The sequence below is a fragment of the Ischnura elegans genome, chromosome 4 (assembly GCF_921293095.1).
Source record: "Ischnura elegans chromosome 4, ioIscEleg1.1, whole genome shotgun sequence".
In the NCBI taxonomy this organism is placed as follows: domain Eukaryota; kingdom Metazoa; phylum Arthropoda; class Insecta; order Odonata; family Coenagrionidae; genus Ischnura; species Ischnura elegans.
The window spans coordinates 41,944,433-42,452,022 of NC_060249.1; the positions used below are offsets into that span (position 1 = coordinate 41,944,433).

The 507,590-nt window shown below is 38.2% G+C and overlaps 5 protein-coding genes and 1 long non-coding RNA gene across 11 annotated transcripts; 3 read left to right on the top strand and 3 right to left on the bottom strand.

Annotated features, from left to right (window-relative positions):
- Nucleotides 1–1,385: 1,385 nt before the first annotated feature.
- Nucleotides 1,386–55,085, bottom strand: LOC124157359 (putative phosphatidate phosphatase). Of its 2 annotated transcripts, XR_006864575.1 has the most exons (8): nucleotides 54,908–55,085; nucleotides 54,316–54,741; nucleotides 53,998–54,149; nucleotides 9,570–9,898; nucleotides 7,719–7,776; nucleotides 5,643–5,819; nucleotides 3,215–3,480; nucleotides 1,386–2,915 (listed from the first exon to the last, which is right to left on the bottom strand). XR_006864575.1 is itself a non-coding variant. In XM_046532024.1 (7 exons), exons 2-7 carry the CDS (start codon nucleotides 54,377–54,379, stop codon nucleotides 3,340–3,342), a joined length of 921 nt encoding a protein of 306 aa, XP_046387980.1. In that variant the 5' UTR covers nucleotides 54,380–54,741; nucleotides 54,908–55,085; the 3' UTR covers nucleotides 1,386–3,339. The 2 variants fall into 2 exon arrangements, 1 of the variants encoding a protein (XP_046387980.1); XM_046532024.1 differs by having other exon boundaries at nucleotides 1,386–3,480.
- Nucleotides 55,086–55,152: 67 nt separating this feature from the next.
- On the top strand, nucleotides 55,153–60,600 carry LOC124157360 (cyclin-Q). Its single transcript, XM_046532025.1, has 6 exons — nucleotides 55,153–55,438; nucleotides 55,566–55,663; nucleotides 55,885–56,103; nucleotides 56,216–56,311; nucleotides 56,713–56,847; nucleotides 60,205–60,600. Exons 1-6 carry the CDS (start codon nucleotides 55,318–55,320, stop codon nucleotides 60,292–60,294), a joined length of 759 nt encoding a protein of 252 aa, XP_046387981.1. The 5' UTR covers nucleotides 55,153–55,317; the 3' UTR covers nucleotides 60,295–60,600.
- LOC124157361 lies at nucleotides 56,867–64,932 on the bottom strand. Its single transcript, XR_006864576.1, has 4 exons — nucleotides 64,791–64,932; nucleotides 58,743–58,875; nucleotides 58,223–58,414; nucleotides 56,867–57,833 (listed from the first exon to the last, which is right to left on the bottom strand). It is a non-coding gene; the product is annotated as an uncharacterized LOC124157361 (long non-coding RNA).
- Nucleotides 64,933–65,039: 107 nt separating this feature from the next.
- Nucleotides 65,040–85,976, top strand: LOC124157358 (kelch domain-containing protein 3). 2 transcript variants are annotated; one of them, XM_046532022.1, is made up of 10 exons: nucleotides 65,040–65,146; nucleotides 65,278–65,475; nucleotides 65,682–65,852; nucleotides 66,417–66,604; nucleotides 68,238–68,451; nucleotides 70,871–70,957; nucleotides 74,483–74,591; nucleotides 76,821–76,930; nucleotides 77,026–77,104; nucleotides 80,978–85,976. In XM_046532022.1, exons 2-10 carry the CDS (start codon nucleotides 65,325–65,327, stop codon nucleotides 81,039–81,041), a joined length of 1,173 nt encoding a protein of 390 aa, XP_046387978.1. In that variant the 5' UTR covers nucleotides 65,040–65,146; nucleotides 65,278–65,324; the 3' UTR covers nucleotides 81,042–85,976. The 2 variants fall into 2 exon arrangements, with proteins under 2 accessions (XP_046387978.1, XP_046387979.1); XM_046532023.1 differs by having other exon boundaries at nucleotides 65,049–65,146; nucleotides 65,281–65,475.
- Nucleotides 85,977–89,502: 3,526 nt separating this feature from the next.
- On the top strand, nucleotides 89,503–474,741 carry LOC124157362. 2 transcript variants are annotated; one of them, XM_046532026.1, is made up of 13 exons: nucleotides 89,503–89,714; nucleotides 92,389–92,446; nucleotides 137,809–137,907; nucleotides 195,647–195,736; nucleotides 332,416–332,517; nucleotides 369,880–369,953; nucleotides 445,979–446,326; nucleotides 450,237–450,946; nucleotides 454,941–455,074; nucleotides 455,343–455,514; nucleotides 464,478–464,608; nucleotides 466,530–466,737; nucleotides 473,499–474,741. In XM_046532026.1, exons 4-13 carry the CDS (start codon nucleotides 195,659–195,661, stop codon nucleotides 473,591–473,593), a joined length of 2,052 nt encoding a protein of 683 aa, XP_046387982.1. In that variant the 5' UTR covers nucleotides 89,503–89,714; nucleotides 92,389–92,446; nucleotides 137,809–137,907; nucleotides 195,647–195,658; the 3' UTR covers nucleotides 473,594–474,741. The 2 variants fall into 2 exon arrangements, with proteins under 2 accessions (XP_046387982.1, XP_046387983.1); XM_046532027.1 differs by lacking the exon at nucleotides 92,389–92,446.
- Nucleotides 187,654–345,944, bottom strand: LOC124157363 (ion transport peptide-like). 3 transcript variants are annotated; one of them, XM_046532029.1, is made up of 4 exons: nucleotides 345,789–345,944; nucleotides 192,487–192,857; nucleotides 188,648–188,768; nucleotides 187,767–187,850 (listed from the first exon to the last, which is right to left on the bottom strand). In XM_046532029.1, exons 2-3 carry the CDS (start codon nucleotides 192,855–192,857, stop codon nucleotides 188,648–188,650), a joined length of 492 nt encoding a protein of 163 aa, XP_046387985.1. In that variant the 5' UTR covers nucleotides 345,789–345,944; the 3' UTR covers nucleotides 187,767–187,850. The 3 variants fall into 3 exon arrangements, with proteins under 3 accessions (XP_046387986.1, XP_046387985.1, XP_046387984.1); XM_046532028.1 differs by lacking the exon at nucleotides 345,789–345,944 and adding an exon at nucleotides 214,772–215,422; XM_046532030.1 differs by lacking the exons at nucleotides 188,648–188,768; nucleotides 345,789–345,944 and adding an exon at nucleotides 214,772–215,435 and having other exon boundaries at nucleotides 187,654–187,850.
- Nucleotides 474,742–507,590: the final 32,849 nt, after the last annotated feature.

The following is a 507,590-nucleotide window of genomic DNA, read 5'->3' on the forward strand; positions in this document are numbered from 1 at the left end:
AAAATCATTAAAAATGGTACTTTTAGCTGGAATTCAGTTTTCCTGGACATACTTTGAATACGTGGAAAGGAATACATCTTTACCGATTGACGGACGTCGGAGAACTCTGTTGCTACTTACGCAACGATTAATGCCGATCAGCTTAACTAATTTCATATTTTACATGCTTGCTCAGATATTTATATGATGAAACACGTGGAATATCAAAGCTGCCTCGTATCTTATGTCTTAGATATTGTATTAAAAACATCAACCCGAGTCGATAGATGTAAACAAAAGTCTGTCATGTTCACAGTGAACGACTCGTGATTTCCTGCTCTCTGAAAAGAGCTAAGATCACTCAAAAAGAGCCAAGCTACAAACTTTTCAAAATCACTCAGAGGAATTACCCTCGATCTTTCCTACTGCATTAAATGCTACAATGTGTTTGGGGGAACATAATGAACATTAATTTCACTTAAATGGAAGCGATCAAAGCCCAAGACTGAAAAGGATGAAAAAATATCTCACCCACCTAATGACCCGTTCTCCATATATTGAACCATGAAGACTAGTGCTGGTTTGCTAAATATACCCGAAAACCATACAGTTTCTGAGCACAATCTTTGTGGAGCGAAAGTGGCGCCGCTCGATTTGTTGCAAGACTTTTGCAAATGATAGTACATATTTTCTCATTGATACATTGCTAAAAACACATCATATCAATTGGATATCCATAACAATCCGTACATCCCAAATGAAATGAAATGCATTTTTGACAAATGAAATTTTGGCCGTGGGAGATGGTGCGTTTCCGTTGTATCAAAATTTGAAACAAATATTTTGATGCGAATTTGACCATGGGACACCAACTTCAGCCCACACCAATGGTATAAATTGTGCATATATGGGCATAATATGCGCATATATATTAGGCCACATCAATGATATAAATTATGCATAAAAGGTACATATAAATAGTATATATGTGCATAATATGCAAATATATATTGACCCATATCAATGGTATAAATTGTGCATAAATTGTACATAAAAGGTGAATATACAAAGTATGATGTCCTCATATATTCCGTATACATGCAAACCTTATGCCATTCCATTCAGTGCAAATATTCCGCATATTATGCACATATATCGCAATTTATGATGACAATATACCATTTATATGCACATTTTATGCACATTTTATACCATTGCGGTCGCATAATGTTTGAATATTATGTGCATATTATTCACTTTGTGCTGTGTGGGATATGATCAGACTTTCAAAAGCTGTCCACATATTGACGGTGGGCAACAATGTTTGCACACAAGACCTTGACAGTCAGCATGACAGTGGTGAAGATGAAGGGTAATCTATAAGACTGAAAATATCAAAAATGAAGTCATTAAAATATGTTATGTAATAAGCTTAATCATCGCTTACATTTTTCTGACAAAGGAGGGGAAAACAACATTGTACCTGAATTTCTGGCAGCAAATGATGGAGGCTAGGGAGTATGGCTACTTATAGACTCCTCAAAGGCACATGTGCAAATATCAATTTGCCACAGAGTGATTACAATTTTACATGATTTTTGAGCGCAGGTAGACTGGTCTCTTAAATGCTTCCAAGTCTCTGTGAATGACCCATAGAGTGCACATTAGGACAGAAATGAGGCTGAATCATGACTTTGGAAAAAATAATCCTCATAAGGAAGTTACAAAGGAGCAATACAGGTACACAATTATCTATAATACGATCATATACAAATATAGTTTTCAACTTCACACACGTCCTAATTAAATATACAACTAATTCTTAGGTGCAAATGGGCTAGAATATATACTTAAATTACCTTCTTCACTGCTACATGCACACAACACTTGAGTTAAATTGGCTCTCAGAAAACACAGAATACCCAAACATTGTCTTAAGTTCAATTTTAGAACAATACTCAGTTGGCCACACCTGCCACTATTGAAAGTGATGTTATCTAATAAGCCGCAATTCTACCAAATGAAACGAAACCAACACAAAAATTTAGTAACCACAGTAGGTAAAGCAACCCCTAAACACTACAGAATGAGTTAATATTGAATGAGAACTTGAAAATTGTTTAAAATTCATACATGGAATGAGCAAGTTTCACATGACTCATGAATCAAAAAAGTAACAATTCCAAACAAAAAATATACATAAATCATAAATGTAATAAATACATACACATTCACTGAGTATTTAAATAGAGTCGTTCGCAGTGACTTCAGGGGTGTTGACAATGAATAGATATTTGAGGTAATAATACTATGAAGCAAGTACATGCTCTTTAGAAACATATTCCAACTACAACACAACTCCACTCATCAAAATACAGTACAAAATAAAAATGTGTATAACATTTGACTCAACTAGAATATATAAATCCAATAATTACAGTGTGCACATTATCATACTATATGTTTAATTTATAATATTTGAAAAAAAACATAAGGAACCAATACAGTGTAAAAACCTTGGCCATCAAACTAGCACAGAAAACTGTAGAACTTAGAATATTTTTCATGAGACCACCAGCAAGCAATGATTGAAACACCGTTTTCACACACACTCATGATCAGGCTCAGGATGGTAGAAAACAATAAACCGTAGGATAAATCAATAAGCAGTAGTGCTTGACTCCCTAAATGGCACTGAGTTAATCAGAATATCATCATAATTTAAAATACTAAAAATCTCAGGCAAAAAACACATTCATACTCAGACACTTTCATTCACAGACACTTAGTTTTCACAATAAAAAGTTCTCTTCATCACAATACAAGAACTTCATTCAAGCAGCTTCATTGTGAAAGGACATATGTACATAATTTTCCTGCCATCATATTGGTAGTAAGAATGTTGGACAAAATGAGGCAATATTTTCACCTAAGTCCTAAGTTCCGAAACATACAATCACAAAAAAGATAAGAGTATATTTAAAACCAAATCAAGAGGGTATGGTCAATTTTAAATAAAAGAATTATTTCCATTGAAAAATAAAATAATGGCATCAAATATTACAGAAATCAAAGGAAAATAAGGTGAAATAAAAAAATACAAATACGCGGTCATTGTCCAAGAATGCAACTAATGCCATAAAAAATGGTCATCGGCTTAAATAAATGCAATTAAATAGCATTAATGAATCAGAGAGAATGACTAAAATTAAAAATGGAGTTAATATCTATTTACCAATGATTTATAAATTCATTCCTGGTTTCAAGTATAACATAGGTCCTTAGGAGCCAGCAGGAGTTGCTTTAAAAGTTTTCTCTCCCACATTGGGACCAGCATCATTCACATGCACAACAACACCACTACACAGCATGCAAAGGGCTCCTGTTCGTAGCATTTTCTTGGAGGTCCATATCAACCCCATTGGCAACTAAAGGAGATGCAGCCAGTAGTGATTTCGATGATCGTAGAGGCCTTTCAAACAAGTCAGAAACACAAAGGGCCTGAAAAGTATACAGAAGAAAACACATGCTGTCAAAAATCTTTGCTATGATAAAATAATTTTAGCCTTCCTTTTTTTGTAATAAATTTTCTGCATTCATTGATTTGCTTGTCAAGAATTCATATAACTCTAGCTTTAGTAACTAAAATACTGCATAAATAATAACCATTTCCATCGGCATAAGGCTATAACAAATATAATGTTATTGAGGAGTAAATTCTGCAAGATGAAAAGTTGCATGACATCACTCTGTTAATTTCATTAACATTAAAAATTTTCAGGTAATTCATGCCTCATCTTTCTATTGCCATTCTTTTCCAATGACATTTTTGAGAAGTTCTGAGAAAGTACCGTGGTGACAAAGAAGCCCTTCATGCATTAACAAAGTTAGTTAATCTATCGCTAAGAATGCTTACAATTACCATCATAATAAAGCTAAATTTCACTCCAACAACCTTTTCATTCTACATAATGAAGATACCATCATTTAATTGGTCATTGTAATTTTATCAATACTACATTTGTGTACCAATGTATCAACCATTATAATTTTTGAACAGAAAGCTTTAGTTAATTTATATAAGCATAATATTTCTTCTCATCTTATCTGTACAATCCATTCCACTGGCAAAAAATACCAAAATATTGGAGCTATATTAGCAATTAACATTATCACTTATTAGCTATTAAGCAGTTTCCTGTCAGCCAGGGTCATGAATTTCTAAAGAGTAGGGGAACTATAATTTAAGAGGAGGTAGTTTTCTTCCCATGATAAAATTTAAAGTAAAGGCCAAATAGGGTAGTTTCCTTCAACAAAGAAAACAAAAGGCATTGATTGCGATTCGTTACCCACCATTAGTGTATTCTTAACATAAAAATTATTTGGTTGCAGAAATACTGGTTTAGACGAATGGCAAGGGTCAATTTTATCCTCATTTGAAAAAGGCCAGATTGGTGCCCATGCGATGCCACTCCACGTGACGTCACAGGGACCTAGTTTCTATACGAGTCGATAGGAGTTTTAATCGTCTGAGATTACCAATGCATGCATGAGGCACAGAGCTCAGGGAAACATGTCTTAATAATCACCTATTAAAACTGGCTAAGGTCGGCAAGTTTTCTTCGTTTGATAAGGTATTAATTATCCTTATTTAAGCCAAGCGCTACAAGCTAGCTGGGTACTCTACTACCTGCTAGCATCCTGCGTCGTATCAGCGCTCACAGCCTCGCCCCAAGGTCACCTCACTTGCGGCAGTGGGAACCAGATCGACGTCACACGGAGTTTTCCCGGCATTCATACCTACCCGTCGCGTTTTCGCGCGCTTGAAAATTTTCACATTTACATTTACTTGAAAAATAGATATCATCATTTAAAAATCTCAAAGCGTGAAATACGTACTCCAGGAGTAATAATCTTTCGATATAGGCAATAAAAAAATAATAGGAAACCACCCTATTTATAGAAGTTAAAATGTGATGCCCACAGTCCTAAATTAAAGAGATTTGGATTTGAATCCTCATCCTGGTAAATGAATTTCCCTCAGTGGAATTTCTGCACTTTGGGTAGATTATCATTCATCTAGCAATATGATAATCAAGGCCTCATTATGAAGATGGTATCTTTGCAACTTACAGACGAAGAACTTTTTCAAATGTCTTGAATCATTTTTAATCACATTTTATCATAAATTTTATGAAATTGATTGGGTATTTCTCTTTACTTGACCCTTTACTCAACGGCGAATCATTTCCATTGATGCCAACCAACCTTCCGAAAAAATATACTTTCAGTGTTGCAATGTTGCCTACACCCAGGAAACTTATCTATTCACAGGAAATAACATTAATCCAAAAAGTGCTTGGTTCCAAGTATTCCGGATAATCAATCATCTACAGAATTACTAATTGTTTCACCTGTTGAGAATATTATATATCTCCAATTCTTTCACGACAACTTCAACAGAAATGAAACTATTTCATCAGTAAACTTTATACCCAAGTAAAAGAAATTGTTTTCCTTCCATCATGAAAGAAACTACAATATTTCATATACTTTTTTAATAAAAATAATGTCCTAGCTCCTTAAGACGTTCAAGACATAATTATGTCATTTATGTCAACAATATGAAAACAGTCTACGGTTAACATTTACTAAACACTCACATTCAATATAGCAACAGTGATTCCAAGGAAGGAGCCAGATAATACATCACTCCAATGATGTTTATAGTCAGAGATGCGACTCATTGCACAGGAAAATGCCATTGCAAGACAGCCGTACTGGAGAATATGGCGAAACAGCTTTGAGTTTCTGGAGGTCATACGTGCTTGTAGGTATATCTAGGGAAAAAAATTGCACACAAACAATAAATAAAAACACAGCTCTTAACCCAAGATTTCTCAAATTAGAATAAGATTAAAGGAGATCGTTACTAAATGACAGATCAACCTGGTAATCAGAAAGCCCTGAAACTCCAAACCATCAAAAATAGGTCTAAATTTTTAAGTACAATTCATCACCCAATAACACTCTTCATTCCAAAAAAATCAAGTAGTGATTGCCAAAGCCCTATTGAAACTTCCAGAAAGAGAATTGATATACACTATGATGACTCCCATATTAGATGGAGATTTCATATTAGACGGAGATTGAGAAATTTAACAGACCTATTCAGAAATTAAAGCGCTTTTTTTAACTAAATTTGAGTTCATGCCCTTAATTTAAAAAATAAGGACCGTGGAATAACTTATTTCTGATTATTGTTAATTTAAAAGAAAAAATATTAAAAAGTCTGATTATGCAATTATCTATCACAATTCAAGCTAAATTTATGTTGATATTCTGGCAAATATTACCATAACATTTTGATTATATGATCCAGAAGTGCAATAAATATGCTTAAAATTAATGGTTAGAGACTGAATGGAATTGCAATAAAAATAACCATGCAAATTCAAATGCAAATGTCATAATTCAATTTGAGTCTTTGGAAGTTACCTACTGATTTAGAGCAAATCTTTTGCAGAGGTCTGAATTTCTATGTTCTTTAAATTATTAAACGACAAAAAGTAACTGTATTATGGAATTCATAGCATTCAAAGATAACTTCCTAATGCACATAAATGAACTCTAAGGTTCATCACTGTAATAATTGCATTTACTGATGTAAGAGAAGTTTAATCAACTAAAATAACTCAATTACAGCTCTTTATGCAGTTCAAGCATGGTATAGCTAAAAAAGGGGGTTGACTGTTTTAGTTTTCCTAGAAAACAAAATCATTAAGTATACTATTTAAATATTTATTATAAATATTACCATCAAATGAAAACCTTAAAAATGCTACAAAATCTATTTCAAGCACCACCATTCTGAAAGTAGGTACTAGTTTAGTTATTTAGTGTGTACCAATACATGAAAGGTTACAGCATACAAGGGGCAAGAAAAATTGGAACAATACCAACTTACAATGGCAGCCTTGCTTAAGTCATGCACCAATAAAAACATCAGTAATCTGCCACGTTTCCTAACCAGTGCAACTTTTGAATTCCATTGCCACCTGAAATTCTGGGATGGTGAGACATTTTCATCCCTGCACAAAAGGTATGGAAAGCACAGAAATGGACTGACTTCTGAATCATAATCTCAATGTACATGTGAAGCACAGTACATAGTGACACCAGTCTACAACAAGATGGACCCATTGTGATGGACAAAACCAGAGTCACAGTTGACGAAATAGGCACTACTGTGACATTCAGGCATTTTGAAAAATAATTTTAGAGTTCAGATAAACATGATGTGCACTTCTGGCCACTGGTGTAATTTGGACATAATTGGGTCTCAAACTGCCTATGAGACAGTTGCAATCACCACAGACCCTCAAACTTTCAAACTCTCCTGAATACTATGTCATACTCACCACACGATCATCATATTTGTACCACTCCAAGAGGTAACGGGAGGAAATAAAATTTTGTTTTCATTGAGAGATGAAACAAGCAGTGCACAAGTAACTTTGTAAATAATTATTATGATTTCTTTTTTTTCTCAGAGGAATCCTTGCACCTCATAGGTGCAGTAGAATGTTATGAATGTATAGTATAGATGATAAAAACTTATAGAGGTGTGCTCTACTTTTGTGCTACTAATCAGTGTGACATGTGCTTATGTCTGCTTAAAAAAAACCAATTGCTTAAAATAATTTATCTGGAAAAGAAATAAAAAGTCTGGTACTCACAGCGAGATAGACCATGGTGTAGGCCGAAAACGATGAATGGCCTGAGGGAAATGACAGCCTGGAATACATAAAAGGGTCGCCATTCATAAGGGTAAAGAATAAATATGATTTTACAAAATATTTCACTCACAAATTGATGTGCTTCTTCGGCACAAAAAATTTCTTTTGAGATCTTAGAAATAAATGACCTAATTTCAAACTGTGATTTATGTATAGCATAAAAGAGCTATTAGAAATAGATAACGAAACTGATGATTACACAATAGGGTACAGAGAGTGATACTACGACAATGTCCAGATAACCATGAGGAAAACTTTTTCTCTCCTATATCATGGTAATAAGTCCAGCAATGGCCTAGCAGTTGAACAAAGAAGAAAATGGACAGAATATCTTATGCACAAAAAAGAATGGCTATTATTGGAGTAATATTTTGATGCTAACACACCAGCTAAAATAGCAAGATTGAGAAAAATCCAGCAAAATGAGAGATCATCACTTTACTTCTATTCTGGATGTGGTTGTTGGATAACCTAATATAAGGCCATACCACAAAAAAATATCACTCTTTACTGGTATTCCTATTGATTCTACATTTCGCAAAGGAATGAAATTAGCACTTCCTGCAGTATCATATGCATTGGATTGTCTTAGAAAATTAATTACAGCATGTGAACTAGAACACATGTTCTCTTTAACTATGCACCACATGTCTGATATGAGAAAATAAAATAATCATAATTTGAAATTCATTTGTAAATTAGTTTATTAAGTTTATAAATGCTTTCATAAATCCATTACTTATCAGCCTTTAGAAAAATATGTTCACATTAACATTCATCATATCTCATTCTAATTTTTCTTAGGCTTCTTGATGTTTTAGGTTAGATTATTTATATCATTTTTATCAGTCACAATGTTAGTTTAAAAAAAATAGGTATACCTGGTTCTCGAATATTTAGATAAAATAGTCTTTTCTTCAGAATTGCAGAATTAACAAGTATGCTACTTTTGATCAAATGGTACTCAGCTTTGGGGCAAAAATTTTACTGACTATAATCTGACTGTACAGGGATATGGGATTGATAGCCATGATTATGAAATCGATATCTCAGGATCCCCTCCTATCATTATCAAAATATTGCAGCCCCACACTGAAAATTCACTTTACCCATACATTAACATTTTTACAAAACTAAAAAAGAAGGTAAGATTATAAATTCACCATATCCTGCAAATACAGGTTACAAATACCTGAAGCTAGACCTTGCACAAATTTATCTTTAATTTATTAAAGTCAGTAATTGATTCTAATAAGTTGCAAGCTATACATGCATCACAAGTCGGCAATGAATTCAAATTTTCCAACATAATTTAGTGGTACAGTGGTGTCACTAATGTGAGAACTGCATGGGCAACCCTTGAATTTGTCTCCATAATATGGCAGAAAGAAGACCCAAGTGTGCTGCTCCCTACAGTCTGTACCCAGGATGTATTTGCTGCCTTGCCCACAGCTGGACAAACCACAAGAGATGAATCAAAATTTGCATTTTTGAATGAAAACAGCATTTCATAGAAATTTAAGCATACCGCAACTAGCTACGGTGATAACTTTACGGAGTCACCCAAAACACAAAAATTGTGCGAAAAATTCACAGAGTAAAAAATCATTCAAGGCGAATGATTTTTTTTCTGTGTATTTTTTGCACAATTTGAGCATAAAAAAAAAGATTACTTAAAAGTCAAGGGATGCTGGAAAAAAAGGGCATCCAAATAAAGGATATGTACTTTTTCATTTAAAGTGAAAGGGTTAAGAAAGGCAATATATGCTAAAAAGGTAATGGTTTACATACCGAACTTCCTTAAGCAATTTCGGATTTGTTCCCAAGCACTCAAAATCCTCAATGTATGTATGAGGATCTGCCAAGCTTGAGCAATTGATATTTGGCTGACAGACAGCAAAAAAATGAGGTCGAAGACGCCCTACAGTGTATTTTCCAATATCAGTTGTAAGCTGCGAACAAGCTGCACCAAATCCAAAAACACCAATAGCTTTGTAGGCTTCCCAGATCCATGGTTGAATTTTATATCCAAAAAAATTATATGGTCGAGAAACTTGTTCCCCATCAACCAGGAAGTTTTGCTTTTTAATGTGATGCCTACAACCTTCAACAGCAGTCATCTGAAATTAAGGCAGAGAAAGCAATATAAAAATCTCATTCCAAATTTACAACAGGAATTTACACCCCACTTGTATAGCCCATTGTGCCATCATTTCAACCTTAATAAGTAGGGAATAAATTTTTCCTTTATGTGCTTCTTTACCAATTTCACTCGGAAGGTAAATTAGTAAAAAACATATGAATGATTGATAAAATATAAAAAGATATGACACTTCAGTAATTAACACAGTGCCACTTATAAATACATAAGCCATAGTTATGGTGCATTATTACAGTTTTCCCATCAGGTTAATGGAGCCTGACTAAAATACATACAGGTCCAAGGATACTTGATTTCAAATATATACAAGTGAACATAGTGCCATTGAGTAGTAATAATATCTTTGATGCCTTAGATGACTAATGATTACAAACAATTGTGAGCTAAATGCCAAGATCAAGGACTGTTGATCTAATAAGCTCTGATCATCACTTCTAAGCCAGTAAAAACTAATGAATAAAGGGGATAATGTATTAATTCAAGTACTTCCAATTTATTTATTATATACTGTTTGCTAATGCTATAACTTTGCTAAAACTTTACTAAATTTTAAAATGGAAATGTAGTCTGAAGTGTGTTCACAACTTTCCAAGGCATAATTCTTCAAAAATATTTTGAAGTAATTGGCATTTTTTTCAATTATATAATGTTTAACAATATATAATTGCTGAAAAGGTGGGGTGGGTACAAGGGGAACCAATTAATTATAACAGAAAAATATTAACCTATAAAACATTTATTCAAAAATAAATTATTATTTATAAAAACAGCTTCCCAAGGTCCCATCAATTGAGTAATTTAAGAGCAAAAATAGCATAAAATGTGATCTCTGTTGATAGAAATTTTCACATTTTCTCCAGAGGGGAGTTCCACCGCCCCGATCACCCCCCCCCCCCTCAACACATTGTCCTGGCTACGCCCCTGATAACGACATATGTAAGATATATAGTAACCTTTGATTTCAACATAGAATAATACTCACAAGTCTAAGAGTTTTTCAAACACGGTAGGAAACAATCAAAAGAAAATTATGTAACAACAAAAAACCGATAATTACTATTAACAGGCTTTTACTGACTTATGGGAATGATAATAAATGTAGGTTGTCCATAATGTTGACTAATAGCACCTGCTTAAATAATTAATATGCAACAGTAGTGCGGGTCACACTAAATCAATTAGGAGGTCGCAAGCAGCTCGGTGGAGCACATATAAACAAACTAAATACAAAAAATTGAATCTAAGTGACTAGAGTGGACTTTCATTTATATATCGGCTCAGCCGGACTATACACGACAGCATTATGTACTAAATACATCCACTGGAAGTTCTCTCAACAAGGCGGTGAAAAAATTCGACTGCCTCCTTGAATTAGGCAGCCACGCGGGCCTCAAATGAAGTTGGGCAACGAACAGCTTGATGAATTAATTCCACAACTAAATTTCTCCGATGACCATTGCATTAAAAATCATTTGCAAAGGAATATGAGTTGCCTGAAAGTCTCCCATTACCTATATCCTGGGAGCTACGCTACCCCTCAAGCTTCCTCGTAGGGTAGCGGTAAAAAGGAACGTGCTATGACGCACTGGAACCGCCCATCGCATCGGCGCGCCGAGCCAGCGTAGCGCGTCAACGAAGGCAAATCTTACCCAATAGTCGAGGCTCTCTCTCTCGTATCCATTCATTAAGCGAGAGCTAAGACATGCAAAAGGCTAAATAAATATTGCAAAAAGTCAAGGAGGTAAAAACAATACCTCCCGTATTTCTGTAAAAAGTGTTATTATCGCCATTGATGACATCCATCGAGGGATACAAGCAACGTTAGGGATTAAGGGTAGAGCGCATAATTCAATCCTTCATTAAAAAAAACCATTTCTGGTATTTGAGCCGATCATAGCGTCATTTTCATGAAACTGACGTGATTCTACTTCAATTACAGCATTCATTTGCAAATAACTAAAAAGTAAGCCTGGTGACGAGCAAAAAATTTTATTTTTGACGAAAAAGTAAGGAAATAATATTCTGTACGTCGATCAGTCGAGGAGGTACAATTAGAAGAGAATATTTTGACATTTTAATGAAAATTTAATATGTATCATATCTCGGTAGTCTCCTAAACATGTTAATAAAAGCATAAGAAAATCATCAGACAAAACATTTGCATGAAATGCAATGCCGTATAAAAATGAAGTAGAACGGTATGTACATTAGAAATGTGCAGTGGGTGCTGCTTAAATGAGGATAAGACAGAAAAATGGTAATAACAAGCTGGACAGAAAATAACAAATTTGGAAATTTTGAGGGATGCACAAGAAGAGAGAAAACTACGGATGGAGATGGAAAAGAGAAAATAAAATTAATTGGACACGTCATCAGACAAAACGCATTTAAAACAAATATTCATGAAGGGAAATTACAATGATGGAAAAGAAGAGAACGGCTTAGCATGAAGAATTTCCATGAGATATAGAAGAAGATGTTATAGGAGAGACTGAAGCGAATTGCAAATAGCATATTATTAATCCATTGACAACGTACAGGAAAGACAGAGCTGACATACTAAGTTCAAAACCGTCACATATGTTTTACAATGGAAAAACCTTGAATGCATTCCCATTTTGCGATTTCCACAATCATAACGGTAACGGTGATATCATACCACTCGAGTGAAAACGGCGAAGTTTCATGAGTTTGTCATTCGGTTTCAAAAGGGGGAAACAGCTGCCATCTCAAAACATAAACTTGGCAATTAAACTAAATCATAAAAAAACATTTTTACATAAAAATGAAGTTATTTATTCGAACCAAAAGGAAATAAACAGTTAAAGTAATCCATTGCTGATGGTTTTGTAAAAAAAAGTTCCAGTAACGGAGGTTGCACTGGGCACACATCCACGTACCATGTCTCGACAATAGATTATACACTATGTGAAGACGCTCTGAGTTTACGACTCGCAACCAATGCATTTGAAAGCCTTGCAGTTAGAATCTACTTCCTTCGGCTAGCTGAATTCGTACTCCCTCAAGTGAAATTATATTGGACAAAAAGTATGCTTGCAAAGCTGACAGTGTAAATGGAATTTCCGAGGACCTTATTCAGGAGGGTTGGCAATCCTAAGTAATATGAAACGATAAGCCAGAAAAATCTCATGTGCTTAGTTGCGCTAATTGAGGATCTTGCATTCGCCATTATGATTAATGCAAAATACAGAGCAACATAAAAAACTTTTAAAAAGTTTAAGCCAATTTTACATTAATTATTTCTTAGAAAGAAAATTCAAATACTTTTTATTGACATTTTTAAATTGAATTAGGACTTTATACAAATAATATTGGGTAATATTGTAGACTGAAAACCTGCTAAAGACTTCCTCATCGTCATTGAGAAAACAATACTTTTTTCCGATTTTTTCTTCCCCTTGAAGAGCATGTCAAATAAAGATAAAACGGGAACGATTATGAGCCACTTTATATAATAAAGCTAAATGTTAGAGGCCATAGTGAGAAGATAATCCCCATCCCAATAAGATCGTCGATAATTCGACTGAACTTTCTGATAAACAACCATTATCTCGCTAGAGGATAAATGCATCCAAACTCTTTTATCGAGCTACATTCCCATAATAATACTCGACACGACGTGCCGTAATGCCTCAATCATTAGTCAGAAGGACGCTGTTGATGATGACGACAAATAATTTTTCTAGTAAATGGATTAAAAACTCATGGAACTTACGTTTCTACAATTGAACATTAGTTTATTAGCATCTTTAACATAATAATCGTAGAAGCGTAGGTCTGTATAAATAAATGCGTAGAATTTTTTATTCATTATCACGAGCACAGCGGAATTTTCGCAAGTTCCGTTAACGATTTTGGTACTGTCTACAACCGTTAGAAATGTTTCAAAAATAGGTGGGCTTCATTTCATGACAAACACTCTTCTCTCTTTCGTCAAGGTATCCACCTGACAGTCGGAAACGATGGAAATCAGGTTTTACGGGGAAGTTATGCAATCATTCAATTACAAAAAGTAACGCGATGGACGCATTTTTTCATGCAAACACCTTCAAAGTGAAAGACAAAACTCAATAAATAGAGCTCTTAGAGAGGCATAAATTCCATACGAAAATAACTGCGGCGAAAGCAAAAGTTATGTTAAATAAACGAAGGTCGCCGATGATGATAAATATTGGCTATAGTAAGAGAAATTCAAAACAAGGAATAATGAATAAATAACGCGGTTAAGTTGAGAGGAGTAATAGCCGGGAAAACACATAAAACCACTAGTGAGACCGATGGCCGCTTAATATAGATAAGAATGAAAAACTAGCATTAACCAGTCAAATGAAAAAAGATTAGCAATAATCATGAGCCTGTATAATTTTCATTCATTTCACACATTTTTTTTCATTTCACATTTTAAAAATATTTTGGTGGCCAAGCCTTGAAAAATTAAAATTACCCAGTGACGTTCGTTACATATTGGAGGGGGATGGGAGCTCCCTTCAATTCACCCCGAATACCAACAATAGCAACACAAAACATAGGGTTGGCTCCTGAAATTACACCTTACGAATAGCAACCCGTTCTATCGCACACCTACTAGAATGACTGGAAAGCTATTTAGTATCGGAGACATGAAAGAGGTCATTCCCTCCGCGCGATTTGATGAGTCACTAGGACCAAAGTGTTTGGCTGGGAAGGACAAGTAAGAGATAAAACGGGTGACGCCTTTCTGTTTTCTTACGCAGTCACAAAGGGGAGTTTCTCGCTTCCCACACCAAGGATGCCACGCTTACTGAACAGAGGAGTTGACAGGAGTCCGAAATACCGTCGACATATCCATCACCCAGTCTAGATAAATGATAAAGGGAAATGCAGGAGAAAGACAACTGTTAAGCTCTTTCTTCAGCGTAGCGACTACTTATTCGCACAAAGTCTGTAGATAACTCACATTGTCAGTGGTGACCACCAATAAGAAATTACATACGAAATATTTTCGGGGGCTTCCGTTTTTTATGGCATATTCTGAACAAAAGCATTTCAAAACTTATCAGGGTCGACGCTACAATATGAAGGGGTGCCGCAACGCTCTCTTTAGCATTGAATATGTTAATACAAACTCTGCTAGCGGTTACAACGACGACTGAAGCGTTAAAAATCAACGCAGAATTTTCTACATCACACCATCGGTACATGGACACTAAAACTGGTACGTACACATACCGTCAAGGTCATGGGGGTACAAGGACATTTATCTGACCTAATTAAATATCCAATAGTCACTCTTTGCTCACCTCCCAGTAGTTAGGTATTTTACTCTGATTTGTTGATAAAAATTGAGAAAATAGCTTTAAAAATTAAGACCAGAAAAAAATGCAAAGCAAGTCTTACTTTCTAGATCATTCTCATAGCTCTTATGGATACTTTTTCGCTACACTGCGACTATATCCTTCCATTATTCTACAATTCGCTTCAAATGCTCAAGCTCGGTGACAAAGTTTGACAAAAATATTTTTACCATATGCCGAATGAGGTCTCATATGAGAAGATGACATCAATTATGTATCTTCACGGTCGCCAGAAACACGCTTCTTACTAATTCAATAAGCGATTAGTTTTTATACGCCACGCAAGGGCGTTCCCAGGACCAAATATAGAGGGGGCCAATCCGTGGTCGTTCAAGTTGTAACACAGAAAAAGGTTAAGGAAGCCAAAAGATATATAAGAGTAGTTTCTTAGTTTTTAAATTATTGGCTCGAAAAATATTTTTATTATTATTACATGTTGTATATGTACTAATATCACTTTTTTTGGGTATAAAAAATACTTTCGTTTTAAACTAAATATACGGTTAGTGGTAGTTTTCTGGGGCCAAGAAATGGTCAGGTATACTGGACGGAAGGGCGAACCTTTTTCGAACCCTTTCTCGGGCTCTCAGCTATAATCCGGGTCCTCGCGGTCCTCGCCGTCACAGTATGAGGTAACCGCTGCCGATATGACCTTTCGTAGTACATTTTTTACTTTACTAATGCCAGTACTTGGAGGTAAACAATTACACCTATCATACTCATTGCCGTTGAGCGATTAAATGCGTCTTTTGATCGAGGTTCTACGATGAGAAATAAGGATTTTACGAAAAGTGATCAAATTGACGCCCATTGCCTCCCCTGACTTGGCAACGCCGAAATTTTGTGAGTGGAGGGGGGAACGCGAAAAGCTCCTTTTTCTCCCCCACCCCAATTTTTAGCTTGTCCACGTGTTTCAAGAATTCTGTTGACGAGGTTCCTCAAAGGTGTTTGGCAGGGTGTGAGCTTTCGCTGACCTTCACTTCTTCATTTAATCTTCTGTATCTACATAACTCCATGCGAGTCAAGGGTGTCTGGCACGGGGTGTCCAATCACCAAGATCACCACAAGCGCATGGAAAAAGAAAAGCCTGTAATCGCCATCTACATAATACCTCTAGGGTGTTTGGCAGAAGGTGGCAAATCACCAACATGCAGCATGCAACAGGACCGCCACATGCACACCGCACGGTCATAGAAATATTAGTGTTTGGCAGGGTGTGAGTTTTCACCGACCTGCACTACTTTATTTATTCTTCTACATCTGCATAACTCCATGCGAGCAGCCTCTCGGGTCTTTGGCAGGGGGTGTCCAACCACCAGCATGCAGCAAGTAAAAGAATCCCCACCAGCGCGCTCCCCAATGGAGCAATGGATAAATGAAAGCATATAATCTACATCATTTTTATACGTGCACATTCATTCGTAGTTAAAGTAGATTTATATCATTGAAGCTATTATCGAGGCTCTTCTATGGCCTAGGGAGACAACAGAATGAAGCCAATATCTACCGCTACATATTACTCTGCAGGCCTCCTATAGAGGTGTTTGGCCGGGGATGATCAATCACCAGCATCCAGTAAGCAAGAGTCTACCTTCTGGCTACCTTCGTCGGAAAATAAACTGCCCTTGGATTAACATATCAGGTTTAATCTAGTTGCCAGGCAACGGTCAGACAAAGATTCCTTTCGAGATGTTCTAAGAGGTTAGTTACACTAAGGACCTGGCAGCTCCTCTCTCTACGCGTTCTAACTTCTATGCTTAAAGCCTATTTCATGAGGATGACAACATTGGTCGTTATTGATCACCCCCTGCCAAACAGCCTAGTGGTGACTCGCGGGGTATCAAATACATGAAGATGTATTCCGAATGGGGTCTAACTAAAGTATAAACTAACTAAAAATGGGGGACTACGATTAGTTACGATTATCTTGACCTGTCATTTCCCGAATATGTTTACTCCACCATACATCATTATTGAGTCTAAAACTCCTTCATCTTTTGGAGTCTACAGTCTCAAATTTTGTACCTTGAATGAAATATCTTCGTTGCGGGTACGTTATTTTCAAGAATTCACCATTGCGCAATTTTTCAATTTTAACTTTAACTAGCACGCATCGTAACATGCTTGGACTGCTGTCAGTTTGTTCGTTAATTCACCCCTATCTTCAGTGCAACGGATTTCCGTGACTTTTACTCGACAGATTGATTTTATACTTTGCTTTTATATGAAAAACTAAATTAAAATTCATAAAAAGTGAACTGTTGCCATCTATTCTCCTGCGAAAAAATGAAATTTGTGGAAACTTCCCGTTTTTTCCGGACAGACCTTTAATATTTACTCCACTCCTCCAGAATTATGGATGCCATCTGGATCATTTCTCTTACTTATGAAGTACGGTTTTAGTTATGACTTACGGTCATAGAAATATTAGTGTGGCAGGGTGTGAGTTTTCACCGACATGCACTACTTTATTTACTTACGTAATATTAATCTTGCGGACGCCAACATACTACGGAAGATCAGTTCATATAAATAAAATAAGAGAGATAGATTGTAGAACAGACAGATTCCGAATGTCATATTTTCCACGATCAATTAGAGATTATAACGGCAGCAATAGAACTCGTAGATAGATTGCATGACTTGTAGTGTAGCCTACTAACCTATGTAAAACTTAATGCATGTTTCTTAATTCAATTATTTTTTCTAACAGCATATAGTAGTATAGTTTGTTATTATACGGGACGTTTTTTGGACGGTGCGGTGTGCATGTGGGAGTCCAAATGCATGCTGCATGCTGGCTATTGATCACCCCCTGCCAAACACCCTAGAGGTGGCTCGCAGGGTATTATGTAGATGTAGATTTATTCTTCTACATCTGCATAACTCCATGCGAGCAGCCTCTCGGGTGTTTGGCAGTGGGTGACCAACCACCAGTACATTTTTAGTTTATTATTAAGTCGCGATCATTAGGGGATAAATCCGTGACTCTTTATAGGGACTCTTTTTATTTTTGTATTGCATACTCTCTGTCGCCTCAATGAATTTCTCCTTTCCGCGTAATACCATCCCGGTTCGCTACCTTCTTTTTTGTTTTACTAGGGATGTAGCTATATATTCCCAAAGTTACGAGCGATATAAAAGCTTTCCAAGTACCCACTACCTTTTGCATTACCATTGATTATTGAAACAGGGGGAAAGCATTTTTCAGATAACTCTTAAACCAATCAAAATAAGCTTTTTTAAAAATGAAAATTGTACGTTCCGTTTTAAAACTTCCAATGGTATTTAGAGACAACTTTGCTATTGCTACCTTATGGTCACTTATTCCCTCAACAGTGCTCACGTTTATTACCTGATGAGGTATATTTGTCGCTAATAAATGAAGAATACTCTCTCCTCTATTTGGTACGGTTGCTATTTGAAATGATGAATCTGATGTATTAACGACACTCAGATCACTTAACCCCTTTCACCAGGAATGACACTTTAGTCTTCTTCTCTCTTCAGTGAGTAAAAAATGTGATGAGAACGGAAGCGAAAAGGCCATGAATGTTAAAAATGCACTATTGGGTACCACCAAATTAAAGTTATCTACAGAACTGTTGTACGCTCTCAAGTCTACCGCTAATATCAATTTGAATGACCATTCAAATAAAAGCCAATCAAACCAATACCTGAGGTAGCCCTGAAAAGGGCATTGTCAATAAGCTACGATCACAGACGATGTAAGCATTGTCAAACACATGAGCGGCTAAAAGCCTTGTCAGGTTCTTATATATTTTATTTATTTGGATAAAAGTATGTCAACGCTCTAAAAAAATCAGCGTACAATTCCTTCTTTGTATGGTGCCTACTTCTCCACACATATTCCACTAAATGTGTCTCAAAGGACTCCACGCATATTCTACCGATCCTTCTCCTCATATCCCTCTTTATTGTAGACCACAAATTTTCTATATTCTGGGTGTGGGTCAACTTTTCTCCTGGCTTAACGAAGTTGACCGAGTGGTTTACAACGTCGTGGTGATATCCCAAGTCAGTCGTCAAATTTCCAGCCGTACTTCCATCGCAATGACATCGGCAGGATAGCGATTCAGCCAGCCGACAGCAACCGCCATAACATCGGCTATGCTGGAATGAAATTGGACCTAAAGCTTTGCTTGCATTACCCTATGCCTGCATCGGCGATGAGTCCGAGAGGGGACTAGAAGTACCTCGCAGCCTCACTTATTCCGCTATCACCAACTTTAAGCCTCGTGAGAGATTCTTTAAATTGCTCCTCAGCATTATCGAAAGTGAAAAAGATAAAAAAACAATCGATTGAATCACTCAAGTGAATAGTGAGCGATGATCGACATCACCTAAACAAACGACTTAGTCAATCACTAATGGAGATGGGATTTAAATATTACGCAGGTCAGAAGGAGGCAGTGCTGAGAAGAGGAATGTGTCTGCTGCAACAAGTGATTACCTATAGATGATGATGAACCTGTTGCGAATAGTTTTATCATTATTTATATTGTTGCCAAGGAGGCTTAGCTGATTTGTTTATGCTTGAGGCAATAAGTCATGGACTAAGATTGTAAAGGGCATTGCATAAAAAGCTTTAATAAACTGATTCGATAATCGTGGAGATCGTCTCCATACTCATCTCCACAAATCAGACTGTATCAAAGCAATTAAAAATTAGGAGGCACTTTAGCACTCTTCTATTTACTAATATTACTTCTATCCAGTGGCGGATCCAGGATAAGGACAAGGGGTGGTTAAATGGGGTTAAAAATTCCAGCAGTAGTGGGGGTCGATCCGGTAGTAAATTGGATACCCAAGGGGGGGGGGCTATAGCCCCCCTCTCGGGTATCCAATTTATCCCCCCCATACTTCCCCCAATAGATCAGCCACTGCTTCTATCGCATTGGTTACAATTAATTGAAAAAAATACAGGTAGGGAATCTATACCTTAATATAGCACTGGGGCATCTATCCCGAGGGGCATCTATCTCCTTTCAGTACGGGAGAGTTTCCCCTACAGCCAGCGCGCCAACACATCGTCTAAGATGACTTGTCACTGCTCTCGGGCATTTGATAAAGATGCCGCTACAAGTTTTCACCCGTTAATTCAAAGTATTCAAACATTTCAACTGATGCTGACCAGAACCGTTATGCTCTTTCTAATAGCAGAGCGGATAATTCGGAGTACTCAATTGAAATGTTGTTCTAAAGTAGCGTAAAAAAATCGAATCACCGCAAAACTCATGCAGCTTGTCTTTAGTTGTCCAACTAATTGACGGACATCATCAGCAGAGCAATCTTATTGTTCTTTTTCAAACTAATACGATCGGGGCATCTCTCCCGGTGGGGCATCTCACCCGGACTTACCTTAAAATAATGTATAGAGAATTAGCAAATGTGATGCGATTTTCACATCGTTTTCATCATTATATAAATATTGAAATATGACATGAAATATCATTGGCATACAGTTTCCTCCACAGCAAAGTAAAAGAGGTTATTGACAATATAAGATTTTTTAAAGTATTTTTTTTGGCTTATTGGACCCTGTCGAATGCTAATGTCATCTGTGTAATTATGATTGTTGTTACTAAAAAGCGGATGAAGGTTCAGCTGTGGAATAAAGAGTCAGTGCATCTAGCAAAAGGAAACTTAAAAAGTGAAGAAGATATTCGATCGGTACATGACATGACGAATACATTTTGAAAGTCGGAAAGAAAATTAGCGACTTGCGACTATATGCTGTTAGAAAAAATAATTGAATTAAGAAACATGCATTAAGTTTTACATAGGTTAGTAGGCTACACTACAAGTCATGCAATCTATCTACGAGTTCTATTGCTGCCGTTATAATCTCTAATTGATCGTGGAAAATATGACATTCGGAATCTGTCTGTTCTACAATCTATCTCTCTTATTTTATTTATATGAACTGATCTTCCGTAGTATGTTGGCGTCCGCAAGATTAATATTACGTAAGTAAATAAAGTAGTGCATGTCGGTGAAAACTCACACCCTGCCACACTAATATTTCTATGACCGTAAGTCATAACTAAAACCGTACTTCATAAGTAAGAGAAATGATCCAGATGGCATCCATAATTCTGGAGGAGTGGAGTAAATATTAAAGGTCTGTCCGGAAAAAACGGGAAGTTTCCACAAATTTCATTTTTTCGCAGGAGAATAGATGGCAACAGTTCACTTTTTATGAATTTTAATTTAGTTTTTCATATAAAAGCAAAGTATAAAATCAATCTGTCGAGTAAAAGTCACGGAAATCCGTTGCACTGAAGATAGGGGTGAATTAACGAACAAACTGACAGCAGTCCAAGCATGTTACGATGCGTGCTAGTTAAAGTTAAAATTGAAAAATTGCGCAATGGTGAATTCTTGAAAATAACGTACCCGCAACGAAGATATTTCATTCAAGGTACAAAATTTGAGACTGTAGACTCCAAAAGATGAAGGAGTTAGACTCAATAATGATGTATGGTGGAGTAAACATATTCGGGAAATGACAGGTCAAGATAATCGTAACTAATCGTAGTCCCCCATTTTTAGTTAGTTTATACTTTAGTTAGACCCCATTCGGAATACATCTTCATGTATTTGATACCCCGCGAGTCACCACTAGGCTGTTTGGCAGGGGGTGATCAATAACGACCAATGTTGTCATCCTCATGAAATAGGCTTTAAGCATAGAAGTTAGAACGCGTAGAGAGAGGAGCTGCCAGGTCCTTAGTGTAACTAACCTCTTAGAACATCTCGAAAGGAATCTTTGTCTGACCGTTGCCTGGCAACTAGATTAAACCTGATATGTTAATCCAAGGGCAGTTTATTTTCCGACGAAGGTAGCCAGAAGGTAGACTCTTGCTTACTGGATGCTGGTGATTGATCATCCCCGGCCAAACACCTCTATAGGAGGCCTGCAGAGTAATATGTAGCGGTAGATATTGGCTTCATTCTGTTGTCTCCCTAGGCCATAGAAGAGCCTCGATAATAGCTTCAATGATATAAATCTACTTTAACTACGAATGAATGTGCACGTATAAAAATGATGTAGATTATATGCTTTCATTTATCCATTGCTCCATTGGGGAGCGCGCTGGTGGGGATTCTTTTACTTGCTGCATGCTGGTGGTTGGACACCCCCTGCCAAAGACCCGAGAGGCTGCTCGCATGGAGTTATGCAGATGTAGAAGAATAAATAAAGTAGTGCAGGTCGGTGAAAACTCACACCCTGCCAAACACTAATATTTCTATGACCGTGCGGTGTGCATGTGGCGGTCCTGTTGCATGCTGCATGTTGGTGATTTGTCACCTTCTGCCAAACACCCTAGAGGTATTATGTAGATGGCGATTACAGGCTTTTCTTTTTCCATGCGCTTGTGGTGATCTTGGTGATTGGACACCCCGTGCCAGACACCCTTGACTCGCATGGAGTTATGTAGATACAGAAGATTAAATGAAGAAGTGAAGGTCAGCGAAAGCTCACACCCTGCCAAACACCTTTGAGGAACCTCGTCAACAGAATTCTTGAAACACGTGGACAAGCTAAAAATTGGGGTGGGGGAGAAAAAGGAGCTTTTCGCGTTCCCCCCTCCACTCACAAAATTTCGGCGTTGCCAAGTCAGGGGAGGCAATGGGCGTCAATTTGATCACTTTTCGTAAAATCCTTATTTCTCATCGTAGAACCTCGATCAAAAGACGCATTTAATCGCTCAACGGCAATGAGTATGATAGGTGTAATTGTTTACCTCCAAGTACTGGCATTAGTAAAGTAAAAAATGTACTACGAAAGGTATATCGGCAGCGGTTACCTCATACTGTGACGGCGAGGACCGCGAAGACCCGGATTATAGCTGAGAGCCCGAGAAAGGGTTCGAAAAAGGTTCGCCCTTCCGTCCAGTATACCTGACCATTTCTTGGCCCCAGAAAACTACCACTAACCAAATATACTTTTGCTTCTAAGGGAGGGGTAGCTGCCAATTGCTGCCCCTCGCTGGGTACGCCCATGACGCCACGAGAAATTATCAGTCAATTTAACTCACCATGCTTCTCAGTTTTTCAATCTGTCCATCCTATGATGTAGAAACGATGACGGCAGCTTTTTTTCTGCCAAATATTCATCACTACGGTAATAATACACCAATACCTCACTAAATTCTCCACCATAACATTTGATGAGGGATTTACAATATCCTGAATGGGTCGAGAATAAATGTGCTACACATACGCAATGGGAAAAATAACACTGCCTACTTCCGGGCTACGAAAGATAGGAAGCACTTTGCATTGTTCAAATAACGTGAACATACAACGAAACTCATGGATAGCACTCATATGGATCCTTAATTCAAGGACTATATCAATACTGTCACCATTTTAAAACGCATAGTATAGAATTACGCCACTATATCGGTTGAGAGATTAAAGACTAATAAAAATAGAATTAGATATTCTCATATCTGCTAAGAGAGATCTGAAATAAAAAAGTGTCCATAAAAAATCTTAGGAGTAATTGAAACCCTTACACATACCATACACATACACGAACACCCAAACCATATGATGATACGAAAGGAAGATCAAGCACAAGATGTCACACACTAACTGTGCGATTCAAGCAAGCAATCAAGGTGTAAATTTGTTGCGACCTTCAGGCACATTGAGAAGATTGAATATCAAACAAGGCATATAAAGGAAACTAGAACATTTCTTGTCGAGGCTAACCTACCGTGGATGTACTAAAGCCTATAACACTAGTTCTCATAACGCTAAATTCTATTTAAAAATCTTGGTTCTTTTCACGAGAGCAAATCTACGATTAAACAGTCATGAAAATGGGTCATTGACTTTGTCAGGTGCTACTGATCAAAATTGGATTACCTTGCCGGTAAAACGTCCACTCATGACTTTTACTTCAAAATTTTACCGAAACAGTTGAGTTAAAATAATTACCTATATCTAAAGACCGAATTAAAAATCACCGACTAAACCTTGGATTTTACGCACCAACTGAGGATAGTGATACGATTTAAATTTGGCTTTTTGTTTTAGTTTAGCTTTATCATCTTTCTAGAGTAAAATCAGAACGGCGTCGTTTTCAATTACCTCAACATAACCAGCTAGAAATAGAGACGAATAGCGCAAATGCGACGCAAAGAATACAGTACAAGAAGCACCGAGGGAAATTCCTTAGATCTAGTCAATTACGGTTTTAAATACATCCTCATTAACCTTGCTGCGCCTGCGAGAAATAAAAACATGTGCACAAGAGGGGGCGCTATTGCTATAGCCTCACTCCGGTATTCCATCGAAGAATGAGCAACCAGGACAAAGAGTCACCCATACCGTCATCGCGCGGACGATATAAATTCCCGTAAGGCGATATGGACGTGATAGAAATATGGAGGTGAAGGCCTCGGCAGCCAGGGAGTTTCCATAACTAGAACGTTCTCTTGAGCAACCGCTGAACAAAGGGAGACTGTGGCGTTTCCTCGAGTCATTTGGGGGTGTAACGCGGAAGAAATAAAAAAACTCGGAAGGCCTACAAACTGAAAGGGCGGAAAGCGTCAGGGGCTCAGCGGGAGATAAGGAGGGACGCCAACCTGACCTTTCATCAAACCTCTTCCTTTCCGTTTCTTCCCCCTAATTCCCCTCCTGTAGACGGGAAACGAGGTTAGGGCTTCCGAGTTCACAGAACTCTGGTACCCTAGGGAGGTGAGGTGGACATAACTTACACCGCAATTATTCAATTACGTCTCGAAGTCATACTTATTCTATAATTTGCGAAGTCCACAGTAATTATGATTTTTTTTAAACTGACTGCTTTGTATGGCATTAGATCATATACCGGGGGTTATATCGCTGTACGGTTAGGTTAACAAATTTTTGGTAATGACACCCCACGTCATTTATGTAAAAAAATAAATGTGGAATAAAAAATAAAGAAGTTCGTTAGTACTATTTGGTGAATAGCGAGCACTAACATAGCTCTAAGCGGCTGGCGATAGAGAGCTTCAACGCTAAAATTTATCCCCATTACGGGATTACGAGAGGGCCTCATTGTCAGCCCCCCTCTTTTATAAGCCCCGACCATAATACATATAAGACAAAATTTAATCTTATATCGAGGCATACACAGTTCAATAATAATAATAATAATAATAATATACCCCGCTATATGGGAGGTAGAGGGTTAATAGATTTACAACAGCTCCTCAAAAACCAAATTCATGGACTAAAACATTTCTTCTACGATAAATCAAACAGTTCGATGCTTCACAAATCAATAATATATGCCGACAACAAATTAACACCATTAAATCTAAAAAATGGCACGACCGATGAAGCAACCAGCACAGGAGCTGTTCTATTAAATAGAAAGGTAGAAGTATGGGCCCAGAAGGAATTACATGGACGACACATCAATGACCTCAATCAACCATATGTTGATAAAATCTCATCAAACAAATGGTTGTCGTTGGGTGAACTTTATGGAGAAACCGAAGGGTTCATGCTTGCAATACAAGACCAGGTTATCCGCACTAAAAATTATGCAAAGTACATCCTTGGTGATAAAAGCATAACAGATGACAAATGTAGAAGGTGTTTTCAAGTACCTGAAACAATCCAGCACATTATATCCGGCTGTAAGATGCTAGCTAATACAGAATATTCAAGTAGACATAATCAAGTTGCAAAAATTATCCACCAAAAACTGGCCTACCAACACAAGTTAATAGATACTAAGACCCCATATTATGCGTACCACCCTGAAACAGTGCTTGAAAACGGCGCATTTAAAATCTATTACGATCTGCCTATTCAAACAGATAAAACTATAGTTAATAATAGACCAGATATATGTAGTGTTGATTGACAAGAAATATAGAACTTGCTACATAGTTGATATTGCCGTGCCACTGTCGCATAACATCGAAAAGACAATTACAGGAAAAATTAACAAGTACCAAGAATTGGCAATAGAAATAAAAAGAATATGGAACAGGTTTATATAGCTCCAATTGTCATCTCAGCTACCGGTATCATTCCAAAACATATACAAAATAGTTTCAAAATACTCAACCTCCATCCAAATACATACATCAAACTCCAAAAGGCTGTAATAATTTCAACCTGTCATATCACGAGAAAATTTCTCAACCCAATTCAACAGTAAAGAGTTACCTTGGTGAAAACCCGTGCTCTTAACACTAAAGCTACTCAGTGAAAACTGAAGAAAATTAAAGAACAAAATAATAAAAATAATAATAATAATAAAATGTCTTTATTCGGGCGAGGTTGAGACTAGGAAGTCCCCTCTTCCACCTAAATGAAAACATTAAACACAAGAAATAAATCGGAAATACGTTAATGCATTGTTATTGATATTTGATTTTTTAATTTTTTAATAACAAATTAAATGCTATCAAATTAAATGAGCTTTTACCTACATTTAAAAGTAAACATTTTCTCGTAATTTTTGGAAAGTTATGCAAGAAGTCGCCTGTGAATGAAATGTACGGAACATGCTAAAAGTTTCACTAGAATACGTAAAACAGAAAATATGCCCATTATTTTGAGCAAGGATTTGGTTAAATGAGCCGCGGAAATGACTAACATCGACACCGGCCATTTGCAATTATCGGATAAGAAAATGCAGCTCACTCATTCGGTGATCCAAACTGAAGGTCAGTTTCAGTTGATGAGGGAAGCTCATTACAGACTAACCCTCAAGCGTGCGAATTTCACACATTCAAGGTAGAAAGCAAGAGTTCCTTTCCTCCTCGAACTTCGAGTATTTTATCAAGGGACGTCCGAAGGCCTCGCTCGGGATTTGAATCAGAAACCCTCTGACCAGCGCCAACGCTCCCCAGCAAATGCAGCAATTTAAGTTAGAATACATTTAAATTACCAGTTGTGCGAAAAGAGGTTTGAAACGAAGGGGACATTCGCAAAATATTTACAGACCTACAATTTGGTAAAAAAATTGTGTAATTTACAATTATATTGAGTAATATAACACTAAATAATAGGAAATCAGTCTTTCACGCGTAATGGCAAACGAGTTAAAAGCGCGCTTTTTTTACGCGTACAGAGAGCAATTAAAAATTTGGAGATCCAACTACTCGAAAAAAAAATCTCTGAGAGACTTTGCTCACGGCAATTCTTCCGTTCACTGCGAAACGTAATTCAATATGTAACTATCTCCCTTTTTTATTTCCGAAAAAAATGTCATCTTCTACGATTTATTCCCTCCCCAATAGTTTTTCCTGACGGGTTGTTCGGATACAAAAACACCTGCAAACTCCGTTCAGATGAGAGAGAAAAATCGATTTCTCTATCGCGGAGAAGGGCAGGATTGGTATCAAATACGTAGTATCCTTAAATGACAAGCAACAGATATCGAATGCTCTCCATTGGCCAAGTCACGCACATCACCACTTCCAAGCCGACTAGGATGTAAAGAGAGAAAGTGAAAAGGAACGCAACGAAACCTATCAAGTGCCACGGCGGCACATCAAATCCTCACAGGGGTGAGTTAAAACAGAGACACGCGCAGTACACAACATTGAGGAGACCACACACAGCCGGATTATCAATATCCATGAGCATAGAGATAGGAAAATCATCAAACCGTAGCCAAAACTTGTGTCATATGCTCATTGCTCACACCAATCCGGCATAGAGGCAACTGACTACCGAACCCAAGGAATTGTACATCCCAGATACGAGTTTTATCTCCACTTTTCCCTCCCGATTACATTTCCGTCCCTCCTTGACGGCCATCCGTGGCTGTAATTGTCTATTGACAGCATAAATTCCGGAACTGGAAACACAGTTTATTATTTATTAAACGATGAAATGATTTCAGTATTCCCGCATTCTTCGTAGTATCACTAAGCGACAGATTGTACTAATATTTTATACATTAATAATTAAAATTTTATCCCTAAAAATCCTTTGATGGTATGTCTAAGCTCTTGATTCTGCAAAAGCGAAATTACTTTCATAAATCACAAAATAAAAAATGACAACTAACGATTCAGTGATATTAATTAGTATGATTAAACAAGAAAAACACACAAAACTAGGGACCTAACATACAGTCGAAGATATGATAATATTTTACCCCACATCCAATGAGCTCAAGAAGGCAAATAAACGTTTGGACACAAATCTATAAAAAGTAACAAATATAACGGACAAAGTGCTCGACTACGAATTAATGTTGAGAAGCAAAAATAAATACATTATAAACGGGGCTACTGCTACGAAAATTAAAACGACATTAACATGGCACAGCAAACGGTCGAAGAATTAGTCAAGGTCGATTCGAGCCATCCCAGCATGAGGAAGTCGAAGAGGAGGATTTCAGAGGAAAAGAAGTGGTCGCATAACCGACTGGCCGGCAGGTACCCGAGAGCCAGGAACTGCGTATTTGAAATCATTGCGTCACCTGCGTTCCTCGGGCCCACGCAGTAACCACCGATGTCTTTCTATTAAGGAGAGGCGGGTCGGCAGTTCACTTTCAGAGATTACTTTCCAAGACACTGAAGGGCATAAGAGAGAGCGTGCACCTACGAGGAGTCAAAATAGGGCTGAGACATAGCGATGAGTGAGCGAATGGGGGGAGGGGAAAGTGCCCGTGTGCACTAAGTAAGCCAAGGGATAGGCTAGTCCCATTGGGAACAGAAGAATATCGAGGACATGAAAACAGGAATTCGCGCTGGTGGCTGTGAGACCGTTAATTATTCGAGTAACACAGGCAACTTGTTAAGAATAAATTCTTATTTTGACTACAGCTCAATTTAAATGATCATTCAAAAATTAGTCGCCTACGAACATGAATGAATAGTTCCTTTATATTCATCATTAATACCTTCGCGCCAGTTCCGATAATGAATCTGAAGTAGCTAAGTACTGCCAAGAGCATAAAATAAATTGGGTGGGTATTAGATGGATAACAGAACTGCAACCTGAGAACTATTCCGCGAAGGTAGCTTGACCAAATACTCCCTAATAGTGAAGGAAGGATATATTCAAAACGGATTAAAGAGAGAAAAGTAAATGCTAAAACGATAAGAGCAGGAAATTATATAACATTAGATGAATTCAGGTAATAAATACTTCCTTTCTGGCCATTAGAAGATACCTTACAAATAATTTCCCATGCAGAAACTAAGGTAGTCATGAGTGGAAACCCAATTTAGTGGGCATCATGCAAACGAAAAGCGTTTACAGGAGCATTTGATGAAATTGTTAAGTCGAAATTTGAAGAGATGGCACGACAACGGCAGGAAGTAGCACACGTTCCGTGGTAATGGACATAATTGGCAGTAGCGCTCTCCGTTTGACCATTAGTAGATATTGTGAAAGGTAGGGGCAGGCAGGGAAACCCATCCGTGAGCGAGGAGAAATGCGGCGGTATATCAGGAATCTCAGGAGCACAAGAGGGAGCACACGAAGCAATGAACGCATTCCACGGAAGTGAAGAAAGACAGGATGCAAGAAATCAATTACTAACACGATCAGAAGCTAAATACCAAGCACAAGGATATAAACTCTCATGCAAGCGACCACCCGAAAAATTTTATCGGCGCGCTGACTGGTATACTGGTAGGACTGCAGGCAAGGAACATTTCTCAAAAAAAAATAAATAATAGCGGGCGCTATATAACATTTCGCTCATCTTGCAAGGCTTGTTAACACGATACATTAACACGTATGAGTCAATGTGTGAATGCATGGACGATTTTGGTGGAAGGGAACATGCAAGAATGCATGAACCAAATTAGAACAGGTTCTTTTCATGCATTCACACAAGTTGGGTGGTTACACGGCGAATTTTTGCGTCCATTCACGCGTTCATACATTTAGACATCAACTATTACGGGTTAATGTACCGTGTAAACAGGCCTTTACGATTGATGCGAAGAACTATGGCGAAAAATTCAACAATAAGATTATACTTTTCAAGACGATGCCATTTCCCTTGACAAAGAGTTTTTCTTCTCCGCAGACAAAATCGCGATTTTTCGCTGTCGACTAGATGTGAATTGGCTCATTTTTTTCGCAAGAAATGAGCCAATTAACGCTCACCTTATATAGAAAAATGAAATTAAAGAGTGATTATCATCCGGCATACAGAGCTTCGTTCACACGCGCGTTCTACAAGGCATTGGTAAGAATCGTAAGAAAGAATAAATGCAAAATCCATCATCCTCTAGAAGCGTGAAGAAAAATTAAAATATAATGACCTTACAATCAGCTAGTAACAAATGAGCTTGCCGGCAAGTACCTGATTAAAATTTAATCCTGAGTTATTTTTTCGCAGGTTTGACAACAATAAAATGTTTCTGCAGAAAGCGCATGAAGATATTCAAGTTTAGCCAAAAATATTATATACGAAAACGCACGCACGCAACGCATTTCACTTCTTTTGTCTTGTCAGTAGTTCCCAGCCATTAGCTGTCCACTATTTATTTCATTTTTGTTGTTTCTGGTTAATTAAATGCGAAAACAAGGTATTCTTTAAGAGAAAAAAGGAGAATTCACAATTTTGCTAATAGCCGAGGCGTTTTCACATAAAACAACACCAACTGATGTCCCGAGATTGGATACTTTCAGTATTTCCGAAAAGCTAAAATGGTAAGGATACACTGATTTTTTTACAAAAATAGCACTGACAGTAACGCATAATTTTCTATTAATGCAGCAATAACGATTTTATTCGTGTTATCCGTTCCTATATTTCCATCCAGTAGCGGATACAGAAAAAAATCGAAGGGGGAGGGGGGGGGGCGCAAAAGATTCCTTGCGTTAAATTTACTTTAATCCTAATAAAAAATAATCAAATCACATGTAGAGTTTAAGAAAGTTTTAATCAAATTTATTTCACGCATATGCAAGACAATGTTATCTTATGATATAAAAAAGTTATAATTGTGGTTCTGCCATATTTGGCAGTACGGGCGGGCCCGCAAGGAGGGGGGGCGCGCCCCCTGCGTCACCCATCTGTATCCGCCACTGTTTCCATCCTGCCTCTGTAAACGGATGCAAAGAGAAGGCAAACACAATTTGCAGTAGTTATTCAAGTGAGAACAAATTCAATTACGATTCCTGAGGAAATTATACCACACTGTTCATATTCAATTTGTGATGATGTAAGCAATCAAATTTCCCAACGGTCAGTTTTAAACGGTAGTTTTTCTATAAAGCAGAAGATAAATAATTTTCAAAATTGTTAGAATGTTAGTTATAGCACAGGGACTGAGCAGAAAATGAAATCGGCACAAATTCCAATTACCAAGTACAAAGTTTCTTGTTAATGTTTTTATGATATTCGTTCCTACACGAAGAACACAAATCCCTCTGAATAAATGATGAATTTTACAGTTTGATGAATTATGCCACTCATCCGAATTTCATTGGCCACAAAATCGCCACCCAATTGTTCAGGTAATTCTGAGCCGAGCTCGACTCACCTCGTAGTCAACTGGGGCTCAAGTGCCCAGTATTATAAAGGGGTTCGAATACCTGTCAGAATATATAAGGTAATAAACGTCAGAGAAAGCAAAAAAAGTCTGTTATTTCCACCACTCAATCCGGCGACTTAATGATATGACATCCGCCACGAATTGCGATATGATACCGCATTGAAACTCTCACTCTAGCAGAACTATGTTCAGAAACCCCTATCTCCTCAGATTCCGCAATTTCCTTCCTTCCATGAAGTTTGGCGCCTCAATGACTTTACCAATCACTGCGAAAGTTTCAACATTGCTTGATAATGCAAGTAGCAAGAACAAATTGACAATTTTTTTTCACGCAAGTAAGCTTTTAAACCACCACCAAAACGGCAGCAGAACGACATTAAGTTATACCAAAATATATACAAAAGCTTTCTAATTTTATCTCGCAGTGTCTATCAAGATTCAGGGGTACGAATTATTTTTTGTTCGAAGCAGACAGTAAAACCTCCGTTACGTTCTTTTGTATGAAAAATATCTTGATCTGGCTTTCACATTCTACTCAACTTATTCCACAACGAACTCGTTGGCAGCTTTATTTATTATCTATTCCCGCTAGTAAGATACAATACCCGTATTTCACAGTATTTTTTATTCTTTGATTTTGATCAGAGCTGTCGACGGTGACACATTAAGATTCATAACACTTCCTTGGAAAGGAGCAAGGAAACTTAACGGCGTCTATATTTTGTCTCTTTCAATCACCAATAGTGCAACTCGTTATTCCATTTCTTGCTCAGAGGTAGCACCGTATTGACACATGGGTTGAAAATAAACAGCGTACTGACGTCTCACACGGTTTCTAAAGCTATCCGTCAAGGTTTCGACTGTTCTACACCAAGTTTCAAGATACTGCAACCTTGCTAATATGAAGAAGAGTGGATACATAATCTGTGAAATGTCACTTACAATTAGTAGAATGTTTTGATTTTATTAACATGGAATATCACTATGTTACGCCAGTAACCATCATGTCTGGTATTGACACATTCTCCTTCTTCAATAAATTACGAAGTACTTAAGGCAATAAGAAAAAATAAAGTTTAGAAAATTAATGGTTTGAGGCGTAACATTGTGAAAGCGATTCATTATGAAGAATGAAAAAGAAGAACCTTGGTGCTCTCACATGTATTTCATGTGAAAGCACAAAGCTTCCTCTTTTTCATTCTTCATTAAGAAAATTAATTTTCTAAAATAACAATAATACCAAAAATGTGACATAAATGATAACATGTATCATATATTTACAGGGGAATTATTTTAAAATGACCCAATTTTCTTTTCTCTCTGGGAACATTTGACAGATTCGAGTTGAAAACAAAAAATAATTATTCAAGTTTAAACCTTGAAAATTTTCAGTGAATATTAAGTAAACCGTGGTAAATATTTTCCTGCATCACAAGGACGATGAATTTGTTCGTTATCTTTACTACTTTACGTAACTACATCACATTACAATGAGAAAAAATATCATATTTGAGGAACAGTTAAATCCTGAAAAGTGTCCACTAAGTACACCCTAAAATTTTTAAGATGCAAAACGAAAGTTATAATAAGTAATATTTAAAAAAATCAGACAATACGATCGGGAGAGCGGAAGCGAAGCATCCTCATAAAACGTCTTTAATTTTCACGCCGTTGTGATATTTTTCCATCGTGAAAAAGAAAAATATGCAAGGTTCACTACACATAAGTAAGATTTTATAAGGTCAATGGACACGACATAGGTTTCGTAACATAGTTGAATTGAGGGGTTGAGAAGCCAACGGGTACAAGTGATTTTCTTTCGAAACAGCGTTAGTTAAAGTTAACTGTTAGAAGAAATACACAAAAATTGGTTGCCAAGGGATTAAGTCTCAGTTCTGCGCTGACATCGAGTGGTAAATCAAATGCACTACTAAATACGTAATTGATCTCGTTTGTTCTGCACACCTAATTTCTGTATCTAACTCTGTGTGGAAAAAAGAAATCACTTGTACCCCTTGGCTTCCAACCCACTCAATTGTAATTCAGTTAAATTTAACATAACAATAACGTAGCTAATCTGAGCAAATGCTGTCGGTACATTTCTTGCGGAATTCGTCCAACTATAACCATGTTTATGCTGTGGATGGTATTTAAAGTCACTTAACTTAAAGGCAACACACGAAGTGAAGTACCTGGGAGTTACGATAACCTCGAACCCCTCCTCCCTAACCGACCTCCGACATCATTTGCTCAGATTAAGTTCGAGTCCCCACTCTTGGCTCCACAAATGAACGTTAAGTCCGATGATAGATTTTCACAGTCAGAGTGATCACTAATTTCGCGATATATGACAGCGTCGTCAGCAAATAAACTTATTTTACTGCTAATGAGGAAGAAAAGAGAAGTCTTCAAAAAATCTTAAGAAGAATATTTTGTTGGCCACATAATGAGACATGATGGTCCGCTGAAAACATTCGTTGAAAGGCAGGTGGAAGGGAAAAAGGGCAAAGTACATGCCGCGAATGAGTTACATTGAATAGGTTATAAAGGATGCAAAAGAGAAGAACTACGTCACTATGAAAAGACTATAGGAGAGCTTGATATCACACCAATCTTAGGTCCGTTAACTTATGATGATGATGAAATCAAATACATTGTATCCAATGAAAATTGAGCGCAAAACGAAGCTAACTTCGGACTCATGATAAGCATATAGCTGACAAGTACAAGATATTTTTAAACCCTAACTTACACCTCAAAGGAAATGGCAGAGATCCGCTGCTTACGGAGGGGCAACCGCAAAAAAGATATCTAATCAACTTTTTCTGTAGCACGCGTGGAATGCGCACTTATATCGCTGCGAAATAGAAGGAGGAAAATCATTAATTACATCCACTGATTCAACTGTTTCATTTATCATGGAAAGGATATGAAATTCGGCAGGAAATCCTAGAACCGAAGGAGAGATTTCATATCAGATGAGAAGGAGAACAGCCTAAATAATTTTTTTCACAAAAAAGTCTCTATAGTCCACTATAAGTCTATAGTACTCGCAATTTCTCCACAATACTAGTTGGCACATCAATTTTCTCAATCTGGTCGACCTTTAAAAGGGAAAAAATAACGCTATAAAGTTTTCTCACAAAAATTGTGAGCAGTGTGACTCCTGAAATTCCATGTTACTTATGAATCAAAATCTGTAATTACAACGTTTGCAGTTACTTAAGTGTCAGGACCAATTTTCAAATAGCAATTAATTTCATTCGAATAGATACATTCCATTCGACGGTGACCTTTAAGTATCAAAGTCTACAAAATAAACTGCCTAGCGGTACCAAAAAGTAATATAAAGAAATTTTGACAATCAGAAATGGTTCGGCATTACGATAGAATGGAAAATATCTAAGAGAAGCTCATCGGGATCTAGTTATTAATGGCTCAAGAAACGCCCAGTAATAAAAACCAAAGATTCGATTTCGTAGTTTTCTAAATACATAGGGTGGTTCACGACTTTGTTCAATACTTAAAAGGGTGAAAGAGGAGGCAATATGAATCATTTTTGTACGATGAACAGGGAAAGGGACCACCTAGTTGCCAAGGTGTGGCAAGAAGAATATTTCTCGAGGAAAACTACGTTGATAATTTGAAAATACCAGAATTAAATGAAATTGGCAAGAATGATTACAATGTATGTTTTCCTCCTTGAATACGTTACATCTTCTCCACTACTCTCCGTAAAAAAGCAACACACCCGAGTTTGAGGTGCACTATCGTCTAAACGAGGAAATCAATTTAAATTCAACAAAAAGCATACGAAAGAGAATTTATTTCTACGTTGGATCATTTAATTCAAAAAAAATTCCGCCACATAGTATTTCCTGTACTTATTTTTTTTTCTAAAAAATAGTACCCGTTTTTTTGCGCGTAATATCAAGTTGACCAACTTTGAGCGCTTGGAATTCCCGTAGTTTTCGTAGCAATAACTTTAAATTCTGATTTGAGAAAGCCACATCAATTATTAACAGATTTTAGAAAATAAATTGTTCATGATTAACAAAATTTCCTTTAGTAAATTACCCACAACTATTTTCGTCATTATTAAAAAAGGACGAACAAGCGGAAATTATTTTGTAGTAAAAATCAACGTTTTCACAATTTTAATACTACCTTAATATTTGCAATCAATCAGCAGTTAAGGGGACCAAGTCAAAAATTCATTTCCGATTGAAAATATTTCAACTATCTCATCATTTTTTTACGTTTCTATCATAAATTCAAACGTGTCTACCGCAATTTTTGCGAAGACAGGTATGTAATTAGGAGTACAGAATCTAGAATATTAATCGCGAATCACCTAAGATATCTCATGCATTCATCACAGAAAAGCATGATGTATATACTTCATTTTAGCTGGAGCTATTATGGACGACCTAGACACGATAAGATGAGCCTGATGTTTCACGTGTGTACACACACGACGGCTAAGTTTGGATTATGAGAGGGCGAGAAGGAGCTGCAGAGAATAGCCAGAAATCGAGACTTGCAAACAATAAACGCACAGCCCCGAAGTTTTACTCTTTATCGAATGGCTACCATGAAATCTCTTCATAATATATTTTATCATCGAATCCAAACGAAGTCTCACACACCTGGCGGTCAAAATTCGAAACTTTGGTAAGGCGATCGCGTGAGAAAAGTGGTAAGGAGGCAGGTGGATTTCGTGACTTTTAGACAGTAGCTGTGAAGGTTGCGATGTATTCTATCAATATTTCATGAGACGGCTTCCTATAAATATGCTCTCATAATAATTTTGACAGAAACAAATTTTACTCAGCCTTAATAGCGTGCACGTCCGGGGACATAACGGTCATGTTTACACACTTCCGAACCAGACATCCACACAACGTTTCATTAGAAACAGGATTGAAGCTGACATTCTTCGCTGACAATTTCGATCTCTTAACCTCATAAAGCTTCCAAGTGATTTTACCTGTCAAAAGCACACACCCGTAGGAAGATGCTCCTTCCCAGAATCTATGTGATTACTATCGTATGAAATTAAATTCATGATCGGAATTGAACGATTTCGTGCATTCTCGTAAGGGCCAAAATCAACGTATTATACAAGCTAAAAGACTTCAGCTATAGACGCCATCGCTAAATTTTAATTAAAAAAACTCCCGTCGTGAACACGTAATACACATTTCCATTTTCATTAGATCACCTCTCCTCCTCTCCATTTATGAAAAAATCAAGAAGACTATAAATAGGAAAGAAATGTCCAGAATCTAAGAGCCGGGCCAAGATTTGAAGGCGATGATAGAGAAATTTCACGATTTAAATAGAACACCAGCTGGGAAAATCCACAAGATCTGGGTTGAAAAAAGAATCATCGCTAATATTTCGGCGTCGGACGTCTGCATACGGTGAAAGACCCGAGAGACCTACGAAGTACCGCACCTAACAATTACCACACCTCGGGAAATCATTAATGTACTATGACCTTGATTTGCAAAATGGTAAAATTTTAGCCATCATTGGGTGGTACCGAAATGGCCGCGATTGTTATGGTTTGATTTTAATAGCCGTATTTTCCAAAATCCGACTGATTTTTCGAAAAATTGGAAATTTTAAGCTCTGGAACCAGTACTTGACATTATCTTAACGGAGTAAATTCCAGATATGGGACCTTGATATCAGTCCTCAACTATTAGCAGTTGAAAGAAGGTCTCTGGGCCAGCTCCCTCCTCCGTGAGCAGTCGCCAAAAAGGGAAAATGTTTCGGGGGTTATAGCCCCCAATTTCCCCCCTTTGCTACATATCTGCCTGTTGCTGAAAACCTTACACCTCTCACCCCTATACAGTGGTCACTTCCTTAAGCGAACACTTTTCTACAACCAGTTCGGAGGTTGATAAGATAACCTTTCATTCACCCCGCTTAAGACATATTTAACTGTTGTAAGATATGCACAGTAATGGCGGGAGGGAAACGAACTCGGGGAAATTGAGAGAGGGATTCGATAGGGTAAGAGACGGAACCATACTTAAAACCTGAAGTTCACGGATAATGTTGACCAAATAAATAATAATTGGTCAACACTCCGTATATTAATAACTAATTTACCAACCGCAGGTTTCAGTGGCGTAGCCAGGAATATCGTAAGGAGGGACCAAAACCAGGGAGGTCCGGGGGATTTTTTAAAAACAGGGTACCAAGTAGAGGCTTTAAAACTAATTTTAACACTTTTCATTATCGAAAAAACTTCATTTTACAAAGAGAATATTACGGAAATTCATGATTTTTCAATATTTGGTTTCTTTAGTGATTGTTTTGGTTGATTTTGTGATTGAGCAAAGGAATTGTGATTTTTTTATTTAGGGCGAGGTCCGGAACCACAGACACTCCCACCTCGCTATGCTACTCGCACGATTACGTGCGCAAGGTCGAAGATGAACGGAAATACGGAAGGTGAGAAAGGCATAATATAATAGGGATAAGGATAAAATAGCAATACATAGTAGAGCATAGAAGGATAGGAAATGAAGTAAGTCTTCAAGAAGAAGATAGGAGGGGCACATGTACAGTAGAAAAGGGTGGACTTTAAAAAATATATAGTAGGCGTATAAAATATATAGGGTACAGGCTCCAACCTATGCGATAATTCAAATTCCATTCGCATAAGATTAGGATAAAAAAAGCTCGTAAACAATTTCCTTGCCATGCTGTAGTTACTAATTTTAATACCCGCAACCACGAATGACACGCGTCAAGTCCGTTGCCACTTTTTCCGAATTATAAAAAAATCCCAAGTAAAAATTCAATGCAAAGTTCGTTTGACAGAAAATAAATACCAACGTAATAAAGAAATCGCAACAATTATTAAAGGGTGGTTTACCCTGAAGTATTACGCCCCTGATGTCAAAATTAATACTTCGATAAAATTGAAAAGCTCTGCAATTAAAACTCACAAGGGGAGACTACGAAATTTGCTCCGCCTTTTTCAATGCCGTATTTTTTATGGCCTTCGGAATGGTGAACACATCCCTGAACTAGTAGTGGTTCCGTTGAATGGGCCTTAGTTTCGCTGTAATTAATTAATTTTCATGCGGTACTTTTCACAATCCGCGTATAGTTCCATGATTTCGCCCATCACAGCAGACGGGTCAGGTGGGGTAGTGGTAACATTTAAGGCTACCACCCAGTACTACACTAGCAAGAGTTGGTGAGTGCCAAAGTGTTAAAATCTTAATTGCTTATACTGATCAACATCCACATTAAAAATGAAAACCACTCTTGCGAGAGCACATGCCATTAAAGGCTCGCCGAGATCAACAACATGCGTACAGATATAATTAATAAGAACATAAAACGATTATAAAATGCCATATTTCTCTAACACTTGTAATTCACTTTACTCCAAAGGGAGTTTACTTACATAGTACGTATCTGCTAAAAGAACCATTCCGAATTATAATTTCCATTAATAAATAGGATGAAATAAAAGTTGATGACCCTGGACCGAGCGTGCTGGCGTATAAAATACGTCAATCTTCGAAAACCAAGGATTTCAACATCGTACGTAAATTCTGGGCTAGAATGGTCTCGTGTATTCCTACAATGTAATTCGACTGTCTATATTGCGATTTTTCAAAGTTCGAGGTATTGTAGCTAATTTTTTTAGATCAGCAAGAGGAACCCGTTACACGTGGCGTATAAATTACGCCGCGCGACCGGCCGTGAATCACCTGTGTACCTTTATATCTGTATCATCTATAAATGTACAAGATTTTACTAATTTCTACAAATAAAGATTAATTTTAACAAAAATCGAGTGTTATCATATATGCACATAACATGGGCAAAGTACGCCATTCGCCCGGTTGTGTAGAAATAACAGTCGCGCCCGCTAGAGGGTTAAAAGCAACATTTACACCAAATGTGTATTGTGCTCGCCGCTTCGCAAAATCTTCCGTAGCCCTTCCAATAAAATAACAAGAGGCCCACCAACAAATGTAATTTCTTCGAAAAAAAGCCACAGTTCTAGCCCCCCGTTAATCTTTCGGTATGTTTTTGAGGAGAGAAGAAAGTGGAGCCTTCACTTCTCCGCGTTGGAAATGACACTGCTTAAATACCTAAACGCTATTATGATGATAAAAATTAGTCTAATGTCTATGCTTGTCGCAATTAAAATTAATGAAAAAGTTGACGCCATATGGTCACAATGAAGACAACAAAATATACAGCCATCACGAAACCACGAACTCTGGTCCCCTGAATGGTAGCCTTAAACGCTACCACTACCCCACCTGACCCATCTGCTGTGAGAGGCGATATCATGAAACTATACGCGGATTGTGAAAAATACCGCATGAAAATTAATTAATTACAGCCAAACTAAGGCCCATTCAACGGAACCACTACTAGTTCAGGGATGTGTTCACCATTCCGAAGGCCATAAAAAATACGGCATTGAAAAAGGCGGAGCAAGTTTCGTGGTCTCCCCTTGTCAGTCATAAAAGCAGTGAAAATTGTACAATTGTAATTGGTAAATTATTGTGCACAGTAACTTTTTCGCAAAAGATCATTTGAATGAAAAATACACAAAATATCTCATGAAAAAGATAACAGTTCGGTATTGACAACAATAACAACACCAAAGTTCACACTATCATTATTTACATTATTTAACGTAAGTATCTTGGGTAAATCACGTACTTAGAGAAATCCAATGCCTATCAACGTTCTCTAAGAATCTAATAAGCAGGACTCAACATGTTGTCAACTCGATAAAGTAAGTCAGGCTATTGAAATTTCTAAGAGCTACTCCAGAACAACATTATCCGGCAGATAGCCAAGCAAGACTCCTTCATGCGCCAATATGAGCCGTTCGTAATTTTTCCATTTGTCGCTGTTAGCCACCACCGTAATGAGAAGACAGACCAAGCTCCAATAGCAGTTCTTCCTCTCCATGCAAATGAAGGGCATCCTTGTCCATCAATTGAAGAATTCTTGAGCAAAGCTCAAAGAAAAATTGAGGACAGATAATGGAACAAACGTCCCAGAGGGACACGAAAAGCCAACGTTTAACGTGCCTCCAACCATGGCTATAGAGAACAGAGAGCACTGGGGGAATCTCCTTGGAATGAAAACAAAAGAAAGCAAATACGAAAAGTACTCCGTGAGAACACAGAGCCACATTAAACAACCACCTCTCGTACGCTGACACTTTGACTTAAGACGAAAGAGCAAGTAGCATACTTCAAAGAATAAAATATAACTCAACGAAACCGGTAATAGGGTGGTTTCCTATTATTTTTTTATTGCTTAAATCGAAAGGTTATTACTCCTGGAGTACGCATTTCACGCTTTTCGATATTTAAATGACAACATAAATTTTTCGCGCTCAAATGAAAAGTGAAAATTTTCAAGCACACGAAAACGCGACGGATAAGTATGAATTCTGGGAAAAGCCCGTGTGAAGTCATTCTGGTTTCGACTGGCGCCGTGTGAGACCACCTTGGTGCGAGGCTATGAGCGCCGCTACGATGCAGGCTGCTAGCAGGTAGCAGAGTACCCTGCTGGCAGGTAGCACTTGGCTTAAATAACGATTATTAATACCCTATCGAACGAAGGAAACTTTCAGACTATAGGCAATGGCTGATGGGCGAAACAGGTGATTATTAAGAGATATTTCCCTGAACTCTGTGCCTCATGCATGCATTGGTAATCTCGGACGATGTGAACCTCCTGACAACTCGTATAGCATCTAGGTCCCTGTGACGTCACGTGGAGTGGCAAATGAAGTTAAAATTGACCATTAGAAATCGTGTAACCTGAAATTTCTAAAACCAAATAATTTGTATATACATGAGTACACTAATGGTAGGTAACGAATCGCAATCGATGCCTTTCGTATTCTTTGATGATGGAAACTACCCTATAGTTGAATACAAATGTATAATTTTCACTATTCATTTAATCGCGAAAAATAGATATCGTCATTTAAAAATCTAAAAGCGTGAAATACGTACTCCAGGAGTAATAATCTTTCGATTTAAGCAATAAAACAATAATAGGAAACCACCCTATTACCAGTTCATTATTATATATACCTAGTTTAATAAAATGGATAAATTCCTTTACCTCAGGTAGATCACAACGGGTTAGAGTCGGCGATATTTTTTCCGATGAATTCACTGCCACTTCAGGTGTACCGCAAGGAAGTGTGCTAGGGCCTTTGCTATTTATTATCTACGTAAATGATATTAGTGGGAATATAAAGAGCCCAATTAGAATGCTTGCAAATGATTGCATTATTCATAGAGTCATAGACAAAGCAGATGATTGTATTAGCTAACAGAATGACCTAATACATTAGATAAATGGTGTAAAGAGAATAAAATGGTCATCAATGCCAGCAAAATTAATTAGATTAATTTGATTTCTGAAAGGTAGGAGTTGTGTACTGAGTGATTACTATATCATGTACGAGTTACTGTCAGAAACTTAAAGTTGTAAGTACCTAGGAATGACAATAAGCTGGGATTTGCAATGGGGACCACATATCGAAAGAACTGCGACCAAAGCTTTCAGAGCATTACATTTTTTGATGAGGACCCTTGGAAAAAGCTGCAAAAAAGCAAGGAATTCGCGTATATAACGTTTGTTAGGCCTAGCCTAGAATACTAATTCTAGAAGTCAGTTTGGGATCCTCATCTGAATGGGGAGATCAAGCACTAACACAAGTTCAGCGATTAGAAGCTAGATTTGTATTGGGAAATTTCAGAAGGAAGGCAAGCGTTACGGAGATGTTTAAAACGCTATGCTGGAAACCTTTAAAGTCAAGGAAGAAGAAAGCAAGCTTGAAGTGTATATTTAAAGCTTACAGTGGAGATCCTACGGGGAGGGACCTAACAAAGCGGTTAAAAGGACCAAGGTATCTGGCGAGGAAGGATCATAATTATAAGATTAAGGCTCCGAGGCAGCTGTCAAATAGAGTTAAATTTTCCGTCCTACAACGGGGGATAGAGGTTTGGAATGGTTTACCGGAGGAATTTTTTTTTTTGAGCCCTTCCAAACTAACGCCAAGATATTTTAAGACAAGGTAAAATAAAATTGAATTCTGACGGCTTTTCTAAACGTTTATTTTTTTAATTCGGTGTTTCATGTTTTACACTTTGGTCTTCATATATTCTTGTGTGTTATGTATAGTGTAAAATGGATTTTGAGGGCTTTTTCAAATTTTTTGTACTTAGTATTTTATGTTTTTTATTTTGGTTTTTGGATATTTTTGGGTGTGATGAAACCTATCAACCAAGCTGGTACTTCGTATTTTATATTTTTGTCTTTACATATTTACGAATTTTATGTTACCACCCGACTTTATGGTCGACTTGTAACAATTTTTGCAACAATAATACTAATTATTATTATAAAAGCTATTAAATATGAGCTGTAACTAACTGATAATCGCACAAACGAGAGGGCAAATAAAAAAAATTATCAATTATTGAAGTTAATCGACTTCTTAATGAATAGCAGCTGAGCTCTAAGGTCCCAAATACAGCAAATGAATTCACACATAGATCACAGTTAGATTAGAATTCACACATGGACCAATGAAATAGTACCGTGAATACATGCCACGGAATTCTATCATACTATAAACCTTTCATCGCTAATTTTCAATATCTACAAGAATAAATTATTCACACAACTGCACAAAGGAGAGTGAGGAAAATTTTAATAGAACCACGCCGATCTAATATCGACCCCTGAATCTACATAACGTGTATTGGGAGAAGCCACATGAGCATATGGAGAAAATAACTCAAAGTAAGAGAGCACTCTCGTTGAAAACAAGAACTATTCGCTCCAGTAAAAACTAAACATTAAAGAAACAGAGCGTGAAATAGATTTGAACTATTCGGAAGACAGAGCAGGAAAAACTTGTGTAATCTATAGATGGATTCCTTTCCTTAACATAAAACATAAGAAACGAAGAATTTTTAAGAACACCAAGGAATTACTTAGATCGCTTAAAGGAAGACAGTAGCTGATAACCCAAACTTTAAGATAAAATAAATAGGAAAGAAACATTACCTTTTGCAAAGTACCATGGTTAAAGAAAAAATGTTGATGAACTAGTCAATTTTCACCAGTTACAGACAAACACTATTAAACTGGTCAGTGATCACGAGTAACTAGCAAGGATAATAAGAAAAACACAAGTACATTAATGATTAATACACTGGAAAGAAATAAAACATCATTTTTTTAACTGCAACGTTCCAGTCTCTGATGGATTCCACTAAAAAACAAAATTATGCTCCATTAACTCACGAGCATTTCCTATTAAAGGATAACGAGTTATTTAAGCAGTAACAATGCAAAAACGAAAAAGATTGAACTAGAAATATCGTTTAAATTATAGGTTGAAGTCATTTGGCTTAGAAATTACATTATCTAATTATACGAACAAATAAAAACTCATAAATCACGAAACTCGATCGATACTTCTAAGAAAGAATTCCTTCTATACCTAAACAAGGTGTAAATCATTTCTTCCTCAGTTGCAACATATTTCAAGTCCACTATTCAAAGAATATCTAACGACGCTATGAGTCACTGATAATAGACACGCATTTCGAGATAATACCACCAGTAATTAACACTAACAGGTATACACAGAAGAAGTGAGTCTCACAAATCGAAATGCGCGGAGCAAATATTTCGCAATGATTCATGCTAATTGAAAACCCATGTGACAAAAAAAACGAAACGCAAAGAGTCTAAAATTGCACCTCATTTGCAGAGCATTCAACAACCGGACGATAACTCATCCCAATTCAAACATCTCACTTCTTGCGTGACATCAGCTACGAAAGCAGCGCGAAGTTGTCCGGTCACTCGCCGGCAACCTAGTCACCTACGGTGAAACACGCAAATTCAGGTCGTTGGCACAGGAGAGGAGAAAGCAGATATCAAGGCATTCCTCTTCTGTGCCCCCAGGTGAAATGATTTCCGAGTGACTCCGGTGTATACCGGTTGTGGACTCACATTTCTCGAGAACTGTCCAAAAGTTTCCGAAACGGAATAAAAAGACTCATTAGACAGAAGTTTCATTAAATAATTCTAGAAATTCACGCATTTGATCATTTTTATCGCAATCAATACACATTTTGAGGCACATGTTACACCTGAGGAAAACCTTTATAAGACCCGCTGGATAAAATTTGTCCGAAAACCATTTTCGCCGTCATTCGCAGAGCAAATGGAGTAGGTAGTTGAAAAAATCCGATCCAAAACTTTGACGATGACGAGTTCGTGTGGAAGTATCCTCGCTGGTCTAAAACTGCAGCATGGCTCATGATGAAACTCTCGACGGATGCTGTTGGAATTATTTCGACCACGTATTAAGTCCTGATTTGGTCTACAGGAATTTCCATTTATCCACAACAAGGGTGTATATGAAAAAGGGCACGGGGTTCTAGCTCCCCAAGAGATGAGGAAAAGCATTGTAGACTGAGTTCGTTTAACGAATAATGCGCGAAGGCAGGGCCGAAGCATGCACCGAAACTCCGTCATATTATTCGTATATAATTAAAAATGAAATATCATGGGTCCCCATTAGTCTTTATTTAAATTGAGTAAGTACCTTAACCTTACAATGATGTACCCCCTTAACATTATCCAGCCATCATTAGGAGTTACTTATAAGCATAAGTAGGCGCGAGAGATAGAGATAATCAAACGCGAAGGTCCGAAATCGCCTTAACGAATTCCCTGAATCACTTGAAAGGCGCGACCGCCCCTACTAAAAAAAATAAAAATCGTCTCTACTCCATACAAAAATAAAAAAGTAATCGCCACAAAATGTTTCGCTCTGCACTGGGAAGAAAACCAATGTTTGGAGTAAATAATGGTAGTCCCCACAAATACTTCCCATAGAAATGATCTCCAAACATGGAAAAAAATTCGTGATAGAGGGGGTCAACGCCACTAACGTTCACGTTCGGTTACGTTCACTAACACAGAATTTCATTCACGGGGCATTTCCCTAAGGTAATACAGAGACCAAATATATGAGGCAATTACACAGGAAAACAGTTTCAGGCATAGAAATGTTACCACAAAAACTATTTTTAATAATCGAGTCTCTTAAATCTCTTGATGTAACTTACTTTCAGGGCAGCCCTCCTGCACGGAAATCCATTCATTTTAAATTCCGGATCGTCCCGTTGCGGAAAGTACGTTCCAGACCCGAAAACATCATTTAACTGCTTGAGACCAAACCTTAACGAGATTTTTTTTGTTTCACTGATCGGTTAACATGCGGCATATGCACAGAATTGCAAGGAGTGTTCATCAGTTCCAACATAAAAATTATGAAAGAAATCAAACGAGGATAATTATCTATAAAAATCCATCCGACCTATGTGATGTCATTACCTGGAATACCCGTCTGAGAAAAACTCTTTTCCGCATTGACTAAGTAGATCTATAAACACCAAGGATGAAGTTTGCCATGAAAAAATATTTGACTTAGCCGGGATTCGAACCCGGATCTCCCGATTTCCGGTTAGGTGTGATAGCCAGTTACACCACCAAGCCATTTTCTCAGAGCGAACTTCGGGACGGGAGATCCGGGTCCGAATCCCCGCTGAGTCAAATATTTTTTCATGGCGAACTTCCTCCTTCGGTGTATTTAACTTTGCACCCGTGCGCATGACTGCATACAAAGTCACTTGTTTCTGCAGCGCTTTCATCCTTGATGTTTATAAATTTGCACCCGTGCGCGTGAATGTGTACAAAGTAATTTGTTCTATCATCATCATCATCACTGGTCAACAATCCTAGGATTGGTTTGACGCAGCTCTCCACTCAGTTCTCCTATCAGCTAATCTTTTCACACCTACGTATTTCTTCTCTTTCACATCTCTCTTTACTTGTTCCATATATTTTGTTCGAGGTCTTCCTTTTCCATTCTTGCCTTCCACTTGTCCTTCGACGATTGTCTTCATCAGGCCATCATGTCTCAAGATGTGGCCTATAAGGTTGTTCCGTCTTCTTATTAAGGTTTTCATGAGGCTTCTCTTCTCTCCTACCCTTCTTAGGACTTCCTCGTTACTAACTCGGTCGATCCATTTGATTTTCATCATTCTTCTGTAGCACCACATTTCAAAGGCCTCTATCCTTGCTTTCTCCGCTGCGGTCATTGTCCATGCCTCACTTCCGTATAGGAGCATACTCCAGGTGTAGGTTCTTATAAATTGTTTCTTTACTTCCATATTTAAGTTTCCCGCTGTAAGCAGGTCTCTCTTTTGGTGGAATGCTCTCTTCGCCTGGGCTATTCTGCTGATAATTTCTTTCTTGCTTCTCCCGTCACTAGTTATCTTGCTTCCCAAATAACAGAATTCATCCACCTCTATCAGTTTTTGCCTCCCTATTTTAATGTTGGTCTTGACTTCTTCTCTTCTGCTGCATACTAAGATCTTGGTTTTCTTCGTGCTTATTTTCAGCTGATATCTACTCATTACCCTACCCATATTAACCAGAATATTTTTCAAATCCTTCTCTGTTTCTGCTATAACGGCTATGTCATCGGCAAATCTTAGCATGCTAATTTTTTCTCCATGGATATTCACTCCCAATTCCTTTTCTTTGATTTCATTAATGGCTTTTTCAATGTAAACGTTGAAAATTACGGGTGACAATGTACAGCCTTGTCGCACTCCTTTCTTAATTCTTGCTTCTTTACAGCCCGGCCCTGATTTTATCACGGCTACTTGGTTTTTGTATAATCTGTGGATGATTCTTCTGCCATTATAAAGAACCCCAATTTCCTTTAGGATTCCAAGCATTGTGCTCCAATCCACGTTGTCAAATGCTTTCTCTAAGTCCACAAACGCAACGAATGTTGGCTTGTTCTTTTCCATTCTCTTCTCTATGAGCAGTCTTAGGGCCAATATTGCTTCCCTTGTGCCTTTGCTTTTTCTGAATCCAAATTGGTCCTCATCCAGTACACACCCCAGGTAATTATATAGAATTCTAGCTAACTGCACTCAAAACAACCCTCTGCTTGCGATCGTTTAAGAAATCTTTGATCCACACTATTAAGCGTCTATCTATACCGTTTGCTTCCAACTTTTGAATCAGCTGTGAATGCGGAAACGTATCATCAACGTTTTATCAAATACTACTTTCAAGCATGGCGCTATCTCCGACGCTGATTCTTAATATACGCGAGCTGGAATGAGATCAGTCTCAGGAGATTTCTTTGGATAAATAGATTTGATTGTAAGTTGAAATTCAGATACACGGCATTAGTTCTTGAAAGAGTTGAGGTAAAAGCGTTGATATCTTCGTCGTGAATTTGATGAAGACGCTATGACAAAAGGAATTTAAGAAATTACCTTTATCTTGATTGTTGGTCACTCTATACCCTCATTCATACATAAGTGATGAAACTGCATCGCCATTTCCCAGTACCTCCCTTACGTACGACCAGAAAGCTATATACATCTATGAGGTACCGTGCAAGCTACCACCAGGGTTTATGGCACGGAATGACTCCACACCAGGCATGCAGCACTCACCTAGCCTTAATCAGGCACTCGCTCGCTTGCCAGACACAGGCCAAGCACACAGGAGATGCGGTCACACTATAAACTAGGACAGTGCTAAGGACTCGAAAATGCGAACGTGCAAATAGAACTACTAGTTAGTAATTGAAAACGTAAATTTATCTTATTAAGTGATTGATGCATGAGTTATATAGCATGCCAATAAATGCATGCAGATAGCTAGTATCGACAATTATAGTACGATATTTACTATACATACAGATCCTATTTTACCTAAGTCGCTTCAGTGATAGGTAAAAAATGGTCAAATCCTTTGAATATTAATATATTATACCAATGAGACTCACAATATGTAATATTACGTAAGGAGTGAAAGAAGAGGCTGCAGATCTCTAGCCGTATTGGCACAATGCCGCCTCTCCCACGCATTTTTGTTTAGACCCTGGGCAACTATTGAATTTCTGACCTGACTCAGCCATCGCAGCTTGGCCAAAACAAAGCTTCGCCAAGCGTGAGTGAATGAAAAAAATTCTCACTTGCACTGTGTACACGTGTTCCGAAAGTCAACACGAGCTCCGCTATCAAACCAGATAACCCCCGAAAAAGAAGGTACCTACGATACTAACTACTCGTGGTAAAATGAGATATTTACGGCCAGGGTACTAGTAGGCTGGAATTTAGTTCCGGGGGGTCCAAAATAAGGGGGGAAATTTTTTAAAAACAGGGTACCACGTAGAGGGTTTTAAACTAATTTTAACACTTTTCATATTCGAAAAAACTTCATTTGTCAAAGAAATTTTGTGTAATATCACGATTTTTTAATAACTTGTTTTCTTTTATGAAGGAAAGTAACTGTGTTTTCATACTTCAGGGGGGGTCCGGACCTCCCGGATCTCCCCCCTCGAAACGCCACTGATTCACAGGAAGACGATAAATCATTACTATTCCTGGCGATGAAAACAAGAAATATTACTAGACGGAGTCGTTCCTTAATTCACGACAGACGCATTCTTAGAACTTGAAAAATAAACAGAAAATATCGCTACGACTTTAGAGATAAGAACTTAGTGTTTGGGGAAGCAATCCTTTTTTATTGCTCATTATTATTTTAATTCAGAGAAAAGAAAATTTCTACCAGGCAGTCAGAACATCAGAATCTGGATATCACCAACGTAGTGTTACTGCGATGATATGAGCTGAAGAGTTTTAAACGCATAATACCAGTGTCATCACACGTCGCTAACAAATATAATTTCAACACCTTAATTTTGGTAGTTAAGTGAAAATACAAAAGACGCAAAAAAATATTTTCACACACATCTACGCTAGTTCATATTAATGATTTGGTAAACGAAAAACACGCCCAGCCCTAGTTTTCTTTCGCAATTAATTTAACGTGAACAATAAGACCTTCGGGTTAAAGGTTGATATTTGAGCTATACGAGGGGGGACCCAAAAATAACCGAACACAATTTTAAAAAAATAAAAATTTAATTTTTTGTGTTATAAACGCTAGTCTCCTTCGAAGTACTTTCCATTTAAACTGATTGGTTAAAACGTTTTTTCCACTGCGCGAAATACCTTTGGTACTCGTTGTTTACGATGCCTTGGAGGACCGCCTTCAATTCCATTTTCACCTCCGTAATGTGATGAAAACATTTCCCTATCATCACCATTATCATCCGGGGGAACAAAGTGAAATCACAAGGTGCGAAATCTAGTGAGTAGGGTGGGTGAGAAAGCAGTGTCATGCAATTTTTTACCAAAAACTCAGTCGCGGCAAGCAGCAACACGTGCCGCATTTTGATCAGGAGTCAGCAAACGGGGGATGAATTTCGCCGCGATTCGTTTTGATTTGTTTTTTTTTTTTGTTTTCCGCGATTTGTTAATCTTCTGCTGAAAGTCACTGCAATGAACTTAACGAAAGACCAGATTGTTCAGCGAGTTTGTAAATAGTACGCCTGTTATCCTCGTGAGCAAGGGCACGATTTTATTTCCATATTTTCATCAGTCCTAGACCCGGAAGGCCGGCTCGGGCGTTGAATGTTTTCCATCGACATGTTGCCGCGTTTGAATTCCGAATACCACTAGTGCACTTGAGTTCTTTTTAAGGCGTGTTCTTTATAAGCTGTAAACAAAAGATTAACCGTGTCCGACTAAATTTACCGAGCACAGAACAAATTTTCAATGCTGCACGCTGTTCTCGAACATCAGCCATTTCAAAAATCGAAGAAATCAAAAAAACTCTTCGAAAGTAAACGGTCACAGGGGCTTCACATTCGCATACTGACCAATACTGACTCAGAAAAGATGAAATAACACCCATCTAGAGGGAGAAACCCAAAATATAAGACTTACGTGCGCATGGATTTCCGCGTACGGTTACTTTTGGGTCCCCCCTCGTATTGTTAACGCAGAATTACATATCCCGAAGAGCAGGATGCCAGCGTATAAAAAATATTGGGGGCCCATACCGGCGGTCTTGCCCCGGGAAATTTTATAAATAATAAGTTTTAAAGTTTTAAAAGCATTTTAGAAGAGTCAAATGATCAACATTAGAATCCCGAAAACTTGACTTTCGATAACAGGAAAATCGACAAGCGTGACACTTTTTTTCTCACCCCCCATAACGAATTTTTGAGGGGGCTCGGGTCCCCTTAGGCCCCATGGAGTCGGCGCCACTGCCGAAGAGTCATTTGGAAATTTAATTTCGTGCATTTTACGGCTACTTGGTCTGAATGTTGAATACATTGCCCTTGGTTATGAAACATCCTTCAGTCTCGGTTTCAATGATTATAATAAGTTTCCAACACTCATCGTCAGCGCCAGCTTTATAAGCAATCGGGAAGCTTTTCTGTGCTCTCCAAGCGAGTCAACAAGCAGCCTTTGATTGCTGTAGTCCATGCTTCCTGGCAAAAATTTAGTTCGTCGGCGAGATTCCATAGAATGATGTCGACCGGACACCATGCCCTATGGACTTACGATGACCAACTTAAATGAAGCGAAACATCACAAATGATGGCCCGTGTTCTCGCAAGATCCGCTGCCATTATAGTACACATTGTTCAAGAAGTTAAGAAAAAGCGAATGACCGTGGAGCGAAACATTTCGGTTTAAGCAAACCAGAAAACCAAGTGGGCAATGGAATGGTTTATTTCAGACCCATTATGAAAATCCATATTTTTTAACACGGAGAGTTTGCGGCCGTCGGCAGAAAAGGTAAAATTACAAGAGCAAATGTTGAAATTTCAAAAAAAAAGCACACAAGCTCCGTGTATCGCACTAACCTGCTCAAAGGGTTGAAGGAAGAGCCACATGGAGGATTTGCTCAAGTCCGCGAATGTCGGGGCGGTCGTGTTCCAACCAATCAAGTTCGACACTATTTTATCGACGGTTTTCGCATGTTACAGAGGACTGATGGAGCTTGCGGAAGAAAATGAGGAATAGCTATGATCGAGTAACGGATAACCACCAATTACGAATTTTTTAATCACAAATATTAAATTTGGATCAAATGGTATCATAAAACCTGATTAACAACAGCAATGTTCACACAACAATTCAGCAACCATTTCCATTAGGTAATATTTTCCAAAGATAAGGAACGCCGCAACTGAGGACAACACTTACATATTACACGATCACTTTCGGAGTAACTAGGTATATTTTCAACAGACCTGTGCTTGAAGTTTCGTCGACACTCGATGACGCATTCTGGCAATATCTTCAGGACTAACGAAACCTTCACCCCTGACACGACGGCAAAGTGCGTGATCAAAACGTACCAATACGTCGGAATAGTTCCAAAAGCAGACCCGGTGGGAAAATCGAAAACATATCCAAAGCATTCGCCAGGTAATCCTGAAATCTAACACCTCGAGATTAACGGAGGTGCCCTGACGTGCAAAATCATTTACTTCAACGGGAAGCTAATATAAGAACTTTCCAATGAGGATCGAGCACAGGGGCCAATGAAATGGCCAAGGGAGGAATAAACGAGGAAAGGGTTATCATAGGGGATTTGAAATTAATTTGAAATGAGTTAAGTTTTCCGATGTTTGCATAAAAAATTGGAGAAATTGCCCAAATATTTTTTCAACTGCAGTTTGAACCCGACAAAAAATATTTTTTTCTAAATTCACACATCAAGAGCAATCCACTCATCATGTGGGGAGGGCTACAGCCCTCCCTACGACCGACGGTGATTGCAACTGCTGCTACTGGTGATAACTACTCTTCCCTAAAAACGTATGTATTTAAATCAGCTTCCATTAAATACCTGCGAGGAAGCTTGCGGCACCACAAGGTGGAAGCGTGTAATTGGTAGCCAAAGTTAGACGAATGCTTCATTCCCAGACATCCACATCTCCCTCCAACCAGACAGAAGAACAGGCCAACGTCTGAACACGCTATATATACGAACGGAGAATCGAGGGGTGTAGGCTCAATTTCCCTTCATACAAAAACAGAGGGGCTGCGGCAGAGGCGCGCAGCATAATACAGGGTGTCAGGAAAACACAACAAAGCTCCTTCCGGCACATAACGCATTGTTTCAAGAGGGTTGTTGGTAATAATGAACGGCGATGAACAATAGTAAAAACCTCCATTTTTTACCATTTTTTCATCAAAAATCCTTGAAGTTCGTCTTGAAAATACCCTTGAAACGTATACTGGTGAAAAGAAGAGCGCGAAAAGCACTACAGCGACAACCACGATTAAATCTGGAAATAGTTCTCTTTTGCACCCTTACATTACTTCTTCGTTGGATTGAGGAACTCAAGAGTGATTGAGCTAATGGAAATCTGGATGGGGATCAAGGTTTTCCGGCTTCGAGACCTTCATTTGGAGTGCGTTTAACCTATCAGGCGGATCGAACGATGGGCGCCAAACGGCCGCTCCGAAATCAGGAAGGCGGCTTCCCCCATCGGCAGAGCCAGATCCAGGGACAAGTGGGGTCTAGGAGGGAGCCTGGGGGTATCCTTCCAGCAGTAGTGGGGGTCCGAAAAAAATTACCGTTTTATCTAGCGTAAATTGGATACCCAAGACGGGCTATAGCCGCCCATAGCCCCTCTCCGAATCCACCACTGCCCATCCGCATATTTATTCCATCAGGATCAGGACATAATACGCAACCATTCGCGGCAGCAGGGAGGTGGAAAAAAACTGATAAATGAGAACTGCTTCCCTTTGCTCCCATTCTCGGGGTACTGCATATTTTACAAGGTGAACTAAAATACTTTAAAAAGATGGTTTTCTGATAGTCGCTAAATAGCTCAAGAAACAATCAAACAAATTTTAACGTTAACATCACAAAAAAGTGCTTAAATAAATGTTGCTACCCAATAAAAACTACTTTTGCAGACAGGTATAACATTTTAAACGGAAACTACTTCGTTTAACACCCAAGCATGAATAGCTGGAGTTATTCCTACATGCAACACAGAAAATCCAGTCCACTGAGCTACAGTTACCCTATATTAACACTGATGAAATAATAAAAAGAGTTTCGTGAAAACGCTTGACACCGATTGTCCCCTTAAAGTATGCCAACGAATTATAATGCTGGTAAAGGAAATATTACTCCAACGGTATACTTACGGCGGCCACAGGTAGAAAGAGTCCGACAATATACAGCGTCGTTTCGGTGACAGTGGATGGATGAAAAGGGTGTCGCAAAGATTCATCATCACAGAAGAAACCCCTTTTATAAGGTTTCCCAAACAAGAAGAACAACAGAATGGGGAAGGCGACTGAAAAGAAAATATCTTTTTAGAAATCAGACTTTGTCATTATCGTAAAGGAATAACATAAGACAAATTATAAATTAAGTGAAAATAACATACACGGGGCAGGATTCGAGATACTCTGAAGGCATGACTGAACATACTGCACCGTAAACATTAAAGCCACACTCACCTAGACAAAGGCATATGAAGTCGAAAATAACTTTCTTAATGATGAATTTGGTGTCTTTATCCATTGTGTTGCGTATAAAATTGAATATTCAACTGAAAATCCCACATACGTGCACACGAATCGCAATCTCCACAGACACTGACTCCATCCGCGTTCACGTCGGATTTGCTCTCCACCACTCTCTCCCCTTTTCAGACATCCACAAACAATGCAACCAACGTTAAGGTATTAAAACTGCGATCATGGATTCAACGTCGCCGGCACGGTTGACATACCATCCTGCCTCTACCAGGAATCACGAGATATTTTCTAGACCTATAACTTGTGTCGGGGTTTTAAAGCTTTGACGAATTCAAATGAAAATTACAATTATTTATTCGTTTCATGAAATACGCATGACCTTAAAAGAACAGCCTGCAAGCAGTCCTGGAAGATAACAAGCCATAATGAATTGAAATTGCACCATCTTATATCTAATTCAACATGAAAAGTAGGCATGAGACCTTAGGATTATTCCGTAGAAGTGTATTATTATAAGTTTTAAGAAACCCTACGCGAAGAAGCATCCATTTGGTGTGGACAGAATGCTCACCATTGAAATTAGCAGTTATCACCATTGAATTCAATCTATCAATTATAACCGTAGTAACTACTTTGTTCAGTTCTCTGACACAGGTTAGGAGGAAGCTTTTCTTTCAACCTTTTTCCCATGAACATACATACACCATTGTATGTATGTTCATACTTTTTCCTCTCATCACATTGAGACCATATTACCAACATTGCAGTAATAGTTCGCAACATTTCGTTTGTCATTTTGGCCGAACCGCCTGACGTTAGGCGTGTGTTTAGTTGGTTGTTTACATGTGATTACCGGCCTTCCGACTCATACACGCTGAAGTTTATGCGTTTATGCTTCGAGAAAAATATTTTTCTTCCTCCATCACCTCAGAAGGCTGATTCTGTTCATACATTTTATGAAGTAACTCCAATTTCATTACCATGAAGGATGTTATTGACGTTATGCAGCTGCAAAGGGAGAAGAGTCGTGTTCGTGTTCCTCCCATTGATTACAGAGAATCTCAGTCCCCCTATGCAGCCTCAAGATACATATTTGAATGTGGTAAGGAATAGTCTGTACCGAACAAAATATTCACGGTTATTACTTTGCTTTTATTTCTTCTTCGAACTAAAACTTACGTATTCCTGCTTTATCCTCGCTGATGCAGATTTATTTATATTTTATACAGGAATTAAACTGGACGCACAACCATTGACGATTGCTACGGCCACCATATTATTCCATAGGTTCTTTAAAGAGACTGACAGGAACAGTTATGATCCATTCGTGAGTACTTGAGTATAGTCATCAATATTTCTGGAACTCAATGAATAGTAAATTTTCAACTTGGCCAAACATTAGCTGTAACTTTTAAAAATAGTTGTGGCAGATATTCAGTCGGTGCGTTTTCAAAAGACTGAGATTTATTCATAGCCTATTTCGCAATATTTTCATTGCAATTTTACTTTCTGATTTCACGAAGAAAATCTTGTCTATTTTTATTACAGTTAATAGCCGCCACCACCCTATATCTCGCTGGTAAAGTTGAGGATGATCAAATAAAGATTCGGGATGTCATAAATGTGACGCACAACTCTTTACATAGAGGATCAGCACCTTTGGAACTGGGAGAAGAGTATTGGAATATGAGAGATGCCATAGTTCAAGCTGAACTTCTCCTCATGCGAATGTTACGATTCGAGGTTACCTGTGTTCATCCACACAAGGTATCAGCATAAATTTTTAAAGAGCACAATGGATTGAAGGATCGTTTGCCAAGTTTCAATATGTATTCTATTCCATCCGGTGCAGTAATCCAACCTTATTTTTTTCTTTCAGTACATGTTCCACTACCTAAAAACCTTAGAAGGCTGGTTTGAACCTGCTGAGTGGCGTAAATATCCAATCGTTAGGTCCTCGTCATCATTTTTGCAGGTGATTTAAAACACTATTCCTATTTATGCAAATAAGAGGACCTTAAGTCACTTGGTTTCCTCGGTTTTGAAACAACCGTAATGCCTAAAGTTATTGATGCTTTTGTTCTACTTTGATCCGCAAATACTTGTTCATTTCTACTCTTAATTTTTAACGAAGATTATTTTTATAATATAAGATCAAGCGCACATCAAAGCATCTCATCCACACTATAATATTTCTTTCAAGGCTCAATGGCTAGTTGCACATGTTCTTAATTTAGAGTCCATGCTGGATTGTTATTGTTCTGTGTAGTTTTGTCTATTAAATAAGTTAATTACTCACTTTGGACTGTATAAATATATTAGGTTCTGATCGATTTTTATCATACTGTTAAAGGAATACAATTTATTCAATTGCAGGATTTTCATCACGATCCATCAATTTTGGAATACAAGCCACAACATACAGCAATTGCTTGTATCAATATGGCACTTCAAGTCTATGGTGTGAAAATGCCTGTAGTTGATGATCTGGAAGGCATGGATTGGTTTTCTGTGAGTATCAACAATCTTTTATGTAATATGTTTGAAGAAAATCTTTGGTTACATACCTATTTGTCCATTATTCTCAAAGCAGAGCATAAAGTATAAATGTTTTTGTTACAATATGAAATGAGTGTTGCAGAAAAATGCTAAAATTGATTCTAAAATGCTTTACCTCACAGTTTTATTCTATAAACACCAATTATTTCACTCTGGCTTTGAGTCAGTGCAAAGCCAGAATTTTGAAATTGGGTGGGGGGAGTTTACCTGAGATTTCGGGGCCCTTCCGTATGGGCAAAGGGTTTTTTTTGTGTCTTTTTCAAAGGCTGAAGGGGAAGGGGGGTGTAAACCCAGAAAAAAACCCCATGGCTACGCCACTGCTTTGAGGTTACAATCAAAAATCATATTTTACAGTACTGTCATTTCTTACATGGATACAAGAATGTAAGATCTTTAGGTTTCATAGGTATGTAGCTTCTTCAAGGCTGGACTAGTTTCTTGATTTCTGACTAGGGGGCTACTTACTATAAGAGGGGACTGAGAGCATGGTCTTGTAACTGTTGTCTCAGCGAGATCCCAAATTTCATTACTGCAATATTTTACGGAGAAAAGAAAAACATTTAATTGAATGCCTATTTTTTATAAGTTTCTATGATACCGATGGGAATTTTTTACCTCCCATACTGCAATTAATGGAATTACATCAAGCTACATACAGTGTACACTCACTTCATGGTATATATCATTTGAACCTTGTATTCCATTTTTGGAAAACCCAACTCCACAATGCAATTTAATGACTATGAGTAGTCCATACAGGGTGCGTTCAGAAAGTAATGCAATTGAATTTCCAGTGCCGCTCCTATTGGTTGGAGTGGAATGAAACAACTTGTATGGAGAAAAAAAAAATTAATTGAATGCCTATTTTCAAGTTGAGGAAGCCTCTTCAAGTTGTGAAAGTGGCAGGACGTCAGTTATTGTAAACTTCTGCATGTCACCTGTAGAACAAAATAGAATCGACAATCAAGCAAAAATTTGTGCAAAACTGAAAAAAAATGTCTTGAGAAGACAAACAAAATGATTCTTTAGGCTCGCATGGACTCTGTTCTGTCCTACTCACATGTTTGGAGGTGGCTGAAGGCCTTTAAGGAGGGCCAGGAAGAGGTAAATGCCTAAAAAGGCATGAATAAGCAAATCAAAAATGAAATCAGTGCTGATTTTCTTTTTAGACAGCAAAGGAGTAGTCTATAAGGAATTTGTTTCTCTAGGACAGACAGTTAATGCTGCCTGTTACATGTACATGCTGGAAAGACTCCAAAAAAGGGTCATCAGGATGAAAAAAGACATCTTTGCACCCTGGCAAATCCATCTCAGCAAAGCGCCTTACCACTATGCTCTATGAGTCCGCGAGTTCCTGGCAAAACATGAGGCTCAAAAACTGTCCCAACCCCCTATGGTCCTAAAGTCGCTCCAGCAGACTTCTTTCAGATAAAGGCAGCCCTGATATAAACCCATTTCTTGTCCTTAGAGGAGACACTATCAGTCAGTATGAGGACCTTGCGAGAGGTCCACGGAGAAGCTGAAAATAATATGTAGAAGGCTAAGGGAAATACTAAGAATCTAAAGTGATTGTGCAAACATATTCAATAAATTTCCTTTAAAAAAATAATTACATTACTGTCAGAATGTACCCTGTGTTTGGAGTTTATTATGCCAACCAAATGCAACCAGTGTCTTTATTAATTTTGGTAATTTTCTCAAAGCAGTTTTCCTGAGGCATCTCAATTAATGTAACTTTTAATTTTTGTTATTGTACCCAAATGTTATAATTCTTTCAATATAAGTTCTGTGACAGTTATCCACTAGTGCTTCAAGGTGACAATTTTAAAGCACGCTTTTTGTTCTACCTGCCTGTTGTTACTTGATAGTGTTCTATTTCTGGAGCTCTTGACAGCTCTTCACCACTATCATGGGTGCATTCAGTTGTCGTGCGTGATTCCCTTCACGTCCTTATCTGGCTAGACTTGTGACATGGTGTAGCTGTGGGAAACGACATGAAGTCAGTTAACACTCAAGTGAGGAAATAAATACATCAATAAATTGCTACTTATGATCAGGGAGGAGAAAACAAATGTAGGCCATGATGTGAAACATGAATTTGAGGTTCCCTCTGGGTCATACAGACGTCACGAACAACTTATCATTGACCTAATTATGGCTGAATACACCCAGTGCCCTTCTGTTTTCCTTTTTGGGATAGTGTTAGTTTTAGGAATGCTTTTAAGTGTTTGGACTACACCTTTGTCCTGCACAGAGGTGCATGAATAACATTGGTCTCTTGCCATCGCACACACTACAGGCTTTTTCTAGATCCTTTGCTGTTGTTATTCATGTTATGGGAGCCTAGGCTAGATTTGAAGGCCGTTTTATATGGGGCACATCATTGCCCAATTTGATGTATGTACGAAGGATCAATCAAAATTGCATCATGTAAAGCAGTGAATTTTTTTTTATTATTATTATTACATAAATTGTTACAAGTCGACCATAATGTCGGGTGGTAACATAAAATCAGGAAATACATAATACAAAGAAACAGAACCAGAATGTATATCCATGATAAAAATAATACCCTTATTCTAATCTCATACAACTAAGAATTTAACATTATCCCAATAAAACAATTTAAAACAATCCATTAAATACATTAATTCAAATATAATAAAACTAAAAAATGAGCACTGACCCAACTTCAAACTCTTTTTTTGAACCATTATGTACTTAATCAATAGTTAAGTGCTTCACACTTCTTCCTAAAAATTTTGGCATTTGAAGGGAAGATCTTAAAAATCACTTCAGGTAGGTCATTCCACTCTTTTATTCCTAAATGTAGGAAGGATTTTCTCAAAATGTCTGTTTTCTGTTTTTTCAATTGAATTTTAAATTTTGCTAGAATACATGCGAGAATATGTGGATGTGAGACGGTAAAGTAACCCCTGCTTTAATTCCAAGCTCGCAATTTCAACATGTTTTCTGTGCTAACCTGCGCAATGACGTGCCCCGTGTAAATCAGCCTTAATGCTATTTTGGACAACATGGACCAGTTTTCTAATTTGTGCTCTCTCATAAATTGAAAGAGAGATACTTGAAGTTTGTACCAAATATAATTTACTTCAGCTTTGTTGGGGACATAAATTCCTTATTTTGGTCATAACAGGTGCAAAAAATTCATTTTAGGAAATCCTATATGATATGGTTATGGTTAATTAGAAAATTTATTGATTGTATCGTCTTTGAGTTTTAGAAAATTTTACTTGTTCCTCCACCATCAGTTTTGAAAGCTGCTGAGACTAATTCTTTATTTTTTAGGTATTCAGTGAAGATGCAACTTGTGAAAAAATTTGGGAAATAATGGAGAAGATCATGGATGCGTACAGCAACGAGCCAGAAGAAGATTGAAAGCATGTGATATTTACTTTTATTTGTGATAATTTTCTCATGTATTGTAAACATTCATCAGTTTCGATTTGATGTGTCCACGAAGAAATTTATTATTGGCTCAATAGGCCATTAGTTTTGTGACTCTGAGTATGCTGTGTAGTGAGTGTCGCCTTCATGATATACCTAGTTTGAGGAACAGTCATTTGTTTCAGTAATTAATTTCATAATTAATGTTTTATGTGTGGAAGGGGGTGCATTCTGATGACAAAATATTTGACAAAAATTGCATAAGTTTGAGTAAAAGTCTATACTATTCGTCATGAATTTGTTTATTCTTCATATTTTGCGTTGATGTGTTCATGGGAAATAACTAGTATTTCTTTTATTATTCTCTGTATAATTAGTCCTTTGAATATGACTTAGTGGTACTATATCGAGATGGAAAACCTGTGATCTGTACCTAATGTGGATGAGTACCTCCATAGCCATTTTGCTCAGTTGCAAATTCATTTAACAAAGGTTCTTTTCTACAAGATAAGCTATAAAATCAAACTCAAACACTATACTGATAGTGAACCAGGTATTTGGTATATGCAGTACACTCCCGATTATCCAGGCTAATGATGGGTAGGAATGGCACGAATAATTGGAAAACACGGATAATCCAAACTTTCACTTAAATGTCTTGAAATGTTCATAATTTATGTAAAACAGACGATTATTATTTACGCAGTTATTCTGTTATTTAAGAGTGCTTCCCAAACTCATTGAGAGCTTTCTTTGCCAGTTCGCGATCTTTTTAGCGGCGATAACATCATTGTACTCGTATTATTAATATTCCATGTAAGGCCTGGTTTTGAAAATCACACACCCGTGGCTGTGTGATCGCGGATACAGAAAAGTGGTTTGCACGAATGCTTCAAAACCACTGCTCACATTGGAAACTACATTGTCAGGCACCACGCCACGCAGATGAGTCTCCCACAAGTTGCCCGGGTTGCAACTGCTGCTGGTCGTGTATCCAGTTGTGCGGTCGAGGAGAGCGGTCGCGCACTGCAAGGCTTGGAAAACACGAAAACACGCCCGTGAATGCAACAATATCTGTTTGGATTCTAATGGAAATAATAAGCCCGGTGCATCCTTGCATTAATGCAGTAATTCTGATGATTTTGCGTCCAATTTTATTTTTTTTTATAAAGATTAGCGGAAAAAATTGAGCAAGAGTTAAAATCATGCATGGATAATCTGCAACCCGGACAAACCACAGCTGGATAATCGGGAGTCTGCTGTATATGGAAATAATTTCCATGGATATACTCCATTATGGATGATGTATTTAAGTACAAATAACCCTCATGATTTTTTTTAAATGTCGTGGCTGAGCTTAAGGCCATCAAGTGTGTCCATAATGTTTCTGATAGTGAGCCATTCTTTGGATATAGAGATTTGCTGTAAGGTAAGTGAGTTCATTTGTTGAATAAGCAGTCGTGGGAGAAAAGGGATGAAATTTCAAGGTGGTAATAGTCTATCCCTAGATAAGACAGGCTATTCCAATGCACATACTGCTAAAAGCATAAAAGTAATCAAAGGGGAAAGGACTATATACGTAAACAAGGACTGCATAAAAAAGTGATTCGACCATTTCAATAAGCCAATTTAACATACAGCAACTCTAAAATTCACTGATGGCTTCGACATAATGAAAAGTAAACCCCACCTACATACTTTATACTGCATACGTTACACCTATAGTTACTTGAAAATAAATGGAGATAACTATTCAATAAATGTGCCTCACCAGAAATAAGATCTTACATATTTCACCTGTTTTCTGCATTGCTTTTTTTTCGGCAAGATTTTTTTACTACATTGTACGTTGCTAACAAAAACAAAATTTTATTTTGAATCTCACTCGTGTAAACAAGATCTTGAAAAAATATAACCTGCCTCAAAACATCATGGATAGTTGAGAGCATGAATAAAACGATTCTAATGAAAACAAAGTAATCTCTGAAACATAATGCTACAGAAGTGTTATCAGTGCTACTTCAAAAGTATTTTTTGTTTTACAATAGGAAAATCAGTATTTGAAATACATATGTTATGACCATATGATACATTCAGTTCGTATATATGAAACACTAAGTACAAATTACAAATGTATTTCAAATACATATTTTAAAATACTACCCAGCCCTGAATGGGAGTTATATCTACCTCTTTAGTTTTTATGCATAGAAAATGGTAATAGAGGAGTACAAAAAGTTGCGTGCAGCATGTAAAATTAGGGGATTAAGTTAAGGTCAGATTGGCTGATGATTAGGTCCTAATTAATTGGAAAAAATCTTACAGGCACTGGTGGAAGTGTTGCATAAAAATTGTTGGGAATAAAGCACAAACATCAGGACAATCAACATTTTCCTCGTACGATTATAACAAATGCCTCGGCCGTTGATCGTCTGTTAATAATTTCCACCTAACTGAAATTGCCTAACTTTCTTTTCTTCAGGTCAACAGAAGTTTAGGGAATTTGTTCATCAGACATACCATTATAATGATTGATGAATTTAAAGGTTATTCAGATATAAATAATGGTAAATGATGAGTTATGATAAAAACCATGCAACCATTGATCCTCTGGTTTCTTTCTCCAAAAAGTAACCAGAAATATTAATTTTGATATATAAATCAATACCATTAAATAGGTACATTTGAAGTAGTGTTACAATGTCACTCTATCAGCAGAAAGACAATATAACTACATATTGAGACCCAGGATTTTTCCCAAATTCCAATTGTTCATACAATAGGAAATACAGAAAGGTTTTCTGAGCAACTCCACCATTTCTGATAGTGAATTATAGTGAAGTAACCAATACCAAGAATCCTCTTTTGAAAGAAGAAAGAATAGTGTTTCATGCCAATGAATATCACAATGAAATCAATGCCGGATGAAGCTTTTGTATGCTTGATTTGTAGAAAAAGTGGCTCCACCAAGCACGAAGATATTTAAAGAAGATGCCTTTGCCACATTCAACCCATCTCTGCTCTGCTGACCATTTTAATGTAAGCAAATTGAACATTGCCCCTTTTCCTTACTAGCTGAACTGAACTAGCCATATCGATGAGATGTCTTTGAGTCTCAAGTTAAGTAGTACAAACTCACTAGTTGCTGGATTAGATTAGTTCCAGACCATCTAGACCCTCTGAGAACAGGCCAGTTACAAACGAGATAAACCCTCCAACTCCAGAGCTGTACAGACCAGTTACAGACAAGGCTGCACCAGGGGCCGGACCAGTTTACCCACCCATTGTCCAGACCAGTTGCAGACCATACTGGTCTGGAGTAATGTTTCAATTTCTTCCCAGTTCCAGACCACCAACAATCCTCTAGCTCCACTCCCGTTCCAGCTCAGTTACAGACCAAATATTTTTACCTGGGACAGCAGCAGAGAAATCAATGTTGGAAGCATTCGAAACGTGGTGTCATAGAAGAACGATGAAGATCAATTGGTTAAATTGTGTGAGGAATGCAGCGGCGGATCCAGGATAGGGATAAGGGGGAGGGATAAGTCGGAGGTAATCTCGCAGCAGTAGTGGGGATCCAAACAAAATTACCATTCTATCCAGTGCAAATGCGATATCCACGGGGGAGATATAGCTCCCCTAGCCCCTCTCTGGATATGCCACTGGAATATATCACACCAAAAGCATTTAAAATGGGGGCTAAGTTTAGAGCTAATTTGTATTTCAATTTGTTAAAGTAAGTATGTACTAATATTAGAAAATGTAACTTAATTCTTTTGTATAGAGTGGCATTCTCCAAAAATTTCAAGTTAATCTAGTGTTTTGATCCAATGGGAGAGAATAAAGCCCCCTTAACTTCCCCCATAGATCCATCACTGGAGGGATGCAGGAGTTCTAGGAAGAGTAGAAAAGAAGTCTTTTGAAACCCTTGGGTAGACAATAGGACAATTTATTCAGCCACATTCTGAGAAATAATGGAATAATGAAAATTATCATTGGAGCACAAGTGAAAGGGAAGAATAGCAGGGGTAGGCCTTGGATGAAATACATAGAGCAGGAGATGAAGGATGTAAAGCAGAAGACTTATTTAGGGCGCAAAAGAATAGCCGGTTTGAGAATTGAGTTGAGGGCTGCATCAAACCAATCTTAAAATTGATGATGAAGTATATCTAGCTTCTTCAAGACTTAGATGTATTTGAAACTTAAGTTAAAATTATTTTGAAATAATAAAAAAAATTAAAGTCTAAAAATAGCGAGCTAATACGTTTCCAAAGTAATTTTACAAATATTTCAAAATGTTCTGACAATATATGTTAAAATATTTTTTCATAAGATTTTGCTATAATTATAATATGCATTTGCACAAATAAGTAGTCTATAGGTACCTATTAATACACTTAAAATATCATGAATGGCTTAAACCATCCCCTTTGAGAAAATACAACTTTGTTTAGACTGTGACGATACTGAGGGAAACGTACACTTACGGTGATGGTGTTACAATGTCTTTGCGTCTCCAAATGAAATTCATAGCCTACCTACCAAAACTTGCTTATTGTTTTAAAATTTTAGTGTACGAGCACTCATTATAAACTTACGTAGAGATATCCATTAGATAGATTACGTAGAGATATCCTACAATTTAAAAGTTTTGAAATATATCGCAGCATCAACACAGTCGATAGAAGAACTATCGATAGAGATCGATTACTTATATCGTTCAGCAGACTGAGTTACATGCTCGTATGGAACTTAGGAAACCAACCGTGTGCAGAACGTAAACATTAGAATTAGTTATGATTCTCTGGTCTTCACCTGTGCGATTTGGTTTAGGAAAGAATAGGTAATCAAATTTGAAATAATGAATGGGATGTGGTGTTCAGTATTACCTTTCTAAATTCCCTAAACTAAATATTTAACCCATATGATGAGTGTAATCACCATCAACTTATATTTGGCGGTGCATTGTTACAGCAGGTGTGATGTGTGAAGTGTTTGGTTGATATTATTGTTCTGGGATAATGTATTGGACTGTGCATCTGGAAGGAGGACCTCGCCGAGTCAATCATGCTGCTGTGGCCGTTGGCGATCATATTTATTCATTCGGTGGTTACTGCACAGGAGAAAATTATCGACGGCAGAGGCCTATGGACGTTCATGTTCTAAATACCGGTTTGTTCTTTTTTTCTCATTTGGTATGACCAATTTAAAAAAAATAAACATTAACTGTCTGTCACATTATTATTAAGTAGTTGTCATTTTGCTGCTCTTGCAACGTTGACAGTGACTTCCTGAATGTAACGTCGCACTTTTGCCATTAACTTAGGGGTAGAATATTTAATAAGTGCTTATTCTCACTATCGTATTTTATTTGACAGTCAATTATCGCTGGACTGCTATTCCATTGATCAAACCTGACGACCCGCAAAGTCTTTGTGTACCCTATCAGAGATATGGACACACAGCAGTGTCCTATGGAGATAAAATATACGTTTGGGGTGGACGTAATGATGAAGCACCTTGTAATATTCTTTTTTGCTTCGATACAAGTAAGTCCATGAATATGTGTTCATTTGAAGTGTTAACTTTGTGCTGTTCTAGTATTATGACATAGTTTCCAACTTGTGCCTTTTCTTGTTGAGGCGCTGCCAATAGAAGGCTCCACGAATTGTCCTAGAGCTGATATAATGATGAAAAGCAGGCAAAATATTGATCCGTCGTGTTGTTCTGTCGGAGGCATTTTCAAAGTCAAATTTGAAACTGAAAATAATGAGCTAGAAAGTCATCAGAGGAAGGATCTGATCCTATTGGGTACTCAACCCAGCACCTCACCACTCTAACAACTCTTTCACTGTAACTCTCTCTTAAGTAATGGTGATAATTGAGTGGTGTTTGGCCTGAATCGTGAGACTGCAAATTAACTGAACAACATTATTTCATCATTGAAGAGGATGAATTGCTTGGATTCGAGATTTGCAGAATAGATATAAGTTTAAATTTCTGATAACATATATCAATTTTAATGTCTGTTAACAGCTTTAGACTATAAGCATTGTCTAGTCACTGATTGATTGAAACCCAAACAGTGTTTTAATACTTTTATTTTCATGAAGAAACTTTGAAATGGAGTTGTCCCAAAGTTCATGGAATTATTCCCGGTGCTCGAGATGGTCACTCTGCCTGTGTGATTAGGCATTCTATGTATATATTTGGAGGATTTGAAGAGGAAATTGATAGGTTTTCCCGGGATGTTCATGCTCTGAACTTGGAAACAATGGAATGGAGATACATCATCACAAAAGTAAGGTTATTCTGTTATTCTAAGTTAAATTATATTAGATGATGGTTTAGTTCAGTTCTTTGTTCCACCATTTCTTGAACTTGAGCTGGAAATGAAACTATAGCCGAAAAAAAACGATACCAAAATAATTTGCATGAAACCCAATCTGATAAAATTTATAGAGGGTAGATATTTTACATTTCATTCTTTAAATAATGTGATATTTTTTATCTAATCACTCTAGATAACCTGATGTGTTATTTTAGGGAGTATATGTTATTCCCTAAAGAATGCACTCATTTTAGCTCTTGAAAATTAAGCCATGAAAATGAAACAATTAAGTGCAGGATCAGAAAGCTGATTCCGGTAACAAAATTGGAATTGGGCGGACAAAAAAATTGGACCCATCCATTTACGGGCTATGATTATAATGAATGCATAAAACATGTTTTATGGGATTCTCACAATTATATAATTAATGATTATTAGAATCAGTGGAGTAAAGAAAGCTTGTAGTATTTTTGGTAGTAAATAATGTGCGAGTCATTTCAGCTGGGAACTGGGAACTTTTTCCTTCTTTTTTAACTCTTATTTCAGATCCTGTCCAAAATCCAATTTTAGTCCAAAATCTCATTTTCCTTTGTAACGCATTAAAAATACAAGAAGTTTTTTGTGTTCGTAAAATTTTGATATCAAAATACCAACTTGCTGTATTACTGATCAAAAATTTGACCAGTGGATAAACCCCCCACCCCCAGAGCTCAGAGAAATTTTTAAGTTTAATCAGTTTTGCTTAATTGAATAAATATTACTTATGTAATAGTGTAAGAATAAATAAAATATCTCTTAGAAGCCCATAAAACTCACCATTTTAACTATTCATCTTTAAAAAATTTTGGGGGAGGGCCCCTGCTAACCCTGGCGGGTATTCCATACCCCCAAACTCCTCTGTATTAGTTGCGCCTAAAACCCCCCTAGCCTTAATTCCTACCTGTGCCCTTGAATTTGATGGTATCAAGGACAGGAAAGGAAATAAAATTTAAGGATTAGTAGCTGTACTACTCACAAAATTCAACAAATCATATGAGCATACTTTACAAACACACTTGTCCAGGAAAAGCACTCACGAAGAAAATCATGAACTACGGCACATACTGTTACTTCACAAATCATATTATCACAAATTTTTAACACAATTGCCTAGGGCTATTACTCACAAATAAAATCAGGAGCGACGACACCTACCTTATTCACAAATGAAAATACACACACATAGCAAACGCAATTAATAAGTAAGGGCGAAACATCAGGAGCAACGACACATATAACCGAACGCCACTATTTTTATTACAGTACTCCCCTTTTTGTTTGTTTTGTGTCGTCAACCAGAATCGTTGCCCATTATCACATTACTCTCATTGTTTCTTCATGTCGTTTACAAGAATTTTTACCATGATAAAGAGAGTCAGAGGAGCCTGTAGGATGTACGCCGTCAGGTGCTATGAAAATACACTAGACAGAGATAGGTGTTTACTGTATTCATCCATTTGGTAATAGTTCTGTCCTACTTTAGGATGATGAGTAATTTTTATTCATTAGCCTATGCCTGACGAAGGAAGCTATCTTATTCAACTGTACGTATCTTTTTTTCAAGGGAAATCCACCATCTTACAGGGATTTTCATGCAGCATCAGCTGTTGGCACGAAGATGTATATTTTTGGTGGTAGAGGTGATGTGCATGGTCCTTATCATTCTCAGGAAGAGGTTTACAGTAATGAAATAATTTACTTAGAAACTCTTACTTCTACGTGGCACTGCCCTGCAACTACGGGTAAAATTCCACCTGGACGTAGAAGTCACTCTGCATGTGAGTATAAGTTGGTGCCGTGCATTGTATTTATAACCCATTATATGTGTATGTATTATTGTAGTCATTTAAATTTAATTAATGGTCATATTTTAAAAAATGTTGTATTGCTGAGAAGATGCAAAAATATCATTCCTAAACATTAGCTGGAGGCTATGGCAAAACGCTGCCTCAAAGGTGCCTGCCACACGCCCCCCGACTCCCTACCAACAGCCGTGCCACACGTTCCTTGATTCACACGACACTACTTAGTCCCATGGATCTCCTCTCCTTCCCCTTACATGCTGGCAGAGTTGATCTAGCATGAGTAATAATGACAAGCTGAGGGTCATGCGATTCATTATTCAATGTAATTTTATAAAAAAGTACACTTTAAGCGAAAAGAGGGAGGGAAACTTGGATTTTCACGAGGTAAATATGTTAACACTTTACGTACCGGGGTAAGCTAATGTTTAGAATATGACTTCATTCAATAAAATGTTATGATGCATCAATTCATTATGAATAACGAACAACAACTGAAAATGTACTAATGAATACGTATTGTACGCTTTAAAATTGTTTAGGTTAACGCGCCTAAATGACAAGATTTTTCGTTATCCATCCGGAACGTTCGGGAAAAAAAATGACGAGAATTCTCGCCATCTGTACGCAATGTGTTTAAACAACTGTATGAGATCTGTTGCTTTTCATGTCTAGGAATCAAAGTGGACATCTTGTCATCGGGAAAACTTTTGCGTTAACGTGTTATCTAGATTGAAAAACTCAACATTCAAAATGGGCCCTATAGGCACCTCAGGCACAGCTATCCTGCGTCACACAAACCTTAAACTTTATTCTAAAATTTTCTCACAATTTCGCACAGTTTGAGACCATAAACTTTTAAATCGGATCATTTTGAAAAAATAAGTGCCGGCCTACTGCCCCATTCATGCTTGTTCTGAATGTTTCGAGTGGTGTCAAGGCAGGAGGTGGGACCTGTGATGCTAGGGATGTGGTATGGGGAGAGGAAGGTGGGCATTGCCATGTTTTCTCCAAAACTTTGGTGAGTGATTGGGAATGAAAGTACCTATGTCCCAAAAACACTCTTTCCACCTGCCACCCAGTCGCTCATTAAGATGGGTGAGAAGCCCAGCTAGATCCTCCATTGAAGGGATTAACCCCTTCCCATCCCTTTCACTTCCTGTTCGGATTTCTTATTTGGACCATTTTTGAGAGCCATTGAAGAGAATGCTGGTTACTCAGGAAGGGAAATTAAAAAGCATCAGTCATTACATTTGTTTGTAGTTATGACCTCTGACTTAACTTTGTGGAATATCCATGTTAAAAGAAGAAGTCACACCTGGTAATTTTCCATGATTATTTTTATTTTCTGACTTGTAAGGAGCTAACAAATACAATTTTTCGAGAACCTTATATTGTGCACTGGAAAAAAAGGTGGGATGGGTGGGATGCAATGGGTTTGAGCTCAAGTTTTGAGAAAATTACCAAGTGTGACTCTTTTCATTTAACGTAATGTTTGTTGGTCAAATTACTCAAGTCAACAAATGAAATTCATTCCCTGTGAATCATTCATATTAAAATGACTGGGTACACCAAGTATCAACGTTCATTTCTAATTATGTATTTCTGCAAAGGAATGGAGTTTCTTTTGCGGAATGTGAAGGAATGATGGTGAGGTCACGGAGAAAGGAATTAGGTTATTAGGCAAAAGCAGGTAATAGGCTAGAAAAGGAAATAGACAGGTAAAGATCATTACGGCACAACAAGCGAACGAAGGCAGCAGATATTTGGCAACACAGCTAACTTAGGTACTCATGAAGCATACACCATAGAAGTCTGAATGTGACTGAATTTCTTGGAGACTAGGCTCTGCCTATCGCATTTTGGTCGATTTTCAGCAAGTCTCGTTCCCTCTGCCCTCACCCCCCCAAAAAACTTAGACCTGTAGAACTGCCTTGCTATCGCTTTGAAATAAATTTCTAAATTTAAAATTCTAGCTATTTGTGTGTACTCATACAAATAGCTAGTTGGCATGAGTTTTTAGCCAGGTGATAAAGTCTATAGAGATGTCTTGAGGATTAATCAGGTGGGCTCCCTCTCCTGAAAACTGAGAAATTTATCCAGTTACATAATTTGCTGGGAATATTGATATATATCATATTGATCTTTCTTCTTACCATAAGCATGTTACTCAGAAGTCTGTGGTTCTTTGAAATTAAAGCTGATTGTAAGGAAAGCCACTAGAATTTCAAAGTTTATTATATTTGGAATATTATTATGATTGTATAATTCAATATAATACCACTATGTATATTAATTTAAATTTCCAAATTCTCTGACATACTTTGCCTTGACTCAAATCATTTAGTATGAAGGCTTAAATTTTCATGTAAATCATTATTTTCTCTTTTTTCAGTCGTGTACAGGAATAATATATACATATTTGGAGGCTATAATGGAATTGAAGATAGGCATTTTAATGATCTTTACTGCTTTGTACCAGGTAATTGTACTTAATAGGACAAATTTAAGGTGTAAGTTAAGATTTTTAATTGTTTCCACTTAAATTTGATGTTTCTCTGAAATGCATTTTTAACTTAGATATTGTAGATGTCAGAATGACAGTAGAGCTTGAGTTATTCATGGCTTGGTTTATTAACCATTGTATTATCTGCCTATCACCTACCTAATTGATTCTTCTGCCCCAACTCTCATTTTCTTACCCTTCCTCTGCTCATAACAATATCACCTTTTTATCAATGGGAAGAGAGTAAAAAGTTTAGAGAAAGAATGACACCAAAACCAGTGTAAAAACACCGGGGAAACTATCTGGAATGGAAGACTGTTCTCTTTCTATTATTATCTGCTGAAGCTTTAGACAGAATTAGGATTAATAATTTAAGCTCTACTTTATTTTTTAATGCAAATATTCACCAGGAATGATCAACTGTCACTGTCTATGCAAGCTTTGACTTCATACCTTATACTTTGATATTTTTTCTCTTTGTTATTTTTAATATAACGAGTGTGATGCGCCTGCTCCCAGCTCTTTTCAATGCAGGTCCACAGAGGGATAGGCGCGTTTCTAATTTTAAAATGTAGAAAAAAAAGGCAGAGTCTTATGTGCAACTTTAATTGGAATGTTCATGTACAAATTCAGGTCAGAGGACCTCTTTAACACTAGAAGGACGGCAGGGGTCATTTGACCCATTTTCAGAATTCAAATATATTTTTCTCTTATTAAAATATTTTTTTTAATTTTGAAACTTTTTGACTTTGTTCATTTTGGTCTATATTTTGATAAATTAGTGAAAATTCAACAATAATGTTTTGAATTAAATTTTTATGACGTGTTATACCTAGAAGGACGGCTAGGGGTCATTTGACCCACAACTGGTTTTCGCGCTAATTTCTTGCCCGTGGGCACTTTAGTGCCATGTATATCATATAATCAGCAAGAGGCTAGTGTGTTAGATGATTTTCTTCATTTTTAATCTGGAAGTACCCGGTTCAATGCCAGTTTTGTCCCGAGGGCTCCTATCTGTATTCGAAAGCCTAGGCATAGCGACTTGTTGTGCACAATCTTTCGATATTTTTGAGCAGCAAAGGTAAATAAAACCTTTTCAATCCTTGATTTGCGTAAATTCATGTAATTATGATATTTTAATTATGTTTTATTTATTGTTCACTGATTATTGTACTACCCACATCGGAAAATCTTCACGTATCCCAAGAATAGTTTTCCGTCGTCCAAGATTCAGAGCTCTGAGAGACATTATTTTCAATATCGACTCATCAGGTTTACGAATAAATTTCATTTTTCTGGCCTGACGGCACTGTCACTTGACTTAGCCCCTTAGCCGTGTGTCCAGCATTAGTGCCACCTGACCCCGTCTGGGTTTGCGGCGGGGTGACTGCACGCTGCGTCCTGGGGTGAATTCCTGTCTCTTTTTGAGAGAGCGGAGGAATTGGGTGGACTGAAAAATTCTACTGTAATTACTACCCAAGGAATCCGCACGTAAGTCGGAGAAGAAGCATTGCTGCAAGTTCCTGGAAGATACGAATCAAGATACGGTAGGCGGTTGAGTCCCTGCCTTTCGAACGGCAAATACCGTTACTTCTGAAAATTTTGTCCTTTTGTGTGAATTTCTAATGCTCCCCAGCTCTCTTTACCTCCAATGCAACCAGAGAAGATTTTACCATAATGCGCTTTCGTTTGTAGATTTTTTCATGCGTATAAGTAGCGAGTTGAGGAAGAAAGTAAGAAGACGAGAAATATATCAAGAGAAGAGAATCGTCGCGATTCAAATAGCTGTAGGAAATATTGAAGATCAGTCTAGCAGTGAATCGTAAACATCAGTTCATGGACATTCTGACCAATCCATCAACATCTGCGTGTGATGAAGCAACGAAGTCCAAGATAGTGAATCCGATGGCGACTTTGGCGTGATAGCAAATGCACAGCTCTATCCAACAAAATGCAGCCGTCCTTTTATGAGATAAATTCCAAATAAACGAGAAAAATTTTGAATCGAGTACTTGGTTTTGACAGATGTGAAATGAAAATACAGCCTAAATGAATTTCCATATTGTGGCAAAGATGATGATTGGCCATCAAATCAAGCGTTGGGGAAATAAATAGTTACGAAAGTGACCGTAACATACAAGAATTCAGGAATAAATGTAACTTGTAACAATTATTTTCCATCCATCCAGCTGGCAGGAAGTCATAAAAAAATAGAAAACTTCTCTTGCATGGACGATCTGAAAAAAACAGGCGTGACGACATATCCATGACCCCTAAAATAGCCATGCAATTCATTCAACGCGAGTGTTCAAAAATACCATAGGCCATACTCTTACGTAGAATCAGGCAAACTAGAACAATAATGTACCTTTACTCAGCAGCATGATCTCAGACAACATTATTTCCGAAACGAATAAAAGAATACCAGAGACCATCCTATTTCATAATGAAAACAAAGCGGGAGTAGATACGATGGATAGCATGTATCAATTTATTTACACGTCTCCAAATCCAACAGCCATATCTCCATGGGCACAAAAAAGAAAAAGATGTCAAATACCATCAAATTGAATCATTGCACGAATTTCCTTTCCATTTTCCAAATTTCTTTTCATGTGCAAATGGCTGGTGTCCTAACACCCCCTGCCACACGCTTTAAAGCGGCTCGCTGGTTAGTGTGTAGATTTAGATGTAGATGAATAAATCGTCCAATGGACACATTTAGCGCAAAAAAATATTATGTGGAAACAGCGCTGAAAAAATACTGTCTGTCTGAGATTTACAACAAAGTAATAAGTTTTAAAAAATTTTATGCAAATTTTGTAAACCCAGGACCCCTATTGTTTAAACATGTAACACAACTTTTGTATTGAGTGTATGTATTTTCATTATTTGATTTGCAATTGACTACTACATATGGTTTAATTCATGATTCTTTAAAATAAATGTTATTAAATTTTAACGATGGAAATAATATTTAATACTGTTAAATAATGTTTTTAATGAACTGATTCAACAATTATTATGATAAAACTGAATATTGGTTGAAAATTAGGCGTTTTATTACAAAATACATTTTAGGGGTCAAATGACCCCTAGCCGTCCTTCTAGGTAGCGCGAAACTCCCGTCCTCCTAGTGTTAAACACAACATTGGAAGTACCTAATTACACTATCCTCTGTTAAACGCATGTGATGACTTATACTTACGTATCAACAGAAGACTTGAATGTGGAATCAGCCGCATTTTGATAAAAGTAATTTAAATAATACGAGATATTGTTCCAATTCTGAACGATTTTTACCTCTACTGTCCTTAGGGACATATTTGTCTGAGACTGTATCTCAGAAAGAGATATTGTTTTTAGATATATTTTTTTTTTTTGGAATCTACGCATCCATATCAGCCTAAAAACATATTTTGTTATACAATTTAATGGCTGAAATCCTTGTGAACCTTAAAGGGTTAATCCTCTGAGATTTTTACCTAATCTTTTTTTCAGATTCAAATCATTGGATACAAATTAAAACACAGGGAAAGCGGCCATGTGAAAGGAGAAGGCAATCTTGTTGTGTGGTTGGTGATAGAGTTTTCCTTTTTGGAGGCACAAGGTATGAGTTAAAGTTTTTGTACATTCTTCTCATTCTCCTTTTCTTATCAGATTTTATTTCAAAAAATGTAGTCTTTTGATTATTTGATAGGCTCTTCATTCCCTGAGCATTAGATTTAATTATCTGAATATTTTGAACGTAGGTTTTCGCAGCGAGGGGCATCGTTGATAACGGCTTCCGGGTGCAGCTGCGTGTTGCGCTTTGTCGTGCAAGCTTTCGCGACCGTTGCAGGATGCATCATCAGGCGATGAATGAAATTACGGAATTCGGTGGTCAATTAATATACCTGTCCACCTCCCCCATCCACCGGAGTAGTGGGGGAGGAGGGCGGAGTTGACGTCAGCAGAACTCTCACCCCTGTCCTTGAGCGACGAGCGGACTCTTATGGTGGCATATGGGATGGGATATCGCCAGGCAAGAATTCCGAATAAACGCCTACCTGAAGACTGCGCGGAGAGAAGAGAGAAAAACAAGCCAGTGGCCTATGCCACCATCCCATACGTCGTGGGAACGTCTGAGAGAATTTCGCGTGTGCTGAGAAAAGCAGGCATCGTGACACGCCACAGAGCATTAAAGAAGATGAGCGACTTGTTTCCATCTGCCAAGGACCGACTACATCCCCTCAACGTGGAAGGCGTTTATAGAATCCCGTGCTCATGCGGGAAATCTTACGTTGGGCAGACAGGGCGCTCCGTGACTTCTCGTCTCAAAGAACACAGCCGAGCGATATTACATTGTGACACGGAGAAGTCGGTGATAGCGGAGCATGCTTACTCGGAAGATGGACATCGAATTTTAATCGACGAGACGCAGGTGTTAGCCCAAGAAAAATTCTATCATCGACGACTAATTCGGGAGGCTATTGAAATTGAAAAATGCCCCCAAAATTTCAACAGAGTGGACGGCGTTAAACTCAGTCAGACGTGGAAAACGATTTTCCGAAAGAGAAGACGACGAATATGTTACCAACAAGGTTATTCCCTAGATAAGAAGAGTCCGCTCGTCGCTCAAGGACAGGGGTGAGAGTTCTGCTGACGTCAACTCCGCCCTCCTCCCCCACTACTCCGGTGGATGGGGGAGGTGGACGAGTATATTAATTGACCACCGAATTCCGTAATTTCATTCATCGCCTGATGATGCGTCCTGCAACGGTCGCGAAAGCTTGCACGACAAAGCGCAACACGCAGCTGCACCCGGAAGCCGTTATCAACGATATCTGAATATTTGTTGGCTGGCATTAGATTTATTTGTTGGCTGATATATGAGGGCTTCTCTCTGTTGACGCATTGGTTTGTAGACGTATCAAATGCAAACAATTTTAATTATGTTCTTTAGTTTCATAGTCTTTATTCAGTAAACTCCCGAATATCTGGGCTAAAGATGGGGTGAGGCAGTTCGAATAATCGGAAAACATGGGCTATCCAAACTTTCAAAAAGTTGTATTCTGAAATGGAACGTACTTGGCAGAAGGTTAATTGTGGTGTTTGGGGCCCCTGTCTATAGGCACCAAGGAGGATAAATATGGAGTTGGCACATTGGTTCTATAATTTATGTAAGTGTCTGGTCACCTCTTAAAGGCCCCTAAACCTTTCTCCCTATGTACTTAATCAATCTATTTTTGTGTTCTTAACCCTCTCAATTGTATCCTTCTTCATGAGGTACTGGCGAGAAATGCGGAGGGTATTTTCTTAAAATGTAGCAACTAGAAAAAAAACAATACAAAGCTATTTTATTACATATCCATGAGAAATTTTTTAAAAATAATTTAGGCTAAGCTGGTTAGTATTGACAAAATATTTTTACGCTTACTGAAATAAAATATATCAATGTAATAAGTTAATGCAAATTAAATAATGTACTACGTAAGAGCCGATATATTGGCCTGCCGCACTTTTTGCCGGAGCGGCAAAAGCCGATAATTAGCCACACTATAAAGGTTAACCATCATCTCCATTTTTGGTCTGTGAGGATAGTGCACAATATTTTATTTTGATTTTACAGTAGGTGTAACAGAGGCCAGTTAATTTTTACAAATTGAGTTTTAATCTTGTTTAGTTGATATTGGATACATATTTGTGTTGGTTCTTATTGAAAATTACTATCTCAATGTATATCCAAAACCAAACTCTGAAAAAGTCTTCATTCCAGTTGTCTCCACAGTAAATGCAATGATAACTTACCTGCATCATACGCAATCTAATGAAATAATCAATTTCTTTCTTTTCTTAGTCCATACCTTGGTCCACAACTGCCAATGGCTCCTGATAATGAGGATATGCCCCTAGATGGATTAGATTCTAAGTTAATGGACCACAGTGATCTTCATGTATTAGACTTTGGTAAGATTGTGCTATACTGTGACTACGAAATTTTGAAATTTATGAATTCAACATGTGCCTGAAAGTGTTTCATATTATTTCTTTTTTCCCAACAGTTCCTACCTTAAAAACCTTATGCCTGCAAGTTGTGATAGATAAACGTTTAGAGGACAGTTGGCTTCCCAGAGATTTAAGGTAAGCATCACAAGCCTTAGTTTAAATAAATGAGGTGATACTAGCTGTATAAAAACATATAATGAATTTCACCCTCCTGGATAACTACCTAGTTTCTAAATTTGGTGGCAATTAGAGAGTTGTGTAATTTTGAAACTTTGTTCTGGTGGTATGGTATCTTGAGGTTCTCACTGGTGAACTTAGAACTATGAATCATCTATTTTTATCTGTAGCCAGCCTATGAGTTTTGTGTGTTAGAAGAATAATTATTTCATTGATCAGTTTTGTTGTCCTTATGTGCCATATTTCCAAACTCTTGGTAAATTCTTGCAAAAGATCCACAGAGAAAAAATCATCCGCCTTGACCGGGATTCGAACCCGGATCCCCTGATTTCTGGTCGAGTGCTTTAGCCAGTTGAGCTAGTGAGGCGTCATCCTTCCCTGTGGATATTTTTGGTGGTAAATTGACTCCACTCAGCAGGTCACCAATGAAAGAAATTTTCTCCTTCCTAGGCATGTGGTCAAATACCACGTACCAAAGTACTATGTTGCCAAATGGCGTAATCAAGAGGAGAACAGGTGCACTGTACAGAATGAGAATTCATTATAACCATGGACATGATGAAGTACACTTAGAGTAAATCTAGGAATGTAGACAGCTGTTGACCCAAGTGGACAATACAAAAGTCTTAGAAAAGCTTAGTACCCCTTTCGACACATTCATTGCATATCTTCTGTCACTGGCTTATAATGTTAAAGCTCTCCAGTGGAGGCTATAGTCTATTCACTTGATGTCTTCAGGTGAGATTTCGTGAGAGCGCGGACACTCTCGGATGGCTTCACTGATAGGGGAAGGGTAGTACCGAGGGAGAGAGGAGGAGCGAACATAACGTTGCTAAATGTACATAGCCGCCCTACTTTTATTTTGGCCCCAGCACCAAGACAATATACCTGCTCATTTGGAAGGCATTGGGGATTATCCTTTCACAGAAGCCCTTGACATTGCCAGTTACCGAGCTGAATGAGGCACCGTTGGTGGAAGGCATACTTAGTCACATGCAAAGAGAACGCATGAGGTGTGGCAACACTGCTCCACGAGCAGATTCACGATGTTCACTTGGCAGAGGTCTGAGGGCAACTCATGGAGGACACACCTACTGTTTGCTGGTTGGCAAAGGCAAAGTCACATGTCGAGAAATATCACCCCCCCTCATCTCCACTTGCTTTGGCCACACCAGCTCACCCACAGAGATAAAATGAACAGAGTATAGGCATTGTGGATTAGGCAATAGGGTGTAACCACCAATTTAAAATGGGACCCCCTATCAACTTTTAAGATCTGTCTTTAGTGGAAGCCTCAGCATGTACAAATTAATCATGGGTTAATATTTTTTGTGTACACCAAGGTATAATCTTGAATAGGATATGAATTTCATACCATTGGTACTAAGAAAACTTTATTACACGTTTGCTATAATTTACTATGCATAAAGTATACGGAAAAGAGCATCAGCTCTATAGAAATTTTGATTCATGACTTTTTCAAAACTGATCAAGGATCATTCACAAGCAATGGGTTTGCTTGTTTTGGAGAATCTCTATTGTCAGCAATGCCACTCCTAATATATACCCACTCCTCTTCACTATGGCAATTAGGTAGGCTAGTTATCCCCGAGGCTAGTGAGTCTCACTCTGCTTCTCTAGGTCACATTCAGCTGTAGGCAGGATAGGGAGCAAAGCTTGACTGTGAGTTGTTGCGTAGAGAGTTCAGCATTAGAATAGAGCATGTTGACAGCTCTGAGTGGCACAGAGGGACAGACAACGTGAGGGCACAGTGGCAATAAAGACCTGAAGTGCTGTGTTGTACCATGTCTGCTTTCCACTTTGTTGTGCTAAGGCATTGTATCGTGAATTTCTATCTTTTTTCAAAATTTCAGGTGACTCTTAGGTTAATGCACCTTAGGTGAAAATATGCTGTATCCTATCCACATCCGCCCATCTTGTGTGTAACAAATCCATGATGTCAAATTTATGTTATCTAGTGAAAGGAGATGCTAATTTTCAAGGTTTTTTTGGGAACGATATCTGCTAAGCATTAAAAATTCTAATAAGTTGGCAAAAGACATCTATGACTACGATTGGGCACAGTTTATACCTTGCTCTATCTCACGATTTAACCAGAAAAGCTATTGCGAATCATCCTATCAGCTGGTATCAACAGAGCTAGCATTTATTTAATCTAGAGAGTCAATTCTGCTGTATTACTTTGTCAAATATTTATTCTTAAACACATCTTGTTATATCCTGCTTTAATCATTAATTTGTCCTTTGTTTGCCCTTACGAATATACTTCATGGCTTATAAGGATCAAATTTTATTATAAAAAACTTGTGTGGAAAAAATCCATCAGTAGGCCTTTCCTAAATAATATTCAAGAGGTATCTTTTGGCATTCAAGCATTATTTCTACATTTCTATAAATCATTGTGACTATGGTTGGCACTTGGGTAGTTAGAATTAATCCTTCTCCACAAAATTAATTTAATAAATCATCAAAAGCACAGTCAGGAGTCCCACTATATCAATATACAGCACATTTTAATCTAGTATGTCACTCTCCTGATGTCTGAATGTATATTTTTTTACAATGAGTACTTTTGCTTCCATTTAAATCAAGTGTTACCTTTAAATTTACCCAAAGGGCAGGGATGGACTGGTTATCCAAGGGCTCCTTAAGCAACGTCCAAAGCCCTAATGGGCAAAAAAGAGTATGATGTGGAGAATGCTGTGTTAGATTTAAAGTCTGAAAACCTTAGAGTTAAATTGTAAAAAATTAACGAAAAATGAAGGGAGATGGGGCTCATCTATCTTGATAATAGGGTGGTTTCCTATTACTTTTTTATTGCCTAAATCGAAAGATTATTAGGTACTCCTGGAGTATGTATTTCACGCTTTTAGATTTTTAAATGACTATATCTATTTTTCGCGATTCAATGAAAAGTGAAAATTTTCAAGCGCGGGAAAACACGATGGCTAAGTATGAATGCCGGGAAAACTCTGTGTGACGTTGTTCTGGTTCCTGCTGCCGCAAGTTAGATGACCTTGGGGCGAGGCTCTGAGCGCTGATACGACACAGGATGGTAGCAGAGTACCATGCTAGCTGGTAGCGTTTGGCATGGTGGGTAACGAATCGCAATCAATGCCTTTCGTTTTCTTTAATGAAGGAAACTACCCTTATGTTCTATGTTGAGAGCATTTGACGAGCACAAGAAGAAAGATGGATGAGTTCTGCAGGGATCTTGCATGTTCTTTCATTTTACAGTTCAGATACTTGAAGGGTCCAAGGATAATGGAAGATGCTGAAAGAGCCCCAGGTTTCCTGAGTCTGTTTAGGCCCTCAGGTCCTGTGGCCTCTGGCATTTACCTCACGATTTTTAAGAGTTTTTAATCCACGCTGGTTAAATTCCATGAAAAAAGTGGACCCTGTAAGCATCTGCCAAAAATGTGATGTGTAAGCTTGAGTTTACACTTCTCTTATGGTTATAAGGAATGTGCTATGATGAAAAGTGAATATTTGTTTAAATAAAGTTCATTAATTTGACTTGTTTTTGGCTTTGCCACTTGGTTACACTCTTGCTTACTTTCTAATGTCTCAAATCCAAGTCATATATTCAGGTCATCATCAGGGCATATTATGGTGATTGTCTGGTCTGTGATAGAATATCATGTGCCTGGAAAGTAACATTATTTTTCCCTTTTTTTGTGTCCCAAACTGTACGTAATCAATGGCAAAGATTATTTTTAAATGTTCTGGACCATGTTTTACAGTATGGTGTAGGAGCATAATAGAAACAGGGATATGTTGATGGTATTTTCATATTTCTATTTATTTTAGGTGGGAATTGCAAGCAATGACCACTAACAACAACATAAGTCGTCCACTCAACAACACTGGCTAGAGACCTGTTTTTGATCCAGAGGATATTTAATTAAAAATAATGAGTAAATGTATTTTCAGTAATGAAGGATTATTTGGAGTGTTTTCAGATTTGTATTATCATTGTGTACTGAGAATGACTAGGTACTTGATGATAAATATTCTAAACATTTGAAAAAATTGTAAGTCATTTTTACTGATGATGATCTTCAGTGTCATGTTAATAACTTTGACACTCCTATGATAAAATCTTTAATTTATTTATTATGTGCTTCTTTTTTTTGTATTTCAGAATGAATCTTTTCCTTGCAATTGTACAGGATATCTCATATTTATTGTTTTCATATTGAGTTGTGTTATAAGATATTATATAACTTTTCAGAACTTACCTTTCTACGTATTTTTTGCAAATCATGTTACATATATTTATTCAATTTATCATTTTTAAGATTATGCTAAGGATGTGGAAATAATATTTTTATTTGAAAATTCCTTAAGACATCTTTAAAATTCCTAATGCTGCAGCAAATTTTTGTTTTGCATTATCTTGCCTTACCTCACAATTTTTCACTTAAAAAGTCTTGTATTCAGCTCTTTGGAGTAAAGTTGTTGCCAATGTGATTAAACTGAAGGATTCTTTGCTGGGTGTTTTGTTGCTTTGTTAGTTGCATTCATTTAACTCATGTGCAAAAGTTTGCCTTAAAAGTTGTTCTGTTTACCTTTACCACTAACGTAAGCCACTTTTTTTCATTAAGTTTTTCTAAACTGGGGTAGATGTATGATGAGAACTGCTTATCAACCAATTTTTAAGTAAAATTTGTTTTCAATTTATGTATGAGAAATAATTTTTGAAGTGATTGAAGTTCAATGGAAGGAGAAAATTTTCCAATCACGTTCTTTGACTGCATTTGCATGTCATATTCGCAGACTGAAGTTGCAAGTTTTTTGGAAAAGAGCTGAAGTATTACAAAAAATATTATTCTTTTTGAGAAATCCTGTTGTCATATTTTTGAGTATGTTATACCTAAGGAGATCAGTTCCATATTTTTGGTACCTAATCACAGTAGTTGTTTGTGGTACATTTATGCCACGTATGATTTCCTTTTCATTATTATAATAATCCGAAGCAAATATTTCATTATGGAAATCATGTTTGTCTCACTTATGTAAACATGCTTTACCTCCATTGGTTCATTTTTGGTGCAATTTTGGTTTCATGTTATCACACACACCAATGCTAATGTTGTCAAATAGGGTTAGGATTTACTTTTTCCTGTAACAATATGATATTTATTGCGCCTTAATCATGAGGCTGAAACTTGATGCTGTGTTAAAATTTGTCTGCCTGATTGTCATATCTGCAATGATCATCTGCTAGATGACAGCACGGGCAGTCCCCCTTAGAAAGCATTACAGGCACGTGGAATTCAACAATGTATTTATTTTATACTTTCATGGGTGTAACAAATTACAATACTTCTTTATGTTTTGCCTTGCTACTGTAGCAATTTCAACGATGACTTCAGTCCCCAATTTCTTGAACATCTTCCATTACTCAGGGGGACATTTCAAACACTCCAACAGATTATTCGAAGTTCACATACTCTAGAGATGAATTATTACCTAACTATTGTAAATACTTAATATTTGTAAGTACACTTGATCAACAATCATGAAATTGGTGAACATAATCAAATTGTACTGTAGTATTAACATTATTAATTGAACTCAGATCTGAACTTCTGAAAACTTATTGACACGTATAGGCAACAGGGTTTCTGGGTCCGGTCCAAAAATTATTGAAAAATGACCTGCCTGGAAATAAATTTTACTGCATTTTGGCGCTTAAAATTTGGGTTTCACTCGTAATCCCACGGGAAACATCACAATGGGGAAAATATTAGTACATATGCTATAAAATTTGTGTGAGAGTTTGGGTGAAGGATATATCCCCCACGTCCCCCCCAATAGTTACGCAAATTGACCAATTAATAGTTCAGATAAGCTTTCAATTATGCATAAATGTTGCTATTAAATTCAGTCACGTTCACCAATTACATGATAAATGGTCAATTATACTTACTATTACAGTACACTCCTGTTTATCCGGGATAATGATGGGGAGAGATGGCACGAATAATCGGAAAACACGGATAATCCAAACTTTCGCTTAAATGTCTAGCAATGTTCATAATTTACCTAAAATTAACTATAGATTATTATTGATGCATTTATTCCGTTATTTTAGAGCGATTCCCAGAATGAATGAGAGCTTTCTTTGCCAGTTCGCGATCTTGTTAGCGGAGCATGGTCGCGCACTGCGAGGCTTGGAAAACAGGAACACGGTGCTCCCGTGAATGCAGCTAGTGCGCGATCACTTCCATTTTATGAAGAGGAATCTTAGGGAAATAATAAGCACGGTTTATGCTGGCATTAATGCAGTAATTCCGATGATTTTGCGTCCGATTTTATTTTTTTAATTAAGACCACGGAAAAAATTGAGCGAGAGTAAACATCATGCACGGATAATCCACAACCCGGGTAAACCCCAGCTGGATAATCGGGAGTGTGCTGTATTTAGTAATTTTAATAGTTTGGTAATAATTCATTATACCATTTCAGATAACCATTATATGTAATAAGAAATCCACTGGAAAAATAGGAAAACTGATTTAAGTTTTACTTAATGCTTTGAGATAGTCCGAAAAGATTTGTTGTCAAAAATAAACTATAGCATAGCAATCTCATATTACAAAACTTTACCAGTATATATTCAGTTAAACTAAGAAAGGGTGGCCACCCAAGTACAGAAATAAAATTCTAGACTTATTCCAACTTATCCTTGGTACATTTTCATATTTTCCTGTTTATATTGCAATGAGTTTATAAAGTGTCAGTGCTACTTAATATGGGGAGAATAACCAAGCTATGCGGAAGATACCTCGGGATTGAATATTTATCTCAGCTAACATATCAATTGATTTGAAATGAATGTGATAAATCAAATCTTCCACATGAATCAATGAATGAATATTGAATAATGAGGTTCATTGTGATAATTACAAGAAATGCTAATTGCTAAGTTTTAAAAAATACCTGCGTGGGCAGTAAAATTACTGCATGTTCAACAATACACGTAATTTCAGGGCAATATGTAACTAATATATTATAATAAATGAAATCAGAAATTTCCTTATTTTCCCTAGAATTTTTCCTGCTAATTCTTGAATTTCTCCCCGATTTCTTGAATGGGTGGCTACTCTTCTTAGGAATTTAATTATATATTGTTATGGATCAGTTGCCATTAAAAATTATTCAATGGAATAAAGTATGTAATGACAACTCAAGAATGTACTACTTAGTACATTATTTGTGTTGCGTGATTTATATTTTGATGGAGTTGCCAAATTTTTGCATCCTCAATCCCCAATACATATTAGGTAAATGCCTTAATATTTATCATGCTGTTTGTCATCTCTTGTGAGTGAACAATCTGGCATCGCCATGAGAGTAACTTGTGCCTTTTACTGTCAGAAGTATGAAAGGTTTAATAATAACACCAAGAAAAGTATTGGTGGCTGAAAATGTAATGAATGTGCTAAATCAAAACACCAATAATTCATGTGTGTAAAATTTCTCATGTAGCTAAGAGTTAGTTGTAATCATGTCCCACCAGAAAAAAATTTCTATGAACCATTGGAAACATTATATCAAATTCAAATGCCTTTGCTTTTTAGTGTTAGGATACTAGTGAAGATTTTCAATTCACTTCAAATGAACAAAAAGGAGATCTATTCTTTCATGCAGATTTTATTTCCTTTCTTCCAGTAGTCTTTGATTACCATCTTTGGTGAAAGCTATTATGGAATATGTTGGTTAACTGATCATAGAGTCTTTAGAGGTCAGTTTTTCAGTTGATTGTAATAGACATGATCTTCCATCATGTACTCGACAGAATACTTAAGCCATTTCAGGTTTTGCCTTTGGCATCATGTTTCAAACCCCAAATACAAAATTTAGATTTTATGATGTAAATGTCTAATGAGATTCCCCTAAATTGTGTGTAATCTTATCTCTTCCTTCAGAGAACCCGTAATTTTCTCAGTTCATTAGTACCTCATAATCATCATCCCTTTCTTAACTTCTCACATAGTATAAAGTGCTCCTAATTTTAAGTATATTAGAATGCTTTGCTAAGAGAAATTTATGAAGACTTATTTTTATTTATATCCAACCAAGTTTAGTGCATGAGTTGATCATGGACAGGAACCCATGCTCTCCGTAAGAAGCCTGCGTCCCAAACAGCCAACCACTAACTCTGGCCAAGCTATTAATGCATTTTACACATACTTCACTGTATAAATGATTACTAATTTGATGAATTTTCTATTTGCCCTTAACCCTATAAACCTAAACTATTTTCAAAGAATGTATTTCCTTTATGAAATACATATTGTTTCAAGTGTACCTACCAGTTATTGACACCTAGTTTGCTATTTGTTATCTATCATGTAAATCAGGAGGTACTCTTGTCTTTCAGTGTATTGGTATCATTCAGCATGTTTATTACATACAGTGATTATTCTATCAACTCTGATGGTCATGAAAAGTGTTAACTGTGATTTAATTATATGTACTTTTAAAATATAACCCTGGATTTTGAATCAATTATATTTTAATCTGTGGTTTTTTTGGGCCTTACATTTCAATCCATAAATCTAATTGGTAGCCATTCCTCGTGGTGCTTTAATGTCTCATTGAATGTGTTAAACTCGCTATTATTTCATTCATGATTTGTTTATTTAACAATGAAGTTTGTCTGGGGTTTTCTTCTTAGTAAATAGATGCCTCATATTATGCTCAAATTTAAAAGATTAGGTGATCTGTAGCCTTGATGTAAATAGATTGTTGCTTTCATATTTGTTTTGTTACAAATAAAGTTTTATATTTACCTCTACATATACTAATTATATAATTTTTTAAATTTCTCTTTCTAAACCAGCATGATTGCACCCTTAGTAAAAAAAACATCATTGAGGGCCTAACTTTGTATAAATTAATGTGAAAGGGAGTACATACAATAATTTTAGTTCTCTACCAAGTGCCATGTACGAATAGCCATAAATTGTTATTTTGAAACATCTAGCATCACCATTGACTGCAATTTTATCAACTACGAGGCATGTCCAGAAAGTAAAAGTACTGTTCAGCTCTCTCACCGTGGGATTTTTTCAAGTGGGCTACACTGTTTGGTAGTACGAGTAGCCTCTGTACATAATGAGCACCGGCGGCCTTTGTTAATACCAAAATTCGCCTTGTAGTGGCCATTTTTGTGGAATATGTCGTGAAGAAATCCCACCAAGTGCGAGGTGCACAATGTCATAAGGGTTCTTGTTGTGGAAGGAAAAACGCTGACAGAAATTTTTGTCTGTATCAAAACTGTTTATGGTGAAAGTGCTATGAACCAAATGAACATGTTTAAGTGGTGTCATGAGTTTAAGTAAGGAAGAACAAAAAAAGACAGTACTCACAGTTCAGTGCAGTGGATTGGTTCCCTACCTTCCAAAAAAAAATTCAGAGAATCAATGTTGCTCAGAAAATGATAGCATCCATATTTTTTTTTGACCAAAAAGGGAGACGATTAATGCAACACAATATTGCTAGATCCTAAAACACCTGCGGTGAGCAATTCAAAACAATCAGAGGGGAATGTTGATTAAGGGAGTGTGTTGCACGACAATGCTGCCCACACACGGCCAACTCCTCCAAGGTGCTTTTGGATTTGTTTGAGTGGGACATTTTTAATCACCCTGCATATTCCTCGGACTTGGCATCTTCAATTCTCATTTTTTCACCTTCCTGGAGACTCACATGGGTGGATAAAAGTTTTCAAACGATGTCGAAGTGAAAAAAAGAGGCCAATAAGGGGATGAAGGAGAACGCAGGGGAGTTCTATGAGGAGGGAATCAAAAAACTAATGCCACGACTGAAAACCTGCATAGAATAGGAAGGCAACTACATGAAAAAACAGGTAAAATATGAGCTCGTATAGACCTTTAATATCTCTAATTTTTTCAATGAATCATTTTTTATAGAAAAGAAAAAGGCAATACTGTTACTTTCTGGATACCCCTCATGATAATTCTACTTGATTTCGCTTGGATGTTTACTATGAAGTTTATCAGCCTTAAAGCTTATTGGTAATCTTAGAATACCTAAAGGATAAATGTAAATCTTAAAGAAATATTTGAACAACTATTTTATGTTTTCCATGTAATGAAGGCAAAATGACATTCTACCTAAAAATCCACCCTTGCATTGAAGCATTTGGAGGTTTTGGAATTTGGCTTATAGTAGATTCCTGAATGATCAACAAGATGGCACATTTTAAAATGCCCATCTGTCACTGCATTCTTAAATCCAACTCAATACGATTACTGAGCACCAAGGGACTACAATCTCTTGATTGCTTCTGACAATGAGTTTCGGTGGAAGAAACAGAAGGGATGAGACAGGGCAGGGAAATAAATAGGAGATGATTCAAAACTTCTTAAAATGCTTGGTGAACTGATTTAAGAATTCAATCGTGAAATATGCTTATTATTCTATATATGTCATCATCAAGTATACAATCTTTTTTGAGGGGACAATGAGCTTGAGAGTCCACTTAGATTCCTTTAGTTGCTTATATTTATACATTTATATTTCTGGTGGGTAGCAGTTTTGGACTTCGATATATATATGGAAGTGCAAAACTGCAATGGGCAATAGGGTGGTTTCCTATTGTTTTTTTATTGCCCACGTAGAAAGATTATTACTCCTGGAGTACGCATTTCACGCTTTTAGATTTTTAAATGACAATAGGTATCTATTTTTCGTGATATAATGAAAAGTGAAAAATTTAAAGCCTGGGAAAACGTGATGGCTAAGTATGAATGCTGGGAAAAGCCCGTGTGACATCATTCTGGTTCCCGCTGTTGCCCTGTGAGGTGACCTTGGGGCGAGGACATGTGCGCCGCTGCAATGCAGGCTGCTAGCAGGTAGCAGAGTACCCTGCTATAAGGTAGCGCTTGGCTTAAATAAGGATTATTAATACCTTATCAAACGAAGGAAACTTTCCGACCATAGGCAGTTTTAATAGGTGATTATTAAGAGATGTTTTCCTGAGCTCTGTGCCTCATGCATGCATTGGTAATCTCAGACAATGTAAAACTCCTATCTACTCGTATAGAAACTAGGTCCCGGTGACGCCACGTGGAATGGCATCGCATGGACGCCAATCTGGCCTTTTTCAGATGTGGCTAAAATTGACCATTGCCATTCATCTAAACTGGCATTTCTAAAACCAAATAATTTATATATTATGAATACACTAATGGTGGGTAAGGAATCGCAATCAATCCATTTCGTTTTCTTTGATGGAGGAAACTATGCTATTGAAGGTAATACTTATGACTACATGATACAAATTTATCATCCAATACTTATAATATCAATTTATGGCAATTCATGCAAGTTTGTTATAGAAATTCAAGTTTTTACTGCAGTACCTAAGAATATATTTACTAATGCACTATTATAATTCATTTTCGGGAATACGTCTGCGTGCTATTAATAGCACGCAGACGTATTCCCGAAAATGAATTATAATAGTGCATCTAATCGCTGCGAAAACCTTAAAACTAAAATTTATATTTACTAATGTTGAGCATCAATGCATGATGGTTCACAAACTCCATCATTTCAAACATCTGTCCCCTCATTTTCACTTCTGCCTCTTACTCTCCCATCACCTCCCTCATCATTGTTTACGTATAAACGTAAAACAGCTCCAAGGGCAATCAACAATCTTGTTTCATGCCTTAGAGAATGCTTGTCCACTCTCTGTCTGCCGTCCTCCCCTTGAATTGTCTGATATTTTAAGAGAGTATGCCAACTGTCTATTGAATATATACCCATTTTTCTTACATGTAAGCATCACTTTAGCATATTTTGAAAGAAATCTAAGCACTTTTTCTGGATGAGCATCCTTTAGCCGCCAAATCGAGGAAGTTTTGGTTAATTTTTTATCACTTCTCATTGAAAAATAATGCTAGTGAAACTGCCTCCGCAGTCCCATGGGTTCAATATTTGACGATATGGAGCCTTTGTAGTAGAAATGAGTTATACCTAGTAGAAGTTAGTAATTTATTATAAGTATCGATCGGATTGGTCGTCGTGCTGTCACTCAACGCTTTTCATTAAGCACCTTCTTTTCACACCTTTCACCTCTCTTTTCGTATGTCTCACTCATTTGCTCGAATCGAAGTAGTTAAGTAAATTAAATTATTTTAAAATCGTATCCTTTAAAGCCAAATTAAACTTCTTGTCTCCCTCTAAATAAACCATCTTCATTTTATGAGGGTCGAACCAGTTGAACTTCTTTTCAAATGCGGCGCGAGTGCGCACACAGAAATGCGAGTTTCATTTTTGTTCATGGCAGCGGATTTTGATTGGAATCATTTCGAAGGTGGATAGTAGTGCTCGTCGACGCTGACTAGTTTGCATAATAACTTTCGTCATTGTCAAATGTCCACCAAACAGAAAAATAACTATTTTACTGCCCGCGTGTACCACCGATATTCATTCAATTAAGTTGCACAGTCACTGCATGACATATCGTGGAAATTTGAACCTCTGATTCACGTACTTGAAGGTGTGTAACTTATGGCATTTACTACTCGTTCTTTTATAATGTTAATAATTGTGTGCTGGCATGATAAGTCTCTTTCGGTGTTATGATCATGGAGTGAAAAGAAAGTAGAGAAATAAACGCATTCGATGGAGTATGTTATGTCTTACAAGATCGTATGTTGTCATCATCAAGTTATCATTATAGTTATTTTTGCAAAACATTTTAGTGGTGTAATTCTTGTAAACAACATTAAAGTGGCCATTGCATCAATCCAAGTTTAACCGAAACGTATTATGAGATGTATAACGTGAGAGATGTGTTGTTCTTTGAAATATTGATTACATATTGCTGTTGTCTATGATTGAGCTTTGCCGTCGACAATGCCAAGAATGTACCTTTGGGTCGAATTATATGTCTGATTATAAACTTTTATGTGATGTAATGAAGATATGAAGTCATGTAAGGTTGTAGCCGATTGAACTCTCATCCCATAATCATGTGGTCAATTGTGGATAACTTTTGAAGATTTCTTGCGAGAGTTCGATGTTTAATCCTCAAAAGTATGTTAGCTATAGTTATTTTTATTTAAATATATTTTATCGCAGCTTTTTTTAGATGGAACTTCTGTTGTCTGTTTGCTATTTTGACATTTACTTAGTTTCTGATGGCACCAAACGATTTCATAGAATAAAATGGCAGTCGACCATGACATCAACGCCGTTTCTGACTTACTTGACGTTTTCTAGCCAAAAGAGTACCCATATTTTTCTCTTCATCTGGTGCCTAAGGGGAATGAGAATGAACTCATTAAAATTAATCTTAAGATATATTATTTTTACCATCGGAAAGCTTTATAAAAGCATTATGTCGAGCTGGGAATTTCTCATGTATATTGAAGTGGTTAATTGTATGATCATTACTTTTGACTTATGCATAAACTAAACTACAATTTTTTTGTTATTCTACCTCCTTACTTCCCCTCGTTTGACCATTAGTGGATACAGAAAAAACTTAAAAGATATCTTGAGCTAAGTACCTTTACCCAATGCTAGGCAATGTGGGCAGCTCTGCAAGGGGGAGGTGCGTGCCGTCATATGTATCCGCCACTGCATTTGACTGCCATACTATTTTCCTTACCTCACCTCTCATCGGAGGTGTAACGCTGCCTATTTTTATGAAACTTGCATTTCAAAAACATTCGGTTACTTATCAAAGAGTTCATGTTAAGGGATTCATGGGATATGAGAGAGATTCAGCTGAAAGGTTGTTGACTATTGGCCTTTTTCACCAATTGTTTAAAATTGTCTATTGTGATGGAGAGTTAAAAATTTAGAGACCTGTATTTTTCCCTTTTTTGATCTGGTGCCTACTAATCAAGCTGTTAGTTGAGAGAAGTCAATGATCTATCGTTACCCTTATACAGACAAGTTGATGACATCACTGATTCTTGTCACCACTTCCCTATTTCTTCTTGGCCGCATGTGTGTCATTGTTGTTTACCGTGAGCAAATTTCTCTGTCTGAAAGATTAAATGAGCTCAAACTTATAGACTTCACCAACTCATGAAATGTTAGCAGCAACTTTCGCATTTTTTTGTTTTAAAATTGCCGAAGAATGGCTAATTAGGGAAGGTTTTTTATAGTAGCTTATTTTTCCCTTCCATATTCCAATTTCTTTAGCAAATTGCAGTTTTGGATTGAATGAACGACCCCATTAAGAAACATAAACCAGAGTACAGAAGCATCAATGTTACTTTAAGTGAATGCTCTCCCTCCCTACATCATCTGCTGTAAGTTTATATTTAGCCCTCGCCTAAGTCATTATCATAGCATTTTCACTACTTTTTTCTGGGACACTTGCAGGTCCAGGTAGTGACAAGAGAGCCAATTTGTCTCCTCTCAAGGCAGAATTGTATACTATTTAATGATATTGGAGGATTATTCCTTACCCCCACCTGGTTTTATGGTACATTGGTAGATTTTGTCCTTGTTCCCTTTCCAGAGAGATTTAACCCATTCCTCCAAGACTTGATTTTGTAGCCACCAGTCTTGGAAGCCAAACAACCTCTACCCTCCTTACTGTCAGCAATGCATCCCTCCCCCTGTGATGTAATATCACATCAATACTACATGCTCCTCACCATTCCCCACTCTTACCTGTCCTCTGACAGGGAAAGACATATTATCGTTCCCGATGATGGCTGCCTAGCAACTGAAAAACTGGTTTTGGAGATTAGTATTCATAATTCAATTAGCTTTCGGAGAAATATTACTAAATATCAATCTTGGAAGTGGATGATTTTGGAAGTTCATGGTCATTCATCTGTGAAGGTTTAAATTGAGATCATTTCCACATTGGTAATGTATCAAATACCTAGTCATTAGATTGAAATTATCTTGTGAAGAGTGCATAATTTTATGCTGTTAGTTATAATTTGTGGTCACATTATGTATCAGAGAAACAAATCCTTTGAATAACAGCTTTGAGATTTTATCATAAATCCTCTATTTTTCTTATTTTTTCATCATTTTTTTTCAATAGTTCATTTTAAATCCTGAAATTTTGCCTGCTTTAAAGTCAGATCTGGAAAAATGAGCCAATTTTCAAGAAAGTCTAATTCATGACAGTTTTCACATTTAGTTTTTCCTTGCTTATGATTTCAAGTATTTGAATGATTATATTATGGTTTTTTCAGCTGTTGAACCTGACCTCATTTTGCTCTGGTCCTCCAGTAATCACTGGTGTCATATAAGGTCAGTCCTAGTTCATTGATATATGAAGTACTCCAGCATTTGATGTATTTCTTCTTGTCTGGTAAACTTAAAATTATTTGCAGTGTTTTTATAATTTTAACCATTATATCCATAGTTAGAGATTAAAATGCATGAATCATGTATTTTTCCTCGCAAGTTTTTTACTGCCCTACATGTGTCAACTCTCGCTTGTCATTAGAAAGGGTAAGGCTGAAATGGCTCAAGGGTTACGAAAGTGGTAGGGTGCTTAATAAATTGTGTTGGAAATTAAATAATTTCTTATAGTATGTCTATATCCATTAAGTATCACCTGTGTCAATCCAAGTAATAGCAATAGTTGACGAACCATAAAATTCTTAAAAATCATGCTTTTTTAGCTATTTTATTATTTCTAAATATTTGCTCTATCCAGCTGCTCAGTCTGGGTGGGGTTTTTGGGGTTTAGCATACAAGAGATGAAGTTGACCTAGGAAAAGAGAAATTCTTACTGAAACTTAGTACTTCAAAATATTACTGTGACCATTGAATTAAATATTTTTATATTTGTTGTCTTATATTTTAATAGGTTAGCTCAATTTGAAGGACAGTAATCATAACTCTTTTGATCAATTATAGTGAAAATTCTCATAGAGTCATTGTGGCTGCACTGCTAGTTAAGGCTTACAATAAATGCCAATTTATGTGTCATGTAAACATTTAGTGCCAGATTTTGTTATTGTCACTGATGCGATGTTATTCAAATTAATCATCATTAGGATGAGTCAGTTCAACTTCTATGCCTAATTCATTTCCGGTTTAGTTCTTGGTATCAGTTCTCTGTCCTGGCTCTTGGCTCCAATTATTAATCTAGTGGTTCTATTTCATGGCTTAAGTTTTACAAACTATTGTATAATGATTTTGGTTGGTTTGTTATGAAAACTGCCTAAAATAATCTCAGAAGTGATTGGTACTACATATCTCTCAATGTATAGTTTGCCTTGTAAATGAAGTTCAGCATAAGTTTTAAATAAATAATGGTTTTAGCGATTATTGGTTTGGTACAAATTCTTTTTGGCTATCAGTTCTATGCTCAGGAACCAATGAGACTGAAAACCAAAGAACCGAAGCGACCCATCCCCAATTATTTTATTCTTATGTAGATTGTAAATAGCTAACTTCAATCAATTGTTCCTGTTTATTTTAGTTTCCTTTGAGTATGTTTATTTGATAAGAATGTGATGACAGGTAAGAAAGAAAAGATTAATTTCAAACTCAATAAGATGATGGATTTTCCCATACCAAGTCTTTGCAAAAAGGTAATGTCCACTAGCTCTCTCAGATTCCCTACACATTTTCCACAGTAAAGGACCCTTGTAAATAATAAAAAAATACCAATTTGCGGAGGTGTGCAGCAATCAATGAAAAAATTATCTCAAGTGAAATTTGTGTAATTCTATATAGGGTGGAGAAAAATTGTGCCACGAAATTTTAACCCAGTGTAGCTGATGCCATTAAGAGTCAAAATTACTAATGATGTTTAGATTGTGAATGCACCATTTTTAAATGACAGAAACTCTGTGCCAAGCACTCTGATTTGCCACGAGTTTTCCCTGTTGTTGGATGCTCTGGACAACTCATAGCCTGGAATGCTTTGCCTACTGGAGATCGCAATGTATCCATGGTAGCTCCATCTCTGTGGTAGCACGGCAATAGTACAAACTTGTGACCAATGGGAGTGCACAAAGTTTCTGTAGTTTAAAGATTCGTAAAAACGTTAGTAAAAAAAAGGTCTTGACCTAAATATCATTAATAATTTTGGATACTACTGGCATCAGCTATCTGGGGTTAAAATTTGGTGACAAATTATCTCTCCACCTTGAAGATGAACAACTATAGCTCTTTTAACGACAGATATGCAGCATTTTGACTTACATTATGGAGAGGGAAGTAAATAGAACTTGAAATCGCTGTTTAAAGTGGTTTTATGTAATTTCCAAAAATATAATATATTATAATATATTGCCGGCCTCGGTGGCGGCGGGGTAACGTTCTCGCCTGCCAAACAAGAGGTCGCGGGTTCGAGCCCCGCCTGGGTAGGTTTCCCCGGTCCAGGGCATGGTTGTTTGTGTATGTTTACTTGTTACATATGTTGAATACCCCGATATAAAATGGCCAATAAGAGCTGTATCCGGTGGTTTGAAAATAAAAAAATAAAAACAAGCCATTTACTTAACACTTAAAAATTGAATATCTAAAATAATCTCCCCAATGTTTTTGGCTGAATTCCAAAACAACCTGGGGTGTACTAGGCATACTTTAAATTCCACAGTTTCTTGAATTAGTGTTAAGTTTTTTGCCTTTGTGTGGACTTCACAATGAAAACGAAACTAGAGCCGGTATAGGTGTTCTACAAATTTTTTCCATCTTTGTTAAAGAAACAAGGCATGGCATGGGCCAGAATGTGTGGCCAACGTATGTGATCCAAAAATGTTTTGTATTTTCTTACCTTAAGCTGCATTTTTTGGTTGGCAATGGTTTTTTAATAAAATGCAGTCACATTTAAAGATGTTTTAAATCATCGTAAGAGGGGGGTGGGATGGCATGGCTGCATTGCTGAGAATGAAAGCTTTGGAGTGAAAGCTTTACGCCCCACGAAGGTTGTGCTTGACAGCGATCGGAATTACTCCTATTGAGTTTTATTGCAAATAATGGATTCTGATTGGTTGTGAATTCCATCAGAATTTATTGTGTTTGAAGATTATCTTTCTAAGGACGATATGAGCTCTAGTAGTGAGTCTTCAGAGAAGTGGCGGATGATACATATGGGTGGTCTGGTGCCCCTTGCCAGGCCGCCTGCATTACCGAACATTGCAGAACTACAATTGTAACTATCAGTACAATAACTTGTAATTGCAATATCTTAAGATGGCATTGCCTTGTATATGTGTATAATAAGCTTAAATACAACTTTCTTTAACTTTGCATGTGATTTGATTATTTTTTATGACGATAAAATTAAAGGTAGCTCAATAGGGTAGTTTCCTTCATCAAAGAAAACGAAATGCAATGATTGCGATTCCTTACCCACCATTAGTGTATTCATAATATAAAAATTATTTGGTTTTAGAAATACCGGTTTAGACGAATGGCAATGATCAATTTTATCCTCATTTGAAAAATGCCAGATTGGCGCCCATGCGATACCACCCCACGTGACGTCAAAGGGACCTAGTTTCTATACGAGTAGATAGGAGTTTTACATCTTCTGAGATTTCCAATGCATGCATGAGGCACAGAGCTCGAGGAAACATGTCTTAATAATCTCCTATTAAAACTGGATAAGGTCGGAAAGTTTTCTTCGTTGGATAAGGTATTAATAGTCCTTATTTAAGCCAAGCGCTACCAGCTAGCATGGTACTTAGCTACCTGCTAGCAGCCTGCGTCGTATCAGCGCTCATGCCTCGCCCCAAGGTCACCTCACAAGGCGGCAGGGGGAACCAGAAATACGTCACACGGACTTTTTCCCATCATTCCTACTTAGCCGTCGCGTTTTCGCGCGCTTGAAAATTTTCACTTTCGTTTAATCGCGAAAAATAAATATCGTCATTTAAAAATCTGAAAGTGTGAAATTCGTACTCCAGGAGTAATAATCTTTCGATTTAGGCAATAAAAAAATATTAGGAAACCACTCTATTTTATCTTTTGTGCCCCCCTTGAGTTTTTTCTGTATTCGCCGCCGCTTCAAAGGAGTGGCATAACTAGGAATATGCTTTGGGGGGATGGCTGGGTCTGAGGGGGCGACTTCCTCACTCCTCCCCTCCAGATAATGGGAAAATTTTTGAAAACTGACATGCCTGGAAATACAATTTACACCATATGGGCACTTAAAATTTGGGTGTCTCTTTAATTCTGCCTCTTAATTCTCTTTTAATGTTGGACATTACCGTTCCTATTTTTCAATATCAATGGCTTTGGTGCTATTGATGGTACAGTAAGATTTCTGCTAATTCTTACCACATTTATTATACTCGCTTTCTTGTTTGTACTTCTAGGAAAAATCTTTCAACTCAAATTTCGATCAATTTATGATAAGCTTGAGCGCTGAAATTTTCAGGATACCTCACAACTGGATGACTATGCAATGTTCTTACACTTTTACCATGATCGGAATAGTATTTCGAGTAATATTCAGAAATAAAAATGAAATATGGAGTTCCAAAAATGTACACTTAAATCCAATGGAGGCGCTGCAATCATTACATCTAGTGAACAGGGTTCCCACTCAACCGTGAAAACCTTAAAACCTTGAATAAGCCGTCAATTTTGTATACCGTGAAAAACCTGGAAAAAGCCGTGAATTTCGTCATAAAACATTAAAAATCTTTCAAACTTGATTGTAAAACTGAGATTGAACAATCAAAATAAAAATCGATTTGTCGATCATGTTTCAAGTACAGTCAGTACAGTCATGCGAGGACACTTTGCACGAATTTATCTCCTCACGTATATTCGAAGCGCAATTATTGGTCCCTGTGTCATGACGACACATTGCCACTAAGGCTGTGATTGGAAGACAGATAGCTAAACTGTTCATTAACCATGTCGAAAAATCGGACACTATTTCGTCACTTCCCTGCCACCCTACTCCCTCCATTTTCCCACTCACTACCTTTAGCCGGCCCTGAATTTTGCTAACGATAGGTGACGTCATCAGAGATAGCACTTTGATTGCTGCGTTTGCATTCATAGAGTCTGTTGCGTATGTTATTTTTTTTTATTTAACGTGTGGCCAGTAATTGTTACGTGATCAATATTTCTGCCTAAAATGCCCTATCTACAGACCGTGAATTTGACTACATTTTGACCGTGAAAACCTGGAAAAATCGTGAATTTTATAATTTAGTGGGAATGGGAACCCAGATAAAGTATCTGCTTGTAAACCCCTTGATCCAAATAACTTTGGATCCAAATGACTTTGGATCAAGGGGTTTTTACCGCAAAACCAAATTCTACATACTGCAAGGGATACATAAACCTTGCCCAAACCCTCCCATTACTGCGCTTCTATCACCAATAATAATAAGAGATGGATGTAGTACTAAAAGAAAGAATCTGAGATAAATTTAACACTTTTTTACAGACTTAATTTCCTTGCAAATGTTCATTCGGCACTGTCAGAGGAGTAATTTGAAACTAAATCTGTATTCTCTGCTATATTTTTTGTTTGCTCAAATCGAGGATACTACTTTTTACCTTATGCTTTTGCTCTAGGTCAGATCTATGAACATCAAACTTTGAGAATATCAATGAAAATTTCGGTCTAATGACCGCATGCCGAGGATGTTGACGCCTCCAAACTGTGAAGGTCGTCTATTTTTTGTTTTTAATGTTGTCGTTGCTTATTTAAATGTCCAAATCAATTTCTTCGGTCAGATTGGCATTTTTTCCCTCTTCATGGTAGGTTTTTTTTTAATTTTTCACAATTTGGTGAAATTTGTCATGATTGCGATTTTCGGTGGTCATTTGGCCGGGATGCCGAGGGTATTTAAAAATGAGCACGATTGCTCTTCCTTTTTCATGGTCTCCATCAATTTTCCTCGCTTCCATTTGATTAGGTAATTAAGTGGAATGACTTCGGATAACCTCACAGCATACCGAGCGTTTTCAATTTCCAAAGCAATTATAAAAGCTGTTTTTTATTCAGAAACAGGGCACTTTCTAATGTTTATGTAGGTGTCTGAAATCTCCGAAACGGCCCTTAAATTGCTCCATCTTCTCCCTAGATTCTTGTCCTACCCGTTTTATTTTGCTATTTTATGATCAAAACTTGATGAGTCTTTCCTCCTACTGCGAAAAATTGATTAGCAACATAAGATTTAATAAAAACTTAAGCTATCTGGTTTGGTGTTGGTTACGGCAAAATCCTGTCTCAGTCCACGTTCTCGTATATAAAAGAACCTTCGAACGAATCTCATTTATTTGTGGATTTAACGCCTTTTAGTTTCATTATCGAAGAAGTTTTTTAAAGATGTCATCGAAATTAAAAAAAAAAAAAAAAAAAAATTAAACCATCTTCTTACTTTTATGGGGAGCAGATCTTTTACTCCATCTGTGTTCTAGCTTTTTCACCTAAATATTTTGTTGTAGAGTTGTATTTATCCGAAAATCATATATTTCATTAAGTTTGCTGTATATTCTTTTACATTATACTGAAATTTACATACATTGTTTGTTATAGACAATATTTAAGAAATATAACTGTATCGAAAAATGGTGTGTCAGAAAAATACTCCTGGACCAGCGCAGGACTCAGCAGTTATATTGCGGGTAGTCACCTCGAGGGAAAACAATTCGTGATGGCTGAAGCACCCCTCTCCCTAGCTACGTGGCTGATGCCATTGTAAAATAATTCTTTCATTCCTGAAATTTGAATTACTACCCCATTGACGATGGGTGTCACCAAAAGGGTAAAAGGACAATTGGTGCCCACCCCTAACTAAAGACTGATTTTTTTGGTATTTTCTGTCTTGATCTGCTGGATGGGCTGGGCACAAGGTGTTCTGCTCTCCCCTTGGGTGTACTCATACCAATCCTGGCGACAACCTTTTCATTGTATATCTATGCTGTTATTACGTATGCTACACATCTCGTGCACGGGGGTGGAGTTTGGGGGGTTCAGATCCCCTACCCATAAATATTTTTTCCTTGTCACGGCAGCCCGCCAAACATCCCCTAATAAGACAACTAGTCCATGACACCTATCCTTTGATTTCCTCTTAGCTGTTGAAAGTTGTGAATTGAGATCAAGTTTATGGTTTTCTAGTTTCTGGTTGACCTACGCCTGTTCTCTGCTACTGCTGACCAATACTTTTGTTTCCTTGGCATTGATTTTAAGCCTACAGATAGTCATTATGCTTTCCATAGTTAATTGAATTTTCTTCAGGTCCTTCTCCGTCTATGACTGCTACGTCAGCAGCAAACGCAGCATGCTAATTTTTCACCGTGGATGTTCACTCCTGGCGCTTTCTCTTTTATTTAGTTAGTTGCTTTCTCAAAGAAAATGTTGAAAACTAATGGAGACAGCACACCCTTATCTCACTCCTTTTCTTATTCTTGCTTCTTCGCAGCTGGATCGAGCTATGAAAATACCTACGGAACTACTGAGTATAATCAAGGATGAAATATAAACACAATGTAATTACAGCATAGAAATATGCATTATAAGAACATATAAGTAATAAGGAGCATAATTAATGAATATATTTGACATTTATGCCCTAAAAAAGGTGGGAAAAATAGTATTATTCGTGACTGGCGAAGCGCCAGTCTTTGTGAGCGAATGGGTTAGTCAGAGCTACCCGTTTTTTATATAAATTGTGGATGATTCTCCGGTAATTATAAAAATACTCCAATTTCTTTCAGAGTTGCAAGCATTGAAATCTAGTCTACTTTAACCAAAGCCGTTTCTAAGTCCGCTGACGCGATAAATGTTGGCTTATTCTTCTCCTTTCTCTTCTTTACGAGCAGCCGAAGGGCCAGTATGACTTTACGTGAGCCTTTTGTTTTTTTCCTAAATCCGAATTGGTCTTCATCCAGGCACCCTTTTACTTTCCGTTTTATTCTCCTGCAGGTGACTCTTGTAAATATCTTTTACTCGTGAGTCTTTAGGCTAATGGTCCTAAAATTTTCGCATTTCTCCGCTGCCTTCTTTTTGGGAATGAGAATGATGATGTTTTTATCTTAGCCCCTTGCTTTGTTTCCCGTTATTTTTTTTCGTTTTTTTTATATAACAGGAAATAAATCACTAATGGGTATAATTTTCAGAAGCATTCAAACGAAATGTATGCCTTATTTAAAAATAATGGTGTCCCGATGCGAGGGAATTGACAAAAAATTGCCAGTATTGGCAACCCAGATATTACCCCATCATCCCCTCGAAGCAAATTTCTAGTTGCGCTCCTTATCTTACATTGATAATTATTAGATAGCTATTTATTAGTAATGCGAGATACGTATTAGCCGTATACCTACTATGGCCCTTTACCATATTTTGCATCATCGTCTTGTAAATGTTCCCTTATTGCTCGTGGGTGAATGCCCTTAGAACCTCCGCATTCAAGTCCTGGGTTTTTCCTCAAACCATGCTTGAAGTATGACTCCCATGTCACCTTCTGTATCGCACAGTCACCGCTGGGTCATTATCAAGAACTTTCTCTCTGCCGCGTACATCAGTTACCACTTAAAAGGTCCATGAGTTTGCTACATCTGTCGGGCTTGTACTCTGCCCGGGACCTTTGACAGTAATTTCGTCTTTAGCCGATGGAATGGAGTCATTGGGTTGTTTAAAGTTCCTTAAAGTCACCCATAGCGATAACGTGAAATGTTTTTTGGAGTGCGTATACTCCGGCGTTAGCTTTGCAATTGACTTTTAGGGGAAACGAATTCTTAGGCTGAACAGATATTGGAAGTAAAATGGTTTTTATCGAAGGAAAAACCCATGAAGGAAAATTGGCAATTGAGAAAGTAATTGCTAAGGTGAGCTGATGTTCATTCTAGCTTTCGCGCTGTAAGAATTACTCTGAGGAGGACTTTGCTATTATTGTCACAGATAAAAAGGCTTGTTACTGGGTGTTTTTTCATTCTCTTCTCAGAAAAATCATGACGTTTGGTCGTCGTTAAACACTGAAGTACCCCCTGTCTTTTCCTTTCCATTTTCCGCATGTTTATTCTATCACATGATACTCTCACTGGCGCAAGCCTCTGGTGGTATTTTGTGTTCCCTGCAGGTTTGATATTTTATTTAGTTTTCTCACAGCCATGGCTGCTAGTATTCGACTCCATTAGCGGAGGTTATCGGGAGAAATTGCCTTGGGAATTTAGGTAGGCTAATGTGGGTGAATCGCGTAGGACTTGTCATCCCGCCTGAGAGTGTTGCGATTAGATGAAAAGATAAACTTTTGGAAAACCTATTTACTCACTTTGCTCCGTTTCGCCCCAATGCGCCAAAATGTTCTCGTGAAAAATATTTCCCACAAACAGAAACTAAATATTTGGTGATTCATGAGATGAGCAGGGAAATCTACTTAAGAATATGTTTATTTATCGCAGACTTATAGATGCCATTAATGGTGTTGCTTTTATCGTCTTACGGTTGGTTTTAGCTTAGTACCATAATACCTGTGTGAACTGGAAAACAAATGGCACATCTCAGAAAAATTTTCCAGGTAAAGAATTTAGGATGTTTTGAGAAATTAGTCGGTGAAGCCTGCTCCAGGACCAATGCAGGAATGAGTCTTTGCGGAAAAGGTTCTAAGAGAAAAATTTTTGAGGAACATGACCATTAGTTAGGATATCTGAGAGAGTTAAAACCACCAAAAGTGTTTGGGAGATACGGTCTTGAGTGTACTCCCTCCAAATAACCCCCTTCCTCTATCTGTTCCCCGATACACGTAGTCCCACTTCAAGTTATTCCCTCTGGAAAGTTACGGCCATTGAAGACTATTTACTGTTTCACGATTGAGGTCGTAGAGCTCACCTTATCTGCTCTACCCCTGAAAAGTTTATGGCTACAACGTTGTTTAGGTGGTAATTTATTGTATGTATTTTATTTTTTCATAATTTTTATCCGACCTTGTATCTCAAAAAGAAGAAAAAGCCTTTTCTCATTCTCTCACTGTTAGAGGGTAGAGGATTAGAGGGTCTCATTGTTAGAGGGTAGAGTCTTGAGTAAGGCATTCAGCTGAGGTGTTTTCTTACGTGAATTATGTCATTTGGAGTTGTTACAGCTGTGCTTAGAAAATTAGGGACAGAGAAAATTGATCCTTAGATGTTTATTAATCACACAGAGAAAAACTTGTTGGCGCTGGTGGGTCAGTACCAAGTTGATACTATCCTGAAATAACAAACAATGGAAGAAAAATGATACGAGGACCAACCACTGGTAATTGATTTATCGAGGTTCCTAAACTTTTAGCAATAGGAAAGAGGTGATGACAGGCACTTCGTTTGAATGAGAAAATGATTGATTGGCTCAATGTAGGTACACTGCGTGAACGGGTGTCACCAACGGTGTCACTTTCGCGGCACACGGAATCTGCGAATGTGGCCGCTTGTTGTCTATAATCACCGATAGAGACCGCCACCAATTAGGCACCATGGGGGTGAGAAGAAGGAGAAGACATCGCGATCGCTGACACCTGCGATCGCGGCCTGCCTCTAAAAAATGTTTTGAGGGGGATAGATATCAGCCATTCATCCATTCCTCCGAGTAGCTTTCATGTTTTCAGCCAATCACATCCATTCTTTTAATTTTTCCAATCCCAGGATTCCCTGAGCAAACGGTGTTGTTGCAAGTAGTAGCTTGCATGACTGTCATTAATTTGTGAAAGTTTGCATCTTATTTTGTGGTTTTTAGAAATTGAGTTTTACTCTATTATGCTGTAAAATGGCAGAAGTGTTTGATTTGTTCATAGCTCTCATCTATGGATTGTAATACCCTCAGTTAAGGTAAAATTTTCATCCAATAAGGTGACCTTTTCCAACTGCAGAAAATTAGATAAGTCATCTACGACATTATTATGCTTCCAGCATGAAGGGCAGTCGTCTCGATATCTATTCAAGTTAATGACTGAAGTTTGATGGTGGTAATCGGCTGCACAGCGACGGAGTAAGTGAATATGTATATTTTACTAACTACCTAACGACATTAGGCTCGTGGAATCCTAACCGTCGTTTCACACGTTCTTGAGAAAGTGTCTTAAAACTTTCCTGGAGCTAGACTTATTTCTTTGTAAATGTCTGTCAACGGCTTCTTATGTTTTAATTTACCTTGTTGGTGTTTTCATGACTTAAGCTCTGATTTTAGATATGTAATAATTGCAGTGCCGAAAATATGCAGAGTTACAATTACCTGTATTAGTTTCTTATTTATGCCAGTCACTTGTAAGAGGGAAATTTGAATTGATATTCATGCCCATGAAATTTTTAATTGGTGTCTGTGTTCTCTCTAGTCTTTTCCATTTTCATCGCTTATTTCGAACAGTGTCATTATGGATCTTGATTATTTTTAACTCAATGCTAAATCATTTATCCCGTTTGACCTCGGTTAAGCTTTTGTTCTGATTATGTATCTTCGATCATGTGGGCGATCGAAAATACATGATCAGCACAGGATGGAATGGACGAAGTCAAGTATCGTCCTTTTTGTTTTGGGAGCCATATCACAGCTGAGATACCTAGTTATTTTCCATATTTCCTCGAGGCAATAAGAAAATTTGAAGGGTTTAAAATTTATAATTGATGGTGTTCTGCGGATTTCTTTTATTTCCCTGGTAATATTTTGGCATCCGTAATTACATGTTATTAGCGAATAATAGTGCTCTTTACCGGGTGGATGATAGGCTTCGATCACTATTAGAAAGGACCTGCTATACTCATTCTAAAGAGATTGGTTAAATATAAATTCTTTTCTCAAATACCCACATAGCCCTTCAATTGTCCTCTGAGTCTAGAATGTAATACTAGTGATGGGCAAAGTCGATCATTTTAGTGATTCAATCATTTTGACTCGAGTCACATAAGTGATTCAATCAATTGATTCAATCACTATGATCGAAAAGACTCAAATCAAGATTCAATCACTATGATCGAAAAGACTCAAATCAAGATTCAATCACTATGATCGAAAAGACTCAAATCAAGATTCAATCACTATGATCGAAAAGACTCAAAGGAGTCATGATTGAAAAGACTCAAAAGGAATCATGATCGAAAAGACTCAAAAGGAATCAAGATCGAAAAGACTCAATCAATGGATGTAATAAATCACTTTGAATAATCGAATAAATACTGCCTCATCTGCGAAGAGCATTGGTAACGCTGATTGCTATCCATATTATCATTTCGTATACTATTTTAATTGTGAATTCCAAGATGAGTAAATTAGATTGCAAAAATGAAGGAAGCAGTGTCATGAAAATATTTGGGAAGGCGAAACTGCCACAGTTTCTTAACACTAATAAAATAATTTCTAACTATAGTTGATCAAAATATAACACAAAATACACCACACACTATGCATGACTCTGATCTGCAGGATAATTTTATGAACGGCACAATAAAATATAACCAGCTTTAACTTCTACTTCTTAACGTTCTCCTACAGGAGTCATCTTAATATTTTCCTTTTACCTGTATTGGTGTTATTAATACTGATAACTGCTGGAAAACATTTAAGAAAAAGATTACACAAGTATTCAGTTCTTCATAACATAGTATTTAATTTTATCACAACTATTTCTGCCCTGACGAAAAGAGATTAAGCATCGGTCGTTCCAAATTTTGAATCAAACCGGAAACCGAGATGATTGATATGAAACCGGAAGTCGGAGTGATTGATGATTGATGATCGACTTGTTTAACGAAATGAATCATGAGTCATTTTATTCACCTAGTGATTCAATCTTTTTGATCGAATCGTTCATGATCGACCCATCACTATGTAATACCCTGCCCCTCTTGTGAGCGAATATCGTGACGATTGTGTATTGCTTGGGTGCATGGGAATACATCTTTTTTATGAGTAAGATGGTGATGGTATAATAGCTTATTCTCTCTTTGAACGCCCATGATTGTGTACGCGAGAACATTATAATAATCAGAAAGATCTTGCTGTCTCTGCACTCCTGTTAACCGAGCTGTTACTGCCGCTTGGTGTCGCTGACGTCATTTCGACTCAATGCTCGGTATTCATAGCCATTTGAGAACACTTGTTCGTTCGCCCTAACGTCAACAACACTTGTGCTCAGCCGTGCGGTGTGATATAGATGCATGGATCAAAATTTAGGCTGCACTCTGAGAAGGGAATGCCTGACGTCCCGTGCATATTGTACTGCAGACTGACTCATTATTTGAGGTGGGATCGAGGCTAGGAGATGATTAGGGGAGAGGGGGTCGGTTTGGGGCGGTAGGGCGTTTGTCATCACTCCTCATCACCTCAAGCCCTCCCCTCGATTGTCTTTATGGCGGCGTCAAGTGGTCACGGACCACAGCTAAATAAGGTAATATGTTAATGCAGTGTCCTTCAACCCTCTCCCTTCCTGGGTCACCCACCACACACCATTGCCTTCATGTCTCTTAAGGCCCCCTACCCTTACCGCCCTTCTCATCACTGCGGCTGCTGTGTTCGTCTCCCTCCGTCAGTATGCATGTTTCATCGCTAGGCTGGGTCGATATATAAAGTTCATTATCAGAATTTAATAATTTTTTAATAACGGTAATAGGCGTTTACCATGACTGATATCAGGGAGAGAAATATCGTCTTCTGGCTTCTCATAAAAATATCACGATATAATATCGGGATATAGCTCCTGTAAAAATCACTTCCCGGTCAATTATCATTATTTAACAGATTAAATTGGATATAATAATAATATTTTATTAATGAAATACCTTAATATTTTATCTGATGGCGATTTTTCTACCGTAATATTTTATCCGGTGGCGGTGACATACTACGATAATTTATCGTGGTATTTTTATGGGGCTTGATTTTTTATTTTTATTAATCGGGAGGAATAAGTCGATTTTATCGGACAACCAAACATCGTCATTGGTCAAAACTCAATATTGGATTCTCAATAGTGAACTTTCTGATGTGCTCCTTTATATCGATATATCGCCTAGACTTACCCATCGCCCAAGCAGATTATCGCTTTCACCCCCCGTTTTCCAGGGGATGGGCTTCTCGACATCGTCGACGTGCCCTATGATCATGATTATGTTTTCTCCCGCGCTATGTAAAATAGCGATATTTTATTACATCTGAAACAAGATATCATTATTCATGCGCAATTCCAGGGATAGCATGAGCCACATTTTTCTAATTAATTCTGAAGCCATGTCAGTGCAGTATTTTTTGGAGGCATGGGGCATTTCTGAGGGGTTAGACGTAGAGCCATATCTCCCAAACATATCTGGGAGAGGGAGGTGTGAATCCCCTGCGCTAACTGCGGCCTTGCACGGTCTTTTATGCTGTATTTGGGTATGTGGTTTCCAGACCTGCAATTCAAGTTGTTTTTTGTGTTTTGTAACGGATGACAACACAATACATGAGTGCATTTATTAATAGTGAGGATTTTACACACTGGTCATGAATGGAAAACGCGACGGTCACAATTACCCTTAAATCATGGAATAAGGGACCGCGACTCCTGTTTTAGACGCTACCCCTGAACTTGTTCGTGAAATAGATCCAAATCTGCATGCTATCCCTCTAGCCACCTCATAGGCGTTTGGGGTGAGTGTTATGACACCCGCCGTTTGCAATAATAAAGGTGCAAGTTTGAGTGAATTAGTGATTTGAATTCTCACCTAGCATGTATTAAAGTCGTTAATTTCTTGTAGGAAATACGGATTCATATCCCTATCTGTCCGGTAAAATGTGACTTACTTTATCGTCTCTGTACATTTACGTTACATTTAAATTTATTTTCGGACATCTACTTATACTGAGGTTTTAAGATGATATTCTCCGTGTCGCTCTGAAATATTAACTTTTCTTTAATGCTCAAGCAATATGTGCCTAGCACGTAGCCTCCATGATTCTAGAGGCTCTCTTCCTCTGCGTTAATCACATTGGCTGACTATGGGTTAAGAAGTATCACTTTGTTGTACGAGTTTTATCACGTGAAACGCGTGTATTATTGACGTTCATTTGAAATTTATGTTGCTTTCATCCGATCAGGTTCTGGTAAATCAACATCATTGCTAATTATTTTGGTAGCTTTGTTGTAACGTTATTAAATAATCGGAGGTAACGTGTGTTATTCTGCGAAACTCCTCATTTGTTTCTAGCTTGGGGAGAGGTATATTTTGCCTGTTTGAGCACATGAATAAGTGTAAGTTCGCGCGCAAGGTCGCCGAAAGGCAAGCCTGGGTCCAGGGCTTGGTATTGATACGTGTGGGCACTCCGTAAATCCGATGTTCCTCAACAATCAATGCGGTGCTGTGCAGTACATACACTCAGCGGGCCTGTAAAGCCTGAATCACACGATCGTCTCTTGAATCATTCAGATTTTACCTCTCCGAAGTGGATCGCAGTGTTAAATATATCTGTAAATTATCGGTAATAGGGTGAAAATTTTAACTTACCCATTTAAGAGCAGTTGCGGGTTTATTTTTATTTTTGGGTTTCCAGCATTTTAGTCATATCGACTGTGACTTTGCAACACATTTTTTTGCATCTTTCTCCACTTGTGGGTATAGTTAGTTCTTCATAGGGAAGAAGAATCGTGATTCAGGACTACATGTCGATGAAGTAGTATCGCTGTACACGTTTCAACATTGAGTCAAACACCACGTGTGTCTCTGGAAATTTCCCATATCAATGTTTAGTTTATGCACATGTTGATTCATTTAATTTCTTTCTAATTCCTGGTCCGCAAGTAGCTTGAACCTTCCCCTTAACCTCTTCCGTACCCACTGAATGACGTTGCTAGGCTTGAGGATGTCTTCGGGGGTTCACGACCGCGCTTCATGTTTTTAAGAGACGTGCATTACATTCAGGCACACATCTCCGGCAGTGGCATACCCCATTGATGTGGTATCCTTGGAGTTCATTGATGCGGTGGAAGTTAGATTTATCGAGGTTGGCAGCCAGGGGTACTTCCTCAAGAGCGTGCGATGGGGAAGTGGACGAGTGAACTTGGAGTGTCGTCCTCGGGCGACGCCTCCTTCGCGTTGTCCAGTTCACACATTTTTTTCCACTTCGAAGAGGAAAATTACAAAGAAAAATGTATCGTCATTTATTGGAGAATTTGTAGGTCATCCGTCGTTGCTCGGGAAGGATAGTATCCATTTAGTGTGAAACTTTGAATTCATAGTTACATGGCAAATATTATGCAACGGAACAAAGCATGTATGAAAAAGTTATCCATATGTAACAGCAATCGATGGAAAAAACGATTTCCGTACTCCGAGCTGGAGATCAGCTTTTATCCCGCTCCACAACATAGAGCAGGTGCGTAGGCCAAAAACGTCGAGTGAACTCATACCCCAGCAAAAAGGTTTACACCAAGAGGCTTAACAGTTAAGTGTAGAGTCCTTTGAGTACTGTTTTCCCCTTGAGCGTGTCAAGAGGTATGCAGTACGTCTAACCACAGAAGTTGTTTGGCGTGACAACAAACGGTAATGGCACGGACACAATCAGAAGTAGCAGTGCGGGAGAATTTTGGGAGAATTTTGTAAATTCCCAAATTTTTCGAATATTTAATTTGACGTGTAGTAATCTAAAAGAGAATAAGCTACCTCCGCCAGCGTTAGAAAATTAGGTTTTCCTTTTACTGATTTTATGGAGAGGAGGGAAGAAGGAAAGTAAAGAATAGGATATATCCACCTAGTACTTTATCTGCCGTCATCGTTGCATTTCACATTAGGTTTTTGTAAATACTATAATCAAATTATAAAAATGGTAAAACCCCATGTAAACCCTTGTTATATATAGAGCGAACCCTAAATATTTACTATTATTTACGCGTAAATTAAAATTATGCATGGAATACATTTAATAATGTCAAGGATTAAAAAATGATTAATTTCGTCTAATAAAATGATCGTATAGACATTAAAGATCATAGGAAAGAAGACAATTTCCTGAAAGTGCTCAGGAATATATGATGTGTGTGAAATAGTATTGTATAATGTGTGTAAAGATGCGTAGATTTGTCGGAAAAACCTAATGATATTGATTGAAACCGTTCTCGGATAATACGCCTCTAACAATGTTAAATCAATGGCTATGACACAGGTTTTTAATAATACCTCATTTTTAACTGTTAATTGACAGATGCGGCATGGCTATGGAAGGTAATTTATCCCTCAAATCCTTCACCCATCTGTGCCCTTGGATTTTTCTTTGACACAGAGTGTTGATAAATGTATCATATTCGTTTTCGACGCTTCACTTACTTATATTGGTGGGCGTTAGTTGGAAGAGAATAGCTAAATGTACGTCTCGTGGCATAAATATTTCTCTAAAATTTTTGTTAGGTAAGCCTGAGATACAGTCCTGGGCACGAGTGTTTTATTTAACATTTAGGTTCCAATCAACCAATCATACCTTATTTATATGGTGCACCATGATTCTGGTTAAATTTGTCACAGCTTGCATACTTATGCAGATTCATCAGAAATATTCATTATGCAGATTGCATAGCGAATGCTGCTCTTTTTAACGTAGAGATATCAGTTCCAAGCTAAATAATTAATAATAATTTAGATGTGTATAAAATAGCTTAAATTCTCTTTTCGAAACAAGAAATCAACTAGGTAAGTCTATGAACAACATACTTTGCATATCTATGAACGTATGTTGAATGAAATTTGTTATGTTTAGAGCTCATTAAAGGAATTGATTGAGAAATTTTGTCGAATCTCTGATCTCCTGTATTTTTAATTATGTGTTTAAGCGTAGGCCTCAACTTTTGGTTACTGCGCAGCCGTCTTGAGCACCCTTGTGTGTATTCACCCTTTGGTTGAAGTGCCGAAGGCGTGAATGAGCCATGCTTGATATTCGACCGGCCGGAAACGAGCTTTGAACTTAGAGGTGGACCCGGGGATTTAGTCTCTCACGCTCTGCTTCGGCGCCAAGCGTTGCCATTGACCCTGCCTCCTCCCGTTTCCCAGGACTAACTTCCTTTCTCCGTGTCACTCCATCAAGACGATGTACGTGCCTTTTCCCTCGCGCAATCAATCCATGAAAAGCAAACTGTGCGGATAAATTGACTACTCACGGTCGTATCACGTTCATTCAATCCTTTACCGGCCGCTCCCATCCCTTAAGTGAAATGGTTTCTTGAGGGCAGGGCCTGAAAATTGGGTGAATAATCCATGCGGCCAATTTTTGTCTCTCGAAGGGATAAATCGTGCGATAACCTTTTAGGGACTGTGTAAATGATGGCACGATTTTATCATTTTCTGTGTCACACGTCGATTGTTGCCGTCCCTTTGTCCATCATTTTTCCTCCTCCTAATATTTACAATTCTCGTTCTATTGGAAGCCGAACGCGGTGTTACAAAAGATCTTTGAGGCTTAGGCTCTGATAGGCAAAATGAAGGGAGCGTGGCAGTCTTATGGATGTAAGGTTTTGCTACTGATCCAGGTCCTAGGGCGGGGACCTTATTCCCTCCCTTATGTACGCCCTGGTGTTTAGGTCCAGTTCTAGGCAGGGATGCATATAGTATTTGTTCTGAATTGCGCTTTCTTTCCGAGGGAGTAAGGTGGAGCCCTTGTTCCCTCCCTATGTACAACTTGGCGGGTTCTAGGCATTTTTCTAGTGTAAGCGAACAGCATTCAGGACCCCCCCCTCAGAAATAACGTGCGAGGTAGTAGGCATTCTTTCAGTATACATTTTAAACTAAATACATATAATTTGTGCATGGGTATCCACTTCACGATGTATCCCAACTTATACAATAATTTTGTGGAGTAAATCTACCCTAAACCTTCAATCTCCTTGTTTGATTAGTACTGAATATTGGACTGAGCTGGACTGCGAGTCCATCCCCCGTTTGGTTGGCACCTTAGAAGTAAGCAAAGTACGCGGTTGCGTACTTTGCTTACCGCTTAGACCGGCCCTGCTAGTGGTAAATGGTGGCTGTAATATTTATTTTCCCTACCATTGAAAGGAGTGGTTCAAATGATCCCAAGGACTTGTGCGCAAAAAAATGAGCGTGTCATTTAGGTTTTAGCGCACATGCCTAGTTTGCGTTTGCGGTGTGGAGGGGTGAGGGGGTTGGTCACATCAACTCCCGAGTGCATGCGTGAGACGTGGTCGGGCTCCCCCCCGAAGGGAGTGGAGTGTCGCAAGTGTCTCTCCGCTCCACCTCCTTCGGTCCCATCCACGGAACACGTTTAATGAGAGAGGGCCTCAATCGCCGCGCGCTCGCTATTAATAGCAGCGCAAGGCTCCGTCGTGAATGGGATAAGAGGTCGAGGGGACCTTTAGCACTCGTCAAAAGAGAGGCTGCAAATCAACCGGCTCTCACGTACGTTGCGTCAGGAGTAATAATTATCTCTCTCTCTCTCCCTCTCCACAGATCTCTTTCCCATTGGCGTTTGGTGGGGGAAAGGGTCGAAAGAGCTGACCACAGCGATTTTAATTCAGTCGCTTGCAGAATTTATTGCAAAGGTGTTCGGATCGGTCGGTGGCCGCGAGACGTGCTCCTTGACTTTTCATGCCAGAGAGCGTTTCTCCGCGGCAGGATGTTGCTCTTCAAGTGGTTCACCGGAAGTGTGAATGGCCTATCTTTAATTCTTAGAAAGCGGTGTTGGTTCTTCTAGCTGTTGAATAAGCACGCAGTGCTTCGAAATCTGATTCATTAATTACATTTTTGCTCTGGATCTAGTTGGTAACCGCTAGTGGCTCCCTATTTTCTCCTACTAGTAGAAATTATGAAAATAAAATTCAATCCCTTACGTTGAGTATAAACTTCGGTTCGGAAGTATGCCCTGAATGCTACGAAACTGAAAAATGTCGGCAATTCAAATATTGACCAAAGCTCTGAAGGTAATATGAAGCTTAGAAGATAATATGAATAAAGAAGAAAACGTTATCTTTTCCTGGGTTGAGGTATTTTTTTAATAAGAATCGGAGAAACTGAAGAAAATTAAGTGGAGTGAATTGAAACGTGGAAAAAGAGATTTTTTTATTATATAGATCACCAATTCGTCTGTCGCATATAGTAAAAGCATATAGCCTTTTTATAGTGGCTGCCATGGCTCCAGTTGTAGAAACGTGTCATTAAGTATAAAAATCAGAATTAAATGTGAATTTTCATCTTAAAACCCCAATGTATCACTTTTAATTCTTAGGTATGCCCTCATTCTCTCATGCCCTCAAGATTGCTTCACAATAATTCATATGAGAGAATAATTTGGGGGCAGGGGCTCATAAGCACTCTTAGAATCCACGGGAAAAAATCCTGTACACTCCTATACTTCTAAGTTAACCGACATAGAGGCGGCTTCGGCTGTTACAGATCCTAGTAGCAAGAAAAGACTGCCTTCTATTGACATTCATATATGTAATGTGCAGGCTTAGGAAGCGTTAAGGAAACCAGGGACAAAACTAGAGGATCTAAACCGGCCTTGGTGGCGGCGGGGATGAGTTCAAACCGAAGGTCCTGGGTCCGCGTGCCGCTTGGTTATCCATGGCATGGTTGGTTTTAAATGTGTTTAGAGTATACTATTAAAATGATAGGTATTGGAAGAATCTGTCAGCATTAGAGAAATTATTATTATCGCCTTGAAGAGCTTACTTCAGGATATGTCGTTGTATTGTGTAGAAACACATTGGGTTATAGTGATGGAGTATTGGCTTGAAATTTAGCATTTGGAAATTTGAGTTCGGAGAAGGTGGATGTAGAAGGTGGACGAAGAGAAGGTGAACGAATGCTCCTCTTGTTAGGTTAATTGAGGAGGCCCCTAAAAAAGATGGGGAATGGTCGTAGGTTGCACTGATAGGCGATGGAATGTTGAACTTCAAACAGGAGGAGGGTGGTGGAGAAGGGAGAAAAATCGGCACTGTGGATGTGATTTAGAAACCGTGGTGGTATTGAGGATTATGGGTTTGGTCTCTAGCCAGGGTTTTCAGTGACCGGGAAAACAGGAAGAATCGGGAATTATGCGTGAACTTTTTGTCCCTGGAATTATGTATGAATTATTCATGAATTGTTGCTCCAACCTGGAATTTAAAAAAAAAATATTTCAAATTCATTTCAAATGAAATTTAGCCAGTCCAACACCCATTTTCTGGCCTAAATTTTTTTGTCGTAATATTAAGTGCAGTAGCTTAGTATAATTTTTACAGCCGCGTCGAAACGTGGATTGTCAGACTAGACAACAGAATCGAAATGTCTGGCACTCTTGACTCAGGTAAGATTAAAAATCTTGTGCAAACCAACCTCTGGGTTAAGTGGATAGGATAAAAATAGCAAGGATGCATTGGTCGCTGAAAAATCAATTCATGTGCGAAGGCATGTTCTTCTGAGAGCGTAGAGCATCTAATACTGATTTATGCTGAAAATGCTCCAAGGATAAGAGCAGAATTGATTTCGGTGTTATTCCAGAAAGTAGAGTGTCAATGCTATTTTTTTAGAAGTATTTCAATACGTTATCAAGTGAATTAACGGATGGAATACAATGCATTAAATTGCGAAATAGTGTTATTTTCCAATGATTCTTGTATTCCAGTGAATGTAAGAATTTATGTATTTCGAAAGAAGTTTTGTCAATGTTGTCATAGTGCAGGTGTGATAATATGCGTATTCTTACGCAATTAATTGTCAAAAGGAATAACTTAATTGATGCTCCCGAAAGTATCATCATAAACTTAGTTGTTAACACATTTCGATGGAAATTCCGGTGCTATTATGATTCATTTTGTGGTTTTCAGGTTAAATTTAAGTCAAAAGTAAAAATATCGGGCTTAAAGGTCCAATAAAATCTGGAATTTCCTGTAAGTTGATGATTTAGCTACTATCATGCTTGTGAGGGAAATCGGAGTTTGGGATCGGTACAGGCAACCCGGTACTTAAAGTGGAGTATTTAATACCTTGCAGTAATGCAGTATTTAATACCTTGGCGGAGAGCGTCGTTGCTGACCACAGCAGTTTCTATTTTCGTTGCTAAACTTTGGCGCTGAGGCAATATTTTCAATATATTCCAAGGATAAGATTTATCCTTATAGGTAGTTATTTAGGGGTATTGATTACCTTAATGTTGTTGCGGAGAAAAACAGGCCGCGAACTCATAATATCAAAAACTATGAGAGAACAGAAAGTGTTGAACAGCTTTTACACGAATTAGCGTGGGAGCTGTTAGAGACTCAGGGGCCACGTGCTAGGCTTTAGGTTAGGTTGCTAGACAACTTAAGAATAGATATCTTTCAGGGGTACGGAGAGCCGGAAATTCGTCTTTAGGCCGCCATACACGGTGAATGATCATGCGAATGAAATAATTCGCCGTGTATAACGGAAAAATTCGCGAATGAGCCGTCATGCGCGTGATCATTCAGTGAAAATTAGAGCATTTTCTATTTTGCTCGCATGATCCTATGAATGATTACGTGATCATTCAGCATAATCATTCACATGTTCATTCACCGTGTATAGCGGCCTTTAGAACCTCACCATATTTCTTGGTGTATCATAAACGAGTCATTTAGAGACATTTGTCGAACGGATAGGGTGTAAGAATTCGTTTTTCCCCGGACGAATAAAGGACTCAACTCGCTTTTTTCTTCTTTTTTTTGTTAACGGCTTGTGTCCTATCATCTCAAGTACCACAAAAAGAGGAATATATCGAAGGGATTGCTGCAAAAGTGCATTACTGCGGTTTTGAGAACAAAATCAATGCGTGGCGTGTGAGCATATGTTTCCTATTTTTTTACTTTCTTTTCTGCGATACAAACCTCTAAATTACGTTCGTGTATACTATACCATATATTTATGTTATAAATGCAGTATTTAATAGTGTCCCAAGTCTAAGATAGGGGATCTGTCACTGTTATCAGCTCAGAGGAAATATATGCTTACTATCCTATCCTTACTCTGAGGTTATCAGGTACTTATCGGGCTTCGAGCTCTCCGCCGAGTTACTGCGCCCCCACATGAGCTGGTTGACGCCTCTAATACGTAGTTCTACTTTCTGTCGGTTCTGAGTCTGAGATTTGATGTCGCTCCCATCGCAGACGGAAAGGGCCTCCGCTCTCAAGGAATAACGGCTCTTTGAGAATGTGTATACCCTTGCCTTTGATAGAATGAATTGAGGTCTGCTCCGTTGTTAAAACAGGAATTTTATTAGTTAAAAATTGAAAAACTCAGGTTAAGTCATTCAACGATCGATTAATAATAAGTATCAGTATCTAGTTAGTTCAAAATTCCTCGCTTGAATATCTGTTATTCGAAGCTGATTTCTAAATAAAAAGGTTTTAGGAATACCCTATAATATAGCGATAATTTGTGTTCATTTCGGCTACTGGCTAATGATTAGGGAACCATAGGTATTCATGTAATTATCCAACAAATATTTTCATCGCTGTTCCAAAGTTTATTTTTTTCGCTTCTCTTCAACGACGTTTTATTGATACGATTGCCAGAATATCAATCAATCGCAAGTATACTGAAGTAATTGGGTGCAACTTTCAATATTGGCTATCCCATTTTAGGCTTTCGCCCCTTCGGGTAATCTTTGGCTTTGGCTCCGGAGTAGGATACGTATTGGCCCATCATCAATCCTAGTACGGCGGGAATCGCGTAAAACCGCTGACTGGTCACAAGCTTACTAAACAATAATATGCATAACATTTTCAAATTTAAGGGCGGGATATAGAAAAAATAGCAATAAATTATCCATACGGATAATTTAGCTTGAAATTCCGGTACATATAACTCAATGGAAAAAGAACTGTTCATAGAACAAGTTGTTCGGAGCCTGGCGAGCGTGAAAATTAACGCGGTATTTGGTCCATTTTTAATTTACGGAAAAATTTACGTGAAACTTTTTAAGCAGTCATTTTTTTCATGCGATTTTCATCAATGTTTTGTCTAACCGTGAATCATGGAAGGAGACATTTAGGAATGAAAAATAACATGCATGTAATATGGAATTGGGTAGTAAACTTCGAAAAAAAAGTCACTGCGGCTAAGAAATGACTCAGTGTGCCAGTTACATAAAATTTATCTCAAGTACCAGGCTTTCATCACCCTCCTTTATTTTTTCCCGCTAAAATACGATAATTATAATATGGAAGTCGAAAAATTGGTATCAACGCTAAATATAAACCACATACGTATATCACTCACTCAGTGATTCAACCTGAAGTTTGGTTAGGTGAGGGAAGAGCTCACCCAGCAGTAGGTCACAGGCGTGTGAACTTCACACATTCAGGGTTGGGGGGCAGTTCCTTTCCTTGGGCTACCTCGCACTTCACAGACTCGCTGAGATTGACTCAGGGAAAATCTGCTTGAACTCTAGCAAAGTAAGGGTACTGCAGAAGTGGAGCATGTGGATAGGTTTTGACCACTAAGAGAACCTCCTCTGCACAGCATGGCATAATTCTTCGCAAAAACAAAATGTTAAAAGAGTATTTTGATTTGGATCGCCCGAAGGCTTCACCCGGGATTTCAACCCGGGACCTCTCGATCAGCATCCATGTGCTCTACCCACTAGGCTACCACATTCCCATTAACCATGTAATATGTAAAAAAGAATTAAGGGCTCTAATTGGCTGAATTGAATGACAAAGACCCACTACCCTCGTGTGCGGAAGCTTTGCATTAGTTCTGAAGAAGAATGATAGATGGCGCATAGCACGGGTTAATTCTTCTCTAGAAATGCCTCGAAGCTGATTTTTCGTGAAGTGCTAAATAAAAATTTATTGCTCCCTTTTTTTTCGTATAAACCGGCCTCTTGGTATTCACCTCTATCTCAGGAATTGGTCCCACTGTGCGGCGCCTGAGGAAGGGTTGGAGGGCCTCACTCGCCCGTCTCCTCCGCTTCCCTGCACGACTTTGGGATCATTTCCGCGATGGCCCGCCACTTTCCTCGCAGTCGCCGCCTCCTCCTCCTCTCTCTCCCCGCGCGACCTTGGGTTCGGAGATAATTCCCGACCACGGTGGAGCCCCCAGCGGCGAAGGTCGCCTCTCTTAGGAGTGCGGTCAGCGAAAAGCGGAGCTAACGCGATTCCCGCTGCCCAAGTCACTCTCCTCCGCCTTTGTCTCAGCCATAATAAAAAAAATATATTTTTGGGATTTCTGTTCCCGGTTTTTGAAGCCTCGAGGCTCACCAGATGGAGTCGCGTGATTTCCGTGGGGACGCGACGCTCGGTCGCTCGGGGGAGGAAAGAGGGTGTGGAGACTTTCACGACTGAGCCAGTCTCGTTCCAGACTCTCAGAAATTTGGATCACGTTTTTCTCATCCGCGAGCGGACGACTCGACGTGTTGTGGATGCTCCCCCATGACTTATTGTTAGCGTTCCGTGTGCGAGGGCATGGTCTGTAGAATTTTCGGTGTGTCATATATGCGAGGCACTCTCCTTACCGCTTTAGCCAATTATGACCCAATGCTCCCTCTTAGTAACTTCAAAAATTTATACATTTTCAGCTCTCTTCAGGAAAGATTTTAACTACGTGTTCTCTTGTGATGTAAAATTTAATGGTGAAATATGTAGCTGCTACAATAATTATGATTGTGTAGAAAATTTTCACATTTAAAAAATGAGAAGTTTAATTTGATTAGTAATCAAAATATTTAATAAATTAAAAATATTGATTGATGAAGATTTTAAGAACTTAAGCTTTAATTTCTTGCAATAGCAGCTCTGGGTTATAAAGGGTTTAAGGGGATCTGCTACGAGTCAAAGATCTTGTTTTTATGAAAATTACAAAATATGCATTTTATTTTGACTTTACTCCTTCGAATGTCGATCAAAAGCATTGGGCTATCTATGTTAGTATTTTTGGATGATGCATTACATAATTCTCATTTTATATATTATTCATTTAAATAAATAAATATTGACACGGAATTTTATGGCGATGCTTGTCTAAGCTTGCAAGAAATGTTATTTCTAGATACTGGATTATGTGTCCCAGTGGCGTTACTAGGAATATGCTTAGGGGGATGGAGCGGTCTGGGGGAGGCAACAGCGGAGGAGTCCGGGAAAATATTTGAAAAATTATTCATCTTATTGACTCAAATTACTCACTGCCTTAGTATTAATGAATCATCTTTAACTTAAAGAAGATGCAGTTATTATTTGTCAAAACTAGACAATAGTTTTAAATATTTTTTTCATATCTCTGAGGTTTTGGGGGGATCAATCCCACTCACATACGCTCCTGATATGTCTCATTTAAGGGAAAATCTGTTGTACGATATGTCATAATTTAAGAAGCAAGAATGAAATAAATCCTCAGATCGTCTTCATACTCGTTATTCACTTGTTAGAATTTTCTTTGTGTAATTTCAATTAAAACATTTTCGTTATACAAGAATGTGCTAAGGTTAGCAGAGACAGGTTGACGATGCATCACCTTAAAAATGTAAGTATAGAATACTCCAAATGTTGTGAACTATTTGTTTGCTGTTTATCATCAACGGATGGTATTAATGGAAGTATAGCCTTTTTTAACAGCAGATGCAAAAAGTTCTTCTTTAACGAAAGGGTTCGCCTTGTCGGTTTTCGGAGGTATTGTATGCTACTAATAGATCTTCCTCTTCCTATTTTAACGTGCATTTTTCCCTCCGTCGTATCAACCTCTCAGGGGATGTCCTAAACATTTTTATGCGATGAAAGAAGCAGTGTGCGGCGTGACTTGGTTGAATTTGCTAATCATTCGTTGTAAATGAAGAGCCACGACTTCGTCATGCCACCATATTTATTTTACTTATCATGGTTTCGATGTGGGACGTCATCACGAGGGATTTTAAATGGTACGGACACATAGGTATATGATAATACCTGATGGTGACGTGCCACATGAAAGCAATTCAAAACGCTCTTCATAAACAAATTTTTTATTCCATTTTTTCTTATCTTTAAGTGAGGTTTTCTTTTCATTCATTTCTTTCAAAATCTTTTTATTCATATTCTCACCTTCCTGCTTAGAATAAGTATCATTCTTCATATACACTTCTTCTTCTTCGTGGCTCTACAGCCCAGTGTGGGCCCTCGCCTGCTGCACTACTGCTCCCCATTCTATCCTATTGGCAGTTTTCTCCCGCCAACCTCTCACTCCCATCTTGCCCAGGTCACACTACTTGGTCCATCCATCTGCCCTTGGGTCTTCCCTGTCTTCTTCCTAACCTTCAAATGTGCAAATATGATATCCTTATTCGTGTTCCTGTTCGATTTTCGTTGTCGTAATCCATTATTCCTATCCATCCGAGGCTTTTGTGCAGTTTCCGTAAATTTGTTTTTTTTTCCAAGGTGAGGTTGTGGCCTCACTCTCAACCCCCGCTACATTGGAGGACCTTGGATTTTCTGTCAGGGTTTACTCCCTTAGCCAAGTTGATCTGGTTTTAAGGCGCCGGAAACGCGCCTTTCACCATTCCGCGATCAGCGTTACTCAGGGGGTGCGACGAAGACGCTGTGGTTTGATTCGCTGGCAGAGCTTATAAGAGACGGGCGGCATTTCTAAGCATTTAATAAGACCTTGGGCTTGGCACCCTCGACCTCACCGAGACCGCATTACCAGCGTTACCGCCCTCTTCATGTACACAGCTATATTTAATTCCTCCCTTTCTCTCTTTTCTGGAGGATCCAGCTCTCGTCGAACAGTATACTCCTCCAAAAATAGTTAAAACTGTTAAAAAACCGGTTAATCGAAAATATTATCATTATATATACAGGGTGTCCCATTTATCTTGACCGCCCGAAATAACTTTTTGTCCAGATGCAAATTCAAAAATGTGTCGAGCAAATGTTCATTAGCCGTCAGGGGGACATTAATCAGCATGATTGCCTTCCTTGTAGCTTTGTTATTTACAAAGATATGAACAGCGGTATGTCTTTTTTAAATGGCACCCTATATTTTTTATTCGGCAATTCATTTCCTCTCCTATAACTCCTCCTGTTCATATCTTTGTAAATAACAGAGCTACAATGAAGGCAATCATGCTGATTAACGTCCTCCTGACGGCTAATGAAGATTTGCTTGACACATTTTTGAATTTTTCATCTGGACAAAAAGTTATTTCGGGTGATCAAGATAAATGGGACACCCTGTATACTATCCTTCAACGAAAAAATTGAATTCTCCGTTTCGGGGCGTTTATGTAAAACAATAACGTGGTCTGGACGTCATATATCATTCTTCTGCTAAACTATAACAGCAAACTGCCGCTCTAAAGGTGATTGAAATTGAGCTGAGTTGTTTCTTAACCGCACCGATGTCTTTTTCGGAATTTACTCCTCAATCACATATTACATCCACGTTATTTTATCATTCCGACGTGTCTTCTTCTACGATTTACGGTTAAAATGAACAAAACACTAAGGAAAAACGCACGAAAAAAATATGACGACACGGTGCGCCCCAGAATTTCACGCTAATTTTCTCTTTAATTCAAAATCGACCAAACCCCGCCCCGCTAATTTTCGCAAGAAAGCTACCGTACGCAAGGGAGTTGCAGTTTCTTAGTCGCATCTATGTCTTTTCCGGAGTTTAATAGTCAATCTCATATTATATCCACGTTATTAATGTGTTGTCATCTACCGTGCATTTAAATGGGTTTACAAAAGTCGCCACTCGCTGATGGACAAATCGATCCGCGTTTCACGCGAAAATTAGGTATAATTATAAGAGTATTATTCGAAATTTATACACATGATGATTTGATTATCGAATGCATAAGTTTTCAATGCTATTCTTCGCAGTGACAAACATTATACTGTAAAATATTGGAAAAAAGTGGATCGCATTGCACTCATCACCGCGCCGTGGACATTTTTGAAAACCGATTGAAACGCGACCGCAGTGGCAACGAAAAGCAGCCTTTTATGGGATGGAATTGGGCCTCCTCTATGCAATCCCCTTGCCTCGGTGTCTTCTACGATTCACGCAGTGGCGTAACTAGGAATATGCTTTGGGGGTGGGGGTGGGCTGGGGCTGAGACCCCCACCTCCCCTAGGTATCCGGGAAAATTTTTGAAAAATGACTGGACTGGGAATGTGTTTTACATCATTTTGGCACTAGACATTTAAGCAGATGCAGTCATCATATGTCATAACTAAATAATAGTTTTAAATATTTTTTTATTTCTCTGAGGCTTTGGGGGGATATATCCCTCATCCCCCCTCTCATAGTTACGCCACTGGATTCACTGATGAAATGAACAAATCACGTATGAAAAACCAATGAAAAAATGACTACGGCCCAGCGCTTTCCTGAGTTTCAAGTTAATTTCTCGTTTATTCAAAATCAACCTAACCCCGCGCTAATTTCCGCGCTTATTTCACCAGTTTCCGAGCTAATTTTTCCTATGGACGCCGCCATTGACTCATGTGTACCGGGATCCCACTCTAGGGGCTCCCAACGGATAATTTATTGCTATTTTTTCTATAAGCCTGCATTCAGTCCCGACGCGCGGCCGCGGAGCCCCTTGTGTAGTTGAATCCCAAAGAGTCTTTTCCGTTTCTAGAACTCGACCCTCTGTTCGCCGAGATTTTTCAAAGCCAGTCCATGTAGCTCCCAAGAGGAGAGCTTTTACTGCTCCCTTCGTTGAGAAGCACATAAAACGGTTGCCTCGTCAACGCTTCTCCCAGGGCAATCAAATGATTCCTCTTGGGTTTCTGTCAACGCTTTCCTCCGCTTGTGCAGTGATACTTCCATTTTTATATCCTGATCTGATAGTCAAAACGAGTCGTTAATTCACCGGGAACATGGTTCAATTATCTCATATTATTGGGAGCTGTTTCCCTATTGCTGATTGCATTAATATCGATATCGCGCCATTCATACTATCGCTACCAGTGATCCTGTGTACTCAACTCCAGTACTTGAATACTCCAACTACCATGCTTTGTTTGAATCAAGTCAATTAACACTGCGGCATATACATCGATATACAATACTATACGATACGATAAATTGCATGGATGAGGTCCTGTGGCATTGGAGTTAAAATTTTATCGGCTTAGAATGCTTAGCGGTGCGTTATGCAGAAATTATACTTGCTGGCCAAAGCTTGTGAGGATTTTTCCGGCAGCTTAAATGTATATTTTTTCCTGTGAACAAGTTTGTTCGCAGTAAATATTAAGCATAGTAATACCTTGTTCTTGCGAAGGTAGAGTGCTTATCGTTTCAAATTGGTTCCGTTTTTCGTTAGTTCTGCCGCAAGTAGCTTTATTTGTGAAAATGAACTTGAATTAATGTGACCCCTCGACGAGGGAAATAATCAAGGGCATTAAGATCACTGCAACAAGACGTAGGACATTTGGACTACGAAGTTCAAATAAGAGGCGAAATCATATTAACATACCCTGGAACACTCCGAATTTTTATGTATGGTTTCATTCAAATGCAGGTATTTGGATATTGTTTCCAGATCATTAGAATCTCTACCCTTGTACGTACTTTCTTTTTTCTTCATAATTTATTGTTCGTCGATCTCGTACATATTTATTAACTATCTTTTCTCTTGGTAAACATGGTTATGAGTCGTCTTAATTCTTGTGATGGAAAGTATTATTATTGAAAATCTGCAAAACTCTTTGTTAAATGGGCTCTTAAATTTTAATCAATGATAGTATTTTAGTAGTATATGTGTGGAGCGTACATTCTGTGATCTCCTCGAGTTTCATTTAATCGGATGTCGGTTTGTGATTATGAATCGTGTCGATCATCACTTTTCCCTTGGCCAATCTCTCACAATCAGTTTCGCCACGTCATCCCACTCAAACGTCTGCCAGAGCTGTCTGTGTATCAGAAACTCTTGGGCCGACCTATTTCTTTCAAGCGGCAAGCGTGATGAGGGAACTGATATTTTATGTTCTTTAACAGCTGTGCTCGTTTCGTTCTCTAAGGCGGCATTAAAAATCATCCAACGACGCCGATCTCGTGTCTCGGACTGAAATCGAAACTGTGGAATCTCTAGGCTGTCTACCCAGCATTGTGGGCTCATTTGATTTTCGAACGTGTCTCCATTATTTATTATTTTTTAGTATTTATTGGTTTTTAGAGGTAACTGATTACAAATTTAACTTCGGAACTTAAAAAAATTAACATTTTTGCGAACAAGAAGCATCTGAAATTGTGTGTTTGGGGAATAACGCTATCTTACCCCTTGGAAAGTGTAACCAGTTTAGAAGATTTGGTCAATAAATTTTAGTTGTGCTAATATATAGGGCTTGATGAATGTCAAGCACGGTATTTATGAATTTCTGAAATGAAGATATTAGCTTCGTTCTACCAAGTCCGTTCTAAGTTACTCGCAATGGCTAAACGCAAGATACAGCATAATCAGGAGGGTTGGAGGTCGCCTTCAATTTTCAAGTCAAACTTTCGCATCTGAGTGCTCTAGAATTTTAAAGCGTAATCTTCGGGAATAACCTAAATTAGTTGTTTTTGCAATAGAAGATGTAGGTAAAATAGTTCATCACTTTTTCCCAAACGATTGCATTTCACTTTCGGTGCTATACGTTCTTATTTAATCGTAAAAACTTACTTGGCTGACAAAAATAACGTGTTTTTTAAATATTGAATTTTAAAAGTTACTTACGTTTACCTTGTGTTTATAGTTAACAGAAAACAAATAGCAGTAATGGCAGTGGCGGGCCCTCTCAATTGGAGGCATGTTTAGCTGATCCCCAGGAATACATTGGCAGCCTCGAGTGCGCTCACCTTCAAACGGGTCTGTGCTGACTACTGCATTCTCAGGCACCTGTTACTACCACTGGTGGAAGTAGCAGAGATTTTCATAATGCCCCCCTTTTTTGGGCTATTCCTTATTTTCAGGGTCTCTGAACCGCTGTACGTCGTGTTAATTCTCGTTATTTTTTGTTGTTGTGAATTGTTGGGAGTTTTACTCTATCTAATGGCTGCCGTGAACCTCGTATTTGTTTGGAGTAGGAGTAAAAATACTTTGCACCGATGTTGAGTGCTGTTGCTTTGTTGGGTACCTGCTTTTTTGGCGAATGATTCCCCACTACGATGCGGTAGAATTTTCTCGTTTCTATGTAGTCGAGTATTAGTTGAGCTGAATTTGTAAGGTGTGGAAATATTTTTACGAGTGAGAAAAACTTTGAATCGGATGAAGAATTTATAAAAATATACTTAGAGAAAATGAATTTTTTACATCATTATAGTTCAATTTTTGCCTATGAAATCTCTACTATAAAACGAATTTTTGTTCTCCCTCGTATTTTGAGTACGTTTTAATGCTGCATCTGGCAATCCTCCGAGGAAATTACTCGAATTCGAGTTTTCAGGCGTCCGTTACATTCTATATTTAATCTGGTGAGATTTGTATATGTACTTCGTGTTAAAAGCGTGTCTGAGTGGTTAAGATTTATTTACATTTTTGCCGTACTTTCAAAAATTGCATGTCGATTTTTTTTTAATGAAGTCAAATGAAGTTGACTCATAATTCAGTATAAATTTTATCCAGGAGACAAGCGTGGAAAAGCGTTGTTCCTCGTTATGTAACTGGTTGTCAAATGTGACCGTCATCAAGCTTAGTCTCACTGTCAAGGATGAATCTTTTTTCACCGGGAATTTTGACCAAGGAGTATCATGGTCGGAATTCTCTTTTTTAAATAGCTAACGGTATTAAAAAGGGCGAGGAGAACCTTTTTTTCTTTTCACTTCCTCTCTGCCGCCTGACCTTGGTTTCAGAGATTTTGATTGCGTGGCTGTGCGCCACCCTTTTATTATTATGCATGATATCTGATCATGGCCAGGAATTCGGAAGTTCCTTTCAGGAAGCATATTGAAAGGCCTTGTTCATTCTTGGAAGAGGAGAAAATTGTGAACAGTATTCAAAATCTCTGATTGAAACTAAGGAGAAAATTGCTCGACGAATGAAATAAAAACAGGAAGTATTGAGTTGCACGTTCCTTCAAGTTGTTGGAGTTGTCTTACGATTCCTTATTATTCGGGGGGATTAGTTGAAAAGTACACGTAACTTTAATCTAGTGGAAACTCGTCGGAGGAAACTTTTTCAAAAACTTTTATTTGACTTATTTTTTTTCATTTTTGTAATTATTATCGGTTATATGATGAAGAGATGGAAAAAGTGGTCAAGTAAGAGATCAATAAATCCAGTTTTGTGCAGTTAAAGATCATTAATCCTTGTGTTATTTTCGAATCCGCTTAGCACTTCTTTCCTTGTCCCGCTGAAAAATAACTTCTCGGTTATTTTATTTGTAAATGATCCATAGTTAATTGTTCGTTATTATATGACATTTATTAGATCATAGTTTTGCCTTTGTTTACACTCACTCAGTAAATCGACCCCTAGGTTGGGCTGGATTGGTGAGGGTAAAGCTGACCTCGTACCAAGCCACAGGCGTGTGAAAGCCACGCACTCAGGGTATTAGGGTCGGATCCTTTCATTGGGCTGCCTCGCACTTCGAAGGCTTCGTTTGGAGATTTTCGAAGGCTCCACTCAAGATTTGAACTCAGGACCCTTCGATCAGTTGTCCCACACTCTACCCCCTGGCACACTGCACATTTTCACTGCAGCTGCTTCAGTGGATAATCAATCGAGCTGTTATTTCTATTACTTGAACTGTTTATGGCATATCTTCTGAAGTAATTTGATGGTGACACTATATTAGCTACTTTTTTTTATATGTATGATAATTAATAACTGTATTACTAATGACTAATCTGCACCCGATGGGGTGAGGTTCATTCTAGGCTTTTTTGATTAAGCATAAGATACTTCTTATTTTTCTTCTTGCCCTCAAAAAATCCTGTTCTCTCTCATCTTGCCACGCCACAGTCTTATGTGGCCTTCAGAGTCTAATCACCCATAATCACCTCCTCCAGTCGCTTACTTTACCCTCTGATTTCCTCCAACAACTTAAAAGGGCAGTTCATCTGCGTATAGTACTTCCTGCTTCGCCTTCCCATTATTTCATCATGCTTCCTACTCCCGTATTCCCATTAACAATGAAAACCTTTAACGTTTATCTGCTTTATTCATTTTTTTGGCAATAAAAGTAGAAGCTATTCAGTAAAATAATTTGTCAGGAATAGGAGTATAACCCGGAAGACTCACATTAGCTCCAAGTAATTAAACTAATGAATCATGCCGTCTATAGGCCTTGCTTTAATGATTTATCTTGCGATACATAGGAATAAAATGAAAGTGGAGAAGGCCAGAGACTTGTAAATTAAAATTATTATATCGTCATACCTTATTATCAAATCATGATTTAAAATAAATATCATGTCTTAATTAAATTATTAACCGCCTTTGAAGCTTTTTTTCCCGTTAAAAATTTTACGTGGTGTATTTTCTGATTAAAAAACAAGTCATTGATATATTCTGTGTATCACGACCTCCAGGTGTCTCAAAGCAATGGCAGCAGTCTGACTGCAGATGATATTACAAGGATACCTAATTGAATAATTCATCTCCACGTACATAATTCCTGCGAGCCACCTCTGGGGTGTTTGGCAGGGGGTGACCAATCACCAACATCTACATAATACCGCACGAGCCGCCTAAAAGGCGTGTGGCAGGGGGTGTTAGGACACCAGCCGTTTACAACTAAAAAAATGAAGTGCTCTAACGAAGTTGGGACTAGCGTTTATGAAAGTCCTCTATGGTTCGGGGAAAAAACGAATTCCCATATCTATCCGTTCGGCAAAACATCTCTCTTAATTTATCGCTCTATCGGACCTGGAAATATAGTGTGGCTCTAATATTATGTTCTCTGTGTCGCTCTTAAAGATATCCATTCTCAATTGTTCAAGCAATCTATGCCTAGCGCGCAGCCTCCGAGTCTCCAACGGCTCCCAGCCTAATTCGCTTAACATCTGGGTAACACTGTCTGTACGCTCCATGCAGCATGCAAGAGGACCGCCACATGCACACCGCACTGTCATAGAAATATTATGCATACTAGCAAAATATACATGCATATTCTTAAAAAAAACTTGCGAATGGTTAGTAGTTCAAATACATGCAAGGTTAGAACTATGGAAAACAACCTGCAATGAGCCATCCTAGCGAGCGACGCCATTAATCCTATCAATTAGGACAACGTTGCTATCCTAAATAGTACGAGGGAAGAATGACAATTTAAAATCTCTGTTTTGCAGTCTATTTCTTTTATTTTATTCTCATGATCACGACTACCATAATACGATGTTAAACGAAGGATATCATTCACGTCGTCTGAGAAAATGTCTTCTTCGAATTTCCTAAGTAAGTTAAGCCTATACTTCCATCTACGCTCCCGTAAAGATTCCCATCCTAACTCGTGTAACATACTGGAAACGCTGCTCTTTTTGTCGGAACAACGCACATCACAAATCTGGCCGCCTTGCGCTGTACTCGATTGATTTCAGGTGTTAGTCCTACTTCGTAAGGGTCCCATACGCTAGCAGCATAATCTTACAATTAGTGAGGCCTCACTAGAGTCAGGTAGCTTATTTCTTTCACCTTTTTTGGGCATTTACCGAGAATTATTTTTGCAAATCCCAGTTTATGGTTACCTTTCACGCATACTTGGCGTATGTGTTAACCCCACGAAAGATGCCGGGTAATGGTGACCCCCAAGTATTTAACGAATTCGGCATTTGATAATGGAATCCCGTTAGCGGTGTAGCTCCTTCTTGAAGATATATGCTTTTCCTAAAAATTCATCACCATACACTTTACAAGATTTAATTCTAACTCCCAAGTTGTGCACCAGTCATTAATGGCAACGAGGTCCTTTTCTAATGCTAATCTATCGCTATGGTCGTAGACTTCTCTGTATACAACTACATCATCTGCGAAGAGGCGGATTTTGCTCGTGACCACGGTGGTAATATCATTAATGTAAAGAAGGAACAAAAGAGGACCTATAATACTTCCTTGGGGTACTCCTGAGGTAACTTGACTTGTATCCGAGCTAACTCCATCCGAAACAGCCCTTTGTTCGCGATCATTTAGGAAATCCTTGATCCAACCAATTACGTGTGTATCTATGCCGTATGCTTCCGACTTTTGAATCAGCGTTAAATGCGGAACCTTACCGAATGCCTTTCTGTAGTCTAAAAATATGGCGTCGACTTGAACTTGTCTGTCACCCGCGGCTAAGCTATCGTGAACGAAGAGAGCAAGTTGAGTTTCACAAGACCTCCCTTTTCTAAATCCGTGCTGTTCTTTTGCTAACAGATTTGGCTATCTAGATGACCCATTATCGAACTGAAAATAATATGTTCCAATATTTTGCAAGAAATGGAAGTAAGTGAAATCGGACGGTAATTACTAGGCTTATCCCTATCCCCAACTTTAAATATAGGCGTGACGTTCGCCGTTTTCCAATGTTTAGGGACTGTGTGTTCTGCTAGAGATTTTTCGAACACTATCTTCAAGTAAGGCGCTATCTCTGATGCTGATTTCTTATACACTCGAGCTGGAATGAAATCAGTGCCTGTCGATTTCTTTGGATTAATATAGATGAGTTTTATAATGATTCATTGTAGTATTGAACTCATTGCCTGCATGATTAAACTGACTCAGATCGAATTCTGTGAAAGGCCAGTCCCCAAGTTCACCATTTTGTGGTTCTGTGAAGCGTACATACTTGTGGAAATGGTTGCGAAAGATGAGAAAATTTTTCTGCTTATCGAGACGTTCTCATTATGAATTGGTAACGAGGAATGTGGTTGATAGAAGGAAAATTACCTGTCATAGTCTATACAATCCGTCGTTAGTCTCGTTGCCATCATTTTATTTTCATTTAAGGTCGTTTTTATAATGTCTAGTTAAGTTTTTTTTTCGGAGCGGAAAAGTCAGAGTTAACTATGTCTTGCACTTGAGGTGACCTGTTTAAGTAACCATTATCCTCAACTGCTTTACATTAATTCAACTTCAAATACGTTTAAGTTAAGGTTACGACAGTATCATGCTCCCGTTAACGCTAACTAGACATTGTTATACTGGCCCTTTGTGTAAAACGCTCCCGACATTCTTAGATTCTCCTTTCGAAACCATTTGCATTTTTGGAATCACCTCCCTTGAAAATTGAAATTATTGAATTTTCTAGCCTTGTAATGAAATCATAATTTGAAATAAAAGTAATTTATTTAAATAAAAAGTAATAACTACAGTTAATTGAATTTTCTCAAGTTCTGAGAGGTGGATAATACTTCCACGGCTTCCGTCATTCACAATAAGGTCGCAAGTCCCGGATAATTATTTACATGTTCTTACTGATTAATATGATTAGTTTTTATCAAATTCCATTACTCCTTGGTATCATTTCTAATTTTAATTTAATGGTTTTTCTTGTAAACCACCATAAAATAAAAATAATGAAAGGTAAAACCTTTGTGTCTGAATGAAATCTGCAACCTTTATTTAAGTGAAATCGAATGATCCTACTTGGTGAGTGTAATGGTTGTCATCTATGTCAGCGTACCATCAGGTTTAGTTCTACTTTCTAAACTTTCACTACTCTACTAACCGACAACTTTTTCACGTTATTTTTGGTAGAATTGAAGCAGATATTTCACGTTTTGAGCTGACATGTCCCGCCTGGTCAGATCATGCTGATGTTGCGAAGGTACTCTGTCAAGTATTGTACCCATCAGTGCATTGCATGAAAATGTTATAGTTATCGCAAGAATTTTCATCCTCCCAGTTTTGGCTCCATAATTTCTGACTTTATTCTGCAATGATTTACACCAAACTTAAAGCAAGTTACTTAGCTCCCGCACTGTTTTTTGTGGGCACGATGTAAAATAAAATATTTTGGATGCATATTTAATGTTGTTAAATTCATTAAACTGATTAAACTAGTTGAAACGGCTTGTATCATTTTCCTTTTAGTGAAGAAATTTAGTTATATGTATTGTCACGCATTTTTATACACTTGAGCTACGCTTGTAGTATATTGTTCGATTTGGTGGAGAGGGTAATTTGACAGCATGTTTTCATATAGAATCTTTTTGTGTAGATGTTTTTCTAAACTTTCCGATTCATTATGATATCGGAAAGAAATTTATGACGTTAAATGTAAAATCGTCGCAGAATGGATAAGCGTAAATATAAATTATCTCTTTTACTAAAGAGTTTTCATTATAGATCCTCCGCGACAATATTCATTTTTCTGAACAACAGCTTCTCTTAATTTGCAGTCGTTGTCCTCAGGTTAAATTAAACTTGAGGACATCGCGGTCGGCTGCAACTGCAGAGAAAAGCTTGCTCCATTTAGAAAGCGTTCGTGGAGAATTACCCGAAACATAAATTCATTCAATAAGAATCAACTTGCGGAAGCCTTCATTGAATCTGTTTTAGTTATAGTTCGAATCGAGCGCGTGGGACATAAAGAACATGTGTGCGCAGCCATATACGACCTTTCTCAGTCCGCTCTTCTCATCCCAAGAGACAGTCGGATCAGGTGTAGATGGCCATTAATTCCGTCTCCGCATGAAAGTCCAGACGACCGTCTTAATTGGCCGGCGCGCTCGCCGCCGCCGGGTCCATCCTAGGAAAAGGGACGCACGCCTCCCTCCCTTTATCGAACGACCAACAACCCCCTCCCTCCCGTTACTAATTGTTAGTGAGCAATTGGATATGGATGAAAAGAGGAGGAGGAATAAAGAGAGGAGTGGGGGAGGCGCAGAGGAGGAGTGGACCATAGGGGGGGAGTGCCCGCGCCTCACCAAGTGACATACCAAAGAGCGGCTCCTCGGTGTCTGGCATGTCCGTCTCCAGAGAAACTCCCCCATCCCTCTAGTCTCCGGCTCCTCCCCCCCGGGGGTCCTCGCAGCCGGGTTGCCCGCTGCCTCCGCCGCCGCGCTACTACAACCCACCGGCCGGCTTCTCCTCCTCCTCGCCCGCTTTACCTGACTCGCCTCCCCAAGTGCCCCTCATTCATTCCGCAGCTCCAACCAACCGCCCCGTCTCCCCACCCTTTCCGCCCGCCCGCAGAAGAAATCGCCTTGAAAGCAAAGACTCTCCTTCGCCGACTTGCCCCGAAGAGCGTGTCGGGTAAAAAGCAATATCGTAAGGCTTTTTCTTGTGTCAAAAATAGCACGTGAATCATCCTTTATGAGGGTTCTGGTGGAGGTGTGAGGTAAAGGGAGATGCAGAGGAAGGCTGGCAGGTGTGCGCGAGAGCGTGTGTTGTGTGGCCTTCTCGCTTGTGGCGATCCGCGCGCCGCGTATGTGTGTGCGATTGCTTTACCTACTCTCTCACGTTTTGCGACGAAGCATCCCGCGTCCGTCATATAACTTTTGTTTGGTTCCCGTCGCGACCCAGTTCGCAAGCGCGGGATGGTCATGTTGCTGAATGAGGAATGCTCTTTCCATGCCGATGGGTCTTCTTTCACGAGGAAGGTTTGGCAACGTCTAGCGTTTGCCGGTGATAGAGATGATTCAAGTGTTTTGGGGGCCTCTTTTAGAGGGGCTTTAATGTTGTGTAATGGTCCTTCACCTCTCGCACAGCCGGGCCGCCGTGCGCTCTGTAGCCATTGTTGTGCGGTTTATTTATTTTGCTGACAGCATATGGAGTTCTGAGGGTTACACCCACGCTAAATGGGGCGTGGGCCTACTTGGCCATTGTGTGCCATCAAGCGATTTCGCTATGACATGGTGGAAAAGCGTCGGGTCTTTCCGTTTGCGGGCTGGTTGCGCTATTCGCGAATCAAGGTGAGCAATCGGGTATTTTGAGATCGTTATATTTCAATGCGTCCCTGTAACTTTACTCCAATAGTTCATTCATGGTAATACTATTTAGAGAAATAGAAAAAATACTGAAAAATCCTAATTTTGTCTCTCGTATTTGATATTGTATAAATGAGTCTTCATATTTTTCAATCCTGGTATTTTTCTCTAATCGAAAGAGAAGTTGCACCATAAAGAGACGTGTCCATATCAGTTTTTTTTCTTTACCAAATTTGTTGTTTTAACAGTTTTTGTATACTAGTCTGTTTTTTTAGACCGCGACCTCCGTGCCTTATTGCCCTCCGTGTTTTCAATCAAATTCTGCACTATTGTCCAACGATTCCAAATGGATACTTATGCACCATGGCGTTTTTCTCATGTAAATTGTGACGCATGCGTATTTATTCTATTTTTAATCATGAAAAAATGAGGTGAAATATCAATTAATTAATAGCTCGGAGATAAAAGTAATTAACCGTCTAGTTTAATCTATTGCCGAGCCAGTGTTCAAAAATTTTATTTGGGCATTATTTTGTTGATAAATATCTAGAAATATTTCGGGAGAGTTCAACGTCCGAAAGGAGGTTGAGTTACTGCTACTATACTTGGTTAGAAATATATACTTTGATGTATTGCCACTGTTATTTCCTGTAGGCTTAAAGAGCCGCTGCTTCGTTCGCCTCCGCTTTACAGGGTGCATACTAAATCTTGGCTCCTACCTTACACCTCTCATTATCTTTGTATATCCTTTGAATAAACTGGTAATTTCCAGTAATCATTTAATCTTTCGAGTCGACAGCTATCTGAATTATTATCATTATGCCTTTGCTGTACGAACACTCCGCTACTTTATCTAAGGGGTTTTCGAGACGCCAAGGTCACCAGAATGAATACCGTCATTGTTTCATTCAGTTTCAGTATAGCATATTTTCATTGGTTACTTGTATCACCAATTTCCTCTAGCTAATTTAATATTGAGGGTGCAGCTCGTGAGCGCATTGTGAATACTTACCGAGACCACCTGATTGTTGGTAGGTACTCTGAATGAGATGGCTGCGTACCTGGTGGTCCTCAAAGTTTGCCACCGCCTGTATTCAAAAGTCAAACAAAATTTAATTTAACAAAAATGTAACCTTAGGTGCTGGTTACCTGCTGTAGTAAAAAGTCTACCAAACCCTTAGGGAGTCGTTATTAAAATTTCCGTATCACTCCTCTCTGTTCTTGGCTTTTCCTTCTATTTATGATGTTGATCCAATTAAATTTTGTTCTTTCCGTCTCCGCTACTATGCATCCAACAACAATTAATCCGATGTGTCTTATTGGTTTTTATTCAACGTCTGCGGCCTTATATTAATTTCCTTAATACTTCCTCCTATTTTACCTAGTCGCGCGAACCCTCTCCAACACGATCCCATCCCCTCCGTGTGTCCCCCTCCCACCTTACACCCTTAAAAAACTGCACCTCTTCCCCTCGTTTCCTCTCCCCTCCCACCTCTTCCGAGCGAGTGAGTAGAGTATGGGGTGGCTGAAGGGTTTAGGAGTGCGGGAGCTCCGGCGACGGCTTGACCGAAAATGGTCGGCTCTGGTCAGTGGAGCACATCGGAATGTGGCGTAACTTCTCTTTCTCTTTTGCCTTCTCCTCCCCCCTCCTCCTTTCCCTGCGTACTCCTCTCTCGGCCCGTCGCGAGCGAATCTCCCTCCACTAGCTAGCTCCCCTCGGAGTAGCCTCTTTTTTATTTTCATTTCGTCCCTTGGGTCATTCTAATTTCTTTTTTTTTTACTCTTTCTCTCTCTCCTACCTATCCTTGCTTGCCCATTCGCATCTCAATCCTCCCTACTCCCCCGCTAGTTCCTGTACAGGTGTGCGCTGTGTACGGCTTTAAAATAATAACCGGCGCTGCCCGAGAGTGGTCCGGACGTCGAAAGAACGACCTCGAATTTGGCGTCGCTTGATAGTGTTGCTAAGTGTGCTCGGTTATGTGTGTAGTGCCAGTATTATAATTTCATAGCCGTGTGAAGGTAGTAAGTTGCTTTTTTATCAATCTGATATTTTATTATGATTTAGTTAGGGCACACAACTTTTGCAGTGAATTCGGGGCTGCGTCGTCATCTCCACACGTCACAGAGGACCTAGAAGCGTAGCGTTTTTATTTGGTATGCTTTCCTAAAAATTATTATAAATATCATATCAGCGAACGAGTGAAAAATCGATCCTAATTCACTTTATTATAGGAAATGGGTTCCATTAGGTTCGGAGAGGTAATTTGCTAGTCGTAGGTCTCGCCACCTAGAGATTAGAGAGAGATTCAAGAGATTCTGTGCCTAGAGATTCTCTTTTCCCGAACCTATCTTGGCCCAAAAGAGATTTTTTGTGCTCGTTACGGTGAGAACCTCAGAGTTCATTCCGTTAATTATTTCAAAATCTATCGCCTTCTTAAGATTTAGAGTAAAAAAGTCCATTGATTTTTATATCCATTCTCTGAAACCCAAAGACCCTGCGAGGTCGGAAGACCGATTCCACTTCCCTGTCTGTGTGCCGAACTTCTTCCCTTTTATCTACCGCCGTTCTTGGACCGAATTATATTTTCACGAATTAATGGAGGGAAAACGAATTGAAATTCCACGTTGACGAAATTTAGATTTATCTTATGCCTCTCGTAATTTTCGGGTGCAGCATTTCGCTGTCGATGCCGGCGTGAAAGCTAAGAGTTACTGTTATTCATTATATATTACCTTTATCGGCCACTAGACATGAAATTTGCATAAACCACCTGATTGATATTGGTAGTAAACTTATAAAATCCTTTGAGTAGAACCAGAAATGATGCGAAAATCCAAACACTTCCTGGGAAACAAATATTTTGATCCGGAATTCACATTATCATTATTGTCTTTTTTGACGTAACAGTTACCTCGCGTCGCACCAGTTTCATTTGGACGTATAGCTGCAATATTAGTTTTTATCATTGTTGGGATTTTAAGATCGGTTTGACGCAGTTCTCCGCTCATTTTCCTATTGATTAATCTTTTAAAACCGACATAGCTCTTCTGCTTTACATCATTCATCTCATACTCTTTATCTCTCCTCTGTGGCCTACCTCTGCTATTCTTCCCTTCCACCTGTCCTTCAACGATAATTTTCATTAAACCCTCGTAGCTCATAGTGTTGCCGCTTAAATTGTCCCGTCTTCTTCTCAGGGTTTTTGAAAGACTCTCTCCTCACCTATTTTTCTTAGACCTTCATCATTACTGACACGATGTTTCCATTTGATTTAATCATAATTCAATGACATCAAATTTCGAAAGTTTCCAGCCTTGATTTATTCTCTATTACTAATTTGATCATTATTTATAACTTTATTTTACTTCTCCTTATTTTTTTCCCGCTACGAAACGGAACTCAATAATGATCCAAGTGAAAATTTTCACGTGCGGCTGAAAGAAAATTTCAGCCACGATGACCTAACTGGAAACGGAACTTGTAATCTGCTTTCGTTTCCGTGCGCGTACTATACAGAGGCGAGTCGAATGAATCCTTTTCATTTCGAGACGTCCAAAGCGTTCCGAATATCGAAGGGGATGCATCGCCCAGCCTCTCACCCCTCCTCCCACTCTCCCTCCTTCTATTCGCCGGCACTCGCCACCTGTTGCCGCGAAACGAGAGAGGTTGTTTGGAGCTCGGGAGAGGGAGAGGTTGGCGGTTGGGGGAAGGTGGGTTGGAACTCTTGGCCGGGGTGTGGAGGGGGTCTTGAAATTGCGAGACTGTAAGAGGGATCTTCTGCAGAATGAGGGGTTTGAAAGGGTTAAGAAGTAAATGGCGGGAAAAGGGATGAGCATCACCCTTCTGTCTCATGTTTTCTTTCCCCCTTGACGTGCGGCCTCGTCAATAGTGCTTGCTGTTCCTATTTCTCCTTCCCTTTTTTTCTTTCTTATCCTTCTTTCCTCCTCGTATTTCTAATCGTCCTGCCTCCGCCGGCAAAAAATAAAATTGTGTAAGATTTTAATCCTCTCTCCTCCTCGCCCTCGCGTAATATTTTTAAACCTGTCCAACCTCTTGGGTGCCAAAACATGTGTGTCCGAATGACCGCGACGGCGGAAGGTGATTTTTATTTGTTTAGGCTGGCGGGAAGATAAAGAGACCCAAGTGGTCTTGAGGAGCTCATTTCCTATCTGTGACGTGGTTGGCGTAAAAAAAATGTGTTTGCTTTTTTCCCCATCCTCGCCGTCTGGCGTCTCTCGCCGAATGTACATAAATACGCGGGTGGGGAAGGGGTCGTCTGGGGCACTCGGCGCAATTTTTGGAAGGCTTGTTCACGGCTCCTTTCTCCTTGTCCTCCTAATCCTTTGGGGTGAATGTTCTGAAGTGGTTGTTGAAGGGGTAAGGGCGTTTGTCGTTAACGTTTGTATGTCTAGGGGGCTGGGCTTGCGCCGTGGTACAATCTTGATTTTTATTGAGGTAAATCATAGTTATTTTTCACTTTCATGGATTTTTTCGGTGAAAAATCTTTCTCTTCCGGGAATTCGCTTAAATTATAAGTGACTGTAAGGTTTGACCTCACGTAGTCCAGCATCATGTAGACTTGATCAGAACATATTTGGTAAAAGGTAGATGAATACTACTTACGGAAAAATGGCAAGGGGTTATAGTTTGTATTTTTTTATTTAATAATCACGTGATAGTGAAATAGCCACGAAAAAAATACTTTTGATTCTGACATATCGTATAGTCTTTACAGAATCTATGGCGTAATTTTTTACTACCCATTTCTTTAACGTAGGTACTCTAATACAGCTGTGGCGACACTGAGGTAAGATTTTAGTTTTATCATTTACTTTATCCATAGATTAAGTTACGTATTATGAAGTTTAAAGTTGCATTCAAGGAAAAAAGATGGCTCGAGGATGCATTTTGAGATGGATTTAAAAAGCTGAAGACTCCTGCTCGCGTTGGCTGTTTAGCGCGAGCCATTCATGTTAGCACCAGTTGCAATGAAAGTCAAGGTTGTGAGGGGAGTTTGAATAGAGTATTTTATTTATAAAGCTGAGTTTCTTTAACTCGTCCTGTGCAACGAATAATGAGAACCATGTTGTTAACAGTGTAAGATGAAATATTGATAGATGGTGGAGTTCAGGAGGAATCTCTGTATCAATGTATTGGGTGTAGAAGAGGTTACGCACACTATCAAGATTTTTTTAAAAGATGACTATCGCTGGTAAAAAAAATTTTTTTTTTAATGAGGTGGTTTAGATACATGGGCGAGACTTCTTGTGAGGTTGCTGTGTCTCAGTTGATTAAAAATTTGGACCGGAATTGGGCGTAGCGGTTACTGTATTCTTACTAGGTTAACCTTATTCTGTGACTATTTATGGTTATTGGTCGCTAAAGTATGCCAGTAAAGTAACGATATGACCTGTTCTGTACCGAAAAAAAGAGTAGAATATTTTCATTATTCATGGGTTTTGTATAACTCAGCATATGACCATTGCATCATCACAATGTTTAGTGAAAAACCGGGTTTGTGGCGTGCTATATTGGTGTAGTTCTTTTTCAAAAGTGTGTACTATGAAGAACCTGAAAATCTAGGGCACGTTCAAGTAAGTTGAGCTGTAGAAATAATCTGTAAAGTAGAGCAAGGTCTAATATTCCCCTGGGATTCTATTCTTATCTAATTTTGGAAACAGGGACATCATTGGCTTGTATTTTTTTCAATGCTATTCGAGAGTTATTGAAATGCGAATGGAACCGGCATGCTGAACAACAAACGCGAATTGGAGTCGTTTTTTCCTCCTCAAATAGTTATTCATGATGATTATATTTTCTTCTCCCTCTTTGCCAGCGATTTGAGTTGCCCTCTCTCTTGTTATTCTTATATTTAACACTCTGTTATTAGTTATCATTCATGGCATTTGATTTGTGGCGCGAATTATCTTTTCTACTTTTAGCGTGAAAGTATTTTGAAACGATTTCTTCGTCGTTTCCTTTTCAGGTATTGCACGTGTCATCTTCCTCAATCAGCCATCTGCTGTGCATTGACCATCATCCTCCGTCATAAGTGTAGCAACCATCGCTTCCCAGAGCCTCTGTGGTGAGTTTGCTAATTCTCGTTTTTTATTGAATATCTTTCTATTTTTAGAAACGTTGGACGCAAGTGTTTGTCAGTCGATGAAGCTGCCTCATCATCATTGCTCCAATGATTCTCTACCTCCTGGGTTGTTGTTTCACTGTAGTCGTCTCATCACCACCTTTAGTAATGTGAAGACTTCGAAATCATTGCCAAGTTGTGATTGAAGTTAATGTTACAATTATATTAAAAATTTACAGTGTCAGTATTTGGTATTAAAATGATATAACCTAACATTAATTATATGCTAAGTCGTCGCCAGTGTGATTTTTACGCTGCGTTGCGTTTTATATATGTATAAACCCCAGGTGGGCCACCTTTTTGGTTTATTGGGCTTGAAATTTTCTTGTCAAGTGGCGCTTTCCGATTAAGTAGAGGAATATTCAGACTAAAAGCTTTTTAACAAAAATAGTTGAAGCTTTTGCTTTTCCCCGACGCTGCTTAGAGAAAATAGCATCAACTCCTCCTGCGATGCATTTCCTAATGTCTTTTTGACACCTTTTTTTGCCTGGGATCCGATGCTCCGAAGCGTTCGAACTACGTCCTGCAATATGTTACCGATCATCTGTCACTGTGGAGCATTTCCTGTATTCGCTGAACCGAGGAGTTGGTATTATTCCCGTTCCTTGTTATACGTAGTAAACCGTGCCTTTCACGCCAAAATGCGTCAACTCTTTCGAGATGATTGATGATTCTTCTTTTTTGTGAAAAAAATATTTTTTGCGTCGATAGTTTCACGTGAGGTCGCGGCCAATGTCAAGTGTAGTTAAATCTGAAGATGATTCACCATTGCACTGAAAAGTGTTTGGCCCTGTTTTTGTGAGGACAGATCTGTAAAATGGTTTCTTAGGATTTAGTTGTGAAGAAGAGCGACAAAAAATAAACTGGTTTGATTAAACTAAAGTTTACAACCTACTGTTTTTGTTGTACTTAGTTTTTTCTACAGATATTTAGTATGTCTCTCAATAAGATAATATATTTACCGCCTTTTTCATTTTTTTACAATCTTTCACATTCTCTATTTATACCGTATACGTTAACGACATAGATGAACGTGGTGTAATATAATTACCGTAAATATTTACAGTGATGATTAAAGCATTTAAACGCTTAATATATGTATCCTGTAAAATGAATTAGTTGTATTTGGTTATGTTAGTAAAGTAAACTTAATAGTTGTCTGGGTTATTTTACCCCCTACAGAGGCAGGGTTAAGGTTTTACCCTATTTCTCAATGTTATGTCTTGTTAATGCTTGAAAGCGATACTTCCTGGAAAGTCCGAACGCATGGTACATGAAACAAATTTGACATTTCCACCAACTTTTGTTAGTATCCCGGCAAATTTCAACGACTAAGCGTCAAGGTTGTAGCCAACTCCCAGTGGTACTTATAAAGCTGCGTTTAAAGTACGAAGTTGTTTCATTTTCGATGTTCTCAAGCAATGAAAAGTATCGGTATAGAAGTTATGAATTAATCGATGAACCGTCAAGGCATTGGAATCGGGGGATATAACCCAATAATTAACTGTGGAGCAACTTTTGATAGATGCGTTTATTTCATCATGTCTTCATATATTTCAATGTCGCCTACGAGTATTCGCATCGTTTCTTCAAAGACTTCATTTGAGCTTGGAAGTCTTTTTTTTTGCCAACACGGTCTCGACTAGGACTGGATTTTTATCTTAGCGGTTATTACTGTTCTTCATTGCTACATATTTTAAATCTTGCGGAAGCGAGATCATTTCCGTTTTTCCACCGCAAAGAAATGCTGTGGGAGGATGGCTTGCTCACCTTGATGCGTAACATGTGTCGGTGGACTTGAACCTTCAAAGCAAAATGCAAATGCTTCTGGTGTTTTGATTTTCAGTGATTGTGCCTGTGAGACTTGAGAAACTATATTTGTGGTGGATTGAAATAAAACAATTATTCCGGTGAAAATAATATGTATTTTGAAATAAAATAATATTTCACGCACACTTAAAATTTTCAAGTGGGAAGGCAATGTCGAATAATCAAACCCAATTCCTGATTTTGTCATATCTGAGAAGTGGAATCATTTTTTCCTTGAAATTCTAATCATCCTCTTTTTTAAAATCGTCATATTATCTATGGATTTTTAAATAAGTCTTCCTCTTGAATTCTCGATTACAATCCTATTGATGACGAATCTTCCCTTTTATTGAAGAGATTTTTCTACGACAATCGCATATGCGAACCGCAGGATGAATTCTTTCGAAGTTATAATCGATTGATTCTTTCGAATTTTGAATCTGAAAATTCGATAGGATTCGATTCGATAAAATTCGATTCAATCGAATTTCTGAATTCCTGCTTAATCTCTATTTTGTATGGAAAGTTGCTTTGCTGTTTACGCCGGTGATTTTGTTGGTGAGTTGGTAAGAGACTTGGTTCTTACATAATCGAGCCTCTACAGTTTTTCCTTTATTGTTCAAAATTAATGTTCATGAAAATGATGAATTAACATTGATGATCTCTAACGCCGCGTCATCAGAATTCTTCACAATCTCCCGGATTTACCAACCCGGAAATGCCAACCTTTCCTCTGGAGTGTTGTCATCGTCCCTCAGTTTTTAAAATTGGCGAAGGCTGAGCACACACGTCTTTTAGCATATAAATGGGAGAGCCCTGATCGTGCAGTGTGGAGATACACAAATTTGTGTATTATACCTTTTAATATTTTGCCTATTTTTAAGGAAGCATTAAATGAAGTGGCAGTGGTGAAATGATGCTCTTGCTTGTTCACTTTGTATTCTCTAGTGTATCACAGTGTGTTCTCTCATTTAATTCGAGGTAACTCATCCATTTATATCATCCACAAGGATATATGAATTCCAAGAGTGTTGCAAATAAAAAAATTAATAGTTACGGTGACCAAAGAAATATAGAGGAAATTGTAATGTGTTTTACCTAACGCCATCTATTATGACGAAGTCCATTTTTCGCTCATCACATTTTTTTGAATTATCATTGGTAATAAATTTGTCCACTTAAAATTTGTATTTATGTCTCATTACAAAACTGTCTTTGAAGTGAGGGTGCGTCGTAGGAAAAAATGTTCCTTGGTCTGCAATGACAGCGGTGCATATGCTTAAAAAAACCTATTTTTTTTCTTGGGGGTGAGCAGTTGGTCAGCTGAATGAACTGAGTGATCGTAGTGATAGTGTTATCACACTTATCATTGATTTTATAATACCATGAGCAGTCCTCCTAATTTTATTTTATACTTGTCAAATGCTTTGAAGAATTAAAACCTAGTTTCAGTATTTCCGTCAAAATTAATTTCTTTAAGCTCTAACGTGGGGCGAATTTTCGTTATTTTAAGGATTTTGTCTTCAGGAATCCAAATGGGGAATTAAATTTTGTCTGTTTTACCGTCATTACGAGCAAAGGTATCTAGAATTATTGGCCGGATCGGTGAATAGTTTTCAAATGGTTACAATGACTTTGATGGAATGCTTCCGATGTGTATTCTGTCAAAACCCGGTCACATCAGGAGAGTCATGTCGTTTGATTCATACTTACGTTACATGTATTTCCGAGACCATTACTCTAATTACAGAAGCTATTAATTTGATCAATGTCAGACATCGATTTTTAGGCATTATCCATTCAACAAGCCTATCGGAGAGAACTCAGAATCGAGCATTTCGCATGAAATTTGACCGCGCACTTGCCACCATAAAAGCTCACTTTTTTAAGCATACTATTTGTTCCAATCACAGACTAAAGATAGGATAGATTGAATTAAACATTCTAACAAGCATATTAATAATATGAAGCCAATTTTATCCTAGTTTTTATTTGGTGGCTCGATAAGTCGACACCGAGTTGGTCTTTGCCATCGACAATTCGATGGTGGCTATTATTATCGATATCAGTCATCGATTAATGAATTTTTTCATAGACTTCGATTTTTTGCAATTATTTTTTTTTCTAGATGAATTATTAATTTTACACTGACGATTTATCTTCAAATTTTCACGGTGTATATTGTGTAGACCTTTGTTAATAATTGTCAATATTTCAAGTTGTTAAATTTCATCTCATTCTCGTCTAAGATATAAAATTTAAAAACAGAAAAATTACCAATGTGTATACTCTAAAAATGTCATAATGACAACATCACATCCGCAAGTTTCATGTAAGTAATTTCCAGAGCAAAAACAAAAAAATACGACTGGTCGAAAGGGAATATTTTCTCTTCTAAATTCTATCACTACCAGCTATTGACTGTCAGACATCACCCATCCAACAAGCCCATCCGAACAAACTCAAAGGCGAACATTTTTTTCACGAATATTACAAAACAAGATACAAATGTCGGCCTCTTAAGGATTTTGTCACCCATCACGTATTCAAATGGGTTTACAAAAGTCGCCACACGCGTCACTGATGGACAAAGTGATCCTAGTTTCACAAGGAAATAAGGTATAATTAGGGGTGTTAACCGAAATTTGCATATACGATGATGTTATATATATTAAATTTATAACTTTTCAATGATATTCCTCGCAATTGTAAATACTAGATGTACTTCAAAATATTGGTAAAAAAAGTGGATCGCGTCGCACTCATCACCACGCCGCAGACATTCTTGAAAACCGATTAAAATACGACCGAATTAGCCACGGAAATCAGCCTGTTATGGGATGGAATTGGGCCTCCTCTATGAAGTCCCCATGATTTTTGTTATTCCGCATACCATCGAAAACAGCACATGTTGGCCTTTTCTTGGGGGTTCATTTAAAAAATTTAACGATTACACGTGCTCTGGATCTGGGAAACCTACCGAGGCGGGACTCGAAACCGCAACCTCTTGTTTGGCCGGCGAGGACTTTACTCCGCCGCCATACCGGCAAAATTCCACGCAAATCTCGCGCAAAATTCCTCGCATGCACTACGCCGGCTCCGCCCTCCCCGGAAGGAATGGCTGACTGACTCACACTCTCGAAGGCGTCCTGTGTTTCCGGAAGTGAAACATTCCCTCTCTTTCCTTTCCGCTCAGCACCTCATCCCTGTTTTTTCAAGACCACGAGAGGGAGTCCTCTCCTCCTGGCGCCCAGTCGATTGTCGTTCAACTCTCGATTATTATTACCGGCTTCCAAAGATTGCCAAGGGTGAAATGTTGCGTCCTCGTAACGGCTCTGGGGCGGCCTTCACTTTCCCGCTCTCTCAAGATCGCACCTGTGGCACGGAACTTGATGCGAGCGAGCCCCTCATCCACGCAGCACGGGCTTTCGAGTGGGTGGGGCGTCTAAAGAGCCTTCCACGCCGCGATATGTATTCCTCCCTCCCCCTCCCTCTTCGCCTCATTGATTGTACGTCGCCATATGCCTTGGCATCTTGAGGTGTAGGAAGTTCATACTCGTAATTATACATTGGCGGTTTACTTCGTAGATTGTGAACAACTCTCTGAGGGCCTACCAGAAATATTGTTTAAAAAAATAAATTTTAAGTGGATTCATTTGTAAAAAATTATCCTTTAGTACACTAAATGCTACTTTAGCTTTTAATTAAGCTAGGATTCGTCAAATGTGTTTTGTCAAGGTATTTGGACAAGGGCGGATCCAGGATTTTTTCTGGGGGGGGGAGGGGAGCGTTTTTTAAGCGTTTGATTGGGGGGGGGGGGGGGGAGGGGGGAGGACGTGCCCCCCTAAACCCGCCAATGTGTTCGGATGAAAAAGTAAAAGAGAGGTGCTTTTTCGCAATCGTCAGGCCAAAACTGGAATACGTGGATATCGCATGGGATCCCCGTGAAGTTAATAAAATACTCCAAAACTGCTACGAGCGAGCAGAAAGCTTAACACTGATGTTAAACAAATGTAGGCCGGGAGTCGCTAGGCACTTGTAGGTAAGCCCGTGCTGGGCCGCCGGGATACCGGGACGTATCCCGGTGCGCCCTCTAGCCTGGAAATCTTTGGCGCCCTCCTGTTCCGAAACTGACAAATTTTACAGTGAGAATGCCAGCATTGAGCAGTTAACTTGATTTCAATCATGCCCCACTTAACAGGATAATTAACACTGCCTTTAGTAAACAAAACAATAATTTAAATTAATATAATTCATTCTCAATCATTCAGTCCTCCCCCTGCATAGTGCCTGCGCCCTCTGGCCATGGCCGTCCACCGCCCTAAGAAGGGGACCAACTAGGCAGTGGCGCAGCGACGGGTGGGGGGGCGGGGGGTTTGGGGGATAAACCCCCCCTTACTTAAATGGATTGATATTACTAACAGAATAGTATAAGGATTAATAAAATATCCCTCAGAAAGCCGTAAAACTCACCATTTTGAACTATTAATCTTAAAATTCCGTAATTTATTTATCTCGCACCTACCGCTTATCCTCGTTACCCTCGTGGGTATTCCATACCCCCACACACCCTGGTATTAGTTTGCACCTAAAGCCCCCCCAGCCTTAATTCCTTGCTGCGCCCTTGCAGCTAGGGCCTTTTAGGTTACGTGCTAGGCTTAGATTGCTTGAGCAATCAAGAATAGATATACGTGTAAGAGAAAAACGATAAACGAGGAGCGATAAAACAAGGGAATTATTTTTCCGAATGCCTAGATTCCTCCCGAACAATATTGTACGAAAAAAAGTAACAGAAGCAGGCGTTATGTAGTGGAACGACATTCTAAGTATTTTAAAAAATAACACGAAGATGGCAATATTCCACAGGTTTATTTTTCGTACGACGCGTTTCGACCGTTAGGTCATTATCAAGTACAATAATTACCTTTCTCATCATTATTGTACTTGATAATGACCTAACGGTCGAAACGCGTCGTACGAAAAATAAACCTGTGGAATATTGCCATCTTCGTGTTATTTTTTAAAATACTTAATATTGTACGAGATTAGATACTAAGAGGGACTCAATACTCGAAGCTTCTTTTCTCTTTTTTATTAATTTATTAATTGGTGGTTAGTGTCCACTCTCCTATTGAGGCAGCTTTCGGGGTAGTATGCTTATGTACAATAGTATTAATTCAGTTGTTTAATTTTGCACGCTTGTGAAATCGAAGCGTGCACTTTCCGATTTTTGATATGGCATTATTACGTGAAACGAGTCCAAACATTAAGGACGAATGTTATAGCTTTTTTAAATATATTTTTAGGAGTTTACATCATAGATTTTTGGGTAGACGGAAAGCTATGTCACTCAAGCGCAGGAGAGTAAGAAAAATTAGAATAGCATTTTTCAGAAATATGAAGGCATTTAGGCGAAAGCAGTTGGGTTTGTGAGTGATTTCATGAGAGTTTAGTAGGCAAAATTGAGCTGTAAGGAATGTAGCCATCTTCGAAATACTGGAAACTGGAGAAGGCAACTGCTAAAACATGTCTATTTTGCGAAAAAAAAGATCCTCCTAGTCTCCTCTATGTATCCTAGTGAAAGCTAATGTAATCTTACATACGCACCACGTTTTTCGTTTTTGATATCTGAGATGTTCTTTTGAAACTTATTATACTTTCTCATCAATTATATTTGAAATTTTTAATAATTTTAAGTGCCGTAGGCAGTTATTTTCTTCTTTTTAACATAAGGTGGTTTTTATGAAAATGTTGTATTTATACTTTAATATTATTTTAGAATTTTTAGTTTTGTTAGAGGGGAATGTTGAAATCGATTTAAATTTTAAGTAAAACCACCAAGTGGTTGTCTCAAATATTATCTTTTATACCCGACAGCGATAACGATTATTATTATTTCAAGCAACAAGAAAAGTTTCCTAATCTATTTAAAATAAATGCCAGAGCCTACTCGGTTGGCAAGAAAGGATGATCTGTAAACGATAAAAGCACATTAAATTAAGTAAGATAATTATTATATAATTTTTCTATTTACTTCCGTTCACTTCATTTTTTGAATCATGTAAAAGAAAATTTGTTTCCATTTACATTTAAAAATGAATAGATTTGTATTCTCTTTCATTCATCATTAATCTGACTTTAAAATTAGAAGTATTTTTCCATAATTTCAATTAATTCAAATCGAAAAGAGAAATAAAGAGCTAATACAACAGTTTCATCAAAAGCTATCAAGAGTTTCGTAATGGATATTGCGTAAAAAAATCATCATGCGCTGCATTTGTTACGTTAAATTAATTGAAACAGATTGGCTTGAGAGCGCCAATCTGATTAAAATAATTTAATTAAACTATTCATCTTGCTAACCTACCTTGTCTAATGTCTTGAAATTGATGTCTTAACACTGTATTATTATGCATTCCTCACTTTCTATTTTCTTTAAAATCTTTTCATTTCTAAATTCAATTTGTTAGTTTCTACCTTCAATTTGAAATAGTTTGGACGCAAACGTTTGTTTATTTTAATGCTGATTGGAACGTACAGACGACGGAAGTTATGTTCATTATGTATTTATTGTTCATTCGTGCGCCACGTTATTAATTCTCTTTCTTTTCATATTCTTGTTTCAATATTTTTGTTGTATTTTTTATACTTTAAAATTCACCTTGCAAGAAATGTTTCGTCTTTTTTTTAATGCTCTGTTAGCTGGGTTCGTTATACGACTCGTCCTTAATGCGAAAATCATGGAAAGTGCCGCAAGTGTTCGGCGTAATGTTCTTCAGCTGCACCCCCTCCATTTATTTTCCTTATCCTCCGCTCGAGCGTTATCCTCGGGCCGTTGCCCTTCCGCCTATTTTCACCTTAGCCAGCCTCATGTGGGAGTGTGATTAATGAAGCTCCTACTTTCGTTCACGCCATTTATCCCGAGTCTCAATGCCTCACCAGTTTCAGACTTAGTTTCTACACTTCTTGAGGGGATATTGCTTCGTAAAGATTCGAGAACGATTTTGTAACATGCTAAGTTGAGTTCAAAATAATACTGGGCATAAAGGTAAGCCGAGTTATCATTTTTATTAATAAATATCTCTTTTAACCTTATTATTCGTATCTTAGTTTCTGAAGTTTTTGGGGTGTATATCGGAGTGTAGCACCCTCTCGGTTGGTTTTCGTATTTCTTCGCCGTGGTAGGGTCGACGCTCTTCCGCCTTTAACTTCTCCTTTGGCAGCATTGGTGTAGCTCCTCGTCTCTCCCGCGCCTGCCTTGGCAGTTATAGCCCTGAAGTTCATCGTTGGCTCGCCAAGCGTCGCGGAGTTGTCTGTTCCACACTGAGGTGTGCTTTAACTCCTCGTTATTTTGTCAAATGATCTTATCATGTGAAACGAAGCCTTTACGGGAGATATTTTGCGGAAGTGTTTACTCTCATGGAGGCCATAAGCGTGGTGATTCGTACGTCGTAATTATTCATTTTCTGGGAGACCTGACAGTTGACTCTTTAAGTGGGGAATTCGACGAGTATTCGGTGAATCCTTCCAGCTATTTAATAATTGTAGCCTATGATTTTCTGTCCTGCGAGCTATTAGCACTATCACTAGGAAGAGGTGTCAAGGTTTTTAGTTTTATTGGTGGATTTTTTTGTATAAAGCACCCTTGAGTTAATTAGAAACATCAAATTAAGTGGTGTGGGATTCTCTGCGCGATACTTGCTCATTATTCTTAGTCGTCATTCTGCAGAATCATTATTATTGCTTATGTCTTTTTATATTTCACTTCATGCGATTTTTAGGTGAACGGGGATTATTTCGTGCAGAAAAAGTATGATTTCATCGATTCGTCATTCCAAACGTGGTTGCCTTTAATTTCGTGTTCCCTTAACATCTTAGGAGAATCAACAATGTATTTGGGTTTATTTTGATCGAGTATAATTGGAGAAAAGTGCTTTCCCCTGAAACAAATGACGCAGTGGATGCGGAAATATTTGAGGGAAGGCGATGACAATGCCCTGTGAAATTTTGGCCCACCATCATCTCCATTTTGGTGTTAACCGAACTGTGAAAAATTGAAGGGCTTGCTTCTCGATGGCTTTTAGCCGTAAAAGCTATGACCCCCTTTGCAGGTCGCGTCAGTGGGTGGTGATTCCCTCTTATGCTGGAGTCATTAGATTTAATCGCTTTGGGGTTTCCTCTATTTGCATATTGGGGCTTATCGTCTCTAATGGCGAATGAAAGGGCTGAGGAGGATGACCTGTGTCTTTACAACCCACGAATGAAAAAAAGCAATTGGGAAATAATAATTTATATAATCAATAAAATCAATTCAAAAACCTGAGCATGACAGTAGTTTTTAATTGGTTTACCGTGAGGATTATATTACGAAACTTTATCAAATGCATTGATTATAGATTTTAATCTCATAATTTTAATTTTAGGACATTGAACACTTAAAACAAATTTTTTTGTTGAATTTCCGAGGCAGTGTGATGGATTTTATATTGAATCATCCCATTTTTGCGGGAATATTGATTCCCTACGTTTATTTATGTTTTAAAGAAGTTTCAATAATTATTAACTTATATAAGCTTGAATATTGTTCATCTTTGTAGCTAGCCATTTCCCTTATTAACCTAATTTTGATGAACGGGTCACTTTTTTCTTTGCGACGGTAAACGCGCGAGTTCCTTCTTTCGCCTTGTCAGGATAATTTCTTAAAATGCGAACTTATGAAATCTTATTTCCCCCGCGAATAATTTTTCTTTATAAGTTCTACGTAAATTAGGGATGAAATTTGCTACGAGGGAGTCATATTGCCTCGCTGGGATCCGAACCGTCAGGTATGATACCAATCACAACACCAAGCCATATTGTTCCAAGGTGAAAAAGGTCTGGGTTTTACCGAAGTGATTTTATTGCATTTTTTTAATGGAGAGTTTCACTTTTGGTGTACATAATTTTGCACTCGTGCGCGTGAATGTGTAATAAGTAACTTTTGTAATGCAGTGTTTTAGAAATGCATCACAAATTGTTAAATATTTTTGATAAGTAGAATCTAGTATTATCTTAATTACGAATAGTGTAAAGCCATTCATTAGAAGTGAATAGATTCGTAATATCATCCATTTAATTTTCATTTCCAATCACGTTTCATTTTTGTTTACCTCTACACATTTACTCATGTGGTCGGAAATACGTCGAGTTTATCTCCTACGGTAAAATACTTGTGAGAGAATGAGACGAGCTGACCGTTGACCATGTTTATTTCTGTTGGATTTGCTCTATCCTTAGGCTGTTATGGTGTTCAAAAATATATCCTTATTTTGTTATCTAATGCTAATCGGGGACTTCTTTGAAGTAGGAAATTATGTGTGTGCCAAAACTAGCATCGATTATGAGTGTAAGTCAAGAGTTCGTGTACATCTACGAGGTACCATGTAAGCCATCGCCAGGGTTTGTAGCACGGGGTGATTCCACACCTGGCATGCAGCAGTCATGCTTAGCGTTAAACAGAAACGCGCTCGTCGCCGGACAAAGCCCAAGCAGTTAGGACGAAACGCGGTCAGACCAGAAACTAGGAAAGTGCTAAGAACACGAACACGCTATCATGCGATTAAAATTGCTAGTTAGGAATAGAATAACGGAAATTATCTCAGTAAGTGATTCATGTATAAGTTATAACATGCCAAAAAATTTATGCTGATAACTTGTTCTAACAATTGTAGTAAGCTATTAACTATGCCTACAGAGCTTATTTTAACTAGTCCAAGTCATGCTATCCCAGATATAAATTATCGTTAGTATTATGGTCCCTTATTGTACGCGGAAAAAAATGGCTTATAGCGGAGCGCGTGGCGTTCGTGAGTCTCATGGCCAATGCACAGTAGCGCCGAATCTTTTAAGGTGCCACCGACAAGGCGTGAATTCAGCTTTGAAAAATGTGCATCCAATCGGTCTGAAAGTGTTTCATTAAGTACCTGAAAGAGATTTCTAGTGTGTTCAATAAATTATTTAAAATCAAAATCACACGTACTTGCGGGAAAGAAGCGGAATGCATTTGGGTTGTTATAAACATGTAATGGGTATAAACATATAATGTGAGGAGTCTAGTGCAGGATCTAGCGGTCGGCAACGTTTCGATACGGAAGAGCCTAGCTATATTTCGACAGTACTTTGAGTTGATTATCGGCATTATAGTTGTTATATCCTTAATCCTCTCTCCATATTACAGTCAAAAGAATATTTTTTGAAAATATTGCTCATGGAACTGGAAGGCCGCAATTTGGCAACGAAAGAGCTTTACTTTGGCATCGAAAGAACCGCATGCGACTCGCTAACCGTAGGTTGCCGATCCCTGGTCAAGTGCTTCGATTCCCGTTTTAACTTTGCCTTATCTTTATATTTTTTTCCGTAAATTTATTTACAAATGAAGGAATAGGACCGGAGGTGAAATAATTTGGTTTCGTGTGAGAGAACGTGATGGAGGAGCGGAATAAATGAATTTACATGTTTCCAAAGTAGGCGGATGCAGTGAATTCCAAGGTGAGAGGGAATATTTGAAAAGATTGGTAAATTTGACGTCGCCTCAGGATCTGACGGGTCGTTTATGCAGTATTTTACGTCTTTGCGGAAATAAGAAGAATAGAAGTTATAACAGTTTTTGTGTCTGCATTTCCTGTTGCACGAATTAGAATTTTCTCTTTTATGCGAATGCAGAAATGAACTTAGATCGGGTATTTTGGGGAAATTAGCCGCTGGTGATACTTATTTTATTTATAATTACGATATTCCATTTTATTAATATTGGTGAAGTGGTGCAGGTCAGCATCTATCATCAATTTTTCCTCGCTTCAACATCAATTTTAGTTCTAATTTTAACAATTATCATGCGATTCATGGCCACAAAATTGTGGTTTGGCGATCGTAGCTTCCTGAAGTTAGTTTCCTGGTATTCTGTATTTGTTCTGGAAACTTTATGATCACGGGGTGGTATACCGCTATGGCAGAATAATGAACGAGATTGTGAAATTGCTGAGTGAATGTGTTCCTGTTGCCACATTGTACGGTATGTAGTACGGTATCGTGTCCAACATATGTCTGTGCAATAACTGCTTGTTTTTTTCATTACCCACGAGGCCCACAAGTAAAGGCTTTCAGATCTATTTATCTTAGAGGCAAGTGAGAAAAAAACACGCAGATACCGTTAAGCTTGCTCTTTTTGCAGGTAATTTTCATTTAGTCTCACGCAAGTAACGACTTTCTGCTGAAGTGCTTAACTGGGCAAATGAGATTCAGCTTTGTTGCTCTGTCTTAACTTGTTCTAAGTAGGAAATATATGCAAAAATAATTTATGGTCCAATTATCAAAATAATTCTTTTTAGTTAGGAGGTACATATCGTCAGAGCCAATGACATGTTGCTTCAGAAATACGTAGTCCATAAATACCTCAGAGATTTATCAAAATCTGATATGTGAAACTTGAACTCAAATATTATTATATCCAAAGCATTTTAAAAATATTCTTTTAACTATATTTGTAGTTTAATTCATATTTAATTAGTAAATCTTCAACCATGCTCGTATTCGAATGTGGAAGTCAAAAGTTAAGATAAAAATGCTTCAGTATATCGTAAAAGCCAAAGAAATGGATTTTGCCGAATTTTGTTTGTTTCGTACCCCTGGTTTGTGATAATTCTGTGAATTGATGAAGTACTTTGCCATTTTTGGAACTAATTTGTAATTTTTCAAATGGAATTATTCATTAATTTAATTCAGTAAAAAGTGCTAAATGAATCCCGAGAAATATAAGCAGTGGGACTCCGTGATATAATACATACACTGGAATAATTTCTGTGATTTATCAACATAATGACGATAGGCATTCTCCGTAAGTATTTGAATTTTTGTATTTCAAGCTTGTTCAAAAATATCTTTCCAAAAATATTGATTCACAAAAGAGCTCACGTGCTTTCTTTCGCATCTTTAGCCAAGTTGGTAGGTTGGAGATCTGCGTCATATCAGTTATGATAATATAATCCATTAACCTCTAGAATTGCTAGGTAGGAGTGTTGTATGTCAGGTGCGGATTAAAATTTTTCCCTATCCATGCTGTGGATACTAAATCCAATCGACCATCTGAATAAGGCCCGTAACTCTAGAGCTTATTTTGCCGGTAAACATTGATTTGAACTCTTGGGAACGAAACGGCTTTAACCTATATTCCCTTGACCAATGAAATCATTCGCTATAGCATGTTAAAAACGCCACGCAAGTATTTAAGTTTTCGAGATGCTTCATCAGAAGAAGTTCTTCCCCTCCATTCAAACTTTGCTTTCCTCAAACAGAATATTTTGTAAATTTATGAATATGATTTTGACAACAAGAGCCTATGAAGATTTGAGATAAATCCAGACTGCCCTTTAGTTATTTTTAGAAAGTTTACAACATGCTAGATAACCGAATCTTGAACTTATACTTTGGTCGTGGGATTTGTTACATTGTTTATGAAACACCAGCATTTTGGCCCCATCGTCATCACTCTTAGTTTGAAACCAGTCCATCTTTTTTTACGATTGTTTCTTTCTCGTCTTTTTTGTGACCGTGATAATCAATGAACGATTTCTTATGCTTAGGAATGGAACTTGTGACTTGATAAAACGAATTAAAATCAAAGAATTTCAAAGTATTTGTGAGGTCATAGATATCGAGAATAAAAATTACTTTTTGGATGAATGTTTGAACCATGCATTGTAGATGAATCCTGATCAAACGATTTTTATAGAAAACTTGATTCATTATCAAATTATAGTTTTATCATTTAACTTCAGTTCCTCCAACACTGGCTCATTTGAGTTTAGAATTAGAATTAGAGAAAAACATTTTTTACATCCGAAAACTTTCGCTTATTGCCACAAACACGTACTTTAAGTCTTATTTGAATTATTAAATTTATCACAATTTTTGTATAGCAATTATTATTCACTCACTTTTAGGTTTGGTTTTTTTATAATGATTAGAATGTAATTTCAATCGATTAAAACAATTTCCTATTATTGCTAAAATAAAATGATTTAGTCATATTAACAAGATTTCCCTCCCGACAAATAAAATCATCTGTTTTATAATGATTTTAGAAAAGCATATAGTCACTGTAGATACTCAATCAAATAAATGCATTTTCATCATTAGCAAGTTTGAAAATGGCATAATGTTCCGAAACCTGGGTATGTATGAAAAAGAAGCATCGAAATTAGACAAATGATTTCATTGTGTCAAATTATTTATTCGCTTTTTGCGATAAAAAAACTCACAAAAGCTGTGGAAACTTGCGAAGGGACGATGCGCAAGGACTCATCTACAAAGACCATTTCTGGCTGACTCGGCAAAAGAATAAGATATTCATATGTCTCCTATTTCTGCTTTCACTTGCGACTGCCCAGGTTTCGGCACCTAATGCCACCTTGAAAATGGCATTATGTGCCGCAACCTGGTTCGGTAGTAAAAAGAGGTATGGTATATAGTATATTAGACAAGTAATCGCATTATGTTATCTCGAAATCTTCCGTGGGGTTCTTGATTTGACGATCTCTTCATCTTTCGGGTTCTCGCCACGTTGTTTGTCTAGGGTGACAACAGTTTCGCCAAGATTCCACCAGGCGTCCTCAGGTCGAAGTGCCGATGTCGGTATTTTCGTTGCATTTATCTTTTGTGTTAAATTATTATTTTTTTATGTTGAATTATTTGATTTCCAAAAATCTGAAAAAAAATCGTGCAAAAATCCGTGGAAACTTGCGAAGGGGGACTGGGCGTGAAGGCTTGACTGCAAAAAGGATCTCTGGCTGACTAGGCAAAAGAATAAGATTTCCAAATGTCTCCGATTTCGACGGACTGCTTCCGCTCTCGCGACTGCGTTCATATTCCCGTGTTTTCCTTATCCGCCCTCGCCCTCGCTGGGGCCCCTCTGTATTGCTCTCCCCTGCCGCTTCATCGTGTCCCCTCCTCCATTTCTCTTCATTCTCTCATTGTCGCCCCCATCCCATGCACCCCGCTATGATCACAGCGGCTGGCATTGACACGCCTCACCCATCTCCCTTTTCGCTCGCTCGCGCAACCCCCTCCACTTCCTCCCTCCTCCTCCACCCATTTTTTTCTCCCACTCTTGATGTCTTCGTCTCCCTCTCTCTGCAAAACTCAACTGGCTGGCGGTCGGTTTTTTTTTCTTCTCCTCCCGAGAGCAACAATGCCTCGCACTGTTTTCCTTCTGGCGCGCGAGCAGAAAAGCGGTCCTTCTTAATCTGAATCTCTGCAGCGAGGACCAGTTTATGCCGCTGCGAAAGTGAAACTCAAACCCGAGTCGGGGGTCAGGAGGAGATAGAGAGAGAAAAAGACAAGGGTTATGTGCATCTGTCGGGGAAGTTTCGAGAACTGCGGGGGCTTTTGAGGTCTGCTGGCAATGCTTGTCGTTTTCGCGACTGGGGTTTGAAGATTTGCAGGCGATGATATGGTGGAAGTTGAAGATCGTGGGTGTTTGGTCGCCTTTTGAAATAAGTACTGTTCCAACCGAATACTTATAGATAATTAATACTATTGCAGTATTTTCTGATACAAAAGTTCTTTTAGCCATGGAAAACTTTTTGAATTCCTTTTTTTTTAGCCTGCAACTCAATTGTGGGTTTGGGATGTTATCATTCATATATTCAACAGTGCTAACTGTATATTTTTTAGGTGTAAAACTTGTCAGCATTAGTTTCTTACTTGATACCCTTAGGCTGTAAGTATACCACCTTTGTGATAATAAAAGACTATATAATATTAAACAATGTATGATGGATCGTGGGTTTGATTTGATGCATCAATTAGTTGCCATTTAAAGAGTTTTTTTCATGCTCTCTTCCCGGCTACGTTTCTACTAGGAAGAAAATCATCTCTCACCGTGTGTTTTTTTCTGTTTAATTATGTCTATCATATTTCTCTGATATGAACTTAAACAATTAAGTTACAGTCCTGGACACAAAGATCTTATCACCCAAGACCGAAAATTTTCTAAGGCCCGAATAAATGCCGAATTGGCAATGCCGCTGAACCACGCCTCCGCATCGAAAAACCACAAACCCTCTGCGATGGAAGGGAGTGCCTTTTCTTCGATGCGTTTGGAAAGAAGTGCGCCGATCATTGAATTATATGGATGCTTTATTTTCTGATAATATTTTTGAAACCATTCTATTGACAAAAATATGCCAAACTAACTTAAAACCTGTAATCGCAACTAAATATCTAAGACTTGATCCCTCCTCAATTGCTAATTTAAGTCTTTCTTTCATGGATTGTACTATTCTTGAACATAATAATTGAGGTTTATATGTTCTCATTCATCCTCAGTGGTGATCCAAAGCTGTTCTTTATGTCTTCGCCGCTGCTGAATTGCCCCACACCATCCCGTTAAACATCTAATGCATGTGCCACTTGAGTTATGGGTTAATGAGATACGCTACATATTGAGACTGATTTTGATCTCATTAAAATCTCTTATTTGTACCACTTGAATTATGGATGAATGAGATATGCTTCATATGGAGACTGATTTTGATGCCAGATATAATGAATTATTTTCATCAATTGTAATTTTTCCATCCTTCCCCAAGGGGTCTTTATTCCTAAACTTTCATGAAAAGTCGAAAGAGGAGTCGTTCATTCATCTTCAACGTCTCCTCTCTGGGTTTAGGGTCCGTCTCTCTTTGGTTCTCAGTATATTTCACCTTCAGAGAATTGAATAGGGTAATATAGTAACAATTTTTATATAGCCAATATTATGGTCATCGATTGACTACATAAGCAGCTATTGTATCGCTGAAAGTAGCTGTTAATTCTTAATATTGTGACACAGGGCAAGGCTTTCCGCATCCGCTATCACCTTCCTTTCATCTTCCCAGGGGCATCTTCTCTTATCGCTCGTCAATTAGGGTTACTAGCTAAAGTCTGGACAATCGGAAGGGCATTTAAAGTAGTTAATACGATATATCAAATGACTTATCAATTATATTCTTACATGTCCTACCCAGCAATACACGCAAACATGCTTTCCTTGGAAGAAATGACGGCTACAGAATACTTCGTAATTGAAGAGGAGTTCGCCCTCGCTCGGAGGCCAAGACTCGTGCGCGCCCCATCATAAAAATCACTTTTGCGATCAAATTCTTTTCCTCGATGATCTACACGTTCCTTTCCGACCGCACCGAAAAAAAGGCTTTCCGTCCCAACGAAGAGGGTTTGTTATGCGATGCGGAGGCATGGTTCAGCGGCATTGTCTATTCTGCTCATATTCGGGCTTAGGAAATATTTGGTCCTGGGCGGTAAGATTTTTTTCTCCGGGAGTATACTTTCGTTTTTTGCTTCCTCTGAATGCCATGTACATTAAATACATGGTTTTACATATTTATTACGTATCAATGCCATGATCACGCCTTTCATCGGCATAATCATAATATAATCATGTACATCGGCGATGTTCATACTTACCACATTAATTAAAGCCGCCAAGACATTGGGAAATTACTTACAAGAAATATTGGTTAAAAGGCATTTAATGATGTAATCGTAACGGTGTGGTATAGTTTTCCACAACACTCTTACAATCCTTGAAATCAACTAGTGGAAAATGTTATTTTCGTCGAGTAAAGGTATAATTGAGAATCCTTTTGATGTCCTAAGTGAAAATGCTCGAAAATATGTCCTATCTTCATCGAAAGTATTATCCCTGTTGTCTTCTGATATTGATCTAGATCGGTTGGATTCCCTCAGCCACCTCCTCAATTCTTATAAAGAGTCAGTAACATCGTTCATTTTATAGTAGCTCGTTATTTCTTTCGAACGTGCCCTGATTACCAAGTATCGCGATATAAATATTTGTAAAATTCTCAAGCCTGCTTTCAACTTGTACTCAATTTCGATTTGTGAGGCATTTTTTATACTTCTCGAGACACTCCTATCTGCTGTAAAAAATGTTTTGTGTATTTTTGATACATTTATTTGGCGCATTTATTAGCGCTGGAAAACATTACGTTCTGCAATGAAAGGGGAAACTGTTAAACGCTTATGGTTGTCTAAAAAATGAAAGCAACGATTACTTATTAATGCTTCCAATAATACTGCTCTGGACGAAATCTACTGCTAGTACCGGGTAAAGCATATAACATTCATTTTTATTACATAGCCAGTACGTATTTATGCTATTTTTGGAAGGCGTATTTTTCTTTTAAATTATTTTATAAGCTTAAATTAGTTATATTAGTCTTCATGGAGCACACTTTATTTCCGTTCATCGTTGCAGTCGGATAATTTGATTTCTGTTCATACATTGTAAAATTGTTTTGCTTTAGCTAATTTTGAAGGACATTGGTAAAATAATTTACCAATACTTAAATTAAAACTTTGTTTTACTTAGAGCAGCATCTACGTAAACTTTTTGAAGCTCTCGTTGCACTTCAGCCTCTTTTTTCTTCGATTGAAAGAAGAAAATAAACACTCCCCGCAAATGACGGTTACCTGGCACAAACGCGGACATTTTCACGCAACAATAAGGATGTGACGCTAAAAAAAACATACCATTTTTCTCGAGCGGTTTGTTTACCAAATTTCTAAGGTTGATTCGTGACGTTTCCGATACGTCAAAATCGACCAGTAATCACTGCTAGAGCCATCTGTTAACAAACAGCGGGAACTTAGTTGCGTAAGTACCTAATATTTTTGCTACTCATTCGGAAACAATTTTATTAAGTGAGCACCATATTTACCCTTGCATTTTATTCTACTATTAGGCTTCCTTTTTGTGTCTAGAAGTTCTATTTGCCACCTATGTACTAAGGATGAGGTATGGTACTAAGCAATAAAACCCACTCCATGAAATCAATTAAATTCTAACTTAACGTGGTAATTTGGCTCTGTATTAGATTAGAAGCTACATTCTTTAGGGAAATGTAAAATAACTGTCTCATACTGTTCGCAAATATATCATATTCCTGTTGTGAACTATTTTGATATTTCTTATCGAATTTTTATTCTCATATCCATATTCGTTTCTTATGATAAAATTGAAAACCAATTTCATGTCACAATTGTGAACGTATGTGCGTTTGAGAATGAATTAAACTTGCCGTTGTGTTTTATGGATTAAGTGTGGACATTTTTATTTCCTTCCCCTCAAAAATATTTATTTCATCCATATTAATTACAATATGCTTGCATAAATAAGCTGGTCATTATGAAGTAAAACGAATGTAGTATTTCATAGTAAATCCTTCTATCATTTTTTGTTTTGGAAGATCCTCTTCCCATTCCACTATATCTCGTTTTATGCGGCTGTCTTCCTCTTTGCTGTATTTAATGACATTAATATGGAATCGAGGTCGCTGCCATATGGCCTTCAAATTACTGCGTAGCTGGCCATGTGATCATCTCTGACACGAGAAGTTAAATGCTCCTTCACAGAGTGATTCACTGATCGGAGCGTATGAGAAATTACTGTCGGGAACCTATTGAAGTAATGGAGACAATTGTGGCGTAAAATAAAATTTAATGCTTTAGTCACTTGTAATGTAACTTGCAGCCATATGTGGTTATCTTAAGGAAAAAGGTCCTTCGTATTTACTTACAAGTAGTTTTTCCTCTTTAATAGAGAAACTTACATTAATCCTTTCTCTCCTACGCCTACCAATTTGGTCAAGGAAGCAAGGCAATGGGCGGCAGCTAGTGAAAGAGACACAGACATTCCTTTTGTTTGTCATTGTGCTGGTTCCCGAAAAATCTGTTTTTCTGAATTACAATCTATGGTTAGTGTGCGCCTAACAGCTATAAGCTATTGTATGGGCTGCCACGGGGGCACCTTAGCCGTAAGAATTCGAGGAACTGTCGTAAAGAAGGGGCATGTAAATGGGTGGTATTTGTTAATTGAGAGTAATTAAACGACAGTTTTTAAGATGTATTTGCATCTTTTAGTTCCTATTTCCGTATTCGGGATATATTAAAAGAAGTAATTATGAAACTAAGGCATGATTGGTGATTTGTCTCCATATCTGAGTTGATTGATAAAATTTTCGTGCAACCAACCTTTCGAAAATGATATTAAATGATACCCAACAAATCAGTGGCCAGGTATACGAAATGTAACCTCTTAACATGCCTCACAATTTTTTTCTATTTTTGTTCCTGCTAAATCGTACGCGACGTGATTTTATTTTAGTTTGTATTGTTGCATAAATCCATCGATTTCGGTCGATAATCGATCGGTTTCTTTTTTTCCTGGCTTGCTTCCTTTTCTAGATTTTCACCATCGGAGTTAGATGGTGTCTCATCCATAGATGGTGATCAGTGGCGGATCCAGGATAGGGACAAGGGGGGGGGGTGAAATTCCAGCAGTAGTGGGGGTCGGAAAAAATTACCATTCTATCTATGGTGTAAATTGGATACCCAAGGGGGGCTATAGCCCCCATAGATCCGCCACTGTCCTTGATTAAATAACTCATATTTATTATGAATTATTTCCGCTTCGCGTTCCTTACGCCAGAGAGCTCCTACTGCGGTTATGCCTAAAGCGATTCGCGCTTTTGGCTTTTAGAAACCAGGGTCGTCTGACAATGATTATTTTGGGATTTTAGTCATCAATGAAACTCTATTTGTGTGACTGAAGTTGCTCTTACTGTCGCTTATTCTGCCATTTATAAGTCCAAAAACTGTTTTCTTTATTTTTGTTTATTCCTGGCATATTTTTTTTGAAAAACTGCACGGTATGAAGGCTGTTTATCTATCACCCGTAAAAATTGCGCGATGATCCATTGTCCCCTGACGAATATTTGATGAGCTTAGCTGAAGCTATAAATTTTGACATTTAAGCTGCTTCCTGATAGTTCATTTTTACTATTAATGCCAAAGCTGTAAGTGTTCTGATTGTGTTTGCCTTAATTACTCCTCAGACTTCTGACTCAGTTTTTGCTCGATGTAATCCAAATAATCGTTTTATGATCGTGCATAACATATTTAAATAATATAAATTATCTATGTTTCTGTTAGAATAGAAAGACTTGTTGCATTTTTCGGGATTTGTCAAGGGCGGCTGTATTTTACAAAACAAAAGGGTATAATATGGCGTATCATGTTCATAATTCTTTTTTAACTTTCATCTCTTTCTTTAATTTTAATTAATATTGTTTTTTTTAAAGCACAATATGAATATTAAGCATCCGTAGTCAGTATCTTGTTACAAGCTTTCTTTAGGAGTGGCAAATTTAGTTCCTAAAATCCGATTCCTAAAATGTTCTTGAATCCTGAATGTAATGCTAAAAACAGTAAAAGTGACTTCAAGCAGCTTCATTCATTGATGTTAAAAGTACTTCTTGAAACAACTCTTCAATAAGGTAATACATAAGATATTTCAAGACTTTTTTGTTAAACACACTTTTTGAGATTAAACAAGAATTTACTATTTTTCAAAGGTCGAGGGATTAGATGATTCTTTTCCTTTGAATCTTGAGAAACATTTAAATGAATAATATCTAGTTTTTAGGCTCTCGGTGACCCCTGGCGCGCTTAAAGAATCAGGCTTCTCTTTGCGACCCGGCAACTTGCGTTCCCGCCTGACGACTAGCGAGGCACGCAGCGCTCCAGATGGTAAAATGTCTCTGTATCCTGTGAAGGTACTCTTAACTTCTGGAAAAGGTCGAAGAGGAGCGAGAGGAAAAAAGGTCAACTCGCATTGAGTAAATCTCCGCAGATGGATATCTGTAGCGTTTGAATAAATTCTACTTTTCATTGATCATTTTAAATCTTGGACTATATTGGTTTGGCATTATAGTATTTAACATTTTTAGCGCATTTTCTCATGAGGCGGCGAAAAAAAGGCGCTGTAGTATTCGGTTTGTCTGTAAAATCCGTCTATCTGCCTGTTATAATCTCTTCTCACTTTCACGTCAATACAGGACACCATACAATGTAACATGATTTCGATGATGGTTCTAGGTTCGGTATGGAATGGCATTTCTAAAAACATGTGATGATGTCCAGGTCTCGAATCCACGACGTTTGTCTGAGGCTTTGTGTGAATAGACATGATGATTTTTTTTCGATTTTCTAGAATTTTGCGAAAAAACTTCAGTAATTTTGATTGTGGTGTTAGGTTAAGTTTGCAGAAGAGTTTTTTGGTTAATTTTAGCGTTATATATATCGCAGCGTAATAAAGTAATCGCAGTAAAAAACCGATCTATACAAGAAAAAACGCTCTTTGTGTCACTCTGTGCAGTGAGTACTGATCTATTTTTTTTTACTTCTCTGCTTGGTTGCAAAAATTTCATCTCCATCCTCGTAGCTATGTGGATTTTGCTAGCTCTGTAGTATGCTTTTCTCTACGAATCTAGGAAATTAGAGTTCTTGCTTCTTAATTTTCCCTTTTTTTTCAGCATTTCGTCCAGTGAGGTTCCATCATATATTATCTACCTCGATTATTTCTAGCAAGGATTTTATGTTAGCTATTCTTTAAATCGCTTACAGAGCGGCTCTAATTAGGTTTTTTTAGTTTCCTTTTTTCGGTTTGGTTTATACTCGTATATACTATTCTACTAGTACTACTAGTTATATTATATTACTACTAATAATAACTACTAGTTATATTACTACTAATTATATTTACTATACTACCATTTCTACTAGTATATACTACTAGGTATATACTATTCCGATCTTAAAATTTTACCTCTCTCACTCAAAAAAAAAAAAAAAATTATAAAATTTTTATTGTTTAACTTCATAATAGAAGAAATTTGGTCAAACGGGGTTTGCTGTGTTTAGCTATGTTATCATACCGTTGAGAAATCATATTTAACTTATTATTGAATACATATATAGGATGCAAGCATCTTTTCAATCCATGAGGAGGAGATATTATATTGAGGGCATTAAGTATGTTAACAGTGAAAACGTGCAAATCGCACTTTGATCAGGGCTGCAAAGCAGCTGGGAAGGAGACATATTCTCGTTACTGTAGTCATAATGCACTTGGCCTAGTAAAGCTGTGCTGTAGCCTCCTGCACCACGTGTAGTCATAAGCGCCAGCTTAGGTTAGATTTTCAGGGATAAAAGCAAGGCCCAAGGTTACCTCGGTTTAGCATAGTTGTATTTTTCTAACATATGATAATGTTTATATGGACATTTTGTGGAGATAACTAAGCTTCCGTTGTCTTAATTACTAATAATGGTATAACCACATGCTCAACTTTCCGCAGTAAAATTAGAAAAGTTATTGCGAAAAAATATAATTGGTTTTAATGATAACTTCTTTCCGGTTAAAACTTCGATGAAAATGTGTCGTTAAATTGACATTTGTAAATGGATGAGTGTTTCCTGAAAAAACTTAGTTTTTTGATTGCTGGTTCTCATTTTATGTATCACAACAGTAAATTATCAGCTAATTTTCATAAATGCTTTGCTTTCCCTTCTTATTATTGTGATGATATATCTTTTTTATTCGGCCATTTGTGACGTAAATGAAACATTATTACGATTTCCTTGTTCTGTGTGGCATTAAGCACCCCAGGAGCAAATACCTGTTTTTGGGGTTACCACCATAATATTGACAGAGGCAGACTAATTTATCGTATTTACAATTTACTTGCATTCCAGCAAATCACTTCAATACAATTTTCATGTCTCTGGAAGATTAGGAAAGAAAAATGAATAAAAAAAAATGTATGAATGAAATAAGTCGGAAACAATACTTATCAACAAGAACTTATATATTATCATGGACTAAGTATATACGCTGCGCTGGGCGTTGGAATATTTTCTTCGCGGACGCGCACTCAAATTTTGCATTTTGTGGCTTAACGGAGGCAAATACGTTCAAAATGCTCGAAATTTTTGTCATAGTAGCTCAGTAACTCGGTAAAATCTATAGGGAATGGCCATTAAATATTAAATTTTCCGATGTCTAACCCCCCTCTCCCCTAAATGGCTTTTGAGCGAGGGTCAGGGGTTCCCCTAGAGGTCTCAAAATTTTCAGGACTTATTTTTGATCAGTCCCACAACTTTTTTCATGGGGCCTGATGGATTTGAGAAATATCGATTTTTCCGATCCGCCCAAATCGTGCACCGTCAGTAAATAATTCGATTGAAGCCGAGGGTTCCGGAGAAATGTTTTTGCGCCGTGCAGAACGCGCCGTCGCGTCGTCACTCCAATGGTCTCTACGGTGCGAATTGGTCACTAACGATTGAACGTCGAGTTCCGAAAGTTGAGAAGTGCTAAGCAAGGAGTATGAATCCTAGAGTTCATGTCAAGTATTTTTGCGACGGAGAAGAAACCCAAGGATTTTTTCAATTAAACTAGTTTTGATGAATCTGCTCAGTACCTACCTTTCAACAGCATTTTAAGCTTCCTATTTAAAATTCGGAGTTATATTAAGATTCAGGAGGGACTTTCCCGGGCGAGAAAATTCCGCCAATTAGTTTACGGCAATTTTGGTGGTTATTCGAACAATACTAATGTGTTATAGAAATAAATAACTTCGTATTTTTCCCCGCTTAGTTTTTAGGCAATCGTTCGAGTGGTAATGCGCCATTCTCTTTGATCTGCGGTTTTGTATAACGCCAATGGTGAAAAAATGACATCGCATAGTTAAACCGTTCGAGTTTACAGCCAAAATTGTGGGATATTTAAAAAGAGTTTCTTTCTGTTGTTATTTATATCAAGCTGCAAAAAATAATAATCAATAATTATTAAATATCGATTTCTAAATTTGCATTTAGCTAATCCTTTTCTTTTACCGAGTATTTTTTAACCTAATTCCGTACACTGTACTTTATTCGCAAACTACTGCGGACGGGGTTCCTAATTCTTGGCTCTACCTAGAATGTTTTTTTTTTCGAAAATGCCTTTAAGCCATTGGCGAGTTCTTCCAAGCGTGCCGAAATATCGCTCTTTTTATAATATCTTATTTCGATTTTGCGAGCAACAAATAGATTACAGGTCAAGGCCTGGGGATCGGAGTAGCTGGTGGAAGTCAGTTACCCGGGTTTTTGCTGAAAGCTTGTTTCTAGGCAAGGACAAGTATAAAGGCTCACTGTCATGGCAAAGAGAAACTGTGTGTGTGTAGTGTCGACGTAGCTGTGGTTTATTCAATAGATTCAATTTATTTAGAAATTTTCCCTGCAGTCTTGTCGACTATCTCCAGGGGGTTTGTGTAGCCTTGGTTCACTTCAGTAAGCTTTCTATGAGTGCATGAAACTTTTAAGCCTTCCGGTAATTTTTTCTCATTTTCACGTAAAAATCGTCTAATAAATCAAACTTCCGCATTCATTCCGGAAACTAGATTCGTAAAAATCGTTCAGAGTTTAATTTTTATTAGGCAAAAAAATGAATGACGAAGCAAAATTTGTATTTATAAATAGCTTCCATGTAATTCCATGTGAAAAAGATGACCATTCATTTATTTTTTGAGGGAGGACTTTCCTCTGTTGACATTAGGTACTTTAGCAAATACAACACCTTATAAATGTCTTTTTTATGTATCCTCAAGTGGCTTGTTCTTGAAATAGCTTGTTTACGAACGTGATGAAGGCACTCCCCTTCTTACTTACGCACTTCTATTCACGCACCGTCATCAATTCGAGCACCTACTTGCTTTAAACAACAAAGTATCTCACAGCTGATTGCTTTCTCATCATGGAATAATTGAATTCCGGCAGAGTGAATGCGATGAGATATAGTGCGGAAAATATTGGTCAATATTTTAATCCTTTAGAGTGAATGATTTTATACCTCCTGGGTTGTATAAATATCACGCACCTTCTAAATAAGAGTCGTGTCGTATTATCACCGGCATGCTATTGACTCTGCTTCTTGTCTTTCGTTGACTTCTGCGTCATTGATAGCTAATTTTCTACGATTTGTAAGAATCATTGTGCTAAATACTTGTGGAGCTTGGAATAAAATGATAATTCCAACACGAGATTCAACCAAGTTCTGAATGGTATTTTAATAGGCCTGAAATTGCATCATTTTAGTCTTTAGGGGCTTATTTTTTTCTCATAACTTGGAAATTTCGTCTATCATCGAATTCTCTTTGAAAAGGTGTCTAATATTCGATGATAGATTTCTTTTGCTAAAGATATTGTGGCTACGCACATTACTTCTATTAACTCTCTCATCTTCGGATTTTGAGAAATTTTAGAAACATATGAAATGTTAGTGGGCGTATGAACCACTTTTAAAAATGAATTGGGATTCGTGAATGTTCTTTTTGCACGGTTTTTTCTCTTTTTTTTTAAATTTATTATTGCTATTAGTCTGATAACGACCATCTTAGACTTATACTATGCGTACCCTTAAGGTCTGTGCCTTTGGTTGCGGGTGTATTCGTTTTTATTGTCATTACTTTATTCTGGCCGCAAATGATAGAGGTATTGATTGTGCGTGAATGAGAAAACTCTTTCCTGTCTCTTCGTCATTGACTCACCCGATCTTCTTATAGCACACCTTCCTGAGAATGACTTCACGCCAATCTCACAGGTATCAGACCGAAAATATCCTTGTTAGTCACCTAATCGTTGATGGAAAGCCAAGCCGGCGTTAGAAAGGTCTTGAGGAGTGTAGTATGCGGAATAAGGATAATCTCTTTCAGTGATGCGAAACTGATCCTCGTAATTGTGGCTAAATAATGATCTCCGTCATTAGAACCACATGGATTCGTAAATTGTAGTGATCTGGAGGGCTTAATGAGTGTGCATTTGTTGAGCCACTTCCTCCGCTGTCGTCGCTGACGGAGAGCTGTTTGGGCCAAGCATTAATACTGCTCTGTGTGATGAGATCATTGTTGGGCCTGAGTGACAGCTTGAAAAAAAAACTACTCGTGGGGCCGCGACCATTGATAAATGAATACATATTCACGGAGGAAAATTTCTGAGAAAAAGGTTGTGGACGACTACGTTGCATTCCTCTTTTTTCAGTAACGTATTCCTTCAAGTTTTCACCCGGCGAGTCCTCACAGCCAGTAGATAACCACAGCGTGAACCCGAAACGTCAGCGCTCTTAGAAAATCTTACCCGCGCGGAATCCCGAGAGAAGTTTAAATATTCTGTTCGCCGGGAAAGTGTATCTTCCATTCTTTATTCCTCTCAATTTACGTGCATTGCCTCGGGTAATTCAACGAAATCCAAGGGCTTTAATTTGGCGTGGTTTAAGATGTCATAACTTAGTATTTATTTCGTGTGATGGTTGTTCGGATCCACAATACCGCTGACCAACTACGCTTGTGATGGAATGGCTAATTTCATATCATTTGAGTTTTGCTGCCTGTATTTATAGCATTCGTCCGTCCTTAAATAACAATATTACGTCTCAATTCCGAGTAATGAATCAGAGAAATATGTTTTCAACTGATTTCAAGCATAGTTTTTTAATATACCGTTGTCATGTTAAATCCCAATTCAACGCTGTTTTCCTTCGACTGTCATCTGCGTTTGGCTACCCAACCAGGAAGGGAATGGGTGAACTCTTCTCTAGATTCCCACGGGGTAAAATTATCCATTTTAGATAACGTTTCAAGCTCCCACTCGGGGCTCATCCTTAGTGCTTCTGAACGTCGTTTTATTTTTTTAAATAAAACAACAAATAAAAAAACAAAAGTTTAGAAACAAATAAAACGACATTTAGCAACCTTGACGGTGAGCCCCGAGTCAGAGCTTGAAACGTTGGCTAAAATGTATTATTTAACCCGGTGGGAGTCCCGAGAAGAGTTTACCCACATTATTCTCCGGGAAAGCATCAAATCATATTCCTGGAAGGGTGTGTTGGGAAACTTTTCGAGATCGATTTTACAAATTCAACGTATTCACTAGACATTACAGGTATATAACAATCAGCGATAAAAAATGCGCATCGTCATTTTAGTCCTCGCTCTAATTTGAATGTAAATAGACCCATCTCGTGTAATTTTTTGTCACAGAATTTCATACCTTTTCTTGTTCATGTCATTCAAGGTAAGTATTCATTTCAAAACTTAAATCAGACCCGCATCAGAAATAGGCGCAACGTAAATTAAGAATGACTTCAAGTTTAGCCAGGTGATTTTATCCGTATACGTTCACTTCCTGGTTTAGCCTCATGAAGAAACTTCAAACTTCCCCTTATGTTATTTCTGCTCGCGGCTCAAACCATCTTCCACTAATCTCTGCTCATGCCTGGAGACACGGTCAGTTGGGCACGTGATAATATCTAATAGGCCACCTGGTGTCCGAGTCGAAGTAATCGGTAATGAGCCTTTGGCATTACTATTCTCATGCTGGAAATTGGCTATTGATATTTCCCAAAGATACTTACGTGTTTGATACTGATATTTCCAAACAGCTACCTACATTCATACGTATAATCTTAATTTGGATTTTTGGCCTGCTTGGGTAGGCATGATGTGGGCACACTTACACCTCTTTTCTTGTTTATGTTCATTCCAGTTATGTATTTTATATATAATATAATGCAGTGCGTAACTAGAAATATGCTTGGGGGAGCCGAGGGAGCTATGGGAGGGATGTGGGGGGTAAGTGAGTGCTACCCCCCCAGCAAACAGGAAAACTTTTGAAAAACATCATGCCTGAAAATGCATTTTACTTCATTTTTTGCACTTAAAATTTAACTTTAAGCAGATGCAGTTTTATATATCAAATCTAGACAAGATTTTTAAATATAGTTTGATTTCTCTGAGGTTTTGGGGGGGGGGGGGATACATCCCCTCATCCCCCCATAGTTACGCCGCTGATGTAATTAATGATACATATTAAAGCATATGAATTATTATATACGCTTTAATATGTATTATTAAATTTCGGTGGAGTAGATGATAGCAACCGGATAGCATTAAATATTATATTTATTAGTGATCTATTTCCCACTTCATATGTGATATTAAATCTAGGGAGAGTAATTACGTGTGACTCGAACTGTAGTCTTATCATACTAGAATCCATTCCTGTGCTATACTTCACTTGATTATTTTCTAATACACCATTCAAATCCAAAAATTGATATCTTTATTTATCGTAAACATAATTACTTCCTTTCCGTTTTTTCAAATTCACAAGTTTTATGAATATCACTAGAAATGGTCAAGGAATTGGATTCATTGATAACCTTCGGTCCTATCGTCTACTTCTGTCGCCTAATTTGTGTTTTTAGATCATTAGAGGAATCATATTAAATATATTCAATACTTATGGGGTTTAGGTATTGGACCACATATTGAGTGTTGTTTTCGTCGGAAATGAAATTAATCACTCTGCCATGGTAGTACTCATGATGAGAATCTAATTCGTTCAAATCATTGACATTTATTATTGCCTTGCATATTTGATCTGTCAACAATACTCTTGTAGGCAGATCAAATAGTTTAAAATTAAATCAAGCTGTTTTCGGAAAATTATGCCCTGAAAGCCAATTTTTTCATAGGGGAGGTGATCCGTTTCTGTTCCTTCGTACAGACTTGACTTTAAAGTTCCTGCCTACCCTTCTAAGTCACATAGGCTGCAGATTCACGGCCAATGACCATTCATATCTACTACTTTTGTGATAAAACTATCATAAGCCAACAACAATCATGTGAGTGGTATTCTAGAAATTAACATTCTAGATTGTAAAATGCTTTAAGGAAATTTGACAATGGTCCTTAGATCATAAAAGTGGATAATGTACAATGGAACGCATCAAAAAATGTAATTCACTCTTTCAATCACTTCTTTTCTAACTAGGATAATATTTTCGAGGCGAAGTCTTACATACTTTTATTAATGAAATTAACTATCCCCCACGGAAACCATCACATCGGAGAATAAAAATGTTGTTGCATTTCTTTAGGCTTAGATGTGATTTCTCTTGTACGCATGGTTCAGTCTCTATTTCCTCGTTTCTCTTATACCTGTTGATATCGAGTGGAGATTTCCTGTGTGTCATGTGTCACGCGAAAAGCTTGTGCCAACTGTATTACTCAGTTTTTTCTCGAGGTTGAAGCATTGGAGCTTAGTCGCTAATGACCTGTTCGCACGACTTCTTTCTTGGTTGGTTCTAACAGAAAATACTAGCGTATAATATCTGCTTCACACTGACTAGCCAGCTTGAACCTCCGTTTTATTGTGTGAGTTTTCGTGGGTATGCCTTTGCTCCCGTGTCTCACCCTCATAATTTATGTAAATTTCTTCGATAATGCTAAACGTCGTCCTTATCTTGTTTTTATCGTTTTAGCAAAACATCTTTAATTTTTAATAATGAAATCCTCGGAAGTGGTGAGATCTCCGTAATCTTTGTGGCAACTGGTTGAGCGAAAATTTCTAAGTCCAGCAAAAATATTTCGAGTGCTATTGAGTTCACAAGCCGTTTTGTGAAAACCGTTACTTTTTTTCGGAATAGGGTAGTTTCCTTCATTAAAGAAAACGAAAGGCATTGATTGCGATTCGTTACCCAACAGTATTGTATTCGTGATATACAAATTATTTGGTTTTAGAAATTCCAGTTTAGACGAATGTTAATGGTCAATTTTAACCTCATTTGAAAAAGGCCAGATTGGCGCCCATGCGATTCCACTCTACGTGACGTAAAAAAATAATAGGAAGCCACCCTATTCAGCATATGAATGTTATCCTGTTTACAAGATGAGCATATAATTTGTGCCGGGTAGGGTCGAAAAAATATTTGCTTTGAAAACGTTACCTAAATCCGAACGCAATGCTAATGGTTTACAATAAAATTAAAAATTGTGTTTAACGTGAAGACGTTATACGATGGTCGTAGTCACTTGTGATACATGTAATTAGTGATTGATCATTCCCTTTGCAAAGGAGTTTTGCTCAGATAGAGGGATAAAGTAAGATGATTGGTATTAGGATTTAGGATTTCAAAGATGTCAAATCCTCCCCAAACCCCCTTTCTCAAGGGTATCAAGGAGATTTTCAAATGTTTTGCAGTGTCTTTTGCCAGATGATGGCTCAGTGAGCCGAAACGCGTTGTACGCATTAAAAAATCTGGTGGAAAAGTGCTACGATCTTTTATTTATTTAAATTTGTCTAACTTCCACCAATTGAAGCCTGAATCTGTTGAACATAAATAAAATAAATTGCTTCCTTCAGTAATAGAAATTCTAAAGGATATATAGGTATATATTTTTTTATATCACGAGATGTGGGTCAAATGTAAATATTATTTATTTTTTCAAACTTTGCCTACGTTTCGGACATTATATTTGTCCATCCTCAGGGCTATAAAAATGATAATGTATGATACAAAATTAGTTAAATACAGGCAATTTTACAGTTGTTATACATTAAAATACATGGAAATACATATTCAAAATTTACCTTTAAGTCTGATGTTGACATGTTTGGCCTATATAATTTTTATCACAGTCTTTACATGGGATTGAATAAATGATATTGCTTCTAAGCTGCATAGGGGTATTTGACTTAAGTTTAGAATATATGAGTTTATGTTGGGTTTTATAGTTTTTATGTGCTATTTTAAAATTTGTTTTTTTGAATACTTTGGTAATTTGTTCTGATAATCCATTTATATAAATCATTCCTCGATATTGGTCTGTATTTGTGTTTGATATATTTGTTGTAGTTATTGTATTGTGAGTCTGTGAAGATGATTTTTTATTTGAATAGAGTATGTTATTGATTAATTTTTTTGGAAAGTGGTTTTTTTCTAAAATATTACCAATTATTTTCAAATTTTTTTTATGGAAAATCTTATCACTTAAACTGAGTGCTCTAAATTTGAGTGCCATGGCCGTATTTATTTTGTGCTTTAGAGGGTGGTGGGAATGAAAATTTAGATATCTATCTGCTTTATGCGGTTTCCTGTACCAATCTATTATTATGGAACCATCAGAGTTTCTTTTAGATTCTAAAGGATGATAGTATTTTTACCTCTTGCAAATATCTACTTTGATTTTATGACACTGCCACTCTTTGGAAATGCGAGCAGTTGATTTGCTTGAATCGAGAGCTGATATCTTTCTTGTAGGTGAAGGTCTTCATTTTCTATACCAACGATCCATATTTATTAGTTGTTCAGGGTTTTGCTAACCTCGTTGTACTACGTTTCTTAAGCATACATGCTTTTTTCAAAATATTATTTACCTCTTTAAGTTTTCCAATGATATCCTTCTTGAAGTACGTCATTGTGGATTTTATTGCTGTTGCGTGAGACCTTTAGGTTATATTTGTGGATGATGACATAATATCTTTCATGTGAAAACATTTAAACTTAGAGTCTTAATCATTACCGCATCTGAAGCTAAAACTTGCTCTCGTATTTATTCTAAGACTCCTGGCAATTTTCCAGGATTCACTGTTGATCGCTACATTTCCTTGAATCGTAGAGAATGTGTGTTGAGCTACGTCATTGCAGTCAATTGTGCCCAAGAATAGAAAAGCCAATACATTGCTTACGATACTTGCGTGGAACGTTTTCCACTCAGGTACAGGTAAGCGACAAACCTTAATTGTTTATTTGGCTACATTATGTCTTATTTGGACGTATTATTCCAGGGTTTAGCCGATATTCATTGACACACTACCCCGTTATCCCCCTCATCGGCGCATGACCGCAGCGTTATGGGGACACTGGCAGTCCATGGGTTAAACGGAGGTAAATCGAAATTTTCATTTGTCTGAGTTTTCAATATGGGCAAGAATGGGTGGGAATCCTTACTGTTTTAGAGGTATCTCTGTTCTGAACATTGCATCTACCTTTTTTAAGGTTTCTGTCGGTTCCAAAGGTAAAGTATCCATGGGATCTTGATATGTCGAAAAACCTTAGCTTGCAGTCTAAATCATAAACCGCAAATTATAAGCTGAAATATTTGTCGGCTTAATTATATCCTTTCTTGACATTTTTTTTGGAACGAATTGCTGATTATAGAGCTGTTGCGCTTTTCTAACACACTAAAACTCAAGTAGTAAGGAGTGGCGATTGTTCGATATTTTGCTACAAGCCCTAACTTCTTTAGTACCCTGACGACGTTATTAGGCGAAGGAATTAGACGTTGAGCAATCAATTATTCTTTGCATCACTTATCCTGAAAATGTTCGAGAGAAATACATCTAATCGCTCCGAAAACCTTAGAACAGAAACAAGTCCTATCATCTCTCTGTCCGGAAAGTATGAGGATTTATTTTTCCCTTTTACCACGAGGTCGCTGTTACAAAAATAGCTCTGATGGTCGGCTGTTGGTCATTTTTGATCTGTGTCTCTTCCTTAATTCATTTCGTTTCTTATTCTTCATCACTTGAGTGTTATCGTAATTTGTGTGGATTAGAGTGTTAAGAATCAAAAACATTTTGTGTTTTAAACATTTAAGAAGGGAATTGTATTCACTATCGTATTTGAAGAATATGATGTGCTATATTTAATGTTTGTTTTGTTAATTCTTTTATCGGAGTTACCTGAGATCACTATTGCTAATGCTAATGCATTATCAAAGTTTCGCGAATCACTTTAATTGCGGCCTGACCATTTAATGTCACTTTTTCAGTTAAAAGCGCTGTGTGATTTAAGATGTAAAAAAAGAGCGTACTAAAGAAACGTCGTAGTAGCTGTATTAAATTACAGCAAAGTAACCTTACGTATAGTGTATTTTTGAAAACGATGATGAATTAAAAATCCTTTGGTCGTTTTTTACAGCTATCGTTTCTTTGATTCATGTCGTTTCTTGCACTTACATCTTTATCCATGCCACTTTGTATTCGTATTTCGCTCCTTCGAAACTCATTTCTTAAGAACTCATTGACGCACTTGATGTACGTGAAGTATTTCTTTCTAGTGGCAGGATTGCGGGGCTGTTGTATTTCAGTTAGTGTTATTCCTTCAATAAAATATTTTCATCTTATCATGTAAGTTTTATTTCTCGTTTTATTATAGTTTTGCATATTTATTGGCTTGCTCTCGCCATATTTACACTTGATCCTGCAGGAGATAAATAATAATTATTTTTATATTGATTTACAATATTACGTGGAATATTTTTGAAGGAGAGCCCAGCAAGGCAAGGTTTGTGAGTAATGAGACATCTGTTTTTTCTTCTATATGGCGATGTTATTAATCATTGGTAGATCGCAAAAGACAGTTGCCATTTGAAGAGTGAGATTAAGATCTTCATCCCTTTTGACACAACGCTCACGACAGGTCGAAGCAATAAGCGTCCAATTTGGGAAAATAAGAACTAGACCAATAGCAACTAGTCTTCTCGTACGTGTCATAGGCTTTTCTGTCCTGTCACTTGCCGTTTGAACGGAATGGTCCAAAATGTATGCTCTTATAGCCAACTCGATCCTCCTATCATGTCTCCGATTCAAGACCCTTTTAAGGTGACGTCGAGGCAGGTATTTTTTCTCATTACTGCCTTAAGGGGATTATGTGGCACAAGAGTCTGGGTTCGTGTAAAAGGTACCACGATCCTGTGAAGTATTGCAACGATAGATGGAGAAATATTATCATAATTTTATAGTTTGAGCACAGTATATATAGAGTATTAAATGTGTAAATAGAGTATTAAATTTACAAAGATAACGGAGTTCAAGAAGTGGCGATTTTGTGTACCAGAGGCGTTCGTATTAAACGAATAAAGAAAAAGTAATTCATACATGCACTATTGTGAGTCATTAGCAAAGCCATAGGCGAAGTAATTTTCTTTTATTGCAATCTTATTGGACGGTTTGTTTTCATGTTTTTAATTCTCGCACTATGTATCATGATTAACGATAGTTTACAATTTTAGTGGAAGATGTTTTGAATGAGCAGGTATAATCGAAGAAGGGTGAAGACGTTCGAGGAACGATCGTGATTTTAGTGAGTCAGCGTGTGATATTTGCGTTGAATATTAAGTAAAGAAGGATGAAGAAGTTCTGTTATGTTCCTTTCTGAGCCATTGGAAAGACTCGCCACGATTTTATTTTGTTTTGCCAATATTTTTCATTCTCATTGTACGGTTTGTTTTTCCGCTTTCTCATTCGCGTCGTGCGGTTTATAAATAGAACGGGTTCCGGTTTGGCATTGAGCAAGGGAGAGAGGGAGGGGAGGACGAGGAGACAGGTGGGGGAGAGAATCAGTTTCCTTCGCATGCAGGAGATTATGTGCTCGCCCGAGTATTACGATCCTCCACGCTGTACCGTCGTCGGCGTCGCGTTGTGTCATTGCCGGTCGGGGTGGGTTTGCGGATGGTGCTATAAATAAATCCCGCGTGCAACCGCTTAACCGAAACCTAGTATGTGTTTCTATTATCTCTCCTTTCTGACTGCAGCGAAAGCGCTTGCTTCTCAATCCTCTAGAATATCACTGATTCCTCTTCGGATCGCATCAAGGTGAAGCGTCAGCCGTATTTTATGCGGGAGTTTTACTCTTTCGCCAAGGTATTATCCATTCATTTTTCATGGGAAAAAAGCCTCGGTTTGCTAAGAAAGGAAAATCGGGAGAACCTGCTGGAATTATGATTTTATTTATTTATTGGAGCAACAATTTTTATACATTTTACAAATATGGGATATCTTTAATTTTATCTTCGCTGTGTATAGGTATCCGAGAAAGTGATTTCTGTTGTCATCTGAAGAATATGGATATGAAATCTTCATCAACGGCTGTACTTATATACTTCTCAGCTAGATTAGGCAATGGCGTACCGAGTGCTGCTATGTTCCCAAATGAAACCATTTTATTACGTTGAAATTATTTGCATTAGAAATTACGAACTGAGAATTATATGGTCAGTTTGACCTGTCTTATGTTTATTATCTCTTTTATATCGGCAACGGCTGATATTATTTCATTGGAAAATTTTATAAGTAACGCAAGCATTATAGTATTGAGCCTTATTCTGATATTATTTTTGTGAGAATTAGTGTGTGTTATTGTTTTATTAAAGTTTATTAAGTTTCCATAATTATAGCGTGGTCAAAATGGTTTGAAATGAGAATTCGTATTTCAAATCTTTTTCCTTTCTTTCGCCCGTAGATTCCAACAGTCGGAGGTCCTTGTAGCTTTGAAGAACCAGAGTCAATTTTATGTTATGTTTGAGTGGACATCTATCTTCGGTTACCCGCTGCGGATGGCGTGCTTTAAAGGCCCTTTAGAGTGTCGGAGTTAAGAGTCTCTAAGAGATAAACTAGGATGAGTTGTCGTTCTGCATCTTGAGCACTCTTGCTCTAGATGAAACGATCTTTCCCAGATCAGTCGCATGCTGGTGGAATCGTAACCGTTCGTATCGGGTTCATATTTATGACGAATGTGGGAAGTTTATAGAGAGAAAAAATAATCCTCGTTGGTTCCGATGGTTTTTTGCCCTTCGGAAGCGTGTTGCTTGTGATTTTTTCCCCCTAAGTATGTGAAAGTCTCGTGTTCATTTCAGCTTTTACAATAGGGTAGTTTCCTTCATCAAAGAAAACGAAAGGCAGTGATTGCGATTCGTTACCCACCATTAGTGTAATCATGATATACAAATTATTTGATTTTAGAAATCCCAGTTTAAACGAGTGTTAATGGTCAATTTTAATCTTATTGGAAAAACAGTATTTACCAAAACATTCATTCAATTTCTGATAGCAATAGATTTTTTCACCTCATGATAACGAATTATGTAATAAAATACGATTTGATGCTTTCCCGGGGAATAACATGGGTGGACTCTTCTCGGGATTCCCACCGGGTTAATCCGAAACTAACACCATCTAGCGTTACAGAGCTAGCCAATCATGATACAGTTTACCAAATTTGCTCGTTGTTACAGTTATAAAGAATATAATTTAGCAAAAGGTCATATAAGGAAATAGATTGTTTCATTAGTTACATATAGGTGCGATGGAGGAACCGGCATCATACATCATAGTTTTTTAAATATTTTAATAAACTAAATTTATTGTGGCCATGAGGCATAGCAACCATAAACAAATAAAACAACAGTCAGTAACCCTGAGGGTGAGCTCCGAGTCGGAGCTTGAAACGTTGGCTAATATGAATTAATTAAGCCGGTGTGAATCCCTAAAAGAGTTATTATGTTAACCTATGTTATAAATTAAATGTGTCTATTTTTCCAACCAAGAAAGTCAACTTGTGAACTTTGGCGACAGCATGATATCCTTAACGAATTCTTTCTGAAAAGATATTTGCATTGTAAAAAAGGCATAAAATGTTCTTGATTTCGTTCTTTCAAGCCGTATTGCTTAGTTGTATACATTTATTAATTTATTTCGTACGGTTTTCTGTCATGTCATGAACTTCACAGGAGATCTGTATCGGTAGTAGCATGTTGTAAATTGGGATTATAGGGATAAATTTGTTATGCAAAATTTATTTTTCAGTCCTGGCAAATAGCTTAAAATTTCAGTATCGCATGAAAAGTGTTAAATTGGAGTAATACATTTCTCCGGTGGTTGTTGCGCACACTATTAATAGGTGAGTTAATGTCCTCTAAGCATTCCTCCGGGTTTAAATTTTCATAATGGTTTTCCCCACTTGTACTTTACAAAGTATTACTATGCATGAAAAGACACGCGAAGGGAAAGGTAAAAGTTTTCATTTTTAGGGTTACTCATTCGTCCACTAACGAGCCACCTTAATCGTAGGGGTTATGAATGAATTGCTGCCTCGCGCGTTCGTTGTCGCTCGAGAGCCAATTCAGGAGCCAGCGGGGCGTCCTCTTGATCTCATCCAACGGACCATGTTGCTAGCAGAGACGGCATGCTCGTGATTGTCGCATGACTTTACCCATCTCGTATCCCGCGCATGACAACGATGAGCGTCTCTTCCTCCGATCAGAGATGATACTACTCTTCCAGCAATTGAGTTCGCCGGCTCTAGTCGCACACCCCATGAATGCCAAGTCCCAAATCATCATCTTTTCCCCCTCCCTCCACTTCCCACGTTCTCATCTCCCTCTTCCTCTCCCGCCTCATTCCTTCACTCATGTCTCTTTCCTTCACCGACCCCCTCCTTCCTGTCCCCCACTTTCTCAAGCCATCATTTTAGTACATGGGAACCGGTGGCAATGCGTGAGTGAACGCGATCGTAGTCCAAGTTGGTTTTTACTCGTCCATATATTTCAAATAGCTGCGTTCCTTCCAATCTTTAGTGGTGAGAATATTTTTCTTTTGATATTGCAAAGTTTTTTCACTTTACGATGTAGGGAATATGCCGTCAGTTTACTCATGCTGAGATGGGTTGATCAGGAGAATATTCTAGGGAACGATCTAAGTTGGGAATTGTTCGTAAGTGATCATAATAACGTCTTTTTAATCATTTCAAAATTTTACGTTACGTCACGTAAACCGATCTATCAGCCAAGTTTAATCTGTTTAAACACTCACCCTCACGCAATGTTCAAGCCAAAGCATGGTGCAAGGCAATAGTTGTACATATTATTACAACTCTGTCTTGAACAGGATGATACTGAAATGATCGAAATAGGCTCGATCTATCCTAAGCCAAATTTGACTCTGTCGTTGGCCAATTCTTTTGCGCTATCTAATTCTTGTTTCCATTTTCGAGCTTTCAAGGGTATTTTCTTTTCGAGGTTTATATTTCCATGTAACGGTCTATGCTAACCATGGAAAATTCGAATTGTGCGTCTGGGGTTGTGAAAGAGCCGATTAAAGCTTACGTGATGCTTATGTAACATTATAACGGTGATAAGATTGAGTTTTCGGTTTCTGGGTGCTTTGTTTCCTCTGAAAATGCAAACTTCCATTAGCTAAAAGATTAAACAGTTTTTAATATTTCATTCGACTCCGTTAAGGGACGCCTTTAATTATTCTGTGGATACTATCTTCAATAAATGATTTTCAGCAGTTTCCGGTGGTGTTTAGAATCTACTGCAGTTATATTTTTATTAAGCTGGTTTATTTTTTAATATCAGTACCTATACATTGAATGATTTCCCATATTTACTTTCTGGAATCTTTGTTAATGATTAAATCAATTATGTAGGTTTTGTAAATTCTTTATACTTTATATTGGTAAACCCTCTTGAATATGACACGAGAGTGCTGAAACCGATAGACCTGTACCAACAAATCATAAGTTTGTGTAGTTTACAGCACTTATTCTATTCATTTAACAGCAAACTGGTTCTATTATTACTCTGATTTAGCATAAGTATGATATTTTCTATATATTACACTTACGGAGGAAGTACACGCTATAGATCCTAATCGGTTTTAAAGGTTATGTACCCTACAGACTACTCCTGCCGAAATTATTACCATTATGAATTTTCGAAATATTGTGATGACTCACCATTTTATCGGAAGGAGACTTCATATGATAAATATAATGTAACGCATTCATTCAACGCAAGAAGATTATAATTTTGGATTTCTGCAGCATATTATGTAGATGTTAATGTAAAACTCGAAATGATCTTCGTTGGTAATGGCGTATTTTACTTTATCTCTCTTACTTTGATGGATTCGTTCAAGCTTTGCTGTAAAATTTTAATTATTCTCTTTATGAAATTAATCTTAAAATATTCTCAGGCTATTTAAAATTTGGCAATGTTAATGGCATGTAACAGAGACTTACGCTTCTTTTCCTGACGTTATTTGGCGAGGTAACTTATGCGACTCGTCGCGTCGCGACGTTTTGAAGCTCACTCGTGAACATTGATAGAGGCAGTTCGTGGCAGGAGTGTTTCCCCCTTTCCGGCCCATGGGACCTTGCTTCTATACTCCACGTTTCGTTACGTCTTCAACGACCGAGCTCCTTCCTCTCAAGAGCTTGCGCTCTCTCTCTCGATGAATTGAGACGGCCCACGTTTGAAAAAAATGGAAGTGCAGCGTAACCTTGGCGTCGCCATTTTCGTTCGACCGCAGACCGCGCCAAGTGATAATTTAGTTCGTGGATCCACCCCTCACTTTCATCTTTACCACTCTCTCTCATCCCTTCTGTAACCTCCCCATCTCCCCACACCCCCTACTCCTTTCCCTCATCTCTTGCGTCCCCTAACGTCTTCCCGCGACTTTTCTCTCTCTTTCACTCTCTATCTCCCTCTTTCTTTTCCTTTAACGCTCCCCAATGTAACCTCTATAACTCGGTACAATGCCTCCCGCCCGCCCACCTCTCCTAAATGAGGGCTAATCTGTCGCGGTCGTGTCCCGAACCTCCTCTCTCCTCCGTGGGTCGGTCTGCTTGCTTGTAGGCGGTTCGGCGAATGGCGAGAGCGGGGGTAGGTACTCGCTCTTCCTCCCACCGGCCCGCGTGGGCCTTCATTCACGGTGGCCCACGGTTCCTGCAGTTGGCGGCCGTATTGGTGGGAAGACTGGGGACGCAGTTGTTCGTCGACCCTGATCCCGACCTCAGTCGTGTACGTTGCCCAATCTCGTCGGCAAGAGTTGTTCTCTATTATGGTCAGTGCCGGGTTACTAATATGCACAGTAAGCAGTTGTCTTAAGACAGTGGCCTCCAAACTATGGCCCGCGGGTCACATCCGGCCCGACTTAAAATTTCATACGGCCCGCCAAACAAATCCCTGTGTTTAATTACAATTCTTGCAATTAGCTCATCTAATCTGGAACCTGATTTTAATGAAATTTCGCTACTTCACACTAATTTGGTGGCATGAAACTAATTGCATGAATCTATTTAGTTCACCGTGATTTTTTCCAAAAAGATGTTTTTAAAATTATCTATGTTTATATTCTTATTGTTGAGGAAATTAAATTACTGGCACTAATTTTTTTTCACTTGTTATCCCCTCGGTCCGCATAAATTTGGGAAATATGTTTAATGTGGCCCATGCATAGAAAAGTTTGGAGACCCCTGTCGTAAGGCACCCATAGGGACTCTTCTTTTAATCCCCCTTTTATTGTCTTTTGCCTTTTTTGTAATGTTGCTCGCGGTACAAGTTCGCGGTTAAATTTTTCATTCAGTACTTTTTTTAGTTACCTTATAATTATTAAACCGTTATTTGAAACAAAATTGCTACCTTTACTGTTGCATAGATTCTTTATCCTAAATCGAAAATTTAATTGTAAACAGCTGGCATACACATGAGGTCAAAAATGCCTTCAGATGGTTTTTATTTCTTCTCTCGGTTTCAGTGGTAAAAGTTAAATTATCCAGACAGATAGATGATGCGTCTGTTCCGCTGCATAATCTGCTTACAGACCTGGCCCCATGTATGCTAATTAAGATCTGATGTTGGCTGTGGGACCGAATTAATTAACGGTGGAATTGGTCAGTTAGTTTTGGTTCTTGTTCTTGGTTCAGTTAGTCTTGCATTTTTTCTGGAAATGCTTACGCTTTCTTATATCTGTTCCCGGGTTACCTTCTATTGTCCAACGCACATGAGTTTCGCTGATTTTGCGTCGGACGAGTGATTTGTCTAATATGAGAGGCATTGTTATATAATGCAACCAGCTTTAGTTATTTCTTTTTACTGAAAGTTCAATGACTCTTGGATAATGTCCCCTGGCTAGATTTTTGTAGCTGATGTTCCAGCCTCAGCTCAGGATTTCCTGATAAAATTTACTAGGGAAACTTTTGGTTCAATGAAATATTTAGGCATTTGAGAAATATTAAATATAATTTTTTGATGGGCACATGATGAGGTACCATTTATTACTCTGATTTCATTGTACTGATGCGTAGTTTTCAAGCTAGGGTAATGCCTGCGGTGAATTTTGTTCTCATTATCCTTTGAGGCTTCTCGTTTGTGAACATTCATAATCCATTCCCTAATGTTGCAAAAAACCGTGGAGAGGTATGAGCTATCTTTATCTCATTCTTTTATTGTACTGAAAGCCAGTTACTCCTCGCCATCGTGTCATGGGCCATCCGAAATTCCTATTATTCTCTATATTAATATATCGCCTATATCTTGTATTTGCTAATAGTTTTCATGGCTTTTATTTTCTCTCGGCCACCATGTATGTATATTTTAGAATTTCTTGCTGCTAATGGGCTCTTCAGATATTACGTTAGAATAAATGACGAAAAATTATTTACGCAAGACTATTTTTAAGACAGGGTTTGGAAATCGCGGTTTTGCGACGTCATTACGTAAGATTGTGGCTGTTATGCAGATCACTTGGCATCAATAACTTAATTATGTCATGATCGAAATTCTTGAGTCTGTATCTTAGCAAAGTTTACTATCGCACTTATTATTTATTAAGAAGGACCACGGAAACTTATTTATCTTCAACAAGGAGAGCATAAGTCCTTAATTTATTGTGCTTAACATTCTTGTTTGGGTATATTTCTCGTAGCCCTGGTTTGTACTAAATTTTTATCAATGTCAAATTATATTTTTTACGCTTATTAAAGTATGTTAATTTATCAAACAAAATGTATTTGGGAGATTCAAGGGCATCTTATTATTCTTACTACTGCAGAACTACTTCTCAAAGGCGTCTCATAGGATTCACCTGTTACTTCGCTGGAGTTAATTAATTTTAGATTTTAGCCATTTTTGGAGGCTTTATATTCGATGCATCTTTGGTAATGTTTCAAGGGTTCCTTAGTGGTTAGATGACGTAGGACTACGACCTTATTAGCCTCCTACAGCAACCCGCGTCCCATCTCACAGTGGTTGCCCAATAACTGAATCATTCCGCCAAGATGCATATTCCAGCGCCCTCATTTTGCTGCGGTTGGAAAATGTGGTTGCTTATTTAGCTTTAAATATTGTATTGTAATGCGGATTTGCTCAACGGTTATCCCAATACTTTCGATGAACTCGGTTCTTAAATTGAAAATTGACGAAAACATTCGGGCACGTGAGTGTTAGAGCATCAAGTATTTGTTGCATAGGATCGGTTTGATGTAGTGGTTTGTGTCTTGGCTTCCCATCCCTATCATGTGAGCCTTAATCTCAGTAGTGGTAGAGATATTGTGGTGACATATCGATCTTTCTTTGGATGCTAATGGGAGAGCAATTCAGGTACACTAAGTATGGGGCACTGCATCTGTTGGATGGAACGTCAGGGCGTGGTGCGAAGGGCGGCTTTCAGTTAAAGATGGCTACCGCTGGCGCCAGGTTTCCTTCCACCCTTCCTTCCCAGACCTTCCGTCTTAAGACGAATGGCATTTCCTTTCAGTCGTTTCCTTCTAAAATATACTACTTACACAAATGCATCATTTGTAGTTTCTTGCGTCCTGCAAAATGTTTTAGTCTCCTGGCATTGAGGCTGTTAGTAATTCTTATAGGAGCCAGAATGATAATTGCAACCACCATTGATACCACCTCTTTGAAGAAAGCAAAAAGGCTTAAATATTTTTAATAAAGTGGTCGCCAATCCAAATCCTATTTGTCTTGTTCACAGCATCTTACCTCTTTCAATAGTTCGGTTTACGACAGTGAAGACACGAACTGGTGTGTGAAATTGTTCTTTCATGTAAAAATGGATTCTATTGCGACATTTAGTTTCCAATCGCTTCTAATATGGCTGCCGATGTTTGAGATACTCAGCGTTAATGCTCAGCTGCGTTTTACGCACTGCAGATTGATGAGAAGATTCTAATATTGCCTGGAAATTTGAGGAGCTATGGTTTGTTCAACTCAAATCTCCGAAGACGTGATACTCAGAATAAGTACATACAAGAGCGCTCGAAGTGTCTATTCAGTGCATGGTACCCGAGGCCAATATTGAAATGCCAAATTCATTAATATGTGGAACGGAAAGTGCAGATAAAGTCATATACATAATTAAAATTCATTGAAATCTCAATAATTTTCTTTCTTCGTGAGCATTAAATTCAATGGATGTTTATAATGAAATGATTAAAATGTGAACGGACGCTATCGTCGTAGTCAGCCAATAAAAAAAACCCATCAGATTGATAGCGTGATTTTGCCATTTCAATATTGGTCGCTTGCTCATGCTTGATCGCTATTGATCATTGCTCTTATTTAAATTTACTCTTGAGTATGGAAATAATTACCAAGGTTTAAACTCAAATATCAATTCCACTTCCATCTCGGTTATACTTCATCAGTATGCCATAATTATAAATGTTTTCTGCTTCTAATTTTCGGAATAATTTTAGTTTTTGAAATAATGATTTATCGCCTGAGTATATGTTCTTTAAACGCACAGTTTTAGGTGCCTAAGCGATGGAGTTTGAATCGGGTAGATGAGGAATCAGTAGGTGTGAAATGGGATACGGTGTTTGAATGATAAGAGACGAGAGAGAGAAAGAGAGGGTGGTGAGGCCGAATAGGGTAGTGTAGAGCGAGTGGGGGAGAGAGCAGGAGTCAAGCCGGCCTCTGCACCTCATACCTACCTTCACTGTCTCTCGCGTACACGGTCAATGACACTAGTATATAGAAAGTTACGATAGGTGTACACTCCTCAGGACCCCAGGTGGTGGCTCTCCTCGTCACCCCCCGTCCCTCGTTTCGCTCCTGCCCTGCGCTGCGATCCACATCTACTACTCGAGCCCGTCTTCATTCAAGGCACCGTGCAGGTGGAAATACATTATTGGACTTCCTGGCGACTCTCACCACCTCCTCCTCTTCTGACCAGTTGGCAATATCAGTGATCGCTTGAAGATAGATCTTTTTGGTATCTGAGTGTCTGTCTTTTGTTATGCATATACTTTGGCGGATGGGCGATTGCAAGGGGACTGCATAGAGGAGGCGCAATTCCATCCCAAAGAAGGCTGATTTCTGCTGCCACTTCGGTCGTATTTTAATCGGTTTTCAAGAATGCCCCAGGGGTGGTGATGAGTGCAACTTTTGTTCCAATATTGTGCATTATAATGTTTTTAATTACAGGGAATATCATTGAAAAGTTATGAATTTGATAGATCAAATTATCATGTATATAAATTTCAGTTAACATCCCTAATTATACATTAGTCCCCCGTGATACTCGGATCACTTGGTCCCGTTAGCGATAAGAGTGTCGACTTTTGCAAACCCATTTAAATGCGCGTTATGTGACAACATATTTAGAGGCCGACTTGAGGATCCTCTATTGTAATCTTCGTGGGTGATAGAATTGATTCCATGGGTGGAGAAAAGTTATAATATTCTTCGTTCAAGAATTTATGTGTCCAATGGAGTGCGTGTGCTTCCAGTCTTTCTGGTGGAAATGAAGTGTTAATATAATTAAGAAATCAGCTTACTACAGAAATTATCTCTTCTAAACCCATTGTTCACTCGAAAAACTGTCATAATCCTATCTCAAACGAAATTACCCGAAAGAAAATGGGCACCTTTCTTCCTGAAGTCTCAAGATTAAAAAAAAATTTGAGCAGGTTACAGATTTTTTAGAAAAAGTTTTAAAATCTCCGTAGTTCACTCAGAGAACAGATGTTGAGATGATAGGAGAAATTTTATTGACAAGTGGATTTTCAATTGCTGCTTATAACGATACATCTCTCATGGCTAATATGATTGCTAAAAGATGTTATCTGGCGAATTGATACAGTTGTGATTATAAAATTGTTATCTTTTCAGAGCTTTTATTATTCCATTCCCATTAGCGCATTTAAGTTTAATATTTCTCTGTTGACTATCTTTTGCTTCAGTTATCACCTCCTTAATGTCATAGTTGGTATGAAAAACCGTGTGTGCGCGTTTAAAAAATTTTATATGCACTTTTAGTAATGAAGAAATCAGAAATACAAGATCTTCTTTTACCTTTTGGTGGTTATTTCTGGTTAATTTTTGGTTGAAGCTTGATGTGAAGCTTGTTGAAGATCCCGTGTTTCCATCAGGTTTACGGAATTAAGCTATTGTTTTCCTTCCCTGATCAAGTGAGATAACACGGAATAGTTAACCTTTTTCCTACCGTATGCTGTCGACAATATTCGATCAGATCGTGCGTCTAACTTCATAGGCGAACGTTTTCTTTAAAATTGTTATCTATGCTTCTAAGATGGTGAAACATTCTAGTCATTGGGCCCATGGTGTCTCCCTTAAGCTGTTTCAAACGTATTTCTTTAATTTTGTGTCTGAAAGAGAATGACGAAGATGACATTGTAACATATTAGTGTGAAATAGAGTAATACATAAGTATACTTAAAAAAGTATATTTTCAGCTAGAAGTCGGTTTCGATGCTTCATAAAATCTCGTAGAAGTTTCTCTTCCTATTCAATTTCAATGTTTTTTCATTCATTCGGAAGAATTTGGCAAGCTCTGCGAGTCTTCAGAGCTAGAATTAATGGATGTTAATTTTAACTTTGACCGAAGTTGACAGACGAGAAGTATGCATTAAATGAGTTTTAATTTTTTTTATGTCAGTAATACTTTGGTGTTCATGGGAGGTAAAGTAACTGTAAAGCATTATTTTGCGCTTGTGGGGCATTAATTAGTAATGTAGGGGAAGAATTATAATTATTTCGGTATGTATTCATTGGATATTTTATGGGTACCGATTTATACTGTTCAGATTGTCAACTTCGACGCTTGGTCTGTTAGTGGAGTATATAGAAAAGTTTATTTAGAAAATCACCATGAAATTAACCGGTGTTGTTTATATCGCGCTTCACTCTTCGATGAAGTCGATTTCTGCACATAAGGCTGGTCGGGCTTTCCATAAGGTTGGGTCAGAAACTCCCCTGATCCAGACAGCCTTTAATACATCTGTTCGTGAGCATTTGCAGATTTATATCCACCCAGTGCTCAAATTCTGCTTTCTATCAAAATTGTAGGCTGATCATTAATTGTATTTTTTCATTGCGAGGTTGAAAAATTATTTAAAGAAGGTCAATATCGTTCTATATAGGAGAATTCGGAAGTTGAGTTTTTGTATCTTATTATATTTTTTGCTCTTCTGTTAATAGTTTCTTGAGGAAGGGTCATAAAAGTAATAAAAACCATTGAATTCCCTTTCAAAATAAAATTTAATTTTTAATATTATTTTAAACAGCTGCCTTACACACTTATGCATCTTTCACTTTTCCAACTTTACAAAATATCTTTTCAGAACAGAAATCAGAACTGAAACTTGTGTTCTCTCATAAACAGCACTTCGTCACTTGAAGTTGAAAAGGTAGATTTGCGAAATAACAGTAACACTGCAACTACACACAAATAAATAAGTTTACAAAATAATAATAATAGATTCGGGGAAAATGCAGGATGAATATGTGAAAATGTACAGGGAAGGACGGATTACGCAAAAAGAAACATTTACAGGCTGATGGTGGTGTGACGGTTCTTCTTATAACCAACTTGAGAAGGAATGTGGAAATTAGGAGAAATGGTCGCGATTTCATCAATGGAAAGGAATGATTTATAATATAAATACAAGTGGCGAAACACAAATGATGTTTTAAATAACCCGTAATAATCTCGCATAAAATAAACAAATAAAACACTCAAACCGCAATAAAATTATTAATTACTCTTTAATAAATAATGCATTCGTCCTTAATTTTAGTTAAGTAGCACTCTGCGCTTAAATTGTATTAGGGCCTTTAATTTACAAGTTTTACATTGTCATCGCATGCCTACACAATGCCGAATTTTCTCCCGTACGATCTGACGGATAGGGAGGCTACCAAATGTGTTCTTCAAATTTGGTGAAATTCATTCGCTCATCATATTACGCTGAGCTAAATGATACAAAAATACTGAATAATTATTTGGATTTCGTTTGTGCTACGCATACCATTTAATGCATAAGTATGCGTCTCACGCTCGTTTTGGTTCATTTGTTTCATCGCGTATCAAATTTTTCAACGACGTAGGATTCAATTACATTGTTTCAGGCACGATTTATCAGAAATTTTCGCACTGATTAAAAATATAGATTTTATAGTTCCAAAGTGAACTTATTTATTCCGAAGGCTAACTACCGGCTAATAGTCACGGTGATTTTTCAGTAAGTAACGATTGCCGTAATGCGTGCCGAGTTTCAACTCCTCCAACTTCGTGCTACTCTGTTTTTAAACAAGAATGGTTTGGAATGTACACCCTTACTCTATTGTAATGAGAAGGACGAATAAATCGTTTGACTGCTGTCGCTCACAGAGAAATAATGAACAAGCTGAACAAGAATCCATTAAATGAAATGTCGAAAAAAATGATCGGCGTGAAAGCTATTTAAAAACAAATCAAGTAAAAAACACTTAATACTTCATCAGAAACGTCCACCCTCGTGCCCTCTGTTGGTACGACGGTTTTGTCTCTCAAGACGCCAATCAATACGCGTTCTGTTGGATATTTTAAACTCTCTCGATTCTATCATAGAGGTGGAGTATATATTTATAACATACGTTGGGGGACAAATTCATGGGGGCATATATAAGAATACATATCGAAACAATAAGACTAGAATACTTGTGATATGATCATCAGGCCGGGCTGGGTGTCTCATCGGAAACATCGTAGACGTATAAACACAACCTTTCATTCCGAAGGAGTTGATGGGTTAGGAGTGTCCCACTAGGAGGCGGGTCTCATTTGGAAGAGTCCAAGAATGAGACAACGGGAGAAGAGGGTCAATTCTCTGTTCCACATATTTTTATATTTCGGATGTTACACACCCACATGATTTTCAAACTCCGCGTGTCTTCAAATTTTAATTTTTTCTCTCTACTTCTCAGGAAACAATAAGTCCATCAAAAAACTTTCAATCCATCTTCACTCCGTTGTTGCGTTTCCCGTGACACGGGGATGGGACGTGGGGAGGGTGGAGGAGGAGATGCGCCGACCTTGGTCGTTTTTGTTTCTCAGGTCGAGCGGGAGGTTAGCGTCACCGGGCTGTCGGTCGGGGAAATGGGCTGATTTCCCTGACGTCCAAAGCGATACCCTCTCCAAATCCTCCTCCACCGTGAGTCCTTTTTCGTGTTCTCCCTCGTCCTGCCCCATGGACATGTGGTCTTTCACCGTCTTCTCAGCACCCGCGACTCCTCCATATCCTTGGTCCCTCCTCCCTCTTCCTCTTCTTCGACTCTTCCTCCTCCAGTATTTCACCCTCCTCCCAGCCCACCTCTCCTTCAAAGTTGCACTCTCGCTGCCCTTACTTCCCCAAGAAGTCGACCATCTTGTTATACTGGTCTTCTTCATCTTGGAGATAAAGGGCCACAATGCACCCATTAAAGTAAGGCGTGCTGAAGCATTGGGACCTGAAATTGTGGAGAAGACATGGCGTTAGAAGCGATTTTAATAGGGGTGGAGCGCATGTGGTGAGAGTCGTGGAGGAAGGAAAATTCGAAGAAAATCGCTCGCTGCGGTCCAAAAAGCAAAAACGACTGCTGCGTTGCTGGTAAAAAAATTGCGCGTCGCCCATGAAAAAAATTGGGCGCAAAAATTTCTTCAAAAAGTTTCAAATAAAAAGTCCTACCACACCAGACCCAACCCCACCCGGACCAAAAAAAAGGGTCCAGGCTTCAAAAATCAAAAAACAGGGTGTACAAAAATAAAAAAAAATTGGGCCTCAAAAGGTGTGCGAGGTCCCAAAAAATATGTGAATGTTGCATTAAAAATGCTGCAACTATGTTTGTGCCTTGAAATAAGTATTTTAGGTTGCGTTATTTCTTCATGACTTCAAAAATTCGCCACTCATTGTTTCTTATTATGAAGTTTTGTATTCGTTGTTTACTGTTTAAAGTTGCATGATAGTCAGTTTCAGGGTTAAAGTATATGTTAATCGACTAATTATAAAATAATAGCGTTTTATCATAATAATGAAGTATGAAAGGTATTATTTTGGCAGCTTTTGTGGTAGATATTAGTGAGTTAGTGGGTAGTTGGTAATGAAAAAATATTCATTGGTATGAAAAATCCAGTGAGTTTGGGTGGAAACGTTTGTAGTAGAAAGTGAAAAAGTAGGTTGAAAATAAGGAAAATTAATACTACTGAGAGTTATATGGTATAAGATAAATGAAGGTAAAATTTTAAAATAAAAAAACTAAAAAAATACCTAAACCCCTGGATCGGCCCCATGTAATTGCTTTATCCAAGTTTGAATATTTTCCATTTCGTCCGTTAGCAGCAAGACATCCAGGCAGCCCTTGAAGTATTCCGTTGTGAAACAGTTCTTCCTGTAATAGGAGATAAAACAAATCGGCCATTTTTAGTACACTCCATGGAATTAATACAATGGATTCAAAGTATAATACAGTGAACTTAAGGTTTAAAGAAATCTTTAATTTATTTTATAACCCATGTAAATGGCTACTCACTCGCGATAGGTCCTCTACCTCAGCAATAAATTTTACCATGATTTTTTCGTCCATCCTAAGCGAACAAATCATGGAAAAATGTATTACCTTAAAATTTTCAGTTATATTATGAAAATTAAAGGTAGTATTAAAACATTTTGAAAAGTTATATCGCCTTTGAAATCCCCTTAGTCTCGCTGACAGTGGTTAGTCGACTCATCTATTTTAATTGGCTCCTATTTAATTTTGATTAAAATACTTTGATGTGATGAAGAAGTTAATTAGTGCATTTGAATTCTAAAAATAATTTTACTTCATTTTTCATCCTTCGATACCTTACGCATCCGGCTCTATGAACTTAGCTTCACTTTGCTTTTTTATCGAACTGGCAAGTTAGCATAGCCTCTTATAGTGCGTTTCGCTATCCAAGTTCGCTTTTTTTTGCTCTTCGCCCTACTCAGTAATACATACTTTACGGTCCAAACTTTACCCGCGTATCGGCCGCAAGAGGTAAATTGCACGTAAAATCGGGATAGTTTGCGGTGAAAGTCGAGGGGTTTGCGGTTTTTTTTACGGCGCCAGTCGCAGCGGTTTCTCAGTGGCGGAAATGATGCCGCCGATCCAAAAATAGAATTTTTCCCTCCTTTCCGCCCCCCGACTGTCCTTCGTACTCCCCTTTAGTGTGACTTTCCCCGAATGCCATTCACAACACTCCCTGGTTGATTATCCCCCCCCCCCTTTTCCCCAGCCCCCCCTCCTCCTTGTGGGCGAGCACCTGGGCCTCTCTACAGAATTTTTTAAGAGATCAATCAATTCAGATCACTAAAAATCTCGGATTTTACGATGTGCTTAATTTTTAATTCACGGCTTCGTGGAATTCCAGTCTATTCATATGCAGATTCCTCCTTGGAAGGGTTGAATTCCTCGAATGAATCGTGTTTCTTCTTTTTTTTTTAAAGGTTCAACACGTGTTACATTACGCCTCGGTCTGCTTTCAAGTTTATAGCACCGGTTGATAAGTATTATTTTTCATTGACTAATAATTTTTTGTAGGCTTGTTTTCGTTTATATGCTCTCCTTTTGGCAGTTTCTTTTGATTCAATCGGGAAAAAATTATTTCACAACGCTCCTTTTTTATTTGGGCGAATTCGACTGCATTATCATTTTTTGAAGTACCCATTGGATTTTGAGATTCGCTTTAGGACTTTAATTGATGCTTTTTATCGAATACTTTACTCTTTTAAAGTTGATTTAAGCCTCCGTTCCTTGTAGATGAATAATTGCGAAAGCGTATGTGAAATATTTTATCATTGTACGTAATTTTAACAATGTGGTTCACAGAAAATGAGGAATGATTATTATCTTCGTTGTTGGTCACACCTCTCGTATCTATCATTTTATCATATTCTCAAATTGATGTAAGCCAAAATTGATAAAATCATGCTTGAAAGCCCGAATTCTCTTCCTTTTGTATTTTTAATGACTTTGGCTTTCTACACCTGCGGTGTGACCTAACATTTTCGCTCTCAAATCTAATACTCGAGGTGGAGTTATTTTACATCTTATCTTGTTGAAATAGACTTTAGTTCACTAGCTCAAACTAAAAAATTATTAGGGTAAACTCGCTGAAAACTGGAAAGGAGAAATCCCATGCGGCCGGGAGAGTAATGATTGATAGCAGCAACAGCGTGCTGTCAAACCTCGCTTCCATCTGTGTGCTTTCGAAACTGTATGCTAACGATAAAATTCGCTGGCGTGTTTGAATTGGCACGTTGGCAGGTATCATTGGCGCTCATCCATTCAAAGCAAGCTTCGAAAACCACGACCGAATGAATCATTTCCGCCAAAGGGCTTTTTAGAAAGTTTTGCATTATACACTTGGCTTTTCGTGACTTCTAATTTTGCTCTGGTGCAACGCCCTCTAGTATTCTTTCCGCGTAGTTTACCCGGGACGTCATCTCGACACTCGAGGAGGAATTATGTGCAGAAATCGCTGGTTTAGGAGAATCACTTGGATGTAGGCGCACATTTCGTCTCGTAAGATACTCGGCAATTTTAAATTCCATCGGTTAGGAGGAACCGTAATGTGAAATAAAAAGTCACCTGCCAATTGTTCATCGGAGACGTGTCGGCACGTGGACCGTTGAGCTCAGAGCAGGTTTAAAAAAGTTTGCAACGGAAAACGGAATCGACGAAGATGCCTGGAAACGGCTCAGCTAAAAATACCTTTCCCATATTTGCGCGCGCGTTAAATTTTCGACAATTCTGAACGATAAATTTAAATGATTTAATGACACAAGCCCTCATCAACCGCACCGTCCTCAGTTGTCTAATTCATTTTAATTTTGACTTCATTGCCATTAATGTCTGTGATGAGTCGCGGTACCTCTCCTAGAGTGTTTCATCTTATGGTAGAATGAATTATCGCTGAAATTGAAGAGATGAAATATGATTGGCCCGGCTATTTCACCTTTTTATGACTTGGTAGATGTTATCAATTAATCTAAATGATATAGAGAGCTGAAAATTTGATTCCATACTTCATATTTGATGATATATTTAATCGCGATGACTCTCGGCGCTCTTGCGTCGTGAATGAATCGTCGGTGATGGCCATAATTACGGAGTTATGCGACCAGTCTTGCGTGTAAATGACTTGTATATTCCATTTTAAATATTATTGATCAATTTATAAGCCATTTTGACTATTCTAGTCTACAATATTGCCGCTTTTATTCATTTTTACGGCAATTTATGGTATTTCCTTTTCTTTAGATTCAGTAAATTATGTACGAGTTAACCAGTGGAAAAAATATCATTCATCTTCTTGTTCTCCTAGTATTTGTAGTGTACTGTCCTTATAGTTATTTAATTACGGAGTTATGCGACCAGTCTTGCGTGTAAATGACTTGTATATTCCATTTTAAATATTATTGATCAATTTATAAGCCATTTTGACTATTCTAGTCTACAATATTGCCGCTTTTATTCATTTTTACGGCAATTTATGGTATTTCCTTTTCTTTAGATTCAGTAAATTATGTACGAGTTAACCAGTGGAAAAAATATCATTCATCTTCTTGTTCTCCTAGTATTTGTAGTGTACTGTCCTTATAGTTATTTATTTTATTATGCCTTCCGAAATTTTTATCACTTTTTAATATTTATAAAAAGTAATTTATTTTTTTCTCGAGAGAACAGCTGCAAAAATCATCGAAACACATCGGTGTGCTTTTCAGTGGTTTCGATTAATTTAAAGGCTTCTGATCAATGGAATGTGCCCTTATATGGCTGCCATTTCGTTTGACGTTTTCCAGCAGACGAAAGTGCTTTCGGGTATCTAACCGGGTGAGAGAGTTTATGTTACCCGGCGTTTGAGGGGATGAAGACGAGGATCGTGATAGCCCGAAATGTTGGACTCTTTCATCCGGTGGGAAACCTCCGAGTACTTTATGAATTTAATTCGCCGGAAGTGAACCAGATCATTATTATCCGCTACAGAAAATTCTACGCTTTGATATATTCCAACTCTCCTCGGAAAAATCCTAAACTTTTTTATTTTGAGAAAATTCGCAACCGCTCGTGCTCTCTCGCTCACCTGCATAGTGAATGAAGCTGTGGCTCTCGGAATAGGTTGTAGCAATCCTCGCAGATGCGGTCCAAGCGCGCGAAGATGCTCTTGTCGTACACTCCCTTGCACTGGATGTCGAAGAAGGAGCGCTTGCTGAGCGTGTGTCCCAGCACGTGGCCGCTGCCCGATCCCGCCCTGATCTCCTCCGAAGAGCCGAGTGGTCCGGCTTGGACGGCCGGCGGCGAGATGACGCCGGAAGCGGCTAGCAGGAGCAGGAGAACAGGCAAGAGGACGGGCAGGCCCGGAAGGGACCCCGCTCCCCCCGCTGCCGCACCCCGGAGCCTCCTCCTGCTGCTGCTGCTGTGAAGCCCGCTGCTCGCAATGGTGGATGGTTGCATCTGAAGAGAGAGGAAGAGCACGGTCTTCAATGCGGTCCGGACAAATTGCAGTGGGGAATTTTCATGAACAAACAGCCCTTCTTGTATTTAGAAATCACTATCCGAATGCAATTTAAATTCGGTGATAAAATCCTTAAAATCATGTCTTTGGTGGACTTTGGTAGCCTTCTAGAGGGAAAAACCTGTGAATTACACGGTCAGAATGAAGTTAAGAGTGCCTGACTAGCTCTTTCAGCATGTCGTAAGTCAGTTTAACCCCCTTCCTCCCCTTTGATGGTTGCATAAGTCAACCGGAAAAAACCTTTTTGGAGATGTTATTTTTCAAATTTAAAATGCATTCGGATATTTATCGTAATCATATCTAAATTCAATTGAACCCTATCAGTCTTATACCTAAAACAACCTGTTGAAACGTAGTAAAATTACAGGGATAATCGATATTTTTAAAACATTCGCGGTCCTTATCCTTTAGAACTTGTCTTGATTTTTGGGTGTTATAAAGATGACTTCACGTCCGTCTTGCTTTTATCCTTAGAGATAAGCCGTGATGACATCTAACTTGAAGCGATGATGGGTAAAGGGAAAGGAAACACCAGAGTTTTAATCTCGAAGTCGCGGTTATTGCAAAAAAAACTCGATTTATACTTGCGATAGGTAGGAATGATAAGAATAATATTTTTTTAATTTTCCTTAAGTAAATGTCATTCACATCCATTTACCTGGTGTTGTGGGAATAATTTCATGTTTATTTTGTTATGAGCGCAAGGTTTTCGTGAAACTTAGTAACAATTACCCGACTTTTTTTTTGGTGGGAATAGAATTAGGATAATTTCCTCTGCATTTTTGTTGCACGAAGTACACTCCTCGTTTGCAAAACACAGTTACATCACTCTGCAAACTTGGGCGGACAAATTATCTAAAGCCTTTTCGAACATGATCGGTAGTAATGATGTCATGGCCGTGGTACGTTCTAATCCGCCGTGACCTTATCATGGCACGTTGATTGATTGCGCCCGTCTTGCGACACGCGGTTATTAAATGCCGCTCGCTTTGCTCTTTCCTTCTCGCCACCGCGCGCGGGAGAATATAATGCTAAAAAGAGGCGACGTGCGCACGTGTTCGATTCAAAGTAAACCTCCCCCAACCCCGGACACATTGTAGTTGTACCCGCGTCAATTCACCATTCCGTGAAAGAAGCCGTTAACCTGTTTGAATGCTCGCTATTCAAACTGTTTGGCAATTGGGAAAAAAGTGGTTATCGCATCGCACAAGACCGCTTCGTAAAAGATGCGCTTTCAATTTTCCCCCGCCCGCCTTGTTTTTATTTTCCTGCTCGCTCCTCCAGCGACGTATCTGGAAGATGGATTTCTATTTGAGAAGAGTTCTCATGGATTTCGACGTGATCGATCGCCGCGGGACCGCTCGGGTGGGGAAGGGTTGGAGATGGATTTCCCGATCCCACGTGTCCGCCAAAGGAGCCGCTATTTTATTTCCATCGAATGTGCAACGCGACATCTGCAGTTCTCCTCGGATGAACGGTCTATATATATTGCCTCCTTTGCGGAAGCAGCCCACTCCCCATCACCTCACACCCCTGCGTCTTCGGAACACTGCTTGCTCCATCTCTGAATCCCCACTCCTCCTCCTCTGCTCTTCTTCCTTCCTCATCCATTATGCATCTTCCTCCCTTCCCCCTTCTCTTCGGAGACTGATGAGTTGGGGAAAAATAGGCGATAACTGACCACGAGGATGAAACTAGCAAAACTGACCTAATATGCCCAGCTTCTTTAAAAGAAATTCCCCTCCCTCCCGCGCCTCCTGCAGAACTTTCTATCCGTCCCTCTTTCTCCAGTCGCGCTCATAGGCTTTCCCCTCACCCACATCATCTCTCTGAAGCGGCCCCATTGTCCTCTTCTGTCTTTCATGTGGGTTTTTATTTCCTCGTGGTCATTGAATGGAATTGGGGAGTCGTTTCCCGAGTGTGAACACGTGGTCCTGCTAAGCCTCTACGAATTTGAGATGTTGAATAAATACATCAAAGGATGAAGTTCGCCATGAGAAAGTATTAGCTTAAAAGACTTTGCCGGAATTCGAACCCGGATCTCCCAATTTATATAAAGAAGGTATATATCGATAAAGAGTTGGAATATTTTCCTTAGCACCACTGCTTCCCATTGATTGGGCTGTAGAAATTCCTTAATTTTTCTTGTGAAATCGAAGAAGGTCGCTTACGATATTATTTTCTCTATTTTCAACAATGAAAGCTTTCAATGTGGTGACTAATCTAGAAAAATGAATGGGATGTAGAGATTGAAATTATTCTATTGAAATGACAGCTAGTGTAATGATCAAAATAAATTGGTCTAACGATTTTAATGAATGTGATAAAGACTACCATCTCTGCTATTTATCCTTGATCTTATTTGTTTTATCCAAGATCAAGGTGTTTCGATGTAGTATTTCCTTTCGATTTACATGAAGTTGGTAATTTGCCTTTTATTATATTTATGTTCGATTATCATTCTGAAAAATGCATATAGAATAACCTTTAAATGCAATTTTATTCCTTTCCGTCATTGCTTTGCTTGTAGACTAAGTTCTCAAACAATATGCATTTAATTAGTAAGAAATATTTTTCAAAGCGTTTGACTTCTAAGTCCATGTGTTATGAAAAAGGGTTGTACTTTAGAATAATTTTATGCCATGGAAAGATTAATATTCGTTGTTTTGATGCCTCGTGCGGTTTTAGTTCCGTTATTCTTCTACTATTAATGAATATTTATTTTAAGTTCCCGCGCTGAATGTTCGATTTGATCGTCTCTGAGAGAATGGAGGAAAAATCGCATCCCTCGCCGAAGGCGCAACGCCGAGGAGCTCAGGTGAGGATTATCCCTTTCATTCTGCCCCAGAAATTACTCGGTAAAATACGTGAACTGCGCCACACGTGCGCTTTTTGTTTCGAGATTCGGGCCCTCAGCTCCACACAGCTTAAAGGAAGGTGTGGAACGAGTTTAGCTCAACTCCGTGCGGTACATGCTTCGATGGCATGAGAGTGTGACGTCCTTTAAACGCGTGTGCCTTTTTTTGTTCGCCGGTGTGTTCAAGACGGCCTCCTGTCGTGTCACGGGTAACTGCGGGCTCGCGTGATGTGGGAAGGAGGTAGCGGGGTGCTTCACTCTTCTAAGATCCCCGTATTGTAGTGGTGGGGTAGAGGTTGAGAGGCGATGGGTTTTCTCTTCTTTCATTGTAAACATATCTATAGAGGTGATTCACCGCTCAGGAAGGGAAAAAATGCCCAGGTGGTCCAGCATGCCTTTCTCCAAGATCTCCCCTTTGTGGTGCTTTGTTTTAGTTCCTCGTTTTCCTTCGCTCCCTCCTTGGGTATTGCGTCGCTTCCTCTCGCCGGTTTTGGCTGGTGCCTCTCTCCTTAAGAGAGGATGAAGCTTGACGATCATATTCCTGCCCTTCTGGAATTAATGATCTAATTTAATAATTTTGGATATGTTAATAATAAACTTATTCTGTTGTTGAATTTCAGTCTGCGACTACAGTGTTAAGTATTTCATGAAGAATTATTAAGCCATTATTTGGCGTTTACAAGTGCCTTTCAAGTCAAACGATCTTTATGTGGGGAAATTTTATTGTCGGAGAATTTATAACGTTATCGACAGCTTGGAGTACCATCATTACGGTATTCATCACGATGAGGATAGTTATCTACGATTGCGTATTTAACGAAGATAAAGTAGAGTTTGTAGAGTCATAAACCGTGGGACTGGGATTGCCCTTATTCTAATCCGTTAAGACTTCCCTATATCTTAGGTAGGTTCGTATAATTTTTATTTTTTTAAATGATGAATTCTGTAACATTAATGACTTACTTGTTAGAGTTAACTGCATGGAAGTGTAGAAGATAATAGTCGCTACTGAAATATCTTGTTTTTTATTCTAACTTTGGATTCTAACGGAAGTCTACGTTGAGATACGGTAGATTATTCAACATACGTCCTTAGCTAATTAATGTAATTATATCGGATGTGAATTGAACCCAATGCGGACCTGTATTTCCTCGAGGACATTTTTGTGACAACAACAACAATCAATACTTAACATAGTCTCCTACATAGTTATTTCACTCGCTTCAACCGTTCCATATCTATTTAACCATAGTAGTCAATAGTATGATATGAGCTGTAGAGAACTGATCATCCCTTAGAATGTTTTCGTTTGTAAACGAACGGTAATGTTGTTTAATAGTTAGTTTAATTTTGGGGCTGGGCCTTGCATTGATAAAAAAGTGGGTAAAAACACTCTATTTTCCGAATTCAAGTGGTCGTCAATTATTTTCACATGGGTCTTATCATATGTGAATAAACCAGCCACAGGCTACAGTTTTTACTATCCAAGGCTTTTATCTCGTTGGGTTGCGTCCTCGCCACACAGAGATTAGTAATGATGATTTCACTCGTAGGTACCACCGTGGAGACCTCCTCACTCCTCCGATCCCTTGGCACGACTGCGGAGGGCCACGTGGGTCTGACTCCCTTCCTCGCTCTCTGTCTCTCTCTATCTCCGCTCCGCTCCCAACCCTGGGGAAGCCTCCCTGGTTAGGGAGAGGGGGAGGGGATGGGATGATGAAGATGATGGAAGAGTGGTGAGGAGTGAGATATGAACCGGGAGGAATAGTGCCACACATCTCCGCCGATGGGGTCGCCTGAATAAGACGAGGAGCAGCAGCATCTCTCTTGATCGGTCGAGAGAGAGAGAGAGAGGTTGGGAGGCTGTGGGGAAGTATATATAAAGAGGGGTGGGGGGAGTAGATGTATGGGAAGTGTTCGCGGGAGGAGGGTTGCGGTTGGGTGACACGTATTGGCGGGAGGGGGGCAGGCGGCGGCTCGCGTGAGTCACCGCCACCCTGGGGAGTGTGGTCCATATCTGTGGGTCAGCCGAAGGCGGGGTGTGGGGCGGGCGGGGGTTGGCGGCCGCCTTGTGGGACGAATGCCGGGAGAGGGGACTCTGGTAGACCGTATGGCGCGGCTCTCCCTCTCCCTATATCTCGCGATGCTGGCAGCTGGGCAAGGACGAAGGCAGTCCGCAAGTGCGCGGAGCTTGCCTTTGTATGTGTGTGTGTGTGGTGTTTGGCTTGCATCTCTCTTCGAAGACAGAGCACGCTCTTTCTCCACGGATGCGTGGGTTTCGTCTCCGCACGCCGACGTCCTCGCTGTGCGACTTGACCGATTCGTTTTCTTCATCGCGTACCCAAGGATGTTGCGTGAGATTAATGATGGTTCAGGGTTTCGGGGAGATTACGAACGCTTTTACGTTTGTTTTCAAGCGACAGTGTTTTGCACATTTTTTCCCGCGTTCTCAGAATTTTCCTTTGATTCCTTTCCAAGTTCCAAGCGACGAGGTGTAAATGACCTGTGAATCGTCCACTTACGGAAAGTTCCCAAATTCATGAGATTTTATTTCAAAGTTTACAATTTGTCAGTCGTGAGTCATTACGTGATTGTTCTTTTTTACATCGGAGTTTGATTAAATTACCGTCTAATACAGGTATTTAATTTCGGCGAGATAAAATTTTTACCGTGTATTGCGTCCCTGAATAATTATGTTAATTATCGGTTATATATTTTATGAGTGATAGGGATGATTTTATGGAGTTATTTTTGGTTAATTATCTCATTACCATGTGGTTTAGATGTGGTAAAAGCTTGAAGTACATAAATGCATAAAATAAATTATCGTAACTTTTATAAGTTAATATTTAAAATTATACTTATAGTTTTTACGTAAACTTTTTTTTTCAATCTAGAACTGCTATGTGACTGGTAGCAAGTGTGCTGTAGGCGTAATCACTGTCGTCGTTCCTTCGGGTATTTAGTATCTTTCTTCAGGAAAACGAACATGCTCTGGAATAAGTTTTAGCAACCAATTTCACTGTGTTTCCTTTTCACATGCAATCATTTGTTATTAATATTGGATGACGTTTCATTTATCACTTAGACGCAAGCATATTATGAGGCTATTGATAGCTTTAGCTGCGATTATGATAAGAATGTATAAGTCTGGAAGCCAAAGCTGGTCCTGGGTCCTAACCTTTGAGCCTCATTATTGGTCTATTTTAACTTCTATCCTCTCGACTTTGGCGGCGTCCGGCTATTTCCAATCGGGGAAACAATGGAAAGCCTTTACGTTGTTTTTCCGCCCAATTTTCTTCCTTTGACTCCGGACTGCGTAAAATGTGACCTCCCTGGTGGCCGGGAATTATAAATTTACTCCTCTTTGAAAATCATGATGTTTCCTTCCCCGTTCCCACTTCCACCACTTCTTTCTCGTCTCCCTCCTCCGAGTCGCCAAGCTTCTCACCCTGGGCGTCCAAAAAAGCGGCAGCCGTGTCCCCATGCGAGCGTTTTCCCCTTCCACGCTCACGATTCTTGTTTGGATAATCCCATCGGTGTGTCATTTCACTCTGGGAGACTTCTTGACTACACGCGGCCTTCCTCCCCTTACTCCTCTCTTTTCTCTCTCTCTCTCTCGCGAGAGTCGTCCCCACTCTCTTTCTCTCCTCCTCCCCTTCTGCATTTCCACAATCGTCTTTCCCTCATCCTCTTCCCGCGGCCTCTTTAAAACTTCTACGCCGTTTAAAGCATCCGTCCTCGGAGAGCCGTCACAACCCCATTTACTACCGAGTCCTGCTCCCTCCACACGCGCGCGCTCTCTCTCTGCCATGTGACACATCTGGAGCCGGGAAGGAAAACATTAAAAAGTAAGAAACTTTGGTGGGAAGGGGCGTGCTTTGTAAGGTGATCTCAGAGCGATTTTTGGCTTCTGCGCATGCGGCCAAGATATTTAAAAAAATCTCTTGACTCCTGTTACACCACTTGCCCTACCCTACCACCTATCCATGACTGGAAAACTAGCAGGAACTCCTAATGATCTCAACGGTGTTGATAAAATTGAGAAAGGATTCGTTGCTGAATACAGAAACTGGTAATAATATTGGTTAACGTAAATTTAAGCAATTTTCAAGGAATATTATCCGCTTTTTAGTGTGAAGGTCTGGTAGTGAAGGAAGGTTGAATGCACTTTTCTCTCCTTTGCTCCCCTAGTATTCATTCAAGGTTAGAATTCAAGGCATTGGAATGGCGAGAGAGTAGACTCGATACCGAATTAGTGCAACTTGATCCTATTAATTCCACCTTTGGAAGGTCGAGGTGAGAATAATCTTCTTCGATGGTCCTTCTTTGTTATATTTCGATTAGGGCGAGTTACAAAATAAACAGATCGTACAAAAACCTTCTCCAGGAATAAATACATGCATAAGAGTCAACTTTCTCGATAACCGCTGCAACGGTTTTGGAATCTTGGACGGAAATGCGAACTTCCAATTATTATATACGTTTTATATGCCATCATTATCGGAGCGGAAATTTGATTCCCATCAAATTTTAAAGACTCGAAGAAAGAAAGGTTCCAAGGTTCTTGTTAAAATTATTTTCAAGATTTAATTTTGCGTTCTTAAACCAGTTTTCATGGTATTCTCGGCATCATTCCGAAGTCACGTGGTCCCCATGCTGGCCTTAGCTTTAGGATACTACGCCTCCACCGTTAGCGCTCTGTTTATATACTTGCCTTCAGGGTGTGAGTCGGCTTGGGAGGAGGGCCTTGGGAGGTTACGCTCTGGATTGGGGGTGTGTGTGCCCGCGGAGTTGTTTGAACTCTTGAAGATGCTCGCGTGTGTGAATGTGTTTTTTAAGTGGAAGGGTGTGTGGGGGAGAGGAGGAGCCCTGGCAACTTATCTCTCTCTGTCTCGTTGCACCTAATCCCTCCCTTCCTCTCTCTCTCCTCGTTGAGCCGGAGCTGTTTTCCTCCGTTTCTGTCGCTTCCCCATCCTTCTCCGTCACCGCTAAAGTGCCAAGGCCCTTTTCCGGCGAATAGTGGAGTGTGGGAAAGGTGCAATTAGGCATCCCCCAAGCAGGAGAACAATAGCATTTTTTCTTCCCTTCTGCGGGGAAGGTTGAATGCACTTTTCGTCCCTTTGCTCCCCTAAAATGCATTCAAGGTTAAATTCAAGAAAATGGCGAAAGAGTAGACTAGATACCGAATTAATGCAACTAGGTTAATCTTGTTAATTCCATCCGTGGAAAGTCTGAGTCAGAATAATCTTATTCGCTGGTCTTACCTAGTTATACGCCGATTAATGAGTGTATTGATACCCATACATGAATATAATCTACCCTTTTAAGATAATAATTGTAGTATTGCGTTAGGAATGGCATATTTCTCTTCTTCTTTAGTGTCGACCTAGAAAAGTTCCTTTCTAGGTTTTGGGACCTATTGAATCAAATACTATGCAGTATATTTTCTCCGTGGTATAATCCATTAATGTTTAATATGTCCCGAATTCTTAGGCTGCGTCTGAAGTTTAAAGTATTGAAAAGTTTTCTTGGAATAATTTATGAAATACATACATAAATGTCATTTCGTTCCGGAGTCGGTATACGCTGAATAGGAGTTTACATTCCTGGGAATGGAATTTCGGTTGGATTCTTCGCAAAAAATCTAACTCTTGTTTTAATAAGGTATGGGCACAGCTCTCTTGTGACGGCATCGTCCTTTCCGCTATGGGGATAAATGCAACAGGTGTCATCGAGCTTATGATACGGCACTATTCTCGGCGTCTCTTACGTATTTCTTTTCTGCATGCACATTCATCCCCCTAAGTTTTTGTAATGTACAAACTATTTTCAGAATTTCTTGAAAATATTTATGAATACATATTGAAACATGGTGAGGCATAAGGTGCCACGATTAATTTTAATTTTATATTAATTTTATTAGCTTGTAAAAGTTACAGTATATCCTTCCTTTGCTGTTTTTGCCTATTTATCCCTTGACTCTGCAACTAAAAAATTCATTTGGCTATTGAAGGTTATCCTTTCGCTCAGTGATGTCTCAATCTGTCACGGGAAGCGGAAAATAAATTACATATAGTGTTATTTCGGCGAGTGCCGGAAAGTCCCGTGCTTACTATTTTAATTCCTGTTTTAAACCGTTAATCGAAGTGAGATGTTGTTTCTAAAACGTAATAATCCATTTTTCCAAGGAGCTGATTTGTCAATTTTTTATGGCATACAATGGTTTCGTCGTCATAGGTACGTTGGAATCTTCCAGTAGCGGTGCCTAGCTGTAGTTAAGCGTCCGAAAGCATTTCGCTTGGCAGGAGTGACCGAATGAGGGGCGTAGAAGATTGGAAGGAAAGAGATAAGGAGCGGCTCTCAGTGACCAAGATTAATGCAGGCCGTAGATGTCCGACTCGGTGAATAAAGCTATCAATTTTTCAACACAATCGAGATTGAGAATCCATATAGGAGTTTTCCCCGCTGTGCCTGCTTGAGGATTCTATCGAGATCCACCAGATGTTCAACCTCCCCGCTCATCCTCTTCTGCGCCTCCCTCCGCCAACTGCTCGAAGCCCTTTCCGGTTTTTGTTTCTTTTGGGACCCTTTGCGATTCGATTTCTGGTCGCGTTGACAGACACGCGGTGGTGATGGTGGTTTTCGAAGTCGCGCGCTTCAATTTGGGTCTCGTCCAAGCCGCTTGATTTTGTTTTCTTTCGAAGACCATTTGGATCGAGCGTGCTTCTTTAAAAAAAATAAAAATAAATGAAAAACCCGATACGAATTGTGTCGTTTCGGGAGCACCTGTCGAAATATTGACTACCTTTGTCTTTCTTTTTCAAAATAGAATTTTTACGATGCTCCTGTATCAAAAATATAACGCGCAACTTACCCATTCTCTAATTATTCTAGTGACACGTGAAATAACTTACTCTCTTGTTTTAAAGTTCTGGGAACTCGTTACTACCTCTTTTGTCTCCATCTCCGACAGTGTTTATCTCAGAATCCGGTCTTATTTTCGCCAAAGAACACAGAAAATGGTTACAAGTGGTCATCAATTTGGATATGCTGCATTAAAAATTAATCATCTCCTCGTATTAATTTGGACTTGTGCCTAATAAATATAATAAAAGCACGACAAAAATTATGTCAGAGCCATGTTAGGGGCAGATAACTGATAACTACTTTAACGTGCATCTTAAGGTGGTTTGCCTCTACACCCTTGGCTGTCGAGGAATTCGAAAGCGCTTCGGTGCGGGAAGACGATGCATGCCTCATTCTTCCATTTCATCGCTCGGTCACTCGGACGCATCCCTTCAGTCGAGGAAAATCTCGCTGTGTCATCTGTACAAGAAGGGGAATGCACCGTAAAAAGTCCATTAAACCCCGTAGGAAGAAGGGATGTGGGCCATGGACTTCACAACGTGACCGACTCTTCAAAAATATGGGTGCTCGAGAGTACTGACGCGGCTTACAGTTTGTTCTCTGTCGCCCTGATTGGCAATAGAAGACAACAAAAGGGTGAAGAGTTTTTGACAATGAACGGAGTCATATTTGCGATGTAGGAGAGACATTCGCCTTTCGATTGCCTGAACTGAATATTTTTGACAAATTACTTTTTTAATTTGAGGCATATTCTTGAAGTTTTCAGGGTTTACAGGATATTTTCAATTTTTATCCATATCCCAAATCATATTTTGTTCAGAGAATATTCCGAGGAATAATTTTATTTTGGGTATTCTGGTGAGAATAGACGAGAGTTTTCTCTGTATACGCTGAAGCTTTAAAGACGATAGTGTTAATTTTTGTGCAGAAATTCCACAGAAAAAAATCATTCGCCTTGACCGGGATGCGAACCCAAATCCTCCGATTTTCGGTCGAGTACTTTAGCCAGTTAAGCCACCGAAGAGTCAATTCCCTCTGTCTAAATTTGTTCGTTGGGGGTTACTCCATAATGGAGTGGCTACTGTTGGTATACTTAAAGTGTTAATCTTGCTTGCTACATTGCACGATGTGGTGGAAATTATTAATTCTGATTGAAGTAGACAATATAAAACATTTCCACAAAATTTCTTTCCGCTCGACGCGATTCGCGTATGTTTGAGAATTTTGTGGTGACAATGAAACGCATAAAATGCGAGAATAAATTTTGTGTGAATATAGTGCTATTGTCTCATTTAATGAGTATTATTGTTAAGATATAAGCTAGTAACACGTCAGAAAATCAGACCGGTTGAGTGGGTGTGATGCGCCATCTTAAAGTAGACGGAATGAGAGACTGCGAATGATAAGTGAGGTCAGTCAGAGTATGTAGTAAGGGGAATCGCCGAGGGGGGCGCCGTGGGGGGTTTGACGTAGGGAAGTCACCCGACACCCCGAGGTGCGAAGCTCCGTCGGGAGACTGAGAGATTCGCTGGGGGTGGAAGGGGTGTGGGGAAAATGGCGGACGGAGAGGGTCGCGGTGCGGGAGTGTGAGGGATGCAGCAGACGCGAAAAAGAACCCCAGCCGGCCATGCGGTGGGGAAGACATGTGTGCGGTCAAGCTATCGCGTCGGAAGGTCGCACCTGACCGCGACCTCCCCCATCTCCTCCTCACTCCCGACGTGCTCTCATCTACCTCCATAACCGTTTAACGCAATCTTTCCCCCTCTGGTAAGCCACCGCGACTGCCTCCCAGCTCCTCGTTTTTTATGGTTTTCTAAAATAGCTGGAAAGTCGTCGGTGGACGCGAAATAATTACCCTGCATTCATGAGGCTTCCATGCGTGTCATGTCCATCGTAGGATAACCTTTGAGCCTTCAGATGAGTGAAATAGGTCAGGTGTCTTCTAATAACCGACACGGATCTTAACCGAGTTGCCTTTGTTGTCGTGCTGGTCATGGTAACTCCTTGAACCAAGTACTGTTATATTTCGGCATAATTAGTGGGGTAAACGTGACCCGTCATTCTCAATACCTGATGTATTTGTAACGGAAACTTACCCTATTACTTATGCGATTTGATACAGTTAATACGGTAATTTCTCGGGCGGACATTATCATTAATGCTCCTAAATTTTGCTATAAATATGCTAGATCGTCTTTCGTTTTGATCGCTCTCTCAGTAAATCAGGTAATCGTAAATTTTGTGTGTTTAAACTTCTCCTATCATGCGAATCTATCCTTAAAATATTATATTTTAAAAGAATAATTATAATCTTTCTATCCGAAAACCGCATTATAATTATTTTCTCCTGATTCACTGAAGGTATTCTCTTTTTGATTGTTACCTAATATTTTTTGTTGCATTTCATCATTTGTGGGCCATATGCAAGGTGCGGGGACCATTCGTCACTTACATCGTCTTTGGACTATCCCCGAGCTTTGTGTATCGTATCCTTTTTACGAAGGCTCACTGAATAGTTCTTCTACTGCGCTCTTCGAACTACTTAGCGTATTCTTCAAGCAGTTGGAAAGCGGTTAAGTCGGTGTAAATGTGACGGAGACGAATCTAATTGTCCTCATTAACGACTGGATACCAAGAATCCCCTCTTATCTGAGCGCGTCAATCAATGGTAACCTTAGTTTCCTTATGTTAGCGAAGTTTCGTTAATCCATTCATTTGGACCCTCTCCAGAAGAATGTCAAACGCCTGAAATATTCGATTTTCGCCTATGAAATGCTGACGCATATTCCTAAGAGTGTATATTTTGTGTTCCTTGCGATTTATTATTATAAATAACGTTTACCTAGACATAAATTCATATGCCATGACGAGATTCAATTGATCCTTTAAACTGTGTAACTCAAAGTCTTTAATGTTGTAATTTAATAGAAAGCACAAGTAAGCAGGAGCTTGGAATTCCCTGTACTCAGGTTCAAATCCTGCTCACGGCGGAGGTATTTCTGTGCAATTCCGATCCTCAATAGGCCCTTGTGCCGGAGTCATCAAGGAAGTAACAAGTCCTCTGCATTTGCATTCAACATTGGACTCTCGGTCATTGACCATTGCCAATATCGAGTTTCTCTTCACCCATCCGTCATTCCGTTATTAATCTTTTATTTGTATTCTCTAGTGCGTCTTGGCATCCTTCTCGAATATCAGATCTAGCATTTTCCGCTTTATGCTGAGGAAACGAAGGTGTGGCTAGCAAGTCCTCTTTCTCTTGGCTCCCTAGTTTGATCAAGTTCAGGAACGGGGATGATGCCATAGAAAGGAGGACTTGGAGAGAGAAAAAGTACCGCGGCGCGTAAAAAAAAAAGAAAACGGACGGAAAGAGAGAAATCAAGCGTGAAGGGCGGTTGAGAGATCTTATCATGGCAATCCTCGTCGTGTGTGTGGAACAAGAGGGGAAAACGGGAGAAAGAATGGGAGAGAAAGAGAGAGAGAGAGAGAGAGGCGAGCGTACGTGTCAACTTCCTGTTGGATCGCTCAGGAGCCAGGCTGTCTGGGTAGCTCTGCTGCTACTGCCGGAGTGAGCTAGCGTGTTGAGTTCGTGTGTGCGTGGAGTGGAGAGTGGGAGAACCGGGCGGGCGGCGCGGCCAGGCCGCCCTTGTATGTGTCGTGAGTCTGGGATTGATCTAAGACGCGGCAAGAATGAGAAAGTGAATGCTACTTGCGGGAATGGTTAAGGCTGGTGTGCGGAGGTTGGGGGGTATATCGACCCTCTTTTCCCTCCCTTAAAGCCCAGTTCACTGCAACTTATCTAGGCGCAACTCGGCCTATCGTGACCCAGACCAATGAGTGAAATGTTCCATAAATAACAAAAGGTCCATGCCTTTTACCATTCATAAAGCCCGACAGTATTTAGTGCATTCTTTAGACATTGTTGTGTTCCCTGCTGCAGGCTAAAATTTGGGAAAGACGAGCCTTTCTCAACTAATGGTGTTGCCCAACCGTGTGACCTCGCATGAAATCTTTCTAAACTAGTAGAGACACTCCCGAATGTTCAACCTCCAGTTATTCATAATTAACTTACTTTTGACGAGTAATGAAAACAATTCAATTTCGTAAAATTCTAAAGGCTTTCATTTCATTTACTGGCCCAAGTTTTGACTATAGTGCTGTTTTTTCATGCTAAACCATGAAATCTACCATATCACACAATGAAACAGTCTGAAAATTTCTAGCTATGAGTTGACTTTTCCCATTTATATATTTACAATTCCATCCAGAAAGTTACATTCTATACCATCATTTCTATTTTCGTACGAGGTGTTATTCCTCTCTCCCGTTGGCTTACCCACCCCATTCTAATTTCTACTGGTGACCCCATTGGGCTTTAGGAACCTTTTTCCTTTTTACCAATCGTCCTCTGCTCTGTTGAAATTGTTTTTATAGCTTCTCTCATCACGCTATGAGTTATTTTTCGTTTATGTCGGCGTGAAAAACGATATTCGTCCGCTAGATGTGCGAGAGGGAAAACTGGAAGGAGCGACGAGGATGAGTGTGCTACGTGGTATTTTTAAGAGGAGACGACGTGGGATGACGAAAGTGTTGGGGATGGGAGTGGCTCGGTGGTGAAGTATGCACGGATTCCCGCCTCTTAAAGTCGAAATTCGAAATGAAAAAAAAGAGGAAGCTTTGGTCGATCCCAAGGGGACTGCATAGAGGAGGCCCAATTCAATCCAATACCCGGTTGAATTCTGTTGCCTCTTCAGTCTCATTTTAATCGGTTTCCAAAAATGCCCGCGGCGCGGTGATGAGTGCAATGCGATCCACTTTTTTCCAATATTTTTCATTACCTGTAAGGTTTGTAATTGCGAGGATTGTTATTAATTACATCGATATGTTATGAATTTGATAGATCACGTCATCATAAATTTCGGTGAAACCCTTAATGATACCTAATTTCCAAATTAAACTCGGATCAATTTGTCCGTCGGTGGTGACTTCTGTAAACCCATTTAAATGCGCGGAGAGTGACAACACATTTAGTGGCCGACTTAAGGATCCTCTTATGTCGTATTCATGGTCGATCCCTTGCATGCCGAAGCGTGTTGTCGTGGATTTTGTGAGTGTTTACCAGCGGATGTGGTTGTTTATTTGTTCATGTGTAATGGATACGCGGCGAGAATGGGCAATTGGTTGATGCAAGACGGATTATTTTCTTGAGATTTCATGCTCGTGCGTTCCTAGAGCATAAAAAATTAATTTTTATTTATGGTGGTTTGAAAGAAATAAAGAACTTCGTTATGTTGTTTGCGTAACAAGCTTTAAATTTATCAGTGTAGCTTGAATTTCTGTTTGTTTCCAGTTGTGATTAGTTTTGAAGTTGGGTCAGCATGGTTATTTCCAGAGATTATGTAATATTGGGGTCAGGCTCAAGTTAATATATATCTCTGTGCTACGTTTTAAATGGAGATCGCCCCAAAGAATGGAAATTAATAATGAACTAAGACGCTCAATGTTTACATAGTTCATTTCATACCTGTATTGAATGGAAAGAGTGATTTCTTAGGTTAAAATTTCTTCATTTACGTTACATTCGATGAAGTGCTCGTACAAAATTACTCTGTGAAATGTTTTGAATGGAAATGGCAACTTGTACCATTACAATCAGATTTACACCAAATATCCTTATCATAATTTTGTCCCTAAAAAAATCTGTTGATATATTAACCGGCTAATTGGGTAGATTTCACCCGCAACTGTAATAATCCACGGATTAAGCATGACGAATACAGGCGATGTTCTATATTTTCCATCGACCTCCTCCGCTATTTCTTCTTCCGTCCTGCCCGCCCGTCTGTTTCTAGTTATTTATTTTTTTGCCTTTGCAAAACAAAGGATAAAGACCCACGAGACAAAGGGACCCATTGTGAAACACACTTAGAAATTGCCACACCTGGGACAGCCCAGTCTCCGCGGAGATTCGCCTGGGCATGTCCTCCAATACCGTTTTAGAAATGTTAAAGAAGAGTATTCTACGGGCTTTCCGCACCTGGTATTGTCGCGTATTTGCTATCGATATATTATCTGTGATCCGTGACAGAGTGAAGTACATGTGTTCGCACCAGCAAAATTGGCCCATTTGAGGTTGTTCCTGAATCTATGAAACGGTTAAATTCATTTGTATCGTGCGAGATATTGTAGAACAGCATGTTAATGCAAAGGGATTAATTGACTTTATCAATCAAATCAAAAATAATTATGGGCAGTAAAAATGTTTTTTAAAATGATTTTGCTGCCTAAAATTTTCTCTTCACCCTTTACAGCCTGTAGAAAGACGTTACTTCAATATCACGTCATCAATATCATGTGAAGTCCCTACGTTAGGTATTTGGTAGGTAGGTAAGGTGCCATGTCATGTAGACGTCGTGGCCTTCTTATGAATTGGAATTTTATTTCGTAGTAGATATAATTTTAGACATCATCTTCCCAATCTGTTTGACAATATGGCATTGTGCTGCTCCGTCTCGCTGTCCTGCTATTCGCGTCTCTCACGCAGGTTGTGGTGGTGGTGGCGTGATATTTTGCGAGGTTGCCACACCTCTCTCCGTCACGGGCGTGTCTCCTCAAGTGCATCGGCATGAACACCCCCGCCCCCCACGGAGAGAGAGAGGGACTAGCTCATCTCTCCCACTCACTCCCATTTCCTCCCCCGTCGACTCACGAATCCCCGCCCATGTACCTACCTACCATCCCTCTCCCACTCACCTAGTCCCTCCTCCACTTTACTATATGCAAACTGCCATCCCATTCACCTCTTCCTTCTTCTTCTTAATGACGCTCGTATCAGAAGCTACAGAATAAACTTCTTTTCCAGGAAACCTCGTTTGAATATGATGGGGTGAGAAGCCAAGGGGTACAAGTGATTTTTTTTTCTTAAACAGAATTAGGATTAGGAATTGATAGAAGGGACGTACAAAAACTTGGTGGCCAAAGGATACTGGTGAGTCTTTCTTCTGTGTTGACATCAAATGGAAAATTAAATGCACTTTTAAATAATATCTAGTTAATCTCATTTGTTTCTTTGCCAAATTTCTGTACCTAACTCTGTTTAGGAAAGGAAATACTTTACCCCTTTGAGCAAGATAATATCCCGGAGGTTAATTTAGAATGGACAGAAAGGGGAGGGAGGAAGCCACGAGGTAGTAAGTCTGTAAGATGGATGAAGTTATTTCAGTCCTGTCTATCAGGGAAATAAGCACTGAAGAGTTCCCTAATCACCCACTTAACTATTAACTCTACATCTGATGAACCTCATACGGTGGTTAATAATTTCAAGTTGAACTCCTGCCATGAACCTTTCGTCCATAAAGAGCACATCGAATGTTCCAATTGAGGGAACATTGTGTTGTCATCCTGTATTCAATCGATTTTCTTTTTATTAATTATTCATGTTATTTTATTATATATCTTTTCCTTCACGTAATTTTCTACTGCCATTTGTAAAATTTATAGCGTTTTTCATTCTCGAAGGTAGAATTTCACAGTTCATCCATGTATGCGGTAATGTAGAAGCTCCTCTCTCAATAAAACCCATCCATCCGTGTCTCGCGAAATTTTGTCTTTCGACTGTTATTTTCAAGAAAGAAGGAATGAAAAATCGGAAAATTTTATTGAATCTCTCAACCAATTTAACATTTATTACCTCCTAAATAATTGTTACATTAACTATAGAAGACGGAAAGGTAAGTATTTAGAATAACATTTCAGTCACTATCCTGTTTTTTTTGTTCCTCGACTGCTCTAGAATTAGGACTGGGTCTTCCAGTGTTTTTTTGTGATTAGGGACCCCAATTTTTGAGAAGATAGATATTTTGTTTTTCTTAACCGTGGTATTTCTATTTTCCAATGACTCGTAACCCCTTTTTTGTGCTGTGATAAAATATACCAACGGGACCGGATGTGACGTGGTATTGGCCGAGGAACTTCTTACGTAGAAAAATTTTTAAATTAAATTTCATTCATTATCCGGGTTGTTAATTTTTTAATAGATTGGTCGATAGCTGGAGAGATACGGACAGTCAACTGCGTGGAAAACATGCTTGTTTACATTTATGGCGTTAAAAATCAAGGCTATACTTGACTTTTTTGATTGACTTCTTCCTAAGGTAGCTATGTAATCCTTGACTCTGATTCTTTTTTGTTTGAAACAGAATGATAATTCGTCTCATAAATTATGTTGGATTTATTTATACTGTGTCATCGTAAAGAAACTAAAAATATTTGGAGTGACGATGGTTGTATTTTCGGAAGTAAGTCTGTCTTTTATGATTACTGATGAAAACGGAGGACTGTGTCAGGAATGATTAGTCATATACTCAGATCTACTTATCAATTTCTCGATTTTGACCATTCAAATTTGCGCGTCTGTCCCGTACCGTAGATTATTGCGGCATCCCTTTTGAAGTCTAGAGAGGAAGTTTATATAGGCTCGGGAGATAGCCTTGTGGTTGCTCCACGCATACTCGTAGTGTTAGTTACAAAAGCGAAGGATCGCGGTGCGTTCAAACAAAGAGCATTGCCGCTCTCGCCTTGCGACGATCTTGTGTCGCTCCGTTCCCCCCATCCACGCCGCGCAATTCGTCAGTCGCATCGTCTTCCCTTTCCGACCCTCCGTTCCCGCAGAATGCGACCTCCGCAGACTCCCACCGCTCCACAAATCGCATTAATTTGACAACCGGACTGCTCGAGATCTTTTCCGGATGCCAATATAATCACCGTGCCAAGGACCTGTTTTGTCGTGGCGCTTCACGAACCGCCGCGCCGCGCCTTTCCTCGCCCCGCGTGTCAAATTGTTTACGTTTGGAATTGGGACGCGATTCGTCAGAAGATACAGTTAATGATTGTTGCGTCACGTACTTTTTATATTTTCCAGTGCGTTTCCCATAGTCATTGAATTTCATTTTCAAAATTTAACCATCGTTATCAACCCAACAGTTTTTGATTCCGCTTTGCTTGTTATTTCCTTGAGCAGATGTTATTTTTTTCAACGCCAATAATTTCATTCGGAAATGAATTAAAAATATGTAATTTTCTGCTTCTGACTAAAAATTGGCGGTGGTAAGTTACTTTCATATTATAATTGGCAACAAAACAACCTATGAATCTGGTCAACAGATTAAATTTATTCTTATCTGCTATCTACTGCAACGAATATAGATATTCAAGACTTATTATTATCATTTACAAGTGCTTTTACATTGTGCATTTTTTCCCAATACGGAATATTTTATGATTAAAGTTGCTAATTTTCTATCGTCTGTCAAAAGATATGCATTTTCTTGATCTTGTGGATTTGTGACGTTTTTCAAGTGGGGAATTGTGAGATAATCAGAGATAACATCAAAGGAAAAACTGTGGTGATAGCAACTTTGTCATCCGAAAAAATGAGAATATACGTCATAGTAAGTAAATTGAATCATCGTCTGTAAATAATCGAATACGTTCAACGCCTCGTTTCAAGAGCAGATTGATCCACGTCCTTAAAAGGCCATCAAACGACCTTTTTCACTGATAACACCTCTAGCTCTTTGGAGACGCGATAAGGATTACATCCGGACTCATTTCCAGGTAGACTCCCAATATTATTTACGCATGACGTACCCGCACCAGAGGTTGATAAATAAAAAAGTTCAATCAGTTTAATTATCTAATTGTAAATACGCCTAAAAATTTTAACTTAGAAAATTCCCGGGGAAGTTTCTTTTGCGTAGAAATTATTTATACTTCCTTAGATACACCTTCATCATCATGTATTTATTTTTTACGCGTATATTACGCAACAGGTGCAAAATGCTATTTTTATACTCGCAGAAGAGATTTAATTTTCGTCTTCGGCCTAATAATTATTTGTTCCCGCCTTTTTGAAACGCTTACGAGGTGAGAATCTTAGCTCTTTAGTTTTGCAATCTTTTTCGGCCCAGGATTAAATAAATAGTTAACATGCCAGCCGTAGAACTCACCAGCTCGTTCGTTTACGATGCAGGTGTACAGAGAAAGTTGAGAGTGATAACCGTACTGGCATTTTTAATAGCTGTTGTTTTTGCTCTGAGAGTTATTATTGTGCGATTAAAGTCGCGAGTTTTTCTCTCACCAATGAAACACATTTCGAAATAACCTCAGAGTGTATCGTAATTATTTGAAGAGAGTGATTTTGTTCATCACTCCAAGCTTTCAGTGGATATAAGTTTTTATTTAAATTTATCCTACTGCGATGGAGAAAATCCTTGAATGACAAGAGTCTCTTGTAAATTATTTTACTTTTGAGCAATATGTAATTATTCCTTCAGTTTTTTGGGGAGATGATCTTAATTCAATATATTGCGATATTGTTGGGGTTAATATTTCTGCTTAAAGTAAACAAAAGACTTTGTAGCAATGTCAAACTGAAAAAAACAATGATTTAATGTCGAGCTGCCATTCAGGATTAACCTAAATATTTTAGTTTTAGTCAGCTGATGTTACAAAAAATATTTGAATTAATATCCATATTTTAAGAAGCAAAAGAATCAATCATAAAAGAAACCTTGAATTGAATTTTCTGTGCTATTGCTCTCCAAGTGAGATAATAGAAAATATTTCAAACTGGTAATATAATTTACTGTGATGTGGAATAAAGAACATGTTGAAGCGGTTATTTTCCTTAAAATATACTTGTTAATTTAGTACCTAACATTTAGAAGACACAATAATAGATAATTTAGCATAGTTTTCTTAATAAGTGAATAAATAGATGGTTTAGCTTGGAGGGGATAGTGATTTTTTAAAAATCATTGCCGTTAGTAATGACATTTTATAGGCTTGAGTGGATCTGCTGAATGGTTACCGTGTTGTCTTCCCTAAAGTTTGCGATCGCTTTTCTTTGTTTGGACGAGCAACTAATAACAGTGAGGAATATGAGAATTGAGCGGGTGACAGCACTCAATTGTGAGCCATGCTTCGCGGTTAAGAATGGCGCGCCAGAGACCTCGTGCGCTTGCTCTGACGGGTTTGCGTGGTTGACGCTGCATCTCTTCCGCCCACAGTTATTTGTGTCAAGTCGGTATATATTTATATGCATAAGTATTTATATGCATGCATGCGTTCATCGGTGCATCTATGCCAAAGGCTAATTTCTATTTCCGTTTCAACAAGGATGTTATACCGTTAAAGTCAAAGGACTCGGCTTTGTGTGCCTTGCAAACATCCCGGAGAAACGTACGCACTAGCTCAATGGAATTACTCCGCGATAAAGAATTGATTCTGAGAAAAAGTTTTCTTCCTTCTGTCGCTAAATGGGCTGGCCAAGAATGTCATTTGTCTACCATCGTCGCCGCATGTCGTAACGTAGTAGGAAGCTACATCTTCGACATTTACATTCCTTGGGATAAGTCTGGTCGGAGAACGTGTTTCTGACATTAGGCATGTAATTCCTCCAATTGAGAGGCATAATAGAAATTCCCTTGCATTTTCAGACTCGTTATTAAAAGTTAAATTACTGCAGTTAAATTTTAACTGCAGTAATTAGAGTAAAATTATACGAAAAAGTAAAGTATCACAGTAGATTATATTTAAAGGAAAGTTAACGAAAAATAAATCAACTTTTGGGAACCCACTCAAGCTACAGTACTTATTGATACGCTGAAAGGTTGAAATGAGCATTTTTTTCTAAAAGAGATATATTTTATGATAAATATTGAATGGCATATGTAGGAAATTCAATTTCAGTTACTTGCTTTTGTAAATTAATGAGAAACTACTGAAATGCCATAAAGACGTTATTATTCCTATCTTACTTGATGGATGGAAAAACTTTTAGCGGAAGTGATATGGTCTAATATGGTCGTGACTCGATGGTATGCAACCCTCCTAGAATTTGAAAGAGTGGAATGGATGTCTTAACTTCGCCGCGTAATTTTATATTAAAAGGAAAAGCATTCAGATACATTGGCGGAACCACTCCCCCCCTCCTCAAAAATTCGCGTCGCACAAGTTTGGGGGAGGGCACAAGAAGTGGCGTGATTCGCGCAGCCAGCGGAATGCCACTCCGCGATCAAACAGTGCGGGCTTCGCCTGGCTCGCAGCCGGAGTCACTCAACTCACCGTGTGCCAACGGAGACCTCGCTGCTGCGTGGTTCCTCCCGCCGCTAGACCCGTCTTTATTCCCGCCTGGCGAGGATTCTCTCTCCTTACGGAATCCGTCGATTCTCTTGCCTCCTCAACCGCGTGCACAGGGGTAAAACGTTTTTGGTTTCTTTTTGTCACTGTATTTAAACGGCGGCAGCGGTGGCAACACCACCGAATCACCGACCTGACGACGTGGAAAAACTACACTGCCGTTGGAGCTTATCTTACTTTCGGGACGAGAAATATTCGTCGTCCCCCTGTAATATTAAGCAAAATTGTCTGTAGGCGGCTTTGTAAATTGTCCGCGTGGTCGAACACCTTCCGTAAATCTCTCCGTGGTAATTATTGTCCTCGGGGCTCGGTGAAGTCCACACTTGACAGTAGTAAGGTCCAGTACTTGTGCGCGCACTACCACCACACACGTGCCGTGTTTACTAGTCCTTCCCACGGGTTGTGAAGGATCGCGTTCCCTGCAAATTGGATCTCTCTCTCTCTTGAGCGTACCGCGGCGCGAGTGTAGAGCCAACTCTCGCTCACTGATCGCTTGAAGTCACTCGCTCGTGGACTGGTGGCGAACTGTGGACTCCTCGCCGGGTCTTGTTGAGAAAAAGGCAATAGACACGCCCAGCCAGCCGGGACCAATGGTAGGGCCGCAATGGTAGGAAACAAAAAAAAAGTTTCTTTCCCGACTCCTCTCCATCCCCCTCCTCGCATCACTCCTCCTCATCCTCCATGTGCCTCTCTCTCTGTCTCTCTCACTCCCGTTCAGTTTTCACGTCTGCACTTCCCCATCCCCACCGCCATATTTCCTCCCTCCCTTTCTCCACCCCCTCCCGTGACTTTTTCTCTTCCCCTCCCTCCACGACTACTCCTCGTATCTCCCCTTCTATTTCTCTCTCTCTCTCTCTCTCCTCTCCCTTTCTCCCTCCTCTCCTCCTACTCTACTACATATCCACTCCGTCTGCCCCCCTCCCCCGCAACCTCCGGAGCTCGTTGCGTCATCGCCAGCTCAGCCTGCGACTCCCCCAATCTCCTCTCACCGTCTTCGCCGCGCTCACTTCAATTCTCTTCATCGAGAGGCACTTCGTCGTAGAGAGGCTCTCGTAGCACCCATACGGACTTGATCGACTAACGAGTCTTCTGCACCTGTCATAGCTTCAGCGAGACTTAGGGCGATAGAGAACGGGTTGGTATAGGGCATTGAGAACTGTCCTTCCATCAAAGAATTGGTTTCCTCCCCGGATTTGGAGGAATGGTTTCAGCTAGCTATTCGTCCTAAAGTTGCAAAGGGGACTTGTGTCATTGGTAGCATTTTGGTATAGGATATAAAGAAGTATTTCCATCCGTAAGAACCAGGTTCTTCTCCCGGAATTGGGGGAGTAATTTCATTTAATTATGCGCCATATGGTTGCTGTTCAGACGTCAGCGAAACTAATGTCATTGCGAGCGGCTTGGTGCTGGGTATAGAACCATCTGTCCTCCCATCGAATCGGGTTCTCCTCTCAGCATTGTTGAAATTAATATTTTATCCCCCCCAAATTGCAATAGAGACGTTAACCACTCCATCCGTTGTAAGTGCGGTTCTTTCAGAGTTGGTCCTTTAATGATCAGGCATTTTTAATCTCACTAAAATTTACCTCAATTGGTCGACCATGTCAATTATTAATGTTCATACTTCAACACGGTCTCTTCTGTGGTCTCATTTTTGGTCACCATCCCGAACAAGTAACTCAATCCGTCTTGTCAGATGAGATAGATTTTGTTTTCTTTTGCCTTCCCGAATAATTCCATACAATCCTATCTCCTTTTATATGATTCTTAACTTTATTGTTAACGATTGTTGTGAGGATGGTATTTTGCGACGTCGACGATTCTTTATTTTTCCCGATCAGCTAGCGTTCCCCCGCGCCTCTTCCCCCTTCGGCGTCTCCGAGGAACGGGAGTTCCTCCGAGGGAATTTTCTATTTACTCCGACGTTCCTCACCAGCAGCCGCGTAGGTTTTCGCGGAACACTCCGGATCGAGCACTCTTACGCGCAAGCAGCGGGGGATTCTCGGCGGCTCGTGCGGAGGTCGTGGTCCAGGCGAGTGACGTCGCCCCCGTTTCATGGTCTTTCGTTCACCTTTCCGCGACTGCGAGCTAACGTCACTCGGCGGAGGCTCGGGCCGGTTGAGTTCGTGCGGAGAAGGTAGGCTCTCATGTCCGCGAATATTCCAATAGTGGATTCTCAAGGGGGCCACTGAAAGTTTTGTCACACTCCGTGCATGTTAATGGTTTATTGTGTCGCCCCTTGCGTCGCTGACGGCTTTAGAGATCCGAAATGAACTGGGAATTAAACTACAGTTAGGACTATTAACTTTAAATTATATTGATTTCAGTATTACGTGATTAGCCATGGAGATAACTTTACGGAGTCACCCGCATGTGCGAAATTCTTTAGAAGAGAAACCATTCGTCTTGACCGGGATTCGAACCCGGACTCCTCCTCGATTTCCAATACAAATAGCCAAATTAATATTCAAAATAGCCAAAGTATTTTAGCCAAATAAGCTATCGAGGCGTTATTACCCCAAGTGGAAATTTGTGGACTTTAATTTGTCGGAAATGAGGGATCTGGAATCGAATCCCGGTGAAAGCGAATTATTTTTCATCTGTGGAATTTCGTAAAATTATATTCTTAATGGTGTGATTGTCAATTTTTTAAGTTTTCAATATTCTTCCTCCTGATTTTAAATGTTATACTGTATATATTATGAATAAGTGTATAGCTCCAACGTCTTCGTCGCTGACATTTTTCAAAACTGAATTAAATGTGCCCAAAGTGGCTACACAAATCGAGATTCTACGGTAGGAACTGGGGTCTCCCCTTTTTAATCCCCTCGCTAATGTCCAAATGCAAGGGAATCTTTACGGTAGATTACATAATATTTTCCGGTAGTTCAACCTGGTGCGTTGGCCCATCAAACCGACATGTCACGGTCCTATTTGTTCTTCTTTCATGTTCAATCTGGTGACGTGTAACGATCGATATGGACCCTGATGACGATGAATAATTTATTGGTGACATTCGCCATTGTTGCGAGTAGCTCTTGATCAATGTTATTACCGTATAAAAGAGGAACTATTGATTTATTTTACTTACCCTGATGACAAGTATCAAGTTGAACTTCAATCAGAACTTGAGTAGTAATGAACTAGTTTACTCGACTGAAATCCCAAGAATAATTGGTCTAGTTAATTAATCGGGAAAATGACATGCATTCCATAAACTGTCAAAGTACCTACCTACCATTTGAAATAAAATCGCTCTACGCCCTACGTCGATAATTCGGTTTCACTTGTCCAATTTTTAGAGTACTCTTCTGCACTACTCAGAAAGGCTATGGACAGTCGCAATTTCTGGTTACATCACCATCTGAATTAGAAGAGCCGCATCCACGTGTTCCGCAAGCGGTTTGAATTGCGTTGTAAACGTGTCATTTATAATTGATTGGATTAAAGGATTCCTTGTTCACTTTTGCATGTTTTTGGGGCCGGATGACATTTCAGATAGCGGTATCTCTTATAACGAAACTGATTTCTTTCCTTCCGTTTCGTATTCAATTGCGAGTGGTCAGTCATTTGAGATCACTCCGGCGTAAAAAATGATATCATATCTGCCTCGACTTGCTATATCTGTTCTTACATTGGGAAAAAATTGAAGACACAATTTCATTAAGATAATCTGCGAATTTATTCTGTTTGCAATTCTATCAATATGGTTTAGTCATTCTGGGAAATTACGCACCAAATTTAGAGAATTGCCTTTCAGATCATCAGACCATTTCCTCATCACGTTTAGGATTGAGTAAGGTTATGGTCCATAAAAAGCATGCTCGCGTAGTTATTTTCAGATCACTTCATGGGTCATGTTCTTTTGGTACAAAGTTGCAAATTTTAATGGATATACCATAATAGTCAGCTGAATACGAAATTAGGTCTCTTTTGGGAACTTTTAATTTTTAAAAAATATTTATTGTTTAATATTTTGTGAGATCGTGGATGATAATGCAGCCGTGCTCATTCAGCCTTCATCTCATCTCTAGATTTCTAGTTGCTATGGCTTTAGCGTTAAGTTTACAAGAAAGAGTGAAAGATCGTTTAGTCTTAGAAGGTAAAAAAATGCTTCAACCGTGAAGAATTACTAATTTTGATCTTCAAATTGAACGGAGGCTTTTAAGAACTTACTTCTCGACTTGGATGGCTGGAAAATAGTTGTCTTCGGCGTGTGAAATATGGGTATTATGCAGTGAGTGATGTAGGTAATGAAAATGCTTGGCTCTGCAGCAGAAGTGTGCTGAAGTTTCTATTTCTTTGGACTGTTGGTAGCTCAAAACTTAGGTTCTATGTTGTAATGAGAATTTACTCCGAAATATTTGAGGATATTACTAAACGTTGGTATCAGGCGCAGAAATAGAGTTCAGCTTCTCATATCTTCCTTGTGCAAAGCATCAAATGAAGTTCGGAGAGAGTAAATAAAAATATCGGACTTGTGGATATCATCGGGTAAATCGAGCTTATTCATTTCGTGCACCCTATTTAGTTCAAGTTTTACCATTAAATCCCGTTCGTGTCTCCACATGTTTGAGGTGAAATGTATAACCACCCGCAATGACTGGGAAATTAATTTTAAGCATTCGATCTGGACATTTTATGTTCTCGTGTCATTGCCTTCAACGGAGCGAGAAATTAAGTAATAATTAAGTGACGTCAAATTGGATTCCATTGATGCATGCGACCCTGTAGTGAAGAGAGAATAGTTCTTATCATGTTGCCTGAACCATTTTTCTTACGAGTGGAAAATAATTTCCGCTTTGGTCAGTTAAATAAAAGTACAATACATAGTACTTAATGGAATGAAAATTTGCAGTAATAGATATATATCTGGTATCTAAATGTGAAAGTCATGATAGTTTTTAGTTTTAAAAGAGTTCCATACCTGCAGTCATTCCAGTGTTTTCGACGAGAAATCTTTGCACATTCATTAATTAATGGAAAATCGGTAATTTGCAATTTTTAAAAGGAATACGAAATTGCGGCAATCGTTTTATTTATGTATCAGACTTTTTACTCATGAAATTGCTGGCTTATACGAGCCTGAGTCTTTGTGAAACGACCGGAGGAAATTTGTGCGCCCGTCGCAACTTTCCGTTGGATCGAGCAACAGGTGGTTTTCGAGGTCGCAGTTCTCCCAGTCCACCGGAGATGGTAGATTTAATTGGTGCAAGCGCCTAAAAATCATTAGTCTCGAGTCATGAGCACGATCCCAGCTCTCCTTCTTTTTCAATGTTTTTTTTCTTCTACTCTTCAGTTATGGGATTTCATGTTGTTAGGCTTCGTGCATGCTCCCCAGCCTTACTCGAGCTCATTCATTGATTACTCGTGAAGTAGAATGGAAGGACCTCAGTGACAGACCGTATTTATTAGAAATTAGATCCGTTCTTCAGATATCTGTGGTTTATTTCATTTATTGATTCAAAATTTCTATGAATTTTTCTGCCATTTTTAATAGGTGTGAACGCTTTAACGATTCGATAGCATGCATGGATAGTTTCCTTCAGTTTCTTTATAAGTCTGAAGTTGGTCGGCGATTTCAATTTTGCGTGGACAGAAAGTTTCCTAGCTTTTTGTCTTGTAAAGTATGCTCTGCAAACCACGTATGCTATGATGTCGTAGGTTAAATTGGCGAAAATTTTCATGGGGAGTAATGGAAGCGTATTTAGTAGCTCCTTCAGTAATACCTAGTGGCTTAAGCAGGTGCACATTTTCTATTCGTTAAAATTATGTATTTTTTTCCTTTGTTGCTCAACTCTTTTCCTGGAAACAATGTTTCAAATGATTTTGGTATTAGAAACGGGGTGTGTTTTACGTATACCTGTCTTCCGGAATGAGGAATCAATCCCTCCTGTGAAGTAGTAGTTATTTATCTGTCACCGTTCTTGAGCCTAACTTCTTCGTGGTACCTTGAGGGAAATTCAGGTGTCGGAAAGCCTGGGTTCGGCTGGAGTATTCTCGTTAAGCTCGCTCTGAGAAATTCTTAGACCTTGCGCAAACGTGTTTACCAGTCCCATACCCTTCCTTCGTCCATTAAAATTGCTAATAAATGGCTGAAGAAATCTTTTTAATTCAAAATAAAACATCTTAAAAATCACCGAGCTGCTGCTTTTGTGTGGAACACCTTTATATATATATATATTTTATGCTTTAGCAATTGCAATGTACAGAGTATCTGGGAGTGAGCTCTACCCCTATAGTAAATGGAACTCAGGAAAAATAGCCCATCGTTAAAAAAAAGCATTTTTTAATACAGCTTTGAGAAACGTTTTTGTCCAGATGCATCTATTTTTTTTATAGAATTTGATCCCGCTCAATGCATATCAGTTCATTAAAGTTATGTTTTGCTGGACTAGAATAAAGTATTGCTAACGGCTATATTTATGCTGTAAATCCAAAATATTATCCTCTCGATGGTAAAAAGTATTGCAATGATCCAATTATTATTCTCCACTCGTAATTCGACGTTGGAGTAAATATGAATATTAGGAATGCTTGAGAAGGCTTTCGCGAGCCGGTCCTTTTGAATGAGTATTCCAGGTTTTCCTCGGAGGGATTTCATATTAGCCTAATCGATTAAGTCCGACGCAGTTGATGTCCTTTTCGGGTTCCTGCCAATCCAAATCCTTCGAAACTTATTTAAAGTTGCTGTTTGATCACGATTTTATCTAAAATTGTATTTCCGAATACAATAATGACCATGAATGAGTTCGAGGGAGGAGATTTTTTAAATCGATATTGGTTATTCTCGCGGTAATAATTTACGCAATGCATTTGTTTGGTATGATGTAAAAAATAAGGTTCTAATCGCATTCGGAATTTTTATGGTTCTTACTTTCATGTTGTGATCAGAGTGATGAATGTAACGCATGTCAGCTATGTGGCACACTTCCGCTGGTACCGTTTACCGACTAAGCTTTAATACATTTTCACGTAGCACATAGCTGTTAATCTGTGAATAATGTTCTTCTTTCGAGGCTCAAGAAGATAAGGAAATATCCACCGGGAGAGAATAGAGGTGGTAATGATTGCCCGCATAGATACGACAAGGGTTCATTTCCTAATCCAATCAAAGCTTTAGGTTTATGAGGGTGCTAATGAGAGGGGACTGGCATGTGCCACTAATTTTGTCTACTCGATATCCTCCAAATCCATCATATTTTCCCCACGTTTTAAATATTAATTTGCGTCTGGCTCGCGTGTTTTATAATTCGTTAGTGTTTTAAATTTAACGTTTAAAACTGATCAACCATTCTTTACAATTAGACCCACATGGCTTATTCTTATTAAAATAAATGCGTGAAAAAGTAAATAATTTTTTTAATTCAATAAAATTAGACTCGAGCATTACTTTTTTGTTCATAGTTATATGGACCCTGTTGCTACATTCTGGGGCTCTGGTTTCGCAATAAACGTCTGTACTCTATTAAAAGCAAAGACAATTTTCTAGTTAAAATTCAAAGGAAAGTATATTTTGTAAAATTTCGACTCTATGAATCAGGCTTGTTCACAATACTTTGGGAAGTGTTGGACTCGGAACTGATTCTATTTTCTATTATAGTTGCGATAATTCATATCCGAATTTTCTTATCGATGTAAACCCAATGTAAACTCAATGTAATCCCCTCAGCGAATGGCAGCCAGGTATACTCTCGGGAAACATAGAAGGGGGGACGGGATGGAAACCTTTAAAAGTGAGAAGAACTATAAATAGGTGATGTGGGGTGTACAAATCCTTTACAAAAGAGCGGCGTTGGAAGGAAATAGGTCTAAAGCTGGACTAACCCTACCAAATAGGAAGGAAAGATCATGAAGTCAAAATTAAGTTAAAAAAACAGACATTTTGAAAGAATCTTTCCTAAATAGAGGAATAAAGGAGTGGAATGACCCATCTGAAGTTATGTTTAAGATCTTCCCCGCTATGCCAAAATTTTTAGGAATAAATTTTCATCATTTCTTGGCATAGTGGTTTGTAACGTATTGTTTGAAATCAATGTTCATTTGTTAGTTGTATGATATTAGAATTAATGTATTTTATGGATCTATTGAAATTTGATTCTTTGGGTCCATTTTCAATTGTTTGTTGTATGATATTAGAGTTAATGTATTATTTATTACTATAGGTGTCTTCTCTATTTCTTAATGTGTTATTAGATAAGTAGACTTGTTATTCATTGATGCAAATCTAATGCTACCACCAGGCAATAGCCTACTTGCAACAATATGTAATAATAATTATCTAATGAAGATATTATATTCGGAGAACAAATAAAAAGTCGAATTCCGATTTGAAATATGGTATGAAAAAACAATATTTAGCTTTCAATAAAAAATATATTTCAGTAAAAATATATTCGCTGTAAATAATCACTATCAGTAACTTTGTGGTTGTTGGAGGGACTTCGTGATTATTTAACCTCTCGATTTTTCTGGTAGTCAACCCTGCATGCATGCTGTGTCAAACTCGTTTAAATTATAGGTTTTAGGCCACGCACGTGCTGCGAGTGCATGTGCTTCGCACGCTACATGATGGGTGTGACTGTTGATTCCCAAGATCGGTAATCAGGTGGCAGCGCAAACGATAGTTTTACGCTGGTGTTGTGAATGTAGAATAATTTTTAAAAAGTTTTAACTAAGGTACGAAATTGTTTTCAAGTGTTGTCTTTAGCGATTAGAACACATTATCCTAAGTGATGAAGCAGATTCAACCGTGAGTAGCAAATTTCTTTGAAGGAATCTATTTTTCTTGTTCATCTTATGATTGACATATTCCGCGTAAAAATTAGCCTCTTCCGATCACTGACTCTCATATGTTTCGATATTATTTCTTCCAAACAATAACGAATATGAAGTTAATTTACTGCTATTGTTAATTGATGGTATTTTTTCTATATCGATGTGGCAGGTGGTATTATTGTGTAATGTTCATTATTATGACGGTTAGAAGATTTCAAACTGGCCAAATGAAATCAATTAATGGCGTATTTCGTCTACGTATGTACGTTGTTTAAGGTTTTAGTGTATAATCATCGGTGCTGATGATTAGAACAGGTCTTTGTATTTTTTTATCCAAATCTTGTTATTTATTTCTAGATTTTAACGTTGAGTTGGTCGTAAGCTCATTTTCTACCTGTCATTTAATAGTAATTAATTCGTATATAAAATAAAGGCCTACACTGGCAAGATGTAGGAAAAGTTCTGGAAAATCGCACCCACGAAATATTATGGCCCGTAGCCATTGATTTCCAGTGGAAATTTGGTATCCGACATTTTTATGGCTACGGGATTAAGATGAGATATGCGGAGAGATGCATTTAAAAGTGATTTTAAAGAGCGACGTCTCCAAAAAGGGTATATGCATTGTTCTTGATCATGTATTTGCTTTGAATCATCAATAACTGTTTGAGTAAGCGAAATTGGTAATTGTGGGCCTTAGATTTGTTTGATAACAGTGTATCAATCCATTCTAATATTTTATTGGTAAGGTAAGTTTCGTTAACCAATTTTGTTTTGAATTCGGTTAAAAATCCTAAGAGCGCCAATAATGCCGTAAAAGAAGCCGTTTTTCATCTGCTCTCATTTGGAGACGTTGCCCTTTGAAATCACTTTGACATAAGCCACACTCCCCTCCCGCCTCATCGGGATTCCGAAGGTGTCCTACAAATTAGGCCATGCAGCGATGGCGATAATATCCAGATGTCTAATAGCACTCCATCCGCATGTATTTCGCGCTAAATTTGTTTATGTGTTAAATTTTTCTCACGGATTGTGTCTGGCTGTCTTCTTCATGAGGTATAGATCGACTTAATTACCATTATAAATGTTAGCATAGTAATAAGTCGAACGTAGGATTAAAATAACCTTCCCATTATCCAGGTTGTGTTACTTGATTCACTACTTGTATTTTCAATAATTTGGGTTGTAAGTTCAAGGACACGGTGACATTTTCCCTTCATTTATGTAATTATTTTATGCGCAAGCACAATACTCTCCGTTAAAAGTTATACCAGCTCGAGCCGCTATGAAAAATGAAAAACACAAATGCGTGAAATTTTGAATTCTAAGTCATATTCTTGGGAATTTTCTTTCCCCTCAGCACAGGCTACCATTGTGCATTGTTGTTAAAAATCATATTAAATAATTTCAAGTAAATTCCATTTACACTTCGTAATCCTTGCTTTATTTAGTACTTTTGGCCACTTGTTCTCTATGGTTCTGTTTATCGCCATTTTCTCCTGATTTCCAGTCTTTTTAGACATAGATATTGTTGACCGTTGGAGTCGATGTATCATTTTGGTGGCGGAGGGTATAAAATGCATGAAAGAGAATTTGCCTTTTCAATCAGTTTAACTCTCCTAAGACCTTCCCGGAGCCTTCGTTGAAATGAATTCTGCGAAACTTCAGAACGGGCAAGAATTTCTCATGCTTGCTATGTGTAACAGTTTATATATTGGGCTACAAGTTACCCATAGCCCGAATTCCTTTTTTCTTTGAACACTGACAAAGTGTGTTTGATTTGTGAGTGCTTAAGGTTTCTATTCATGCACGCGGGCATCAGATATAATCGCCAAAGACTTCACGCGATAGGTTTCCTGGAAAGCTCATTTATGCTGTCCTCAAATAGTAGTTGATAATGGGAGAGACTGGACAAACGTTCCGGTCGTGTCCATAGTATTGAAGTTAGTACCCAACCACACCATGCGTATCCGGTTTATTTTACTAATCATTGGCGGAAGTTGGCACACTCGCTTCTCCATTTCTTGTGTTTGTACACAATAATGGGCACATTGGAGAATGTGACGTTTTTCTCATTGTTTGTATATGTAAGTTATCTTTTGAAAGCTTTTATCGAGTGACTCAAATCAATTGATTTTCCTTGGATTTTGGTGATTAAAATTCTTGTCTGATTCTTGTGAGTGATATTTGGACGGTAAATTTGGGTATAATTTAGATCTATTTCCACGATTTTATACTTGGATTTTAGCATTTTCTTTCCATTAATTTACAGTTTAGTAATGTGGCATTAGTTCAGCTTCGTCGCTAGCGTGATAAAAATTTACTGATAAAGCTTTAATGGGTGTAAGACTTTTACGCTAAATCGTTTCGTTACTTTTGTCTCAATCTTTTCGTAAGTGCGTGTTAATATTTTAGTCGATTTTTCCCTCAAAAGTATTTTCTACCTTTGTGCTGATATTTGTCACATTTTTTACGGTTATCATGCCAGGTTGTACTTGCATAGTCAATATCTGGCTTGTTCCAGTAGTTCAACCCAAGTCTTGGAATATAAAAAATTATTCAATGATGATATGAACAGAGTAGGGTGTTAGTCAAGACAAATTGCGTTTTTCAAGTGTTCATAAATATTCCAATGGCAATGATTCCCTTCGAGCCTCAGTCCATCACATTGGTGGAGATAAAAGTGGTATTATTGATTATAATTGCCAAACAGAGGTTGGAAATCTATACCTAATGATTCCTTGATAATTTTTTTATTTTTGAGTTTGCCATCTACGTCGAGAAAATTGTTGAACCAATCGATCCTTTTTAGAGTATATGGTTGGAATTTAGTATCTGTGTATCTGTTCTTTAAATAGTAAAGCGCCCGTACTTAGTGCTTGATGGTTTTGTCAGTATTTTTCTTTAATGTTCTTTGATTTTAGGTTACCGGTACTACTAGTCGCAATCAGATTAGAATATTGTGATAGTGAATCAAGTAGGTACTAAGTCATGAAATGTATAAGTTACGAGTTAAGGGTGGCTTAACTCATGAGTAACACCTCGCCACTCTTTTCCAACTGTATTTAGCCGGAGGTGCAGGCTAAAAGACCAAGGAAAAGCTACGGTACATTAATGAGATACCACAAGTCTTTGCTTTTATTTAGGAATTTTTTTTAAATTTATGTTAAGTATCGGAAGTGATTTGTGACTTTTTTCAACTTATGTTCATGAATTTTATAATGTGTGAAATTACATTCATCTTGTCTTCAAATTTCACAAGTCACACTCCTTCTTTGCGTTAAGAATTGCGAGCCTTATAGATAATAATCTCACATAGATATTATGGCTTACTTAATTATGTTATATCATTCCCGTCGATGCCATTAGTCCAATTTTCTCACATCAATCTAGATAGTACCTATCAAATAAAAATTTCTTCCCTCCTGCTCCAAGTTTCAGTTGTCTGAGGTCATCGTCTTGAGAACGTCTCGCCTTATTGACAGAGTGACATACGTCTTGAAAGGAAGACGTATGGCCCCAGCTTGATCTATTCGCGCACGTGGGACACGAAGTAAAAATAAAGAAGAGATTCCTTTGACCATGAATATAAAGGGGTGTGTATCATAACTGACAGCTCGATGCTCTGCAGAGCGCCCTATCTCATAGTCTTCCATTTACCTCCATTCTCTCTTAACGATTGCGATCCGCCGATGTAGCGTCGCTGACATCATTCCTCCCTTTGCCTCGGCATTGATTGAGCTCTTCTTGTGGAATGCTAGTCCATTGGCAGCTCTTTTTTTTTTTACTCGAACCTCTTCCGTGTGACGGGAGGAATTGGGACGGGATGCTGGACATAACTTTTTTTCTTCGAGGGTTAATCGATGTCTCATTGCTTCGATTTCGAAGCGAGACTGTTCCTTCTGCGATCGGTCGAATATTCTCCATTCCCAGCCCCATCTGATATGGATTGTTTTGATTGTTGGAGCTGTCAGATTCATTCTCTCAATAATTCTTCGGGTTATCGAGTCACTTCTTTCGGAAGTGACTCGATATTGGTCTTCGTATAGGGTAACTCTATTAGTGTGAAGGTTCAAGCCTTTATCTTTTTGCTCTTACCTAGGTTGTGCCGAAATTCAGAGGAATGAAAACGAAAATATTTTCTTCCTAGCTTCTTTAGACTTTCTTTTATTCTTATATTTATTTAAAAAAAAGTCCTCTTGTGTTTGTAATTATATTTTTTAGCATTCAAGCGATACTCATGGTGTTCTGGAAGAGGTAGGTGGATTAATTTTTATTCATCGAGGTTCTTATTTTATGAAATCATTTTTTTGAGCAATGAATTCTTTTTTTTTTGATATTAGTGACTCTCACTTAACTTATTATTTAAAAAATTTATATAGCTTCGAGTACAATCTATTTTATGTTGAAATATCTTGGTGTTATTGATTGAAAACACTTCACTGAATAAAGCCAGGTTTTATAACTACTTATTGTTATAGACAAGGCTTTCGATGCAGTCCCTCTCCTAATACTGAATACTGCATTTCTTTGTGGAGGAATTTAATGGTGGATGTAAGGTGTTTTTATTGTTCTCTAAAGTAGTGTGCGTATTATTTTCACTGAAAATAGATAGGATAATTTCGTTTTGATACCTTCCCTACATCGAGAATGTTATTTGAATGCGATTCAATAATTTCAGAAGCGCCATTTGAATATTATCGGAAGAAAAGTCGAGCTTTTGAAATGAAGAGACGTAATACATGAGATTTTAAGTTTTTCATTTGTTTCGGAAAGAATGGAAATTCTGTAAGGGGGAGGAATTACATTTCAAGCCTATTTTTAATCCTTACATGGCTGATGTAATGTCCCTGCTGTTGAAAACACTCGGTTTTCATTCTTTTGAAATATTCACAAGGTTATTTTTATCAGTATGTTGGGTAAGGGCCTCCATATACAAGATTGTTCTTGCTGTCTTAATAACAAATGTTTTCTAGATCTAATGTTCTCGATAGACCTATTGTTTCCGAAAATCTATTGTATGGAAGAATCTCTGTGAATTTAATTTATTTCTTTAATTCCGACTCATTCTACTCATTACCATTCCAATCCATTTCATGGGAAAATACAGGTTTTACTCTATTGAATTTTTTTTTTCAGTTTACTGACAGTTATATGTAATTAGTACCCACGATGAAGTACCCACTCATCGTCTCATAGGTTAATTTCTTCCTTGTTAATGTACCGCCAAGGAAATTCACTCCTTCATTTAAATATGACGTATAGGTTTTTAATAAGACGTAGCAACACGGTACTGAAGTTCTAGTTGTTAATATTGCAGTTTTGGAATGTGAAAAGTATTAATTGTGTATATGAAAAAATTGGACGTTAATTTCAGCCTGTTTCCATACTTATGGATTGGTTGAAGTTTGTGTAATTAGCTAATTGATGAAAATTTCCACCCTCTATCTCCATTACCGTGTTATTCAGCTTTTTCGTCAATTTATTTCGCACGTAAATTAGTGATGCATATCTCGTTTCAGACAATTTTGGCATTCCTTTCTCGGGATGATGTGTTTGCTGTTGACATGTTATCTCCATTTTGCAGCGATTATCTGGCGTTTTTCTAGTTAAGCTAGCATGTTCCAGACATTTTATCCTCTAGAGACCAGTCTCATTTACTCTTCTCTGTACGGCCGCAGTCCACGAAACTGTGGCGTGACATTCTCCAATTGCTAATCCAACGTAAAATCATGAGGAAATTTCCTAAGCCTCTCGCCATTTCAGTTTAATTTACCTTCACGCACGTCCTGGAGCTTTTCTCGCCTTTTCCGACCATAGATATTACCTTTTCAATTTTGCTATGATTAAAATTTTGCCTGTGATGGATGGATTCCATAGTTGTTATAAGTCACCTTTGCGGAATGTTCCCATTTTGAAATGTGTTGGGAGTTAGCCTGCTGTGGAATCAATTTAGTTTTTAATACATCAGTTTAAGTGAATGGCATCTTTTTTTCGCGAAGTATGATGGTCCCCTGGAATATGCCCTTCTCGGGCACATTGACGTTAAATCATCATTATAAATTTTGAGTGCTATTTGGGAGAACAATGTACTCGCGATTTTAGGGGCCATTAAAACATGCAGTAAGGGTTAAAGTATTTGATAGGGTTAGCATAATTATGCAGTGTTTGGAATTATTAGTTTATGATAGTTAAATTTTAAGCATAAAACTTGTTTGCTTGCTCTTAAAATTTTCCCTGAAAATTTTGAAACTCTTCAGTTATGATAATTAACTGTCATATGAATGCATCGCAGCAGCGTTACAATAACCTCTTCAAAACATAACTAATGTCGTGAGTTTCCCCGGGCTCGTTTATCTTTGTCTTTGAATTTGGAATTGAGATCGAAGACCGATAAATAGATTTCTCTTGTACTGATGCAAAGATCTCCTGCGTCACTGTGACGCAAACATCCATCGGGATAAAATGACAGACAAGGATTTTATCGTGACGTACCGACGGGTGGTTAGAATGGTGGTTGGATGTGGAGGAGCGAGTAGTTGAATAAAAGGGAGAGCGTTTGAGACAGAAGTGGTGAGGAAAATCTACACCTTCTGCTTGCAAATCAAACAAAGAGTTTCTCTCCACCGAGGGGTTATGTATATAAAACCCTTTCCTATGGTGTCGAATGATGGCTTTTCTGAAGAAATGCTCCCAAGGTCAGTCACACATGGTGGAAAATATACGTTTTCTCTTCTCGATATTTCTTGCCTTGGATGGACGTTCGGAATCAATGTCTGTTTAGTGGTAAAATGGAGTTAGGCATATTCAGTGCTTCGGGACAAAGGCTATGCGCACACCTTTAAGTGTTACTAACTTCAAGAGTGTTTTTTGTGGCAAAAACCTCACGGAATGTCATTCTTTATTGTTTTTATTTCATTAAATCTAATAAAACCTACTGGTTTGAATATATTCATATTCAATTGCCGAAATTTAAATAAGTAATGCAAACTCCAGGCAGGTGAGGGTGGAGCCGCTGGTGGTTAAATATAAAAATAAGGGTAGACAGGTTGCTTTCCCAGCGCCATCTCTTCCGTCAAGGGTTTTTATTTGACGGTGCTCGAAGGCCGGCTTCACCCGGGATATGAACCCGGCGCCCATAAGTCAGCATTCTAGTATGCTACCCACGAGGTTACTACCCTTCCCGATTATGTTATATCTGATGTTTTTCGTCATAAATCGAATGAAACAGAATGGGAATTCCACAATTCGGACGGTTGGTATGTATCTGCGAGGAACAATGAATGAGAAAGATAAACTCTGCGGTCCCATGCGTTGGAATTCTCCGTTGCGGGAGACTCCACCGGAAATCCTTGAGGGGAAGGATCGTATTTTTTAGAAAGGGATGAGGGAGACGACCAGTTCCGAGTAAAATGAAACCGAGAAGGAAATGCCGCGATCCGAAACGAAATGCAGCTTCAGAAACACTTCGGACCAAGGCGGGGGACGGAACGTGGAAAGGACGGCGGTGTTCATGGAAGATCTTCGTGCTTGCGAAGGTCCGGGGAAAGCTCTTGGAAACCTCTCAGTCAGTTCACACAATGCAAATATTGAACCAGGGTGTCGGCAAGGACGACGTGCTATGTACACAAAATTCTCCAGTTCGCAGGCCTGGGCCCATTGTTAGCTAGTTGAGTAAGATGCGTAATAACCCCGAAAATTTCGCTGCGGTTATTGAAAGGAAAGGTAGTTACACTTTTCTACAATCATTTCCATGCGTACGACGCGTTTCAGCTCTCAGAGTCATCATCTGATACAAGGCAGATGATATAATGATGTATCGATACCTCCAATGCAAAAACTCTCAACAATCGGTCACCAAATCAAATCCGCTCATGCAGTAGCCCAACAATACGAATTCGCTCAGCTGGCAGAGTCCGGGGCATAAACGCTCGTCTTCTATTCTCCAAGCTTGGAGGTGAGCGTTTATGCTCCGGACACTGCCAGCGAAGCGGATTCGTATTGTTGGGCTACTAGATGAGCGGATTTGATTCGGTGGGCGTTTGTTGAGCGTTTTTGCAGCGGAGGTATCGGTATAGTAACAGTGATAGCTCTGGAGACGATACGTGTCGTACCAATTAGAGTAATTGTGGAAAAGTGCAACTACTTTTTATTTCAATGTTTCGAACTTCCATTATATCAAGCCTGAATCGGTTGACTTTGATTCCCTCCGGTTGAAATTTAACTCTGTATTATAGTTGTTTAATCGGAAAATATTGGCTTTAAAAAAGGAATCTTCATATGTTTAATAATTTATTTGCAAGACGTTGAATTTAATGGTGATCCCTACAGAGCTTATTCTTGATAATTTTTGTTGAACTTGGTTTTTCATGTACTTTAATAGCCTTCCTTCTCTGCTTGAAAACGTAAATTCTCTGAAACGATTTGACTGTGTACGCTGTGTACAAGAGTGGGGCTGTCTGCGAATGCTATGATGCCAGTCACAAGTAAATAAATATTAACGAGCTCTACGAATTTTTCATGGCAGTGGTGTGATCATATCATTTATTGAGCTGTGGAATTGTCCTTGAGTTGAAATTGTAAGTTTGAAAATACGCAGAAAGGAAAGATGCTTGAACGAACGTAAGAGGTCTCTTCCATCGGAATAGTTACTTTTAGTTGGGTGAGCAGTCGTATTATATTTTCTGTGCATGATCTTTCAATTCGAAAATTTTGGCAGTTAGTTGCGTCAGGCTTGCCATCCCTGTGTAACTTCTTCGAAAATCTTCTCTGCTGCAAAATTTTATGATCAATTCTTTGGTTGGCCTTTTAAGGCAAAATAACGTCATTTGTGAAGAGTTGCTCCTATTAAGACACCAAAGACTGCATTCATTCTATTTTATTATTTCTGAGTTTATTGTTTTAGGTATTTCCAGCTTCCAAATTCCTACGCCATTTTCTGTTGTACTACTTAAAAACTGAGTTATTTACTTGGTGGCTCCCAACATGATTATTTTTTAATTTTCATTTATGCGTTTCATGCAACCAGAGTTTTTTTTTAGAAAAAAACTATTGTGAGTTTTCTCGAAGGACTTCATTGGACTTTTCATTGTCAAACATTTTGGTTGACCAGCTACGCCAGTATAAGGAAGTTATGGCGTGAAATGGAATACAATTAAACACTCCGCAAAATGGAATACAATTAAACACTCCGCATGTGCGTCTTGAAGATAATTTGATTATGTTTACCTAAGAATGTAATTATTATTTAATACCTGGCTGTGAAAAGTACTTAAAGTTTTCATTTATTGATATTTAACGTTACCACATTTCAATTCAACCCATATTATAATATGTATTCGGGCAATCGTTGCGGATAGGAATTCAATCCATGTTCCATTTTTTGGGCTCTGGAAAGGTGTCCAATTCCTTCTCTCCTAAGTACGGTATTTCATTAACTTAGAGGAGTATTTATTTCCTCGTATATGTCAATCCTTCGAATCTTATTATTTTTTCTCTTTCTTACATTTTCCTCCTCATATCTTATCTTTTTGAGCAAAATATTCCCATAAAGCATGTTACTCACTCAGTGATGAAACCCGAAGGCTGTGCTGAAAGGGTTAGCCTCAAACTGCCATCTGTCAAAATTAAGTGGCCTGTTTTATCTTCGGATTCAAAACCCACTCATTTCTCACCTTATCGTTCAATTTCACCCTCGTGTTTTCCTTTCTGTTTATAGCTATAGCCACTTGTCCTAGTCACTGAAGAATATGAAACACTGAAAATCACTTTAGCTGAGAATCTCATACCCATGATTTTTTTTCGTGAATTTTCAGTATTTCCGTTTCTATGCTTTCTCTCAATTTTTTTCTGCACTCTAGCCTTAAGCAGCGTCATGGCGGCAAAAAAAGGTGAGAAGAAATATCTTTTTTTTTCAACTGCAAGTGCGTGCCTGATTAAGAGCGCTCATTTATTCGTTCTCAACGGAAATAATTCCCTGGGTGAAAGTGCTCGAGAAAGTCTCCTTAACTGAGTGCCGCGGGAGAAAGTTTTGTAAACATAGTTGAACGCGAGTATTCTCTTCTTTCATCTATTCATTTGTAAATATTATTTATTCTGCGTTTAAAAAATAATTTTATTATACTCTATTATATATGTATACTCAGGTGCCCCAGGTATCCGAGCCTTTCCTTGACATTATATGTACCTTTTAATTTCATGAAGTTTTATGAAGATATATTAAACTGATCTATGGATTTTGTTTGTAGCTCATAAATCGAAGAATATCCTAGGATTTTCTCTCCTTTTTACGGCTCCATTTTATGTATACGCGAGATCTTGTTCTATAGTTAATAATTTCTATATTTTATTGACTGGATTTCTCTTATTTTCCATATGCGTTACAAACTTATGACTTGGAACATCCCCGTGAGATTTTTCTCTTATGTCTTTTCATTCATACCGCGCTTAATTTTAGTCAACTTTTCCTCAGTCTTCCTGAATCATCTATTTGAAACAATTATATTGTTCGCGCTTCTAATATTATCTGGTTAACTTCCACTATCCTGCCTCTCTTTGTGCTGAAATTAACACTTGTCACGAAATATATCGAAGTCTCTATTATCCTCTTCTCCTAAGTGATTTCTCCTAGCATTTTCTGACCTACCTTCATGATTGTTTTGAGTATATTAGATAAAATGTCACAATGAAAATAATGATTACTATCGAAGTATTTAGGTGCTCAATAGACGAGTTTCCAATGCAACGTCTTCATTTTCTCGCTAAAAATGATGACAATTATGCCGGAGTGGGAAATTCTGTGTTATGTTTCATTGTTCTTCAACTCTCGTGAATTGTCAGTGTCGCCATCGGTTGAGACGAGGAAAAAGTGCCATTTCTGTGTGTAGCGGACTCCAAAAGAGGAGCGAAATGTGATGAATTACGTCTCCTCGATTCGCTTGAGGTTGTAGTTTCCTCTGTATTTGTGAAAGATGCATCAGGATATTATGTCAGCTCTTCTTGGTAGTTGTGTACGTAGCGTTCGAGATTGTTTTCCCCATTGATCAGACACAGGCTGCTTGGAACATTTCGTCTGTTACGAGGAATCAGAATGGAACGAGGTCCGTCTTTATACATACAACCCATATTTTTTCCTTCCATATGATAGCGCGAACGTGTCCAAACACATTTCCTTGAGGTATTAATTTTTTGGTTCCCCATGGCCTCGTTTTTCATTACGTGAACGGAAGGAAAATCTCTCTCTGCGCCCCCTCTGTCTTTTAGAGCTTGACGCGTTCTTAACCTTTCGTTTGACGTCGACATTTGTATTTCCCGTAGTCGGTTAACCAGAATCGCATTGGCATCTCTAGCTAAGTCCGGACTTTTCAATGGACCCTTTCAATCTTTTTAGATTCGTCGAGCATTCCTAATTCGTCATCATTCGCCCCCGACGCTCAAGGCCTCATCTCCTGCCCTGCCTCACGAGCACAATCCTTTCCACTGAGACAGCCGTTTCACTTTTAATGGGCCAATTTTCTATGGACAAAGAGAGCATCTATGGAATTTGCCACAGTAAGAGAGAGGATATATCGACGATAGATTGGTCACGGCTAAGATTTTCCATTCATTTGATTTACTATTTCCGCTTATATTGTTTTGCACACTTCCTACTAAGTGTATTTCTTTTTAATTCGTTTCCTTAGAAGTTGAGAGCTTTTCATGTACAGTCAGAGTTTTGTAAAATGTTGGTAATGCTTAGAATGTAACATTTGAAGTTAATTGATAAATTTATTTCGTGCGTCATCGCCAACATCTTTCAAACTCACTCAGGAATGGAAAGTTGGCTAATGAGCGAAGGTCAGACTGACCTTGGATTTCGAGCCTATAACTCGGTGAATTCCGGTTTTCGGTTTCATTGTTTTGCTGAGTGGAAATCAATACGAGGTATTATCCCCGTATTTTCTGTGTTCTGTCGAGTAGGTCGAGATTGTTTGAAGAATATAGCAATAAATGTCCTGGTATGGTATGGTAGTTTGAGGAGGCAACCGAAAGCTGATGTTATTTGCGCCTAGAGGCAAGGGTAAGAAGGGAACAGTGGAAAGAAAGCCGGTGTCAGAATTAGCTTGCTTTTAACAAGTAGGGATCGGGCAGTCTCTACAAAATCTCTCCAATCGTCTGGATTTGATCCTGACCTACAGGATGGGAAGCCAACAAACTAGCCACCATGGCAACCCAGTCTCTTCCAACCTTCAATATTCTCCAGTTTTATATGCAGTAAATGAAATAATTGCAGGCTTGCTAACTATTTTTTGGTATCACTCTACCGTGTATTTATATGTGCGTTTTCTTCTAATATTCCTTAAATTGATATTTCTTGCAAACGTAAAAATCTTAAATAGTGAGCCTTGAAGCTGATCCAAGACGTCTAAATTTATTTTTGAATTTAAGCAATATTGTAATTTGTTCGTTATTCTTTTTATTCGATGAGATATATTTCTAGCATTTACTTCCCATTGATTTATTTATACATTTATAGTATTCAGTTCCCATTGAGTTATTATAAAAGTTGTTAGACACTTCGGACTGTGAGACATGACGCGCCAACCATAAAGGGCTACGTAATACTTGTGAAGAGTGGGGTTACAAATGAAAACACGAATAATTTTAGTCATATGTAAATTAGGCTGTTCAGCTTATGGAAATAGTTTGTCAAATGAAATTTTACATAGCTATTTCTACTGTTTTAGTGAAGTAGATGGTTTTATCTTTGCTCATATAATATATTATGTTATTAATGATTGAATGGGCTATCGTATATTTTATTAATGGGGCTTCAAATGCGCAATCGCTCGTCTCATAAATAGCATAATATAACTCAGGTGTAATTACGGTATCCTCTTTTTATCCTGTCTCATAAACTGTCTTCCATAATGTTACGTAAATTGCGTACTCTACGGAGTAATCTACAGATTATTCATGTGTCGGTTTTTTATTTTGTCTCCCCCGGAGGGAGTATGTATATTCAGCGTGATTCTCGTTCTATACTGTGCAATGAAAATTTAGGTGCCAAAATCTAATTGATCTTTAAAGCAAAATAACAGTATCCTGAGGGTATGGCAACCCTCCCTTCATAACTCAGTATTTGTATATTTTTTACCTGCCAAAGATTTTTCGTGGGTATTAAATTTATGTTTATCACTATCTTCTACAAAAAATCACCAGTGAATTCTCTCTATAGTTGGCCGATTAATCAGGCGGTTTCAATTTAAATTATAAATGGGTACAATTTTGCTTTTGGAACCCACGATTCATATCATGCTTACTTTTGATATACACGTTTCTTGTTTTAATCTTACTTATATTACCATTAAATTATCTGTAGACTTATTTCTAAAATTTTTTGATGGCTGGGAAGTTTAGTAAAATTAACTAATAATACTATTTTCCCATTAAATATCTTAAGACGATGCAAATATAGGAAATGCTGTTTTGCCAAATGTCGGAATAATTTCTCCCCGGGGTATATATGCCTAAAAATCTAATTTGCCTGTCTGGTTTACTAATCTCGTTTCAATTCTTTTCCTGAATATGATGCTCTAGACGATATTTAGATTCCATGTAAACTGCTAAAATTTAGTATTCGTTAGATGTATCACAAATTAATCGGGCGTAAAGATGAACAGTCGAACGCCAACGCGTCAGCTGACCCTTCCATGGGTTATTGCCTCAGCCCTCTGATGCACCATCACCCATCTATTCCGAGATGCAATGTAAGAAGTGCTAAATCATCGTGTATTGGTTGAATCTCTATGACGAGGGAATGGAAGCGTAAGAACGGAGCGTGTGAAGGTCTCCATGGCCGGCCTCTGCTCAAAACCTCACCTACGCTTCCTCCCAACTGTCTAGATGGCTGGACACCATACGTCTTGATCCGATGCGAAGGAGTAAGGGTTGACAGGGATGAAATAGGTTGGGGTACCTGACGGGGGATAGTGTAGAGGAGTGTGTATAAGTACCTGATGTTAGGGGCCTGAGGGAATTTGATTCAAGGAAGTCTTTTTCTGGATAGAGTGAGACCTATGTTTGCCAAATGCGATGGGTGAGGGATTTTATCAATTTGATTCAAGGAAGTCTTTTTCTGGATAGAGTGAGACCTATGTTTGCCAAATGCGATGGGTGAGGGATTTTATCTTATGCGTACGTTAAATGTTTAATATTTAGTTTTTTCTTGGAATGAAAATTCTCTTTACTCCTCACCAATACTTTATTCCGAATCATGGTTTAGACCACACCACGCCATAATTGTGATAACGACAGAGTAATATCATTTTCATACTGGAATTTCACGTTAAGTACTCAGCAGGGATAATTTAATGCTAATTTTTCTGTAAACCAGCCTAAATGAAACATGGAATTGTAAAGTTATGAGCAGTCGGGACTTTTCCTATTGGAATCAATTTCGAGCGGCTCGCTACTGCTTAGTGGCTGTCGTACTTCATGAATTTACATTTCTTCTTTCGTGATTCCACAGATTATAGTACATTTCAAGCAGAGCTTTTTTGTACTTTAACGTTGCCTGCATGTGGTCAATGCCTAAGATTTTCTTTTCTTTTGGGTGGAAATTATTATTTGAGTTCCTACAAATGTTTGCATTCTTCACTCTAGATTAAATTATGATTCTGTTTCTGAAATAATTTTGGCATGCTTAAATTTCTTCAAATCAACTTGAAGGTGCCATGTAATATCGGTTACGATTCACAGTTCTTATTTTGAGATGTATAACTAATGTTGGGTATGGTATTATAGAGTATATATAATACCACGTGTAAGGTATTATAGAGTACCCGAACATGTAGACCTTCTCCGCCGAATTGATCTTTTTATGTCATCTTGTACGTTAAAAAAGCTATTAAAGAATTCTCATAATCCAATATAGGAGGCAAGCCGTCTGTTGCTTCTTATCAAAGGATATTAGCATGTATCTATGGGGATTGATCACAGAATTTCGGTATTGGGTTGCAAATGATCCATATTTACGGCGTGAAATGGTGTCGAAGCATTGGACGGAAGACATGTTAACTGACCAGTCGCCATTTCGGCCCGAACGGATTTTGTCTGTCAATTCATGGTGTGATAGCTGCTAGAATATCAGTGGATTACCCAGAAATACATTAAGATCAATTAGCATATAGCGCTGGAGGTACGAAGCAGAGTACTAAACACTGGCTTCATTAAATTCCAATGCATGTACTTGACGTCTTTTCTTGTATTTTAAGCTCTTTAATATTAATAATAGTATTTCAAACTGCGTATGTGAAATATATTTTAATCAATGTAATCTCTCAGTAATTACCTACACCTTCCCTGTAAACTCTGTAAGTTCCTCCGAAGACTCCAACCGAGGTAACCTATTCTTAGTTTTATATTTTTTATTAATCCTTATCAGTTTATTATCTGGGAAGCCTCTCTCTAATGTAATGATTTTATTCGAAATTTTATTATATATTTATCTTAAGAGAAAAATAATCCAAATTAAAAAATTTTCCAAATTAAAAAATTTGGATTATTTTTCTCTTGATTAGGTTGCTTTAATAATTTTTGCATATTGTTGTGTAATTTTCTGAACATATGAAAATTTCAAATTTATTGGTCCACCATATTTTCGCACGGTATTGTTCTGTTCATGATGAATAAAATTGCATAGTTCGCCCTTCCTCCTCTCTCCTAAAGCCGGAGGTAAGAATGACATACGGCATCTATATGTTACAACTGTTGATTAATTTTACGTTATACTCGTAAATAATCTGATTACTTGTAAAGGTAATGTTGCACTTAGGTACATACATCGATTATTTCTTCCTCGTGAAAATATTAGTAATTGCGTCTCGCGTAGCCATGTATGCTTGAAACTGCGGCCCTCCTGTCTTATAAGGTGGCCGACCCCTGATATAGAGTCGTTGATAGATTTCATCAATTTTTATTCCCAAGTGTGCGTTATGAGGCGACGTATTGTTTGAGCGTTTCTTTCTTGGCGGAACTCATTCACTATGGCGTGTAGGTCATTGAACAGGTAGGCTGGAAAATTTAATTATGAAGCCGTCACGGTATATACGTGATATATCATTGATCCTTATATTTTTGGATACAATGTTGTTTTTCTGGATTACCAAAAGAAAGAAGAATTCGTGCAGTGATGGATAAATTTTATGGATTATCAACGAGGCTGATATAATAAATTTATGTCATGACTTGAAATCGCGTTAATCTCATTGGTGGCCAAACGGATTCATTCTCAGAAATAGTACCAGTGGATTGAAGTTGCTCAATTAGTCAACGCTGAAGAGTGGACAGTATGAATGATGTTTCTTCTTCTTTCTGTAATCAATTTACGTCGTATGGAAACCAGTAATGAAACCCATAATCCTGAATGGATGTGGTGGGGGCCATACCGGGTACTTCTAAATCAAGGATATTGCTCACAGGCTGAAGTCATTGACAAGAATTTCCGCGTTTGTGTCAGCCTAAATCTCTGTACATGGATGGTTGCGTCATACTCATTTGTTTCTGTAGTCTATCGCGTCATTTTAATTTGTTTTTTCTAAAAAAAGTCTTGAATTTATGGCTAGGAAAAATACGAAAGTTAATGCTAGCGGCTATGTTTAGTAAGCAGCTGTGGATCACTCCTGACTTGGTTTTCTAATTTATCCATCAATATTAATCTGCTGTAATGACTCCTTGGGAGTGCAGTTAATGCTCACGATCGCTGCTCAGAGAGCTATGACTATCGTTAATACTTCGATAAGTGATTTTTAATGCGACATTTTTTGTCGGCAGTTGGTTCTCTGTACTCAGGCTCTGTTATCTTTCTTTTCCCTTTTACCTATTTTCCTCATGCTGAGAGTTTCGACTTCGGTAGTATGCTTACCAGGCGATAATTTGATGATTTTGACTTGATGAAATCCCAAATATATTTGTGGCCACAGTGCATTTGGTGGCTGAAGGAAAGAAACCTTCAATGCATGTTATATGGTGGCCTTTTTTTTAGAATTTGAAACTATTTTCATTTTTATTTATTTTTAAGGGCATCAGCAATCGTAGGGAAGGTAGATGATGACCGGAAAAGGATTTGAAGTGGGGGAACGCTGAAGCGCATTGATTGGGTTTGACATTATTCTGAAAACAAAAATACCCTCGGTCCGTGGTGCAACTTATGCGTCGAAGAAGCTACTTTTGTGTAAGATCTGTCCCTTAGCTAATTATCATAAATAGCTCTACGTATTAATACTTGTGCTCTTGGTACTGCTGTCGTGTTGCCTAATTTCTGACAAACAAAGGTTATTTAGGATTTCAGTGGATTTTTAGTGTATTGGGAAGCGCACGGATACTAATTGTAAGTCTTGTCTTGTCATTTACTTTGATAAAATTTTATTTAATATTTTTGTGCCAGAAATTCCTTGCTTTTGAATATGTACCTAAAATTTCACGAAGTAAGTAGTTAGCTCAAAGGCATTGCGATAGTTGGTGTAGTATGCAAGAAGTGTGTAAGAAATTTCCAATCGTCCGGAAGTCACCAATGTGAGAACAGCTGGCATCGCTACTCCCAAGGCCCAGAAGAGATTATCTGGTGTTACGTTTACAGAGTGCTCATTAGTTTGGATAAAGTTAAGAAGTCAAAAATATACCTGGAAAAAAATCTGTAATTCGTAAAACACATGGGAATTTAGTAAAAAATATGTATTTTTACTTGCAAACGGTCGCAATATATATGATGGATAGCAATATATCATTACAAAATGTGTGATCGTCTGTTTCTAGTTGTTTTGGCTAGTCGGTATATTCGGTATGGATTTGGAAAGTTCTTTAACATATCCATAGCAGGGAGAAGAAAGGTGGAATTCTATTTTCCACAGCTTCCATATCTTCCGCAGTGGTGTATTTAAAAACTATAAACTTGAGAAATGTTATAATTTTTTACTCTAAATATTGTGGAAGATATTATACGATGGAAATATGATGCAGTGTAATTAACTCTTATGATAATTATACGCGTATACCAGCTATGTGCAAACTTGAGCCAATACCATCATTTTACGGAATTATTAATTATAATGTGGAATGTCAGTGTTTTTATCTATCCTATTCCTGATTGAAACCTAGAAAATTCGCAGGTGGTCAACCACGTCACAGATCTTTTCACATATATACAATATTCAATATTCACTAAATATACAATTGGGCTTAATGTTCTGAAACTTTTAAATTTTTGTCTTGAAAAATGTTATAAATAAATGAGACCTGTCGGCTTCGGTAGTAAGCTTTGTTGAAGTAATATTTACGACATTGGTTATTAGATAATGCTTTCTTAGCTCATTATGCGTGCAAACATCACTTTAGAATTACTCTTCTGTTGTAAATCCCTTATGTTCTTCCTCTTCTTACACCATATTCTTACTTACGAATTTCGCACTTTTGAATATTTTCCGGTATTTTCAAGCGAGAGCCTTTGCCCATCATGCTTTGAAATTAGACCTGGGCAATGACTAGGCTGCGTTTCATTGGCGTAAATTCTTCCTTCCGCAATGAGATAAAAGAGTTATTATGAAAGGAAACTGCCCGACTCCCCGACCTTCCCTCATAGGGCACGCCGCGCGCCCGCGTGACCGAGAGAGACTGGGAACGTTATTCATCACGAATGTTCCCTCGGGATTCTCTCGGAACCGAACACCCCTCCCTCGGCGTGGGCGTCAGAGACCCCGGGTGAATTTTCCGCTCCTTTGGATGGCGGAGGCCGCAGACGTTATGGGAAGCTTCGCGTAATGGTCTGGAGGGGGGCGTGTGCAATCGCCTCGGCTATATGGCACGTCGTTGGAAATTTCCCTGATCCCCGTCGTCTCGTCGCTTTCGCCCTTTCCTCTCCATCTCTCCGTCTCCATCCGCTTATTTAGATCCCCTTCCATCTCGGCAGCATCTCGCACATGCCGAGAACGATCGCGAGCGATAGCGGACGTCGGAGCTGGAGGAGCGGACGCCACGATGTTACCCACCCCTCCTCCTCCAATGGAAGTCGAAGTAGGGGTGAGGGTGAGGTCAGATGGATTTCCATTCACGTCTCGCAGAGCATTTTTGTTTGGAACAATAATTCTTTTGTATGAGCGGCTCGCGTTTTTGTTTTAACCATGTAAGTATGCGTGCATGAAAATTTATGCCTAGAATTTTATTTTACTTTAGACTTATGCATGCTTAAAAACTTAAGATCGCGTATTCCAATATTTAGTCGTTAGGTATACGCTCAAACATAGGACCTTAGTTAAGGTGCTATTAATGTTTGTAGTTCTTGAAACTTGTGGTATTTATCCTTCAGGTATACTCAGGCGACTAAGTATTCTATTCCGGAATTAGATGTCATTGTGGTCCGAAAGTGAAAATTATGTGAAACTTTCAAATATGGAAGTGGACGATGAGAGCATATAATTATTGTAAGGGAATAAATTTTTTCTCTCAAGTTATCCTTTTAAGTTATCAATGTAAATGTTACAAATTAATATCATCGCGGTATAAATTACGAGGAATTTATGTGCGAATGTATATTCTTTTCGAAATAAGGTTTTTAATCAGATATGTAACTTGCATGTTACGTTGCGGTTAAAGGCAGGGTGTATTACTTCTGTGTTAGCAATAATTACAGTATTCTACAGCCTACTCTGGTCGTTTGAATTATACCGATTCAATGACATTTTTCAGGATGCTTTATGTGTTGCGATAATCAGCTTAAATGCATTTTCTTATCGTCTAGTAAATAGAGTTACATAAAGCATCTTGAAACTAAGAACTGTTTGGTATCTTACTGGACTCTTCTTTATGTGATGTTTGAATTGTGGTCGCGCAGTTTTAGTCATTCTTATATTGTTAGACCATGTAGTTGTACTTTGAAGCCTTCACAGAGATAGAATAGTGATCACCATCGACCTTGCTTTTTCTGTGAATATTGTGTGCTGAAAGTTAATGATGACCTCATGTGCAGTATCAGCTTGTATGACGATGGAAGCAAGATAGTATCGTTCAAACTACTTTATCAAATATTTATTTTTTATCCCAGGTAATATTCTTGGCGAAATCCTGTACTTTGAACCACTCATATCGTATGAGTTGCTGTTCTACTCGTATTGATTCAAGACATTTCTGCAACAGGTGACGTATCTAAAAAAATCGGCCTTCAAACACTCAAGAAGGGTTTACTGAAAACGTCAATTGATAAATTTTCACGCGAAACTTGGCTACTCATTCGGAGTTAAGCAATGATTTATTTGCTTTATGCAGGTGGCTTATGAAGTGGATTTACCATTTAACAAGTTGATGGAACAAATTTTTTGCCTAGGTACTTCTTGGGTTATAAGTGGCTTTGGATATTTAAGGATGCTCTATCGATTTCTCTTGGGGAACGAAGTTAAACGTCAGAAATAACGAAAATAATGTGGTAATATCTGCCAAATTCGAGTTTATGAGGGAGAAGGATTTCTAATATTCAAATACCACTTTAACCGACTTAAATTCTCCCAATCGAATTACCTATATATTTCCTGTGGTGTGCGATCGAAAGCTTAAAACGTACGTTACATTTTGATCAGGATGTATCACATTATCTCCGTTAGATTTGTCCGTTTTTTTCCTCTCTGTCATTGATTTGAAGTCCCTAGATTTTCAACGAAGTTGAATATATTTTCAGAAATTTAGAATTTGCAATATTTCGTATGATACGCAATCTTAAGAATATAATTTGGACATTAACTATAACTGGTACAAGGCTGGGTGATTTGCAGCTTACTTCGCTGCTTGTTGGAGCTTTTAATTTTTTTTATATTTTTTTCAGCTTATCCTTCGAGACATAAGCTACATGGTATGTAGAATTTTTGTTGGAAAGATGTATAAAATTTTTGGAATGAAATTGGTGTGTCGTTTCAATTTTTGCTGTAATCAATGTGGCGTTTAGTAGTTGGAAAAATTCCAAGAGATAAGGTAAATCAAATTACTAAAGGTTTCGCGGTCCATGTTTGTAGATTTATGGTTTTTTTTGGGAATATCCCGCGTCAGGTTATTAAAATGGCCGACGTTTCTTCTCCTATGCCGGAGACCTCATCAGGGCGAATGACGTTACATCCCGGAGAAGAAACGTCGGCCATTTTAATAACCTGACGCGGGATACTCCCAAAAAACCATAAATCTACAAGGTAAATCATAAAATGAATTCTCACTCTAATTCAGGAAGGACTTTTGTCTTCCCATTTTAAAATGAAAATAACTGCTTTACTTAAGCGACAAGTATAATTTGGGCCATTTTCCTAAGGGAAGAGTCATCTGCCCAACCTATGTCTCATCTGCTAGCTCTCTCCTTCTGTTCAACTCCCAAGCGTTGATACATGCACCGCTACGCTGTACTATTTAAATCAACTTTTGCTCTATTATATTCATAAGTACTTTTAATCGTGTGTGCCCTAAATGGGGTACCATTAATGTCCTACTCTTATTGCCCTGCAAATATTATAAAGAAATTTGGAATGTGTATAGCGGATAGCGTAGCCGCCAGTGCAAATAGGGTAGTTTCCTTCATCAAAGAAAACGAAAGGTATTGATTGCGATTCGTTACCCACCATTAGTGTATTCATAATATACAAATTATTTCGTTTTAGAAATACCGGTTTTGACGAATGGCAATGGTCCATTTTTATCCTCATTTGAAAACGGCCAGATTGGCGCCCACGCGATGCCACTCCACGTGACGTCACAGGGACCTAGTTTCTATACGAGTAGATAGGAGTTATACATCGTCTGAGATTACCAATGCATGCATGAGGCGCAGAGCTCAGGTAAACATGTCTTAATAATCACTTATTAAAACTGGCTAAGGTCGGAAAGTTTTCTTCGTTTGATAAGGCATTAATAATCCTTATTTAAGCCAAGCGCTACCAGCTAGCAGGGTACTCAGCTACCCGCTAGCAGCCTGCGTCGTATCAGCGCTCAAGCTTCCTTCAAGGTAACCTCACAGGGCGGCACGGGAACGAGAAATACGTCACACGGAGAGATTTCCCGGTATTCATACTTACCCGTCGCGTTTTCGCGCGCTTGAAATTTTTCACATTTCATTTAATCGCGAAAAATAGATATCGTCATTTAAAAATCTAAATGCGTGAAATACGTACTCCATGAGTAATAATCTTTCGATTTAGGCAATAAAAAAAATAATAGGAAACCACCCTATTCCTTGACAGCTGGGGTGAATGCTTGTGATCTATTCACCTTTCCCATGCTTCGCAACTCTTCATATCGTTGGTGATGCTATCAAAACGCCATACAATTGTTCATTTCATTGCCTTTCTTGAAGCATGTAAAATGATTCTTACAAATTGGAACTATGGAAATTTAAATATACTGTTTAATAAATGGGGATTTTACCCTTACATATGAAGTGAGGCATATTTTTGAGGTTGCTAGAGGTTGTTTTACGGATTTTAATCTCGTAAGTTTCTCAGATTTAAATTGGAATGTCACCAATAAATTAAATCAATTCGAATTTTCAGGGTCTGAATAGGTTCATTCATGGATAGAAAAATATTACAGAAGCAAAAGGCTAAACCGTCCTTCGACATCAACTTTCTTTTAGCTGAAGTCATCCCAGGGACTTCTTCCCTCCAGATAACTGGCAGGCGTCCATTAAAATCTGTGTCCATTTACAGTGGAACTTGGTTTAAAGGCATCGGCTGTAACGTCAACTCGGGTTTAACGTTACATTTTATACAGACCAGCCAGCATTGAACATTATATGTTGTACGAAAACCCGTTTATATCGTCAACAAATATTGCGACGCTCGGGTATAGCGTCAAAAATTTTTCGGTTCTTAGGTTGCAAAAGTGGTAGTGTGATTGTATTATGTCCCAAAGTTCATAGAAAACATGTGTATAAACATCAAATGCAAAAACAGGTCACAAGCTGGACATTGAGCTGGTGACGGGATGCAACTCTCTTGTTTAATTGGTGTCTGGAGGGAGCGGGGGCTGTCCCGCATACCTGGGTCTTATTCCTTCCCACCCCTAGTTTCTACAAGGTCACTGACACAGGCACACTGTATTGTATTGTTTGTTTCATTAGTTACGGTAGATCATCAGTCACATCACTACCTACCTCCGTGTGAGCTTCGCGTATGTTGACAGTTGTTTTATACGTCGTTAGTTGTGTTTTGTTTGTGCAATGTCAAGTTGTGGTGTCACTCAGATTTAAGGCTGCTTTTTTTATAACGTCACTCGGACATAACGTTAAAAATCTTCTGGTCCCTTTGATGACGTTATAACCAAGTTCCACTGTATATCATTAAAATGTAAAGGAAACTTGAAGTGGGCATCAATCGTTTTTTTTTTAAATAGAAGCAATTGTTTAGGTTAGGAGCACGGTAGTCCAGTTGATTGAATGTCGGGCTACTGACGGAAGGTCCAGGGAGAGAAACGACCCCCCTGCCCAAATACGACTGTAACTGAGTTCGGGGTGAGATTTTCCCTCACCTATTCTAACCAACCTACGGGTTTAATCTCTCCGCGAGTTTTCTGGTGAAGGTAACTAATTTTGGCATCCCCTCATAGAATTTTATGTATCTTCCGATTCGTTGAAAGTGTGAATAGATACTCTGCCTGAAAAGTGCAGTGAGTATTATATTATTAATTAAGATATTTTTGAAATTATGAGTTTTTCACTTCAAACGGAGCTTGTTTATTACATTAGTTAAATTTAAAGTAAGTGAATATTTTTAAGGGACAATGAAGTTATTTTCCATTAATAATTGTTGATGAGCCCCTCTCTCCAATGGGGCCAACTTTGGCGTTGGGGGGCTGTCAACCTGCACACCCTCCATTGCTGTTCCCATAGTGCAAATGACCTGAGTCTTCCTTGGGGTTCCGAGGTGGCAAAAGTAACTTCCTACTTCCCTAGTTTCTCTTTCCAGTTAAGCTGCATTTTGCTTGTTTTATTTTGCTATGAGCTTGAGAGAACCCTTTTCTTCAGAATAGTGGGCCGAAACCATTCTCGAGTGAGTGTGTGGACTCTCCAGACGTGACGGTTGTGCTTTTCGCGCAATGTTCCGACCCCTCACGCTCCAACTTCCTCCTTTTTTATTTTAAAGACTCCCGCTGACGGAAGGTCCATTGGCTATGACTTAAAGATGACGTGCAACCACGTGATGGCATGCGATTCATCTCGTTCGTTTCACGATTTGTTCGCCATTCAAAAACCCTTTCGTTCGCATTGGCGCGTGGGCTCTTGTGACGTCACTGGCGCCCGGAAGGCGCTCCTTATCGTGTTCGCCTCGGCGGACTTTCCACCCCCGTCTTCTCCCTCATCCTCCTCTCGATCCCAAGTCATGGAAATCGCTTGGTTTCTCTGTGTCAATACAGTCAAACTGGGGGCGTGATGACGTGGTGGTGACGTCGTGGGCTGAGTGCTGATCTCCTAACCATGGAGTCGGGGCCTCCAATCCAAATGAGGTCTTTGGCACAGATACGGGTAACACCCACAGAAATCCTCGTCGTGTGAGTTTCTGTCTGAAATTCTTGGAAACAATCGTGGGCGGCCCGGAATAAGAGACTGGTTCCCTAGCCCCGGTTATGTGATGCTAGCTGGCCATCCTGCGTAGCTCGGGAAGGATAGTACCCAGAGAAGTGGGAAACTTGAATTGCATGATCATATAGACTTTTTGTTTTTTCTCTTATGCGATGAGGTGTGGGGTGCGTGATTGGTGTGCCAATCCGATAGGATGTCCAACCGCAGAAGTCATATAATGTGACGTAATAAACTTTGATGGGAATTAATGATAATAATAATAATAATTATTATTATTATTGGTTATTTACTCCTACATTTTGATTTTACAGCTGAATAACATGATAACAAAGACAAGGAGCTTTAGATGGTCTCCAAGTTCATAGGGCCAGAATTGAGCCACCGTCAAACAACAAAAATGTAGCCAATAAAAGGAAATAATTATGCAGTAAATAATACATGAGTGTTGTAAGGAAATAACATCAAAGTAAAAGTTCAATTATTTCTTGTGAGAAAAGCCAGTCTTTGGAAAGTCTTAACATTTTATTTGGTGATTTATTTTTATTTTAGCGGTCAGTAAATTAAATAACTTTGGCCTCATGTAAAGAAAACAACGTTTTTATAATTTTAACCTTGGTCTGTTTGTTACTACGCATGATTCACTGAAATTGACGCAAAGGACGCGTCGGACGCTACCAAACGTAGAACTACGGGGTTAAGGGGAATGAGATGTATCATTGTAATAATTTAAGACGCAATCTGTGTGGCCGTAAGGAAACGCATAGCGGACAGACAAAGAGGCATCTTATTTTATTGATTTATATAGATTTAAACGCCTACTCAGGGTTAGTTATAGGTAGGCGATTATTCGTAGTAGTATTTGGAGGAGGGTATCGACATCTCAGGCCATTTCCACCGTGAGGAAGGGTAGGATAGTAAGGGTGGAGAGACAACCGGCGTCGGATGTAGGCTGCTCCTTTGGTAAGGCGTCAATGACACCTCAGGTTATCGTCCAATTCGGTAGACGAAGTGTTGTGCTTGTAGTGCCAGCCCCAAACTACTTCACAAGAGAAGACGTCACAAGAATCCGCGCCGATGCGAAAGAAAGAAAGGCGAGACGAACGAGATGAATCGCTTGGGATCACGTGGGGGCTCGTCATCATGGGATAAGTCATAGCCAATGGACCGTCCGTCAGGGGGAGACTTTGAAATACAAAAGGAGGAAGTTAGAAGTTAGTAAAGTCGGAAAATTACCCTATTAGCACGGTCATCACGTCTGGAGAGTCCAAACACCCACTTGAGAATGATTTCGGCTAAGTGCCCACTATTCTGATGAAATGGGTTGATTCAAGTTCACGGTAAAAATCAAGCAAAGAAAAATGTAACTGGAAAGAGATATTAAAGAGGCAGGAAATAAATGTCCCAACCCTAGAACGCAGGCTCATGTCATTTAAAGCATGGGCACAGACAGTGAGGATTTTGTGGGAGGACAGTCCCCAAAGCAAAAAGTTGGTGGAGAGAGGTGTTTACAAGCTATTATTACAGCAGTATGACGTTATTGTCACTTGAATGAAGTTCCCTCATGAAGGTTGCTCTAGCGTACACATCAATCCGATCCTTTGTGCTAGATCTGCCCTCACCTGTCAAATCTGCGTTAATGTGGAAACGGTCTGAGTGCTAGAGTGCCGTTAACTATGTTTTTGCAATATTCTAGTGGCCAATATTTTCTCTTTTTCTCTTTCCCTCCTGAATGTTACTCGTCGATCCGAACCTAGTATGCTTTTCTCTATAATACTTCATTCAATCCCTCTCTGTTAAGGAAACGCGTTGTTCAAGACCCTATTGGTCATGAATTTCTTTCGAAAGAGGTGGCCTATAGGTGTTTTTCGTCGTGTCGTTCCCTTGCTGAATAACAGTATTCGCATTTTATAGTCAGCCGCTCCTCTCTAAATAAGATTTTTCACTGTCTTGCGCTAATTTCTGCGATGACGCTCATACTACGAGCTCCTCGCATTGTGTTAGCGTTCATACTCAATGGTGCATTTTAACCAAGGCAAGAGAAATGTCGGTGCATAAAAACATTGATGCTGAAAATCCTTTAAAGTCAAGAAATATTTTCATCGTGGTCTTAACTGGCCTTATTTCGTCCATAGCTAGCGTAAGCCTTGGTTATTGCTCGTATCGTTATATTATTTTTCAATACATGTTAGTTATGGCAAGCCAATACCAAACACGAATTTCCCTCATGAAATCAGTATAGTTACTGCAAAATGTTATTAATCTAAATACCAATTTCAATTGATATTTACGCAGAATGTTCAAGAACAATTTATAAATGAAATTATACGGTTAAACTATTTTATAATTAACTTCAATTGACTTAAGATCCGTATTAGTTTATAATACCATTTATTACTGATGACTCGAATGATTGAAATTTAACCATTTTTTTATAGATTTGGTATTTTTTTATTGTCAGCAGCCTGCTGCTCGTTAAGCGTATTTATTTTGCGGTACTAATTTCTATAAATGAATTTTTTATCAGTTAAGTCAATTTCAATTCAATTGAGACCTTAGGGACTACCAAAACCTGACTTATAAGTGTAACGCCGAAATTATTTAAATTTGTTGAAAATCTACTCTATATCATATAATAATAGTAATGGAAACTATAATTCTGCTTAATAAAGGTACTCCTGGATAAATTTTGTCGACATTATACCCTAAAATTCTGTTTAAAACTTGGATACAGCTTGTGTTTTACCTATGACTGTATCTTCAATTTGATACCTCTTCCAAATTACGTAGGTGTTTACACTTCTAGCTATTTTTCATTCCTATGTGAGTGACCGAGGGAAATGCTCGCGAATTGTGGTGTGACGCACTTCGCGATAACTTCGCTAAATTTGGACGACTGTTTTTAAGCTCATCGGCTCTTTTTTTTCCTTTGGTTACGCACTAGATTTTGTCGATGCATGATGAAATACACCGTTGATTTTCCGGCTGCTTTTGGGCCCCTGAATTCATTTAAGATTGATGTTTTCCAGCTCGTCTTAGCAAAAGTTAGCAAATGTTCACTTTATTTCCTATTATCAAAATTCCATACCTAATTTTTCCTTGGAAAGCATTAGTGTATGCATACCAAGTTATTTACTGCCTGTGTTTAAGTGTTCTTAATACACTACTTCTTTTTTATAATAATGAAAATAAAATCTATTCAATATTGCTCAAGGGTTGACAACGGAGGTGTGATGTAAAGGTTCGATTTAGTTTTACTTTGCTTGAAAGTTTAAATTTTTTTCGTTGTCGTGTTTGGTTATTTTCCGTGTGGCAATATTTGGTGCAAGAATAATTTCCAAATACACTTGAAAATCAAGTTGGAAGTAATTTGTGCTAACTATACGTTAAGTATAGAGTAGATGTTTAGCTCTGCCCAATACCATATTATTTGAGTTTTACCCGGCGAAATCAGTTTTCAGATAAATTTCCATGAAATAAAAAAGTGACTGATAGTAATTACTTGTAAAAATATGTACCGTGGTGACCTAAAAATGTGTTCTGCGTACACGGGTTCTCGCGTTCTGCGTTCTCTCATATTAAATAACTATAGGCAGCTAGAAAAAACTTTATCAAAGAATATGAGGACTGATCAGGACCGTTTGTATGTGTTATTTATTGTCCCTGTAAGTCAATGGGCGTGGTTGTAGAATCCAGAATGTCGCGTCGGCTTATGACGCGGCATAAGTTGGCGTAATTTAGGTAAGGTGGATTAAGTAAAATGTACAACCAAAGCCCTTAATAGCTAATAATGAAGGAAATGAAATGGGTTAACAACACTTCGTAGTATAGGACAGTTGCCGAAATCAATTTAGGTATATGAGTTTTCTCCAGGAAAATAAGTCTTCTCAAAAATTATAATGGATTGAAAGTGAGCAATTATAATTCATTAGAGTTATGTAACTGGTAAATTTAATACATTTATTTCATATATATATGTCGCGTGCTTAGGCTTCTCTTGGTGGAACCACATATATAATGTGCGAAATAAATCGCTTAGTAATGTTCCACAAAAACTTGTATTATTGTTCCGACCCAGGGGTAGACTAGTGTATAGTATACAATGATAAAGACTATAAACCAGTTGAAACCCTGGGGCGAGACTGTTAAGTTTTTGTGGAATATTGCTAAGTAAGTGATTTATTTCGCATATTACATTTATTTATGGCGTACGAGGGCCTTTATTTTCAACTTCCTATGAGTAATGAACAGAAGATGAAGTGATCGATTAAATATTATTTTAATGTCCATGCCAATTTAATTCAACCACTAGTATGTTTATTTAGTTTTTGCACATCAACAGTCATTTTAAAGCACACTTAACTATATTGGCAGAAGTTCCTGTTTCTGCATGGAAATGACTTTCTGCGCAGTCATCGAAGAATTCCGTCCTTCCTAAAGTAGTCTCGATGATGCACTGTCAACTAGACTTCAATTAATCGGAAGTCTGGGAACCCCAGAAAGAGTTATTTTGGCATTATTAAGACGTCACACTCTCGCAGTCCTGGTCGTGCGAATCTACTTTGTTTTTTCCCTATCCCCCATGTTGATTCTGCGAAATTCGTTTTCTGTCGCGGAGTCTCTATGACTCATCCACGCTGGAAACCTCCCTTTAGCCTACGCGTGCTCCGTGTGTGTTTTTTTGAACTAAAACTACTCGATTCCCCTTCACTCCGCGTTCTTCCCGCCTGTTATTCTACTGCATGTCGGCCCGTAAAAAGAAAGCTGGCGGAGTGGTGACGTAAGCGTAATGCGTGCGGGCAGTGAACCGTTATTACAACCAACTTCCCTTCTCTTCCTCTCTTTCCTCGTTCTCTACTATATCTTATTTTGCCTTATCTCTCCGGCACTCCTTTCATTTGCCAATAGTTCCCCTCAGCCGGCCTTACTATCTTCCTTCGCGCGAAGTCTCTCGTAAAAGTTCCGCGAAGTAAACTGCTTAGCGTAAGATCGAGCAGTTGCTACCGCTGAATTCCCGCCATGTGCGTCGATGTCATTGAGCATGATGAAGTGAGCGCGCTGGTTTTTTTTAAGATTGCGATGATGCAATGGCTGTGACAAAAAAGGAACCGATAGAATGTTTTAAAAATTATGGCCTTTGACAATGTACGTCGTGTTTGTGGTAGTTTAAGGACTGGGATCCTTACTGTTATGTTGTGTGGAGGGCATTTCAGATTTAGCAGTCCGTCCGTCGAATGACTCGTTACGCCGTGGTCCTCTCTGCACCTTTCGTCAGGAGGAGACTAATGCCGACACTGGGTTTATCTCCACCCTACCATCTCTACCTTTTGGCGCAAATTATATTAGCAGTCGGTCGCCTCCTTCAAATACCATATCACACCGGGAAAGTTTTTTTTTCTTGTCTATGGTAGCAAGAAATTGATGCTAATACTCTGTGGAGTGATGTGGATATTTCAGCGATCTGGATTCAACTCATTCGTCTCACTTCCTTCCTACAATTTAGAATGTTTTTCCTTTTGTAAGTCAGTGTTGTACGGTCGAATTATTGTTTTCACGTATGAGAACGCTGTGCATGGAAGTCTGAAATTTTTTTCTTATCGCCCTACTAATGTCATTATGTTTTCTGCTGGTCAATGTAAAAAACAATATAAATAGGTCATAGAAAATATTAAAAATTAATCTCTGGTATCTTTTACGCACTGTTACGCATGTTTTGCTACATGCGTATATTTTAGGGATGCATATAGACTATGTAATATTTTTGGAAATTGTTTTTGCGTTTTTAGGCTCACAAATTTAATTGGCACACAGTTAAATTTAAGAGGCATAAAATAGACTTCAAATTGTTAACGATTGAAATGAGTATCTTTATAAGTCTCCGAGCGGTGAATTTTTATTTTTAGTCCTCCGGACGTTCGCTGACTTCATCGTGTGACGACACTTCGGCATCGAACAATTACGGTGGAACCTGTGGCTTCCGTCGTGAAGATTGAATTTTGATGCGGCAGAGTCGTGTTCTTCAATCGTCGAAGCTCGCTTTCCTGTATCTCGCTTCGATAATTATAATTTGCAGTCGTTTTCTTCGTGAAAGCCAGGTCTTCGGTGACGGCTCAGCGTCCTTGTGAGTGTTTCACTGGGTTTTCCCCGCCATCCTACTCTTCTCCGTCCCAACCCATCCTCCTCTGCCTCCGCTATCCGCCTCTTTCCGAGCCGCCTACTCGGAAACTCCATTAGCCATGGGGGCTCATGTTCTCTCCTATCTTACGTCATGCGACAGCTTTCTTTTGGTAATATGTGAAAAGTGACGCCAACTGTCCTCAGCATGTCGCGTTGATTATCCGCGTTAAATTAATCTGGTGTGGTTTTGATGTCAATGTTCGGACTGGTCGGTTGTTTTGTTCCTCGCGGCCGTAAAATCCGCCGCAAAATCGAGGGATTATCTTCATAAAAGGTAAACAACACTGCGTTTGAAGTGGAAGTAAACGGAATGCATTATTTATGGTATTTATTTGAAGTTTTCCTGCGTTTGGTGCTTTAGAATTTGGTAAATTTACATTAGTGATGTGCTTAAGAGAGTGAAAAAATAAATCTCCATTCTAATCTATAGAGTTTTAGCTTCAGGCTCTCTAGAAACGCTTAAGATAAAGAAATACATTTAAAACGGAGAGATATTGTTTTTTTCACTAGTCTATAAATGACTATAATAAAATAGCTACAATGGAAAGAATTCCTGACCTTCACCTAGACTTAAAATTGTTCTTAGGTTAACGCCTGTTATTTTACCACTACCCGCCAATAGCATTTCGGGTTGTTTCGCGGGATAGTATATAGGCTTGAATGACTTGTGAGATTTTGTATCTGGGATTTACCTCAACGTTTAGACCAAATATAAGGATATCTTCAGTTGTCTTAGCTTGCAGCATAATTTTTCGTCGATCCATTTGCTTTAGTCTTGAAGCAATTTTCTAAACTGATAAATGTGAATTACTTCGGAATTTTGTCCTCAACTTGAATGATAGTAGCTTGTAGTATTTATCCTTGATGGCTCATTGCCGCGCACATTACGTTCGGACTGGGTATTTGGAAAGGAAATATCTTTTTGCGGTGGTATTCTTAGTTTACGGTAATTATCATATAAATGAAGGGTCAGTATTGAGGATGTATGTTGAATCTCAGTGGGCGCAAGATTCACACTGATAATTTTTTTTCTCGTCGGCCTTTCGTTAGCGGTAAACATTAATTGGAATGAAGAATGTGACCCCGCGTAGAAATTTCAAAAATTTAGTTTCAAGAGTAAGCGGTTCATGCCAGCCCAGAAGGCAGGCAATTCCGCTGGCTCAATTTGCGATAAAATTGGCTCTTTTGCATCACTCTATATATTTATGAAACTAAGTCGATCCAGATTCTTGTATCCTCGGGATAAAAGTGTCAAATTCCTTGTGCTTTAGACCTCTGGGGCATAAAATTGCGTTCCGCATATCTTTAGTGATAGAATTTGCGTGATGAGGTCAACTCGTTCCCAGTGGGAGATATTTGGGTCTCATACCAATGGAACATTTTTTTAACAAGGTAACCGAAGATCAAATGACCGAAGTGTTGTCTTATAAATTATGTTCCGGGTCGAAATTAGCTTTTTTTTTTAGTCATTAATGGTTGAATTAAACTGTCGTTCGAAGGTGAGCTGAGGAAGAATTTTCCGACTTACTTTTTCTCAACCACGAGTCTAAACTTTATCAAGTAATCTTTTCACTGCGCTTGGGGCGTTCTATGCAGAGAAAAGTATGAATATTTATTATTAGGTTAATTTCCTTTGGAAACAGTCCGTGCTGTTTCGTAAGCAAAGTTGATGTAAGCTATGAGATCTATATGACAACGTCTAATTAAGCTGCTGAGAGAGATTGAAATTTTGAAAAGTTGCTTGCTTCACCTTTTAACTCTTTCATTCCCCGATTTGTCAAGTAATCGCTCTTATTGTCGAAAGTACGTTAGTCATCACTCCAGCATGATTCTTGTGATGTTGGATACGGTAGGTAGTTTGGATTAAGCTTTCTTCGTGTCGGCACTATGTAATGCGCTGGTCAAGCGTTATAAAATTCACATCTAGTAGCTACTATAGGAAAATCCCCGCATTCTCGGAGTTAATGCCGTTGCGAAGCCGGAAAATTTTGTAAGAGCGAAATTAAATACCTTCCCGTTTTCATGGTTCTTAAGTAGCATTGCGTATACTTACTTTTTCATTCTGACTCTGTATTTGTCGTGAGGTACACGTTTTTGCTCATTAAGTATTAAGTTGGAGGAGAGGAGAATAGAAGTCCATTTTTGTGTTAATGGCTTATTATTTTGTTGGACTTCTTTTAGGTTTTTCTCTGACAAATGGATGAGATAATTAGAGTTATTCACATGGAAACAATTAGGAAAATCGTCATTATTTTATCAGCGAATGAAAACTTTTTGTAATTTTGAAAAACCATTATGTAATTCATGCCACGGATTATGAGACATTGCGATGTTGCAAAACTCGAATTTTGCACTGGTGTCTTCTTTTATGGTATGCACCTGGTACGATACTGAACAAAAATACGAAAAAGGTATTTTTGGTCTTTTTTGGTATTTTTGAGCATTTTGAGCTCTTGAATTGAAAAAATAAAATAATGAATTAAATTATCAATGCTAAAATATTGCTTGATTTAGACCCTCCCATAAAATTTTAGATCGACAAAAGCTTTCGCAGTGTCTATAAATAATCCTTCCGCTTTATTGCCTTTGTCGAGTCCATCATGTATATTATAACAAAATTCAATCAAAGCATCTTCCGTAAATTTACCTTTTAGAAATCAGATTGACTTTCGCTGCAGTGATCATGGAAGTATAGTGAACTTAATAATCTCTTTTTGGATATTTTTTCCTGTATTTTAAAGAACACTGGCAGTAATGATAATGGTCTTTAGTTATTAAAATCTAATATGTCAGTTATTATATGAGCTGGTATTACAATTGCAGTTTTGAGTTGTTCCGGGAAAATTCCTGTCTTTATACTTAGATTTACTATGCATGCAAGTGTATGAGGTACTTCTTCTCTAACTTCTTTTTAACTGCAATAGATCAATCTCTTCTGATTTCTTTGGCTGTAAGTCCTTTATAATGACTTCTTTTCTGTCACTAGGAGAAAGAAGAAAAGACCCTTTGACATTACTATAGGGATACCAATATTTTTATCAAATAGGCCATTTTTAATGTTCTTAAGTTATTTGAAGATTCATTTAGTCTACCGAAATACGAATGAAAGTCATTGACAATATCCTGCATATTTAGTAAGTCAGTCTCATCACTCGACCTATTTTTTCAGTAATGGCACCTATTTGTTTTTCTTCAGTTATGGTATCTAAAATTCGCCATATTTTAGCGGTCTAATTAGCTTTATCACCGAAGTCACGCGTGTAATAATTTTCTTTCAACTTTTATATAGCATTGTCTAGTCTCGTTTGGTGGGAGTTAAAATATCCTGTCACTCTTCCGTTGCATGTTTTTTGTCGGATTTTTTACGTAACATATTTTGCCGAGTAATTTTGCTAGACAAGGCTTTAGTCATCCACGGTTTAAAGAAGCGGTGTTTTTTTAGTAATCCGTTCGAGATAACTTGCTTCACTTATGCAGGATATTAACTTATCAATGAAACCGCTATATGCTGCAGTTACATTGCCCTCCGATTAGACATCTTCCCATTCACAGTTCTAGTCAGCCGTTTTTAAATCATTGTTTTCATTAGATGAGCAGGAGTACATATTAGTAAAATAAATTATGACTCCTCCTGCTATTTTCATATTTTTTTAATAGTTCACGTTCAGTTAGTTTATTTTTAGGCTCTGATTTTCTTTTTTTAGAATATCAATTTCGTCAAGGCACCGATTGAGCTTCACTACCTGAACCCCAATGACCTCAATACTTTCGTCTAATTTCTCATGTATTTTGTTAACTGTGACACCGAGGCCTCTCTCAGCTTCCTTAATTTCACTTTTCAATTTCATAATAGGCCACAAATGCCATCAAATGACGTCTTATCACAATTTTTAGGTTCCACCACATCAGCATTACTATAGGCTCAGACGGCGTGAAATCTGACATGTCGTGCACCTCCACTGCTGTTTGCTTTCCACAATCCCATAGATATCTCCTTTAGTAAGAAGTTTTTTCGGTGTATTGCCCGTGGAATTTTTCACGGCACTCAAAGCAGAAGATGTGGGCGGTGCTTCGCGACTACTTTCGTCTCACGAAACAAAGGGACATCTCTAAGTCGAGTAAATTAACACCCATGGCACATTTGCAAGTCGTCAGGTTTTTCAATAAAAAGTTAAAGCAGGCGTTGACGTACACAGCAAACATTAACTCCCAGACAGTGAAGACCACTTTCCAAAAAACGAGCAACATATCACCTTGAACACAAAAGAAAGCGAGAACACACTCTACGATGGACGACGGAAGAGATTCCGGTTCCCTCGGTTACATCATGTTTCATCTATCGTGAGCATTGTAATTCTAACAGAATTTGAGAGTTGAAACGTAAATTTATCCTTTAGATTGTATTATTATAGTTGAGAGCTTCTTGTGAGCAATGAATTGCTGAGTACATGTCATGCGTGATAATTTTGTGTTGAGTTCATAGATTTTACTTTCTATTCAAGTTATCCTACGATTAAGTGAGTGTTATTTCTTTATTTAATTATTTCTATATGAAATTTATAACAATCATTTTTGTGAAGAAAAAATATGCTTGATTGAGATCTTTTATTACTTGGAAATTATATTTTATGGTAAAGAACGTATTGAGATATGTAAGATTATTACATTACTATCTAAAACGTTTTGTTGTATAAAGTCCTATTCGAATTCTTTTTAGTGCTCAATTTAATTGATAATTGTTTAATGAAAATTAATCAATTCATGAAACGGAATTATAGGGCCATGCATATAGCAGCTAGCTCACTGAGAGGATTTTATTTATAATAGTTATTAGGAGCGCCTTTTTGTACGAAAACTTGTTAAAATAATTTTTTGTGATACAGTTGTCTTAAATTCGCATTTATCCTTGCTTTGCATTTTTTTTCCGATCTCTATTCATGTTTTTTTTAGGAGGGATTGGATTGCAGTGTGGTTTGTTAAAAGTCTTTCAAAGTTATATTTTCATTCCAAGATTAATTTTCTCTTTCCTTGATTTGTGCCGTAAAGATAGAGTTTTTCTTCAAGTAGCTGCAGCTGCAATTCGCAGGTGTTCCTTTTAACTCAGTCATTATAGTCTTGGATTGACATTTAAAATATCACATTCCCTCTTACTTCTGATATTTTATCTTCAAAACTCACCAAACATCTTATGTAGTAGCCTCATAGTTGGTAACCTTTCTGAAACAATAGGTAATTCATCAAGTCAACTCGTTTCACCTGCAAGCGTCTATTCCATTCTCGTATTCATCGAATCAATTGTGATATCAGAGTTAATATCGTATTGGAATACCATATGTATGGCTATATTGAACTTATTTCCTTAAAGTACCACTTATTATGGAAGTCTTGCTATCGTCATTCAATCCAAAGCGTAGGATTAATTTTGCATTTGCTAGGTCTATGTCTTAGGTGACGGATTAGAAGAGTGTTGCTGTTTCAAAGAAGCAGAAACCGTGTATGTTAGAGCGTTTGATGTTTCCTTTCTTTTTTGTTGATTTTCCGAGGACGAGAGTGGCGGTTAAGGTCATTAACACCTCGGAGGGAAGAACGGGCGTAGACAAATTTGGTTTCAGCTTCATCCTTCTCTTGACGAAACAAGCTTACACGACCATATCGTAACCTACTATTTGACGAGCAAAGAGCAGTACTTATTAAATGTCCTGAGTATAGGACCCAGAGTTAACAACGGGAACGAGGATTCCTCCGTATAATTCCCATCACTGTCATTATTTGAATCCTGGCTTATGGGCGGATCACTTACTATATAGCCATTACCAAAAATATCTCCTATTGAATTTTCATGTTGTTTTATTTTCAAATCCCCACGACATTTTCCTCCGACTTGATGCGGCTTTACTACATACCTTGCGGCTTTGAATTTTATCTTTCTCCACAATCCAGTAAGTGCATGATGTTAAGATTTATTAAACCCGCACATTCGCCTAAATGGTACAAGTTTCCAATGTATTTTACTCATTTGTAAGGGAATTTAATATTTGGATCACTTGGATGCTATTGTTTCGAAGATTTATAAACATTTCGTGTGATGTTTTACATAAATGTGTACCAGGGTAAAAATGTTTACCAGTTTTTAGACTTTTTTTAGACTGCCGTGAGAAAATTTAAAAAATTCCTTTTGAGTAGATGCAACTACCTGACTGATTTACATGGTTGCAATACCCAAAACTATCTTTTAATCATCTAAACGTGTGGCTCCCCCCTTTTATAAATTGGGGATGATTGTTTTTTGGAATTGTGTCGGAGAATCGTGGAGTCGTTCTGCTAGACATATAATACGTAATGATATTCACTAGGTCATATATTTTTATCGCTCGTTTCTCTTGCATTCTACGCTATGGAAGGTGTCCGCTTCGTCTCCTGCTCGCGATTGCGTAACATATGAGGTCATAGGACAGGTTTTCGAGGAAGTCCTCAGGTTGTATATTTGTCGGCGATTTGATGCGGCAAACAATGGGAGGCACGGCGAAATTGCCAACATCCTGTTCTGATGATTTCTTGTTTGCGTAGCCGCTTACGTAGATGATGCTCGCCCTTGCAAGATTTTACCTAAAAAAAAGTTTGTCTTCAAGCTTCGTCGAGGGCGATAAAAGTCACCTATGACTCGACCATGCAATTCTGGCGCGTCAAATGTTACATGACGTGGTAGAATGTATGCTTCTTCCGTTACCTACTCGAGGCACAACTGCTAAGTAAAAAATCAATTTTCCGTCTGAATTCTACCAAGTCACATCTTGGCTTTTCTACACCCTTATCGGATATGTCCATCTGGATTAAAAGCTTAAGCGGATCCGTTTCGGGGTTTATTAAAATTTACTTCAGATTACTTGTTGTTACTTCAAATTCTGCGTTATATGCTGAGACCTTACATGAGCAGTCAATATTATGTATATTTTTTGCTCCCAAGCTCGATAAGCGTCCGCACTACAAGCCCTTCACACTAATCATCAAAATATAATGCACTAGAAGTTCAGTTCTGTTCCCTAAGGGTATATGCGTTCTTAAACTTTGAGAGAAAGAATTGTACACGCAAAGTTTGCGTAAGGTTTATGAACCAACAGTGAACTATTATTAGGCGTGTTAGTAATAATGCATGAGGCGAGTTTAATTGGAGAGTTAAAAATATTAATCCCCGGTATAACTCCACTTTTTGTCATAAAAGCGTCTTTTTGCGTCAGCAGTCCGTATGTGTTCATGCTGGGGTTTTTCCGTTCTTCTAGATTTTTCTTGGGCACTGCCATGACTCGTTAAGGATCATGCACCTCCTACTGGTTGATACAATTTTTTGCTCCGGGTAATTGTGCATTTTCTGCCTTCCATTCTTGGGACGCACGGTGGCAGGTGCTCCTTCTCCCCTCCCTCCTCGCAATCTCTGCCCATTGTCCAAGGCAGTTGCGACACGCATTTCTTACTGCGGCTGATCTTTATAGGTCTCTCCTCCCTTAAGAAGGATGAAAGGGCTATCTCTCCCTCTCTCAAGGAGACTGGGGGACACGGGGTGTTTTGCCCTCGGCAGAGGTCGTCTCGGAGGGGAGTCATACTTGAAAACAGGCAGCCTCCACCGCGGCGAGCCTTTTGCAATTACTTCATTACGGGTAAAAAAGAGCTCTCATTTTAACGAGTTGACCCGTGTGCTCTCCGTAATTTTGGATCGTCTGTTTTCATTTTTGAATCGCTGGAAAACCTTCACGGTCGTTATTGAAATAATTCATGTACTTGAGAGTGTTATTTTTAAGTCACTTCGATAGGTTGACTCAAATTGGTTCTTTTGTAATTCAGATTAAAGGGTGATGGTGTATGAACCTAGATAATAGTTTTTGCGTGTTATATCTTCTTGGGATACTGCGCAGAAAGATCAAATCCGCGAATTTAATAAAATACAAAGGATAGATGCGCGATCCGTTAAAAACGTCTATGGGCATACAGGAAGCGCTACACAGGTTTTTAGCGAATAAGGCTCGGAGCCGCTAAAGACTGGAGGCTGCGCACTAGGCTTCGATTGCTTCAGCAATAAAAATATTTCAGAACGACAAAAAGACCATCATATTTGAGCGTCATTATATTCCCAGGTTCAGGAGGAACTATTAATAAAGAGAGATATTTTGCTGAGCAGATAGGCATAGGAATTCGTTTTTCCCCCGAGCATTAAAGAACTTTAGATAATGGTAAGCGTATATTCTTACGTGCTTTTCCTTTTCTTGTTTACGGCTGGTGCCCTGAAACCCCCACCATACGCCTGTTGAGGGGTCTTGAGGGATTGTAAAGATAAAGAAATTTTTATAGTTCTTGGACCCTTGGTCCACTAAGAACATACAAAGGTATTCATTAGTATCAGGGCTCGAGTAAACAAAAAAATTGGATACCTGCAATTAATGATATAATAATGACTATAGAAAATACAAGCATATTGATAAAATTAATTTTTTTCTTTTAATAGCATTTTATTGAATGGTATATTTTTGAAAAGACATGAGTGATTTGGAGTTTTTCATTAGTTCAGGAGCACTATTCCAAATCCTTGTCCCAACAGCAGAAAAGGATGTATTAAATGTGGTGGGTCGATGTTGTGGGACAATTGAAAAATCTGGTGACTTTCGAGTTGCAACATTTCGATTTTTCTCTTTAGACTGAAACAATTGCATGATATATTCAGGCTATTTACAATAGAAAATTTAATGTAAAAAGGAGGCAAGCATGTATTCACCCTCGTTTTTGCTTTTAGCCATTCTAACGTAGAGAAATAAGTAAATGTATGCTCATCTTTTTTAATATCATAAATGAACCTGGCACACATGTTCAATTGCCGTTGAATCATGGTGTTAATCTCTCAGGTCATGATACACAAGACAGCAGTAACCACTATGGGAGAATATTAGCGAGGATACAAGTTGCAAAGTCATCACAATTATTCTAGATATCCTCTCTAAATAGCTACCACTGACCCTTTATGCCACCGACGATTCAAATACAAACTGCAACTTCGTAGCAATATATTTCGTCGCATAATTTTTTTAGCATTAGATGCTTGCTTCCTAATTTGATCAATAAACTTAAAACAGCCTAAAATTAGATGGAATTGAAGAGAGAAATTTAGAGAAAATATATGCGAAATAAAATGGAAAAGATGGTGTCCGAATCAGGAAATGTAAATGAGAAAAACAGTTAACTTACTAGTACAATCCGAAATTACGGGAAGTAAATTCAATTTTTCAATCAAAAGAACAAAAAGACCTTTAGCCAAAAATAAACGTCAATTTCAATGCAGTCAAAATGGAATTTCAGCGTTATTTCCACAAAAATAGGTGTTGAGTTTAAAACTTGGATACATGAAACTAACCAGCACAGAAAAAAAATCGAAGTATTCGGTTTTCAAGAAAATCAGTAGCCAATAAAACAGTTTGACTTTGCACCAGAAGCACAACTAAATGCGAAAGTGCATCTCCATAGAAAAAAGAGAATATGCCTGCGAAAATATCAGCAAAAAACCACTCGCGTGTACCTTGTCGGCAGACCTTTAAAAAGGTATGGAATGCTGGTAAGAGGATGCCTTGGATCGTGGAAGGCTCTAGAAAGAGTGTTTGCTAATAAAAGAATCAGTTTCCCTACGTTATTGCACGATGTAAGTCCATTCCACGTAGCAGTATATGGAATGCTCTCAAAGAAAGAAGCCTTTCATTGTACCTCTTGCAGTGCCCAGCGATTGCATAATAAGAGTCATTCATGGAAGTATTTATTGATTTTACTTTCTGGTGATTATTTTATATCACTATCATATATATTATCCAGATATAAAAGTGAATGTACCCATATCGCATCCACACGCTTGCCGCGTCGACGTACTCTCCGCCGCCGCCGACCAGAACTGGAGTCGACCGCACGCTCGAAAAAACGATGTAAAATTCGGGGTTGCAAGTTGGTGCAGGATTTTACTTTAGATTCACAATGTAGAAGCTTCTTAGAACGACATGGTATTAGCCACTTGGCGGAAGTGGGCGGAAGTATCTACTTTTTCTCTACGCGTATTTAGAAAGTGGCTGAAAATAACTCCGCCATTTTGTTATATCACTATGGTTAATGATGAAACAAAATCTTTGAAAACCCTCTAAATAGAAGAAAGAGAAGTGTTAATTAAGATGGTATAACATTTTTGACTGAAACTTTTCATGAAACCACTGTAAGAGGATAAAGTTGGCAATTTTCAGAAAAAATCGAGGGTGGTCGTTTTTCGCTAAATTTGTTCAACTTTGACCTCAAATATATTGTTAACGTGTAGGTAAAGGAAAGAAGAAATATGGCAAGTTATGCACAGTTTATTTGAGAATATGCATGCGAAGTGTCAACTTTCTAGGTTAAAAAAAAATCTTTTTTGAGGTTTTGGCTAGCTTTTTTCGATTCCACAGTGCGCCCACCCTCTGTGCGTCGGTCTAGTTTTTTTGGTAGTTACTTAAAATATTTTTGTACCAGAATCGATGGAAAATGGTTTTTGTGGCTGTTGTTTTTACCTATTTCTTCAAATGAAGTCCTATAAAGGCGTGCATTTCTGGTGCAATAATGGTTTAAACGTAGTTTTACTTTTTGAGCATTTAAAGATATTAGCAATGATACTTAGATTGATCTAATACTTACGATAGGAAAAACCGCTTGTAATACTTTGTACAAGCAAATATCAAGGCATAAATAATTAAGTTTTTCAGTGGTTTTAAAATATCATACAGTTATATGAAGTCTATCGCTTAAAGCGGCATCTTAAATCTGAATGCTTGGGACTGAGGGTTGTAGACACCTTTCTTCCCCCCAAGCTTAGTTTTTTATCTCGTAAGTGGTATATTGAAAAATAACAACCCCAGCTATATTTTAGCTACATTAGCCTGATTTATCTCCATATTTAAGTCAACTTTGCCCTATGCATAAACCGCACGATTTAGTTTAACCTCTTCTTTTCGCTAATAGATGTAATCGAAATCTTCCAAGTCCTCATTCGATACGTTCTCTTCGCATTCCTTCGCAGTTATTATCCTCACGTACAATTCGAGCGTAAAAGTAGTCCACTGTCATAACAGCTATCTCAGATTTGTAAACCCACCAAAAAAATTTAATGCCTGAGAAATTCGCATAAATTACTGGGCAGTCCAGGCCATCTTGTCCGGTATAGTCCACAAATATCCACTCAGAAATTTCAGTTATATCGGTAGCTGTACTTGAGAACTACTTAAAAAACCGGTAATAAAATGTTTTGAATCTAGCGGGCTAGAGCACTCGATGGGATATCGGTACCCGGGTTAGAATCCCAGTTAACGCGAATGTTTTTTTTTTCTTAGTGGAATTTTGTCACATTTTGTGCATGCGGGTGGCTCCGTAAAGTTATCACCGTGGCTAGTCCCGGAATACTTAAAGTATGTTTTTTTAATCGTACTGATAATCAGGGTTAAGTCGGGGAAGTGGAAACTTGTTATGAATCTTGTCACTCAGTAGCTCGATATATTTATAGAAATATCTATTTCTCTACGAGCGAACGTTACGTTGAGTGGCGTGAGCGCCCTCTCCCGCGCGGGTTTCTGTTGTGTGAGAGCGGGGCTGACTTTCCCCTCCGGACCGCGTCTTCGGGCGCGACAGACTCCCGGGCGCCTCTCTCCGTCTCCCTCCCTTCTCTCGCGCGACCAAGACGACGACGCAGCCAACGGCCTTGGCGGTTTCTTCCTTCCCTTGTCGTCGCCCGCTCTCTTCTCTCTCCCTTCCTTCTTGCCGCGATCCAATTGCATCAGAAGAGAGGCAGCCGCCCAAGGGGAGGATGGTCACCACCGCGCAGATGGCCGCTGAGCGAAAGTGCGCTTCCGCCATTAAGCACAGCACGGGCGCGAGGAATGTGACTGATGACCCGTGGTATATCGAAACTCGTGGAAGTTTGAAAATTACCTTACAAACGAATTACCTAACTAACGAATTACCTAGCTAACGAATGACCTAGCAACCATTTACCTCCAGTTCCTCTTGGTTCGTATCGTTCCATCGTCATGCTGATGGATGCCAGTTAGTAATATCGAGGTTATGAGTATTTGCAAATATATCTTTAACCATCAACGAGTTAAACCATGATTTAGAGTTTATTATTTATTAACTTTAAGGTAAATTTTCGCAGTAGATTACGAAATACTTTGAGGGCCTCATTGGTTACTTGGCATATTTAAATGGAAAGAAAAAATATAGTTGTAGATATAAGATGGAATATATACGGTTTTTACCCATGCCTTGAGTGATGGGTATTTCCAGTTACTTTAAAATTTTACGGCCGCCAGTGGAGTATATACCTACCCTCGTAATCTGGCTAAATAAGGTAAATAGTCGTAATTGTTTTCCATTGGGCATATTAACTATTTTTGTCGCGCTCGGTCCAAATGTGCTATTATAACCAATAAAAATAAAATGGCGAAACCAATATCGCGTTCAAACGTAATGGAAATTTTCTTTTATCCTATGGAAAATAGATTTTTGCTGTTTTCATCATCCTAATTAAGAATTTTATGCAGAAGCTGGTTGTAGAAGAATGAAATATGCAATATTGCCGGGAAATATACTATTTTTATCTCATATTTGACGAAAGATACCTTCAACCTAATACCCTTATTCTTATAATTTAATGAAAGACATTGAATAAAACAATGTTTGTTCTCCAATGAATGAGTTTTCATTTCGCCCGAATACGCACCAAGCTTTTTAAAAACTCTATTTCATATAATCATACTGGACGTTTTATGGTAAATTTTTAACTATTCATGGTCAAATATAGATAGTAAATATCTCTAAACTTTATCTCAACAATTTGTATTTTTTGAAATTTGTATAACAAGTGAAGTTCTGCGATGATAGAACAAATCTATTGCTTAAAACAAAGTCAAAGAAAAGCATGTATAATTTCCGAAAATTTAAAGTATTTTTCGCCATTGTGTAAGGTTTCGACTGGATTCTGGCTTCCTCGGAAGTGATTAATGTATGGAAATAATTGATATTCCATTTAACCAGAAATATCATTTATACTTATTCAAGACGATTTCATTTTGTGACTTTTGGCAAGCTTTTTGGGCGAAATACTCCTCTGTGCGGCGGTCGGTGTATGCATAGCCTTTTTCATTGTTTATGATCCCGAATATTTCCAAACTTCTCGCAGTAAACAGATTATATGAATAAATCGAAACCATTAGTCGTTTTTTTAGATTTATTTTGGATACCCGTCCAGTTAGTGTGGTGACACAGTTAGTGCATTAAAACGGTACCTATTTGTAGGATTCTGTTGTTGTGTAGGTTTTCAATTGCAGGCTATTCATGCTACCGACTCGAAACTCAACTGTTGCTTCCTTGAAGGCTCAGTTCCGCAGCCACCGTCTAATGCCCACGTGGCGGTTCTGAGGTGTAATTAGACCTCAGAGTAATTAGTATACTTCCCATACATATCTTTTTTTGCGGTCACAGATGCAATGCGTTATACTTGGCGATATAAATCAAAATGGAATGTCTAGTGAGTGCTTGTTCCGGAAGAAAAGATCGCATTTGTTATCCTCCTCCCTTGAATTTTTGCTGTTATTCTTCGCCTTGTTGTATTCTTTCCTCATGTTAGCAATATAAGGTTTCATTCAATCCCTGGTCATTGGATAAGTGCATAATTAATTACATAAGCTAATTATTCACGTCATCATTCATAATATTTACCGATAGACCACGCGATAGGATTTTTATTGACGCAAATACGCACCGGAATTTTTTCATAGAATTTTTATCACGCGAAATTCCACAACACGTGCGATAAAGATATGAAACTCATGAAACTATGCGTGTATTTTTGTAATTAATTATCGGTTGGTACTCTGCCAAATTACTGCGATAAATAGAACTTTCCAAGTCTGATAATTTTCCAATAAATATTTTTTTAGATTGAATTTGAAAATCTTCTATTGCATTTTGACTTTTAGGTATCGCTGTCAACGCATGAAAATGGAAGAGATGACGAATGTGATACAAAGATTTGATGAATAATATTTCAAGATACGTATTTCATAACGTTTGTCTATTACTATATTATTTTTCATGATAATCATTTTTTATGGAGTATGTAGCTAGAATTATATCAAGGGGAACTATTTTTCATAACTTCCACCGATAATAATGCCTGTAATCTACCATCATAGTATACATCCACTTTTGGACTCAGAGGGGAAGATGTGGCCATGTCGATTTCCGATTAATGAATTCGTGGGCTTCGAGTGCTCTTGTACTTGTCTGCCTACTTTATAACAAAACGCATAAAGGTTGTTTATTGATTTAATCTAGATTATCAGTTCTCTTTATCCGGCCGCACACTAAAGAGTTATTTGGTTAGGCATAATGTTTCCCTCCTCGAGAGATGATTGCAGTCACATTTTTATCGCAGTTGACATTATGTCGAGAGGGAACGATCTATTGGTGCGTAATGAAGGTCGAAGCTTATACATCCAATGAAATAGCTATTTAAGGGTATGTTTGTGTATTACGTAAACAGGTTTCGGGAAGGTGGGGATAACGAGTTTGCTTACTATTCTGGTTCGGAAAATACTTATTTTTGTTTACATGAGAGGAGGAGCCAAATTGGTCAAAACTTTTGTTACGTAATACTTAAACGTTCCCGTATCTTGGTTTACCAACGTATTGTACTCCCTCTCTCGACAATATTCGCAGTTCTCTGACCAGGAAGCTGTGACCTATATCTAGGAGAAATGGCAATGTGGCAAAATTATAATTTGTAACTATACTGTTATATGTACTTGTAAAATGTCTTCACGACTGGTTACACTGCTAGATAGTATCATTTTTATCTCAGATTTGAAGATTTTGCCACTTCATTTATGTATCAACTGATGAAGTACAAAGTGTGTTTAAACTATTCGTGAAATAATCATGGATTGCAATTGCTGAGCACAATTAGTCGCTTATTTCCGTTTTATCAGCTTCTTAATCGTCCTCATAAATGTGAGTGTTAGAATTAAACTCCGTATTTCGATAGTTTTAGGACTTAGGGTAGTTTTAGGACCTTACCTAAAGGCTGTAAACGACTTTTCATTGGAATTATGAAGATTTAACTATGCTTGCATAGCCTTTAATGTACTCACGACTCGGCTGGTGGAAAATTTATGATGGATTTCTAAAGAATCTGTGCCATTCGTATTTATAATGCCCTTGGTGTATGTGAATTACGTGTTATCCGACTCAGATCATTGTCACGCTTCGTTGTGAAGCAATTGTTTGCCAGGCCGATCTTTTGTTGTAATGAAATCATTCTTCTTTCTTCGTGCTTCTCAGTCTCAATCCCTCTGGGTCATGATTTCTTCGATTAGAGTATTGTTCCCCTCATTGTCCCCCCAGCCTCTTGAATGATTTGTTTATGGCAACCTTGGCATGACGTAATGGAAACCAGTGACATTCTAAAGATATTTTTACTGCTATTTATCAGGAACCGATTGCTGGAGAATTTCTGTAATTGGCGTCCTCGCAATCTGATTTAATGTGCCTTGCCATTGTGTTCACTCGTTTCCATGGGATATTCCAGTCCCTCCCAAGAAAGCTTCCTGAGGTGAGTCTGCGTGGCTACCCGGAGAGAAAATTCCGTGCTCGTAATTTTCCATCGTCGGATGAAGTGACAATTATACTTGTTTCGGTCAATCACGTAAGCGTGGTAGCTCTATCATAGCTCAAATGCGCCTTTATCCAAGCCATCCGGCCACTGTCAGTTGAGATTTACTTTCCCCTCAAGGAGTGTTTGATTACTGGTTTTGCTTTTTATTTCTGTGAGCTTTCTATTCACGAGTAGCTGGACTCTTTCGAGCACGGAAACTTCGCTTTGGCTTCAGCGTTACCTCACGCACGAGAGTGACTTTCTAGTACTGAACGGATGGTGAAGGTGCACGCACATTTTGTGTTGTTGGTATACTGTCTAATTTCCTCATTTCTGAGAGTTGAAAAGTTTATCCGTCGGAGGGGTGCACAATATCCTACTAGCCCTAAACCTGGAAATGATCAAAATATTTTTTAAAATTATGGTGATAACATTCTCATTGAGTCTTATATGGATTTTGGCTAATTAAAGTTGTATTAATATTCTTTTGAAGTTTTGTGTGTGCATTAGTTTCCCTACCTATTATTTGTGAAATTAAATCTTTCAAATATCTATTCTTGAAATTATTTACCTGGAAAAAATTCAAGCTTCTATGTCTATCCTTTACATTGTAAAAGCTCTCGTATTTCAATGACAGCGTCTTTGTTGGCCAGAATTGGAATTATCTTTGTAATAGATTGTATTAAAGTACGTATTTGGAATAGCGCTCAGAAGAGGACGAGAGCGTCCCGTATCATTAAAATCGTTGGTGAAAGGTAATACCCGTGTTATTTTTTGCCTGAAATGCTGGAAGAGCAAATTTATGACCGCTCTGCATTCGTGAGACAACGCACGTAGCCCGATATAGAGCTGGCCTCCTACCTAAAGCAGGCTAACCTCGCACCTTTTTTGCCATGCGATTGATTGAGATGCTAGCTCCTTATCCTGGCTCATCCTTGTGTTTACTATTTCCTGTTTTTTATCGGAGATGCTTTTTAATTTTTTTTTCTTTCCAAATGTTATGATTAGCATTTGACTACACAGCGTTTCAGAACCTCAAAATGGAAATTTCTTTCTGTATGGATTGAGTTTTATTATTATTCTCAAATTTTGTAACGTATTAATGATATTTACTATTGGAGAAGAATGAAAATGATATCACGAGAACCCATCATCAAATTATAATGTTCTTGGGGATTGGAATTTTTGTAAACAGTCAAGACTCAATTTTTTTAAAAGTCCGCTTCGGAGCCATGCCATTCCAGCCTCTCTTAGTGGCATGATTACTTTGTAGAATAACTTTCACGCTAGAATGCGCAAGTTGGTTAAGGATTAATTCATGAATTAATACTCAATAGTGGCCTTCAACAACTTTTATTAGCAAAAAATGTTTAATCCAGGCAAGCTTTATATATATAACCCCAAGCAAGTAATAGAAAAAGAGGTTCTTCTTGTAAATTGTCTCTGTCAAAGAAACAATTTTACATGAATGCCAATCATATTTATTATTAAACCATTCTTGAGCAAAATTATTCATCGTGAATCAGTTATGTAGTAATTTTTTCTTTATTTGAGTGGTAATAGTTTTTCTTTCATTGTTAATGTATTGGTTCCTACCGTCGTTTATGTGAATCAAATGTGGTTAAGTCATGCTTGTTTTCCCGTGCCGTTGATTTTACGTGGTTTTTTTATTTGATTATATCGTCTCCACTGCATTTGTATTTTTTCAGTTAAAAAAAATGTAATATGCTTTCAACTCCACATAGAGTGACTGATTTTCAACTCCACTGGTTCAACTCCACTTTGACTGATTTTCTGCTTAATCGTGAGTCGCTATGGTCTGTTTTTTTGGAAATTATTATTTATGGTGCGAAGCATCTATTAATCGATTAGTAGTGAGTGTGGTAATTTTTTACAGTGAAATAATTTTTGGTTAAATACGTTTTATGAAGCTCTGCCTGACGGGTATTCCGATGAATTTGAAATTAGCGTGTGAACGTGGCTCCATTTACGTTTTACTTGATGATTGAGATGAATAGGGGACATTTTTTTCCGACAGACCGAAAAAAACATCGGAATGGTTGTGGGGAAAAGAGTTACCTCACAGTTTTTGCATCGCTCCTTTTAACTACAGCAAAGTAAATATTTATCTTTATTCAATTCATCACGTATCCCTCCACTGTTTGTTTTCTTATCATTTCTTCCCAAGCGGTTATTTTCAGACTCCCGGCTATTAAGGTTCCTGTGGTATCATGAGTATATGAAGAGTGGTTTCATATATCTTGTTCAGGCCTCATGGCGCAGATTACATTTTACCGTAGTGGAAAATGCGACCATTTACGTACACAAGCTCCTTTCTTCATAATCTTATGAGAGAGCATAGCGCCACGTATACACCCTAAATGGTTTTGTTAACCTCCCTCTTCTATCCCACGGGCAGGAAATGCTCTCTTGATGAGAGCCATTCTGGGCATAGCTTCGCACCGTTCATTCCGACATATCCTTCGCTTTCGCTCGTCCCTTCCTGCTCGCTCCCTTCTCTGTCCCACCTTGCATTCGTCCGCGTCGCATTCTTCACGTGCCGCATTATGCCCTTCGCTCAGGAAGCCCTTAACCCTTATCGCGAAGATGTTGTCCTCCTTTCCTCTATTCTTGCTTGTAGCGAGCGTTGAGTGGACCTGTTCGCTGGCATCAAGGATCGTCGCGTCGCGTCGGTGGCTGCGTCGTCCGTAAAGTTATCATCTTACACCACGAATACCTAACAATAGGGTAGTTTCCTTCATCTAAGGAAACGAAAGGCATTGATTGCGATTCGTTACCCACCATTAGTGTATTCATGATATACAAATTATTTGGTTTTATAAATCCCAATTTAAACGAATGTTAATGGTCAATTTTAACCTCATTTGAAAAAAGCCAGATTGGCGCCCATTCGATTCCACTCCACGTGACGTCACAGGGACCTAGATGCTATACGAGTAGATAGGAGTTTTACATCGTCTGAGATTACCAATGCATGCATGAGGCACAGAGCTAAGGGAAACATTTCTTAATAATCACCCATTAAAATTGCCTATTGTCGGAAAGTTTCCTTCGTTTGATAAGGTATTAATAATCCTTATTTAAGCCAAGCGCTACCTGCTAGCAGGGTACTCTACACTACCGCCACACTCGGCAGCAAGCAGCCTGCATCTTAGCGGCGTTCATTGCCTCGCACCCAGGTGGCCTCACACAGCAGCGGCCAGACTTCACACGGGCTTTTACCAGCATTAATATTTAACCGTCGCGTTTTCGCGCGCTTGAAATTTTTCACTTTTCATTTAATCGCGAAAAATAGATATCGTCATTTAAAAATGTAAAAGCGTGAAATGTGTACTCCAGAAGTAATAATCTTTCGATGTAGGCAATAATAAGTTATAGGAAACCATTCAATTCGTTGATTTTTTTTACAATTTGATATGTTTGACACAGTTTTCTTACCGCGACTGGAGAAGGTCGTATCAAATATATTTTGTATATTTTTGTCATTAACCTTCGTTTGAATAAAGATATCACTTTTAATTAAACACCGGGGCATTGGACGCAGTTATGATTAAGGGAATCATTGCCTTTATTTTATTGCTTAAAATAATTACGATATTAAAAAATTGCTGTAGGGTTATCCCATGCATATCCCTGAACCATTATCGCAAAGATGTTGTCTTCTTTTCCTCTATTCTTGCTTGTAGCGAGCGTCGAGTAGACCTGTTCGCCGGCTATAAGGATCGTCGTATCAGTGGCTGCGTTGTTTGTATAATTATCTTATATATATATTTTTTTTTTGACACAGTTTTACGGGAAATAATTTCTTAACAACGACTGAAGCCGTGTATCGTCGTATCCATTATCATTTATCTTCTTTTCAGTCCAAATTTCACTTTTAATTGAATACTGGAACACTCGATTCCGACTAATTTTGATTTAAGAGATTCATTGCCATTATGTTATTGCTTAAAATAATTGCAACATCAGAAATTTGCATTGGGATTATCCAATGATTGTCCATCCATGGTTTGTCGGTGCAATCTCCCACAAAAATATCATATTTTCTTTTGTCATCGAAAACAGTTCTTTCCATGGTACATCACCATACTTCACCATGACACTAAACTCCTGATTCCCATACTCCGCGCGTGTTTTAGAATCTAAATGAAAGTGCGTCCTGTTGAAGTCTTCCTGCTGCTCTGTCGTCACTCACCCAATGCCCCATCGTGGTCCTTGGACGACCGTTTCGGCTTTTCTTTTCCCTTTTCCTCCTATCACAGTCCTCGTTTCTTTAACTACCTCGATCACGCCACCAAATTCCACCGTTGAGATGAACCGGTAGTATTCGTGAAAGGCCCTTTTTTGTCGTCATTTCTGCAGTCAGCCGAGGAAAATCTTTTCATTGCTATTCGATGTATCTTTCGGATATTCCATAACATCTGTGGGAATCGTTTATACACCTTTTTGCGGTCCTTCATATATTTTGTTGCATTCCTATTTCATGGTTTTATGTGTTAATTACTGAGGCGGACTATGCTTTATGCTCTTTAAATTTTTATGAAATATAATTATAAACGTACGTTTCACGGGTTTTAATTGTCACAGGCCGAGGTTTCGACTGTGTCACATTCGTTTTTTCGAGTTCTTTTGATTGATTTCATTTTTGAATTTTCGTCGACATGAAGTTTCACGAAGTGGCTCCGGCCGCCATAAAGTCTATTCTTAGATATTTGTTGGCCTTAGCTTTTTCTCTGTTAATCTAATTATGTTCTGGAGCATGGCATTTTTTTTTTTTTATTTTTTTCAGGAACTCATTTTGTTGCTCAAAAGCCTCTCATTAGTGGATTACTAACTTAAGGTTACAATTTTTATCATCCCGCGCTGAATATTTTCCTGCAATTTATGGTGTTTTTTGTGTTAGTTTTTTTATTTGAGATCAAATTCAATTTCCAAAACTCCTACCTCATATCTCAATTCTTTGTTCAATCCCTAACTTAGCGTAAATGTCCGTAAATGATTTGCTGTTTGTGAAAAGAAATGAGGTTCTGTACCTTTTCGTATTGAAATCATGAGCTTTTAAGGTTGGGCAATTATCAATCAATTATCAAGTATCAATCATTATTCTTATCCACTCACTCGTCGTCGGAATATATAAGTGAGCATGAGAGTGATTTACCATCTGTGTCTCCATGAATCATAATTCTATTCATTCTTATATACATCTATAGTCATCAATGCATCATCTATTCATTACTGCACCCGAATGACGCTAGGAATTCCGTGTATTTTCAAATGCTCAATTCATGGCTTTGTCGATAATCGGAGCGCAACCGAAAAATACTATATTTTGTGTTTTTTTAGTCCTAGCATGTTATTCGATCTCTATAAACAGCCACAAGCGCCAATGAAGGTGACGAATGCGAATTCATCGACCTATTGCGCAGGCTATATCTAGTATGTTTAATATAGTTGGGAAATAATTTATTTGTATCCCCTTATGGTACGACTTGAAGAAACATGGTACTATGAGTAAGGAATAATGTGAAACTTTCTGCATGTGGGACGTAATCTCATGATTGCATTTGCTTTAAAATCACGTGTTGGCTTCTATTCTTGCTTATAGACGACGCTAGGTCAAACAACAGTTAAAATTATCAAGCGGTATCTGTCCTTGGGCACGCAAAGGAACATTCGCCTTCTAAAAGATCAGTTGAATGTTGTCCAGTAACGGAATTTACCAAAACTGCTTCCTTTTCCTTTACGAAAATTGTAGACGTTATTATTTTTCACAAAATGGAATCTGGTTTTCACAACCCAGAAGTGTCAATGAGATTACGAATTATTGAAAAGAATTATTCCTATTCTAGGAAAAGTAGGAAAATACGTATTTTGAAATATTTTTGCGATGAAGAAGAATTTCTTCCAAAAGTTCACTCACGTGATGCTGAGTGGCGTCGTGTATATTTTATCCTCAGTAATAAAGTATTAGGATAGACATAAATATTAGACGAGGTAGAAGTTAGCGGTTAGAGTTAAGGATTTTCGTATGAAATATCAGCTTGTTTTGTGAACAATTCACGTTGGGGAAATGGAAAGGAAGGATCTAGTGTATGTGGTGAATTTTGAAGAGGACGAAAAATGAGCGATGTATGAATGTTAAGTGTGAATGGGCATATAAGGCATTCGTTATGTCAAGTGTTGGGAACGTGAGGCCTTGAAAAAAACTAGGGAAATAATAGGTTAGAGGCTCATGATTGCCCTTAAAATTGTGACCACGAAGAACGAAAAGGAAAAGTTTATAAGGCCATTCATCTTTACGGAAGATACGGATTACCAATTTTGTGTTTCTTTATACGGCGTTTGAGTTAAAAAACAATGGAAGTGATTATTATCCCTTTTAATATATTTACTCATTTGCTATTAAACGTGACTTAGAGCGATGCGCTATATATAAATGCGTGGATAAATACAGAATTGGCGTACTTCAGAGAAAGGAAATGCAAGACTGTATTTGAGCTTCTACGAGGGACTTTACTTATTTAGCTGCAGACCCGAGACTCTTCTCTTGAGCTGGACCGTTTCCGAGAATGTAGTCTTTTTTTTTTGCTTTTAATTGCCTACTTCCGTTCTTCATCGCCTGACTCCGTGAAGTATTCCCATGATTGCCTCCCGCTGTCGAATGAGAATCATCCGAGGTGCCTCACCAAATACGTATTTCCGGGCGCTTTCTAGGTTGCGGTCCATTGGAGTTCCAAAATAACCCGCAACTCTGATCATAAATTCAAGTCTGCTGCTAAAAGGACCACACCGAAATAGCATGGATGGCGAACGATGAGGGTAGAACGAACACGTGTATGTTCTTTCTCTGTCTCTCTCTCTTCCTCTAGAAGGATTGTCCTCCCCATCGTTTTCTGAATGAATCGTCTTGGTCTCCCTCCCTCTCCCCCTATGCAGATCCTTGATTTCCTTCCCTTCCTTCAGGGAGGTTTAGCTATATTTACTAAGTAAAATCTGGAGATTTGAAGATCAGTACCTAGTAGCTCTGTGTATTGCATTTTTTTAAGCTTCGCAGACAAGGTTTGATAGGTTTAACATGGAATTAGATTAGCTCAGACGCAGATGCAGCAGTTTAACTAACCAGGCAGCGCAGTGTAGGAAAACGGGCAGAGCATTAAGAATATGAGGAAGAGAGTTGAGTTAGCCAGGGAGGCGTTTACGAATAGGAAAGATATGGTGACAGGGTCGTCATGCAGGAGTGTTAAACAGTCTTACCAAGGGTAGTATGCTGAGCGTTGCGTTTTGCGGTGCGGAGACCTGGACTCTGAGGAAGGAGAAGCGAGAAAAGGCTGGAGGCGTTCGAAATGAGGGTATGAAGAAGAATGGAGGAGGTGCAATGGACGTAGTGATTGAGGAACGAGGGAGAGTTGAAAGAGAACATGATAGGCGAGGAGAGGAAACGTCTAGAGTTAATTAGAAGGTCTGAATTGAGCGAGTATTAAGCTGGTAGGAGGTTGATTACAAGAGCGGATTACGAAGGGAGAATATTTGTCAGACGGGGAAGGGCTAATTAGATAATACAATGGTATAGATCTTTTTGAGAAATGAAAGGGGAATTTATATTCGGAAGATTGGGATGTCGGGGTGATTGACGAGACCGTCCGCGGTAGATTACCTTTAATAAAAAAGTTTTGAAAGATGAGTAGTTTCTTATTGGTGAAGTTTGGGCATCGCGCTCAAATTCCATTCATGCGAACTGTCCTAGAATCGGTCTTTTTTCAATCTCCATGGAGCCGGTATGGCACTGGTATTAGAAGTTAATGTATGTCGTTAGTCTTATGTTTCGGTCAATAGAATTTTACGACGTATGTGTGATTGATTTTGCAAAATTTAACGTGATTACCTGGGAGAAAGGTTTCTTTTTATCATGTATATATTTACGTACTTTCTGGAGTTTTTCCTTGACCTGAAGCGTTTTTAAGTTTAGCATTTTGTTTTCAAAACGTAAAAATCAATTTTAAGAAATTTAGTCTAATACGTTTTTGTAGAGAAAATAGTGGGATGTATTTTTTATGTGCTCAAAATATCATTTTATCAATGAGATCAATTGATACAATCAGTATTTTGTTGGTGTTGTTATATAAGCCACTTTTACTTAACCATATTCTTTATACTTTACTTACTATCTTCCATTGTTTTCATATTTAATAAAAATTGCCATATTTTTAATTGTTGTTCAATGAAAGGCATTTATTTGAAATACATGTATTAGTCCTCTGATTAAATTACGTTTTTTGAATGATTATCGAAAAATCCTGGAGGACAGTCCTTTTCGCTTTTTTGCTTTGCTGGATATTGATCTGTTTCTTTAAAGCGGAAGGTTTCCATCATGCATGAGAAGTGGGAGTCACCATTGGAATCTCTTCCAAGTAGCGCCCTCAATAGAGAAAATCAACTGCATTGACGGCGAAATAGGCCCTTCAGTCAACACATCTCCCTCCGCGAACATTAGCCGCCCAGGAGGCTCCCAGGTAAACGTCTCAGCCCGCGGGCGATTCGCCAAAGGGGAAAAAAGCCATGCCAATCAACTATCTCCGACCATCCGCGGCAATCAGATCGCCAGTAGGGGAGAAAGGAAGAGAGAGAGAGAAAGGAGAATAGGTGGGAGACCGTGGAGGAAGGAGGAGTTGGGAGGTGGGGAAGGGTGGTGGAGGAGGCGGAACCCCGAGGTCACTATGCAGGTGTCCGCGGAGAGAAGGCATGGGGGAGAGGGGATGAGGAATACTAGCCGGCCAGGGGGAAGGGGTGGGTCGGAGGAGGGGCTGGAAAAGAAAGATACAGATGTGTGCGTGGACCTACCGCGAAGGATTTCCGTGGGATGCTGGGATAGTGGGAGGGGGAAAGTGTTGCGGATTTTGTTTTGTTTTTGTGGGGATGCTTGACGGAAGATGTTCGTATGTGTGTGTGTGGCGAGGTAAGGGGTGTTAGGGAAGAGGGACTTGGTAGGTGGTGGATGAGGGCGTGGTGGGTGGCGAGTTAGGAGTGGGAATCGGCGATGGGGAGATTTTCGCGGAGAGGATCTTCGAACGTCTAGGTGAAGGGGAGGGAGTTAGAGAGATGATGGGCGTTGTGCGTGACGTTGAAAAAGTTTATTATGACGGAGAAGCGGGGATGAGAAAAGAGTTGGTTGGGTAGGGTGATAGTGTAGGTGTGGGAACTCTTACTACGGCGTGGAGGTGAAAGTAAGCTCAGACGATGGAGGACGAGCTTGGAATATAGGAAATAAATTGAGAATGGATGCTTGGACCTCTGTTAGACCCGAAAAATTTTTTTGTTGTAGTGAAAATATTTCCCTTACATTTTGCTATAAATTGATTTGTCTCGACGGTTAGCTCATTTTTTACTGAGTTTTTTCTTTGCCTATACAATAAATAATTTTGTCTTTAACGGTGAATAAATTCCATGTTGGCTGAATATTGATGAGATCTTTGCTGAAAAATTGAATATGTGTGTATTCACATGCCTATGAAAACTTAAAATATGTAAGGTGTGATAATTTTAATGATCTAATTTCATATTTATCTCACTCGTCCCGCTGGCTTTTATGATGCTAGCAATTATATTGACTTGAATTTGGGGTGCACTGGTGCGATAAAACGATAATGATGAGAAAAAAGTGGAGAAAAATAACTATAAATAGTTCCTTCTTCCAGGTCAATTTCCTATTAGTCGCTCCGCTCCAATCTATTCATTGCGAAATAAAAACATCCAAGAGCTGAATTTTCCCTATATATTCTAGATTTTATCATATGTGTCAATTATTTTCTTTTTACGTTTCCATAGGTTCTTTCATTTGAATTTATCTTATTCGTGTTATCCCAACTTCTTTTACTCTTTGGCTTGGGTTTTCCTCTTGTGGCGTAAGTTGTTTGAATAAACTCGAGCACGTAAGTGACTTTCTAAAAATTTGGCCTTTCCACTAAATATTTTTCAGTAATGTCGTGCCCTTCGGTTTGTCTACGGACATGTGTAACGCCAGGGATATTTGTCTAGTACCTATTTTTAGTGTTATCTCTTACACCAATCTTTTCGCAGGAGTCCATTGTTTCGCTCAGCATAAGTACGTAAGAACACCACTATTTTTAGAAGGAGATTGAGTAAGCATAGAATGGAATGAGCTAGAGTATGCCGCCGGTGTTCCGAGTTACGAAAAGCCTTGAATTTGTTGTGATACTCTATGCAGAGGCGTTCGCGATTTTCAGATGCGTGTTTGTACCAAAATGTAGCGTTAATGTGGAACGGTATAAATGTCTCAAAATTCCGTTTGCATGGCCATTTTATGTCCAAGAAGTTATTTTTCGGCAATAATATGTCACGAGAATCCTTTTTGTAAAACAAAGTGTTATAAAAGTCATTGTAGTGGCCGATACTTTTTGGAGTTCCGTTATCACAGAAAAGGAATAAAATTTTGAACAATTTCAGTCAACAAACGCGTTGACTGAAATGAATTTTTAATATTGAGTGTAATTTAGCGAAGTATAATAACTTTTCTTTGTTAAAATATTTTCGCACTACGTATTTGTTCGTTTTATACCAGGTAAAAGATAGCAGCCTTGTGACCGTGACATTCGAGATTTGAAATATTAAGGAAGTCTGATAAAAGGAAAGAAATAAAAAATTCCAGTTATCCATTGGCAGTATTTATAATAATAAATTGTGTTTTCGCTGTTGAGGTACGGAGTCTGTTTGTAATACGCTAGCTTGCATACCTGTTCATTTAATATTTTTCACGGAAGCAAACAAGCGCAAGGTCCTGTTCTCGTTCGAATTTTCACGGATAATAGAGAGCTGACACTGTTTTAGAGGTGGAAGATGATGTCCATCGTCGTGGCTGAGCGTCAACTGCATGACCTCCCGGCAAGGTCCATTAACCTGATCCACTTAACCTTTTGTTGCGCCGCCGCCCGTTGGGACGACGCCGGCCGATCCAAGAGATAATCTTTTTGTGATATCCTCTGATCCCGTTGAGCTCAGCTACGTTCCTGCAGGTCCTCGAGATAGGCAAGTCACGCCTATGTTCACATGTAGGCAGTGACTTGCTTTGGGATTTCAACCTATAATTTTAAATGCCCGTAATGGGTGTGATAATGAAGCATTAGTGCCCCTTAAATAAGTTGATTTATACCTGAAAGCAGTATGATTTTGAAGAAAATATTCCATTCCCTAAATTCCTATTAATACTGTCTACCACACGCTGTCATCCTTTATAGGTGTTTTTTATACTTTGCAAGTGTCAGGCAGTCATTGATTACTTTTATTTTGAGCAGAAGCTGTTTAATCTGCGCTGTCGCTTGTAACAATGTATCAGTGTATTTGAATGAACGAGATCGCATTTTATAATGAGGTGTTAATATAAGTTCTATCAGTTTTTCACATTTTGTACTATAATTTGTCCTGTATGGTGCATTTATTTTTAAAGAAAATGTATTTATTTCGTAAAATCATATTGATTCCAAGAAAATTATATTTTTGGCCATTTCCGAGTTGTAATGAAACTTATTTTGAAGTTACGGTGATTGAGGAAACAATTACTGTTGAAGTGAAGATATACTTTTAAAAGAAAATAATCCAGGTGTGAAGGGGAACGCTAATGACGTGTAGGTAATGGCACTCGATGTGACTAATCAAGTTGGTGTCTCTCTGTTTTATGAGGACGGATAAGCAGTATGCTGTCTATAAAGAGGTCTCCTTGCTTTCATTACCCAGAGCCCTATTCTCCGTTGTTTATTTCGATTGATGTGTAAACAATGAATTCCTCGGAGTTCGAGGGAAATAGTTCTTGTGATATTTTAATTTTGATTACTTACTGCACCGTTAAAAATTCGTTTTTCCTTCCAGTCTTCACTTTAGAAAGACGCTAAGCGTAGTATATTATTAATAAATGTATTTCCATGGGAATAATCTTGTCTATCGAATCAGATTTGAGGTGATAATTTCGTTTTCTTGCCTGATATGACTCCCGAATTACGAGAATAGTTTTTTTAGGTGCATAGAAGCTGTAATTGGTCATTGGAAATACATAGCTTTTTTAGGATTGAATTGCTGATGTCATTTAATTTTTGATGATGTATTCGATAACTTGACAATCTCCCTATTTATCCCTCGTTTTTGCCCGTTGTTGGTATTTTTACATTTCACGATTTTCGCTGGAAATCGCCCGTGTCTTCTTCGAATCGGCCCACAATTCTTAGAAATTATGCTAATGACCTCCTTTTATGCAAAGCACCGGATAGGAGTAAAGGTTAAGCGTGTTTACTTCTGCTTTGTATTCTCGCCCTATAAGGGGAGGATGACGCAGCGGCACCGAGCCAAGACGAATGAACCCGCGGGAGCCTGCGTTCGTCTATGTCAAGGAATGCTTTCTAAAAGGATGGACGGCATTAATCTTTAGTCGCACAATCGTTAATAGGTTAAGTGCGAAAATAAACTGAGTCCTCATACGAATTTTTTTATTTGAGGATGAAATGTTTTTCCTTCCTCCAGAATCTTTTCTTGTTCTGTAGGTGCGTGCGTGGGGGAAGTCATGAATTATTCAGCTGCGGTGACCTCGTATCGGCTCAGTTTCTCACTCGCGGTGTAGTATTCGCGCGTCAGGAGCAGTGTTGTTTTTGACGTGAGGCGATGCGTTTTTGTTACAAGCCATTGGCCTCCCTGTTTCTCCGGCTGCGATCGGATTGTTGAAGCGACTCCAGGGGAAGTCATTGCGGTGTAGCGTATGCAAATTTTTCGCGTGCGATTTGTGCGTAAAGGGTGCTTTGCGGTACGAGTCTCGACAAGAGAAATGCAGGAAATCAATCAAGTGGGTGGAACGCGTCTGACTTGGGGAAAGGAGTTGGAGAAAATTCTTGCGCTCAGTCGTAAAAATCTCGTGTCGGGAGTGTCATCGTTTCAGCATGCCAATATACCGGTATTTGATTGATTGTTAAGTTCTTCAGCATATTTTATATGGCCTAATGACTTCGATTTTTATGCTTAACGAGCCACCGCAGTGGTAAACCCAAATAAAAAGAGAAGCGAATAGAAATAAATACTGAAACGAAAGGAATTAGGGGTTGATTATGGGTCATTCATCAGTTTCAGTCATTAATCAATACCTTCGTTATCTTATGTTAGCCAATTGCTTTATAATTTGTATCAGATTGGAAAATAATGGTGTTTTTCGTTTATAATTGATGGCACTAAGGGTTTATGGTTAATCCCGTATTTCAACTATACCTCTCAATCTTCAACTTTTAAATACCAGCCATTTCGTTTAACGTGTGGCTGTTCTGTCTTATGATTCTGCAAATTTTTAAGCGTTTTACCTCTGTGTATCGAAGACTGACCTTGATGTCATTTTATGTTCTGAATATTGAATATTTGTATGCGTAGTACAATTTTGATTTTTACTTTGAAATCCATTGGTGAATTATTTTCGGTTCCAAATAATAATTGATGATTTCTTCACTGCGGTTATTATCTCGATGTGAAAACATTTTCCGCAGCCAGTGCTATACGAGTTCTTAATTCAAGCAGGCAATGAAAATAATTATCGGAATAAAATTATTACTTCATTTTTCACAAAGAATTTTGTTGGAATTTATTTAAAATTAAGTTCAATGATGACCCTTTATATTGTGATGGGCCGCTTGCACTCTTATAGACCATGTAAATGCGCCTAACTTTTAAATAACTGCTGTCTGTTAGAGGGAAATTTGTTACTTAATTCATAAACTTATATCTGGAGAGAGCTTTACGCGTTTCTCTGCAATCAAAATGAAACTACCCTACTTTCATCTTGTATCGATCTCGGTAATATTTTATGCCTGTGATTTGCATTCGGAAAGGCATAATGGGTTTCTAATTGAGAAATTGCGTCGTCAAATGAAATTTTGCGATCCATTCGTGGCGGGAGGGTAATTTATTCTTGTACGTTCAGACAGCCAATAATAAAAACAGTTGCCGAGCTCAATCTATTTCTTTACGACAACCTGTTCAGTCATCGTCTTCGAAATTCGACGGGTTTCAAAGTTATTGGTCATTATTCCCCCTTCTCTGACCTCGTCCATTGGCCTCTTGCCAATATCCCATTGAAAAGTGTGCCCGTACGTGAACGCTTGTTTTAACACTCTTTAAGTCGTGTTAGTTTCTCTAGTCTAGAGGAAACTAGTGCTTAAATTTAAAAGAGTAGACGTACTGGATTATAAACGGAAATGCAGTGGATTAAGGGGCAATAATTGGCCAGGAAAAAAGTTAAAAATCAAACCTTAATGATGTACGGAGGATGGAACTCTTAGAAGAAACAATTTTTCGTTTTCAAGAGCCAAGCATGCTAGTGAAATTGGTTGTATGATTGAGAACATTTGCGGAAGTACACGTTATCATATTGATTAACGCAGCAGTAAGTAGGTAAAAATGAATTCGTTTTTTGTGGGTATCAATGGTGTTATTCCGAATGAAAATTTTATCCTTTCATCATTGGTAAAGCCATATTACTTGATGAGACCATTCATCTGCTTGGGCCAAACCTGATAAAAATTCATAGTATTTATTTATCCATGTTTTCTATTTCATCTTTGTCCTATGTTCTAGGATATTAATGATTTGTCTAGAAATATGGACGCATGCATACATTTCTGCTCGCTAGTTCTGTAGCAGAATTTCTCTATAAGAACCTAATCAGGATATAGGCTTTTCAGGGTAATTTAAATTTTATGCCAAAAATTTTAGTTTGCGACTTAGCCCATCCTTTGTAGGTCTTTCCTGTAGTATCTAGAGCAAGTTAACGCCCTCGGTGTGGTTGTAAAAAAGCGTTCCGTGTAATATTCCTGTAACATGGTCTGAGCAGTATTATTTTGCCTTAATGAAGATAACCAGCCTTGCTAAATTTGCCTTGGTAAATTTTCACAGATTTCTTTGGAAAAACGTGTCTCAACGCTGAGGCGTTGTTCTCAGGTATGCCTTAGCGTCGAAACGCGTGGTACTAAAAAAATATGTGAAAATTCACAAAGGTTGTGCATCTTCATTCAGCATAAATATTCACCAGGTAAAAGCCGAATCGATCGACTTCATTATTTTGCCCACTAAACAATTTATTAGGAATATAATTATGTTTACTTTGATATGCATTCCGTCTGCTATATCCCCTTCTATTGAAAGGTTTGTTTATTTTATTCAGGTTTCGAACATTTTTCATGACAATTTAAAATACCTTTCTCAATTTCATCAAAATCCAGCATTATGATGACCTCAATTATAAAATTAGGCCGAAAAAGACCTTTCTTTTATTCTTGTACATCCTTCGAGATCCCCTTTCTTTTTTCTCTCTCCTTGAGAAACTATCACGTAATCCTTATCTTTGTTTTACTTTCGAGGTTAATGTAAGAAATCTTTTCTCGAAATTCACCATTGCATGCCAGGAAATGGAATGAGTCAAGATTGAAGAGTATTAGTTTCAAACAACAGTGTTTCATCGATTCTTAATGATTCCTTTATTTTAGGGGTTGGTTATTATTTTAAGCAAAGGATGACATCTGGAAAAATCGCATTGCCTCTCAAATATCTTCTATTATAGGGTAACGTGAGAATGTACGTATTCCCTGAGCTTTACATAATTTTACCGGAATGTTTCCGTAAATTGATGCCTAAGGCAATTTTTGCATATTAAGAAACGCGGCAGAGAAACAGTGTTGGATCCAGCGGGGTAGGCTTTGAAGTAATTCAGGGTATGATCTCACGTCGGGCGCGCGTGTGGTCTTTGTACGTGTGGAGGGAGTCGTGTTGAGGTCAAGGAGGGACGGAGTGGTGGAAGAGAGAGGGTAGGAGGGTGGGGTGTTTGCGTAGTGAGCATAGGGGTGGAGGGGGTGGGAATGATTTCGCCAATGCGTGATTTTGGGTTCCTCACTCTGCCATTCGGTCGTGGATGCAATGCAGTTTCAGTGCTGGCGAGCAAAAGAGATTTTTTCCGGCCGAATAGTCAATTGAAATAGAGATTGGTAGAGGTGTGTGAAAGATGTTACTTACAGAAGAGAAAATGGAATGGTGATTAAAAGGAGTGAAGGTGAAAGGAGTTTGAGGTAAAAAGCTCCAGTAACTTAACACGAGGAAAAACTTTTAAAATAAAGATAAAAATAATTTTTGTTTAACTAACAATGTATTTTAAATGTTTTTTTTTTTCATTTTTAGGCCATTGTATGTTGGCCAATGGTGGGCGTTCATTGAACTGTTATTTTAACCTTTCCAACTATTTTTCCCAAGACTTTTAGTACTGCTTCTTGTCTTTAATTAATATTTTTTTTGTTATCCATGCATCTTAATTTGAAACTATTATTTTTCTTTTCTATCATTAAAATTCTTTTTTAATTCGTCTGTAGAAGTTTTGGGAGAAATCAGTCTTCAGGGGCGCGTATGAATCTTATGTTCTCATATTGGTGTTGTAATTTATTAGCTCTTCCCTTTGCTGGTATAAAAAGGATTTTGGAATTGGAGTGAAAAATTACCTACTTACGAAAGAATCACAAAATTAAGAATTTGGTACTTGAATATGTTTATCTCCATGCTTATTGCTAGTGTATGATCCTCAAATGGTTTCAGTAAGGCTATCTAAATGAGCATTCGTGCTATAGATCTCATAACTCATAAATGCCTACTGTGATTTCGTTAAAATATTCAATGCTAGTAAATTGCTAGCATTTTTGTTAGCGTAAATCACGCAAAAATTTTCCCGCCCACTTAATTTATCCCTCCAACCAAGGCCGACATTTCACGCACAAGCGTCGTTTTTAGTAAGTGTTCGAGTTACAAGTCGACTATAGCTACTGAATGAAAACTTTTAACCCTAATGACCACCTATGATGATCTTTGGTAGTATTTCATTTTATGTTATGCTAAGCGTAAATTTTACGTTCCTTCGAAGACGCATGTAGTTGTTGTTATGGGTAATGCGTCTTTTCATGTTTTGAGGCAGTATATTATTAAATAAATTATACCCAGAATAAGCGTAGGAAAGGCAGTGAGTGTCATGAACGCTAGTAAAAGCAATTATTAAGGAAGGAGTGACGGTATGTTAAGAAGAAAGGGAGCATGGAAGTTTATACGAGGAAAGGTGTGCGCAAAACCTTTGATCACAAGAAACAGTAAAGTAACCGTCTGCCCTTAATTACACGAGCGCAGTCACATGCATTATTTGTTTTTCTTAGTCTCAGAAGAGAAGGACACGATCCGTTGGTAGATTGGTCACACGGATATTAATGCACTTAACCTCTTGGCAGACGGTCAGCATTACCGTCAGCATAACTAGGTCGCTGTTGCGAAATTCGCGGCGATTATCCGCGGGGTTGTATCCGCCCGCCGCCGTGGGAAAGGCATTCCTCCTTGGCTTTTGGCCTTTTCCTGGCGAATCTCTTGATTGCGTTTCGGAAGTGTCTTATTTTGGCAACGCTGTGAGGTAGCTAGGGTGGATGTTGCGGTAAGACGGTGATCAAAGAGGAAATTTGGGGAGAAGGAAGGGGTGCCCATCGGCGAAGGTGGGACACCTGTTCTCGTCCTCTGCCTCCTGGCCAAAGCACACTAAAACGGAGTGCCTTCTCCTCTTCTCTCACCGGAGCAGGATGGAGGCATTTAACTCGCGGAGGCTGAGGACTTAGGGGAGAATATTTCTTTTTATTTTCGCTCATCCTGTCCTTCTGCCTCTCTCTCTCATGACGGTAATAACTCTTCCCCGCATTAACGAGGTCCCCTCTACTCCTCGCTCATCCTCTTACATCCATCCACTTCAGTTTTCCTTTTATTTTCAAATGTTTTTTTCGTGTTTATTTTCCGCCCATCATCGCCAATTTCTCAGCAGCGCCTTCTATCTTCATCCGTCTCTCTTTTTTCATGCCAATTCGCATCCATTTTCAAAATCTTCCCACGATGAAGGAAGGGTTTTTGTAATTAAAGCCACTTCGGGTCCGGCAGGAGCGAACTAATAATGATGCGAATGTGGGGTAAGATGGGGGAATGAATGTGTTCCTTTCCTATTAACTCTTCGTCTTCTGTATTTTGCCGCTCCTTCTCTCTCAACATTCGTCCAACCGTAAGCTTGGCGTGGCTACCAAAAAAATGTTAAATTAAAGCTAATAACTCCCCCATTTTTCCTCGGGCTAGCGTCGCTTACTTGAAAATCTCGGGCTCCTTATTTCTCCTGTGTATTTGGAGCGGCGCGCCTTCTAATAAGCGTGAACCGCGGTCTCAAACTGGCGTGCCCACTTACCTTTCCGCTTCTCCCGGCATTTATATCCTCTGCCTCTCATTCTTTTATCCATTCCACCTTTTTCATTCCTCCCTGTTCATTCTTTATTTCCCCTCCCTTAGCCTTCCGTTCTCCAACCGCTCGAACGCAGTTGTTTCCTTTTCGGTTATTATTATTTAGTTTTCGTTTTTATGTATTTTTAGGACTACGTGCCCGAGCAGATGTGCTTTTTTTAGCGTGCTGAAGTCGGAGTTGGGTTGGAAGGGTAGGTGGAACCAGTTCTCTCTTCTTCTCCCTCTCCTCTTCTCTTACTCCATCCCTCCCTCTCCCTTCCCCCATTACTCCCTGAGGGAGGCCTCTCGGAGGGTGGGGTTGGAGGTAGCGGCGGACAAGCAGTCTGGCGACTGCGGCTCGTGAGAGGCCGCCGCATCACTCCTTGTTTTCTTCCTCTTTCTCGTCCTCTCCTACCCGCTCGTCGTCGTCCATACGTGAGGTTCTCTCCCGACTGCTTGGATCAAAACAAATAACGAATACAATATTTTCGTTGGATGCGCCATTTAAAATGTGCCGCTTTCGCTGTTGACACGCGTCAGATACTGGAAAGCCGTAGTGGGATGATTTAGCGGCGAAAATTGTTTGGAGTTGCGTTTTTTCTCCCAGAAGTTGGACGTGTGACTGAGGCGCTAGATATCCTTTTTTGTTTATTTGTTTTGCGCATATGCCTATCGAGAATTCCAAACAATGCCCTTAGTCAATATTGGTTGAGAGCTTCATTTCCATTCTCCTGGAGGAACCTCGTTCAGTGATTTTATATTTGGATAATTGACCGCAATTCTTTTCTTCCTACGCTTTACTTGTTGGTCCTGATAGCTCCAATTTAAATTTACTCTCCAATACCTCAGGAAGAAGGACTTGCAGGAGCATGCGTGTTGCCAGATAAATTTCGCTGTTAAGCTTTCCTCATTTGAAGGCAGCTATTCTGTATATTATACTTTTTTCAGTGATATTCGGAACTCGAAAATAATAAATTCAATTCTGTGTAGATATTCTGGCTACCTAGCCGTCCCTTGAGTTCTTGGAATCCTTAGACGAACTTGATTTCTTTCTTATGAGCCTTCGTTCTACCAGCGCCGCCGCCCTTCGTCACACATAAAAGGATTCTTACTAAGGGAAGTCCGGTAGAGATGCCCCACCTAAGGAAATGTCTTCATATCTATGACTGAGGTAATAGTAAGAATGTAGGACTTAGCGATATAATACAACATTTATTGATTATTAACAATATACGAACAAATTTCGATTAAAAAATATTCACCCCAAAATATTTAAACTTTTCCATAAATATGCATTTGGCCATCTCTCCCAACTGTCCGGGTGAGACGCCCCACCTCCTCGGGAGAGATGCCCCATGCAGCTCAAGCTGAATTCAATATTACTTAAACTTGTTATATGATAACACATTCAAAATAACTTAAATTTATTATATTAATATAACATTTAAACACATTTTGAAGCAGCGTTTGTAAAAGGATTGTTCTAAATTGCATGATTTCAGAGAAAATAATCTTTAAATATTGCACTGAAACTCGTTTATGTACTAATGAATGACAACAATAGAAATAATAATATTTTACAGGAGCTTCTTAACAATACAAAAAAATTGTTTAAAACGTTGCTCTTCTTTTTTTCCTCGATAAGTTTGGTTCTACATTTATTCCCTGAGATTTCCGTAAATTGTGCATGACTCGTGCAGACAATGATCGCAATTGCAACATTTGATCAAGTCTACTGTTAATTTTGTGGTAAAATAGTTATCCTCACATTCCAAAAATCTGTTCTGGTCATCATCAATGATCAGTTTTTCCTAATTCTTTTCCAAATTTACTATTTTTGAAGCGCTTTATTTTTTACTCTTCGCCCTCATCTTTCCTTATTTTACGTGTTCGCCGAACGTCAGTACTTTCGCTGTATGTATCAATTTTCTCGAATTTATTTCGAAGGTGGTGAATGGTTATATTTGATTCAACGGTTTAGTAGGTGCCATTTTAGAATTCTGATGATCCTTTGACGGCTTAAAAGTTGCTTAAAGGCTTCTCTGGATGTCCCAGGCATTGAACTAGGGTCATGTACTCCGGACAGTTGCTTAGAGCTTTGGGTTTCTATCGCTATTATTCCATCACTTATGTTGAAGAAGTGTTAAGGTAATGTTGATGGGTCCATAAGAAATATGTCTATCTCCCCGAAGCCAGAACTTGGTCGGAGTCCATTCAGAGTCTGAAAATTTCTTTTTCGGTCAGACGCCTTTGAACATTAATGAGGAAGAACTTGCTCTTCAGCGTTGCAGCACGCAATCACGGTGTTGTTTTTTTCTCTCTCCATAGATTATCAGAATCTGAACATCTTTAGCACCTTTTGCGGATAAAATATTCCCTAGGACGTTATTTAGCCGACAACCACACTCGTCCATATTGTAGGCGTTGGCCGGCCTGGTAAAGAAATCATTCTCCTGAAATAATTCTGAGAGTATTTTAGAGAAGTCACTAATGCTTTCTCTATTCATACCTTCACCCATAGCAGTTGACAACCCTTAAGACTGCCTAGCACTAAGTTCTGGATTTTTTAAAATGAATTAAGCCACTCACAACCCGACATCTTCAGTTCTACATTGAAGGACAAGCTTTTCAGCAAATTGATAGGCTATTGATATACCTACTAGTCTCTCGATCAGGTGCAAACCCAGACTTTTCCAGGCGTTGATTATGACTGACGAGACGCTTTTCCTGCTCCATGCCAAATGGACCTAAAGCTTTGCTTGCATTACCCTATGGCTGCATCGGCGATGAGTCCGAGCGGGGACTAGAAGTACCTCGCAGCCTCACTTATTCCGCTATCACCAACTTTAAGCCTCGTGAGAGAATCTTTAAATTGCTATTCGGCATTATCGAAAGTGAAAAGATAAAAAACAATCGATTGAATCACTCAAGTGAGCGATGATCGACAACAACTAAACGAACGACTTAGTCAATCACTAATGGATATGGGATTTAAATAATACGCAGGTCAGAAGGAGGCAGTGCTGAGAAGAGAGATGTGTCTGCTGCAACAAGTGATTACCTTTAGAAGATGACAATGAATCTGTTGCGAATGGTTGTATCATTATTTATATTCTTGCCAAGGAGGCTTAGCTGATTTGTTTATGCTTGAGGCAATAAGTCATGGACTAAGATTGTAAAGGGCATTGCATAAAAAGCTTTAATAAACTGATTCGATAATCGTGGAGATCGTCTCCATACCCATCTCCACAAATCAGACTGTATCAAAGCAATTAAAAAATTAGGAGGCACTTTAGCACTCTTCTATTTACTAATATTACTTCTATCCAGTGGCGGATCCAGGATAAGAACAAGGGGGCGGCTAAGTGGGGTTAAAACTTCCAGCAGTAGTGGGGGTCGGAAAAAATTGCCATTCTATCTAGCGTAAGTTGGATACCCAAGGGGGGGCTGCAGCCCCCCCTTGCGTATCCCATTTACCCCAACCCATATATCCCCCCGATAAATCAGCCACTGTCTCTATCGTATTGGTTATAATCAATTGAAAACAATACAGGTAGGGCATCTATACCTTAAGATAGCACTGGGGCATCTATCCCGAGGAGAGGTGGGGCGTCTCTCCTTTCAGTACGGGAGAGTTGCCCTTACAGCCAGCGTGCCAACACATGATCTAAGATGACTTGTCACTGCTCTCGGGCATTTGAAAGATGCTGCTACAAGTTTTCACCCGTTAATTCAAAGTATTCAAACATTTTAACTGATGCCGACCGGAACCATTATGCTCTTTCTTATAGCAGAGCGGATATTTCGGAGTACTCAGTTGAAATGATGTTCTAAAGTAGCGTAAAAAAATCGAATCACCGCGAAACTCATGCAGCCTGTCTTTAGTTGTCCAACTAATTGACGGACATCATCAGCAGAGCAATCTGATTGTTCTTTTTCAACCTACTACGATTGGGGCATCTCTCCCGGTGGGGCATCTCACCCGGACTTACCTTATTATAAATTATCGTTGGGCGCGCTTTTCGCTACCATATTTTCATATCCGCTTGTTTGAAACCAATCTCTGATGAAAGGGAAGAGGGTGAGATAGTGGGCAGAATTGCCTCGCCAGGCAAACTTTTTATGAGGGCGACCCTATTCCCATGTGAAAACTGCAAATTGATGGCGCTCTTTAGCGTAACTCGCGAACATAGATGGGATGGAACCTCATCGCTAGCTCAGCCTTTTCAAATATCATTTGCACCATAGGAGTGAAGCTTTTCACGTTTTACATTTGACCATACTATTTCGCGATAATTCTTTTTTATGTATTATCTTTTTAAAATAAACTCAGAAAATTCTATTATTCTAAATTATTTTTTCTACCATTGTTCCCAAGAACTTTCAATCTTTTGTCCAATGCTTCATTGGCTCGTTGTAGCATTTATTGCTATTCTAGTGTTTATTTTACTCTATGTTGCTCATTGAGTTAGCGTTTATCTAGAGTCGCATCGTTATTGAAATTCTGCGTACAATAAGAGCTAGACAAGTTTTTGCATTTTTACCTCACCCATAGAATCTTGTCATGCAAATCACAGTTAACTCTATAACGAAATTTCCGTAATTTGGCGTAGAGATTACTGGTGATAAGCTTTATAAGACGTGTTGCGTTATTTAACGTGGAAAATTGTCAAAGGGGAGAAAGGAAGTTCGGCGAAATTTGGTGTTACACTCGGGAAATGTGGACCAAACGGTACAGAAGCAAGAATAAGAAAAGGGGTGAGACAAGGTTGTGCGCTTTCCCCCTTAATTTTTAATGTTTACATAGAGAAAGCCATCAACGAAATCAAGCAGAAACCTTCGGGTGTCAATATCCACGGAGAAAAAATTAGTATGCTGCGATTTGCTGACGACATAGCAGTCATAGCCGAGACAGAGAAGGATTTGAAGAAGACGTTGACAAACATGGAAAGGACAATGGCCAGATATCAGCTGAAAATCAACAAAAAGAAGACTAAGATATTAGTTTGCAGCAAAAGAGAGGAGGCTAAAACAAACATCAACCTAGGAAAGCATAAGCTTGAAGAGGTGAACGAGTTCTCTTACCTGGGAAGCCGAATTACCAGCGATGGACAGAGCAAGAAAGAAATACACAGTAGAATAGCGCAGGCGAAGAGGGCTTTCTACAAAAAGAAGAATCTTCTTACAGCTGAATATACCAGCACAGAAGTAAGGAAACAATTCATCAGATGCTACATACGGAGTATGTTTCTCTATGGAAGCCAGGCTTGGACGTTGACAGCAGCAGAGAAGTTAAGAGTGGAAGCATTCGAAATGTGGTGCTACCGAAGAATGATGAAGATAAAATGGATTGACCGTGTCAGTAATCAGGAAGTGCTAAGGAGAGTGGGAGAAAAGAGAAGCCTCCTAAAAACATTAAGCAGAAGAAGGGACAACTTAGTTGGCCACATTTTGAGGCACGATGGTCTGATGAAGACAATAGTTTAAGGACAAGTGGAAGGGAAAAAGGGCAAGGGACGGCCCGAATGAGTTATATAGGACAAGTTATAAAGGATGTAAAAGAGAATAAATATGTAGCTATGAAGAGATTAGCGGATAGGAGAGAGAAATGGAGAGCTGCGTCAAACCAATCTTAGGATTGTTGACTATTGATGATGAATGATGACTCGGGAAATGACGTGGTAAGGGGTGTGATGTGAATCGGAGCGGAATCGATTCAAAGAAGTACTAGCATTGTTGAGTTCGGAAAGAATATAATCAAATGAGATGAAAGAACGGTTGATGATTGGATTGAGTCGTTTGTGTAGAGACGAGCATAAGCTGAACGCCGTGTGATAAGTGGAAGGAGAACTATGTATATGAATCGTATGAGATTCTTGTACCGGAATTTCTGTGTAAATAGAATCATGATTTTGGCGTAAAATTATATGCACCAGTGGCGTAACTAGGAATATGCTTTGGGGGGCATGAGATGGCCTGGTTTGGAGAACCCAGGGTATGCCAGGGTTGGGGCATGCCATAACCGATCGATCTAATTCTACGCACTCCTAATATTCTTGATTGATACTAAGTCCATGTTAGTGTTCGGTGGAGAATAAATGTGCGACGTAACTTACGTTTCTGAAGTTGGTATGTGGTCACTGGTTTCCCGTTCGATGGGATACAACTTTTTTTGCTGTTTCCATAAGTGAATGCGGGTGAAAGTGTCTTCTTCGTGAAATGGAAGTGAATAAGTGGCTCAAGACTTGGCGTGGCGTTGCGGAAAAGTAAAATGGTTCGTAGGTATCAGTATACTCGATTTAATTTGAAGCGGATGAAGTTTTTTAATGATCCAGGAATTTACTTAATTTTTATCCTTTGGCTGTTACAACGCACTGAGCTTACTTTTCAGATTTCAATTTTACCATGGATACTTGGAAGTCAAATTGTCCGTTTTCTTCATTTGTGATCTTTAAAAGATAGTATAGGATAGTTGGTTTTACCAATTAGGAATGCTTTTATGTATTTTACTCTTCCGAGTGAGAGGTTGATAATTTCTATTTTTCCATTTTTCAGCCTTTTTGTGAATGTTCTCCGTTAAAAATGGTAATATTTTTTTTTAATTCGTCTATCGAGTGCTGAATACTATTTAAGTAAATATGATTATGTAGCGTCGCTTTATTTAAAAGCATGATTGCAATGGAGTTTTTCCTCTTGGTTGCATATAATCCAGTTGTGACTCAGTATAAAGGTTTGCCTTTTTCTTTCGCTATGTATTGCTTCCCTACTTATTCTATTCCGTTATGCGGCGGAGAATCAAGTACGCGGTGTGCATGTAGATTTAGAAAAGGCGGAAGGGAGGTGAATAATTTCACGATGTTGGTTGTGTCGAGATTCTTCTGATTTTACTTTCATTTATTCTGCATTAAGAAATAATTTGGAGACTACCGTGCAAAGGTTGTTCATCCAGTTCATTTCAACCTTGAAAAGTTTATATTCTCTGGTTTCGTAAGCTGAGTATTACAACTTAGAAATATCGACTTTGTAGTCATGTTTGGAAAACACATTTAATTGTCATGCCTATTTAATGTCACAAATGGTAGGATGAATAAATTCCTATAATGAAGTATTTCATCTTCTGAATGCAAACCGAAATTATTTGTTTAAAATCCTCAATGTTTGAGGTGGATTTGTATTTTTCAACAGTGAGGAATCGAGAGAATTTTTTTAGGGATTTATTTTGAATGGGATGTACATTTCACGTATCGATTTGGGGATTTTTATTAATATTTGGTCATCAATGTTATTGTATTTTTTATTCTAGATGATTTTACCTCTAAATTGCTCATGATCAGTTGGGTATAGTGCTACATATTAATTCTAAATTGCGACTCTTAGAAGCTGCTGACTTCATTATGGTTCACGATATTCTGTTGTTATACGCATATGTATTGTTTTTATAGGAAATAACGTGAATTACGTACAATATTCCTTACTATTACTGTGAGGAACTATCATGATTGTTTTTTTTTTTTTTTTTTTTTTTTTTTTTTTTATAAAATAAATAGTATATTGCCTTTAATATTTTTTAGTATAAATTCCTTACATTCTCTTGATAACGCTCCCAGTAGGAGGAGTGAAACGTCGAGTTAAAATGTTTTCTACACAGCAATACCCGAAAACCACCAGCAACATAGATAAAAGAAGCTGTGAAAGTCTTCAGACGAAAATTAATATCCTCTACGGGGAGGACATTTATAAGAAGATAAGAAGACTGGAATGTCTTCGAAATAAGAAGAGTAAACTTCTCTCATCCCTTGCCTTCCTACAACGGTGCCGGGATACAGAAATAATTCCAACTTGTGTGAGAGTGAAACACCACCTGAAAACTCCAAAGGCCAAGAATATTCTCAAGCGAACCAGCCTGGCTCTCCTACGTGAACGTGTTCGTGCTACGCGTATGTCACTTTTTGTGGTGGCGGAGGAATTATATCACCTTCATTTGGAGCTTTCTGGGATATTGAATCGTGAGTACTGGGACATCGTAGATAGAATTACTAATAGTTCATCCGCTCATACTCTCAAAGATACCACTCTCAAGCAGAAGCGCAAATTTGAAAATTTCGCATTGAGGCAGGAGAAGCCGCAGACTGAACTACCAAGTGCGGTTTATAATTTATCGAAGAAGAATTTGGCCCAAGAGACAGTCTCAGTTCTTTCAAAAGGGTTGAACTTCGCAATTGCGCCTAAATACCTACCAGCGGAAGACATTATTGCAGGAGCAGAGGCTGCAATACGTCTACTTCCTCCAGACAAGGCTGACAGCATGAGACATGAAATTGTGCGAGTGCTTCGACGTTCAAAAATGCCTAAATTAAATTTACCAGCAGCTGAACTACGTTACTTGAACGAATTAAAGTGTGATAACAACATCCTCGTACTTCCAGCTGACAAAGGCAATGCAACGGTCATCATGGATAAGGAAGAATATGGCAAGAAAGTTCTCTCCCTTTTGGATGACGATACTTACGAGAGACTAAATAAAGACCCGACAGCCAGAATCGAGCGCAAAGTGAGAGAATTGATCAAGAGGTCTTCAATTCCCGAGGAAAATCATTGGAAATTAATGCCCTCCGCATCCAGAGCTCCACGCTTATATGGTCTACCAAAAATCCATAAGGAAGGTACACCTTAGAGACCTATTGTAAATACCATTGGTTCGCCGACCTATAAGTTAGCCCGTTATCTCTCAAGAGGCATCCAGGATTTCGTCGGTAGAACAGACTCCTTCATAAATAATTCGGCGCATTTTATAGAGATCCTGAAAGACCTTCGAGTGACCGAAAGAGATATTTTAGTCAGCTTTGATGTCACGTCGCTGTTCACCAAAGTTCCTGTCCCCGATTCAGTGGAAATTTTAAGAACTCTTACAGGTGATGGACTACCAGGAGACTACCCAAACTTGGTAGAATTCTGCCTTAGAAACAATTACTTCCTTTACAACGGGCAAATATATGAACAAAAAAGTGGTGCGGCAATGGGTTCCCCACTTTCACCTGTGATTGCCAATTTATATATGGAGTTTTTCGAGAAGAAGGCACTTGAGACGAGCGAGAAGAAACCATCATGCTGGTTGAGATATGTGGATGATACCTTTGTGATCTGGCCACATGGAAAAGAAAAACTTGAGGAATTCCACATACATCTTAATACAGTACATCCAGACATAAAATTCACAAAAGAACTCGAAGAAGGAGGTTGTCTTCCCTTCTTAGATGTACTGGTTAAAAGAAAAATGGATGGAAGCCTAGGCCATTCAGTGCACAGAAAGAAGACCCACACAGACAGGTATCTGAATTCATCATCGCATCACCACCCACAACAAAAGGCCTGCGTCATTAAAACGCTAACCCACCGAGCCAAAATCGTGTGTGATGCTGAGCATATCAGTGATGAAATGCAACACCTTATGTGGGCACTGAAAGGCAATGGTTATAGTGTCTCTTTCATTAAAAGGGCAATGAAAGAAAAACACCCTCCTCAAGATGACGGCCACAAGGGGAAGAAGCCACTTACATACGCTAAAATTCCATACATCTCCGGGGTCACCGATAGAATCGCCAGAATCCTCCATAAAGGCAACATTAAGACTCGATTCTGCACCGTGAAGAAGATTCAGAATATCCTACCTTCACCGAAGGATAGCCATCCTCCCCTTCAATCTATGGGAGTGTATGAGGTTCCCTGCTGCTGCGGCAGAAGCTACGTGGGACAGAGCAAGCGTTCAATCTCCCAAAGGCTTAAGGAGCACGAAAGGGCGTTAAAATTACATCAGTGGGACGCATCAGCTGTTGCTGAACATTTTGCCTCCAGCCCTGGGCATAGAATAATGTTTGACGCTACACGGGTGTTAGCGAAGACGGAAGAATACCATCCGCGTCTTATACGTGAATCCATCGAGATTGCGAAAAGACCTAATAACTTTAATAGGGAGGATGGGTATAACCTCAGCCGTATATGGAGAGGGTTCCTAGCACAATATAATGGCCAACGGCTATCGGCTAAAATTCAAATCCGGAACAACAATGAGTAGCGAAAAAAACATAAATAAGCTCGGGACGAGTATAAATTCCTTACATTCTCTTGATAACGCTCCCAGTAGGAGGAGTGAAACGTCGAGTTAAAATGTTTTCTACACAGCAATACCCGAAAACCACCAGCAACATATATCATGATTGTTATCTGAATTGTTAACATTGAGTATCTAGTTTCGTGATTTGTGTGATGCAAGTTATGTGATTCCAATGTGATGCGTTATCATGAAGCTGCGTTAGCATTTCAAGAGGGATTTTTCATAGTACTCCAACAGTGAATACTTCGATTAGTTTCTTTATCCCTAGGCGTTACTACATTCATTAGTACACTGATAGTTGGAATAATCAGCGATATAATGTGCATTCCTTTGTATTCACATCTTAATTTGTAATTAATGAATGTATACTCTTCGTTATTTCTTCAAAATGCTCCAACATTCAATACTTCGTATGATTAAAATCTCATTTAACGTATATTTACTCCATAAAATCGTGCGTCTACCTGCTTTCAGACGACGCTCTGTCCGTTTCACTTCTAACTCCGATGGACTCTTTGAGTATTTCTCGTGCTATTTTTAGAACGAATTTCCGTTCTCTTTTTTTTGCGTTGAAATTCTGTATCCCTTTCACGACCCATGCAGATGGACCTTTGTAATTTTTCCCCGATCATTTTTCAAAAAGGCCTAAGCCGCAAATGTCAAATCCGGTTTTCTGAGCTAGACCGCCTTGAGGCGCTATCGTGAGACCATGCTTAAAATGACTTGCACGATTCCTCTGAACCTTTCTGCACGTGATTACGTGAATTCTATCCATGTGATGCGAAGCTATTTTTAGAATTCGCGCGGTGCGACCCTCACGGGTCAAGTGATTTGGTGGGGAGTGAGGTGAAAGGAAATTGATGGCGCTAGTTCTTGTGGTCGGCGTGAGTTCGTATCATTTTTATCTCTCATTAAATGAATATGGTCTGTTCTATTGGCTTTATTTCTCCTTAAATGGATTTCGATTGTATCAATTAGTAATTATTTTTGGAGGTTTAAACCTTTGCCTCCTTCGTAGTCGCTGTCGTTACAGAGAGAAAAATGTGAAGGTAATAAATGAATTGTCTTTAAAGACAAATTAAACTGCGCATTTTTCTGAAATAAAAGTTTAGATAGTGGTGGTAAAAATTTTTAATTGGCCCAAAACAGATTTTAAATCCGTAAATGGAATGGCTACTTTTTTTAGCCAGATTCCAAACCCCGATGAAGGTCCACAGAGGTGCAATAAACGATAAAAACGTTTTTAAATCTCGGTTGTTTGTATTCTATGTTCGATACAGATACTTACGGTAACGGTCATTCTGCTTCATGCTCTTTAACACGAAGCGTGCTGAAAATGCTCATGGATAAACCAGTATGTAAAAATAAAAAAGATTTATCGGGGAGATAGTGGGAACTTTTTTCTTTTATCTTGAAGGTACCAAATAAGTCTGGTTTCCCTCTGTTTCTTTTTCTCCACCATACACGAGCAAAGAATATCAATTCAACTTCATAAATGAGCCCGCTAGTGCTTCCAGTTAATTTTTAATTCAGCCGCAGTACGACGTGTAATTTATTGAATTGGAAAGTATTGATTGTATTTGTATCTTTATACTTCAAAGACCCCGACTTTTCCGAGACGTTTCCTTGTATTCTGATGCGCCTCGAGATTTTTTCTGATATTTTCTCTCTGCCTTGGTCACAATTATTGTCTCCCGCTCAAACTTCCTCTGTCGTAAATGTTTTTCCATCCCCGTGTAGTTCTGTATTCCCGTCCGTCTGTTTCAGCCCTAATCCCTTTTATGGTCTAATCTCGATATTCTCCTATCAGTGGGTTATATTTGCTGGCATCTAGTATGCTTTCTTAGATTTCTCATGTATTTCGTGATTTAGTTTGTATTTTATGGCAGTGAAAAATGTTGTCGGAGTTTCGTAATGAATATTTTTCGTAGTAGATGATCGAGGGAGATTTATGGGGTGGAGCCCAACGATTTAGGTTGTAATCCCTGATTTTTTCATTATTGATTCATTGATACCGTGATCCCATCAATCAGGTCTGATAGTCAAAAATTTAATTGGCGTTTTTTTAGTTGCAAAATTCATTTTTGTATGGGCGCATCCTCTTCATGCTATCGCATGTCCTATGTCCACCTTAACCCTATTCTCATTAATTTCCGCTTATGCAGAGAATTTCTCAGTGGAAGAAGAGAAAGTTTTGTCTTTCGAGTGTGATAGTTATGGTCACTCAAATGGAATTTATATAATATATTTACACCGTCTTGTAATGATCAATTTTAGTAATCCTCTGGGTGTGTATCGAATTAGGTGCACTCCATTGGTGTGTGTGTGTGTGCTTTTTTAATTCACCTTTGAAGGAGCGCCTAGCCCCCGTATATTAATCCGCCCTCTTTACACTTTAAACGTAATCCTATCGCCGCGCTGTCCTGTCTTTTTAAAGAGGATTACGAGAAAAAACTGAGAAGATTGTCCACACGTCCTTTCATCATTATTATATGTAATGTCCATAGTATTTGTGCCAAGCCTACTTTAATTTTAGTAATGTTCTGTTTAAGTAAGATTGGGTATTATATCATTTTAGACCCAATATCCTGCGTAGTTTCTTTGTCTCCGTCTCCTATAATGTCCGCTTTCCACTTTATTGCAAATTACCTCACGCTCTTCTGAGAGCAGTGTCAAAAGGAGATATTTTAACTATACTCTTGTTTGAGTCTTTCATTATAGTGTTTCAGCTTTTTTTACACTTTGTTCAGCCCATTTTTACTTTTAATGATATGACACATGCATGTAATTGGGTAATTTGGTCCTTAGTTTTCGACTTTTTTCGGTAGAACAATTATTATACGTGCATGTTAACCCTATATTATTATCTGCCCTCTTTCCACCTTAATTTTCGTTACTTTCCAATATCCGAAGGGTGGTTGTATTGAAAACTTAAGAAGCCTAGAAATGATGAAGTGATGCTTTTCATATTTTACAATGATATTTTACATTCATCTTTACTCATAAAAAAACTTATCACCTTTTAAATCACATCACATCACATCAGGAAACAATTGTTTTAATCTTTCGTTTATTCTAAGTTTTACTACTTATTTTTTTTCTTGCTTTTATGTTGTGTGATCGTGCTATGCGAGTGGGTAGATCTAGTTATGCGTCTACCAATTGAATAGTCCCAGGTTCGAGTCTTTGTTGGAGCCTTCAGGTGCTCTCAAACGTTCATCGAACGCCCTCGAAGTGAAGAAGATTTAGGGAAAATAACTGCCCACCTTAACCCGAATGTGTGAAATTCACACGCCTGTACCTTAGGCCTGGGTGAAATCTTCCCTCGTCAAACGAACCAACCAGCCGAAACCAGTTTCGGGTTGGAACATTTAGTTATGAGTTTATATCAAGATGTAAAATGCCAAATCTCAGGTTTTTTTAAATATCTAGTTATGTAATTATTACATTAATTCATGGAACTATAATTTGCTGTATCCAATTTTATTCTTCTCCACGTGTGTGATATGGGGTTATTTATCTTTCAATTTGCGTTATTTTAGTAACTAAGTTCAGCTTTGTAGGTTCTTCTCCCCCTCATGCCATAATCTGTTCTCTTTCCATCTTCATGCCGATCACCTTCCGCACTCCGAAGAGCGGGATAAGTGAAATAAAAAAAGTGGGAAACGAGTGAGGCAGGCATCCTGGTCGGTGCCAATGCACGCCTAATCTCGGCCTCTCATCTCCCGCGCTCATCCCACCCCCGTCGCGTCTCCTTCTACCACCCCCTTGCTCCCCTCCCCCGTCCCTTGCCGAGGAGTTTCATCTCCTTCGGCCTTAATCCCATTCCAATCACGTAGGAATCTCTCCCTCACTCCCTCACCATTACGGCGACCTCCTCTCTTTCTCCTCTTGTGTGGAGATCCGCTAAGGGAATAACTTACGCCGGTTTGACTTCTCTCGACGCCAAACTGTCTGATGCAACCATCGGAATGAGTTGCGAGCGAATAATCCTCTCCCCCTCTCCTCAAAACCCCACCATTCACTCGTGTTCGCTCCAACCTCGCTGAAGCGAGGGCGTTTCTCTCCATGCACGCTTTTTTTCTACATCTCTCTCTCTGTATCGCTGCTGCCTCCCGCGAAGTCATTGCTTTCTCTTCTCGTAAGAGTTTTTGTTTCTCCCGTTTTGCGCTCAAAGCTTCCGCGCTCGCCCGATTTTCCACGTCGACCCGCGACATGGGCTTAACAGTTGTGCCTTTCTCCGCTGCTGCTCGCTAGTTTCGCCCCTCTTCTTTCGGCATGCGTGGGGTGAAGTACAAATTATGCCGTTCTCCGTTTCTCGGAATAAATTTTTTGGGAGCGCGCGCGACTGTGTATACTGTGTGTGCGGTTATTCCGGGTGAGGTTCCCGGAACAATTTCTCCGCGGTTGAATTTGTGTGCGCTTCAAGTTTTGGGGGTATTTCTGGGTAAGGCACTATTTTCGTAAACCCGTTAGGGTCTCGAAAAGCTTGAACGACGGGAAAATAAACATAGCACTCAGCAGTGAAAACAATTGGATTCTCTGTTTATTGCTTCGGCACTTTTTATGTGTTTGTGAAGTCTGTATAACTGTGGAAAGCATTGAGCGAAAAAAATATATTTTCTTTTAAAATTTATTTAAATTAAATTTCTTATTGGATAATATTATCAATCCTATCTTGAATCTTGAATTTGTAGCGGAATACTGCTGTCATGTCTTGAAAGAGATTTTTAAAGTGATCTTAAAATCATTTCTCAGTGCCATAATTTTACGATTTGCGTAGCATCTGTATAAATCTATGAAATAAAAGGTGACTCGTGAGACTGCATCTTCACCAGATGAACGGATATATTTAATAAAACTCTGATGATAGTTCTATATTCTTAAGATAACCTTTATCGGCTTCAAAAGACAGCTTATGAAAAATGCTTTGCATTTTTAGGTAAGGGGATTTGGCGGATGTTTCCATGTCTTATGTTTACATTTTATTTATCACAAATATAAATTCGTCTTGTACGTTCTCTAATATGTATTTAATTTGTAGTGAATTAGATGTGTAACTAAAGATATTTTATGCGAGACATATTTCCTCTATAATTCGAGTCGAAATGGAGCGGATAAGGTTGGAGAGAATGTGGAAAATGAAATATCAAAGTGAAAGGAGGATCGAAAATTGTCCGCCTTTCCTAGCATCGGTGAAATACCATTGGTTAATGCTAATGAATGGTGAAACCGCAGAATTTGTTTGTGTGTGTGTGAAGCGTGGGCGTTTCCATGGCTTATTTTGTATTTTTAAAATCACGAATCTTTAAATTATCCTCTTGTAGGCTCTGATTTATTTACATCTACTGAATATGCTATGCTGCTTAAATATGGCTGCTAAATTATCTTTCGGTTTTTAATCCTACTTTGAAATGGGGCGAGGATGATAGGCTGGGGGCAATTCCTTGCCAAAAAGAGACGGATGAACATGGCGGAGAATCTAAAACATTCCGCCCTTTTCATTGTTCGCTTATCGGTGGAATACCGATGGTTAATTTAAATGCATCCCCGGAGCCGCGGCGTCTGGATTGCCGATTTTCACCTTCCCCCCTCTTGCCCTCTCACGATCCTGCCACCGCACCCGAGGCCAGGTTTCGCTCGCAAATCATCGCGATGGGAACCTACTCCCAGAGGCGGGCAAGGCCTGTGAATGACCTCTCTCTCTCTCTCTCTCCTTCCTTCTCTTTTCGCTCTCCTTATTATTTTTTTCGTTCCACCTTTTTTTTTAAGTTCGACTCTCCGCTCCAGCGTCATTGCCCCAGGTAGTCGATCGAAGACCACCAGAGGAGAGGTTCCACGCCCGTTCTACCCTCGGAAACCGCAATTTACAACCAATTAGCGGGTTTACTTTGATATGCAAACTAGCTAGGAGGCGTGTTCTCCCCCCGAAGGAAAAGTCCTCGAGTAGCGGAATTGAGATACCATCTCCACGTCTTTCCTTGCGAAACGATTACGAATTTTATAAGGCTTTTTATTCCTCTCCCCCCTCAGCAATTCGCATTTCCTGTCATCCACAAAGCTGTCCATTCGCGGTGGTCTTAATTTTCGTGAAAAACCTGGCTGTAAACTAATAAAAAATCATGAGGATAAGAGTGTTACCTATCCGAAAAGAACATAATAATACCATTTTTGATGCTCCTGTAAAGTTATATTTTGCGGAATTTGATACTGTTACGTTGAAATACATTTTCTTTCAGAGATCTCTTTGTGTGCTTATAAAAACACCTTTGCGTTTTTTATGCCCTCATGACCCCTTCTTGTATTATAGCTTTATAGTTGAGTCAAGGACTTCTTTACTTCTTGGTGAGTAAATAATTTGGATTGGTTTTAGAAGGACAGCTATCTACAACAATTGCATTTGTTTTCGAATTGCCTTGTTTTCTGGTACCTTCTGTCGGGGATGGCGATCGCAACTAAACGAAAGTCGTAACCAGTAAAACTTTCGTTTCAATAGTTTCGTTCGCGAGAGCGAAAAGTAGAAACGAAACTAAATGGATTTAAATCTGGGTAGCTAAACTCATGGTCGAAACGAAATCGAAGTCATAGCTACTTCGGGTCGAAACTTAACTAAAACTCTGAGACGAAACGATACGCAGATAATGTTTTGCTCTGGAGGGACCACGTGCTTCACCTTCGAACAGTTTAGTTTCGACCCTGACACCGAGTACTACGAAGTATGGTTGAATGAAGTAGAGGTTTGGCTTACCGCCATTAGATGCATGGGGCACTCATATTTTTACCGCATACAGGAGAACGGTGAACGCAAACTGGCCATTCAATTTTTTAGCTCACTATTTAACCTCTCTACGCGTATGTCAAAGGTAATGGGTCGAAACTGTTCCCTCTTTTCTTAACTTAACTATTAGCATTGGAGTTTCCATTAATTTAGTTTCGTTCGTGGGAGTAAAGTTTCGTCCCGGGTCGAAACTTAACTCCTTGGTGATTTTAATTTCCTCCGGGAACGAAACTAAACCCAGGCCTCGTACTTTCGTTTCCCTTCAGGTCGAAAAGAAACATTTTCATTTCGTTTCGCTTGCCATCGCTACCTTCTGTATTAACCATTGCGTTTCATTCAATCGCCATTTTGTGTCGGATGATTGATTATTTGCTTTAATTTTCAGATTTCAGGTAACTTATTTTTGCCAGATCGATTTCCATTTATCTACCTGCTTTTCATAATAAAATATAATATCCATGCAGTGGCGGATACAGAAAAAACTCAAGGGGGGGGGGGCGCAACATATCTTGAATTGTCTTTAATTTTATCGTAATAAAAGATGGTCAAGTCACAGGTAGAGTATATGAAAATTTTATTTAAAGTGATTATAAACATGTAAAAGACAATGCCATCTTATGATATAAAAAAGTTACAATTGTGGTTTTGCAATGTTCGGCAATACATGCGGACACGCAAGGGGGGGCGCGCGCCCCCTGCGCCCCCCCACTGTATCCGCCACTGTATCCATGTCAATGAATCGTGTCCGTAAATTGGTAGATAGAATGCTTGTCAGCCAAGTGACGTCATTTATATGAAATTATAGTTAGTATAATTTCCTGCGATCGAAGGACAATAAATCCATGTGTGACTTGGGATTGTCAGATATCGTCCTGATTTTTTTCTATTTGGATCTTACTTAATATGTGGACGTGACATATCCTTTGATACATAACCGGCACTTATTACTGTACCTAATTAGGAGTGCTACAATGGAATTCTGTCAATGGTAGCTTTGGCTATGGAAACGGGGTCAACTGTACTTTAATGCGTTCAAATTCTTCTTGTCCACGCGTGGATCTGCACGTCGCTCTTGGACATAAATTTTCCCGTAATTTTTACTGCCAGTTAAATCTAGTCGATCGGTTCATGCACCCCCTCACGTTGGAAGCTTCTTCCATTCTGAGAAAAGTCGGCGGACGCGAGCGAGAATGCCATTCCGTTCCTCAGCAATTGGAGTGTGGACCAAGGAAGAAAGTGGACGTTTCAGTGGCATGCCTGTCGTCACGTACACACATGACTGAAAATATTGTGGAGCTACGTACTCATCTCGTTTTATTCAACAGTTTATTTTCGCATATCTGATCTACGCTCAAGTGGCGAGAACTTGGGCTCATATTCCGCTCTCTTTAAAATTGATGAAGGTCTCGGTAAATATTTGCAATTCTGTGGCTTCTCCAGGTTACTTTCCGTATTTTTGCGTATCCCTGTAAATTGATTACATACTCTTTTATGATGCACCATTTACATCTTCAAGAAATATATTATGATATTAGATTGGTATCACACCCAGGGTTGAAAAGTACACATTTGATTTTTTCCTAGATAGGAAAATTGTTTAGGCTTAAATGTCAACATAATTTTTTGTTTAAGTTTTATTAGGATTCAAACAAATTAATTGCTGTGGATCCTTTGGCAATACTTCTGCAACCGAATTGTGCTAGTCAATAGAATTCTTAGTTATTTGCCGCATCATATTGTTGTTTTCATTATAGCTCGTGTTGTTTTGTCTTTAGAAGCTATCTATCATGTATTGTTTTTTACAGAGATGGCAGGCTCAGGGAATGATCTGGCCACTGGATTTTCCCATTAGTTGCTCAAATACTCCTTTCATTTTCTATCTTCCTTTCGGTTTGTTCACTTTGGCTAAACATTGTTTTGATGTCCTTCTATTCCGGTAGCTTAGCTATTCTATTTTTCAACTCACTTTGCAAACCATACAATAATTCGACATTTATCATTCTATTATATACTCATCTACTAATTTGCTTCGGAAATGAAATAGTTTATACCCATAATACCTTTTAAAATCCCCTGATCATTCGCCGATTTATCGCTATCGCCCAGGTCCGTAGTCTTTGCCCTTTGTCTCGATTCCCTTCATTTTAATTTATTTACTCCTCCATAGTTATCAAAACTAATTCAATAGTTTTTCTACTAGTTTTGTTTTCATAAATATTTATATTTTGACTTTTCTTCGAGGTTTTAGTTCCCCCAGTAAGAATCAGGAGATAACAGGACAAAAATTCATCCCCATTCTAGTCAGATATCCGCATATTTGGGCACAAAAATGTGATGAGGTGTAGGTGTCAAAAATATTTACTTTTGCTACCTATTACTATAAGTTGATAAGGCAAGCGATAATATATACAGGTTAAGACGCTGAGTTTTTAGTTACTCAAATAAACCTTTCTCTGCACATCTCAACAAATTAAACCAACGCAACACCATGTGCTGCCATGCATTCAATCTGACGATTTTAAAATTTTAATAACATTGGAATCATTGGAGCGATGCATAATGTCATATCCTTAGGTTTATTCATTATAGTATAGATTTCAAGCATTCGTAATGATTGTTCTGCTATGTTGGAAAATGGCTTAGGAATTTATCGTGACTGGCATCTTTTTGTCTGACGGAAACTTACTCTGCTCTTGCGAAGAAGCGAAGTCACTCAGAGACTGGGGCAGCTGTTATGAAGTTAGAATTTTATGCTGTTGTATGAAGTAGCTAGTAATTTTAAAATTTTAACTATTAACGATAGCTTATAACGGGTGGTTTGTGGTTTAAATGTTGTGTGAAAATCAGAAAATTACTTGGGGTGGAATAGCGGGATGAGAGAGTTCTTCTATTATGAACATTGCCCACCAAGAGTAATTTTTACTATCATTACCGGGGGCCCAGCCAGGAATTAAGGCTGGGGGGGGGGGGGGAGTTTAGGTGCAACTAATACCGGGGTGTGTGGAAGTATGGAATACCCACCAGGATAAGCGATAGGTGCGAGATTAATAAATCGCGAACATTTTAGATAAATGATTCAAAAATGGTGAGTTTTACGGCTTTCTGAGGGATATTTTATTAATCCTTACACTATTCTGTTAGTAATATCAATCCAATTAAGTAGAATGGATTAAACTTAATTATTTCTCTGAGCTCTCGGGGGGGGGGGTTTAACCCCGAAAACCCCCCCTCGCTGCGCCACTGATCATTAGGTATAAAGTGTGAATAAGTAATTGTCCATTAAAAGTTTAAATTGAAAAAAACAATTTCAATGTTTTACCCGATTTAACTTCATTTACTCATAACGTAGATTGTAATTCCATACTTCTGGTGGAGGAGGTTTCCACCAAAATATCCGCCGACCTGGTTACGTCATTGCTGTTCGCTCACTCAGTTTGTCATTCATCCTGAAGGTTGGTGTGAATAGGTGAGGGGAGAAATCACCCCAGATACCGGTATGTGATATCACATATTTTCGGTGGAGGGGCCAGTTCCTTTCCCGGGGCCATCCCGTACTTGGAGGATTTCATTTTTGGGTGCCCGAAAGCTTCACCCTGGATTTGCGCCCGGTTTCCTTGGAGCTGCAGTAAAGTACTTTACCCACGAGGATATCATGCTCACTTTCGGTATATGCTTATCTAATTTTCGTGGAGATGTTGGTGATTGTAAGTTATGGTCCTTATTCAGGATGCATCCAGCATCTTGGATTAAAAATGGCATTTTGTGGTGGTTTATCTAACAGTGAACGCGCTCAGTACTCTAATAATATGCTCGCGGTGAACTCGCTCGAACAGTATGCTCGCGGAACAATCCCCGCCGATATAAGTCTTTTCTCAGAACGGAAGAAATTTCGCAGTCATATTTGCTTGAAACATAGTGTGATTCATATCTTTACACCGGAAATGACCCTGTACTCGTGTCTGGCAATAAGAATGAATGGCCTTGGTGTGCGATATGACGGCGCCTTTTTAATTCATTTGACACGCTGAATTTTTTTAGTGAGGTGGATAAGGAATTATATTTTTTTATGAAATAACTTCGGGTGAAATAATTTTAAAAAAATTTTATTATTTAAAAAGAGGAATCATTGAATATAATTACCAAATAAATACATTCTACGATATTGTTGCTCTTATATAATTTGAAACCTAATAGCAAATTGAGTAAAAATAATATCTTAATGCCATGGTTTCGCCAGTGTTACATTGAATCGTGGCTCGTGCTTCTATGCTTTCTAATACGCTTGGGCAAATAAAAATTCGTTTCTGTAGCTTAAATTGTCATTCGTTCGCGGCATCACTATTTTTTAAATGCTGTTATATTAATGCTTGAGCCGGTTTCAAGTTGTGTTCCGTATATATGTATGCACCATGAGGTCCGTGTTCCAGTATTTTCCCTCGATGGATCGTCATTGCTTGAGTCATATCAACATAATAGATACATTTCTAAGGAAGTGCGCCCTTCGACCTATCGATTTAGAAGGGGCGACTTAAAGGCACCATTTGATGAATCTTGGCGGCGCCAGGTTTTTCTGTGCTCATCTAAAATAACCAGATGATCCCCCAATTTCAAACTGTCTTGCCTAAACTGGTTATATTGATGTGGTCGAGCTCACAATCAGTGATTGTGTTCTGGGACAGAGTTGTATTTATAGATACTGATGGAAAGACCCAATGTATTTTCAGCTCAGATTCGCGAAAAATGATCCTATTCGAGAAAAGCGTGTTCATTTCCATCTCGGCGCCTTGACCATTCGTCCATTTATTGGCTGTGGCGCCTGTGCGGAGTCAGGAATCTCTTCCCCTTCATGTTTCGTGCTATTTCCCCTCGTCTCGCCTCTTCCCATTGATGCTCCTTAGGTGACTCACGCCACCGCGGCGCTCTGCCCGTTCGCCACTCGCAGCGGCATCCTCTTCCATCTCAAGGACTTTTGGGGGAGCGCGTTTCTCTGTATCTCGCTTCTTCGTATTCAGTGCCCTGTGACGAGGGGATAGGGATGCTCGTCCTGTAAAAAGCACTCGATTTCACACCCTTGCTCTCTTTTCCCGGAATATATGTCGCATTGAGTGCCTCATGGTGCTTATCTGGAGTATCGAGGCTCTTGACTGTGCCTTACTCGTCTCCGACTCTTATTGGCGGTAGTCTTTTATCATCATTGATTTATGGACCCGTCCTCTTTTATACAATTTGCCTAGCTGAATAACATAAGGCAATACAATGTGTCCAAGAGCTTAGTTTCACGAAATGACGGAGGCGTGGTGGGTAGTGTTGAAATAGCATTGAGTAAACGACTCAAAGAAGCTGATTTTTTTCTCATTACTGGAAGGTAAATGGAAACATAGGTGTTATCAGAGTATTTCATAGGAGTACTCGTATTGTAAAAATTAAGTACTTTTTTAGATGATATTAGTGGGAGTATCTGAGTGGAGGCGATTTTTTGCGAAATGTCAATCCTGCCGGCTCGGCGTGAATGCTGACTCAATCGTAAATTTTGACTGATTTGACCTTTATCTTCCTCGGTTGCCAATAAAGACGATGCAAATGTATTTAATGCCTGTTTCTTGTTTTCTTCAGATAATTGCCGCTAGTTAGAACAACGGAGAAAAAGTTTGCTTCCCATGTTTTGTGAGTTTTGGCATGCCTTGGCGCCTAACTCTACGTGTTTTCGCGCACGAGTACTACTCGCGGCTACCACCCACAAAATATTTTGCCCATCTCATCGTTAAATCACTGAAGTAGTGATGTGGGTCCATCTTTCGAATGAGACGTGGTCCCTTTGATGCCTTTAGCTAAAAGTGGGCTAACTCCGACGCCGGGTTTCTCTCTCCCCTTTCTTTAATTGCAAAAACTTCCCAATATGTTGATCTTCTTCAGCAAGTGTGGCGTAACTAATTGCTTACCTGATCCAACAATTGGAGGTGTGAATTCTAATACAGAATGTATTCTCGGCGAGTTTTATCCTTGACGTGTATTATGATGCCGGCCTCGGTGGCGGCGGGGTTAAGTCCTCGGCTGTTTTTGGATGTGTCGTCCAATTATATTAAAATGATTGTAATTGGGGCGTTACATGTGGTACATTAAACACATTGTTATTATTATATTACACTTGAGTAGACAAAGAGTCCCTGATTCATGCAATGCTTTGTAACAAATCCAAGTGGAGAGTTACCCAGGCCTACTGGTTCAGTCCTCGCCAACCCTGGCCTTGTCCTACCCCTCCCGCTTCTTCCGTGATCGTTTCCCACCAAATTTGTCCCTCCCGTACGCCGCCGAGTCAGACTTCCTCTACTGCGATGCTGCTGGATGGGTGACCAGACTGGCGCCTGTGCGAAAGACGCCCATCATAATTCGCTGTAAAGGCAATCGAGTGAAAGTCCCTGGAGTATCCTCGGAGAATATGGCGGCTGATAGTAGTGAAAGAGGTGGAATCATCTCGCGTTATCTATTCCTCCAATCAAATGCAGCATCCTCCCCTTACAGCAGCCCGACTCGGGCCCTAGTCTACGTCTCTATTTTCGCTTGGATTTATCCGATTTCCCGGGTCTTCGGAATCGCTTCTATGTTCGTGGGCGTTTCGGTGTAATGAATGCGATTACGGTATGGCGTCTGTCTGCCCTCGCTCATTTTATGTGGAATTTTTAGGATAGCCATCTTTTTGACGAGGCGCTTAGGGTATTATTAGCCATAAGGCCATGAGAGTTGCTATAAAATTCGGCAGGGTCAATCCGAAGGAACGGTGGATTTCTATTAGCGGATGCCTTCCTTAGTCATTGGTGTACCATTTCGTAATTAATTAATATTGATTAAGTACTCATGGTAACGTGCTGTATGTTTTTCATGCATAGTAAGTTCATAACTACTCTTTAGTCCCTTAGGGTTTTAGGTACCGGTATAGCAGTAACCAACTGTTTCTAAATTAGGAACCCCAGGCTGTGGCGTAGTTTGGGGGATCCGAACCCCCAGAAATTAAAAACGCAATTACTTTCTTCATTCATAAAAGAATACCAAATATTGAACAACATACAAAATATTTCTTTATCAAATGAAGTTTTTTCGATTATGAAAATTCTTGAAATTAGTTTAAAACCCTCTACTTAGTACCCTGTTTTTCAAAAAGTTTCCCCCCTGCTTTTGGACCCCCCCCCCGAACGAAATTTCTGGCTACGCCACTGAAACCAGAGGTATATAGGTAGTTAGGTAGTGGCGAGTGAATGGAGTGATCGTCCTGGCCGTCGCTGTTTAAAAGGCTTAAGCAGATTATGTTGCGTCGAGAGAAATTATATTCTCTAGTTCTTTAAGTTTTCATTATTTCAGTATATGGTCCACACTGCTTACAATTGCGTGCTTTTTTGTTGACTTTGAATACTTTCTCTGTTGGCTCGCAAGATCTTGTTTTTTTCGATAATTTTTTAAGGTTCAAGGGATATAGATGTCACTTCCTGCTCATGTGCTTGTTAAGTGATGTAAGCGTTACGTGTAAAATAACTATATGGAGAACATTTCCTAATCTTCTTAGTAAGTTGCGATCCTAAGCCGTGGAGAATGGTGTTCTTCTACTTAGAATAAATACTTGGAGAAATAATTTTCATTTAACCTATTCACCGAAATATGACGTTTCAAGTTTTTAGAGTACATTTTGTCAGTGAATTTTCAGAGAGCTTAGCTAACTAATTTTTTCGATTTCGTAGAGGTTCTTCATCATATGTTAGTATAATGCTATGATATATTACGAGTAGTAATTCAGTTGATAATTTTATTAGTAGGCCTATAAGTTTATTTTTTATTATCAATCATATTTTATATAATTTTATTTGAAAATTTTTGGAATAATAGCAATAATATTATTCATTTTTCTCCTCTCTCTTCGCCTTCAATGATTTTCGTTGTTATGTATTTCAGGTAAAGTTGGAATTGCACACTTATGCAGCTCTCCTTAAATGAAAAAATCACAATACCATGGATTTTATCAGTTTTTTGTCAGGTAGAGCTAAAGAGTACTAACCATTTAGTATCTGTTGGTCGTTGGTCCGATTGGAGAGAAGGCTGATCCAATATATTTTAGAAATATCGTTTCCTCTTTCTGGCACTGCTGTTTCCTGCCAATCAAAATAATCAAGCTCTTATTTTATCTTATTTTTCCTCTCTTACGCACTTCCGGTAGCCCTAAGTATTTATGATGGGTTATCATTTAGGTTAACTTCGGGAGCGCATTCACATTTTGAGATAGGAAACTTTTTATTTCAAAACGCGGACCTCATGATCTGCGTTGTTGAGAAAATTATACGATTTTGGAAAATTCTGTACGTTGCATTTGGATGCTGCATTTTGTGTTTAGTTTATCAATCATAGCATACCCATATAGCTTTACCCATATGGTTAAGCACTGCTCAATTTTAATTTAGTCTAGGGTTACTAAAATTAAAAGTTAATATCGCTGATATTAGTAAGAATTTATGTGAATAATGATCATGAATTTAGTAGTATAGTATTTAACATTTTGTTTATTCCTACAATTTGATCCATCATTCAAATAGTTGTAAACATGCGAATGATTTTCGAGATATCAATTTTATGTCATTGAAAGTGTTGCTCTACGGTGTTCGACACTCTGTAACTGCCACTTAGTTAATAAAAATGCGTCAAGTTAACGTAAATCATTTTGCCTTTTTTCAAAATTAATTTATATGTTATATACATGACAATGTGTTTTTGTGGCCATTGTAGAATTCGCGGTTCCAACACCGTTTTGTCTGATATATCATTTCTTGATTGGGTTTATAGTTGTATTTGCAGCCTAGGACTTATCATGTCACAAACTTTTTATTCCAGGGTAAGACATTTCGTAGTTATTCAATGGTATTTTGTAATTCAATTAAAATCGATGGCCATTAACTGAGGGTATATTTTAATTCTAAAAATTGTAACAGAAATTCCTTTGTTGATATTATTTGGATCTGGATAGTTGGGACTATATTCCATAAGTATCGTGTTTTTAATTTTTGCTTTAGGAGATTTTATTGAGAAAATAGCTAACAAAATGACATAGACTCTTAAAAATAAGCTTTGCTATTACTTAAGTACTTAAATACTGAAGGAAAATTCATAGATATTAAATTCAACTTATCATGCCTTATCATAATATCCGTCCTCATCTCTTCATTCCGTCTCAATATCACTCTTGTCCAGTTAAGTTATTGCAGGTGCTACTCATTTGGCTTTGAGGCTGTCCATTATTTTTAAGCCAGTGATCTTAATTATGACGAGAACAGTTGTATGAAGTAATTAAAAATATATATCCTGCATGAATCGGTGTTGTAGTGAGAAATCACGCACCTGCTAAGTATCTCAAAATCAAAATGCGCTGTATACTGTCTGAGGGAGCCAGATAGGACGTGCGTCATTGGTGGCCATAGGACTTGACCAGAGCCTGCATCTTGTTTAAGAAATTAGTGCGGGGAGAGGTAGGCGTGATGTATTACGAGGATCTGCGATGAATGTATATTTGTGTAGGCGTGCGCCACTGCAGGGTGTTTTAGTGGATGGCCACTTCTCTCTTTTAAGTATCATGGCAACCGCCCAACATGCGCTCCTCGCTGACGTCAGAAGGTTTTCTCTCCCTTCGTAGTTTACCCTCGGACAACCTGCGGTCGTGGCTAGGGATAAGCTCTTATTGAGGTCGCTTAATGTCTCTCCAATTTATATCAGCCCCATTATGACTTTATGGGGTAGAGTCGATGTAAGAAGGTTATTTTTTCCTAGATGTCTCATCATTGACCGCTCTCATTTTCATTAATACTGAAAAATTTGGGCCATGACGTTGCAGAAATGCTAGTGAATGTCGTGTATTTTACCAAAATGTGTGTGAAAGAAGTGAAAAAATCTAACAGCATGTGAGATAGTAGCCAGTATAATCTGCGAGTGGAGACGAAGGCCTCCAGATTCATTGTGATTTCACTGGCGATGGTAAATTCCGTTTTGCTGAAGGATGAGTTCGAAGATTCTATTCACCAGTGATCATTATAAATTTTATTCAATTATTAAGTAAACCTGTGCTCTCACCTTCCCTCAACGTTCTTTATTTCTTCAGAGTCCTATTCTTATTTCATGTCTTCACTGAATATGCATTCCTATGGAACACGTTCTGTCGATCCAACGTCCTTACGCGTTCGATCGCTTTAGATTGGGTGCGTAGATTGAGATTTACCTAATTTAATCGATTTAGAATTGTTCTTTTTTCATAGAAAATGGGTGGTTCCATGGGAATGCTATTAATTATAATTGTTTTTGATTTATTGCGTTAGGTTTTATATTTTTTTTCTGGGCTTTGTAATCGTCACTGGTTGCACTTATGATCCGATTTGAAGTTGAATTTATCCGTGGTGTTCGTATTCGATAGGGTTTGTAAATTAAAGTGACAATTAAATTATAAATTGAACTGTCAAAAATTGCCCTAGTGGTCGTAACATCATGGGTTGTTCAAGAATAACGACAAGGATTAGTAGGGCAGTAATTTAACGATGATATCGATCTTTATATCATCATTACAATGGGAATTTTTCGTATTTTTTATCATCTTTTGGAAATGATGTTTACTCATGTAGTTCAAGATACCCTTATCCGTCGGTCGTTATGTGCAAAATAAAAGGTTGACTACACCAACCTTTTTTATATGATCTCCTGAGAGACGATCGAGGATCGATTATTACCCTCAAGGGTTTGTGGCCTCTTTTATTTAGTAAAAATTTTTTCAACCTCTCTGTTACGTACCATAGCTAATAATAGTAGGAATAGTGACTATACGAGAGTATTTTCTAGGTCCAGAGTGTCAATACCTCCAGTCTCTTCGTGAAAAATGGTAAATCTCTAGTAAGGAAGTTTTTAATCTCGAAAAATACACCTCATAAGAATGGTAGATGGTCTAGCTTGAGGATGGTGCTCCATTTCATATTGTAAATTAAAAATATAGCATCATAAATTATAAATATATCATGGGTTTTCTCTTAGTGTTTACTTTCATGCTTTGTAATTGTAAACATGTTAATTCAAGGCGTGTTTCACGATGCATATACCCGTGCTAGCACCGCGCTGGATAAATTCTCGGGTAGATGAACAAAAATAGAGCAGGTGCTATTACCCGGACATGTATTCGAGCATTTACGCAATTTTATGATGAGTGCGTTCATGTATCTATCCACGCGGTTAAATTTGTTGTATTTTTCTCCTTAAAATGCGCCACTAATCATTTAATTGTTTCATTGTTTCATTCCTCTCGCTAATTTTCCAAACTTAGAATTATCCGATTTACAGAGCAGATGGCCGGAGTAAAATTCTTAAGGGAATCGTTTAGTGTTCAAATTTTATGCCTTCTTAATTGCGAAGAATATACTTCAGCGGTAGACTCTCGGTTAAAGAGGGGAAATAATAGCTTATCCTCTTGGCGGCTACACCATCAAATACTTTACGACTTCTCAGAAGAAATATATGCGCGGAGAAAATGTGGTAGGTGGAGATTTTGAAATAAAGAAAAAAGAGGTATATTTTCGGAAATTAAAAATATAGAGCTAAATTGTGGGGATAAATGGTGGACAGTAATTTGTTTCGCGCTTAAAATTGTAAGCGAATGTTTTAACGTTGCTACCATTCAAATAATTCTGGGAAGAAGCTCCTTATTAATGGTTATTGTCTGAAATTTGTTATATATCCATGCAATACTTGAGCGGCTTAAAGAATGCCAAAATTGATTTACGAATTTTTAAAAACCTGCTTCTATTGTTGGCTGTGCCAAGAAAAGGGAAAAGGCCATCTCGAGTAGACACTTCACTACCGTGTTTGTGAACAAGCCTCCAAGCAATTGTGGACTATCGCCTATCGGTAATGTCTGTGTCCCTGTCGACTAATAAAGCAGTTTGGTTTCATTTCCTAGGAATTATTTGCAAATTCGTTTCATCGAAGGTGAGATCAACAACAAAGTGTTCCCGAATATGATTTATCACCACAAAAATCACAAATCACGGAGCGAGCAATTTTGACGACATAGAACGAAGATGTGGATGACTCAAACTAGGTAAATCAGGATAAAATAGTTGGTGCTCTGCATAAATTCAAATCTTTTAAATGTGTAACAAACGAAGACGAAGTCACCAACTATCTATCTGAATATATAAAGCACTTGGACGTCACTGGCTTACCACGGTACGATTTACAGCTACAGGTAGGCTCTGTGTTCATGATCTTTCGAAACCTAAACCAACCAAAACTATCCAACGGAACGCGTTAGGTGATTAAAAAACTGATAATGAATGTGATTCACGCAAATATACTCAAAGCAAAATTCAAAGATGAGGAAGTTCTCATTCCGAAGATTCCATGATCCCAACGTATATGCCATGTTGAGCTTTAACGAATTCCAGTTCGTGTTGCATTCGTGATGACGATTAAGAAATCTTAAGGTCAATCTTTCAGTGTTTGTGCTCATGAAAAACCCAAGATTTTATGTGTAGTATGTTCACGAGTAGGTAAATCATCCGCTTACTCTCATTCATCGCTTCGCTATTTCGATTCATCCGCTTTATCTTGCGCTAGATAAAAAAACGGTCTTCTATCAGAAGGTGCTAAACTCAAGAGATTAAACCCAAATGTGTAGGTGCCGTGGTACGCTTACGCTGTGAACCTCTTAATACTGCTCCGTAGGGACTATTTTCACGAGATTTTGAGCCTCAGTCAATTATCGGTCTAGCGTGGCGTAAACTTGCCCCAAGATCGGGATTGACTTTATTAATTGCTTCATAAGACCACATTTTCTTAAATTTCCTAAGTTAAAATATAAAAAATCAGAAAATTCGTTGAAAAAGTTTACAGTTTACTTCCTTGGTGTAGTTTGAATAGAAAAAATATATTTCTAACAAGCCATTGTTATGCTTATTTATGTTTTTTATTTTTTTATTATTTTATTAATATTCTTAAGCTAAATGTTATTAAAATCAGTACAGCCGCTCTTGATTAATAAATGGTGTTATTAAACTGTTCAGTGATTAATAGGCGGTACGAAGTTCGCCAGGTCAGCTAGTACATTATAAGAAAAAGAAAAACGCTTGTAATGTAACAACATATTTCCGTGATAACTGAATTTTAATCGTCTTCATACAAATGTGTATTGCATGAATGTAATGATTACGTGCTATGTCTTTAAATTTTCCATTATTTTATCGTTGCTTCGTCACCGTTAGGCGAACCTATTCATATGCCGAGGGTGGTTGCCTCGCCCAAGGTGATCAATCGGTCGCAATTCTGTCTCTCTATAATCGTTGCTGCAATTACGACCGCGTCTGTTGAAACTCTGGGGTAGCTGCTGAAGCTTTGACGCGCATATCTCTTTGTCATGTGCAGTGGTTATTGTGTATGTCGTTTTTATGCGAGTAATAGATATCGTAATTGATATCACCATGCCTTCAGCTCTGCATTGACGGCTAAATACGACACGATTAGTCATACGCCTCATCGTTTGAGACGTAAATGTGTTTTAATTACTTCTACTAATTTTAATTTTTCGCTCTTCCCCTTATGTTTTTTTTGTGTAGGTTGATGTTATGTGAAATTGGTGAGATGAGGAAAACTCTGTAGCGCTTTTTACTTTGATCCTTCGTTATCACGAATACCCTTTGCTCTGACTTGCGCAACATGACTAAAATATGTTTATATGAATGAAAATATCGCTTTATGTGACGTTGGAGTAGTTACCTATGCATTAGCATACAGTTTCCATAATAATGAATTAGTTTTACAACTTGATATGGAATTCGTCAATACTAATGTGAAGGTTTGTGGGCATTGGCTTCCATTCAGTGCGTTGACTTATGTTAGAACTAGCCATGCGCCTTATTTCAGATCCAAATGTTCTATTGCAGATAGCTGTTAATACTATATACGGGTGGATGGTAGCATAGACTTTGAATGATTTGGTGAAATGGGGCGCCATAAAAGAGAAGGAAGCTTCATATCTAGTCTGTATATGGTCACAGTAAAGCGAACACGACGAATTCAATAATTACAACTCCGCGCTACCAGTTTTACCAATTCCACGTGGTATTACGTATACTTTCACAAGCCGCTTTTGCTTATTCGTTGTGAATTCCGTCTGTAGTAACCTCCCTCTGTAACTGGAGTGCTTACTCTCAATAATGATGATTGTGTCGTGTTTAAGAAGGAGTTTGTCGCCGTTTTTTTTTCAAATCGTGGATTTATATTACTGTGGTGGTTGTCAGTGTATATTTACAGTTTAAGTACATTTAGAGGTAGCTGTGCGTACGTTAAAAAATAATCTTTTGCCCTCTTTGTTCGTGAATTTTCTTATTTGCTTAAAAACTCGCTCCCGCATCATTGCATGGAGTGGTACTTCCTTATGTGTGCATTGATCGGACTTCCTGCTGTACAGGTCATGGCCTCAGGCTGCTGCGATTAAAAAAAAAAAATTAATGGGTATCTATGTCGAATGGGAACGGAACTTGGCCACTTTGGAGTATTTAGCAGCTCGCGTTCGCTTTCACCCTTAATGGAGATAAGGCTCGAGTATTCGTACCATTTCCAGGATAGATGCAAGGGAAGAAGCGAATTAGATGGGGGGATTGATATGCGCCAGAATAATCGTCACAAGCTAAGGATACAGAATGAAAAGAAAGTATTTAAACTTCAGACGAGGCATCCTGAAAAATTTCACACCAGATTTTTCAGCTTTGGAGGATATGGAAAGTCAAATGATTGCTACTTTACCTTGCTATTTTATGTTATTTCCAGCCACTCTAGTTTTTTTCCGTACTTGAATGCAATATTTCTTATTATTTACAAGGTACATAATCGTCAGGAAGAGAGGGATGCAAAGAGGAGTTTAGTGAATCATGGTGTGATTATCGTTGGATATGTTCAAATAAAATCTTTCAAGAAACTAAATTTGGGTAGAGTAATTTGTAATTGATGCTGGGAAAAACTATGGCCGGCGTTTCTAATTTTACTAATATTGCAACTGGCTAGATATCGGAAAAAATACCAAAATTCTACTTTATTTTTGGGTTGAATAGAAATTTGGACATATATTTTCTTTATTTTCTAAGACCAATCTTGTAATAAACCTGGGAATTTAGATTTCATTCTGTTGGATGGAGATAGAAGGTAGCTGCTCGTAATGACACGTACGACTGACTTGGAAAAAAATAGTACTGATTGAGTCGAAATCTTTATCGAGTGTTTGCGAAAAATATGTATGCCATCTGGGAAAATTCCGCCGAAATCATCTTTCTCGTTGATGATGTGGAGGTTTAATGGATCTAGTTGGTTTATGCTAGGATTCCCATTTGACGACAAGCCTAGGCCAGGAAGGACGAGTTGTCTCGCAAATGGTCTCTCTCTCTCTCCTAGAGAGGGAACATCAAGCGCGGCCTTGTAAGGAAAGTCTTGGTGATGAATTTGTTTGCTGGACGTGCCCGGAAGTTTCCGCGTCTCCCATTTAGCGGCTCATGGACGCACATAAATATCAGAGGACGAATAGCAGGGGTGCTGGCTTGTAGGGGGTAGACAGAAACGGTGAAAGTGGACATCGGAAGGAGGAGAATACGATACGACGAGAAATGTCGGAAGGCGAGGGAAAACATTTAAAAGACAAGGCTTCATTATAGGATGGGATTAGTTTGATCTACGTGACTGTGCTTATTCTGTGGTAAAACAGTTACTTTTAAAAGTTAAAATTTTAAAGCTAAGTTTAAAGTTGGGTCACTGCAAATATTTACGACCCCCAGGCGAAAACCGACATCAGATAAAGTCTAACTAATTCGTCATTATAATGTAGAAATATTATATGATATGTTTCCGGTTTTCCAGAACGAATTAGAGTAAAATATTTGGAATCACCTTGTTAGGTAAGTAACAATGGAATTACTAAATATTTATTCCTATTACAATTACGTGCAGTGAAAAAACGAGCAATGAGGTGTTATGTGAGCACAACGTTGAGTAAGAATACAAAACACTCTGATTTCCGAGCTTGTTTTAATTGAATCCTAGCATTTAATTGAAGCGGAGTAGCTGTAATTTAAACTATTATCCAGTTCTCCAAAGTTTTCATGCAATATGTCCAAATCAGGTCACTCAGCTTTGCTCACCCAATCATGATACCCAGCGTCAAAGCATAAGTCGTTTTTACCTCTGAATTGGTGATAGATATCAAAACTGTTTTCATTTCAATATACCCAGTACATTTGTTGGTGCTGCGCCTTTGCTGTATTTGATGCAGCCGGCGCAGTCAATTAATGACCGAAGCTCTTTTATATTTTGGTTTTGTGTATCTGAATATCTTTTAAGGAAAAATATCAAGCGAAATAAATGCCACCGAAGTATTTAGTTCAGATTGAAGTAATTAAATGACTACTTGCCGGGATGAGACATTACTCTAATCAAACATTACTATATCGCGTTCATAAATTAATTCGGCTAAGTTAGCTGCGAGCTTTGCGGTGAATTTGATTTGGATGAGTTATTCGAGCATCCATTCAGTGCAATAACAGTTCCTGTGTACCGCGCACGAGGAGCACTAAGGCCAAATCGATATGTGTTAGGATATTGACATTTATGTTATTTTTTTGGACAAACGTAATAAATTTAAATGTTAGTGAATGTCCTTTTGTCATAATATTTATGAATCTAATTTACGTTACAAATTACACCACATATAAATATGTTGTGAACTCTGAAGAACCGCACTCTGTAGCTAGAGCAAGAAATTAGTGGTGGAACGGTTTGTACTGTGTAAAAGAATTGTAAGGCAATTTTACTAATAAAACTCTTTGCAATTCCCAACAAAAAACGGATACTCATGTTACCAATAGATATCTACTGTTCACAAATTATCTTGTGGAAAAAAGAAGGAATCGGAAAGACATTAAGATGATGAATGCCAGTAAAACCAGTTCCTTAAAATTTTCACTTGTTCACGAACTAACCTAATTTCTTACATTTTATTGCATTGCTTTTAGAGAGGCTGCAATATTCACATTATTGCGGGCATTAACTCGATAATGGCAGTGCTCTACGGAAAAAAAGAAATCCAGTGAAAGAAAAGGGTAAAGCTATATAATAGCCCCTGATTGAACGTTGCCCGACGGTTTGGATGTAAATCTTGAACTGTGCGGTGAAGTACATGAAAATACGGACGATAGTTGACTCCCCATTCATCCTCTCCATAAATAGTCCCTTTTCCCAAATGTCTACTGCCACCTGACTTTTAGGCAAAAATTTGCTCGTCCTCTCTGTAATCTTCACTTCTGAAAAATAGTCGAACGGATGTTTTTTTATCATAGCACTGTACTAGGATCTTTAAAACTTTTCCTCAGTTAGTTCTTTTTTCGTATATCTTCCTCACGAATTGGTCTTAATATCTCTCCAAGAACATTGTTTTCAAGGCTTATGTCTTTTCTTGATGGAGAATCATAATAAATTGGTCCAAATATCTTTCCAAGAACAATTTTTTAAAAACTTTTTTAAATGAGTTTTCTTGATGAAGAATAATGATTAGGCTAATTCGGTGGAATGAAGTGAGCGTCCTGGGTGGGGTGGGGGGAGAGTGAAGAAGACTCTCGCGTGGAAAATGGAAGCTGAGGTCGGCATGGAGGTAGGAAGAGGGGAGACAGTCTGGGGAAACAGGAGAGCCGAGGAATATCTGCACGTCCGCCCAGGCCGGCTGGAGCGCAACCAGGTGGATGAGACGCCGCCGCCGCGTGAGCTCGCCAATGCTTGAAGGGAGAGAGGGGCAAGGTGCGCCTCGGGCCGTACGGATACTATGCGTCTGGGGCTAGCGAAGGAAGGAAAAGGAGGGCTGGGGGAGGGAGGAGAAATATAAGTGGAGAGTATTAGGGAGAGGTGTATAGAATGGCGAAGGAGGAGGCGGTGATGGGCCGGAGGAGAAATAAAATATTGTGATGCGACGGTGGGAGGGGGCTCTATTTCTGGACGAGACCTTGGTTTGCGAGGGCGGGCAGTGGGATGGGATGGTGAAAAAAGGGTAAAACGGAGCGGGTGGGAGAGCGAATAAAAAAAAGGAGTCGAAGTGAAAAAAATGGAGGCGGGTGGCGGGGAGTGGGAGAGAAAGAGGTGAGTGAGGAGGATGACAGGGGCGGCCGGCCGGGTGACCGGTGGGAGAGGCTTCAAAGGGTTTGTCGGATGGTGGCGAGAGATAAAGAGGAGCAGGACAAGGGGTGGAGGATGAATGGTGGCAAAGGTGCGCTCGTGATGGGTTAGGACGTGGTGGAAAGTGTGTGTTGGGAGACTTGCAATTAACTTATGATTTGAGTTTTACGCGCTGCAGCTGCTGAGGCCTCCTGTGGTGCCTGACGTAATGTCTTGATCTAAATATGGACTGGAACGAAATATGGATGCATTTAATGCACGAGATACGAGCGTGAAAAACTTGACCAAAGTGGCTGGTGTAAATTAAAACACATTGTTTCGATATGCAAATGCTTCCCAGAGATCCTATTTTTGGCATTCATTTAGTTATTACCTAACCGAAATAGTCGTATACATTTCGTCGGTGACTTCATTAATTTTTATTCGAATCGACTGTTGACTGCACCACTCGGCGATAGATTTGTCTTGACGTATTTTTTTCAAATACTTCTCCAATCACCCGTTGCCTCCTTTAATTAATTGTCTCTCTTGATTCCGTTAGCTAGAAATCCACGTTTTTGGAGCTTTCATCTCTTGTCATGCTTCAGCAAGGAATATCATTATTGAAATATTGAGAAAAAAGGGACTTTTTACTCAAGCAAAAGCAAACATTTAGGTATGAAGAGTGAATAAGTAAACAACTTTCTAGCAATCATTAATATCCCGTCCTGATTCCTGGATGGGTCTACATATAGGCAGGGGATGTTGGAGTCGTCCAAAAATTCAATACGATGGTTAGGATAGGTGGTATTTGTATTAAAAACATCTAAAATACTCTACCACCAGAACCTATAGTATTCAGTGCCGAATATATTCGCGGCGGAAATCCAATTTAAGTTAGGTATGAAGTGTATCGGATGTAGATTGTAGGTACCTACGGCTGATTTCTTGCCTCAAATTGCCTACCCACGGTGGCAGCTTATGAACGTATGCCCGACTCAATTAGTCTGGCGTTCTTCAGCGTAATTTCTCCTTAAAGTGGCCCACGTCAATCAAATCGAAACTGAGGTTATTAGTCGTCCATTTAAACCATTTGGCTAAGGTCTGGCAAGGACACGGCCAAAGGTCACATATTCGAAGGCAAGCCTCAGGCGGAGATGACAATCTACATGGAAAAATGGCAGCCAAAGTGAGACAGCCCTCGATAGCCAAGATAGAAATATTGGAAGCCAATTATCACCAACGCTTCTGATTCAAATGGACCATGGTACGATATTTCGAGAAAGCAAGACTTGTCCTTTGAAAATTAATATTCCTAGATAGCAATTTCACATAACCATGTACTGCATTATGTTATTAAGCCGTTTCGAAGAAGTCCAACCTTAAATAAAAATTTCTGTATCTTTCTTCGTATTAGTTATGATGTCTAGGATATAGGAAAATAGAGTAGATCCCATACAATGTTGCACATTCGCAGTAGAAGGCTAGTTCCTTCCCCTGGGCCGCCTCGCACCTTAGCATTTTTTTTGGAGAGTGTTTAAAGGCGTCACCAGAGATTTGAACCCGGGACCTAATGTCTGTGGCTCCGCTCTACCCACAAGGCCTACACTTTCCCCAATGTGAAGCTCATATACTCATAAATACTCACATTTTGGACATATACTCAGGTCATCACATCTGGTAAATACGAGTTAATGAATACCCTGAGCTCGGTTACCAAGGCCCTGCATCGAAAAAGTAAATTTGTTCGCAATTACGCGCACAGTTACAAAGTTATATACACCTAGGATGAAAATCGCCGTGAAGAAATCATTTGGCTTAGCCGGGATTCGAACCAGGAAGATTTTCCAGATTCTGAGATTTGATTTGGAAGAAGATGGCTTAGTGGTGAAAGTGGTAGCATTCCAGACCGGCTCGGGTCAAATCGGGAGATCCGGGTTCGAATCCTGGCTTAGCTGATTATTTTTTCATGGTGAATATAATTCATGGTGTATATACCATATACACGGGCTTGTATTTGGAACACGTTACCGCTGAGTACGGCTCCTGTTTTTTCTTCTAACAAAAGTACCAAAACAGTGATACGAAACGATTATCCCCAAGAGGCGGCAACGAACCGGATAAAACCTAGGTCATTGCCGCTCTCGATTTTTCATATTGTAAAAAGATCTAGGTTAAGCAATCCTCCAAAAATTATCGAATGATTTAGGGACGTAATCGCCCTTGGCGCAGAATTTGGTCCACCTCCACTTGCAGACGGCTTGATTATAGTTTCGTCCCCATAAAGAAAGAGATCACATTTAATAACTACCAGTTGTGCAATAACTATATTTCAATAAATGCCAGGCATTAACGCCTGATTTATTCATACCGGAGGCAATCTGCGAGGGAGGCCCGACTTAACATAAATTTGAATCGATCATGGAAAATTTACTCTGATATCTTTTTACGGCAAAAAATGTGCGTCATGAGAAGAACGGGATAAGAAATATAATAGTGGAAGGAGAGGTTTGCCAGATAGATTGAAAAAATGGAGAGATGGAAAAGATGAAGAAGAAAGAGGTGACCTAAGATTATACCAATCAAATTGCGCGTGCTTACCTAACATGGAAATGTGAGTATTTTATCTTCCTAGTTTTATAATGAGAAGGTACTACACTACAGACCACGCTCAAACCACTTAATACGCGCTACTGTGGATACGTAAAAATATTGGCGCCTCCAAAAATGCACGCCGTAGCAGAGTATTTGGCAGTAGAGTTTTATTTCCGTAAATCTAATTTTTTTTAAATTTTCAGTCACATTTCTCCTGATTGAATGGCAAAATGAATTAATTTTTAAATATGTTTTTGGCTTTTGTAGAGAGTTTAACATTTTCAAGGCGCCCTATTTACTCACACATAATGAAACAATTCTTACGGATGAGTATTGCGAAGTAGTATACGAAGACTCGGGAATGGGAGTCAAAATACACTCGATTGATTTGATAAGATTCTTACTTAGTTTCTATAAAAATAATTTTTGTACCGTGCTGTTGTTTTGTCAATGACATAAATAAAAATTTGCTTTATTTGGTATTTTGGGAAGGTGAGCGGCATCTGCACCATCGTGGAGGAGCGAAAGGATGGAGAGAAACATCGGCGTTAGCACGCTCTTAACGAATTGCGCCGATGGGACCACGGCTTTACGTACTATTCGACGGATGGCGTTCTATACTTAAAGTGCCTTCCACAAAGACCACGAGCAGGAATAGGGCAGTCTCTGAAAATTCTCCATCACTACCGAAATTGAAACCCGAACACTTACAAAGTTAGTGTTAGTGTGGAAACACAAGACTCCAGTCACAACTCCAACCCTATATCTTTGAATTTATTTTTATTAGACTAATAATTCTTAATTTTTTATTTTCCGCCTGTGTGCATGGAAGTCTTTATGGAAAGTATTTGGGTTTAATCGCACTTCAAATACGAGTGTTATTATATAACGTTATTGTCTCCCAAATTTCAGCTAGCTAAACCATTGATGCCGACCCATAGCATGTTCCTCCGGTGAGGAAAAAGAGATGTTTCACTCATCACTGTTGTCTACTGTTTTCGATTTCGAGGCAGTCAAAAGGACTCGTGTATCACACATTACCGGTCGTATTTTCTCTTCCTTCACGTCGAATGACTTGTTCAAAGTTTACGTTATCATCTGGAAATGTTCAAGGAGTGTATGGAGTGTAACTATTTGCTTCGATCGCATGTTTAAAAAAAAATACTTAAGAGAAAACGCTGAAATGAAAGTTTCAAATTCGAGAAACAGTAAAATTTAATAAAAATAAGGATCATCCTTGAAATTTTAGATAGGTAGCTAGGTTTTTAAAATAAGTAAATTGTTCCAAAAAAGACCGGCCTAGCAGAAACGATGCGTACTCTTAGTGACAAAACACAGCAGTGCTTTGGGTGCGGCTTCTGGCGGTAGTGTTGGGCCTAATTTTGCAAAAGTTGCTTGGGGAGTCGGTGAGTGGAATGAGGAGTATGTCTGAGGACTTGATTTTTTTATTTTGGACCACCCTAATAGTGTATGTTTGGGTGGAAGCTAACTTCTGATATGCATATGCAGGTGTCATTGTGGTAAAACCTAAAACTATGTGACAGGTAGCTGTATGACTGTTGGGTAAAAATACCCACCGTATCCCAATCATTTCAAGCAAAATTACAACATGTTCTTAATTTTTTCATTATCGCCACCTTTTGATTATTAAGATCATATTTTACGATCTTGGACGTATGTTAACCGCAATTATGGGAATCTATGAATGAATTTCAATCGCATGATCATTCCAATGTCTTCGCGCAAGATTATTGAAGGCGCAAAAGAATTTTACGTTGATGAAACGAATGCTTGTATGACATGATTTTCTCCGTTTAACGGCGTGTGTAGAATTTTGAGACTCTTTTGGCTGTACATCGGTGAGGCCATCCTCAGACCACGCGGTCAGATGAAAGTCGCCGCACGTCCTCGTGCACGAATCGAAGGAAACCGTTCTGCGCGAGATCTAATTGGAACGTGCGCATATCTATTTTTCTTTCCAGCGTGCGAGTGCCTGGACGCAAGATTGTTTTCTTCACCGCTACTTCGGAAACATTCTTTCGGGGATGACAGGAAAATTACAGCATGAGTGACCGGTGGAATTATGCGGCTGTCGAGTTTGCTTTTTTTTACTTATTTACCGAAATATTCTTTCGATTGCGTCAACTATCCTTGATAGCTCGCTGGCCAGTTCGCTCTCCGTACGGAAATCAAACCCAAGTGTGGAGAAAATATATGTAATTATGATCAAATGCCATAATAGACGCTTGTTCGTTTTCTGATGAATGGCAAGTCTAGTTTTCCCCTTTATATCCTTCCGCTTGCCTTGTTACTTGCTTTGACAAGTTGATTGTTAATTCTTCATGCTTGATTAGGAGTTTGCCGTGGTTATTTTCCTTTCAGTCTGACCATGGGATACTATTCATGTTGCGGTAGAAGCTTTGTATCTTTCGTCACTTTTTTTCTGCATGGGTTATTGAAATAATTCCTTATGTCCCTGATAAAGCGAGGTATGTCACACCCTTATCTGGGCCCACTATTAAATTTTCACTGAGAGGAGTCTTATCCGTTCGTAAATATCCTACGAATGATTAGTGTGTGTATCTCCAATTAAGGTTGAACGAATAGAAGCCTGAGAATGAAATTTTGTGACCGCCATTTTACTTTATGATATCCGATAATAATTGAATGCATAATTAGCTTTGCGCTTGTGTTCGTATCTGTTAGTATTTGCACCCTTTCATCATCAAAAGAAGATAAACGTAATTGGCTGCTTAGGCGTATCATACATTTATGTAATGGTTGCTCCCTTTTAAATACTGCTACGTACTTACGTGAGTGACTATTACGTTACCTTGACCGATAAAATCACTCCCCGCCCTAGCGTATTTGTTGGTAAGCGCCTCGTCATTATAAGCGAGTCACATTATTCCGTTAAGGATTTGAGTATAGTTTCCTAAAATCAAAGTTATTTTTTCTTACGTTAATTAAAAGAATTAAAAGGCAGAATTAATTTCATGCGGATTATGAAAAAATTGACCATGTATTAACTTTTATGAACAATAAAACAATATGGTACTGTCCTATTTATCTCACAAGTGAATAAATAAAACGACATACCTTTTGGTTTCTTTGAAATTTTATGATGTCTTTATCATACTTTAACCGTTGGCATTGCCTTGAATATAAATGTGCATGCTATAAAAATATTTCAAACTATTGAAGTACGGGGTCGCAAATATCTCAGCCGATTTTATAACTAATGCTAACTTTATGGAATTTCCAATTGAAGAATTATTAAATTTACAACCATATATTTTTAGTGCGTAGCACGTTTGGAATTATTTATACGACTCTCCTTCACCTAGCTTCACGGTTTGCATTGGTAAGAGAACACCATTAGCAATAAAAAATATTTTGGCGAAACTGGCGCGAAGCTTTGAGGTCGTTAGTATCTCTCCCCGCCCAGGCCGGCAATCCTTTTCCTAGCGCAAGATTTCCCTTGCATATATCCACTCATAACTGGTTTTAAAATTCGCATGCTAATGTTCGTTCGTATAATAAGGCCGCCCAGCATCCTGGAAACTCCACTTAATGCCATTTTTTGCGCCGCTTCCCCATGTACGGACTTCTTCTAGAGAGAGGAGGCTCATTCACGTTCGCCCTGAGGCGTATTATGGAGCCAGGCAGTCTCGTGTGCGTATTTGCTCTGGCCATAATGAAATGCTGGGATCAATTTTCCCAACGCTCTCCACTTGAAAAGAAAAAAAAGGCCATTTTTTTTAATTCCAATTTTTTGCCAGTATCTCTTTGCATTCTTCCAATGTATCTCTCTCTTTTCCACCTGTGTCGGCTTTTTAAGAAGTCCGGCAGTCTGCCCCTCCGGCCACGGCTATTGGGGAGGGGGTGGTGGGGTCGGACAATTGGAAACCCGTTAAGCTGCTTTCTCGACAATCAATCAGGTGTGTTCGCACGCCGAGGTATGGGGCGCCCTGAGGGTTTGAATGTGGGGAGGGTTGCAGAAAACTCGGGGGGAGGTGCGGCGGAAAGGGGGGATGGGGTGTCTGGGAGGCGGAGATCCTGACTGCAGGAGGTGGAGGGAAGATGTAAAGGAAGGGTTGAGAGGCGGGAGAGAGGGTGAAGGGGACGTAATAATCTGTTTCCAACCTCTCCCCTCCCCCATGAGAGCCCGGCTTTTCAAACCACTCAAACTCCATTGCCAACCACGCCTGTTTCGTCGGTGACTCACGGTCTGAATTATGGTCTAAGGTAAATCTAACGTGTCCATTCACATTTGATCGGCCGTTCCTTTCTCGGGCGGTTGGGATTGGAATGGGGGGAAGGAATGCTCTCAAGGAGAAGTGAGGTCTCTCTCTCCTTCGATTTGCTTTTATTCCTTCTCTCAAACGATGCTATCACACCCCTCTTAGCATGTTCATTAAATTCTTATCTCCATCTCTCATCTTTTATATTCGTGCTCTAGTGCTGTTCGAGTTTCGTCGTGGATTCATTCTCGAGAGTTGGCCAATTCATCTCTCTCCCATTGATACTCGGCCGGCGTTGTAAATTTTTAATATAATATATGGCCGAGGGAAAGCTAGTAAGAAATTTATCCTGTCACATCCAATTCGGTCTACTTTTCAGAAGGTTCACATGTTTCTTTATTGATCACTGTCTCTTTTAATAGGGTTGTGTATTAGATCATTTTTAATTGCTCGAGGCATCAGTACCAATTGCGTAACTAGCTCAGCGTCTTATATTTGTTCTAATTTGGCATTCATGTGTAGATTTTAAAATTTATGTATTTGAGTATGTAAGTGACGGCATATTTGTCGTATATCTTCATCAATAATCTTGTTGCATATGTTTTTACCCTTAAAGTACACCTTTGAGATCTCATACCACGGTAGAATCAAAAGTTTTGACCTTTGGTGGCGCAGAAATAATACATCCAATATTAGTTCCCAAACGAGTTTCATAGGACAAATAAAAAATAGGAGAGTGGTTTAATTGCTCAGGTGGTTGGCAATAAAAATTTTTATCCATATTATTTACTCTTTTTGAAAAACTAAGCAATTATTATGAAAAAGATCGCGATATGAAAGTAGTTAGAATATTTCAGCACCTCTTTTATGCTCATTGGGCCTACTACATTTTCAGTCAGGTATATTCACTCACATGAGATGATATCCTTGAGTATAGGCAATTAAGCGTTTTTACTTACTCCCCATGTTTTATTTGACATTTAACTCTGTTGACGAGGGTAATTCGTCTATGAGATATCGTAATTATCTATTCCTCTGTGATATGCTACATTTACGACTATATTTTCAGTGTATAATATGCCGCTTCCCAAAGCGCTTGTGTTGATCTAGTAAGAATTGTATTTCTTTTATACTTGAATGTTAGATGATAGTTTGACGCAAAGAAAAGTATGCATTAGGGAGGTTACTTCCCTGTCAACCTTACTTGAGCCCAGTGAATGTCGTACGATTATTAACCTAGGACTGAAAATAACTCTCCTTAACTGTCTTCTATGTGTCCCTTGTAAACTAATGCGTAACTAAAAATTGGTGAACGCATGCTACCAGCAAAATGCACCCACTACCGTGAGAGAACCAAGTCTTAATTTTTATGGTCTTCTCATCTCGCCTGGAGCTAATCGCTAGCCGGCCCTCCGTTCCCTCCTCTTCCCCGAAGGATCGAAAAAGCTCGGTTTAAAATTTTCTGCCGAACCGACGGTAATTTTTCATCCCGAAAAATCTCTCCTCCCCTTTCATCTCGGGCGGCAATTTTTTTTCGCCACTTTGGCGCGGAGTGACGGGCAGGCAGTCGGCGGGTGGGCCGTCCTACGTGTGTGGACGGGAGGAAGGCATGGATGCGGGCGGCTCGGCGATGGGATTTTTGTGCCGGAGAGCTGGAAGAGGCGCTTCATCAACGCTAACTAGCCGAAAAACCAGTTCCTTCACTTGCGACGAGCTCCTCTCGGCGTGAGTCACCGCTCAGGAAATGCTAGGGTGTGAGTGAGGAACAGGGCAGGGTGGCATGGCTTCAGGAGTGGGGCGGGGGAATAAGAGCTGTCGAAGGGAGGCAAGGCGCTGCGTAGCTATCTCACACGACGGATCTTTTCTACCTGACCTTTCAACACACGCACTCACGCAGAATTAACGTACGGGGCCCTTCTATTCTCCTTTCCCGCCCAGTTTTAGCCTGCTCACCTCTCTCTCACTCAGGAATATACACACATGCTCAAACACATACGTGAAATGGTTTTGGAAGGTGGTGGGATGGGCAAGATGACGCCTCGCTATTTTCTGCGTTTCCATTCATCTCTATCTTACTCAGGTGTGCGTTCCTCTTTCTCTTTTTGCAGGTTGGGGGAGGGGAAATCGTGGTGCGGCGAGGTCCGCCACGGCTGTCTTGTTCATCTTCTTCTCTTCAAGCCTCTCCTTCCCGATCCCCTGGACATCCGTATGTAAGTACTTTAATGGAGTCCTGGATAAACAGTTTGTGGGGTTTGATGTTCGCCTGACACGTTTGCTTGTTTGGGTTGTCCATCCCTTGGAGTTGGTTTTGGATGTGATGTCGTTACGATGGTTACAAATGAAGTGAGGCGAAAATATTTTGTCTCGTATCTGATGATGATTTATGACTGCTTTTAACGTTTTATGTTACCTTATCTCGCATTTGTGGAATGATAAATGTTAGCGAGGCGTATCTTCGATGAAATTATTATATATATTTAAAAATATTTTATTTTACTGCAGCATAATGAATGGTACTTTACCCTATCTTCAACTGTTAATGCATTTTCATTTAAATTCGTTAGCTGTTTAAAATTTTAGCTATTTTTTTGGTTAGGCTTCAAGTTTTGAGATAATTTTCCAGATTTGGTGGATACTTGATAAAATAAAAATTTCTTCAATGTATTGCGTATAAATTGACGATTATATTTAACTCTTTTGATCATTTTTCAATTTTATTTTTTGCTATTTGAGTATGAATAGGTTCCTGGGCGTGTCTCCTCTGTAACACGGCTATACAACTGTGTAATCTCTTTGTCATTTTATTGACACGGAAGTTTATACGAAAAGTATTGCTTGAATGATTTTAAGGAAGAAAACTTATTTGTGAATTCATTATATTTCTAACTAAATAGTTTACATATTTTCCAGGGTTGTTCCTATTTGCAAGTAATTTTCTCTTTAAGTACATTATTTACAGTGCTAAATGATTGGACAAAATTGAAGTATCGTATTTGACTGTTGTTTATAAACTGGAAAAATCACGCTCTGGCACAGAAATAACAACAAATGCGTTATTTTGTGAACTAAAATCAGTTATTGAAACATTCAGCTCCTAGTGGTTAAATTTACTTGGTCTAGCTTTTGCGAATGTTTTCACTAATTATATTTGATTGATCTCTTGAGGCATGAATTTTTCCCTAATATTTTATGCTTGATAACACTGCTGTACCCGAAGGATTCCAGTTTCCGCCAGATCCCGATCAAGTTTCTATTCGGTGTAGGTATCTGTTTTACTTTGATGGTTGAGGCCCCCCATGGAGGGAAGCAATGGCGGACTAAAAATGCGGCGTTCATTGTAGGATATGAAATTTCATAGAATTCATCAAAGTAGTGAGAGTCGTGGACCTCAAGGCTTTGCCTTCACTGTGAATCTTTGTAAAATGCGTGCTACAATTGCCCTTGTAAGTCGGCTCAGTTATTGTCAGAATATCACTTCATTTTATTATATTTCATTTCGTATTACCCATTTATTTAATATACCACGCCAATGACCGTTCATTTAGGTGAGGATTTTTTTTGCCTCATTGTCGCGTATCTTATAGTTGTTTCAATTTAATAAGAAATCATATCAAACCTCCAAAAACTGTTCTGGCAGGACTGTATTTTGATCTTATAAATTGCTGATGCATACTTATTCTCAAATTTTTTTAGTTTGTGTAAACGATGTGCACGTAAATTATCAACAATAAAAAGTCTTGTTTAAACATTTAATCTTATTAGAGACTCGTGTGATTCATTTTACTCGCAAAAAAATTTTAATTGCAAACAACAAATATAAAGTGCAATAAATAGTAACGTAGAAATTAAATTTTTAAATGTGTCATAATACTGTGGAAATTACTTGCATTATTCAGCCTAGCATAGTATATGAATAATTGAAAAGAGCTTTAATTACTTTTTTCCTTTTCGGAAAATTTTAATGAGTAACATAAATGCTGTGAAACTTCCAGGGAAACTTATATGTCATGTCATGGAAGATATATGTAATGCTTTCGGCGAAAAAGCTTCGACAGGTATTAATTGTGTCATTTATTTTGTTCAATATATTCCAGTATATGTGAATCAGGAGGCAAGGGAATAAAATCATACTCTTTTATTAGAGATTTCGTGATATAATCCTGTGATGCTCCTGACCTTCGATTTTACGTGATTCTTGCGGAGATTGTGTACAACAACAGGGATAGGAAGCTATTCGTACGCGGATGGTTTTTTCAATGTTCGCCGTATATTTTAATTATGTAAATCAAGGATGGAATTAGTTATGAAAAAATCACTAAGCGTGGCCGGATTTCGAACCCGTATCTCCCTATTGCCGGTCAGGTATGCTACCAGTTACACCACGGATTCCTAAAAAATGGTAGCTTAGACGGGCTCGTCCTTGGTGTGACGCGCATCCGAGACGGATGTGCGAGGCAGAGAAGAAGCGGATAGTCGCTCGACAAGGGTCAGTGACGTCAGTAACTTTTTAGCGAAAGGAGTAATCCCGTCGATATGTCGCCGACCAAAGCTCGAGAAGTGAGAGACCCATCGCAAAACGAAAAACTAAAGGTCTCTAGAATTTACAAACTTATCCACGGGTGCGCATGACTGCGCACAAAGCTACTTATTTCAGGTTGTGCGTTGTAATTTTTTCATTGTTTTAATTTAGATGTTCCGGCTGTAAGATAAGATGCGTGATGGGCTTGTTGGTTGAACGTTCGCCTACTGACATAAGGGTTCGGGTGAAAGTGGAATTCCTAGGTGAAGCCGTGAAGCCTACAGGCATCCCAAGCGAAAATCTTCTCGTTTTGAGGTCGCTCAGAGAAAGGATTTGGCACCCCCTATCGTGAAAGTGCGCAAGTCACACGCCTATGACTTAGTCTGGGTTCAATCTGCCGATCCACGCCGCCGTCTTCTCGTCGGCCTTCATGAAAAATTTTGCGCTCCTTCTGAATTTTCATAATATTTGCTAATTTTTTCATTATTTACCATTGAAGGTGTAATATCACTGCAATCTTTATGACGTCATGATTATTTAAAGCAGTAGGATAATTTTAATTATTCAGTTAATCTGTACTCAATCAGAAATAGTAAGTTCCAATGATTTAGTGGGAAGAGAAAAGATGAACGTGGGCTATTGCCACTGCACGGTGGGTAAGAGCTCTACTTCTTTTTAATTTTGATGGTAATTTGATTGAAGTTATAAATTATTAATTTATCTCCAAAACGGTGCATTATTGTTAACTTCGTTCCGCTTAGTACGCTTATTGAAGAAGTTGGAGGGAGGAATGGAATAAGGAATTGATTGAAAAAAGTTGTTTGTCAACGATTGAGCTCTAACTGTTAATACAGTAACAATGTCACCCGCTGGGTCTTAAAGTTTTCTTATAAAATGTTGTGTCAAAGAAGAAGTTTATCGGTCAATCCAGCCTTAGAGGCGGGTGCTCCGAAAAATCGAGGAAACGACTCGGAAACGGGTCCACAAGCTACCAAATTGGACGACAGGCAGCCAAATTAGAATCCTAGCGTCAACTCTCTAATGAAAATCGACGAAAGAAGGCCATCGTGAAGACTTCACAGAATTCCTTTCCTGTCCATTTCCATCCCAAAAAATCGCATTAAAAGTTGATCCAAGTTTGTCCGTGACATTTCTTTGTATTAGCTTCGTCACAGTGAAAGCTTATCTTATCATTTGAGTTTTTGTTAAATAGTGATACAAATGCGTCTTTTCGTATGCAATTCAGCCATAGCATCTTGGCATCATTTTCAGTCGTCATGCGTATTGTTTCATCTTTATTTACTTTTAATGTGCCAGCGGTATATACATACTTATGGAATGTTGAGGCCCTCCTACCTACTTCGCCAATTTCCAGTGTTTGTGGTTTATTTTGTTTTCTAATTCCGTGTAACGAGTATTAAGGAGCAGCTGGCTGGTTTTATTGACTTGGCGAATGAACTGTTCTTGTTAATAATGTATTCGTATAATTTGGTGGCAAATTTTCATACGTTTCATGGCCGCATCGAAATTTTGAGACTGTAAATAATTTATTAAAAGGATAGATTTAGTTACCAACTTCAATACAAATTTATCTTTTTTTGATTTTATGCATATATTGGTACAACTCATAGGTACCTACAGACACTAGCTCACGTGCTCCAATGTGCTCCAAAAGCTCACATTCTTGTTGTGCTCCCATTCTTGCAATCTTGCATTCGATCATCAATCGTTCGAACGATATCTATTTAGATGAATTTTATCTGGTGGAGAAAAATATATCCCGTGTTCCTTCTGGGCATCTTTTTCGGTAGTGAAGCTTAACGAATCAAATTCGATTTTTGTTGCTTTCTCTCATATTCTCTGCTCTTAGGCAACGTCATTAATATTAAATATTCTTCCGGCTAAGGGAGGTTTATGTTACTCTTTTTGCGAATCGCCTTGGTCGGTCCCCCTCTCACATCGAACGTCTGAAGGCCTATTCCTATTCATTATTACCGTAGCATTAACTAGTCCCTTTTCATCTCTATACATCTCACCTTATCCATAGCCACATCTCCAACTCCTCTAGGCTTTTATCGTCCTCTTCAGCGTCCACGATTCCACATCTTGAAGTTCAACGCTCAATATTAGTCTCTTGACTAATATGTAGCGTTGAACTTTCCCTCACACACTAAAACTGCGATCCTCTCATCTTATCTTTCCATTTATTAAATGCCTCCCATGCTAAAGCTATTCTCTTCCGTATATCCTACTGCTGTCTCGCATTTCCAATAAAATGCTATGTGTCGTATAAAATGTGACATTTTTTTCGACTACTGAAACCATCGCAAAGGCCTCCTTCGTTGACCGGTTTCTTTATTTTTGAGTTACCTCTTATAAGCTCCTTTTCCGTGACCATAAAATCCGCGTCATTTTTTTAAGTCGCCGATGGAATTAAATGTTTCTTCGTTGATCTTTATTGTGCCCCCAGTTTGCTCAAGAACGTCGTTGTTGGAAATTATTTTATCTCCTCGAGTAAATGTTGAATACGCTATGCATTTTTGCTACGAAAAGCAGAAAACTAATTTCGAGTGAATTTTTCTCAGAACGAACCAGTAAAAGGGCGTTTTCAAGTCAGTGGGCGTATGAACTGAGACATTGAATATTTTATGACCTGTGTCAGGACCCTGTTCATATAGTTAGCGATTTGTCGATATCGCGGCATCTTGCGCAGAATTTTTAATATTTACGAGAAAAATTAGCCGTACATATTTTAATAATATTTGTTTAGTAAAAATGTCAATTTTTATTCTGAGCAGTTTACGTCATTCTTTAAGTGTTATCGTTAGCATTATAGAAGACTAGTATCCATTGCGTGGAGTTAGTTTAAAATGTGTATTTGAATTAGATTTTGTGAGAAGTAATAGTGGCGTATTTTTTCTAAATGAGATTGAGAATGTTATTGAATTCTGAAGTTACGATGAAATGCCTCGAAAAGAAAGAGACCATGGGACAAGTTACTTGGATAATTTTATTGGTGTTCGAAAAGATGAAAATATTAAGACACATCAGCTAGAATTATTTTTGGAATAATAGCGATACTTTCTAATGGGATGGATAGACAAAATTTACCATAATTAATGTACCCTTATCTATTTTTTTAATACTGAATTTCTTGTTAGTAGTCATTATTTACAAATGACATTCCCCGTAAATGTCCCTTCACCCCAAGTTTTATCTTCACATCAAGTTTTCTCAGCCATTATGTTGCGTACATGTGTTCCAATCATGGAGCGGACACGTGTCCTTTTGGAATTTATAAATATTTTTTCCCCTCAAGGTCGTATGTTTTCTCGTTGGAGCGCAAAGTTTGCATGGTCTGTTTACGTGGCATCTTGTCTACTCATCGGTTTTTCTAGAATCTCAAGACTAATTCGTAATTTTAGATAAAAGAGAGTATAGTGTGAGAATGTTTGCTTTGCCTCGTAGCTATTGGAAAGGATGAAAGGTAGCTAATGATTCATACATTTTGAACTTTCATACTTCCAGTAAGTACGTTAATTGGAAAGAAAACTACATAAATGGCTTCCAATATGCGTTAATAAACATTTAATTATCCTATAAAAGTTTCGTATTTTCTATTTATAGCTGTGCTTAAGGTAACTGCTGTACGTTTCAGATTTTTAATTGGATCAAATACGGGAAAAATTAAATTCCTATTGTTTTTCCCGTCATTTTTACCGTGCCATAACTATATGGACAATTAATTATTATTTTTCAAAGTGTACTACCTTCTTTAAATGTCAGTATTTATTGAGTTGATATATTTATCACTGCTTAATTTAATCGGCAAGGGTATCTATGAAGTGCTATTAATTTAATCGTTCATCCTGCCAATTGTTATAAATTATCTCGATCATGTCCAAAGTTGAATAGAGAAAACTTTCCATCCGATCTGCTGTTGACAATAGAATAAATTTTATTTCGCCGGTGTGACAGATCAAATTCCTTCAGGTAATGGCTTCACGAGGTATATATTTCAAAACATCATATTCATCTCGCAGGCGCTACGCCGCATGCCTTCCTATTCTGTGATGCTTATGTTATATGCGGGTTCCTTACCATGATTTGGCTTTTGTAGTGATGACATCCTAGTCGAGTTTGATGGAAAGTTTTGCGGCATCTATTGTTTGCTCGAATATAATCCTGTTTCTTCTTAGTTTCTCTACGAGAAAATGATTATTTTATTTTAGAAGGTAGCTTATTCTATTGAGTATCTTTTACAACTTGAAAATGACTTGACTTGGATTTGGACTTGACAAGGCATCGTGAAGGCTGCAATCGGAAAATGGAATTGCTCACACTACTTTTGAAAGTGTTATCTATAAATTACACCGGGGATACTTGCGTTCTTCCAACTATGACCATGCTACTACCTTTTCTAGTCCTGAATGCTTGTGTGGGATAATTTTTGCCCTTCACAACTCCTCCACATATATTCTCATCTTCTCTGTCTATGTTGAGGTTACACTCGCCGCTTCTTTGCCGTATTTGATTCATCTTACGTTCTTTTATCTTGCCCATCTATCTGGGAGGGCATTAATATTCCAGGTTAGAGCCTCTGTCTCCGTAAGGGAATCACTTCTCTGTACTATTTTCTAGTGATACTCAATGTAGACATCAGGCGTAGTTACTTGAGAAATGTAGCGAAACACTGAAGCACAATATTTTCTTAAATCTTCATTTCGGTTTTTTCGATCAGAAATTATCTTGGTTTGCTTTAAAATTCCGTTAGCCACCTAAATATTCCGTTTTTTATGAGTTGTAAAAAATATTCATCTCTTTGCCTGAAAAATTTGTTGTCAATTCAGTAAAAAGGTATTTTTACTCGTAACTTTACTCTTCATCATTGCGGTTTCTGGTTGCTCTTAGGTTGTATCGTGTATCAACCAGCATCAGGTATTAGAAGTACTCCCAGTCTTTCAGTACTATTATTTCGTGCGCTTTTTCAACTAAAATAATTTAAAAAAACACTCAATACACCGGAATACTAGTTGAGTGCAAGCAATGCTTGTCCAGCGTGGAGATCTTCCCGAGAAACTTATGATTTATTTTCTATAATTTAATTATCATGCTGTCTTACCGAGCAGTAATGTTTTAGCAAACTTTCCCTGCTATGCATTTCAAAAATAGTTGTGGTATTTATTTTATCATTTCAATTATTTATTTGATGAAATTATTATAATGAATGGCTTCTAATCCGTCAGTATGGACTTCTTTGACGTATGGGTAGTTCCGTACGATGATAGGCGTCTTAAGCAATGGATGAGAGCGATAGTTGAATTATTCAAAACCTTTCCTGGTGACAGATGGTTCTGCTACGCTTCAATCGATCTAAACATATTATGCAAATATTTTATGCTGTTTTACTTTTGTTTAAAGATTATTGCGGGAAGAAGAAAAAACGACGCAATTTTCTTAAAAAAGACAGTACGTTTTTTCTAATGAAAGTACCACAGTTGTCAGTTCTCTTTGACGCCTTTACTTAATCATCATACTTTTTTCCATGATCCTGGAAGATATTGCCGTCATCTTCATCTGCCTTAATTTTACCGCGGTTTTGCAATTATTTGTGTTTTTTCTTCCATATTTCTCAACAATCCTTCGGAATGTGTTGGAATCGTGGAGGAACTTTGTGTTTGGCAGAACATACGGTTATGTGTGTTCTCTACATATCGTGATGCCAAAAATGCTTTCCCCTTAGAAAATACCGTAGGGCATTAGGGGTTGCTACCTCTCAGCCGAATACCCATCTTTTCTGAGAATACCTGTTCCTCCTCCTGTTGATGGTTATGGTCTTAGGCATTTTCGAAACGGGAATCGGAAAGAGGATGTGCATTTTTCTTGACCACTCACCGTCTTTGACTCACGCATTCCAAGCTCGATGAGCATCTTTTAGTTTATTGTTGGCTCTCGTCCCGTCTGCGGTCAAGAATGTATATTTATCTGGAACTTAATAGAGTGACTTAAAAGGTGCGGAATTTTTATCTGTCACTAAATATAGTCGGAAGTGACTCGGCTCCGACCTTCGCGGGAATTTTAGCACGCTTGCTCTTGTCTGCCATATTCTTTTCATTATGACTATGCTTCAAAACCGGTTTTATTCTGAATCCGAAGATTCTTTTACCTTTCTCTGTTCTGAGAGAATAATTCTTCTAAGAAGAGCCCGGAATTCGCTAATTGAAACGGCGCGCCGCAGCAGCCTAGTTTTGCATTGGCTAAAGTATAAGGGTTTATTTGATTTCGGAATACATTTGTACAAATTTTAAACTGAAAGATTATTTTTCTTGTTTTTCCTGGCCTATTTATTAGCGTAAAATTATTAATGAAGGAATGCAATTTCTCATTTCATGTACATTTTAAAATCAATAATAACGTCTGTAGCTTAAATGTCGCATTGCATTACAAATAAATATAAAGTGGATAAGGAATTAAATGCGCTATATGGCAATTTTTTTACGATGCCTTTTTGAGAATTTAACTTTTTATATCGGCTGTATGAGCGATCCCGTGACATATCACGGACGCGCGAGCCACTCGTTGGATGTTCTGACTTTCTATTATGTTGAAATATTTTGCTATGAATAGAAAACGTATTATTTTAAGAAACTCGTGTATTTCAATGTATTGTTTGTGTTTGTGAAAGGTTTTTGAAGCTACTGAGAAGGTCAACTTGGGAACCACCGATTATTCGAAGCTTCTTGGAGAGGACATGCGGTTTATATGGCTGATTATACCCATGTACCAATGTAACGAAAACCTTCTTTGCGTATGATATGGGGGAGTTTGAAGTTTTATTAGTTCACTGTTTTCATTGTAATAAAGCATCTATGCGGTTAAGGCCTCGGAAATTTTGATAAATATGGATTCTCAGTGAGTGTAAATAATAATGATAATAAGTATGTCTGAGGGCATTATGTGTCTTTCAGTTTAGCCTTGCGGTGACGTTGTAAATGCCACTAGCTAAGTGTTTGTCAAGTTGATTAGGTATACAATTGTGATCAAAAGCGAGTCTAGAAATAGTTTGAGAGTGTGATTTGCCATAGCATAATGAGTACCTTGGATAGGAATTTGGATTCTTTATAATTTTTATTTCTAAAAATTGGCTTAACTGTTTAACATCATCGAGTCATTAGCAATTGGCGTGCTCGAATTCAGAACTCAAAATCAAATAATTTTCATGCTAAATATTTTGAAATTAGAAAATTTAGACTTATTCGTTTGTGTTCCAATCATTCAGTCAGTTAGAGAAGGTCAACTTGGGATCCATCGAAGGATGCTTCGACGCTTTTTGGAGTGGATATATGATTTATATGGCTGAATAACCTATATGTATGTAACGAGAATATCTTCTTATGACATGTGCGAGCTTAAAATGTTTTTAGTTCCCTGTTTGCGTTATAATAAATCATATCCTTCTGTTATACAATAAAGTCCACGATCGGAGTGAGTATTATGTAATAAACTCTTTTCGGTCTTATTCCATTTCCTTCAAGTGGTATGTAGCATACAGTATGCATAAACGTTTCCTCTGCCTTATTCGATGGATTTTGGTTATAACTTGTACTGATGTCTGTTCTTGCTCATCTATTTTTTTTAAAGGTTATCCTCACCGCCCCTAAAAGAACGCATTCAACGCCTTCACAACGGGGAAATTTACCGCCACTGAGGCCCGCAAATGTTGCAGCTATTTTTTGATTGGAGAATAGAAAACCAGCCATAAATTCCACCGTTTTTAAAATAGTTACCCCGGATGACAGAAAGATTTATAAATTCAACTAAAAAAACACTCGCGCCTCCTCTAGCCTCCCCATCCACAGAGCGGTATATAGCTAAAACAATTCCCCACTCCTACCATAAGCAGTAGGGCAAAATTTCCAAATATCAATACAAATAACAAATATTGCCAGCCTCGGTGGCGGCAGGGTAAAGCCCTTGACTGTTAAACTGAAGGTCGAGGGTTTGTCCCCTACCTGGGTAATATTTATCCAGGTCATGGGTGCTTCTAATTATAGCTTTCCGTTGTTGCCTGTTATAAGCCTCGATATAAAAGCCACACTGAGGCTGTTTCGGGTGCATGGAAATAAATAAGTGCGTCAAAGATTTCTAGGAGATCAAGACTCTCTAGGCTTCTATAGGAGTTTAAATTCACGGACAAAAGGTTAATTTAGAGCTCCAACGCTCTTTCGGCCTACCTTACCTTGCTTCTCACCCTCTTTTTCCCGTTCGAAGGAGATCTTTGCTCCCTATATTCCGCCGTCCGCAGACTTCTCGCATATCGTCTTCCCCTCCTCCGCCGACATCGGAGAAGTCTCCCGGCGAGCCTGCTCTTTTCTTTCTACCGGCCACCTTTTCCTTCTTTAATGATAGGAAATCGCTGAAGCGGACTTCCTTATAATTCCGAGACTCCGAGCTTCGGTTCGGATACTTTAGGAGGGTCTCTTCTCACCTCATGCAAGGCTTAAGTGGAGAGCATTCTTGCCGATTTGTCTGCTAAGTCTCGGCCGAGCTGAGTTTAACTTTGTGTGGGAATTTCAAAATCTTTCTCTGAGATTGTCTTTATTAAACCTTAATGCTATTTCCTTAAGGGAAGCGGGCGAACTCTCATTATTTCTCCCTCTGGCGCATCGTAAATTGGTTTGAATAGGAGTAAAATAACTGCATATTGATCTTAACTAAATTCTAATCTCGTTTATTTTATATTTATGTCTCAGGATCCCAAATAAGTGATTACAAAAAAATTAACAAAAATAAAATGAAAAAATTTTAATGTAAAATTTTTACTGTATTTGCGTTCAATTTTTTCCAAAATATTTTAACCTTATAGTCACGGTATCCATGACTTGGTAAAATAATTGTCTACTGTCATAGATTTATTGCCTTTTTGATAGAAGCCAAAATCCGATTTGACTAGATGAAAAAATAACTTTTTCTATTCAACATTTATGGGAAAGTATTATTCTATCGAATGTGGTTTTATCCAATGATTAAACGGTGCCTCTCGGAAATTATTTGTAGCTTTCGCGGACCGAAGCACTTTTTGATTCTCTGAAGAAGTACCCAGCTTTTGTGATTACATGCTTTTAAGTTATTTTAATGTCCAGATGTTCAGTCTAATAATGCTGTAATAAGTGTTTTTGGACCGGAAGATTTTCTCAAAAGATCTTGGGCAAACGACCGGAATAACAATATTTGAAGCTCTAGGAATATTTATAGTTTGAATTGCGTGAAAGGAGTTTTCTAAGCTGCCTGGAAACCTGACGGGAGTAATATAGAAGAAGGTGTGGGATAGTCATAAGGTACGGAAATGTATTCCTTTTAAGCTCTTCAGAACTGTCTCGGCAACATAAACTGTGGCATGGCGGCCCTTTATTACCTAGAAAATGTTTTCAAGAGCTACTTTATGTATCACACTCGAAAGGCTCTGTTGCCAGTGCTATATCGCCTCCTGACTTGCATGAGTAAATGCTTATTCAGTTTATTTTTAGAGTTCATTATTTAAATCCACGAGTAGGTACGGTTGGGTTCTCTATCGTGTTGGCATATCGAACGAATATACTAGACAAGAACACGTGACTTGAGATTATTTCGAGATGCGACAGCATCGTGGTTGGAATTTAAGTGTATCAGTCTTCTTTTGACTAAAAGCTCAACTCAAAATATTTACCAGCTAGATAACGGGTTTATTCCTAGTCATTACGGAACCGCAATGCCCTTACTTAGTTAATGAAGTTACATAAAGTGGAATCCTTGATTTATCACTGTTCACTCCTTAATTAAAAAATGCTGGGCATTAATTTTTAAGCTTCCTATTCATAATATTAAGATTCCATTTCTTTGAGGAAACTTACGTCGTATTAGATTCGTACATAGTCGGAATTGAATGAATATAATTTTTAAGGAAATACCCTGATTGTTATTATTTTATGATGGATTTTATTCAGTTAGCAGTTGTACCGAAATATGGAATTCGTTGTTCCCTGGCTCTCTTTAGGAATTACTTTTGACTTTTAGACGGTTGATCAGTTGGCTAAGCCCTGATAGCTTGATGCTGTTTTGAAGCTTTTATGCGAATTTTGGGGAATTATTTATGTCTGGTGGTTTTCAATTCAAGAATCCCGGAGATAGATTATCTTTCAATTTGAGAGATTGTGTATTACCGCGGAATGCAAAGTAATTATCGATGTCGAGGCTTCATTGCCAGTCAGGTACTTACTTAAGTTATTATTTAGTATTTTAGGCATGCATGTCGTTCAAGGTTCCGGTTATCCATCGGGTTTGAGATGATTTTAAGCACAAACGGCATCGGGAGTAGAGGCCCGCACCGCAAAAAATAAGAATTATAAAGACACTAAGGTGTTTCTTAAGTCAGATCAGGTTATAAGACACGTAATTGTAATTTTACGCGTGAATATGCTCTAGCAATTTATTTACATTAATTTTAATAAATTCCGTGTGGTATTTAATTTTTAAGAAGGTAGTAGAAATTGTATTAAATTTGAATTTGGTGATATTTGGCAATTGTTTGGTTCCCTTTTCATCTTCAAGGTTAATGCGAAAAACATGTCAGAAGGTATCACCCGGACGCTCCCTAACCGGGGCGCTATTCGATATCCCCTCACGAACGGTCGCCTCTACAGGCATAGCCCAGGGACCTTCAGATCCTGATTCCAGCCCTCGGCTTGGGAGTTTGCGGCATCCAAACCCCACAAATCACTGGAAAAGTATCCAACGCTAACCCTCTCCCCTTTTCCTCGCTTCACGGCTCTCCGAAGCAGCGGGAGAAGATGGGCGAACGCAAATCGCCGACGGCTCCGAGAGCGCCGGGTCGTCTCCTCCCCCGTTCTCGCAGCCGTCACAGCCGAGCACCCCCGGTTTCTTTACCCCCGCACGAGTGAGGAGGAATCGCCACCGTGGACTCACCTTGGGCAAGGTTTCTCTTCGTCCGTTTTTTCTCCTGGCCTCTTCTCACACTCCTCTGGCGTGCACTCCTTCCTTCAGGTATCTCGGTCTCTCTCCAATGGCCGGGAGGTGTGCGCGAAACGCTCGTCAGCTTTGTCGTTCGAGGTCTGGCCTTCCCCGAGCGGTGGTTCTTTTATATTAATGCCCTCGCCGTGGTGTGTTGGTGGCCACCTCGTGCCCGGCGCTTCCACGGCGTGTACGCAGCCTCCGTGTGGGCAGTGCGTCCCCACCCTCAGCGTTAAAATCCTCCCACTCTGCACCCTGTTTTCTCCATCACGCGCGCCGCCCCTTAGGGGTGTGCACCCCTTCTCCTCAATGTTCCACTCACACACACCCCCTGCCACGGCGGGGCCGCGGTCTCCATCCTCCGGTCCCAATCATCTTCAGCCCCTCCCCACTTATTTCTTCCTCCTTCTTCGGAGGAGGTCGATCATTATAGCGTCACTTATCCTCTCGACCCGGCCATTTCCACGGCCATTCACGGCTTGCGTAAACATTGCAGCGGCCGAGGGAAAGGGCGTCGTCTTCCTTCCAACAAGGAGTCTCGTTAATGACTCCGTTGGTTCGCATCCCGCTTTGGGCAATTTGCAAGCCTTTCAGCCCGTCAGCTCCCTCCCACTCTCGTCCTATAATCCTCCTCTCTACCGTCTCCTCTTTTCTCCCCGTGAATTTTTCTTCGTCTCCCTTCGCAAGTCGAAAGCCCACGTCCTCGTCCTCTGTCATGTAGGTGTCCGTCGTATGCGACGCGAGTCTTTTCGCGTATTTGCGTGTGGGAAATGGAAATTAGTGCACTTGCTCCTCATTCCTCGTCGCTCGAGGCTTTAATCGTGGCGTATTCTTTGAATTGCGTCGGCTACGGCTTTTTTTAAATTCTTTGTTCGAGTGTTTTTGCGAGTCAGCGCGCTCGTTTACTCGGGTGCATTTCTAAATTACCCCTGCAAGTGGCTATTTCTGATCTATTCGGATTGGTGCTCCGTAGTAATCTGAGTCTTTTGTTCCGCTGCAATGAGGTATGATTGTTACATTTGTGAAGACGCTCGATAATGAGCTGTTGATTAAACTTTCGCAGAAGGCTTCGCGGGATATAAAACTCATTTCTTTCCTGGCAATGATTTAATTTTATTTTGCTTGATGTCTATTATTATTATTATTATCATTATTTTCTGATTTTCTGGTACAAAGATTTTTTTGAAATTATCTTAATGACTCACTATTTTTCATTTTTCTTTTTCTTTGGGAATTTCAAACATTTTTAATGTCATGGAAGTCATTTCTTCTGTCGATTTAATCAACTCATGTTTAATTCCCCTATATTATCATGCCCCTATTATTAAACACCGTGAAAAATGCTTCCTTATTGCTTGGTAAAACTAAGCTCCCCTACACTGGAGCCATATTTATGCTAATATATAAATAGATATCTGCCTTTGCTTATTTTATTTTAGCATTTATTCTTGATTTGCAAGTTATCCGGCATTAAGGCGAATAGTTTTAAATTTTATGAGTAAATCCTTGTCAAAAACTCAATATTTTGTCAATCATTGTAGCTGGAGTCATTAATTGGGGATAAATTAGTTGCAATGTTAACTTCATTTTTGATTCCTGAAATAACTCTTTTTCATATATTGGAGCGAAAATTATGTAAAATTCAAAGGTTGTTTATATCATAGGAAAGTTTTCTGGTCCATACCTTACATGCTTTCTTTACGTAATGGTGTTGGCTTTGAAAAAAAAGAAAATCTGCAATTTAATTTTAAGGGTGGATTTTAATCCCCTTGAGAAATATTTCCGGAAAAACATATATCTTAATCAAAGTACTTTAAGCTTCAATCCTTGACTGAACGGTGCTGATAAATTTGTTTTTAAAATATCCATACCGTTTCGCTAATTTAATGGAATTGGATTTATCTCTTCTTTTCAGGCAGGTTTTCATGGCAGCAAACTTATATCAGATTTTTCTTTCAAATTTGTATAAAATGTTTTCTTTTGGTGAGCCATCTGCTATTGTCGTTAATCCTAAGATTGATAATAACCCGAGATAGAATCTCTAAATGCTCTGACCTTCTCTCACCCCATAATCTCTTTCCATTTCAATTACGGGTGTTTGTTTGTCGACCTTGAAAATTTTCACCTTTACCTCTAGTCTATTTATCTCAGTCTCAGGCCGCTCAAATTTAAATTGAACAACGGACTGCGGAGCATGTCCATCGACTCAGTCTTTATTTCAGTTTATGTCAGTTATTTAATTGTAAATAATATTACGTATGTACGTCGTGAAAGAAAATAACTGATGTCAAATAGAAGCCACATGGTACTTTCGCTTCATATATGGCCATTGACTCGAAAAAATGTCATTGTTTGCTAAAAATTTCCTAAAAACCGCTGCGAAATGCTGGACATCAAACTCTCGCAAAATCGGTATGATTTACTAACGAATTGCTCGTTTTCACACTAAATTCTCGTAGTTTCCAGAATTTATTAAAATAAAATTAAAATTTTTTTTCAAAATGTATAATTCTCAATATGAAATTGTTGCCCCTGAAAAATACTGAGGTAAATATTTTATTTTATGTTTATAATCGATAAAAAGGGTCTTTTCAACCGACCCTGGAAATTTCTATATCATAGCGTATGTGTTAAACCAGTAAATAATGAATGACAAAATAACAATAGTCAATCGAGAATGATGCGTCCTCTGATGTAGTTGGAAATGGGCTCTGGCAAAGTGTAGAAATCGTTTGGTGCTTGCCTGCGAGTTCGCTGGCAGGCAGTTGGCGAATCTCCTTGAATCTCTCCTTCACGGACGGTGTTTCCAGCGCCCCATTAAGGGACACTTTTTGAGACAACACTGGCCGAGAACTGCTAGCGGATCCGTCACGCCTTCTCGACCACTTTCTGCTTCACTCTCTCCTTCTCCCCCCCCCCTTTCTGTGCTCACTCGCCGGCATCTCCGCGGATCCTCATGCAAGGGGCTCCGGCTCGCTGGTTCTCTAACGATTTTGAATTATATCTCGAATTCCAGGTATAAATCCGCAGAATGACCCTGAAAACTCCAGTGGGGATTTTTTGTGATTAAAGAGCATTCTTTGACAGTGGCTGAAAAAGGTATAAGAGAGTTTGTGGCTTTGAAAGACTGATGATGAAGACGACGCATACTATCACAGGCTTGAACTGGGGAATATCGCACAGGCTATGAGGCGCAGGTTCTTACATTCATGGAAGGCACCGGCCTCCTTTTGCTAATTTTTTTAAAATTAGCAAAGGTCCTGGTTGTCGAGTTATATTGGAAGGTGATTTTATTAAACGATTTCTCCTTGCTCAATTTACTACCAGTTACATTATTGTCCTAGTAATGCTTATCTTCTATGCTCTCTTTTCAACTGGAAGCATTTCAAGGATGTTACAATATCAAGTGTATGCCTAGGTTTCACTCTGTCTTTGTTAGTTAAGAAAGGTATGTGCATTTCGACGTAAATAACAGATTTACGCAAAAAAAACATATTCACGGATTTATTTTTTGACATTGGTGCGAGAGCCATAATGACCAAGGAGAATGAGGTTCATGGAATGTGTTATTTTGTAAGTTCGCGCGTTAAAATTACCCATTATATTTGTGTTTCGTTGATTATTTCTATTAGCGTATCTGAAAGTGTTGCTTATTGGGCACGGCTATATTCGTTTTTCATCGTAAGTACATGCATGTTGCGTGATTGCTGGACATATTTGGCTCATATTGCACTGAAAACAGCTTTGATTCCTGAATATTTGTAGTTGTAAGTATTGAAACACTATGGAAAATAGAGTGGATTGAGTTAAGAGTTATTTCTCTGTTATCGGTCGTTTTCATGGCACATGTCTATGGAATTTAGTACGGGAATATCATAAAAAATATTTTTTGTCAGTGGCCTATCCTTGTTCTTGCCAATCGAATTGATTTCATAAGGGTTGGTATGAATCTTTGGATACTTATTATTCTTATTTTTGACTCTATGTATATGGTTTTATTATATTTGTTATGAAATGGACATGGCAGATATAAGAACTCTTATTACTTACGCATCCGCTTGTCATTCTAAGCTGTAGCAATAGAGATGAGGCAGTCCTATTCCAAGAGATATGTCCTATCGATAGGGAAGTTATGTTTTTGGAATTTTACATAGTGGATTGATGACCAGCTTCTCCATCCCGTAAAATTGAACGGAAGTATTCAAACAGTTAACCGTCCTGAAAAACCTGTAACCAAAAGTGTAAAATAAAATACAAAAATATTCGGTAATTGAATTTTACAGATACCTGATGATCACAGTTCATGGGTATATCGTTTTAGTAATCATTGACCGATAGTGATGAATTATTATTAGTCAGAGAATCCACACACAAGTCCGTGATTAGTTATTTTGCATTCATATTCGCATTCAAGTGTGTACATAAATTTCATGTTATGGAGTCATTATGAAACTCGGTATAGTATTGAATTACGTAGGTTTGAGAAGTATTCTAGAAGCTTTTTCGGAAAGTGCGAGATATTACGAAACTTAAATTCGAAAATTTTCATTTGTGGCATTTAATTTAACACTCCTTCTTTAAATCTACCATTTCCAGTGTTGTTGAAAATGCGCCTTAAGCCTAAAGAAAATTCCCCCACGATTCATGTTATAATTTATCTCCACGATTTTACTAACAATTGGATTAAGTTTTCCCCTATGATGGATGAGATTCGTTTAAATAAAAATTTGAAATACTGTAACTTCCGTTATTTTGACTCTGCTGTTTGATTTGGGAAGATGAGTCAATAATCTGTCAGGAAGGGAAAAACTGTTGTGGTTGGGAGCGTGGTAGCTTAGTGGGTAGTGATCTTGGCTGCTGACGAAGGATCCATGTTCAAATCCCGGGTTAAGCCTTCTGACCTCAAAGCAAAAGTCGCATGTCAAAAAAGTTCGAGGAGGCATAAGCAAAGAAACTGGTTCTCCTATCATTAGTATGTGTTACTTTCATGTCTGTGAATAGTCTGATGCTAGCTCTACTGTCACATACCCAATCTTACCTTCAGGCTACTGATCAATTAGCTCGACTTGTAGCTGAATCTCTCTGTGCAAAGAGCTAACTCGATTGCCACGTATCCAATTTAACCTTCGGGCTAAATAATTTAGTCTTACTGACCAATCATCTCGACTTGCGGCTGAACGTCCCTTTGCAAAGACAGATTCAAGAGAACTAATTGAGCAGAGTAAACTGTGGTGTCGGTCAGCCGTTCATGAAATACTCTCAGCATTTTTCCCGTCGTGGTCCATAATTATAACCGATCAGCCAGTTTGTTTTCTCGTCGGCATGTATTTAGAGATATTCTCGTCCTGTTCTCGTCTTCCGGTCTGACAGTTCGTTTCATTCATTCCGTTTCTCGGGGTGCTCGCACGGGTCCGTTCCTTGACTGGCCCCCCGCGTCGCCCTTCTTCCGTCATCTTCATCTCCGCTGCCCTCCAATTTTCACCGTCCTCCTTCCCCTCGCGGTCCGTGCACAAAGGAGGCGCGGCATTTTGGCCGCACGTGTCAACCATTTTCGCCAGTGACGTCCGCTCGAGGTCTCCATTTCTACCGTCCATCCATCCGTAGGCGTTCTCTTGTGTTCCTTCCCCGTGGTGATCGACATCTACGCACAGATTTGAATTCTTGCCTGTGTGTGGTTGATAATATCAATCAAGTATTTTTCTTCCCACCGCCCACTTATTGACCATCTCAATTGTTTCGTCCAACCCATGAAGACATGAGCGTGCCCTAATGGTAAACGAGTCGATGGGCGCTTGAATTCATCAAGCGGGTAATTAGGGGGGTGGGAACATATTTGTGTCACCTGTGTTCAAGTATTCGGTCCATAAGTTGCTAAAAAAAAGCGAAAAAAAAAACACTCAAAATGTCATTGAAATGGGCCGAATGGGCGAACAACTCGCTCATTCGCCCTCAACAATACTTAAGGTCGTCGTGGTTACCACAATGATATGAACGTTAGGAGAACGTTTTGAACTTAATATTTACGTAATGGAGAGAAATTTAAATGTAATGACGGATATACTTTTTATATATAGCCGATTTTCGTATTTTAGCCCTCACCCTAGGATTGTAGCGCCTCCATTTTTTGCTATGAGCGTTTGAACGCACCAAACTGAATCAAATTAAAAACATCATTTCTAGAAAATAAACGCACAGAGACTAATTCGGAAATGACTATCGGAATTAATATGTCTCGAATAATGAAGTAATGTTCGGATGTCACTGACGACGTATGTCTATTAATGCTTTCACCTTTTTATATCTGAGGAAGGTTTAAGCAACGAAATGTCTTGAATGATATGTGACACGGTGTGGTGGAAGTTCTTAAAATAAGTTAAATGAAATATTGCAGCATAATCCTGTGGGAATTTCAATGTTTTATTTAACTAATTCAGTGGTAAAGTTCGGAAGGGGTGACCACTGTCCACCCTTACATCGCCTCATCTCCTCAATCCTGATTACACCCCCAAAAACAGAAAAAACGGTTAATGTCGCTCTCGTGGGGACTACCGATGGTCAGTCGCCCTAATGAGGGTTCACCCTCGACTCCGAGCCTAATCCGACCCTTTCCCGGGGTCCGAGCTCGCGACGGATGGACCCAAAACACCAGGAGGGCCCCCACCCATGTGGGCCACGTGTAGTACAATTTTGATTTTATAGTTCCTCTCGTGCTATCAACAATTTATTGCCTTTATCGTCTTCTTGATGACACCAGAAATACGGTCCTTTTTTGATCGTCTTTCTACGATGATTGTCAAGAATTTTGTCCAATGTGCGCTAAAAGTCCCCTTTTGACTTGGCAACGGCGCAGCCATCATCCGTGGGGTGAGGTGAGAAAGCCCTATCGGGCCCAAAGCGTCCGACAGCCAAGAATGCCAAACTGTGCCCTGACCTTGGATTTGGAAAATTTTATGCTTACTAACTTGAATGTAGGTGGAGATTTTAACATAGTAGGCAATAAATAATTGATAGGATAGATAATAATAGAGAATAGAGAATAGAGAATAATAGAGAATAGAGAATAGATAGAAATTGATAGAGAATAAATGATTGATAGGATAATTGATTGAAAAGGCACACAGGCAATAAATAATTGATAGCTCGAGAGGAACTATAAAATCAAAATTGTACTACACGTGGCCCACATGGGTGGGGGCCCTCCCGGTGTTTTGGGTCCATCCGTCGCGAGCTCGGACCCCGGGAAAGGGTCGGATTAGGCTCGGAGTCGAGGGTGAACCCTCATTAGGGCGACTGACCATCGGTAGTCCCCACGAGAGCGACATTAACCGAAAAAACCCCCTCCTACAAATTTTTATACGTTGCGACTCCAGCCGACTCTTTGTTGCGGTTGCCATCCAGCTACATTTTTGCCGATATTTTGCGTAATTTATGTTATTAATTTACTCTTGCATCCACCCAAATATAGATTTACGAGCTCATTCCAAAGAATTCAACGTTTCGTTTCACTGCTCGTTATCGGCATCATTGCTCCCCCGCGTGACACCCCTGAATTCTTCTTTTACTTCTTCAGGGTAGCAATTGTCGGGGAAAACTGGAAAAACTAAGGACGATGGAAGTTTTTGTCGCTGGAGAAGTTGGGGATTTTATTGATTCATAGAATTTGACTGATTCTTTTCCTGATGCTGAGTTGTGACATTTCATTAAATAAAAAAATAAATACTTAACCCTCTAGAAAATTGATCATCATACTTATCTAGCGTGGGTGAGTAGTTTTTAATATATCTTTGCGTGAAGAATTAGTGGTAGTATCAGGACTGCCTTAGTGGAGTTTTTTCATTTTTGATGAAAGTAATGAACTGGTAATTTTTCTCTCTGTGTTGCGTTAATAAAGTTAGTTGGATCCAAGTAATTATCTTCATTGAAAACGTTTCTGCGAAAAAACTGTCGAAAATTGTCACAGGTATTTCTATTTGGTGTTTAAAGCTTAACTTAAGCTACCGACATATTACGAAAATAAATAGTGATCCAAATAGTGGTTACAAATTTTTTATTCCTTAGCCATATTTTACGCGGATTCATTGGCACGTTTAATTGTTTCCTTCTGTTACTCCAGTGAATTCGCACCAGTAAATAAAATATATATTATGCTTTTAACTGCCATGAACTGTGACTGTAACTATTGAGGATGGTGCGTCATATCGAAACGTTGTATGACTTATAAGCACGTATCGGTAAAAAAAATCTGGAGTGTTTTTGTATATGTTTAAATTCTACCTCAATACGCTTGAAAGCGCAGTGTATTTCGGTGATAAATTGTTCTGAGAGCTTATAAGTGATCCATAAAGTCAATGATGTGTTGTATGTAAGTTTGCCTTTTCCTGGCTGCTTCTTCGAACGCTTTCAATATAGGTACCTCATTCCATACACGCTGTGATCTATTGAGCGGCAGTGTTCCCTACCCATCTATTGTGTCGCGACCACCCCCTGGGCGCCTCATAACCCTTTCCCCCTCCCCTCGTTCATAGCTCATCTGGTTTTAGCACCTCTCCCACTCCCGCCTACTACTTGCCGCACCCCCTGCGATCCGCCGCGCCTCTCGGATCCTCGTGGATCTCCCCCTCCATTGGCGGTCTCAGCCTCAATATTATTAGCGCCTAATGAAGCTTCCGACTCCCTTCATTGACCCCGCCGCGGGAGACGTGTCCTCGTTGAGCAGGAAAACGTCATCTTCTCGTCCCTTTCCCTCCCCCACTACAGTCGTCCACTTCTTTCCTCCTCTCTGCCTTTTCCCTCTTCGTCGTAATCTTTATTTCTTGTTCTCTTCCCTGTTTTCTTACCCTTGCAATTGTGATTAACCCTGGTATTTAGCCTCCGTTGGAGAGTAAGTAAGTAAAAGCAAACGATTTGCCGGTGACGATTACATTTCATTCAATTTTTCCTTATAAGCATTTTACATTAAAAAATTAACCGTTACCTGCAATATACTCGTTGCTTTATCAAATAAATCGTTACCATTCGGCATATATCCTACTGGTGCTAGTGGATCAAAAAACCTGCATTGTGTGAATGAACTGGACACCTGGCAATATTTTACAGAAAGGAACTCAGAATACATCTCTATTTTGTTCTTTTTCTTGGGTAACGAAAGCTACTTTTCCCACAGGATATGGGTAGAATTTCGTATGTTTCAAGATTCTGACCCTCTTAAGTACGAGTTGCATGGAGCAATCGAAAAATGCCTGTGTACTCAGGCCTTGCGTAGATTTTTAAAAACATCCGAAATGTAACTGCAGCTATAGTTGTAACTGTAACTAGTTACGTTTAACTATTGTAACTGATACTTTTAACTGATTTGAAGTTTTTAAAAGGTACTTTATTTGAACCCAGTGAAATTTCTTTGTTACGTTACCTATATCTGTGTAGCCAAGATCAATGTTAATATTTAAGGTTCCTTATTAGTATGCTTAAATAGCTTTGACATCTGCAAAGCTGTCGTGGCTTTAAATCGGTTTTACTTCAAATAAAAAAATAGCCAAAGACATCATAGAAATTGAGATTCTTTGGAGAAAAAGTTACAATACTGTCTCGTTGTAATTTTTTGGGGAAGAGTTGTAGACTATTGCGTGGAGAGATTTTGGAGGTCATCCTTCAAATTAAATCCCGGATGAAGCCTTGCGGCACCTCTTATTGTAACCCTCAGTGTATGAGGTGGCCCAGGGAAAGGGACTGCCTCAGCCTTACCCTGAGCATATGAATTTCATACGCCTGTGTTATCCTGGCTTGAGCTCAACGTATCAAAAACTAACGATCGGGTCGAATTACTGAGGAGTTTATTTTCTGCTTTCAGTGTTTGATTTTTGAAATTATCACCTTTAATTTTTACTGCGAACTTGAGTCCTTAAATCGTGTTTGTTATTTAGTGAACAGCCTACGGCGATGCTAATTACATTAAATTAGTCATTGCCAGTTTTTTTTAGCTCGGCCTGTGTCAACTCTGGGTCTTTACGTCATTACCATATCTGCCTCACCCAGTATCCTGTCGTAGACCGTTGAGTCTCCTCCCACTGACTTCGGTCGCGTTCGTTCATCATTCCGGGAGCAATTTCCCAGTTATGTTCTCCCTACATGACTCGCAATGAGTGTGTTTTCTTGTGAACGGTGGCTCCAGGTTGGAGGATATTTTCCTTGTAGACAGTAGACGCGCCGATCTGGTTGTCATGCTCATTCAGCAGAAGGTTTCTGGAATGAGATAGCGGATGGTGGGTGAGCAACTAGGGAGAACTAGGGAATCATACGGGAGGATAGCGCCCGGTGATCTGCACGGGGAAGTCACATTTTGCGTCTTCACTTGTTTCATTTGATAGTTATTTCTGTCAACTAACTAATATTCCGATTTGTTCACAAAGAGTAAGAATATTCCCTATGATCGTACTGTTATTATGAATACGGTTATTCACGCGAATTGGTCCTCACAAAATTGTCTACATATAAGGAATTAGGTCGAAAATTTGGGAAATATGATATATCTACTTTTTTTCTTCTTCTTCAAGGTTTGAAAATTTTGTGTGGCTTAGTTTTGATTTGATTGGTTTGGAGAATATGGTATCAGAAAAGTTGCCTGAAAGTCTGCTAATAAATTCTGCTATTGTCGATAAAAGTGATAAGGTGTCGGAATATTGCGTTTGATGACGCTTTTATTGTTAATTTGATTATTCAAAAGTGTGGGTTCACATGAAAATTCTGTAGGGCGATAAGCTTTTAGGGCGATAATACGGTAAATATAATGTATCTTAAAATGTTCCTTCTTCTGGGCCCATGTATTATATTTCGTGTGGCTTGGTGTTAATTTGCTTGGTTGGAACGCTTGGTATTTGAAAAGTTGTCTGAAAATCTGATAACTAATTATAAGTACTGCGTCTGTCGAGGATAATGTTAAGAAGCATGCGAGCAAATAATTATATAAGAGAAGGCAGGAAAAATAGCGCGTTTTTCATGGCTTAAAATGGGAAAAATTTTCCTCGGGATAATGTTTCCGGATTTCAAATGTGTCATCGTTAATGATTACACTAAAATTCATCTTGGAATAAATATACATACTACCCCAAAAGTCACTTAAAAAGACTTGTGGCATGGGATGTAAGGACTCAGCCGTTTAAACATAAAAAGCAAATGCTCAAACAAAATCACGAGTAGAATTTATTGAAGTCTTTTATAGTTTGGGGGAAAAACGAATTCCCATATCTATCTGTAAAGCAAAGTATCTCTCTCTCTCAAAATATCGCTTCTTTCGGACCTGGAGAGAGTAGTATTGTTGTCGTAAAAACTTTTGTTCATGATGTGTTTTATATCCTTCCTCGGTCTTTCCCGTCTTCTTCAAAATAATATTCTTCCCTTCAGAGATTAGACTTTACTTTTGTCTGTGTTAAGTTTACCCATTATTAGCACATTAATTATTTTGGGAGCGTATCGTGTAAACCATTATTGATGGATTGTATGGATAGAGAAAAATTAGAAAATCGGTAAAAATGCTCATGAATTTAAAAGGAAAGTAAGTAGTAAGGAGGTAGAAGGGAGTTTCATTTACATGTTGAAAAATCATTTTCTGTTCCTCTCTGAACAGAGTGTCATGGTATTCTCCAATTTTAACCGTCTTCTTGTAGTATGTATACGTTCATATTTATTGGAGATGGAGCCTTAAATTTGCTCATTCATGAGCACTTTTCAGTTTGACCTTGGCGTTTTTCGTAACATAGGAGCTGTTATGAATGAATTTATGTATTGATTATTGTTAACTATATCGCAAAATGTTCAGCTACACAGTGTTTGTATTCTGTGTCAACATACTTCTTGATTTTGTTCTATTCCGGTCGTGGCACTTATTTATTCAATATGTACTTACTGAGCCCTACTTCTTATCTGTGTATGTGTAAGCTTTTATAATAAAAAATGTAATGAAATATTCGTCTAATCTGGTTGCATATGCTGGTTGAGTAGCAGCCTACCTGTAACTCTCGGAAGGACCTGGATATTATGTCAACGTTTTGCCTCCTTTTCTCAGGATTGCTGGCTCGATCGATGGTGATCAATGAACACCAACACCATGAATTGAACTTCTTTTGTGCAATTTGCATCGTCTTTTGGATCTTATCTATTCAAAACACCATGTTATTTTATGTGGCCCTCTTTCTTGAATGTATGCACCCAGCCGTCTGGGCGAGAATTGTGATTTTTCTCTTCTAAATTATTCACGCGGTGCAGTGGCGAATTAGGCTTCCAAAAAATATGTGTGGTAAAATTTCAACTATCAGTGAATCAAAGAAGAGTCCATAAGTCTTTTGCCCTAACTGAGTTTTACTCGTTAATTAGTTATAGTATGAGCGTGATTGTAAATGATTATTGTTACGTACGAATTTCAGTAATTACAAATGGCTGTTCTTTACGCTGCTTTTCGTGTGTACTTTCCTATTGTTTTTTAAGGACTTGCAGAAAAATGTTGAAACTACCTATCAGTTAACTGCTGTTTATTTTGATGGTTAGGTTTAAATATTGTAAACTTTTGCCATTAGGACGGAGAAATAAATTCTCATTATGAGCAGAAACGTATGGATCATCAATGTTCAGTTTTCTTTCGTAACCGTTTTCCAGAGAGCATCAGCCGTTGAAGCTGTTAGAAGTGAGCATGTGGTATCGTGACATCAAACACGTACGCCTGTTATGAGTCGAAGTACGCTGCGACTGTAGTGGTGATTTGTGAAGGACGCGTGAAAATTAAAGTAAGGAACTGATTCATATCCTCCGCCCTTATCTGTAAATACGGTACTCACTTTATCAAAACATTATTTGCTTCGAATCCACCCTTACGATATCACGTTTGATCACGCGATCTCTCGACAACCAGATCGCAAAAAGTTGACGTCAAATGACAGTGAGATTGCAGTCATTTCTCGGAAAAAATATTTTCCTCGTCTAGTTGCACATGTGGTTGATTGGCGGGACAAAACGCCTCCTTGTAGCTCGTTGAAGGGACGCGGATGGGGCGTCATAGTCGTGCCCAGCTCTCTCAGGATGGCTGTGAGATTTGAGCGCACGTGTTCCTTATCGTGGAATAAGCTGTATTTCTGGAAATGGAGTGTACGGACATGATTTTTAGTGGTGTCATTGACGATGACTCATGTTGCTATCAGGAAAATTTATCTCGAGGAAAAGTTTGCCTATTTTAGGCCAAGAAAAATTCGCTATATTTTCTGTTTTTTTCTTTTCAATTAAATTCCCTGACGCTTTTTTATCAATTTTATCTAAAATGGAAGTTTTTCTGTTTCCGTTCACTTAAGTTTTCTTTTGAACGAACGTTAGAGTTATCTCTTTAAGTTAAAATTTTCGTAATGGGTGAAATTAAAAAGAGAATAACTATCAATAGTATAGAAATCAATAAAATTTATATTATTGATCTCTCAGACGTCAACTGAACTTAAATCTGAGCCTCCTGTACGTAGTCATTTTACCTAATCTGTCATAATTGTTCACTTATTGTTTAACAAAACAAAAAAGCCATTAAAGTTTTGAATTCAGAAAATATCCTTATCCTTGAAATTTTATCACATTTTATCGGTGTAATCTCTCGGGTAGTCCTCGCCCTGATGTCCGAATGGGGTACTATTTTACATCTGGAATAATACAGTATACCTATTGAAATGATAACATTTCATGTTCATTCATTCATATCAAACATGTAAGAATTCCGGCCCTTTTTTGCGCCGCATCTCGTCATATATAATTTAAGTCTAGTCTACTGTTGGTAATTGATCCTATCCAATGTCATTTTCCATGTTTGATTTGGCAGGATTAGATAGTGGGATAACCACCGCCTTTGTTTTCTGATTAAGCACGATTCTTTCAACTTTCAATGGTTCTATACTCCGACACACGGACATTTTTTGTGCCATTCGTAGCTCTTTTATCAACTATTCCAGCTGGAGAAAGTACATAATTTTGCAATAAAATCGAAGTGGTATGAAATGTTCTTGTTATCTATAGAATCCCCTGTCAGAGTTGTCTATTTTTCACAGCTGAAATTTTATGGATCCTTCCGATTGGTCCTATGTCTTGTTCTGCTCGGATTGCGGGCTATCCATAACTATTGATGAAATTGGGTTAAAATTTTAGGTTTCATCGCTGCGTCAATATTAAGTATGCCCTTAAATATCATTACCGATATTTGTCGCTTATTATAGGGGTTATCCCTCCAAAAAGTTTTATTTCGATTGCAAAGACCCACGATAATTTTAATGGCGAATTATTGTTTTGTTCCATTATTGATTATAATTTTTCCTACAACTCAGCATCAAATTCGTGAGCATACACTTTCCCATGCAGAGCTACTTCGTACTTTTTGCTTCAGAGGGATTCGTTTTCTTCCGGTTTATAGATTTTATGGCCGAGGTAGTGTGGTAATTATTACATCTTCTACTTTTATTCTAACCTTTAATTTTTTCGAGTGTTCAGTTTTGCGTTACCTTGTTCTACATGAGATTGGTGGAAGATTTTGAAATTTAAGCGCCTGTCCGAGATATATATGCATGCGGAGCATTATTTAATATTTTAATAATGCGATATTTTTAATGGCGCCCTATATTTTTTTAAACAGGGACGTGGCATTTTCACTGTAGGAATGTCTTATTTCAACGTATATATGTGGATTTAACAGATGTTAGTTGAGTATCATCTTAGGGAACAGTGTTGTTCCGCGCACCCTCGATTTCTTGCGAGTTACGCGCGGGACTGAGGTGTTCAGTTTGACCGAGACCTACATGGGCGAGGAAAAGGCTCGCGAGACTAAACCAGAGAATGCTCGGTGCATTCTAAAGAGCAACGATGTCTTTCTCCTATGCTTTGAATACTAATTTAGTCCTCTTTTGAAAGGATACCGCTGCGCGTGATTTTTAGGTCAAAAGGATTTTAGGCGGGGCTTTGGAATGCTACCGTTACCAGGAGACTGGAGTAACCCTGACCCTAATTTTAGCTATTTTTAAAATAATAAATGGTAATTATATGCGTATTTTGATGATAGTTGAATTGTAACTTGGGGAAAGATTCCTGAAAAATGTAGAAGACCTTAAGTCACTCCTTGCATTAATAGACCCTTGAGTAGGTACGAGTAAATAGATTTTATTTGAAAATTTCATTTTTATATGCACGCCTCTTATACACGTATTTTCGTCCTTATTTTCTTCTGAAAATTGTATCAACTGCGAATAACGCTACATATCTGTTTAAATAACATTTTAATAGTGCCATGTTGTATATGTTACATCGCAGGATTTGTTTAATATGTGCTGGTTTTCTTTGAGGGAGTTTATTCTTGCCATCATTATGTAGATGTTCCTTTTGTATATTTTTGGCGTTGAATAAAATTTTTAGTGCTATGAAACAAATAATTTCTATTAAATTTTTGCCTACCACTATCGTATTCGTAATATCGGTAAAAGTTTAATAATTTAGTTTGAGAGTCTTTTTAAATTTAGGAGTTATTAATTCTTTGCCTTGTATATATGTTTTGTGTAGGTTCGCGAAGTATTATTTTATTTTGGATTGAACTTTTTTAAACCGAATTTATCTGCCATTTGATATAAGATTCCATTTGGTTTGGCATGAAGCAGGTGTATTTGCAATCATCACTCAAATAAACGCAGCATTTTTCATAGATTTGTGCTTTGATTTTCCTACCACTGTATTTTTTTGGGAAATTTTGCTACGTAGGTATATTGGCTATTCGCAAAATTATCAGGCACTAATGTCGAAGAAATTATAATTCTATCCTCTAAAACGTCTTCATTCGTAGCTTGAAAATTATGAGGGAAAGCCAAATGCTATTTGAAAGAAATCGGCGGTTCTCAAACGCACGAGAATTAAATTCAAGAAGGTTTCACATTAAGACCTTCTTGTGAAATGAAGGAGTGTGTTGCTTAGAAAACAAGAAAATTTTAATATCTAATGTACCGCCAGAACTGTCTTGACGAACAGTGGGAATAAAATTAGTATTTCGTAATATCCTCCGTATACTTCTTTGTCAGGTAGTGTAAGTGAGAGTTACACTTTTTGACATAATTAAGTACCACGAATAGCAATCAAAACCTACTTCATATATCTAAATATCAATATGGGCCTTCGAAAACTTAGTGATAGCTTGGTCAGTAGAACCTGGTTGAAGGAATGGTGACGTAGATTCAGAGTAAGCAATAATAATAGTGGAGACGGTAATAAGGGGGGGGGGGGTACATTCGAGTAATTTTAATGTAAAACATTGAAAAAAAACCATGTTCTTCTTATTACGCTTCAGATTGTTGAACTGCTTTTAACTCTTTCGAAAAGTCCGCCTTTCCCTCGCCGTCATCAGTCGCGTTAATCCAGTTGTCCTGCTTGCGTGTGCCCTTTAGCGTCACCAGTTTCGCCATTGAATCCGCGTGACGCGGGAGTGAGCTACGTTTTTGCTCCTCGACCGTATTTTTTTCGGTTCTGGAACGTAGCTCCTCCCTGTGATGGACTGAAATGTTGCTTCGTCATTAAGCTGCGCGTAATTTTTTATTTGTATTTTCAATCATGGCTTTCATCGTGACGGACGGATGTACGAATATGGGGGCCGCGTGACTGAGTTGTTTGCTATTTGATTTTTCTATTTGATATTTCGTTTAGTTGGAAAGGCATCACTAAAGCCATTCCCGATTTAGGCATAGGTATTTTGCGAAACTACTCTTTTCCCCGCACTTACAGTATTATATCTTGTGTTCAAAGCTAATATTAGTTTGGAAAAATTCGCATTTGTCATCCCCTTGGAAAAACACGAAAGCCGTTTCACCTTTCCTTTTCCCGTTGTTGGGACGAATTCCGCCAATGGGGGTAGTAGTGGAGAACCTACTGGGTTATTAATATTTCAGTCGAGTCACAGGCTTTGCTGTTAGTAATGCCTATCAACCCGTATTGAAGGCGGTGGAATACTAATGAAGCACAACTAACATCAAATGGGCTGCCGCTGACCAATCGCGTGACACATGACCCCCAGACAAGGGTGTGCAACGCCACCGAATCCTAAGTTCGACACTCATCTGCCCTGATGACGTTACACGAGTCGAACATCGAAACGTCGTAAATGGAAAACTTTACCCGGTGGAGAACCGGAGAATAATTCCTGCTGCAAGTCCGCCGGTAAAGCCTACGACCCAATTTTACTCACCTCTCCGGGAAGGAGACGCACCATTGACCGTGTGAGTTCCTGTGGGTCGATCCATGAGCAAATAACACGTCAGCAAGAGGACTCCCCTATTAGTAATGGTCGCGGATAGAGGTCCTCTGAATTATCTAAGTATGGGAATAGTTTCTGTTTTGGTTGAAAATAAAATTATGGAAAATTTTGCCTTTGTGTGAATGTGGGATTCAAGTGAAAAATTTCGTTCGCTTGGTAACCCGTAATATTGACCCATGGAATTACGGAACATGGTCCTCGATGACACGTCCGTGGATATGATCTAATGCCCTGCTCGAAAGATATTAATGATCATAAAATCGATGCTAATTCTTCTTAGGTCGAAAGTAATTGGTTTGTTGAACGTTCTATTTGTGATATTTTACCTTATAACAACAAACTTTTCGAGATGATGAATTCATTAAGAATTGAGTATTTTACATATTTTATGAGTCCTAGATGAATATCTCACGAAGGATTCTATGCCTAATTATCATTCCATTAGACTGAATTTTCTCCATATTACTGCGACTAACTGACAATTAAATATTTTGAAAATGTTTTGCTGGCCATATGAAGATAAAACTCTCTGTGGCAATAATTAAAATGGTTTTCTGAAATTTCACCATTCTATTCATTATTCCCAGAAAGAACTATGTCATTAATACCCATTAGCTAATTGAATGCGTGAGACATATTTTTGCAACTTATAATCTTTTTCCATTAATATTCAATGAGCTGCTGCCGGATTTTTCCGTTTTTGGCGAAAATTACTCACTCTAAGAGTGGTTTGTTCCGTTCCACTTTTCTTTTGTCTTTTTCATCTTTTTCTCTTATATATTTTATAAGCCGTAGAGTTGTAAAAATACGTACTTATGCGCCGAGCTACATTATAAAATCGAAAGTAGTCCTTATGACGGAATGAAAGGGGGTCGGATGTATCTCTATCTCGAAGCATGTGGATAAATTTACATAGTTAGTACTAGGACTGACCAGATTGACCGTTATCCCTTGCGTTCAACTTTTGCAGAAAAAATGTCGTTGGTTCAGTTTGAATGAGTTAAAATGAATAGAGGATGAGATAAAATCTGCTTGTAAAGGTTAATGATGATCAGGTGGTGATTATATTTCCAGATGACGCCAGTATGTTTTAGCACTTAAGACATTACTGATGAAAAGTGCTGTAAAATATTTTCCAGTGGTATCGGCTGATGGTTTACGCCAGAAGTGGTAAGTGTATGCTTTATTTTTCAAATATTTGGCAAGTGAAGGAAGTTAGATAACGATTGCTACGATTAATCACTATGAGGATCGGCGATAAGTGAATACCTGGCTTCAAAATGACACAGGTGTTGATCTGTGACGTAGTACGGTATCAGGGATGCGGATGAAAGATCATTTTGTAAACATTCATGACTATCGCAATACATTTTTTCTTCCTTTCGCGCTAATGATGAAATATATAATTTGCTTTACATCATCATTTTTTCGGCTTCGTACTATATTGACCGCTAATCCTTTTTTATGCGCTTTCATTTCCTTCATGGATATTCATAATAGTGCTGTTCTTATTCTGAAACCATGATTTCGTCGATCCGTTGGTGCACGTAATGGAAAGGGGAAAATTAATTCTGCTCTCACAACTGTATGGTTTCGTTCCTTCAGATTATTGGATATTTTTGTCAATATCTTGTGTATCATAATGAAAGGTAGAAACAAATTTACAGGCGTGATATGCTGAGACTGTGGCATAGAATTCAAGGGGAGACCTCGGTTAATAATGGAAGGTTAACTCCTTAGGAATGTATATGGATACGAGTTTATCTTATATGCCAGTGAAGGAGAAGCACAATGGCCGTGTAATGTGTCGCCTCTAAGAACCTTTAAATTCAATTGGTTGGTAATAGAGTAAAAAGTTTTTTATGTTTCCACTATCTGATACGTGTAACCTATAATTTGTTTTCTACGTACCTCGTTTTTCTATCATGAATATGTTGTTATAGATTTTTTTATTGTTAAGAATTCTATAAAATCAATATCATAAGGAGTATAGAGGTACAGTTTTTCTTTCAGTATCATTCTTGCGGCGAGGTATATTGACCTGTGACTGCGTCTGAAGTTTGCAAGTGGTCAAATTTGATGTCTTCGTGTCGTGTATTCCATCGTTCCTTCTTCTCCGTCCCTCTCTGCCCCAGCTGCCCTCGAAAATTCATTCACCGGGAACGCAATATCCTTGCCCTGTCATTTGCCCCTCGGGTTTTTGTCTCCTGACCCCAACCTCGCCCGTCTTCGTGTGTCCGAGATAGCCACCCCTCCTCTCCCTATTAATTTTGCTCCGTGCTTTGCTCCATCTTCCCCCTCCGCTTTGCCCAGTCCCCTGCTCATCCTCTACTTGCGCTCGCGACGATTGAAAGGTTTCCGTGACGCAAGTAGTCAGTGCGTCGTGGGTAATGTTTTCGTCCGAGTTTTGACGTCCCTGTTTGCCCGTTACGTCGTTTCAAACGAGTTCATGAACCTTATTGAAAAACATTAATTCCTTTTTGCGCGACGGCGACATTTTGATTTCGGGGGAATGCATGTCTCGGCAGCCTGCCGCTATGGCGACGGTTTGACGCTTCACGTCACATTTGTTCTGCACTAGAGTTCTTGTAGAAGACGCTTGACAAACATTTTTGGCTCATGTGCTCATATGTACCACGTTCGACTCAAGGCAACGAATACCAGGTTTTAGTACCTGGGATACTTTGTGATGTCTGTGTGATAGGAAATAATCAAATATGTATTTCAAAGCACTGCATATAAAAAAGTGGCCTTGTACCCGTTCTCACGCACTGGTGCCAAAGGTTACATTCGCCATGAAAAAATAATTTCGTTTAGCCAGAATTCGAACCCGGAATATCCCGCTTGCCGGTCAACTATGCTACCAGTTATAGTTCTGTTATAGTCTTGGTGTTGTAAGTTACAACTTGTAACTGGTTTGAAAAAAGAAACAGGCAATCGTGATATCCGTGTTCGAATCTGGTGTATCTAAATGCTTTTTCTCATGGCGAATTTCTAACTTGGTTCCAATTAAATGTTACCTGAATTAAAAATATTTGTTTTTTTTTTTAATTTCTTTTGAATGAAAGGAAGTACTTGAAATTCAATATTGCACCTTGATGTTTTTATTTGCACGACCCGGATTTTAACGCAGAGCAACGGCATGCTGAAGATCGTGTGAGACCAAGTCGGCAAGTGAAACTTGTTTGAAACTCTTGACGCGGTGTGAAACCGAGGAATGTTCTTGCATGACGGGGTTAGTTAGTCTCCCCAATTTGCGGAAGAAATAATGAGACAGGTGTCATTTTTCAGATACTCATAATAGACCTTTTAACTAGCGGAAGCAGTAAACGGAGGATCCGCTCATTAAGACTTGTACTGACATGTAGATCCCATCAATTGATAATTACTATGTATGTTCACAGTTAGTATATCGCAAAAGTGTTGGAGCGTAAATCCAGCTCATTCGTTGGAGCTTGATGAACACGTTTGAAGATCGGAAGGTTACTCTTATTCTTCGACGTCTTGGAAAAGTTTTAATATCTCATAGGCATGAATATAATTGTCTAATAAATTTCCTTTCATCTACATTAAAGCTGGTAGCTCACTAAATCTGGGAGCAGGGAATGTGCATGCGACGACATTCCATGGCCAATTGTAAAAAAATTGTGGTTATTCATATTCTGTTTTATTAAGTTCGCTAAGGATTTTATTTTATCTAGCTCTAATAGTTATCCTTGAAATATATATGAACATATAGTGCGATTCTACATAGTCTGCATGATGCATAGCTATTGTTGTCATAGCCCTTTGAGACCCTTTTGTCGCTACAACTGTTTACAAATATTGTATCTTACATATATTATATGTGGAAGCCTTTCCGTCTTCTAAGTTTTGGAACGAGCTGACGGAATTGCCTGTTTGATTTCTCTGAAAGATGATTTTAATATCAGGGTATTTCTGAATTTTGTTTCATTCTCGTGGTCGAAATATCTTTCATTGCATTTGGTGTGTATGATTGAGGGGATCGTCTATAACGTATTTCTAAATATCCAATGCCTGAAGGCCTGGTAAATTCTTTTTTATTGTTACTGAAATGACAGCTTCGTGAAAGCTCAGGACGGTTGATGAAAACTTATTGTTAGTAAAAAACCTTTGTCCTAGCTCTTGAGACAACTTTCTGACCTCAAGCTTAGGAATATCTGAATATAAGGCAGTTTAGGAATATCTGATTGTCACTCCTGATGCATAAGACCTGAAAGAATTTTTTGTTTGTCAAAAAATCAGAAGTCGATAGTAATACATGAAGTATTCATTGATCATCCCTTGCAGAAATTGGCTAGTAGGTTACTAGAAGATGAAATAAACTTCGCTCTTTTTTGGAGTTTATATGTCAGCTTCTCATTACAGGCTCAAGGGCTTTTATGTATGAAGTTTATTCCAATGAACTAAAAACGTTTATACCTAAACCGTCTATCGTTGTATATTTAGTTAACTTAAATGTTTGGGTCAATGTGACCAAAGCAACCATCTGGCGCAAGGCTTATTCATGCGTTATCATTCATGAGAAATTTGTCTCACCCTTAAAATTTTTACGATTTTGGGTTTATTAATTCCAACACATTTGATCGCTAGTAATTTTATTCCATGCTTATGATCTACCCTTTGGATTTGTCAATCTGTATTTTCAGTTGCAGGGCAACCTTACTGTCATACTTATTCGTAGAGTACGGAAGGTTTCAATATCGTCGCCCATGTTTGAATTGTTATGATCAAAATTGGAAATAGTTGTATAAACTTCGCCGATTTGAGATAAATTTCGGTACTTAGTCATTTTTTTAACACGAGCTTAATGACGGTTTAGAAATTAAGATCACCATTTCTAAACCGATGACGTATGATTTATCTTCGTAAGTAATTAATCCTGTTGAAGGGTCCTCGTTTTGCTTAACAGCTGAGTTGAACGCGCTGAAATATGACCTAATTCAAGCAAATATTTCAATATCTGTCAAATGTGTGAAGGAAATTCATGTGAGGCAATAAGAAAATTTAGTCACACGAAAAAATGATTAAATTTTGTCCGGGGAAACAGTTGTGGTTTAGTTCAGAGTAAATATCTTGGGGAGTACGTAGGAAATTTATTCCGTGATTTTAATTCATATTTTGAACCATGGGCAAGATGTGTGCGTTGTGTTTTCGTTACCTCTTGATCCGAACAGGATTTTTGGTGGAATTGAGTTCACCAATCAATTTAAATTTGATTAATTTTTGTTTCATTATGAAAGATGTAGTAATGACACTCTTTCAAATTCCCAATCTCGTATTAAATGATTTAGTCAATTTTTTTATTTTCATCTTAACTTCCCGTACTGTATTTATTTAACATTCATTATGATTGTAAAATGCCCTCATAAGTCTACGGGAGAAATATCTCTGATTGTTGAATCGATGGAAGGCTTATCCCAGTTTTATATGATACTTGCCGTAACAGCATAGTACTGAGGGCCCCTTGATCTCCGCACGATGACCCCGCATCGCTTAACCCCTAAGAATATTTTAGGTTCCGTGACCTGCTCTGCTAAGCTTATGCGCACGTTGCATATGCGTGAGGCGCTTGCTGCTTCAGCTTCTATATAGAGGGTCCGAAGGCCAGGGACATTGACATCCACGTCATACCCTCTTTTTACAGGTTAAGAGTGACATCATCTTAGTAATTGATGTTAATTTTTCAGATTTAGCTTTGTACTATCTCTGTCGTCTTTTCTCATTAAATTTGACTCACTAATGTGTAAGAGTTTATGTATTGTTTCACTCATTATGCTGGAATTTTTTATTTTTGTGCATGTTTTCTTGGAATTTCGTGCATGATTTAATGAACATCTTGAAGTGACTTGAATACTTACTCTAGCTATTAATTGAGTTTTCGGTTTTAGTCATGAACGTAGCTTTCGACATAATACAATCTAAGAGGGAAACGTGAAGGAAAATAATTTTTTGGCTGATTGAAAGCTAATTTTTAAATTGTAAATTCATATAATAATAGATGTTAAGTGTATAGCTACTGGTTCCAAGGTAGTCACTTCGATGGTTTTAATTCGCTCATTGAGTGTCGTGAGTGATCCCGGTTTTGACATCATACTGATTTTGGATACATTTTACAGAATTTTCTATTACGTACTTCCTTCCTTCGAATTTACTAAGTTCTAAATTACCTTAAATTTGAGATAAACGTAGTGAACTTGATTTTATGGTACTGAAGTTATTTTGTAATAATTGTATGATGCCGATGGCTACACTGCAATTCCAAAAGTCACTTTGAGGGAAGGTTGTATTTCATTAGTAAATGGGATGGAGGGGTTCGAGTACCTGCCCAGTTAAATGATTTTTGTTATGTTTAACTTTGTCTGTATTTAATAATTCGTTTTTATTATTTATTAATCTAATTTAATTGAACAATTATTTCAATGACAAAATATTTTTTATTACTAAAGATTTGTTTTCCAAATATATTGTGCATAACTCAAGGTTGCTATTTTCATACCGTTAAATTGGAATTTTGATTATATGGTTCCACTTCTTTTTGATAGAAATCTAATGGAAGCATTATTTTTCTCGTGGAATTTTTCCTGGTCCTTAAATGCCAAAAAAAATTTTGTTTCGCATATCGAATTCTCCATGAAATCCAACTTGAAAGTTATCCTTGTATTTTTTTTTATAGTCATGTAAAAATGTAGTATTTGCTTTTACTTAATGCGCTTTTTCTTTTTCCAGCTGTTTTGTTCTCCAGAAATGAAAAATCACTCCATACGTGCTAATAAGTGTAAAGCTGCCTCCTTTCAGCAACGGTAAGTTTTGCCCTATTTCTTATGTATATTGAATTTTTTCAGTCTCATTTATTTCACACTGTCTTTGTAGTCACTTCCAAATCTGTTTACGCTGTATTTTCAACCACTTAAGCACATAAGTTTTGTACTATTTGTTGATCACGCGAATATTTTACCCAATATGCTTTTTAAGTAAGGCCTTGTTTTTTTTTATATGAAATATAGGGTAGTTTCCTTCATCAAAGAAAACGAAAGGCATTGATTGCGATTCGTTACCCACCATTAGTGTATTCATAATACACAAATTATTTGGTTTTTGAAATACCGATTTAGACGAATGGCAAGGGTATATTTTATCCTCATTTGAAAAAGGCCAGATTGGCGCCCATGCGATTCCACTCCACGTGACGTCACAGGGACCTAGTTTCTACACGAGAGGATAGGAGTTATACATCGTCTGAGGTTACCAATGCATGCATGAGGCACAGAGCTCAGGGAAACATGTCTTAATAATCACCTACTATAACTGGATAAGGTCGGAAAGTTTTCTTCGTTTGATAAGGTATTAATAAACCTTTTTTAAGCCAAGCGCTACCTTTCAGCAAGGTACTCAGCTACCCGCTGGCAGCCTGCGACGTATCAGCGCTAAGCCTCGCCTCAAGGTCACCTCACCGGGCGGGAGGGGGAACCAGAAATACGACGTACGGAGATATTTCCCGGCATTCATACTTGAGCGTCGCGTTTTCGCGCGCTTGAAATTTTTCACTTTTCATTTAATCGCGAAAAATAGATATTGTCATTTAAAAATCTAAACGCATGAAATACGTACTCCAGAAGTAATAATCTTTCGATTAAGGCAATAAAAAAATAATAGGAAACCACCCTATTATGTGATTTTCTTCGATGGAATATGTGTAACATAATTTTTTCGATATTTCTTTGCATCTCATGAAATGTTACATAAACGGAATACATAGGCACTAGATCGACTCCATTTTCACACCTTCATTATCTATAGATACCGTAAATAAGTCACGATGTCGACAAAACTAATTTTAGCTGAATGTTTTTTTATGTATGAGAGTGAGATAAACATTTAACTTGCGAGTGGTTAAATGGCTCAAATATCTACTATTCTGTAGTTTTTCCATGGATAATGGGCTTAATAATTACTTTAAATCTCTTTGAGGTGTTTATCATGTAGGTATGGATATATATTTTATTAGTGTGTCAGGTGGCTTAGACTTTATTTCATATTGTTCCGTTTGAAAACAGCTTGAAAAAACATTTGGTGTTCCCAACAATAGCCACCGGGTATAACACACCTATTTATTTTAATAGTGTGTCAGGTGACTCATTCATTATTTTTAATTGCTCCGTTTGAAAACAGCTTACATCACATTTTGGTATTCCCATCAATTGCTACCGAGAATATACTCTCCTTGCGCACATTGTTGTGATACCGCAGTATGAATGATCTAGTGATTTGTTGTCATTTGCTCCCTTGTTGATAATTTTCTGTCTTTGAGAATGTACAGTGAGCTTAACAAAAATTTCTTAAAACGTGGTGCGGGCCAGCGGCTGATATCATTTTGCCTCTAGTCATGTGCGTTCATTCCAGAATAGGAGAAGGAAGCGTATATTTATATCCAATATATTTAGTCTCAGTGTCAAATGTTTGACAAATGACAAATGTGGTTTGAAAAAAATGTCATTAGTTTCCCGCTAGAATTAAATGCTTAACTTATTTTTATAGACTTTTTTGTAAAAATATGACTGGAAATATTTATCCTAAATCCCAAATGCGTGTTGGTAATGAGTGCAGTTGTAATATTCTGCTTCAACCGAAATGGCTAAATTCTCGCGAAGGTGCTCGTACACGTTCAACGCGATGATATCGCTCTAGCACGGGATTAGATGTCACCATTCCCTTTGGGTAGAATCCCTTTTGACATCATACCATGATATCGGGTCAGACCCACATAATACTGGAGCGTTCAAGGTGATTGCGTACTTACCAAAAGCTGAGGACAACATTGATACCCCCAAATTCATAATTATTTTGGGGAAAAGGAAAAAGTGATCAAGTGAAATAATTTTTAATTGATTATTTTATGTTTTTATGATAGTTATTCCTCTAACGTATTGAATCGAATGGATAGAACAATTCCATCTGAAATGGATAACGTAGAAACGAACGCTATCGTCTTAGTTCGTCAATTATATCCATAAAGTCATCCAGGATTAGCCATATTAATCTTTGTGGCATGCAAAGATGATGGAAATATCATTGTTTATTTTTATTTCGTGGTCGATAAAAATTAGATTAAAAGAAATGGAAAGGCATACCTTTTCGGTCTCTAATGCAACTGTGAATAGGACATTTTTTTCGGATTTGAATGTTTTGCCTATTCTCGTTCGGCTCCATCCTGTGCTGACTCTTTCTCTTTCCTATATTTCCTATCCCTTCTCTTGTTGCTCAATTTTCCGCGCAAAAAGATGTAGATCAAAGAACAGGATTTCTGCTTCAAGAATCCCAGGATTAGCGCCTCCATTGCTCTATACCCTCCTTAGGCCGGATATCTTTAGCTGCTGTTTTATAGGGCACTTCACTCTCGCACATCTGATATTTCATTATGATGCATTACTCGTTGAAAATTTAAGCAATCATTTATGAAATTTTCAGGTTATATAAAGTTGGCCCTAATCAAAATTTTCCTGTTACTAAAATTGGTAAATAATTGCTCTACATTCACTGAAAAGTATTTTTTGTCATATTTTCAATTCAGGCAAATATTCAATATGACTTTATATATATCGCGAAAAACTTTAAGGTTATAAAATGAGTTCTAATTGAGCAAAAAAAAAAACTGTCGAGAGAGTTTAATGCCTACATTAATTGCTATGAGAAAAAAATTCCCCTGAACCGGGAATCGAGCTACGCCATCGAGTAACTTTAATACCATGGCAATTTTACCGAGGAACGCCAGTGCAAGGCGGATAAACCATAGAGATTTATACGGTCTCGTAATTCTGAACTCTATAAGCAGTGGTTGAATATTTTAGTTTGACGATAAAATTTAAATGTCAATAGATGCGATTGAGACTACTACCTCGGAAGCAGTTGGAAGCAGTCATAAGGGTCCTTACCATATTCCTGTGTAGATGAACTTTCAGCAGAGATGAGACAAGTGATAATTCATGCTTGTTTTGAGTGTCTTCAGGCCTTTCGCTTCCGCGGCTGTCTTTTGTTCGGCGAGGTCATTGAAAAGCAGGAAGTTGGGAGCGTGGCGAGTGTGCCCTTGAGAGCGATGGAGCTTGTCGCTCGTGCCCCATTGTGGCGAAGGGACTTGTGGGAAAGAATGGGAGGTGACAGTGAGAGACACGAAGGAGAGGGGAAACCAAAATTCCAAAAAAAAAGAAAAAAGCTCATGAATGTTTTCCGAGTCTGTCGTCCTTTCGCAATGTCTGACGAGACGTCTGCCGAAAATTAAGGCCAAAAGGATAGGTGGGCGGGGAGCTTTCTCCCATTTCTATTTCTGATTCGATGTCTACGCCCTGTACTCTGCCTCACCACGTGTTAATTTGTTCGCCCTTCTCTACGACATTGACTTAAACATAAACTGAAAAAATCCGATGGCGTTGGCGTCTGAGCGTCTTTTTTTGCCGATCCGGCGTCCACGCCAATGGTCTCTTCGGCGTGAATTGGCCACTAACGGTTAAAAATTGAGGTCCCAGAATTAGAAGTACATAAGTATGCTAGAATATTGGATTTATGGGTAGATTTCTGGCAATATTTTTGTATTGCTGTAATCATATGGAGTACTGCCAGATAAGAACGGGGGTGTCGAGATTTTAGATTACCCGCATTGCAGGGTTTATTTTTCGGAAAAACATTTAGGGCTAAAATTGTTGATTTTTGAGTTTTTTTACTGAGAATATATCCTTATTTTGGTGCTTATATTGTGTTGAAATCCGAATCCGTTAAATTAAAATTGAAATGTGGATCTAAACTAAGTTCTTTTTATTGTGATTGGTATGACCGAGTAATTGTCGAAATGAGGCTGGTCTCAACTGAAGGTTAGGATCTGACCTTTTGTATCAGTGAATTTCTACAATGAATGCTCTCAATCCATTTTCACAATAGCGTTACGCCAAGTGAGTCAGTTGTCGTTAGCCTTGTCTCTGTAGGATTCACTTTTCTTTAGAGTAGGTATCCCCTTACCCATACAAGGCCTTAGTCTGGGGTTTCATAACCCCCCTCCTTTCCGAAATATTTGCGAGATAAGGTCTTTACTATTCCACCTCCGTATGAACTCCCTCCCACAATAATGTTACCCCCTCCGGAAAATACACCGAATTTTTTTTCTGGCGACGACTTTGTGCGTTCGCCCTGTTTCTCTATGCTAGTTTTAAGATTCCATTTCGATCCTAAACTTTCCTGGATGGCTCCTACAGCATTCTTGTTTCCTGAAATTACCTTATTATTCTTTCAAAATCCTATAACCTAGCTGACGACCAAGTGGCATCGGAAGAGGTGCCAAAGTGTGAGTCCACAGGAACGAACGATTTGACGTTGGAGCGTTGTCGTGTGTGGATTTGCTGGAAGCCGAACGGGGAAAGGGTAAGCTATGTGCTTGGCGATATGCTCTTCCCTGTGCGTGATGGAAACTGAAAGCGTTTTCGTTGCGCAACGAAACGCTTCGTTTGTCCGCAGATTTCTCTCTCGCCTGACGGCTCGCCGACGGGTTTTGAGAAAGCTTCATTGAGGAAGAGGTGCTAGGTGACATTTGCTGTGTCAGAAATTTGTCTAGAGTGTAAAATGAATATCGGAGGGCTCACTGAGCATGCGACTGACTGCTAAGGTAATTTTCACCATCAGGAAAGGGTGGGGAAGAAAGGGTGAGAAACCTGGCGTCGGCGTTAGCCTGCTTTTAACGAAAGCCGCCAAGCGGGCCACGGCTTAACTTCCCATCCGAAAGACAGAATTGCTGTACTTAAAGTGCCCACCGCATGGCACTCAAGCACGGACCAGACATTCTTTGTAAAATATCTGCCCACACCCGGATTTGAACCCGGGCCCACTGGTTAGAAAGCCAACTCTCTAGCCACCTTTTTTCATGTTTCTTCGAAGCAGTATTCAGTATTTAACGACTTTTTCAAGTGAGGTCACGAATGAAGATCTTCCTGTGAATGTATATGATTAACTTTCACCATAGTTGCATAATATCCTATTTAATTGAGGAAATTAGTTATTTATCTGATTTGAGACCCTAAATTACTCAATGCTGTTTGGTTAACAATTCGTATTGCATCCCAAAAGTAAGCCTAATAATAGGCGTTGACGACCTTGTTCGATGGCTATTTTACAAGTTCATATGCAATTATCAATTTCCACGTGTGTTCACTCGCTTTTAATGCCGTAGTTAATGAATCTGAAGTATTTGTTACTGTGATACCTTAAATTACATGCTGCTATTTAGTGAGTATTATATTAGGTTGGTAAGCAATTTTGTCAACCAAAAGATGTCAATGCGAGCACTATGCATATAATTTGCCAAGTATTTGTGCCGTGGTTATAATTAGGATATACGCTGTATACTTGTTCATTCATCTTACATCCATCCATTTTTTCTGATTTTTTCTTGAACTCTTCTTTGTCCATCCTAATTCATCGATAATCGGTTGTGCATCCTAATCACGTTTAATGCTCTGCGTGAGTGTGTACGGACTGTGGTGCGTCATATAGCATGGGAAAACCGAGGAAGTTGCTAACGTCACGATGAAGTGAAGGGAAAATTCGGCAGTAAAGCTTGCAAATTACCTCCATTTCCGCGCTCTATACGAATGTGCTAATTGATTAATCGCTTTTCTTCTCGCCTTTTAATGCGTGAATCTTGAACAATTCCACTTTTAATGACGACGTCCTTCGTCTAACAGTTCTATAAAAATTCAATTTTCTGTCTTTCGATCATGAAAAATTCTTTCTTAAATTATTTTTACTAGACTTATACCCTGAAACAATAATTCGTGATATTACTATAACTTTAAAAGGTGTTACCCAGACTGTGGACATTTAATGGTACGGAATAGCTTTTATGTGTCAATTTAAAAAAATGTGAGACATAAGTCGAAAACTTCTTGAATATCATTAACAGTTGTTAGTTTACTGATATTTTAATAGAATTTATTTCATTCCTTCAAGGGTGTTTTATTTCTATTATATCTTTGATGTGTCAAATGAAAACGCTGTCTTTTTACCGTTGGATGATGTTGAAAGTGCACTATCATTTCCTATCCCAATCTAGACGATTCCCCGTAATCAAGATGTACTGTTACACTTTTAATTAATCAATGCTCTCCTAGATCATGTTAGCCTTTTCGCTATTAACCCTGGAATGGACTTTAATTAACTCCACTTTTTTTATTCTCTTTATCTTGTTTGTAATTTCCCCTAATGGGTGTTTCATACCTCGCCTTCTTCGCATTGTGATGTAAATGAGCCCCGTTATAAAGAAGTCTGACCTTGTTGCAGTCATTCATCTGCAATTAAGGTGTTGCTGCGAATGAAATTAGTTAATGGAGCGGGAGAAAAGAGCCACATTCTTAAAAAAATAGAATACTTTATCCACTCCTGTGTTAGCGATTTTTGCGCCATGCGTGCGACTAGCATGCTATATTTTGTAATTTGCTTCGAGTTTCATACTTTTAGAAGGCCCATTAGCTCAAATGCTTATGAAGCAGCATTCTTCCTTTTCCTTACGATCAGCCATACTTTGACCTTCGTGTCAACGAATGGTCTTTTTCTTGATAAGAGACTAGATTTTAATTTTCTATAGTGAAAATAGCTATATTTTAACTACAGAGTACGATTTTCCATTCTTGTTTTATTGTGTAGAAATGTCAAAGTGCTGGTTTTGCTAAAAAAATATCCATAGAATGGTTAAATTAGAGATATTTTGGGTGATGTTTAGCGGTTGGATCCAGAGAAAGTACTCGTATTTGGTGCATGAAATATCCGCATCCAGAAAAATCAGATTGAATGTTTACTAGATTAACTTTGTCGATAATTTTAGTCATATCGTTTACAATGCTTTTCGCAGCATGATGCAGCAGGAGCAGTTTTGTCATATTTCAACTCAATCCTGACTAATTATTATTATTATTATTTCTAATTTATACTTAATTTTTATGGATTACATGATTTTGTCTCTTGTTTTTAACATTATTTCCAAAAAAGTATGTTCTTTGAAGTAATTCTTGTGTTGAATATATTTGAGGTCTAGCGAAATCATTCCCTGTGTAAATAAGCCTTTCAACAAAATGATGTAATGTGAGATTCCTGGGGTTTTTAATTTAAAACAGCCTAACATTAATATTCTTAAGCTTTTAATTTTTACTCAAGAGGAAAAATGATTTTTCTGGATGAGGGAAAATAATCGGCAAATATTTTATGCTTGACCGTTTTGTTTGGGTGGACATTCATTGCCTCTCTAGTGTATCCATTGAAATTTGCTACCCTTTGAGGTATCATCGGGGAAAAAAGTGAGAAAAACAGTTGAATTTTTGGCAATTGCGTTGTGTAATAGATAATGTATCGTATTTTGCTGGAAGTCGCCATTTTTTAACTTATATTTCAACCGTTTCAGGCGAGAGTGATGTACAGATAATTTTTTTAAAAATCATATTGCTGAAAATTTTATTTACTTTTTGATGTCATAAATTTAAGCAAAAGTTCTTGCTTTAATGCATTGGATTATCTTGTGCCGATAGAATCAGAGAATTTTTGTTTCAGTAATAGTCTGGGTATCCGTGTATCGCGCCATCTCAAGAATATACGATTACACACGTGGCAAGGACAGCGAATGGTTTCGGAGGATGAGAGCACGATTTTATTCGGTTTTTCGACTCATCTTTCCCGTTCTTCCTCACTGGGTAAGAGCATTTAGCATGTCTAAAGCAAATTCGTGTCTCGTATTCTGCATGTCTGATCGCATAGCGCGGATGTTGAGGCGATGCTCGTGTGTGGAATCACCCTCCTCATTGTTGATTGCTGGCGTGTTCAAGGAAATTTATGTTAACGGGGTAGTGATGATCTCAGGGGTTGCTGGTAACTTTTTGGGATATTTCCTCGTATTACGTACGGGAGTGAAAAACCAGGAAACTGGGAAACCAGTATTGACGCGCGGGTAGACAACGGTAGTGAATTGATACTTTGTAGTATAATTTTCTGTCCGGAAACGCAGTCATTCACTGGGATGTAAAATGGTTTCCTTGTCTAGAATTGTTAACGCCCGGTCTGATTGACTGATATTTTTGATAATACAGGCGCATAATAATTTGCTGCAGTCCATACTCTTCTGTAGCTCCCTACTTCGTACTTCTTTTCCGCCGTAGGAGTTAAAATATTGCTTCGTATAGGCATTTCTCTAATAGAGCCCTTATTTGTTCCACGGACTGAGCTTAAACCCTGGTGTCTTTCTGGGATGATTAGCATACTGAATGAATAAGAATTAAGAAAACGGGTATTATAGTTAATGCATATTGGAAATGTTTTTTGCACTTTAGAACCTCTTTTACGTGTTATTTCGGTTCAATGAAAATAAAGATATAATCACTGAGTGAGGTCACAGGGCCTTAAATAAATTAAAATTCAACTCCGTTACTTTTGTGATGCAAATGAGCTATATTAAAATTTTTAAATTTGAATTAAATTCTATTTGAGACCATTGAATTTCAACCAATTAAGGAAAATTATTTTGATTTTTTTCCGGAGGAAAAAGTATCGTGTACTCATTATTGATCCCGGAAGCCGAAGTCACTTCTTACTCTGCAGTTGTCACGTTTACACTGGAAAGCTTTGAATTTTTTTTGTTTCGATGTAGAATTATGAGTGATGGTACTGGTCCTCACCCTACCCTATATCCTAAAAATTACATGCTCATTCACAAAGAGCTATGCTTGTGGTCCTTGATCAATCTCCGTAATTAAAATATGCTAGTGCGATAAAAAAATATTTTCACTTATGGTTTGCAAAAGGTTAGTCACGTTAAATCCATGTCTAGTTAGGAAAACATAATATAAGAACCTCTTTCAGTTCCTACTAGAACTATATGTTAAGAGAGATATTTTGCCTAACGGATACGTAGAGGACCCATTTAAATTAATTTAATTAATTTATTCCTTGAACAAGATAGGACTGTGATAAATATTAGGCGGAGCTTCGTCCGAGCATTTCCTTTTTATTTTTTTAACGGCATGCCATAACACCCGCCGGTCTAACTAAGCCTCTTGCGGCGGCTTGCGGGCTAGTACGTAGAAGTAGACATAATATTGCCTGTGTCTCAAAAAATGTGCTATATTTCTAATACATTAATAATAATCCACGTTATATTCTTATTAGTCATTTTTTATGTTCTAGTTGCAGGCAATGTAGAAAATGCCTGTTCTATTTTTCATATTACTTTTCATGAAATAGATTTAAAGGAGTAATTCGATCGAGAAGAAGTGATGCGTCCTCACAAAGAGGACATCAATATGGAGATTATTATTCATCCCGTTTCTCAACGTTCTGCTAACATTTAGCCAATTCGAGATGTGAGGAAAGTATGTGCGTCAACCGTTGGAGGCGTTTTTACTCTTCGTTAAAATTCAGTTCAGTTCAGCGAGGTCCAGCCCTGCCTTTGATACCACCGCTCCTTCTATCCTGTCACGTTTCCGTGTTTCGTGAACGTGACCGGTTGAATCTGAAAAGAGGATGGCAGTATAATTTCAGTTGGTGGACGTAGGCCAAGGAGCTGATCATCAAGCTTTCATCACATTCCGATTCGTAAAGTATTAAGAGTGAAACGATCGTGCTTGCGAAAGGTCTGGCGTTGTAGATAAATGTTATCAAAGCTGTAGTTTCTGACTGCTGCACTTGGGACCTCTAGATAGGGTTTCCTCCTTTTTTTGAAACAAATAGTATAATTTCTCTTTGCTCATTGATTTATTCTGGTTCATCAAATTTTGAAGGCCCTTGAATAAAGGTTTACCCCCGTGAGAATTACCCAAACAGATTGCTGTCGTAAGGATATATTTAAAATTTTCTGTTCGAGTCAGAAAAGTGGAAAAAACTCGGGCAGAATGACGATAAATATTTTATGCGCCTATAATACCTGTATAATCTATTAAAAAGGAGAAAATTGTTAATGGTAATCTTTACGAATTATCAACGGTTTAGTATTGAAGTAAAAGTCCAATAATTATTTTCTTAGTTGACTTGAAAAATATTCATTAAAATATTAATATTTGATCAATAGGCTAAAATGGCTCCGAGAAAGTACTCAATTATATCATAAATATCTTGCGGAAGATAAGTTTGAAAAACATTAGAGTTTAGTGTGAATATGAAGCTTTGAGTCATATATGTTGGCTCTTTTTACCTCGTCGATTTTCCGCCGATAATATCGTCTTATTATTTTTTGTTGCCTGCTTCCTTAAATTATCATCGCATAGGACATGTTTTCAATCAAATACCTAGAAGATGCTGATTTGACTTCCATGTTTAGATGTTTATCATTGCTTTATTGCCTCATATTATCCATACCATGCGTAAACCCAGTTGTCCATGGCAGGTGTGTGTTGTGATGCTGCAGCTCGGCAAGTGGCGCCAGTCGTGGGTATAGTAGTATCAGTACAGTATTCCCAAAGGTTTTCTCGATCTATCTTGAGCCATATATGTTGTCTTAAATATGGAAAATTTTTAAGAATTAATGTGAAAAAACTATTTTTAAATGGTATAATAAGATACCTGCATAGTAATATCGCTAAAATTAATGGCGATTACTGAAACGTAACTCCATGGTAGAAATGGGACAGGCCAGGTTCGAACATTGGAGGAATACATGGCGCCAGTTGCGAAATGTCTTTGAGAAATATCATCAAATGGGGGTAAGGAAACGGTTATAAGAATTTAAAAAATGTTTAGTGAGCAATACTATACATCATAATGAATTTTATATGTTAAAATGTTTTTATAAATGTATTATATTGGTCATTAGTATGTAATGTAATGATTTTATTCACCAGTTTCCAGTTTTTTTATGCGGAAGGATCCACTGATAGATACATGGTAAACACGAAGTGCGGTAGAGCAAACTAGGACCCCACTTGGACGCGTTTTCAACCATATTTCACATAGTTCGCTAGCAATATGTGAGGGTAGGTAGGTTAGGTTTTTTGGTTTTTGAAAGGAATGAGCCATCATAATATAGGGACGAGAGGGACCTCTGTTCACAGAGCCATGCGATTAATGCAATGTTTCATGTAGACCTTAACTGGTCCATGTTTACTACATAGTTTAGTGAACCGTATCTCACGTCTTCGTATCTCATGTTACTTATTATGGAAATACCCGCTTGTGCCCCCAATAGTCGTATGGCATAAAATGTCAGGACACCATCCGTTAACCTGTGCGAGAGTAAAAAAAAATGTTCCTAAGTATCAGGTATTTGACTACCTAAGTTCCACTTAGCATTTATTGAAGTTTTTTGTTGTTCGGGTGAAATTCGGGTGAAATGTCAGGACACCATCCGTTAACCTGTGCGAGAGTAAAAAAAATGTTCCTAAGTATCAGGTATTTGACTACCCAAGTTCCACTTAGCATTTATTGAAGTTTTTTGTTGTTCGGGTGAAATTCGTATTCCTACATTTGTCTATTTGCCAAAATATCTGTATTATGTTATCATTTCTGTTGGACCTGGAGATCCTGCGCGCTGTTTCCCGTGTTGCTCTAGAAGATATTGTTCTTAGAAAAATAAAATTCACACTTTACTTATCACACTGGCTATTTATTAACACCGGCCTGAGTTTCGATACTTGCGTCATTATCAAGGTCCTTGATTGCTGACCTTTTATGTGACTTAAGCGTCTAAACCGTGGTTGGCGTTATTGAATCGTCAATGTTGTTGCACAAAAAACTACAAAAAGACAAAAAAATTACTTTTGTAGCAGTTTTGGTTATGTCTCGGAATATCAACTTTTAAGAAATGAGTTATCAGTTTCTCCGCGAAGTGAAGCCGGAAAATTCAAGCATCTGTTCTTTTTTATCCGTTCTTTCAAATATCCATTTAGTTGTGCATTAAATGTAATAATTATAACAGTGGAGGAATTTACGATCGATTTTTAGTGCCAAGTGAGTAAGGGAAGAGTGAAGGATGGAATGACCACTAGGAGAAGAGGGTCGGTAAACAGAGACCAAAGGATAGGGATGCAGTCTCGTAGGAAGGTAGGATGGACAGAAAGAAATATGGAGTCTGGGTTGTCCCGCTCATCCTCCCATTAGTAATTGGCCGTAATTGTCCGTCGCATCAACGAAATGAGTCACTTAGATCCATCCCGAATTGTGGGAGGGGAGATCGCGTCGTCTGCGAGCGTTTGTGGAAAGGGGAGGAAAATTAATCGATATCCATCCTCCTTCAAGTCTCCCCTCCCTCCTCGTTTTTAGCGCCATTTCTTTCCTTTATCGCTGCCGCCCAAAACCTTTTTAATTCCCGAAGAGAGTGAGATGACTTCCTCTCACCACGACCAGCCTCCTCCCCATTCCATCTCAATATCTTGCTTCATGTTGTCTTTACCACTGTTTTACGACCAAAATATCCCCGTCCTCGATTTCTTTGGGCGTCTCTCCCTTTCTCAGCTGCTTCTTTTATTTAATTTTTTTCTTTCTGGGTTTGTAACCCCACTTCTTTGGTTCATCACTCCTCGTTCTTAAAGAAATTCACTGTTCCGATTTCTTGGAAGTCGCTCTTGCGTAAATAATAATATTGACAATTTCCGAGATCAATTATATTATGTAATGTGATCAGTGTATCCCAATGTGAGGCTGATTTTCTAATGCGTAGTACTTAATAACTGAGCTTTAATTATTTGTACGGTGATTTATTTTTCAATTTTGATGTGTTTTGTGTGCCTTAGTTCTTTTCATTAATGTACTCTTAGATTTCGAAGATCAGCTTGTTTTTTAGGGTAATAACTCCATTTTAACTCTTAAATTTTTTGATCACGCAGCATTTTAATCCTCGATATCAACTTTCATTTAGAGTCCATATCGTCTTTGTTCCAGGATATGAAATTTGTCCATTCCAGGTGTCAAAAAAGGGTCCTCAGGGGAGAGTTTTTGGGTAGTTTTGATTTTGCTGTCCTGTACCTAATTTAGGCAGCTGCTCCCAATCTGATGTTTTTAATAAAATGTTGTTACAGATCATAGTATAAACTAAAAAAAGTCGAAAAATATTTACTTTTCTAACAGTTTTGCTTATGATTAGGAATATATCAACTTTTAAGGAATAAGTTTTCAGTTCGAAAGTTAAGCAGATAAAATTTTCTACGATTTTTGTCTTGATTTTTTTTCGAGCAACTTAATCTTGCGCCATTTGAAAAGTGGCGTTTTTTGCTCGTCTCTGGAAAAGGAACAGTTTCTTCGTTTTTAATTTAACTAGCTGTCGATGATTGTCTTCTTAGCTATAATAAATTGATTTTAACGGATGTTTTGGCGATCAGTCCGAATATAACCTTCATTTACTTCCAGCTTGTCAAATATTGTTCATATTTTCAAAATGTGGAAAAGTAATGAACCCACTTCCAAGAGTGCGAAAAATACCTTTTTTCACTCTTTTTTCTATTCGAGAGTATGCGTGCCTTGTCATCGCTAAATGTTTCAAAAGCCGGAAGAAAGTTTTGGGGTGGCTTATTGAAATCTTAATTGCGAACATTTAAATGGGTTTACAAAAGTCGCCACTCGCTTAGCTGACGGACTAAGTGATCCGAGCATCACGGAGCAATAAGGCATAAGTAATAAGCTAACCGAAATATATTTAAATGATGATGCGATTTATCAAATTCATTACATTCCAATGCTATTCCTCGCAATTACAAACATAATAATACAAAATTTTGGCCAAAAAATTGTATCGCATTGCACTCATCTCCACGCCGCGGACATTTTTGAAAACCAATTAAAATGCGGCCGAAGTGGCAACAGAAATCAGCCAGCTCTGGGATGAAATTGGGTCTCCTCTATGCAGTGCCCTAATGAAAGTATAAAAACGTAAATTGAAATCTGTCTTTGGTGTGGCTGCGGTAGTGGAAACTTCACTCTCTTAATGTGGAGATTACACAGAAAATATCCTATAGATTTTAAAACCTAACTCTCGAGCCAAAACGATTTAGTTATGAATAAACCATCAAAAACTCTTGGAGACAGGCAAAGGTTTAGGCGACGAAGTAGAGAATCACTTCTTAACTTCACATCGGGGCAGTGTTCTTCCCGAGCGCGGCCTCCTGGGACGCAGATAAGAATTTACGCGGTTCACGTTTACACACGTAGCTTCGCCAAACGTCTCACCCATTGCGCGGTTCCCATGGAGAATAAATACTAATTAAATAAAAGCGTATGAAAGACATCGAACACTAAACTTCATTGAACGTGAATTCCCGCGGATAGTATTATCGCAGGTAACACCCGCGTTCGGGGAAGCACGACCGCATTCGCGTAAAAACACGGTGTCCGTATATAAATGTGGCGATAGTTAAAATAAGTTCAAAAAATGTTGCAATAAAGCATCAATTAGTATTCATACAAAAAGACAAGTTTCCACTATTTTTTGGAAATTTAATCGCAATTATGGAGGCAATAAGCAACCCCTACGCTTTCTTTGGCACAAGACACTCTTAGTATAACACTCGAATATATTACCAAGAAAAAAACGTTTTTCGCAGTCTTGTAAGTTGCATAGTTTATTACCTTTTCGACTTTTGGCAAATAGAAAATTTGCAAAATATTTGACATGTTGGAAGGAAATGAAGGTCATTTTCGGATTCATCGCCGAAACACACGAAGGAAATAATTTGTTTAAACTAGCCGGGGTGATTAGTTAATGGCTTCACGTAAGCCTTACTTAACCAGTAGAATAAAGGTAGCTACATAAGAAATAGTTTTTCAGGAAGCTTTGTCGTATAAATAGTTCCTTAGCCTATGTTTCGATTTGGAGACTTGGAATCTTCTTCCATTCAAGTTAAAAGTGAATCATTTCCCCCAAGTATTCAAATCACATTGTGTTGGCCGTGAATCATCTTGCGTTGAGAATGTCATTATGATTCTCCTCACGTCGGATACATACCTCTTGGCGGTCATTTACAGAAGAGGCGAATTTTCAGGCGTAGGTGACGAGGCTACAAGGAAAAGCGTCTTAAAGAATCAGCTTGCCAAGTATTCGAGCCTTCAGTTACAGCACTTTTTATCGAAATCTGATGAGCACTGATCCGATTTTTTGTAAAATAACATTTTGTTTTCTTTGGCTCTGCGTACGGTTTTTTTTCGTCAGAAAAATAACCTTGAAAGTGAAAATAGCTGAATTACGAGATTAATCCGTGATTCTTGACTAAGTTAAATAACGGTTCATTGACTAGCTTTTATTTCCTACTGTTGAATCTCATGATTGTCTTTCTTCTTCAATTAATGTTTCCGATTTTTCTTTATTTGTCCCTTTTGCATCACTGTCACTTTAATCAGTGTCATATTTTACACCATTGCTGTTTTTTCATGCTGGAAGAAGAGAACTCACTTGAAGTTACCACATTTCCTTTTAAGTTGTAATTTCTCTCCCTCTCTCTCTTTGAGAAAGCTGCGTATTCGTAGTACACTGGGTTTGTATTTGTGTGGCGTTCAAGATAAGATTTTTGTTGCTCCAGTAGTACTATCGACGCCATAGACTCTCGAAATAATGAATGAAATTACGAGTAAATCCTTCTGCAACGTGTCAAAGCATAAAAACTTGAACTCCACGAATTTTGTTTTATGAAGTGCAGTGTGCTGCAAGAATAATTTTTACGCAAATAGAATTAGATTTTAAGCCTTAATGAATAAAAGCACGAGTTTCTAATTTTTATTTCCTTCCGCTCCACGTGGGAAAAATAGTGGTATAATGCGCCTAGAAGACGAGTTTATTATGGCTGTATGGAAAACTTTGATCATATTAATTTTTTCGCTTCTAATATATTATTGATGTTATTCAAACTTCGAATATAGGTGTAGGCCTATTAATTTACCCCGAAATGGTTCTCAGCATAGCTAAAGGAATGCTCCGATATGTGTCCTTACCTGTGGTGTGCTAAGGTATTCGGAGTAAGCGACCGACAGCCAAGGTCATTCATGCCAAGAGGGAAGGGAGGGTGGGGAGATTCTTGACATCTGTATTAGCATGATCTTGACGAAAGGCGCCAAGGAAGCAACGAATTCACGTCTCATCCGACCGACGATGGTGTGCCGTACCCGGGAAAAGCGCCACATACTACTCAATGAGACATCGAGCTTCCTATGAAAAATCTCTACCACCTACGAGAGTTGATGCGGTACCTCTTCAGAATGGGAAGCCAACACTTAAGCCACCTCATCAACCCCATCCCCCAACTCCATGTAATTTTATGCAATTTTCAGATGTCATATTTGCACAATATTTTATCTTTGCATTAGCTCATGCATTTATATGAAATTAATTTAATTTACTGCAATGTTCTAATGGCATATCTATTCAGATTTTTTTTCTGTATTAGTTTATAAATTTTCTTGTGTAGTTGCCTATATCACTTGATCCTTTCTTGTTCTGTTTGTGTTACTTTAAGAGGATATCCGCTATATACAGGAATATGGACCCAGTATGGACCATTAATCTCTTGTTTAAATGTATAGAATGCTCAAATGAGGCTGAGTAGCCTCCGACTATGTTTAAAATATTTCTTAAAAAATTCTTCATTGGAAATACGAAATAAAGTATTTTCTCTCTCTCTCTCTCTCTATCCTTCTCCCCCTTTCTCTCTCCTCCTTTGTCCCGTTTTTGTCTTCTAAAGCAGTGTGTCGGGTGTTTTCTTAACCGTTTCTTGCCTTCACAGAGCCAAAAGAGATCCATCTTTTTTCTCGACCGCCATTTGGCAACCCATTTGCGAGGATGTTAACCCTAAGCGCTTTTTTGGCACCCATGTTATTCTTTTTTATCTCTCTTCGCAAATATAGCCAGCAAATTGGACCCGACATCAAATTTCGTCTTTCTTCCCTGTGTCTTGTCTCCCGACGCTGTCAGGAGTGTCATGTCTCACCTCAAAAGAGCCATGTGCATCCGACACATTTGCCACGTGTGTGGCGCGAATGAGGGGAGGGGCCGTCGAACCATTGCGTGCGAGAATGACGGATCGGGTGGGGCAGGGGGTGGGGTGTTGGCAAAAATGGAATTGCGCCCGAGATGGTCTCCAGATTGGTGGGGAGGGGGGTTTCTCGGGGCTCGCGACCAAAGGGAAGTTGGCCCGCGCTATCCTCAGGTGAGGATTATGGGGAGTCGAATTTTGGATGGGATAGATCAACTCTTCGCTCCCTTCCTTCTTTTTTTATCATTTCCCCTCTCCCCTCAGGTGTAGGATGTGGGTGTGTTTGAGGAGGAAGTTATCTGGGTTACCAAGGTTGTGCATTGTTCAAATTCCGAATTGAAATTACACTCTCGAGATTTCCTTATTTTTCTTTCTCTCCCTTGCTCTTGGTGGGCTAGCCTCCATGACAACAAATGAAGCCTATCATGATAGTACGAACAGAAATTCACTACTTGAGGGTGTGGTGGAAGTGATAATTTATTATTCTGATTGGTTTCTATTAACAGAGGTTGATTGCGAGAGGTTGGCAACGCGATCAGAATTTATTGTTTGAAATTGGTTATTCCGAAATCTCACTGGTAGGTTTCATCTATGTTGCCAGAGTAAAAATTTCCACAATAAACCCAATTGCGAAGTTAACCACTCGGAATGAACCACTTGTGGTGAATCACTCATAGCGAGAACCGACCGGAATAATTCCGTTAACTATCAAATCCTGAAAATCTCAATCACACCCCCCTCTCCCTTTAGGGCCAGCTTCTCGTCGAGGTAATTGTTAAGACGTCCCAAGTCCTATAAACTCTTCTCTTTTCTCATACGGCCTTTGTTATAGCACCTTGACTAAAATGGATGAATTATTTCTTAATTGAAATTTCATTTTTTAAATAGTATTACTCGTATGTTTGCCTAATTATTGTGGATTATGAAAATTCCTATGTAGCGCTATTTGGCTAGTTGTGTTTGGGGATTTGGGACATAGTTAGGAGACCTATTAGTCCTTAGGTTTGGGATGAAAAAAAACCTTTTTTCAAAATCCTTTAGTAAACTTTAAAAAAAAAACATTTTATCTTATAGTAGCGCATTAAGTAGAGGAACTCTTCTCAGGTATTCCTCCTGTTGATTTGGTCCTTTTCTCCTAGCGTTTCGATTACCAACAAGACCATCGTCTTCAGTGATCTGCATGCATTCTGTCTTTCAAAACCCCTATAAAAGATGGCTGAGCCGGCAATCGGAACGTTGGAAGAAATGTATAAGTAAGCTTTCTCAACCGAGGGTAATAGCCGTGAAGAGAACTTTCTCAGAATGGATCATTTTCTTATAATGGCAATACCTATACCAGCCACTCAATAATCCGCTATTTTACTGAGACAGCAACTTCAATGAGTACACCTGTTCCTGACGCGAATTCTGTTCCTGTCCCAAGCTGTCCTCATCACCTTCACTTGTCTTTTTCTTCGCCCTTCTTCTAGTGCCACGATGAGGCTAGTTCTAAAATATATGGGCTTAATGGAGACGGTCCAAGTGGTTCCTGATGATTTTTGCGTAGTTAATTTGTTTCACTCTAGCGCGCGTCAGCGTGGCCCGATGCCAAATACCAAACCTCAGCCAGTTGTCCGAGGACGTAGCCAAAACTCGCGAGAGAATACGTTTGGACCTCGCAGTGGGTTACCGTTAAGGTCGTGAAGAAAACATACATCCAATAGTGTCGGTAAAGCTTGTAGCTTATTCGTCCCAAATTGCCAGAGAACATAATGGTTTAATCTTTGATAAATCGGCTATCATAAATTTGTGCCAATAATAAATTTTGAATGTCCGAAACTGTGTAAAGAATCTTAATCAATTTGCTATTGCCTGCTTCTAGTATTAATTTTTGTATTAGTGAGCTTTTGAGCTTTTCAAACCAGGGTACGGATACTTTCTCGCAGGGAAATATAGGTGTTACTTACATATAGGCTTCGGCTTTTCAAAGTTTGCCCTTATTAGCTGCAAGTTAATTTTGGCAAAGTGCGTGTTTAATGAATTAATTGAAATCCCAGTTGTTCGTGTGTTATAATAATGAGAAAATTACATTGGAATTGGACTTCCTCTTCTCAAATCACTTTTGTTCGATAATCCGACACTTCGTTGTATGGGCACTGGTAAGAGGTCAGTAATTCCCTCTAATTTCCTGTATGTGTGAATACCAAATGTAATACCAAAATTGGCTTAGTATTTGCCATTCCTAGCCGCCAAAGTTGATGATAAATTAATGTGTGAACTTGAGGAATACAGAGTACCTCAATTTGTGATTCCAACGCCACAAACACGCTGTTGAAAACGGAAGATTTCCCAGTGATTCCCATATAATTCCTAAAGCTCTCAATTTTTCATAAGCTGGTCAAGCTTTATTTTTCCGTTTCCGTATTTTCACTTTTTATTCCCGTCTTGATTTATAATGAAGATGTATATTAGGCGGTCCGACCTCCGAATCTTCCTTCCTTTAAGCGTTACATGATAGTACCTCCTACTTAACCTATAGGTGGAATACAAACCGAACTTGCGCGTGACATCGTAATTACTCTGGACCAAGAATCGAACTAAAGGATCTTTGGCTTTTGTGTCGTATGGCAATTTTCAACCGTGATCCATGGTACTAGATGTTAGATGCTTGTGGTCTGTCCAATATAGCAGCGCAAAAGAATGCGGACTTACAAGAAACCACTACCAGTGGTGAATCCCAAACCAGCGATGAAGCCGCTCTCGTATGTAAATGTAGTATATTTGAACATTGCTTCCAAGGGAATCCATGGCAATTTAAGTGAATTTCGCTGCCGTCGACGCGGCAAAGTTGAAATATAACAAAACCTCGACGGAGATTCGATTCTATTGCCTTTAATGGTAATCGTACTAGTGCTTAATTCATCTTCTATTTTTTAACCGTTTTAAAACTATTTTAGTGATCCAATTTCTCTTCTAATTCTCAAGTGGTATCAATGTTTGTATTTCCCAAATAATTAAGAGGTATATCTTTACCGTCTACGCATTATAGGTGTGTGATATAATGGTAAACGCATGAAATATTAACTCAGGCGTGTCGTTAAGGAATTGTCTACTCAGATTGGCGTAAGAAATATGACTTATTACTGCCCAAAACGAGCACTCAAAATTTTCACCAATTGCAGCCCAGACCGCGCATCAATCGTGTATTCGATTTTAGAAGTCCTCAGGAAGTTAATACGAATCAACGAATCACTATAGACACGGCTATATATCCTTGCTATATGCAGTATTTGAGAGGAATTTAAGGTTATCGTCACAAATGAGTTCGACAAGCCGAGTTTCGTCTTCTTTAAGCTGTTTTGAACCATTAAACGCCCTTTTCTAATTTTCTACTGTGTGGCCATGCCACCCTTAATCAATTTGTTCTGAACAAAGCTTTTGAGTAATGTGTGCACGAGTTCAAATCCCGATGTGGAGGAGGAAAACTTGTACTAGCCAATCAGGTGTTCGCTAAATGGCGGGGGCTCGTCTGTTCGTTGCACCAATCGTGAAGGAAGACGATGGCGGTCAATCTCCTTCCTGCGCGTTCCACAGCCGTTTTCCCTTTCTTCAAAGGCACTCGGCGTGGTCCTCGGAGGCAGCGGCAATCCTTTGGATTGGCACATTGCACGCCGCCGCTAAGGGTATTTGCAGCCCGTGCGTCAGAAGGGGGAGGAAAGGTTTGCGGCCGGTGCGGGAGTAGAGGGCGTTGATTGCTGGAAGGAAATGAACTCTGAACAGTGGAATGGCTGTGGGAGTGGACACTGGGGAATGACGGAATGCTAGGGGAAAAAAGATGAAGGAATTCGTGTTCGCAAGATTCTTCCCAGCCTATTCAAAAAGGGAGAAGCACACGAGATATTTTAGATAAGTGAAATAAGATGTGATGCTTTCCTGTTGAATAATGAGGGTATACTTTTTCGGGGTATCCACCGGGTGAAATTATCCTTTTTAGCTGTCGTTTCGAGCTCTGACTCGGGGATCATCCTCAGGGCTGCTGGAATCCAATCATTGATGGAATAGATTGTTTGGATCATTGATAATTTATCGATTTATCCTATCATTGATCAAATCTGATTGATTGCTGCACTGATGATAAGCCCTGTGTGAGAGCTTGAAACGTCGTCTAATATGGAGTATTTAACCCGGTGGGAATCCCGAGAAAAGTTTACTCAGATTTAAGATGAGTGTTATGGCCTAGTGGGTGGAGTGTTCGGTCACTACTACCGAAGGGCCTTGTTTGAAAATCCGCGGTGAAGCCCGCAATGATTGCCATTGGAAAATTTTCCCTAGTCCGGTAATCGGGTAGAACGTGATCACTTTGGCGCCTTTCCCAAAGAGGATGCATTACTCCCGTTCCATTGGTATTAATGTTATGTATCACCTGTTTAAAACTATTACTATGCTCTTGAAGTTTTCAGGGTACGTGAAGTAGACCGTTGTAATAATTTTTGTGTGTCTGAAATGTGAATATGTTCATTTAGTCTGGGGAATTCGTGAGGTGACTTGCGGTACCAATTATTATGGTGTCAGTCGTGAAATGCTATTTGCACGAAATTAATTTACTTTGAAAAAATACTTATATTCTCAATATCCTATATACGTAAGGTTAATGCTTAACATGGTCGTCCTTTTCCCGGGGTCTGGGTGCAAACCCTGGTAGAAGGCGCTTGAGCGCGGAAAAAGAGGTATTATGAACAATTCTATCTTTGAACTTGCCTGCTGATTTCCCTGATTTCTTTTCTCTCTGCATTTTAATGTAAATTCATGCGCTTTTCCAGTTTTGTTGAGAAATATGTGGCGTGCATTTTTACTCTGCAATGTTTCTGTATCTTCTCCCTATATGGTACTACCCACAAATTCATGATTGAGACTTGAGATGCGCGGCTCATTGTAGGTAACCCTGCCAGTGGGCTTTTTTTCCTATTTGTGTTTCTGCAGTACAGACGTCCCCAAGCAGTCTGGACCGTTACTGCTCCTTTTATTTCAGCAAGTCTTGCCAAATGGAAGGAGACCAAAGTAGAGATGGTGACGTGTGAAAGAGGAACTTGTTAAATGAGCGGAAAAATACCTCTTTGATATTTGGATGAGAGAGAATTAAAAGGAATGTTATTCTTCCTCGGTTTCGTAATTTTAATTAACATTATGATTGCTTAATTAATCAGTGTGTCTCACATTTAAAATGCATTACGCGGGTAATGTAAATGATTTAGTTCTTACAGAGTGACGTTAGGTAGCGCACCTTATTGGTGCACGTTGAAGATAATATATTATTACTAGCTGACCCGGCGAACTTCGTACCGCTTATTAATCACTGAACAGTTCAGTTACACCATTTATTAATCAAGAGCGGCTGTACTGGTTTTAATAATATTTAGCTTACGGTAATAAAATAATAAAAAACAAATGAGCATAATAATGACTTGTTAGAAATATATGTTCGTTGTTCAAACTACACCGCGGAAATAGACGAAGGCACGACATGAGGAGTTTTTCAATGAATTTTCTAATTTTTTTGTTTTAACTTAGGAAATTTAAGACACTGTGGTCTTATAAAGCAATTATTAATGACAAACCCGTTCTTGGAGCAAGTTTGCGCCACGCTAGACCGATGCTTGACTGACGCTCAAAATCTCGGGAAAATAGCCCCTAGGAAGCAGCATTAATATGTACGTCATATACTCGTGGCGCGCTAGTTATATCTCCATCCGGGGAAGCGCACTGCGTAAACGTACCACGGCACCTACACATTTCGGTTAAATCTCTTGAGTTTAGCACCTTCTGATGTATGACCGCTTTTGTTTTTTTTTAATCTGACGCAAGATAAAGCGGATGAATCGAAATAAATATAACAAAGCGAATAAATAGATTAAGCGGATGGTTTACCTACTCGTGAACGTACTACGTGTAAAATCTTGGGTTTTTAATGAGCATATGAGCAAAAACACTGAAAGACTGACCTTGTGACCATTGTTAATCATCATCACGAATGCAATACGAACTGGAATTCGTTTAAGCTCAAAATGGTATATTAGTTGGGATCATGGAATCTTCGGAATGAGAACTTCCTCATCTTTGAATTTTCCTTTGAGTATGGTCGCGTGAATCATATTGATTATCAATTTTTTCAATCACCTAACGCGTTTCGTTGGATAGTTTTGGTTGGTTTAGGTTTCGAAAGATCATGAACACAGAGCCTACCTTTAGCTGTAAATTGTGCCGTGGTAAGCCACTTATGTCCATGGGCTTTATATATTCAGATAGATGGTTGCTAACTTCGTCATCGTTTGTTACACATTTAAAAGATTTGAATCCATGCAGAGTAGCAACTATTTGATCCTGATTTACCTAGTTTGAGTCATCCAAATCTTCATTTTAGGCCGTCAAAATTGCTCGCTCAATCAACCATTTGTGATTTTTGTGGCAATCAATCATCTTGGGGAACATTTTGTTGTTGAGCTCACGTTCCGATGGAACAAATATACAAACTTTCCGAGGAAGCGAAATCAAACTGCTCGATTCGTCGACAGGAACACGGATATTACCACAAGCACGGTAGTGAAGTGTCAACTCGAGCTGGGCTTACAATTAGCTCGAATTAAATTTTTGAAATACTATTTCAATATTTTGAATATATTCAACAATTAAAATGTTATGTTGTTATGAAGTTCAGTCATTAAATAGGTAAAAGCAAAACAAATAATTTAATTTGTAATTTGGACCGACTTATCAATTGTTGAAGTGTTACCAACTCCTAAAAACATATCCCGAAGAAAAAGATTCAATTTTTTTAACTTTTCCTATTTTTTAATGTTCTATATGCTATCCGGGGCTGAGAAAAATCCAAAGAACATAATATCATTAAAATCGGTGCAGCCGTTCTCGAGTTATAAGTGGTCTAACTAACACGATTTTCGACTTTCTTATACATTCATAGATTTTTAATTCGTGTGTTGTCCTTCATAAAATTCTAAGTAATCATTCCGAATTGCACGAAGTTGCGTTAAATTCTTTTGCGCTATTATTTAATTGGAAAATAGTCTCTCACTTGCATGATACATAGTTTATGAATGAGATTGACAAAAAAGTCTAGATATCGAATTTTCGGATCAAAATTATTGCTATTATCTCGAGCTAAGATCATCCATATTGATTTGAACTAGAATAGTCAAATATGCTTGTGCTTTTATGCTAGGTTGACCGTAGACAATGGCCGGTTCTTTCTGAAATTTGCAGAGAGACCTGATGTCATTATCTTTTTGGCATGGATTCTCTTGACCCTTTTATAAAGTGGAGCCGTTAGTCATAATCAGGACGCGTGTGGTCGCAGCCGGCAAGGCTTTGTGCCTTTCATCGCAAAAAAAAATGCTTTTTTCCGTCATTCGTTTCTTGTGGTTTGTGTTCTTCGTTTTGCGAATTAAAACAGACCGCTTGGCGCTGCCTCGTCTCGAGACGTCTAATCTTGTTCATTGGCTGAAACTTGGATGACATCATTCGAAATGCTGGCATTTGGACCGCTCACTGATCCTGCTGAACCGTGACTTTGTCGAAACCGCTCGAGCTGATGGTTCCTCGCTTCGGATATAGTGGTGACCTAATAGGTTTGCCATCAGTTGTTGTATTTTATTTTCCTGCGCACGAGTTTTACTTAAGGCAGTGTGGATTGAACTGAAGAGTCTCGAATTCATTTTATGTTCTTCAAATTCTTTCCTATGCTAAATGATAAGTAAGTGTAAATTTGGCGAACAGATCGAACATCTTTCTGTAAATGAGAGCTGTTATTTCCATAATAATTTAATTCCTTTACTTACCACCTATCTTTAATAGGTTTTAATGAACTGCGATAGATTTAATTAATTTTACTTAAATAGGTATGCAATCACTAGAACACGCGAACATTAAGTGTTAGTTTTGTAATTTTCCTCCTTTGGTAATCGCTAACCATAAGATGGTACAGGTTTCAAATTTACTTGACAATAGCTGAAAGTTTTGCTTTGCTTGAATTCAGGTCTTATATGTACAGAAGCTTATCAGAATTTTCAACCACGTCTAGGTAATGTCAAAGGCTGTATCATATCATGGCTAGCGTTAACGAGAGCTTAATAAACTGACCCTTAATCCAATTGTTGGATCTCTCTTTCGGCATATTGATAAAATGATGCCCATGAATAAATAATTCTCATGGTGGACGAACGAATAAAGAAATATATTGGATAGCCCTTCAAAATTAATATGAAACCTGAATATTCACTTAAATTTTAATGAGATTGGATACTTGATCTCTCTTGTTGCTTTTCGTTACTCAATTGAATATTCATTTCACCTCCCTAACCACTGTTTTAATGCCACAGCAGATATGGGATCGTTATCTAACCGGTCGGAAAAATATTTCTGTCCTCTACTATAAAATATGTCTTTTAATTAGAGGTGTTTTCATGTTCAATTAACGATGCATTTTTCATGCTGGTTGTCTCATATTTAGGTTCATGTAATTAGTAATTTCGGCATGAAATTCCTCTTAATGAGTTTTATTTCTCGCCAATTCTTTAGAAACTGTAGTGTTGTTGGCATACTTAATTATGCTATAACACACATGTTATGTACATCCACGTACAAGTATTTAACGAATTAAAAATTAAGTGATGCTAACTTTCAGAGGCCAAAAGTTAACTAAGTTCTTTTGATAGAAGGTTTAATGGTTAAATTGTTGGTATTATTCTAAATGAAGGTCAAAAGTTAAGTTTTTTCTCGCTTCCCTCGCCTTTTCCCCCGTGGAAGTTTAGTAGTGGGCACCTTATCTGGGTCCAAAGCCGATTTTATGCGTAGCATTTCGTTTCATCTTGCCGGTTCATGTTCTATGTAAGAAGCAGCTAGTGTAACTCACAAGAAAAATTAGTTCGCGGCAGACAATATTCCGTATCAATATACAATCAATCAATATACAATGTGCTTGAAAGTCTTCAATGCTTGCTTTTCCAGTCTCGTGGCCAGACGCGAACTATGTAGAAGTTAGTAACTGTGAATCAAATACACCACCCTCATTTAATGAAGTTTGCTTAAGTGTTGTTAGTGTGAAGTTAGTTTGAAGTAATAGGAAGTATAATACTACAGGGAGGTCGTATTGATATGAAAATCGTAATTTCGATTGGAATATGCTGGATGATGCTGAGTACTTTGCCTTGCTGCCACTGGCTTGGCTCTTGCTATTCATCACCATTCTTCGAGTTCTTCCGCGTCCCCTTAGGAAAATAATTCATTTTTTTCTTATAATCCTTTACGCTTCCATCACTCTCTCGGAATGAAACTTACTGATTACTCTACTGTTTGGGCCAAGCCCCGGTATAATTTTTTCATCTTGCATCTGTGATTAACAAACCTTATTCGAAGCTCTTATTGCTGCTCCGTGAGAAAAAGAAAAGCATTTTATTTCTAAGAAATTAAAAGAGCGGAAAAATTCATCCATCATATATCGAATTACTGCGCACACTTTTGTAGTAAAATATGTCGCGTCGTATATTTCTCATCCTGGTACAGGTTTTGAGGGAGGGTAGAATGCCAATTGAATATTGCTGAAGTACGATTCATAGGATAAACATTTGGGTTATGAATCATTTTTCATGGATGCGATACTTTTCTACGTGATATCTTCTGACTCTTTCAAACCATTTATAGGGCAATATTATTTCGCTTTAACTTGCCACTGGGAAGACTATGCTCAGGGAGCAGGTTTGCTTTTGTGCTATGAAATATTATGATGCAAAGTATTCGCATTGGTAAATCTTCTATTACGGCTCTACAGAAGCTGCATTCTTATTTGTTGCGTAGACCATGATCTCACGTCACGTGTGCAAGAATCTGACGCGAAGCTGAAGGTTTCCAGGTGTTTGCCTATTCCTCACGCTTTTTGTGCCTATTGCTCCGCTTTGATCGTTTTCCTCCCCCAAGGTATATCTCTTCGAGGATCACGTAACTCTCGAAGCATTTTGCATCACCGGATGTTGGAAAGTTTCCCTCAACCCCTAAGGAGCTATAAAAATAGTTGTCTTTTCTTACTATGCGGCTTCTCCGAAATCAATCAAAAAGTTCCTCTGCTCCATTTCTCCGAAAATTGCCGACCCAATCAGACTTCTTTTTCCAGCGCACATCGTTATTCGCAATGATTTTACATTTCTCCATTGCTTCAAAGCAAGAGAAAAAGAGAAGGAATGCACGTGATTTTTTTAACCTCTCCCTTCTCCCTAGCACAGTGTGCGTACAGGCTTCCGAGTGCCTTTAAAATCGCCGCTTGAAGACTTAATTGACGGTTAGGCCTCTCCTTCCTTTCATCGGTCCCCCTTTGATGTCCACTTGGAAGAAAACTCATGGTTAGTGTATGAGTGATCGATCAATAATTTTTATTCATGATACACTCTCCGTGGGTGTGCCGGGCCAGATTTCATTTCGGGACTTGTTGAGAGGAATTTCTTCCCATGTAAGGGTCAGCTTCAATCACATCTCCTTCGTTGTGGTTGAAAATTATTGGTGCTCTTTCATCATCGGCGGTTTTGACACCTGGATCGTTGAGTTACGGCATTCTTTTACTTCATGAATTTACAGTTCCGAGTCGAAACTGTATAAAATTATAGGCATTTAATGCTAATAACGCCTGACTTGAAATGGTTGTGTTTTACGGCTCTCATTCCTCCTTATGAATAAATTTGTGTGGTGAATTTCATTTTTCCATTGAAAAACTTACGACGATAAAGAAACAAACGTATCCAGTGGTAATTTTATGGATTGCAGTGTGTGTAGGGCTAATGAAAGCTGGCCGCAGTGTTGCCATCAGTTCCACCTGACAAGGCAATAATCGCTTTTCCTTGCCTTTTAACTTATCAAAGCCAGAGTTTCCCTTACACATTGCCGCCATTATTTGGCAATCTGTTGTTCATGTTCAATTTCATATTTGTTCTCTTGGTTGTTTAAAATTCCCCAATTTCCCATTACTTCATGTTTATTCCGAAAAAATAAGTAGTGCAAACGGAAAACTGCAAGTAATTAATATTAACCACCCCTCGCGGAATTTTCACGTTTGAAATTTGAGCAAGACTGGAAATATGGTTTGCAATACGTCTCCCTGTTGTATTGAAGTTTCTTATTGTTTTATTGCTCATCATTTCTGCGTTTATTGGAATTGAATGTGAACTTGGATTTAACGATTAAGTATGCATAGAAATGGCAACGTAGCGAAATAAGGCATTAATTACGAATCATTTTTCGCTATTTCATGTGCATGACATTGCAACCCGTTCAAAGCTTTGTTACATATATAATGTAATTGTATATGTAAAGGGGCTTTTAATTTTGATTTTGAACAGTTAAGAAGTGGTTTGAAGGTGAAGGCATCGTATTTGAATTCAGTTGGTAATAAAAAAATGGAATTCCTTTTTGATTTTTTTCACCAGTAAAACTATTTTTGCTGAATATTATTTATCATATGACTAAAATCATTGATTTTTCATGCTTTATCATAGTCAGTTTTTTAAGACAGGTTCTGGTGTTCTGAAACAGTTTCTAGGTTTCTTTATAAATGGTCTATTTTTTCTGTTGTGGTTGACTTTAATGCTCACTTAAAATTAAAGGGCTTGATTTTTCTTCAGTTTTCTAAAGATCAGGAAAGTATCAATTTTTCGTAATTGTTACTCTTTCGTAGTTCAGGTCCTTCGTATACATGTCTCGTTTAATGTGCTGTTTGGTGGAAAATGCCTTATTTAATTTTAAATCTAGTTCACAATCGTATTGGCAATTCGTAAAGATTTCGGATGGAGCTGGATAAATTGATAACTCGTGTTTTTTCGAGAGGATCCATCCGCTACTCATGTTTGGCTACTGACTATTTTGGTGCGAGAAGGGGGTGGGATTAGTATGAAATTTGGTGGAAATTATTTTGATAATATTTGATTTATAAAACTTAAATTTTTATATTATGAAAAATTTTCCGCATGATGAAAAATTGAAAACTATGTTTTATCAAGCCTTTCTGAACAAACTTCAAATTATCGACGTAACATTTGTTCTTTGGCTATTTTAGGGTATGAACAACTCACTCGGTTTTACGTAATCGTCTAGTTTCTCCGCAAAACGCTAGCTCATAATGGGTTTTCCATATTTATTGCTTTCCATAATTGGAATTTAATTTCATCCTGTGAAGCCTTTCTGTGTTCGCTTCTATGCAAGTGGGAAGGTATTCGCATATTGATCGAGTCTACCTTTTGTCTCGTAGGTGATTTGTTCCAGGAATATAACTAACTGCAGCCGTTTGAAATTATTGTTGAATCACGTAATCGCGCACGTTTCTTGCGTTAAAGAAATTTCTGTTGTCTTTTACAGCCACTTATCCTTCATGACGGTCTCCACTTATTTTCAAGGAGGTCATTCTTCGAAAAAGCATGACAATGGCTTAGTCTCGGGGACTGCAAATGTGAATGGTGAATTAGCTTTGGTGTTCTCGACGCATGTCTAGGTATTCGTTCAATCGATTTTCTTACGGTTTGTTACTTTCCATTGGATCATGAACGTGATAGTTGTATATTAGTAGCCAATGGGGCTCAATAAATCTGTTTTCGCACTTCAACCCAGTAATCCATGGGCCACTCATTCTTTGATAAGGCTTAGTCCTTTGGTACCTACAATATGGCGATAAGCTATAAGAAAGATAATCATCCTGGAATTGCCCCGGCAACGGGACTATTGCTGTATTGGTGAGGGAATGAGTTTTGAATGGGAATAGACGTAGAATAATTAATTTCATGAATAATTACGGTAATTTTCATATTATTGATATGAGATGGTAGTGAATTTTCCCTGGTCCATCCGTCTTTCGACCGTCACATTTTTCCAGCTCTTTGTGCATGAATGTTTTTGCTCCTTGCAAAGTTTAAACCCATTTTGTAATACATATCACGATCTGCAGCCTAAAATATATCAGTGATATTGATTAAATTTATCATCTATACTAAATCTATATAAATATCTTCCCTTGCATAATAATCAGCTATCATCTGACATCAAAATATTTTCATCTGATTCTTTTAATCGAAATTTTGCTACCATACTTGACTGGCAGGAATTATATTTGTTAGTTTTTCTTAATACAGGTCGTATTTGTTGCGCCCATCTTGTAAGTGGAAGTGGCTCAGTCAAATCCTTATTATTTTCTTTAAGATAGTGTGAGATCAAAACTCCCATTTAATAGGGATAAACGGAAAAACAAGAATAAATTTTTTATCCATGAATGTCATGATAGAATGCAAATTGAATTATATTTATAGTTTTTTACATGGTAAGTGAATTTTTATCTGTATACTGTTAAGGCCTCGTTACAAGGTACATTGATCCGTACGAGTTAACGTCTAGACATATGAACGCGTGAATGAACACGAATATGTACCGCGTAACCACCCAACTTGTGCGAATGCATGTACAGAAAACAGAATCTGTTCTAATTTGGTTCATGTGTTCGCACATGTTCCGTTACGGCACCCCAAAATTGTTCATTTTCACACATTAACTCGTACGTGTTAATGTACAGTGTTAACAGGCCTTTAGTTCTGGGGTTTTATGAATAAATTTTGGGTCCCCAAAGTCATATTCTGCTTAGCTTAGTTAGAAATCATAAATAAGACTTAAAGTAATATATAGCAATTTACATTGTAGTTACTATCTTACTTCCCAGTTGCTGGCGGATTCTAGTTGGCGAAAAGCTTATGTAACTTACTTAGTACCGTAATTACCTTTTTTATATGGATATTAATCTAATGAAGTACTGACATTGGAATTTTATAGATTTACATATTCTTTAACTTCATGGTTTCTAATTATATCGAAGCTTGAGGCTTGTAGGTAGGTGTAGGTGGAAGGTGTCCATATTATGGTATTTATGTACTTGATAATCATTGCTATTTCATGGTTACTAATGCAAACCCTTTCTGTGCCTAGGTTTCGCATACATCCGTGGCCATGAGATCGAACGCAATTTTCTTCCCCCACTGATGGGGCTCATGTGAGAAAGGCATTGTGTTCTTTCGTCCTTGACTGAGACTCGAGTCTTTATTTCTCTCCCAAAACCTTCCCATCCATCTTTACTCACTCCTCTCCTTCCCTCGACGCGCCTACCCCCTTCCAGCATGTATATCCGAAATAAAAATCGCTAAAGCGTTGGCATTTTACCCTTTTCACCTTCAGTTGTTTTATCTCGTTTCGTTGCACCGCTCACAGTCTACCTTATTCCCTCAGCACGTGTCATCTGATTTACACGATCTGCTCTTCTCCGTCAACTCCTCACAACTTCCCTCCCCTTCCTATTACCTTTTTCCTCTCCTTCCGTCTCCCACCCTGGCTCCACCAATCTCTTTCGCGTCCCAAGGACGAATCAAAGCACCCTCCACTTGAAGCGCCCAGTTCTCCGCTGTGTCGTACGTAAGTGAAGCGGGCGAGGTTGGGTTCCCTGTCGTACTTGCTGCTTCCTGCTCCTTGAGTCAGAACCTGTATTGAGACCTAGGGGAAATACGGCGTGGTTGGAGTGTGTATTTTGTAATTTTCTGAAATCTATTTCCAGTGATAGTTTTTTCGGTGTTTTGATTTATTGTAAACATTTTCATTTTCATGAATTAGGTGCTCTAATTGGTATCTTAAGTGTAATGATGCCCTTGATGAAATAAAATATGATTTCCCTATCGAGATCATTGTGCGAATATCCATTGTGCGAATGCATTGTGTGCATTGTGAGATCATTGTAGAATCACCTGATGGTTGAAACGCGTCTTGCTTCGTTAAATAAATGTGTGGAAAATTGCCATCCATCTTTTTCATTAATCAAATGTCATTCCACTATATCTCGTCTACCTCACTAATTTTTATACTTTAGCCAATCCTGAAAATGACGACATTGCATTAGATGTTTCTTTAAATTTGTTTGCGGTAATAGGTATAGGTAAATAATCTTACTGCCCCTTTTTTTAATTACCGTTAACCCCTTTCCTTAACTCAATATCTCAATTGATGGGCATTTTCTTAGGTAAACTTCTTTCGAACCTGATTTTTCCAGTAAAATATCGAATATGTGCCTTGTTAGAGTTTTAAGTGTTAAATTTGTCTCATAATTAGCTGTTTTTGGGTTAAAGTTAGCGGGAATATCCATTGAGCTACAAGGGTCACTTAATAATTGTGATCGTGTGGCTGTGAATAATTCCACCGACATTTTTCACCCACCTTGTTTTCATATAAATGCTGTGTTGTGTAATGTGGCTTATTTATTGAAGTATATAAAAGGAAGTTTGAAAATATAAACATTAACACCTACTGAATTATATTAATTCCATTTTCGACTACTATTCAATTATTTATTTCATTTATAACTCTCCAATGTTGCTGACTTTTATAATTGGCATTCAGGGTCTACTGCTTCTGTACATGATTGCAATGTGCCGAACCAGCAGCAGCAACGGGAGTATATCATGATTAAAGCTCTGAAAAGGAAAGGCAGCGTGGATTGTTGTATCCTTTCAGGGGTATCGGGCGATCTCCTGCGATTCCTCTGACCATGCTCCCTTCTCGTTAGAAATCTTGGGACCTTTGATTCTCTCCTCCTTCCCCAAACCTGCGGCTTGCATGCTTTCGTCCCACAAAATAAATGTGTTCGGGATGAAATCGAAAGCACGGCGTGTTCTCCCCTTCTTTTGTTTTAATCAGGGGATTTCCCGCGCTCTCGGGGATAACTGCCCATGGAGTTTGTCTCCCACGCTCGCCCTTAGGATTCCCGCCATCAAACTCTCTCTCTCTCTCTGCCAAAAGCGACCGCTTTCCTCGGCTCGACGTCCGTGTCCCGGTTTTTCTTTTCGTTTCGTGTCGGTCGGCTTTCGTTTCCAACTTATTTGCGCCATGTGTGCAGAAATTTTCCTCGAAGCTGCTCCATATTCTTAGGAAGTATGTGCTCCGCCCTGTGTATTCTTTGGACTGTCTCGGTCACGTACTATCTCTCACATAGGGCTTGGTAAGGTTGGTATTGCGGTACGTTCGTCGCATCTTATCAATAATATCATTTTTCCGAGCGTAGAAAAGTTTCATGCATAATAGGAAATCGTATTTTCTTTCATATTTCTTAATAGACTTATTGCCTATTAATCAATAATACTTTCATTATGTTTACCGTTTGTCACTTATTAAATAAGTGAAGCTATTTTTTTATATTTTCTTTGGATGCCTCCCGAATCACCTTGGAAACTTTCGCGCCGTGGCGGTACGGTTGAAATGCACCAGCATACATAATCTATACTATGATCGTGACGTCACATGTCAGAAAGCCGGGTTGCCTACATTGTGCCGATTTGTAAAATTTTTTTGTCTTTATAGTTTCTTGAATTTCTGCTGTTTTCTTCTTTGCTCCGTGAAAAATATCACTCTTTGTGTACACTTTCATTTAATGCTACTTTTTGGGCATTCCATTGCATTTATGACTGATTAGCCGGCATAAATCCGGCTTTTATTGACTTATCATGCAGTTATTGTCCATTTGATCCGTTTTTCTGTATGCTCTGCTCCCAAAAATGTTGAAATCGAATACCTGCATCAAACTTTTCTAATTCTTAGATAACGCTCAATCATAGCCTGAAATTAGATCCTTAGAACCAAAGCCAGAAACTTAGATCATTCTTGTCCCTTTAAAAATTTCACCTCTCCGGCGACGATTATTACAAATATCTCGCTTTTAAAAATTGCATCCTATATCCGGAGCGTTTATTTGATTTTTCCTCCGTGAGATATATGATTGTAACGTCTTTCAACTGGTGCTCAAGTATTTTTTTTATAGCTTATTTCACATACGTCGCCCGTTGGAGTTGATGTTAAAGCCGAGCTGGCATATAAGCAGTTACTTCATCTGAACTAGTTCGAGGCTAGCAACCAATTTGGTGCGGTCAAAATTATCTCATGAAAATTTCCGTGCTTAGAGACAAACTTATTTTAGTGTGAGATTTTTGTAAAATTTCATTATCTTCATGCTCCATAAGTATTGTAATATTTTTTCTATTATTTGCCACGTACAGGGATTTTATCATCAATTTTTTTCTCTATGCAGAATCCAATCCATGCCATATTATGGATCGTTTTTACTCCTAAATTCAAAGAAAAAAGAATGATTTTTATCAATTCAAACTTAATTTAATGTTTTCCTGTCATATATATAGCTTCAGTATAATGACTGACTGGCTTTTGAGCTATATTACTATTATTATCAATTAATAATATTATTTTTTAATGATATTTTTATTTTTTGCTCGTATATATTGCTTCATTCACAATCGTAATCTTAAGGCTATTATGTAAATCCTATTTGATTCGATCGACATTTTGTCGCTTCCAACCGTTTGGAAATATGCTATTAATTATTTTTCGGCATGCTAGGGATTTTTCGGTAGTTCTTTTTGTAGTTCTACATTTAGAAACCGCATTCGCGTCTGGTTTTTCATCTCTTAACGTAATGTCCGTTAGTAAAATTCGCGGTTTCACTCGATGTCAGTATTATGTATTAGTATTGGGTTTCATGTATGTTATGTTTCATATTGATGACCTTATTTTTATATAATATTTTATTAATATACTCACGTATATTTCCTGAAAATTGACAGTGGAGTTGGGACGTTAATTAATGAAAAACGATGTCATTAGTCTTCGTTTTTCATGTGGTTTTGAATGTTTCATATTCTATTCCCGGTATTATTAATCATTTATGCTATATTGATCTGCGCCATGTGAGGAGTTAAATCTAATGAACAGTTAAAAAGATGCATTTAAATTTCAACCGCAATTGTGTCGCTGGCTAATTTCACGCGTTTTTCGGTTGAATATTTTCTTCCGACTTCATGTTCATTTATTTTATTTAAATTTACGGTCTAGGAAATATCGCCTTATGTGACATTTTCTTCCTGAATATATTCTTCGTGGCAGGAACGACCTGATTTGTTCATCGAAACTATGCCTCATTTGAAGACAGGAACAAGGCTACCCTTTTAAGGCGAATATCTTATTTCCAGGAAATAGCGTGGGTCAACTGCAGCGTGTTTACTTAAAAATTTCTTCATCTCATGGATTTGCTCTGTACCGACTCGGCCTCTTGACCCAATTCGTTTTTACCTTCCAATCACTTAACCCTCAACTTCTTCCCCCATCCTTCCGATTTTCATTGTCGCCCCGTCGTCATAAATCTGGACGTTTTCTCGGAATTTGCTTCGTGGCAGGGTTGATCGTTGCGTCGGTGAGGAGTCTGACGTTCCCAGCTCAGCTTCCACCGTTTTCCCTTTCCGTTGCGTATGATCTCCAACAGGTGCGCGCACCCGCGACGCGAACGAGGCGCTCCATTAATTTCTCGTCGTCCTCCGCCCTCAATTAGGCCTGCATTCCTGGATTCAAGTGACTTTTTTATATTATTTTCCTTACAACTGCTCGGTATCCCTCGGAAATTCCACGCGTTGCTCTCGGAGAGCGCATGTGTCGCGGCGGGCGTGTTTATCCACCCCGCCTTCCCTAAGTCACGAACACAAAGACATTCCTCGAGCGAACCACCACCGCCTCCTCCTTCCTCTTCTCGTCTGCAGCCTCACCCTCTTTTTATATACCCTTTTCTTTTTCCCCTCGTCGCTATCATAGTGCCACCGTAGCCAATCCACGTGGTTTTCCTATTACGTCGAATGCATTCTTGCGGGAGTTTGGTAAAAACTTACTGGATTATTGAGATTGATGGAAATTATTACATTGAGGAGTTCCCAGTCCGTCTCGCTTAATCGGTTTTCAAAAGTATTTGGAGATGAGCGCAGAGCGCCATTTATTCTCAATATTGGCAGTAACGTATTTTCAATCGCAGGGAAGAGCTATGAAAAGTAATGGGCTCGATGGATCACATAATCACGAATATAATTGTTCGTTAGTAGCCCTCAGTATAGCTAATTTCTCGTGAAAATCGGATTCCATGCAGCGACGCAAGTGGCGGAAATTATGAATTTGGTGAACCTATTGAAATGCGCGGTGGGAGATAAAAGATCTAGTGGCGGGCTATAGAATCTTCTAGTGCAATATTCGTGGTTTTTATCACGTGCGGCGGATTCCGAGCGGTTGGCAACTCGATCGGAATTTGGTGTGCGTGAAAATATTTGCTCCAACGACGATATCAGCCCTCGTGTTGAGCTTAAGGAATGAACCGTTACACACAAAAATCCGCTCACGTTGTCATTCACTGGCAATTAAAACGATCGGAACTATTTTTGAACTATATTTTGATTCTATATCGTGCGCTCCTATAATCCATCAAAAGCTAAGTCAGCTCCGAGCTGCCCGGCCAAGGATTTACATCGCACTTGTGGCAATCTGCTGCGTGTTTTGCTGTTGCATAGACCACAGTTTTTTTCCTCTGGGTGTCAGAACGACTTGAGGCCATAGATAATTTGGGCCATGATAAGTGGTTTATCGAGTATTGCGTAAGACGTCTTTTCAGAAAATGGTAGGGAATATATCACATATTATCACATTGTCATCGGTAGAATGGGCCTTAGAATGGCGATCAAGATTATTTTTTGCTATGCTTCTTCGTCATGAAGTAACTTTGTTAACCTTTTTGGATTTATTGGAAAAGTAAGGTGGAGCACCCACTTAATAATGGCGTACATTCATTATTCTTCTCCCCACCAACTAAACTGCGAGGTAATTTATTTCCGAGCTTTGTCCCATCACGCTATTGCTATTCAGGTTCTGCCTGACGATTTAAGCTATAGTAGCCACGACTACCGAAAGAGAGCATTTAAGGGAAAGCTGATCCGTGTACCTGATCTTTTGGGAAATTTTGAGAGTGGAGGTAACTGGGCGAAGGAAGGGCGTTTAAAAATTGCCTTACGTAATACTTGAAATTCCAGGAATTTTGGCTGAATCGAACAATACAATGTGGATGCAATTTCCTGATAGAAATCAGCCATAAGTCGTATTCAAGAAAGAAATTATCTAAGGACTAATTATAAAATTGCATAAAATTGATGAAATAATTTTTTTCGACTAACTTATGGAGTCAACCTTTAGGTAGGGGTGACTTTTGTATCGGTAATGTTATCCCTGATCACATTGGTTTTATTACATTTTGTTGATAACGCCATGTTTTTCATAAAATATCATTTTTTAGCTACATTAGGCATAGAGTGGTAACAATAGTTGAATTTTTTCTCCCTCCTATCACCCTTGTCGGGTAAATTTTTGTACGTGTTTCTTATGCAATTTTTACATTTGATGTTAAAGGCTTCTTAGATAAGTTAATTTTAACCATCGCCTCTCCTTGTTTTGGATTACCTCCACCTATTGAAGGGCCGTGTAAATCCAGTGGTTTTAGTCATGTTGCTTCCCATACTTTATATTAATGGGCTGTGGTCACATAAAGGGTTTATCTTCACTATTTTACGTCAAGGCAAATGACTATAAATCCGTTGCATCAACGGAGTTGCGTGATTGCTGAGATCCTCGTTTATTTGATTAGCTCTAAGTTACCTATTGGTATCACCTTGAGTGAATCCCGATGGTAGTATCGTAGAGAACGCGTGTGCCTTAAGTGGGGCCTCCTATCCCCTCTGTATAGTCGCTTAATAGAATTCTTGGTGTTAAGCATCAATTACACGTCATTATTAATTATAAATTCCGGCAGTGATAGTTTTACTTATCAAATAATAATGTGACTGAGGGCTGATTTAAAATTTGCCTATCAGTGACATTTCTGGATAGTATTGAATGCAATCCGTCGAAGTACTTTTCATCTTATTGATTCCCATTCATAAAAAATAATTTTCCCATAGACTTATTCTCTTTTCTGTGCAAAATCTTTTGATAATCTTTTATTACTGTATTTCCGCCTCTCTTAAAAAATCATGGTCAATTTTTTTGTAAATATCACCACTACATTTCTAATGTAAAATTATTAACTAATGAAGTTTGCTTATATTTATCCATATTTTTCACAATTTATGTTATAGTGTCATTACCTGTACGAATATTTTTAGGAATGATTTTACATTAAGTGTTCAGTTTGTCCTTTTCCCCTCTCAGTTAATTTATTCTTACGGAGTTATATCTTTTCGTAGTACCTAATGCTTTAAATCAGGTTTAAGATTATTCATAGTGCATGATGCATGATATATCTGGAGCTTGTAACTGAGAAATCCGTACACTAACAAGTGGAGAATTAATTCATAAAATTCAAAATACTTCTCTCCTTGTTCTTTACTTGCTTATCGGTACGCATTGCAGTTCGTACCCGAAATAGTAATTAATATATTTTAACTCCTGCCGAAATTTCTTAGATTTCGAGGAAACAAAGGAATATTAAAAGTTTTCTTCTTGTCTACTTTTTTATCTTATGAAGAGTTTGAATTTTAAGTCATTAATATCGTAATATACGCTGCTGTTTTAGTAACCCCTGCGACGCGAAGATTATTAAATTCTGGAGCCCGCAGTTTCACCTATCGAGAAACATTTTTCTTGCTGCTTTGCTCGCTGCTCTCGCCGTCATAGAACATGTCAAACATTCCATATTCTTTTTTTCACTCACGCAATGGTTCGGGATAACCGTGGCCTTGCGTTCAGAATGAATTTTCTTTCATGGTTGCATGTAGAGCATATTTATGCTCATGCCTTCCTACGCTGGGTTTCGAGGGCAATTTTTTCACATTTGATTAGTAATGACCTCTACGATGAATTTTCTTCCTATTCAGTTACACATTATACTTTTGCGGATATTCACCTTATTTGCGCTATCACATTTACCAGTGTTCTCAATGTTGTTTATCAGTGGCTTCTCTTCAAAACATCCACGGAGGATCAAAATAAGTATCAGTTATGTCATGCATATACTTTAATTTTTCTCGTGCGTTAGTAAATAGCATTGAGCTAGGAGTGATTCCTCTTCTTGTGTAATGTATTTTGATAGTCGTAATCGTCTTCGAGGATCTGCTATACCCCTGTCCACGGTATAAAACCTTCTAAATTTGTCTAGGTTGTTTGTTTATTCAATTTTATCTTCTGTAAATTGACATGTGTTGTATACAGAAAGGCTAAATTGATCCAATAGTGTCAATTGTACGCATCAGGTCAACGGTCAACGATTTCAATTGGTAGAATTAAAATTTAGAGATAAAAATACATTTTGCACAGCGCCCGATCGATTTCGTTCTTCCTCGGTCACTTTTGTCTGAAAGTTGCATTCTTTTGAAAGTGACCTGAGGAGGTGAAAAACAGTCGTTCGTGTCAGTATATTGAGTGTATGAACAAATAATCTATTTTTGGTGTATGAAGAGCCGATTTTGGTCGATTTTTGTAATACTAAATTTGTCTCCTACTTTACTTTCAGCCGGATTTGCTGCTAAAAATGCTGCCGATCAATTGAGATATTGCGTACGACTCTATTTCCTTCCTTGACTCATTTTGGTGCTTTCAAAATTGATAAAATCCAGCGTGGGGTGTCGAGGCTACCACGCGAAGACTAACAGTAACCTGCCGGAGTCCCTTACGCTCCAAGGGCACCTAATTCGCATGGCCTTTTTCAAGGACACAGCGTAGGCTTCGGTTCTCCTCTTTGGGTACTGGGAACCCAGAAGGCATTCGATTATGCATAAGATATCCTTCCTTTAAACATTGTGTACAGACGGAGCAATCGGCAAGGTCGATGAGCATTTAAAAACTGGTGCAAGCGCGTCTCCATTTGCTCTTTGAGGATAATGCGGCCTTGTATCCGACACATATATCGTCGGTAGTGGGGGTCCGGTAGTGTTTTCCATTTCCATAGGACGATTTTTGCGCAGCTGCTTTATCTTGCATCAATTATTGTGTATCGTTTGCCCTCAATCAAAAATTAAAGCTTCCCATAGCGGCCCGGAGTTAGGCCTCAGTATCGGTGACTCTTTTAATCTTAGACCTTTAAATGATTCTTAAGCATTCTTCTTATGGTGTGGCTTTCAGAACCCCAACAGAAACTACGTTTTCTGTCACACAAGACAGATTCAACCTTTAAAACTGCTCGAATAAATATCATCCTCAATACAGTCTTTAAGTCTTCAATCCGCGCTGCCCATGTCAAGGAGTCCACGTAGTACGATTGATCTCTTTAGTTTTTTAATTGTAAATTTATTTATAGTGTGGTGTCTTTAATGCCAATATGCCTTTTCTATACTTTCGCCGTCAGGATTAGAGTTGACGGTAACGGTTTTTAGAATGTCGGCCGACATTGAACTGCTTCGAAAACTTTCAGTAATTCTCTGTCTAGGAATGAGAGCTCTTTAGTATTTGAAGTTTTCATTTATTAAAATTTTTGCCAAATATTAATAATGTAACGTAAATTAAGAGCCCTCTATCCTCCTGACTGATATTTTTCTCGAGCTTTCATTTGTATAAAATTTAATGACCGAATTTTTCCATCCCGTAGATTTTACAGGTCTTGGGAGTCGAAATTTAAAGTTCATAATTTTTTAAAATGTATACGTTCCGCATCTTAAGTTTCTATCGTTATTTTTTGTCGAATCTACTGATTCATTTGTTACATTTTAATTACTTATATTTTTGCGTGAAACACCACTGTACCGTATATAATGGTAATGATTTTTAGTCACCAGCGTAAGTAGTTCTTTTATGATGATAATGATTTTTAGCGCATTTATATTTCATTGTTTTAATTATTTTATGCATTTTTACCTTTTTATTTCTCAATATGACGTATTTATCCTAGTAAAAATAAAAATTAATATCGTTGACGTTATCTTTGTCTTTTCAATGTAATTTTGTAAAATTTCTTAATCCCCATTGGTTCCCACGAACCTATCATCTGGTAATGTTGCGCCAGGAAAAAATTGCCATTCATTATTTTATATTTCTAATTATGTAGCTCATCATTAGGAAATAACAATTGCTCTTTCTCGACGAAACATTTTCAGGGTGACACTGCGTGTATTGAACCATTTCCGTTTTTTATTTGACGGTATTATACAAAATCTTTATGCTACTAATGCAGCAACTCCTGCGCTGCTGCGTGCTTCATAATCATTCTAATTTTATTTTCTTCTATTACTTGTGGTTAGATACCATCCTTCAGTCTTCCTTTGTACATTCGTCTTGGTCGAATTGCGCGCGTCGTGACTTGAGATTTTACGGAATATGTACGCCTTCCTTGTTATTGGGATAGTGGTTTCTTTATTGATGGAAAGAGGAAATCTGTCCCACATGATCCGTCAGATTGCGTGTTTAACTACTCGAACTACTTACTATTCTTAGCTCTTCATGTTAATGTACACTTGGGACTCGTTTTCCTTCTACCTTGTTTCAAGTTATCCTTATTTTTTTCTGCGAATAGATCATTTATTTTCGTCACCTTGAGTGCCAACATCAATTTTGAAATCAGATGACGCGAGTATCCTTGGGAATCGTTCGTTGTCCTCCTCTTGCGGTTAAGCTGGCGCATCAACTTTTCATTGGTTGATGACTGGGGGAGTTCCTTATGGACAGTTGGATGTAGAGCGTTGATGACAACTAAGTGTTACGTTTTATAACGTTTGAGCGACGTTTTCATAGTGAGTTTTCTTGGATTAGATGAACATATAACGTAATCAGAAAAGATGTTTGGTGATGCTCAGATTTTTATTTACCGGCTAAGGTTTTGACAAAAAATTTAATTCTCATTTCACGTTTGTTAGTGATTATGTCACCTGTTACCCGGTTCCACAAAGTATCGCTATCTACTCTGAAATGGGTAAGTTTAATCTAGTTGCATACATTTTATGTAGAGGGAAATTTATAGCCGATTATAGCTGGGACATTATGTTTCAGTATTGCAATGTAAGTCCCGTGGGAGCGAAATTTTTTTTGCGTATTTTCTATTGTTTGATTTGTGGATTTATCATGGATGAGTATCTCAGCTGACATTATTTCGTTTGATTAAATATTTTGCCATTGCTGGTGCCGCAGTAAAATCTGAGGATTCCTGAAATGGCGACCCCTGCTTGTGGCGGAATCTTCCTGGAGGTTGAGTACATTATAATAAAATGGCCTTCTAAATGTACAGCCTCATTTTACCCGTTTTCTTTGCTTCCCAGCCTGCTACCACGACTAGAACGGTCTTAAAATCTTGAGAAAATTATTGTTCCAAATTTATATTGAGGAAAGCACGAAAAATTTTACTTTCTGTTCGCGCAAGTTCTACATTATTAACGAGTACTTTGTGATGGTTATCAATATTTCATTTTATGGGAACAAAATTGAACAATTGGAAAACATATTTCAATGGTAATTTGGCAAAATTCGCATGACTATCGAGGACGTTTATTTTTATGTGCTTACACAGGTGCTTGGCATTTATATTACTCGCCCCTCTACTCAGATTGGGGTAATACATATAATAATAATTGCGGGCATTTATTTAAACTCGAAAATTAAAAGGAGACTTCGTTGATTTCCACTAATTTATTTTGTCCGTATGACATGTTTCGAACCATAGAGGTCATTATCAAGTACCTTACTTATATCTTATTTATACTTTCACTAGGCCTAAGCTCATACTGGAAATGTAGAGTTCATTGAGTTCCCTCCGTTTGATTGTAACTGCTTACTTTTTGGCTAAATTTTCGTTGAATTATAATCCATCAATTTTATTTTATTTGCAAACGTAGGATAATCTGGTAAACTTTTCCGAGGCTCCACCGGTCACTCTCTCCCTCTCCGGGGGATCCCCCGGCTTGACGAGTCGCGACACTACTGCACCGAATCTGGATCGCACCGCCCCGCGGCGATTTTACATTTCTCGATCGCGCCCCAAGATTCCCCTCTCCCCGTCCCATCCGCAGCGGCGGCGGCGACCCTGTGCGAAAAAGGGGCGTAGGAAGAAGGGGAGGTAAGGGATGCAAGAGTGGACGGGGAAGGTGATTCTGTTCCGCGTGTTGTGATGAGGCGTGGTCGCTTGACCCACTTGCGGCCCCCTCATGAATCGGATCTCTCTTTTTCTTTCTATCTTTATATCCCCGCAGTCCTCCTCCTCCTCCTCCCGCGCACTCCCCCGCCACACCCTCCTCTCGCGAAAGGTGGGAATGTGAGCAACCCGAAACCTCAAAGAAAATACGAACAAAAAGGATTGTCGGCTTCTGCATCTTTGTCATTGGAAATTCGGAAAATTTTATAGCCAAGTCTTATATACTCTTCAGCGTACGCGCCTCTTCTGCCGAATTCAGCGGAAGGCGGATATTTCTGGCTAGACAAAAGGTCTTGGACCCTCGGCCCCCGGGTCGCATGCGGCCAGCCGACTAATTCCTTGCGATCTCTAGAGGCTAAAGAAAGTATTGTATCGCCAACCAAATATCGACACACTTGTCAAAATGAAACATTCTAAAAAATCGCATTGATTGATTGAACGTTTTAACCAATAAAGATTATTGCACTTTGAAATTTAATGTTTTTAAAAATGTTATTGGTGTGGTGGTAAAGTGATGTGGGGCGTCGTGGCTCTCCGGACGATGTAAAATCAATATTTGGCCCTTGCATTAAAAAAGGTTGAAGACCCCTGGGCTAGACGATTCTTATCATCCATTCAACACCCCCCGCTTAGAGGATACAGGGAGTTACGTCTTGGCACAATGCCGTCTAATCACTCACTCGTTCAGCTTTTGGCAGATATTTTTTTTTTTTAGCTCCTACAACTCGCAAACTTTTCTTAAGAGGAAAAATTGCGATTAATGATATAAGATACGAAATTTACTCCTGTTCGATGGGACTAATATTTTTTCAAGACTTTTTACTCTTTTAAAACGTGTACTATCGTATTGGAAATTAAAGATCATAATGGGAAGACCAGCATTTACCTCTCCATCAAACATAGAAATTTTACATAAATATTAAAAAAATGCTGTGGTAAAATTTTCAAATGCATGGTACTGGAATATCTTGCCAATGGCTTGCTTCTTGCACCGTGAAAATTCAATGATGATAGCCTAAATACCAGTCGATCAAGAGTGATCTTAGGATGTAAGCTCTAGCTACAGGGGACCCTCAGCAACGTTGCATAATGTGGCGTCTCATGGAGTCAGAACGTCTGAGTGGTAGTATTTATATACTTCATTAAATATTTACTCAGGTATCCAGATTCCATTCTCGTCCGGTGGCGAATTCTGTTGACGGAAAAATAATAATAACAATAATACCGCTAAATTTTTTCCCCATAAAATATATTTACAACAACAGAGATACAAATACAGATTGTTGCTTTAGGTGACCCAAGAGGCTTTTGCCTGTTTGTATGATCGCCTTCAGAAAAATATCGTATTAGGTACTCAACATATTACTAAATAGCAAAATATCTTATTGATGAACTGTTGTTACATGATAAGGATACAATAATGGTATAGAAAAAACACAGATATAAAAATGGAATTTAAAAAATGAAAGGAAGTAATATGGTTCGCAAAAACACCTCTATGAAATATCACCTGTAATGTTTTTGCTGGTAAATAGCTTGAGTTTCATTAGCCTTTAAATGACTAGAGTTTCAACTGCCTTTAAAGGAAACTTGCCTCCTCTCAAACAATCTTTTTTGGCTGAAGCTTAAACATTAAGCACATTGTATCTAGTTGAACGTCAAATCTAGATGAATCGCCGAATTAACTTCCACAGGCATGCTCTCGAAACCTTGGTGATAGATTCCGTTAAGAATTGATTCTGAATGCTCGTTATTTTATTGTTAGATGAGTCTTTGGTCATGAGCCGGGATTATTCGTATATTTTTCTAGATCATCCCTCCAAGGAAAGAATAAATAAATAATTTATTAAATATAAAATGTGTCTCCGCGGAAGAACTAAAAATTATCCTCATTTTACTCTTAAGTATACATTACAAATAAGCTAAATCTCCCAGTCCTCCCAAAATTTAGATCTGAATCCTCCTATGTTCTGGTTCTCGAACGACAGCGAATACATGCCTTCGAAACCCTAGAAGGCGCTATTGCATTCCGTCGGCAACACACCCTAACGTCGCTGACGTCCAATTAATTTTAAAACCGGCGCGCGGGCAACCCCAGCGCTCCAGTCTCGTCCTCCTTTCGCTCTAAGTGCTTGCCACCCTTTCCCAGGCATGACTCTCAATTCTGTCATTCATTCAGATTTTTTAGGCGTTTTGATTCGGAAGATTCACCATGAAAACAATTGCGAGGGCTTTTCGGATGATTAAGTTGTCGAGGAGGCGTTCTAATGTTCAGCCCCCTTATCAGAAGGTCCAATGAACAGTATACTTGCTCTTCTGCGTCGTTGGGAAATAGAGCACCAGAGTCTATAGTTTTCACAATGAATTATTATTTCTAAATCTTAAAAGGGCTTCAAGAGTGTTGAGATGTGTAATTATTTGTAACTCACTACGCTAGCCACCTGGTGATATATCACCTGTAATGCGCCTTCTTTATTCTCTTCATTTCGACACAACCGGACTAATGCTGTGGCATTCGTGAGTTTGGTGTTGTTATCTTAGCCTTTTCACTTTTTCTTCTGTAGCGTCGCTCAGCTTGGTTTTCAAGCGATTTACTTTTTGCCTTTCCTTATTATTGCGGATTTTACCTTTAAAATTTAGTTTTGATTCTCCTTTCATCAGTTGTGACTTCATAATTATAACCACCTATTTCGAAGTAGATTTTTGGGTATGAGAAGATCTTTTTGGGAGTAAAATGTTCTTGGGAAATGAACCCATTAAGAAGAATTTTGGTATGTTTTTATTCGTTTTCATTTACCTTACGAAAAAGTCGTATTTTATGAATGAAATAGTTCAGAATTTATAGCGTTTTAATAATTGAGTGGAAAACTGTCAATGCATGGTTTAATTTTTAAATCACTCTAATTTTTTCTCACTCATATCTTTCTTTTGGTGAAAACCATATTCTTGATAGTCGTTGATAGGGTAAAAACCAGGTTTAGCAAAATTGTTGTCCCAATTGTGATGAGCATATTTTAAGTTCTCTTCAAATAATATAGAGGGTATTAAAACAAGCTAATTGCGGAGCATCCTAAAATGGGGCGAATACCTTCAAAATTGACCGAAGTAGTTTTCATCAGCTGTAAAATGTTCATTAAATCAATGGCCGCATATTGAAATTTATTCGTCTAACATTCATCGCCAAGATTACCTGAAGTAAGAAAATATTATTCTATGAAAATTTTCATTCATAATTTTGAAATATAGAGTAATTTCTGCTAAATTGGAATTTCTCAGTGAGAAGTATCTTTTCCATTGTGCATAAAAAACTTCCATGTTTGACCATTTGGTACTTTCCAACTCCAATTAGTTTGATGATTTCGTGGTTCATTTCGAAAGCGCAGTGAGCCTAATCGTTGAAGTGGTAACCTATTTTCGATAGCGTGAAGTTGGGCGTTATTATCTGGTACTATATTTATGTTTATGTACCCAAATTGGCGGTTGTCATGAATAATTTCATGGAAATGAGGTAGAAGTCCACTTAATAAGTTCGTGGTTTAACTTTCTGATCGCCAATAATGCTTGTAGTTTCGCCTGTTATTTCGCACAAGATGCTCTTTATCATGAAGAAACATTTTCAAACGAAAGAGACTCCGTTTACCTTTTTAATGGGTTTCTTTACTCAGAGAATAATTTGCTAAATATGGACCTTAGTGAAAAGTTTAAATGCGTGTTATTACAGCTTTGGTCTGATTTTTTAACCTACAATATCGCCTTCCTGTTGTTCATTGTCACCTTTCATAGACTCTCGAATTCGTGAAAAATATCTGCGCCGAGGAGGGAACGCGTTCAAATTGGCAATCTTCATGCTAATAATAATGTATCATGATATTGGCTCCGTTTTAAAGACCTCCCATGGTCTTTCTGTACGTTGTTCTTTTTAAATTTTACGCCTGAGCATAAGTTCCAATAAAAATCTCTGTCTTAAATAATACAGTAGATTCTGTTTAATGGGTCCACCGGTTACTTGGGGCAGATCTTGAAGAACAGAACCCAATAGAGGAATATCCCAGAGTGTTCTCCGCTTAGTTGGGACAGCATGCCGCTTTATTAGGCCATGAGTCGGCGACATAGACTCTATACTCGTGACGAAATTAAAATTTTTTGTTTTCAGAATACTATTTTTTTATATTTTCCTCCTTTGATTTACTCTTATTTTTCACAAATGTTCCTATTCTTGCCCTATTTTGAAACTCTTGTTGTTATGTTATCCGCAATAGGATAGGACTTTTCTTTAATAGGACTTAGTAAAAGACATTCATTCAGCGTCGCCCGTGGCTGTGAAAAATATTTTTAACAAAAATGTTATAATTCTTAAAAATTATAATAAATTATCTAAACTCGCTGATTTATTAAATAAATTAATAGTATAATTAACTTATGTTACATTGTAAACATTCTCCAGTCTTCTTTCTTCCATTTCAAAGTTTTTTATGCCCATATACAAGAGAGTTCGCCTAATCGGGGCAGCCGCTTAAATGGGGCAAAGTGCACAAGTCCCAATGTGTCCCAATTAACCGGAATCTACTGTACTAGGTTTCTGAAAGTGGAGAGCTGTGAGTAAATAACTTTCCTGCCTTGTCTGCTCCATGTAGCCACCTTAAATCATACGATTCCTTTGTTTTTGCGATTATTGGATCACCATATTAGAAGTTTTGCCTCCGGGTAAACTCAGCCGAGAATTAGTACTCGATTAGCAATGCCTTTTCAGTGAAGGTGAATATTGCTTAAGGTTTTACTTTTGTTCTTATTCTCCAAGGATTTCGAGCACGTTACTTTTCTATCAAATAAACTTCATGGTTATATCAATATTTTTAAGTCTGTGGAAGCGGTAAAACGTTAACACGAGGGCTTATGAAACTGCTATAAAACCTTTTGCCTAGCAATTTATGCTGTCAGTAGGTGTGCAAGTAGGACAGCTGAGGATTATTGCACTTAGTATGAAGCTGAATTTATGGAGATCAGTTTTATTTTTAGATTTATTTAGCCTCTTTACGGTTATATACTTGCCTATTTTCATTGCTACGTAACTGTATGAAAGAGTAAGTTTTTAGAAAAATTTTATTATGTTTCTAACCTCTTTTTTCCTGGTGAATGTTGTAAGCAGTGAAACCTTAATCCCCGAGTGGTGAATTTATCACTCATGGAAGCAAATCTGAAGTTACAGCAAGATTTCGTTTTTTTCATTTCCTGTCATTGTGCATGATGGAGAAAAAAATCTCATAGAATAGTCCGTACTGTATGTAATATTTAGGAAATTGCTTTCGTCTTCCAAATTTAACTATTCTTTACCTGTCTAGGAAAAGAGACTCGTAGTAACCCTTTTCCAACTCTTCCCTCATGTGTCTGGTGAATCAACTAATCAGATTATGTCACCAGGCTTAAGCGTTAATATTGTGTGAAGAAATGCCTATTTTATGATTTTTGATGAAAAAACTACTCAACACTTTCTGACATATTTGTGAATAAATATGATCTAGCAAACTCGATCCATTATTGTGCATATGAATACCTACTTTATGTGTGTAAATAGTATTGCAATTCTAGTACATTGCGTCGCTCCATTTCGTCCTATCCGTTAGTTCTTATACCTCCCTAAGGCTCTTCTTCCCCGTATCCTTGTTGATCTGCCCTAGGTACTTGTCCCTTCGTCCTCCTCTGGTGACTTTTCCATCTATATTACCCTTATGTTTCCCTTGTAACTGCTGTGTCTCATCACGTGGCCAAAACACCGTGTTCTTATTTTCTAGTGACCTTTGTTTCATATTCTTCCGTTTATTTCCTCATTTATCTCCCCACATGATGTCCTCATATTACGTAAATTTACCTTTTGGTGGCAAGTTATGAGGGGAGAAAAAAAATTCTTGAGGGATTTCATTTGAAGAATGTTCTCATTTTGGGGTTTCAATTATGAGTCTATGCACTCAAGATCTCTATTATCTAAAATATTTTGTGTGGGTTTGACCTTCTCGACCTCCTTCGAATTGATTTTGGAGTCGTGACGCGTTATCCATTTTATTGATGCATCGCCGGCGTTAATCTCATCGAATCAATTATCCAATTCATACAAATGATGTCCGATGAAGGATTGCAAGTAAAATAATTTAACAAGGAAAGAATACACTATACTGGCCGCTTTCTTTTACTTTGTAGTTGATGGTGAAAACGATCCTCTTCTCTATTAGAAGACTTAAAAAGATATATCTATTTTATAGTGGCCCATCGATGTGTTGTGTTTCGACTTGAGAGTTATATGTCACAGATCATTGTAATATTGAACTTAAATAATTTTTAGATATAGCCATCATACTCTAAAACCTGTCCTTCCTACATCATATATATTAGGATTATGATGTAATCGGGCTGCCATGAGCGGAAAACGTTATTTGATCTCTTTTCCATGTTTTCCGTTTCAGTGCTCTGTTGAGTTTTCAACTGCTAGTCATGCACCTTGTAATTGCCACTTTCTGTATAATGGAAAGATACTGACACATTTAGAAAACTTCCTCGGGCCTGAAAGTGTTATTTTCCTTGTTTTATTTGTATGTGGAATGGAAAGTTAATTCATTGGAGTAGTTCATGCTCCACGGCTAACATTCTCTAAGGAATATCTGAAATAGAAGTCAATGTGTTGAAAGAAGGTATCGTAGTGCACCTTGAGTCTCAATGTAGAAATTCAAAAAATAATGGTTTATCACATTTTGTTGCCTTTGCCGTATGTTTTTAAATGTATTTTTGATTTTTTTCTGTGAGAATAATTTACTTTGTACCGTTTTCTAAATGTTTTCAATGAGGAAATGACTTTTTAAGATCTTTTGATTTGCTCTCAGTATTTTCCTGCTCGATGTTTTGCAGCAGCAAATGCTAAATTGATGGTGCTTTTCACGCTCTTAAAGCTTATCGCCTTCATAAATCCTATTTTATATCTTGAGTTTTGCATTCGGTAGATTGGTGCCGAAGGTTACCGTTCGTGACTACTTTATGAGCTTTTTAAAAAACTGAAATAAAATTCGCCTTCCAATCATCTGGCTCCTGTTGCACAATCTGTCTTTCGATCCCCCTTATCTACAGCAACTCAGTAATGTGTAATTCCTCGGAAACTTCAAACTCTTGCGCCCTTCCGCTGATGGCTCATACAATTTGACCTTTGAGGTACATCTTCTTTCCGATCTAAGATGTGCTGCAGTGTTCATTTGCTGGCTCTCATGGCGGCCCCTTGAGTCGAAACTAATAAATTAAATTTGTTGTAATGGATTGTCGTATTGAACGGAGATAAATTCTATGGGGTCGGGCTAGAAAATAGCTCTCCTCGTTGGAGAATATATAAACGTTGAGATTAAGCCGTTGTAAAGCCTGATTGACCGCGAGGCTGGTTTCCGATGACTTTGATCGTCCTTTCTAAATCCCATTGGTGGAACTCAAGGAGAATGGCTATAGCTATTTCTCCCTCCACCCACTCAACAACTCTACTCGTTTTTTTTTCTTGCTCTCGGCGCGCGATCTATTTATAGCCACCTTTTGTTGCCTCCGACACGACGGCATACTTAAGCCTTTTCCACTCCCAGTTTCCTCAATTATTTCATTTCTCGCCATCTAAACCTGGAACTCTCCCACCCAGAACATTTCTCTCCTCCTAACGTTTTGTTGCTTGCTTAGGCCCCTACGTAGAACTCAGCGTCGCACATAGGTCGTAGAAAGAGATCTCGGTGGGCAAAATTCAAATGACAATATCTGAAAGGCAGCGGTATTACTAACCTTGCTATAGGGCATGCTATTCATTAAATATCCGACCGAATCGAGTGTTATTTTGATAATTATATGTCTTGAAAGTTACTAGGCTTCTCAAATGTGTTTTTATAATGTGGAAATATGCTCGAGAAAATTTGGGGTCTTTTGAGTGATTTTTCTAATACTATGCGCTCTTGTGTAAATGGATATAATTCGAATTTGAGGTTGTTAATGTATTTAGATTACCATAATGTCTACAATTGTAACCTATTGTGAATTAAGTAATTATTTGTCATTTGGGTAATATAGTTTTTACTTTGGTATAGTTTTTACTTTGGTCAGTGTCGGAAACCTCGAATGGACCACATCGCGTATTAACGTTTATCCATAATTTAAGTAAATTAATCGGGATTTGTGTTTTTTTTTACAGATAAGCGGTTATTTTACCTCAAAAGTTTTATACTAAATTTATTGGCACTCTGATGTCGACTCCTCCTGATCAAGAAGTATTGATCTTGTCCATTCGTTACGCAATTTTGTCAATGGGGGCCATGAATCAGATTCCCGAGTTGACGAGTGATAGCTTTTGTATGTGTAAAGGCTTTTATTGAAATAAATGACAAAGCTGTCCAAACATTTCTAACGATACCAATTTTGGATGTTGAAATGAAGTTCATTGGATTTCAATGATATTAGTGTTTTGCAATGGGATATGTAACCGTATATTGATTATTGATGATGGCGACTTTGACTGTAACAGAGTACTGTGTCGATGTATCGGAATTTTTGGCGTTTGTACGCATTTTGTGTTCATTACCCTTCCGAGTAATCCACAAAGTTTCCCGTTTTTCTAAAAGGTAAGCAGGTCTGAGCTACATTTCCGTAAACTGTGACATGATATGGTTAACTAAACGTGTCTTGACTATTCCAATGTATATTACTATCAAGAAATATATTTTAGTCGGACTATTAATATGCGAGCTCTTTGAACAGTGTCTCTATGAGTTTGATACCTGTGTGCCAAGACTATTCCCATTTACTTCTCCCGAGTTGTTTCCCATTCTACTATCTTTAAATTTGTCCAAAGTCGCTTCAGCTCTTTGCAGTGACCTCCCACACATTTTTTCTTTAAATTATTATTGCCCCTTAATAGAAGTAGCTAGAAATTGGAATGAAGAGCACACACGAGTGTTTTAGTTCCTCAGGAAGAAGGATACTAGAAATGTTTTTGCGTTTTGTGTTTATGAACTTCTCATGTCATAAACTTGTCAGATTATTCTCCTCGAGATGAATCAAAAAATCGTAATATTGTCTCCAATGGTTTTAAGCGTCCGTAGTTTTAGCTTTATGTGTACTACCCTGGCATTTCTTTCTGCGAGAGGGTTTAGTAACACAGAATTGGGCATTTTAATTGGATATTTAATTGGAGAAATGTTAATTTTGCCATTCTCCTTTGCCAACTCCATTTGAGTGATGAATTCAGCACATTTATTCTGCCTTCTTTTGTACATTTTTGTTAATTTTTTTCTCAATCTTTCCTCATCATATTTTTTGTGATTTTTTTACTTTTTAGACGCATTGAAAAGATTTCATCGGACTTGTCGAGGAAGTCTAGGCGTTGAAATCTCCTTCGCTTACCCTAAACGATGCTTCACTGACTTTAAATAGTCAAGGAATTTCCTTCACCAGATTTACCATATTCCGGTGTCGTGTCCGATTCCGTTCACTATCGATCCTATCCTCCTCGTAGAACTAGTTCTCCTTCGAATTCCTTCCTCACTGCGCACTTTCGTGAAAGAATTCCGGAGATCGATCGGATTAATGTTTTCACGCCCTACGAACTGCGCAAATCTCTTCTCCTTCAAAATATGGTACTTGGGTATCTATCCCTCGCCTATCAAACTATTTTCTCAGCTCATTCCTCTTCCAGGGGCTAGATGGAAGATGGGACTTTCTAGTCCCAATCTCGCCCAATAAAGACGTATTATTATTATTCACTAATCGTCTGATGAAGAATCAACTGATCCAAATAATTTTTAATATCTATGAGATGATTTCTATCAAGTTTCAGTTTTCGTAGTTGGGAAGTATTATCTTCTTACAAGTGTGGCTATGTGTGGACCACTTACAGTTGAATTTAAATTATTAATTTCTTTGTCCTATTATACTTCCCAAATATTCTTTTATAATTCCATGTTTTGTAAATGAAATTACTCATTAGTGCTACTAATTCTCTTCCGTGACATTTCAATATAACGTAAATAATATATAATGTAACATCTTTGGGTACAAACTGCCATCCTGGTGCTAAAAATACGTCAATCACAAGAGTCTCTTGCCGTATAAGCAAACCTCTGTGGCTGTGTATAAGCGATTGGAAAAGCGACCGCGAGCTAAGACTTAATTTGGAGTGATTTAGTCTCTATTTTGAAGGGCACGTTATGGAATGTTATAAATTTTATTATGTTTTTACGTAAGTATTATTTATACTGAGATATAGATCGGCGAAGAATTTATTAGAGATTTCTCGTAAGCATGGATGCTTGTGCAACTTATTTGGTATTTTATACTCCCTTTGAAGTATGGTTTTAAAATCCGCGAGTCTTTTTTCCGTCATATTGATTTAAATTTTACGTCTTACGTCCAATCAAGAATTATCACTTTTCACTATTCTCTAATCACTTCAGCCAGTCAAAATGTCGATCTTCCTTCGTCGGTAGCCAAATAAGTCTTCATCGTTTTTTTTTACCCTTCGAGCAATTTGGAAGCTGTTAACCTGAAACTGAAATGTGATTTTCGCAAATTAGTTCCCTTGGGCACTGGGAAGCGTTTTTTTTTATTTCGCTTGATTTGATTTATTTCTTTGTATGCGTAGATTTGCTTCGACACATTTTATAAAATAACTGTATAACAAAAGCATTTTTTCAATCAAAATTCATTCAATTTGGCCTCTAACTAACATCTTAGCTTTATGATAATTTAAGGGCGAAGAGTCTAGCCTAGTGATTCTATCGTCTCTTTTTCACGGCCAACGAAGATCAAGTCAAGCAACAGAATTATCATCGATCCCTCGAAAATATTTTTTAGTGAATCTATCATTTATAATATTTGGCTATTTCCTAATTATGCTTATCACTTTATTTAATTGTGTAATAATTGATGCCGTCGATGACGATGGCATTTCAGCAAAATTTCGGTGATACGATGAATTTTACGTAATTATAATTGAAGTAATTTTGTAATTGCATGAAAGACTGTGGTATTTCGTCGTAGGGATCTTTTTCTTTAAAAAGGCCTCCATTCAAAATAGAAGTATATATTCCCTGTGAAATACATTTACAACTACTTGTGTGAATACTTATATTTGCGAATTTTCACTTTTTATTTTCACTGTTTATTACACACCAGGAAAATAGCTAAGTGGATATCACATAAAATGTGAAACAATTGGTAGTTCGATGATATTTAGTTGAAACAAAGCTCCTAAAAATATTTAATCTATCTTTTTTTCATTTTCTTCCCAGTTTTTGCGGAGATCTTCCTCGTAGAAATTTATAATTCTTTCATTTTCAAACAGAATGAATATAGAATGTGACTACTCTTGCCTAATTGTCGAAGTATCGAAATACTACCTAGCAAACCTTTACCAGGAAAGCACATTATCGTCCATAAATAAGTTTACTTAGCGTATTAACTTATGTGCTTGATTTTGCTGGTGGTCGGAGGTACATTGTCTCAAATTTGAAGAGTCATTATATTTCTTTCGAATTCGATTAATAAGGCATTCAACGGATTATTCTCAGTAATAAAGGCATAAGTTATTTCCCCTGCCTCATCTTCGTGTGTCTTTTGCCTCGCGTGACCTGACCTTTGAAGCTCCTTTCCTTGTTCGTGAGAGTAACATCTGGTTAAGTGATCAACCACGGTGAATATTTCCTTCTTTCGTTTGAACTGCGTGGGCAATAGGAATAATGGTAAGCTGTACTAGAACAGACAATTCCCTGAAATATCCATGTTATGCGCTTATAATTTGACTGCGCTTATGGGAAGAGGGAATTAATTTTCGCTGATGAGAAATCCAAAGCTCCAACCTTTACGTAATCATTTGGAGGTGGTAACAAATTTCCTAATCCTCGAGTGTTTTCCCTCAGTAATTGGCCATAAAATAGCAGTGACGTTGGATATGCATTAGTCAACGTGCTCCCTTCTTTTATCAAAATTTCAGCTATCTTAGTGGGTTAGTCTTAAAGGTGAAATATTAATCGTATAGGCAATGGTTAGTCAATAAATATCGTAAGCAATTATGCTGTGCTGAAATAAATGCCCAAAATTTGCTATTAGTGTGCTATATGTAACTACTCTGAGTGTAGTAACACATTTTAATCGCTATTCTGGAAACATTCTCCCGTGTGAAAATCAGTAAGGAAATCCTCGACTATTAACCGTTATACTATGAATGCACTTCCAAACCTAATTAATTTGATCGATTTTGGAAACTTCATCGCTGATAATATTATAAAGTACTTGGATTTTTTTTCTTGTCTTGACCTCTATTATATAATGATCTTAAGTAAATTAATTATTAAATTTTAATTATTTGGCCTAATTTCCAAGAACTAAAGATAATTTTAAAATACGTCATTTTTTTCCAAAAACTGTCTGAAATGCCGCTTTCAGAGGTTCGGACGCTTCATTTTACCGATGAATCGATGACTTCCTACGTGAAGGATTTTACAATGGATGTTAAAAAGATCATAGAGGAATAACACCCTCCCAAATCCGGTTGTGAATCGGCGCTGGATGTGTCGCTCGCAGCTGCATATACTACGGAGTCTCAACATGAACGTGTTTTTGGGGTGAGAATTCATGGGGAAGGATGACTCGTGGGAAAGTAGAAGAGTTCGGGAATCTCAAGAAGGTCACGGTGAGGCAGTTGAGGTTATTCGGCGGGACCACGCATGTGTTGACTCAACAGGATGAAAATAGGATTTTTTTCGAGTATAAATAAGCAAGTACGCCAATTATAGTATAGTGCTCCTACCGCTCCTAATACGAATCTACGGCGCAACTAGCTAGGGAGCTAGTACACAAATATCTACAAAAACTCGGGAGTATAATCGCCTCCATAAACTACACCCAATCTCAACTCACGAAGTTAGCTGCAGAACAAAAAAGTTAGAAAATTAGGAGCAGCAGTAAAATCGAAAGTTGCAAAAATAATTAATCTGAAGTTTTCAAAATGTACTTGCCTTAAATTCCTTGCTTAGGTTAAGATGTTGCCTCTTATAAATGAATTTCCTGTATGTATCAAGTTTTCCCATATTTTGCTGAATGCCCCGAGTATTGTGTACCCTTACATATCTTAGGTGAACCATCTTTGATATTTCCATAAATTTTACTTTAGAACTTAAAGTAATGGCAACCCACCGTTATCGGAACTTGATATTCTAGCGTGCTTTCGCAACCAAGCTGTATCCTGAAAGTATAGTCAAAATCTTTGCAGTGGAATATTTATTTTGTCGCATCTCTCAGTCGCTGTCAAATATATGCATTCCTTTAATTTTAGCGTTCGAGGATATTTTAAGCATAAATACAGTTTCATTCCTGTAATTAATTTTTAAAGACGGTGGGTATTTTTGTTTTTCACCTTCAAATCGTTTATGGCATTAAAGTCATAAAAATTGATGAGAGTTCAGACCGGATCGCGGATTATTTTGCAAATGATAGAATGTACTTGTGTGAGGACCTGGGCACTAGTGTTTATGATTTTACGATCTTGATCATTTACCCAGTGGGCTCAAAGAGGCAATTTTCCTTGGGGTATTGAAATAAATATAATAAAAAAACAACCTGCTGAAAAAATTCTGTAGTGAATGGATATACTCCATCACCGCAGGCACCTGCGCTGGAACCAGGTATCATTTTACTAATCCATGTCCTGATATGCCTTATCCGATCATGAATGAATGAAATGACTATGGAGATATTCATCACATCTTAATTCTCAGCGGGCGGCGTCGAAAGATGTCGGCGGCTGATTGTCCAATTCACCTTTTCCGATGTTTTTTCGCCTACTCTATTCCTTCCTTCGTCCTCGTGTGACGTATGCCGTTGTCATCGCACGTGCGCCCTTGGAGCCACGCCCGTCTGATTGCCCTCCCACCATCCTTTCGTCACAGTAGTCAATATTTTCTTCCTCACCTCCCTCTCCAATCCTCTTTTCAGGATAACCGAGGGACAGTCGGGATAATGCCCTAGATTCCCGAAAGTTTAGAGGCTCCGAGTGGTTTAGTCTATCTATCTATCTTCTGTATGTATATATAAAAGAGGATGTATGTTTGTCTGTCCGCTATGGGTTTCTTTACGGCTGGACGGATGCGACCAAAGGTTGTATATAAGTGCATCTCATGCTCCCAAACCCCGTAGTGCTACTTTCGATTGCGTCCGACGCATCTTATGCGTCATTTTCTCATTACTGTTTGTTACGTCATATCATACAACTTTTGCTGTTGGATATCCTACCGGGTGGGCATATCTCTTTACACGCTCGAAGGGAAAACATAACTCAAAGCATTTTACACTTTTCCATTAATCCTCTCGGTGCAAACCTTTTCTCTGGGGTATGCGTTTACTCGACGTTTTTGGTGTATGCACGTACGAACACCCAAAATGTTGTGAAGCGGGGTATTAGTTGATCCCATGCGCGGAATTCGGAAATCGTTTATTCCATTGAATGCTGTTACACGTATGTACTATCATCATACCTGCTTTTTTCTTTAGCCTAAAAATCCTACCACGGGAAAATTCCAAGTTCCAAGTTACCGTCTTCTCTGGATACTATCCTTCCCGAGCAACAACGGGTGGCCTGCTAGTTAAGTAATGAATTTAAACTCACGCCTCTCACCAAAATATCTTTATAACGTGCAGAGACTGTGTTTACCTCTGGTCGCGTGTTTACAGTTGATTTAAGTTTATTTTAATGCACAGTTATTGCGGTAGATTCCTGGGAATATATCGAGTGTGACGACGTGTTTTTTATTAGTATTTTTGTGCTGCGTTGATTGTGTAACCATAGACATTTTTCCTTTTGGTTGTCTTTGATTTGTGCTGTTTTTGTTGGTGGTTCTTTTAGATCGAAACAGGTCATTTTATTTTGAGATAGATTAAATGTATCACCGGGAAGTATTTCAAATTGTAATTTGTTTTCTATATATGTGGAACGCTCTATATAAATAATATAGAGCGTTCCACATTTAGTTGACAGTGTGGGCTCTTATGGAGAATCGTTTCCCATGTTAATCTCCATAAGGCCAGGAGCGCGGTGTTGTCAATAACAACACGAAAATTAATGTTACGTTATGCACTGATTAAAAATTGCATTCTAATGTAGAAATAGATGCTGCATTCATTGGTGCCAATAGTTTTTCGATAAAAATTATAACAAAAGCTATAAAAAACATTTCCTTAAATTTCCGTCAGAAACGTGTATTTTTTTTACTTTATCTTCTTCTCGCAGTTTCTGCCTGACCGTTGTCTGTATTGAATTGAATCTTCTGCAAATAATTCTTCACACCATTTTCTCTTTGAAGGTCTTCACCAATCGTACAAATATTGAGTTAAAATGCTGTTATGTCGACGTAACACCCTTTAAGACAAGAAAATTTTGATTTTTGCAAGGTAAAAAGTAGTCGCTTACTAACTTTCGTTTCTTACGTCGTAGGTCCCTATATGCTGCGTATCAAATTTAAAGAAAACTACAAAGTTATTTTTGGTGAAAAAATTATTAACTTACATCAATTCTGAAGCGAGTTACAACGTTTTGATCTTAAGAAAAAATATTACGGCGCCGCTGGGCCGGGCTTCTTGCTTTTTCTTGCGCGCAGAGGGAAAATTCTCGGGCGGAAAAGGAGTTTTTTGTCAAGGCATACTATGAAATGTATTAATCTATTCGTTTGATATCCTAAACAGAGAATACGTCGTAATAGCAGTGTTTTTATCTGAATACATTGATACAAGAAAGTAAGCAAGCGGCTTGGAAATACATAAGACGCTTTCGCCTTGGGTGTTTCGGTCCCATCGCGGAAACCAAGAAAGAGAATATCTCAAAATCTGTGCGAAACACTACCCCATCCACTGCATGCCTTTTACAAAAGGGGGCTTGGGTTTTTTCTGAGTTCCTTTCATAGGGTACCATAAAACCTGCACCTGAATCGACCCTAGCTGAAGGGGCTGTGGGAAGAATTTACGAAGGCGTTCAGTTTGTCATTCCATTTTTTTGGAGTGAACAATTGTTGTGTGGTCTGCTGAATTTGAGAATTGTGAAGTGTGTTTTACACTTATCTCTGCTGTAGCACGCCCAATCAATATGTCCGTTACGAAGAAGAGGAGAATAGGTGAGAAGCTCATAAGCCGCGAAAGACAGTTGGTGCTCAAAGTCATCTCGTACTTCAGGAAATCTCTCAGCATTATATATAGTGAGGCCTGCCGAGAAACTTCGAAGGCTACTGGGTGCACGGAGTCCACTGTTTACAGAGTGAGAAAGGAAAGCTACCGTGGTCCATTGGTATATCCTTCAAAAACTAAAGAAATTAGACAGCCTTACAAAAATTCGAGAGCAGTGATTTTCGACGATTTTGTGAGATTGGGAATTAGAAGGAAGGTACATGAATCCTTCGTGAAAAATATTCCTCCGACTTTAAAATCCATCTTAAACTCAGTAAATATGGATAGTATTCTCCCAGATTACAAAAGGACAACACGATATCGTCTTCCTTTTGACATAGGCTTCGTGTACGAACGCAGGGGAAAAAGAATCATCCTTATCGAAAGGGATGATATTATTCGTTGGTGGCACAATTAATTATTTAAGACAGCTAAAAAAAGGTCGCGAACACAGGACGAGTGTATTCACAGGCGAAAGTTGGATTAATGTTGGACAAATAGTGAACATTAGTTTGCGAAACAAACAATTAGAATATCCGCGTCAAGCTTTCCTTGCTGGACTAAATACTGGGCTTGGCCCTCACTTCCCGAGGATGTCGATTTGCAATTATACACACAGGAACGGAAAATGGGTTCATAAAAGGAGCATCGTATGTGTTTCTGTATAAAAAGAATTCAATGGATGAGCATGAAGAAGTGGGTGGCGAGTGTTACGAGAGATGGTTTGAGCACTCACTTCTTGCAAACTTACCCGAAGGATCAATTGTAGTGGTAGATAATGCCTCTTATTACTGAAGGAAATTTGAATCCTTGCCTACTACTAGGTGGAGGAAAAATAACATTAAGGAAATTAGCTTTGAAGATGTCAGCTTGAAAAGAGATCTTTAATTTACAATAAATCAAGTACGGGAAAATTTTGAAAAATTAAAGATTGATGGTGTCTTATACAACATCGCCTTTCATGTAATACTAGCCATAGCCAATAAATATTGCATAATATGGAAGGAATAGACATTTTGTCTCATTCAGGAGTGGCGATAATTTTTATTATCCTTCAATTTATTGTTATTTTTTTACATTACAGATTATTCATTATTCAGCTTGTGCATTGAATAAGTACATACATAAAATAACAAAAGACTTTTCCTTTTATATTGCAGCAAAGGTATTGTAATGTACGCTAAAAAATTCCTTAATTTACGCAGTCTTTCGTGCGATCCCTAACTCCTTTTTGAACTAAACCGTTTTGGCGCCATATTATGTGTGGTTGCATAAGCTGTTAGGATGCCTGCCGGCGGAGCGGAAGCTTGGCAACACTGTTATCCATAAGGCCCGTACTGTCAACTAAATGTGGAACGCTCTTATAGAAGGCCCAGTTTTCTTTTAATCTACTGAGGGGCACTCGGTTGTGTTGGTATACCACTGTTTTTGGATATCTTGGGGTATGTTTTTCCCCGTTTTTTTCATTCCTGATGTTTCTTCTTTGCTGAAAATGTGTTTCTTATAATCTTTTTTCCTTGTTTTCTGCTTATGTGATATTTTCTTTATAAAATTATCCGGTACAATTGATTAGCAGACTTGTTTAGCCGACTTGATGCTGATAAATATATTTTTGAGGAATGCCATCGTCAGGTAAATAAGGTATTTGCTCTATCGGCCTACTGTTAGGAGTGATTATTTATTTATATTCCTGTGCTATTGAGAGTTCATTAACCCTCGATTATAGAGCAGAATATTAATTGCATTGCAGTCGTAATCGGGTGGACAGTGAGAATTTACTTTAAATAGTTACACTAAATCTTATCAGCGAAATAATAAAAATGGATTTAAGTTATTCCAAGAATTAATTTAGGACTAAAGAATTAACTCATTTGATGTAATTTTACTACAACTATGGAAAATATAAGGATAGCTTATTATAATGATCATCGTTTAAGAAATATCAGTGTTACTGATGATTTTTTCCTCTCAGGTTAATGTTTTTGTGTTTTTTTCATGCCATATTTACTCTAAATCGCCGTTGATGTTTGTGGAAAACTTAATAGCAGAACTGCTGCTTTGCATAGTGGAAATTATGACGCTTGGTTATGCAGCCTGCTGAAACATTGGGTGAAATGGTTGTGCTTCCCCTATTTTTGGCCACACTAAAGCTCCTAATATCCGACTGAAAAAATTTATTTAGATAACTAAGAGAGCATATGCAGATGCTACTTAAGTCTTAAATTACTTAATTTTTTATTATAATTTTAATCGATAGGTATGTAACGAATTTTCGGTTAATTTTTGCAGGAGAGAAGATAGAAGCATATTATTATTTTTAGGCTATGAATATTCAGTTTCTAATGATCTGTTTTATTGAAAATTTGGATGATGTGAGGTCTGCTGATTTTGAAAAAACTAATACATTGTAAAATTTACGTTGTTGTTTGCAATTGAGGGATAGAGGAATAAATTAATGTGAAATAGTTATCCATCATCCAATCAAAAAGCCCATTGGATATTACTTGAGCTTGCAGATTAACTTTGGTTTAACTTGGTTTTGGCTTCATCTACGATTTCACATAATTACAGATTATCGTATCTCTGATGATGTAGTCTATTTGATTGTAGGAGCTCTTTAAATATTACTTCTTAAGTTTAATTTTCAAGTGAATCGGATGACCTGATTCCCATCGTGTATATCAATATGTCATTTCTCGGTGTAACATATTCATTATCGTTTTGTTCGGAAACAATAATATTTTAAATTAGATTACCTCCGTATGAAAAAAAGCAGAAATAATGGCAATCCAATGGGTGGAAAGTAGATTCTATATTTGTGGCTATAAAATATTTCTTCTAGACAGGAAGTAAGAGTCCTGTCTGTGCTTCCAGCCCTCGTTGTTATCTCCGGCGGTCATTTTTTGTTTCCATTTTTTAGAACTCTACAGATCTGCTTTTCCTGTTGCGTCACTGACGTAAATCCCCTGCTGACTTACTCAAAAATCGAGATGTGGAATTCGCGAATCCAATGTGCGAACCAGAGACCCAAGGGTGGCGAGTTTTAGTACCTATAACAGAAGAGGCTTTACCGAGGCTTTTTTGTCGCAACATTTACGATTCCGAGACGCTTTTACCCTCGCCGCTTATTTTATGGATGTCGTCATTCTTTGAAGTGCTCCATATGCCATGCTTTCTCTCCTCTTGATGAGGAATATGGTCCTTCCGTTGCGTGTCTGGTCTGACACTCTGAGGAAGTATATCTTCAAGTCTCTCATGTTTTTGAGAGTGCTCACTCCTTTTTTACTGATGCCTTTCTCAACTCGATGCTTTAAAATTCAATTCGGCCATAATTGCTGCTCCAACTTCATAAACATCATGTACTACTATCTTTATAGACCCATAATCCGTAACACTCTCGCTGTCGTGAAGTCTATAAAAAGGTCTCATGTGTTTGGAAAGCCTATTTATTTTTCTGAGTATAAGTCACCTCATTGCGTTGGTTGTGCAAAATTAAGTTCTCGATGTAGTGAGGTTTCTTAGGCCTTCTGCCAACTATTTTTCACATGGGTCGTTCATTCAGAGTTTATCAGGGGATAGTTACCGTTATATTTAAAAGCGCTTTTGATACGATAAGAATAAAAAATTCCAGTATTTACGTCAATTTTTCCGAGTGTTTGTGCTGGTATGAGGCAGAATTTTTACTTTAGAATTATTTGATTCTGTTTCGAGCATCAAAAAGTCGATGAAGCAAGCGATATAGTCTTTCGAAGAATTCGAAATTCCGCTCATTTAGAGATAGAAGTTATTGCCACGCTGAGAGATATGGAGAGCTTGTAAATTTCTAATTAAGGTTGTATTTGAATCGTAACTATTTCCAAGCTACGGAAAAAATTTCAAATGTACATTTTTCCGTCCTGGGAGTTCCGTACACTTGCTTTAACCTATCCCATGAAACTTCACGATTGAGCATTTCCAGTTAATTAGTATTTTTATTGCATGCCTTCCAATCTCTCGAAAAATTTTAGTACACCAACCTGTCTATAATAATGGAGAAAATGGAGATGAACCGTATGAAAACAAGGTCAAGGTGTTGTTTAGTCTGCATAAGTTTTGTTTTTCAAAGGTAAGAGGGAAATCTAACGGTCGTGAGTTACGATGCTGTTTTTAAAGTGGATTTGTAGCAGATTTTCTATTTTCATTTTTATTTTCTTACTTCGCAGTGAATCAGGATGCTAAATATATAATCTCGCGTTTATTTTGCACTCTCTCCACTTTGTCTCTCATTTGTTCCTGGCGTTCCTTCACCCTCCTTTGTTTTCCTTGTCCCACTCTGGCTCATATCTCCCTTCACACGCTCTTCCTCCATCACCGCTATTTATATTTCTCCCCTTCACATCTCATTTTTATCTTTCGGGTTTTCCTTTCAGACGGTTCTTTGTTTTTGTGCCAAGCAGGTTTCAATTATCTAGAGTGACATCACTCTGTGTGACCAGAAAACTTTTTCAAGTACGCATTCATTAAAAAATAAAAGTTCATTCAATGTTACCAAAAATCTTATTCTAAAAAAGAATTATTGGCTAGGGATGTGGTACCAACTACGTTACCAACTTTGGGATAGGGTATGGCGGATAACCTGGAGTTGGGATCACTCGTAAGTAACTTAGGTTATATTTAAAGCCTGTTTATATTTCTTAATCGTCAATATCGCGTTCACAATACTTTAGAGAATAAGTAATAGAAGGACGCGTGCATTGTTTCTTACTGCTCCTGCTTTGTCTTTTTTCAGCTTACCTCTTGAAGTAAGCTCTCTCTCAATATATGGTAAAATATTTGTTGGGTAAAAGTTCCATAGCAGTGTGTTGAAGGGCTGAGTAAAGTAATAGGCATTACTATTTATCCTGTTTGTTACTTACAAGTTTAATTGAAGTGTCGTAGCATGTCGGTTTATTCTTTTTGTTTTTCTTTTAAAGATGCGGTACCAATTAAATACGTATGAACTCCCATTGGGAAGAAAGTTAGATTTTTGTGGTCTGTGCCATTGGTAATGCTTACATGGAATAGCTCGTCATCGTGTCAGCATATTTTCCGAAGACTTATTTTTTTTACTTAATGGGTATGTTTCCTACCCTTTTCCAGTGGGGGGAAAATTGAACTATAACTTCGTGCACGCGTTCAATATTGCATTCTTTTCAAGTAGTGGAGGAAATAATTAATGATTTCATATGGTTTCATGCAGTCTTCAGTCTTGTGGCATAACTGAATGATGTCATATGAACTTCTACTCTCATTTCCCTTGTATGCCTTATCTTCTATTACTTATCGGTATTTGATTTTGGTTTTCCAGCGTTTGAAATTGTCCTTCAGGAGATCAGAGTCGATTTAACATTTTTATGATTAGCAGTAATTTTTACAACGGACTGCTGATCTCAATTCACGTAGTCTTTCCTCGAAAACTTCATATTTACTCAACCCTTGAATGTTTTGGATCCAGGACAAAGGCTTGTGTAGAGAAGCGAACTTCCTGACTGGAGCTTGACGTTAGGCCTTCTAAGTCTCATGCACTTTAGTGGCTAATAAGCTGGCTATCGTAAAATTTGTTATTTAAAACAAAACCTTATGTGGCTAAGAATAACCGCCGTTAATGTCTCAGTCTCAATATATGTATATCAAATATATGAATAGAAAACGTGTTTATCGCGTTTAATTGCTAGACTATAGCTAAAATTTTCTTCTTTGGTTGGGGTCGGGCGCAGAAAATTTGTAGCTGTTCAACATTTTCTGGTCAATGCCGCTTAATGCATTTGCTGCCCGAGTCATAAAATTCCTTTTTATTATCTTAGTTAAGCATTTATCTCGATGCTTTCTCTATTTTATATTTATCTGAATGGCAGTGCTAATTGAGACAACAAAGCGTATCGAAATGAAGTAAAGAAAAATATGCTAGAGGAAGGAGAAATTTACAGATTTAGAATATAGCTGCCATAGTAGTAGCAGTAGTATTAGTTGCGTGTATCAAGGTATTAAGAATTATTTTTGTGCTTTTTCACGATATTAATCTATTTAATTCCACATTAGGGTGTACTGAAGTGGCTTTTCATTCTTCTGCCTTTATCGATGACTCATGGTGACGTTGATAGATATCATTCCGTGTACTGGAGTAAGGTCGGAATCGAAACGGTGCAATCAAAGTCACTGAGCGTGGCAAAAATGACGTCAAACGGGGGTGGAAAATGATGGAAGGAGTGGTGCTTAAATTGAGCCTTTTGAAACGACGGTGTCGCCACCAATTGACTTTTCTGGTCTTTACATCCGTCGTCAGTGGGCTAAATCGAGCCAATTTTGCGTGATAAAAGGAAGTAACGTACTTTTGATTTATCGAGGGTATTCCTTCGAAAATTTTCAGCGCTTTTAATTTTGCATGATGATTAAAAAATGGGAGGGAAGGATGTAGGGACGGTCACGTAAGGATCTAATGGGTCTGATTGCTTCGCTACTACGGTAGCTTTTGTTTTTACGTTGTTTATTTCGAATGGAAATTGTATTTTGATTTAAGGTTATGCTCTCAATGAAGGAAAAGTATTAGGATTTTAATAAAACCCATTTATGGGTTTTTACTTAACTTTTGCCATTTTCCGGAACGAAACGAAAATTGGGGCCTCTGTGCTGGTCTTGGCTTTTGGTTACTGTGCAGCCAACATGCGCGCCTTTGCATATGCATATCTCATTTGAGCAGTGGAGTCGTCTTCCGTTGACGAGGTGATATTGATTCCGATTGTAAAACCGAAGTACTCCGCTGTTTGCATACTCGTATCGTCGCCGGCGAATCAGCCCACGACTTGGCCAAAGTGGTCTTCTATGGACAGAGCTACATGGACATTAGCTTCAACAATGGTCAATTAGGCTGAAATCCTCTTTTTCGGTCTTCATATGATACGATCTCTCCTTTGCTTACTCTTAGCTCTTTGCCGAAAACCACCACGAAGACGGAACTTCGTTGATCCACTGGAGAGAACCGGAATATTGAATAGTGCTTTGGAATAAAAGGGAGAGACTTCTTTGGAGATTCAAGACAAGTGGCGGCGCTGAAAGAATAAATTGGTCGTGTGAGCATGCGAAATAAAAGCGTCGAAGACGCCGGAAGTGGTGGTCGAGAGGTTTTCGAGGGTGTAGTGGCGAGTGAACGAACTCTGCGTGAGAGAACTGAAGTGGGGACTTTAGGGTAGGGAGGCGGTGGCAGAAGGGAAGTGCCAGGCATTAAAAGAGGTCTAGGAAAAGAGAGGAGTTCTATGAGGATTGCAGGCGGATCTGCATTCCATGATGACTTTTCAAGGAGTATCAATGTTCGAGAAGAGGGAGTAAGGCTTAGGAGTGAAAGGGTTCCCATGTTTATACTTAGTAGTCATCATCATTTATTAAATCATGCCGCTGTTAATGGTGGCGTGTTAAAAAAAAAGTATGCCTTGATTGTTTGAATGAGATAATTAATCTATTTTATGACCAATTTCATACATTCGAGGTAACTTTTGGGCTATTTCCGTTAAATAAAGTAAACTCTTCCTCAAAATTTGCGATAAATTCTTTGTTTGTCCCAACGAATTTAGTTTTTCGTGATATTGATTCAAATGAAATTCTGTTGTTTCACATATCACAAATTTATACTAAATTTGATCATTTTCATTATTTTATAGTTGAGAGGATCTCGTTCATAGGGTTCTACGTTTGATTTGTCAAAGTCACCTTGTTTCACTTAAGTGTGTTATTAAGATTATTATGTTTGATGAAAAAATGAAAAAATTGTATAAAACTGTTTCAAATTTTTACCATGGCAATGTATAAAAATTTGAAACAGTTTTATACAATTTTTTCATAGGGGATGTCATTCTCGTGAATTAGTGAATTATTGCATTTCTCATAATTCACCTATTCTTTCAACTTTGAAGTGGGAATTATGTTGTGGAACAATATCATGTGTGCTCGCAGCTATTGTTTATGGAAGCTATTGTTTATGAATATTATTGAAATTACAATTGACCTCTGTCGTGAGGAGAAGTTATTTGGAAAAATGGATAAAATTTTGATAACTTCATTTTTTGTATCGATAGCATTGACTAAATATTAAACACTCGTTCGAAAAAATAAGGGAAACTATCTAGCCAAGGGTTTGCTTGTATTTAAATATTGGACTGCAGTCAGTGCTTTTTATTATTAAGTAAGGGCACCTGCATCGATTCCATGATACGGCCGTTATTTTGCGTGGTGGAGCAGAAAATGATGCTGAGGATGTCCTAAATACAATGATATGTATATTGTATATTGAAAAATACAACCCCACCCTATAGTTCGTAAGTCGTATTTTTTGTTGATTGGGTATTCAGGGAATATGGGTTGCTACTGTTTCATCTCCATGCTATGACATATTTCATCTATTCACTTTCTCCTATCTCGCTACTTGGGATTTTTTAAAAATTGAAAATGCAGTGGTCGTATTCATTCATCAATCAAACTTCGTCAAACTTTTGATCTCACTCAATTTTGATTACATTCATTGTATTCGATGATATTAATCTTTCCTTGTCTTAAATTACTACTTATTCGGTACACGTTTTAAAGAGTTGGGGAAAAAATAAAATTGTTTGCATGTTATTTAGGCTGTTTCCAAGGAACAAAATTGATAGCTATATTTACAAGGTTGCCAACGTTTTCCAGACTCTTGCACCATCTTCGTTGGTATCGAGAATGCGTCTCATTTTATCGCATATGTTATTATTCTGAAACTTAGGGCCGTATTCTTAGTGGACCCTACATATCCGTCCCTACATAACAAAAGGCCCCTACATGCGTTTCTCAGTCGACCCTACATAAGTGGTGGGGGGTAATCCCGTCGTCAAGTTCTCTGAAATGATGTATATGATGGCGCAGTGCTAATTTTACACTCTGGTGGTGTAATGGAACTAACTATGAAACTAAGAAAAGACGACCGAAAATTAATGACCGAGCATATTGTTTTTGTAGGGTGTAGGACTGGTTCAGCTACCCTACATCAAGTATGGCCTGTTTAGTTCCAAAAACGGCCATATGTAGGGCTTGATGTGGCGTATGTAGGGCGAGATCGGTTTATGTAGGGGCTGATGACGTATCCAGGGTCGGTTGGCCCTACAGCGTCGACTAAGAATACGGCCCTCAACTGCAGAGTTGTGATTTTTTAGTTTCCATTGCTTTGGGGCTATCGCATTTCAACGAGAAAAGAAGAGTAAGTAGCTCAATCATATTCCATGCACTTTCCAGCTGATGCTATCAGCTCAGTGTGTTGAGTACAAGTATGTTTTCGTAAATGGGATTCTAAACGCATTAAGAGGCAATTGCATTGTCTCTTGTCTTACAAGTAAGTGGAGTGTGATCGTTAAAAGAGTCCCAATGGCGTCAATTTGAACGATCCGTAAAAAGATCGGTGAAGGTTGTTCCTGCTCTGAAACCCGCAGCAATTGAGGGCACAATTGGCCATTATGGAGAGCACGCCAAGGGCCCTCTCTGAACGCTCGAAATTGGCGTTTGAAAGACATGATGTGCTGGGAGGGGACTGTTTGCGGTCGCGATGCTCAGCTGCGTACCCAGAGTGCTTTGCATTTCACGGAGAGAGAGAATGAAATTGTGGGTATCAGCCGGGTGCTTCGCCAAATGACCCGTTTCGATGATTATTAAGTCATCTCCCCTAGGTTGAAGGAGTGATTTTTTTCATTAAAACATGGGCTCTTACTTGTTGAATGGTACTGGTTTATAACTGCTACAAGGTAAAACATTTCTGGGAAGACTACGTCGTGTAATACGGACTTAACTGAATAAACTATATTGGTTAATTTTCCGCGCAAAATATTTTAATACTTAACCTAGCATAGTTTCAGTAGTTATCTATCTGGTGAATTTACCTTGGTACTGTGAAAGTAGTATTAGGTGCTGAAAGTATAACCGGTTATGTTCCTAAAACTTTTGTCCATAAATGTTAAACTGTGGTTTTTATATTTGGACGTGTACATAGGAAATTACCATCAAGATAAGCTTGAAACGTTCATTTGTATAATATGCTCAATTTTAAAATCGAAGTTAAGTTCCTTTCATGTTTACTTGTGTCTACACCAATGAATTGAATGCTCAAGGGTCAATGTGGTAGATCCTGATCTTTATAGAGTCATTTGATGATTCTTTCATTTCGCCATAGCTCGTGTGGAGACTCTAATACGACTTATTATTGTATGTTGCGCCCACGCGCTGTCTTCTTCACCAGTTTCAGCATTTCCCTTCCATCGTCTTCTTTTTAAACTTCGTATATCGCCTAATAAGTGGCCTCGAGCAGTTTTTATGTCATTTCCTGTGTCATTCATTATGATTAATTATTTTTAGCATAGTGATTTAATTCCTTTTTATCTTTTGCACTCCTAGTCAACAATATTTTCTGTCCTGCGGGCTCATTTTATATTTTTATTTTTCATATAGCCTAATAATTCTATATAATAAAAATGAATTGCTGTCCGTTAGTCTCGCTAAAACTCGAGAAAGGCCGGACCGATTTGGCTAATTTTGGTTTTAAAATATAGCGAACGTCCGGGGAAGGTTTTAAAGGAGATAATATTATGACGCAGGGCCCATGAGGCCTTGGTGGTTAATTTCATTGTTCATGAGAATTTCGCCCTTTCCGAGCGTGAAAGCCATCATACTTCTTTTTTATCTCTAAGGTGCTACATCCTCTTCAGTAATTATTTGTACTATTTTGAACAACTCTTACTCAAACTTTCTTCTCCATATGGACGTATGTCTTGTAATTCAACTGTCTCCAAGGAAATGTATTTTTTGTATTGCTTTTTATAGCTATATCCTGTGAATCTCTTTTATTTTCCTTGAAAAAAGATTTTATAGAAGTAAAAAATTATTGTTTTTCCACCCAAGCGTATCAACAGCATATTAATTTTGGTGCACACAATATGTAATATGTTTAATTGGCTGAAGGTAGAAATGGAATTCCCAGTTCGCCTTCAATTTTCAAATAAGCATTACATATTTAGAAGACTGATGAAATATCGATCAAGTTTTCGCATCCGAACTCTTGATTTTGACGAGTTTAAAGGTTCTTCGTGCCCGAAAAATATTTTATTAAGAAGGTATCACCCGAACAATTATTTAATTTATTAAGGAAACTTTCTGTGCTGTAGTTAAAATACTGTAGTTTCAAATTCTCATAATGGAGTATCTCCTCCATTTTATTCGTTAACCTTTACCTTTCCTAAAGCAGCACGTGGAGTATTTTCCGGACTTATTCTGTAGCTCCTTATTCACTAGCCAGTAGCCATGAGCTTTCCTATCTTTTCTAGTGAGAGGGGGTTTGAAGTTCTGGAGGCTTGCCCGCGGCTCGTGATTTATGGGTGTCTTGCTTAATTAAATTCCGAGTCGCGATATTTTTACTTCCAAAGCGTTTACGAAAGACCATTATAAATGTTGTATGTGCATCATGAAATATTTAAGAATCTAAAAACTTGTATTGTGAATTTGAGAAAATGATCATCTTATACCTGTAATGTGTCCGTGACATTAATTAATTCTTTCTTCTTCCAGTTTGTTTCGTAATTTTACTGTCGTTCCCCCAAATCTTTTTTATATATCTTTAGTGGGTATAAATTTCAGGCAATTGTAGGTACAATATTTTAGTGCTACATTTACATCTAGATAAGTGCTGAAGTGTCTGTACTAGGATGTTTGGCAGGTGGTGAGTTTTTTCCGAGTTGTCATAGTGTTTGATATTTTTAACTTCACGTATCGAGCAAGATTCAATCAGCGTTTACGTACGCTATGGTGAGAATTTTCTGTGACTTAAACATAAAAAAAACATAAAAAGATGAAAACATAAAGAAGAATTTTCTGCCTTTGGAGGAGAATCTAAAAAAAATTATACCTCTTTGAGAAAAGGGGAAAGGTTGGTAGTTGGCCTGGCAAGAGTGATTGAAGTTCCAAGAAATCACTTATAGTATTTTGAAATTTTTATCAAGTTATTTTCTACAGATTCTTTTGACAGAAAAGGGATTTTTCCCAATTATGGCATAAGAATCCCTCGTGGTGTGGGAAAAAAACAGGATCGCAAGTTGCGCTCTTCGCACTCTAAAGGAACTGTCCAAAGGAAAGTAAGGTTCTTTTGGTTATATGATCGACAAAAAGAATGCATTATTCTTTGAGTTGGCTTGATAATTCATAAATAACTGTATGAACAAATACGGTGCATTGGACCCATTTGTAAATTTGAAGCTGCAATTGGATCACCCATCAGTCAGATATATTTTCATTCTGAAATAGTGTTATGTTTCCTCACGAAAAAAAAGAGTGAAGGAGCAACTACTCATTATCTATAACGGACACTTAGTTAATTCCGCAATATATATTTTTTTAATTTCTATTATTTGACCGGTTTTTTATATTTTCTGTACTTGATAATGGTGTAACAGCCGAAACTGGTCAAATGATAGAAATTTTTATAAATATTTTGTGGAAGTAACAAAGTGCCTGTAAGTGATAACTTGGAGCCATTCCATCACGTAGAAGCTTCAAGTTTCGCATTGAGCAACTACCCTCGTAGTCACTAAAATTGTCATAATATAGGACGCAATGGAATAAATAGTTTGCGAAATGCAGTTAGGAAAGACAAGGTTGGCCACAAAATTGTTCATGGCGAAAATATTCACGACGAAGGTGCTGAGTTTGTAGCAGCCGGACGATTAGTTTGTGTCAAAAGTCCAATATTCATTTGCATACCGCCTGCTCTTCTAAATTTCATTATTAATACAACGTTTATTGGTAAATTATATATTTGGGTGATAATAAAAAAGAATTACATATTTGCAAAAATAAAAGAGTTCCGAAAAAAGACACAATGGGTTATTTGATCCGGGGAACTCCCAAAGTTGCGCATGCGCAATGTTTCACCAACGGCAAACTAAAAGCAATGAAAATATAGAAATCGATAATTTACCTTAGTTGAGTCCGTTTTATTGCTAATTCATCAAAATATTCTGAATTTTTAAGTTATTAACATGCTTGAAATTTAATGGGTTAATGTTGAATTAAACCTTTGAAAATGTCATCAGACTTTTCCTGATGCTAGAATGCCAATTACCGTAAAATGTGGCGAATGGTCTCAGCGGGGTGAATAGACTCACTTTTCAAGAAAATTCTTTAGATTCAAAAAAAGACCCAACGAATGCAGATAGATCGAAAACTATCAACGGTTTTCGGCAGACGTGGATTCTGTGGTCCCATTCATCGATTATTTTTCTTTGTCTGGCAGCCATTTCAATGTGAGATCAATCACAGCACTCATCAACGCGAACAGCTTTTCCATGCTCCCGAAAAACTTTGTTTACCTTTCGAAAACTGTTGAGGTAACATTGTTGCCATTTTAACTCCTATATAAATCATTATTTTTCTTTCTACTCCTAAAGTTTGGTAATTTTAAACTTGTTTGGAGAAAAGCAGCAGCCAATTTCTTCAAGATACATGGTAGCTAATCTCGTGTGAAGTGGGGTGAATAGGCTCACTCATCACTATGCCGTTAAATTATAAGCCTGATCCAAGATGAAAACGGTACATCAAGAGGACTTCCAAAGAGATCAATCACGTTGTGGAAGCTGTGAAATCAGGGTGAAGCATTTGTAATAATGCCCTTGAATACAATATTCCATACTCGGTCATCAGACGACATGTGAAAAATCCGATCATGAAACCTCAGCGTGGTCGAACAGTTTTATCCCCTGATGAGGAAAAACGTATTGTGGATATATATATATATATATTTATATATATATATATATAGATTGATTAGCTACTTACGACATGAGTTCTGAAACTGTAAAAAGTACGAGGACAGCATTACTTCTCAACTGAACCGACCCACTTGGAGCGATGACAGAAAGCTCCAGAAAGATTTTAAAGTTGTATTTGAGAAGTAATAGATGCTGTTTTACAAATTAATAACAAAATTGAAAACAGTTTAACAAATTTGGGCCTTTATTAACCATAAAAGTGCTCTTTTTACGTTAAAAATAAAGAAAAATGTATCTAGAAATTCAAATTAATGTTTCCAGTCCATTATTTCTTGAGCCTATTCATCAACATTAAAGGAGGGTAGATTCTGTCAGTGTAAATCGTGTAAGAGTCTATTCACCCCATTGCGCGGACCAATGGGATCAGACCACTAAAAACATAATTACATCTCACTAATAATGATATGAAGATGTCTCAGGTAATGAATCAGAAATATAGGCCAAGGCACATAAAATGGCATTAAATTCACTGTGCTGCTATAAATGGTCTAAAAGTTATAGCACAATAATTAAGTTGAAAACTGAGCCTATTCACCCCATTCTACGGTACCGTTTTTCGACGCGTATAGTTGTCACCACACCATTAAAAAGTGTTCTTTTACTTAAAAATTTACTCGATAAAGTTTTTGTGGCTACGAAATGCTTCGTGCAAAGTTATTAAATATTTTTTTTTTAATTCTACGTCTCTTTTTAATAATATTCATAATTTACATCGCATTAAGTCGTAAACTTTACTTAAGATTGATATCGAATGAGTTGAAAGTTTTATCCCTTATTGGTTAAAAATTTATTACCAGTAAATGCAAAATAATTCCTTTGGCATTCGCGAATCAGAGTAGTAATGAATGAATAGGATAGAGTATTTATGTCTATCTACAAGTTACAAGCAATTTGAGTTTGATAAGTGAGAGTTGTAAAATATTTCATGTGCAATGCTATCTCCTCACGATAGTCATCCAATGGATGTCATGGGGTCATTAATTCATGCATTGGGAATTTTTCGACTTGAAATCAACATATCTTCCCTCAGTGATGTCAGCTTCTTTTGGGATTAGTTTCCTTGCATTTCTATCCTTAATGGAACGAAAGGAAATAACACCTAGCACCTTCTGAATTGCCGTCGGTCTCAAGGAACCTGAATAGCGATATTGTCTACGCAAAAGTCTGAAGGTACGTGGCTGGACTCCCAGTCCTGCGGATTTTGATCGCATGACCTAACACGTAGTACCATGAATTTCGGTAATATTGCCATTGGATTTAAGTAACTTGGATAGTAGTCTGCAAAGCTCGGAAAGTTTAAGTTCCATAGTTCATCCCTGGTGTTGCGGAGTTTTATCATTGCGTTTAGAGAGGTAGACTCTTGACTACTCAGTCCGAAACGTATACTTTTCTCGTATGTAATTTAAAGAAGTTTTGCCTTCACAGACGTCATCCATCCTTCTCCGGTTCTGACAGTTAATTATTATTCACCGTGATCCTTATTGCTGTAGTCCCAAACAATAGTCGTAGGCTCTTTGTACTATACCTTATTTCACCCCTACGCATTGTTTTTTGTTTGAAATTGGTTTTTATAATAATAATAATACATTTAATTTTTCCGAGTTTTCAATTACCTTAACTGGGACTTCCTCTGCGTATAAATGAGGTCAGTTCGCGATTGTGCGATCCAAAACAGGTACTTTTTACGAATGCTATTTTTAAAACTTTTTTCCTTCGTTTACGGTATCCATTGAGGTTAAAAAGAAAAGCGAGTGTGCAAAAATCGTGAGTAATTCACTCTTTATATTTTAAAGTTGAATTTGTCCGTTAATTTTAGCCGTAGCAACCGCCTTATTCACGCAACTAGTGTAATTTGACTTCAGTTATATAAATCATGCACTAAGTAATAGCTCACGAAGTAACACGATAAAGTGTGTACATTTTTACCATGATTCAGTTTTTATAGGAATTATTATATTAGTTTTGGTTAAAGTGTCACATTTATTTTGGCTGTAGCAATATTATTCCCTCATATATAGAGGTAGTGCCGCAAGAGCCTGCATAAAATACGAGTATCCAAATTCAATTTATGAAAATTATTTCTCTTTTTTGTGGCCGTCAGTCAATGGAGTACTACTTAAAGGTAATGTTTTGAAATTTTTGTGGAAATCACGCATAATTTGTTTCTCTCGTCAGTTTCCTTTAGAGAACGATTCCTTAACATCGCTCCCACACGACCAGACATATTTTCCTTGTTTGTGACGTATTTCTCACTAGTAACGTAGCTATCTTCTTAAGTTACAGGTTACGTAAATTGGACCCTTGCATTATTGTCTCAAGTTTAGAAATTCAATATCTGATAAAATGCGGAGGTTGTAGTTTTAAAATATGAGATACAGGCAAATGTTGAGAACGCTCTACCGTATGAGTCCCGGATTTTTTTTTATCATAGTTAAGTTTTAAGCAAGTGATAAGTTATCGAGTTCGACGAAGAGCAGTGACGCTTGCGGAGTTTTATGGTGAATAGAGCGGGATTTCCAATTTTTAAGCGTGTTATGTTGGGGATATCCACCTCAGCAATGGCCAAAATATAAGGTGAACTTCCTTTATTCAAGAATTCAATTCCTTGATTCAATTAGACACTAGTCAAACCCATTTTTAGAGGTTTTTTCCCCATTACACACATTTTACATTATTAACTCTGTGAAATTGTTGTAGAAGGAAGGCTTTTCTGACAAGACATTCCTTTTCGGAATCATACCCAGTGTATTGTTCCGAAAAGAAGTTTTAGCGGTAGTGATATGTGAAACCCTCTCTAGTTTCCGCAACATGTTCCGGAGGTGCGCGGGTACGGAGGGAGCGGGGGAGTCCCGGTTCGGCCCCGCGGGTGGACCGTTCGAGGCGGTGGCCATCCACAGCAGACTGCGCGCCGGCGACCCGTCCGCCGCTGGCGGGTGCTCCGGCTTCTTGTGGCGCCAAGGCGGCCACACATGGGGTCTCACCCACGGCAGCGCCATCCTGCCGCTCCTGGAGGTGGGCACGGATGATATCCTGAAGGATGTCATGGAGGTGACCAGGGATCGCATACCGGGCCTCCCGCTACCAGAATCTTTCGAAAACCTTGAGTTTTACGTTCAGCGAGAATCAGGCGAGGATTTTGTGGCAAGGTAAGTGCGTGCATGTTGGATATTGCCATATCTTATGAATTTGAGTTTGAGGACGTTTTTTCGTGCACCTTATTTCAGCGGAGATCAAGTTGTGTTTTATGAAACATTGAAGGCGGTAAGATTACTTCCCGCCGCATTGCCGTCAAATATTATTTCTGTTACTCTGTATAAAGACTGTAAATAATCGTTTTGCTTTAAATATATCTCTATTATCCATCCCATATGCTAGCCACTGAGGGAGGAGTGTCTAGGGATACCAAGTCCTCGAAGTTTTTGAGAGATTAATTCGGTATTTCAACCCCCCTCCTGAAAATATTTATAGATCCGGCCTTATTTATGGAGAGTAATAAATGAAAGGGTTGAATAGTTGATGATTCTGCATACTGTTGGCGAAATATCTCCTTTTAATGTTATTTTGCTCTACGTATTCCGCCAAAATATATCATGAGTAAATGAACATGAAACATATTCACTAGTTGAAAGCGATTGGTGAATGTAAAATTCTGTTATTGTATAAAAGGATTAAGGATAGAATCTGTTAGTCGGTGAAATGTGCGTTTCTTATATTTCTAATCCGCGGATTGTGGATGGTGAAAAAAATCTCAATTCCAAGTGTTCGGGTATTCATGGGTATTGTATTGTTGAGAAGAGTACTTAAGGCTACGTAGCCATCAAATATTATTTTTTAACTCTGCGTAAAGTCCGCAATCTATCGAATAATGTGCATTTTTAATGTTTATGAAAGAATTTTTGGCTGTATTGCGTTCATCTTAATGAGTGGCAATATAAGTTTTATCCATAATGTGTGTATTAAATGTAATCATCGTTAGGAAGGAACATGGGCAGGAAATAAATACCCAACTTCTGTGCGTGTATAAATGCTTTTTTTCCGTCTTCACTCCATTTTCGAATTAATTTCTTGTTGTATTGACTCCAGACATGTTTACTTTAGGGAGGGTCAATGGCTTTCGCTATCTTCCTATTATCCATCCCATTTGCTAGATGGACAATTAATGTAGCTGTGCTTCTCATGCAGGTGTTTCATCTTTGGTGCTATGCCCATATTTCTCTCATTCCGTAGTGTAAAGGAGATAAGTCTACTTTCGAACGCAATGAAATGGGTCAAATCCGCCTAATTACTTAAATGCCTCATCTTCTCCCATTTTGTGGAAAACAAAATAATTTACTGAGCTGCATCTCTCGGATAGCGTGTCAACATCACCCATGCCCGCATTCGAATTTGCTGAGGAGTTACAATCTAAGCCTACGGTGGTAATCTGGAACCAATTTTTGAATCCGTTAGTCATGACCCCGTTCAGGGCGTGTCTCGTGTGAGCTCCAATTTCCCAGCAAATTCCGTGGGTTGCTTTAAGGCTGTAAAAGTACTGAAAATGATACTTAATTTCTCACGGCTTTACCTACCTAGCTCATTACAATTATGCATGCATGGGCGAAAAGCAGGTGCCTGCGGGCGTTGATACAATGAGAGTGTCACAATGGTCATATCTCGCTCCCCGATCAAACATTACACACTTACAGTTTAGAACAGCGGTTTCCAACCGGTGCACCAGTTGGAAACCAATGATTTATAAACAGTAATTAAGATTAATCTAAGTGTAATAGGCATTGTTTATGTTAATTTTTATCCTTAATCAATAACATTATAAACTGATCAGCAATCGTTGCTCTCAACAATCAAATCCAATATCCCCTTGGAATACATAGATGCAAATGGCGCAAAGTAGTTATTCGTGGTTTTGACCGTGTTCCACCAATTTTAAAAATCTGAAAAAATTAGAATTTTGCTTCAACGTAGAGGTAACAACATATATTGAGTCGGCCTGTCTATTGCTTCCTGAAATTTTCATTTAATTTTAAAAATTTCAAACTTATGTAAATGTTTAGTTTTCGGTTAAAAATTTTGAAAAAATTCAGGAATGGTAGAACGTAACAGTATATGCTTTAAAATCAAGAAAACGATTTTACAAAAATAAAAACTGGAATTATGGTTAAAAAACTAAAAATCGTGTTTCAATTTTTTGGGTGTTATTTTCCACTGTTGAGGCCTGAAACTTTGGGGAAACATAATTTTTTATGCAAGTTTATATTTTTTATTTTTCAAAATATATGGGGGCACTTTTCACCATCTTAGCCTGCTAGACCCTTTCTGTGTAAAGGGGTGATATATTTATGCATGAAAAAAACTTATGTCGTTAAGACTCCATCATTTTTGTAAAACAGTGTGTGATAGCATGCCATAAACCTGAGTTAAAGCTGTGTAATCATTTTTAATCACAGTTGTGAGATCCAACAGAAGAAAACAGGAAGTGCATAATTCCCGCAATAAAAAAAGTTTTGTGTACATTTTGTATTTCGTTCCGAAATCCTCACGAATCAAGGTTTCGTTGTTATTTACCGCCTACCTTCCAGTTGAGCCGAAAATTAGCGAATTAGCCACAGCCCAAACAACGACATCCGTCCTTAAGTGATTTCTTAATGTTTATTATCTGTCTTTACTTTTCAGCAGATTCACAATCCCTTATCAAGGGTCTAGTTGGTGGCTAACATTATGTCTTTGTTAGCTGGAGGCATGCAAACAGGAATCCTGGTAACCATGACGTCTAGCTGCAATTATTATGTTCTTATTTACATTTATTAGTTCTAGTGTCCATCCCTCCCTGGTTAAACGTAATAATCCCGGTTTTTACTGGTTTTAAGATACTTTTCCAAGATTTTAATGGGGGAGAATGGTGAAATTGAGTGTGAAGTAGGGGATACATAACAATAGAAATAATAATAATAAACGTTTATTTTCGAGGAACTATAAGATCCTAAATACTTTACAGAAATAAAAATTCACTTTACTTGTACAATTAGAAAACAATAGGAAATAATAAATATCGTAGAACTACAGCAGAAATATTATATTCAAAAGAAAATAAATAGTACCCTCCGTATAGCGACAACAACTTTCACTTACACAACTATACATGAAACAGTGATGATCTACAGCACAATACAATTTCATAAAATGAATTTTATTGATGGACATAGTCTCTGAACATCAAACAAGATTTAGGGGATTATTGTTGTCAGAAAGTATGTATTCGTAAATGGTACTATTTCGTCCCCCAAAGCATGCTTCCTCAATTTCATTGAAGCTGGTAGAGTTGCTGGGGGAATAGAAAAGGGAGCTTTGACCCTCTCCCTCCAATATTTATCTTTAAAATTTCCGGATTACCATTTATTTTTTATGATCTGGAGACAATAGTTGTATAAAAACTTATAATGTTGCAAATGAAGCCTTTTAACCTAAGTTTTAAAATTTTTCAAATCCCGGGGCCCTTGAATTCCTGTCCTCTACGAGGTAAAACTCCGTTGGTTATATTTCTTCTGTTGAATTGAGGAAATATTTTCTTTCGGAAACGAGGATGTTTTTTGCATTACACCGCTGGAGTTGAATATGGTCGTTGGAAAAGAGTGTTACTTTTGTAAAAACTAAGACTTATTGTCAATTATCTGTGAAAAAGAGGTGATTTGTTTATGCACAAAAACTAATATCAAAAAACACTGTCAAGTTTATATAACATGACTTACAGCATTTTATTTTGGATACCCGCAAGTGCGCAGAAAGTGCGGGAATTTTCGTTCGTGATGTTTTCTATTTTGGGAAACGTCTTATTCCTGCGTAATTATTTCGAGTGTTTATGGCCTTCTGTAATGTTAATTTTATCATTTCCAAAGCTTTAATATTTCATAAAAATTTGTTTTACCTTTCGTGAGGCACATTTGTTTGGACTAAATAATTATAACTTTAATATATAGTAACTTTAATATAAAAATATTTAGAACTTAATATTTTTCCGTTGTGCCAAAAATGTGGTTCTCCTCTCCTTTCTTATGCACGCAGTGTCGTAGGCGCTTGGAGCTGCCGATCTCTTTCGGAGGCGTTCGGCGAACTCCAGTCTTCCGGCTGGGAATTCCTCCAAGAGGGCGACACTGACGAGCTCCTCATCCTCAAGTTCATTCTGTCCATGTTCGTGGTGTTCCGTCCCGTGCAAGAAGAAGAAGAGACGTCGGAGATGCCGTCGACGCCCGCCGCCCTCGCCACCCTCCTGGACCGCGTGCACCACAGCGGTCTGTCCAGGGGCTCCCCCGTCCTCCTCGTCTCCTCCCCGTTCACCGGGGTCGCCACTTCCGAGAACAAGGCTTCGCACGTCCGCGGGAGGCACTGCCGGGACGGAGGAAGCTTCCGCCAGAGGGACGGAATAGACGACAGGGACGTGCATATTATAAGGAAGGACTTTTCCGAACTCCGCTCGCCTTTCATGAATTCCTGGAGCCAGGGAGTGGTGAGCGGGGACTGCATCACGGGCAGCCGGTCGCTTTTCCTGACGGACGCGCGGGCAACGGGAGGCTCCGAGGGCGGTCCGATCTTCGCGAGGTGTTCGGGAGACCAGTGGAAGCTGGCGGGGATGTTGCTCAAGTCCATATGCTACTGGAGGGGGGAGTGGGTGGGATTCTCCCTTGCCTGCTACCTAGAGCCATCTCTTCAAGGTTTCCTGAAAATTGGCATTCCGGGATCCATCGGGGAGAATGATGATGGAAGTGTTGGGGAAGGTGAGATCGAGGGAATAAATGAATTTGGAAATGAATTTTTGATTTAAAAAATGCGATGATTCTTTGCAATTTTCTATGAGAAAGAAGTGATTTGCTATGCATGAAAAATACCTACATCATGAATCAGTGGCGGATCAAGGATAGGGGGCTGGAGAGTAACCTCCCAGTAGTAGTGGGGGTCCGTACAAAATTACCATTTTTTCTATCGTAAATTGGATATCCCACAATGCAATACTGCACATATCCGCCACAATTAATACACTGTCATTGTAGGAAAAGTGTTCCTAATAAAAACCATAGCTTATTTTTTTACGGAAGTCCTATGATTTATGAATCAAACCACTTATTTAATATCAGTAGCGCTTATAGATCTGCGTGTCCGATTGGGGGAGCTGGCCCCCTCCCTTTTATTCTCCCATGCTAGGGAAGGAACTGTCGTTTAAATCCATGCACTTTTCTTTATCCCCAATGCAGAGCGTTGCCTCGGTGACGAGAAATGATAGTGCCTGACAGCACACATCAGGGGTATTCCTTAAAAACCGTGAAAGCGATTTCGGCCCTTCGGGCTCCCTCCCTATCTCTCGCGCCCACCCAGGCTAACATTGATAACAGTATCTACTTATACGATTTTGGATCGATAATAGTTTAGGGAAAAATATGTGCTCATAGATTAGGATTCCTAGATTGGCTGATCATTCGCTTGATACATGGAGTAATTAATTCTAAATCATGTAAAATTTTAGTGCAGTAGTATCAAATTAACTTCCCATACGAAAAGTATTTGTAGCGGAAGGAAAATAAGAATTTAAATTCCTTGTATGAGTTCGCGAATAATTGGAACAAATGTTTTTCCTTTTCCATTTTATAAAGAAAATATATCGAAATTTTATAATGAAAACATCGTGAGTAATTTGCATGCTAGATGAAACATAACCGAGCTTGTGTGTGAAAAGATGTGAAAACAGTTTATCTAAGGTTAGATCTACTAGGCGTTATTTTCCCTTGGGTTCCCAAGAAACTTCGTAAATATTCTCTCAAAAACGCCTTTTTTCGTTTAAGCAACTGTTGATTCTCGCGTGCTACAGTCGAATATAATCGTGGCACATGATACTTCGAATGTTTTTTCACCGGGAGATTCAATTGAATCGTTCTAATTTCCCCGATTTTCTTTACCCATAGTAGAGTATACATTTTCCCACGCAACGCGTTTTTTCCCTCGGCCGGCTCCTAGAATTTTCATCGCTGGCTGATTGGACGTCGGAATATTTATCTGCGATCGTAACCGAGCAGCGCGGAGTAGTTGCGTCCGAGGGGAGCAAGGCTTAGCCGCACCCCCGATGACCGCCTACCCTTCTTCCGGATCGCGATTTGCACCGCTAGTTTTCCTTTATTTCTGCGCCCGTGGTGGCGGCTAGCACCTGCCAACTTTGTAACAAGCACCGGTAATTACCTGCGCTACCAGCATCCCGCGGAACTCGAATTCAATTAAGATTTTCCCTACAACGGAATCGCCGATCATTGGGGGCACCCGATTACATTCATTATTCTCATGACTCCCCTTCTCACCTGATCTCTGCTACTGCAACAAGGACGATGCTTGCGGAAGTTGGTTTTACGGGAGTTTCACTAATTTACCCCATCCAAAAGATTGCATCTCATAATCCCTTTTATTAGTTGTCTCATATTATCTCAAACAGGATAGCATCGATAATACGAATCTGGTGGAAGTTTCACAATTGTAAAATCCTCCGTTTTCGCGCCCAAAATTCAATATACTTACTTATGAGAGGCAGAGGTAATGGCAAAACTCCTACTTGGGAAGTAGTGAAACCGAAAGCAGGTGATCTGGGGGAGTGGGTTCACGAAAAGTACTTTATGTAGATGTTACGATGTGCCAGTTTCCTTAATTTAATCGACGTCGTCGTGTAGAAATTTTAACTCGAAAAAAGACTTACGGAAATTTTCTAACACCTCTAGCCTCTATCGCAAATGACCCTAGAAATTTTGGAATTATGTTTTTCGATTATAAGTATCAATTTTAGAGACAGTCAGGAGTAGTGATTGTAAAAATACTAGTATTCACTGCTGTGGAAGGTAGAGAGAAAATCGTCTCTAAAAAGGGTTTGTAGTTATGGCTTTGAATCTTCTCTACCCCATTTTTATACCTATTTATATTTCCAAAAATATAATTTAATGTGTATGATTTAATTTTACTCTGCCTGAAAATTTTTGAGTCAGTTATACCACTTGACATCAATTTACCATCAGCATAAGGAAAACAGTATCAGTCCAAGTCAGCAGTAAACAGTGGAATCAAAAGTTTTTTGACCACATGAAGTTTTGCCCCAGAAGCCAGGTCTGTAAATTATGGACTTTTCCCCCTATATCTTCATAAGGGGCTTGATTTGGGAAAGGATTAAGGGAATGTGGTCTAGATATGATAGACGAAATGGGTGGGATTGGTTTTGGATATTTAGGAAGGGAAAATTTTACTCCATCCTGGAGGCAGCATGAGCTGCTATGAGTGAAAACTAGAAGTTACCATATAAAAATGGAACCTATTACCTAAAAGAAGAAGGTATGATCTTTGATTTTTCCCTCAAATGTCAGTCAGTGGTGCATAATGTAATCAAAGTCTTCTCACTTGGTGGGTTTAATCTTCGAAGATCTTATAAGCCTATACCTATAGGTTCTGAGAGGATTGGTCTAGAAGTCAACCTCCTGGTTTGACTACTGGTAATCATATTTGTCTTCTTGACTCATGTCCCTTAAGTATCTCAGTGCACCAATATCTAATACATAATGGCTTATAACCAAGCTTAATTAATTTATAAAATCATTGGCTCTAAGAATTAACAAAAGCTCTTGAAAGAATGATCAATTTCTTTTGGTTAGCAACCTGCAAAGTTGGGAAAACTGATTCATTTGAACATATATGTATTAGTAATGCTTTTTTTCTACTGGTCATTTTGATCCATCTTGTTCCTTAACGGTACGTGAGTGCTAAGTATAATATTTTTACCTGCCCAAAATAATTTAATTTTACAGTACCTACTTTAAGTAATCAATAATAATGGAAAGTTACGAAAGATTGAGGTGATACTTGATGTAGGAATTGCCATTTTGAAAGAATTGGCTACTCATCAAAGTGATGATGGGTGACGGTCCTTCTATAATGAAACTTAGCTAAAGGGACTTAATGTTAGCTATTGTGAAAAATGCATTTAATCATGACACTAAAGGGAATACTTTTGGATATTTTATCCATCATGAGCTCTGAATTCATGAGTAACCTGTGGTAATTTATCAATGTAAATGTAAGAATGGTATCTTGAAAATACTTGGAGTGTAATGAAAGAGGGTAGCATTCCTTGACAAAATGACTTACTGGACAAAACATAAGCTGTGCTCATTCACCAAAGAAAGTTTTTCTGTTACCTTCCTTCACATTATTGAGGTTATGTTGTGCCTCATGGTGTATTCTGGTGTAGGCTGTCGTTTCTTGAAGCATTGTTTCACGTACAATGCAATGGGACTGTTAACATGAAGATGGTTAAATTTATATCCCAAAATATTAATTTCTGAATGCATTATTTAAAAAATCAATCATGATATCTCTCTGATATTTATTGTAAATTATTAATGTATCATTTAATAGTATTTATTCTTTTCCTTCAATATGAGGTGTGGTATTATTCTAATCCCATTTTTTTATTCGAGTCCTGAAACTGTCTATTGCATGTCAATTGTAATATAAATGCTTTATGCCTGCCAAGAGTATTTTTTTTATTTGTGCAGTTACATGTTAGAAGCACATTTTTCATTTCATCTGTGCATTTTTATATTCCTTGTAAATTCAAATCTAATAACTGTTAAGCTATCATTACATTTTTATCTTCAACACTTGTATTCATTTCATGATATTTTATTTTAATTTCAGATATTATTGTTCATCTATCAATGTGTGCTAATTATATTTTCTATTGGCCTCCAGATGAGCTTCATGCTCTTTACGCCATTGCATCTTGTCCTGTTGTTCTTGTGAAGTGTGGCTATACCCAGGGTACTGGTGTACCAATCAATGGCAGTCAAGGACTGATTTTGACTTGTGCTCATGTTGTCCGCAAGGTATGAAAAATCACTTTGCCTTTTGTGTAGAGCTTATTGGTATTTAATCATCCATTTGAAAGGATATACTAAAATGAATCATATTTAAGTTTTATGGTGAATCAAATATTTAATTTTCTTTGTAAATAATCTTAATGGAAAAGTTCAGAATGCATAATGCAATTTTAGCTTTTCATTTTTATTATTATTTCCCTCTGTTATTATCTGCTATTATCATACTGTTTATCTCACAGTAACTTTTACTTCTTCATTTCATTCCTCTTTTCAGCATCATTTGGGACTTGAAGTTAGCTGGCTGAAAGGGAAAAAGTCAGCGACAATGAAAGCCGATGTGGTTTACCTTACAGCACCTGACTTTGCATATGATGTTGCCATTATTTCCGTGGGACCCGGGACTGATCTTCAAACCATTCATATCTCAAATGAGATGCCACAACAAGGTATGGATGAATTTTCAGAGAATGCTAGCCTTATGAGGCGACTACCTTTTACATGACCGAGTAAAGTAGAACAAATATATTTGACTAGTTTAAGAAAGTATTGTTTATGGTATCAATATTTTAGGATTGGAAGAATGGTCTTTTGGCCTTTGGAGGCTATCAACAACATCACTGGTCTACAATACTGGAATTACCTCTATCATGTCTGTTAACCTTTAACCCTAGGAAGACTGAAAAAAAATTATCGCGTAGTAGCCTGACTGGGTCCAATGGACCCTGAAACATTTTTTCCACAATATTACCAGTTTATGATGAATTTAGCCTGCGTTAAGTGATGGTTTCATCTTATTTACATCCTCAACATATTTCTTCGTCTTTATTATTGTTAAATTATTTTGTTTTAAGCTATTACTGCAGCGGAGAATAATATTATCCCCTCTACCAGAAATATCACTCCACCTTTCCCATTTTTATGAATGTTCATTTTCTGAATAACATTAACACAAATTACAAAATGGATTTTTTGTCAATGATAAATTAGATATATAACAAATTTAATGAAACAAAAGTATGATGAATTTACTAAAGTTATTAAAAACTGTTATGCTACTACAGGCACTGATTGCATAAAATTTCTGAATGATCTTGACGTATAATTTGCGCACATTGTGAAGAGGATGTTCGTGTCTTTCTATCCCTTTTGTAGTTGCACTTACGACACTAGGTTGCTAAGGTTTTCAAGGAGTGTGCCACATTTTCTTTTTCGCGATGTAAATTCTTCCGATAGTTGAATTTCTCTTGGATTCCATGATATTCATGAGATACCACTTTGTTAGGAAATCCTGTAGGCTGTATGGCATTTACAGACGTGATCTCGGGTGGAATCCCTCGTTTATTTTACCTCATGATCTCTACAATCGCTAAACCTTTGGAAAGTATTGGGCTACCTACTTATGTTTCTGGCTGATTGATCCCTCAACCATACGTGTAACTAATCTTTTCCCTTGATTGACCTCTCGACTTTTATGAGATTCTCTACCTGTGTATACTTGGACATTCCACTTGTATGAATCACTACTACGACTTGCAGTCAAAATTTTAATTCCATACTTTCCTCGATTTGATGATACAAACTCTCTAAAGGTACAGCGCCCACGGAACATCAATAACTGCTCGTCAACTGTCATGCAGGATCCTGGCACGATTGCATATTTCAAATATTCATTCCGCCCATCAAATATCTCTCTAATAATCTGCAACTTTTCTTCGCCTCTGCTTTTCCTCATTTCTGTCGCATTATCAAATCAAATAACCCGCAGTATTACTTTTGACTCCATAAACTGTTGCATATTGGTTGCCCGTCTAGTTTACTCCAAAGCTGTGAAAAATTTTCATTTTTGACTAGTAAAAATGGTATGTATTAGCAATGCCAGAACCTTAATTATTTCAGTCATCTTCTTCATTCTACAAAGTTTGAAAAACTATATGCCTTTCGATGGTGGTCCATTTTCTAACAACATCAAAGATGTTAGGACGCAAAATTAGCAAAAAAGCAGAAGACAGAATAAAAATTCCGCACGGCGCACGGGATATGACGCAAAATATTACGCCTTCGCATTCTACCCTTTTTAGTGGCATGAGGTTTTGTTTACCACTCCTCTTTCAGATTGCGTGAAATAAAAATTTCTCCCGTTAGGAATTCCCTATTTTCGCATTTCTATCATCTTCTCAGAAAGGTGAAGAAAAATCGCGCAAGGTTCAGTTCTTCTCCATCCTTATTCAACATTTTAGGCTTCATCTCCACCGGAGTCCACCCTCCTCCTGTTAGCGCTGTATATTTAGATGCTGAACACGTCGTTCTGCAATCTTTAGATGAATGCACTCCAAATGTGTGTCACTATTAGCAAGCTTGTGAATAAAGTGACAATGAAATTTATCAATTTTTCATTCCAAACTTTACTTAGATATAAATGGAAGATAACATTGTTCGTGCTACTCCTTAGTTGTAAATTCAGGTAAAAATTAGAAAAGCACTGTCTCGTATTATGTTTCTGATATCATCAAGCAATTCAAAGAGTTCAATAGTTTTGCTAGAACAGCTAATTTTTTCAATAACTATAAACAATCCTTTTTTCTTATTACCTCAAAAATATCTTGATAGTTATTTTGACTGTAATATCCAAATGGCGACGCCGACTTCTTAGCTCCTCAACTACACAGTCTATCAATAGCCACTCTATGAATTCAGTCACATCAATACCTCACTACAAAAAATTTGGTACCACCAAGCATCCTGTAAAGATAGGAATAATGACATTGCTGTATATCATAGTAGTTGAAAATCAATACACCACTTCATCTAACTAATCCATCTGAGGAGTAAACGATTTGGTAAATGAGGTAAATACTGAAGAAGTACATTAGATTGAAGGAATATAGTCTTTTATATAATCCATAAAGTTTTGTACCTACCATGCATGGTATCAAAATGTAATGATGGAATTCAAATTCTTCGAGGTCTTCAGTTAGATAGTTGGAATAACAGCAAATGTCGGCAGGCAGCGAGACCACTCCAGCTTGCGAGCGTAACTTCTGACTGTCCACCACGAAAGCACCGCAGACACTATATGAACGGTCTCACATTTAAAACTAACAGATTATGGGGCTGAATGTAGATAATTCACACTGTGAGTGCGTCCAACCAGAGAAAGTTGCAAAAACTACCCATTACGAAACGATGTGGATACATGTTTCTCACTGTGTCACTCTAAATGTGACATTAGAAGAGTATATGAAAGGCTTCAAGCCAATCCATAAAAAATGCCCACTAATTGGTAATAACTATCGCCTATGACCTTGTATATATCTCCATAAACATTGAATCTCCCAAAAATACAAAGTAAATAAGAAAATTGCTGATAAGTTGAAATGAATTACCCATAGCATTGAAAATAGTCGACTGGGTCCAATGGACCCAGTCCGTCCACTATGTAACTTTGTAGTATAATATAAAATGTAATGAGCCCATTCTCGTTATTTCTTGCTATGTTTTAGAGAACATATATTTAGGAAAAGCCACGGCATCAAAATCAGTTTCGTGCATTTTTGACATAATTATAAACTTTCAAAACTACCAACTGGGTCCATTGGACCCAGCCCGTCGTTCTAGGGTTAAACCTTTAATGCTGACATATTTCTTTTCTTTAACAGCCCTCACTACCTAAACCATACTTCTCTTTGCCATTCTTCCAGTCTGCTTTGGTCATTATCTTCAACAGACCATCATGCATCATTATGTTAATAATAGGGTAGTTTCCTTCATCAAAGAAAACGAAATGCATTGATTGCGATTCCTTACCCACCATTAGTGTATTCATAATATGCAAATTATTTAATAATAATATGCAAATCCCAGTTTAGACGAATGGCAATGGTCAATTTTAACCTCATTAGAAAAAGGCCAGATCGGTGCCCATGCGATTCCACTCCATGTGACGTCACAGGGGCCTAGTTTCTATATGAGTAGATAGGAGTTTTACATTGTCTGAGATTACCAATGCATGCATGAGGCGCAGAGCTCAGGGAAACATCTCTTAATAATTACCCATTAAAATTACCTAAGTTTGGAGAGTTTCCTTCGTTTGATAGGGGAATAATAATCCTTATTTAAGCCAAGTGCTACCTGCTAGCAGGGTACTCAGCTACTTGCTAGCAGCCTGCGTTGTATCAGCGCTCAAGCCTCGCCCCAAGGTCACCCCACATGCCGACAGCTGGAACCATAAATATGTCACATGGTGTTTACCCAGCATTCCTACTTAGCCGTTGCATTTTTGTGTGCTTGAAAATTTTCACTTTTCGTTTAATCGCGAAAAATAGATATTGTCATTCAAAAATCTAAGAGCGTGAAATGTGTACTCCAGGAATAATAATCTTTCGATTTAGGCAATAAAAAATAATAGGAAACCACCCTATTGTATTGTTTTATATTTTGCTTAGAGTGTTAAAATACTTTTCTAGAACTAATCTTAGCGAACTCTCTTCTCACTTGATTAACCTATTGGGTCTCCATTATTCTTTGTCGTCATATATTGAATTTTTTCACTCTTGACTTCTGTACTGCTGACAACTTCCTTTCCTTGCTGTCATAAAGAAATATGATCCCGTTGTTGCACCTGATGAATTGAATCTATTGTTGTATGCTTGCATTCTAAATCATGAGTATTCATCTCTTTGTAGGATTTCCTCATTCTCAGGGCTACTATATTGTGAATTTCCTTCTTGATTAATCCATTGCTAGTTAGCCTGCTCCTCAGAAAACAGAGCTGGTTAAAACTCCTAGGATCTATGGTGTTCTGTGATGTTCTTTTGGGTATACTATGATGCATCTCCACACTGTAGGAAACACGAGTTACAAACTTGAACGGCCTGTTGCCCAGGCATTCCTCATCTCCGGTGAACACACCACCGATGGTAGAGATGGGTGTGGTTCCCCAAAACCTTGGTTGGAAGATAGATTTTTTTTTTAATAGGGTGCCAGATGCTTACATGGGATGCACCAAGTGAAAGTACGTCACAGTCTCTTTTGGCAAGATGGATTTGAACAGACAGGAGATTAATTTCCACAAAGAATTAATAATACTTCACGGTCATTCTGAGATTAACAAAAATTTTCACCATTCAAAATTTTGCCTTCATTCAGGTAGTTTCCTCTAGCATATCATGCGTATGGGTCACACTCTCCGACAACATTGACTTAAAACACTTTGTGAGATAAAAAAATAAATAAAATATGACTCCATTCATTTCACAAAGAAAATTATGCTGCTGGCACCACATATTTGGGTGAGGAAGAAAACCCTCTCTGCTGCCACATGGTGGAGTACATCTTATGAGAGAAAAGAAACTCTCGGCCCGAGAAAGAACCCTGCAATGAGAACATTGCACAACAGAAATGCGGAGGAGATTGACCTGAGGAAACTGAAGATTGGGCGATGGGGCAAGACTTACCTAGACGGGTGAATCGGGAGGTGTGGCGGAGAGGACCTACTGAATAGGTGGCTAAAGTGCAAGAGACCTACACGCACGTCCCATGGTCGGTAGAAATCCTGGGAGGGGAGAAGTGGTGGGAGAGGAGGGGGGGGATGAGGGAGTGGAACGCAAAACCTGTTGTCATGTGCGCTCTGTAAATCGCAGAAAACCCCGAAACTGAAAAATTTTTCGACCAGCTGGTCGGCTAGGCACAGACTTTGCGGTGGAAACTGTGACAATACCTATGCCACAATGTCAAAACATACACAGTTTTTCTGTGCTGCTGGAGCCTTGGAGTATTGATACATTGCATTATAATTTTATAGTTATATAGGGGTGGAGGTGTGGGAAGGGTCTGGGCTGCTTTTTCAAGGGTTTTCTTTTTTCTCGAAGTGATTGGAAGGCAGGATGAGCTTATTGGATATCCTTGTTTTTTGCTAAAATTTTTGTAATGTATCCATATTTTTTGGTGCTTACTAATTGTTTCATCATGAAATTTTTTCCCTTTCCAAGACTTCTTCCTTGGTATTTTCAATCTGATAGCTGGTGTATCAAAGAGGTCCAGTAAAATGACTCATGCTCCTCCTAACTTGTCCTTATGGTTCTACCTGTCTATCCTTCATGTACCACGTCACGCATTCAGTAAATTTATTTTCTCCATTGGTCTCTTGTTTATCATTTTATTATTTACACCAGATGGTGTCCCTGATATGCCTTTATGGTTTGAATTGCCTTTAAGTCATCTCACATGCTGGAGAAGTCATGTTCACTGTACTTTCTTTTTGACAGTATTTCCATCTTTGCTTTGTCATCTTTACACTTTCATTGGTTCCTAACCTCTCCAATGTGTGTCTTTGCTGTTAGTTGTGTGACCATGACTTATTTGACTATTGCCCTTTCCTAGATCATCACCAATTTTATCCCCATACTATAATGTAAAATTTCTGCTTCCTAGATGCATGTTTTATCCATTTTCTCTCTGTTTTCTCATTTTTATCCTTAAATTTTAGAATAGGTTGAACTCTTCATAGTTACCAGTTTAACCTTGAAAAGTGTCATACTTCCCAATTTTGTGTATATTTTCTATTAGATGTAATCTCTGATCGCTAATCCCTTTGATATCTTTCTCTTTTCCTGTTGTTTATTCTGTGATTATGGTTAAATTTTGTATTTTTATTCACTTCCTCCTTTTTTTGGTAACTTATTTCCAATCCCATGTACTGTTTATTGTCGTAATCATTTTGCGATAAATCATGGCTTTGCAGTTATCATTTACTTACTCCCCATCTGGGGTGGATTCAAGCCATTGTTTTGGGGGTTGTGGCAAGGAACAGTCTTCTCTACTTGTTCTCTCTTATGCAAATCCACTCAGCAGCAATGCATCTGCTTAGACCAGTGACTGGAAGACGTGCACCATTTATTGTTTAGCATTTTTTGTTGAGATGGTGAAATAAAAAACTTAGTTAGTGATTAGTTAGTTATAATTAGAGAGCCACCGCAATGATTATTATCTTTTCAATTTTTCTTAAAATTATGGGAGGCGGCCACCCCCATACCGTAAATTCGCCTTGGCTCATTATTTGTATGTACTTAATTTTGATTTTTATTCCATCAATTAATTATTTATTTTATTGTAATATATATATTTATTTATTATACATATTTAAAGATTCAACATTTTACTTTTCAACTTTCTTGCCTTCATTCCTCTCTTGGATTTTCTGTCTATTTAAATTAATCAATGTGCAATGATAAGTCTGAATGACGCTTTGGTGGACTCATACCACTCCTTCTATTAACAATTTGGAAGAAATCATTTTATCTCTGGCCCATTAGCATGAACTCTTAAAATGTATTCTCTTGCTATAATCAACTTCCCCTCCAATTTTTTCTTGCTACAGGCTTAGAGGATACATCAGATTTTAAATAATAAAGCCTCCATATCATTTTGGTGTAATATGCTCTATTCATCTCTTCAACAGAATGGTTGCTGTTTACCAGGATCATATCAAAGATTTTCATAAGTGCCTTTCACTAGTCCATGGTATTGTATAACTCACATTGTCTTTGTATTCCTCCCTTTTATCCTTAGGATTCTGTCATATGCTCGTAGCTAATATCTGAAAAGGCATTTCCGGAGTTGTAGCTCTTCTTAAATATAGTTATTTCCAAAAGTTATTCTTTCTAAAAAAATAGTTTCTTCAGACCCAGTCCCTGGTAGTGTATTTTCCTGGTGTAGTGGTAAGTCTCAGACTAATGTAATTCACTAAGAGAATTAAAATTCTATTATGGAAATAACTGAACTGCTAAGCTAACTAACCTACCATTATCATTTGGAATGGACAGAACTTTCTCTGAATGTAATGTAGCATGGTATTGATGGAGCTTTCATAAAAGGATAAGAGACTTGAATTGCTTGGTAGCTTCATTAATCAGAAATATTCTTGCTCTTGCTGCTGCTTAAGATTAGATAAGAAGGTAACTAAAGATTTTCAATGGTTACCCCATTTTTGCACCCATAGTCTTACTGTCTCCTGCATGTTATGAAGCCCTTCTCCTTTTTATTTCGTTCACCATTTATTTTGAAAGAATCCATCAATACTCAATTGCTCTGCTTGGCTTCCGGGTTGTGTTCTGCATTGATTCATCTTCCTGTGGCAGTTTTGATGGCATTGCAGCAGGTGTCTTCAGGCTTGAAGTGTTTGATGCAAGTCGCAGTGTAGAGGTGATGTGTTTCCTTAACATCTTTCCATTATTTCCTTAACATCTTTCCACTATTTCCACGTCTATCACGATATTTACGTCTTTGGGTCTGCTGCGTGGGCGTGCTGTCACCTGCCGTTTGGCTTTGTCTTCTCTTCTAAGTGAGAAAACAATTTGCAGTTTAGAGGTGATAATCAGGTGCAAGTTTTTTCCAGTCTTGTATAAGCCTAGGTTTTGGAAGGGTTCGTCCTGATTGGTCATCCTGGTCGATTGTGGAGGAGTTTCTTCCAGGCGTTGGAGAACAAATAGCTGTTATCCCTGTTTAAATTAGGTATTTTGGCTATTTTTGATAACCCCTCGTATGAATTGTGGATGGTAATACTTCTCTATAGTGATGAATTTAGCATTCTTGAAGTCCACTTTGTCCATTGGTCCTTCCCATGCGTGCTCAGCAATGGCGGATTGGCAAAATTGTCTATTTTTGGTGGCCCTTTGATGTTCATTCATTATGCATTTTAAGGCTTGTGATGTTTGGCCAATCTACGAGTCTCTGCAAGAGCACTTGACTTCGTATATTCCACTTTGTATCTCCATGGGTACATGGTCCTTGGCTTCACACATAAGATCAGCTGTCTTCATGACACAGTTAAAGCGTATGACTATGCTGTGTTTTGCAAGAATCCTTGTGAACGGAGGAGACAGAAGGTATGGATGGAGGGAGTACTCAGCGGGGAGGGGATGTTGAAAAAGGTGTTTGAGGGTAGAATGTTAGGGAAACGAGGGAGGGGAAGGAAAAGAGTAGGATTTTTGGATAGATTGAAGAGGAGTAGGCCTTATAGTGAATTGAAGAAGGCGGTAATGGAAGGAAAGGAAGGCTCCTAGATCACTTCTTTAGTACTCCATGCAAACCTACCTTAATTGGTAGAATTCTTAATAATAATAATCTAATGAGGTCCGGCCTCAAGGCCAAGCGACCTTGAGGCGGGACCTCATTGTTTTCCTGTCTGGCTGAAAATCCACCTCAAGGAATCGCCACACACTGTCAGTTCTGCCTTCAGTCCGGGGCTGAACAGTCCAGACGTTGAGGCCAAACTGAACGTGTATGGTAGGCCTGAGGCTCCGGTCAAACTACGCAGTTCCGGCCTCAAGGCCGGTATGGAACGTGCATGGTAGGCCTAAGGCTTTGGGCATAATAGTATCAACAGTTACTGATCTTTATGTATCTATTCTAGGTGATGCTGTGTGGCTGGTGGGGTATGCCATGCACTCTGGACCAAGTAAATCCTCTGAGTTAGACTCTCCTCTTGTATCAAGAGGAATAATATCATCTGTGATGCCAGGAAAACTACCTCCACTACTGCAGGTAAACCATGTAACTGGCTAGCTATCAGTATAGTTGCTGCAGACATCCATCCTCTTCTTATCCCTATTCATTTCAAATCATCTAGGTCAGAGCCCTTCTTTCTACTTCCCTGTACACTGAACTCATCTTGCTTTAGGATTTTGCCAGTACATAATGAGAGAGAATCTACCATTTTCATGGGTTCTGCAGAGGAAATTTTTTGCCCTATGTTTGGCCTTGTGTTGACATAAAAGCTCATGTGATTCAGTACTAGCATATCTACATCTACATAATACCCCGCAAGCCGCCTAAAAGGCGTGTGGCAGGGGGTGTTAGGACACCAGCCGTTTACAGCAATAAAAAAAAAGTGCTCTTACGAGGTTGGGACTAGCGTTTATTAAAGTCCTTTATGGTTCGGGGGAAAAAGGAATTCCCATATCTATCCGTTCAGCAAAACATCTCTCTTAATTTATCGCTTCTATCGGACCTGGAAATATAGTGTGGCTCTAATATTATGTTCTCTGTGTCGCTCTTAAAGATATCCATTCTCAATTGTTCCAGCAGTCTAAGCCTAAGTCTCCAACGGTGGAGCAAGTAATAGCCATTATACCTCTTGCGAACAGATATACAGGAACAGGAGTGGTGCGGCGACAGATAAACATCTATCTGATAAACGTAAGCATAAATCCAGACGAAAGGCGATGTTTTTTTGCATCACTAAATTTCCTTCCTCAAATAACGACTAACTATTCAAACAATTTATAAGCGCCGCACTGAATAAAAATCATGCAAAGCATTGTTTCGTCAATCATTATATTTATCGAACGACAGTTTACCACATAAATTTGAGACTGAGAACTCCATTAACTTCATTTCTAACAGATCGCTAGCAGTTACAGAGGTTAAGGAGTCTTGATGAAAGTCTTCCGGCGGTGAAACCCTCGCTATGGCGAGAGCCAACACCGAAAGGGTCTCGTAAAAACCAATTTTTTAACACGCTTATTATAGGGTCAATTGACGGTGCATCGGCTATCTCTCGTAATAGCGGGAGTGTCGCTATAGCCCGTACTCGCTTTAACAAGGTTCCACTGTATAAAAGTTGGGTAGGTGGTGACCGGCTAACCATCACCAACCAGAAAACTTAATCTGAATAATTTTAAACGTCCTCAAAGTTGATCTTGCAATTCATTGACCAAGTTTCTGTCTGATGAAATTTTTTGCTCAACACGTATGCTAAAAATCTGAATAACATGATATTCGGATATGGTTATTGGAGAGATCCCTTCCATCTACAAAAATCTCACCTTGTTAGCATTTTAAAAATTCTAATCAATGGGAAAGCTTTAATGAAGTGATTCTCTTTTGTGTAATTCACTGCAAAGTACAATTGAAATTAACTGATGCACTTTAATTGCAGATTCTAAAATACAAGGACGAATAGTGTGAAAATGTCAGGGAGTTATTCAAGACGATTTCTGCATATAAATGTGTTTCCAAAATGTCAACAATGCCCTCTTCATACAGCTCTTTCCACTAAACTTTGGAGCATTTACCCTCAGAATGAGTACGAGGAGGTAACCAAAAATAACCGGAAATCGCTGCATGCCTTTTTTCTCACCACCAATTAAGCTCCACCTAGCTTTTGCATTTGTGATAACTTCACTTACGTAAATGAGAAACTGGTTGTTTACTGTCACTCCAAAAAAATCAGTTAGTGTGAGATAATCTAAACTGTATGCCATAAAAAGAGTGTGGCAAAGAATATTTATCTTCCTTTCAAGCATATACCAACTGGAATTAGAAAGGCATAACATTGGGCTTCATGCTCAGCACACAAATCACAGTAAAGATTAGGAGATACAATTGTATAATTTTTTGTTACCTATATGTTTTTAACTTGTTTTTATTTTAAGCATTTAAATTTTATAATGTTTTATTGCAGACTACTTGTTGTGTCCAAGGTGGTAGCAGTGGAGGAGCAGTTATCAGGGAGGATGGTACTTTAGTGGGCTTGATGGTTTGTAATACAGCTGTTGAACAATTTTTCCCAGGGTCATCAAAATCTAAAGTCGTAATACATCCCAGCATTAATTTTGCCATTCCTGCAATCACTTTGAGTGATGTATTGACAAGATATTATGAAACAAAAGGTATGTTTATATTCAAATTAATGTTTTTTTTCAGCATTTTAATTAAAAATGATATATAATTATTATGTTTGGTAAAACATACCATCTGTTGGGGTTACATTCCATGGTTATGCTGAATTTCCCTGATCTGAGCTCTAGGAAACTCAAAAAATGGGAAACACGTTTATATTTTATCCATTTCAATGCGGGAAAGAAACACTCCTTTGATATGCATTAGTTACGGTGGACATTTATGTAAGCCAGTAACATGTGTCTTGTCTGATAATGAGGATAAGCTACTGTGGTTTTTAGGAGTCTTTTCTTAGAAATTCACATTTAAAAAACGGATTATCATGTGAATGGTTTATACCACATTTTTATACATTTGAAATTACAGTACACTCCCGATTATCTGGGCTGATGATGGGGAGGGATGGCACGAATAATCGGAAAACACGGATAAGCCAAACTTTCACTTAAACGTCTTGTAATGCTCATAATTTACGTAAACCAAACAATATATTATTATTTATGCAGTTATTCTGTTATTTCAGAGTGCTTCCCGGACTCATTGAGAGCTTTCTTTGCAAGTTTGCGATCTTTTTAGCGGCGATAATATGGTTGTACTCGTATTGTTAACGCTCCATGTTAGGCCTGGTTTCGAAAACCTCACATCCATGGCTGTGTGATCACGGATACAGAAAAATGGTTTGCACGAATGCTTAAAAACCATTGCTCGACGTCAGAAACTATACTGTCAGGCACCACGCTACGTAATCGCGTCTTGCACAAGTTGCCCAGGTTGCACCTGCTGCATGATGTGTATCCGTGATCAAGGAGCACGGTCGGGCTCACGTGCGAGGCTTGGAAAACAGGAACATGGTACTTCTGTGAATGCAGCTAGCGCGTGATCGCTTCTGTTTTACGAAGGGGATTCTAACTGAAATCCAGGTGAATAGTAGCATAAATGCCGTAATTCCAATGATTTTGCGTCCGTTTTTTATTAAATAAAGATCGAAGAAAAAATTGAGCGAGATTGAAAATCATACACGGATAATCTGTGACCCGGATAAACCACAGCCGGATAATCGGGAGTCTGCTGTAATTCAGAGGTTACCATTTCTTTGAGCTGGCAGGACCATGATCTGAGCTAGACCAAAACTGGCCATTTCTTAAACACTGACAGCAATTTGACCACTACAGAAAGGATGCAGCAACAGATGTGGATGTTTATGTACAGTTAAACCTGTGTGCAGCAAACCCCCAGATAGTGAAATTTTGGTGAAATCTCCCTATTTCAAAGTCATAAACCTGGTCTTTGCCCCTCCAAATGGACAATGTAAAAAAAAAACCGTCTGTGGTGTTCCTTTGTGATCACGAAAACTCTTTACAATTAAGTCTGCATTTTGGCCCAAAACAGGAAAAGTGTACCTCTATAGTAAATTTTTATAAAATAAAGATGTATAATATTTTGCATCTATGGGTTATTTATTCCATCTATAAGCAGGAAGTAAAATTGGAGTGGAGGGCACTTGCGTCATAACTGTTCTGTCCAGGCCATACTTTCCACAGTGCCTTGATGCTATGCAATACCTCTCATTGATAATGCATCTGAGGTCTGAGATGAATGGAGGTGGGGAAAATTTGCATTGTTCATGTGGTTCTCTGATAAAAATTGCCTCAGGTTTTATCCCCAGAGATCTAGGTTTAAATGAAACGCGGATATAAAATTGCCAACATGCCATGTTACCTGAGCAACTATGTATCAGAATTTTTGGAGCAGCCATCAATCTGTTCTTGTGTGCTTGGTGCAAAACGAGACCCTTATTGTGTCATTTTAGATGTGAAAAGTAGTGGGATCAGGTTGCTTTGCATTTTTTTTCTTTGTATTGATTGGGTAAGACATTTAAACTCATATGACTGTAATTTAGCAACTACATAATTGCTCCAGTTTAATAGTTTTAGCATGCAAACAGGGCAAAAGTGGGACATGGGAACAGCACAAATTTTTAAATAAGAAAAGTTTGGTGGAGCACTGAGGAAGGGTAAACCTATCAGAAAATTAGCTAAAAGTGTTAAAGAGTATTTAGTGGATGAATGTATGGATGATATGTAGTGGATGTCAAGTTGAAGATTACAAACATAACGTGGCACGCTTGAGGATGATGCTATATTTTGGTGCTTAAGAGCATGTACACTGACTGGCTATTGATATTATTCAGCTTCTATGAAGGCATCATCATATGCAATTGTGATTGTGACCTCTAATATCGTAGAGATGTATTTGGATTTCTATGGGAATCAATCAATTCATTTTATTTCTTCAAACTAATGGGAAATTTGTGGTCTTTCAAGCCAAATTGCTTTTGATAGCAAACATTTATGGCACAATCAATTGCCTTAAAGTGTTGCCTTCCAGTGCAGCAGCGCTGCGAGGGGGGGTTTGGGGGATAAACCCCCCCCCCCAGAGCTTAGAGAAACTTTTAAGTTAAATCTATTTTACTTCATTTGATTAATATACTTATAGAAGAGTGTAAGTATTAATGAAATATCCCTTAGAAAGCCATAAAACTCACCATTTTGAACCATTTGTCCGTAAACATTTCTGGGGGAGGGCCCCCACGCCTCCCGCTTATCCTGGCGGGTATACCAAACACCCCAGGTCTAGTTGCGCCTAAAACCCCCCCAGCCTTCATTCTTTGCTGTGCCCCTGCCCCAGTGATAAAATCGGCTAGAAATTCAGATAAATCGTGTAGTACTTTGAAAATACTTAATCCAGGGGTATTATATTTAATTTTAGGCTGTAACTAAGGTTAGCAGTGGAGCATAGGGTTTGAATCAATGAGGATAGTAATCATATCCATTAACAATACACAAATTGGAAATGGCCCAATGATAGCCATGGTAGTTTATGATAAATAGTAATAATTGTTTACCATATGTGTAGGAAAGGTTGTTATGGCAAATGAAACAAGATTGAGAAATTTACGTTACTTGCATCCTATAATGTTCAGAATACTTCAATCCCCCTGTGACAATGCAACCCACACTCCACCTCCATACAGGTAGGTCCAGATTTTTCCAGTCCCAACGAATTCGTTGTGTGGAGATGTTACTGTACATGAAATCAATGAGTGAGCAACGAAAGGACATAAGTCTCTAAAAAGTCACCAAAATTGGGGAAAGTGATTGTCCAACATAAGTGATATCTGCTGGTTTTTGTGAGAAATACCTAAGTTCTTCAGCCATTTCTCAGTGCAACAGTAGAGTCCTTACAGTAGAGTCCTTAATGGTTGGAAACCTTTTACTTGCATGACAGCTGTGATGTCTAACCAACTTACTTTCTTATGGTATGAAAAATTCATGCCTTCCTTAACCGCCCTTCCCTCACAGGGATGAAACATTTGTGGTGTCTATAAACTGCCTTCATAGAGAAAGGGTTAAAAATGACTGACTAGTGTGTAACAATAGATGTAATTTTTTTACCGTCTTTCAATGGAATAATGGTTCACAGTCATTCATTATAAAATTTCACATTAACTATCTTAATACACTACAATATAAGAAAAATTATTCAAAATAATTTTGTACCGAATCCTCTAATCTTATATTCATATGCCTAACATCATCCTGATTCTGCAATTGTAAGGCATTGCAATGGTAATGGGAATATTGTGCTTCACATATTTGCTGCTTGTGTGAGGAATTTTGTTTCTAAATCATTTTTTATGCTGTAATTTTTGCTCCGGTTTTCAATACTCTAGTGAGTGATCATCAGTGGTTGGACATTTGAGTGAAAGTTGATTGATTGATGTAGTTATTCTGCCTTCTGCCTTGCTTTCAAACCTGATTTTTTTCTTTTATTTTCATCTTATGTTTGCTTTATTATTTGGAATGCTGATGGTTAGAGCTAATGTTATCATAGGTAAATTGAGGGGCAGGCATGGGGGTGCGTACCCTCCACCCCCAAGAACACTTACAAAATAGACAAGATTTTTAATACAGTTATCATTCAGTTCGCTTTATTTTGTTAATCATTGATCCTCAATCATTTAATTTAATATTAATAACTTTTGTATCAAAATAAGGAATATTTTCGACAGTAATTGTTGTATTTTGTTTTTAATCACAAATATGAGAAGACCTACAAAAGAACACTTACAAAATAGACAATATTTTTAATACAGTTATCATTCAGTTTGCTTTATTTTGTTAATCATTGATCTTCGATCATTTAATTTAAAATTAATAACTTTCGTATCAAAATAAGGAATATTTTCTACAGTAATTGTTATATTTTGTTTTTAACCACAAATATGAGAAGACCTGTCAGACCCATGTGCAGTGGCGGCTCGTGAGTCAAATGCTAGGGGGGGCGCACTCCACCGGGGGGTCATAATTTTTTAATATTTCGTGTATTTTATTAAGTTTTTACGGCAATATAGGAATTAAATTCTGTGATGCCATACGTTCCGTTTTTTTTCAACAAAAATACCTAGTTTTCCTAATAAAGCTTGATTAATAAATACTAAATGCAGTAGACTCTCGGTCATACGGATCGGCTTAGTCCGGACTCTCGATGATACTGATCAATGATCTTGAAGAATAAAAATATATTTGCTGCGATATTTTGCAAATACAAACGAATATACGTAACTTTAGGTTTTAGCGTCTACATTCTTCGTGCGGATATGCCCGCAATACACTTCTGTTGTTCGTTTTGCAATAATAATGCGTTATTTGTCAAATCTATACAACATTTGCAATGATTTAGGTAGCAATGACACTTGTAACACCTGAGGAGGGAGGAGAGTGTCACTGACTTCCACTAGGCAACAAACACTACTAGAATACCCGCGCTTTGCTTTGCAGATGTAAACTTTGATGGCGGTGTTCGCGATACTTCTTGAATACAGTATGATTTAAAATCAACAATTAAACATTTCTCACACATTTTTAACAAAATAGGAAATACTCACAGGCCTTTAGTTGTATTGCAAAAGTCCATCCTTCTTTCATTTTGTCCAGCAAAGTGATCAATTACACGTTCGTTGAAATCAGCGCTGGACAACAATTTCTTTCTGATTGAACACATGGCAAGGGCACTAGTCTATAAATAAACAAGGGACGACACAAAATAGGCCGACGAAAAATACGACCAAAAAGAACAAGGTGCCTGGACACAGAATTGGGACAATTTTTCCCTATATTTCCCTTAAAAAAACGAGCACTGTTGATTAATTCAAAATTGTCTTCTTGAATGTACACACAGCACTAAGAAACTTCTTAATCGCCAATTACGCACAATTAACTCCTCGAAAATGATGTCTGAACTCATTTCACTCCGTTCTTTCCGAGAGTCTTGCCGTTACTATAAGGACGACTCAAGGGAGATAGAAGTCGTGGTCCACTAATGCTGATTCAGCTGAGGGACGAATTTAAGGTCAGCAAAGGCATTCACGCAAACAAAGGACGTCACGGACCATCTCCTTGAGTCTAAGATTCATATGTGGTAAACACACGAGACGCCAACGGGTCGCATTTGGAATAACCGTGTCTTCGAAATCATTGCCATGATATAACAGAAAATAAGTTCTAGATCGTAAAAGAAGACGACTCGACTGAGCCACAGATGGGAGCTGTAAGGATTTCCTCACTGATATGAACTCTTCGAGGCCACTTAAATCAGACCCAAGTGGGCATTTTCCGTCAGATAGCTACCGCTCTGCCACTGAGGAATTAGGTGAACATGAACTAATACAACAAGGACGGCTAGAAAAATGATGAACCTACACACAAAAGGTGCATTGTACGCGGCACTTCATGACATTAATTGAATGACTCTATTTAAAGTCACGCTTAACGATTTAAATCATATTTAATCCTTCACCCTTTCACGCACGCAACTATTTCTTAAATTATAAATCAGTGGGGAATGTTAACTGATTTTTCCTAATACTGCAGGTCTTTTGATAAATTTATCTGAAAAATAGGTACCGTATTTCTAATCATCGGGAAGATATGAATACATTGTTAAGGCCTAAATATTATAATATTAGTTTCCCCAAGGTTCTTGAAATTCGTAATCATAACAGAACTGTGTCAAATACTCGAGAATAGTTTTCCTTCGTCAATACGGCCTTTAACTGGTTGGATTTTATGTGTTCCGGAATTCAAACACCAAAAAACGCAAGCATAATGGGATAATTTATTTACTGTAGCAATACCTACCAGTAATTAAAAATTAAAATCGTATAACTACACCCAGTACAGTGACCATTCTGATTCCGTACGTCCCTTTTCTGTGGCAGCACCAAGTAGACGCCAGATTGTACGCCCGCCGGCCTGCGCAGCGATGTCAACTCACACGTCGCTCTGCGCATTTTCGGACGACGTCCCAAGAGTTCCATAAGACACAACGTTAGACGCGTCATAGCACCAGCGGCCCCCACCACTACCACTCTCCATATAACTGCATGGGGATGGATTGGGACGTTCTGGCCAGCGCCCCACGGCTACAAATACGAACTTCTCGCGCTATTTCTTTTCGTGTTTTTCCAACACTTTCGATGTATGGGACTGAAAAAACGCTTTGATTAATCAGATGTATAATTATAAATTAATGGATATTTATTTTTTTTACTTTTTCAAATATTTGGGAGGGGCGGCGTCCGAGAGTCCTTATGGGCAAACCGCCACTGCCCATGTGTCCCCCAGGAAAAATCCTGGATCCGCCCCTGAATGTCAGTGATCCCCATTGACCAACCACTCTGTTTTTTCAGATGCATCAGTCCTGAATGAATTTCAATGTCCTGATGATGGAGTTCAACAAGTTTGGAAATTGAGAGTTCCAGAGCCAAGAAGGAGTAAACTGTAACATTCTCCAATGTAGAAATGGTTAGTTTTTTGAAACCCTTCCAGTCAGATTAGTTTGTAGGTGTTTTGCATTGAATGCCATTGTATCCTATGAGTGATCTTGGTGTGAATCATTTAAGGATAAATTTGGTATTCATGTTTTTCTGGGTCTGTTGCAACATTCCATTATTTTTGCGTTGCAAATTATTTACTGATTTTATCAGGTAGGTAACTGCATGTTAAAGGGTGAAGTAATTTCCCCTGATATTTTAGCTGGCATTTGTTTAACATTTTCAGGGGTAAAAGAAGGCTGCTATTTATTTTTTTTAAGTTTCTAGCAAGGATCGACTGATTATTTTATTGTTATAACTACTGGATAAACATTCACTGTGTTAGATTTTGTGTTTTAATTTTGATTGTTCAATAAGGTTATTAATGGTGCAAATTATCTTCAAGAACTGTGAACCCTAATAATGTGGATAGAATGGATATTTTGTCTATCCCAATTTCATGGTACTGGTGGTGATTTACTGTGGGGAATTGTGGTTCCTTACATGGATATAAAACAGAATTTTATTAGAAATACCATGATGTGGATTTCTTATTTCTACTGATATATCAATGAAGTATGCATGTTGCCCTCTAAGAATTGGCTGACTGAATGAGGATTTTTAAAAATGAACGTTATGAAAGTTTAATAGACTGAAAGAGTTAGGGGTTTTTGTGATTACCTATTTTGTCTATAAAAGTTGATAATCTTGTGCAACCACAAACTGATGAGCGCCTTAAGTGAGACTGCCAAATGGTGCTTTGGTGGCTGTGACTATGGACTTCCTGATATCAGCTGTCACTCAAAGTGATGGTCGCTGTATTTTTCCTTGAGGTATGTAACACATATATAAGATATCAAGCCATTATTCTGGTTATTCATGGATTTGGATGGAATGTTCAATTAAGATCCATGCTTTTTGTTTCACTAAGATTTAATGGTCTCAATGAATAATTACTGATTTTTTTGTGTTCTATTCATAATTACAACTTGTTAAAGGGTCTATGTATTAAGCGACTTTCATTGTATATTCATGAAGTCTCAATTCCCTTTTATTTTTACTGTTTGTGTCTAAAAATGATGTCCATGTCAATAAAGTACGAAGGAAAGCATTCCATTATGTTCATCAATAAGTTGTTTTCATTTCATCATTAAGGATTAGTAAATTAAATTCATGTAGCTCTTCACTCTATTATTGTATCATATAGTCTTCTCACTCTTTTTTACTTTTTCTTATTCACATCATTTTCTTATTCTCATTTTTTGATTGCTTATCTTTCCTTGACTTTTACTGCTATATTCATCCATGCCTTACTTCAATAAAGAAGTATGCTCCAGATGTAAGTTCTGATGAATTGTTTCCTTATTTCTGAGCTTGCATATGCATACATATTTTTTAAATGCTACTTTCAAAATTGTGTAACTATTAATGAATGAATTTATGACAATGAAAGCTATGAATCCTTATTTATGTCTGCATAATGCAGAATCAAGTAGCATGGCCAAGTGGTCTAAAGCACTGCCAATATAAAATAAATAAATAAAGTAATGCGTGCCAATAATTTAATTTTATCAAAGTTGGAGCATAAATATGGAAAAATTAAAAATTATCTTGTTGGAAAAAATCAGAGTAAACTAAATAGATTCATGCCTTTAATTCTATGCAACCAAATTAGTGTGACGAATGATATTGTCATTTTGACTTCAAATTTTCATTAAAATCAGGTTTCAGATTAGATGAGCCAATTATAAAAATTGTAAGTAAACACACAAGGATTTTTTAGGTGGGCAGGATGAAATTATGTGTCGGGCCGGATGTGGACTGTTGACTGTAGTTTGGAGACTCCTGGCCTTAAGGATAGAGCTTTGACTTGCTGATTGAAGTGTCCTGGTGTCAAATCGTGGGTGAAGCCTTCGGACTCCCACAAACCAAAATCTTCGGAGTACAAGGTGGCTCAAGGAATGGAACTAGCCTCCTTACCCTGAATGCGTGAAATTCACACCCCTGTATGTGAGTCCTTGGTCCTTGGTGAGGTCTGCCCATACGTATCTAATCCCTCCTACAGTTTGAATTACTCAGTGAGTGAATGCAGAATATGAAAATATTGAAAATGAGCCTTTTTTGATAAGTTTTTTGTCCACATCTTTATTCCCAAGCTCTAAATTCTTTGCACAATTAATGCATTATTATTACAGGTCATGTATAGTTTGAGGTGAGTTTCAATCTTAAGAGTCTGGTGTCCAATATTATGAGTACATATTCAACTCACTTTCTGCCTCTATTTCAGTTTGTCTCGTCTATTTCCACTCCAATACAGATCGTCCATATATCCCTTTTGCCGATTCTGAACCTCTTCCCATTTGGCAACAATTCTATTCTCAACCCTTATTTTTAGCATGGCTTGTCCTCTTTTACCCAATGATGAAGACTTCATATTAGCATGCAGTGCACCCAGTTGTCACATATGAAATTTTTTTCTTAAAAAATGACCCTTTCCACCAAGCCTTAATTTTCTTCTTTGTTTCCATCCGTGATTTCATTTTTTACTTACCTGTACCTCCTCATAACTCCTTTGATGTCTACTGTCTTCCATTTTCTCATCTCTTCCGTTTTCTCAATTATTTCTTACATGATCCCTCCTTTCCTGTTCCTTCTGCATTTTCCTAGCCTTTTAAACCCTACAGTGCACATCATTATTAGCTTTACATTATGGTTTTAATCCGCATCTGCTTGAGGTTAGCAGCCTAAATTTTCCTGAGTTCTTTAACCCCTGTCTTGCCATTAGATAATCTGTAGGATATATCTCAGTGCCCTTTAGACTCTTCCATGCATTCCTGAACCTATAATGATGTCTGAACAATTTTTTGTTTGAATTTACTAGTTCCTGTCACAAAATTCTATGGCATTCTCTCAATGGTTGTTTCTCATTCCTTATCCTTATTGCATAATTTCACTGCCATTCCTTCCTCTTTTATTGCAGTTTTTGACCTGAAATCATTCCTATATTATCATACTTGGAGTATTTCTTATAGCTGTTCTCATACCTAATCTACTTCTCCAATTAATAAGTGATTGTCAGTACACACTTGAACCAAAACAAGTTTATTGGGATGAGCTTCAGTTTTCACCACCAGAAATTTATCACTTATTTGATACATATGTATCTACTGTCTTATTCCACATTTTCCCATTATAAACCAAAACCACCCTCGTTGACTGCCCTCCTTACAGTTAAATATCAGCTTATAACCAAAATTCTAGTAGATTCTAGTAGACTAAATTCTAATTCTAGATCCTCCTTCCATATGACCTCGCATAGTCTCAAAATGTATACATATTCTCCCTTTCTATGTTCATAGTTTGGCATTTGCTACCCTACTTACCCTCATCATTCTCCGAAAATGTCATGTTTCTGTAATCATTAATCAGTAAAGTCTGTTTTCTTCTTCTCCATTTTTTTGTCTTCTCTTCATCTATGGATGCTGATAAGTTTTTACGGGGAATTGGCATGATGAAGACCACAAGGGCCTTCTAGTCCTTGCTGTCCTAAACCATATCTCCTCCAAGGACGAGGTCCCCTTGAATGAGTTTCTGAGGCATATAACTGTTCTCAAGAAAGATTTTAGCAGTTGGTAGGGCTTCCCATGTCCATTCCAACTGTGTTTTTCACATGATGCAATGATGAGGACTATCTATTATTTGCCTCTTACCTTATGACCTACTTGAAATTGAGACTCCATCTCTTGTTTACTCTAGCTCCAACTCTAGCTAATTAACATTCATATTGATACTTATTATTCTTTTATATAAACATGAGATACGAAGCATGATGATACCAGAGAAACGGAATCCACACTAAATACACCAGAACTACTTGCATCACTACAGAAAATCCACCAAATCAGACTAGTTTCATCTTCTGAGTAAGTGGAAGGGCACCAAAATTTATCATTTTTTTGCTATTGAAGTATGTAATGAGGAAAAGCATTAGTGTCAGTTGTTATCCAAACCTTGATAATGGGCTTGAAAATGAAGGGGTTGGCAGTTAACTTATGAGATACATATGTATATGTTTGTAAATATAATCCTAATTTTTGGCTTATTGGAAGTGATCTATCAGCTAAGGTGAGTTTAAAGGGAAGTAGCAATGCAAATTCTAATATTTTATTGCTATGGTTCTAATCCTATCATTCACTTTCTGCCTTTGAATCAGAAATCACCCAATGTGCCTAACCATATCAGTGAAGCCATTCCTCTTTCTAATATTTGTGTTTAGCCCTCTATAAGTGAATAAACCACCCTTTCTTTATGGAGTAAAAGGTGGAGATTTAAGTGCCAATAAAATTTTAACCATTCATGGCTTCTGATTGTAATATGTAAAAATAAATAAATATTAATCCATCTGTTGTGACTCTGCAGCTGGGTCTGGAAGAACATGAAAATGTAGAAACATGGTAGCCTTGAAAATTTTGGGGTGGGCAGGAATGTGTTTTGGATGGATTCAGTGGGTGAGGAATGCATTTCAGGAGGAGTTCATTGAGACCTCAGAACATATCTTTCAAACATTTCGAGGGAGATTTGAACACCTAAACTTCCTGTATCCTTGAGAACATGTTTACTCTACGTAACAAGACTGAGGGCATGGATATATAAAAGAGATATGTTTATAGCAGTGAAAAGATAAGCCATATGGCTTAGATATCTTTTACTCTTTTTACGGTTTTCTATATACCACTTTTATTTACATTCTCTAGAAGTGTTCCCCCCTTTCCCAACCCCTTGATAATTTCCAATTTTTCTACCTCTTCGAAAATCCACCTTTTTTCTCTTTTCCCATTGCTCTCATGACTCAAACATACCTGTTATGCTATTCCTTTGCTGTTTAGTTTTGTTATGCTTTATTGAAGACCTGTGATGTAAATATATATATAAAGATGTTGATCCAGGCCCTGGCTTATTGTTAATAGTCGCTGAAATATATTGACAAATTTTTCTAATGAAACACGTATGATTTAGTTTTAATTTTGAAAATCATGGCTGGTGATAATTTTGATGATTGAATTAAATTTAAATTTTGTAGTTCCTATATTACTTCCTATTGTTTATGCCTCTTTTTAATTCTGTTTTTAAAATTGTAAAAGTAGCATATTTTTTAGGCTTAAAGCCAATGCCTTAAATGTCAGAGAGTGAAATGTTTTCACATTGAAGTCATCAGGTCTTTCTATTGAGACATGTCTTTCACTATTCAGGAAAATAAATTCTCATTGAATGCCCAAGAGTTGGAAACATTTGCTAAAAGAGGTGCTTGTTTGGAAATGGGAAGTTGTAGTGTGACTCATTCTTCAGAAATACCTGAAGATCTGTTTCATCCACTGGTTACCCTGCAATCCTCATCAAATGATGTGAAGGATCTTAGGGCACTAGCTATTGACCTGAAAAAGACTACCTACATGTATTGAGAGGGTGTTAATGTTAGTCTTGTTTTTTTATTATGTGCCTTTGTCCTTCATTATAAATCAATCCCAAGCCCTATCCTCTATGTCATGTATTTTTTTAATCTTATGTGGAACTATAGTGTGGTTCAAAAATAGTATTATCTGTGCCACACTAAAAGATATCTTATTTCGATTTAATTCTTCTTCAGGGGGGGAATATAAAGCAATTGTTATCTGTTTAAGATAGTCTCCCTAACCTTGCAGTGCCATTGCATCTGGTCTCATGATAGCGCTCCCCATTCATTGAAACAAAAACAGGTTAATGGGCTTATCATTGTTTTGAAAGTTGCCGATTTTCCTTGTATTGACTACAAGCTACAACAATGAATGAATGTTTCCCTGTCAGTATACAAAATTAAGTAGTTACATTTTGGCACTTGCTTCTTCACCTATTTTTACTATCAATCGTTTTGGATGTTGTAGTAAGCATAGAGACCTATCGATTGTGTGTTTTCATTTTTCTGTTATTTTTTATAATAAAATCAGAAATTACGTTTTGAAATATCAAAATAAAATATCACAGCATTTTTCCACTGTTATTCTAATACGTACGACACGTTTCGGCCTACAGAGCCATCATCTGGTACAAGACATCACAGTAAATGAGAACATTGCATTTATACATTGGAGGAAGAGGTGGGGGAGAATTAGACAAGTTTGAGGAAGGGGTGGGAAACAGACGTACAGTGTGGAGACAGTGAGAAAACAGACAACTAAACAGACAAATAAATTCAATGTGTCGAACTAACATTATACTGAATCTGTTGAATTTATTAGAAATTACGTTTGCCCTCAAGGCCTTATTGTCCATCAAGGCCAATCCTATTATAAAACAGAATAGTGAAGACAGTTAAGGCCCTGTTTTTTTCGGAAAAACGTCCCTCTTTAGCGAGCTTATATCTCGGAGCGAGTGTGAGGGAAGGGGGAATGGCGAGGGTTAGGTGGGTGATGGAGTTCGAAGACCCCTCTGCTCAAGTAACGGGCGTTAAATTCATTACTGCTTGCTGCGCCACCCCGCCCAAAAAAGAAGAGAGTGAGACGTTTCAGCCTCGCCCCCTCTCCGACCCCCTCTCCATATCATCCCTCTCTGCTCCATTAAGGCCCTGGCTGTTTCATCACAGGACCCAGCCCAGCCATCTCGGCAGCCGTAATTCTCAATTTACTCCGGCGGAAAAAAAAAACCCTCCCCCTCCTATTTTTATTCGCTCCTTCTAAATCTTAAACTCGCTACGTGCCCAATTTTCTCTCAGTTTTCACTTTCTTCGGATTGGCTAATGCTCGTGAGGTCCTCGCCGCCTCGTTGGACGAACCGCCATTCAATCTTCGATTAAAGCCTCCGTGGCTATTGGGTTCGCGTATAAACTTTCTAACGCGTCGCCTTGAAGACTCCGTCGGCCGTCCAGAACTACCTCGCATATTCTTTCCGAAAATGTATTCTTTGGGGGTCATAAAAATCGGCCTTCAACTCTGTTAGTCGTATGCTCAGGGAAATCAATAAGTTGAAGGCCGTAAAAGCTTTAGGAATATCGGAATGGAGATCGGAAGGTACACACGACTTAGATTCGCCTTGAAAATATTGTTTTGAGAAAACTTTAAAATTATTTTCATTTTTTATGCCTGTCATTTTAATTAAGATATCTAATTGTTAAATCGCTTATTGGATTGAGAATCGATTATGTTTTCCTGTTAACATTGCTACAAGATGGCCTGCTATTGTATTTCTTTACTAGAAAATAGCAAGTTATGGTTCATTGTGGAAGGCAGGTCATAATGACGAAATTTTACCTTCTACAATAAAGCCTCGCGTATGAATTATGGCGTCTCCCAATTCTCTTCTGACTGCGCCAGTATCCATTCACCCTCTCGGTCCATACTTTGAATTCCGGTAGCTGAGTATTTTGCTTCCTAGATCTTCATTCTTAATAGATTCAGTCTTATCGATTAAAGGGTTACGAATTGTACTTCTACCCCTGTACTTATAGACGTTATATTGAACTGGAAGAGAAGCGGAAATGCTCTGTTCAATTTTTTAGTGTGAGGAGTTAAATTATTATTGGCTTTTAAATTACGTAACTCAAATTTTGGGGTGCTAACTAAGCTGATGTTGTTTTTATTAGCGAGTTTCATTTCTGTCCCCTTCGCTTGGTAGCCACGTAGCCAGAAAGCCGCTGCGAGGGGGAGCTCCGATTGTATGCGTGTTGCGCATACTGATATTTAGTAGTCAATTTGCTGGTGGGCAAGAATCAGATGTACCGTGGATAGTCGCCACTAGGGAACACACTTCGGGGGTCTGATGCTCCCGAACGTGCCTTTCGTGTGGGTCATCGTGTTCTTTTTTCTTTCCGTGACATCCCGCAAGTATGACGGATGGAATTCCCGGCGTCATCCCTTCAATAAGAGATATAGTGCAAATCACCTATATTCACGCGTCCTTCTGTATCTTGATGCCCTGGAGAATTGTTCGTGCATCCGTCGCTTCCGCTTCAGTTTAGTATGCATCCTTTGTGATGAAAGCCGTATTTTGACAGATTTTTTTTCTGGACTCTGAATGCAGTCCATGATAAAGACACAAATGGTAATTTCCACACTATTTGTTGATGAAATCTTCACGGGAAATCAGCCGGGTAATGATGGTCATTGCTGCCAACGTTTCGACAGCCTTCTCTGCCATCGTCTTCAGGGCGAATGATGGACCTGGTTATTGCCGGGCTTATATACACCGTGGGGAGGTCAGGTCGTCTGTGATTGGTCAGTTTTTTTTTAGAGTTCTTTCCTCCTCTCAGCTTACCCATTCTTTTTACCATTGGGTTCCACGATTTGCTGAGGTTGAAACCCGCGTCCCTATTCATTTTATTATTTGTGATTCGTATTTCGATAGCTTCTTTTGTAAGGCGGTCCCAATATCCCTTTGCCTTGCAGAGGATTTTTGTTTCATTGAACTTGATGGTGTGATTGTTTTTAATGCAGTGGTCGGCTACGGCAGATTTCTCTGGGTATCCAAGTCTAATGCACCGCTTATGTTCTGATATCCTGGTTTCAATTGCGGTTTCAATTCCATCATTCGCCCTGAAGGAAGGCCATCGAAACGTTGGCAGCAATGACCATCATTACCCGGCTGATTTCCCGTGAAGATTTCATCAACAGCATTCGCCGGGAAAGCACCAAATCCTTCTCCACACTATTTAATTGAACACTTAACGACCGACCATGGTTTCGACACTTTGAGTCATAATCAAGGTTATGGTCGCCCATGGTTAAGTGTTAAATAGTGTGGAAATTACCATTTGTGTTTTTATCATGGATATAGCAATATTCCACAATATCAATCCTGAAACGATTTTATACGTTCTGAATGCAATATCTACTACCATTAACACACATTACTATTTGCTTTATTGATCTGTTAGATGGCAATGCTATTTTCTGTGAACACATCCGTCATTATGATATTTAAAAAAGATGAATAACCCTTGTTGATCGGTAGGAGTTTATTTTTACCTCAGTTGTATTCGGCCGTTTGAGATGAAAATAATTTGAAGCCCTAAACTTTTTCTGTATCTTGAATTTTTGTGATTATTAATGCGTCGTAAGTTTATGACATCCATAGAGATTTTATTTTTCGATCTAATGAGCCGAGATTATCATGCGGGCGTTTAAATTACGTTCAGATCATTAAACCTTTAAAGAAAGCCATTCTTTTCGGAGAACCCCTTTGTGCTTATGAATGAAAAGAGAATACTGCTGACATAAGAGAAGGGAAAATTCCTGTGATTCGTTCCCATAGTTCTTTTTTTTTAAGAGATAACGGATTTTGAAGGAGACAAAGAGGAGGAAGGAAGTAAAAAAAAGAAATGTGGACCGAGGAATGTTTCTTGAGGGATTTGGTGTCATGCGGGTTGGCGGAATCGCAGGCGCCATTCTCTCTTCCCGTCACTCTTTCGCCCACCTATTCGGGAATAGAGAAGTTTGCGGTGAAGGCGGTTTTTCGGTGGATTGAGCGACGTTGAATCCTTGTGCACGACGTCGGTGTTAAGGATGCGGAAAAGACATCAGTGCGAGCGGAGGAGAACTTCTGCGGGAATTGTTGGGGTGTGTACGGATGGGAAGTGGGGAGGGTGGGTGAAACTTCCGTGAATAAGTTGGATATGGGGCGGAAGGAAGGATGGGGATTGGATGTGTTCTGCCGGCTGGGAAGCAAAAGAGAGAAAAGCGCCTCTGCTGGTGGGAACAGATAAGGGAGATTGTTGAAACAAATGGGGAATGAGTAGTCAAAAGGCGCTAGGCAACGAGCGCAGTCGCGGATGTATTTTCGAGGGATACACCCCCAGAGCCCTTTAATAGGAGGCTGGGGTTAGTCCTTTATAATAGATCTTAATGAAAATAATTTTTAAACTGTGTGATTAAGCCTTTATCTTTTTCATGTCATACTTATGAATGTTTGGTCAACGAATTTTTTAATTGATAATTTTAATTTCACCTTTTATTGTAAGAACTATCAGGATTAAAGAAAATTTGCTCATACCTACATTTTTAAAAATATTTTTGTGTTTTATGTAGCCAAATGCAATGGTTAGTATTCTAATACATTCTCCTTTTTTAAAATTTCCATTTAAGCCTAGTGATCATTGTTTGAAAATTTTCAACGAATCTTTTTTAAATCTCCCGCTATTTATAGTCGTTTTCTGGTTGCTGGGAAATGTTAGCGAATTTTCAAGGACAGAGGATATCCCCACGGAAGAAATATTGCTGATCTCGCTCAAATTTTTATGAAGGGGTTTTTGGTGTGGAAAATCGTTTTAACTCCACCCATGTAAGAGGTCGCATCGATCGGAGAGACTTCCTTGGATTGGCATTCTAAGCGTGCCGCGGAATATATTCTGCGTATAGCGCCATAAAATCAGCTTTTTTTTCTTGATCCGACGTTTATCATTACCTTACGCAAAGAATATCAAAATTCAACTCCGTTGAACGTGAGGAAGTGGTTAATGGAACGTCAATATACTGGTGACGAGATAGTGTTTTTGAATCAGTATATGGAAAGTAGATCAGTATACTGGGGTAAGAATTTAAGATACATTTACTTTTATAATATTTTATATAAATTTCAATGAATCGTGTTGGAATTGGGCTGGTAACATGTGGCAGTAGGAGGACTGGCTCAGCTCATGATTATAATCAATCAAATCGTTATGATCAATGGTTTTGTTCTTTTCCTGTTACCCCCTCATGACCCCTTTGTTATGTGGAGGCTTACCAGAGCTTATTTCGCCAGAAGGCATTCTCTAATACTGAATCCCGTGACTTTCTTCGAGAGCAGCGTGATACTGAGCCCAGAATTGTGTCCGCCATTCCAAAGTTACTTCTGGAAAAGAGGAAGCTGCCCTTTTTTGTGCATTTATCTATTCTCGAGGGCCTGATAATGAGAATATCAATCGATTTTTAAGCTTGATTTTCACCGTAAACGGAGGAAAGCAGAATTTATTTTACCCCGTTAAATAGTGAGTAATTACTTAGTTGTGATTCACTGGAATTTTTAAATTTACTAGGGATACAAGAGTTAATTTTGCAGCAAATGCAGAATATATTTTACATTCAGTGCCTTAACATAGATTTCGTTGTTCTTGATGTGACATTTGTCTTTGTCTTTTGCAAAGAATGTCGATATCAATCGATCTTCAACTTGGGTGGGTGATGGTTAAGGTAGTTATCTACTCTTTATGATTTTCCCGTGGTAGAGTTTTCAATGAGAGTACGATTGGTCTCAATAAATATGCTTCGTAGCACTTGAGTGTGGGATCAGGAGAAATATTTATCCTTTATTTCATTCCTTAATATTATATTTGACGGCTGGGTATGAGGGTAACTTTTTATCTTATTATTATTGTGAGGTGTTGATAGATATGGGTGCATTTCCTATCGCATGGGCTTTTTCGGTAGAAATTTCTCTCGTTGGGTTGTTAGTAATGTCTTTATGACCAGCACTTCACTTGTATATTAATCGACCCTAATGATATCGTGTATGAAAATTTCTCTCACTTAAAATCAGGGAGAAGTCTGTGTGTCCTCTATATTTCTTCCATGGGCAGATTATATGGTACGAAGCTGATTTCAGGCTGAATGAAATACTAGAAGAATATTTTCCCAGGTTATAATGTAGTGTTTTGTTCTTCATCCATTAATAATTACACTTATTTTTGGCCTTTCATTTTGACGGTAAAGGAAAGAGTAAGATCACTGCCGCTTTCTGGTTGCATATATATTTATGTATTTTAACCCAAATGGTACTTCTTCTTACGCAAATATTGCGTCCATTTCCAGAAAAATGAATAGGAATTCCTTAGTACATATCAAAATAGCTAATTTTAGGATGAAAATAAATCCTCCTAATAATTATGTACATTCTCTTTCTTATATTTATTCTAGCCTATCTCATTTTTATGACGTCTGTTGATGAAGTGTATTAGGTTTAATTTGAAATAAGTCAGTTAAACATCGAATCAATTGCAATAGTTTAAAATTGTATTTTTCGTTCATACTGTTGAATTTATTTGACAACATTCCATAATTGTATTAACGAAATAGGTTTAGCGATCCACTGAAATGAATTCCGGAACAAGTGATTTTTCGATGATCTGATCATCCAGATTCATTAGTATCTAATTCCTATGTCGATACGTGGAGCAGAATGGTACTCTTAAGTTTTTTTTTCGTTTTATTTAATTTATGCCTTATACTTTCCTTATTTTCTCTTCAATATTTTCTAATTCATCGCGTATATTCTAAGTCTAGATTGGGACTTAAAGGGCTGATTGTCGTGTGAGCACCGGCGCCCTTCACGGCGAGGAGTGTCGTCGAAGAGGGAAAACTGTTGAGTGGATTGAAGGGGGGAAGAGTTTGGGGGAATGGAGGTAGAGATTGGACTGAGGACCAGTGTGTCTGGAGGGCATCTCCGCTTATTGAGTTAGGACGATTGAATCGGCCGTCGATTCCCGTATCTCCCTGATCCTCTCCCGCACCGAACGCCAAAGATTCGAAGACTTGAGTGGGTATAGGAGGAAGTTTCCACGTGAAAAACTAACTCCTCAAAGATCCATAAAATCCTATTCCTTTCCATAGCACTTAATGAAAAATCTGAGTAAAATACTTGGGGAAAACTTGTTCCTGAGATTTATTATCCGCATGAGATCGTAAAAAGTGTATTTTTGAGCATGGTGACGTCATCGGGTCACGGATGACTGCTGCTGAAATCCGCTTGGTGGGGTAAAAAATCTCGGGAATCCAGCTCGCGGTGTGTTTCGGCGTCTAAAATTAGATTGGGTGTGTAAAAGTTGGTGTTTTCTTAAGGGGTGCACTCAAATGCCATAAGGCCGTTACCATTCGGTTATTTATTCTGGTGGAAATGTTCCTTTTGTCTAGCTGAGTACATCCTCTGGAAAATGATATCGCTAAAAAATAAACCTCTGAGTAATGTGTCTAACCTTTTGAAAGCCGTTACTGATTCAAAGTATGAGCTGTTGAATTATTTTATTAAATGATTATCTCGTTATTTTTTCCGATTGTAGTTATTTGCTGGCAGGAATAATTTCAGATGTAAGGAAATTTTATAAATGACTTTCTAATCGCTATTGAGTTAAAATTTTGGAGTTTCATCTGTCGTTTAGCCGATTTGGTCATCTAAATGTTCATCGCTATAATTTTTTTATCTTTTCTAGTTGCATTTTATGTCCTCTTGTTTCCAGGTCTTTTTAAACCTGCGCTAATAAAATCAAGAAAAAATGTTATTAGATCTTGATTACAACTTTGTTTCACCACGCGGTTAGTATCGTACTATATCTTATCTTTGGCATATCATTGAACTGTTTCTGGAAAATCTTATGCTAAAACTGCTTCTTGTTTATCATTAGCTGATTGCAAACTCAAAATATATAATGTGAAATTTCCTAGTACTCCAAAGTTTCACTTATGAAAGTTTCTCTTAGTGTCAAAATTTTATAATATCCATGTAGAAAGTCAATATTCATACCTGGAAACGCAAACTCTGAAGACGCTTGGACCTATAAAGTTCCAGTTATCATATCAGCGTCGTCTCCGAAATATTATTTTGCTGGCGAATTAATTTTCAGTTTTCAGGGTTGTAGGTTTTTGAATTGCTTAGGCCACCCGTGGTATTTCGTATTGAAATGAGGTATGTTAGGATTTTCCGAGTGGACGTATAATTTATACCAATCGTGATAACAAATGCTAGTGCGCTGTCATTTTCTCTTTCGTGAGACCAAGGAATGAAATAAGTTGCGTCATCGACCTATTTATACCTGTTATCTTCCAGATTCAATGGACCACAGTCAAACAATTAAAATATGAAGCGCTACGTCTCACTCGACCTTCCAATACCTAATCTCCTTAATCATTCGCAACAATTTGTACGTATACATCCAGCTGAGTATCTCATTTCTTTTTTTTTATTAATCTGTATGGTTCTTCCGAATTGCAGCAATCATCATTTGGCACCACGTTTAATGCTTCATACCCTTCATTTTCTGTTTTATTATTTCCTTATTAATCTACTTCCATTCTATATTTTGTGCAGTACACGTTTTCGTTCTTAAAATTATCTGTAAATGAACATATAAGCAAAAAGGCCAGTGAGTATAAACTATCATGATTACATGGAAATGCTATTTTCTAAACATAGTGCAAATACAGGCCTATTACTAAAGAATATTAGAACTCGAGTGTTGTTGCATGTGGTGATTATCATTATCCGCTAATACATTACTAGCTAATAGTTTCTTTTAGAATTACTTGGAAGCGAGATGTTGAACATGCCTTATATTGTACGTCATAAATCAAATGATACCTTATCATATGATTTTCAGCACTTTAAAGAGTTTATAAAAACACTAAACATTTATGAAATCAGCCGAAATCGTGGGAAAACTGACTTCATATACTTTTTTATTTGGAAATTTCCGTATTTACTTCCGCTTTGAATTCAGGTACTGCACAAATTTTCGAGATGGAGTCTTTGTATCTCGGACTAAGAAATAAAATTACTTGTCCCGCAGAATCTAATTATAATTAGCTATTAACATTTTTATTAAGTAACGTTGGCAAGGACATAATGTGATAATATTTAGACTGTTAGAACGGAGCTCACTAATAAATTCAATTTTCATTCACGGGTCATGGCAATGACACATGGATTCGAGTAGAAAGTCTCTGGGAATCCAAATACCCACTGTTTCGTTTTCTCTCCCGGCTCACAGGCCTTCAAAAAGGGGGTTTCGGTGTGGTATAATTTTATTTAATCGCGATTTCATTACCGAGAGTGCACTTCACATATCGTGCCGTATAGTATTCACTGTCTGCCCGAACTTCTTTTTCTTTTCTACGATCGTTTCCTCTCTCAAAAAATGTTGTCCTGCTTTTATGTACTCATACTGTGTCTTCGTGGTCCGTTCCCGAGTGGAAAATAAAACTCGCCGCAGGCATTCGCGGCACATATGTGTAAGACGTTTGCGGCGACGTGGAAAAAATTGGGGCATGTGTGAATCGGTCAACAACCTCAACAGCCGCTTTTTGAACCCCCACACCCACTGTCCGCGGCCCCGAGCGATGAGGGGAGTGAGGAGGCAGAGCTGAAGGGTCAGATCGATGCAAATTCGTCGGACCCGAGGGCCTGTCGTCTCGGCCCCAAGCCTTTAATTTGTAAATATACGCCGATGCATCGAGCAGCAGATCAGTCGATGGCATTCGATTGGAAGGTCGGATGGAATAAAAGTTGCGCTTTCGTTCGTAGTCGAGCGATCTCAAAGCCGTCGCGTCGGCTCGACAACCCCGTTCTCGTTTTCCACCTCGTGTCTTATTTCAAGTGCACTGATTTACCGAAATATGATTTTATTTTGTGCGGGATGTGCCAATTAGCTCCAACCATCGTCAGAATTCTATCCTCCGACTACTGAACACGGTCAGCGAGTTGCGTGGACATTTTGGCCCTTAAGAGGAAAATAAGTTACCAATGCAATAAATGTTCATTGTTCAGCGCGCCATTCAACCCGATCTTCTTAGATTCCTTACAAATGCAGTATATCAAGCAACCCTTGCGAGCGGTGGAAAAAATAATAATATGTTGATTTTCAATTCAGAAAACCAGGAAGTTCTAGCGCGATGGAGAGGAATTCGTTGATATTAAAATAGTGTGCTGCAAATTTCCTCCAAAATAAATATCTTGTTCGATCCGGATTTTAGTGGAACTACATCCTGAAGATGATGTAGTAGCATTAAAACGCGGGTGTAATTACGTTTATTCTTGTGAAAAATCGAATCTTAGTATTAAAATAAGATTTTTGATTGATTAAATGAATTAGTGAAGTTACAAGAGACCAAGTTGGGAAATTTCAGCGTGCCTAAACTTAATATTTATTTAAATTTGTTTTAATTATAGTAAAATTCTTAACATTTGCCGTTTTTCGTTGCTTGCCAGTGACAATAAATATGTCAAAATTGAATGATTTTATGGAGGGTCGGTTTGAAAATGTTTCTTGATTTTCTTCTATTTGGTGTGATATGACCTTTACAGTGTACATGACTGAAACTTAAGACGTTTCTACCCCTTTCCGCAACTTTTGATAACCGCCGCTGACGTTTGATCTTACTGATTCATCGTCAGATGCGAGACTCAGTGGTGATTATGACCACTGCGAGTTGAGACGTGCACTGTGGTTACTAAAATCGTGGAAGAGTAGAATTAGATTTTTAACTTTAAATGACTTTCTCTACACCGAGCCCTGAACGTCGCAGTTTATCATACGACTTTCAGTATCAAGTGTTCGAATTGTTTTTTTGATTCTGATCAACAAGAGATGGTGATTACGTTTCACTATAATCATGACTATAATTTTTTAAATTATAAAATATGAATATTCTATTAGTTTTCCGGGATGTAATTTGGCCGTAGAGACGTATTTATTCAACCATTGAGCCTAGATTCGATTTTATTTTCACGTTCTTTTATTACTCGTTATTTATAATGCTTTAGTTTTCTCCAGTCCTAGCGGCATTTAATTTTTTGGTCTTATAAACTCGAGTGTAGATTTTAATACTGGGAAAGTGACTACGTTTTTGTGATTCTTTTTCTTGCATTTCATTCAAAATGGTCTATCGAAACGCTCATTTTCCTTAGCTTTTCTCAGTCCCTTCCTCTATACGAGGGCACCATCACCACATGGCCGGTGAGTCAGTTTTTATTCCAGGGCATAAATGATTGTGACTATCCTGAGAGAACCGGGCGGTGACTGCTTGTTACCAGGCTCACGGCCATATTTTTACGACTTTTTTGTTTTCCCGATTTATTGAGCTTCATTCCATTTTCCCTTCTATGTATTTCTGCCCTAATAATTGTGTCTTCGACTTCATTTTTACGGTTTTTCCTCTAAGGTTATTTTATTCCGAATTTCCATGACGACTCATGTTTGGCTAAACGGCTTTCTCAGAACATGGCACAAAAATATTCCTTTCTCAGGATTTAGCATGTATAATCTTAATTACACACCTCAAGTTATTATTTATGAATCGCAATTGCGATGCTATCCTTCATCAAATATATAATATTTTCCGACTGCATCTTCTGAGAAGGGTTTTTTTTAAATCCATTTTCGGCTAAGCAAATAAACTCAGTCCAAAAATAATCTCATTGTTTACAAATCATATTGGATCACATTTTCTTTGGATTTTATTTTAAAATGTGCCATGAAAAATACTTCCACTGCTAAAATTTATTAGCGAGGATAAAATGTGTTCATAACCGATCGTCTTGGGTCAGAGTAATCATTGCGTCTGAGAAAATGTTACCAAAAGATGTGTGCCTGGAGTTTTCTAGTTATAATTGCGAAACTTATTATTTTTTGTACCTCTGTGGTTGCGGTCTTTTCATTAGCTATCATCTTGCCACGATATCATTCATCAGAAGCTTTTGGCTCTTGGTTTGTACAGTCACGGAGAGAAACTGTTTATATGAGCTTTCAACTGTGTTTAGTCGTATTAATAAGTATTCATAGCCCTTAATTGTTCAGTAAATATTTATATCTGAAGGAATTAATAAGTTTTATACCTTATTAGTTTAAATTTTGTTCATCACTTTATAATTTATTCATCGTTTCATTTATTAACCCCTGAGAATGCCAAAATGCTCAATTAGTTCATCAATGCTAATCATGGTAATTAATGGCTATCATTGTTCATCATCTGGCGTGATAAATTTTAAATGCCACTGATTTTACCCAAATAATATATGGGTCAAAATTATAAGCAGCAATATTTCCTCAGAAATCGGTATATTCGCTTCTAGAACTGGTGTTATTTTTTTGGGGAAAACATTTAATTTGCCAAAATTTGAAATATTCCGATACTTAAACCTCAATGATACTTAAGTTAATGTAATCGAGTTCGGCCGATACGCAAATAACCTGATTAGCTCTCCAAGTGGCTACTTCATGTGTGGGAAACTTGTATTTCTCAAATGAAAAACACGCCCCTCATTTTCCTACTGATATAATGCACCTAATGCGCAGTTTTTGGTTTTTTGTGCACTCTCCAACCAATCCATAATTGATCGCACTGGCTTAAAACTTGCAGTTGTTATTTTTAACCTAATCTTGGATGTGGATTCTTTTACTCTGTACATATTTGCTTCCTAATTTTTTATTTATTTAGTGTATTTTAACGATTTTACGGCTTCGTTTTCTTAATTGGGGTCAAATGTGCCATTTTATAACTTTGCATTATAAATGCTTAGGGATTTTATGGTGGTGAAGCTATTATATGATTTATCGCTATATGAAGCACGGTGCATTTATTCCAAATGAGTATATGTACCGCCCTGCCTATATCCATTTGTTCACCTCTTGTTATTCGACCTGAGAAGGTCGAAACCAGTTGAGCCTTTTCATAAATACAATGTGGAATTCAACAAAGTTTTCTTTTTATCATGTTTTTGTCATAATCGTTTTAATTAATGCCATCAAGTCTTGCCACCTCTTCAACGCTCTCGACAATTGTCAGGGCAGAGAGAAGTCAGTGGTGTCGGTGTTTTTAACGGCTTTTCATCATTTCAGCCCGCTGTCACGCTTTCGAAAAAAGGCCCCGACGGATCCTCTGCCTGTGTGGCTCTCACTCATTTCCGCGCCGCTTAACTTGGGTTCCTTCCTTTCGCGCCATCAATCCGGCAATCCTTCCGCACCGCGGCCCAGAAACCCACGCAAAATATTATCCATCTCTTACCCCGCGCCCTCTCTCCCGTCTATTTAACTCACCGTCGGCGTCCGAAAATGATTTCCACCCGGAGATACAGTCATGCTGGGAGTTTCAATTTTTTCTTCCATCTCTTTCTTTGGTGTCTGCGAAAATTAGCTCGAAAAAATCGTTTCCCATCACTTCGGCGTGGCGCATCCATTTCTTTGTTTGTTTCCGCACGGGTTAATAGCTTTAAAGAGATCGGGTTGAAGATGAGCGGAAGGGTCTTTAAATATTCGTCTTTGAGTGGCAGCTTAAATTGAATTATTTTCTTAATTATAGATTTTGAAATTATTTCTCACTTTCATTAGCTGCAGCTTACTAAATACTATACCATATAGTATGACTTTTGGTTGTAATAAAAAAAGTGAGGAAAGCCCTTGTCCTGTTTTAGAAGAGTGTGTAATGGCCTCGGGTGTAAGGTAATTCAGGGATTGAGATGCAATTAAATTGGTTATATCCCTTGGCTCACAAGTCAGTCCCACACTGTTACCTTATGGCATCGATCCACTCAGGTCATTCGAAACTAGCGACCAGGGGTCATAAATGGCATTTACGACACATAATGCCTGACTCATTGTCAGTATTACCTTCGGCTACATCGTTGCCCAGCGTTGTTATCCACGTTGAAGCTTCAATTACACCATTTCGAAACAAACGCATGCCATTAAATGCAGATTAAAATCTCTCTCTATTGACCGGTTAATACAATCATCTATAGTTCATAGAGGGATCGAATTCGTGCGGAGGTTTAAGTGCTAGGATCCAAACGCGAGAGCCAAGGATCGAATTTCTGCTATTTTTTTAGAAGTTAAGCAGATCCTTACTCATTTCTGTATGGGAAAAATGCAGAGATGTATATGCATGAGCTTAAAATATTTTTTGTGGTTGATGAACGTAATACATATAAACTTACGCTAGCCAACAGGAGACTGTCATCTCCTCACCTAGTTCTATGAGTAATTCACAATTTTGTCGATTCTCTTTAGGACTGATTTCTACACATATTAGATTCTTTATTACTGATGTAATCACTCCTTTTCCTTTCGGTATTTATCACAGTAATGTATTGTTTAAATTCCATGATAGTCTTTTTCCGTATAATGGTTTCTCATCATTTCAGATAGCAATATTGGCCATTTATTGTTAATATTTACTCTGTAATGCATACTAATTATATTTCCTTTTGTTGTAATTCGTTTACTTTTAGATGATAAAGAGCAAAATTTGTAACTCTAATATTGTAGTACAGCATACCAGTAAAATTACAAGAAAAGTTCATTGAAGATGTAATAATAATAGGAAAAGAGACATCTGTTGTGAATCTGTCTTGATATTGATACTGTCGGTAGTTAAGTCTGGGGTCGTGATCATCATTCAGTTCTGTTCCGAAAGAGTCAGGCAATAATTTACGAGCATTGATTTCCATCTCTGTGCAGTGAATTATGCTCGTAAATTAGCTGGGGACACATGAATGTCATTCTTAGTGTCTTCTCTGTCTTTTCTTTCGCACTCTGGAGCATGACGTCGATATTACGGCAATAAAAGTGGTATTCTGTTCCCTTTCTGTCGGGATTCACTCCAAGCAGTGCGTCATCATCACACTCTCTCTCGCCCCCCCCCCTCCCGTCTTTCTCCCACTCCCAGTTGTGATGATCCACCAAGTCGTCTTTCTTTCTGATTCTTGGTAGACATTGCGGTCGAACTAAAATATACATTGGTTTCACTACACTTTTACTGGTTAAGTTATTTTCCTACCACCTCCACAAGTGATTACTGGGGATTTTGCTTTCACGGGTTATTATGGAATATAAATGAAATAAATGAAACAGGAAATGTAGAATGTGAAAGAGAAGAACTTTTACTTTAAAAGATTGGTCGCTAAGAGAGCCGCATGGAGAGTATCGTCAAACCAGTCTCAGTATTAAAGCCTTTTGACATTCCCCTTAATGACGACTTATTCTACCCAGTAGGATATGTCTGTGTAAGTGAATATGCTTTTTATCAAATTCAATACTTTTGTTGTAAATGCCGGGGTAAATGTTTAAAGGTAATTTGATAAATTGATGATAATCATCTCGTATAAATTCAATGACACGTTATTTCGAAACTAATACATGCAATGAAATGTAGAGTAAAATCTCTTTCTTCGACAGTATAATGCATTCATCTATAGTTCATCCAGGGATCGAGTTCATACGGACACTTGAGTGTTGGGATTCCAACTCGAGGGACAAGGTTCGAATATCGGCTAATTTTTTCGAAATTAATTAGATCCTTACTCATTTTCTACATGGAATGCCGTACAAGTATACAGCATACACCGTCCATGTGTGGACTGTTAAGTCTACTTAGCCTCAATAAAAGTAAGTGATGACAGAGTTGATGTTCTCCATAATATTCATTGATCCTGCTCAGCCCGATCTTACCATCCTTTGGGTAAAATTCAACGAGAGCTTACAGTATTTTTTTTATGGTTGATGAAGGCAATAGATATTACCTTACGCTTGCTAACTAGATATTTTCATCCCCTCACCTAGTTCTATGTGTGCAGTATAATTTTCTCGATTCTCTTGCATTACTTTAGGACTGATTTACACTCATATAATAGTGATCGATTTTTCTCTTGATAGGCCTTTTCTCTAGGATCGCCAGGAGTTAGGGCTCCTCTCCCCTGGATCCGCAACTGTCATCGTCAAACGTGGTCCTCATCCCGGATCATATCCCTCACTCACACTCTCCGGTGGCTCACATCATCCCACTCGCTATATCGATCCTCGGCCCTTCCTCCTCCAATTCGGTGCTACAAACAGCCTCCCGAACCGTCTCGTCGCCTTCTCTCCCCTCGTGTCCTCCCGAAGAAGAAAGTCGTCCCAAGTGATTCGTATCCGTTTCTCGGGCCCATCCCTTCCATCGCACTCGGGTAAGCCTTAATTTCATTGCGGATGACTCCTTCTGTGGCGTTGAGGGCTATTCGTTCCCCAGAGTCCACACCTATCCCTTCTCCGTTTTTCTCTCATATATTCCTCCGCTAATTTGCGCAGTGGTTACATCCAGAAAACCTTTCTTTGGTTTTCTGACTGTTTCCCTTTGTACATTTGACCAGTTGAAGTGGAAAAAATGGAGAAATAAAGAAAATACTTAAAACCAAAGATATTAAAGGAAATACCTTTCGCCCAGTGGAAAACATCTAGTGAATGGCAAATATTAAATAAAACCTTTCTCACCTTTATCATTGCTTTTAACTATTAACTACTCTGTTAATAATTTTTTTTCTATAAATTGTCTTTAAATTTTAATGTTTAATTTTGATTAATAGAATACGTTATGTATTTTTTACACTCAATGTAATAGAATTTGAAACATTTCAGTGATATCCAGCCTTAAGAAGTCACATACCTTTGCAATAAAACTGCAAATTATTTTATTTCAATCAGATACCTTTCTTTGTATAATGCATGTCTTAGTAATGGTATGTAATAATCATTCTATTTTGGGAGACATCGAGCTCTCTGGAAAAATACAGACACTCTTTCATTAATATTACGTTGAGAGGTTGGGGATGTATTCTTTATATTGTACGACTGTTTTTGAAGTTCGGCGTCGCGCTGTCACATATTTCTTCGTCTCAAGGCACTCTTCATATCTCAATATCTTCCCTCATCCTTTTTCCATTCTATACTCTGTCTGTCTTCGGTCCTCCAGATGCTAGGAAGAATTTTTCATATGAGATTGAGAATACGCTCTGGAAGTTAAGCGGCAGAATGTTTCGTTATAAAATTCGTTGAGATTTTTACTTTGAAGTTATTGCGTGTATTTATTTTAACTTGTATGCTTTATGAAATGGCTTGCGCAAACACATATAAACTCTATGCAATCAATCATTCTCTGAATAAGTATGATGCCGGTGAAACACAATGTTCAAATTTTTCTAGGAAACAATAGACATTTTGAGTAGTTTCCCTACATTATTTTCCATATTTACATCGTAGTTTAAAATATTGCCTCATCATACTCATTTTCATTGCACATCTTTTATAACTTTTTGTGCGTCCACTTTATCAACCTTAATCGCCCGTATTGTCGCCCCATATCCATTCATGACAGATTAAAGTCAGAAATAATAGAGGAGTCAATCTTAATTGTCTTTTCGGCCTGGAGGAATTTGCAAAATTGTAATGAAATTAAATCGTAGTTTGAGATGAAAACGACCTTATAAAGATGGCTAATGGTTCACCCAAGATCAAATGAGTTAATGAAATTTTATTATCTGGCGATATTAGGAAACGGGGAAACCAAATTTCACAAAATAACTGCAATGGGAACATATGGTTCATTTTTCACGCCTAAGAAAGATTGTAATGATGATAAATTTGACAAGTATTTTTACGTTCTCTGCATAGCGCTTTTCTCTTTTTTTCGTGCCAAATTACTTTTAGAGATGGCAACAATTAAGTTGTGTGGCTATAAAAAATATAGCACAATACTGTGACCGCGAGCGGAGAATAGTAGGTGCCTGGTTAAAATATTGAAGTATTTTTTTCTGTAAAATATAACATCACGAACCATGAAACTGTCTAATATTGGAATGACTAGTAATGTAGTAGAAATATGATCTTGTAATGACTTCAACCTAAGTTTAATTAGTAATCATCTCTATTCCCTTCAAGTTCTCGTTAATTTACTATTTATCTCTAATGTCTATGATTGGACAGTTCTTCCTTATACCAAGCAATGAAGTACAAACGATAAAAGTGTTTGCCTGGTAAATTGAATTCTTGAGTGTAAACTTCTTCTCAAAAAGAATAATTAAAACTCGAAAAATTGAAGCAATTCAGGCATTCCTGCCCAGTTGAGTTTCCGTAGAGGTGCATTGGATAAAATTAAGATAATAGGGAGACATTACTTCATTTCTTATCCTGTCAGCTTCATTTTTCATGCATAAATTCTACTAATTAATGTGGACCTCTCTCTGTTGCTGGCAATTAAGCGTAATAACCTTTATTCACCAAATCTATAAATATCCGTATTGGATAAAATACGAATTTTCATAATGGAGCTCTCCTTTTTTCCCCAACCTTTTCGCCAAGACTTATTTATAAATACAGTTGAAATCCACAATTTACGATTAGTTAATTCATAACCATGAAACTCCGCATGGCTTGGCGATTTATCAACTCGCGTGACTTATTGGAGCGAAAAGTCGCGCTGATTATTCAAAAAAAAGTGCCGTCTTTTTCATTTTTGCGATTCTCCCCAGCGGCATTATTTCTTTAAACCCTCGCCACCTGACCGGAGAGGCCAGTAGAAGGTTAATGGACATTTACATTTCAAATGCGTAAGAGCGATTAAGTCGCTTCCCTTGGATTAAAAATGAGAAAAAATCATTTTAGAACGTAGTGAAATGCCAGTGGCTGCTGTGGGTATGGAATGTTCATGGAATGAAACATGTCAGTGAAGTCGCTAATTAGAAAGGTTTGCTGTGATATGATTAAGGAGCCGAAAGTAAGGGCAAAAAATCCTCCGGAAAAATCTGAGTCACTCATATCACTCTGTTGAGAACTGATTCTTTTATTTCTACCTCTCCAAATTTCAACTCGTTCGGTTGGAAACGTAACGGTAACTGAAGAATGAATTCATTAAGTTTGATTGTGAATAAGGAAGTAAATATTTCATACGGCCTAAACGCAAAGGAATTATATATAGCCCAACGAAGGCATTATGTCTCTTCGAGAAGGATTCATGAAATCTGTATGTCTAGAAATGTCTTTGCAGATGAATATTTGAGAACTTTTTACGTTTTTTTTTCATCATATGTACATGTTACCACCAGGCTAAATGCCTACTTGTAACAATTTTAATAATAATAATAATAATTTACATCGAAGAACATTGGAAATACTGTATACAGGGCCTTATTTTTATCCTCGTTTTTACTAGGTAATAATACCATAATTTCCTCAGTATGATTACTGTTTGAAATATCAGAAAACAACGAAATGATCACATCAGCGGTAAGTTATTTTGCTCTCAAAGAAATCTCGTAAAGAAAACAGTGGTGATATTCATTTAAGGATTTTAATTAAAATTCAGAGGAAAGAGCAGGTGTATTAAGTCCACATTCATCGCAATTTTGTGGATCAGCACGCTGACCTACATCCTGCTTTATATCTTGTTAACAAGGATCTTTAAGACCCGTGGTCCCGACGATGAAAGGAAATGTTTGGGCCTGTTTCACGAGGACATATCTTCCTACGTGCTACGACGTATGTCGCTTTATAGCACCGTGACGAAGCCCAATACCCGCACGTGGCGCAAGAAGACGCTTGTACGTTAAGTATCGTACTTTCCTCAATCCTAAAAATCCAATTTATGCGGTAAATGGAGCACACGAAGCGAGTAAAACTTCAATTTGAGACGGCTTACACGAGCGGAACGGGCTTAACAAAGTATTAAAAGTGAGGTAATATTAGAATTCATAGTCGAGGAAAATGAAATCTACGGTCGAAACTGTATCGGTAAATGAAATATACATGATTAATCAGATCACATTAAAAAAATCCGCTCACACACAAGATAAGTGGGATCAAAAATGGGAAAGAAACATTTTCGTGCTTGAATAAAAACCTGCTCGCACTTTAGAGAAATAGGATTTCAGTTTCGGAAGAGACGCCAGCAATGAAAAACTGAGAGAAAAAACAGTAATAAACACTTATTGCCGTGAACTCAATGGTCCTTTGACACTAATAAATGACAAACCCAAAATATATACGATATTAACAAAGTCATGAAATAATTAAATCATAATAAAAAAGTGCAGCTACAAGATTCTGATTAAATTTGTAAATAATATTACATAGAGTGATTGATAATGTGTGCATGATAACGCATAATAGATTATTATCCAAATTATACAACAATCATGTACAATTTCTCCTTTCATTTCATCATTTTGGAATTCATCTAATCGAAAACTTATTAAAACTTGCCATGGGTTTACATCATCATAATGCTGTGAATTTTATCTGCGGGAAATATACGCCAGGAAATATCTAAAATACATCTTATAATAATGGATAAAGTAACTGGAGATTGACATACAAGAAAAATGAAGTCCTACTGATTGTGGATAAATGATATTTTTGGAATGCGATTGAAAGGGAATAACGCTTCTGATACTGATTGGTACGGCTCACCGAGCTCTGGACTCAAAGATTGGTGTATGGCGGGGAAGAGGAGAGAGAGACTAATTGATTAATAGCTGGACCTCATTATTTTCCAAAATATTTTTACCTCTAATTTTGAAGTAAAAATACCTTTAGCAAAAGATTCTTTCGTCGTGATTTTTCTGTATCTTAAGTATAATAACTAAAATTTCCCATAAACTATTCATAAAATTCATTGGCAATTCCAACTTCCAACTTAATGAAGGATTTTGTCAATATAATATACCCCTTTACTTCCATCTCTCCTGGTAATTGGTTGTTTATCAATTCTAATTTCAATTTTTTATTAAATGCCTCACGGAAGTTATTTCCTAAGGCGTGGTCATACGGCAACATTTACACGCACGAGTTCATTTGAATGAACGCGAGAATGAAAGCAAAAATGCCCCGACGGGGGCATTGCCCCGTGTAATTACCCAACTTGTGCGAGGGCTTGTGGAGAAAATAGAAATTCTTATTTGGTTCATGCATTCGTACATGTTCCTTTCCGATCCACCAAAAGCGTTCATGCATTCACTCACTCACACTCTTTGTGTGTAGTGATCAATCAGACTAGGAGACCCAAATTTTTACATCGCTTTTTTGGATTTTTGATTGCTTTCGCTACGGATTATTAATATTGCTATCGATGTAACTACGGAAAAATATTTTCCTCGAGTGTTTCGTTTTCAAACCTTAGGAATACAATAGGTGCGCCTTGAATATGGTCAGATAGATGTTGCAATATGTCATGGATTAAGGTATTGAATGAACTCTGACATTCGTTCCGACGTCTGACCCAAAACGTGCTGTCTGAGAAGATTCCATCCAGGCTTCAGCGAGGGAAAGGGAGAGATTGGTGGGCAATGAAGCGGGCGAGTGCTTCCCGTCTCATTGCCAATCAAACCTACCGTAAGGACCTTTGCGAGGGCGGACAGAAAGCGTTTTTCATAGTCCGTTTTATATATTACTCCCGCTCACTTGCCTCAGTATCTTCTGGGCTTTTCTCATTCGGGGCAGGGATGCCTAGACAGCTTCGTTGGAGCGCTGGTTGATTGACAGTCTTTCGATGTGTTTGCTTGTTCGCCCTGAGCGGACGTAAATCGTTTGAACGGAAGGAAAGGGGTGAGGGAATTGGAGCTTAGTGGTTTTCTCGGCTTAGTAAAGCTCTCGGAGAATCTGTGTGACCGGTGATTCAAGAATGGTGGGGATTCTGTTGTTCTTTTGTTTATTTTTAGAAGTAGATCGACAAGGTTCAAGCGTTTTGGACCCAGGAACATAGTGATGAACGGTACACTCTCCAATCTCTTATTTTGTTAAAAAGGCTGCTACATATCTCAAAAGTATTTGAATGAATTGAGTTTAAAATTTAGAAATTGTGATACATAAAATCTAGATAAATATTGATGTGGAAAGAATCTCAACAGAATTAAGAAAAAATATCGAAAAATTCTATCCGACCGGGAATTTCCTTTTATTCAGATTTTTCAAATTGGTTTTCAGTAGCTCTAAAAATGTGAAGAATTGAGAAACCTCTTAAATAATTGTTTATCTGATGAAGTAACGTGAATTGATGTTATAGAAACGACTAATGCACAACTTCATTGCTTAATTTATCTTCTTAGAATATTATGTTGCGTGTGATTCGCCGTTTCACCGCGCTCGTTGGTCGTATTTAATGCTGAGAAAATTAATTCGCATCTAGCCCTCAGGATATCAGTCTGCATTAAATATATGCCGTGGGCGTGAGCTTGCTTTGTTCCTACCATATTTCCCTTTTCTCATATGAATCGTTAACTGCCGATTGGCATCATGTTTAAACTGGACGATTTTCCTTTTTTATTCTTTAAGTTGTTGCTAGGTGCTAGACTCAACGTTTCCTACTAAAAGGAAACATGTTCGCTCGGTAGCATGACATGTTTCCTTTCAGTAGGAAACGTTTAGTGCTGCACCTAGCAACAACTTAAAGAAGAAAAAAGAAAATTCGTCCAACTTGAACGTGATGCCTTTATGCTAACCTCGTTGAAAATATCAGAATAGAACGTTGGTGTTTTTTTTGTGTAGTGGCTAATAGTCGTTTCAATGTAAAAGCTGATCGAACACAGATGCTATCGAGAGCCATTTTATCAAGAATAAATACTTAGTAGGCACAGGATCGGTATCAAAGAGGTAAAAATACTTCATTTTCGCATTAACTACCTGATTCAGTTCCTGGGTGGTCAATTTTTTGCAGCCCTGTGGTAACATCCTACGTCACCAGATTATTGAGCCTTAGTTCAATGTAATGACTTATTCTTCCGTATCACGTGTCTACAACACATTGAATTTGTTGTGATTTCTCCTCGGGGGAAGAATTTTTATCTTTTCTAAATTCATTCCCGTCACTGTTCCGCACGGTTTATTTTTACCCAAGGGCTGTGGCCTTTCGAACTCTTGCTATACCTTTCAGAGAATGCGGCATCAATAATAGTCTCACTCTGATCATGCATTTTGCCGTTTCATGCTGATAAATATTCGTATTTCTATTTCCGACTTGGAGCCTTATCTTTTATTCATCGAATCTTGCACCCGGAAAAAACCACGCCTAGTCGTCTGTGTTAAGCGAATGTCGATATTTGTTTCCAAATCTTAGTATATACGTATTCGTCTTCAGGGCTCCCGTTCGGGATCAGTATTTTGGCCTATTCAATTTTTATAGCTATGGTAGGCACGTTTCTAACATCTCTTATTTGTCTCAATTGTTCAAGAGCATTAGGCGTCCCTTCATTAGGTCCCGATGAATTATTGGTTTTTTAAGACTGACAATATAAATTTGAAGCAAAAGCTGTTAGATTTTGTGCTTAATATATCGTTATATGTTATGAATTCATCGTTAGATAGTGACTAAATTTCTTCGAGGATAGGCTGTCTGCCTCCTAGTTTTCCTTGTTCATTATAATCAAATTATCGAACTAACAAACAAAGCCGTGGTTAAATATGAACAAGGAAAACTGAATGGCTGATAGCCTAATCACGGAAAATTGGTCAGTATCAAACACTGCATTTATATTTATATCTTAAATCAAAATATATGAATTTATCAGATCTTCCGAACTAGCTGTCTTTTAAAGTATTCTGTTCATAAGCTTAGCCAGTATAGATCTCCATCTCCTAATTATTTCTATTAATTATTTATTTAATTCTTTGATTCAAAAGTTATCGTATCCGACGTGAGAAATTGGATTTTATCTGTTCTAAGGAAAAAGCAACTCCATGTTAGTAGCTGTAAGATGAAGTCAACTCGAGGAGAGATGATAACTATCATGTGTTTAGGTATTCCATGGAGTTTGAAAATTCAGAACTAATTTTAAATATTCTTATGATGTTGCGAATCTTGTATATTTTTATTTGGTTTAAGTTTCTTTTTATATCGGATTCCGTTTTCTTTTCTATTAATACTTGCGCCTTATTAAAGAACGAACCTTTGCTCTAGAGAAAAAACATTCGTGCACGCTGAAAAGGACCTGAAACTTTTGGGGTCCCATAAGAGTGTTGTGACGACACAAAATATCAGGGGCAGAAAAAATCTTTTCCTGAAACTGATATGAGAGAAGTGGAATTGCGGGAAAATAGGGCGAGACGAAATATCTATAATCGGTTGCGATATCTCACGAGGAGTATGAAGAAAGTTCCGACGGGCTCTTCATCACCGACTACTATCGCCCCATTCGTTCCGTAAATGAAGAAAAGGTCACTTGTCAAAATACCGTGGTTGACCAGTCTCGGCCAGTGAAAATCAGTGACACCAGCGATCAGTCGTTAAGATATCTCTGCATTTCACAGTGAAAGTGGACATGAGGTTCCATTTTCATTAGATTGCAGGTTCGGAATGGAATATGGGTCTCAATACTCTTTACAAGGGTAGAAAAAAAATGAAAAGTCCCCAAATTTTGAATACCGCCCCATAATTCGATGACAAATAGCTAAAAACAAACTTGTTTTGCGAAAATATAGATCGATACGGCCACTCGATTTGGCCCCAGGCTATTTTTTTATGGTGAGTACGCCTTATGAAGAGTAATAATATATTAATTACTCCTAATACAGTTTTAACATTTAAATATCATCCATACAAAACCAATCTCGGAGCTTTAGGTGATGAGAGGCTAATGCCTGTTAGGAGGGATCATCTACAGAAATACAATTGTAATACCGTGAATATTGTTGCATAGCAAAAAATGTCTTCCAGATAAAATTTTTATCCATAAGTAATATGAAATAAAGAATCACTAAAGAAAAAGCAATGGAATTGATATAAAATTATCAAAATTGAAAAAGGTATATGGTTTGAAAATGCTTTTTTGAGATATCCCCTATAATGTGTTCGTTGCAAAATAGCGTGAGTTTCTCAAGCTTCAGCAAGGTATATATTTTGTTACTATCTTTGATTGTTTTAGTTTTGGTTGATGCTTTGGTTAGGCAACGCGGATCGTATGAATTGCTGTTCCTTTCCGAGAATACTCAAGGTGTGATCAAGGTGAAGGACTTGGTGTTATTTATACAAAGATACCGTAAGGGAGTTAGAGGTAGTTAGAGGTCAATATAATTTAATGCGATTTTTTTTGCCCATCTTGAAATTAGTGGTTTCAATTTTAGATGATTTAGATTCTTTCCGTGGAACTTTTCTTGGCACCCTTCAAGTTCATTTTGCTCCATTGAATAGTTTGCAATTAGTTCAATACCCTCGCTTTAGGGCCTTTATCTAGTACTGCTCTTGGTATCCCTACATTTATATTCATATTTCAATAGGAAGGTGTTTAATTACAGCGCTAGAGCTACTTCCATTCACACTGCGGTGGAAATTCTTTACTCATACAAGGAGGTGGGCTATGTGTGGTGGAGTGCTTTCCTGGTGCGAAAATCGTCTTGGAATTTTCATGCAAACTTTTTGAGTTCATCGAATGTTTCGATGTGTCATTTTAACTAATACTTTTGGTGAAAATTGAAAAAAATATCTCTCGGGCTTTAGTCCCGAAAAACTGTTTCAGCATTATCTTAAATTAATTTTTTAAGTAATTTTTACCGTGCAAAACCTTTTCAATTAGTGCCTACTATTTAAGGTTTAAAATAATGGTAATATTCATCTCAGCTTCCGTATTGTTAACAGTTGCATGATTTTTAGATAGTGCTTGCATATATCCATGATTGAATGATCATTATTTGGTTAGTGTTGCGATATCTTTGCTCTGAAAGTAGCGACTGTATCTCACCTTTAATAGATTGAATGTTTTAATAGCTCACATATCGTGCTAAGAGGGTCGTGCACGCAACTATAAATACTATTTCAGCCCAAAAGGAGGGCTGCAGCATATCATTAAAATTGTCCCTGAGACACCGCGTTCATTCACTGCTTTCGATTACCCTGCAAAGCCTTACTTAAATCGACTCGGCGTAGATACGGAACCTAGTCTCTTCCCTGGGCATTACTACTTGATAATGGATGAGGTCGGATTTGCGTAATTAATAGGTTGCGTTATTAATGGGCGAAGGGGTGTGCAAGGATATGAGGTGAGAAAGAAGCAGAAAGAAAGAGATTGAATTCCGACGAGAATGGCTGAAAATGGGAGGGAAGATTTATGGATGATGGCGATAGAAGCTGGAAAACTTGGTGCGGAAGTGAGTCTCTCGAAACATTACTTCATTTATGATTTAGAGATGTAGTTGATCGACAGCTAATTTTTTCTACTTTGCATAGCTTAGGCTTAACAGGAAATAGAATAAGGAAGCATATGCTCCATTTTTGTCAGCCCCTTAAACTTTATTTTATTTTACCGTCAGCAGATCTTAATTAAAAACAGCCGCTTGGTTTAATTCTGCTATTGGGTCAGTAAATCAATTTTAGCCTGTGTGTGGCGATGGTAGAAAAGGTTCTACCGGTGTATCGGGTCGAGTGTGTTAACATTAATTTAGCGTCTTTCACACTTTTAAATCAGGAAAGCATTTCCCTCCTTGAATTTATTACATGTCTTAATATTTGATAAAAAATAAGATTTTTACAGAATCCGCTTTCTTAATACAGAAAGTATTTGCTTTTTTGTTTAAGACTGACGCTCCATGTTGATCCCAAGAAAAGTTTCCAAAATTATTTTGCATTAATGGCCTTTCTCCCAGTGTTGATGCACCTGCTAGCATTTTATATGTGACGAACCCAATAGGTCGGTATGGTATATTTAAATTGTAATATTCATTTTACTTTCCATGGAACGTATGATGATGGCCGTGAAAATGTGTAGTATCATAGATTTATCGTTATTTTTTCGGAATACTATCTATAGTTCCAGAATCTTGAAAGTAGTGCCTTTTTTGGGAATAGATAAATTATGATTTATCCTCGGAGATGATTTATATCTTACTTGTGCATTGCTTCAGTGCAATTGAGTTATTGGGGCATCATTTGGCTCCTTCCTTTTACCTTATGTTTATTTCTAATGTGTGGGAAAGCTTTTAAATTTATACCTGTGAAGTATATTACCTCATTGAAGTCCTATGGACATTAGACCTCATCGCCATTAACGCGGTAACAACTTTCGTCTCCATGTCGCTGCGTGTCTATTCTTTCGTAATTAACTGGGGAGTAAAAAGCCTATAACGTGCCCTCGGTCGTTTTCCAGTAATATCTCCCTTTCTCTACCGTATCTCCTCCATTCTCTTTCTCCTTTCCCTGCTTGCTATGTTCTTCCCCGCCTCTCTGTGAGTAGTTAAAAACGCAACGTATGTTGTAGGTACATTTTATATGCATATATATTGGTTCTGCACGTTGGCGAAAAATTCATTGAAATGTGGGGATACATTTTCATATTCTCTCTGATTTTTTCATAGTAGGTTTCACTTTAGTTTCAAGTATATCTACAATTTTTTTTGGTACGAAGAATTCGCAGTTTACTCATTAAATCACCTCTTGTTGAAGGCGACGGTAGATTAAGGAGATTTAAGTGGGGAGAGGTAAAGATGAAGAAAAAGACTAGTTAATTTGATAACATTTGTTGCTAATCTCGGAAAGGAGCTATCGTTATCTCATATCCTCCATTTGTTTTAAATTGTCTGTTTAGAAAGTTAACTATTTTCGAAAAGTATGCATTGATTATATCATTTATTCATAGTATTGCCATCCCAAGATCGTCAATAGCTTTAAAATGTCAAAAATCAATGCCGTGAAGTCTCCAGCAGCGTAGACAAAACTGTGGGTCAGTAACCCAAACTGTGACCTCGGTACAACCAAAAGAGAAAACCATTGAAAACCTCGAGATAGGTGTAATGAAGCCCTTAATTTTTTTCACTATACATAGCAATTTGCTTTAGTTTCCTCATGTCCTTATTTCTTGTCACCTTTTTTTCTGCCTCAAATGCTAAACTCTTGGTCTTCCTCTGCGGGCTTATCCTTCGTTATTTCCCTCATTCATCCTCCTAGCGTAAAACCTGTCTAATGACATCTCCTATCTACCAGGTTCTTCTTGGGCGTATGTTGCTTTACCATAAACCCGTCCTTCTCCTATTCTTCTGTACTCCTTTTATATCACGCTATCCTTTAATTTCATCTTTAGCACCAGGTCTCGAAGGCTTCAAGTCTTTTCTGTTAAGCTATGCCAATCGTCCATGTTTCTGATCTGTTGAGTTCCTCTGCCCACAGAATCGTTAAAGATTGATTATCTATAAATTGAAAGTTGCGGGATTTGATTGATACAGTGGTCGATTCCTAATTTTGAATCAAAATATTGCTGAACTAAATTTCTTTTTTTTAACATTGAAGATCCTCGAAGTGAATCAGATTTGAATTCCATCCTCGAAATGAAATTTTAATATCCTAGCTTCATATGCTACGGTTGCGGAGGATAGGAGCGTTGCGCACATAAAATTTAATAGAAGTGTGTCTGTTCGATGGAAAATTGGAGGTAAGAACGAAGGAACAAAGTGCTGTGTTCAGCAAAACCCGCCTTCTCTCT

What these genes read in the sequence shown, in the direction of transcription:
- LOC124157360 (XM_046532025.1), top strand. Translation starts at nt 55,318, where the DNA reads ATGAAGGATGTTATTGACGTTATGCAGCTGCAAAGGGAGAAGAGTCGT. An exon ending in AAGATACATATTTGAATGTG is followed by an intron (nt 55,439 to 55,565) that starts GTAAGGAATAGT and finishes TATTTTATACAG; the next exon opens with GAATTAAACTGGACGCACAA. An exon ending in AAGGCATGGATTGGTTTTCT is followed by an intron (nt 56,848 to 60,204) that starts GTGAGTATCAAC and finishes TTTATTTTTTAG; the next exon opens with GTATTCAGTGAAGATGCAAC.
- LOC124157363 (XM_046532029.1), bottom strand. Translation starts at nt 192,857, where the DNA reads ATGCAACCATCCACCATTGCGAGCAGCGGGCTTCACAGCAGCAGCAGC. An exon ending in CAGCTTCATTCACTATGCAG is followed by an intron (nt 188,769 to 192,486) that starts GTGAGCGAGAGA and finishes CTCCTATTACAG; the next exon opens with GAAGAACTGTTTCACAACGG.
- LOC124157362 (XM_046532026.1), top strand. Translation starts at nt 195,659, where the DNA reads ATGTTCGATTTGATCGTCTCTGAGAGAATGGAGGAAAAATCGCATCCC. An exon ending in GGCGAGGATTTTGTGGCAAG is followed by an intron (nt 446,327 to 450,236) that starts GTAAGTGCGTGC and finishes TTATGCACGCAG; the next exon opens with TGTCGTAGGCGCTTGGAGCT. An exon ending in TGATGGAAGTGTTGGGGAAG is followed by an intron (nt 450,947 to 454,940) that starts GTGAGATCGAGG and finishes ATTGGCCTCCAG; the next exon opens with ATGAGCTTCATGCTCTTTAC.
- LOC124157359 (XM_046532024.1), bottom strand. Translation starts at nt 54,379, where the DNA reads ATGGATAAAGACACCAAATTCATCATTAAGAAAGTTATTTTCGACTTC. An exon ending in CTTCATATGCCTTTGTCTAG is followed by an intron (nt 54,150 to 54,315) that starts GTGAGTGTGGCT and finishes TTTTCTTTTCAG; the next exon opens with TCGCCTTCCCCATTCTGTTG. An exon ending in AAATTGCTTAAGGAAGTTCG is followed by an intron (nt 7,777 to 9,569) that starts GTATGTAAACCA and finishes TATGTATTCCAG; the next exon opens with GCTGTCATTTCCCTCAGGCC.
- LOC124157358 (XM_046532022.1), top strand. Translation starts at nt 65,325, where the DNA reads ATGTATTGGACTGTGCATCTGGAAGGAGGACCTCGCCGAGTCAATCAT. An exon ending in ACGTAGAAGTCACTCTGCAT is followed by an intron (nt 68,452 to 70,870) that starts GTGAGTATAAGT and finishes CTCTTTTTTCAG; the next exon opens with TCGTGTACAGGAATAATATA. An exon ending in TGGCTTCCCAGAGATTTAAG is followed by an intron (nt 77,105 to 80,977) that starts GTAAGCATCACA and finishes TATTTATTTTAG; the next exon opens with GTGGGAATTGCAAGCAATGA.